This window comes from Lissotriton helveticus, chromosome 3_1 (assembly GCF_964261635.1).
Source record: "Lissotriton helveticus chromosome 3_1, aLisHel1.1, whole genome shotgun sequence".
Classification (NCBI taxonomy): domain Eukaryota; kingdom Metazoa; phylum Chordata; class Amphibia; order Caudata; family Salamandridae; genus Lissotriton; species Lissotriton helveticus.
In genome coordinates, this window is record NC_136061.1 from 1,567,260,118 (window position 1) to 1,567,836,833 (window position 576,716).

Sequence of the window (576,716 nt, forward strand, 5' to 3'; positions counted from 1 at the left end):
GAGCGTTTGAACAAATCAAACACTCACCCCCAGTCAACTGATCTGGGTTTAATCCATCACCATTCTTTAGTTCACTCAGCCACCCCAGTTCAGACATGGCTATATGCAAATCAGTCTGACCCTGTGCCTCATGGGAACAGTCCAGCCCGAACTGCCAAGCCATGTCTTCCCTGGACCGGAAACAAGCATCCTGGGACCGGTTTCGGATTCATAATCCTCATCAGCCAGGCTATCTTGAATCCAGTGGCCAAGTGAACAAGGGACTCACGTCTGAGCATACCCTGCCACACTTAGGGCGAACAAAGCGATACAAAAGGGGATGATGGACGGAGCGTTTGAACAAATCAAACACTCACCCCCAGTCAACTGATCTGGGTTTAATCCATCACCATTCTTTAGTTCACTCAGCCACCCCAGTTCAGACATGGCTATATGCAAATCAGTCTGACCCTGTGCCTCATGGGAACAGTCCAGCCCGAACTGCCAAGCCATGTCTTCCCTGGACCGGAAACAAGCATCCTGGGACCGGTTTCGGATTAATAATCCTCATCAGCCAGGCTATCTTGAATCCAGTGGCCAAGTGAACAAGGGACTCACGTCTGAGCATACCCTGCCACACTTAGGGCGAACAAAGCGATACAAAAGGGGATGATGGACGGAGCGTTTGAACAAATCAAACACTCACCCCCAGTCAACTGATCTGGGTTTAATCCATGACCATTCTTTAGTTCACTCAGCCACCCCAGTTCAGACATGGCTATATGCAAATCAGTCTGACCCTGTGCCTCATGGGAACAGTCCAGCCCGAACCGCCAAGCCATGTCTTCCCTGGACCGGAAACAAGCATCCTGGGACCGGTTTCGGATTCATAATCCTCATCAGCCAGGCTATCTTGAATCCAGTGGCCAAGTGAACAAGGGACTCACATCTGAGCATACCCTGCCACACTTAGGGCGAACAAAGCGATACAAAAGGGGATGATGGACGGAGCGTTTGAACAAATCAAACACTCACCCCCAGTCAACTGATCTGGGTTTAATCCATCATCATTCTTTAGTTCACTCAGCCACCCCAGTTCAGACATGGCTATATGCAAATCAGTCTGACCCTGTGCCTCATGGGAACAGTCCCCTTTTGTATCGCTTTGTTCGCCCTAAGTGTGGCAGGGTATGCTCAGACGTGAGTCCCTTGTTCACTTGGCCACTGGATTCAAGATAGCCTGGCTGATGAGGATTATGAATCCGAAACCGGTCCCAGGATGCTTGTTTCCGGTCCAGGGAAGACATGGCTTGGCAGTTGGGCTGGACTGTACCCACAAGGCACAGGGTCAGACTGATTTGCATATAGCCATGTCTGAACTGGGGTGGCTGAGTGAACTAAAGAATGGTGATGGATTAAACCCAGATCAGTTGACTGGGGGTGAGTGTTTGATTTGTTCAAACGCTCCGTCCATCATCCCCTTTTGTATCGCTTTGTTCGCCCTAAGTGTGGCAGGGTATGCTCAGACGTGAGTCCCTTGTTCACTTGGCCACTGGATTCAAGATAGCCTGGCTGATGAGGATTATGAATCCGAAACCGGTCCCAGGATGCTTGTTTCCGGTCCAGGGAAGACATGGCTTGGCAGTTCGGGCTGGACTGTAACCATAAGGCACAGGGTCAGACTGATTTGCATATAGCCATGTCTGAACTGGGGTGGCTGAGTGAACTAAAGAATGGTGATGGATTAAACCCAGATCAGTTGGCTGGGGGTGAGTGTTTGATTTGTTCAAACGCTCCGTCCATCATCCCCTTTTGTATCGCTTTGTTCGCCCTAAGTGTGGCAGGGTATGCTCAGACGTGAGTCCCTTGTTCACTTGGCCACTGGATTCAAGATAGCCTGGCTGATGAGGATTATGAATCCGAATCCGGTCCCAGGATGCTTGTTTCCGGTCCAGGGAAGACATGGCTTGGCAGTTCGGGCTGGACTGTACCCACAAGGCACAGGGTCAGACTGATTTGCATATAGCCATGTCTGAACTGGGGTGGCTGAGTGAACTAAAGAATGGTGATGGATTAAACCCAGATCAGTTGACTGGGGGTGAGTGTTTGATTTGTTCAAACGCTCCGTCCATCATCCCCTTTTGTATCGCTTTGTTCGCCCTAAGTGTGGCAGGGTATGCTCAGATGTGAGTCCCTTGTTCACTTGGCCTCTGGATTCAAGATAGCCTGGCTGATGAGGATTATGAATCCGAAACCGGTCCCAGGATGCTTGTTTCCGGTCCAGGGAAGACATGGCTTGGCAATTCGGGCTGGACTGTACCCACAAGGCACAGGGTCAGACTGATTTGCATATAGCCATGTCTGAACTGGGGTGGCTGAGTGAACTAAAGAATGGTGATGGATTAAACCCAGATCAGTTGACTGGGGGTGAGTGTTTGATTTGTTCAAACGCTCCGTCCATCATCCCCTTTTGTATCGCTTTGTTCGCCCTAAGTGTGGCAGGGTATGCTCAGACGTGAGTCCCTTGTTCACTTAGCCACTGGATTCAAGACAGCCTGGCTGATGAGGATTATGAATCCGAAACCGGTCCCAGGATGCTTGTTTCCGGTCCAGGGAAGACATGGCTTGGCAGTTCGGGCTGGACTGTACCCACAAGGCACAGGGTCAGACTGATTTGCATATAGCCATGTCTGAACTGGGGTGGCTGAGTGAACTAAAGAATGGTGATGGATTAAACCCAGATCAGTTGACTGGGGGTGAGTGTTTGATTTGTTCAAACGCTCCGTCCATCATCCCCTTTTGTATCGCTTTGTTCGCCCTAAGTGTGGCAGGGTATGCTCAGACGTGAGTCCCTTGTTCACTTGGCCACTGGATTCAAGATAGCCTGGCTGATGAGGATTATGAATCCGAAACCGGTCCCAGGATGCTTGTTTCCGGTCCAGGGAAGACATGGCTTGGCAGTTCGGGCTGGACTGTACCCACAAGGCACAGGGTCAGACTGATTTGCATATAGCCATGTCTGAACTGGGGTGGCTGAGTGAACTAAAGAATGGTGATGGATTAAACCCAGATCAGTTGACTGGGGGTGAGTGTTTGATTTGTTCAAACGCTCCGTCCATCATCCCCTTTTGTATCGCTTTGTTCGCCCTAAGTGTGGCAGGGTATGCTCAGACGTGAGTCCCTTGTTCACTTGGCCACTGGATTCAAGATAGCCTGGCTGATGAGGATTATGAATCCGAAACCGGTCCCAGGATGCTTGTTTCCGGTCCAGGGAAGACATGGCTTGGCAGTTCGGGCTGGACTGTACCCACAAGGCACAGGGTCAGACTGATTTGCATATAGCCATGTCTGAACTGGGGTGGCTGAGTGAACTAAAGAATGGTGATGGATTAAACCCAGATCAGTTGACTGGGGGTGAGTGTTTGATTTGTTCAAACGCTCCGTCCATCATCCCCTTTTGTATCGCTTTGTTCGCCCTAAGTGTGGCAGGGTATGCTCAGACGTGAGTCCCTTGTTCACTTGGCCACTGGATTCAAGATAGCCTGGCTGATGAGGATTATGAATCCGAAACCGGTCCCAGGATGCTTGTTTCCGGTCCAGGGAAGACATGGCTTGGCAGTTCGGGCTGGACTGTACCCACAAGGCACAGGGTCAGACTGATTTGCATATAGCCATGTCTGAACTGGGGTGGCTGAGTGAACTAAAGAATGGTGATGGATTAAACCCAGATCAGTTGACTGGGGGTGAGTGTTTGATTTGTTCAAACGCTCCGTCCATCATCCCCTTTTGTATCGCTTTGTTCGCCCTAAGTGTGGCAGGGTATGCTCAGACGTGAGTCCCTTGTTCACTTGGCCACTGGATTCAAGATAGCCTGGCTGATGAGGATTATGAATCCGAAACCGGTCCCAGGATGCTTGTTTCCGGTCCAGGGAAGACATGGCTTGGCAGTTCGGGCTGGACTGTACCCACAAGGCACAGGGTCAGACTGATTTGCATATAGCCATGTCTGAACTGGGGTGGCTGAGTGAACTAAAGAATGGTGATGGATTAAACCCAGATCAGTTGACTGGGGGTGTGTGTTTGATTTGTTCAAACGCTCCGTCCATCATCCCCTTTTGTATCGCTTTGTTCGCCCTAAGTGTGGCAGGGTATGCTCAGACGTGAGTCCCTTGTTCACTTGGCCACTGGATTCAAGATAGCCTGGCTGATGAGGATTATGAATCCGAAACCGGTCCCAGGATGCTTGTTTCCGGTCCAGGGAAGACATGGCTTGGCAGTTCTGGCTGGACTGTACCCACAAGGCACAGGGTCAGACTGATTTGCATATAGCCATGTCTGAACTGGGGTGGCTGAGTGAACTAAAGAATGGTGATGGATTAAACCCAGATCAGTTGACTGGGGGTGAGTGTTTGATTTGTTCAAACGCTCCGTCCATCATCCCCTTTTGTATCGCTTTGTTCGCCCCAAGTGTGGCAGTGTATGCTCAGACGTGAGTCCCTTGTTCACTTGGCCACTGGATTCAAGATAGCCTGGCTGATGAGGATTATGAATCCGAAACCGGTCCCAGGATGCTTGTTTCCGGTCCAGGGAAGACATGGCTTGGCAGTTCGGGCTGGACTGTACCCACAAGGCACAGGGTCAGACTGATTTGCATATAGCAATGTCTGAACTGGGGTGGCTGAGTGAACTAAAGAATGGATATGAATTAAACCCAGATCAGTTGACTGGAGGTGAGTGTTTGATTTGTTCAAACGCTCCGTCCATCATCCCCTTTTGTATCGCGGCACAACTACAGCCTGCAGCCCGGTGGTTTGCAGACACAGACAGCTGGGAGACGGGACTCTTGGCGGGCAGAGCGAGCGTGCAGACATTACAGTTCGCACTGATGCAGGGAAGGGGAGCGGACGACACTCTGCCATATGTTGTACGCCACTCTGCAGGCATCTGGCAGCAGTTTGCGGAGAAGGTTTTACGGCGGGCGCCCTTCCATAGGGAGCTGCCGATCTGGATACTGGCCCCTTTAGTTGCCATGGAGGAGCACATGTCATTTCGCAACTGGAGGGCGGGAGGATGTGAGACTCTAGCTGACCTCTACCCCAACGAGTCCTTCCTGACTTATGAGCAGGCGGAGGAGACTTTTGGTCTTGGAGGGGGGCAGTACCTGCACTACCGGGGACTCCAAGATGTGGTAAAGGTTGCCTGGCCTCAGTTCCCAGACGCGCCCCCGATGTCCCACACTCTAAACATCCTTCTTTCCTGCGGTAAGGGGCGTAGATTGATCTCTCTTCTATATTCGGCTATGAAACAGGATTGCACTCCACCGGTGTCGCCTCTCTGGGTGGCATGGGAGGCAGATCTTGGCGCTACTCTATAACAGGGGCAGCAGAAGCGTGTAGGGTACCTCACGCGCAAGGTATCGTGCAATGCAGAGTTCAAATTAATACCCTTTATTTCATGCACCGTACCTATCTGACTCCGATATCATTGAAACGTATCTCTGGAGACGAGGGGACAGCTGCCCCAGATGTGGCATGGGGGGAGCGGGCTTCCTACATTTAGCCTGGTACTGCCCATTGGTCAAGAGCTTCTGGATGGGGGTGGTAGAGCGCATAGTCACCACCACAGGCCTTCAGATAGCCATGAATCCCTTACATTGTTTACTGGCATTGGTTCCCAAGCCCAAGAGAAGGAACCTTTCCTATAAACTATTGCAATTAATGTTGGTACTTGCTAGGTGAAGAGTGGCGATTACCTGGATGGGACAGAGGGCCCCAGAGGTGCCTACCTGGCTTAAGGATGTGAGAGAATGGTCCCTGGCTGAGGAAACGCATATGCAGCTTACGTGGAGGGACGATTTACTCGCTTGGCGAACTATGTGTGCCTCAGGGCTGGCAGAAAGGGGGCGGTCATCCCAAAGTGAGTCTGATGGGGCAAGCGACGAATTGTTCTCGCCAGTGGGGACGGGGTCTGACGGGGAGGGAGGGGGGACTGTTAGGGCTTATTTATTACAGGGAATTGGGTGGTGCTCAGCTGCTTCCTCATGCTGTTATTTATTCTTTGCTATTATGTTACTCCTCATGTGTCCTCATGTGCCGTAATGAGGTTATCGAACTGTCTACATGTGTTGTGACAATGCCAATTTGGGGGGGGGGGGGGGTTATACATGTTGTATAACCACACAAAAAAAGTTTAAAAAAAATAAAATAATAGTGATTTTTATTTTTATTAATCAGACAGTAAAGACTTCCCTCACTCACACCTGAACACAAGGCAGAGGGACAGTTAGCATTTGTCCTGATCCTTCTAATCTTCATTCACTTTTATGAGGGAGAAGAAGGACCGTCACCTTGCGGAAAGAGAGGGAAGGCGGAATGCAGTTGCAAACAGGTCACTGGAACAGCTGTCAGTTTGCCCTGTCCTCTTTACCCCAAAGCAATTTGCTGGGTAAGGAGGACTAGGCCGGCTGATAGTAGTGATATTGTCCTGTAGCCAGATAAAAACATGACACCAGAATGGAAGCCACTATATTACGCATCCGTTAGTCTCAAAAAACGTGGGTGCCAGGGGACTGGGACGGCTGACAGCCTTCCCTGTGCCCTGTTCACAGTTGATATTAGGGCATGTGGCTGTTACTCCTGCAGTGTTTAGTGGGCAAGGAGACTCCTGAAAGCAGACAGCTCTACCCATTTATTTATTTATTTATTCAAAGTTTTATATAGCGCGAACAAGATCCTTACAGATATCAGAGCGCTTCACATATCAATATACAATCAGGTAAACAAGTAATATAAGACGGCACAAGTCATTGAACCCACTACAGAGGTTCTACTTTACCTGAATTTTCTTGCATGTGAAGAAGGGCCTTCACCCTGAATAGAAGAGAGTTAAGGAGAACCAAAATTGTGAAAAGTGCACTAGGCCAGGTGTCAGTCTGCCCTGGAGAAATATGAAGGATAACAGTGACATCTTGCTGTTGACCTGTTTGCAATTGAGAACAGAGCTCATGGAGGCAGCTATTTCAGATCTTCGTGCTCAGCAGCATTTAGGCCACAGAGGACAGCTAAAAACCTTCTTGTTGGCTGGTTTATTAATTGCAAATAGGGCAAAAAGCAGTGGCTGAAAATGTGCCGCCTTCCTTACGCAAGGCTCGAGGAGAGCAAGAGAGCAAAAATATCTCCCAGTCCTTGGGTAAAGCCCGGAAAGGGTATGGGTAGTTTTACCATTAATTCATGCAGCGCTGCAAGCCACCTTGCAGCGCTGCATGAAAGGGAACGGGAAGGAATTCACCATATTTAACATTATACGGCGCATTCCTGTCCTTTCCTTGTGCTAGTGCACAATGCACTGCTTAGTGCCTGTGCAGGCACCCTTGGGCAAAAATAATCATTTGAGACATTTTTCTCTTTCTATGTGTGAAGTATTCTGCAGCACACATCGAATGAGGAAACATTGATAAGCAACGGGCAGAATGCATTCCTACGTCAGCTTTCTGAATGCCCACAAGATGACGTTAGCAAACCGGACAGCTGTGACCTAAAATGAGGAGAAAGAAAGATATTTCTGATAGTTGTTCCTCCATTTGGGTGGCATAGCATTTTGATGCATTCTCAGGTCTACCCGTTATGGTAGTTCTGGGAATATGCAAAAATCCATGGGTGAATGCGTGGGAACACCACTGCTTAACTCATGGAAAACCTCCCTAGGGCACAATAATGAAACGCTGCGATTTGCTCTGCATTGCGTGACTCTAGATTTATCAAGCCACCCATGGCCAAGCAAGGCAGCTTTGCGTGGCTTTATAAATCTGAGTTAGTAGTTGCAATGCAACTCAATGGTAAATCTGCCCTGTGTATTTACCAACCCTAGCCTTCATCACAAAGAGAACTCTGAAGGCATGTACATAAAGGCATAGCTGACAGGACCCTTCAGTCATTTTAAGAAACTACATGGAAAATCTCTCCCATGCTCTTGTGCATAAGAGGGCCACATTACTAGTAAAGGTTGTTATGGCTAGAGACACTGGCGCAGCTTCTAGCTTCCATGGTGAGCAATGGATAACCCTAAGGCTGAGAATTCTTCCCATATTCTTGGGCAAGACAGCGGGGAAGAAGTGAGGGAGTGTGGGGTCCATATACCCTTTCCGACCCACCATGAAGGTGAAGGGACATATATTAAATAGGACATCCCAGGGTAAGAAAAGCAACAGTCAATGACAATGATGGTTCCCAAATCATTGTCGAATGAAAATGCTTGTTTCTCATTTTGAAATCTGATTGAATTATATACAGAAATGACAAACGACCAGTTGTCCACTTCTTTTTCTTTTATATTTCAAGAATGGCTTGCTGAAAATTCACCAAATTATCAAAGGGTACCAAACAGAGCCAATCACTCCATGTCTGCAAATTTTGTGTACTTTCATTCAGCTGTTTTTCTTTTTTTTCATGGCTAAAGTTGCCTATCGGGATTTCCATTTTTAATCCAAAGAACACTAGCCTCGGGAAGCCGCTTATAGCTTTTCTCTCTTTGAACAATCTTCACCAAATTCAAAAGTCCTGTAGATTGTAGAGTATTTGTAAAAAGTCTAGTGCAAATTGCAAAAACGGAGCATATTTATGAACCATGCAAAAATGTATTTCTAATGGACGATTGATTCTAACTTAACAACAGGTGCATACATCCTTTCTACCCAATACACACTCAAACTTAAACAAACAAATGTTCTAGCACATACATCCACACAAAGTATTTTATTATTTCCAAAAGAACATACAGCATAATACAATAATCCTACAGCACAACATTACTGAATTTAACAATTCCTTACTGCTGTTTTATTTTTAATTGGGGAGGTGTATTCAAATGTATTTTAATGACAAATAAAATCTCTCAATAACTGTTCTTATCTTTGACAATTGTCAAGATCCCCAAGGTTCCTCAAAGACTGTAATCAGATTTCACGTTGCCATCCACTCAAAAACTGTTGTTGTGGTGTCCAGGGATCTCTTGCAATATCTGCCAAACTATTTAATGCCCTGGTATTTGTACTTGAGAGCCATCATTATTATTACATTTTTTGTTGTTCAGTCTACTGTTATATAAACGAAGTACACACGCACCTTTTGTAGCGGATTTATTCAACCTTAATATAGCATTATAGTATGCTCACTGAAAGGCACAGATGTCATAATATGTGAAATATTATCCATGTAGGAGCCAGGCTGAGAGGGACAATTTAGCAGGCATTTTGCTGGATATAAGTGCTACTTATTAGGATGATGTATTTATACCAATAATGACCACAATAATCAGAACAAACAAAATTGACCTTAGTTGCTTGATTAACAGTTTTTGCTATTGACCAATTCTGCTATGTAGTCCTTCCTTAGTATCTACATGTCAAATACACATAATACTGCCTTCATTGTAAAGGCATATCATTGTTCAGCTTTCATTGCAAAGGCTGTTTCCCAATAAAGGCAGTTAATTGCACAAGCAGGGTCAGCTGGTCAGGAGTGCACAGATTGGGCACGAGCTAGGCCATTGCTGCAAGCGTTGTGATGTCAGTCCCCCCTGCATCATGTGGGGCAGTTGCGCTTTGGCACCAGGAGGCTAGCATCAGGTCATAAAATTTGGGAGGCTGCCGTCAGAAGTGTTTCTCGTTAGACCCAAATCCACCCCACCCCCCCCCCTCCCGAGGCAGGTCCAACTGAATTGCCCGGGATGGTTTGTGTTCCCTGTTCGGCCATGAACACAGCGCTTTCTTGCGTTACTTTGCCTTGGGCAGGCATAACATGGGAGAAGCATGGGCGTTCCTGTGCATCTACCCATGTATTGTGATTCAAACCCACATTAACAAAGGCTTGTAAACCTGGATTTGAGTTAATATGGTATGCCTACATGACAGAGGAGTAACAAAGAGAAATATATTTTCTCTTCATTGCTTCCTCTTTCTATGTGTGCTGCATTCTGCAGCACAAATGGAAAAAGAAATATGCCTCTAAGAACTGTTTTTGTGCAGGAATGTATGCCTCCCTGTACAAAAACAATTCTGCCCATAATGCAGGCACCCTTGTACCGTGGCGCAAGAGTACCTGCGTTAGCACTAGGCAACCACAAGTGTGCAATCTCATAGAGGGACCTGAACAGCGCAAAAAATGTGGCGCTGTGGCGCTTTCTCCCATCAACCCATCACAGCACAACAACCTGCCTTGCTGTGTTGCATTGCGTGAACTACTAGTAAATATGCCCTGTAGTTTATAAGCCTAATGTGCAAGGCTATAACACAGATCCCTCCAGCCCCTGTGATGCAAGGAGGCCCCAAACATCCATAAGGGCCACATCCAGCCTTTGCCAATGAATGTCTGTGAATTAAGGGAACCTCGAGGGTGCCTTGTTATGTTTTGCTTGGGGGCCCCATCATTTTGCATTATACCACTGTGATTGTACGAGTTCGGTGGAAGGAAAGAATGTCATTGTGCTATCAGGTTTAGGGTTTCCATAAACTTCTATTTGAGGGGATGTTTGAGGAAGTTTTCTGGGAGCAAAAAGTGTAATGGGGTACATTCTGTAAAGTCAATGAATGCAAAGGGAGAGATACAGTGTGTAAGATATAGGTGTCAAACAGGAATCAGAACCTTCTTGGCCAGAGGCAGGCCATTTAAACCATGATCCCACAGCAAAAACAGGTAACATTGGTTTTGAGATATTTGGAAGGACAGAATATCTGTAGAAAGATTCCCAAGTGTTTAGTAGTTTTGGAGGGGTTTGAACATTGGACTGTAGAAAAGAAGAGTGTGGTTCCAGAAAGTATGGGGCACATCTGAAGATTGAATCTTCAAGAGTCGAGCTAGAGACGATGGTCAGGACAGGAGTAATGGAAAGAAACGAGTCATCAGTGTAATTGGGTCCAGTGACTTTAGTGGACAAGGTGTGGAATAGTGGCAACTGCATCTGTGTGGACCTCTGTGATCTTAATAAAAAATTTGGGTGGATAAGAATTCTCTATCAAGCATTTCTGAAGCATTTTCTCAGGTAAGGCTTCATGAGGAGTCTAAATATGTCACCTCATTTGTGACACCATCAGAGGTCTATATATCATCATGGTTATGCCGTATGAGTTAGCCTCTGTTGTTGCTTGCTTTCAGAAAGATGAGGAACATTTAGCAGGGGTGAATACGTTAAGTTCTTCCAGAACAACATTTCAGTTTAAAGTGAGAGTGTAAAGGAGCACAGTAGGATTCTGTTTTAAATTTTCAAGAAATTGAACAAGAGCTCGTCTGCTTTTAAAAAATGTAAATACCATTTAGTGTAAGCCACAGGACATATTTAGGTTCAAGCGTTTCTCTGTAAGGGATGTTTCCCAAGTGGATCTGGTGGAGGTAGTATTGAAAATGTCTACACGACCACCTAGGGATCAAGTAATTTCTAAACTTGGACTTTGTAAGTATTATTTGAAGGTTGTCAAGGACATTGTAAGGAAGATTACCCCATTAAAAAAATGATGAAGGTATAGAATTTCAAAATACATTTAAGGTTATCAAGCTTAGTCTCAGAGGAGGTATGTGGGACATTTTGAAGTTAAGAGAGTGAGCACTGCGACCATGAATGTTCATTTTAAAGGCTAGACACAAATATTTTATAGTTTGAGAAAAATTATGTTAGCATTTGCATTGATAATGTGAGGAGAGAAACTAGATAGGTGGAAAGGTGGTCGACTGCGTACCACTGCCTGGCCATAAAGTATCTGTGTCACCTAGCGGTATGCATTATAGCATGCTGACTGCCAGAAACACATGAGAGAAGTTTCTGGAGGGCTTGGGAGTTGATCTTCCTACTGGGAAAAGAGTCGGCCTACCCTGTTGGGGAGACCCTGTCTGGCCACATAGCGCAACAGCCTAGCACCGTCAAAATTACTGTTTGAAAGTAGCACTCCTTACAGAGAGAGTGTTTGGCCTACAAAAGGGAGGTCGGGCTCCCAAGGAAAGACTCAACATTAAAGGGGCAAGACTGGGGAGGAGTGTTACCTATATCCCTCCAATTGGAAAATGGGGGAGGATCATCCAAACTGAACTGGGTATGTAAATATCAAAGCTCTGTCAGTCCACAAAATAATGCAGAACTGATGAGTAGTGTCCAAACCATAACGCTTTCTCTTTCTTACATGGAGATGGGGATCCTGTGATTAACGAACTTTAAAAAATAATTTAAACTGAAGTCAATACTAGTGCACAACCTTTCTGATGCTGAGATGGATTTCTAATAAGGAAGTAGAGATTATAATATTTTCCTGATTGCTGTTTTTTTACCCCTACTAACAAAGACAGACTGTAATATTTTTTTGGGCTGAGATGAGTAAATCCCTAAAAGAAAAGAGAGACTATAACACACTCCTGACAGCGGGGAGTGACTGCTACCAAAGAAGCACAGACTATAATACTTTCCTTACTGAGGAGATGTATTCATCACAAGGAAGGCATGGCAAAAAGTGTATTTGAATTGCCTGATTTATTACAATTGAGGCCATTTTAAATATCTTTTTGGGAGAAAATGCTGTTTTTTACCAGAGCATATCCACAGAGAGTATCACAAATACTACTTGGGGGCCGATTCCGATCTCGCTCGGAGAGCACCGAACGCGATCTGAATGAAAAAAGTATGAGCTGTACGTGTGTTCTCCGCCCGACTCGTATAGCTGTACAAGCGAGCAAGTACGATGCAACAAACGTAAGATCGCCGACCGAATGGATTCCGGATCCGAACCGCTCCGTACGCCTTGTCCGTAAGCAAACTGTGCCGTGCAATGGAGGCAATTTCCGACTGAGCCAGTACGATGCATGCGTCGGACAGCCGGATCGAGCTGAAGTGTCCGGCTTGCAAAACGTCTGGGAATCTGCATTTGGGGGTCTGCGTCAGACTCCCCATCACCCGCAGCATTTCGGACAAAGGGGGAGACCCAACACAGGCATGTACGATGTGGATGGCACCGACGTGTACCCACTGTAGGGGGCGCCCTTGTGCGAGACGTACCCAGTCAGTAGAAGGGAGCCCAGGTACGCGGTGTACGACCGGCTCCCATTGACTTCTATGGGAGTCCGACCAAACGGAGTCCGGCAACATGCGGCCGCATCATACTCGCTCGGGCGGACTGCAGGAGTCCGGCTCAGTCAGAAAACACTCCAGATCCGGCTCGGTCGGAGAGCTTTCCGACCCAGATTGGAATCGGCCCCTTGGTGTTATATAGAGAATCTGCGGGTCTTGGTGGGCTATTCAACACTTCAAGTACTACTTGTGGTGATTACTCTTCATAGTTAAGCTGGACCGTAAGCTACTGGGTTAAGTATTTTCCTGTAAAGGGTCAGACGTAGAAATATGAGTTGGAAAGAAAGAGTTAAAACAAGTTTAGTTCCAGGTGGAATATTTCTGAAAGTCAAGAAACAAAGTTGCTCATTGTTTGTACCAACTACCATTTCAAGAAGTTGAAAAGCTTGAGGAAGCTCAAGTTGTATGGTCGGAGAAGAGAGAGCTAAATAAGAAAGAATGGGAAGTAGCTGATGCAGGTGATGAGATACTGAGAGTAGTAATGAGGAAGGTGGTTAAGGAGTGGCCGAACAGAGGAAGGTAAATGAGAGAAAGTTGTGCATGGAGATGGTAAATTGAACAAGTTTAGAATGTGATGACGATAGATTAATAACCCTTGAAAGATTGATGGAAAATCCTGCAATTCATTGGCCTGAACTCCATTTAGTGACGAAATCTCATCAAGTTCACAGATATGATATGACAGACATTTGAATGTGAATGTTGGCAAATGTGTATTTGTCAAATGTTGTATCTTTTTTGTGTCTCTTTCTAAATTATAGGCACAAATGGCCTCTTTGTTAAAAAGTGGAACAAAAGAACCACTGAAAGTAGCTGCACAAATTGTTTAAGTACTTACCTTTCGATTTGGTCCTGAAGAAAGCCCCATAGACCCGGCAGGGCGCAGTGGGGCTGAAACATGTCGGCCTGATTTTAAACCAACAGTATAGAGGATCTAGTAACTTGATACATATATACACACCAGTATTTTTATTGATCCTGAATCATCTCTTTTGTAATAAAATGATTAACCTGAGATGACCCAGAGATTTTAACTCACACCTTTTTTTGAGCACTATATCTGGACACTACTACGTATCCAGTGGTTACCTTCGGGTGGAGGTGAGCATACAACAAAGAAAGACCCTATGATGATGCACCAACGCATTGTAATTGGTGGAGAATCAAGATATACCGCCTACCAACTACGTGCGTGTATGAGGGTTTTTTATTAATTAAACTAACCCCTGGAGACGTAGTTACAAGTGGTCCATTCTCCCCCCATCTTGATTTTTTTGACTGCATTTACATCCCCATGGCTGGCATATTGGTGCTCACATGTACAGCTAGAAGTGGGCACACATCCTAATTTGCAGGTACACAAGAATATGTGTTTACAATGTATCCTCATGCGCACACAGATCAGGCATAGACACTTTAACTCATAATATCACATAACATAAGTGTGCCTCCAATTGATTTTTTTAATATAGTTTTTATTGAGTTTTTAGTACCATAAATTAAGATGTTAAACAATACAGTATTGTACACAAATATATACAGAAAGGTATATTATAAATACACTCTTCAAAACTTAGATAACATAACATTCCGGTAATTTTGTTTTTTGTTTCTGTATTTATTGTCTCATCATGAACTTTGGTGGTTCTTACTCAAAGAAAGATAAACAATTATCCCAGATACTATCACAAACTTGCCACTTGTTTCTGGCTGCTGTAAATTTTATACTTTCCATGTTGACTAGGTTTGTTAATTCCTTTGTCAAACTGCAGATTCATAGCTGTCTGATTTCCATTTACACAGGATTAGTGTCTATCTCTCTGCACCCAGGACTTAGAAATATAATTGAAAAGAATTTGGTTTTCCATCTGTTATTATTGGTTCACCAAATATCAATAATAGTTAGCAAGTTACTTTTTTTTAAAAAAAGAGTTAAGTTTTCAGACATTTTAGAAACATTTTTAAAGATTCCCTTTTCTTTACCACACAGCCATAATATGATTACTACAAGTAGATGTATTGTTTTGTCATTTTAGAAAATGTACAGCCAAGTCCGTAGCTTTTTTTTGGTGCATCACTCTAATATGCATGTCTAACAAATACATTCAGAGAGGTGATTGATATGTGACCCATTTTAAAGTTGTAATTTCAAAATCAAGTTCTTCACATTAGCCATTTCTTCACTGTGAAAACATCTCCATGCTGGTTTATGCCCAATGTCATATAAAGTTGGAGTAAACCATAAATAGGTCTTTTGAATACTATTTTGAAAATTACGCTATACTTATTTGTTTGTGCATGAATAATTTGCATTTCCATGACATTTGCAATGCATTACTATAATTTCTGGTTCTTTAGACTGTCAAATTGAACTAAGCTAAATTTCCTGCACATTTCAGGGATATGTTGGTATGCCATTTCTTTGAAAAACTACCCAATGTGGTACATTTTAATTTATTCTCCAATTTTTCCAGCCAACTAATTTCTGATCTGATTTTATTCACATATTGTTCAACATTCGTTCAGATTCTACTTTCCTCAGTGCCACGCACTCCTATGATTTATCTCGGACAATACTTGCCTTGTTACGATTAAACTTGGTACCTCACTTCACTAAGTTCTGTATTTTCCAGAACCCAGCAAATGTTACTGTGCTGACATAATTGCAAATAAAGATCCACATTTGGCTATCACAGTGTCTAAATCTGCTCTTTCTTCATAAGAAAAGAGGAGTCCCTGATACATAGGGGCCCTTGTGATCTAACTTGCGAGCTAGTAGGTCTAAGCAATGTATCTTACCACTGCTACACTGAAAGCCAGGTCTCAAATAAGGCACATAGTCAGTCATTTAGGGAAAACAAATAGTAAGCCACATTTATTCTGCCCTTTGATCACCTCTGTGACTCGCAATGAGGTATATGCTATAATACATCTCCTCCTCATCTGGAGACTTGGGCATTGCTATTAGAAGTATGTCAAGTTGGCAGCCTTTTTTTGCAAACTTGCATACATTCTACAGAAAACTTTACAATGTTGAAATGTTGCAACGTTTTCTGTCCTTAGCCACTTGTATGTGAAAAGTCTCTTTTTGAGTTATTTTATGTAAAACATATTTTTATTTTCAAATAGTAATTCTCATACATAAGTTAGACTTCACCTTTTTGTATTGGATTGAAAAACTAATAAATACCCTTATGTGTGTGCTAGTGAATGATCCGATGTCGGAACTGCTCCCAATATCCTAATGAACCCGACATGGAAGCTGACTCAACCACTTGATTTTGTTTCTATTGTTTCTCAATTCCTACCTAATTGCAACAGAACACAGCAATAAGATCTTGGCACCTACATTTTAAGATGAAGCAATAGGAGAAAAAGAATACATAAGAAAAATGTGTGTGATACAAATTACATTCTTAGAAGATCAAAGTCACCATACAATACGTAGCATCAAAGCAATAGTAAAATCTAAATAATTAGAGATTGATTTATTGAATTATGAACCAATGTTATGGAGACTTGTTATGCTTCTGAAGAAAGGGAATATTTTTAGGTCTGAGAAACAATTGGAATTATATAATATACCTTTTCAAAATCTCAAATGGCATGGGAGGTGGCTGATATGGAATAAAGCCCACTTACATTCCTTCTGCCAGAGTAAAAGTTATGAATTATTGAGTAACTCTGCACTGCAATTCATTTATCAAATCGTTGATGAACAAGATGTAAACATGTTTACACATTTGCATCAGTAACTTTGGATCCCTAACCAACAATTGTTTGAATGGGAAACATCCGTTACAACGCAGATGTTTCCCCACGGTGCTGTTACGACGCGTCCGTAACAACGCAAGTCGTTACCACGACTTGCGCTGGAGGGCGCTAGAAGATTAAAAATAGTAAATTTACTATTCCAACACCTTCCCTAGTGTCCACGGGGACTGGTGTTAGAATAGTAAATTATACTATTCGACATCCGCGCCCCCAACGCAAGTCGTGGTAACGACTTGCGTTGTAAGGGACGCGTTGTAACAGCACGCGTTGTGACGGTACGCGTTGTACCATCATACATCCGTTTGAATACCTACAACTAAGAGAAAATTGAATTTTAACAAAACAGTATCATTGGTCTTACATACTGAAAGGCAGTATCGGTGATATATTGTCCAAAAAAGCAAGGATCAATGAGTTGAATAGTTCTTTCTTTCTTAACGATATAACATGGTTGCAAAGGTAAACAGAGAAGTTGTCAAGCTTGCTAGGATCCTCATTAATCGAGTCTTGCTTTATAATCCATTATGATGATGCAAATGAGATGTTTATTGTTAAATATCAAAAACATCACTAGAAAACAATGTTTGAGTTTTACATCTCACCCCTCAAAATTGTCCTAGAGGCAGACAAAAAGACACTGATCAAATTCATAGGATGGCATCTAGAGTACATTTGACAGAACACTGGGCCCAAATATTTGAGAACTGTACAAATGTAATTACAAACCATAACCATAACAAGTGTAATGATAGGGCTAATTGAATGTGAACATTAATTACAAGAGCCATAGGCCATCATGCACTTGTAATAAGGCAGGCAGGTTGTCTGTCACAATTGCAACAGAGTAGCCCATTCACCAAACTTTAAGTCACACTCTTACTTTATTGGATATCTAAGACTGTGGGGAGTGGGGGTCTTGTTAGACCTGAAAGACCTGAAAGAGGACATCAGAAATGGTTACTGAAAATATGTTAAATAATTTTCAATTTTATTGGATAGCTATTGCTACTGAGCATGTGTATTGCTACATAAACAAAATAATTAAATGAAGAGATTAATTAATAAATAAATGGGAAACAGTTATTGTTCTTTTCCTATACAATGCCACTGCTTCCCGGGCAGAACCAAGGAACTTGCAGGACTTTCTCAAACACATTTCCAAACATTTGCACTGGTCTCCATTCACACTCTTTCATATTGTTTGGGAAGAGGTACCTGCAAAGCATTTTCTTTCGATTTTGTCTTGATACCCCCAACCTCTCTAAACTGATACTTTAGGCTCCTGTCTCTGTGTTCTTGCCTTCTACAGAGACTAGCCTCATCCAGCCCTCTGCTTTGAGCTAACAGTGACATGGCAACATTTATTAAAGTTGTTCCTTGGGTGTTATTTAACCCGTTTTACTAATGGTTGGTTAAGTATAAACATAGGCTGGAGCTGTAAAAAAGAATGAACAAGAAATACATTTATTGTTAGATATGTTGAACCTGTGTCTATTTGAATACAGTCCAATGTGATTTCACAGTTAAAAAATATTTTCATCAGAAAGGAAGTCTTAAGAATTGTTATATTACTGTGGTAACAATATACAATAATAATATTATCAATAATAATAAGAAGAACAAGAATGAGATAACAGAAAAAAAGAACAGGAAGAAGAAAAACCACAACAATAATAATAAGAGGTTGATCACTTATAGACAAGACATGCAAACATTTATTGACATTAGTACGAGACCACTAGCTGTAGGAAAAATAATTCATAAAATTCTTATTGGTAAATACCATGTATCTTTTTTATATGATTCAAAGGGTTTTACAATTACTGAATGAACTGGGTTGCTCATAGACATGGTGGTTATGAAGGTGCTTGATGATAAACATTATGAGTACCATTTGAAATATAACTGTCCCTTGATGAAAAATATACATGTATAAATTCCTGAGACAACCTGTGAAAATAAATGTAAACATATAAATGTAAAATGATGATTAATCCTATATAGAAAGAGGACTTTCCCATGTTGGAAAATATGCACCTATAACTTCCTAAGGTAACTTGTGAAAATAAATATAAATATATACATTTAAAAAGATGATTACGTCTATAACACTTGAGAAATATATAACTGTTTTATAGTGATTCCGTTCATCTACACACAACATTTTCCTTTGCTGAGTATCTCGGTGACAAAACCATCAGTACACCTGCATTAGTAGTTTGAAGGGAAGAAGAAATAGCCCTACCATGACTTTGCAGCAAAAAACATAAACTCAAACATCAGTGTAAAAACAAAGCTGTTAAGCTTTTTGTCTATATGAGTTCAGGATTACAGCAGTATTGACATACTGAAACTAGAGATACATGAAATTGATCACTATTACTACAAACAAAATGCAACAAACCTTGACAAATTTCATGTAGCACAAACATATTTCAAAACAAGCAACTTGCAGGACTCCTCAATCCCTACAATAATATACAAAATAAAATACTATTGAGCAATCCAATTTGTTTTCAATGCTCCAAAGGTGTTCGTCGTAAGTCAAGGAGGGCCTTATCCAAGCCAGATTTGCACATTGCCAGCTGGGATAAATTAATAGATAATTAATCAAGATGGAATTCATTTACATAGTCAGTGGTTATCTTGAAAAGGTGCACATCTATGTTTGACATTCATGTTCTACATGCTCTGCTTCCGTTCAAACAAAATACATTTCCTTTTGATACATAATAAAGTATTGTAAAAAAACTAGAGAAAGTTATTGCCCACTTAGACGTATACGTTCTTTTTTTAATTTGCTGTTTCATACCGATTTGCATTTTTCAAACTTTCTGGTACAAAGTTCAAGGGCGTTGTCCAAAGTAAATACTTAGGAAGCACAAGACCAAAAAATTAATTGAAGACACTGAGGACCTTAAGCACATTTACAATTTACTAAAATCTCAGACCTTCCCCTTCTTGATACAGAAAAGGATCACATCATTTAATTCTACTCATTTAATATTAGCTTAACACTAGTGTGTTGCTTTGCTGTACATTTTTATGACACATACTCACATCTTGAGTTCCCAATACAACTACGATCTTTACAATGAACATATTTCACTACAATATATCCGTTACTTCAATTCAGCTATACTTCCTTGATCTGTAAATTCTCATGCCTGTGAACATCCCAATTTACATAGGAATTGGAGACAATGCTGTAAACTTTGCTTCTCCTACAGTTTTCACCTTAATTTTGGCAAGTCGAACCTGCTGAAATTTACTAAGGAAAAAAGGTAAGTTGAGATGTAAGTCTAACTGTATGACTTTCAGTACTCACAAAGGGGATTTACGAACAGTAAAGTTACACTTCTGTCTCTCTTAACTTAAGTTTTGGTCTTAAGTTTAACTGAGACCAAAGTTTTGGTCTCAGTTAAACTGAAAACCAAAACTTAATCTTAACTGAGACAAAAGTCTGTTTACTGCTCGTAAATCCCCTTTGTGAATATCGAAAGTTGCAAAGTTAGACTTTCTCCTCAGTTTGCCTTTGTGAATCGGCCCTAGGTGCATATGTTTGCCCCATGATTATGGCCCTGTTATTTTTTTTTTTTTATCTTTGGAGATGTCCCCTGTACCACTGCATCCTCTTCCCAACCTGTTGATATCCATGTTGCCTCCTGCTACACTGTTTATTTACGCAGCACAGTGCAGGCAGTGAAATGCCCATCAGCACGCAAGACACAGCACAAAGGTTGCATGCTGAAACAATTCAGCAATGCATAGACGCTAGTATAAGTTGGCCAAACTCTAAATCAAGTTTGCGTGAGCAAACTGTGTGTCCCCAACCATATTAGAGGGAGAATACTCATACCTAGAAATAATCAGAAACCTACAGCATAGATTTATTCTGCTGAGGTTTTGAATTAAATTAATCTCTCTGATGTTGGAATTTCGCGCAAGGAGGTTTAGGTTTTCTGACTATCAACCAGCCCATGTGATAACCGTTTTGAGCAGTCAGGTCTCCACTTATTCTTTTTTCTGTGGTATCTATAAGGAAGAAAGAGAAAGATTTATTTTACCAAATTTAAGACGCCATCATTTTACCCAATTCTGCCTTGCTTTCTACTTTTTTCAAAAACTCAATGATCCATTTATATGTTTCTCGATAGCCTCTTTCCTCTGGGCCTGTATAAGAAGGAGGAAAACTGTGCTGAACTAAGAATCATTAGATGTCCTATGAAGTAATTTTTTCTTCAGCACATTATGACTTTATCAGGAATACATTTTTATGGGGGTATGCTTTTTAGCAAAATAAATGTTTTTATGAAATACTTAGGGGTCTATTATAATAGCAGGCGGATCGCCACCACCAGTAAGGCGGAGGCGATCCGCCCGCCATTATACACCACCCGCCTCCCATTTCCCCCGCCATATTACGATGGCGGGGGGGACCCCGGAGGACGGAAATACCGTCTGAGGGTTTTCCGCCAGTCAAACAGGTGACTGGGCAGAAAAGGGCTCCATATCATGATGGGCGGCAGTGCAGGGCTTTCCATGGTGGAGACTCCGCCATGGAAACTAATTTCCGTTTTAATCCATCTTTAAATCCATGTTAATACATGTTTTAAAAAAATACAGACAAGAAAATAAATGGGTTTTTGACTGTATTTATCTGTAAAAATCAGTAAAAACAGAAAACTGGGAGCCTTAATTATAATTAGGGCTCCGGGTTTTAGGGTATTGATTATTTTGCCATTTCCGTCTGTATTTATCCATATTTATTTTTTGCTAATTTTATCTGTATTTATCCATATATGTATTTTGGGTTTTGTGGAAAAATTAAGCCAAAATTAGTATATTTCCACATTTATTTAACCGATAAATATGCATTCATAGTTTAATGTCTGCCAGGTTTCTGTGTTGTGAACACCCACAGAAGATAAATCAGTGCACTTATATTAAAATATGCACATTTCAGTATCAACCTTATGCATATCTACTGCTGTTAAAGCCTCTTGACTGAAATTCCTTTCTTTTTTAACCACCTTATTTATCAATCCAGACATCTATTGGCCTGGTAGTCATGGCAGGCAGTACTTAGAATTATTCAAAAAGCAACCCAATTTCTGTATCCATCCACATTTAAAAATAAATACAGACAAGGAAATAAATGTGTTCTGTCTGTATTTATCTATAAAAAACAGTAAAAACAGAAAACAGGGAGCCTTAATTATAATTTGTATTTTTGTATCTGGCATTAAGATTCCTTTATGATTTTATTTTGTATAAAGGTAAATTGATTGACTGATTGAGTCAAGCCTGCCTTCCGAGTACACATTGTCACCTATGCGGATGACAAGCAGCTGGTGATTGGGCTCAACAAAAAGGACAAGAACCTCCCCGGCCTATACACCTGTCTCCAGGAGATTGCAACCTGGATGAGGGACTCTTTTTTAAAACTAAATGGGGACAAAAGCGAAATCATGGTCTTGGGACACCAATCCCCACTTGATATTAAATAAATCTGGCCCATTGCCTTAGGCCAGACTCCCATCCCTAAAACCGAGCTAAAGAGTTTGGGCGTATGGCTGAACAAGGACCTGTCTCGTAAGTCCCAGGCATGGAAGACTGCCGCCACATGTTACGGCCTCCTGTATATCTCCCGCAAAATCCTCCCCATCCTGCCGTTCAGGGCCAGGAAAATCATGGTACAGGCACTTGTCCTGTCCCGGCTGGACTATGCAAATGCGCTCTATCTGGGGACCCCGATGGCCACAATCTCCAGGTTGCAAACCGCCCAGAACCGGGCCGCCCGTCTACTGATGGATGTTCCCAAACTGCAGTCCGCCAGACCAGCCCTGAAATCCCTTCATAGGCGCCCCGTCTTGGAAAGAGTCAAATTTAAATCTCTATGCATTGCCCATAAATCATTCTACAATGCAGGCCCTTCCATTCTTAAAAATATTATTCAGACCTAAGCGCTTAAAATGAGCCTCCGATCCAAATATCTAAATTTTGCCTCCGTTCCGAGAATCAAAAAAGCCAGAAGTGGAGGCCGACTATTCTCTCTGAACACTGCCAAGCTATGGAACTCCCTCCCGCATAGCCTCCAATCTGAACCCAATCATCTCTCCTTCCGCAGATCGTTAAAGACCTAGTATTTTTCCCTTAAATTTGACTTTTTACATCTGCCTCCGTCTCTGCAAGCGCTGGGATGCCTCTGGGTAGCCATGCGCTATATAAATACCAATTCAATTCAATTCAATTCAAATGCTATTGAGTTATATTTTTACTGTTAATTTCCAATTGCTGGTGTTTTTCACTCTGCACCTTATGCTAGTTTATACCTCATACAAAAGGCTCCATACAGTAAATCCAATTCTCAGCATCTAAGCTTCTTCGATTATGTTAAAAGCAGTGCGACAAAATAGGAGTAACAATTCTTAAGACCATCCTGGGTTATATCTACAACTAATGTGTCCAGAAACGTTCACCACGCTAATGTTTAGTGGCTTCTTCTAGATCCTGCAGTTGTTCCTAGAATTAATTCATTTTTACCAACACATGTTTCAGTCTTGTTAAAAGAAAGGTTTTTAAGGGCTACCTGGATGAGAATTAGACTGAATCATTTGAATCGCGATTTTTAAAACTGGAATGAGGCAACAACCTTTGGCTTTACTAAAACTATACACATATAGCATACTTACTTAAAGAGGTTTTCAGTTAACCCTCTTCGCGAATTGATCTGTTGTTGTGCCATTCACTTTTTCTTCCACTCACTACTGCAAACATCATAGGGCAATGAGTCAGCCTACTTTGGTTATTTGTTAACTTCACATTCAGTGATGGCATTCTGTTCTTTCATGTGAATCGCATTCACACACAGAGTAGTTCCCTTCAGTGCCAGGAACAACAATGCAATGTGAGTTTTTTGAGACCCCAAAAATATTTTTGCTTTTAGATAAAAAAAGTTATATATTGTTCAGGATTCTATAGCTTCAAAAATAATCAAGTTTTACAAAAACCATGAAAAAGCAAAACAAGTTCCAATAAAGCCAAAAGGCTGGCAATAAGCGGCAGACCAATTGGCTTTGTCAGTACTTCTTGTATTTTCAGATGACTGTCCTGTAATCTTTCCTGGACGAGACCCTCATACAATACAGCGTTTGAGATAGGGCTAGAAATAATGCCCATCACTGATATTCACATATGATTATTATTTGTAACCCAATCCGGAAATAGAGCATATGATGATATTAACACTGAACAATTTCTGTACTACACACTAGGGACATCATTTTTGGCAAATGGTGTAATACTTGGCGTTTGGCACATATTACGTGATCAGTAAATCTTTGCAATCCATTTAGGGTGTAACAGTAAATATAATAATTTGTTGCTCTTGTGTAGCTCTATTTTTAAACAACAAGGGGACCCCAATTAGTATCAGCGAGGGACCTCGGGGAGCTTAGTTATATGGAAACAACAATGGTCCCTGGCAGCTCTCATACACCTTCCTTTGCGCCGAGGGAATGTGCCTCCTCACTTAGCCACAAGCCTGGTGACACTATAATCAATGTCACTCCTTGTCCCCACTTGGATACAGGCAGTTCGGCCCGATAATCACTGCAGAATGTCACTATCATTATGAGTGTGAGAATTTAATGTATTTTTCTGTCCCTCTTTCTTCTCCTTAGGCAAAAGAGGCTTTTAAACTAAAAAGGCAACCATTGTTTTGTCCTGATGATGGACCCCATCATTTAGCAAGGTGTCCGAAACGTCGTCGACCCACTGTGTACCATATACTTGTGAAATAACTTGCTACAAAAATTGTGTAATGGTACCTATAGGAAATTCTCTGTCTAAACTTTAATTTTTCAGAGTCTGTTGATTTTGCCTTACAAGCCCTTTATGTATGTTGTTGTTTGTGTATTGTTGTGGTTGGGTACAGGCTTGTGCCCCACGCACGTGAATTGTTGAAGGTGTTATTGTGTTTTGTAAAACCTTGATTTAAATATAAATTTTGAGGACCTCTGCCCGGCTGGGCATGTCTTCTATAATATAGAACTGACTGAGTCTATATTTATTTCCTTGTGTAGCTCTAGCCACCAAATGCCAGAACTTCACACAATAAATGGTATGAATCACATGTAACATGCTTCACAAATGTTGCTGAACAAGTCTATTTTTTCATCATTAGGTCAATGTTTACAAGTTTATCGTGTGTCACTCTATTTATATTGATATTCTTTACCAAATATTAATTTTCCTGGTTGTATTCAAGTCAAGTCAAACAAAACTTTATTCAGCCATTTGCCACACAAAAGTCAAATAAATATGTATACATACAATTCTTAAATGTTCAACATTGAAAATAATTAACAATTGGATAAAAACGAATTAGGTCTTATATTCCACCAGGTAAGACATTTTGGGGAATTATTTGGTTGTATTCATTACACATCATAGTCCAGATGCTTTATTGTTAGTACATTGCTGTGCCACATAAAGAAACTGATAATGTAGTACGATTTTATTTTTTTGTTGTTATTGTTATTATAACACTACAGATTTTCATGAGATAATGCCTTAGGTATCTTCCCAATGTTACAAAACACCCCTGCTATGGAATGTTTTGAGTCAACAGTGTTCTGACAACCATCTTGGTGTAGTTTATTTTTTCTATGCAGCCTATTTGCTACTTCCTTTCATCCACTTTTTATTTATAGCACAGGAAATAGTGAAGAGGCATGTGTAGACAAAACTGCAATGTGAGAAGCATGACTAGCCCATCTTATGCAAACCTGTGCCCACTTTAGGCAGTGGAAGGATACAAAGGAAATTAGAATGACACAGGGGTGGTGCAGAGCAATATTCTCTAGCAATGGATCATAAACAGAAAGATTATCAGAATTTATAGACAATTTCATAGCTCCACTTGTTAAAGATTTGCCTTCATCTAAAAGGAAATCATAGATCTTCTTAAAGTAGTAGATAACATTCTTTGGGAAGATAAGTTGGTTCTAGTTACAATGGTTGGTTTACCATTATAGACGTGTATGAAGCCCTTCTTGAATAGCAGGCCAGCTAACGTACTGTCATATAGCATGATGCTATTAGAAATGTCTGCTTTTACACTGAATAATTAATTTCACTATGAGAAGGACCTATTCCAACTGCAATGAGTTCTCACTTTGTGCCCTCGAATGCCTCATTGTTTTTGGGCTGTTCTGAAAGAGAACGATTATTTTTTTCACATTTACAGATATATACGAATACCAAATTTTGCTGTGACTGATTTTATTTATTATAATTTTATTCTATGGATGGTAAGATAAAGATTTAATTCAGTTCTATCAATGTTTAAATCACAATGCTTCTAACATTAAACTGAGAGCGCAATAGAGAGAAAAATTGTTTCCTGGACTGAGAAATTTATGTGACAGTACGATTATTAGTAGCGTGTACACAAATCTTTGGTAAAAAAGTACATTGCACTACAATTCTGCTCATCCACTTTATCACAAATTTTCATCACCATACATTATGGTGAATTGCTAAGATAATGTAAAAGTTGTTGTTTTGGTGTGGAATATAAACAAACATTGTGCAACATAAAGAAGAGATATCTAATGTGCCCTTTTTCTTCTCAGTTTGCAGTAGCACGTTATCCTATGCACGGAGTCACTTTGACTGGCCCTCGAGGACTATCGGCCCATCTGAACTACATATCCCAGGGCTCTAAGAGCCAAGAGACGCCAAAGCAGTTTCCCAGCGTCTGGAGGCGCATAAAAATGGCCTTAGGCTCCCGCAGCACGGGTGCCCTTTTTCTTCTCAGTTTGCAGTAGCACTTTATCCTTTGCACTGAGTCACTTTGACGGGCCCTCGAGGACTATCGACCCATCTGAACTACATCTCCCAGGGCTCCAAGCACCAGGAGGCGCCAAGGTGGTTTCCCTGCGCCTGGAGGTGCATAACAACGGCCTTGGGCTCCTGTCAGAGGCTGGGACATACAATTAATATTTTGAACATAAAATAGTCAAGTTCATTGTAAGGTACTGCGTAGTAATCACAGAGTTGTATGAAATAAGCAAACGCAAGTTTGTCACAGGGCAGGGAGTAGGGGGGACACTAGATGCTTTCCTTCTGAGGGCGAAATCAGGTCTGATTCATGAGATTGAGTTAACTGAGCGCAGGCTATCCTTAGATCCGCAGCAACCCTAAAATAAAACAACGCATGAAGGGCTCCCTCTGCAACATAATATTGAAAATACTCCCCCTCAAGGAAATCAGAACTCATCCACAGAGACTGCATCTGTCACACCCCCTGGGTCAACTAATAGAATAAGAAAGCCCACTGTAATTACTAGGGGTCAGAGGGCAGCCACAGGTCAACATAACAGCTATGAACAGCCTTCTAATAAAAGGAAGGACCAAAGGTCAAGAGATGTAAAACTAGAGTCACTGATAGAGTTTGTGACCAGGGACTTAGTTCAACTTCGACGCCTGCAGTTACAAATGTCCCATCCACATGCTTGCAGGAGGATGTTTTTTGGCAGAGGCTGGAGACAATGGTGTCCGTCCTGTTGGACCCACTTCTCGCTATATCAAGCTATCTCAAATTGAGGTTAAATTTACCAAATTGAAGGGCTTGCAACTAATAATACTCCAGTTTGTCAAAACACAAGTAGAGGTGGAGACATGTTGCCTATTAGGGAAAACAGTGCAGTAGTTAGCAAACATACAGATGATCCATCTAGTGGTCGAGGACAAACACAGCGTCCTAGTTTGCATGTTAGTATGGGCAGAGATCCAGCTCAGGTTAACCCCCTTACTCAAAGATTGTTACCATCCACATTGGAACAGGTAAGGCCTTTGCTAAGTTTGGATGGCACAAATTCTAAGAGCATGCAGGGCCCACATTTTCTAAATGTACAATCAACCGTAATGGGGGGTACTATGCTAGTAGAAGGGGTAAGAGATATGAACCCTCAGTACTCACATAGAACCAACCATGGAGATCCCTGTAACAACAATCTGAACTTACATCTTCCACCCAAAGCTACTGCCTACATGATAGTATTGGCAAATGTCCAGCCTCTCCCGCCTAATGTTCCTGAATACTGGTCAACTTTGAGGAACAAGTTGTTACATCTATTGAGTGTTAGAACCGGTATGACCAATGTCCTTTTTTCTGAGTTTAAAATGGGGTGTAGAATACCCTGGGTCGGCAAGTCCAGTACGTCATTAACAGGTGATTGTATGGTTTTAACTTTTAGATCCCCAAGATTAGTGAGGTCTATTCTTGAAACTGCCGGGAACCATGTAATTCTACCACGGAGCATAAATATTTTGCCACTGGGGTATTTTTACCACCCTCCCCGAGCCTCGAGACACAACCTTATAGGGGAGATAACCTCGGGGAATGACTGGCCCAGATACACTGTCCCAGTGAGTAATCGCTAAGAACTTTTTAGCTCACTAGAAGACCTAGATTGACTCATTTCTTCTCCAGTACCCCTCCCCCTAATCAATGTACCTATTCAAAATGGATACAGAGGGGACAATGCCCATAAAGATAAAATTATAACTGATCAGGAGCAAACAGCTCTAGGGAACCACCGGCAATCTCCTACTCCCCAAGATCAGGAGGTACTGGATATAGGCATTATAAACTCAACTTCGGCTGACACCGCCGAATCTTCTGTTAATATTATTTTAGAAGAATAACCATTTATTAGAGATGATGTCAAATATAGTGTTTTGAATTGCATTGAATTGAAATTGAAATAATGTGAAGTTACAGATCAATCACCATAAATAAAGTTGCAAACAGAGCCAATCTGTTTATGACAGAAGATTTATTATACAAAACATACCCTTCTCTATATGTAAAATCAGATCACGATACAGAGAGTCTGATTCCATATTATAATCAGGAGATGTCTAAGATATACCAGATGTTTTGGAAACACTGGTATCTTTTATCTCTTGACAATAATTGACTAAACATATTAAAACCAGACCTGAAATCCCTCTTAAGCGAGGCAAATCTCTAAAAGACACCCTATGTCCAAGTGACACACTCATCTGTTCACTAATAAATTGTACAAACAGATGAGACTTTAATTGATATATCAGGGTTATTTAAATGTGGGAATTGTATATGGTGGGTTTATATATGTGGTAAACAGACTACCGCTGGGACTGTAAAGATGGAAAAAGCTATCCTGTATAAGAAATTTGTGATTTCAATAGGAAAGTTTGTTTCTGTGTGTGTGTGTGTGGTATATATATATATATATATATAAAAAAAAAAGCAAGAGCGCAAGCGCTTCGGTGAAGGCTCACCACAGCGGCCCGAGCCTCCGGCCTCTTGGTGGCACCCGCTGCAGAGCCGTGATTCCCTCCTGGTTCACAGAAAGATAAGTCCGACGCGTTTCGGGGCCTGAACACGCCCCTTAATCATGGACTGTAGTAAGAAGATGCCAAACTTTCCTTGCACTGTTCAAACACGTTTTATTTGACAATGGACGTCGTCCGCCCTGAGTGGGAGGAGCTTAGCGGCGCCAGGAGCTATGGTAGTTGCAGTCCCCCAAGGTAAGTAAAGTGTCATGCCCTTGAGTAGGGTGGCATTTCTTAGTGTTTAAAATGTCCGTTCATTCCTTTAGTAGGAGGGAGGGATATCAGCAGCTTTGCTTTTTGTTCAAGGGTCGTTGTGCTGTCAGGTGATTGCAGTTCCCTTCGCCTCAGCCTCCAGTGGCAGAATCACTGTAGTCCGTCCCCGGAGTGGAGCTCCTCACCACGGCCATGGCGAGCCGTTAGTAAATGAAAAAAGCAAGAGCGCAAGCGCTTCGGTGAAGGCTCACCACAGCGGCCCGAGCCTCCGGCCTCTTGGTGGCACCCGCTGCAGAGCCGTGATTCCCTCCTGGTTCACAGAAAGATAAGTCCGACGCGTTTCGGGGCCTGAACACGCCCCTTAATCATGGACTGTAGTAAGAAGATGCCAAACTTTCCTTGCACTGTTCAAACACGTTTTATTTGACAATGGACGTCGTCCGCCCTGAGTGGGAGGAGCTTAGCGGCGCCAGGAGCTATGGTAGTTGCAGTCCCCCAAGGTAAGTAAAGTGTCATGCCCTTGAGTAGGGTGGCATTTCTTAGTGTTTAAAATGTCCGTTCATTCCTTTAGTAGGAGGGAGGGATATCAGCAGCTTTGCTTTTTGTTCAAGGGTCGTTGTGCTGTCAGGTGATTGCAGTTCCCTTCGCCTCAGCCTCCAGTGGCAGAATCACTGTAGTCCGTCCCCGGAGTGGAGCTCCTCACCACGGCCATGGCGAGCCGTTAGTAAATGAAAAAAGCAAGAGCGCAAGCGCTTCGGTGAAGGCTCACCACAGCGGCCCGAGCCTCCGGCCTCTTGGTGGCACCCGCTGCAGAGCCGTGATTCCCTCCTGGTTCACAGAAAGATAAGTCCGACGCGTTTCGGGGCCTGAACACGCCCCTTAATCATGGACTGTAGTAAGAAGATGCCAAACTTTCCTTGCACTGTTCAAACACGTTTTATTTGACAATGGACGTCGTCCGCCCTGAGTGGGAGGAGCTTAGCGGCGCCAGGAGCTATGGTAGTTGCAGTCCCCCAAGGTAAGTAAAGTGTCATGCCCTTGAGTAGGGTGGCATTTCTTAGTGTTTAAAATGTCCGTTCATTCCTTTAGTAGGAGGGAGGGATATCAGCAGCTTTGCTTTTTGTTCAAGGGTCGTTGTGCTGTCAGGTGATTGCAGTTCCCTTCGCCTCAGCCTCCAGTGGCAGAATCACTGTAGTCCGTCCCCGGAGTGGAGCTCCTCACCACGGCCATGGCGAGCCGTTAGTAAATGAAAAAAGCAAGAGCGCAAGCGCTTCGGTGAAGGCTCACCACAGCGGCCCGAGCCTCCGGCCTCTTGGTGGCACCCGCTGCAGAGCCGTGATTCCCTCCTGGTTCACAGAAAGATAAGTCCGACGCGTTTCGGGGCCTGAACACGCCCCTTAATCATGGACTGTAGTAAGAAGATGCCAAACTTTCCTTGCACTGTTCAAACACGTTTTATTTGACAATGGACGTCGTCCGCCCTGAGTGGGAGGAGCTTAGCGGCGCCAGGAGCTATGGTAGTTGCAGTCCCCCAAGGTAAGTAAAGTGTCATGCCCTTGAGTAGGGTGGCATTTCTTAGTGTTTAAAATGTCCGTTCATTCCTTTAGTAGGAGGGAGGGATATCAGCAGCTTTGCTTTTTGTTCAAGGGTCGTTGTGCTGTCAGGTGATTGCAGTTCCCTTCGCCTCAGCCTCCAGTGGCAGAATCACTGTAGTCCGTCCCCGGAGTGGAGCTCCTCACCACGGCCATGGCGAGCCGTTAGTAAATGAAAAAAGCAAGAGCGCAAGCGCTTCGGTGAAGGCTCACCACAGCGGCCCGAGCCTCCGGCCTCTTGGTGGCACCCGCTGCAGAGCCGTGATTCCCTCCTGGTTCACAGAAAGATAAGTCCGACGCGTTTCGGGGCCTGAACACGCACCTTAATCATGGACTGTAGTAAGAAGATGCCAAACTTTCCTTGCACTGTTCAAACACGTTTTATTTGACAATGGACGTCGTCCGCCCTGAGTGGGAGGAGCTTAGCGGCGCCAGGAGCTATGGTAGTTGCAGTCCCCCAAGGTAAGTAAAGTGTCATGCCCTTGAGTAGGGTGGCATTTCTTAGTGTTTAAAATGTCCGTTCATTCCTTTAGTAGGAGGGAGGGATATCAGCAGCTTTGCTTTTTGTTCAAGGGTCGTTGTGCTGTCAGGTGATTGCAGTTCCCTTCGCCTCAGCCTCCAGTGGCAGAATCACTGTAGTCCGTCCCCGGAGTGGAGCTCCTCACCACGGCCATGGCGAGCCGTTAGTAAATGAAAAAAGCAAGAGCGCAAGCGCTTCGGTGAAGGCTCACCACAGCGGCCCGAGCCTCCGGCCTCTTGGTGGCACCCGCTGCAGAGCCGTGATTCCCTCCTGGTTCACAGAAAGATAAGTCCGACGCGTTTCGGGGCCTGAACACGCCCCTTAATCATGGACTGTAGTAAGAAGATGCCAAACTTTCCTTGCACTGTTCAAACACGTTTTATTTGACAATGGACGTCGTCCGCCCTGAGTGGGAGGAGCTTAGCGGCGCCAGGAGCTATGGTAGTTGCAGTCCCCCAAGGTAAGTAAAGTGTCATGCCCTTGAGTAGGGTGGCATTTCTTAGTGTTTAAAATGTCCGTTCATTCCTTTAGTAGGAGGGAGGGATATCAGCAGCTTTGCTTTTTGTTCAAGGGTCGTTGTGCTGTCAGGTGATTGCAGTTCCCTTCGCCTCAGCCTCCAGTGGCAGAATCACTGTAGTCCGTCCCCGGAGTGGAGCTCCTCACCACGGCCATGGCGAGCCGTTAGTAAATGAAAAAAGCAAGAGCGCAAGCGCTTCGGTGAAGGCTCACCACAGCGGCCCGAGCCTCCGGCCTCTTGGTGGCACCCGCTGCAGAGCCGTGATTCCCTCCTGGTTCACAGAAAGATAAGTCCGACGCGTTTCGGGGCCTGAACACGCCCCTTAATCATGGACTGTAGTAAGAAGATGCCAAACTTTCCTTGCACTGTTCAAACACGTTTTATTTGACAATGGACGTCGTCCGCCCTGAGTGGGAGGAGCTTAGCGGCGCCAGGAGCTATGGTAGTTGCAGTCCCCCAAGGTAAGTAAAGTGTCATGCCCTTGAGTAGGGTGGCATTTCTTAGTGTTTAAAATGTCCGTTCATTCCTTTAGTAGGAGGGAGGGATATCAGCAGCTTTGCTTTTTGTTCAAGGGTCGTTGTGCTGTCAGGTGATTGCAGTTCCCTTCGCCTCAGCCTCCAGTGGCAGAATCACTGTAGTCCGTCCCCGGAGTGGAGCTCCTCACCACGGCCATGGCGAGCCGTTAGTAAATGAAAAAAGCAAGAGCGCAAGCGCTTCGGTGAAGGCTCACAACAGCGGCCCGAGCCTCCGGCCTCTTGGTGGCACCCGCTGCAGAGCCGTGATTCCCTCCTAAGAAATGCCACCCTACTCAAGGGCATGACACTTTACTTACCTTGGGGGACTGCAACTACCATAGCTCCTGGCGCCGCTAAGCTCCTCCCACTCAGGGCGGACGACGTCCATTGTCAAATAAAACGTGTTTGAACAGTGCAAGGAAAGTTTGGCATCTTCTTACTACAGTCCATGATTAAGGGGCGTGTTCAGGCCCCGAAACGCGTCGGACTTATCTTTCTGTGAACCAGGAGGGAATCACGGCTCTGCAGCGGGTGCCACCAAGAGGCCGGAGGCTCGGGCCGCTGTGGTGAGCCTTCACCGAAGCGCTTGCGCTCTTGCTTTTTTCATTTACTAACGGCTCGCCATGGCCGTGGTGAGGAGCTCCACTCCGGGGACGGACTACAGTGATTCTGCCACTGGAGGCTGAGGCGAAGGGAACTGCAATCACCTGACAGCACAACGACCCTTGAACAAAAAGCAAAGCTGCTGATATCCCTCCCTCCTACTAAAGGAATGAACGGACATTTTAAACACTAAGAAATGCCACCCTACTCAAGGGCATGACACTTTACTTACCTTGGGGGACTGCAACTACCATAGCTCCTGGCGCCGCTAAGCTCCTCCCACTCAGGGCGGACGACGTCCATTGTCAAATAAAACGTGTTTGAACAGTGCAAGGAAAGTTTGGCATCTTCTTACTACAGTCCATGATTAAGGGGCGTGTTCAGGCCCCGAAACGCGTCGGACTTATCTTTCTGTGAACCAGGAGGGAATCACGGCTCTGCAGCGGGTGCCACCAAGAGGCCGGAGGCTCGGGCCGCTGTGGTGAGCCTTCACCGAAGCGCTTGCGCTCTTGCTTTTTTCAATTACTAACGGCTCGCCATGGCCGTGGTGAGGAGCTCCACTCCGGGGACGGACTACAGTGATTCTGCCACTGGAGGCTGAGGCGAAGGGAACTGCAATCACCTGACAGCACAACGACCCTTGAACAAAAAGCAAAGCTGCTGATATCCCTCCCTCCTACTAAAGGAATGAACGGACATTTTAAACACTAAGAAATGCCACCCTACTCAAGGGCATGACACTTTACTTACCTTGGGGGACTGCAACTACCATAGCTCCTGGCGCCGCTAAGCTCCTCCCACTCAGGGCGGACGACGTCCATTGTCAAATAAAACGTGTTTGAACAGTGCAAGGAAAGTTTGGCATCTTCTTACTACAGTCCATGATTAAGGGGCGTGTTCAGGCCCCGAAACGCGTCGGACTTATCTTTCTGTGAACCAGGAGGGAATCACGGCTCTGCAGCGGGTGCCACCAAGAGGCCGTAGGCTCGGGCCGCTGTGGTGAGCCTTCACCGAAGCGCTTGCGCTCTTGCTTTTTTCATTTACTAACGGCTCGCCATGGCCGTGGTGAGGAGCTCCACTCCGGGGACGGACTACAGTGATTCTGCCACTGGAGGCTGAGGCGAAGGGAACTGCAATCACCTGACAGCACAACGACCCTTGAACAAAAAGCAAAGCTGCTGATATCCCTCCCTCCTACTAAAGGAATGAACGGACATTTTAAACACTAAGAAATGCCACCCTACTCAAGGGCATGACACTTTACTTACCTTGGGGGACTGCAACTACCATAGCTCCTGGCGCCGCTAAGCTCCTCCCACTCAGGGCGGACGACGTCCATTGTCAAATAAAACGTGTTTGAACAGTGCAAGGAAAGTTTGGCATCTTCTTACTACAGTCCATGATTAAGGGGCGTGTTCAGGCCCCGAAACGCGTCGGACTTATCTTTCTGTGAACCAGGAGGGAATCACGGCTCTGCAGCGGGTGCCACCAAGAGGCCGGAGGCTCGGGCCGCTGTGGTGAGCCTTCACCGAAGCGCTTGCGCTCTTGCTTTTTTCATTTACTAACGGCTCGCCATGGCCGTGGTGAGGAGCTCCACTCCGGGGACGGACTACAGTGATTCTGCCACTGGAGGCTGAGGCGAAGGGAACTGCAATCACCTGACAGCACAACGACCCTTGAACAAAAAGCAAAGCTGCTGATATCCCTCCCTCCTACTAAAGGAATGAACGGACATTTTAAACACTAAGAAATGCCACCCTACTCAAGGGCATGACACTTTACTTACCTTGGGGGACTGCAACTACCATAGCTCCTGGCGCCGCTAAGCTCCTCCCACTCAGGGCGGACGACGTCCATTGTCAAATAAAACGTGTTTGAACAGTGCAAGGAAAGTTTGGCATCTTCTTACTACAGTCCATGATTAAGGGGCGTGTTCAGGCCCCGAAACGCGTCGGACTTATCTTTCTGTGAACCAGGAGGGAATCACGGCTCTGCAGCGGGTGCCACCAAGAGGCCGGAGGCTCGGGCCGCTGTGGTGAGCCTTCACCGAAGCGCTTGCGCTCTTGCTTTTTTCATTTACTAACGGCTCGCCATGGCCGTGGTGAGGAGCTCCACTCCGGGGACGGACTACAGTGATTCTGCCACTGGAGGCTGAGGCGAAGGGAACTGCAATCACCTGACAGCACAACGACCCTTGAACAAAAAGCAAAGCTGCTGATATCCCTCCCTCCTACTAAAGGAATGAACGGACATTTTAAACACTAAGAAATGCCACCCTACTCAAGGGCATGACACTTTACTTACCTTGGGGGACTGCAACTACCATAGCTCCTGGCGCCGCTAAGCTCCTCCCACTCAGGGCGGACGACGTCCATTGTCAAATAAAACGTGTTTGAACAGTGCAAGGAAAGTTTGGCATCTTCTTACTACAGTCCATGATTAAGGGGCGTGTTCAGGCCCCGAAACGCGTCGGACTTATCTTTCTGTGAACCAGGAGGGAATCACGGCTCTGCAGCGGGTGCCACCAAGAGGCCGGAGGCTCGGGCCGCTGTGGTGAGCCTTCACCGAAGCGCTTGCGCTCTTGCTTTTTTCATATATATATATATATATATATATATATATATATATATGATTATATGTACCTGTCAAAAGATACATGTGGGTTTAACAATCCTGCCAGTGAAAGAGCTTTCGAAGGAACACATCAAATCCTTATGAGGTGTCTTTACATCTCAGGAGCCCTGTAAATAACATAACATGTATTTGTAAAGCACACATTCACCCATGGGTGTCTTGGCACTGAATAACAGATGTTTATTGTGACCCAACTCAATGCTACTCATTTTATGAACCTCAGAAGGATGAAAGGACTATCTGGGATTTAAACCTATGACCATGAGGTCGAACACCAGCCCCTACAGTGAGCACATTATTCCACTATGCCACCCGACCTGGCGATAAATCTAAACTGAATGTAGTTTCATTTGATGCAATTAAAAGCATTAGAAAACATTGGAAAGGGGGAAATTGTGAAAAGAAATTCAGGGCGAGCTTTTGTATTTTTGTATTAGTTTGTTCAAACATGGCTTCAATAAACATGAAGAACTACATATGGTACTGAAATCATGTAATATTACTCCGTGTGCCAAGAAATATCAACTCACAGCAAATAGTGATTTCATTCTTGTGGAAGTCATTCCTGATTGGGAGATAGTGGAAGATCTGATTACATGTGTTTGATTTTTGTTCTGGCGAGGCAAACCATAACCAGCATCAAAATCCTTATGTTTTGATTTCTAGCATGTGTATGATAAAAGGTTGCTACTAATCATGAACTTGAAGCTATATCTTCTGCCTTGAAAATCAGATTTTAGATTGCAATACGTTTTTATGATAGTTTTAGAAATTACACCTTTTTGAGACGTGGGTTAAATATGTTGCCCTTGTCAAGTAGTAAGTGTAAAGATCACAGCATATTCATATGACACAAATAATGATGAACCCATTTAATTTAAATAATTGTAAATAATTGCGGATTCCTCTTTTTCTGAGATTAGAATATTACAGAAATCTGTTCCCTTCATTACCATTGAATGCAGCATCTTCAATTTGCATAATAGATTTTTTCATAACAGCCATAACGCTCTAGTGAGTTGTATGACAGTCGCAGAACTTAATTTCCTTTGAGACGTGTTCACTCATTCATGTTATAGTGACATATTATGAACACGAAAGATGGCACCTAGGCTGCCCTTTTGCTTCCAATACACATTGTACATTAGTGGTTATCATGTGAGAACTATGTGAAAACTATGTGAGAGTTTTAATTGACTTTAAATCAGATTTGTATTATGTCCATAGGATCTTGTTGGGTGCCTTATTAAATAATAATCAGCCCTCAGATGTGCAAGACGTTTAACTGACTTGAAATTAACTTCATAACAAGCCATTAAGATTTTTCTGGGTCTTTTAGAGAAATAATAAATTGGAAGGCTTTGGAAACTTGTTTGACCTGTATTGACTCTAATAAGCTGGGGTTATGGCAACGAATGCATTTGAGAGTGGTTGTGGCCATTATCAGGAAGTTGAATCTCATGATTAGGCATAAGAATGAGGTTGATATTGCTTTAGCGTTTTTTGATTATGTGCACAATGCTATTTAATATACACAAACTTAATATGGCTGAGAATGGTAAATAGCAATGGTTAGAATATTTCACTGTTATTCAGAAAGGATTAATCTCATTCTTGCAATGGATCAATAACCTAGTCACTTTTAGTCTGAGTCTGTGCCGCGGAGAGGGGTCTGAAAAGATAATGATTTTTTTCTCTCAGCACTAATTGACATTGTGAGTCATTTTAGAAACAAAATATTACCTTTAAGAAGAATATGTTACACTTTCTCATCCTAGTTGTGATTATCCATATCTTTGCAACTTTTTTTTTTTAAATGGAGGCGTTCACTATATATGTCTTCTCGATATTAGTTTCTAATACTCTACTCAATGGCCTTCTATACTATAAAGGGACAAAAATTAGAAACTGTTAACAATTGTTTAATCTTATTTAGGGACTTTCAAATACTTTCTGATGTATGATTTATTTTTTTAGAAATGTTGAACAATTGTAATAAGAAGAATGTACTTGTGAATTGGAATAATTTTATCAATAATCTAAATGATTGTTTTGAGGTATGCATATAAATGCATTTTTCATAAACTGATTTTCTGCAACAGTTGTGAATCACAAGATGTTAATATGCTTGAGGGTCAGCTTTTTTTATCAGCACAATAGTTTCAGTTCTCTTTTTTCTTTCTTTCACAACACTTTAGATAGCACAGCTTAGGTCATTTTCCTACTAAAACCCTCTTCCTTCCCTATGGAAGATTCAATTGAATATATTTGAAGGTTCCTTTCCAAAATTCGAGAAACATTCCCTCTATTTCGGGTCATGTTGTTTTGTATTTATTCATAATCATCAACTTCTAACTTGTTTTTTACTAAACCGTGTATAATGCTATGTTTGCAGACAACCACGACTATGTATTTCTATCTTTCGGTTTACATTAGGATCTCTTTGTTCTCCTTGTCTATTCTCTACATACTAATGGCTAATTGGTGATAACTTTAGGTTATGTGGCTGGGAAACCTCTATTTTGCCACTGCTAACACATCAATACGTATTTATTGTCAAATTGTTTTAAGTTTGGGCATGATGAATCAGCAGCGGATTCATTAAGTCCCAAAACATGTGTTTGCCAGTTGCTTTGGAACTTACGAATTTAGATTAGAATAAACATTTCATGACTCTTAAGACAGCAGTTCTCAAAGCCTAAATGAATTACTACGACAGTAAGCATCATGCAATTGAAGGCCTCAAACCATGTCCTCTAGTTTCCTTAGCTAGTGCCAGAGGGTAAGCACTAGACTTTGTTTGAGGTTAAATATTCTACCAGAGAACTACTTTCTCTCCTGTTTTATTGTTGAAATAGCTCATAGTACCATTTATCTTCAGATAAAGGCACAGAATAGTAAGCCTTGGTGCTCAGCTGCAAAAATATTACTCCAGCACGTGTAGCTTGGAGTTTTGCAAAATGGTCATACAGATGTAGCCTCTATCTTAAAACGTTGAATACAAACATTGATTTGCTAATTCATTATAGCACTTTGTGAAACTGAACTCAAAAGGGTGCTTTTCATTTGATTTACTTCATCTTAAGATAAGATTTATTGAATGTAGCTTGAAAATATTTCAGAGACACTGTTTAAGCATCTGTTTTTTCGTGTATGTAGTCATGAGCTTTCTTTTGGCACAATAAGTTACTACAGATTCTACGTCAAGTGGATCGAAAGCTATAAACCTCAACCTAGCTATAGCAGTTTACAACTTGGTTCTTGCATAATACTGGGTACAGCAATATCAATAATAATCAAATATCGCAATATTAGTAGCACAGCTGCGCAGTTACCAAGGTTTGAGCATAATGCCAATGGGGTGTATGTATAAGGAAGAGTGAGGGGAACAGCAGCCAATAGAAATGGGCTTGAAAAGGGAAAACAGTGCTTCTTCTGTTGCTTGTAATTTTTTAAGTATTGATAGTAATTATTTTGTTTTTACAAAATCAAGATAACTGCTAAGTAGTTGACTTTATTTTAACATATTTAATACTGCATGTAGCCCATATTTTGCAACACTGTTAGAGATCAGGTCTTTAAGTGTGTTAACGTCTACACAATTTCAGTGTTTTTAAATTGTTGAGTAGCTTCCTAGGAATACTGGCTTTATGGGATGACAAGCCCAATCCATTTTGGATGTGAAAGACCTCTGTTTCTGTCTGATAATTCAAAAACTTACTTTTCAGTATTTAAATCAAAGCACTTCGTTATTCTTTCTGGTTTTTAAAGGGGTGACTGTTATGTTTTAATTCTGAAATACTTTGCAACACTGTTACCATGTTGTGTTGTGATGTGATAACTAAGAAAAAGGGAGTGAGAGAAGATGGTAGGTCCTTAAGAACCTCCGCTGTGCAGGTAATCCGTTCTATGGTACATGTGGTACCGGTCCTAGGATGCTTGTTTCCAGTCCAGGGAGGACCTGGCCTGGCAGTTCAGGCTGGACTGTTCCCATTGGGCGCAGGGTCAAGACTTATTTGCATATGGCTGGGTCCAAACTGGAATAGCATGGTGAGCAAAGAAACGATGGACTTAGGCCCAGATCTCTGTACTGGGGTGAATGTGTGACATTGTTCTGCATTCTGTCCATCAATTGTTCTTTTTGCATGTAGTTTCACAGCAAGTATCTGGTACTAATGTTTGAGTGTATTCTCTATGTTCTAGCGAAGACTTGAGGTAGCTGGTACCAGTTACAACTGTACCCAGCTGCAGAATTGTGGTCATTTTTTTTATCATGTACACAAGTCTGCATATTGGAAATAGATCAATCATTGGCCCAGGCATTTTCATCTATGGGATCTAGTAGCGTGAGTTCATCTACTCGGTTTATGTTGGTTCATATAATCCTGGTGGTCACTGCACAAAGAATTATAGAGTTTTAAGGTAATAGCTCTAAAATATTAAAAAATCGAATTAATAGTCACTGAAACATTTAAACATATCCTGTAGAATGTGGTGACCACTACAGGTGATGCTGTTTGAAATGTGGTAGGGATGAATTGTAGAGTAGTCCATCAAAAAAATAAAATATCAAGTAGCACTTGCGGTTTTATGTGGCTGTTGATCCCCTAACCAGGGAGGCTGTAACCATTTTTTCGAAGAAAAGAAGTTGAGGGGAGAGAATTTCAATTCTGAAATAGCATCGCCCAGAGCTAATTTACTTGTGTTTAGTTTTTCATGCAACATTGGTAAAGGCTGTGTGAGTGAGTGATTCATGTTCTTTGTAGTTCAATCTGAGGGAATGCCGAGTTATAAGAGTTCTTCTTATGCTGTGTTTGCTCAGCAGGGTCATTCTGTTTGCTTGATATGTTGTTTACACATTGTGCCAAAAATATATTTGAAGCACATGCGAGAGGAGATGAGCAGCCAGATGAGCTAGCAAGTCACAGATGAGGATTGCTTTAACCCTCTGTGGGCAACCACATGTCTGGTGGTGGCATGTTGGAGAAATGAGGAGTGTCAAAATGCACATGATTTTCCTTTTCCTTGTGTACAAACTGTAAACCTAGCAACAACTACAGAATGCAAGGGGAGCCTCTCCATCATTGAGAATTTCACAAGCAACCTGTAATGACTCCTATGTAACAGGGTTGGTAAGAACCGAGGTAACCATGGTACGCACTAGCATACGAAACTCTTACAAAATAATCAAACTAAGGGTAGAGCAATCTTAATGAACCGTACAAAACTGTGCGCATGTAATGCAAACTGTTCACACCTTTGCTTACTGTCCAGTTAAACACTTAGCCAGCTCGAATTCACTTGTTCGACCAAAAGCACCCACAGAACACAACATACGTTTTTAAAAGTTAATTTTAAAAAAGTAATCATCATGTGGGGAAAAACACTACTCACTAAATTTAATGTCACTCTTCAAAAATGAAAAAGAACATTTCATTCTTTTATCTGAAAATCGCAAACCTGACTGTACTGGAAAGTAAGCCTTGAGGGTAAGCATGCACCTCAGGCGTTTTGCAGAACACGGATCAACAGTCTGTACCTGAAATCCTACCTCTGGGAATTAAATCATACCTCAAAAACCTCCTGTTGCACGAATGCTGCAAAAAATGTTACAAGGCATTTGCCTATCTGCAAATGGTCTGAAGTATGATGATGTAGAATGAGCAAACTCAATCTCTAATTCTATGTTTTTTTCATTTTATTTGCATAACTTAAAAAAATCTAATATTGGTAATTAATGGTTTGGATTCGGTCCTGTAGGTTGGACTTCACCCCGTTTCACAATTCTACTATCACATCTGGAGCAGATTGAGTCTGTTATTTGTATTAAATGCTAACAAGAGGCTTTGGCGTTCATTGTAACGGCTCCGCCTGTATTAAAGACAGATATTAGTTGGTTAACGGCAGACATCTTTACAGTTTCAGTGCCGTGGAGTGGACAAAAGCTACTTGTCATTTGTCAATTATTGTGTTTACAAACAACCATTGGTTTTGAGGTCTTGTAGTGTGTTATCGAAATTGCTGTGAAGCTTGTGTGTGCTACATTGTTCAAGATTCTTTCGTCTCAATGATGGTGTTGACTTGTGGAAAATTGTTGACTTTGGAGGTATCCAGGAAGATTACCTGATTACAATGCTATTAGTTGTTTTTAACACATCAGATTTTGGAAAGGTACTAGTAGTAATTATAAATACATGTTTATTGGTAAACAATTAGCACAGCAATATTTTGCAAATTATTAGTTTTGGTTTTAGAATGTTTGGTGGTTCTTAAAATGTTTTTAAAAAAACCAACATATATATATATATTTTTTTTATTTCAGTAAATTATTATTGAAAATTATATTTACATGGTGCGTGACATATACGACATATACATGGGAAGTAATTGAGTAACAGACAAATAGAAAAAGAAGACGCCCTTGGGGGGGGGGGACGGTCAAATCGAAGGTAACATAAGTCCATCATCTCGGCATTTAATACTTCTGACTGTGGCTGCTCAGTTCTGGCAGTGTGTTCATGCTCTCTTGTGGGTAGCCTTTTGGTTTATTCCCCCGTCCCCCCGATCTCTGTTCGATTGTCTCTCGCGCGGTTGTTGATTCCCAACTCCCACAGTGGCTAAGAAAGAGAGAGAGTGGAGAAGTACAAGGTGGGAGGAATAGGTAGAGTGCTGTTCAGGTGCCGTGTCTTGTTATCATTCAATGACTCAGTTGGGGCTCCTGTAACTGCGTTGCTTGTTGCTGTGGCTATGGCGGCTTGTGTGAGGACATGTAGTTGTCTAGCGAAAGCCACATTTCGCACTTCTTGTGTCCTCGGTGTGTGTTTGGCCGTTATGGTGTCTGCTCCCCTTAGGAATGTAACCCAATTGAACCATGCCTTGAATGTGGCTTTCGCTGTGTCCTTCCAATTGTTCAGTACTGTCTTGACTGCTGCCGTGAGTAGCAGATCTATCAGGTCCCTGTCCTCTTTGGTTTTGATTGAAGGAGCCATAAACCCTGTGGCCAGGCTGTGGAACTCAATTTGAAGTGAGGCGCCTGTTATGTCATTTATCAGTGTGCCTATTGTGTTCCAGAACTTCTTGACCTTGGTGCAGTGGAACAGAAGGTGTGCTAGATCTCCTGTTTGTTTGTTACAGTTCCAGCAGGAATCATCGCTTTCCCGGATTCCTATGGAAGCTAGGCGGGCGGGGGTCCAGTATGCTTTGTGTATCAGCCAGAATTTGGTTTGGTCTAGGGTAGTCGTTACTTTCTTTCTCGACGTGGATGTCCAGAGGTCGATTTTCTCTTCCTCGCTAAGCTCCCTGCCTATAAGTGTTTCCCAGTATGCTGTGACCTTGTTGTTAAGTTTGGTGGACTTGGGGCTTAGGGCTTTGTAGAGGTGTGCTACCTGGTGTCCCAGTTTGTTTAGGTTGATCGCGTATTGCAGGATTGAGGGTGTGTGTTTGTTGAGGTCTGCCTTGCTGATCGCCACTTTGATCTTCAAGAAGTTGTATAGTTCAATGTTGTCAAGTTTGTGTTCTTCTTTGAGTGTGTCGAATGTGGTATGTGAGCCTTGCTGTTGTAGCTGGCTTACTGTGGAGATGCCATGTTTGTACCAAGAGTGCATGTCAAAGAGCAGTAGCCAGCTTCAAAGATAACAAAGCCCCAGGCCCGGACGGATTCACAGCTAGGTTCTACAAACAGTTCCTACCGATACTCAAACCCACATTGACAAACGTACTCACAAATTGCGTCAACAACGGGAGCATGACACCAACAATGGCAGAAGCCAACATTATAGTTATACCCAAGGAAGGCAAAGATACACAGCATCCCAAAAACTACAGGCCAACCTCACTCATAAACGTAGATTGCAAGATTTATGCGAAAATTCTGGCGACCAGACTAAACACATAACTGCCTAAGCTTATACACTGCTCGCAGGTAGGCTACCTTAAAAACAGAATGTCCCATGACAACACAAGACTGCTCTGCCATATAATAAACCACGCCGGCAAAAGTAACAACGCTGCTGTAATGATAGCCTTGGATGCAGAAAAAGCATTTGACAGAGTGTCCTGGCCATTCCTAGACCAGTGCATGCAGAAATTCGGACTGGGACCTAACTACAGGAAGATGGTCCTGGCCCTGTAATACGAACCTAGACCACGCGTAGTAGTCAACGGGAGGACATCCGAACCACTCTGCTTAGAACGCGGCACCAGACAGGGATGCCCACTCTCACCGGCCCTCTTTCTCCTAGCGATAGAGCCACTGCTCAATATGATAAGAACAAACACCGACATAGCGGGGATACCAATAAAAGGAGAAACTTTCAAACTAGCTGCCAACGCGGATGACGTCCTAATAATAACTGAAAACCCAGAGAAATCAATAAAAGCCCTCATGGACACCATATAACAGTATGCACATGTGTCAGGATACAAGCTAAATAGGGAAAAATCAGAGTGCAAACCCCTAAATATCCACACCACGAAGACGGTACTAGGCGCATCAGGACTTACATGGCAAAATAAGTCCATTAAATACCTAGGCCTCCTTTTCTCGAGAGAGCTCAGGTCCACACTAGACCAGAACGAACAAGCAATACTACGGAAAATCAAGGAAAGGATAGAGGGGTGGTCACCCAAATTCACCACATGGTGGGGGAGGGTGGAGACGATCAAGATGATGCTTACACCGATAGTAAACTACATGCTTAACATGCTCCCACTGATCAACACAGCGGACTTCCATAAAAAACTGGACAAGCTGATCAACACCTTCCTATGGAAGGGGAAGAAACCCAGACTCAGTCTACAAAAGCTTAGACTAGCCAAGGGCCTGGGAGGCCTCAACATAACAAACTTTAAAACATTCCCAACCGCATGCATAGCGAAACAAGGACTACACTGGCTCACCCCTAAACAAGACTACACCCTGGCTTGGCTCTCGCTAGAGAGAAGACTACTAGGAGGCATGTAGCCCATAGCCCTACTTACCGCAACCAAACACCCCACAATTAGACACAACCCCATACTAAGGAACACTAGGAAGGCCCTCCTCAAGATAGACAGGCTACTAGACACGGGTGTGAAGAAGTCCCAGCTGGAGTCCATATGGCACAACCCCAGAATTAAATACAGAGACAGAACACTAAAACAACATATTTTTTAAGTCTATAATTTTCAATTAAGTATTCAGTTAATGTGGGAGTTCTAAGCACAATTAAGAATGTAGTTAGCTAAAAATGTTCAAGTTGTTTTTAGATATTTAAAAATAGTTAAAATGAGCTCCGACTAGAATAAAGTCTCACAAACAGTTTTTTACCTTTAGACCCATACTTTAAATGTGCTTGAAGTTTTTTTTATGTAAAACCTTTTTTAAGTAACTACTTCAACACTTTAAAAGGTTCTTTAAAATACTATTTAACTATTTAATTGCCAGATCAAACTTTAAACTGGGTTGATGTTATGTGAAAATCTGAAGACTGGTTGACTTCCAGCAGATCTTTGATTTCCCCCGAGAGGTTGTTATGCATGTTGCTTCAAGGGCAGTGAAATTTAAATGTGAGGGTATTTTATCAGGCATATTAGGTTGAATGGGTCAATGATTTTTAGTGTTATTCTTATGTTTGGTTTTACAGCAGCAGAGTTTTGGTGAGGGGCATCAAGATTAAGCACATTGTTTGGACATATGTGGTTAAACGTTAGAGTTGCCCTGTCACTGTGTAGAGTAGGTCGTCAATTAAGCCACACACCTTGTAAAGCAGTACGCTTTACTTTAAGACAGATAAAAAACCATGAACTCTGCGGCATTAGGCCAGTGTCTAATTCCTGTTTCAAATATTGACAAACATGTATACACATGGGTATGATAAAGGAAATTTGATTTTGTTGTTTTATTTTCAACACTGCTCTAATTTGAGAAAGGGAGGCTAAGAATGTTATTGTTGCAAATAAAATGAAGCTATTAGAATTTAAAGTACTTAAAATCACCAAACTGAGTTACAAAGCTCTGCCACTACATTGCTTAGTGCATTTGATATTACTAATAGCATCACAATGGCCACTTGGATATATTACAAGGCACAATAGTGTTAATAATGATAGTGAAAATTATAATGAAGTGCTCCTCGGGGTAGATTATGCTTCACAACAGGCTCTAAACTACAAGCAACGGGGTCTGCTATTTTACTTGATCCTCCTGGCAAGAGGAGAGATGTGTAAACACTGGCTGGAACCCCTACTCCCGAATCCAGTCTCCTGGCTGAATGTGGTCAAATGGACATGTAGGTTACATACTAAGGGGACCCCATGAAGGTCGCCAGAAGTGTGGGAGGATTTTCTGAAATTGTCAGGTTGATAAATTCTTGATGGGTCATGGATACGGAAAACTAGTCCAATAATTACATCAAGCCATGAATTGGGGTGGTTGGAGGTATTACCCCCACCACCCACCCATGTGGGTGGATTGGTGCCGTGGAAGGTATTGTCTGAATCTGTATGGGCGACAGATGGAACAAATGCGTTAACAATCGGTCCAGAATGCAGTAGCCATGGTGTAATTAGGACGGAAAAAAAGAAACTTTATGAACAAAATGTCTGAAATTATATTATTGCAACTTACATCATATGTGCTGCCGTTTCTGGATGCTTTGCTACTATTAGCCAATATAACAGTACCTACTTTATGGAACCTGGAAAGATAAAAAATAAATTGACCTTAAAACGATTCAAGTGTGGGTCTGCAGTTAACTGAGACAGTCATATGTTGAAATTTTGCTTTGATTGTATTATACAGTCTAATGTGTTACCATAAGGAACTATACAGCCAAACCTGAACAGTACCAGGCGCAGTAAACAGTACACTTCCATTTCTATGTATTTTTTATGTGGCTGTACATTTGTGAAACATACTGACGAGCTACTTACGTTACGGTTTCACAACCCACATTGAATTAATTTTTAAACTTTCCCACTGTGCCAAACATGGCACCTTACAGCCGCTTCAAATTCCTTGTTTGCATATCTATATGCTGAAAAAAGAGAAATAGAAATGGCAATGGGTAGATGGAGCCCTGAGTTGAAGTTGTAGCCTATCTGTTGCTGTTAGGATACTGGGTGTCTCCATTGTTTCCATTGTTGAAATAGTAGTTTTAGGGTACAAATATAGCTCCTCCAAAGTGGGGGTAAAGAGAGCATACTGCAGCCATTGACATAAGGGAGGGTTAGCTCTACATGGCAAACTGGGAAAGTTAGTGTTTGGCTAGGGTTGGAGGTGAGTCATTACCTAGTGCTACTTGGTCTCTGCACCCATGTGTATCCATCCTTGATTAAAGTAAACTGTGCTGTTTTAAGAACTCTTTCGAGGTGTAGACGGGTAATTCTGTCTTCTAAAGTTGGATTTACAACATTTCAAAGTATTGCACCCTTTATTCCTAGGGGGCCTGACCCTACCCTTTTGTAGCCTGAATGATCTTTATTTACCAATAGGTCAATCCACTGTTCCAAGATGGTGTGCACTTGTGGCCTGCTTCTAATGGTACTCTGCTCCCTAGCTCTAGTGGACCTTGTGCATAGCGCAAAATACAATGAATGTAAATCAGAGTTCCACCTGGGGCTGTATTATGTAATGGGCACACTGTTCCTGTGTGCACCACGGTGCACAACAGTTCCCCCTTTTACATGAAATGCACTGCCACCGGAGTAGCCGGGAACTCGCACTGCCCAAAAGGCAACATATTAGTGAAACACTTAGCAGCTGTTTCAATCAGCCTCTCCATCTTTCCCTGGGCAGGTGGCACAGAGAACCCCTTGCTGACAGGTGCAGTGAGTAGATGCAACCCCCTACAGAGGGATGTCTTGGAGGTTCATGGACCCCATTTCCCCCCTTCCAGGGGTCACACTCAGGAGGCACACTGACCATATGCCACATTTTTATGGCACACATTCTGTGCATATCCAGACGGCCTGTTAGCCTATGTGCCTGCATCCCTAATGTGTTGCAAATACAGACGCAAAGTGTTTTCCTTATTAGCATGAGCCCACGCCCCATGCTATTGAGGTATTGCCCCCAGAAAATAGCACTGGCTCTCTAAGTGCGCTGCCCCTCTTTGTATTCCAGACGAAGATGCACAGGCATCATCGCCTTCTTCTAAAATACTACAATGTCCTGGGGTACAGAAAACAGGACCACAGGCCAGTAAGCCCCTTTGGCACTGTTTGTAACACAGTACTTGGAGACAAATGAGTGTCAAAGGGTCATATTTCATACGCTCCTACTTTATCCAGGTCAGCCTTAATCTGGTTGATTTTTTTGTCAATACAACCTAGGACACAGAAACAAGTACATGATGCACCTAAATGTATGGATTTATTTTTTGTAAATTCAAATCTTAATATTGCATGGTGAAATGCATTTAGTTATTAGATCAGAGAAAGGAGAAACGGTGTAGGCACCTTCCTTCTACAGCATGGTACACAGTTTTTATAAAAACATATACATAAAGGACCGAAAAGCACCTGCACCCTTATGTTTCCTTCACATATCCATTGGCTATGGAGTCTAAGGGGTCCATTACGATGTCGGGCGGATTGCCTCCGCCAGGCTGGTGGTGGCCACCGCCGGCCTGGCGGAGGCAATCCGCCCGACATCGCAAGCCCAAATCCCCCCGCCATATTAGGATGGCGGCGGTGAAAAACACCGCCCGCCTGTTTTCCGCCCCGGTCGCCTTGCGGCCGGGGCGGAAAACGAGTAATATGGTGGCGGTGTCTGTTAGACACCGCCCGCCATTTTACTATGTGCATTTTTCAATGCCTTTCCGTGGCGGCTATGCCGCCACGGAAAGGCATGCGGTGTTCACTCTGGGGGGCCCCTGTTGGCCCCCAGAGTGAAGGCCAAAGGGGGGTGGCACACGGGGGGTACCTGTGGTACCCCCCTGCATTTACATGATCGAAGCGGCAGGCACCGTGCGATGCCTGCTGCTTCGATCATTTAAATGTGTGCATTTTTTTTTAACATTGTGGCGGGCGGTGTAGTGAGCACCGCCCACCACAAGGTAAATTGAGGAATGCGCCCCACACTGTGGTGGGCGCATCCTAATACCAATGTCGGGACCCCCACCCTTTAGGCGGGCGGTCCCGATAGCCGATAGGTGCCCGCCATCCTAATAACCCCCATAGTGTACATGCCGGGCTGAAAGCTTGACTTGGACCCATGCATTCTGGATCCAGTGGAGACGTCTTCCCTCTTAAGTTGCGCTGCTGCGCCTTGTGGTTTTGCTGCTCTGTTATTTCTGAATCCCTAATGTAGTGCATTGCAGTGAGAACACATTTAGGAGCGTTTTGAGTTAGTTTCCGGAGGTAGGGCATACTATGCATTGTAAATGTACATCCCATTCAAAACATGATATTGATAGGAGCATGAAGGTACCATATTAGGTAGTACATTTTTTACCTCTTCTCTTTTATTCCTTGCACCATCCCTTTTCACACCATTTACATATCAATTCTTCTCACCTTTCATGGATTATAATTTCTAATTACCCATTTGAAGCACTCACCAGATCAATCCAATTATCTGAAAGAAGTTATAATAGGAGTTGAGTTGCCTTAGACTGTGGTTTGTGCCTATCCCCCTTCTGCATGATGTAATCTCCCCAACAGCAATGGCTACTCCAGTAATGTGTCTAACACTGACAGCAGAATGTGAGCCTTCTGTAATCAAAATGTAACAATGTCTTGTAATTTGATTTAAACCCTGGTCAGAAAATGAAACAAAAAACAGAAACTAAAGAGGACTTGCAGACAAAGGGAGAGAGAGAGAGACTGACGTACTGGAAACCTGTACATTGATAATAGCAAACACATATTTAAGCATTACAAAAGTGCTAGTTTTTCAAACACCTCGCATGGACATTTGGTATCTGAAAGGGAACATCTGGAATGGAAAGTTAAGTTATATTTGTTATCATTAATAGTACAATAAATAAAACCACTTATTGCCAGTTAAGGACAGAATAAACAACTGTACTTGTGAACAGTTGATAAGTGTGAAGTTACTTTGCTCTAAAATAGCTTCCCCTAAACGAAAGTTTCCGAAAACAGATGACGTTCATGAATACCGACATATTCTACAGCTGAATTTGACCTGCTATGCGGCTGGTCAATGACAAGCTCAACTTCTGCACTGAGGTTCATCGGTGATGTTTTAACGTTTGGGGGAAGAGTTACAAAGAACTGGCGTCAGTTTCCTTGCGCCAGTGCTAAATGTCCTTGCTCCACCATGGATGAGCTGTATTTACAATACAGTGCTCTATGGTGCAAGGATTAACAGATGCGTCAGAAATACTGACGCATCTGTTGGCACAAAAGTGAAGCATTGCTGGAATTGCTTATAAAAGTGACGCAACTCCAGCAATGTGCCACAACAGGTAGGTGAGTCCCATACAAAAAGCCCTGCGTCATTCCTTATGCCTGGTCAGAGCAGGCATAGGGATTTTGACGCAGTGAAGGCATAGAGTGACGCAGTGAAGTGTTGCAAATTTCACTGCGTTAGTTCTACATGGCTTTTTGTGTGGGAACGCCTAGCCTGCATACATTATACCTGGCGCAGGTATAATGTGACGCAAGGCTTTAATACGTGACACATCTCCCTAGATGCGTCACGTTGTAAATTGGCTACATTGCTAGCGCCGCCTTTGCATAAAAAAAGTGACACAATGGCAGCGCAACGGACTTGTAAATCTGCCCCTTGGTTTCTCTTCCTACCTCTTAGCTGATGGCACTCAAATCTTCTTTACCCCTGCCATCAAGTTACCCTTAAACTCATACGACTGACTGTTTCTCTGAACCTTAATAATGGGCAGTGATTAGCTATTTAATGCTGAATTATACAAGACTGGATTGTGTACTTCCTCTCATTCACTGAAACAAGAGACAGTATATCTTCCATGGACTCGCCACCAGTTCTTCCGTCCACCTTGGATTCTTTTTGATAGTGAAAAGAGCTACTCTACCTTACCTATGCCCTTGACCACTATAATGTGTTTCTCGAAAGCCACACCTTCCCCACAAACAATTTTCTTGTGAATACTGTGGTCCTTGGCAACAGAAAAGCTGTAGAAGTCACCCTATGACACTCTGCCCCTTCCCACCCATATAAAGAGCTGAAGCATCACCGCCCACACCTTACTCAATTTTCTAAGATCAACCCCCTCCTCCTGATAACAGACAGTTCATGCTGAATTGAATTTAGGGGCACTGATATTAGTTGCTCATTATTTAATGGTATCCTGAATAAATCAGTGTGGTCTTTTAGTAGACTGATACATTTGAATCTTAAAGTGTTCAGGTGTGTAACTTATTACTCTACTAATTTGTTAAGAATACGTTCCTGAAGATTCAGTCTGACATGTAGGAAATATATACATTTCTCCACTGAGTCCTACTGAGATGCAATCTGCTCATAACACTCTCTTTTTCCACTGTGAGTCTTGCACAAATATGCAGGACAGGGGGCAAGACACAGACTTCAAATTCCTCGAAGAATCCATATTCTCCATCCACTTTCAAAGATCATGCCTTCTCTTGGGGCTGAGATCACAAATATCATGTATGCGTTTTTTTCCAACAAAGCAGCAAACTAAATTAATTGTTACCCTTTATTCAAAAAGCATGCAGCTGGTCCATTAAAATCGGTGAATTAAAAACCAATATCAAATCTCCTCTTTCTAAGCATGAATTTTGGGGGTGAAATCACTCACCATTTAAACGAATTTATTAAATCCAATATCATCTTGCAAGACAGACTTTCAGAATTCACACAGGGTAGAAGCGTGGAAGTTGCAAGCAATCACTGACACCCCCAAAGAACTACTTTTCTCCCTTCCTATTGGTAAACCTTAAATAATGACACTATTGACCTACATTTGGCAGCCAAATCAGTAGACCATAAGATCCTCTTCGATGACTGAAATATTGGGGAAGTGTAAAGTGAGCAGGACTGTAATGGTGCCACTTGTTTCTTTCAAACTAAAGTCAACAAATCAGGATCAGGTAATCATCCTACTCTCTGAAACCACTATCTACAGGTCTCTCCAGAGATTTGATTATTTCTGTGATGTTTCAATAGACGCATTAGACCACAAGATCAGATCATCTCACAATACTGGCTGAAATTCCAAATGTATGCATTTGACATTCAAATTCACCTTCGTGTGGATGGACCAGGAGACCAGAAAATGGATATAACAACTTGCCTGAGACACATCCACCATGAGATGAAGGAGAGCACCCTTCATTTGAATGGAAGAAAAGGTTAATTCCCGACGATAGTTAACTCTCCCAGAAGTTTTACATTAAAGTGACCATATGAGTTAACAGATGTCCCGTCTCAAGCACAAACATGAAACCACTTTGGGGGATAGTTCATCCAAAATTTCTCATTGGCACAGAATATCTAAACATTCATCCTTCAGTTAGAACAAAAATGTAAACTAACAAATGCCCTGGTCCTTTATGAGCAAACCAGAGAGACTTCCTAAAGCTGCAGAGAATGCAACCTATGCGGCTAGACTATATCTTAACCTGAAGAGTTCAGATCTTATCCAGCATCTTTCACTGGACCAAAGTATAAAATTCAAAATAATCTGCATGATTTTCAAAACTCGTGGGAATCCGATCCAAACTTCCCTCAAAGATTAACACTGATCTAAACCCCAGGCTTAACCTCAGATTCAGCATTGAGCAACATGAACTTGTTTCAACTCATATTTTATAGAAAGACGTGCCGAAGCCGAACAGTCAGAATCCTACGCCCCCAAATGTGGAGCTCGATACGTCCTGTTCTGAGAAGGCAACCACATCTTTCATCATTCAATATAAATTTTAAAACAAGCCTTTACGCCAACAACTGAGCTACCTGGCGAGGGCCTGTAAATGAAAATCAAAACTAATGAAAAATCCAGCGCTATGAAGTGACTATGCTCACTAACCAATGATATATAAACAATAAAATACAATAAGAATAATTGTAACAATTCTGAAATGTTTCTAATATTATTTAAATGTTTCATGATAATACTTCCAGCTGTTTTAATTCTCAGGTTTGAGAGTTTGCTGAAAGCCCTATGTGAATAACAAATATGTGTATAATATTTAAAATGGTGGATTTACTGTTACCTGAATTGTTCAGAAGTATGTCTTATAATTGTTGTATGTATCCGAGAACTTAAAAGTAATCTGAAGTCAGGAATTTACCTTTTTGTTTTGAACGAGAATGTGGGATTCTAACTGAAATGCTGAATTAATGGATACAATTGTCTGCAATCAAGCAATGTGTTATCAATAAAGGTTATTGCTACTGCTAGCACAATAAACACATTCATGTGTTATCTGACTAAATTTCTTTTAGTTAGACAAAAAACATAGGACAAGCTGAGATGAAGTTAAGTTTTTTAAGTTTTTCAGGAATCAGCCAACAATGGACTGAGTATAGTCGAGGAAAAGTAAATTATAACACACGCCTATGCCTTGTGCAATGCCCTCCTAATAAGCATGGTTTGCCTGGATTAGGAAACAATGTACTGTCTCCAGGGCTCGCTCCATTCGGATGTCCTTTTGTGCTATTACTGGGGGAAAGCAGTGCAGAAAGAATGGGGTACAGTTCACATGCTGCACTCTTTATTCCCCTGTATTCTTTCTCTATCATTCTACCCCTGCCCCCCTTTTTTGTGGGAAGTTAGTTCTTTTGATGGAAGCCTAGCCAAGAGTATGGGAAAGTGTATGCCTCGGTTTAACCACAGAATAGGTACCCCATGGGGGCTGGGACAGCTGTTCTGGGGTCCCCAAACTACTCTGCGAAACACATCCTAGCTCTGCGGGTGCCACCTTAAGAGACCATGGTGTACACCCAATGTTAGATTCACTTTCTGGTACCTCTGAGGAGACTCTAGCGGCAGGAGCCAATTAATACCAACTGCGCTGATTTAATTTGTGGTGGAAACAGCAGCCCACACGGTAACCTTCATGAGACCACAGGCACATTTATAGGCCACAGAAGAGCTCCACATGCTAATAATTTTCTTTCGCTGTTGATTTGTTATGTCTTGTGGTCTCTTTTAGTCTGGGAGTGCAATTCCCTGACGAACCTCAGTTTGAGAGACTTCTAGCACTGCCAGTTTCTTTATTTTGTGTCAACCTTCTCTCCCATACAGGTAAATATCTAATAGAAGGGATGTGACCTCTCAGCTACAATGTTTAAGGTGTAAACATATTTTCTGATATTTAATCCTGGCTTCTGCCATTTTTGCCACATTGTATGATCATGGACAAATCAGACTGCCTCAATCATTTTTTGCAGCAAAATATTGGGGCTGCTTAAATATGTGCATACAATGGCCCTTCATGAATATCTTGCTTTTAAATATGAAAGCTCAGGTATTTCCAGGTATCAGTTTAAAATAAAAATCTACAATTTACCCAGTTTTAATGATTTGCTCAGCATGCAAGATTAAAGCCCATCAACGCAGTAAACGTTGTGCCATGATGGCATTAAACACACACACACACTTAGCCTACAAGTTACACACATTGTAATTTTAAAGAACTTCTCTTTATTTAGGGATGCAAAAAAGGCTCCTACTTGGAGGTACCGGGTTTCTAACAGTTGAGGAAAAATATTCACAAATTTGGCAAAATTGCAACCGTTACGCTCCTGTATATTTACAAGGCAAACACTGTGCTTAATGTACAACATATACATTCTGAAAAAAACAATATTGTATTTCACGTACTGACTGACCTTTATTCCTACATAATATGTATACAGTTTCAACTTTCCAAGAAACTTTTGAAGTTTTATTTCGTATATAATTTGGTTCAAACTTCAACATAACTACCATACTTTTAAAGAAGTTATATATGTACATATATATATAATTGATTTATTTTCAATAAAAGCTTTAATGTCCCGTTAAATACCCTTTTACGCTTCAAATTCTTTGCTTCGGCAGAAGGCAGAAAATAAACCTCCTGCTAATTTTATTTTTGTTGGTGCCTTTGCCGAATAGCCGAGTTATTAGTTCAAAGAATTTTGTAGGTAGCTAAAGGGTGAAAAAAATACGAAATCTCTCAAATTTCACAGAAGTCAATTTACTTTTTCCGAATACAGTTTCAGCTGTGATAAGAAAACAAACCGGCACATCTAACAAGGTAACAGAATCTAGCTTGACGTGATCCGTATTTGGGCCCATCGGCTTTTAAAAATGTATGGCGTATTTCAAAAGAAGTTTATCGTGGAACTGGTTGGTCAAAAAAAGATCGATACTTGATCAGTAGGCTTTTAAAACAATTTAACACATCATAGGCATGAACTGTCAGTGAGTTTAATAAAATGTATAAAGCGCTAGCGGGTTATATTCGAAGCAAATACAATAGGCTTGTCAGTGTGTCCCCCTTGCCGCCCTTCGGCAGCGCGAGCCTGCGTGGCTGACAGAAAGATCTCCCGACGCACCGTACGGATGAGCGTAATTGGACGACAATGGGAAATGTGCACGCAACATTAAAGCCGTCATAAGTGAAGGCTTTTGTTTCGGGCAAAAGCGCTTGAGCAATTAATAGATTATTTCCATTACATTATTCCTCACTGGGGGACCTAAATGCCACATGTTGGCATACGGAAGATTGTTTTCTAAAACGGAGTACGCCTGGATAGCTCAGGCGGTTAACCCAATCAACCCATGCCGCTCTTTCGAGCAGGCCTACTAGCAGCTCGCAGGACTTAACACTGGAAGAAAAGCAGTTTATACATACGCGGAACAATAACCGAGAATGCAGCGTGGACTGTCTTCCATGTCTATACATTTGACGTTTTAGGACCATGAATATGAGCTCACCGTTTCGCCCTCCTTCCTAATATCTTACCCCTGCCTCATCCCTGTTCAACTCTGTTACTATCTTCCACTAATACAACGCAAGTGTACACCTACTGCTAATGTCCTACCATTTTGTCTCCTTAGATTCCACTGTGCTACATATGTTATATGCAGAGCACTCCGCTGCCTCTAAGGCCAGGTCAGCACTCTATAAAATAAATGGATGGATGGATGGATGGATGGATGGATGGATGGATGGATGGATGGATGGATGGATGGATGGATGGGTGGGTGGGTGGGTGGGTGGGTGTGGGTGGGTTGGTGGATGGGTGGGTGGATGGATGGATGGATGGATGGATGGATGGATGGATGGATGGATGGACGGACGGACGGACGGACCTCAATTTGCACACAAGAGTAAGCACTTCAGTAAACTACAATGCATAACACAATGGCTAATCGAATGTTAACTGAAACTACAACTACACTGAGAGTAGTTTTTATTACATTTTTCACGCTTGGCATTTCAGTCACGTGAACATCCCATAATTCATAGCTGAAGATTGCTTTTGGTCTGTACCACTGCATTAAAACAGAGAAAGAAAAGTGACAGGCTAACTGGTATGACAGGTGAGTTTCTGGAACATAGAGTTCACAGGTTTGAAGGCCGTCACATATGCAACATGCAGATCACAGATTTTTATTTTATGTAGATAGGTAGGTGGATTACTGCTATGAACACAGAGATCCCTTTGTTACTTGCAGTTAATAAATAGTAATTCTTCTAGTAGACCACAGTGAGCTATGAGGTGTATTTTACTCCAACACCTTGACTGTCTCATGGAACACATCTTGTTCATTAATTTACACACGTGCATGATTTATTTGGAATGGATAATGTGTATGTTATGTAAATTGCTCTAACACTCTGCATTGGGATGAGTAGCACTATAAAAGAAATTTTAAAAGTGCTATTTAAATTCTCATTTGTGTAAATACTGAGACAGACCAACCCATCTGACATTCTTACAGTGCATGCACTTATATACAACAAAGTAAAAGGCATGCATCTCTTAAGTACCTGTGAAGAGAAACAAACTGTGTGCTTTTGTTTTCTCCCCAGTGTATTTAATTTGTGAGGTTCTAGGAATCCTCCAGTCCCACTCTCGATCTTAACTTCCATCTTTATGGTTGCCCAGCTGGAGGTGGGAAAAAAGCCCCCTAAGTGCAGGAACTGATGAATGTGTCCAGGTGTTTCAAAATGACACTGGGACAAGTTCAACATATTTCTGTGGGGCCCAACTTCTTAGCAGGGGGGACGGCGTCCACCCTGTGAAAAGGGTGGACGCCGTGTACCCCCGGCTCGTGCCCTGACCATAATGAAGGCCGTTCACCAGGGTCTGCACCAAGGCTTGTTTTTTGTGGCAGCATGAATGTTGCTCCTCGGTGTCAGAACTAAGGTTTCCGTTTGTGGCAACATGAAAGCTGCTCCCAGTGTCAGTACAAAATCTTATCTTTGTAGCAGCATGAAGGTTGTTCACCAGTGTCAGCACCACAGCTTCTATTTTTGGCAGCATGAAGGCTGCTCCCCAGTGTCAGCACTAAAGCTTATCTTTGTAGCAGTATAAAGGTTAAGACCTCTCTTTGTGACAGCATGAAAGCAGCCTGTCAATGACATTATGGCTTCTCTTTGTGGCCACAGGAAGGCTGCTTCCCATTGTCAGCACCAGGATGAAGGCTGTTTCTCAGTGTCAGCGTCAAGTCCTCTCTCTGTGGCAGGATGAAGTCTGTGCCCCAGCGTCAGCACCAAGGCTTTTATTTGTGGCAGCATGAAAGCTGCTCCTCAGTGTCAGCACCAAGGCTTATATTAATGTAGCATGAAGGCTGCTCCCCATTGTCAGCACCAAGGCATCTATTTATTGCAGCATGAAAGTTGCTCCTCAGTGTCGGCACCAAAGCTTCTATGTATGGCAGCATGAAGGCTGCTCCTCAGTCTCAGCACCACGGCTTCTATTTATGGGCAGCATGAAGGCTGCCCCTCGTTACAGCACCAAGGCTTCTATTTATGGCAGCATGAAGGCTGCCCCTCATTTCAGCACCAAGGATTCTATTTATGGCAGCATCAAGATTGCCCCTCGTTTCAGCAACAAGGCTTCTATTTATGGCAGCATGAAGGCTGCTCCTCAGTCTCAGCACCACGGCTTCTATTTATGGGCAGCATGAAGGCTGCCCCTCGTTTCAGCACCAAGGCTTCTATGTATGGCAGCATGAAGGCTGCCCCTTGTTTTAGCACCAAGGCTTCTATTTATGGCAGCATGAAGGCTGCTCCTCGTTTCAGCACCAAGGCTTCTATTTATGGCAGCATGAAGGCTGCCCCTCGTTTCAGCACCAAGGCTTCTATTTATGGCAGCATGAAGGCTGCCCCTCGTTTCAGCACCAAGGATTCTATGTATGGCAGCATGAAGGCTGCCCCTCGTTTCAGCACCAAGGCTTCTATTTATGGCAGCATGAAGGCTGCTCCCCAATGGCAGCATCAAGGCTTCTATTTATGGCAACATGAAGGCTGCCCCTCGTTTCAGCATCAAGGCTTCTATGTATGGCAGCATGAAGGCTGCCCCTCGTTTCAGCACCAAGGCTTCTATTTATTGCAGCATGAAGGCTGCCCCTCGTTTCAGCACCAAGGCTTCTATTTATGGCAGCATGAAGGCTGCTCCCCAGTGGCAGCATCAAGGCTTCTATTTATGGCAGCATGAAGGCTGCCCCTCGTTTCAGCATCAAGGCTTCTATTTATGGCAGCATGAAGGCTGCCCCTCGTTTCAGCACCAAGGCTTCTATTTATGGCAGCATGAAGGCTGCTCCTCGTTTCAGCACCAAGGCTTCTATTTATGGCAGCATGAAGGCTGCTCCCCAGTGGCAGCATCAAGGCTTCTATTTATGGCAGCATGAAGGCTGCCCCTTGTTTCAGCACCAAGGCTTCTATTTATGGCAGCATGAAGGCTGCCCCTCGTTTCAGCACCAAGGCTTCTATTTATGGCAGCATGAAGGCTGCCCCTCGTTTCAGCACCAAGGCTTCTATTTATGGCAGCATGAAGGCTGCCCCTCGTTTCAGCACCAAGGCTTCTATTTATGGCAGCATGAAGGCTGCTCCCCAGTGGCAGCATCAAGGCTTCTATTTATGGCAGCATGAAGGCTGCCCCTTGTTTAAGCACCAAGGCTTCTATTTATGGCAGCATGAAGGCTGCCCCTCGTTTCAGCACCAAGGCTTCTATTTATGGCAGCATGGAGGCTGCTCCTCAGTCTCAGCACCAAAGCTTCTATTTATGGCAGCATGAAGCCTGCCCCTCGTTTAAGCACCAAGGCTTCTATTTATGGCAGCATGGAGGCTGCTCCTCAGTCTCAGCACCAAAGCTTCTATTTATGGCAGCATGAAGGCTGCCCCTCGTTTCAGCACCAAGGCTTCTATTTATGGCAGCATGAAGGCTGCTCCTCGTTTCAGCACCAAGGCTTCTATTTATGGCAGGATGAAGGCTGCTCCCCAGTGGCAGCATCAAGGCTTCTATTTATGGCAGCATGAAGGCTGCCCCTCGTTTCAGCACCAAGGCTTCTATTTATGGCAGCATCAAGGCTTCTATTTATGGCAGCATGAAGGCTGCCACTCGTTTCAGCACCAAGGCTTCTATTTATGGCAGCATGAAGGCTGCTCCCCAGTGGCAGCATCAAGGCTTCTTTTTGTGGCAGCATGAAGGCTGCTCCTCAGTGGCAGCACCAGGCGGGCAACTAGAGCCAAATTTCGGGCGGGGGGCTAATTCTTCCAACCATTGACAGAGTGGCTGTAAGAAGGGGTAAACACACGACACAAGCCTCATTTACAAGTGGTCTTTTAAAGACCTGTTAAGTACTCAGGTGCAGCTGCAATTAGACGCTCGCCAGCCCGCAAAGCTGTCTCCGCCCGGGTTGAAACACACGACGGGGGGGCTGAAGCCCCGTGAGCCCAATGGGTGTTGCGCGCCTGGTCAGCACCAAGGCTTCTCTTTGTCGCAGCTTGAAGTCTACTAACTCATCAGTGACAGCACTAAGGCATCTATTTGAAGCAGCGTAAAGACAGCTCTCCATTGCCAACAATTGGGCAGCTTCAGTACCAGCACAGGGCTCTCTTTGAGTGAGCCATAAGAGTGCCTCTACAGCAGCTGCATAGGGGTTCATGTTGTGACATTATGAAGGCTGCACTTAATTGACAGCACTAAGGCTTTTCTTTATAGCAGCATGAAGGCTGCTCCTCAGTGGCAGCACCAGGCGGGCAACTAGAGCCAAATTTCGGGCGGGGGGCTAATTCTTCCAACCATTGACAGAGTGGCTGTAAGAAGGGGTAAACACACGACACAAGCCTCATTTACAAGTGGTCTTTTAAAGACCTGTTAAGTACTCAGGTGCAGCTGCAATTAGACGCTCGCCAGCCCGCAAAGCTGTCTCCGCCCGGGTTGAAACACACGACGGGGGGGCTGAAGCCCCGTGAGCCCAATGGGTGTTGCGCGCCTGGTCAGCACCAAGGCTTCTCTTTGTCGCAGCTTGAAGTCTACTAACTCATCAGTGACAGCACTAAGGCATCTATTTGAAGCAGCGTAAAGACAGCTCTCCATTGCCAACAATTGGGCAGCTTCAGTACCAGCACAGGGCTCTCTTTGAGTGAGCCATAAGAGTGCCTCTACAGCAGCTGCATAGGGGTTCATGTTGTGACATTATGAAGGCTGCACTTAATTGACAGCACTAAGGCTTTTCTTTATAGCAGCAAGAAGGTTGCTCTTCAGAGCGCTATAAGTAATGTTTGTAGCAGCATGAAAGCAGCTCTCCAGTAATAGCACAGGAGCTCATCTTGGGGGCAGTATGAGCGTGCTCCCCAGTGGCACCACTGGGACTTCTCTTTGTGGCACCATGAAGGCTGCTCTTTGGTGACATCACTAAGGGTTCTCCTTTTAGCATCATGAAGGCTGCTCTTTGGTGACATCACTAAGGCTTCCCTTTGTAGCATCATGAAGGCTGCTCTCTAGTGACATCACTAAGGATTCTTCATGTGGCAGCATGAAGGGTGATTTACTGTGACATCACAGGGGCCATATACCTGGCAGCATTAAGACAGCCTTCCGACAGCGCGAAGGTTTCTCTACGTAGCAGCATAAAGCTGCTCTTCAGTGTCAGCACAAGGAGATGCTCCTAGTGGCGGCATAGAGGCTGATCTCCATGATTAGCTCTAAAGTGCCATTAAGTGATGGTAAAGGGTCGGCCCTACAACGACCGCAAGCGGCTACCTTGGAGCGGGGTCACAGGGGAGCCACTTCAAAGTCAGCTCTGGGCCTACAGCCATGGACGGACATTCAGGAGCATCACATCGGCGTCAATTCAACAGTGGCACAGGGTTGTTCTCCATTGGCACCAAAGGGGAGCCCATCATGGGCAGCACCATGATGCCTGCCACTGGCAGCACAACCATGAGCTCTCGTCAGAGCACTATGTTTGCCTGGAGAGAATAATATACATATTTCTTCAAACAAATCAGAGGCGCTACAATTAATGTCAGAATACTTTACCAAAATGAGTGGGGCAGTCAAAAGAGCCACGCCAGAAGAAACAATGAGATAAGAGCAGATATTTAAAAATCATTTCGTTTGGTTATGTGTTAAGGCTATTTGGAAAAAAATCAGTCTAGCAGTCTTCTTTTAAAAATAAAATGGACAAAGCCAAGAACCACATCAAACCGACAGTCACAACATACACACACTGTAACTCTCACACACGCATGAGCCTCCTCCTCTTAGACACAGCAACACACTACACTCAACTATGCATACTCGTTCTATATGCCTCTCTCTCTCTGCCTCTCTCGCACTCACACACACATTTTCCACGAGTTATTCGCCCCAGAGACCAGACCCCTAAGAAGCAGTAGTTATGCAATGTTCACTGGAAATTTGTTCCCTAGCTCCAAGAAATAGATTAAAAAAAACAGAGACAGGGTCAACATTACATTGCGCAAAGCGTTTGTTTCGGTTAGATACTGCACCACTCGGAGATGCGCAACAAATGTAACGTTCGCACACTGTAAACGTTTGTATTTACTAGTTCTGGTCCTCAAAAGCCTGAAAGGCGGCATGACACATGACAACGTACATCGTGGGACGGCTTGAGAATGGGAACGCGGCTAACGTGAGAAAGATACGTATATGGTGGGGCGGGTTCAACGCCTGGGTTTGAGGTGGGGAATTTGGGCTCTAATCCAAGTGGGGTGGTCCTGGGCAAACCTGCGTAATTCTCAGCACCATAGTTCTAGAACCTGACCTCAAAAAATTCCCGGCACTTATATACACTCTAGCCCCCCAGCTTGAGGCGCAGCGCTTCTTCCAGCACGAGGCGCTTCAGTATTCCAGCCTTAAAGTCCAGGGCCCCCCTGTATTTGGTACGCACCCGAGACCCACGGAGCGCGCATGTACTTTTCCATCCTTGCTTCAGCCAGGGGAAGTTGGATCTCCCTTCTGCGCGGAGGGAGGAGGGGGGCACCAGCTCTCTGCTGCTGCTGCACTGCCATTTTTTTTCCAAGACAGCCTGTAATTGATGAGCCGGCCTCAGTCTAGACTGGTGGTGCCTGAGCGCGCAGCCAATTATCTTCTTCGTTTCACTGAGGTGCTGTGAGGGGGAGGGGGAAGAGGCCAGGAGGAAGGACCTGTCTCTGCAGCACAGGGACTGGCGCTGACCGTGCACGGCTGACCAGGATCATTCAGTTTACCAAGCCTCAGCTCGAGTTGTTGTTTGTATGTCTCTAATTTGTAAGCTTTTAGACCAACAATGTTGCATTCGGGTTACACAAAGTACAAGACAAGAGAGCTGCCCGGAGAAAATCCAGCTGACCCAAATACAAAGGATTTCTAGTTAAATATTTAGGGTTTTCGGACATCAGCTTTGGAGAAAAAAAGTCACTTTATAATACTTGTGTCATTGATATCGATTGGTTTCAGGATTTTTTTTTTACTTAACCCATAAAATTCCCTATAGTGTTTTTCTCTGTATATACATGGTTTAATGTCCAAATGACCATGTGCCACAATCGGAATAAGTACACATCGTTTGTAAATGGTCAGCCGCCATTTTTAGAATGCAGGTGGTAGAAAGTCTTGGATAAGAACCGTTTGGTGATGGGATTGTGGCCAACTCGAAGAACCGACTGGCACCAGACAAAATATTATAGTGCTTGAGAGCCAAAGGATGAAGATGGACCAGTCCAACTGTGCTAGCGGCCTCATTGCGCTCAGGAAGACTTCCAAAGACCCAGAACAATTTCCCTTTCCTAAGGATGCCTGAGGGAACCGTGAACGTCTATTGAAGTGACCCAACCCACTGAACCCGCCACCTCACTTTTTTGCTAGCAATATTTTAATGGTGCCAAGTAAATCACACTTCTGTGTAGGTCTTGGCTGTAACATTGTCATGCAACGTTTCGCCCAATTATTTCACCCTGTCACTGACTGCGAAATCCATTCGACCACAAATGACATACATAATGTGCTCAATTTAGGCTCATGATCACCAGAGGTGGGGGTGGTTTGTGGTGCACACGTTTTTATACGCTGGGCAGGAGAGGCTGGGATGTTCAGCAGCATGCCACAGGCCCACTGTCACATAGTCTTTAGAAAGTGGACATTGCAAACCAAAAAGTGGACAATCTAAAGATTTGAAGGTTTGCAGGCAAAGCAATTTATTGTGATTTAAGACAATGAAAGATTGTGAATCTGCAACAAATCTAACAATCATCTCTGCATGCACCTATCTGTCGTATACTAACTAAACAGCCCACAAGGTCAGATCAGGGTAGTGTGCACTGCACTTGCAGCTGTACCTCGGTTTAAGTTATGGATATATGGTTCCAACGGTAGATGCACAAACAAGTAGGCATGCATCGCGTAAGATGAAGTGCGTAAACTGAATTAAAAAATATAGATGTACAGAGAGGTTCAGGGATGGAAAGCGTCAATGCAGTTTTAAATAAAAATACATACTATGGAAAGAAAGAAAATAGTGATTAGCAACAGAAACAGAGATCAGGCGATATACGATATATGTTAAAAATGAATTGGACACACATTTTGAAAGCTTTGTGCAGATTCATCAGAGTCAAAGTTATGACTGTAACAAAAAATCCCTTTTCCACCGACTGCCTAATTTAAGCATTACTAAAGACTATTGCTGAATATTTAAAATAGGTAAGCTTTTGTGTTTGCGTGCATTTGTAAAATTGATATTGACAATGTCATAACCATGGGTTCATTTCTCTAATTTGCAGGAATGACATAATTCCTGGAAAAAAAAGATTTCAGCCAATTATAAATCTGCATTTCATAGTCATACAGTATTACAAAGAAACATGTAATAATGCATAAGTGGGTTTGGCTAAAAGCTGATATTGCAAGGTTCTGGCAAGATTTACCTTTACCGCGGAATCGGAACCCAGCTATGGCATTATAGGACCATTTTATATGGTTTCCAGTTATACACTCTATATGCAGACAGATAAGTAGATTGACTGAGGTACACAGCTGCACAAATCACACAAACCGCTTTATGCTAAATTTCGAAAATAAGTTAGAGTTTTAAAGCCTAACACGACCAGGATACTTTACAACTTACTCATAAACATTAAAACCACAAACCAGCCTTATTTGTCACCCAATTTATGAAAATGATGAATGGCTGTAAGATATTCAATAACCACAGACAGTTGGACACATTTTTTAACTTGTGTGTTAAGGTTGCACATGCTAATTTAAGGTTTATAAGAAGATTTTTTGAAATATGTTTCGTAGACTAGGCTTCTGTTGGTAAAGTAACAAATGTTGATGTAAAACGGTTATTTTGAGTTTACAAGAAAACTCATTGTTAGAGCTGGTTGTTCAGAAGCCATGGTCTGCACCTCTTCTCTGCTGGGAGCAAGTTTCTTATATGTCAAACTTGAGATGCCAATAATGGAACACTTCTGTCTACCAGGATTTTTTTGCAGACAAGTTGGCTGGTCGTGTATCACTGTGACTTGGGAGTTCTGCAGAGTTAATCATTTGGGGCCTACACACAAAGATGTCTTTGAGTAGGGAGTACTTCCACTTTTACATGCTCTTGAAAATCACTCCTAAAACATCTAAAACAGGAATATTTAAGGAATATTAATGTACAGTAAACAAATCTAAAAAGGACTGTGCCCTCATTGCACTTTTCTTGGGCCTGCTTCACAAAGGCATGTAAGCGTATGTAAAAGAGCACTGCTGTATTACTACTTCCCATACAATAAGTGCTATTATGAATCGGCACCTTGTTTAAAACCCTATGTTTTCAGCCACTAATAACTCAAAACGTTGGACGAGCAACACAAAATGTATAACTTGAGGTATGTATGTGTGTGTAGGTGCTCAAGCAAATCTATACGAGTGTCTGTACACTTGTATATATTATATTTGTATTTTTTATTAAATAGCACTGAATAGTAAATTAGTAAATCTATTTATCTATAAACAGTCCGATTTTGCGCGCTCTCTCTCTCTCGCGCGCGCGCACTCTCTCCCTCTCTATAAATATATATATATTTGGTACACAGCTTTTGATAGCAACTCTGTAGTTATGGTTGAGTTGGTTAATCCATATAAAATTGGAATATATATATATATATATATATATATATATATATATATATATATATATATATATATATATATGTGTGTGTGTGTATGTATCGATATAGCTATACCTATAATGTGTCTCAAGGGAAATTTTGCATTTAGAGTTAGTAGAGTTAGGCTAAAAAATCTAAATAGGAAGCAAACATTCTGTAAGATTTAAAAAAATTAGGCACAAAGCATGTTGTCCAGTAGACCTTGTTGTAATGTCTTGCAAACATACTGAAATTAGCAACGTGGTTTCAGGGTCTTATGTATTACACACAGCATACACAGATGTGGAATGTGGTTGCAGGGAAAACATATCCCATACCTTGAGCAAACCGGTTTTATCAAAGGTTGCCTTTCAGCACAGCACCCACCTAAGTGATCATGCGCGGTTTTAAATTCAGCCTCGCATTTTATCGGTGGTCTACTTTTGGTGCAGGCAGTGTCTACCTCGAAAAATAGAGTGGGATGGACACAGGTGCACCACACCAGCCTTGTGCTTGTCAGGGCAATGTGTGCTACTCACAGAGATGATAATGCAAACACATAACGAGATAACTGAGCTGAGTGACTGCTTTAAAAATCTGTGCATAACCTGAAGCCTGGGACAACTTAGCCTTTCACCTTTCCAAGGCTAAGAAATTGAGTAACCCTGAGTTGGGTACCACTAGCAGTATCATGTGAGTAAAACTCCATATGTTACTAACCAGTCAAGTTCCATAGGTTGTTCGTAAAGCACATGATGCAGCCCGATGCAATCAGATTACATTCAATCATATTAATCATAATCAAGGAACAGTTCCATGTATTGTCTATGTTGTTGAAACGATCACTAGCAACCCCTATAAATGAACATTTGGCGAGATATAGTTCCATGTGAAAACAGACTGAAAACAATCTAGAGCGCCACAACTTTGCCGGAAAAAAGTCTACGGCCAAATTCTTGACAGTCTATGGATATTTCCCTCCAAAAAATGTGTCTTATTTTAAATTCTCAAATCCAGGCCAACTCGTTTCCCATCCCTTGTCGGACTAAGCAAATTTAATATTCTAATTCCAATTCAAGCATTTTGGAGGCAACCGCTTGACATTAGATCTGGATCTATGTCGACATTTTTACAGCAAGATATACATTCACGGTAGACATTTTGGTAGTAGATGTTTTTAGTCCATAGTTCTGCACTCCATCTTTTTGCAGTCTGTATTTTCACCTTCTGCTGACACGGTTACTATGCTGGAAATCACACTGCCCTCCCTCCATGTATACTTCATACGTTTCATTTAGCATGTCATACAGAAAGCCGCTTTACATTCTTCTCAAGTTGAAGCAAGAGCAGCCCTCCCAGATCCCAAGAGCCCAACCCGTGGATTTAAACGCTGTACATCACAAGTTAGGGTCTCAGGGATTGAGAGGGGTGCGGCAATGTAGTCTGCTGCGACGGGCCGTATGTCTTGAAGCACATTACAACATATGCAGAGTCCCTGGATCATGGGGCGATTTGATAGGACACAGACACAAATTACCACTGTGAAGGAAATGGCAGTGCAAATTCTGGCATCTTAGCATATAATGATCTACATTAGAAACGTTTGCTAGTATAATCAACTGTTTGAGGCTGTACACGTGGGTAGAGTACGATCCAGAAAGCTAACAAACTACACCAGTGTACATGCATTTTCTTGGTCCTCAAAGAAGCAACACAACTTAAAGCGAACAGAATCATTTCTAGGACTGAGAAGTTGACAGAGAGGATATCCAACGACACATCTCGAACACTAGGGTTGAATAGTGTGAGCATATCATGAGACCGTAGTCATTTAGCCAACTATTGGCCATCACATTGAGAGTATTAGTTCAGTCAACACGCTCAGGGCGTACAAGATAATTCTAAATAGCATGTACATTTGTAAGACTGGCACTATAAATACATATGTGGCAGGAACCAGTGCTGAAAGCGAAGGAAGGGTTAATAAATCAAGGCCAAACTCACCAAAGAGGTCTTCGCCAATTAGCAAGAGTCGAAACAATGGAGGGAAGACCCATGCGCTACTTCTCACAAGCAAGGCAATGTGGGTAAAGGGCTGAGGGCGCTCCGCCCCTCCCATGTGAGGCCAGGAAGTGCAGTTGGGGCGGTACACCTCATTGCCCGCATGTGACGTCATCAGTGGCGCCAAGCGCGCCGGCTGACGGTTGCATTGCAGCTAACATTTGAATTTTAAGAATTCTCTGGCTTGTACCGTGATGGTATTCTCATTCAATAAAGTCACGCCTCACAAAGTGGGTGCTGTTTTAGCTCCTAATGTAGCGCTGTGAGCAATAAGGCTATCTGGGTATGGTACCAGCTAGTTTTTCTTCTAGAAAAAGATACAAGGCTTGACAAATACAGCACTGCACAACTTCACACATCTATTTCTAGATAGATCTAGACATATGTGTACATATACATGATTGCTTATACATATATATATATATATAGATTATATATAAAAAAAATTATATATGTATCTATACACACACACATTTATATACATCTAGATTTAGGTTTATATACATGTATACATGCACACACAGTGTTAATAGATGGGTGTATGGAAGGACAAACGAATACAGAGGTAGACTGGCAGGCAGAAACAGACAGACAAGATACATATGTGAAGCTGTGTGTGTTGTATTCGCCAACAATACAAATACAATTGGAGATCCAAGCTGGGCAATTTTCAATAGAAATATCGTATCATCCTTAACTACAGGAGTACAAATGCTGACTTTGTAATTCACAGACAAACGCATATTACATGTGCAATACTCAAAATAACTGATTACTTTACAAATATATGCCCCTTTACAAAAACAGCAGAACGCACCTTTCTCCTGCCCTTTCTATGCAGTCCCGCCAAAAGGACACTGCGACTGTATCATGTGCCCCAGAACAGGAAGGGCCAGGAGAACCACTGCAACCTTCGGGCAAGCAAACTACCCACCTCCCGCACGCCTTTTCTCCAAACTATTTTGAATTCACCACTTTTACCAGTACCTACTGGGATTTTCTTCTTTTTTTTAAAAAAAACATAATCATTAAATTCATCCTCTTCGTCCTTCTAGGGGCTTGTGACGGTGCGAATATTTCCTTTTCCTTTGACAAAGTCGATTAAATTTCCAAACGACAAAAAAACGTCGTCGAATTTGCGCCAGATAACCCACGGCGGGCCAACATAAACAGGTGTCCTCGTATCCCGGAGTGAAAATTAGCACTGAAAAAGTAGCATCGAGATTGCCCCTGGCAGGCACGCCCAGGGTCAAAATGTGAAATATTGTCCGTTTTTCCCTCCTGGAGGAGCTAGACGACATTCTAACCCCGAGGGGTCTGCTGGCTCTCAGGAGACCGGCCACTCGCGGCATTTTCTCTGTGCGTCGAAACGTGCATCTTGTAACCGGCTTTTTTTTCTCACCTCTGCTCAAGTCGAATCCTTCAGTTTCTTTCCGTCTCTTTTCACCTTCCGTGACCAGCAGCCTGTCAGACCACCAGAATCTCTTTCTCCACTCCGCCTCTTCTCTTTTGCATTTTTCTTCCTCACTTCCCATCCTTTTTTAACTATTTTCTCCAGCTTTCTTGTATCTATCTTCTTCCCCTCTTTTTCTGTCTTTCGTTCTTCCTTCTGATCCTTCTGTCTCCCCATTCCCCCTCTAATCCCTCCTTCTACTTCTCTCTCCATGTCTTCTCTTCTCTTTTTATCTGCAATCTCTCCCGACCACCCTATCCCCCTCTTATTTAGGTCTGCGAACCCTCTATATTCTAAGACATCTAATTATTTTAAATATTTTTGTGTATTCCATCTCTATTTCTGAACACTTTTCCCTTTCCTTTCCATTTTGTCTTTTGCACAATCTTTTTTTCCTTCCCCCTCGTTGTTTCCTTTCTTCTTCTCTCACCTTTCTTCCCCTCCCTCATTCTTTTTTCTCCTCTTCACATGCCGTTTTCCTCATTTTTCCTCTCACCCCCTCCTTCGCTCTTTCCTTCATCCACTCCATCTGGCGCCCTCCTTACCCTTCTCCTCCCTCTCTCCCAGAAAGAGGGCCCCCGTAGACCTAGCTGCGTGAAGTGGCTGCCTTTTACAAAGCACATTTAATCTTGACTGGCTGTCCCAGGTTTCTAAGAGCGAGCGAGGGAGAGAGAGAGGAAGAAAATCTTGGCGGGTACTTCCGACATGCGGCAAAGAAGGGGTCGATATCAGCGCCAGGGGCCTGCGAGGCCACAGTGCCCCCTTCCTTACTCTTCCCCTCTCTCACCACTCCTGGAAAGCTCCCAGTGTCTGGTTACAGCGCTCCAGACTGCACCACTTTCCAGCCATCACAGGGATTCCTTGCATGCCTCCTAAATCCAGAGCAGAAACGAAGAATCGATATCTAAGAGCATTTTCATCAGAATTTTTTCGTTTTGTGTCGAATCGGCGTCCTGGTTTCACCACTTTCGCTTTTTTTCCCCTTGTCCCTGCAGCCCGTGGATGGCAGTGTCTGCCCAGACTCCACGTCTGTGTCTGCAAGGCTGACCAGAATATCATATTCATTGCTGTGTTGCACTGCTCCCCGCCTCCCTCCTCGCCCCCGAGACCCCGTGAGCACCGGATGCTGCAGCAGGGGCATCTCCTTGACTACTAAATACACCCACAAACACAACCGCAGAGGTCAGCGAGCTGGCTAGACATCGCCCCGCGTAAAAAAAAGTCCCAGACAGCCAGACAGGCGTGTCAGGTGTCATCTCTGTGCAAAAAAAGGTCACAGTGGAAACCAATGCTGAATATATCCCACCAGATAGAAAGAAGGGGAATAGATCTATATGCTTCCTGAGCGTATGTGAAGCCTAAAAGTGCCTCGAAGCTTACTATCACAGCAGCAGCGCTATATAAAAATATCAATATCTATGTTAAATATATAATCCCAGATATATGGATGACGATATACCAGACACACGAACGAAGATATACATGAGTATAGTATAGTGCTTTTAAGCAACACATGCAACACAAAACAAAAATAACACTTAATAAGCGTATAGACCTTTACAGCACAGTGTTAATGGATAAACACATAATTGTATACCTGTAAATAAAAATAGCGCTGAATCAGTATTACATTTTGACATGAGCAATGAACACTTAAAGGCAGTAATGGACAGATTACCAAGGGTGCTTGAAGCAGCGTTTCACATCTCGCGGCGCTATACAGAACAAATGAAAACGATGTTAATAAATAATACATGCATGAATGAATATACAGCCACCTGTGTAATATTGATGAGGCTGCCTTCGCTCCACCAACATGTAAATAATATATATTTGTATATGAATGTGTAAATTATGATTTTTGTATACAATGCTATAAATATATGAAAGAGCACAAGGAAGCAGCATTTTGCAGCAACAATAGGTTATTAATAATATAGCAATACATGAAGAATAAACAAATGTGAGACTAGATATACATAGGCGCCATAATGTCTTCTTTCCTAGTCTGTGGAGCTAAATGAAGAACTTCATATATCAAGTAATACCAAATTTGCATAGGGAAACATGTAAATGCATGCATAATACAATAACGTGTACAGGTTAAAATTAGTTAAAGCTACAAATCCAGGTGTAATGTAAAAAAATAAAAATTGCTATGATTTCAGAAATAAAACCAGTGTTCACACAAATGTTCCAGGGCTCCTGCAAACTGGGTTTAGAAAAGATAGTGATCAATGGTCGTCCGGAAGCTGGTGCATAGTTCCAGCCTGACATATTGTCTTCAGGAAGCCCAATAAAAGGCACTGTTTAGATGTTTTGCTTACACTAAGATGGCGTCAAACATTAGACAAAGGAGACGTAAAATTAGTCAGCAAGCTCCAAGGGCTGAAACTTAGAGAGCCAACTTTTCATTTTCTATAGCCTTCTGGCCTCCCCTGAATACGCCCAAAATTCTCAACTGAGGTACCCCCCTCCCACTGCCAACCCTTAGGCCACATATTGTCACTTAGAGCATTCTGAACACTCTAGCTGGCAGGAGAGATCCCTTAAGATTAGAATGGTGGTTTTGGGAGGGTGGACCCCTCCCTCCCTGGAATTGTGGAGCGCGTTATAGGGTCTGAGGGCGAAGGGCACAGTGATTAGTCCGCAGGGGCGGGGTTACTTTGTTTTTTGTTCATCAGTTTCCAGGGTTAGGTGGTATTTTTAGTGGGTAAATCCCGGTTGGCTGGGTCAAAAATAGCGTTTCCCACCCACCCGTCCCTAAACGTAGTCTTTGATGAGGTTGGTGCATGAGAAGTAGGAAGCAGTTTGTTTTTTGCCGATTGATGTGCAGGTGCGTGGCGGTTCCTTCACAAGTTTCAAAGGTTTATAAAAGAAAGCTCTGGTCAATGGTCAGAGTTTTGGGGGTGAGGGGAAGCGGAGTTTGTTGAATGAGAGGACAACAGTGGTGGATGCAAGACAGATGGATGCAGGGATATATGGGTGATTGGATTTTGGTTGGTTTGCAAGGGTTGCTTAGGGGACTAGGGAGGGGCGTTTGTGTATAGTTAATAAAATGTATAGTGAGCCCAATGTTATGATTACTATGTATGGCGTAGAGCCAGGTTGTTGGGGGGTTGTTGCCATCTGTGCACCTGTTTCAATAAAGCGGTCTTTTTCACACTGTGATGTAGTCAGTCGTTACTAGAGACACCATCCCACCCGATCATTAATGTCCTAAAGTCCACAGCGTTGGGCTGACACCCATAACACATGCTTGGTTCCCGCAGACACCTGCTTCAGTGTGGCCCAACCTTGCTGACACTGCCCCTTTCATGTAGTAAGGACCCCTCAGAGCTGGAAAACACAAGTAACACACACTTCCTTTTTTCACAGCCTTGAGAGAAAATAGCAGCAAGGTATCCCCAAGCAACAGACAGACTCTATCAATGGCCGGAAAGTTCTACGAAAGTCTAAAATATGTTACCAAAATATGTTCATTTCGACAAAGCACAGAAGAGGTTTTTTCTCTGCTGCAGTTCGTGTAAAACAGATAATAATTGCATTCTAGGCTAAGTTATGGTACTTGGTATTGTTCTGCCACTGTTTTAGCGCTTCAGGCTCACTTGGAGGCGGGATGAGGTGGTGTAGGGGTGATGTTTCTGCTTGGATGGTGAATTAATTGTTCTACAGCCCAAAGTTTATTTTGGGGTCTTTGCTGCTAGTATCTCATTGCTTACATGTCTCTCGGTGTTAGTTTTTTCACATCATGACTCATTGTGACCCCCTATTCTCCCCCTCTAGAGTAGCCCCATATTTCTCTGGGTATTAAATCTCTATTTTTTTGTCTCCATGGATCAACCAATGTCTGCCGGTGTGATTGACCACAGTCCGCTTGTATTTCTCGGTTCCCTTAGGTTTCCCGGTGTCTCTTGCTTTACTTACTTGTCTCCGTGTTTTCCAGCAGTTACTGTGTCTCAGGTGAATCCTAGTTATTAAGCCGGGCCCTAATGGCTACCATTGTTTACCTATGTATCCTAGTGGCCTCAGGTTTATCCTGTGTGTCCCAGCCGCTCCCTGTTTATCCCAGTTTATAAGTGTCTCTTTATGTTTCCCACCCTTTCACTAGTTCTCCTTTCTACGTTTCGTACTATGTTTCCTCAGACACACACTACCAGCCTATTTTCTTGGAATACCAGTCCAATTATGCTGCAGGTTTATTTAGACCAGGTAATAGGTTAACTTACCGGTGACCCAAAGGGCAGCTAGTGAGGAACAGATGGCCTAAGCTGGCTGCCCGCCTGATAAACCAACACGCATCATAGGTACGTTGTGATAGCTCGACTGATGCAGCTAATACATCAGGCTTATGAAGGTTTATTCTGAAGACTAGAGCCCTGAGGAACTTACCCTCACCCAGGTGGAGAGCTCAAAAGCCAGTCCCCCAAGTTGCTTAGGCCTGTAACGTCCAAGAGAACACAGAGGCACAGTCCCATTCAACCACAGACCTAGCCAAAAAGCTTTAGGGGTGTTATGATGATAACCATTTGCATAGGGACTGTCTCTTGTTCACCATTTTAGCACCAAAACCAATGGCTCGCCCCCCAACTCCATCAAGCCACAAGGTGCAGCTGCCAGTGATATTGCTCCCTCTATTACTTCTACAGTTCGCTTGTTTTTCTCTTTTTCCTTAAATCTCTTTATGTCTCATGTTGACCCCGGCTCTGTGTCTTCTAGCATTTGCTGTGTCTGCACACGTTAATCCCAATGTCTGCCAGTGTTTGCGTACGTACCTCCATGTCTCCCAGGATTAACCTGGTTCCCCCAGTGTATCCCTCTGGCTGTCTATTTACCCTAGTTTCTAGGTGTCTCTTTTAATATCATACGCTTTCACTGTTTCTCCTATCTTTCCACTTTTCTCACTCTTTCCTCTTGCTTTGTGTCTCCCCTAATTTTCGGTGTTACAGAGTGTTACGCATTGCCTCTGCATTTCTCTAGCCCTTCCCGGATTTCCCCAATAGCCCTTATTTTCTAGTCTCACTTCTAGTGCTTACACGTTTCTTCCAGTGCTTCTAAATTCCTGTCAGTATTTCCCGCATCACACTTGCTTCTCAGTGTTTCTTATGTTGTCTTCCTATGTACCAGGGTTTCTCAGTCTCTCAGTGTTAATTTGTTTCTCCTAGTGCAGTATGTTCTTGTTTCCTATTTTACTCTTTCAAATATGTTCACTAATCGAAATGGACCATATCTAATTGGCATATGGCTGGTTCCTATCTGGAGTGATATAGTGTGTGAAAATAGATGTACTAGAAAGCATCCAAAGCAATTGTCAGTGGGTGAGACTTTTGTGAGTATTCCCTGTGTAGCATCTTCCCCAGCCTGGGAGCGTGTAAATGAACAGGCCACACACAGAGCTCTATAACAGATGTCTTTATTCTTCAACATATGATCACGCTGTGCGCACATTGCATCATAACTTTCATGACCACACCTTAACACCTCACAGTAGATTACATAATTCCTGTTTAGAGTCCGCTCAGAACTGTGAGGGTTATAGCGCGCATAATATCAAAAACACTATATCTCCTCCATTGTTACATAAAAAGTAGCAACAACATTAGCATCATATTTTGTCAAAGAGTCATTGAAGTGCTTGCACTGGTCTTCTAGATTGGGTGGTAGTAGGTAGTTGAGATGCACCATGTTTATGCACAGATGACATAGGCTCAAATGTGTGATCTGGACATTCAGGTGGGGTCGCCTCACTCTTGAGGTGATGAACATTGAGGTAGGTGTTTTAAGTGTGATGAGTCATGTACAATGGACTTTCTGGGACAATGCACTGTCACCATGTGTCCTTTGCACGTTACACCCCTTAAAGGGTCAACAGTAAATTAAGTGTCTGATTTACACTTCAGTTTCTGTTTGAGCAGTACCCATACCCCTTTATCGAAGACTGTTTCCTGGGCGCATCGGCGCTGATCGGCATATGTTTTCATTTTGTACTTTTGAGAAGTGTGTGTGGCACAAACCATATCGGCATTTGTCGGTAAGTCCGATGTCCAATTTGGTAGTTTTGTTCCGATGACGATGCCAAATAGCAAGGTGGCAGGACTGCCATCGACTGTGTAGTGGCACGAGGGGCTTGACACATGGCTTGGTTTAGATCAGTTCCCGCCATAGTTGCTTGATGAATTACCCTCTTGAAGGTGCCCATAAATCATTTAACAACACCACTGGCTTGGGGGCCAAAAGTTGTGTACTCTTTTCATGCCTTGACATTGAGTTGAACAAGAAACTCCTTGAACTGTTTGCTATGGAAAGGTGGGCCGTTATCAGATTTGAGAATAGCAGGGATGTCATCAAGCCGCTCAATGACTTTGTCATGGTTTGTCGATGATAAGTCTTCTACCAAAGGAAAATGCGAGTATTCATCAATGACTACCATGAAATGATGACCCTTTCCTAGAGGCCCAAAGAAATGAAATCAACTGCCTCTCTCTCCTAGGCATGCACAGGAAGGTAAGACACTTTGAGTGAATGCTGCAACGCCTTGGGGGTAAACAGTTACAAAGGTGGCACGCTTTCAGCTTCTTCTCAACTCGTTCATTGAGGTGAAGGGACTACGTTTGATCTTCTAGGGCTCTTTTGGTGGCTACATTGTCACAATGTCCTTCATGGGCTAGCTCAATGACTTGCTGTCTCAGGCTCTCAAGTATGACGATTGTCGAACCTCTTAATATGATACCCTCCCGGGTAATGGATAGCTTATCCTGTACATTTCTGAATTTTTGGAATTCAACGTCATCAGCAAAGGGTTGAATACCTTTCTTCAAAGATTGAGTTGTAATGTGGTCTTTGAGGATGAGCATGTCTTTTTCTGTGTTGGTAGTAGCAATGATCTGTTCAATGGTTAGAGCTGCTGGCATACTGGACCTCACAATGAAGTTAAGATACTCTTCAGCCACTTTGTATGTCGAACAGTGGTGATGTAGCGGCACTCATGAAAAGTAATCTGTGGGATTTTGATTTTTCCTCGGCTTGTGTACACTCACATAGTGGTACTTTTGCAGTGGCAACCCCCTCCTCTCAATGTGAAGGGGCATCTTAGCTTTCAGGTTTCCAAAGATAGTGAGCAATGCCTGGTGGTCTGTGATAACAGTGAAACGTTTCCCTTACAAAAAAACAGAAAATGTTTGCAGGTCCTCACTACAGCCAGACTCTCCTTCTCCAGATGAGAATAGGCATGTTCTGTGTTGCAGACAGGCTTCTACTGGAAAAGGCCACAATGTGTCTCTGGGCATTAAGATTGCCACTGTATTAAGCAAGGATTTCCCCCAACCCCACCGGGCTTGCATCTACTGTGATCTCAGTATGTAACTTGTGGTCAAAATAGGCCATTTCAGTTGCATTCTCAATTGCATATTTTATATCTTTCGAGGTTTGGTCGCATTCAGGAGACCGCTGGAATGGGACATTTCGCTTTGTTAAGTCTCTCAATACTGGGCAGTTTGACTTCTTAACTTCACTAGTGTTGGGTGGAAAGCAAGATGGCGGCGTGTGAGGATGGCTGTTTCTGTCCTCCCGTCTGTCTAGCCTGGTTTCATGCACGGGCCCTTAGTGAGCGAAGTGGGGAATGAGCTGCCAGAAGATCTTCCCTGGAGCCTTGTCGGAGCTTTGGGACTCTCTTGTGAGGCATGTAACAGAAGTATATCGCGCCTGGAGACGTCTTGTCAGGCGAGCGGTCAGCTACACTGCTGTTGCAGCTGTTGCGGTCAGAGCTCAGCAGACAGGTTACTGGTTGGTGATGTCTCTGGCAAAGGTGATGAGAGGGTAAAAGAGCCGCAGTGGCAGCACAGCACGAGTGGAACAGGATTCGGGTTGTTTGGATGTCTCCCTGCCTAAAAAGCCAATGGAGACGAGAAGTTTGAATCAGGGAGCTGTGAGAGTCGCAACAACAACCATGATTGCCGCTGGAGCGGAAGGTCCCTGGGCGTCTCTGTTCAAGAAGTCCAAACGGGCAATGGCAGCTAAAGGAAGTGTTTCACAGGTGGGGGGAGGGGAAAGGTGGGGTCCAGTGGTGGCAATAGCAGCAGCAGCAGATCTGGGCTCCAAGTGTAGAAAGGGACATGAAGGATCTAGCAACCACGACCAGAGCACTGCAGAGCCGCTCTTCTCCATGGTACAAGCAACGACAGTGATTATCAAGGAGGAGCCTAAGGATCATCTAGACGTAGAAGGTGTGTCACCTTGCTCTGAGTCCGCCTAAGCTATCACAAAGTCAAGGATGCCCTGCTGCGGTGGTCGAGATTGGTATCAAACAGGGCTTTGACATGAATTCTAGGGATGCATTATTCTCAATATCGACAACTCTGATTGGTCGGAAGATGGGAGTCATAGCCCATTGAGTGAATTAAGTAGTCAAGAGGAGAGGCAAGGGGCTATGTATCGCAAAGCTTCCAATGGTGTTGGTTCTGTCAGCAAGAAAAAAGCAACATCACGGGAGAGGTAAAATAAAATGGAAGCAAAGGCGAAGGGGCTTGTCTGGGGCTATTCTGTCCTTCCAACCCTGGAAGGGGTGAGGCTCAGGGAGCAGAAACCCCTCACAGGGGGCCCGTGAGACTTTCACATTGGAATCAATCTATCAGAGCATTATGGCTCATAGAGAAGAGACATGCTCAGAGAGTCGTAGAATGCAGTCAGCTTGTCGCTAAATGCAAGGGGCCATTCGCAGAATTGCTAAAACATGTACTGAATTCACAAAGAGAAGGGGGGAAGCTGAGAATAGGATTGTGACCTTGGAGTATTAGGTATTAACGCACAAAAAAGCAACAGAGTCCTTGGAAGCCTAAATGACTGACACCCAATGGAAACTGGAAGATTTTGAGAATAGGTTGAGACGCAATAATCTCAGAATTTGGGGTATTTCAGAGGGTCTGGAGAGAGATAACACACACAACTATGGGGTGGGGCTTTTTAAGGGGGCCTTTCCTGAATTCCTGTATTGACCAACTGGGATTGGGATCAGGAGGTTCAACTGGTCCACAGGTTCCCTTTCAGGCAGAAAGCATCTACCTCTCAGGAAGGGAGAAAGCCTAGAGCAATATTGATTTGTGTGGAAAATATTTTGCTATGTCAGGCAATCTCTGACTTGGCTCGCCCAGATAGGAACCGTTCCTTTGAAGTCTGTACATTCTTTGTCAGGCTGATTTTTGCCATTCAACTGTAGAACACTGCTGGTGTTTGTGGCAGCTAATACAACCATTCCAAGCCAAAGGGGCCCAGGCCTTCTTAATGAATCAGGCCAAGTTGTAAGCGGTTTGGCATGATACATTTCTTTTTTTCATGTCAGAAATTAAGGCCAATTAATTTTTACAAACTCTTGGTTGAGGTTATTTAACTCTGGCCAGGGGACAGGCAAAGGTTATTCTATAACTTTGGTATTAACACAGTAACAACTGGGGTTTTTATTGGTTGTAGTGAGTGGCAATGTGATTCAAAAAGTTAAATGGGTTTAAAGGCTGGGCACTCAGGGGGGAGCACTCCATCACAGGACCTGGGTCGTCCAATTGCTTTCATGAGGGGGCAAGGGTGGGGTGGTGAGGGGGGGTGATGAGTTGTGGGGGGACGGGTGGTAGCAGAGTTGTGGGGGGAAGGGATGTGGGAGGATGGGTTGAGAGGCTGAAAAACAATATTTTTGTTTTTGTTAAATGTCACAGCAGTCAAGTCAGGGGAGGGAGGTTTTGGTTCCTAATGAATGATTTTGTAGTGAGTATTAATTCTGTCAGCAGTAGCAGGGAACTGTTTTTTGGACTTCAAAACTAATTGCAGGAGGTAAAATGTGTTTCTGTACTATTCATATCTGTGGTTTCAACAATATAAATAAGAGGGGTAGGGTAGCTAGGGGTCTACAGTTTATGAATGTTGATCTAGTGTGTCTTCAAGAGACTCATATATTTTGGGACAAGCAAGGGTCGCTGAAAGATCTGGGTTTTTATGTATTGGCATTTACCCGTCAAGGGTTAATGTCAAGAGGGGTGGCAGTCTTAGACAACAAGATGATCTTCCCCTGCAAGCGAGTTAAAGAGGATAAACTTGGTTGTTGGGTGATTATGGAGTGTGGGGTTGGGGCAGGAGGTGCCCTGTATATGATCTGTTCTATATACAGATTCAATTTAGCTGAGACTGAGGTGTTGGAGTTTTTGAATACTGAGTTGGCTTTGTGGCCGCATCCCCTTATTCTTTGTGGAGAGCTAAATGTCCATGTAGACATACAGGAAGATCTCAAGGGGAACTAAACTTATTTAGGAAAGAAGCCATGCGTTTACAAAGCTCTCCAATGCCTGGTGAAGTACCATGGCTTGGTGAATGTATTGGTTAAATATAAAGCACCAGATACATGTTTTATGTTCTGTTCCCCCCGCATATTAAATTGGTATGGCTTGATTCATTTTTTATCTCAACTACTTTGGTTGGACAGGTGTTGATTGAGAGCTTCTCAGGGGTAATGTCGGATCACAATCCCCTAGTGTTAGAATATTTAGCCATGGGCGTTATCAGAAATCAATCGTCCTGGATTTTCGAGAGGAAACTGTTGCTCGATTAGCCATATATGAATCTTACGTTTAAATGGATCTTGGATTTTTTTTAGATCAATAGGGGGCACGGCTGTGGGTGAATCATTCTGGGACGCTTTTAAAGCTTAGGTTAAAGGGTAAACCCTGAGCTTCTCTCTTCATCAGCAAAAGGCAAAGCAGGATGAGCTTCACAAATGGCACAAGCAACTGACTGTGGCAGAAATAGAACTTATGGGTAGGAAGTCTAGGGGCCTAGATTTTAAAATCTAAAATCAATCAACACTTCAGTGCCGATGTCGCGGTAAAATTCCTCCAATATAAGTCAGAATACTATGAGCTGGGTGAAAATACAGGATGGCTGCTAGCTAAACGCATTAGGCAGAAAGAAGTGAAAAATCGTATTTCGCTATTAAAGATCAGTCAGTTCAAGTTTTTAAGTCCATGCCGGACATCCTCAGGGTCTTCAGGGAGTTTTACAAAGTGTTTTACACTTAAGAAACAGTGCCCTCGGCACATAGGTATGGGAAGTTTTTCTGGGATTTAGACATGGATAAGGTCACAAAGGAAAAAGAAGCGATGTTAGCAGCCCCAATAACCTAGGAGGAGATAGAGGAAGCAATGCATTCTTTAGCCGCGGGTAAGGCCTCAGGCCCTTAAAACATCGCACTGGAATTTCCAAAGTTATTTTTCCATGAGTTTCGACAAGATATGTTGCAGACCTTTTTACAGGCTCAGACGGGGGTAAATCCAGCCTCTTGGCAAATAAATAACATTATTGTTTTTAAGAAGAAAGGAAAGCCAAAAATGTTGCCAGGATGATATAGGCCAGTCTCCCTTATTAACTGTGATGGCAAAATCTATTCTAAAATAATAGACTCGGAAAAGGCATTGCTCCGTTAGTGTTACTTTGCCAGCATGGCTTTATCCCAAGAGAAGTACGACAGACCACGTTCATCGGGCTATTTTGCTATTCGACTGGGCGCAAGCTTCAGTATCATCATTAGGGTTGGTTCAATTGGAGCTGAAAAGGCGTTTGGCCATGTCTCGTGGCCGTATTTGTAGTCAGTATTACAATGGAAAGGCTGGGCAACTATTAGCGTAACCCAGGGCTGGGCAACTATTAGCGTAACCTAAGGGCAACCAAATGAATGATATTGCCAAGACAGGGTGGTGGGTGGGCAATCCCCAGCTTCTCTTTGTATTACTGAGCATGTATGCTACAACATATGGGTTTACAGATCTCAGATAGCCTAGGGACGATCGATGTGGCAGAGAAGTCAACTATATATGAGTTGGTTTTGGGGAGTAAGGCTAGAGGGTGCTTGGTTAAGAACTTAGAGCCCAACTACAACAAGAAGACAAGAAGACAAGATTTAAAATCTTAAAAGCCGCATAAAGGGTTTGGATACAGGTGAGACGGAAAGTCAGTACACCCAAGCTGACCATTTATACATCCACAAAGGCCTCATCATTTCTTCCACTAATATTCTTTGATTAAATAACCTTCAGGTGGGCACAGAGGGGGTTAATATCCCTGGGGGGATATGTATATAGATGGACAACTTTGCTTCTTTATAGAACTGCAGGAGCTATATGGATTAGTAAAGGGAGATTTTTCTAAATACTTACAACTGTGGGATTTTCGCACTAATAATATGAAAGACTCAAAAACGGTTATTAAGCTACCATTAGTTGAGGCAATGAAATGTAGGCCACGGATAAGTAAGATATACGAGATACTGATCCAGGGGCTTTCAGATGAAGTTGAGGTGCAAAACTTGAAATGGCAATCCAGATTGGGGAAAGAGGGGACTTTTATTGAGGAGTCATTGGAACTGGCAAATAGGGTCCTATTAACAGGCAGTTTGAAAAGTCAGCATTTTATGTCAATCTTTAATCTGTACCATACACCTGCAAAGATTGCTAAGTGGGGTAGTAGGTTTCGGAGCAAATGTAGCAGATGATGTCTTCAGTTGGCTGATAGCTTGCATATGTTCTTTAAAAGTCCTAGATTGGATATATTTTAGCAGGAGATTTTGCTGTTTCTGGGGACCATTGTAGGTACACTGGTTCTAATTACTCCTACATGAATGAGTTTGAGGGAGATTGATAACACCGCATTGAATGAAGCTGTTTCTTATTAATGACTATGGAAATAGCCCGTCTCTGCATTACCTTGCAAAGGTTAAGCCCGACCCCCCAACGTTTGCAATGTGGAGAGCAAGGCTGTTAGCTATCTACAATATGGAAACTTCTATGTATAACCAGAAAGGGCAAAGAAAAAGAGCTTGGGATGTAGAATATGGGCCCCTATTACCAGCTGGCAGAAGGATCAGTAGGGATGGGGAGTGTCTAAGCCAGGGCCCTCTCAGGTGGTGGGCAATGTTCGCCTTCAGTGAACTCTACCTTATACCTGCACTTTATGTGATTTGGATCTATTTTGCCTTTAGAAAATATTTGTAAACCTTCTGCTGGACACTTATCTGTATTTTAAGGCTTTACGATGAGTTTTGGTCTAGATGTTGGTAACTTAGGAGCTATGTATAACTTATTTATTGACTGCTGAGTATATTTATTTTGTGGTGTCATGGCAAAAAGGAAGAGAAATATATGTTAAGAAAAAGAAAATAGCAATACTGGTCGGATGTGAGGGAAGCTTGGATACTGGGGCAATCTTTTTGACACATGCCAAGCAAGTGTTTTGCACTTCCTGGACCGTAACCGAAAAGACGAAACATAAGATAAGCATTGCTTATTGTAGTTCGAGGGCTTTAGTGTTCTCCTACATTCAACTTCTTCATGTGATCTGGTATCAGCCATCAAGATATAATTTGAGCAGATAACTACGAAATGATCTGTCCTTGTCAATTTTTACATCAGAAAGGACGACGTCAACCCCCAGAGCATGCTCTCAGAGGCTAAATTGTGTACTCCCTAGAACACAAGGCGTCGACTTCATAGAACTATGAATGTGCGAAAGAGGAAAAGTGGCGCAAATTCTTTGAGTGACTCATGATTTGACTCTTCCCCAAAAAAATAACAAATACAAAAATAAAAATGAATGCAGGCAGACCTTTTGAGGTCGGAGTATTCGTGGATAAACACGGAGGAAACAGAAACAGAACATAGTAATGTTGGAATTGACAGTCTACTGTAATTTTTTCCGCATTTATTCCATTTTGAAGACTTAGAAAAAGTTTCAAACACTTCGAAGTTGTTTCCGCCCCTACATATGGCGCATTCGTAAACAATGTAACCGCCCGACCATTCGCATTTTGAATTGTACATGTGAATTCATTAGGAAAAACGCGAACATGGAAACTGTGATCTGTTTTTCTCATTACATTAGTTTTACTTACTTTTTTCCTCCCTTCCCCCTTCCTCCGAGTGTCAGCTGGAAGAGACCACATATCTGAGTAGAATGTAGGCTGGCTGCCAGCATGCAAGCCCCCTGGAGACAAGAAATTACTCATGTACAATAGTACAGAACAGCTATGAAAGGCTTTACCACAGACTGCAGTGCTTTCTTTCTTTTTTTCTACATTTAAATACCAATTGTAACATGTTTGAGGAACTGTTCAAAGTTTCCACGCTGCTCCAGAGCCCAAAGTTTTCGTATATTGAAAAACCGACGAACCGTGTAGGAAATGTGTTAAACTGTATTTATGTGCATGCTTTTTATTTAAAGAAAACCGTGACTAGTACAACACCAAAAGTTTAACACTTATTCGAAGTGAGGAGCTTTCCACGTTTAACAATTCATTATTCTTAAAGTAATCATTTTCAGCAATTGTGTCTCCAAAAATGAAAATAAATACTGCTGTCTAATCTTTTGTTGGAGCCGACTGTTTGACGAAATCATTTTCTGCTATAGGAAAGGCCGTTAATTGATAAATACTTAGGAGTTTTTTTTGTTCCAAATCTTTAATGTCTTTCTATTTCCCTGAAGGCACATTTCCCTTCGAAAGAAGACAATGACAAACAAACCCTTTCTATGCTTTTCTGGATATGACGATTATTTCGTTAATTTATTGTGGATGAAATATAGTGATTTATAAAATAAATATCTTTAAGCCATCATTTTATCAAGTTATCTTTACACTTGGCTTACAGTCATTGTCTTGCCTACTTGTCACATCTTAATTTGCTTTCATAGCACTTTTTTAAAACTAATGAACAGATCCAAAAAAAATACCTTCTCATGGCTCTAGAATTTAATTTATGCTTGCCACCGCATGGATTTGCAAAGGCTGCAGGCTGAGCCGCATCATGAGTGGATATCATGGGTGGATATGGGCTCAGTGCAACACAAGGCTGCAGTGTTCTATAAAACACTCTCAGTGTATTTAGCATTAAAATATGAACCAGTGCTAGTCTTACACATGTTTTAGTCCCCTTCATGTTTAACTCTTGCCCAATGCATTTGACCCATCAGGCTAATATGTGTCACGCCTGTTGCTACGGTTTAAGCTTAGTTCAGGATAATTAGCATTTTTATGACCTCCCTTAAAATTACTCTTTGGTGTCAACACTTTGCATACTAGTGAACCACAAACCCCAGTAACCAGAACCACTACCTTCTCCAAACACACCACCTCTTTTTCTTACTTACCCAGAAGCCTCAGAGTAAACTTCAAGACTGACCATTCAAGAATTTCCAGCCAAGTCAGCACCACCACAGAGAAAGCCTTATACCAGATGAAACAATGAGGAAACTCGTTCTATTCGTCACATGGCGTGATACAATGCCTTTGCCCTCATTTGAGGCCCCTTAGCTCTCTACTGTCCTTCAGATTAATTTCTGCCCCTGGATGGATTAACCCTAGGCTCCTGACCGTGACTGTTTCTCTAGAATGACCCCGACAGGCACTATAATCTATGCGCTGAATTAGAACTGTGCTTGGGTGGACTCCTGTCCATTCCGTATTTTGTTTTAGCTGGTATGCATGGCATGGAGATGTTCTTCGCCCTTTAAGTTCCTCTTCCACTCATTGCTCCACTGACTACCTTGCACCATGCCTAAAGGACCACTGCTCTCATTACAAGGCACAACGACCTGTTCTACCACTTATGTGTGTCTTACTTGTGTCTCAAGGGGCAAGCTAGATTTTGTGCATACTACAAAAACTGCATGTAAATGACATCTACCTCATATTGTTGCATAATACACAGGCACAATTTTTTGTAAACACCATGAGCTGGTTACGTTGAAGAAAGCTTACCAACAATGGAATTAAATCTGACTTATGAAAAGTGCAATCTTGGAGAGACTTTATGGTTTCTTACATTTTCCTCTATTCTTCTGACCTGTTTATGGCTCATTCAGGAAGTGTTGACATCTCAGTCCACACAGACAAAACTTTTAGACCAGGTGAAGAGGTTATTCCATAGCTGCTAGGGATTCGAATAACACATTACTCAGGTGGTAATTGAATATGTCAAAAAGGCAACGAATATACGGTAACAGTAGCAGGAGCAAAATTACCTCAGATCCAGATATTAACTGAAACCCTTTCCAGAGAAAATGAGGATTAATGTCAGTCTCAGATAGGACTGTCCATACTGAGCCACACAATCTATTTCAATAATTTCACTGTCCTGGTATACTTCAAAGAGTAAATTAAATATTGGCACAAAAGCAGAAATATGAGCTAACAGATGGGAGCTCATGTGCAACTCATAGTAATAGGAAACATTACAAAGGGACATCTATCTAGCCTCACCAAGAGAGAAAAAAATAATAATTGGGCCAGCAGTTGCCTCAGAAAGACCAGTAGTGTAGGGTCAGCACGAAGCTTATGAGCAACACTCACTTTCACATACCATGGTTCAGATGTTGACAAGTGAAGAAACCAGTTATCCAGTTTGACATTGGTCAGTCTTCTCCCTCCATATGTCACAACAGTTGTATGACAAAATATTGTTTACCACATTACCTTAGCACAAGAATATTGAGTCAAAAATATCAAGTTTACATATTTTGAATGTAAGAAAAACATATCCAACGTAATACCACATTTAAATAAATATAAACAATATTTACATAATGGAAACATTAAATGAAAAAATACATCATACTAAAAAAATAACAATTCCCAGAAATCAAAACAACTAAAAGTGATGGACTTTGTTGGACATTTACTGTTCTAACCGCAATTTAAGTAAAAGTAGGGAAGGTTTTGGACCTTAGAGAGGTTAGACTTACTATTCCCACTCCAATGTAGGAAAAAGCAAGGACATTGTTGGACTTTGAAGGGGTTAGATTTGCTATTCTCACAACAAACTCAGGGACTAGCTTAGTCATTGACATACGGGGGGTGTGAATCTGAAGTTTCCTAAGTATGAAAACAGTGGGCTGCAGGATGGAGGGGTGAGATGACCAAGGTTCAGGATGGGTTGTTTCCATGAGGAAAAGGGTCAGTATTGATTTGCATTAGGTGTATCTCTGTCTGGGGTGGCACACTGTGTTAAAAATAATGGGTTGGAATGCCACCAAGTGGTTACACTATTTGGGCGCATTCCTTCAACACCGTTTGGGTGTTTGATTGCCAATAGTAAGCTTGGAACCTTGAGTCTGGTGCAGGTTTTGAAGCCTACTACTGCAAATGTTTGTGATTTCCAAAAAGTAGTACATTTATACCCCTTCAATAAGTACTTCTAAGGGTGCAGATGTACTACTTTCTTCATAAATTGGTCACTATATATATTTAAGATCACAATTAAAAATGAAGAAGTTGAAAAATCTTATTGACATGAGAATGACGAGAAACACCGACACGTAGTGGACCATACTCAGGATTCCAAGATCTTAAAATCAAACCAAGAATGCATTTGAGTGGGTGCCATGCCCTAAACACACCACTGAAGCTACATCCCTGCCTGTCCCACATTGGCCTGGGAGATATACCTGGGAGGTCATGACTATGATCACATACAAATCAATGATCTGGTGTCCTTGCCCTGAGATCACTTATTCTAAATGTATTTTCACTGCACACACTCTTTTTCGTCCCTGCTACAAGAAGCCTTGATGGTAGAGTTTTCAAAATTGGGACATGTGTGCAGGGCTCCATGTTTCTGGTCCACACTTTTTACAAATTATGAATTGACTGATGGCCCCTTGTACTAAGCCACAATCGCAAATAAAGGAGGGTGCACAGGCAGATCCAAACCATTGATTGACTCTGCGAATCCAGGTGCGAGCTGAGCTATGACAACATTTGGCATGTGTATTGTACGACAAACACAATGTAAAAACATAATAAATCCCTTCAAAATAAAGAAAAGTGTATTTCTTTAACATGGGAAAGCGTTTCACGTTAGTTCGTCAGATTATATCACTGCATAGACAGACATTTATTAAAAGTGATATTTGTCAGAAACCTTATAGCTCCTCCCTAATGACAATGCAATCATTAGTGAACTAAGAAGTATGTCAGTAGTCATTAATACCCCAAAGGTGGCCTTAATTCTTATTATAGAAGGAGCAACTTTATATTCTATTAAATCAAGCATAAGAGATGCTTGTGTAGTGCACATCCTGATCAAGTATTTAAAAGTGCTCTCATATGTGAAAACAAAGAAAAAGGGGACTGTGTGAAATAAACTATTTGTCTAGGGTCACACAATTTGGACAAACAGGTTAGTCAGAATCATGCTAAACAAGGGAAAGAGGTAGACATGGAGGGGTTAGATTTACTACTGACACTCCGATCTAAAGAACAGGATGGGAAGTGTTTAACTTTGGATAGGCTATATTTACTATTCAAACTCCAACATATGTAAATTCAGGACAGGTGTTGGACTTTGGAGGAGTTAGATTTACTTTCCCACTCCAATGTAAGTTAAGGCAGGGAAAGTGTTGACATTTGCATGGGTTAGAATTATCATTCCCACTCCAACATAAGCAAAAGCAGGGAAAGTGTTAAACTTTGGAGGGGTTAGATGTGCTATTTAAATTCCTTATGGTTTGTTTAAAAACACCTAAATACCTAACAACCTAAAAATATTTCAGCATATTTAAAATATGCATTATCAATAAATAAAACAAATGTGTTTTAAATGAATACACATCACTCCATAGCATCCAAAAACCCATCAACAAACAAAATTTCAATTTGTTATGCATTATAAATAGAACATGAATAACATTAAATTAGTAATCAAATAAAACAATTAAAGTCAGGACAAATAATACAGAAAGAATTAATTTTAAAACATGTACAAGAACACTTATAAATAAATAATATTTTTTAAATACAACAAATAATTGATAAAACAATGAGCTGATTAAATATTTTACATAATTATCATTGGATCTTTTTAATTAACCTGAAAATTAATTTAAACAATTATTTATATTTTCAATAAATTCCTACCCTATGTCCTACAAACCTAACAACACACTACTAAATTATCAATTAGTCATTTAGCTATAGAAAATTGAATTACACAGTAAAACTAACAAAATACAATTAACTAACTAAAATAACAGATAATCAATTAAATATTCAAGATAGTTATTTAAGTTATTTACAAATTGAGTAAATAAATTATAAATGTATTTAAAAATAAAAACCAATAATTCATATTTAAAACAATTAGTGTTACTAATTTCCAACAAACCCTCAACCCGCTACTAATTTAAAAATGACGAATTAACTATATTAGAATTACAAAAAAACATTCAAAATGATAACCGGTGCTAACATAATTAAAATAACGATCAATTAAATGATTACATAATTACCATAATTACATTCCAATTCACATTTTAAATAACATAGCAAATAATTTCGGATCAAAATTCAATAATTTATCATTTAATTTTCCACCATCATCCCCTACAAACCCACTTCTAGATTAACATTGCCAATTGAATATAAACAGAAATTACACATTCAAGCTTGCAAACCTATATAAAAAGGTAAAACAATTATTATAATGTCACTATTACCAAAACATAGCATAGTGACTAATATATAATAAATGAATTAAAATCAATATTTAATACAAATAAAGTAAACAATAAATCCAACATTATTTAAAAAACAAAATAATATACTTAAGAAAACAAAACAATATTCTTAACATGTATTTTTAGTCCCATGATAGTTTTTACTTGATGGTATTTTTGACACAATTTTGTTGCACCACAATATTTTTTAAACAATATTTTAATCATTCACCTTCACAATACTATACACGTTCATTGCCAGTCTCACTCTCTAACTCAGTATTCAAAAAATATAATTTAAGTTTCTTTTGGTGTTATGACATCAAGTCGATAGAGACTATAAGGACCTAATTGCAAATTACCCAGTATTTCTGCTAGAACTGGTAATGGGACATAGCATCCCCGTCTGAAATAAAAGATCTGCAGTAACTCTCTGGATCTGGTTTCTTTCACCCAGAGACACATTTGGTGTTCCCAGGTAGAATACTGTGGGAAATGAGAAATAGCAAGCTGAATTGAGACTGGAATTACTTATTCCATGGGTAATTCCTCATTTTCAGAAGACCATCTGGGTCCAATACATGTCCCATACATTAGACCCAGAAACTCCAACCGAGAGTTTCTGATTCCCTTGGTGATGGTAATCTAGGGTGATAGAGTTCACTGCCTGCTGCCCGATTTGATTTGGGCAGATCATCACCTGACAATGGCAGAGAGTACTCAGTTTCTGCCATGATCAACCTTCTTCGACGGCCTGATGGAGTTAGGGCCTTCAGAGAACTTGCTATATGTCTGTCCACCTAATTTAGATAAGCAGACATATAGCCGTATTGCAATGTCCATCACCGCCAGGAAAAACCTGGTTGGATGGGGCACTAAGAAGTACTCAATGCCCTCTCTCCCAAGGCGAGGGGGGGGGGGACATTGTTTTTTTTTTCTCAAAAAGTATATCTGGTTAATGGAGCTGTGAATGCTTGAAATGTCCACCGGGCCGACAGACATTTCAAAATTTGGCTGTCAGCACCTCTCTATCACCCTGGTGGAGTATGGGTGACCACCAAATTTTAAATCAGGCCTCTAGTTGTGGACATTTGGTACAGGGCCGAGCTACAGGTCACTTGTTATGAGACCCTTTGGTACTGGTTCTGAGAGCACATTTATGGTTTGTGAGAACTTTATGAACTGAAACAGAGAGTCAGTTCTTTAGGACTAGGATGAAACCAGCCCGAAGAGCCAAAAGAGCTTGAAATGCATTGAGTTGTTCACTATAATTTGGAAATAATTAATGGATCATCAAGTGCAGCGCAATTAATAAGGAAAGAAAAAAGCAAAGCTAATAAAAAAAATACAAATAATCAAAAGGTTTAACTTAATTGCATTTGGGAAATTTTCTTTGAACAATGCACAGGGATCCAACATACTCTTTCGAGGTCTGAACGAAACATTCTGCTAGATCTCATGAATGATCCAAAACATCAACTTCCAGCTAGTACCTTCAGATGGGTCCCTTGTTGTTGTGGATGAGCTAGAGAGCAGCAATTACCAGTGCAGATTTTGTGACTAACCAGAAAATATGATGCAAATATATGAGCTTGAAATACGGAATCAAAATTCGTAACCTGTTGCTGCGACAGCGTCATTCGAGGTTCCTGGGAGGTCCTGAAATGTTCCCAACGCCCTGCTGTGTCCTTTGATGGTTGACTAAAGCCAGAGGCTCTGTGGGCAAATGTGGTGGAGAAGTCCTGGGGTATGGGGGTCAGCATCTCCTTCACCCCAGTGGTGGAGGGTTGTATGACATTACAATGCATGGTAATACATCGCATGCCTTACTTCGTGGTTTTTACAACGCAAATCGTTACAGCGACTTGCGTTGGAGGGCGCTGGACTTAGGAGTAGTATAATTTACTATTCCAATTCCAGTCTACATACAGTAGGGTAGGTGTTGGATAGTAAATTATACTATTCCTTGTCCTAGAGCGCCATCCAGCACAAGTCGTTGTAACGACTTGCGTTCTAAAAACCACGATGTAATGGCATTGCGATGTAACGACCGCGTTGTAAACGACGTTTCCCGTGGTGGAGTAACTGAAAGAGTCAGGGTCCAATCCATGCCATCCTCTGCCTCCGATGGGGAGCACTGAAGAGAGCCAGGGTCCACCATCATCCCACCACTCTAACTCGGACATGGCAGTCGCACCTTGGATGATTTTCCCGCCCTTACTTGCTCTTCCCATCGAGAAAGACTATGGAGCCATGCTGAGGATCAAGTGGGAGCCGTAAATTATTCCAGGCTTTCCTCCACGAAGTGCCATTTTAAAGTGCATTAAGCCAGAATAGACCACACAGAAAGAATTGAAACTCAGCCCATGAACATTCGCCCGAACTACCGCCAGCCCAATGGCGGCAGTCCTGAGTGAGGGCCAGGTTGCCTTGCTGAACTAATATGTATTAAATACGTTGGCTCTATTCACCCTAATGTTTCACTGTTATACAACACTGCTCTAATGTTTGTACGAAAGTTATGGACACCGCTTGTATATAAACCGCCTTAATGCAGTTTGAAACTGCTTTTTTTATACAGTGTTCTGAAGTCCCTTGCGCTTTGTTCACGCTAAAAAAAGCTGCATATTAAATAAATGATCAGCCAGGCTGTGAGGGAAACCAAAGAAGTTGGATGATCTCACACCAGGCCCAGAGCATCTCCACTGTCTGCCAAGTGGATTTAGGGATGAGCTTGAACACGCTGACAGTGGCGACATGTAAAATGATGGCTGAATGTGGTCAGGGCCTGCTGACACTCCCATTTATCACTGATATTTATATGCCTTGGGGTGGAAGGACCTCTGGAGGGTGGGGCCGCCTGAGCCTCAGGCACCTGCGTTATGCCCCTGCTTTGGCCCTCATTAAGAGCAGCACCTCAAAAATGTATGCGGAAGCAAAGAGTTTCTGCTCGAATCAGTATTACAAGGCATGTGATAATAAATAATACCACATATAGTATTACAGGTTCAGTTTCATGGACAAATCCTCCATGTCACAACTGGCAGAAATTCTGCCTAGCAAAAGGCCCAGTTTCATCACATTCAGAAATCACTGAAAGTACCTAGATTTCTGCATGGCATTCCCATGCGGCAGGACCTGTTGGGGATTCCATATAATTGTGCGCTAATAACGCCACTAGGAAGCACCCATACGGTATTGCCGCACAGCAATTGCGACAGCAAACATAATGAAGGCTCGGGCACCTCTTATAGAGCCTGGGGAGGAAACTTTGGGATATCTCTAGAAACAGGCCACCCCTCACTCCCTTTTTTGTGATTTGGAATCTGCTTTTAAGCAGCACCTTGTTGACTTCAAAGTTCATAAAGATGAAAAATGGGAGAAAATCTATTAATACATAAACTGGGCTCCTGTGGTCAATCCCAGATCAAAAGTTAAGACCACTGTCAAAGAAATCATCTTTCAAAAAAGCGGGAAAAGGGTGCCTGTTCACTGAACCGTTCACTAAATACTAGCCAGCACCGACAACTACCCGTAAATGGTAGTTCTTTCTGTTCTTGCATCGCCGCACACTTCTAAGGATGTGGAATCAATCAATGTGAATATTTAGTAATTTAGACGCTGATTTGCTATTGCTGACATTGAAGGGCACAATAGCCCTTCCTGGTATGAGTAGGGACAGCATGATATTTTCAGTAGGTTTTGTAAATAATGGGGCATATTTACAAGCTCTCACCACTACTAGAGCATCACTTTTTTTAATGCTCCGGTGGCACAGCACCATTTTCCACATTTACAAGGTGACGTTAATCCACTTTGCGTGTCTTAACGCCACTTTGTAAATATATCTCTTTCCACCGCAGTCCTCTGTGGCAAAGGGTCGTGCAATAGTTGTTGCTGTGGGCGTTCTACCGCAACACCGATTGCTTTTTGATGCTGCCTCAGATTTATAAGGCTGAGGCAGTGCCAAAACCGGACACCATGGTATATCACACATTAGAATGGCGATATGTGGAGAAATGATTAATTTCTCCTCGTTATTTGCTCTTTCCATGTGGGCTGCATTCTGCTGCAAACATAGAAGGGGCAAATCACCATTATTGATTGTTTATGTGCAGCGTAGGCACCCTGGCAACATGGCGACAGGGTGCCTGCGCTGGAGCTAGGCAGCTTTATTTGTGCCAGTGCAAGGGGAAACCCAGGGGTGCACCTTATTCTTGTGAATATGACGTATCCCTGTGTTATGAGAATGTCCGAGTTTGGCGCTGCCAAATTTGGTGCACTCCGACATTTTAATGTAAATATGCCCTATTGTGTCAGAATCCCTTTAATGGTGTAAGTGTAAAGAAGGAATATGATTCTCAGAAAAGCACAACCGTGTCATCATTTTGGACCACTAAAGGTGCATAACATAAATTGACCAAGTACACCATCAGTTTTTTATTACATATAAATAACTATATTAACCACTTGGCTGCTATGCGTTTTCCCCCCCGGTGCTGGGATCCTCCATTTTCCATTATTCATGACGAGCTGGGCTCGTCATGAGCGTGCGAGGAGGCTACACCATGACGAGCCCAGCTCGTCATGAGCGTGGAAGGGGTTAAATAATTCTCAGGAGTATTTTCCTTTACCTACTATACCCAACGCTTCAAACTCCACTATTGTTAGGCATGAGTGTCCAACATTGGACCCTGAAGGGGAGATCATTGCCAGACTTCCAGGATATCCAAATGGTATACATTTACATACAATTACATTAAGGGTCATATGTATGTAAAAAGTATGTAGCACAGCAAATCACCTTGTTGTGCTGCCCTGCATTAGAGGAAACGGGCAGGAAAGCCCTGTATTCATTACAATATGGCACTTTCCTACCTTTTCCAAGCGCTGGCACACAATGGGCTGCCTAGCACCAACGCAGACAAACCATGGTGCAAGGGTGTCTGCATTGCAAGCAGGAGTGTTTTTGTGCTGGAAGAGACCCTTTCCTGCACAAAAACAATGTGCGATGCTTGCAGCCCACATAGGATAGAAGTAACAAGGAGCAATAAAGATATTTCTCCTCGTTATGCCTCCTCTGAGAAGGTGTATCTTTTTGGCGCATTCCCTAGTCTAGCAGTTATGGTAAATCTGGGAATGCATCTAAATCCATTGGGTGTTCCGGTGGAACACCCACACAATGCCCATGGAACGCCTGCTCCGGACAACGCAGTGATTTGCACTATGTTACATTACTCTAGATTTATCAATGTCACTCAGGGCAACGCAAAGTGGCCTTGCTTGGCTTGATGAATCCCATTTTTGGGTTGTGTTGTGCATGCAGCACATTGAGCGGTGCACACGTTACGCAACCACTACATAAATATGGCCCTCAATGAAAATAAATTACAAATACAGTGGTTATCTGGTATATCTAGAATGCATTCAGTATCTTGTGGATTTAGATGCTAGCATAGCAACCTTAAGCCTCACATCTGCACGCTCTCATCTTGGTACAAACTTACTTGTTCCTCAAAAAAAAGTTTTGAACTCCTCTCAGAGAATACCGCATCAATATGTACCTATTTCACTAAGTTCCTAATTCATAAACCCATATTTTCAATATTTTATAATTCTTGCATTGAAACCATAATAGTATATTGCCACTTGAGCAGCATAAAGCTCTTTGTCAAGGGCACATCATTATAGCATGGCTAATTAACTCTGTAAAATATGTCATCATGCATGTGTGTACTTATAGAATGACACAGGTGCAATTTTCCTTTTTTTCTAATTGACTGATATAAGCTGGTAGAAGTTACTTAGTTGGGTCAACAAAAAACCTGCCAAAATCAAGCATTGACAAAGCCAGTAGTTTCCGCCTACATGAGAGCTGTTGGCTTTGCCAGAGAGTGAATTGGGATAAAGTGAAGTGGAGGAGAGCAGAGTGGCATAGAGTAGACTGGTGTAAAGTAGAGTGGCATATAGGAGAGTGGCGTAGAGTAAAGTGGCATTGTGTGGGATGGCGTGCAGTAGATTGGCACTGTGTGGAGTGGAATGGCGTGGCATAAATTAGAGTGGTGTGGCGTGGAGTGGTGTAGAGTGGGTGGCATAAAGTGGGGTGGAGTAGCATAGAGTAGGCTGCAGGGGCATGGAGTAGAGTAGTGCAGAGTAGAGTACAGTGGCGTAGAGATTAATGGAGTAGAGTGCAGTGGTGCAGATCTGACTAGAGTGGTGTAAAGTGTAGTGGCATAGTGTGCAGTGGTGCTGAGTAGTGTGTATTGGTGTAGAGTGCCCTATAGTAGAGTGCAGTAGTTGTGCAGTGTAGTTGATTAGAGTGTAGTGGCATAGGATGCAGTGGCATAGGGTAGAGTGGTACAGAGTAGAGTGGGGTAGAGTGGAGTGGTGTGGCGTAAAGTGTAGTGGTGTAAAGTGCATTGGAATAATGTAGAGTGACTCAGAGTGTCGTAAAGTGCAGTGGCTAAAGTGCAGTGGCAGAAAATGCAGTTGCATGGAGTGGTGCAGAATAGATTGGCATAGAGTACAGTGATCAAGAGTAGAGTGGTGAAGAGTAGAGTGTCATAAAGTGCAGTGGCATAAAGTGTATTGGCATGCATGGAGTGCAGTTGCATAAAGTGGTGCAGAGTAGAGTGCAGCGGCGGAGACTGCAGGGCCATAGAGCAGAGTGGTGCAGAGTAGAGGTGAGTGGTCTAAAGCGCAGTAGAGTGGCATAGAGCAGAGTGCAGGAGCATAGAGTGGTGCAGAGAAGAGTAGGGTGGCATAGAGGGCAGTGGAGTAGAGTGCAATGGTACTGAGTACACTAGAGGGGTGTAGGGTGCAGTAGCACAGAGTGCAGTGGTGCAGGGCAGTGTGCAGTGATATAGAGTGCAGTGTCAAACAGTAGAGTGCAGTGGTTGTAGAGTGCGGTAACCTACAGTGTAGTGACATAGGATGCAGTAGCATAGAGTAGAGTGATGCAGAGTTGAGCGATATAGAGTGTCGTAGAGTGAAGTGGCCTATAGTAGAGTGGTGTGGTGTAAAGTGCAGTGGCGTAGAGTGCAGCTGCATAGAGTAGAGTGATGCAGTGCAGAGTGTCACAGAGTGCAGTGGCTAAAGTGCAGTGGCATAAAGTGCAGTTTCATGAGGTGGTGCAGAGTAGACTGGCATAGAGTGTAGTGGCCTAGAGTAGAGTGGTGCAGAGTAAAGCACAGTGATGTAGAGTGCTGTGACTTAGAGTAGAGTGGTGCTGAGTAGAGTATCATAAAGTGCAGAGGCATAAAGTGCAGTTCCATAGAGTGCAGTTGAATAGCGTGATGCAGAGTAGAGTGTAGTGGTGCAGAGTGCAGGGCCATAGATTAGAGTGGTGCAGAGTAGAGTAGAGTAGAGTGGTAAAAGGGCAGTGGTGCAGAGTAGAGTGGCGTAGAGCGCAGTGGCATAAAGTACAGTGGTGCAGAGAAGAGCGGTGTAGAGTACAGTGGCCTATAGTGTCATACTGTAGAGTGACAAAGAGTGCAAGGCAAAGAGTAGAGAACACTGGTTTACAGTCCAGTGGCATACAGTAGTGTAGTGACATATAATGGATTGGAGGAGAATGCAGTTGCTTTGGATGCAGTAGTGTGGAGTAGAGTGGTGCAGAGTAGAATGGCATAGAGTGCAGAGGCATAGAGTAGAATGGTGCGGAGAACAGTAGAGCAGTGTAGAGTGCAGTGGAGCAGAGTAGAGTAGAATAGAGTATAATGCAGTGGCGTGGAGTGCTGCAGCGCATAGTGCAGTAGCACTTAGTAGACTGCAGTAGTGCAGAGTGCAGTGGAATAGAGTACAGTGCAATGGTGTAGAGTACAGTGCAGTGGCTTAGGATGCAGGGACATAGAGTAGAATGGTGCAGAGTAAAGTAGAAAGGAACACCATTGAGTGCAATCACCTAGTGTAGAGTGGTGTGGCAAAAACCACAGCTGTGTAGAGTGCAGTGGCGTAGGCTAGAGTGGCACAGAGTAGAGTGTCATAGAATGCAGTGGCATAAACTGCAGTGACATAAAGTGCAGTGGGGTGGTGCAGAGCAGAGTGGCGTAGAGAGTAGTGGCATAAAGGGCAGTAGCCTAGAGTAGAGTGGTGCAGGTTAGAGTGCAGTAATGTAGAGTGCAGTGACATAAAGTGCAGTGGCATACAGTGAAGTAGCGTAGAGTGGTGCAGAGGCGTAGAGTAGAGTGGTGCAGAGCAAAGTGGCATGCAGTGCAATAGCATAGAGTGCAGTTGTGCAGAGTTGTACGGATTATAGTGCAGTGGCATGGAGTGCAGTGGCATATAGTGCAGGGCCATAGAGTGGCATAGAATAGAGTGGTTTAGAGAAGAGCAGAGTGGCATAGCGTGCAGTGTGCAGTCATATAGAGTAGAGGGGTGTAGAGTGGAGTGGCATAGAGTGCAGTGGTGTAGAGTAGAGTAGAGCGGTACAGAGTAGAGTGCTGTGGCATAAAATAGCATGGATCATAACACAAGAAACTAGAAAGGAGGGTCCAATGGATTCAGTTTAGAGACCTGCAAGAGGTAATTCCCCTATAATTACAGTCAAAACACAAAAAACTTCTCGGGTACAAGGTAGTCTGAACCAGTGTGGGAAGAAGGAGGAAGAAAGAGGTGATAATACTTCTCTCTAACAGACCCCAAAGGGGGAGCAATCCCTTTTAGGACGAATGCCCTCACCCACCATAGGTGGCATGCTTCATCATATGGGCTTCTCCTCCAATTGGGAAAACCCAGTCCCACTGAGGGCTACAACTCCCTCACTGTGAGGTAGGAGCTCTGGGTTGTTTTTATTAGTTGTCAAAAGTTGTTACGGATGCTAAAATCCCATATGTGAGTAGTAGGGTGTTGTGAGGGTGCAGTGCGATAAGTGAGTGAAAGTGAATTAAAACTGCCTAGTGCGGATGAAAAGATTCTTTATTGGCTCACCCTAACTGGCAGGATTAAAAAGCAGTGCAAAGTAGTAAAAAATAAACCGCTAAGGTGTATAAAGGGGTCGACATGTTTCAGCCTTTCCAATCTATAAAAGTATGTAGGCTTTCATCAGAACCAAAGGAAAAACAAAGCTGCTGCTGAAAATATTTGAAGAAAAGATAAACAATGATACTGAACCAGTAATCCTGGGTGTAATTTGGTATTACTGGAACTTGTCTGTAAGAGTAGGACACAAAAAAACATGAAACATGTTGAGTGCAGTAGAGTAAAGTGCAGTAGCATAGAGTACAGGCTAGAGGAGTGGGAGGGAAAAGAAGCAAAATGGGTGGGAGGGAAGATATGGGAGACAGGCTGTAAACACAGGCACTCAAATGGAGTAATGGTACATAAAGAAAAAAGTAGCCCCAAAAATGGGATCAGTGGATGGACACAAGTAATTGGTCCATGCTCCAGGGAGGGCCAAACACAAGAAGAGGACATGACACCTGTATACTGTGACAAACGGGGATGATGGAAAGGAGAGCAATGTTGAAGCTAATCAATAGTGAGCTATGGGTGGGCTGTAAGCCAACTGAATGTAAACAACATGTCTCGCAGAGACAACACATGCACTGTTTAGGCAAAACCTAGGAAAAGGACCAAAAAATAAATGTGAAGTGCCTGCGAGGTGCAGGCAGAGCAACAAAGAAGCTGGTGAGGTAAGCAACGGGGCTTATAAAGCTGGGCAGACTGAGGAGGGGGAAGGTAGCAGATGAGAGAGAGAGAAGTGGGAGGAAAAGCAGGGAGGGATGTACGACGGTACAACGCGCGGTATTACCACGTGTACCGTTACAACGCGTTTTTTACAACGCAAGTCATTACCACGACTTGCGCTGTAGGGGTGCTGGACTTAGAATAGTTAAATTTACTATTCCAACACCAGTCTACGTACAGTAGGGAAGGTGTTGGAATAGTAAATCTACTATTCCTTGTCCTTGAGCGCCCTCCAGCGCAAGTCGTGGTTACGACTTGCGTTGTAAAAGACGCGTCGTAACTGTAGTGCGGGGTAACATCCGCGTTGTAAAGTATGTTCCCCCGCGGGGAGGGGCGAAAGAAGCAGAGGAGAGAGAGAGAGCAGCACATGACAAAAGAGCAACACGGAGCACGGGGTGGGGGAAAAGCACACAAGAAAGAGCACTATATACGAGGGAGAGAGCAATATGAGGGGCGAATGTAGGTGGTGGATGTTGGAGTGAAGGAAGAAGGGCACAAAGAAGGGAGCTAAAAACACATGCTCTCTCAGGTAGTGCTGATAGATAAAATAAAAAGTAAGCAAAAATAGCTGATTTGTGCTCAGTGGAAAGATGTAAGCCACCCAATCAAAAGGATGGTAAAGAGGCTATGCTCCAAGTGAGGGACACACAGAAGAAAGAGGATGCATGCCATCAAATAAGAAAGCAGGCAAATGAAAGTTACAATAATGCCAACCAATGCTAAGGAATGGGTGCCAACCAATGGTAAATAATGGGTTTGCTGTTCGGATCAAAAGCTAGGTGAGGAAGTAAAAAAACACTAATGACCCCTACTGCATATGAGGCAACACCTATGACGTGAGAGTCATTCGTTTTGGCATTTTTATAAACAAAAGTCTGCTTTGGAACTATGTTTATGAAAAAGCAATAATGTGTTAAAAGTTTGATGGACAGCCGTCATGTTAGATGGAGGTATCCGTCAAACTTTTAATACTTTTGCAGGAACCTCAGGGCCAGTGGAAATCATTACATGCAGAGAATGTGTACCCCGTTAAGGCCCTAAGGGAGAACTAACCCTACTTTGCATTTAAAAATCAGGCAGGGAGGGAGTACTGAGAGGACAAAATGCCAGTCTTTCTGGGGATCTATACAATTCTGGCTCCATAGCTCTCAATAGGGCATTACGTTAGTTCAGAATTATTAGCGAATCCATGAAAGTCCTCACATTGGTATAAATCATATCTGACTACACACTCTAAGACTGATGAAACGTGAAACATGTTCCTACCTTCTATAATGATCCTTCTGTTTTGAAGTGCCATATTTATGCACTTTGTGTGAGGGTTTAGAAACAGTGAACTACTGGTTACACACAGAATCCCACAAGGGACAGATTAATCCCATATAATGTCTCACTCACGTTTTAACTTGTAAAAAACACATTATGTGTATTTCTCTGTTGGTTTAATAATAATTATTTATCTTTCATTTCTTTCTTTATTTGCTCATCTTTTTTTAAGCACTGGTAAATGTTTTTCTTTGAAGTCTCTTATTCCATCTCTCTTCTACTAGTTGTTTAATTCTTTATCATTTTCTCAATTTTTTTCATTCTTGGTATTTAGCACTAATATTGTTGTTCCACTTTTGAATGGATTTGTCATTCCTTTTGCTTTATATCTTCTTTTTCCTGTAAGCCTTTAAATGAGTTTTGCTGTTTTGTTACTCGTTATGTTGTTTTTTCCCTTTTTGCCAATTTTCACCTTCTCATTTATTTCCTTGAAATTTCTTTTAATGCATTTTCTAGTTTATCTTCATTACTTGCTCTTTTACTTGCTTCTTCTGTCTTATTTCCCCTCTCTGTTTCATATCCTTTTCTCTCCGTTCCTGTTTTCTCTCTAAGTTTTGTCTCTCTCCTCACATGCATGGGTTCATCTTAAGTGAGGCATGCAAGTGTATAAAAATTAAAAAGAGAAAGATTAGCCCTTAATGCATGAATGAACAGGAATGTGTCTAACTTTTTAGTTCTTACCTAACAGTTATGAGTGGGCAGAAATGGTGTGCTTCAGCAGAAAAAAATTGCTTCCGCTCCCACAGCTGTGATCATTTTATATATCCAGCTGCCTGAGCCAGCAGGAGCATGACTGCCTAAGCTTAAATTTTCAGGGGCACAGACATCATATTGTAATGGAGTTCAAGTGTCTTAGATAACTAGATAATGTACGATATTTGCTTTTCTGTCCCAGCAGGACAGTTGAAAGGGGGGCAGTCATGATGAACTTATTGCAGTCCCAGCACCCTCCCCTACCTTAATTAACTTCATTAATTTTGTATACCTTTCTAATTTTATGACTGTGTGTATGATGGCTTCCTTGTGGAAAAACACATGTTCAGAACTGTAGGCTTGAGTTGGTTATAGTGACTAACTATAGACTTCAGAGTTCAGCTTGGGATTTAAGAGCAGTATGGGAAGTCCAGGACTACATTTCATGAAGTTGTAGGTCTGGCTTGACAGTGCAAATGTTGTTTGAGCAAGCGTGATCAACAAAAACAAGCTTTCAGGGTCGAAGTGAGAAAGGGGCTAAGGCTCTGACCACATGCTGGTTCTGCAGTATACATGATTTGATTGGGCCAAATTTGTGTGCCTCTACTAAAAAACTGCTTGTATTGCACTTTTGCCTTTTGGCAAAACATATATTCCATACAGCAGGACTGATTTGATTATGGAGGAAAGCCAGTAATCATGGCTATAGGCCTGATCTGTTTATTATGAAATGTTATGATGAAGGCACTAGGTCTGACATATTTGTTGTGAAATGCAACTGTTAAAAACAACAGGTATTTAAATGTGGATTATGATTACTGTACATTAAAGCATACAGATAGGTATTTCATCACCAGATTAGGCAATGTTTTTTGTTTTTGTTACCCCATGTGACGATTCGGGTATGTAGAAGTTTTGCTCTGTGAGAATCCTTATTAGGAGGGATAGTATTTTGCTTAGCCGATTGTAATTGTGTATACCTTTCTAATTTTATGGCTGCCTTGTGGAAAAACACTCATTCAGAAAATGTAGGCCTGAGTTGGTTATAGTGACAAGCTACAGCACTGATTGGTGCACTGAGAAACAACATTCCCTTTCAAAGGTCTGGTCTGTTTATTATGAAACATTATGCCAAAGGTAGATGCTCTTGCTTATTAAGAAGCATTTGTTAAAGCCTGTAAATCAATAACAGTTGATTGTTATCACATTGTGTAACAAACTATAGAGATGTATTTTGCTACTTTTAATCTCACCAATTACTATAGTAGGTAAGGTGTAAATCCAACCATAAGGGGTAACGTCATTATCATTCATTGGGAAAAGTAATGCCATATTTTATAGGTTTGACCTGTTTATTTTGAAACAATATAACAAAGCAATTAGGGCTGACCTACTTATTGTGAAAAGCATGTGTTAAAGACAGTAGGCTATTAAGGATAAATTGTTATGACACTGTGCTAAAGTCGATAGGTAGATATTTTGTTACAAGGAACTTCACAGATTACTATAATAGGCAATGGGTTTGGTGTTTTTTGAAACACCTGAACAAATAATGTGGATAAAAAAATATGCTGCAATAATCCTTGCTACTCTCTCTCTTAGCAGAGATGGTGTTTTGCATTGCCAATTGAAATTTTGTATACATTTACACTTTTATGACTGCATGTCCGATGGCTGCCTTGTTGAAAGCGTATGCTCAATGAATACCAGTTTGTTCACATGGGCACCTCCAGGTCACAAAAGATCACTGTCAAATGTGGAGTCCCCCAGGGTTCAAAACTGTCTCCTGTCATCTTCAACCTTTACATGGAGTCGCCTAGTGTTCTACTCACTGATAAGAACATAAGAGAATCAAGAATCATAACTCTGCTTAAAAGTTTCCTCAGCTTCAAACATCCAGTGCCTCAAACACTTCTTGCACATCATCCAGACCTGGATGTGCAGTGCACACATGACTCTCAACCCAATCAAGATAGCATTCCAATTAATTGCCAAGAACTCCAAACAAGATAATGTACAAACCTCGCTTAGTTACATAAACTTTGATGGTTTCCAACCTCAACTCTCCACGAATGCCATATCACTTGGATTCACTCTGCACACTGACTTCACTCTCAAGAAACACATTGCCAAAAAACAAAGACGGGCTGGTGCAGCTCTGTCTTCTAAAAAATATCAAACAGTTTCTTCCAGAAAGAGACTTCAGAACTGCAGTTCAAACCCTTTACTCTCAAACCTTGATGGTGGTAATAGCCTACTCAATGGCATCCAAAACCCAGCACTGGTAGAGCTTATGGGCATCCTACAAACCACAGCACATCTCATCCAGGGTTTGAAGGAATAAAGATATGTAATCACATCAACCCCAAGCTGATAGAACTGAAATGGCTTTACGTGCCAGCCCTCATCATCTTCAAACCAGTTGCATCATGTACAAAACCATCCTAACCAGCACTCCATGTTTCTTGCATAGAAGTTTGCCATCTGCGGTGGTTCTTAGCACACTCACAGCCAAGACTCCATCAGATTGCAGACAAAGAAGTATAGTAAACAAAAAACAAGACAACATCTATACACCCAGGGGCAGATTCACAGAACTAATCTGAGACAAAATCCTAAACGTACTACTTTTGGTATTCACAGAAGGCATTTAGTAGTAATAAAGTTAGGATTTTGTCTTAAGTTAGGATTTATCTTAAGTTAGGATTTTGTCTTAAGGTAGGATTTTGTCTTAAGTTAACCTTAAGTTTGTCTTCAGTTTTGGTCTTAAGACAAAATCCTAACTTAAGACAAAATCCTATCTTTACTACTACTAAATGCCTTCTGTGAATACCAAAGGTAGTAAGTTTAGGATTTTGTCTCAGATTAGTTTGTTGAATCGGCTCCCCTGAATCTAGAACAACATCCCTGAATCCATCAAAACCTCTCTCAACGCTGCTTCAATTTAGGTAAGAGTGAAGACTCATCTCCATAAAGAACACTAGATGCAATGCATTAACCATCCACAACGTAGCTTCCCCTTCTATTATTCACCAAGTTTAACTTGAAACTTGCCTCTAAACATTTTGAATGCTCTGATGCCTTTCGGCTAGGTTCGCATTTTAGGACAACTATATATATATATATATATATATATATATATATAGATATATATATATATATGCTCCAATTCCTTACGGCTCGTTTGCAAAGGGAACCGCCCGTGGTCTGGTGGCGCGTTAACACTGGCAGAGCCCTACCAGTAAATTTCATTCCATAAGATTCAATCAATGAAGCGCTCTCAGAAGGCAGGAATGTCACACAGTGTTGGTTTAATTGCTGCTACGCGTTTCGGGAGTCCTTGCTCCCTTGCTCACACAACCTATATATATATATATTACCTACTAGCGATAGCCAGTAGGTATATATAGTTAAGACCTAGCTACCATAGGAATTCCACAACATTCTATTGGGAATAACTTTGGCGCCGGTGGAGGAATTTGCGTGTAGTTTTCCGAAATTTTGGCCAGCTCCTTCCCTGCAAGTTTCGGGGGGATTCGTGAAGTGGGGGCCGATAAAAAAGGGGGGTCCCAAAATGTGTTTTCCCCATGTTAATTTCCATAGGACGATCTGACAAGGCAACAGCCCGAACCGCTGAATGGAATTACACCAAACTTTGCAAAATTGTAGGGACTGGTAAGCAGAAGTGCCTTTGCTATATTTGGTGAAAATTGCTCCAGTGGTTTTTACGAAAATTAACTTCAAAAACACATATATATCTATATGAGCTCACCGTACACTTACCCGTACGCGTACCGTACGCGTACCGTACGCGTACGTACGCATATCTCTTGCGCACGAGCTGCATGCTGATTGGCTGCCACTGTCTGTCAACACTCCAAAACAGAAATTGTGGGCAGCCATCTTGTTCCTCTGTAGAGTGAGGTACAGGAAAGCAGAAAAACAAATGTGTAGAACTCAAAAAGGGGCAGGGTAGAAGCACCCTGACCCCCTAGGACTGCTCAGGGGGTCCCACAAGGACCCCCAAGGCAAAAAATAAATAATTTTTTTTTTAAAGTCACGATTTAAAAAAAATATATATATATATTTTTTGGGCCTGGAGGGTTGTGAGTTTTCCACCTTTGTTTCACTGCTTTCTTGTGCCTTGGTTCTACCGAGACACAAGATGGCTGCCAACACTTCCTGGTTTGGAGTGTCATTTGAGATGTCATCAGTGATGTCACTGACCATGTCATGAATGATGTAATATGTGACATCATCAGCAGTGGATTGCGGGTGCGCGAAATATAGTTAGTACAACTAAATATATAGGAGCAATTTCAATGGTTTTGTATGAGTAAAATGTCCAGATAACTATAACACCCCTAAAATTTATAGTTTTTTAAGGAAATTTCAAAGGTTTTTTAAATGCTAATTCCTAACTATATAAGGCCTGAAACCTATGGTTTTTTCAGTGAATTTGAAAGGTTTTTTAATGCTAATTCCTAACTATATAAGGCCTGAAACCTATGGTTTTTTCAGTGAATATATATATATATATATATACATATATATATATATATATAAATATATATATATATATATATATATATATATATATATATATATATATATATATATATATATATATATGTATTAAGTATCCGTAGGAAACAGACAAAGCAAACCCAATTGATGGTGCAATATTTTTATTTAATGCCCAGCACCACCGTCGCCATAATGCGTTTCAGCCTGCGTGGGCCCATGATCACATGATACAGTTGAGGGGGCGGATTCAACATTTAAAATGCAAGTATGTGACGTTTATCAGCTGTGTTACTGAGTTACAGACATGGAAAAAATATACTACATCACTACCACGTAATAGTCGGTTGATAGAGGGTCACCAGAAATGTAAATACATTCATTAAGTGCAAAATTGAGCATACATGATAAAATATCATGAGAATAACGGCAAATTGAATAAATATATCAATAAATACTCAATACATTACTGTTCAACTCTAAAAATAACATGGGTTGGTAAAACCATACTTATATTGATGAATAAAAATGCAGCTCAAAAAAAGTTAAAACAATGTAAAACGTTTTATCTAAAGAAATAGCAGCATTATTTAAATTTCATATAAGTCTAAAATAGCACCTAGGATGAACCCATGCGGTTTAAGATGTTTTGAAAAATAGAGCCCAAGTGGGCAATTACCGAAGCATCCATGTCGATAATTTACATCAGTGCAAAAATGCACAGAATCATGTCACAATCAAAAGTGCAAACCATATGCAAAAGTGTAAACAATGAACAATAACAAATAACATTCTCAAATTGAAATATTAAAAACATACTTCTCAGTTAGGTAGGCAGCAGCATGCCTTACAGTCCATTACTATGATGTACCTTGTCTCTAGTTTATGTAAAAGAGATTCACGATCCCCACCTCTTCTCAGTGGTGGGACCATGTCAATCACATAGTACTTCAGATCGACAGATTTCTTGGCATGAAATTCATCAAAGTGTTTTGCAACAGGATAAGCAGCATCACCGTTGTTAATGGCATGTATGTGCTGGAGTATTCTCTTGTGGACCTGCAGCTTGGTGCTACCCACATAGCGCAGGCCACAGGGACACTCCAGCACATATACTGCAAACGCTGTCTTGCAAGTAAGCTTTTTCTGACTGCAGACAGGTCTGTTGTTAAAGGGAGTCATATATTCAGTCTTACTGACCCCATTTCTGCAGGCTTTACAGACAGAGCATTTGATAAAGCTCTTGCTGCTGTTCAGCCAAGAGCTGTTAGTTCTAACATCAGGGTTACTGGACACCAGGCAGTTGCTCCTAGATCTCGCTTTTCTGTATATTATACTGGGAGATCGGGGTAGTTGGATCCCCAATACCGGGTCACTTCTAATCAATGCCCAATTTTTGTTCACAATCTTGCGAATTGTTTGGTGTTGATTATTGTAGGTTAGAATCAGTCTTGTCTCAGTTTGCTCAGTCTGGGCCAACTTACTTTTAACTGCTAACGCCTGATACCTACTAGGTTCATTAGCTTTATGTATGGCCTTGTCAATCGATTCAGGGAGATAGCCTCTTCTTAAAAACCTATCCCTGCAATCTCTCTGTGCTGCCATACACTCAAGGTCAGGTCTGCAAATACTTCTTATTCTGAGCATTTCCCCATAGGGAATGCTCCTAATTAAGTGTACCGGATGATGACTGAAGGCATGTAATATAGCATTGCCGGCAGTCGATTTCCTATACATTCTAGTCTGTAGTTTGTTATGTTCGATAAAAATTTCTACATCTAGAAAGTATATCGACCTGTTGCTTATCTGACCAGTAAAATCAAGTATCAAGTTATTTCTGTTAAGTTTCTCAATGAACTGCAAAGCTTCACATTCCGATGCATTCCAAATTATCAAAAGATCATCAATATACCTAAACCATTTCACAACATTTTCTGACATGATTTCTGAGTAGGTGGGCATGAGGACCTGTTCCTCCCAATACCCCATATGCAGACAGGCATAGCTAGGGGAGAAACAAGCCCCCATAGCCACACCTCTCACCTGCTGGAATACCTGGTTGGAAAATAAAAAGAAATTGTTTTCAAAGCACAGGTTAATCATAGACAACAACATTCTGTTGTGTTCGTAAAAACAGATGGGTCTCGTGTTCAAATAATGTTCAATAGCTTTTAATCCATCCCTGTGATGGATACTGGTGTACAGGGAGGATACATCCAGAGATATCAGCAAGTACTCAGATTGCCATGTCATTCCCTCTAGTTTCTGTAGCAAGTCACCAGTATCAAGGATAAAAGAAGGAAGGTTTTTGACATGGTCCTGTAAAAAAAGTCAGCATACTTGCTAACATTCTCCATGATGCTATTGCAAACTGAAATTATGGGGCGACCAGGTGGCTTCACGTTGTCTTTATGAATTTTGGTTATAAAATAAACTATGGGCATCACCGGGTGATCATTCTTTAAGAATTTAAAGTTGTCCATATTTAGTAAACCTGTGCTCCTCCATGCCAGTAGATTGGTGTAATACAGATTCCAGGCCAGTTTGACCTCTGTCATTGTTGATCTTTTATAACAGTTCCAGTCGTTAAGTTGACCAAGGGCTTCATCCATATACATTTCCCTCGGCCACAGCACGACGTTCCCGCCTTTATCTGACTGGCGGACAACGACATTCACATTGTTTTGCAATTTCTTGATAAGTTGATGGCAAGCAAAATCACGGTAATGATGTCTCTTATTTATATTGACTTGTTTTTGGTACAGCAGACTGAAGTCCTGTGAAACTTTTTCATGAAACATATCTATGTTGTCTTTCAACATCAGCGGACAAAATGTCGATTTAGGTTTAAACTTGGTGGGGGCTGTGATGACTCTTTGCCCTGTACCCAAATTGGAAGACATAGTGTCAGTATTGTTCTCACCCTGCATTTGTAGTAAATCCTGCAATAATTCTGCATCACCCGCTATTAGTAAAGGTGGACTCAAATTGGGTGCTACAGGCAGTATTGATCGTGCTGACTTGTGTAATGAATAAAACTTGCTGTGCTTCAACGTGCGCATGTATTTAAACATACCAATTCTGGTACCAGCATAGTCAAAGTTACTTTTAGCACTAAATGATAGCCCCAATGCTAAAATGTTAGTCTCTTTTTCACTCAATGATAGATTAGTGAGATTAATGACAGTTTGAGAATCACTAATGTTGGTGCTAGAATCTATTTGCGCTTCCATTGTTTGCGGGGTTTTCTGTTGGGTGGCTTTGTACTCATGTTTGCGTTGTTTGTTGCATCTCCGCTTCCTGTTGGTGCTTTGTTGGCATTTGCATTTCGAGCACCAGAGCTTAGCGTCTGCCTCCGATCCTGGCGCATACAATCTAATTCTTGTGCCAGTGTGAATTTTCGAAACCCCAAGTGCTATGCCCTTTGTTGATCATTAGCCGACTCACTGTCAAATCCGAAAGTAATGAAGCCGCCGGTAGGTCATTATTAGCTGTGTGCGATGTAACTGAGGTACTTGGTGTTAACTTCTTGGTAGCTTTCACACTGTCGTACAAAAAGTGAATATTTGCCTATGTTCATAATCCAACCGGTCTCGTTGCAATGTATATGCTTTCCTTTTCTTTATGACTTCTTCCTCTCGGTGCAGGCGCGCTGTCATTTCTTCAGAATATTTAACAATATTCGGAGAGCTAGGTAACTTGTCTATTTCTGTATTCAGGGCGTCGATTTAAGCATATATATATATATATATATATATATATATATATATATATATATTCTCCCCAACACCTTCCCACAACAGGAAAGTAAGTAGCCGCACACCTCGGTGGAGCCTGCATCAATTTATTCAAGGGCAGCCCCGTCCTCCTAACATGTTTCGCTCGATCTTCCTGAGCTTTATCAAAGGGTTAACGCTACTGCCATTCGAATCAGGTATGGCCAGAGACTACATCACTTCTTTTTATTCGTGGATTGTTCAGTGGGCGTTTTGCTCCCTCGCTTGGCGTTGTGGTCAATGTAGTCTCTTCTTTTCTTAATGTTTTTGGACCCTCCAATGGGTTTGTAGCTCATACCTTACTTCATGCCGAGTCCATCGTGTCCTTGACAATTCACTTTCAAAATTGTCTGGGAACCAATACCAGAGGAAGTCTCCGGCGGCACCCGCCTAACCTGTTGCTCGCGCAGTCAAAAAACAATGGTTCCATTTCGGTCAGGCCACGGCGCTCTTGTGGCGGTGCGTCGCATACGGCTGAACCACGCCGTTAAACATTCTCCCCAACACCTATATATATATATATATATGTGTATATATATATATATATAAATATATATATATATATATATATGTATATATATATATATGCTGTATTATCAGATAAGTGATTTTAATTACGCGCAAACAAGGATTGACATTTTCTGTTTTATCAGAAAATTAAAACATAAAACGTTTTTCGCCATTAAAGAAGGTCTTAAAGAGGCTCAGATAAGTGATGACATCATGAGGGAGCCCAATATGGAATTGCAGGTATCAGATGTGCCAACACTGCTTGCCCTACATGATCTCAACAATGAGGGCTATACCGAGATACAAAATCAAACTGAGGTGGGTTCCACACCGGTGGGACTACAACAGGCAAGTATAAGACAAAGAGGAGCGGGCAATAGTCCTTTTAAATCTAGGTCTAAGTTTGTTCTGACAATGCCGAAAGATGCGATTGATATCTTTCATGAGGTAGTGACTGAAGACATTAAAAAGTTGCACCATTCAACCAAACATAGAAAACGATACAAGAGCAAATGTGAAGTGGAGTATACCAAACTGATAAAAAAAATTGAGCAGCAACCATGAGATAATTGTGGCCAAATCAGACAAAGGGGAATATTTTGTAATTTGGCCACAAAAGGACTATATTACGGAGGCACGCAGACATCTCAACGACTTGGAATGCTACGAGAAAACCAATCACAGCAAAATACAATTTGGCCAGAGAAAATCTGAAGAAAGATCTACTTGGGTGGAAACGGGAAGGGGTGATTGCCTCAGAAGAGTTTACGTTTTTAAATGTAGAACACCCAGTATTACCAAGACTGTATTTCATCACAAAAGTCACAAAAAGATAACACTTGTCACAGGTAGGATTTAAAAAGATGTACAGAAGATACAGTGAAGGCATCTTGAGAGAGGTAGTTAACAAAACAAATGAGAGAACCAGGTAATCCTTGCTTAGCACAAGCACGAATAAGGAGAAGTCCAATGATGCAAGCATTGGCCCTAGGTTAATTACTACCTTCAGTAAGCAAGAGAGAAAGATTCGGTCCATTGTTAGGCGCAATTTGCCCATTGTTCTCACAGAGGGGGTATTGTCTCCCAGATTACCTATCCATCCGGTCGTCACTTACAGAAAAGGTGTATCCATGTGCACGCAAATTGCCAAACCAAGCCCCGAACTATCTGTTGCTAACATATGGTTGCAACCTAAACAAGGGTTAACCAAATGCACTACTTGTAGAGCATGTAAGTTTGGGACAAACACTACACATTACTCTACACCTTTTAGCCCAGACTAAATAGCAATTCGGGGCACCCTAAATTGCAGGAGAGAATTTGCTGTTTATATTCTGACATGCACCTGCGGCCTAAGATATGTGGGCAGCACCAAGTTGCAGGTGCATGTCAGAATTTTACAGCATTTGCGGGCCATCGTGAATAACGACTTGACCTATCCGGTGGCTCGCCATTTCAAGCAGATACACAACAATGACCTCAACTGCTTGAGTTACTTTGTGGTGGCGACGGTTCCAATACTCCATAAAGAGGGAGAAAGATAAAGAGCTCTAAGGCAGATGGAATCTAGAATGATTATAGAGCTTGATAGTAAATTTCCACATGGTCTGAATAATGCGGAGGACTTGCATCATTTTTAATAGGAATAAGTTGCAAGTAACCAAGACCAAACCCAATAAGTCCATCTGTATGTTTGGTAGGTTGGTTTCCCTGGATTCCTGTATTTATCATCTAAATAGGTATTGTAAATAAGTATCAGTTTTTGTTGCTGCCTTTCTTTAATTGACTTTAATTTTAATTGAATCGAATGGATTTTTAATTCAGTTTTAATTGGATTTAATTAAGGAAGGCTCACACTGTTTGTATATGCTTTATTTGTGATATAGATTTTAATGTGGGTATATGCTCTGCACTGGCACTTTATTAATGATATTATATGCACACAAGGAAGCACTTTAGCACTTAGCACTTTCTGAATAATTTCTGAAGATTGGCGATGGTGCTATTTATTGGGATTTATCCCAACTATTTAGTTAAGAAGCAACTTAATATGGATTTATTCCAATACCGCAGCATTAGAGCAGGAATAAACGTGATAAGTAAAGAGAAACATTTTATGTGGTTTATTGGTTACACAATATGATGGTTTACAGTACGAGTTGCAATGATTTACACAATTATGTTGGGTCATGTGCAATATTACGATTTCTGATATATGGATTATTGTTATGTTATGTTATTTTATGTTAAAGGTTTGTTGAGCGCGTCAGCTGCCCCAGCAACGGGGCGTCCCGGCGCTAAGAACCATAGCACAACCTACTGGGGTACGGGTAGATGGAAAAAGAGACCTACAGACGTGCAAAGAGGTGAGTTTTAATTGATTTACGGAAAGTGAAAAGGTTGTCGATGCAGCGGATGTGGAGGGGCAGAGAGTTCCATAGTTTTGCCGCCAGAAGTCTGAAGGAGCGTCCCCCAAAGCGGCAGATCTTTGTGTGGGGGACCACAGCTAAATGTTGACCCATGGAGCGAAGGTTGCGTTGTGGGGTGTATGGCGTAAGCAGCGATTGGAGAAGTTCAGGGCCGTCCATTTTCAGGATTTTGAAAGCCGTAGTGAGGGCCTTAAATTGAATACGGGCTTCCACTGGCAACCAGTGGAGCCTCTGTATGGTGCCTCTAACAGAGCACCTTCTGGGGAGGCCTACAATAGCCCTGGCCGCAGAATTCTGGATTCGCTGCAGCCTAGTAGTCTCGGCTTTGTTGGCGCCTAATAGTAGGACGCTCGCGTAGTCCAGCCGGGCCAGGATGGTGGATTGGACAATTAGCTGCCGTGTTTTGGGGTCAAAGAAGCCTAGAATGGGATTGAGGCTTCTCAGCAGCCCAATGCACGTAGCTGCTACCTTTTTGATGTGAGTTTGGTAGCTCAGCGTAGAGTCCAGCCATACTCCTAAGTTTTTGACCAGAGGTTTGGGAGGGGGGGCAGGGCCCAGCAGGGGGGGCCACCAGTGGTCATTCCAGTGACTGGGATTCTTGCCCAGGAGTAACACCTCGATTTTCCCTGTATTCAGCTGTAGACAATTATTGGTCATCCAGTTGGCGACTGCGGTCAGCCCATCCCTAAATTTTGTAGCAGAGGTAGAAGGCACCTCAGTGAGGGTGACTACCAGCTGTGTGTCGTCGGCGTATGACACCAGCGTGAGATCCCATTCTTTAGCCACTGCTGCAAGGGGCTGCATATATAGGTTAAAAAGGGATGGACTGAGGGCAGAGCCCTGTGGCACTCCTTGGCCAATAGCATGGGACTGGGAAATGAATGGAGGGGCTGACACTCGAAAGGACCTATTCGTGAGAAATGATCGGAACCACTCAAGTGCCCGCTCACTGATTCCAATGTTTTCCAGACGGTTCAGTAGGATATCATGGGAGACCGTGTCAAAGGCTGCGCTGAGATCAAGCAGTATCAGCGCAGCACTCTGACCGGTGTCCATGATTCTCCTGAGGTGTTCGGTGGTGGAAAGGAGGGCGGACTCCGTACTATGTCCTGGCCTAAACCCGTGTTGGGAGGGTTCCAAGATGTTATATTCGGCCATATGGGCAGTGAGTACGGTGTTCGCGTAGGCTTCTGCAAGTTTGGACACCCAAGGGAGCAGTGAGACGGGTCTGTAATTCTCCGGCTTTGTGGGGTCCAGAGTAGGTTTTTTAATAATCGGAGTGACCCAGGCCTGTTTCCAACATCTGGGTACTGTAGCCGATGAAAAGGAGAGATTAAGGAGCGAGGCCAAGGAGGGAAGAAAGAAATCCAGAGAATCCAGAAACTGAGCTGGTCTCATGGGGTCTGAGGGGGCGCCGGATTTCACCTTTCTGCAAAATTTCGCTAGGTCCTCATGGGAGATAGCCGGCAGACAAGTGAGTCCGGGGCCTTTGCCAGCAAGATCGGGAGAGCTAGCGCAGGCATAGGGGTTTAGTGAAAAGGTGTTGTAGATCTTCCTCACCTTTTCTATAAAAAAAATGGCGAGGTCCTCACATTGCTGAGTGGAGGAAATACATGAGGCAGGGTTGCCGCCATTTTGTAATTTTTGGACCAGCTTGAAGATTGTTTTCGTGGGGTTAGGACTGGAATCAATTTCTTTGGCATAGAAAGATGCGCGGGCCGTGCGTATAGCTTTATGGTATCGCTTGAGTGTGGCCAAGTAAGACGCTTTGTCCTTGTCCCTGTATTCTTTCCTCCAGTGACGTTCCCCTCTTTTGCATTCCTTTCTAAGATTTTTTAGGTTCTCATCATACCATGGGTTAGAGGGGGTTTTCCGTCCTCTAGTCCATTTAGCTGGAATGATGGTATCAAGACCTTTGGTGATCCATTCCTGGAAGGCGGCATATAGTGCGTTAATGTCGTTCGTGGTTTCAAAATTAGGTTCTCCTAAACTGGCAGAAAAATTCATATTTTTGAGTTTGTGCCAGGGCCGTTTAAGACAGGAGGCAGGCGGTGCCTTGTTGGATTGAATAGCAGCCGGTATCACAAATGAAACAAGGAAGTGATCAGTCCACCCCATAGGTATTGGAAGCTCAGCTTTGGCTTCCGGAATGTTAGTGAAAACTGGGTCGAGTAAATGGCCGGCTGAGTGAGTAGAGGATTGTATAAGGGGGGTCAGCTGCAAGGCTGTCAGGTCCGCCAAAAGACTGCTGATGGTCAGATCTGTGATGGAATCAAAGTGGAGATTTAAGTCCCCCAAGATCGTGAAATTAGCGGAGCTTGCAACCAGAGCATGGGCTGTCTCTAAGAGTTCCTCTATAAATTTCGAGGAGGGGCCCGGTGGTCTATAGATAAAAAGGCCAGAGAGGGAAAAATGATGGCTAGTAATGATTTTAAACCGTGCACACTCACAGCCCGTAATGTCTTCTTTTACAAAAGTGCAGGTGTATGATGTTCTATAGATGGCGGCAATGCCACCTCCCCTCGCACCTCTATTGATGGAGGTCATAGAGAATCCATCCGGTAGCGTCAGATTGGGGATGCTAGTAAGATCGTCCTTTAGCCAGGTTTCACATACGAACAGTATGTCAGGGTTCTCGTCTGTCAGTAGGGTATAGACCTCTGAATGGTGGTTTACCAGGGACCTGACGTTGAGCTGAGAAATTGAGAGCGAGGAAAAGTTTTTTCTGGCGCTTCTGTGACGAGGTAGTCTAGGTGCAGATATGCTTAAGTTGCAGGAGTTACATTGAAGAGCAGTCTGTCCCATGCAGCCCTCCAGCTTGTCGCATCGTAGTCTTGGGTTTAGTGCAAGGAGTTGATTTTTGTCATAATGGCAAACCGTCCGAATTGTTTGGACAGGGGGGGTGGCGAGAGGCGATGACTTGGCGAGGACGGGCGAAGACGGGCTTGCCTTAGGCGCGCCTTTGGCGCGCAAACGGCGCGCCCGCTGCGCCCGTACGCTGCGCGTACGGTATTGACACATACTTTTCTAAGAAGGAAGGAGGGGGGCGTGGCCTACAAGGGGGCGTGGCCTATCGGCACGCCGGTAATGGCGCCGTGGTCGTTTTTGTGAGACCGCTGACAGCGTGAGGGCAGCTGTGCGGTATGCTTTGGACCGAGTCCAGTGAAGCCTAGGTGCAAAGTGCTTTTAAAATCAGCAGAAAACACAAGTAAGACACACAATTTTTAAAATAAAGAGCAGCTATCTCCCGGCTATTTTGCCTCAGGAGGTGAGTAGGTTCTGGCAGGCGACGCTCTCAGTCAGCGTTTAAATACCTGTCCCGGAGGGGGGCGTGGCCTCCAAGGGGGCGTGGCCTATCGGCACGCCGGTAATGGCGCGGTGGTCGTTTTTATGAGACCGCTGACAGCATGAGGGCAGCTGTGCGGTATGCTTTGGACTGAGTCCAGTGAAGCCTAGGTGCAAAGTGCTTTTAAAATCAGCAGACAACACAAGTAAGACACAATTTTTAAAATAAAGAGCAGCTATCTCCCGGCTATTTTGCCTCCGGAGGTGAGTAGGTTCTGGCAGGTGACGCTCTCAGTCAGCGTTTAAATACCTGTCCCGGAGGGGGGCGTGGCCTCCAAGGGGGCGTGGCCTATCGGCACGCCGGTAATGGCGCCGTGGTCATTTTTGTGAGACCGCTGACAGCGCGAGGGCAGCTGTGCGGTATGCTTTGGACCGAGTCCAGTGAAGCCTAGGTGCAAAGTGCTTTTAAAATCAGCAGAAAACACAAGTAAGACACACAGTTTTTAAAATAAATTCCTGTTTTATGTGCCATGAAATTCCTGTTTTATTGTGTTTGTATTTATACATATATAAATTTTGGTATAGAGTCAAAATATTGAGTTTTTATTATCGACTAGACATAATATCGAGTAAAAAATATAGAATAGACATAATATCGACTAGACAGAATATAGACTACCATAATATCGACTAGAACATTTTAATATCGAATAAAATGGACATAATATCAAATCAAAAATATAGAATGGACATAATATCGACTAGACAGAATATAGACAACAAAAATATCGAATTTAAGGTAAATTAATAATAATTTTTAATATTTGTGTAATATAATTCTGTAGCGGGTTGTGGGTTTATAGGGGAATAGGGTGGGAAGAAATTTAATTATAATTAATTAAATATGTTATTTTATTTATTTAAAATTAATTGTCAATTAATTATTAATTGGTAATAATTAAAATATAATTGGTAATTAATTTTAATTGATTAATTGATAAATATGTTAATTTTAGTAATTTGTTTTCTGTAGCGGGTTGTAGGTTCATAGGGGAATAGGGTGGGAAGTAATTTAATTATAATTAATGAAATATATTTTTTTATTTATTGGTATTTATTTAAAATGAATTGTCAATTAATTATTAATTGGTAATTAATTAAAATATAATTGGTAATTCATTTTAATTGATTAATTGATAAATATGTTAATTTTAGTAATTTATTTTTTTAGAGGGTTGTGGGTTTATAGGGGAATAGGGTGGGAAGTAATTTAATTATAATTAATTAAATATGTTATTTTATTTATTGGTATTTATTTAGAATAAATTGTTAATTAATTATTAATTGGTAATTAATTAAAATATAATTTGTAATTTATTGTAATTGATTAATTGATAAATATGTTACTTTTATTACATTATTTTCTGTAGTGGGTTGTGTGTTTATAGGGGAATAGCTTGGAAAGTATTTAATTGTAAGTAATTAAATTTTTTAAATATTTTTATTTGTGTCTAATTTTTAATTATTTTTATATTGTAAATTAATATATTGGTAATTGGTAAATATTTAGTATTAGTAGGTAATTTTTATTATTATTTAATTTTTATTTGTAATTTTAATTGATTAAATCATATATTTTATAAAATTTAAAAATATTTTAATTAATTTGTAATTGGTATTAATATTTATGTTATATATATTTATACATGAAGTATTTACTTTCCCTACTATTGCACTCACTGGAGTGGGAATAGTAATTTTTAACCCTACGCTATCCAACGCTTTCCCTACTATTGCACTCTCTGGAGTGGGAATAGTAATTTTTACCCCTACGCTATCCAACGCTTTCCCTACTGTTGTACTCTCTGGAGTAGGAATAGTAAATTTAACCCTCTCTCTATCCTACGGAAAAAATACTGTATATGTTTTGTTAATAATATGTATATATATATACAGATTAGCACAGTAGCTTGAAAGTTTAAGCTAAACGAAGGTTACAGATCGAGAAAAATACATTTGTATTGATAATGTAACCGTTTCAAGATTGCGCGTATTGCAAAACTTCGCGTCTTGTCCCCTCTCTGTTTCATGTAACCCACACTGATTGGTTTAAATGGCACCGCGAAACGCTAAATCAAACTGACACCGAGGAAGGAGTTATTTCTGAAACGCGTCCTACTTTTGGTTAAATAAACGCCGTTTGAATTTCTCCGTGAGTGCTGTCTTCCTTCATTTGGATTTGGGAAGGATTGAGGAGATGAAATATTTACGCGTGGTACCAACGTGGTACAGCACCCGCCGAAGGAGTGACTCGTGCTTTGGTATATATATAGCCAGTAGGTAGTTATTATTAGGACCTTGTTTCCATAGGAAACTCGTTTTTTGTTTTCCCAATAACTTTGGCGCCGGTTGACGAATATTCGCGAAATATTTAAAACTTATGGCCCACTCCGGTCAACTCCTATGCTGAAAGTTCCGGGGTGATTCGCCAAGCGGGGGCCGAGAAAAAAGGGGGTCCCAAAACGTATTTCCTCCAAAGGTGACAAAGAAGAAAAGGGGGCAGGGTAGAAACACCCTGACCCCTTAGGCCTGCTCAGGGGTTCCCACAAGGACCCCCAGGGCCAAAAAAGCATAATTTTTTGGGGTGCGCGGATCCGGATGAAAAAAATGTAAAAAGAAAGAAGCGAGGGCTTCCTCCTTCCTCGCTTTGTTACTTTTGATCCCCCGGGTGGGCCAGGTCCCAGGGGGATTTGAACGATGTAAGACGGGGGCCCGCGGAGGCCCCCGCAGCCCCAGGGACAGCCACCTTCCCGGGGCTCTATTTTTTAAATAAAAAAAATGTGTGAGGGCGACAACCACCTCCCTGAGGCATTAACTGTTAAAATGTGGGGGTCCTTTTTGGACCCCGTACACCCGGGATCACTACCTCCCCGGGGCTTTGGAATTGTTGGGAGGGGGGCTGCGCGGCCCCCCTCCTGGAACCTGTGATTGCCCTGGGGAACGCCACACCCCAGGCCGGCTCCTACAGTGTCCCGGGGTGCCCCCTCCTGGGACACTGTTGCTTGCTACGGTAAGGTGGGAGCATGGTCTCCCACCTTATCGTAGCAAACTCTGGATTGCATTCTGGAACAGAGAGCAGGGAAATCTGCTTTCTCTTCTAAAATCCAAAGCAGAATTGCTTTTCCACACTCGGAGCAGCATGTCAGCAGCTCCCCATGTGGAAAAGCAATGCCGGCACCCGCAGGACACGGGGAACCAGCGGGGCCATGGGGGCATTGGGGCTCCCCCCACAGTCTCCAATGAAGTGCGTAGACCCCGGGGGATGGGGTCCCCGGGGTGAATATAAATTACTGGTAGGAGCTTTTTTTTTCCCCAAAAATTTGGAGTCGCGACCCTAGCGCGGCCCCCTGGTGTGAACGCGAGGGGTGCGTGACTTCCAGCGCAGCCCCCTGGTGTGAACACGAGGGGTGCGTGCCTCCCAGCGTGGCCCCCTGGTGTGAATGCGAGGGATGGGCGACTCCCAGCGCGGCCCCCTGGTGTGAACGGGAGAGTTACGCGACTCCTAGCTGCGCACATGTAAGATTTTTTTATGATACATCTAGGTTGTATGTTTGAATCTTGGGTGGCTCTAAAAAGAGCCCTTGTGTTTATTGTGAGAAGATGGTAGCTACATCAGAGGGTGCTTCTGTGAGCTGTTTAAACTGTATTTACTGGGGCCTGTGCACTTCGTTTTTTGGCCAGGAGGGGGAGTAAAGCTTTATTCAAACAGTATTGTTAGATTTCGAGTTAGTGAAGCCTTTACCTGCTGAAGTCCAAAGTTGTGGATTGAGCCTGTCTGTCTCCTAGGAGATTCTGAACAGGAGCAAGCAGCTTCAAACTCACTGGCCAGCAAACCTTGTCTGAAGTTGCTGGGACCTTATATGGTGTGGTAGTGGTTGGCACATGTGTACACTGATTGGTGGTTGTATGTGGTGTTTCTATTGGGTTAGGGTAAATGTCCTCATTGGTTGGGTATTTGAGGGTTCTGATTGGTTTCTCGGTCTGTGATTCAATCATTGCAGGGTTGGGACTAGGGCTAGGGTTAGGATTTCTATTGGAAGTAGGGACTAGGGCTTCCTATGTTATTGGTTGTTGGGAGTAGGGTGGGACTAGGGCTAGGGTTAGACCTTTAATTGGAAGTAGCTATTTAGGGCTTCTGGTGTGATTTGTTGTTGGACCAGTTGTGGGACTAAGAGTAGGGTTAGGCTTTCTATTGGAAGTAGGGACTAGGGCTACCTGTATCATTGGCTGCTTGGACTTGGGTTGGAACTAGTGGTAGGGCTAAGGCCTTTATTGGACGTAGAGATCAGGGTTTTTGAACTGATTGGGTGCTTGGACTAGGGTTAAGATTGGCTGCAAGGTCCTGGTCTCCTATTGGTTCTAGATGTTAGGGCTAGTGTTGTGATTGGATAGTGTTAGGGCTAGGGTTTCCATTGGCTGAAGGGGTCACCTGATTACTAGGGCTACAAAAAAGGCCAGGCTTAGGGCGTCTCAGCCCGGGCGTCGAGGCTAAGGGTGGAGAGGACAAGGGTAGTTGCCTGTTTGAGCCTGTTGAGGGTAGAGAGGACAAGGGTAGTTGCCTGTTTGGGCCTGTTAAGGGTGGAGAGGACAAGGGTAGTTGCCTGTTTGGGGCCTGTTCGAGACCGGTCGGGACTAGGGCCAGAAATGCTGCCCTTTTTCTCATTTAACAATACCCAGCCCACACCATCCACAACCGCAAACAGAGCAACACACTCACACCAAATATACACCACGCACAACACTATGCACAGATTAATGTACCAGCATGCACCACCAACCCAACCAAACCACATCTACACACCCTACTATCCCAACTACCACACATATCCACCATCACCCACAAACAGTACACAACTCTATCCTATACCACTAACCAATACACTCATTACTAACGCGCCAATCAACACCATAAATAACTACATCCCACTCAGACACACTCTCCCTGCTGTAATTACACCTAACAGTCCACCCTTTATCACTAACAAATATATAATGATCCTTCCATCAGTTGACTTAAAAAAAGAAAAAAAATCCTTCACTCTTTTATCCCTCCACTATCCTTTTTCTATCAAAATTAACAGACTAACATGTTCACTTCTCAAATTCCATATTCCATATTCAAATATACTAATATACTGCCCAAATAACTGAATAACATATCTACTACTCAAATTACTTCATATTTATACTATACTAATTTTCAACACTAATCCTTTATGGGTTCTGGAGTGGCGTGCTACTCGCCAAAAAAGCGCTTCAACACCCATCAGGGGTAACAAGTGCTATATGAATGCAAATTTTTCTTCCCCTTTTATCCATCCGCTATCCTTCTCACTCCAAGTAACAGACTATTATCCACCACTGAAATTACCTCATATTTCACCATATTAATTCACCACTAATCCTTTGTAGGCTCCCTGAAAAGCATGCGTCAACAAGCGAGCGATAAATAAATACAAACTTTTGTCCTACTCTATCCTTCTGCTATCATTCCAAATCCAAATAACTGACTAACCTATCCACCACTTAAAATGTACTTGCATGTTTCACTATACTAATACAACACTAATCCTCTGTGGGTCCCGGAGTAGCGTGCTACCCGCCGCAAAAGCGCTTCGACGCCTCGTCAGGGGTAGTAAGCGCTATATAAATGCAATTACAATACAATACAATACAATACATGTAAGTGCCGATGCAAAGTCTGAAGTTGTCGAGAAAGACTCTGTTTCCCTCATCTGTGAAATGTACACCATCTCTCCTGTATATGCCATCCATATTAAAACACAGATTGTTGTTCTATATGGACCCCATACTATGGTCTCTGAAATAATCAGAAACAGCTTTATTGACATTTTTTCTAGCTTTCTCAATCTGTGGACAAAATTGATTGGACCACTTCCATTTCTGTCTTTGACATACGTACACAAATACAGTTTGGGGGAAAACAACATCAATTTTGCAAAGGTGTCCTTCATTAGCATTTCCAGACCTACCCCAGTCAATGTGCCTAGGTCATTACCACCGCAGTGCACAATCATGAGGGCAGGAGGTTGGAGGTGCATAAAGGTTTTAACCAATGGCATCAATTGGTGCCACGTCAATCCTCTCTGTCCAATCCATTTAATATCTACATTTTGCAAAGTTAGGTCTTTGTCAATAGCTCTGCTTTCAGCATACCTTTTGCACCAGAAAACATAGCTGTGCCTAACAATTCACACTGAAAGTAATCAGAAGATGTCTGTAGATGAGGTAGGCAGGTGGTAGAATGAAATCTAGCTAAAATGTTGGACAACATGCTGTTTTTAAGAAAGTAGAGATTTGATTGACTGTTTAAGAACACTCTACTTTCAAATATACAGTGCATTTTACTTTGTTTAGAAAGCATGTTTCTTATTGGTTATTAAGAAAAGTTTGAAAGGTACAGCAGAAAGGTTAAGGGCATGCTTTGCAAAGCCAACCACACCTGCTGTTGTCATTTGCAACATTGTGTGGTGAACTTGTGACCTGGCAGCTAAGTTGAACGTTGCATGACCTGTTGCTATGGGAACTGATATTAAGGACAAGGGGTGAAGATGTCAGTTGAAAAGTATTATTCTCTATGATCCAATGGAAAGTTGTTTTTCAATTTAAAAAACACTGGGAAGCAATGTCATTTGTGTGTTATATGTATATGAATGGAAAATTAGAGGGAAAGTTTGCCATTACTGGTTTTACATTGGAGAGTGTGCTCATCTACATTCTCTGAGTGAAAAAGAAAATCTTGACTGAGTGTGTGAGATTTGTATTCAACAGATTTATTTAAAAGATTAGTTATATTTTTAAGAGATATATGTTACATAGATTTGACATTTTTATGAAACTCTGCTGGTTAAATTAATTTATTAAATGTACAGATATATATTGGGATAATAGCTATTGTATTTGATCTTTGTTTAAAAAATAGTATGTGCACTAATATATATATATTATTAAGTGTCTTGAAAGGTATAGTTGAATGATGCTTTTTATTTATTATTAATTGGTTAAATATGCATGAAGAATGTGTATTTTCAAAAATGTTTATTTAAAGGGCAGTTTATTAGGTATGCATATTTATTGGCATTATTATAGATAGTTTGGTCAAATGAGGTACAACTGTGCTGTTTGCAAGATGATCTTATAAGGTGTTAATGATTACAGTTCTGTTATTAGTTTGTACAGTTTGTGTGGTTTTAGAAATCCTCATAAAGAAAGGTGTTGTTAATTACTCTTCTTAATTAAGTCAATTGAGAGGTACAGCTTGATGATGTTGCATATTTCTAGATTTAATTGGCAGTATGTAGTTCAAAAGAAAACCACTACATTTTACTCTTTCTGGTATGTAGTAGTTGTCTCATTAAGTAGATAGTATGTCATGAGTCAAGTATTTGTTTAGAATGTATTCATATAGTTGTAGCTATAGATACTGAATTAATGAGAGGTACTTGATAGATTACAGGAGTGCAAAGGTAGTGAATATGTGATTTTCTAAGTGCATGAGAAGTGTTTTTGTTGTTCTATAATGTCTAATTTCGTAGTTAGTATGTAGGTAAATGTGCACAATCTATACGGTCCCATAACCCCCTGCAGTCTACTGATTCACTCCTGCAAAAATTCAAGTAGTAGCAATGCACTTCAGTAATCACAGTGTCAGTCTCTGCCCACTCCTGCTATCATCCTGACAGAAACATATCCTTATGTAATCTCTGTGCTGAAGCAGAAGTACTTAGAAACTCACGCTGCTGTCAACTACTATCACTCTATCTACCCAGTCACTGTCGATGCACTTGTACAATGACTCAGACATTACCACATGCAGTGCTACGGTCAAATTTACACAATCTATGCAGGCCCCTAACCCTCTGCAGACTACTGATTCACTCCTGTAATAATCTAGGCAGTACTCATGCAGTGCCCCAATCACACTGTCACTCTCTGTCCACTCTTGCAATCATCCTGACAGAACCATGTCCTTATCTAATCTCTGTGCTGAAACACAAGCACTATTAAACTCACCCTACTGCCAACTACTAGCACTCTACCTACCCAATCACTGTCCATGAATGTGTAGAATGACTCAGGCTTTAGGATACGCAATGTACAGTGAAATGTGCATAATCTATGTGGTCCCCTAAACCGCTGCAGACTACTGATTCACTCCTGAAATAACCTAGGTAGTACTCATGCAGTGCCTCAATCACACTGTCACTCTCTGTCCACTCCGGCAATCATCCTGAAAGGCATAGTTAGAAATTTGCATTTAAAAAACCTTTGAAATTCACTGAAAAAAACATAGGTTTCAGGCACGTTATGGTTAGAAATTAGCATTAAAAACCCATTGAAATTCACTGAAAGAACCATAGGTTTCAGGCAAATTGTAGTTAGAATTAGCATTTAAAAAAACCTTAGAAATTCACAGAAAAACCATAGGTTTCAGGGACGTTAAAGTTGGTTGGACATTTCACTCGTACAAAACCATAGAAATTCCCCCGTTATAGTTAGTTCAGGTAACTATAACTCATGCCCCCGCAATGCACTGCTGATGACGTCACATATTATATCATTCATGACATGGTCAGTGACATCACTGATGACATCTCAATTGACATCACAGATGACATCACGGATGACATCATCCACGTGAAAATAGGGGTAAATTCTCCTCAGGGAAAGCCAGATTTAGTTTAAGGCACTGGCTGAAACATGTCGACCAACTGATGGATGTAGGAGGTAGTAACTCCCCTTCCTAAAACATCCCCAAGCCTTATTTTAACCGCTGACGGGGGCCCAGTTATTAAAATGTAATTTACCCTCGGGTACTGGGACCCTCTCCAAGCCGTTTTAACTCACACTTCATTTTACACCTCACACTGCACTCTCAGTAAAATACCAGCTCCGCTGTAATCAGGCGTCGCAGCACACCCGGGACACATTAGGTGTCACTGGGTGGGCCCGATGATGAAGCATGCCACCAACCAGGTTGGTGGGTGAGGGCTTCATGAACTCACCAACGAGGTGCCCATGATAAATCTAATCAGAGCAATGATTTAAGTTTGACATTCACTGCATCCATTGATGCTTCTTCAGTTGAATTCTTGGATGTTTTAGTATATGTCGAAGCAGGCTCCCTTCAGACCAGGCTACATTGGAAATCCACGGCAGGGAATTCTTTTCTCCACGCCCATAGTTCACATTCGAGGCACTTAATAAATAGCATTCCGTAGGGAGAATTTATCCGTATTCAGCGTATTTGTAGTTGTGACACAGTTTCCAATAAATGTCAGATGGAAGCATACAATAGATTTCTTAGCAGAACCTATAGTAAGATTATCCTTAACAAAGCCCTGATTAAAGCCAATGACAGACAAAGCGATGAGTTAATTAAGCCTAATTCTAGAAAAATCAATAGTGAAGCTTTAGCTAGCAATAAGGAATGCACAATTCGACTCAACAACTTTTTGCACTCAGGAGCAGTCTATTCGCAGAATTATTTATTCTGAATGGCCCATCATTAAAACTGATAACATTTTGGGCCCTATCATGCCGAACTAGCCAGCTACTCTATGAGGGATGCCCTGGATAAATCGATGCCGGAGGTGATAACCAAAAAATCATGGTTAATGAAAATGGGCTTTTTTAAGTGCTCCTCGTGCCATGCTTGCACATTCACCAAAAACAGCACTCACTATAAAACAGTGTTTAGTGAGAAAGAAATTGCTATTCAGGAACATTTAACATGCCGTTCTGAATATGTAATATATAAGGTTAAGTGCACATGCAATTTAAAGTATATTGGCAGCACCAAGCTCCCTGTGTATAAGCGCATCCTGCAACATGTAAGGGCCATTGTTAACTCTGATCACAACTATCCGGTGGCCAGGCATTTCAAGTCCATGCATGAAAACAAACTGAAGGACTTGGAATACACAGTTTTAGGCTCTGTTCCAAAACCCGGACGGGGTGGAAATCGAGAAAAACTTTTAAGACAAAAAGAAAGCCATTTCATTTTATCTCTCGATACTAGAGTCCCAATGGCCTGAATATGAATGAGGACCTTCATAATTTTCTGTAGTACCTTTTCTTACAATCATGTGATAATTTACTGAGGGATATGTCTATCGATTTTTCCCAAATGTCTTTTTGATAAGCTTTTTATATCTTTATATATTTGTATACATTTTTTGCATGAGCTCGATTTAGTGAAAGCTACTATATTTGCATTTTAGGATTACTTAGGCTTAAGCAATCTAGAAGGCTTCCTTCTGCTAATGTGATGTCTGGTTTTTGAACTATTATTTTTTTTTGCACAGCACTTCTTGCACTTTACAGACTGTAGCAGTTTCAGCCTTGTTCTATGCTTCCATAATTTTAATGTGTTAATAGGGCAGGTTTTAATTCTGTATTTGTGTAAATTATTTATGCTTTAATTCCATTAATATGAATATACTGTGCTATCTATATAAGTGCTTTATAATATGTTAGATTTTATCTATGCATTTGCACTTTAAATAGAAGCTATCTTTGGGGATCGTTTCTAAAGATAGACATATGCTGCTATGTAGCGGTAGGAATTTCTGCACTAACTGAATTTATATAATACTCTGCCCTCCTCATTAACAATTGTTGGATGTTTACAAGGTAGTTCATAATAATATGAGTTGATATCTGTAGGCACTAGCCGGGACTAAATCTTTTGAATGATCCGCATATTTTCATTATGAGTCACTAAATGACAACCATTACTGTGAATTACTTATTTTGCACTATGCCTTAAGTATGAGCTAATTTGCACATGCCATAAGGAATTTTATTCCCCCTTTTTTTAGCCTCTAACAGTATTACAGTTTTAAGAGCTAGGTGATATTAAGCCTGCTGTTGGTTGCCTTGTGACTCTATATGCACTATGTAGTTAATTTTGGAATTTTTGCGGTTCATGTACTCCAATTTTATGAAATGTACTGCATTACGATATTTGTGCAGTGTGTGCCTCAGTCTGTTATTTATGTTTTTTCTTGCACTTATGGTCAACCGGTCTATTTTCTAAGGCTGGTTGAGCTTTCAGCACACTTTAAAAACGTCATTCTTTTCGGGACGCATCATGTGATCAAGCTCCTTTGTGGAGTGAAACGCGTCATGGAGGACACTTGTCTTTTTATCTACATTCGGAAATAAAGACTGCACTGCTTGCACACCTCAATTCGTGTGGGAGTCCGTAATTCTATGGGAGAATCTTTGAAGAGGTCCGTGCCTGAGTGGTTCCGCCATGCATTGGGCGGTAAGTGTTTGCCTTTAATATATGTAGTTACTTGGACATGTAACAAATAAGACATCCATTCTCTCACCAACACACCATACGCACACTCACACTCATACAGCTGTTTCCACATGCACTCTTGAACCCATACACACAGTGAATCAACCACTCAAACTACTATGCACAGACTCACACACCTCCCACACCCCCCCCACACACACACACAGGCACCCATACAGATACTCAGACAACCAATCAATAACACATATAGATTCTCATTTAGCTACTCACCAATCCATGCAAGCGCTTACACACCAACAGACAAACTAAACTGTGTGAATGTCTGTATCAGTCTCTAACCCGTGGATTCAGTAAGACACATGTAATCACTCACTTAAACAGTCAGTCACACACCTACTAAATCCTCCATCCAGACGCTTATACACCCACTCATTCTTCAATACACCTTGCATATATATAATGCATATTTAAACTTTATAGAAACACACATTCACTGGATGATGTCATTGAGATGTCATCAGTGATGTCACTGACCATGTTATAAATGATGTAATATGTAACGTCATCAGCAGAGTATTGTGGGGGCGTGAGTTCTAGTTAGCTGAACTAACTATAACGGGGGAATTTCTATGGTTTTGTACGAGTGAAATGTCCAACTAACTAAACCGTCCCTGAAACCTATGGTTTTTTCAGTGAAGCAGTTCAATGAAAGCGAACCGGCTGTAACGAAATTGCAAGTCTGTGATCGTAACTGCTTACAAATAACGCGCTCAATACATATGGGTTGAAGAGACTAATATTAACGTTTTCCCCGGCCACAAGAACAGTTTTAGTGGAAATAGTAACGTTTGTGCAGAAAACAGAGTATTTTGGCATAAAATGGAAGAAAGAGCAAATAAACGAGCGATGCGTGCTCAAGCGATGTTTCAAAAAGGGAAGAAGGCAGAAAGCGCTACTAACAACACTGGAAAAGAACTAGAAGCGACTGATCCTGGAGTAATGACACTAAAACAGCTATTCGTGAAATTGGAAAGATTACTTAAAATAGAAATATCTAAAAGTTGGGAAATAATCACAATGGAAAAATACCTTGAATGTAAAATGATCCCTAGAGGTCTTAGAATCTACACCCTCCCAAATCACCCATATACCCGTCCTGAAATGCTCATTGATTGGGGTAACAACAATATGCAGTGCTCAACGAACATGATCAGAATCATAGTTAAACATGCTAAAATTGATGTTGATGAACTGCACGAGAAAATAGCTGAGGTAGAATCTCTCATACTATCTCATGGCAAAGAGGATGAGGCAAAAAAACATAGGAAAGACATGGAGGCCGCATTGGATAAACATGAGACAGAAGTAGAAGAACGTAAAGAACGTAAATATAGAAGAGATGAGCAAGATTATTCACGCGGGAAAATACTAACCTTCGCTAAAAGATTTGACAATCTTAAACAGCAAATGAAGATGCAACCTCAATCAGAAACTCCCAATACAACATTGAGCGAATCTGACACGGACTGGAGTGGTGGTGAAGATCAAGAAACACCTGGAATTAGAACACCTTTTTTAGAAGAGTAAAGTTGGTATATTTGGACCAACAACGATCAAGAGGAAGAGGACGAGGGAGAGGAAGAGGCCAGGGACAACTGAGAACAAAGGCGAAGGGAAAAGGTCAACCAAATCCGAAAAAAAGCAAAGGAAAACCAGAAGAGGCTCCGGAAAAACCAAGGGGGTATCATTTAAAAAATCGAGTAACCAACTAAATATGGAAGAAAAAGAACCTGATCCTTACCTGATTATTAACCTATCAAAACACGTACTTACGAGGGCAGAGGAAAATCTCCTCAATAAAGGCTTAACTTTCTGCCCGGAAACTCACTTTGATCCAGTGGAAACGAAAATTGACTCGTATAAATACACGCGTAAACTGAAATTGGCTAAATTTTTCAAAAAAAGAGAAACACAAATTGATACTGAAGATCAAAATATTGATATCATTGATGGAACTGACATGCGGATCACGATTGGGGAAATTCCAGCGATGCGCACTGCATTTGAGCTTGCCAATGAGGTGGAGGATTCAACGATGACCGATAGCCAAATGCTACAAAATATGGGACAAAGTATTGATAAACATCAAAAAACAAATTTTAAAAAACAATCGAGATTCTGCCCAGCATTACATCCAGGCAATATAATAGATACATTTTTTGATCTAGTGAATGGAGATCTTGAAAAAATGAAAAAAAAATGTACAAAAAGGAAAAAGAGAAAATATGTCAATTTCGGAACGCAAAGCCCCCAAGGGTCTGATGGAAAATGACTTATTAGAAATCAAGCCCGCCGACAAAGGCGGGAACATAGTCATTATGGAGAAAACTGACTATATGCAGGAAGCTATGTGCAAACTAGGTGACACAAAAAATTATGAAAAACTTTAAAAAAATCCGATCAATGAATTGATTGTTAAATTAAATATCAAGTTGACCAAATGGCATAATCAAGGACTACTCACAGACCAAGAAGTACAATTTTTAACTAATGAAGATCCTATTATGCCAACAATGTACTTCCTGCCGAAAGTACATAAGACACTAAAGAAACCTCCTGGGAGACCCATCATTGCCAGTTGTGGCTCAATATATGAGAATCTTTCAATCTATGTGGACTCCTTTTTGGCACCGATAGTCCCTACTTTGACGTCATATATAAAGGACACGGGAGACTTTTTACGAAATTTGATGAACATTGCTTGGGTGGAAGGATATCAACTAGCTACTATTGATGTAGTGTCTTTGTACACTTCCATAACTCATAATATGGGTCTTACAGCTATGGAATCGTTCTTCAAACAGAAACCCCTTGAAGAATTACAGCATTGGCGTATGATCAAGGAAATGACAGAACTTTGTCTGAACAATAATATCTTTCTCTTCAATAAAACATACTATGCTCAACGATGCGGAACTGCCATGGGAGTTGCATTTTCCCCAAGCTACGCCAACCTAGCAATGGGTTGGTGGGAGAGAACAACAGCTTGGGGGGAAGAGTATGACCATTATACATCTAAGGTCGTACTCTGGCTCCGATTTATCGATGACCTTTTCCTGATCTGGAACGGTACAACCATGGAATTCAACAATTATCTAGATGAACTTAACAACAATGAAATAGGATTAAGATTCACATCCACAATCAGCGATAAGGAAATAGTTTTTCTAGATACTAAGGTCTATGTGGCATATGGACAAATTGAAACAACGGTCCACCGCAAAACCACGGCTACGAACAGTATATTGCATGGAGAAAGTTTTTATCCTATAAACCTGAAAAAAAGTATCCCTTATGGGGAATTCATCAGGATGAAAAGAAACTGCTCTAATATGAAAGAGATGAATTGTAAGTACAAAGAAACTGCCAAGAGATTCCTCAAAAGAGGATATAATTACAATGATGTAAAAAAAGGAGAACTAAAAGCCAGAGCTTTAAACAGAACAGAAACATTGATCAACAAAGCAGAAGTAGAAGATACAAAAAAACTAACTGAACCTATCAGGATGATCACAACCTACAGCAAAGAGAGCCAAAACGTGAGAAGAATATTGAATAAATATTGGAATGTCCTCAAGAAGGACCCTGATATTGGTGGACAACTTGGAGAACATCCCCTAATGACCTATAGGAGACCACCCTCACTACAAGATAAATTGGTGAGAAGCCATTTTCAATTGAAAAAGAGAAAGGACTGGTTAACATCAAAACAGAGTGGCTTTAATAAATGCTATCAATGTAAGGCATGCACTATAGGCCAATCTTTGAAATCCTTGAAAGACCCACAGGGTAAAATCTTCAATGTGGAGGATACTATCACATGCAAAACAACATATGTGGTATACATGCTAACATGTGCATGTGGTAAAAACTATATTGGAATGACAACTTGTCCGTTACACAAAAGGATTCTTGAACATATCAGGGCTATTCAGAATGGCGACATGTCCTACGCAATAGCCAAACATATGTCTAAACATACAGGAAAAACATGGAAAGATGTTCGCTATAGTGGACTGGCGACCATCCCTCCACATGAAAGAGGAGAGAATAGTAAACAACAACTTAGATGATTGGAGTCGCGCCTGGTCATCAGATTTCAAACGAAAATGCCAAGGGGACTAAATATGGACGAAGAAATGCACGTCCACCTGTGAACTATATATATGAAAGGGACATGATTAAATACTGTAATAGACTGCTCGTAAAACCATTGAAGCTAGAACTGTTGCAAACATGTCAAAACCATGAACTGTAAAGGCACTAAGCCATTACTAAGAAGTTTGAACCAATTGGTACTAAATATGAATCCCTAGGCACTTAGCCCATACTAAAGATCATATTACAATGAATAAGTAAATGCATTATAACTGATAAATGTATTACTTTTTTAATATAAGTTGTTTTTTAACTCATACAATGGTTAAATATGAAATTCCTATTGTGGTAAGCGACAAAATCAATAATGGGGATAATATTGTTACAATTGGGAATCATGAACTATTTACATGGTGACTGCAATGATTACAAACTGAGCATTGTTTATTCTGTGAAACAAACGTTTTATTTTCCAATTGTTATTATAAACTACCTCACCCATAATGCACCATTATATGTAAATGGACAGGAAGGTATACAAATTAGAAAGTAATGATGGACTAGTGGTAACACTGTGAACAAGATCTGCGGTCAAAACGCGTAGGTGAAGGGGATTGTTTTGCAGTATCTTGCTAAATAAACCCAATTTATTGTATTGAGCGAGTGCGGACATTAATCTTTTTCTTGGTGAAAAAAAAATATATATATATATATATAACTATCCACACCTGTTACCTGTTTACAGCATTCACATTCCACATTATACATTAGAGTTCAAGAAGTAGTAATTTTATACTCAGTGTTACAGACTTATGCAACGGGACTGGTTGAAGGGCCATGTTAAATTAACTAGGAAGGTGGACAGTCTGTACGTCAAAGGTTAGGGAGGGCTTCCAATGGAAAGATGCTAGGTGGTATTTGGGCAGAATGGAGAGTCTGTGCTGGAAGGGATGCTTATTTGTTCTTGATTAGCTCCTTCTGAGTCTGCCGTTAGGACAGTTCTTCAGATCAAAGACCCTGAGACATGAGCCATCAAATTTACATGCAAAGTGGTGCAGTGCCTACAATACTGGATATCATATTATATTATGATGATGTTGGGTTTGTGGTGGTAGGAGATGCTTTCCTCGCGGTGAGGAGGGGTGGTTCCAGAAATTGATTGGAAAGTTTGAGTTTGAAATCTACAAATATACCATGATACAGCCTCTTTGGTGTTTGTACATATCAGGAGAGGATGAGGAGATGGAAGGCTGAGAAGGGTGTCAGTGGCAATTTTCAGCAGTGATCATTGAGTAGAGGAATAACATGGAGGCTATGCTGAAGGCTACAACTTTAACAGTCCCATTCCATCTAATAATACCTTTTTAGTGCACATGGACCAATTTGTTTACATTTTCCACAAAGTGAATATGTGTTTACAATTGACTGGAAATCATGCTCTTCGCAATGTCTTATACTGGAGAAGGTACATTAATGGTTTGTAATAGGGAATTCAGCTTGACATCAGCGTTCATCTGAACACTAACATGTTAGTATAATTAAAGCATTGAGTAGGCATCACCTATTGCACACAGGTTATTTTTTTAGCCCGCTCAGCACCTGTCCATTACTCATTTTTGAGTTTAGTGCTCTTCTTTACTTCTATCTCAGTGTTGTTAGCAAAACATGGCCCCCAATCTACACCAAAATTCTTTAAATGTATGAAAGTGCAGCAGGTTTTGAGGTCATTTCTGTTTTTTTTTAAAAAGAGAGAAGTGGATGGGGGTGAGAGGGCACCACCAACTAAAGGTAAAGAAAAATGATGAAAAGCAAAACATGGACTTAGAAAAAAGAGGATGGCCACCAATGTCAATCACATATTTCTTTCTGAGCTGAGGGCCACCTCCCTTACTGTATGACAAAAGAAGCAAGAGGGAGAGAAGGTTGCAGCAGTGGAAGTTGGATCTATGGGGCATTTGGGTTCTAAATGTGCAATTTAAAACTATAGTGGAGGTTTCACAAAGTCTCCATAGTACTCTCACTGTCGGTAAACACTGTACACCTATTGCGTAATGATATACAGGGGTGTGTGCAGAACGTTGGCATGCATTATAATGAAAAATATATAGCAATATTGCCATTAATGTTTTGTTTTCTGAATGCTGATTTGCCAATAAAATTCTGCTACATGAGTGTTAAACAAAAATCATGTAATTAATTCAATCTTTTTTTGGATCTTGAGTGAAAACCAACATTTTGTCTCTACCCTAACAACAGCACATCGTAACCCAACACAAGACTTAGCATTTGCATACTGCTGAGCTTAAACAGTAATATAAGGTGCCAAATACAAATACATATGTTGGAAGCTTACAAACACACCTAAAAACAAGTCATCATAGTGTCAGTCTTCAGAACGTTTCCCTAGCACACGACTACTTTGTAATGACATCTGCTGTGTTAGAGCATGGCAAAAATTGCATTTAGATTGATTGTTTGTTTATAAAACAGTTACATTGAAAGGTGCTTTTACACATGTCGATAAATACAAATGCTATTTTTGCACTGGTCAATCTCTGAAAATGTCAGTTGAAATCGCCCTGCTCTCAGGCAAATGTGTAAAATCTTACCTTAGGTTTTATCACTTCTGCTACTGTCTCCACATCATATTTTGTGTTACATTTTGAAAATATATTCTTTCTTTAGAAGGCCTATGGGAGTTTAGAAGAATCTGATAGTTCCTACATCCTTAATTTATTCTTTGCAAAAGTTCTAATTTTTTAGATTGTGCAAGATATATATATGTAACATTTCAGTTAATTTTACATATTACATACCTTCAATATGCATTACTGTGTAAACCATGAAGATTTAGTATTGGGGGGAAGACCTGCGGGCACATTACCATTTCATAGATTTAGGCCAGTCATAGAACAATCCTTGCATCCACTTACTTATGACAGTATCCTCTTGTCATACTCATTGTGAATAAAACAGGAAAATCAATGAAAAAATAATGAGTGGTGGCTGCAAGTGGGGTATGTCTCATTCAAATGTTGTTATAGACTTCCTGTTGTAATAATGAAATGCAATTACTGCATTAGTAGTTGTACTGTTAGTTATATCAGTAGTTATAGCACAAAGTATAACTGGTAGGAATACACACACTAACATAACTGGTAATAGATTGGATACTTGTTCTAGTACTTCTAGTAGTAGTAGTGGTAGTAGTGGGAGTACTAGCAGTAGTATTTAGTGTATTACTTTTAAGTCACAAGGCCTTGATTGTTAGAACCAATAGCAGTAATACTTGAAGAAGTAAAGCTAGTTATGGTTCTTATATTATTATTAGTATTTATAATAGCAATACTAAGGGTGGGTTGGTTTAGGCAGAAAAGGGGATTGTTTCATTAAAACCAGACTGGTTTCCTGGAAATGTATAAAAGCTGAAATATACAGATATAGAGGTTGCTACCAGTTTTATTATATTCTAATCTTTAGTATAACAAACAAATGCCTCTCAACAAGACTATAAATTCTCGAAACAATGTACCCTATCTATTAAACAAGAACCATTCCCCCTGAAATTAAACATTGGTGTTTATACCTTAGAGAATAAAAGTAGGTATTTCATAAACTTGTTTGCAGAATTAAAAAATAAATGGCAAAAAACAAACAAATTCATAGTTAATCCCATTATTTAGAACATAGCGTGTTAATATAGTTTAAATACAATCAGGGGCCCATATTTTAGAAATATGCAGTTTTACACAAAATTGGTTCTATTTGTTTTGGGGAGTGGGGTCTGGGGCCTTTTATCTTTTTATTTACTAGTGGTGACAGTCGGGTGAGGGCGGAGCGTGTGTCTAGTTGCCCCGCTCAACTACTTTTTTGAATAGCAGCCATTTGGCTGCCTGCTTGTACTGAGTAGTTAGCAATCTAGTTTCTCTGGTGCACGGCTCTATTCAGAATTGCCATAGAGCAGACTTCGGTGGCACAGGTAGGGTATGCTGGCACTGCTACAACATACTTTTTAAAAACACGCTATTGGTTTTTATTGATTTTATTTCCTGCACAAATTTGGTTCTAATTGTGTTGGAGGGACCTGAGGCCTTTTCATTTGTTACTTATTTGTGACAAGATTCGGGTGAGAACAGAGCATGTAACTAGTTTCCCGAATTATCAACTTTTTGGAATAGTGGTGATCTTACTGACTTGTCCGTACCATGTAGTTAGCAGTCTGGTTTCTCTGGAGCAATGCTCTATTTAGAGTGACTGCGGTACAGAGTTCGGTGGCACAGGTAGGGTGTCTGCTTGCACCGCTACAACATACTTTTTAAAAATGTACTATTGATTCTATTGATTTCACTTCTGGCACAACTTTGGTGTTGATCGATGTTGGAGAAGAACCTGGGGCCTTTTAACTTTTTATTTAGTTCTGTCGAGAATCAGGTGAGCTCAGAGCACGCATCTAGTTGCCGAGCATATCTAGTTTTTTTAATAGCTGCCATCTTGACTGGCCCAGTCATACCCCATTGTTAATGGTCTAGTTACTCTGGTGCACAGCTCTCTTTAGAGTGGCCATGGCGAGAACGTGAAGCAGATGGGGCTGAAGGCGCACATAAGGCAAGCCCTTCTGCACCCGAAGGGGCCAGGAACCCTCCATCTCTCATGTCAGGTAGAAAGTACAGACCTGCTCAGGGCTGTTCACCCAGTCTACCCAAAGGCCTCTTGGGCTTCAATTGATCCTCAAACTAGCCCACAATGCTGCAATTACTGCAATTTTTCCGGCCACCTTATGAATAACACCATTAGCTTTTCCAGCCAAGAGGTCACTCGCTCCTCAGGCTATGGCAGTAAGGATGATTCTTCCTCTTGGAATATGTGATGTAACAACCCTATCAAAATGATTGCCGTATGTTACATCACCGTTTTTACAACGCAAGTCGTTACAACGACTTGCAGTGGAGGGCACTGGACTTAGGAGTAGTAAGATTTGCTATTCTAACACCAGTCTACGTACAGTACGTACAGGGAAGGTGTTGGAATAGTAAATCTTACTATTCCTTAGGTTATAGTGCCATCCAGCGTAAGTCGATGTAACGACTTACGTTGTAACGGCTGCGTTGGAACTGCGTCGCGGTGTACTCACCGCGATGTAAAGAGTGTTTCCCCCCTCTTGTAGCTTGCTAAGAAGTGGATTTAGCTTCTTTTGCATCAATTGTCACTCTCTTGTTAGTCACAGGCAGCATATTTGCAATTTCCTGCTGCATCCGGCCCCTGATGCATGATGTCATTGCTGCATTGTTCAAAAAAATAAAGAAAGGATCTTAAGGACAAGTCAGGAGGCGGGATAGCCATTATCTTTAGGGACATCTATCAGAGTTAACCATCTCTGCATACAAAGTTTTATTTTTCTCTCTGTATCTTACTCCTAACTTCACAGAGTCCAGGCCTCTAATCTACCAGCCTCCTGGTTATGCAGAGAATTGGTACTCGACAATCCACAACTTGGTCTCCCTATATACTTAAGAGTGCCAACATTTGTACCCACACATCTATTTGACCCCATCTATTTGAACATTAAAGATCTTACTACAGACTCTGCCCTGCCATTACTTTGGTCAGACCACTTTGCAGTGCCTTTCTATATACCTAATCACTCTTCACCTTCTCGGGAAGCGGCTGGTACACAAGTCATGTCCCCTCTTTCAATACTCGATTATTGAACACACACCACCAAATCTGGTGCAGAAGATTGACCAAGACCAACCAATGATTGATGACTGGATTTGAGACACTTTAGATGCAATCCTGCCAGACTATCAACTCAAATCCTGATCCAGGCTTCACCCCTCTACCCCATGGTTCAACTGGACCTTCAGTGAAGAGGTGAAACTATGTAAGGGACTGGAAAGGTCCTGGAGGAAGTCGTATGACAAAAATAAAAACTCAAATTCAAAACGGCTCTAAAACATCATCACATGCACTGCAGAAATGCCTGAGCCACATTCTACTCTGATAAAAAATGTATGCGGCTCAAAACCGCTCCAAAATACTTTTTAAAGCAGTCCAAGAACTTCCTGACCCCAGCAACATATTTCCGAATCCTTTGTTGTCACAATCACAATGCAAGGAGCTTGCCTGTTTTTTTGTCAAAAAAGTGACGGACATTATGCACTCCCTAACAACAGCGCAGACAAGCAAATCTCAACTGGGGGATAACATATTGACTTCCAGCTTACAGACATAACCCTCAACCAGTGAAGCTAATTCTTCGGAGTCGGGCTCTACCCCCAAAAAATTAAGTTACTGGTTCCTTTGGACATCCCTTTCTTTTTGACCCAACGGCGGTCAATTGAGTTTGCTCTCCACATGATCCACTTCCTCTGACAAAGATGAGTATCTTGTGTCCACACCTTTTACAACTTCTAGTTGAACTCTTGAGTTCTTCTTTAAAAGAGGAACTCATTCCTCAAGCATGGAATCATGCTATGGGACTGCCTTTACTAAAAAAGCCTAACTGGATCCCTCTAATTTCAGATGCTGCCTATTCTCTCCAAAGTCTTAGATAAACACATTAACACATAGCTGACCACATTTGTGGAGCCCAAGATGCCCTACATCCCTCACAGTCAGGCTTTAGAGCAGGACACAGTATTGAACCCGCCCTTCTAGGAGTCACGGAACATCTGAGATGGCTCCTGGATAAGGGCAGTATGTCTGCGCTGATCTTACTTGATCTCAGCGTGACATTCGACACAGTGTCACATTCCTTCCTTCTAGAGAGACTGTTCCATCTGGGTCTCCAAGGGACGGCACTATTGTGGCTGACTTCTTTTCTGGCAGATAGCACCTTCCAGGTTTTCTCGGCTAGTGTGGCGTCCAGTCCACATGCTCTGGCTTCGGGAGTTGCTCAGTTATCTGCCCTCAGCCCGATGTTATTTAACATCTATCTACGCCCACTAGCGGACTTATTGGAAAGCTTTGTTCTCACTTTGTTTTCCTATGCAGATGACATTCAAATCATATTATGCCTGTCGTCTGCTCAGGGTCACAACTCTGGGGCTCTGAACTCCTGCCTGGGTCGTGTCGCTACCTGGATGAACACAAACTCTCTAAAACTAAATGGCGATAAGACCAAGCTAATAGTGCAGGGCAATAACCACCTGCTCTGGGGACGTCAGCACTGGCCTGAGTCCTTAAGCGCTCTTTCGGAACCAGCCCAAAAGGTAAAGAACCTAGCAGTAGCAGTCGGTGGTCGGAGTGCTGCCGGGCGGTGATGTGGAGTGGTGAGGGGCAGGGTGGGGGGTAGTAAACTATGGAATATGGCCAAATACAGGTAAGCAAACATATAAATAAATAAAATGAATGTGGTTGCATGCGCTGCGATGCAGTGTGCGCAACGAAAGTCGTTTTTTTATTTATATCTTTACCCACATGTATTTGGCTGTATTCCGTACTTTACTACCCTCCACCCTGCCCCTCCCCCGCCCCACGTCACCACCCGGCAGCACACCCACCACCGACCGCTACTGGAACCTAGGCTTTTGGCTGGACTGCAACCTGTCTATTAAACCGCAGGTGGCCAAAGTGGCTTAAACTTGCTTCACTGTTTTGAAATGGCTAAAAAGACCATGCTCCCTTTCTTGGCCCACAGGACAGTTATTCAGGCCCTGATCTTATCAAGGTTGGACTACGGGAACATTCTGTATCTTGGGGTTAATTAGTGCTCTATAAGACACCATCAAGTGGTCCAAAACTCTGCCGCCAGGCTTCTGTTCCACCTACCAAAACACGCTTCTGTGTCAGATCTACTCTGCAACCTTCTTTGGCTCACAGTAGACAAACGGATCCAGCTCAAGGCATTATGCTTTATGCATAAAGCCAGATCCTGCACTGGGCCATGGTTCCTGCAAGAACTGGCGGTTTCTTACCAGCCCTCGATCTCTCTATACAGTCCCCAGAGTCATACAGGCTCGGATGGGTTCCTATTTGGGCCCCAATCTGTGGAACATCCTCTGTTAGCCCCTGAGAAGCTGCTTCTACCTAACCGTTTTTCTTAAGAACCTGAAAACCTGGCTGTTTTAATCTGCTATTAGATTGTGCTGCTCTACCTGTTATTAGAAAACAATGGTCTAAGACCTCTATGATTTATACACTGAATTCATCAGTAGATGATCAATAACTCAATTTAGTAAGGAGCATGTATTAATCAGCTCTATCCAAAAATGCATGTATATATGAAACAAAAGTCTGGGCATGGAATAGACAACAACAGTATCAAAGGAAAGCAATATTTTAATTCATTGCTCCACAGTTACACTAGTTAACAATAGTTCATAGCTGCAAAACATTACAGTCCATAACGGTTGCCCCAACGGAGCGTGCAACAAAGCAAAGAAGTGCAAAGAGGGGGTGTGATTTAAGAGAAGGAAAATACATCAAATAAGTGGTGACACAAAAATATTCAAGTTAGTTACTAGCACAGTAACGGATAATCAATCACCATCCTACAAAACCTGACCACTAAATTATTTGAAAAGAAACATCTCATACATTGTACATGAATAAATCATAAATTTTGCACTTCAATGTAGAGAATATTGGTCGGGTCCGGGTTATGTATATAAAGCGTCAACGTTTCAACTCGTCTTAAGGCCATATGGAGTATTATGCCTGGGCCGTGCGAGTCTTCATCAGGACAATGGGGGCAACCAAGGGATTAACGATGTCCCCTGACTGGTGTAAGAGTTTCAAGAATCCACCGCAACAAGCTGGTGACCCTATAGCCTTTAAACTCCAAGTTGGCTCCGAAAATCAAAAGAGGGTAGTCATTCAATACTCCTGTGAGTTCGATTCGGTAACTTATTTATCCTCCTTGGCCGATTGTAATTTTCAGACCAAACTGGTTTAAAGAGAGAACTACTCCCACGTCGTACCAATTGACGTGAACGTTTTCAAAGGGGCGTCCAAGGAAGCAGCACAGTGTTACCGGCCATCCACGGGTCCACTAAATTATTTGAAAAGAAACATCTCATACATTGTACATGAATAAATCATACATTTTGCACATCAATGTAGAGAATATTGGTCGGGTCCGGGTTATGTATATAAAGCGTCAACGTTTCAACTCGTCTTAAGGCCATACGGAGTATTATGCCTGGGCCGTGCGAGTCTTCATCAGGACAATGGGGGCAACCAAGGGATTAACGATGTCCCCTGACTGGTGTAAGAGTTTCAAGAATCCACCGCAACAAGCTGGTGACCCTATAGCCTTTAAACTCCAAGTTGGCTCCGAAAATCAGTGTTACCGGCCATCCACGGACCCGTGGATGGCCGGTAACACTGTGCTGCTTCCTTGGACGCCCCTTTGAAAACGTTCACGTCAATTGGTACGACGTGGGAGTAGTTCTCTCTTTAAACCAGTTTGGTCTGAAAATTACAATCGGCCAAGGAGGATAAATAAGTTACCGAATCGAACTCGCAGGAGTATTGAATGACTACCCTCTTTTGATTTTCGGAGCCAACTTGGAGTTTAAAGGCTATCGGGTCACCAGTTTGTTGCGGTGGATTCTTGAAACTCTTACACCAGTCAGGGGACATCGTTAATCCCTTGGTTGCCCCATTGTCCTGATGAAGACTCGCACGGCCCAGGCATAATACTGCGTATGGCCTTAAGACGAGTCGAAACGTTGACGCTTTATATACATAACCCGGACCCGACCAATATTCTCTACATTGATGTGCAAAATTTATGATTTATTCATGTACAATGTATGAGATGTTTCTTTTCAAATAATTTAGTGGTCAGGTTTTGCAGGATGGGTGATTGATTATCCGTTACTGTGCTAGTAACTAACTTGAATATTTTTGTGTCACCACTTATTTGATTTATTTTCCTTCTCTTAAATCACACCCCCTCTTTGCACTTCTTTGCTTTGTTGCATGCTCCGTTGGGGCAACCGTTATGGACTGTAATGTTTTGCAGCTATGAACTATTGTTAACTAGTGTAACTGTGGAGCAATGAATTAAAATATTGCTTTCCTTTGATACTGTTGTTGTCTATTCCATGCCCAGACTTTTGTTTCATATATACATGCATTTTTGGATAGAGCTGATTAATACATGCTCCTTACTAATTTGAGTTATTGATCATCTACTGATGAATTCAGTGTATAAATCATAGAGGTCTTGGACCATTGTTTTCTAATAACGTGCTATACCCAGGTCCTGTACCTTTTTGGGTTACCCCATTATTATAATGGTTGCTCTACCTGTTATTAGTAGCGCTAGGGAGCCATATTTTGGTAGCTACACGATTTACGAGATTTTATTTTAATAATATTAATAATAATAAGTCTATTACACCCCAGTCTACAATCATACATGTTCAACAACTATATTCAGCCAATGCCTCAGATGGCTTAGCCCAGGACATTAGATCACTCAGAATATTTGTAGGGAGACTTTGTCACTCATAAATGATAGTCTGGAAGTCAATGTAATTCCTGACTCATTGTAGGTCCTATTGGCCTGCTCAAAACATCTAAGCATTGTACCAAATGTGGCATGTTGTTGGTGTTTTTTTGCAGTTTTAATTTCTACATCAGTAATAATTTCTCGTTGGAGGGATAACGCATCCTCAGTAGAATAAGGAGATTAACACAGTTTGTGGATTGGAGAAAAGATATGTCAAAGATATCGGTGTCATCAATAAATTTAGTCAAATTTAAGGATGGTATGAGATTTTTATGGGAATAGATCAATTAAATAAATTAAAATGTAACACCAAATACAGGCGAGACAAGATTATTGCAATCTTCAATAACAGTTGAGATATTTGGATTCCTCAATTTGATGTTCAGACATTTATTGTAATCATTAATTGAGATTTTTGTATAGGCATATCTCTGTTTTATCATTTCTTTTGTAGATGTCTGGATCTGTTTTTAAAGAGTAGCATTTAAGGTAATATTAATAAGAGTAGCAGTTACTGTTTGTGTAGCAATTGTATCAGAGCTGCAGGGACAAGTATTGCTATGAGTATAAATATATATATATATATATATATTGATACATGAATGGCAATATGATCAGTATTAGCTGTGGTGGAGACGTGGAGACTGAGTACTACATTAAGGTGAAAATACTTTACTGATTTAGCTTTCTATTGAGCACAATTTAATATTTTCCATGTTTTATTTTAAAAAGTGGATTGACCACACATTGACTCTATTATCATTAATGTACTTTTTTCGATTTAGAATTAGTGGCTCAAATTGACTCAATCCACTTGGTGGTCTATGAATTTGTATTCCACGACACAATATAGATCTGCTACAGCAGCCCAGTCAAGGAGTCCACAAATGCATCTCTACTTACAAGCTCCTAAGTGTTTTTCTATATCGGCCATGTTATCTGACATTACTTTTGAGAATATACAGATACATACACACAATACAAAATTTAATAGACAATCTTGTATTCTATATCGTATGGACCATTGTCTTTTTAGCTTACCTGTCTGGTCCCATCTTGTTTCCTTGCTTTTTTCACTTGGAATGTTTCTTTAGATGGTTAATGCAAGTCCCAAGGAAAGCTAGGAGGCTGTACAGTTCACTCCAGTTATATACATTTAAACTATACAACCTGCTACCTCAGCTTGGATACCCACAGTCAAAGATGCTGGATGTATGGACTTTTTAACATCAATAAATTACATCAACAAAAATAGTAAGTCTTTTTTTAACAAAAATATAACTAAATAAAAATAGGCACTAACTAAGGGAAACTAACAAATCAAATGTAACTCTTCACAAACTTCAAAGATATCTTGTTTCAAACTATGCCAACAGACAACACTCTATCAACAGCAAGACTGAGAAAAATGTGCTTTTGGTCAACAGCATGTTTAATTAATTATAAAACATATGTTTTCCATTCTGTTTTCAAATTCGTTATTTTATTGTTGTTCACGAACATCTTCAATAGGAGTTTGGGCCCAGATGTACGGCTATTTCATTTTGCAATCAGAGAGTCGCAAAATTAAATTTACTAATATGTCTCAGGCACATTTAGTGATTCCCAATGGGATCAGAAATGACCTACCTCATTAACATTCACGAGGTAGGTCGCAAGTTGCAACCCATTGGGAATGGCCTGTAATCACAGGGATGGTGGCCTGCTGTGGTCAGCAGACTACCAGGTCTGTGATTGCTTTTTAAATAAAGCAATTTCTTTTCTGAATTGCATCCCATTTGGCTTAAAGGAAAACAGGATGCATTTAAACATATAAATGAAAACTTTCCATTTCATTTTTAAGAGAAGGCAATGTTCAATGGGACCACTGCCTTCTCTTAAAAAATGTTGGCACCCACATTCATAAAGGGGAAGGGGTCCCTTGGAGACACCTTCTCTTTTGTGAATGGGTTACCACCTCCTTCACAGAATCGGTAAAATATGAATGTTTTGCGACTGCATTCCGGTCACAAAACAATCAAACATGCCACTGCAACTCGCTTATAGGAAGGGACGCCCCTGACACACCCCTTCCTAAATGCAACTCGCAAACCCTATATTGGAAGTCGGTAATAGGTTACTGACTTGCAAAATAAGGTTAGTACATTGCAAAATCAGTTTTAGTGGTCGCAAACGGCCCAATTCTCCATTTGCACCAGCTAAAAACGGTCGTACATCTGGCCCTAAATTGTGTCTTTACAACACATATATAAAGTATTTAGACTAAAAAATATAGCGACATTGGATAGAATAAAATTTGTAATGGGGTATATCAAGGGAGAAATATCGGATTACGATTACAGAACTATTGTGGCATGATGACAGTACCCAGGCACAGAGGAATTATGTAATGCAGGATTTTCTTTGTGTAATACCTGGTGGCTTGGTGGTCAGCGAAGATGGTCGACTCGGCAGATTTAAAGCCCGCATGCAAGTGGCGGCTCGCTGAGGGAGTGCTGCGGGCGGGCGGGGAAGGGGCAGGGTAAAGGGGTAGTAGAGTCCGACATATGCCGGACAGGAGTAAGGTAAGTAATTAAATAAATAAAACAATTTACCTTGCAGGCGCTGCATCACCAACTCGGGGCTGCAGCGCGCGCAAAGTACATTTTTTAAATTAATTTAATTACTAACCTTACTCCTGTCCGTCGTATGTCGGACTCCACTACCCCTTCACCGTACCCCTCCCCCACCTTGCCCCACCACCCCGCAGCACTCCCTCGGCGAGCAGCCACTGCCGCCTGCCACTAGACCGCTGAAAGGAAATGATAACTGGAAAGAAGTGAGCAGTGTACTGTTCTCTCTGGGAATGAGGGCATCTGTCACTCCTTCCGCAGTCAAGAAGGATGCTGTATCCTTCAGCTTCCCTTTGGCTATCAGGGAGACCAGAGGATGCCCTTTCAAGCACAGCATTTATGAAGACCATTAACAACTAGTGTACCTCATGGAGTAACACTGAGTGGTGTAGCAATGAAGAGCTATTATATGAAGCACCATGATAACCTGAATTGTGAGCATGCTCTTTACAAATACACGTTTTGTTGTGTTGCATTTGAGCTAGGCCTGTGCGGTAAATTCCGCTCCACTCGCGGAATTTGCGGAATTTTGGTAATTTTGCGTTTTTCGGAGAACGTGGAATTGCTGACAGTTCCGTGATCCGCAGCGTAGCAGAATTTTTTCCTTATTCGCGCTTTCAAAATGTGTGTTCACATGCGTGATAGCGACTTACAGGGATCCCTGCGTTCGCCGAGGAGTTTTCCTATCCGTTCGCGTGAGCCCCACAAGATTTGGTAGTGGCTGCCAATCATGCAAGAGAGTGCGATCGCGAACACATCATTCGGACGTGCCATTGGACATCCGCGGTCGTAAACAGGAAACACCCATCGCGAGAGCGGGAGGGACAAGGGAAACCCGATGGCCACGCCAATTGGCGACCGCATAAGCTACTTTGCGAGATATTTCCCCCCGAGCACGCAAACAGTATCCCCGCAACAGGAAAAACGCATCGCTAATGGGTGGAACAAGCAATTCAGCATGCTTGCGGAATTCTGCATAGCTCACATAAATGTTTTACTGTTACGCGGAAATTTGTGTAACGTGACTACGCAAATTCCGCCCACCCCTAAGTTGAGCTGAGCTTGACCTTCCATGACAGGCCACGCTACAGCAGTTTCGTATTTGAGGAACACAAAGCATTTGGGAGGAATGTGCTTGCATGGGGCTGTCATAATAAATTCCTACCACATGTGTTATTGCTGATGTGGAGATGCTCCGACTTGCAAGGATTTTGTTCCATTATTTGCTTGTACCCATCATCACTGCTTTTGTGTAATGGGCAGCAAGCACCCTCCCTGCAGTAACTTTTCCTAACACTGGGAAGAAAGTGTTGCTATTAACAAAAGCTTAAGTGTCAAAATATGATTGAAATTCAAAAGGTTGCATTACAGCTGCACGCCAGTTTTATATTTTGAATCGGACTCAATTATGGACCCATTCCTGTTGAATGAGTGATATACTGTGAGAGGAACTATGTGAAAACGAGAATTGATTTGTATTGTATTGATATTTGCATAGGCGTGTAGCTATCAGTGTTGCACCCTTTGCAGTGGCAATGGGGCTCAGGAATATTAGAGGCTGTATAGTGCTTTGCATCAACTGAAGATTTTTCTCTCTATATATATTTTTTTTAACAAATGTTTGCCTGGATGTCTGTTTAAACTTATTTTGGAAGCAAAAGAGTAAAGGGAACACATGGGTCTATGTGGGGTAGGCAGTATAGTGGAGCAAAGGGGAAGTACAGAAGAGAGAAAATGAGAAAGAAAATGGAAAGGCTACAGAATGAAGAGCAAAAAGGGTTGTTGGGGAGGAAAAAGGAAAAGCAGAAAGAACACACAAAATGAGAGAAAGCAATAGAAGGAAAGTGTGAGAAAAGACCTATGGAAGAGAAAGAGAAAATAAGATGGGAGATTGAGTGTATATAGAGATAGAGACAGCAAATGTGGGGAGAGAGGAAAGAGAAACAGAAGTAGAAAAGAAGATTGCAAAAACATAAAAATAAATACATGATGATTGGGCCACTATTGCTATTTGCTTCATTCTGTAGGTGTGTGCATGTGTTATGACCTTTGCATGAAGATGCGAAACCAAGCATGTGTGCAATGACATCATAATGCAATGGGGAGAGGATGTGGCCTAATGGTTAGGGCGGTGGACTTCAAATCTGGGGACCTGGGTTCAAGTCTAAGCAACAACGCTCAACGTCCTGTGATTCTGGGCAAATCATTTAATCTCCCGGTGCCTAAAAAACATGAATCTGTCCTCATGTAAAGTGCTCTGATGCCTGATGTCGGGTCAATTTTGCGCTATATAAAACGTTGAGAAAAAAACCCGAAAAAGAAATAACATTTAGCTTTTTTAATTAACATATCTAAGATGGTGGATGCCACTTAGATTAGCAAAATAAAAAATATATTTTTAACCTTGTGAAAGTGTTTAAATTGTATTGGAGTCCCCAGCAGCCAATAGCACTCCAAAAATGCACTTAAAATAATTAAAATGCCAGTGAGGAGTTGGGGAGCAACGGGGAAGCAGGAGGGAGGATACAATAAAAACAAAACTGAGTGGTGTGAGACGGGGGGAAAGCAACATTAGAGAAAGAGTGCAACACAGAGTACAGGGGGTAGGGATATTAAGCAGAGGGAGACGTTCACCAGAGAGAGAGCGCAGCACATGAGGGAAAAAGTAACTCGGAGCACAGGTGGGTATTTGTCGGAGAGAAATGCACACAAACGTGAGCGCTTGGAAGCGTATGCACTATCATGAAGTGCTTAATGAAAAAGAAATAAGAAGTTCTATAAAAGTGTGCAGAGGAAGATGTCCTAATCAAAAGTATGTAAAGAGGCTATTCTCCAGAGGTGAGAAAAAGCAAAACATAAGAAGAGGAAGGAAGTGGACAGAGAGCCATCAAATAAGAAGTTAAGTGGCAAAGCGTGTCTCTTAGCTAAGAAGGCAGACAACATACTCTGTCACTTCAGAAACGTAGAACTGCACCATATTTACAAGAATATGGTGCAGTCCTGCATTTCCCCCTGCCCTGGCTCTAAATTTAGCTGCCTAGCACCAACGTAGGCGCCCTTCCACCATAGTGCAAGATTGCCTGCGTTGCAGGGGAAGAATTTTTATGTGCAGGAAGGTGCTCGTTCCTGCACATAAACAATCTTTAAATGCTGTTTTGTAACTTCTATGTGTGCTGCTCAATGCAACACGAATAGAAGTTACAAAACATAATTTTTGCTTAAATTATTGTTTATGTGCAGGGTCCGTTCCTGCACATAAACAATCATTTGCGTTTTGCTGTTTCCATGTGTGCTGCACAACGCAGCACAGATGGAAACAGCAGAAACGAAGAGAAAATAAACATTTCTCCTCATTTCGGCTGGGTAAGACCAGGTTTTACCTGGTCATAATTTTGGTGCTGACCCATATTTACGCGACCCTTGTAAATAGGGGGCAACATCAAAATCAATGGGTGTTGCAGTGGAACGTCCACAGCAACACCCATTGCCCTCCCCTTTTATGCTAAGTGTAGTGTGAAAGGGTGCCTTATTTACAAGGCAGTGTTAAGCCACGTTAGGTGGCTTAATGCAGCCTTGTAAATAAGGCGAAGCCCCTATCGCCATCACAATGTCTTGAAAGGTGACATTGTGGTTGGTGAAAGGAGCTTGTGAATATGCCCCTGAGAGCGATAACAAAGTCAGCTACTGGAAGCTGAGGGTGTGCTCTTAGCCCCCTATAAGTTCTTGGCACAACCCAGACAGGCACGGCCCGTGCAGGGCGTTATACCGGGGCTGTGACGTCAGGCGGGGGAGGGTCAGGGTGGGGGGTTGTAAAATGCGGGATATGGACCATTACAGGTAAGTACCCAAAAAAAAAACCGAATGCAGGGCAGGTAACGAAATTCGTTTTTTGTTTTTTTTCTGTACTTACCTGTAATGGTCCATATCCCGCATTTTACAACCCCCCACCCTGACCCTCCCCTGCCTGACGTCACCGCCCCGGTATAACGCCCTGCACGGGCCGTGCCTGAACCCAGAACAGGCCTTTCGTACCCAGATAGCTAAAATTAGCCTAGTGGGCAAGACTTAAATAGTGAGGAGAACATAGCAGAGCAATGAAGAGCAGAGGGAAAAGGAAGTAAAAGAGGAGAGGGTAAAAGGTGGCAGGGAGAGTAAAACATGAGAGAAGAAGAAAGAGCGAGAGAATGGAAAACTGACCTGGAATGTGATTATGTATGCAGCACTTCATACTATTTACGACAAATACAATTCCTTTTCTTTATATGTATTGTAGTAGCAATAAACTAAATAAATGCACTTGATATAACAACCCAGAGTCTTCTTACAATAACCACTAATGATTGACTGTCTTGAGCTGGACCAGGTAGATCATTTTCAGTTGGAAGACCTGGACCTAAAACACCTGCTTTGGAGTGTTGTGAGCCTAAGATGTTTTTATTAGCTGAGAAGTTTGGTTATGGAAACAAGTGCCCCCAATCAATCACAGTCTCCACAAGTTGTGTTTCATGCACCAGTCCTAATGGGTACTTCCCCATTACAGGTACTTAACAAGCATTGGCAAAAGCCAAAGCACAACACCCCCTACCGTGAATGCCAGAGTTACATTGCTATTTGGACCCCAGTAAATGTTTTTGGTCTTGGGCGCACATGGATCCTGCGTGGGCGCCATGACCTTGACCTGTCCCATGGTAACACAGTCTTATTAGAATGGGAGGGGCACCCCAAGTGCTTCCCTCATAGTGGTAGAGTGCTATGGCCTTTGCCAAGAGTTAAGTGACATAAGCATAGTGGTGGCATCCTAACTGGTTTATGTTTTGTAGGAATCAGCAATGTGAGCAAGCCTTTTTACCAGTGTGAATGGAGTAGTGCCTACCGGCCCACTCCTGTGAAGTGAGGCTTCTGTCTACTTAACTCTCCCCTTGCCTATGGTGACTATTAGTAGCACAATGCAGCAGTGGATGATTGCTTGTGTGTGCTTTGTTGTATGTACATCTATTCTTGATGCATAACATAGAGGCCTGTGGGTTCCATTTTGAAATCCCAAGGCCTGGAAAGGATAGCTGGAGGTGAGGACTGGATCGGCAGAAAGATGTGTATTACTGTTATCCATGAGGGATGGGGTTAGAGCATACACTCTGGAGGAAAGGAGCAGCGAATACTCTATTCACATCAAAGTTCTCTTTGAGCTAGAAGGAATTACTGGTCAGTAGGCTCTTGAATCATTATCAGGAGATATGGTGGGTCTGTTACAGTCAGCAAAGTAGGACCAGGGAATCGTATTGGGGGGGCTCAGGTCTTTCAAACTTTGTGAGGCATACTTCAGTAGAGGCAGTTACTTTCTTGGCCTGTGTTGCAGGTTAATTGGAACTGCAGATGCTCCTGCTGTGGCAGGCTGTCCCTTTGACAAAGTACAGGACAGAGGAGAGGCCACTTCAAAGGTGTTGTCATCCACAACATGAATTTCAAGGACCAGGCACTAAATCATATATGTATCTGGATGTAAACTATGAAAGCAGGAGCACGAGACCCACAAGCTGCTGAACAACGTAGAAAAAAGATCACCAAGACTTTGAGCTGCTACAACCATGATGGAGGACAAAGATGTAATAGTCTCTCCACTAGGCAAGGGGGCATTATCCAGGAAGTCCAGACCACTTGCCCTAAGCTTGGAATACCAGCTTTCTGTCAGCCTGCCAGGACCAGCATACCATGTGAAGAGAGTGCCTGGAGTGAGCGAATCCCAGTAGAGAACCCGCTGAGTGGATCCCAGTGAGCGAAGTGTGAGATACCCAGTCTGGTCAGGGCTGTTGTGAGAGTCTGCTCCTCTTGTCATTAAGTTGGCTCCACCGAAAGCTATGTAGGGGCCACTGTGAAGATTAGGGCGGTTGCCTTGGAACATCGTGCCAAGACGATCCGTGCAGGATGATCCACATGGAAGGACCTGCCCTGGAGAACACTGTCCATGTTAATATTTACGGAAAGACAAGGAGGCTATGGTGGAGATTGTGGCAGCCCCAGCACGTCATCTAGAAGAGCAGCACGACCCTCCAGTGTTGAAAGGTGGGAGTGCAAGAAGAGGAGGCCTGGTCATCCTTGAACTTGCCTGCGGCCCTTAGTTGGGTAAGACTGTTTATAGGCTTCTAGGCCTCCTTGGGACTAGCTCACAGCGCTGCTTAAATGATTCTTAAGGCCATAAGAAGACTTCATTGTATGTTGATTAGAGTGGGCCATACCTGAAATTCACCTCTATTATTGAATGGGGAATCACTCACTCCATTAGAAGGGAAGAGGGACTCAGGAACCCTGCCCTGGATGATGCGAGCACACTGACCTTAAGAGACTGTGGATAATATTTAATGTGCTGCGTATATGCTTTGTGTGCTTGAAGTAAATACTGTTTTTATCACAACAGTGAGTGGACAATTAGTTTATTTGGGTGCTTTGAGTTCGGTGCCTGTGCATGACTTGCACCTACCTCCCCCCATGAAGTCTTGGACTGTTGGATCCGTGCTACCACTTAGAGTTAAGTCCTGAGGGGGCAATATTTAGCCTGCTGTTCAGGACCCATAGTAGGTTGGGTCCCAGGACAGTAGGTGTAAAAGGCCTCAACACCAATGGATGGGCCATGCCTGCTACCCTGGCCCTCTGAAAGTGGGTCTAACAGTGAGGGTGTGCTCCGTGTGAAAAAGCGGAATGCCGTCACTCACAGTGAAGTTAGCCAGTGGCTGAAGTAGGCTGATCTATTGCCAATGCTGTAGGCTGCAGTGGCAGGAAGTAAAAAGGTGAATGGCACAACAACAGACCAATGGATCAAGATGGCTGCCCAAAGCTCTTATAATTAAGTATATTATTTATATAATTTGAGTACAATCAAAGGTCTTAACTAATGCCAGACCTAAAAGAATGCCAGAAGTGTCAAACTCACTATTAAAGGCAAAATGGGCAGGCTTACAGCACAGATCTGCTTTACATTAAAAGGCTGCCATTCTCACACATGCAGTCTGAGAGTATTCTTACATATCATAGCAAGGAAGAACACTTTTTAAACCTCAATAGATTTCAATTTGGAATGCACATTTTTAAGAATTAATTCATGTGAAATTGAGCAAAGTGCAAAACGTTTGCTCTTCATAATGTCTGTCTATTTTGCACTGCTTCATCCACCGTGCAAATGTTTTTTGCAAGAAAATTGTCCTGAAGAATTTTTGCAGGACAATATTCTTTAGTAGACTTTTTGATCTGTGTTTTTTGCACAATGATTCTACCTTCATGAAGTTACTATTTTTTTTTAAGTCACACAGTAGGAATGGAACAAGTTTCACAAATTTCAGTGTGTGGAGGAGTACATAAAGAAGAGCAAGCTCCTAGGATGAGAGCCTTGCTTTAAGCCTTCAACTCAACACCTCAACTGATTCTCAGGCCGGGACATCAGGAGAAACATATAGACGCCAACAAGCCATCTGCCTTCTGCTGGCAGTGCTATCTGGGCAGTCCTCTTAAGTGCCTTACTTTTATCGAACAGTCAGGAGTATTCTAGTAACGTAGCCAGTGCATCATGGGATCTGGTGCAAGGAAGTAATAGGTCCCCTCTCTGTTATAATCAGGGTTTAGTGGAGCCTCAGGCTCTGGTCCCGATGCCACTGCACCTGCTGCACTAATGGAAGCTACGCAACTGGAGTATGCATGCAGATCACTGTGGAGAGGAATATAGTTAGTGCCCTCTTTGGGAAATCCTTGCCACTCAATGATTGCATGTACGCCCTGTAAAAAGTTGACTATTTTTGGAGCAGCTCCCACGATTCCTGTCAGATCCAACATATTTTTGCGATAGTCTTATCAATCTTTATTTTGAAGGACAAATCTATGTCAATTTCGGAAACCCACTGACTGGCTCAGTCTCACGTGTTGACCATTTCTTCAGACCTCCTCTCAGAGCCCTACATTCCGAAGGCAGGTCCCAGCAGTCAGACCTGGCATATAGGGAAATCTGGCATTGACCAAAGTGCTGGTCTGACAGGTCAGTGTGTGGGCGGTTACTTGGCTGTTTGTGGGCCTGTTTTATGGCCAGGTGGGCAATTGTTACTGTTGATTTCCCTGATTTTACCACAAACATTCTCTTTACAAGTCAAAACTGATGATTAGCAAATGTGGCCCATTTTCTTTGCTATCTGATTCGCTAATGACGGCCCCTTATATTTTATTGCCTAGGATAATTTTGTCCCAGTCGGACCCTGTCTAGAGAGTGACTTTATAGATGTTAAGAATAGGCAGGGTAATACTATACTCTAGAAATGGTCACTATTGCCTTCAGAATCCAGAACTACAGAAAAACAATTCCAGTGAGAGGTGTTTGCAGAAACTCTAGAAAAAAAATCCCTATTTAAAGATTGGTTTCTAATCATCAGCCTTTGTGCTTGTATCGGATTTCATTGTATTTAATTGAAAAACAATTATAATATGTTGTCCTTTGCTTTTGTGGCACCAGTAGTGTAATGATCTATGATTGATAAAAAAAATCTGCATGTATATTCACATACCAACTTTCCATAATAGAAGCCATTAACGTTATCCCATATTGCTAACCATTCTTCTAAATTCTTTAACCAAGACTCACAAATGTGCTAAGCAGATCTGATCATACGATTCCAGGCCTCTGAATCTCAATTCCAAAGCATCCACTTTCAATTAAGTGTCCAGTGCATGTTCACCTCAATAGTAATTGTTGAGAAATCTAACACATGGCTCTTTGTTTCACCTTCTAAAATCCAAGAAGTGCAGATCGGGCGACCTGAGGTCTCATTATGGAGAGGGAAACAAAACGACCACCCTATGCTGGATAGGAACAGAACACCCAATGATAAACTCTGCTCTGCCTGCAGTAACCGGATCACCACAAATGCTACATGCTGTGCCAACAAAGCAGAAAACTGAGCTGAACATTTTGGCAGTATTCTCTTTGTTTGTGAACTTTGTGGAGGTGTTTAAAATTCAAATGGAGAATTCTTCAAGAAAACATAATGAAATCAATCTGCCTACGAAGGTAAGGACACTCACTTGTGGAAATTTGGACAATGGTCAAATGGTGCGAAACTCATGAAGTGCAATGTTTGTCAACCCTATCCAATTTCGACAACACATAACCAGAGATGCAAGGTAAAGTTGGTTTATGCCTGGGCAGGAAGTACTGAAGTAATGACAAGGAAGCTGCTGGACTTATCAATGCTTGGAAATCTAAAAATGCTGTGGAAGCGAGCTCTTGCTTTTGAAATATTGTTTCAATATGTCCCTTATCACAGTGTTTGTTTCCCTGCTGGTAATTCAGGGATGAGTGTACAACCAGCTAAAATGTTCTATTAGCAGGGACTGCATTTGCTACAAGTGGCAACTAGAAGGGACAATATCTACTAGATGGGGAGATTGCATACTACCAGGCGTAAGGGCTTAATTGAAATATCTCTAAATATACAGTTTGATTGGGTACTAACCCCAAACGAGTAGTGATTTGCCACCCACAGTTTTTTGCAGTAGCTCATACAGTCTCATACAGTCTGTTGGGGTTGCCAGATTAACAATTGTAGAAAACAAGATCTCTCTAACTTCTTACATGGATGAGTGCTCACACGGAGAGGACAATGGAAACATTATACGCCACTGTGGGAGCCATTCACCTGGCCAGGCACTCTTCAGGGCCACATGCTCCTGCTGTATATAGATTTAAGTTCGAAAGCCGTGGTCTTCAAACTTCTTAAAGCTGCGCCCCTCCCCAAAAAAAAATAACAATAATCCTCAGGCAACCCCTCATTTTTATCACTTATGCTGCTAAATTGGCAATGTTTAAATGTGTCTAAACATATTTAAACATTGCAGTTCAGTTCTGTTACCCCTTTTTACGCATACTCCCAATCAGGATATAAATGACAAAATGTGTTAGTGATGGCCCATTACAAAGTGGCTTACTGCTGCACATATTTTTAACACTCAAAATAAAGCATGATGCCTCCCGTGGCCAGAGACTGGCACCACCCCCTGAGATTACTTACGCCCCACACCCCACAGAGGGGCCCACCCCTCCCAGTTTGAAGATCTCTGTTCTAAAGCAAGACTGGAAGGTTTATAACAATTTGGCAGCTAACACAGCATACGACTAGATGGCAACATATCTTGGGGTTTTTGTTTCAATATTTAGAATGAAACATTCAGAAGGGCCCATCAAGGCGTATTTCACCCAGGAAGTCCAAAAACCTTTGAAAGGCCTGCTGCATGGGCAAGTTCCTCTCATTTATTCATGTTGCATATTTCTGTTCTTGTCATAATAAATAATCAATTACACATAGACATAATATGTTGCAAACATTTGAAGAAAATACTATGCAGAAAGCCTAATCCTTGGAGACCGGGCTATCCTCTTTACAAATTATTCATTAGCAGATGGACAGTTTAAACTTTTTCTTTTTTTACGTCATTCCAGAAAAAGGTTGGAGCAGAGGTGTATTTGGTACAAACGGTTCATAGGAGCATGTCCGCCCACTCTTTTCCACCTTCCTACTAAGAGCAGCATCCTGGTGCGGTCCAGAATTGGCTGCCTTTTTCTATAAAGTACTTTTTCAGGCAGAAAAAACCTTAACAATACAGTCCTGCTTAGAGGCAGGACCCCAGGGTCGGATGTACTGCTCATCTAATTTTATGTAATGTTTTTAGGTATACTGGCCTCTGAACGTCCAAAATGCCGCCCAGCTACCCTTAATGAATGACATTTCCCTTTCGGCTATTCAAAACATTGATGTAGAGGAGTGATGTCTGCCTGAAAGCAGTTCCACTCTATTTCGTCTGAAGAACATAGAGACACGAGGGCAGAGGCAGAAGGGGGCTGCAGCTCCTTCAACACCCAAAATTGCACCCTTGCATTAATGTAATTATTGTCTGGCGAATGTAGATACAATGGGTTAAAGAGTCAAGCTGAATTTTTTACCACATTTTGTCAGGTAAACATTATTACCCCAGCAGTTGTGAAGGTAATGTCACAAGGTAACTAACAAAATGTTTTGTTGTTATTTGGCAAGATTTTGTCACATCATAAAAATACAATATTTATGGAATATCGTTTTCTTTTATCAATAGGGTACTAGCATCTCTCTAGAGCTAGCTTGCAAGATATATATATATATATATATATATATATATATCCAAGGCTAGCAGTCGCTCTGAACCCCTGCCTCTTCCGGCGGCGGGCCCCGACGGGATAGCGAGTCCCAAAAGATACCAAACTTATCCAAGGATCAAATCTGAAGAAAGGATTGTCCGGGCCCGGACAATCCTTTCTTCAGATTTGATCCTTGGATAAGTTTGATATATATATATATATATATATGGTAAACAACGTTTACCACAAATTTTTTACTACGCGGTACCTTTACCAAGCGGCCGTTACAACGCAAGTCGTTACCACGACTTGCGCTGGAGGGCGCTGTGGGATAAGGAATTTTATAAATTTATATTCCAACACCTTCCCTAGTATCCACGGGGACTGGTGTTGGAATACAAAATTATAAAAATCCTAAATCCGCGCCCTCCAACGCAAGTCGTGGTAACGACTTGCGTTGTAGCGGCCGCGTGGTAAAGGTATGCGTTGTTACAACCTGCGTTGTAACAACGTACGTCCATATATATATATATATATATATATATATATATATATATATATATATATATATATATATATATATATATATATATATATATATATATATATATATATATATATATATATATATATATATTTTGCTTTGAATCTTCCAGCCCTCCAGTTCCCTTCTGGCAGAAGTCACGGCACTGCAGCAGCAAGTAAGTTTTCACAAAACTTTTTATTTTTCACACACCATATGCAAGATTGCGTGCAAGATAGGACGGCCTACGCGTTTCGGCTTCTGCAGCCTTGAACTGGACCAACTTATATACATATATATATATATTCACGCTCTTTTGGGGAATGTCCAAACAAGTAAGAAGCACTCGAGCACCACAAATGCTTTCCCCAACAAGCTTTATTCAGGTTCAAACACTTGCTTTTGCCAGTAAACGTGGGCTGTTTCATCCGGACGCGTTTCGGGCATCTCCCTTCCTCGGCGACATACAGTCCATGAGACACCATGTTGTCCCGCCTCCAATTTAAGCCATTATCGCATGCCAGGGATTGGCTGATCTGCATGATCATATGCGTTGCTTTGTGGGAGGCGTAGTCCATCATAATATGGTGTTCATATTTAAAAGTTAAAAAGCTCCAATGAGCCCCAGCAAAAGCAGCGTGTTAACATCCTTTTTGAGATATTCCATAATTGAAGCCACTGTATGTGGCTCAATGGCCTCCTTCTCTTGAGTGGTGCTTCTCAGCGGCAGGACGGCTGCTCAAATATTCACGCTCTTTTGGGGAGTGTCCAAACAAGTAAGAAGCACTCGAGCACCACAAATGCTTTCCCCAACAAGCTTTATTCAGGTTCAAACACTTGCTTTTGCCAGTAAACGTGGGCTGTTTCATCCGGACGCGTTTCGGGCATCTCCCTTCCTCGGCGGCATACAGTCCATGAGACACCATGTTGTCCCGCCTCCAATTTAAGCCATTATCGCATGCCAGAGATTGGCTGATCTGCATGATCATATGCGTTGCTTTGTGGGAGGCGTAGTCCGTCATAATATGGTGTTCATATTTAAAAGTTAAAAAGCTCCAATGAGCCCCAGCAAAAGCAGCGTGTTAACATCCTTTTTGCGATATTCCACAATTGAAGCCACTGTATGCGGCTCCATGGCCTCCTTCTCTTGAGTGGTGCTTCTCAGCGGCAGGACGGCCGCTCAAATATTCACGCTCTTTTGGGGAGTGTCCAAACAAGTAAGAAGCACTCGAGCACCACAAATGCTTTCCCCAACAAGCTTTATTCAGGTTCAAACACTTGCTTTTGACAGTAAACGTGGGCTGTTTCATCTGGACGCGTTGTGGGCATCTTCCTTCCTCGGTGGCATACAGTCCATGAGACACCATGTTGTCCCGCCTCCAATTTAAGCCATTATCGCATGCCAGGGATTGGCTGATCTGCATGATCATATGCGTTGCTTTGTGGGAGGCGTAGTCCATCATAATATGGTGCTCATATTTAACAGTTAAAAAGCTCCAATGAGCCCCAGCAAAAGCAGCGTGTTAACATCCTTTTTGAGATATTCCACAATTGAAGCCACTGTATGTGGCTCAATGGCCTCCTTCTCTTGAGTGGTGCTTCTCAGCGGCAGGACGGCCACTCAAATATTCACGCTCTTTTGGGGAGTGTCCAAACAAGTAAGAAGCACTCGAGTACCGCAAATGCTTTCCCCAACAAGCTTTATTCAGGTTCAAACACTTGCTTTTGCCAGTAAACGTGGGCTGTTTCATCCGGACGCGTTTCGGGCATCTCCCTTCCTCGGCGGCATACAGTCCATGAGACACCATGTTGTCCCGCCTCCAATTTAAGCCATTATCGCATGCCAGGGATTGGCTGATCTCCATGATCATATGCGTTGCTTTGTGGGAGACGTAGTCCATCATAATATGGTGCTCGTAATTAACAGTTAAAAAGCTCCAATGAGCCCCAGCAAAAGCAGCGTGTTAACATCCTTTTTGCGATATTCCACAATTGAAGCCACATTATGTGGCTCCATGGCCTCCTTCTCTTGAGTGGTGCTTCTCAGAGGCAGGACGGCCGCTCAAATATTCACGCTCTTTTGGGGAGTGTCCAAACAAGTAAGAAGCACTCGAGCGCCACAAATGCTTTCTCCAACAAGCTTTATTCAGGTTCAAACACTTGCTTTTGCCAGTAAACTAGGGCTGTTTCATTCGGACGCGTTTCGGGCATCTCCCTTCCTCTGCGGCATACAGTCCATGAGACACCATGTTGTCCCGCCTCCAATTTAAGCCATTATCGCATGCCAGGGATTGGCTGATCTGCATGATCATATGCGTTGCTTTGTGGGAGGCATAGTCCATCATAATATGGTGCTCATATTTAACAGTTAAAAAACTCCAATGAGCCCCAGCAAAAGCAGCGTGTTAACATCCTTTTTGCAATATTCCACAATTGAAGCCATAGTATGTGGCTCCATGGCCTCCTTCTCTTGAGTGGTGCTTCTCAGCGGCAGGACGGCCGCTCAAATATTCACGCTCTTTTGGGGAGTGTCCAAACAAGTAAGAAGCACTCGAGCACCACAAATGCTTTCCCCAACAAGCTTTATTCAGGTTCAAACACTTGCTTTTGCCAGTAAACGTGGGCTGTTTAATCCGGAAGCGTTTCGGGCATCTCCCTTCCTCGGCGGCATACAGTCCATGAGACACCATGTTGTCCCGCTTCCAATTTAAGCCATTATCGCATGCCAGGGATTGGCTGATCTGCGTGATCATATGCGTTGCTTTGTGGGAGGCGTAGTCCATCATAATATGGTGCTCATATTTAATAGTTAATAGGCTCCAATGATATACATATATATATATTAAAATCCCAGGTTTCAGGGATGTTATCACTTGAGATATCATCAGTGATGTCATCAGTGATGTCACTGACCATGTCTTGAATGATGTAATATGTGACGTCATCAGCAGTGCATTGCGGGGGCATGAGTTATAGTTAGCTGAACTAACTATAACGTCCAAATTTCTCTGGTTTTGTACCAGTGAAATGTCCAACTATAACGTCCCTGAAAGCTGTGGTTTTTTCAGTGAATTTCTAAGGTTTTTTTAAATGATCATTTCTAACTATAACATCCCTGAAACTTGTGTTTTTTTCAGTGAATTTCCAAGTTTTTTAAATGATAATTTCTAACTATAACGTCCCAGAAACCTATCGATTTTTCAGTGAATTTTAAAGGTTTTTAAATGCTAAATTCTAACTATAACTTCCCTGAAACCTATGTTTTTTTCAGTGAATTTCAAAGGTTTTTTAAATGCTAATTTCTAACTATGAATACAGAGGTATATAGAGGAAGAAAGGCGCAGAAAGAAGTAAGAGAAATGCCGAAAGAAGCAACAGAAGTCCAGAAAGACGTAGGAAAGTGCAGAAAGAAGCAAGAGATATACAGAGAGAACCAACAGAGGTGCAGAAAGAGGCCTTGTTGCAAATTCATCCTGTGCTCCCAACTTTTTGCTGAATGGTACTGATGGAAACTGACTCTAACTAACCAGGCCCGGAGCCAGTGCTATGCTGAAAGACACTTAGAATACAGTGAAAATACCTACATACACTAGGGTACACTATGGTTTGGGGTACCAGTGTCATTTGCATGACTTCCCCTGTTGGGCCCTAGTACATATTAGAGCAGGGGGATTTAAATTACCTCTAACTCAGAGGTGCAGAAAGAGGCAAGATATGGGCAGAAAGAAGCATTAGAGGTGCTGAAAGAGGCAAGAGAGGTGCAGAAAGAAGCAAGTGAAGTGTAAAAAGAGGCAAGAGAGGTACAGAAAGAGGCAAGAGAGGCGCAGATAGAGGCAAGAGAGGTACAGAAAGAGGCAAGAGAATTGCTGAAAGAAGCAACAGAGCTGTAGAAAGAAGCAAGAGAAGTGCAGAAGGAGGCAAGTGAGGTACAGAAAGAAGCGAGAGCAGCACAGAAAGAACCAACAGAGGTGCAAAAAGAAGCAAGAGGGGTGCACAAAAAAGTAGGAGATGTGCATAAAGAGGCAAGAGAGGTAAAGAAAGAAACAGGAGGGGTGTAGAAAGAAGGAAGAGAAGTGCAGAAAGAGAATTGCTGAAAGAAGCAACAGGGATGTAGAAAGAAGCAAGAGAAGGGCAGAGAGAGGCTAGTGAGCTACAGAAAGAAGCAAGAGCAGCGCAGAAAGAACCAACAGAGGTGTAGAAAAGAGCAAGAGGGGTGCAGAAAAAGGTAGGAGAGGTGCACAAAGAGGCAAGATAGGTACAGAAAGAGGCAAGAGAGGTGCAGAAAGAGGCACAAGGGGTGCAAAAAGAAGCAAGAGAGGTGCAGAAAGAAGCAACATAGATGCACAAAGGGGAAGTGGGGTGGAGAAAGAGGCAAGAGGGATAAAGAAACAAACAAGAGAGGCACCGAAAGAAGGAATAGAGTTGTAGAAAGAGGCAGCAGGGATGCAAAAAAGGGAACAGGGGTGCAGAAAGAGGCACAAGAGGTGCAGAAAGAAGCAAGAGAGGTGCAGAAAAAAGCAAGAGAGGTGCAGAATGAGGGAACAGGGGTCAAGAAAGAAACAAGAGAGGTGAGAAAGAAGAAATATAGATGCACAAAGAGGGAAGTGGGTGGAGAAAGAGGCAAGAGGGATACAGAAACAAACAAGAGAGGTGCAGAAAGAAGGAACAGAGGTGCAGAAAGAGGCAGCAGGAGTGCAAAAAGAAGCAAGCCAGGTGCAGAAAGAAGCAACAGAGATACACAAAGGGGTAAGTAGGGTGGAAAAAAGAGGCAAGATGGATACAGAAACAAACAAGAGAGGTGCAGAAAGAAGGAACAGAGGTGCAGAAAGAGGCAAGAGACATGCAGTAAGAGGCAAGAGGGGTGTAGAAAGAGGCACAATGGGTGCAAAAAGAAGCAAGAGAGGTGCAGAAAGAAGCAACAGCGATACAGAAAGGGGGAAGTGGGATGGAGAAAGAGGCAAGAGAGATACAGAAACAAACAAGAGAGGTGCAGAAAGATGGAACAGAGGAGCATTAAGAGGAGGCAGGGTACAAAAAGAGGGAACAGGGGTGAAGAAAGAGGTAGGAGGAATACAGAAAAAAGCAAGAGAGGTGCAGAAAAAAGCAAGAGAGGTGCAGAATGAGAGAAGAGGGGTAGAGAAAGAAACAAGAGGTGAGAAAGAAGCAATAGCTGTGCAGAAAGAGGGAAGAGAGATGGAGAAAGAGGCAAGAGGGGTGCAGAAAGAAGCAAGAGAGGGGTGTGCAAAAGAGGAAAAAGGGGTGCAGAAAGAAGAAGCAAGAGAGGTACAGAAAAAAGCAACAGTGGTGCAGCATGAGGGAAGAGGGGTCGAGAAAGAAACAAGAGAGGTGAGAAAGAAGTAATAGATGTGCAGAAAGGGGGAAGAGCTATAGAGAAAAAGGTAAGAGGGATGCAGAAAGAATCAAGAGAGGTGCAAAAAGTAACACAAGAAGTGCAGAAAGAAACAAAAGAGGTGCAGAAAGAGGCAAAGAAGTGCAGCAAGAGAAGAGGGATACGGAAAGAGGCACACAGGGTACAAAAAGAAGCAAGAGAGGTGCATTAAAAAGCAACAGAGGTGCAGAATGAGGGAAGAGGGGTGGAGAAAGAAAGAAGAGAGGTCAGAAAGAACAATAGATGTGCAGAAAGAGGGACGAGAGATGGGGAAAGAGGCAAGAGGGGTGCAGAAAGAAGCAAGAGAGGTGCAGAAAAAAACAATAGAGGTGTAGAATGAGGGACAAGGGGAAGAGAAAGAAACAAGAGAGGTATAGAAATAAGCAAGAGAAGTGCAGAAAGGCTAGTGAGCTGTATTAAGAAGTAAGAGCAGTAGAGAAAGAACCAACAGAGGTGCAAGAAGGGTGCAGAAAAAGGTAGGAGAGGTGCACAGAGAGGCAAGAGGGGTACAGAAAGAGGCAGGAGGGGTGCAGAAAGAAGGAAGAGAAGTGCAGAAAGAAGCAACAGAGGGGCAGAAACAGGCAGGAAAGGTGCAAAAAAGGGAACGGGGTGCAGAAAGATGCAAGAGAGGTACAGAAAGAGACAACAGATGTCCAGAAAGACGCAAGAGAAGTGCAGAAAAAAGCAAGAGAAGAGCAGAAAGAGGCAAGAGAATTGCTGAAAGAAGCAACAGAGGTGAGGAAAGAAGCAAGAGAAGTGAAGAAAGAGGCAAGTGAGGTGCAGAAAGACGCAAGAGAGGTACTGAGAGAGGCAAGAGGGGTGCAGAAATGTGCAAGAGAGTAGCAGATAGAAGCAAGAGCTTTGTGCATAAAGAACTAACAGAGGTGCTGAAAGAGGCACAAACAGTGCAGAAAGATGCAAGAGAGGTACAGAAAGAGGCAAGGGAGTGCAAAAAAAGGAAGGGACGTGCAGAAAGAAGCAACAGAGGTGCTGAAAGAGGCTCAAAGGGTGCAGAAATAGGCAGGAAAAGTGGAGAAAGAGGCCAGAGAGATACAGAAAAAAGCAAGAGCAGGGCAGAAAAAACTAACAGAGGTGCAAAAAGAGGCAATTGGATGCAGAAAGAGGTAGGAGGGGTGCACAAAGAGGTAAGATAGGTACAGAAAGAGGCAGGAGGGGTGCAAAAAAAGAAAGAGAAGTGCAGAAAAAAGCAACAGAGGTGCTGAAAGAAGCTTGAAGCGGGCAGAAAGAGGTAAGAAAAGGGCAGAAAGAAGCAACAGAGGTACAAAAAGAGGCAAGAGAGGTGCAGAAAGAGGGAAGAGAGGTGCAGAAAGAGGCAAGAGGAGTGAAGAAAGAAGCAAATGAGGTGCAGAAAGAAGCAACAGAGGCGCTGAACGACACGAGAGGTGCGGAAACAAGCAAGAGAAGTGCAGAAAGAGGCAAGAGAATTGCTGAAAGAAGCAACAGAGGTGTAGAAAGAAGCAAGAGAAGGGCAGAGAGAGGCTAGTGAGCAGCAGAAAGAAGCAAGAGCAGTGCAGAAAGAATTAACAGAGGTGTAGAAAAGAGCAAGAGGGGTACAGAAGAGGTAGGAGAGGTGCACAAAGTGGCAGGAGAGATACAGAAAGAGGCAGGAGGGGTGCAGAAAGATGGAATAGAAGTTCAGAAAGAAGCACCAGAGGTACAGAATGAGGCAAGAGAGGTAGGTGCTGAAACAGGCAGGGAAGATGCAAAAAGAGAGGACAGGGGTACAGAAAGAGGCAAGAGTGGTACAGAAATGGAAAAGAGGGGTGCAGAAAGGCAAGAGGGGTGCAGAAAGAAGCAAGTGAAGAATTGAAAGAGGCAACAGAAGTGCAGAAAGATGCAAGAGAGGTGCAGAAACAAGCAAGAGAAGTACAGAAAGAAGCAAGAGAATTGCTGAAAGAAGCAACAAAGGTATGGAAAGAAGCAAGTGAAGTGCAGAAAAAGGCAAGAGGGGTGCAGAAAGAGGCACAAGGGGTGTAAAAAGAAGCAAGAGAGGTGAAGAAAGAAGCAACAGAGAGGCACAAAGGGGGAAGTGGAATGGAGAAAGAGGCAAGAGGAATACAGAAACAAACAGGAGAGGTACAGAAAGAAGGAACAGAGGTGCAGAAAGAGGCAGCAGGAGTGCAAAAAGAAGGGAACAGGGATGCAGAAAGAGGCACAAGGGGTTCAGAAAGAAGCAAGAGAGGTGCAGAAAAAAGCAACAGAGGTACGGAATGAGGGAAGAGGGGTGGAAAAAGAAACAAGAGAGGTGTGAAAGAAGCAATAGATGTGCATAAAGAGGGAAGAGCGATTGAAAAAGAGGCAAGAGGGGTGTAGAAAGAAGCAAGAGAAGTGGTGCAGAAAGAGGCACAATGGGTGCAGAAAGAAGCAAGAGAGGTGCAGAAAAAAGCAAGAGCGGTGCAGAATGAAGGAACAGGTGTCAAGAAAGAAACAAGAGAGGTGAGAAAGAAGCAATAGAGATGCACAAAAGGGGAAGTGGGTTGGAGAAAGAGGCAAGAGGGATACAGAAATAAACAATAGAGGTGCAAAAAGAAGGAACAGAGGTGCAGAAAGAGGCAGCAGGGGTGCAAAAAATCAAGAGAGGTGCAGAAAAAAGCAACAGAGATGCACAAAGGGGGAAGTGGGGTGGATAAAGAGGCAAGAGGGATACAGAAACACACAAGAGTGGTGCAGAAAAAGGAACATATGAGCAGAAAGAGGCAGAAGGGTGCAAAAAGAGTAAACAGGGGTGCAGAAAAATGCAGCAGAGTTGCAGAATGAGGGAAGAGGGGGAGAAAGAAACAAGAAAGATGAGAAAGAAGCAATAGATGTGCAGAAAGAGGGAAGAGAGATGGAGAAAGAGGCAAGAGGGGTGCAGAAAGAAGCAATAGAGGGGGTACGGAAAGAGGGAACAGGGATACAGAAAGAGGCACAAGGGGTGCAGAAAGAAGCAAGAGAGGTACAGAAAAAGCATCAGAGGTGCAGAATGAGGGAAGAGGGGAAGGGAAAGAAACAAGAGAGGTGAGAAAGAAGCAATAGATGTAAAAAAAGAGGGAAGAGAGATGAAGAAAGAGGCAAGAGGGGTGCAAAAAGAAGCAAGAGAGGTGTAGAAAGAAGCAATAGATGTACAGAAAGAGGGAAGAGAGATGGAGAAAGAGGCAAGGGGGTGCAGAAAGAAGCAAGAGAGGTGTAGAAAGTAACAAAAGAAGTGCAGAAAGAATAAAACGAGGTGCAGAAAGAGGCAAAGGAGTGCAGAAAGAGAAGAGGGGTGCAGAAAGAGGCACAATGGGTATAGAAAGAAGCAATAGAGGGATGCAAAAAGAGGGAACAGGGGTGCAGAAAGAGGCACACGGGGTGCAGAAAGAAGCAATAGATGTGCAGAAAGAGAAAAGAGAGATGAGAAAGAGGCAAGAGGGGTGCAGAAAAAAGCAACAGAGGTACAAAATGAGGGAAGGGAAAGAAAGAAGAGAGGTTAGAAAGAAGCAATAGATGTGCAAAAAAAGGGAAGAGAGATGAAGAAAGAGGCATGAGGGGTGCAAAAAGAAGCAAGAGGTGTAGAAAGTAACAAAAGAAGTGCAGAAAGAAGAAATGGGTGCAGAAAGAGGCAAGAGGAGTGCAGAAAGAGGAGAGGGGTGCAGAAAGAGGTACAAGGGGTGTAGAAAAAAGCAAGAGAGGTATAGAAAGGCACAAGATAAGTGCAGAAAACAGCAACATAGATGCATAAAGCGAAGAGGGGTGGAGAAAGACGCAAGAGAAGTACAGAAAGAAGCAACAGACATGCAGAAAGCGGGAAGAATGGTGGAGAAAGAGGCAAGAGAGGTGCAGAAAGTAGAAGAGATGTGCAGAAAGAGGCAAGAGAAGTGCAGAAAAAGAAAGAAAGGTGCAGAAAGAAGCAATGGAAATGCAGAAAGAGGCAAGAGAGGCGCAGAAAGAAGCAATAGTGGCTTGCAGACCATTAGTACCAATTTAACACCCTCATTTAGCAAGTAACAGGTGACCATTCTAGGTTTATAAAGGACCTTCCACCACACTGTAACACTTGTCGCTGCATTTTTGGTAGCGTTTGATCCATTTGAGCTAGAAACAAGGTTTTTTTTGTTCGAATCTGCAGATTAGACAGCAGATGATGAATTATATGGCTAATGCAGAAAATGTACAATTGTGAAAAAGTTGGTGCAGCCAAACAGTTGCATAATTCCAGTGGCCTGGTCATACCTCTGACTAGGTCCAGAAGTGCTCCTCAGATATTTCTTTTTTTTTTTGTCTCATTGAGTTCATAGTTTAGCAACTATGGAAACGAGGAAGGCTAAACGTGAGGTTACCACTCCACAACACAGACTACCATACCACACAATTACTCTCCATAACACATAATCCCACTCTGCATAATTCCTATAAAATAAATACCACATACTTTCAATCCACATAATTTCACTACAGAATTTACCACATAATTTGACTACACACAACGTACATCCACTGCACTCCAAAAAACATTTAAAAAGTTTACATTTATATCGCTAATATCTCTAACTCTCGCAAATGCGATACCTGTAACATTGCAAACACTTCTTTAACTAGTAATCACGTTTGTAGAGTGGTGGAGAAAGAGTGCTGGGCCTCCGACCAGCCCTCAGGAATTCTGCGGCAAAGGACTTTCAGGAGGCACCAGGAGGGCTGCTTGGCCCCCAAAGTCCCTCAGGAGTAAATCAGGCTTCTTCCCTCATCCCGTACTCTGCCACAAGGTGCTTTTGCAGAGTGGTGGAGAAAGGGGGGCATGGCCTCCAAAGTCGTCTTAGCAATCACACTGTGTGAGACTTACTGGAGGTAACTAGAGGGGAAGTTGGCCCCCAAGGACATCTTTGGGGGTCAACTACTCCTCCTATTACCTCCAGTAAGTTCCACACAGCAGGATTGCTAAGTTGTCATAGCAAGCCACGCCCCCTTTCCCCAAAACTCTGCAAACGCATCTCCTAGCACACTCTTGGATGGAGATTAAATTCCCCTTCGCTGATGAGGGTCCTTGAGGGCCAACTAGCCTACCTGATACCTCCAGTATGTCCCAGATAGTGGGATTGCTGAAAGCTGGACACAGGCCACACCCCCTTTCGCCACTGCTCTGCAAACGCCCTTCCTGGCGCGTTCTAAGTTTGGGCATTAGGTCCCCTTGAATACTGAGGGTCCCTGGGGGCCAACTAGCCCACCAGGTACCTCCAGTAAGTCCCACACAGCTGTATTGCTGAAAGCGGTCTGAGGCCATGCCACCTTTTTACACCACTCTGCAAACACGCCTCCTGGCTCACTGCTGCTTGGAGGATGAAGTCCACTTGTGTCCTGAGGTCCTCAGGACACAAGATTACCTCATCTCCCCACCAGCAGTGTGCCAAAAGGCACATTTGTAGAGTGGTGTAAAAAGGGGCATGGCATCGGACCATCTCTTTGCCATCCAGTTGTGTGGCACTTACTGGAGGTACCTGGTGGGCTAGTTGGCCCCTAGGGACCCTTAGTATTCAAGGGGACTTAATTCCCCAACTTAAAATGCACCAGGGGTGCTTTTGCAGAGTGCTGCAGGGAGGGGACGTGGCCTGTTTCCAGCTTTCAGCAATCCCATGGTATGAGGAGGTGCATCAGATTATCACGCGGATAATGTCATCAGTGGTGTCATCAAGTGATGTCATTTGAGATGTCATTAGTGATGTCACTGACCATGTCATGAGTGATGTAATATGTGACGTCCTCAGCAGTACATTGCGGGGAACGAGTTATGGTTAGCTGAACTAACTTTAACAGTCGTATTTCTCTGTTTTTGTACGACTAACTATAATGTCCCTGAAATCTGTATTTTTTCAGTGAATTTTTAAGGTTTTTTAAATGCTAATTTTTAAATATAATGTCCCTGAAATCTGTGTTTTTTTCAGTGAATTTCAAAGGTTAAATGCTAATTTCCAACTATGCCTACAAAGGTAGGACATGTACAGAAAGTGGAAGAAAGGTGCAGAAAGAAGCAAGAGAAATGCAGAAAGAGGCAATAGAAGTCCAGAAAGACAAAGAAAGGTGCAGAAAGAAGCAAGGGATGTGCATAAAGAACAAACAAAGGAGCAGAATGAGGCCTTGTTGCAAAGTCATCCTGTGCCCCCAACGTTTTGCTGATGGGTACTGGTGGTAACTGACTCTGACTAACCAGGCCTGGAGCCAGTGCTATGCTGAAAGACACTTAGAATACAGTGAAAACACCTACATACACTTGGGTACACTTGGGTACACTACAGGTTGGGGTACCCCTGTGATTGGCATGACCTCCTCTGTATGGCTCTAGTACATAATAGGGCAGGTGGATTAAAACTACCTTTAACTAAGAGGTGCAGAAGGAGGCAAGAGAAGTACAGAAAGAAGCAACACAGGTGTCGAATGAGGCAAGAGAGGCGCATAAAAAAGCAATTGAAGTGCAGAAAGAGGCAAGTGAGGTACAGAAAGAAGCTAAAGCAGTGCAGAAAGAACCAACAGAGGTGTAACAAGAGGCAAAAGGGGTACAGAAAGGTGTAGGAGAGGTGCAGAAAGAGGCAAGAGAATTGCTGAAAGAAGCAACAGAGGTGTACATAGAAGCAAGAGAAGTGCAGAAAGAGGCAAGAGAATTGCTGAAAGAAGCAACAGATGTGTAGATAGAGGCAAGAGAAGTGCAGAAAGAGGCATGTAAGGTGCAGATAGAAGCAAAAGCAGTGCAGAAGGAACCAACAGAGGCGCAGAACGAGGGAAGAGGGATGAGAGAGAGGCAAGAGAGGTGCAGAAAAAGGTAAGAAGGGTACACAGAAAGGCAAGAGATGTACAGAAAGAAGCAGGAGGGGTTTGCAGAAAGAAGGAAGCGTAGTGCAGAAAGAAGTAACAGAGGTGCTGAAAGAGGCGCAAAGGGTGCAGAAAGAGCAAGTGAAGTGCAGAAAGAGGCAACAGAGGTACCGAAAGAGGCAATTGAGGTGCAGCAAAAAGCAAGAAAAGTGCCGAAAGAGGCAATGGACGTGCAGAAAGAAGCAACAGAGGAGCATAAAGAGGCAAAAGGGGTGCAGAAAGAGGCAAGAAAAGTGCAGAAAGAGGCAAGTGAGGTACAGAAACAGGCATGAAAGGTACAGAAACAGGGAACAGGGGTGCAGAAAGAAGCAGGAGAGGTGCAGAAAGAGAAAAGAGGGGTGCAGAAAGAGGCAAGAGATCTGCAGAAAAAAGCAACAGAGGTGCTGAAAGAGGCAAGAGAGTTGTAGAAAAAAGCAACAGAGCTGCTGAAAGAGGCAAGTGAGGTGCAGAAAGTAGCAAGAAAGACGCAGAAAGAAGAGAAGCAAAGAAAGAAGTAACAGTGGGGCAACGAGTCAAGAGAGGACAACAGAACAAAGCAACAAAGGTGCTGATAGAGGCAAGTCTGCTGCAGAAAGAAGCATCAAAGGTGCACAAAGAGGCAAGAGGGATGCAGAAAGAGGCAAGAGCAGTGCAGAAAGAACCAAGAGTAGTGCAGAAAGAAGCAGCAGAGGTACAAATGGAAGCACAAGGATTGCAGAAAGAAGGAAGAGAAGTGCAGAAAGAAGCAACAGAGGTGCTGAAAGAAGCACGAAGGGTACAGAAAGAATCACTAGAAATGCAGAAAGAAGCAACAGAGGAACAAAAAAAGGCAAGAGTGGTGCAGAAAGAGGGGAAGAGAGGTGTGGAAAGAGGCTAGCAAGTTCCACAATGAAGGAAGACTGGTGCAGAAACAAGCAACAGAGGTGTAGAAAGAAGCAAGAAAAGTGCAGTAAGAGGCAAGTGAGAAGCAAGAAAGGTACAGAAAGAGGGAAACGAGTGCAGAAAGAGACAACAGGGTTGCAGAAAGAAGCAAGACAGATGCAGAAAGAAGCATACAAAGTGCAGAATGAAAAAATAGGGGTGTAGGAAGAGGCAAGAGAAGTTCAGAAAGAAGTAACAGATGTGCAGACAGAGGCAAGAGAACTGCACAAAAAGCAAAGAAAAGTGCAGAAAGAAGTGAAAGGGGTACATAATGAGACAACAGGAGTGCAGAAAGAAGCAAGACAAGTGCAGAAAGAAGCATGGAAAGTGCAGAATGAAGCAACAGGGGTGCAGAAAGAGGCAAGAGAAGTACAGAAAAAGGCAAGAGAAATGTCCAAAGAGGCAAGAGAATTGCTGAAAGAACCAACAGAGGTGTAGAAAGAAGCAAGAAAAGTGCAGAAAGAGGCAAGTGAGATGCAAAAACAGGCAGGAAAGGTATAGAAAGAGGGAAGACGAGTGCAGAAAGAGACAACAGGGGCTGCAGAAAGAAGCAAATGAGGTGCAGAAAGAGGCAACAGACGTGCAGAAAGAGGGAAGAGAGGTGCAGAAAAAGGCAAGAAAAGTGCAGAAAGAGGTAAAAGAGGTACATAAAGCGACAACAGAGGTGCAAAAAGAAGTAAGACAGATGCAGAAAGAAGCATGGAAAGTGCAGAATGAAGCAACAGGTGTGCAGAAAGAGGCAAGAAAAGTGCAGAAACAGGCAAGAGAGTGCACAAAGAGGCAAGAGAATTGTTGAAAGAAGCAAGAGGTGTAGAAAGAAGCATGCAAAGTGTAGAAAGAGTCTAGTGAGATGCAAAAAACAGGCAGGAAAGTTACAGAAAGAGGGAAGACGAGTGCAGAAAGAGACAACAGGGGTGCAGAAAAAAGCAAATGAGGTGCAGAAAGAGGCAACAGACGTGCAGAAAGAGGCAACAGACGTGCAGAAAGAGGGAAGAGAACTGCGGAAAAAGGCAAGAAAAGTGCAGGAAGAGGTAAAAGAGGTACATAAAAGAGACAACAGGGGTGCAGAAAGAAGCTTGGAAACTGCAGAATGAAGCAACAGGGGTGCAGAAAGAGGCAAGAGAAGTATAGAAAGGAGCAAGTGCGGTGCAGAAGGAGCCAACAGAGGTGCAAAAAGAGGCAAGAGAGGTGCATAAACAGGCAAGAGAAGTGCACAAAGAGCCAAGAGAGCTACTGAAAGAAGCAACAGAGGTGTAGAAAGAAGCAAGAAAAGTGCAGAAGGAGGCAGGTGAGACTCAAAAACAGGCAGGAAAGGTACAGAAAGAGGGAAGATCAGTGCAGAAAGAGACAACAGGGGTGCAGAAAGAAGCAACCGAGGTGCAGAAAGAGTGAAGAGAGGTGCAGAGAAAGCCAAGAAAAATGCAGAAAGAGGCAAAAGAGGTGCATAGAGAGACAACAGGGGTGCAGAAAGAAGCAAGACAGGTACAGAAAGAAGCATGGAAAGTGCAGAATGAAGCAACAGGGGTGCAGAAAGAGGCAAGAGAAGTATAGAAAGGGGCAGGTGGGGTGCAAAAAGAGCCATCATTATTTTTTCCTCAGAGGGTACGTGAGGAACAGTTACGTAATCAGTGCCATCACACGTGATCGGGACCACAACTCCCCTAAGGCCCAGCAAGGTCATCTGACCGGCCCATCTGGGGGCGTGGAATTCAGCCGAATAAAGTGGGAGCTAGGTCCTGAGCTACACGTAACTGTTCCTCATGCAGCCTCTGAGGAAGAAATAATGAATTTCCGAAACGTGTAAGGCAATGCGCAGGAACGGCTGTCAAGTATGTTCAGCAGCCAGCAGTACGTTTTTACCCAGAGGAAAGACCTTGTGCCTCATGTTCATATGGAAAGTAGCTCACCGTTTGGGCAGGTTTGGAGCATAACATATGAGGCGCGGCCCGCCGCTGAGCATACACCACCCCGCTATGTGAGGGGGCCATGAGGCATGGGATACACCCAGCCGCTTGGATGGAACACGACGTGGGATCAAGAACAGACACTGACTGCAGTAAAAACGTACTTGTGACTGCTGAACATACTTGACAGCCGTTCCTGCGCATAGCCTTACGCGTTTCAAAAATATATAAATATATATCCATCCTGAAAGGCTTTGCTTGTAGTACTCCTGAAATTTAGGAGTAAGCCTAGAGTAGGCAACGAAAACTCCCAGGCTTACTGTTTATATTCATGAATAAGCCAGGAACGCAACAAGAGTAAGGCACACTTACTTGTACACCAATCATTATGCAATATGGCTATCCCACATATCTTCGTTGAGCCATTTGTTTTGGATCAATACCTGCTGTAAAGTTTTCTCTTGTGTACAATACCAATGTATTCACCATGTATAACGTAGTGTCCTAAAACTAATTTAGTCTTCACCTCTCACTCATTATTATTATTTTTTTTGTATGCCTTTTTTTGTCCTTATCTTGACTGCTACCCTGTAATTTGGGGAAGAAATGTTAGTATATATTACTCCTCCTTCAGTAAATTACATAAACACACTATATCTTAAACGGCTGTTATTCTGAAGATCGAACAAGCATTGTAAGTAAGTAACATCAGGGCGGAAGCAAGATGGGTTGGAAGTAACATGGGGCACAGTTGCGGGAAGCAACATTGGCGCATGGGTGGGGGAAACAATATGGAGGACGCAGGCAGGGTGGAGAAAAGCACACGTACGAGAGTGCATGCAACATGGAGTGCTAAGGGAGAAAAGCAAATAGTGAAAGAGAAAGCAACTTAGAGTTGTGGGAGAAGCACTAGAGTGAGAACGTAACTTGAGGAAGAAACGCACGAGGAAAAGCGCTTCATGGAAGGGAGTGTCAGAGAAGCTACAGCGAGAAACACAAAGCCCGGAGGGGTAAAAGATTACATTAGAGAGACAGCTGGAAAACAAATGCATTCTTGTGGAGCACTTAAGACAAAAGAAAAAAGTAGTTCCCTAAAATTGAGCAGTGGAAGGACACAATTAAAATCAGAACACTCCAGAAGAAGGAAAAACACAAGATGGACAAGGCAAACTAGTGCAAAAAAAGCAGACACATTAGAGTGACAGTAAAGCGAGCCAATGATAAGCAATGGGCAGGTTGCAAACCCTTACATGTTTTAAGAAAGCACACAATTTGCTTTTCGTAACTAGGTGGCTGCACTGTCTGTTAGGCTCGACCTAAAAGTGGCACCTAAAGACTTTGACAAATGTCCTTGACCTGACCATTTTGGCATGAATATTTTGTCACCTTTTAGGCACGATGGTTCTTCATAGCAGTGCAAATCAACTGATTGCTACAGTGAAGCATAGTGCCATATGAGTAACTTCAAATGTCTGTTTCTTTCTTTACAAAGATCACGTTGGATGTATGTTGAGGACACACCCCTCAACAAGCGACAGCTTTTGGAATCATTAACTGAATAGACATTACCATACCTGCCAAATTGAAGAACAATCTCACAGTGAGAGGATTGGGTGGGGCCTTGAAGGGGCGAGGCCTCGTGCCGAGAACTACCTTCAATGCAGTTTTGAACCCCACCCTAGAGCCCCCTCTACCAAAAAATAAAAAGCTTGCTGAGGCTGGTGCCGATGTCCTGGGGTATTTTCACACCCCTTATTGAAGTTCGCCAGTCTAAAGCCTCTGAAAACAAACTGGAAATCCACTATTTGCAGTGGTTTTCAGCTTGTTTTTCCTGCCACCGTGTGATACTGGCTCCTCACCGGGTGACCGTGTGATGGGAGCTGATATCGTGTGTCACACAGTGGCTCCGTGTGAGTTGGCAGGTATGCTTTACCATGAATTTCCCCTGAAGCTTTGTAGATGCTACTTGGTCATTTGCCTTTATCATTTTAGCTTGGAAAGACACAGAGCAGAAAAGTAACTTGTGGAAAGTGATTGTCCTCTTCCCTCAGTCGCACGCGTCAATCTCTCGTAATTGCACAACATAGTCATTGTAATCAAAGAGTGAGGCGACGTGACTCACAACCACAAGGATAAGATTCACTTCCTACACCTGGAACATATCCAAGCCAACCATGGTAAGTTAGAGGTTTGACAAATGAGTAGCTAAACCACAAACTAATGTTTTTGTTCAATTCCTTGCATGACGATTGAAGTGTGCTTGCAGCTGTCTGTGAGTGCTGAGTCAAGACACTGAGTAGTCATCCCCACGGGGTTGTCGTAGTCACACTGTTATTTAAAAATGTTCCTACTGTTTTTCTTTGCTAAATGCAGTCTATGCAATATGTTACTTGTTTCTTTTTTAGATTCTGTAAATTATAGTTTTTATTATTGTGAGAATGGTTTATTGTCTCTATTTGCTTGCATTTGTATTAATTGATCATTTAACGGTTTCCAATAGTGCGCCATCATCAAATTAGTATCAGTGCCCTTCATATAAAAAACAGAACATATAACAATCAAGTGACAAAATACCTAAGGGGAACGCAAATGAAAGTCAGATTTAAGGCAGGTTGGTGGGTGGTTCAGTGTGGATGAAAGGGAATAGAAAGTGTTCCTGGCTCATGAAACCTCATGGCCCATCAAAGACTGGAGTTAAGCATGCCACATAATAGTCTTTCCTTAATCTGAGGCTTTGTACTAGGTCTGCGCAAAAAACTCATATTCTGCTGTTGAAATTCATAGATTCTTTGGTATACATGAAAATTACAAAAGCCCACACATTTTGAAACAGCAACCTTTTGAAAAAATGTGTTTAGCAGGAAGCTAGTTTAGCAGTCTTGGGTGAGCAGACAATGCCCTGCAGGAAACAGTTTCTCTCGAACCTCATTACAGATTGGCTTGGATGGTATTTTACCAATCCAAACCTGTAATATTGAGCCTGGAGTGGTAAAAGGATTTTGTCATTTTACAACTCGAAGTGGATGGCAATTGCTAATTCTATGCTCAAAGACTTACTTTAGAAAGTGCAAAAGACTTTGGGCCAGATGTAGGAGCCCAAATACCGGTCGGTAACGGCCGATTTCGGCCGTTACCGACCGGTATTTAGGAATTGGCATGTAGGGGCCATTATTTTACAGAATCGGTAAATTTACCGATTCGGTAAATTTACCGATTCTGTAAAATACCGAATCGGTAATTTTACCGATTCGGTAAATCCAAATGTAGGTGACACTCCTGAGAGTGTCACAGGCCCTTAAGAGTCGGTATTTTACCACACAATCCTATTGTGTGGTAAAATACCGAATCCAGGTGTGCATGCACGTCTGTGCATGCACACTGTGCAATGTGACACACAGACATGCCCTAAGGGCATGTCTGTGTGCCACATGTCACACATGCCTTTACTTCGGGTGCTAGAGGGTGTCGAAGTGACACCCCCTGCACCCTTGCAACATTCGGTATTCACCGAATCGGTAAATACCAAATCGGTATTTCCCATTGATTCCTATGGGCTTCACAGCCCATAGGAATCAATAGGAAATACCGATTCGGTATTTACCGAATCGGTAAATACCGAATGTTACGATTCGGTATTTCTATTTTAAAAAATACCTACATCTCCCACCTTCATATTTACCGATTCATAAATACCGAATCGGTAAAATTCGGTATTTATGAGTCGGTAAATGTCCCTCATCTACATCTGGCCCTTTGTCCTTTTCTAGCTAGGTGTGGATGGCACTGTGCTAATCCTAAATCTACAAATGATGTCATTTGAGATTTCCTTAGTGATGTCATCAGAGATGTCACTGACCATGTAATGACTGATGTAATATGTGAGGTCATAAGCAGTGCATTGCAGAAGCATAAGTTTTAGTACGCTCAGGTAAATATAACTGCTGAATTTCATGAGTTTTGTATGAGTAAAATCAGAGCCGAACTATAACGTCCAGATAACCTTTGTTTTTTTCAGTGAATTTCTAAAGTTTTTAAGTACAAATTACGAACTGTAATGTCCCGGTAACATTTGTTTTTTTCAGTAAATTTCTAAATTTTTTTAAATTCTATTTCCTTAAGATTACGTCCCTGTAACCTTTGTTTTTTTCCCAGTGAATTCCTATGTTTGAAAAAATAATTCCCAACTGTAACCTGTAAATTTTAAGAGTGGGTGTGTGAGTGGCTGTATGGGTCTGTGAGCAGATATGTGAGTGGCTGTATGGGTCTGTGAGTAACAAATGTGGCATATGACGCGTCTGCTTTATCACCAATGCATTTCTGCCTATGGCACTTGTAATACTGTTGACTGGATATCATTCATGGTTTGATGGAGTATTTCATCGACCAACCTTTAAAGAAAGCCCTTTATTATCTTTTCAAGTGATGAGTGAGCTAATATGTGAGAGGCCACAGTAATTCTGGTTCTCCTGCATCAGGACTTAGTTTGAACATTAACAAGTTTGAAATCACAGGCTCACAATGCTGTTGGCCTTTCTTGGATTGAGTCTTAACATCTACATAGGGTGAAATTAGAGCAAGTCAGCGCAGAGTGGAGCAGCAGAGGTTTTTAACTTGAGGAGGCACTCAGATATACATCACATTACTCAGTGTGGATAATATTAAGCTGACAAATTGCGCTAAGTGGGAGATAGACTCAAATGTCCCCTTTAAAGGTGAGTTGTAGTGAAAATCATATGTATAGGCTATCCTGTTTTAGGTTAAAACCTATAATAACTGATAAAACCCCACTGAAAGGGAAATAGCCCTCACCAGTGTAAACATATAGACACTGAAAAAACACCTGCAGAACCACAATCTAAAGACCATTCAAAGAAAGGAAAAGGAGAGTGAAAGAGTCATTTTACGTTCTTCTTGAAGGGACCAACACAATGTAACTTTGTTATGCACGGTAGCAGCAAGAAAGAATGGTCTAACATTATCCTGCTTGAGTTTCGCTTTTTAGGGAGGTCACATTTGCTTTTTTCAGTTTTGTGTTCTTTGGTCTAAATTTACAGGATTTAGAAGCAAGTTATAGGTCATATTTTAATATTTTATAAACTGTAGAGAATTAGGAATTATCAAAATCATATTTGATATTTGGCTATGTTTGATTCTTTCCCTGATAGTTAAAATGGCTGGTTTCATAAGAATATTCCCAATATGTACCATCACATTTACCTCACAGGGCAAGAATGGGTAAAACCCTTTGATACATCAGTCCCCTTTTCTAGCAAGTCAGTATTGATAGTAGGTGAATTGCCAAACACCCAAGGCTTTAAACATTCAATGCAAGGTGCAGTGACAGGTATATGTGAAAAGAGTGCTGTCACCATGCATCGGGGATAGTGTTGAAAACATGGTACCAGACTTTTCAAAAACATGGAACACAGTGTCACTTAGAACGCTGCTGCAAAAAGTTCTTACCAAATTCAACAAAGATTTGAGTGACATTATTTGTATTTGCAGTGATTCAGCTATGTATATGAAAAAGTTGTGTGGTGACCTCTCAAAATCGATACTCAAGCTGAAGTGCTTTCCTATAAGAGGTCCTTGCCACTTGTTATATGGTATGCTGAAAGCATATTTACATTCTTCAGTGTTAATTAAGAATTCATTCTGGTGCAATGTTTCATTATGCGCGGGAACTAAAACGCAAAATGTTGTGTTTTGTGTGGCATCAAAGAAAGATTCATCCCAAATGTGCATTTAGCCAGTGGTTCTCCGTGAATGCTATTTTATCCATGTGGCTACTGTTTACAGAATTTTTGCTTAGTGATGATGTCAAAGGCAAGAAATGTGAAGACCTGCGATCGCATATTGATAGGGATGTGATAAACTACAATCTACTGCATTCTTGAATTTTTACAGGAAAACGTGACTCCTGTAGGGGACATAAGAAAAAAACTAGAGTCTGAAACCACCCTAGTCTACCAAGTCTTCAGCGTAATTGGTGTAGATGTGAAACATCTTGAGAGCAGGCCGGGTGACACTTTTAGTTACTTTGGCACTGCAACATGTTTGCTTGCCACTTGGTAGCAAAGAAATGTTGAGTAGCAATTCAGGACATTTTATTTTACAAGGCATGCAAAATGACTTGCAATGATACATAGAAATGTCCGTTCACCAACCATGGCATTTGAAGTCAATGCCAAAGTTGCAGACCCTGTCCCAGAAAATCACATTCTTCAGGTGTCCCGGTATTGGCATGGAAAGCTATGTTGGTGGCATGAGTTAGCAATTTGGGTACTTGTTGTTTTGGCTATGCTCGTTTCAAGTACCAATGTTGAGAGGGCCTTTTCACAGATAAAAGTTTACGTGGGAACTAAAGAGCGATTGCGCATGACCAAAGACTCAATGAAGAAGTATTGGATGGTGTAGTACAATAAGTTTGATTTGTAAAAATGTATTTGGACCTCATATACACTGTAAGTAGACGGTCTATATACCATGCACTATCAGTGCAGAAAGCAAGCAATAAAAGAAAAACTTTACATAAACACCGGAAAAACATTGTTTCTGTTGTTTTTAATGGCACGTAAATGTGTAATCACTGATAGCTACTGTTTTTTTTAGGTTATTGAAATCACTGGGGAAAAAACCAGAATTTACCAAAAATAGAAACTGAAAACAGTAAAGCTTACATACATATTTGCATGAATTCGTGTAGACAGCAAATTACAAAAATACAATGTATTTGTTCTTTCTTGCCTCTATTGTTCCCCTAATAAGCTGCCAATGATGGAAAACCAGGTCAAGTTCTTTGCAAGGTGTTTCACATTACTAGCCAACTCAGCAAGATTCCTGCAACATGTGATGTTTTGAAAAAGGTTTGGAGAAAACTGCTTGACCCTGCTGGGGAGTGTGGTTTGGATGAAGTTAAAGCTGATCTATGACTTCGGTTGACACTTAACCTAGATTTAATTGAAGATTTTTAGTGTATAAGATTAGATAGTCCTTCATGGTTTGGGGCCATTCTCTGTAAACAGCTTTTCGGAAATTGGTTGTATTTTTTTATTTATGTATTGGTTGCACATGGTATCCATGCACAATCAGAAGATTTGAATATCCTAGATGAGGAAATAGGTTTCCGGCTCTGGCTTAGGCAATTAGCACATGGCTTAGTCAGTATAAGTGCTAGCTCCTTGTTGGCCCTAGCCCTTTCTGCAGGGTCATCCCCAAACATTTTGCCTACTTATCTCCACTTTTTGCTGAATTTGTTTTTGTTCACCTTAAGACTCTGTACTTTATGACTGCTAACCGGTGCTAAAGTGCTTGAGCTCACTCCCCAAAACATGGTTTGATTGGCTTACACCAGACTGGCATATTTAATATGCTGATAAGTCCCCGGTAGCATAGTATACCATATACCCAGGGCTGGTAAATTAAATACTACTAGTGGGCTTGCAGCACTTATTGTGCCATCGACTTAAGTAGCGCCTTAAAACATATCCCAGGCCTGCCATTGCAGCCAGATGAAGATTTAAGGTGCCAAATCCACTTAGCAATGTAACACCCTTGCCAAGCCTTAAACTCCCCTTTTATTAAAAATAAGTCTCCCTTAAGGTAGGCCCTCTGTAGCACATAGGGCAGCGTGCATTTTAATTAAAAGGTTGGGCATGTTCTTTTACATTTTACATGTCCTGGTAGTGAAAAACTCCTACATTCGTTTTTCACTACTATGAGGCCTACCTGTCCCACAGAACAACATTGGGTTGTCTTATACATTTAATAAGGGCTAACTATTGATTGGCACCAGGCAGCCAATTCATGTTTGGTATCTATAAAATTATAATGAAAATTCCTCTTTAATGGTAAGGTCGAATTTTTATTCTAATTTTGGTAACTGTGTCGGGTCATATGACTGGGTGTTACTGACAGTTATACTTTGTGAATTTCTGCCAGTCACACAATAAAGAGATTAGGTGTGCCTGAATGGGCCATCTGCTGGCAGATTGGGCAATGGAACAGAGCTGAGGACAACCCCACTTGCATCCAAATAGGCGATGGTAAGTCTTCACAAAAAGTACTTATCACCTCCACATTGTCACTGCAGCCAACGTGGCTCTAGGGCAAAGGAGTCAGGAAATTTCAGGTACTTTAAACAGACTTTCTAAAAACTTCTCCCACCTTCCAGAGCAAGGGCACTAGGAACAAAAATAGGGCCCTATGACCTACTCTTCAGTTCACTCTTGGACCTGCGGAAGGACTCTCAGAGGATAGCCGCCTGCTAACCTGCTGTGCACTCTGCAAGACTACGTTGCTGCACCTGCTTTGCTGTCTGGAGTATGCCTTGATCCCTCAGGGGCCAGTCATGCTATTTGAACCCTGCATCTTAACCTACAACCAAGACTACAAGGGTGACTCCAAAAACTAGTTTGCTGGCTTCCTGTTCAAAGCCAAAGGCACACAAAAGGCTCCCATCATCTGATCCGGCACCTGGACCCAGACAATTGAGCCCTGAACCCCCAAGTGGTGTCCCCCTGGTCCTGGATCCTTGGTTGGGGTGCTGAAGATGCATAGATAACCAAAAAAAAAGTGATGACTTATCATCTCCAGATTGTCACTGCAGCCAGCTTGGAGCCAGGGCAGGCGAATCAGGAAATTCCATGCACTTCAAAGAGGCCATCTGGAAGCTTCTCCCACCTTCCAGAGGAAGGGCACCAAGTATAAATATAGGGCCCTCAGACCCACTCTTCAGTTCACTCTTGGACCTGCGGAAGTACTCTTAGAAGACTGCAGCCTGCTGACCTGCAGTGCACTCTTCAAGCCTGCTTTGCAGTACCTTGAAGGATTGCTTTGCTGTCTGGAGCATGCCGTGATCCCTTGGGGCCAGTCCTACTGTTTGAGCTCTGCATCCTCACCTGCACCAGAACCACCAGAGCAACTCCAAGGACCAGTTTAATGGACTCCTGTTCATAAAAGGCTCCCATCACCTGATCCCGCACCCGGACCCAGATCAAGTTAGTCCCCAACCCCCAAGTGGTGTCCCGCCAGTCCTGGACCCTTGGTTGTGGTGCTAAAGATGCCTAGGTAGCCAAAATACAAAACTGATGACTACAAACGGCCTGGGAACCAAGGGGAGACCAGGACCAACCTGCCTGTCTATCCACATGAGGTGCATCACTGTCAGCATGACTTCGCAGCTGCTTGTGCTATGTACATCTCTGCAGCAGCAAATCCTGTTCAGCAGTCCTTCGCCAAAGGGGTATTCAAGCTCCTGATACTGTTTTCGGCTACAGCCTTCTGCCATGACCCGCTAGACATTTTCGACTTCCATTAAACCAATCAAGCATAGAAATATTAATCGATGCTTCGACCCAAGGCTCCCTGCCGATGATGCTCCCTCCTCAGACACCACCTGCAGCCTTGCTCATTGAACTTTACCTTCTCAGAAAGATTTTCTCAAACTTTCTTTCAAGTCCTAAGTCCTAACTAAGTGCTGACCGGGCCCAATCTACTGTTTGTATCCAACCATGCTCAGACATATTTTTTTTACTTTGATCCGGTATCAAGCGACTAGCTAGATGTCTAAGTTTGCGTTTTGATCTTTTAGACACAAGTATTTACTAAAACATAAAGAAATTCACAACTCCAGTTCTACTGAATGGATTGTTGTCATTTTGGTGTCAAATAATGTATTAAAATGTACTCTATTGTTCTAAATTGGGGTGGGATTCTTCTTGTGTTGTGTTTTCAGTCTATAGATGTTTGTGTGCTGCAAAAAATACTTTACACATTGCCTCTAAGTTAAGCCTGATTGCTTTTTGTGCCAAGCTACGAGGTATAAATATAAGGCCCTCAGACCCACTCTTCAGTTCACTCTTGGACCTGCGGAAGGACTCTCAGAAAACTGCAGCCTGCTGACCTTCAGTGCACTCGTCAAGCCTGCTTTGCAGTACCTGGAAGGATTGCTTTGCCGTTTGGAGTATTCCGTGATCCCTTGGGGCCAGTCCTACTGTTTGAGCTCTGAATCGTCACATGCACCAGAACCACCAGAGCAACTCCAAGGACCAGTTTAATGGCCTCCTGTTCATAAATGTCTCCCACCACCTGATCCCGCACCTGGACCCAGCTCAAGTTAGTCGCCAACCCCCAAGTGGTGACCCGCCAGTCCTGGACCCTTGGCTGTTGTGCTAAAGATGCCCAGGTAGCCAAAATACAAAACTGATGACTAAAAACGGGCCTGGGAACCAATGGGAGAACAGGACCAACCTGCCCGTCTATCCACATGAGGTGCATCACTGTCAGCATGACTTCGCAGCTGCTTGTGCGATGTACTTCCCTGCAGCAGCAAATCCTGTTCAGCAGTCCTTCGCCAAAGGGATATCCAAGCTTCTGGAACTGTTTTCGGCTGCAGCCTTCTGCCATGACCCACTAGACATTTCGGACTTCCATTAAACCAACCAAGCATCGAAATCTTCATCGATGCTTCGACCTAAGGTCCCTGCCGATGATACTCCCTCCTCAGACACCACCTGCAGCCTTGCCCCATTGAACTTTACCTTCTCAGAAAATGTTTCTCAAAATTTCTTCTAAGTCCTAAGTCCTAACTAAGTGCTCACCGGGCCCAATCTACTGTTTGTTTCCCACCACGCTGAGCCATATTTTTTTACTTTGATCCTGTATCAAGAGACTAGCTAGATGTCTAAGTTGGCGTTTTGATCTTTTAGACACAAGTATTTACTAAAACATAAAAAAATTCAAAACTCCGGTTCTACTGAATGGATTGTTGTCATTTTGGTGTCAAATAATGTATTAAAATGTACTCTATTGTTCTAAATTGGGGTGGGATTCTTCTTGTGTTGTGTTTTCACTCTATAGATGATTGTGTGCTGCAAAACATACTTTATTTACAACAAGGGGTGGTGATGGACAGAGTCTCTGAATTAAGCAGAGTACTCTCACCCAGTCAAGAGATCAGGGCTAGATCCAACACCGTTTTTTAGCTCATTGCACCATCCCAGTTTCAGAACCTGGCTGTATGCAAATTAGTCTGTCCCTGGCCCAGTGCATCATGGGAACAGGGCAGACCAGACTACAAAAGCCAATTCTTACACTGGGTTTGTGGTGCAATGAGCAAGGGACTCACATCTGAGTATACCCTTCCACGCTTAGGGTGGACAAAATTATTTACAACAAGGGGTGGTGATGGACAGAGTCTCTGAATTAAGCAGAGTACTCTCACCCAGTCAAGAGATCAGGGCTAGATCCAACACCGTTTTTTAGCTCATTGCACCATCCCAGTTTCAGAACCTGGCTGTATGCAAATTAGTCTGTCCCTGGCCCAGTGCATCATGGGAACAGGGCAGACCAGACTACAAAAGCCAATTCTTACACTGGGAAGCTTGTTTCCTTCCCAGTGTAAGAATTGGCTTTTGTAGTCTGGTCTGCCCTGTTCCCATGATGCACTGGGCCAGGGACAGACTAATTTGCATACAGCCAGGTTCTGAAACTGGGATGGTGCAATGAGCTAAAAAACGGTGTTGGATCCAGCCCTGATCTCTTGACTGGGTGAGAGTATTCTGCTTAATTCAGAGACTCTGTCCCTCACCACCCCTTGTTGTAAATATTTTTGTCCACCCTAAGCGTGGAAGGGTATACTCAGACATGAGTCCCTTGCTCATTGCACCATCAGGATTCAAGCAAGCCGGGCCGAAGACGGCTGTAATGCCAGAAACCGGTCCCCGGAAGCTTGTTTCCTTCCCAGTGTAAGAATTGGCTTTTGTAGTCTGGTTTGCCCTGTTCCCATGATGCACTGGGCCAGGGACAGACTAATTTGCATGCAGCCAGGTTCTGAAACTGGGATGGTGCAATGAGCTAAAAAACGGTGTTGGATCTAGCCCTGATCTCTTGACTGGGTGAGAGTATTCTGCTTAATTCAGAGACTCTGTCCCTCACCACCCCTTGTTGTAAATATTTTTGTCCACCCTAAGCGTGGAAGGGTATACTCAGACATGAGTCCCTTGCTCATTGCACCATCAGGATTCAAGCAAGCCGGGCCGAAGACGGCTGTAATGCCAGAAACCGGTCCCCGGAAGCTTGTTTCCTTCCCAGTGTAAGAATTGGCTTTTGTAGTCTGGTCTGCCCTGTTCCCATGATGCACTGGGCAAGGGACAGACTAATTTGCATACAGCCAGGTTCTGAAACTGGGATGGTGCAATGAGCTAAAAAACGGTGTTGGATCTAGCCCTGATCTCTTGACTGGGTGAGAGTATTCTGCTTAATTCAGAGACTCTGTCCCTCACCACCCCTTGTTGTAAATATTTTTGTCCACCCTAAGCGTGGAAGGGTATACTCAGACATGAGTCCCTTGCTCATTGCACCATCAGGATTCAAGCAAGCCGGGCCGAAGACGGCTGTAATGCCAGAAACCGGTCCCCGGAAGCTTGTTTCCTTCCCAGTGTAAGAATTGGCTTTTGTAGTCTGGTCTGCCCTGTTCCCATGATGCACTGGGCCAGGGACAGACTAATTTGCATACAGCCAGGTTCTGAAACTGGGATGGTGCAATGAGCTAAAAAACGGTGTCGGATCTAGCCCTGATCTCTTGACTGGGTGAGAGTATTCTGCTTAATTCAGAGACTCTGTCCCTCACCACCCCTTGTTGTAAATATTTTTGTCCACCCTAAGCGTGGAAGGGTATACTCAGACATGAGTCCCTTGCTCATTGCACCATCAGGATTCAAGCAAGCCGGGCCGAAGACGGCTGTAATGCCAGAAACCGGTCCCCGGAAGCTTGTTTCCTTCCCAGTGTAAGAATTGGCTTTTGTAGTCTGGTCTGCCCTGTTCCCATGATGCACTGGGCCAGGGACAGACTAATTTGCATACAGCCAGGTTCTGAAACTGGGATGGTGCAATGAGCTAAAAAACGGTGTTGGATCTAGCCCTGATCTCTTGACTGGGTGAGAGTATTCTGCTTAATTCAGAGACTCTGTCCCTCACCACCCCTTGTTGTAAATATTTTTGTCCACCCTAAGCGTGGAAGGGTATACTCAGACATGAGTCCCTTGCTCATTGCACCATCAGGATTCAAGCAAGCCGGGCCGAAGACGGCTGTAATGCCAGAAACCGGTCCCCGGAAGCTTGTTTCCTTCCCAGTGTAAGAATTGGCTTTTGTAGTCTGGTCTGCCCTGTTCCCATGATGCACTGGGCCAGGGACAGACTAATTTGCATACAGCCAGGTTCTGAAACTGGGATGGTGCAATGAGCTAAAAAACGGTGTTGGATCTAGCCCTGATCTCTTGACTGGGTGAGAGTATTCTGCTTAATTCAGAGACTCTGTCCCTCACCACCCCTTGTTGTAAATATTTTTGTCCACCCTAAGCGTGGAAGGGTATACTCAGACATGAGTCCCTTGCTCATTGCACCATCAGGATTCAAGCAAGCCGGGCCGAAGACGGCTGTAATGCCAGAAACCGGTCCCCGGAAGCTTGTTTCCTTCCCAGTGTAAGAATTGGCTTTTGTAGTCTGGTTTGCCCTGTTCCCATGATGCACTGGGCCAGGGACAGACTAATTTGCATGCAGCCAGGTTCTGAAACTGGGATGGTGCAATGAGCTAAAAAACGGTGTTGGATCTAGCCCTGATCTCTTGACTGGGTGAGAGTATTCTGCTTAATTCAGAGACTCTGTCCCTCACCACCCCTTGTTGTAAATATTTTTGTCCACCCTAAGCGTGGAAGGGTATACTCAGACATGAGTCCCTTGCTCATTGCACCATCAGGATTCAAGCAAGCCGGGCCGAAGACGGCTGTAATGCCAGAAACCGGTCCCCGGAAGCTTGTTTCCTTCCCAGTGTAAGAATTGGCTTTTGTAGTCTGGTCTGCCCTGTTCCCATGATGCACTGGGCAAGGGACAGACTAATTTGCATACAGCCAGGTTCTGAAACTGGGATGGTGCAATGAGCTAAAAAACGGTGTTGGATCTAGCCCTGATCTCTTGACTGGGTGAGAGTATTCTGCTTAATTCAGAGACTCTGTCCCTCACCACCCCTTGTTGTAAATATTTTTGTCCACCCTAAGCGTGGAAGGGTATACTCAGACATGAGTCCCTTGCTCATTGCACCATCAGGATTCAAGCAAGCCGGGCCGAAGACGGCTGTAATGCCAGAAACCGGTCCCCGGAAGCTTGTTTCCTTCCCAGTGTAAGAATTGGCTTTTGTAGTCTGGTCTGCCCTGTTCCCATGATGCACTGGGCCAGGGACAGACTAATTTGCATACAGCCAGGTTCTGAAACTGGGATGGTGCAATGAGCTAAAAAACGGTGTCGGATCTAGCCCTGATCTCTTGACTGGGTGAGAGTATTCTGCTTAATTCAGAGACTCTGTCCCTCACCACCCCTTGTTGTAAATATTTTTGTCCACCCTAAGCGTGGAAGGGTATACTCAGACATGAGTCCCTTGCTCATTGCACCATCAGGATTCAAGCAAGCCGGGCCGAAGACGGCTGTAATGCCAGAAACCGGTCCCCGGAAGCTTGTTTCCTTCCCAGTGTAAGAATTGGCTTTTGTAGTCTGGTCTGCCCTGTTCCCATGATGCACTGGGCCAGGGACAGACTAATTTGCATACAGCCAGGTTCTGAAACTGGGATGGTGCAATGAGCTAAAAAACGGTGTTGGATCTAGCCCTGATCTCTTGACTGGGTGAGAGTATTCTGCTTAATTCAGAGACTCTGTCCCTCACCACCCCTTGTTGTAAATATTTTTGTCCACCCTAAGCGTGGAAGGGTATACTCAGACATGAGTCCCTTGCTCATTGCACCATCAGGATTCAAGCAAGCCGGGCCGAAGACGGCTGTAATGCCAGAAACCGGTCCCCGGAAGCTTGTTTCCTTCCCAGTGTAAGAATTGGCTTTTGTAGTCTGGTCTGCCCTGTTCCCATGATGCACTGGGCCAGGGACAGACTAATTTGCATACAGCCAGGTTCTGAAACTGGGATGGTGCAATGAGCTAAAAAACGGTGTCGGATCTAGCCCTGATCTCTTGACTGGGTGAGAGTATTCTGCTTAATTCAGAGACTCTGTCCCTCACCACCCCTTGTTGTAAATATTTTTGTCCACCCTAAGCGTGGAAGGGTATACTCAGACATGAGTCCCTTGCTCATTGCACCATCAGGATTCAAGCAAGCCGGGCCGAAGACGGCTGTAATGCCAGAAACCGGTCCCCGGAAGCTTGTTTCCTTCCCAGTGTAAGAATTGGCTTTTGTAGTCTGGTCTGCCCTGTTCCCATGATGCACTGGGCCAGGGACAGACTAATTTGCATACAGCCAGGTTCTGAAACTGGGATGGTGCAATGAGCTAAAAAACGGTGTTGGATCTAGCCCTGATCTCTTGACTGGGTGAGAGTATTCTGCTTAATTCAGAGACTCTGTCCCTCACCACCCCTTGTTGTAAATATTTTTGTCCACCCTAAGCGTGGAAGGGTATACTCAGACATGAGTCCCTTGCTCATTGCACCATCAGGATTCAAGCAAGCCGGGCCGAAGACAGCTGTAATGCCAGAAACCGGTCCCCGGAAGCTTGTTTCCTTCCCAGTGTAAGAATTGGCTTTTGTAGTCTGGTCTGCCCTGTTCCCATGATGCACTGGGCCAGGGACAGACTAATTTGCATACAGCCAGGTTCTGAAACTGGGATGGTGCAATGAGCTAAAAAACGGTGTTGGATCTAGCCCTGATCTCTTGACTGGGTGAGAGTATTCTGCTTAATTCAGAGACTCTGTCCCTCACCACCCCTTGTTGTAAATATTTTTGTCCACCCTAAGCGTGGAAGGGTATACTCAGACATGAGTCCCTTGCTCATTGCACCATCAGGATTCAAGCAAGCCGGGCCGAAGACGGCTGTAATGCCAGAAACCGGTCCCCGGAAGCTTGTTTCCTTCCCAGTGTAAGAATTGGCTTTTGTAGTCTGGTCTGCCCTGTTCCCATGATGCACTGGGCCAGGGACAGACTAATTTGCATACAGCCAGGTTCTGAAACTGGGATGGTGCAATGAGCTAAAAAACGGTGTTGGATCTAGCCCTGATCTCTTGACTGGGTGAGAGTATTCTGCTTAATTCAGAGAGACTGTCCCTCACCACCCCTTGTTGTAAATATTTTTGTCCACCCTAAGCGTGGAAGGGTATACTCAGACATGAGTCCCTTGCTCATTGCACCATCAGGATTCAAGCAAGCCGGGCCGAAGACGGCTGTAATGCCAGAAACCGGTCCCCGGAAGCTTGTTTCCTTCCCAGTGTAAGAATTGGCTTTTGTAGTCTGGTCTGCCCTGTTCCCATGATGCACTGGGCCAGGGACAGACTAATTTGCATACAGCCAGGTTCTGAAACTGGGATGGTGCAATGAGCTAAAAAACGGTGTTGGATCTAGCCCTGATCTCTTGACTGGGTGAGAGTATTCTGCTTAATTCAGAGACTCTGTCCCTCACCACCCCTTGTTGTAAATATTTTTGTCCACCCTAAGCGTGGAAGGGTATACTCAGACATGAGTCCCTTGCTCATTGCACCATCAGGATTCAAGCAAGCCGGGCCGAAGACGGCTGTAATGCCAGAAACCGGTCCCCGGAAGCTTGTTTCCTTCCCAGTGTAAGAATTGGCTTTTATAGTCTGGTCTGCCCTGTTCCCATGATGCACTGGGCCAGGGACAGACTAATTTGCATACAGCCAGGTTCTGAAACTGGGATGGTGCAATGAGCTAAAAAACGGTGTTGGATCTAGCCCTGATCTCTTGACTGGGTGAGAGTATTCTGCTTAATTCAGAGACTCTGTCCCTCACCACCCCTTGTTGTAAATATTTTTGTCCACCCTAAGCGTGGAAGGGTATACTCAGACATGAGTCCCTTGCTCATTGCACCATCAGGATTCAAGCAAGCCGGGCCGAAGACGGCTGTAATGCCAGAAACCTTTCCCCGGAAGCTTGTTTCCTTCCCAGTGTAAGAATCGGCTTTTGTAGTCTGGTCTGCCCTGTTCCCATGATGCACTGGGCCAGGGACAGACTAATTTGCATACAGCCAGGTTCTGAAACTGGGATGGTGCAATGAGCTAAAAAACGGTGTTGGATCTAGCCCTGATCTCTTGACTGGGTGAGAGTATTCTGCTTAATTCAGAGACTCTGTCCCTCACCACCCCTTGTTGTAAATATTTTTGTCCACCCTAAGCGTGGAAGGGTATACTCAGACATGAGTCCCTTGCTCATTGCACCATCAGGATTCAAGCAAGCCGGGCCGAAGACGGTTGTAATGCCAGAAACCGGTCCCCGGAAGCTTGTTTCCTTCCCAGTGTAAAAATTGGCTTTTGTAGTCTGGTCTGCCCTGTTCCCATGATGCACTGGGCCAGGGACAGACTAATTTGCATACAGCCAGGTTCTGAAACTGGGATGGTGCAATGAGCTAAAAAACGGTGTTGGATCTAGCCCTGATCTCTTGACTGGGTGAGAGTATTCTGCTTAATTCAGAGACTCTGTCCCTCACCACCCCTTGTTGTAAATATTTTTGTCCACCCTAAGCGTGGAAGGGTATACTCAGACATGAGTCCCTTGCTCATTGCACCATCAGGATTCAAGCAAGCCGGGCCGAAGACGGCTGTAATGCCAGAAACCGGTCCCCGGAAGCTTGTTTCCTTCCCAGTGTAAGAATTGGCTTTTGTAGTCTGGTCTGCCCTGTTCCCATGATGCACTGGGCCAGGGACAGACTAATTTGCATACAGCCAGGTTCTGAAACTGGGATGGTGCAATGAGCTAAAAAACGGTGTTGGATCTAGCCCTGATCTCTTGACTGGGTGAGAGTATTCTGCTTAATTCAGAGACTCTGTCCCTCACCACCCCTTGTTGTAAATATTTTTGTCCACCCTAAGCGTGGAAGGGTATACTCAGACATGAGTCCCTTGCTCATTGCACCATCAGGATTCAAGCAAGCCGGGCCGAAGACGGCGGTAATGCCAGAAACCGGTCCCCGGAAGCTTGTTTCCTTCCCAGTGTAAGAATTGGCTTTTGTAGTCTGGTCTGCCCTGTTCCCATGATGCACTGGGCCAGGGACAGACTAATTTGCATACAGCCAGGTTCTGAAACTGGGATGGTGCAATGAGCTAAAAAACGGTGTTGGATCTAGCCCTGATCTCTTGACTGGGTGAGAGTATTCTGCTTAATTCAGAGACTCTGTCCCTCACCACCCCTTGTTGTAAATATTTTTGTCCACCCTAAGCGTGGAAGGGTATACTCAGACATGAGTCCCTTGCTCATTGCACCATCAGGATTCAAGCAAGCCGGGCCGAAGACGGCTGTAATGCCAGAAACCGGTCCCCGGAAGCTTGTTTCCTTCCCAGTGTAAGAATTGGCTTTTGTAGTCTGGTCTGCCCTGTTCCCATGATGCACTGGGCCAGGGACAGACTAATTTGCATACAGCCAGGTTCTGAAACTGGGATGGTGCAATGAGCTAAAAAACGGTGTTGGATCTAGCCCTGATCTCTTGACTGGGTGAGAGTATTCTGCTTAATTCAGAGACTCTGTCCCTCACCACCCCTTGTTGTAAATATTTTTGTCCACCCTAAGCGTGGAAGGGTATACTCAGACATGAGTCCCTTGCTCATTGCACCATCAGGATTCAAGCAAGCCGGGCCGAAGACGGCTGTAATGCCAGAAACCGGTCCCCGGAAGCTTGTTTCCTTCCCAGTGTAAGAATTGGCTTTTGTAGTCTGGTCTGCCCTGTTCCCATGATGCACTGGGCCAGGGACAGACTAATTTGCATACAGCCAGGTTCTGAAACTGGGATGGTGCAATGAGCTAAAAAACGGTGTTGGATCTAGTCCTGATCTCTTGACTGGGTGAGAGTATTCTGCTTAATTCAGAGACTCTGTCCCTCACCACCCCTTGTTGTAAATATTTTTGTCCACCCTAAGCGTGGAAGGGTATACTCAGACATGAGTCCCTTGCTCATTGCACCATCAGGATTCAAGCAAGCCGGGCCGAAGACGGCTGTAATGCCAGAAACCGGTCCCCGGAAGCTTGTTTCCTTCCCAGTGTAAGAATTGGCTTTTGTAGTCTGGTCTGCCCTGTTCCCATGATGCACTGGGCCAGGGACAGACTAATTTGCATACAGCCAGGTTCTGAAACTGGGATGGTGCAATGAGCTAAAAAAAGGTGTTGGATCTAGCCCTGATCTCTTGACTGGGTGAGAGTATTCTGCTTAATTCAGAGACTCTGTCCCTCACCACCCCTTGTTGTAAATATTTTTGTCCACCCTAAGCGTGGAAGGGTATACTCAGACATGAGTCCCTTGCTCATTGCACCATCAGGATTCAAGCAAGCCGGGCCGAAGACGGCTGTAATGCCAGAAACCTTTCCCCGGAAGCTTGTTTCCTTCCCAGTGTAAGAATCGGCTTTTGTAGTCTGGTCTGCCCTGTTCCCATGATGCACTGGGCCAGGGACAGACTAATTTGCATACAGCCAGGTTCTGAAACTGGGATGGTGCAATGAGCTAAAAAACGGTGTTGGATCTAGCCCTGATCTCTTGACTGGGTGAGAGTATTCTGCTTAATTCAGAGACTCTGTCCCTCACCACCCCTTGTTGTAAATATTTTTGTCCACCCTAAGCGTGGAAGGGTATACTCAGACATGAGTCCCTTGCTCATTGCACCATCAGGATTCAAGCAAGCCGGGCCGAAGACGGCTGTAATGCCAGAAACCGGTCCCCGGAAGCTTGTTTCCTTCCCAGTGTAAAAATTGGCTTTTGTAGTCTGGTCTGCCCTGTTCCCATGATGCACTGGGCCAGGGACAGACTAATTTGCATACAGCCAGGTTCTGAAACTGGGATGGTGCAATGAGCTAAAAAACGGTGTTGGATCTAGCCCTGATCTCTTGACTGGGTGAGAGTATTCTGCTTAATTCAGAGACTCTGTCCCTCACCACCCCTTGTTGTAAATATTTTTGTCCACCCTAAGCGTGGAAGGGTATACTCAGACATGAGTCCCTTGCTCATTGCACCATCAGGATTCAAGCAAGCCGGGCCGAAGACAGCTGTAATGCCAGAAACCGGTCCCCGGAAGCTTGTTTCCTTCCCAGTGTAAGAATTGGCTTTTGTAGTCTGGTCTGCCCTGTTCCCATGATGCACTGGGCCAGGGACAGACTAATTTGCATACAGCCAGGTTCTGAAACTGGGATGGTGCAATGAGCTAAAAAAAGGTGTTGGATCTAGCCCTGATCTCTTGACTGGGTGAGAGTATTCTGCTTAATTCAGAGACTCTGTCCCTCACCACCCCTTGTTGTAAATATTTTTGTCCACCCTAAGCGTGGAAGGGTATACTCAGACATGAGTCCCTTGCTCATTGCACCATCAGGATTCAAGCAAGCCGGGCCGAAGACGGCTGTAATGCCAGAAACCGGTCCCCGGAAGCTTGTTTCCTTCCCAGTGTAAGAATTGGCTTTTGTAGTCTGGTCTGCCCTGTTCCCATGATGCACTGGGCCAGGGACAGACTAATTTGCATACAGCCAGGTTCTGAAACTGGGATGGTGCAATGAGCTAAAAAACGGTGTTGGATCTAGCCCTGATCTCTTGACTGGGTGAGAGTATTCTGCTTAATTCAGAGACTCTGTCCCTCACCACCCCTTGTTGTAAATATTTTTGTCCACCCTAAGCGTGGAAGGGTATACTCAGACATGAGTCCCTTGCTCATTGCACCATCAGGATTCAAGCAAGCCGGGCCGAAGACGGCTGTAATGCCAGAAACCGGTCCCCGGAAGCTTGTTTCCTTCCCAGTGTAAGAATTGGCTTTTATAGTCTGGTCTGCCCTGTTCCCATGATGCACTGGGCCAGGGACAGACTAATTTGCATACAGCCAGGTTCTGAAACTGGGATGGTGCAATGAGCTAAAAAACGGTGTTGGATCTAGCCCTGATCTCTTGACTGGGTGAGAGTATTCTGCTTAATTCAGAGACTCTGTCCCTCACCACCCCTTGTTGTAAATATTTTTGTCCACCCTAAGCGTGGAAGGGTATACTCAGACATGAGTCCCTTGCTCATTGCACCATCAGGATTCAAGCAAGCCGGGCCGAAGACGGCTGTAATGCCAGAAACCTTTCCCCGGAAGCTTGTTTCCTTCCCAGTGTAAGAATCGGCTTTTGTAGTCTGGTCTGCCCTGTTCCCATGATGCACTGGGCCAGGGACAGACTAATTTGCATACAGCCAGGTTCTGAAACTGGGATGGTGCAATGAGCTAAAAAACGGTGTTGGATCTAGCCCTGATCTCTTGACTGGGTGAGAGTATTCTGCTTAATTCAGAGACTCTGTCCCTCACCACCCCTTGTTGTAAATATTTTTGTCCACCCTAAGCGTGGAAGGGTATACTCAGACATGAGTCCCTTGCTCATTGCACCATCAGGATTCAAGCAAGCCGGGCCGAAGACGGTTGTAATGCCAGAAACCGGTCCCCGGAAGCTTGTTTCCTTCCCAGTGTAAAAATTGGCTTTTGTAGTCTGGTCTGCCCTGTTCCCATGATGCACTGGGCCAGGGACAGACTAATTTGCATACAGCCAGGTTCTGAAACTGGGATGGTGCAATGAGCTAAAAAACGGTGTTGGATCTAGCCCTGATCTCTTGACTGGGTGAGAGTATTCTGCTTAATTCAGAGACTCTGTCCCTCACCACCCCTTGTTGTAAATATTTTTGTCCACCCTAAGCGTGGAAGGGTATACTCAGACATGAGTCCCTTGCTCATTGCACCATCAGGATTCAAGCAAGCCGGGCCGAAGACGGCTGTAATGCCAGAAACCGGTCCCCGGAAGCTTGTTTCCTTCCCAGTGTAAGAATTGGCTTTTGTAGTCTGGTCTGCCCTGTTCCCATGATGCACTGGGCCAGGGACAGACTAATTTGCATACAGCCAGGTTCTGAAACTGGGATGGTGCAATGAGCTAAAAAACGGTGTTGGATCTAGCCCTGATCTCTTGACTGGGTGAGAGTATTCTGCTTAATTCAGAGACTCTGTCCCTCACCACCCCTTGTTGTAAATATTTTTGTCCACCCTAAGCGTGGAAGGGTATACTCAGACATGAGTCCCTTGCTCATTGCACCATCAGGATTCAAGCAAGCCGGGCCGAAGACGGCTGTAATGCCAGAAACCGGTCCCCGGAAGCTTGTTTCCTTCCCAGTGTAAGAATTGGCTTTTGTAGTCTGGTCTGCCCTGTTCCCATGATGCACTGGGCCAGGGACAGACTAATTTGCATACAGCCAGGTTCTGAAACTGGGATGGTGCAATGAGCTAAAAAACGGTGTTGGATCTAGCCCTGATCTCTTGACTGGGTGAGAGTATTCTGCTTAATTCAGAGACTCTGTCCCTCACCACCCCTTGTTGTAAATATTTTTGTCCACCCTAAGCGTGGAAGGGTATACTCAGACATGAGTCCCTTGCTCATTGCACCATCAGGATTCAAGCAAGCCGGGCCGAAGACGGCTGTAATGCCAGAAACCGGTCCCCGGAAGCTTGTTTCCTTCCCAGTGTAAGAATTGGCTTTTGTAGTCTGGTCTGCCCTGTTCCCATGATGCACTGGGCCAGGGACAGACTAATTTGCATACAGCCAGGTTCTGAAACTGGGATGGTGCAATGAGCTAAAAAACGGTGTTGGATCTAGCCCTGATCTCTTGACTGGGTGAGAGTATTCTGCTTAATTCAGAGACTCTGTCCCTCACCACCCCTTGTTGTAAATATTTTTGTCCACCCTAAGCGTGGAAGGGTATACTCAGACATGAGTCCCTTGCTCATTGCACCATCAGGATTCAAGCAAGCCGGGCCGAAGACGGCTGTAATGCCAGAAACCGGTCCCCGGAAGCTTGTTTCCTTCCCAGTGTAAGAATTGGCTTTTGTAGTCTGGTCTGCCCTGTTCCCATGATGCACTGGGCCAGGGACAGACTAATTTGCATACAGCCAGGTTCTGAAACTGGGATGGTGCAATGAGCTAAAAAACGGTGTTGGATCTAGTCCTGATCTCTTGACTGGGTGAGAGTATTCTGCTTAATTCAGAGACTCTGTCCCTCACCACCCCTTGTTGTAAATATTTTTGTCCACCCTAAGCGTGGAAGGGTATACTCAGACATGAGTCCCTTGCTCATTGCACCATCAGGATTCAAGCAAGCCGGGCCGAAGACGGCTGTAATGCCAGAAACCGGTCCCCGGAAGCTTGTTTCCTTCCCAGTGTAAGAATTGGCTTTTGTAGTCTGGTCTGCCCTGTTCCCATGATGCACTGGGCCAGGGACAGACTAATTTGCATACAGCCAGGTTCTGAAACTGGGATGGTGCAATGAGCTAAAAAAAGGTGTTGGATCTAGCCCTGATCTCTTGACTGGGTGAGAGTATTCTGCTTAATTCAGAGACTCTGTCCCTCACCACCCCTTGTTGTAAATATTTTTGTCCACCCTAAGCGTGGAAGGGTATACTCAGACATGAGTCCCTTGCTCATTGCACCATCAGGATTCAAGCAAGCCGGGCCGAAGACGGCTGTAATGCCAGAAACCTTTCCCCGGAAGCTTGTTTCCTTCCCAGTGTAAGAATCGGCTTTTGTAGTCTGGTCTGCCCTGTTCCCATGATGCACTGGGCCAGGGACAGACTAATTTGCATACAGCCAGGTTCTGAAACTGGGATGGTGCAATGAGCTAAAAAACGGTGTTGGATCTAGCCCTGATCTCTTGACTGGGTGAGAGTATTCTGCTTAATTCAGAGACTCTGTCCCTCACCACCCCTTGTTGTAAATATTTTTGTCCACCCTAAGCGTGGAAGGGTATACTCAGACATGAGTCCCTTGCTCATTGCACCATCAGGATTCAAGCAAGCCGGGCCGAAGACGGCTGTAATGCCAGAAACCGGTCCCCGGAAGCTTGTTTCCTTCCCAGTGTAAAAATTGGCTTTTGTAGTCTGGTCTGCCCTGTTCCCATGATGCACTGGGCCAGGGACAGACTAATTTGCATACAGCCAGGTTCTGAAACTGGGATGGTGCAATGAGCTAAAAAACGGTGTTGGATCTAGCCCTGATCTCTTGACTGGGTGAGAGTATTCTGCTTAATTCAGAGACTCTGTCCCTCACCACCCCTTGTTGTAAATATTTTTGTCCACCCTAAGCGTGGAAGGGTATACTCAGACATGAGTCCCTTGCTCATTGCACCATCAGGATTCAAGCAAGCCGGGCCGAAGACAGCTGTAATGCCAGAAACCGGTCCCCGGAAGCTTGTTTCCTTCCCAGTGTAAGAATTGGCTTTTGTAGTCTGGTCTGCCCTGTTCCCATGATGCACTGGGCCAGGGACAGACTAATTTGCATACAGCCAGGTTCTGAAACTGGGATGGTGCAATGAGCTAAAAAAAGGTGTTGGATCTAGCCCTGATCTCTTGACTGGGTGAGAGTATTCTGCTTAATTCAGAGACTCTGTCCCTCACCACCCCTTGTTGTAAATATTTTTGTCCACCCTAAGCGTGGAAGGGTATACTCAGACATGAGTCCCTTGCTCATTGCACCATCAGGATTCAAGCAAGCCGGGCCGAAGACGGCTGTAATGCCAGAAACCGGTCCCCGGAAGCTTGTTTCCTTCCCAGTGTAAGAATTGGCTTTTGTAGTCTGGTCTGCCCTGTTCCCATGATGCACTGGGCCAGGGACAGACTAATTTGCATACAGCCAGGTTCTGAAACTGGGATGGTGCAATGAGCTAAAAAACGGTGTTGGATCTAGCCCTGATCTCTTGACTGGGTGAGAGTATTCTGCTTAATTCAGAGACTCTGTCCCTCACCACCCCTTGTTGTAAATATTTTTGTCCACCCTAAGCGTGGAAGGGTATACTCAGACATGAGTCCCTTGCTCATTGCACCATCAGGATTCAAGCAAGCCGGGCCGAAGACGGCTGTAATGCCAGAAACCGGTCCCCGGAAGCTTGTTTCCTTCCCAGTGTAAGAATTGGCTTTTGTAGTCTGGTCTGCCCTGTTCCCATGATGCACTGGGCCAGGGACAGACTAATTTGCATACAGCCAGGTTCTGAAACTGGGATGGTGCAATGAGCTAAAAAACGGTGTTGGATCTAGCCCTGATCTCTTGACTGGGTGAGAGTATTCTGCTTAATTCAGAGACTCTGTCCCTCACCACCCCTTGTTGTAAATATTTTTGTCCACCCTAAGCGTGGAAGGGTATACTCAGACATGAGTCCCTTGCTCATTGCACCATCAGGATTCAAGCAAGCCGGGCCGAAGACGGCTGTAATGCCAGAAACCTTTCCCCGAAAGCTTGTTTCCTTCCCAGTGTAAGAATCGGCTTTTGTAGTCTGGTCTGCCCTGTTCCCATGATGCACTGGGCCAGGGACAGACTAATTTGCATACAGCCAGGTTCTGAAACTGGGATGGTGCAATGAGCTAAAAAACGGTGTTGGATCTAGCCCTGATCTCTTGACTGGGTGAGAGTATTCTGCTTAATTCAGAGACTCTGTCCCTCACCACCCCTTGTTGTAAATATTTTTGTCCACCCTAAGCGTGGAAGGGTATACTCAGACATGAGTCCCTTGCTCATTGCACCATCAGGATTCAAGCAAGCCGGGCCGAAGTCGGCTGTAATGCCAGAAACCTTTCCCCGGAAGCTTGTTTCCTTCCCAGTGTAAGAATCGGCTTTTGTAGTCTGGTCTGCCCTGTTCCCATGATGCACTGGGCCAGGGACAGACTAATTTGCATATCAGCCAGGTTCTGAAACTGGGATGGTGCAATGAGCTAAAAAACGGTGTTGGATCTAGCCCTGATCTCTTGACTGGGTGAGAGTATTCTGCTTAATTCAGAGACTCTGTCCCTCACCACCCCTTGTTGTAAATATTTTTGTCCACCCTAAGCGTGGAAGGGTATACTCAGACATGAGTCCCTTGCTCATTGCACCATCAGGATTCAAGCAAGCCGGGCCGAAGACGGCTGTAATGCCAGAAACCGGTCCCCGGAAGCTTGTTTCCTTCCCAGTGTAAGAATTGGCTTTTGTAGTCTGGTCTGCCCTGTTCCCATGATGCACTGGGCCAGGGACAGACTAATTTGCATACAGCCAGGTTCTGAAACTGGGATGGTGCAATGAGCTAAAAAACGGTGTTGGATCTAGCCCTGATCTCTTGACTGGGTGAGAGTATTCTGCTTAATTCAGAGACTCTGTCCCTCACCACCCCTTGTTGTAAATATTTTTGTCCACCCTAAGCGTGGAAGGGTATACTCAGACATGAGTCCCTTGCTCATTGCACCATCAGGATTCAAGCAAGCCGGGCCGAAGACGGCTGTAATGCCAGAAACCTTTTCCCGGAAGCTTGTTTCCTTCCCAGTGTAAGAATCGGCTTTTGTAGTCTGGTCTGCCCTGTTCCCATGATGCACTGGGCCAGGGACAGACTAATTTGCATACAGCCAGGTTCTGAAACTGGGATGGTGCAATGAGCTAAAAAACGGTGTTGGATCTAGCCCTGATCTCTTGACTGGGTGAGAGTATTCTGCTTAATTCAGAGACTCTGTCCCTCACCACCCCTTGTTGTAAATATTTTTGTCCACCCTAAGCGTGGAAGGGTATACTCAGACATGAGTCCCTTGCTCATTGCACCATCAGGATTCAAGCAAGCCGGGCCGAAGACGGCTGTAATGCCAGAAACCGGTCCCCGGAAGCTTGTTTCCTTCCCAGTGTAAAAATTGGCTTTTGTAGTCTGGTCTGCCCTGTTCCCATGATGCACTGGGCCAGGGACAGACTAATTTGCATACAGCCAGGTTCTGAAACTGGGATGGTGCAATGAGCTAAAAAACGGTGTTGGATCTAGCCCTGATCTCTTGACTGGGTGAGAGTATTCTGCTTAATTCAGAGACTCTGTCCCTCACCACCCCTTGTTGTAAATATTTTTGTCCACCCTAAGCGTGGAAGGGTATACTCAGACATGAGTCTCTTGCTCATTGCACCATCAGGATTCAAGCAAGCCGGGCCGAAGACAGCTGTAATGCCAGAAACCGGTCCCCGGAAGCTTGTTTCCTTCCCAGTGTAAGAATTGGCTTTTGTAGTCTGGTCTGCCCTGTTCCCATGATGCACTGGGCCAGGGACAGACTAATTTGCATACAGCCAGGTTCTGAAACTGGGATGGTGCAATGAGCTAAAAAAAGGTGTTGGATCTAGCCCTGATCTCTTGACTGGGTGAGAGTATTCTGCTTAATTCAGAGACTCTGTCCCTCACCACCCCTTGTTGTAAATATTTTTGTCCACCCTAAGCGTGGAAGGGTATACTCAGACATGAGTCCCTTGCTCATTGCACCATCAGGATTCAAGCAAGCCGGGCCGAAGACGGCTGTAATGCCAGAAACCGGTCCCCGGAAGCTTGTTTCCTTCCCAGTGTAAGAATTGGCTTTTGTAGTCTGGTCTGCCCTGTTCCCATGATGCACTGGGCCAGGGACAGACTAATTTGCATACAGCCAGGTTCTGAAACTGGGATGGTGCAATGAGCTAAAAAACGGTGTTGGATCTAGCCCTGATCTCTTGACTGGGTGAGAGTATTCTGCTTAATTCAGAGACTCTGTCCCTCACCACCCCTTGTTGTAAATATTTTTGTCCACCCTAAGCGTGGAAGGGTATACTCAGACATGAGTCCCTTGCTCATTGCACCATCAGGATTCAAGCAAGCCGGGCCGAAGACGGCTGTAATGCCAGAAACCGGTCCCCGGAAGCTTGTTTCCTTCCCAGTGTAAGAATTGGCTTTTGTAGTCTGGTCTGCCCTGTTCCCATGATGCACTGGGCCAGGGACAGACTAATTTGCATACAGCCAGGTTCTGAAACTGGGATGGTGCAATGAGCTAAAAAACGGTGTTGGATCTAGCCCTGATCTCTTGACTGGGTGAGAGTATTCTGCTTAATTCAGAGACTCTGTCCCTCACCACCCCTTGTTGTAAATATTTTTGTCCACCCTAAGCGTGGAAGGGTATACTCAGACATGAGTCCCTTGCTCATTGCACCATCAGGATTCAAGCAAGCCGGGCCGAAGACGGCTGTAATGCCAGAAACCGGTCCCCGGAAGCTTGTTTCCTTCCCAGTGTAAGAATTGGCTTTTGTAGTCTGGTCTGCCCTGTTCCCATGATGCACTGGGCCAGGGACAGACTAATTTGCATACAGCCAGGTTCTGAAACTGGGATGGTGCAATGAGCTAAAAAACGGTGTTGGATCTAGCCCTGATCTCTTGACTGGGTGAGAGTATTCTGCTTAATTCAGAGACTCTGTCCCTCACCACCCCTTGTTGTAAATATTTTTGTCCACCCTAAGCGTGGAAGGGTATACTCAGACATGAGTCCCTTGCTCATTGCACCATCAGGATTCAAGCAAGCCGGGCCGAAGACGGCTGTAATGCCAGAAACCTTTCCCCGAAAGCTTGTTTCCTTCCCAGTGTAAGAATCGGCTTTTGTAGTCTGGTCTGCCCTGTTCCCATGATGCACTGGGCCAGGGACAGACTAATTTGCATACAGCCAGGTTCTGAAACTGGGATGGTGCAATGAGCTAAAAAACGGTGTTGGATCTAGCCCTGATCTCTTGACTGGGTGAGAGTATTCTGCTTAATTCAGAGACTCTGTCCCTCACCACCCCTTGTTGTAAATATTTTTGTCCACCCTAAGCGTGGAAGGGTATACTCAGACATGAGTCCCTTGCTCATTGCACCATCAGGATTCAAGCAAGCCGGGCCGAAGACGGCTGTAATGCCAGAAACCGGTCCCCGGAAGCTTGTTTCCTTCCCAGTGTAAGAATTGGCTTTTGTAGTCTGGTCTGCCCTGTTCCCATGATGCACTGGGCCAGGGACAGACTAATTTGCATACAGCCAGGTTCTGAAACTGGGATGGTGCAATGAGCTAAAAAACGGTGTTGGATCTAGCCCTGATCTCTTGACTGGGTGAGAGTATTCTGCTTAATTCAGAGACTCTGTCCCTCACCACCCCTTGTTGCAAAACATACTTTACACATTGCCTCTAAGTTAAGCCTGATTGCTTTTTGTGCCAAGATACCCAGGGTGAAGCTCACATTTAGTGACTTTTTGTGGTATACCCTGCCAGGGATTGTGGCTGTTGCTTGACAAGAGTGCACACCCCAGTCAACCAACAAAACAATTTCCCACACTCCTGTTTTGCCACAAAATTAAAAAAGCTTACAAAAGCAATTGGAGGACCAAAAGCACTACCCTTGGGTGGAGGGTACATTATCCTATTCAAAATCAAGGACAGTTAATCTCTGTCATGGTGCTTAGCAGTAAGGGCATGGCCATTTAGCCTACCTTTACCACAGTACCCTGGTCCTGTGTGTTGAGGGGCCCAGAGGATTAAATAGAGTGGGTGGAGTCACATGCAAGAGGAAGTGATATTACAGATATTTGACACTCTGATATTTTAGTAAGAATTATTAGCCTAGGATCTTGGTTTTTTTATATCACAAGAAGTGATATGATAAAGTCTTTGCACCTGATTAAAGCACAGGACGTGGATACAATAAATCCTACTATTAGTGCAAAACTATTCATTTAAAAAATACACAAACTCAAGTACAAGACAAGCAATGTAGTCACAAAAGGAACAAGAAGATTACCTTTGCCAACCATGAGTACCAGTACAAAGTAACCCTAATTGTGGTAGAGAAATGTTTGTGATCAATTGTTGCCTGATCCTGTGAGGATAGGTAGTGCAAAAAATGTCTGAGGGCCCGATTCACAGAACTAACTTAAGACAAAATTCTAAACTTACTACCATCTTGGTATTCACAGAAGGCACTTACTCATTTTGGTATTCACAGAAGTTAGGAGTCCTAACTTTAGGACTCCTAAATGTCTTCTGTGAATACCGAAAGTCTTAAAGGTAGGACTTTTCTCAGTTTAGTAGTTGTAAAGTTAGGACTCCTAGCTTTAGGACTCCTATATGCCTTTTGTGAATAACGAAAGTCTTAAAGTTAGGATTTTTCTCAGTTTAGGCGTCCTAAAGTTAGGAGTATAAAGTGAAGAAGTAATTAGGGGGTTTTGAAATCTAAACAGCACATAAAATATGTCTATCTATGGGATTTAGCTCTGATGACAGATCCATTCAGATTGGAGCTTGTGTGGAATCTAATAACAATATTCAATACATTGGTTTATATCAACAAACCTGCACAAGACATTCTTCGGTCAATAATTTTTTTTATTGCTATGTAGCTAGTAAAATATTTTGAAAAGATTTCTGCTGTTGTGGCGATGCAAGCAACATTATGCTTAATAAGCACTTAGTCCACCATATTATCATTTAACTGAACATTCATTAAATTGTTTCTGAAAATGGCTTTATATTCTGAAGATGTACAAACCAGCAACAAATTACAAAATGCAGGAACAATGCTTGAATTGATAGTACAAAGTTAATAAAGGGGACATCTAATAATAAATGAGAGCTCAAGTTCAAGTTCAAGAAAGCTTTATTCGATTGTAGAAGCAATCATAAAAGCATACAAACAATTTATACAAGACTAATTCCGTAAAAACCATGGTTATAACATTATACATAATGAAGTTAAAAAAGAAGTTACAGTGTGAATCCTGAAAATGTAAGCATCGTACTGTGCAAAATAAGCATTCAGATGACCATAAATTTCCTTTGGTGGAGCACTTTTTTCAGAAAGGATAAAATTCTCAGAACACAATTTGCATCGGCTAATAACTGCAAGAGTAATAGTGCAGGGCGACATTGTCGTAATCCAGATCTCCTCAAGAAAGGGACTAGAAACATCTGCCTATCACTGGAATAAAACTTGCAAAATAAAATAACATGAATCATGGATTGGGGGGAAATAGAGTCACAAGGGCAAGGTTGAAGATCAAGTGACCAGTCATTCATAACAGGGAAAGTAACTAAACTATGGAAGGTTCCCAGCCTAAAGCTAGTTAATAAAAATCTATCGTAGGCTCCTGGGACGAAAGACAGATAGGGTTGAATATTAAAAGTTGTTAAAATTAATTGATGATGAAGGACAGAGGACTTTAGAATCTCTACCGTCATTCTCTGGGTATCAAGCAGCGTTAAACACTCTCTTCTCAAGTCCTTTCTGGACACTGCTTCAATAGAAGAGGGATTCATGTAAAAATGTAACTGGCCCATATCTTTAAAAAAGTTATGCACATATCTCAGCCAGGGAATCTTCATGGCTCCATCCAATTTCAGTATGTCTGAAAGGATGTCTCTGTTTAAGTTAGTCTGGGGTTTTGTCCACAGTCTGTGCCATAATAGCACAGGCGCTATCCTAATAGAGTCAGAAATGAACTGAATACCCAGTTCGGCATGGCAGACACATCCTGAAGTACTTTTCGGTACAGCTAAAATATATTCTAGAAAGGAGTTTTCGACTATCTGTATAGGGTTAAGATCTGCAAACCCTCATATTCCACTCCCATAAAGTACAGCAGAAACACATTTGGCCTTCTATACTTTCTGCTGGTGGTCGCTTGCCAAGCTTCCTGGCGAAGATGATAAGTGCAGATGTAGAACATAAAAGGGCTAGTTTTTTGGCAGCCACTGCTTGTACCCAGGAGTCACTCTGGGGAAAAAAAGATACCCAGATAGGAGAATTTTTTTGTATCCTCGATCCTTTATTAATCCTAAAGCCAGTGCCACAACGCATAATAAAAGTTTTTGTGGAATTGACCCTTAGGCCCAGGTCTTTCATAAAAAGGGTAAAGCTGTTCACTACTCGTTGCAATCCCACCTGAGTACATGACATTAAAACAGTGTCGTAGGCATATAATAGGGCTGGTATTGGGCGGACGTTAATCTGAGGAAAGTCCTGGTTACCTTTACATAGGGCTTCTTCCAGCCCGTTTATATACAAATTAAAAAGGAAAGGGGCCAGGACACAGCCCTGCCTGACACCACTCTTAATCGGGAATGCAACTGTACACTCGCCCTTTACTCCGTAACGTACGCGTGCTTTGGGGTCGGAATAAAAACGTTTAAGAAAATAAACAATATTTACATCAACCCCCAGATCCCCCAACAAGTTCCATAATTTCGAGTGGACCACACAGTCAAATGCGGCTGAAAGGTCCACAAAGGCTAAAAGCAAGTTCCCTTTCTTAGCCCTTGTATATGTGCCCACCAATAAGGAGAGATTCAGACCCTGTTCTACTGTCCCTAGTCCAGCTCTGAATCCATATTGAAGGTCAGATAGGATCGAATTATCATCAGCCCAGTCAATTAAACGCTCTAGTACAACCCGACCTGCAACCTTCGTGATGGAATCCAGAAGCCAAAATGGTCTGTAACAGCCCGGGTCTTTCTTATCTCCTTTTTTAAATATAGGAACGATTACAGACTCAACCCAGGTCGCTAGGAGTCCAGCGTTACAACCCGCATTGAGGACCTGGACAAGGAGAGGCCCCCACACAGATGTAATTGATTTGAACAAATCAATGGGGACTCCGTCTGGTCCAGGAGCCTTTCCGCCCCGACTGGCATGTAAAAAGCCCTTTCGACCTCCTCCAGGGTAAAAGCTAAGGACATAGAATGAAGAGGATCACTTAAAACTTGAATCCCCACTGAAGTTTCAGCACCTCCATATACCTAGGTAAAATGCTCTATCCACCGGGTTTCCGGGATAGCTGACTCTATAGCTGGCTTAATATCGCTGGATAAAAAGGGTGTTCTGATTACCTTCCAAAAGCCTGCACTGTCATTGTTTACTGAGGCTAAATGACAGGCCTCCCAGGCCTCATCCCTAAGTATATTCTTCCTACCTTTCAGGACTTGATTATAGGCTTGTCTAGCTCTCTTAACTTCTGAGGCGATCCTTGGTTTCCTGTGAAGTTCTTTTTTAACAACAAGTGTAGTTTGGTACACTTTGAATCAAACCACCCCCCCTGTGCCCTCTTGGCCTTATGTTGTCTGCTAAGACATTCCCTAATTACCTTAGTTATCTTCTGAAAAGACACTAATAATACCGTGGGAGTAGTGTCTTCATTAAGGCATGTCTCTATATCTGTAAAAGATTTATCGATAATTTGATTGAGCATCTCTGTCTGATTCACCATTGCCCAGCGCAGAGAGTAACCGTTAGTGCTGGCAATAGATAAATTCTCTAACAGTCGGTCTCTGTTATTGATAGCTACAACATTCTTAGACGGCAATGTGACTGCTAGACAGAGTGGGAAATGGTCGCTGAGTGAATTATCAGAGACATGAAAGGAGTGAAGTCTATTAGCATGACTACTAGAGGCCAACAGAAAATCAATGGTAGAACAACAACACCGACCGCTAAAAGTTGTTGTCATGGGGACAGGTGGTGAGCATAATTCATTAACAAAAACAAGAACAAAACTGTAAATAAATGCATTCAGTGGGTCCCCTAGAACAGAATGATTAAAATGTAGGGAGCAAACACCATCTTCACATAGAGCCCCACAAAGATTAGTCCCAGCATTAACACACACAGTACAATTAAAATCCCCCACCAGAAGTAGCATGATATCTTTCCTATTACTTTTGCTTAACAGACTCAATGATTTATGCATATTCTCGAATACGGTGCGCTGTAAGCCTGAGGGAATATTATTATAAAAGTTCACCATAGCTAAAGAAAATGTTGAATCAAAGTCCAGGACTAGCAATTGAATATAAGAATCACTAGCAAGCTCAGTAATCAATTTCAGGCTTAGAGTGTTCGACACATACACACACAAACCACCCTTTGCTCTACCACTCCGGGACTCAACAGCAGGAATATGGTACGTCCTGTACCCGTTTAAATGAATGGCTCCCTCAACCCAGGTCTCCTGAAAACAGAGGACTTCATAGTGTCGAACAAAGTCCCACCATAATTGGACATTTAGTTTAGAACCAATACCAGCGATGTTCCAAGATATGATTCGACATAACTGGTGCTCATCAACAAGTGCAAGGGGTACAAGGGAGATTACGTCCTCAGTTGGAGTCATGGTAACGTGTACAGATTGAGCTGGATTATTAGAACTATTGTGTTTACTATGTACAAACTCGTTACCAGGGTCATGGGTCAGTATGACCTTCTTGTCGTTCAGACTCTGTGAATCACCATTTCCACACCATTCCTTAGATTTAAAGCAGGGCGCATGGTTAAGTCAATCATTATCCTCCAGACCACTAAACACCTCAAAACGATTATAAGTCGATAGGTAGTGACTAGGCTGTCTTATTTCCCAGTGTCTCTCTGGAGCAGGATTGAGGCCAGGTTCTAAAGGGTGATAGAAATATCCTAAATGTAGAATATTTATATCGCGTGAGGTGACCGAACCGTTCCGCCACCCTCTCTATAATGGTGCGTACCAGGTGTGGGGCCCTAAAGGTTATAACTACGCAATCTCCTCTTTAAAATTTAGGGAAGGGGCCAACCCAGCCAACCCTGTGGATCATTTTGAATTAAGAGAAGAGACCTGTCCTGGAAGTAAAAAAATGGAGAGCCTTGTTCCTTAAGGTTGACCAGTGTTCGAACGCATTAGTAGCCAGTTGGGGGACATTGGTCAAAACCACCGTATACGGGGTTGCTTCTGGGGGTAGATTTAAGTTTTGTGAGGAATCATAAGGAATCTCGTAATATCCCTGCTGATTTTTGTCAGTAATGGCAACATCAGTGCTTCCCCCATCCTTCCCCCCTGCAATTACCCTACTCTCAAGGCGGTCAGGGTAATTGGGACCACGCACACAATTCAGCGAAGACATCGCCGACTTCATCAGCCCGCACGCCCTCCCCTCCGCTGACTACATCCTCCTCGGGGACCTCAACTTCCACCTGGAGAGCAACAACGACCGCAACACCACCACCATGCTGGACAACCTCGCCAACCTCGGTCTCAAGCAACTGGTGACCACCCCCACCCACTAGGCCGGACACACACTCGACGCCGTCTTCGCATCCAGCAAGGACATCGTCTTCAGCCACGCCACCGGACTCCACTGGACGGACCACAGCTGCGTCCACTTCAGCTTCAGAAGAACCACGATCCACCACCACCAGCAACAGGTGGCACGCAGAAGCTGGAACAAGATCACAGCCGACCAGCTCGCTGCATCCCTGAGCCAGCACCCACCCACCAGCTCACCGAACCCCAGCCAGGCCGCCAACAACCTCACGAAGTGGATCAGTAACTGCGCAGACGACCTCGCCCCACTGAGGACCCCGCCTAGCAGACCCGGCAGCAAGAAAGCATCCTGGTTCACCGACGAACTCAAGAACTCCAAGAAGATGTGCCGAGCCCTCTAGAAAGCATGGCGCAGAGACCCGACACCAGACAACATGACCACCCTCAAGCTCGCCACCCGAAAACACCACCAACTGATCCGCGCCACTAAGAAAACTGCATTCAAGGCACGACTGGACAACAACGCACACAACAGCAAGGAACTCTTCAACATCGTCAAAGAGCTCTCCAACCCCAACGCCGGAAACAACGACATCACCCCATCTCAAGACCTCTGCAACTCCCTCGCCTCCTACTTCCACAACAAGATCGCAGACATACACAACAGCTTCAGCACACAACCGACGCACCCCACGACCGCAGCAACGCCCCCCACCACCACCGTCCGCGCCTGGACCCCGATCACCACCGAAGACACCATCCGTACGATAAACTCCATCCACTCCGGATCGCCAACCGACCCCTGCCCTCACCACGTCTTCAACAAGGCCGACGCTGTCATCGCACCCCATCTGCGGGACATCATCAATACCTCCTTTTACACCGCCACCTTCCCGGAGAGCTGGAAGCACGCTGAACTCAGCGCTCTACTGAAGAAACCATCAGCGGACCCCACCGAACTCAAAAACTACCGCCCCATCTCGCTCCTCCCGTTTCCGGCCAAAGTCATCGAGAAGACCGTCAACAAGCAGCTGGCCGCCTTTCTCGAGACGAACGGATCCCTCGACCTCTCGCAGTCTGGCTTCCGGGCCAACCACAGCACCGAGACCGCCCTCATCGCAGCCACTGATGACATCCGAGCCCTGCTCGACAACGGAGAAACAGCGGCCCTCATCCTCCTGGACCTCTCCGCGGCGTTCAACACTGTCTGCCACCGCACCCTTGTGCAGCGCCTCAGCAACGTCGGAATCCAGGAGAAGGCACTAGAATGGATCATCTCCTTCCTCGCCGGTAGGACACAGAGAGTCCGCCTACCCCCGTTCAGATCAGAAGCCTCCGAAATCATCTGCGGCGTCCCTCAAGGCTCCTCGCTCAGCCCCACCCTCTTCAATGTCTACATGAGCCCCCTTGCGGCCATCGCACGCCAACACAACCTCAACATCATCTCCTACGCCGACGACACCCAGCTGATCCTCTCCCTCACCAACGACCCCGCCACCGCCAGAGCCAACCTACACGAAGGGATGAAAGACGTAGCCATGTGGATGATGACCAGCCGCCTGAAACTGAACTCAGACAAGACGGAAGTTCTCATCCTGGGCTCCTCTCCCTCCGCCTGGGTCGACTCCTGGTGGCCCCCCGCCCTGGGCAGCGCACCCAAACCAACAGACCACGCACGCAACTTGGGCTTCATCTTGGACGCCTCCCTCTCCATGACCAGACAAGTCAACGCTGTCTCCTCGTCGTGCTTCAACATCCTGCGCATGCTACGTAAGATCTTCCGGTGTATCCCCACCGAGACCAGGAAGACGGTCACCCAGGCCCTCGTCCCCAGCCGACTGGACTACGGCAACGCCCTCTACGCCGGAACCACCGCCATGCTCCAGAAAAGACTCCAGCGGATCCAGAACGCCTCGGCATGACTCATCCTCGACATCCCCCGACACAGCCACATCTCCGGACACCTGAGAGACCTGCACTGGCTCCCGGTCAACAAGAGAATCACCTTCCGTCTCCTCACCCACGCACACAAAGCCCTACACAACCAAGGCCCAAGATACCTCAACAGCCGCCTCAACTTCTACACTCCCACCCGCCAGCTTCGATCGACCAGCCACGCCCTCGCCGCCGTCCCCCGCATCCGAAGAGCCACCACAGGAGGAAGGTCCTTCTCCTACCTGGCCGCCAAGACCTGGAACTCCCTCCCGACCCACCTTCGCCTGACCCAAGACCACCTCGCCTTCAGAAAGCAGCTCAAGACCTGGCTGTTCGAGCAGTAGCGGACCCCCCCCTCCCCAAGCGCCTTGAGACCCTCTGGGTGAGTAGTGCGCTATATAAATGTTGTGATTGATTGATTGATTGATTGGTGGTTATAATAGAATTCGCGGTCTTATTCCTCGTTAGCTCTGAACTTACCACATTAGAGGATGAGCCCGCAATAGGCTCTGTCCCTCTTCCGGGTGGTGTGTAAACTACTGGTTTAGAGGAGACAGACTGTACCAGTTAGTGGGTGCCTTGTGCCAGCTCCTCTATCTTTGATAACCGAGATTCTATGTTGGAGATTTTTAGATGGATGGGTTCCAAAGCAGATACCAAGATAGACTTCAATTTACCCCAAAAAGCATCGTCCTGTAATAAATTTGCAGTGTTAGCTGTTTCTTTCTTCTTAATTGGACTGCCCAACTCACATACATCCCCTGCCAGTTTCCTTTTCTTCCCCTTCGAGCAGATAGCATTCTTGATCTGCTTAGGGGTATTTTTCCTTTTGACCTTAGCAAAAGTAGAAGGAAATTCCAAATTGTGTATGTGTTGATGTTTACATATAGCCTTTTGGCCTCTCGTTGTGACAGTGTGTCTAATCGGGCTATATTCCGGAGATATTAAGGAAACGGGGTTCTCAGGTGAATCTGTTACGGTTAATAATGGGGGACAAGTAATAGATTTGGGGGATAAGGGAGACACATTATTGGAGTCTGTGCTCGGTGCTATAAGATTAGGAGTCAGGTAGAGTCTGCTCTGAGGACGTGAAGGTTCTAAAGACAACCTACGTTCGGTAAGTTGAATTTCTCGAACAAGGACAGACTCAGCCCTCACCAGAAGGCATCAAGTGTGCCCACCACGGTCCTACCTTTATCTTTGTTCATGCTGGAAATACTTCTTACTGAAAACCCCAGCCCTATGCTGCAGATTAGCAACTTCTGAGTATCACAGACCACCCTACATTAAATGCTGAGGAAGACAAGGTAACAGGCCACAGGTAAGATTAAACATCCAAAGAAAAAAACATAAAATGAGTAAAGTCCTTGGGAACCGTGTTTAAAGTGAATTGGAAAGTTCACTGAAGTGTCCCACTGGCTGCTGGTCAGCTTACTTCGTGTCCAAGATGAGGATGTTAGGGGGTAGCCCAACCCTGCCTCTGCCTGCCGCTGATGGGCGCGGACAGGCCCGCCCTTCTCCCGGGCTTTGCCCGGGCGAGCCCGCGTGCGTCTCGCGCCGCTGGAGCCCCAGCGATGTTTTATCCTCCTCGAGGTAATTGGCGGTGACCTGTGACCTCGCTGATGATCCCGCGAGAGCGCGCTGCCTTCTGGGGACTGAAGTCCCGGCAGTCCCGCGCTCCGCGGAAGAGGGTATCCAAATGTGCAGTACCACCAAAGCTTTCAGCAGACAGGTCCCCGGGCAGCACAGAAACGAAGAGCAGGTATGGCAGAGTTTCAAATGGGCGTTATATAAACACTTCTATAAATTGTCTTCAATTCCTCAATTCTACAAAACCAGCTCTACCAGCTTCTAACAATATGTGTCGTATTATGATGACATCACCACTGATTTCAAGTCACTCAGCAGTCTTCATCCAAACAACTCTAAGTAATAATTTGGTAAACTAAGCACAAGGAATGCAGCCCAATATTCCTTTAAAATCTGTCTTCTTTCTACTTCCCCTACGTAATCTGAGATCTAAACACATCTTGCACAGTTAGGAACTAACAGATGTAGAGCTCTCAGGTCCTTCGGATGCAGCCTATGGAACAGCTTTCAGCCAAAGTTGAGAGCTAAACCTGATGACACAAGTTCATGACAAAGTGGAAACTGACATGCTCAAAGGGAATTTCTCACGTTGGAACCACTCACTTCTGAATTTTAGGTATTGAGCCCCCCGTATTTCAGGCTAGGACCCTCCAATTCACTTGAAGCACTACCCCCTGTTGGCTAGGAGAAATTGAATCTACTGAGAGTTCTGAACACCTGAAGGAACCAAACATAAAAATGAAGACAAATGCAACAGTGGCAGTGCAAGCAAAGTATGCCACATTCCTAACCTCAACGCCCTCTGAAGAACCGACATGGGCACATATAATGACACTACAAACAACATAATATCAATCAATCAATAAATAAATACATATATGAAAACCAAAGGAAGCAAAATTGGAGATCAACTTTATGACCAGCAGGTTTTTTGTTTCAATGTCATAGATAACGTTCTCACTACCAATAGTCAAATTCCAGTACCTACATTCTGTGCCGGGCAATTCGTATTTGAAGACTCATTAATATGGTAGTTTGTCCAATCATGCAAAATTAGGGTTACCACTTAACTTCAGATCAATGAAGTCATTGACTCCAGTCCTGAACATTTCACAAACAAATGGTTGATTTTAGATGAGTTAGTCTATCTATTTCAGTGGAAGCAACAAAACAAATACTACCAAGAATGCATCAACTATTATGCAAGCGTACAAGGTGGCTGGGACCTATTCTGGAAACCTAAACATGATAGACCTGCAAATGTGTATCTCAGCACCTCAGTGGAAATTACACTGACAGTGTGGAAAACAGTGAACACATGACTAAATCTGATGACCTATCCCTCTCTATACATCCAAATTAATTGTAACCCTCTCTTTCGCTCCTTCCCTTGCCCTAAGACCTTTTGATGCTTGGTGTAAGGGAGGTTGCCTCATGGCGGGCAATATTAGCAATGGGGTGGGGGGCAATTAAAAAAACCTTTGACAGTAAAAGAGAATTCCAAATCGAAGAAAAAGAGAGGCTCCACTATGCACAATTGTGACATTAGGTCTCCCACCCATCAATTAAAGAGGCAGTGCCATCGAAGGTTTCCCCAATGGATTAGTATTTTCAACACAACACCGGGAGGAGGAAAGTCTTTTAAGTGATATATAGGCTCCTCGTGGAAGCGTCCATAGCTAGACACCATCCACAAAGTGGAAGTGTGGAAACCTCAGATCACATATCTGGAAACATCTTAACAAGATTACACATAGCATACTGAGGAGAGAAGCTCATCATAAACTTCTGCTTGACTGGTACCGGAACCTTGCCAAACTGCACAAATTATACCCTACAGTTAGTCTGATTTGTTGTAGAGATTGTGGAATTCTGTGGGATATGATCCATATCTGGTGCAAATGTTTCAAAATTAAACACTTCTGGGAGGAGGTCCTAGCTGGACTCAGACCTGTGCTGGGATACCCCATTCCAGAGCAACTTTCAAATGTGCTTTTGAAGACTAGGGACCTGATTACGAGGTCTGCAGTCCATGGGACCCCTGAACCCCTGGTGGAGGTGCGGTGTTGGTCGAGGACCACAGCACCAGTGGTCCAACCGCCATATTACAAGTACAGTTGTGGGAATGTTTTGGAACTGCTGGCAACTGCCAGGGAACGCATGGTGGTCTGCGGCAGCAATATAGAGCAGCACCGCCAAGCATATTCTGAGTTTTCCCACCACCAGCCTTTTCATGGCAGTGGGGAAACGAAGGGAGCCCTACAGGGCCCCCTCCTGCCCCTGTACACTGGGATGCATGCATGGGGGCACATGGTGTGCCCCCTTGCATGCATGCATGCCCAGTTCCTGCAAGGCATGAACTAAACAGGAATTTGCTGTGGCATTCCCATTGCAGTGCTTTTTTTAAAGGCACCACAGTGGGAATCCCAAAGGACTGACCACCAGACCAGGAGAAAAATCCTAATATGGTGAACAGCCGGCGGTCAACTTTGGTGGAGCGGGGCAGTTGCGTGCCGCCTCGCTCCTGCACTGCCAAAGTCATATTCATATCCCAGGACCCATAACATACAACATCAGGCTAAAGGGGATAGACTGTTGCTATGGAACTCCTTGGAAGCTGTGAAGGGAACAGTTCCTGCAGACTGGATTAAAAAAAGGAACCACAGCTATTACACACTGGCACTCTTGCCTCTGAAACATGTGGCTATGGAAAACCTAGCATGCAATATTCTTGAGAGGGTTGGGACTTTAAAGCATCTTTGCAGTCCATCAGTAAAATATTTATCATTAGAAACTCCGTCAATTACCTACCCACCGAAGCCAAAGGCATTGGAAACTTTTCATGTACTGAAGGGAACAGGATTCAGGGGGCTCCCTGTGATCTACCTAAGACACATTGGCTTAACAAAATAAAATGGGAAACTCTGCGGATGATGATTGCTGCTAGACTAACAAAACTGTGACTATGCTGGAATGTGTGGTGCATATCAAGGGCCAAAAAGTTGGGCAGTAGAGACGTTTATGGAGTTGTTTGAATACAATAAATGTTCTTTGAGTCAAGGAAACAACTAATGGGAAAATTAAAGCACATCTTAGATATTAAGTTTTGTTTTGTATTTGAATGCCTGATTTCTAATGACATTTTTTTACAATACTTTTAGTAAGTACAAGACTGGAAACAGAGTCTATCATTATCTGGAGGAAGGTGGCCACATTCTGCAAAATTATTGATTTTGATAATTTAAGGGATTCCTGAGATCCAATCTGAATTAATTTTCTCTTTAGCTTGAAACCATTACTTCTTATATTTCTGTTGCCTTTCTATTTGATGATGGCAACTTCCAGTTACAGTTGAAGATTACAAATTCTTAAACAACAGTTTTAATCCTTTTTGCTATCTGCAAATTACTTTCTCTCTCCACATATTGAAGGCATTGAGTACGTACCCAAAGGATCATCACTCATGTACTGGTAAGTTCTTTGGAACAATAAATGCTGGAGCCAAATTTATCTCCAGTTCCAGGTACTCTGTTCTAATCACTCTTCAATGGATTTTAATTAATGCAAAACACATCTTTAAATTGGCCTGTAAAATGCATAAATCATTCTCTAGGGGTTTTCTGACATTACCTCTGACAAAAACCAAACATTTCAGATGTTCTTCATTTTATTAGAAGATGTAATATTCTCTTACTGGAGTCACCTGTATTCAAGAAACGTCAGACCATGGCACAGTCCGTTGGCTGTGCTACGAGGTCCAGAAATCTGCATCACTATCTGTAGCAACAGTTTTTTTCCACATTACAAAGACCTAAAACACCTCCTATATGAGGGACACATCCAAATATCCTCTCCTGATTTTTTATTTAGGACTTCAGCTTTCATCCTTACTATTCCTTGGCAAACTTGATTTACTTAGAACACTGTATTATATTCTCCCCAGTGTAATATCCCATCTTTTTTTCCGCTTAGCTTAACAGACGAAACTGAAAATATCAAATACACCTTACATAGTATTTCTGCTATTTCATTTGAAACGTGTCTATATTATCATGACCTGCAACTCACTACTGTAAATAATATCACACTATGTAACCAGTTTTAGTTATCTGACTTTTCATTGCAAGATCCTTATACCATTATTCTGTATTATAACTCATTGCTTGGCCATGTTTATTCTATATGCAAGCACAAATACAATAATATTCCTTAACAAGCATTTGCAATGCATAAGGTCTCGCATTAGGAAGGTTTGAGCTATTGGTATTGTAAATGACACATTTTTTATATATGTGTTGGTTTTGAAAATAGCAAAAATAATAGCTTTGTCATTTACAATGCCAATAGTTATAACTTGTGACACCTATAGCATTTGTGATGCAATATGTGTTGTATTCACGTGACTTAGATGTATTGATATTACAAATAACAATGGCTTTGAATTTTTTTAATAATTAATACTTAAATAAAAGTTATTGTAATTTATAATGGCAATAGCTTAAACTTTTGTAAATAACTTTTGTGAAGAATATGTTCAGTGTATTTTATTGTGACGAAAATCCAAGAACAGAAGTGAAATACTAACCTCTTTTTGTGACATTTGTAATAAAGCTTGAAACATTGAGAGATCATATTTGACCCAGTTGTTGTTGAATGGTTGCACAGATTGATGCTGTGGTGGCGCTGAGTGATGTTGTGGTGGCGACTAGTGATGCTGTGGCATTCAATGATCCTGTGGTAGCGCATAGTGATGTTGTTGTGCCCCTTAGTGATGCTGTGGTGGTGCTGAGTGATGCTGTGGTGATGCGATAGATAGAGTGAGTGGATAGATAGATAGAGTGAGGGCGATAGATAGATAGAGGGAGGGCGATAGATAGGAGTGAGGGCGATAGATAGCTAGACAGATAGATAGAGTGATGGCGATCAGTATCTAAATAAATAGATAGAATGAGGGCGATAGATAGGTAGATAGAGTGAGGGCGATAGGTAGATAGAGTGAGAGCGGTAGATAGAGTGAGGGCGATAGATAGATAGAGTGAGGGCGATAGATAGATAGAGTGAGGGCGATAGATAGAGTGAGGGTGTTAGATAGATCGATAGATAGATAGATAGAGGGCGATAGATAGAGTGAGAGCGATAGATAGAGTGAGAGCGATAGATAGAGTGAGGCCGATAGATAGAGTGAGGCCGATAGATAGAGTGAGGCCGATAGATAGAGTGAGGCCGATAGATAGAGTGAGGCCGATAGATAGAGTGAGGGCGATAGATAGAGTGAGGGCGATAGATAGATAGAGTTAGGGCGATAGATAGATAGAGTTAGGGCGATAGATAGATAGAGTGAGGGCGATAGATAGAGTGAGGGCGATAGATAGAGTGAGGGCGATAGATAGAGTGAGGGCGATAGATAGAGTGAGGGCGATAGATAGATAGAGTTAGGGCGATAGATAGATAGAGTGAGGGCGATAGATAGAGTGAGGGCGATAGATAGAGTGAGGGCGATAGATAGAGTGAGGGCGATAGATAGATAGAGTTAGGGCGATAGATAGAGTTAGGGCGATAGATAGAGTGAGGGCGATAGATAGATAGAATGAGGGCGATAGATAGAGTTAGGGCGATAAATAGAGTGAGGGCGATAGATAGAGTGAGGGCGATAGAGTGAGGGCGCTGGATAGATAGAGTTAGGGCGATAGAGTTAGGGCGATAGATAGAGTGAGGGCGATAGATAGATAGAGTGAGGGCGATAGATAGATAGAGTGAGGGCGATAGATAGATAGAGTGAGGGCGATAGATAGATCGAGTGAGGGCGATAGATAGATAGAGTGAGGGCGATAGATAGATAGAGTGAGGGCGATAGATAGATAGAGTGAGGGCGATAGATAGATAGAGTGAGGGCGATAGATAGATAGAGTGAGGGCGATAGATAGATAGAGTGAGGGCGATAGATAGATAGAGTCAGGGCGATAGATAGATAGGGTGAGGGCGACAGATAGATAGAGTGAGGGCGATAGATAGATAGAGTTAGGGCGATAGATAGATAGAGTCAGGGCGATAGATAGATAGAGTGAGGGCGATAGATAGATAGAGTGAGGGCGATAGATAGATAGAGTGAGGGCGATAGATAGAGTGAGGGCGATAGATAGAGTGAGGGCGATAGATAGAGTGAGGGCGATAGATAGAGTGAGGGCGATAGATTGAGTGAGGGCGATAGATAGAGTGAGGGCGATAGATAGAGTGAGGCCGATAGCTTGATAGATTGATAGATAGAGTGAGGGCGATTAGATAGATAGAGTGAGGGCGATAGACAGATAGAGTTAGGGCGATAGATAGATAGAGTTAGGGCGATAGATAGAGTTAGGACGATAGATAGATAGAGTTAGGGCGATAGATAGATAGAGTGAGGGCGATAGATAGATAGAGTGAGGGCGATAGATAGATAGAGTGAGGGCGATAGATAGATAGAGTGAGGGCGATAGATAGAGTGAGGGCGATAGATAGATAGATAGAGTGAGGGCGATAGATAGATAGAGTGAGGGTGATAGATAGAGTGAGGGCGATAGATAGAGTGAGGGCGATAGATAGAGTGAGGGCGATAGATAGAGTGAGGGCGATAGATAGAGTGAGGGCGATAGATAGAGTGAGGGCGATAGATAGAGTGAGGGCGATAGATAGAGTGAGGGCGATAGATAGAGTGAAGGCGATAGAGTGAAGGCGATTAGATAGATAGAGTGAGGCCGATAGATAGAGTGAGGGCGATAGATAGACAGATAGAGTGAGGGCGATAGGTAGACAGACAGATAGATAGAGTGAGGGCGATAGATAGATAGATAGTTGTGTGTGGTTGTGTGTGCGTGGTTGTGTGTGTGTGGTGTGTGTTATGCTTTGTTTTGCTATGTTTTGTTATGCTATGCTATGTTTTGTTGTGTTTGGTATGCTATGCTATGTTTTGCTAGGCTATGATATGTTTTGTTTTGTTATGCTATGTTTTGTTTTGTTTTGTTATGCTATGTTTTGTTGTGTTTTGTTAAGCTATGCTATGTTTTGTTGTGTTTTGTTAAGCTATGCTATGCTTGGTTAGGCTATGCTATGCTTGGTTAGGCTATGCTATGCTTGGTTAGGCTATGCTATGCTTGGTTAGGCTATGCTATGCTTGGTTAGGCTATGCTCTATGCTTGGTTAGGCTATGCTCTATGCTTGGTTAGGCTATGCTCTATGCTTGGTTAGGCTATGCTCTATGCTTGGTTAGGCTATGCTCTATGCTTGGTTAGGCTATGCTCTATGCTTGGTTAGGCTATGCTCTATGCTTGGTTAGGTTATGCGCTATGCTTGGTTAGGTTATGCGCTATGCTTGGTTAGGTTATGCGCTATGCTTGGTTAGGTTAGGTTATGCGCTATGCTTGGTTAGGTTAGGTTATGCGCTATGCGCTATGTTATGCGCTATGTTATGCGCTATGCGCTATGTTATGCGCTATGTTATGCGCTATGTTATGCGCTATGTTATGCGCTATGTTATACGCTATGTTATGCGCTATGTTATGCGCTATGCTGCGCTATGTTATGCGCTATGTTATGCGCTATGTTATGCGCTATGCGCTATGTTGCGCTATGTTATGCGCTATGTTATGCGCTATGCGCTATGTTATGCGCTATGCGCTATGTTATGCGCTATGCGCTATGTTATGCGCTATGTTATGCGCTATGTTATGCGCTATGCGCTATGTTATGCGCTATGTTATGCGCTATGCTATGCGCTATGTTATGCGCTATGCGTTATGTTATGCGCTATGTTATGCGCTATGTTATGCGCTATGCGTTATGTTATGCGTTATGTTATGTGCTATGTTATGCGCTATGCTATGCGCTATGTTATGTGCTATGCGCTATGTTATGCGCTATGTTATGCGCTATGCTCTATGCACTATGTTATGCGCTATGTTATGCGCTATGCTATGCGCTATGCGCTATGTTATGCGCTATGCTATGCGCTATGCGCTATGCTATGCGCTATGTTATGTGTTATGCGCTATGTTATGCGCTATGTTATGCGCTATGTTATGCTCTATGTTATGCGTTATGCGCTATGTTATGCGCTATGCGCTATGTTATGCGCTATATGCTATGTTATGCGCTATGCGCTATGCTATGCGCTATGTTGCGCTATGCTATGCGCTATGCTATGCGCTATGTTATGCGCTATGTTATGCGCTATGCGCTATGTTATGCGCTATGCGCTATGTTATGCGCTATGCTATGCGCTATGCTATGCGCTATGCTATGCGCTATGCTATGCGCTATGTTATGCGCTAAGTTATGCGCTATGCTATGCGCTATGTTATGCGCTATGTTATGCGCTATACGCTATGTTATGCGATATGCGCTATGTTATGCGCTATGTTATGCGCTATGTTATGCGCTATGCTATGCGCTATGCTATGCGCTATGTTATGCGCTATGCTATGCGCTATGCGCTATGTTATGCGCTATGCGCTATGTTATGCGCTATGCGCTATGCTATGCACTATGTTATGCGCTATGCTATGCGCTATGCTATGCGCTATGTTATGCGCTATGCTATGCGCTATGTTATGCGCTATGTTATGCGCTATGTTATGCGCTATGCGCTATGTTATGCGCTATACGCTATGTTATGCGATATGCGCTATGTTATGCGCTATGCTATGTGCTATGTTATGCGCTATGCTATGCGCTATGTTATGCGCTATGCTATGCGCTATGCGCTATGTTATGCGCTATGCGCTATGTTATGCGCTATGCGCTATGTTATGGGCTATGCTATGCGCTATGCGCTATGTTATGCGCTATGCTATGTGCTATGCACTATGCTATGTGCTATGCGCTATGTTATGCGCTATGCGCTATGTTATGTGCTATGCGCTATGTTATGCGCTATGTTATGCGCTATGCGCTATGTGTTGCGCTATGTTATGCGCTATGCGCTATGTTATGCGCTATGTTATGCGCTATGTTATGCGCTATGTTATGCGCTATGCGCTATGTTATGCGCTATGTTATGCGCTATGCTATGCGCTATGCTATGCGCTATGTTATGCGCTATGCTATGTGCTATGTTATGCGCTATGCGCTATGTTATGCGCTATGTTATGCGCTATGCTATGCACTATGTTATGCGCTATGTTATGCGCTATGCGCTATGTGTTGCGCTATGTTATGCGCTATGCGCTATGTTATGCGCTATGCGCTATGTTATGCGCTATGTTGCGCTATGTTATGCGCTATGTTATGCGCTATGCTATGCGCTATGGTGCGCTATGTTATGCGCTATGTTGCGCGCTATGTTATGCTATGTTGCGCTATGTTATGCGCTAATTATACGCGCTATGTTATGCGCTATGTTGCGCTATGTTATGCGCTATGTTATGCGCTATGTTGCGCTATGTTATGCTGTGTTTTGCTATCCTACGCTTTGCTGTGTTTTGCTATCCTACGCTTTGCTGTGTTTTGCTATCCTACGCTTTGCTGTGTTTTGCTATCCTACGCTTTGCTGTGTTTTGCTATCCTATGCTTTGCTGTGTTTTGCTATCCTATGCTTTGCTGTGTTTTGCTATCCTATGCTTTGCTGTGTTATGCTTTGCTGTGTTTTGTTATGCTATGTTTTGTTGTTTTACTATGATATGCTATGTTTTGCTATGCTATGTTTTGTTTTGCTATCCTATGCTTTGTTTTGCTATGTTTTGTTATGTTCTGCTGTTTTGTTCTGCTGTTTTGTTGTGTTATGTTATGCTATTCTATGTTTTGCTATGCTATGCTATTCTATGTTTTGCTATGCTATGTTTTGTTTTAAGTTATGTTATGCTATGTTTTGCTATGCTATCCTATGCTTTGTTTTGCTATGTTTTGTTATGTTCTGCTGTTTTGTTCTGCTGTTTTGTTGTGTTATGTTATGCTATGGTTTGTTTTGTTTTACTATGCTATGTTTTGTTTTGCTATTCTTTGTTATGCTATGTTTTGTTTTGTTATGCTATTCTATGTTATGCTATGGTTTGTTTTGTTATGCTATTCTATGTTTTGCTGTGTTATGCTATGTTTTGTTATGTTCTGCTGTTTTGTTATGCTATGATTTGTTATGCTATGTTTTGTTATGCTATGTTTTGTTATGCTATGTTTTGTTATGCTATGTTTTGTTATGCTATGATTTGTTATGCTATGTTTTGTTATGCTATGTTTTGTTATGCTATGTTTTGTTATGCTATGTTTTGTTATGCTATGATTTGTTATGCTATGTTTTGTTATGCTATGTTTTGTTCTGCGATGTTTTGTTGTGTTATGCTATGTTTTGTTGTTTTACTATGATATGCTATGTTTTGCTATGCTATGTTTTGTTTTGCTATCCTATGCTTTGTTTTGCTATGTTTTGTTATGTTCTGCTGTTTTGTTCTGCTGTTTTGTTGTGTTATGTTATGCTATGCTATGTTTTGTTTTGTTTCACTATGCTATGTTTTGTTTTGCTATTCTTTGTTATGTTATGCTATGGTTTGTTTTGTTATGCTATTCTATGTTTTGCTGTGTTATGCTATGTTTTGTTATGCTATGTTTTGTTATGCTATGTTTTGTTATGCTATGTTTTGTTATGCTATGTTTTGTTATGCTATGATTTGTTATGCTATGTTTTGTTCTGCTATGTTTTGTTCTGCTATGTTTTGTTGTGTTATGCTATGTTTTGTTGTTTTACTATGATATGCTTTGTTTTGCTATGCTTTGTTTTGTTATGCTATGGTGTTTTGTTGTGTTTTGTTATGCTATGCTTTGTTGTGTTTTGCTATGCTATGTTTTGTTGTGTTTTGCTATCCTACGCTTTGTTTTGTTATGCTGTGCTTTTGCTATCCTATGCTTTTGTTTGTTATGCTATGCCATGCTGTGTTTCGTTATGCTATGCTATGTTTTGTTATGCTATGCTGGTAAGGGTATGTGAGGGTGTGTGAGTGCGTGTGAGGGTGAGTGAGGGGGGTGAGGGTGTGTGAGGGTGAGGGGGTGTGAGGGTGAGGGGGTGTGAGGGTGAGGGGGTGTGAGGGTGAGGGTGTGAGGGTGAGGGTGTGAGGGTGAGGGTGTGAGAGTGTGTGAGGGTGTGTGAGGGTGAGTGAGGGTGTGTGAGGGTGAGTGAGGGTGTGTGAGGGTGAGTGAGGGTATGTGAGGGGTGTGAGGGTGAGAGTGTGTGAGAGTGAGTGTGTGAGGGTGAGAGTGTGTGAGGGTGAGGGGGTGTGAGGGTGAGGGGTGTGAGGGTGAGGGGTGTGAGGGTGAGGGGTGTGAGGGGGTGTGAGGGTGAGGCAGTGTGAGGGTGAGGGGGGGTGAGGGGGTGAGTGAGGGTGAGGGGGTGTGAAGGTGAGGGGGTGTGAGGGTGTGAGGGGGTGTGAGGGTGAGAGGGTGTGTGAGGGTGAGTGAGGGTGTGTGAAGGTGTGTGAGGGTATGTGAGGGTGTGTGAGAGTGAGGGGGTGTGAGGGTGAGGAGGTGTGTGAGGGGTCAGGGGGTGTGAGGACGAGTGAGGGGGTGAGGGCGTGAGGGTTGACGAGGGTGAGTGTCTCCAATGCCTTCTTTGAAAATGTTCAGTGCTGCAAATAGAGCATGCCGCCCTAATTATCACAGCATGAGGCCCCAAAGTGATAATTATCACAGCATGCAGAGAGCCGCCCCATGCTGCTGGAGCACTCAACTGCACATTAATTATAGTTGAGTGCTCCAGCAGCCTGGGGCGCCTGTTGACATGCTGTGATAAGTGGGTCTCATGCTGTGATAATTGTTGCGGCGCCTGAGGAAGTGGAGACTCCTGCTGGGATAATTGGTCTTGTGGCTCAGGAAGTAGAGTTTCATGCTGGGATAATTGGTCTGGCAGCGCTTGCGGCGCCTGACGTCCAACAAACGTGCACAAGCTGCTCAACCTTGAAGCGTGTTCACAGACCTGGGTCGGCTCGTGCCCAGGTCTGTATCGGGCTCGTTCACAGCTGTTACTCCCTTGACAGGGAGGAAGGTGACTATAGTCTCGCTGGCGGGAGCGCTTCACGCTCCAACGCCAGCTCGACCTAAAAATCACTACTGTAACCAAAACGCTTTTACTCAACTGTTTACAGGAGATGTCCCAGGACTGTTTACAGGATTTTCAAAAATTTAGAAAATCAGTATAAAAAAAATAAATAATAATAATTAATACATTTAAAAATTGTCATTTACAAAACCTTAGAAATTCACTGAAAGAACCATAGATTTCAGACATGTTATAGTTAGGAATTAGCATTTAAAAAACCTTTGAAATTCACTGAAAAAAACATAGGTTTCAGACAAGTTATAGTTAGGAATTATCATTTAAAAAACCTTTGAAATTCACTTCACTGAAAAAAACATAGGTTTCAGACAAGTTATAGTTACGATTTAGCATTTAAAAAACCTTTGAAATTCACTGAAAAAACCATAGGTTTTAGGGGTGTTATAGTTAGCTAGTAATTTCACTCATATAAAACCATTGAAATTCCCCCGACTATAACTAGTGCGCCGCGCAATCCACTGCTGATGATGTCACATATTACATCATTCATGACATGGTCAGTGACATCACTGATGACATCTCAAATGACATCACTGATGACATCACTGATGACATCATCCATGTAACAAACTGATACACCTCATCATACAGTAGCATACCCTTTCAACACTCATTATAAAATATGAAGTACCATATTTGAAACCATAGACACACCAATACAAGTTTCTAAAAACCCACTCAGTGATTTCTACATCTACACACACATCTAAACACTTACCTATAGATTCACTCATACATATTAACAAAGAGCAATAGAACAATATTAAATATACGTATACACCTACATCAACATTACACACCAGCACATATCCTCTTCACTTATGCAGACATCCTACTCACTTATGCAAGCAATTGATCATAGTTATATTTACTAAGCTACACACTTACACAAACACCACTTTATTTATTCATATAGATAGTAACTCATACTTAGGGGTCCATTAGGATGGCGGGCGGATCGCCCCCGCCAGGCTGGCGGTAGCCACCGCTGGCCTGGCGGGGGCCATCCGCCCACCATCCTACCCTTATTCACCCCCCGCCATATTAGCATGTTGGGGCTGACCACGGCGGACGGAAAGACCGTCCGCCGCTTTTCCGCCCCGGTCGCCTTGCGGCCGGGGCGGAAAAGGTTTAATATGGTGGCGGTGTCTATTAGACACCGCCAGCCATATTAGCATTGCCCATAACAGATGCCATTCCGTGGCGGCGATGCCGCCACGGAAAGGCATGCGGTCTTCACTTCGGGGGCCCCCTGTGGGCCCCCGGAGTGTAGGACGGGTGGGGGGTGCACACGGGAGGTACCTGTGGTACCCCCCTGCATTTACACGAACAAAACGGCAGGCACCACGCGGTGCCTGCCGCTTTGTTAATGTAAATGCAAATGTGCATTTTTATCATTGTGGCGGGCGGTGCTGAGAGCACCGCCCTCCACAATGATAAAAATGCAGGATGTGCCCGCCACTGTGGCGGGCACATCCTAATACCCCCCACGGGACACCCGCCCTTATGGCGGGCGGTTCCGATTTCCGATAGGATGGTGGGCGGGCAAAGTACGCCCGCCATCCTAATGACCCCCTTAGTGTGTTATAAAATCCCTATTACAAGTATACAGTTATCCATACATCAATCATACAATCACTGAGTCTTATGTATACTTATTTATATACAACTGTCACATACACTGCCTTTTATATTTTTAGTTTGTTGGACATATATCATTGAGAAATATATTTACTCATCACTACACCCATAAAGAGATTCACTCACCCAAACAACTGTTTCCACATGCAGTCTTAACCTCATATACCTACTAAATCAACTATGTACACATCTTTTGACAGTCACACACGTCCCACCCAACAGCACACACATTCATTCACTATCCCATACAAATACTCACTTAACTAATCAATAACTAATGTAGACTTTCACATAGCTAGTAACCAACTTATGTAGTAGTTTACACAACAAGAGATAGAGTGAAACAGGTATTCACACAGTTTAATCACTAACCCATATATTTAGTGAGACACTTTAAATTCGTCACTTAGACAGTCAGTCACATTGCTATTAAATCCTCCATTCACACACTTATGCATCCACTCAGTCTTCATGGCAGATTGATATATATATATATATATATATATATATATATATATATATATATATGTTCTTTACACACATCCAAGGATCATACAATCCACAAAGGAAAGCAGCACTCGCAGGGGGTTGTTCCAGACCAATTTATTCGTGGCGGAACAAACAGCAACGACGCGTTTCGCCGTAGGGCTTTGTCAAGTTATGAGAGAAGCAGAGACGCGCAAGAACTTAATAGTTGCCAGAATGCCATAAAGAGCAAAAAAGGACTGCATGATTTTTAGGACAAAAACGGCAGCCATCTTGGAACGTATATACATTCAATTAGATGCGCATATGTTGCTATACAATAGCAATTTACAACTATGCCATTACTCGCCCATGGATCCCAATATAAAATCCAGACATGATATAGCCCTGTATGGGCAAAAACAATCCTACTGACATCCTCAATACAGATAAAGGCTGATGTTAGTTTGCACCACAAAAAGGGAGAGTAGATCTTATTATTATAAAGCGTATGCTGTACCCCTGATCTAATTACACAGTTATTATAAGCACAAATGCTTAGGGGTGCTTCATGAGCATAAACACTCTCCAAATTAACAAAAGTGATACACTTTGATTACGCCCTCAGATGGGCATGGGTGCTTAGCCAGCAAAACAAGTCCAATGACATCTCTGCAAACAACATCTATTAGCTAAATTAAATATTCAAAAATAAAGAAAACAGTCACAGTTTAGAATTCAAAGAATACATACAATGAATCATCATATAGAGTCAGAAAGGCACAAATATGAAAACATGATGCACGACACATTATAGTAGAGAACAGACCAACTAGATGCATTAATACATTTGTACACGAGTCCTATCCCAGATGTACTGATAGCTCTTCATGCATATTCAAACCCGTCGGACTCTTACTCTGTAGGTCAATTATGTACCTGGATTCCAGGCGTCTGAGCTTTAAGAGGCGATCCCCTCCTCTAATGCTGGCTGGTACATTATCGAGACAGATGTAAGACAACAGATCCCTGTTGCTATTGTGCATCTTCTCGAAATGCCTTGCCACAGGGTAAGATTCATCCTTTTTGGCAATGGCACGCATGTGCTCTAGTATTCTTAATTTTACTGCGTTGGTGGTACTGCCGATGTATTTTAAACCACACGGGCAGGTGAGGCAGTAAATCGCAAAGGGGGTAGAACATGTCAAGAATTTCGAGATCTTTTTCGGTGTGGCCAGACCAGGTATCTTGAAAGTAAGCGTCCGCTTACTATACTTACAGGCCTTACACCGACCACAGGGGTAAAAACCACTGAGAACAGGCATTTGAGGGGCATTAGCGGGGGGAGAGAAATGACTGGAGACCAGATGATCCTTAAGGGATTTAGCCTTCCTGTAAGTGACCAACGGATTGGTCGGCAGGTCAGCTTTGATGATTTTATCAGACAAAAGAATACTCCAATTCTTTTTAAAGATTTTCTTAATCTGACCAGCATTGCGCGAAAATGTTGTAATGAGACGAAATGCCCCATTTTTAGATGCCTTAATATGTTTAGGTTGCAACAGATCTTTCCGCTTAATCTTTTTAACTCTCTCAAAAGCGCGTATCAAAACCCCATTTTTGTACCCTCTTCTTTTAAATCTTTGAAGGCTAGCAGCCGCTGCCATTTCAAAATCAGCATCATTAGAATTGTTACGCCTCAACCTTAAAAGTTCTCCATAAGGGATACTTTCAATTAATTGGCGTGGATGACTGCTGGTTGCATGAAGCGTGGAATTCCCAGCCGTCTCTTTCCTGAACAATTTAGTCTGTAGAGAACCATCCTCATCAGCATATACAGTAAGATCTAGGTAGTTGACAGCACTCTTACTAATCTGACCTGAGAACTTCAGATTCATGTCGTTGTTGTTAAGTACCTCAACAAACACATTAGCCGTTTCTATCGAGCAATTTAAAATGATAAACAGATCGTCTATATAACGATGCCATCCTATAATTTTGTTGGTCCATTCCTCATTATGACACCAAGGTGCCTGTTCTTCCCAATGTCCTACAAAAAGATTGGCAAAGCTCGGAGCAGAGCAAGCTCCCATAGCTACTCCGGACATCTGCTTATACAACTGATTGCTGAAAAGAAAGATGTTATTATTTAAGCTGAAATTCATGAATTCCATCAGCATTTTATTATGCTCGTAAAAACAAACAGGACGTTTCTCCAAGAAACTGGCCATAGCTCTAAGACCATCGCCATGAGCTATACAGGTGTATAGACTGGCGATGTCGAGAACCATCATACAGTATGTGTCTTTCCAGGTGACCAGATCAATAATGGACAAAAAGTGTTTGGTATCTCTCAGATAGGAAGGCAGAGACATAACCAAAGGTGAAAGGAACGAGTCAACATAAATCGAAAGGTTCTCAGTGAGACTTCCATTCGAGGCAACAATAGGTCTCCCCGGAGGATTGTGTAAGTCTTTGTGAACCTTGGGAAGATAGTAAAATGTAGGAATTACTGGGCTGAGACAACGTAAATAAAGATATTCATCGGTATTGAGCATATTCAAATTATACCACTTAGATATCATATCGTGGTACTCTACCACGCTTTGGTTGTATACTTTGTTGTTCACAAGCCTATAGGTGTTAACATCACCCAATAAACGAAGAGCCTCAGTTTCGTATTGAGCAGTGGTAAGGAGGACAATATTGCCCCCCTTATCGGAGGGTTTGCACACCAGATCAGAGTCTTTGCATAGGGTCTGTAATGCATTCTGTTGATGTTTGGTGAAGTTGTCACAGGAGAACGCATATGACTTCGATTTTCTTAATCTTGAAAGATCCATCAGAACTGCATCCGAGAAGGTGTCTATGGCATCTGAACCCATGATAGGCATAAATGTAGAGGCCGGTTTAAACACACTGCCCCCACTTTTTTGTTGTATGTCCAGATGCGCCAGTGTTTGAGTGTTGGTGATATCGCCATCTTCACCTATATTAATTTCCTGATGTAAGCCTTCTATGGCACGTAGACCACCCAAATCCCGGCATCTCAAACCATCTCCATCTCTATCAGCTAAAAGAGTAGAATTAGCACTGTGAGATTTAAGTTTGAAAAATGTGTGCAGTTTTAATTTCCTCGTGAATTTAAAAACGTCGATTCTTGTTTGCGCAAAGTCAAAGTTCTTACGTGGGCAGAAGGATAAGCTCAGTTTTAAGATGGAATTCTCTTCTTCAGTAAGTACTTTGTTGGTCAAGTTGATGATGGTCAGATTATCTTTGTCTACAGGGTCCTGTCTTAGGTCTTCTTCCTGTAGAAGTTCTTCCTGCTGCGTGTGACAGGTGGGGAACCTAATGGATTTCTTCCCACCGCCGCCGCGCCTCGTCTTCCTCTTGCCCCTGCATTGTCCGGGGGCTTGCCCCTGCCTCCCTCTAGTTGTTGGTTGCGCATGACTTTGAACTCCACGTGAAAAGAAGGAGCTTCCACGCTTCCATCCTCACTTATCGCGTCGTCTGCGTTAACATCTGATTCGGAGGTCACGGGGTCTACAGAGGCGGGTGCACTTATCTTTGCTTCAGTTGTTTCCTAGTGTGATCATATTTCTTTGCAAAAGTTAACACCCTTCTCATCTGATAATCATTCTCATCTCTCTCAAATTTTTTTCTTCCTTGCGCTGTTTTATTTTTTGTTCGTATATTTTAAGACGTTTTTTAATTTGTTCACGTTTTTCTCCAAGAGTGACCTGGTCGTCCTCTTTTAGTAATTCCTCTTCCAGTTCTTTGATTTGTGTCAAGGCCTTATCCCTATCGCTCCAGGCAAAGCGTACTAATATCCTTAAACTCCCTTTGCAGGATGCTGCCGTATGCTCCGCCCATGCATCCAACAATTCAGGGTCAGGATTTTCGTATGCGGGGATAGTGTATATCCTTAATCCCCTGGGGACGCGGTCAACATCTATATAATTTTGCAGTGATGTGGCCTCCCACCACTTTCTAATTTCACGCTCATATAGACGTTCTAATGAATTCAGTTTGGTGTTCATGGAGGTACCGCCCTCACTGGCTTGACTGGTGCCTGTTTTTTGAGTCCCATCAGATTTTTTCTTATTCTTGAACATCCCTTGTTCTGCCTCTCTTCTCTCCGCCTCACAAAACATGCTTAATGGTAGCGCGGCCGCAACTACCAGAAATCAAACTTGCTGTATCCCCCCTTCACTCTGAGTCAATGTCTATGCGCAAAAAGAGTCTCAAATGCGCTCACCGCGCCTTACCAGCAAAGAAGAATAAATGCCCAAATCATTGAATTGGATTCACCCGGCAACTCTTCCTGGTCAGGGCAATGCGGAACTCCTTCGACAGACTCGGTGCAGCCGGAAAATAATCTCCCAAGCTTCCAAACACCAGCCGGTTGCACTCGTGGGCGGGTGCACGCCAAACGGGGGTGTACCCGTTACACAATGTTCTTTACACACATCCAAGGATCATACAATCCACAAAGGAAAGCAGCACTCGCAGGGGGTTGTTCCAGACCAATTTATTCGTGGCGGAACAAACAGCAACGACGCGTTTCGCCGTAGGGCTTTGTCAAGTTATGAGAGAAGCAGAGACGCGCAAGAACTTAATAGTTGCCAGAATGCCATAAAGAGCAAAAAAGGACTGCATGATTTTTAGGACAAAAACGGCAGCCATCTTGGAACGTATATACATTCAATTAGATGCGCATATGTTGCTATACAATAGCAATTTACAACTATGCCATTACTCGCCCATGGATCCCAATATAAAATCCAGACATGATATAGCCCTGTATGGGCAAAAACAATCCTACTGACATCCTCAATACAGATAAAGGCTGATGTTAGTTTGCACCACAAAAAGGGAGAGTAGATCTTATTATTATAAAGCGTATGCTGTACCCCTGATCTAATTACACAGTTATTATAAGCACAAATGCTTAGGGGTGCTTCATGAGCATAAACACTCTCCAAATTAACAAAAGTGATACACTTTGATAACTGTGTAATTTGTTTTTGCCCATACAGGGCTATATCATGTCTGGATTTTATATTGGGATCCATGGGCGAGTAATGTCATAGTTGTAAATTGCTATTGTATAGCAACATATGCGCATCTAATTGAATGTATATACGTTCCAAGATGGCTGCCGTTTTTGTCCTAAAAATCATGCAGTCCTTTTTTGCTCTTTATGGCATTCTGGCAACTATTAAGTTCTTGCGCGTCTCTGCTTCTCTCATAACTTGACAAAGCCCTACGGCGAAACGCGTCGTTGCCGTTTGTTCCGCCACGAATAAATTGGTCTGGAACAACCCCCTGCGAGTGCTGCTTTCCTTTGTGGATTGTATGATCCTTGGATGTGTGTAAAGAACATTGTGTAACGGGTACACCCCCGTTTGGCGTGCACCCGCCCACGAGTGCAACCGGCTGGTGTTTGGAAGCTTGGGAGATTATTTTCCGGCTGCACCGAGTCTGTCGAAGGAGTTCCGCATTGCCCTGACCAGGAAGAGTTGCCGGGTGAATCCAATTCAATGATTTGGGCATTTATTCTTCTTTGCTGGTAAGGCACGGTGAGCGCATTTGAGACTCTTTTTGCGCATAGACATTGACTCAGAGCGAAGGGGGGATACAGCAAGTTTGATTTCTGGTAGTTGCGGCCGCGCTACCATTAAGCATGTTTTGTGAGGCGGAGAGAAGAGAGGCAGAACAAGGGATGTTCAAGAATAAGAAATAATCTGATGGGACTCAAAAAGCAGGCACCAGTCAAGCCAGTGGGGGCGGTACCTCCATGAACACCAAACTGAATTCATTAGAACGTCTATATGAGCGTGAAATTAGAAAGTGGTGGGAGGCCACATCACTGCAAAATTATATAGATGTTGACCGCGTCCCCAGGGGATTAAGGATATACACTATCCCCGCATACGAAAATCCTGACCCTGAATTGTTGGATGCATGGGCGGAGCATACGGCAGCATCCTGCAAAGGGAGTTTAAGGATATTAGTACGCTTTGCCTGGAGCGATAGGGATAAGGCCTTGACACAAATCAAAGAACTGGAAGAGGAATTACTAAAAGAGGACGACCAGGTCACTCTTGGAGAAAAACGTGAACAAATTAAAAAACGTCTTAAAAAATACGAACAAAAAATAAAACAGCGCAAGGAAGAAAAATTTGAGAGAGATGAGAATGATTATCAGATGGGAAGGGTGTTAACTTTTGCAAAGAAATATGATCACACTAGGAAACAACTGAAGCAAAAGATAAGTGCACCCGCCTCTGTAGACCCCGTGACCTCCGAATCAGATGTTAACGCAGACGACGCGATAAGTGAGGATGGAAGCGTGGAAGCTCCTTCTTTTCACGTGGAGTTCAAAGTCATGCGCAACCAACAACTAGAGGGAGGCAGGGGCAAGCCCCCGGACAATGCAGGGGCAAGAGGAAGACGAGGCGCGGCGGCGGTGGGAAGAAATCCATTAGGTTCCCCACCTGTCACACGCAGCAGGAAGAACTTCTACAGGAAGAAGACCTAAGACAGGACCCTGTAGACAAAGATAATCTGACCATCATCAACTTGACCAACAAAGTACTTACTGAAGAAGAGAATTCCATCTTAAAACTGGGCTTATCCTTCTGCCCACGTAAGAACTTTGACTTTGCGCAAACAAGAATCGACGTTTTTAAATTCACGAGGAAATTAAAACTGCACAAATTTTTCAAACTTAAATCTCACAGTGCTAATTCTACTCTTTTAGCTGATAGAGATGGAGATGGTTTGAGATGCCGGGATTTGGGTGGTCTACGTGCCATAGAAGGCTTACATCAGGAAATTAATATAGGTGAAGATGGCGATATCACCAACACTCAAACACTGGCGCATCTGGACATACAACAAAAAAGTGGGGGCAGTGTGTTTAAACCGGCCTCTACATTTATGCCTATCATGGGTTCAGATGCCATAGACACCTTCTCGGATGCAGTTCGGATGGATCTTTCAAGATTAAGAAAATCGAAGTCATATGCGTTCTCCGGTGACAACTTCACCAAACATCAACAGAATGCATTACAGACCCTATGCAAAGACTCTGATCTGGTGTGCAAACCCTCCGATAAGGGGGGCAATATTGTCCTCCTTACCACTGCTCAATACGAAACTGAGGCTCTTCGTTTATTGGGTGATGTTAACACCTATAGGCTTGTGAACAACAAAGTATACAACCAAAGCGTGGTAGAGTACCACGATATGATATCTAAGTGGTATAATTTGAATATGCTCAATACCGATGAATATCTTTATTTACGTTGTCTCAGCCCAGTAATTCCTACATTTTACTATCTTCCCAAGGTTCACAAAGACTTACACAATCCTCCGGGGAGACCTATTGTTGCCTCGAATGGAAGTCTCACTGAGAACCTTTCGATTTATGTTGACTCGTTCCTTTCACCTTTGGTTATGTCTCTGCCTTCCTATCTGAGAGATACCAAACACTTTTTGTCCATTATTGATCTGGTCACCTGGAAAGACACATACTGTATGATGGTTCTCGACATCGCCAGTCTATACACCTGTGTAGCTCATGGCGATGGTCTTAGAGCTATGGCCAGTTTCTTGGAGAAACGTCCTGTTTGTTTTTACGAGCATAATAAAATGCTGATGGAATTCATGAATTTCAGCTTAAATAATAACATCTTTCTTTTCAGCAATCAGTTGTATAAGCAGATGTCCGGAGTAGCTATGGGAGCTTGCTCTGCTCCGAGCTTTGCCAATCTTTTTGTAGGACATTGGGAAGAACAGGCACCTTGGTGTCATAATGAGGAATGGACCAACAAAATTATAGGATGGCATCGTTATATAGACGATCTGTTTATCATTTTAAATTGCTCGATAGAAACGGCTAATGTGTTTGTTGAGGTACTTAACAACAACGACATGAATCTGAAGTTCTCAGGTCAGATTAGTAAGAGTGCTGTCAACTACCTAGATCTTACTGTATATGCTGATGAGGATGGTTCTCTACAGACTAAATTGTTCAGGAAAGAGACGGCTGGGAATTCCACGCTTTATGCAACCAGCAGTCATCCACGCCAATTAATTGAAAGTATCCCTTATGGAGAACTTTTAAGGTTGAGGCGTAACAATTCTAATGATGCTGATTTTGAAATGGCAGCGGCTGCTAGCCTTCAAAGATTTAAAAGAAGAGGGTACAAAAATGGGGTTTTGATACGCGCTTTTGAGAGAGTTAAAAAGATTAAGCGTAAAGATCTGTTGCAACCTAAACATATTAAGGCATCTAAAAATGGGGCATTTCGTCTCATTACAACATTTTCGCGCAATGCTGGTCAGATTAAGAAAATCTTTAAAAAGAATTGGAGTATTCTTTTGTCTGATAACATCATCAAAGCTGACCTGCCGACCAATCCGTTGGTCACTTACAGGAAGGCTAAATCCCTTAAGGATCATCTGGTCTCCAGTCATTTCTCTCCCCCCGCTAATGCCCCTCAAATGCCTGTTCTCAGTGGTTTTTACCCCTGTGGTCGGTGTAAGGCCTGTAAGTATAGTAAGCGGACGCTTACTTTCAAGATACCTGGTCTGGCCACACCAAAAAAGATCTCGAAATTCTTGATATGTTCTACCCCCTTTGCGATTTACTGCCTCACCTGCCCGTGTGGTTTAAAATACATCGGCAGTACCACCAACGCAGTAAAATTAAGAATACTAGAGCACATGCGTGCCATTGCCAAAAAGGATGAATCTTACCCTGTGGCAAGGCATTTCGAGAAGATGCACAATAGCAACAGGGATCTGTTGTCTTACATCTGTCTCGATAATGTACCAGCCAGCATTAGAGGAGGGGATCGCCTCTTAAAGCTCAGACGCCTGGAATCCAGGTACATAATTGATCTACAGAGTAAGAGTCCGAGGGGTTTGAATATGCATGAAGAGCTATCAGTACATCTGGGATAGGACTCGTGTATAAATGTATTAATGCATCTAGTTGGTCTGTTCTCTACTATAATGTGTCGTGCATCATGTTTTCATATTTGTGCCTTTCTGACTCTATATGATGATTCATTGTATGTATTCTTTGAATTCTAAACTGTGACTGTTTTCTTTATTTTTGAATATTTAATTTAGCTAATAGATGTTGTTTGCAGAGATGTCATTGGACTTGTTTTGCAGGCTAAGCACCCATGCCCATCTGAGGGCGTAATCAAAGTGTATCACTTTTGTTAATTTGGAGAGTGTTTATGCTCATGAAGCACCCCTAAGCATTTGTGCTTATAATAACTGTGTAATTAGATCAGGGGTACAGCATACGCTTTATAATAATAAGATCTACTCTCCCTTTTTGTGGTGCAAACTAACATCAGCCTTTATCTGTATTGAGGATGTCAGTAGGATTGTTTTTGCCCATACAGGGCTATATCATGTCTGGCTTTTATATTGGGATCCATGGGCGAGTAATGGCATATTTGTAAATTGCTATTGTATAGCAACATATGCGCATCTAATTGAATGTATATACGTTCCAAGATGGCTGCCGTTTTTGTCCTAAAAATCATGCAGTCCTTTTTTGCTCTTTATGGCATTCTGGCAACTATTAAGTTCTTGCGCGTCTCTGCTTCTCTCATAACTTGACAAAGCCCTACGGCGAAACGCGTCGTTGCTGTTTGTTCCGCCACGAATAAATTGGTCTGGAACAACCCCCTGCGAGTGCTGCTTTCCTTTGTGGATTGTATGATCCTTGGATGTGTGTAAAGAACATTGTGTAACGGGTACACCCCCGTTTGGCGTGCACCCGCCCACGAGTGCAACCGGCTGGTGTTTGGAAGCTTGGGATATATATATATATATATATATATATATATATATATATATATTTGTTCCTTTTTTTGATGATGGCAACTCCCAGTTACAGTTGACAATTCCAGCTTCTTCTAAAAAGTTACTTTACCCTTTTTGCTATCTGAAAATGACATTCTCTGCTGGCTACATCTCTCTCTACATATTGAAGGCATTGAGTAGGAGTATCACTGATGTACTGGTACGTTCTTTAATACAATAAATGCTGCAGCCAAATTTGTCTCCAGTTCCATATATAAATATATATATATATATATATATATATATATATATATATATATATATATATATATATATATATTAACTCAAAAAACTATACGTTTTAGTGGTGTTATAGTTAGCTGGACATTTTACTCATACAAAACCAATGAAATTGCTCCTATATAGTTAGTTGTACTAACTATATTTCGCGCACCCGCAATCCACTGCTGATGATGTCACATATTAGATCATTCATGACATGGTCAGTGACATCACTGATGACATCTCAAATGACATCACTGATGACATCACTGATGACATCATCCAGTGAATGTGGTTTGCTTCGTTATTTAAATATGCATTATATATATATAGCAATTTACATTGAAGAATGAGTGGATATATATAAAAAAATATTTGGATGGAGGATTTAGTAGCAGTGTAATTGACTGTTTACTTGACCAATTTATAATGTCTCACTAAATATAGTGGATAGTGACTAAACTGTGTGAATATCTGTATCACTTTGTCAGTTGTTGTGTAAACTGATTCTACAGTTGGTTACTAGCTATGTGAAAGTCTATATTAGTTATTGATTAGTTAACTGAGTATTTGTATGGGAGTGTGAAAGTGTGTGTGGTTCGGTGGGGGGGGGTGTGACTGTCCAAAGATGTGTGAATAGTTGATTCAGTAGATATATGAAGTTAAAACTACATGTTCTAACAGTTTGGGTGAGGGAATCTCTTTATGGGTGTGGTGATGAGCAAATATATTTCTCAAAGGTACAGGTCCAACAAACTAGAAAAATAAAAGGCAGTGTATGTGTCAGTTGTTGTATATAAATAAGTATACATAAGACAAAATGATTGTGTGAGTGATTGTATGGATAACTGTATACTTGTAATAATGATTTTATAATTCACTAAATATGACTTACTATCTAAATGAATAGAAGAAATGGTGTTTGTATAAGTGTTTTGCTAAGTAAATTTGTAAGTATGATCCATTGTTTGCATAAGTGAGTAGGATGACTTCATATGTGAATAGGATGCGTGCTGTTGTTTAATGTCGATATAGATGTATAAGTATTTTTGATAGTGTTCTATTGTTCATTGACAGCATGTATGAGTGAATCCATAGGTAAGTGATTAGATGTGTGTATACATCTATGAATCACTGAGTGGATTTTTAGATACTTGTATTGCTGTGACAATGGATTTAAATATGATACTCTGTATTTTACAAACAGTGATGAAAAATTGTAATAGTGTATGAAAAGGTGTATGTGATTGTCACGTGGATAATGTCATCAGTGATGTCATCAGTGATGTCATTTGAGATGTCATCAGTGATGTCACTGACCATGTCATGAATGATCTAATATGTGACATCATCAGCAGTGGATTGCGGGTGCGCGAAATATAGTTAGTACAACTAACTATATAGGAGCATTTTCATTGGTTTTGTATGAGTAAAATGTCCAGCTAACTATAACACCACTAAAACTTATAGTTTTTTGAGTGAATTTCAAAGGTTTTTTAAAAACTAATTCCTAACTATATAACTCCTGAAACCTATGGTTTTTTCAGTGAATTTCAAAGGTTTTTTTAAATGCTAATTCCTAACTATACAAGGCCTGAAACCTATGGTTTTTTCAGTGAATTTCAAAGGTTTTTTTAAATGCTGATTCCTAACTATATAAGACCTGAAACCTATGGTTTTTTCAGTGAATTTCAAAGGTTTTTTAAATGCTAATTCCTAACTATATAAGGCCTGAAACCTATGGTTTTTTCAGTGAATTTCAAAGGTTTTTTAAATGCTATTTCCTAACTATATAAGGTCTGAAACCTATGGTTTTTTCAGTGTTTTAAAAAAAAAAAATTGATTGGTTAACTGGCTTATTAAGTGTATCTTAGTGAATACATATATTAGCGAGTAATGTTTAAATATTTAAATATATGCATGAGTGATGTAATATGTGACGTCATCAGCAGTGCATTGCAGACGTGCAAGTTATAGTGAGTCCAACTAACTATAACGTGGGAATTTCAATGGTTTTATGCGAGTAAAATTTCCAGCTAACTATAACTGGTGTGAAACCTATGGTTTTTTCAGTGAATTTCAAAGGTTTTTTAAATGCTAATTCCTAACTATAACTGGTGTGTAACCTATGGTTTTTTCAGTGAATATATATATATATATAAAATTTCTATGGCAAAATGAAACCCCTCATTTTGTTCCTTTTCAAATTAAATGTATTAAGTGTTACCACTTTATTCCAATCAAGATGACTTCAGGTGTGCCATACTTTTGTCATAAGTAAGACTGTTAGCGTTCTAGTTGTTCTTTAGAACACTCTGGGACATTCTGTCATTGGGCTATAGTTGGGCTACATCTGGCTGATATGTGGGCTACATTTGGGCTACATTTGGGCTCTTTTGTCTCTGGTGGTCATCTTGGGAGACTGCATATCAGAATTTTTTTAATGAAATATAAGAGGATTTGAGAAGTCACTCAAAATGTGCCCTAATTTTTCTTTCTTCAGCACTAATCATAATTTCTATGGCAAAATGAACCCCCTCGTTTTGTTCCTTTGCAAATTAAATGTTTTAAGTGTTAACACTTTATTCCAATCAAGATGACTTCAGGTGTGCCATACTTTTGTCATAAGTAAGACTGTTAGCACTCTAGTTGTTCTTTAGAACACTCTGGGACATTCTGTCATTGGGGTATAGTTGGGCTACATCTGGCTGATATTTGGGCTACATTTTTTTTGTCTCTGGTGGCCATCTTTGGGCTACATTGGGCTACATTGGGCTACATTGGGCTACATTGGGCTACATTTGGGCTCTAACATATATATAGCCCAATGTAGCCCAATATATATTTTTTCCAAGTTAATTTTCGTAAAAACCACTGGAGCACATATCTTGAGACATAGCAAAGGCACATCGGGCTACCAGTCCCTACAATTTTGCCAAGTTTGGTGGAAAACCATTCAGCCGTTCGGGCTAAAAGTGAGTCCAACCTCCCTATGGAAATTAACATGGGGAAAACAAGTTTTGGGACCCCCCTTTTATCTCGGCCCCGCTTGATGAATCCCCCCCAAACTTTCAGGGAAGGAGCGGAGCGCCGCGAGGCAAAGTTAAGGAAAATGTCAGGAAGATTTCTCAACCGGCGCCAAAGTTATTCCCAATAGAATGTTGCGATTTCCCTATGGAAAACAATCCTAACTATATATACCTACTGGCTATCGCCAGTAGGTAATATATATATATATATATATATATATATATATATATATATATATATATATATATATATATATATATATATGTATATATTACACAAAACAGAAAGAAATGTAACAATGCATTCCCAAAACATTAAATACATTTCCCAAAAGATAAAATAAAAGCACAAAAAAAACACTTTTACAAAATATATTATAAAACAAATTAAAAAATATATATAAACAAATAAAATAAGAATAAAGTTAGAAACAAAATATTAAAATATACTTAACCTATATTAGAAACTGTGTGGGATTCTGGGAATAACAGATATATTATTTCCACTCCAGTTTATGCAACAGTAGAGGAAGTGTAGGACTTCGGAGCAAGCAAATATATTATTACTACTCCAAACAGCACAACAGTATGTTAAATGTTGGACTTCAGAGGGGTTCAATTTACCATTCCCACGCCAGTCTGTGCAACAGTAGGGAAAGCATTAGCATATGGAGGGGTAATATTTACTATTCCCACTTCAATCTGTGCAACAGTGGGGAAAGCGTTAGACTTCGGAGTGGTAAGATTTCTATTTGCTGGGTCTGGTGGCTCTGTGGACTAATGCGCCCACTGCAGGAGCCTGTGTTCGACCTAATGGTCACAGGTTCAAATCCTGGTGGGTACACTCAGACTTTCATCCATCTGAGGTCAATAAACTTAGCACCATTGAGTTGGGTAACAATAAACATCTGTTATTCTGAACCAAGATACCTACGGAAAGCACTGGACTACAGAGGGGTTACATTTATTATTCCCACTCTAGTCTGTGCAACAGTAGGGATATGTTGAACTTCAAAGGGGCTAAATCTGCTATTCCCACTCCAGTCTGTGCAACAGTAGGGAGAACATTGGACTTTGGACGAGTGAAATATACTATTTCCATTCCAATCTGTGGATATATTTACAACAGCGATATTCTTAACAACATTACTTACCTGAAAACACAATATTCTTGACAGCGATATTTCTGGACCACTGTATTTTTGCATCGCAATATTTTTTCTGTGTTTCCGTCTCCTGATATTTAAAACGCGATATTTTGTCCAAATACCAGAAATTAAACATATGTTTAAATAGCCTTGCAGTGCTTTCCAATTAGTGTGTAGGATGAATAGAAACATGAACATTTTAGTTTAGAGAATTCGGAACAATCTATTTGTACTTCCTAAGACTATTACAAGAGTGAGAATGAAGTGAACAATGGTTTGTCGCTAGGGCAAACATGCATGGTCTTGAGGCTAGAATGTTTGAAATGAAAGAGAAGTCAAAAGAAATGTTGGGCATTCATAAATGATGCGTGTCACACAACACAAATTAAGCTGAAAACATACTTTTAAAAAGTATTTGTGATTCCTGATTATGTGTCCTTTAAGATTGCCGCCAACATATTTTTGGTGTGTGTAGAACACGTTGCTGTTGGTTTGCTTGGCCATCAGATGCAGGCAATTTGGAACGCTGGCCTTTGGATAGGAACCAAATGTTTCTCAGATTGGAAAGTGCCTCTTGGAAGACTAAAGCATAACGCAAGTGTAGAAATGCTGAATCAAAATTATAGAGAACAGACCGAAAAACTATTTCCTAAAAAATTATTTTGAATAAAATATATGTAATAATGTGATACTTCTCACTCCCACTGAGAATCTCAGCTAATATCAAAGTCTCTTCCCACTGGCCCATGTCCAGCATGACCCTTTCTTGACAAAGTTGCTTTGCCAAGGTCAGAAAAATTAGAGTGATTTAGATTTCTGGAGGGCATTTTTAACATGAATCATCTGTCTTTGGTGGGCATTGCTTTTTCACCAGTTTAATATAATGTTTGTTAAACAGTGCTACTAGATTAAACAAATTGACTTTTGAAGGCATACATGCTATATTTGATGCAGGGTACAGGTGATATATGTTGTGTTCTAACAGTTCCCATCAACCTTCCAAAGAACACAGCAATATTCTGAGACACAACCACCCTTTCCAATCCACAATATATAAACAAATGTTGCAGCGTTTTTTTCACATAACTTTTAGGTATTTCTCATAAAAAGTTGGAAAAACGTGTGAATTGCAAAACAATCCCTACCTTCACACACCCCAATTAACACTGAAAATAGCTGTATAGGGGAGTATTAAACAGAATGATAGTCAATCTGACACTCTCAGTGCCAAGAGACTGTTTTGGTGGTGGTACTTGCGCTGTAGAAGAAAGTCTTAAATTGACAGCAAAGCATATATGATCACAGATTTGTTTCTAGGAATTAAGTCATTTCATTAAGTTAGATCTCATTTAAATGTAATTTAAATTAAGCAGCATTTTGAATCGTTGATTGATCAACTGATTAACAAAAAAAAAAAAACTAGAACGTATGGTGCTCCTATATGAATTTACCTGCAGTTTGTTCATTTGGGTTGAAGACATGTTTAAAGAAAACGAATGTATTATATATCTATTGACAGAATCCTCTGGATTGAAGTCTTTTGATTGAAAATGTGTCAGTATTTGGAATTTTAGTACATTTGTTTTACTTTAAATTCCTAATTTAGCTAGTTTGTTCCACACAATATTCTGGAACAATATACATTACTATTCTAACTTCAGTCATGTGCTCTACAGGAAGGTGCTTGTTGAGGATGGGACTGCAGTGGTTGTCAGGCAGATCACTGTCCCATCCTCCTTCGTGTAACGTAGTCAGGGTTATTTCCCATTTACTGGTGGCTGCATCAGGGAATCCAAATTATTAGGACATATGCAAGAGTTCCCTTTTCACTGTTCAGGGTTTAAGTCAAAAGTGTCTATGGTGCTGCAACACCTTTGGTGGTGAATTCCTGGGGCCCCAAATGCCTAGTGTCAGTCTTACCCGTTCTGACGTTGTGACACTGTTCAGCGGTGCAGCCAATGCCCTCTTTTTAAGACTCCCAATGCAGGATTCTGTACAGCTAAGTCAGGCTGCTTGCGATGGACGCTGCTGCACCCAGTAGCGCAGGCTCTTACTGTTGAGCAACATTGCCAGTCAGGTTCCAGTGATTACAGCTGCTCCATCTCGGTGGCCATAAAATTAGGTTGCGCATTTCCTAGTAATAGGGCGGGGGAGTTCTCCAGCTCCTGACATGCCAGGGTGTGACGCCCTATAATCCTCAGGAAAACAGTCAGGTGCAGTTGAAGGGCTAGACCCTGTGGTCATGGCAGTAATGCTTTTATCTGGGCCACGACTCGAACAATTGGCCAGAGCGATACCGGTAGTCCCTTCTGGCATATGGTGTTGCAGCTGTGCTCACTATTGGGTGGAGATTCCTCGGTTCCATCGCCCTAGACGCGGCAGACAGAAGTCTCATGCTGCGGCCTAATTACGTCGCCAGTGGCCTCGCTATCAAACAGGGACACTGCAAAGAGGCTGTGTGGACTTGGTGCCCTCCACACAGTGTTCGTTACTTGCCACATTTTGCGGCAGCCCTCTCCTGGCATACAGGGGTAGCTGAGAACAGTCTTGCACATGGGTTACAGCCCGATTGGTGAACAGCCAAATTCTCACACCTCGCACAGGGAGTCCTCATGGTACAGATCCAACTGGACCTCGCTCCCTCCAATGCTTTCCTCTTCTTCACAAGCAGGCAGGCTCTGGTGCCCCAGGGTCCAGGGCAGGTGTTCATTGTTTCCCTAGGTGTTGTCCACTCACTCTGCAGGGAGACTACCAGTCCCAGTCACAGGCAGAAGTCTTACATCGCTGCTGAACTTCCCCTTCTCACACAGCCCATGTGGTTGCTTGGCAGATGACAAAGTTTGGGTAACTCAACCTACCCTTCTTATAGCCCTTTTCTGCACACAAAATTAGGGTCTGGTCTGGGTTTTTTAAGTTTGTGTTGGAGTTCGGTTTCTTTTGAAGTGGGCACTTCTCCTTTTCATTATCCTTTATGAAAGAGGTCTGCCACAGCAGGCACAACTTCAGAGCTGATTGTCCACAGCATAATTCATAGGCGTGACCAGAGTTTACACCTGGATATTAGCCACAGTGATATGTGCATGAAAGTACTAATCCGAGCCCGCCTTCCCTACCCCTTAAGATCCTCTTATCAACCCCATCTCCCTTCCTGAGATGTATCCAGACCCATTCTTTATGATCTATCACTGAATCAAAGAGCAGTCTTTTGAGATGTAAAGGGAGTCTCTTCCTTCCCTCCAATGTGTCCCTACCCAGCTGACAGGAATGCAACAATATACATTTCTGTGTTGGGGGGATTCCTCTCCTCTTCATGTCCTCACCAGGCAGGCAGGACTTCCCAAAATGGAACCCAGGGTCGGCAATGTACCATTGCAGTCACACTCCCTCAGTGTACGTTAAGAGCACACTTTGTGTCTAGAACTGTTACCTCTATCCATTGTACTCTTACATGCAGACATTCACTCAGTATACACTCTAAACTGGGCACAGCGTTCAGCACTGAAGAGTTTCTATATTTACACAGAGTGTGCTCTTTAAAAACAGTCTGTCAGCACACACACACTATGTACATTCTTAACAACACTTCACCCTTCATGCGATGTACTTCACGCAAGCAGACATACACCCAGCACATGCTGTCCTTGCGCATGCAGGGCACAGCTCTATATTTCTCATGTACTGCTTTACTCTTGGGCATACATACACCCAGCACATGTACTAACCACACATGTACTGTAGAGTACTGCTCCATAAATTCAAACCGATTTGAGCACGCACCATGTTATCAACTTATTTACTTATTTATTTAGATGATTTTATTGTATTACTGTATGTACACTTTGATAGTTCATGGTAACCGAAATAAAGTATTCTACTACTACTACTGCTGCTCCATTCTTGTACTGTACCCTCCAGCACACATATAACAAATGCAGAGTCACCACTCCACATCTACTTGTTGTAGGCCAAAGGTGAGTAAAGCACACAGCAGTATTATTTTTAAAATGGTGAGTGAACCTGTAATCCTTGGTTGTGTCTAGTGACACACTACTACTGATCACTACACGAATGCTGCTACCAATGCTCTAGTGTTCCTTAACTCCTGGTGATGACAGTAGCCTTCCACTGCTATGAGGGTAGCTCTTTGGGGACCCCTCCCAGTCTAACAAGATAGTAATCCATGACACATGCCTATGCCATGGCACACACGCATATTCTGTGTTTGGCTATGACAAAACATCAGCATTCAAGATCCAGACAACAGTATGTTGGCACTCAAGGCAGGGGTACAGGTCTCTTACCATGCAGAGGACTTTTCCATTCTAACAAGCTTGTCACCCGAAATTTAGAGGGAAAATATAGGGCAGTTGGCAACTGTAGTTTCAATGTTAACATCATTAAACTGCTCTTAAAAAGAGAAACTAAATTTAACATCAACAGCTGGGGAAATTATGTCTACTTCTCTATCATTAAAACTCTCTACATTAGCTACTTTCAAGCATTAATCATATAAAAGATTAAGACCACCATCCCAAAAAGGGTTAACTGTACATAAAAACTTTTGGCGGAGGAGTTGGCCTAAGGGCTAGGGCGATGGACCTCGAACCTGGGGAACTAGGTTGGAGTCTCTGTAATGACGCTGAACATCCTGTGATTTTGGGAAAATCACTTAATCTCCCCGTGCCTAACAAAAATGAATGTGTCCTCATGTAATGCAACTGGTGCTATGTAAAGCGCTCTGATACCCGATTCAGGTCAAGTTTGCGCTATATTAAACTCTGTAACAAACAAAAAACTTTGCGGTGAACAAATTACAAACCATCTCTGTAGCAGATGAGATTGCAGGCAATCAACCATTAAACTGCTGGATCGCCCTAATTTGCAGGCTATTAAAATGTGCTTAATAAAGAGTACTTGTGCTAGATTTAATATTGTACATATAAACTGCAGTCTATTAAGGGCCTGAAAACAATCGTAATTTTATGCACAATCCACTGTGGTAGGAAAACTTTTTGTGTGTGTTATTTGTACCCTGTGCTTCAAAGCGAATACAAAATCAAAAAATGGCACCTCCATGCACATATATTAGTATGAGTATTAAAGACAATTTCAGTGGATCAAGTAATGAAGACCAAAGGCATACTTGAAAGCCTTGCTGAGGCTATTATTTTCTGGAAGTAACACATCTCTGTTTGCAGTGGATGGGATTATTTTCTTAGCCAACTGCATGTGTTGAGATGCTGGTAATACACCTTGTAGTGCAGCTCAGTTATTTATAAAGTAAGACAGGTTTAAATAATTTTCCCCACACATTTTTTTCATTAAACTTATTTTGCCAATTTATTTTTGTGGTCACTGCCTTCTTGCTTTTATATCAACTGTCGGTACATCTACAAGTGGATAAGATGGTGATATCCAAGCCTATACCTTCTTGTACAGCTCTACATTTGAAAAACATTAAGAGGACCTCGTTGACTTGGCTTCTCACTCAGAAGTTTGAATATTCCTGCAGCAGTGGCTGAACATTCGCTTTTGGAGCTGGCTCTTCTGTGCTGGCGTTTTCTTCTGGCCTCTGATGTCAACATGACATGGTTCCGTTTACCAGTCATCATCACAGATAGTGTGCAATTATGAACCAGTCCGCATAAAATGTGGAAAAAGTGTGTGTATCTAGTTTTAAGGGGCAGAATTCCCCATGAGATTCCTCTTTCTGTGGAGAGTAATGCTATATTTATCACAGGTGGGAAATGTGAGTGGGGCTAGGGGATGTCTGTGCCTTGGATTGGGATCGGTGGAGGCCCACGTGGGAATTCCACTCCATTCAACTTGTATTAATGTCCAATTCGTTCTTTATTGTAGATGTTTCTACTTATAAAGTATTCTGAATTTATTATTGATAAATGAGTTGGCAGGGTGGCACATCCTTACACAAACTAGTCCGACTTGTCCTGTAATGAGCACTTTGTCCCAAAGGTATAAGGCATGTCTTCCAAGACATGTTTTATCTTATTGGAAGTCAAAGCTTCAGTCCATAAGCTAATGTAATCAAGGGGCCACATAGCAAGAAATACCACAAATACAATGAAAAGGCATGGACCTTTGCCAATTGTGCTGAGGGGTCCATTGGATGGGATGCAGATAGTCTTTCGAAGTATCCTTATCTATGGAGTACCCATGCTTATAAGATATCCTATAGCACATGCCCTTCCCAGACCTCCCATCTCCAGCATTTAGAAGAGTTTTTCTATCCTTTCACCTTTGATCTATAGAAAAGATATGTGTCCTGTTTAGGATTATGGCAGTATAAGAGTAATGATCCTGTCAACAAAACACATGAATATTTAGTAGTGTACTCAAAATTCTGCAACACTTTTAAATTAAATATGCCGATTTTTTATTAAAAATTGGATTGATATCCAATAAAAACGCAGAATTACTTCTAAATGTTTTGTTGATGCCCAGAACTCAACTAGCTATGATACCATGCGTGGTTGTTTTTTAGCACTTGCTCTTGCAGTGCAGTGAATGCATTGTGTATACATTCTTTTTAAGAGCTACAGAGACAAATATACTAAAACTAACTTCTAACTCCATTCTCAAGTAATGGCCTAGCTCGTTAGTTGCTTGTGAGATCAACACTGCATCTGTTAATAAAGCTTTAGCATCAATTGTTTTTGTTGCTTTTGCCCACTAAGGATTTAGCACCTAAATTACACTTTTCATTAGTTTTAACCCTAGTTTTATTGGAATTGTGATTGTGTCGGTAATTATAAATGTTTCTGATTTCTTTGCATAAGCTGCGCTCAGCTGATCGGGACAGTTCACACCACAGGAAATATAATTTTGATGTGAATATCAAAATCTTTTAAAGGGATTTTATGTGAAAATCTTTATCTCCGAGCAACACATATATACAAATACTGTTTATCCTGCTGCTATTGAGGCACTGTGCCAACAACCACAAGAATATCCTTCATCTTAGCGTTGTGATTATGTCGCGTACAAAAAGGCACAATGGTGTGACAATACTGCAATATCAGGCGTAGCACATTTTTTAAAAACAATTTCAAAGAATTAATATTTATTTTTCATTTTGTTGGACTTTTAAAACAGCTGTCTCAAAACGACTTGTTTTTCAAGAGCATAGGCATGGAAACATTATATGGTAAATTAAAATAAAATAAGCATATTCAGGAGTTTAATATTATCATTTCTTCAGTGATCAGGGCATTTTCAGCATAAGAAATTGTGGCACTTAACTGACCGCCACAACATTTTCCAAACAAATGGCAACATCTTATATCCCCACATTGACTATGTGCACAGATGAGATGGCCACAATATCGATTGTTGCACGATTAGTTTATACACAGAATGATCAGTTATAAATGTCTGCATCCAAAAAAGTTGTTAGGAGTATGCAGTTTGTTGAATGGGCAAACAAAACCGATGCACACAGAATTTGGGATATTGTATTGGAGGGAGATCAGAAACAGCTGGAACAGAAGGAGTTAAAAGAGTCAATGAAGGGCCAGATTGTCTGTAAAATGTACCAACGTAATGTACGAAGTACTGACCCTAAATACAAAAGTATTGGGTCACCAGCATGTTGGGTAATATTTCTGTATATATTGTATAAAACAGAACGACTCTAGGACGTTTGCTTCCTTGCTTTCCTGCAAATACTAGAAAGCCTTCTTTCTGAAAGGCCAGGGATGTCAAAAAAAGTGTGCAATGAAAAATAAAAAATCATACTAAAATGTAACGTCCTGGAACATGGTTAAATTACGAGAGGATTGTTGACCAGTAGAAATAAATTTTGCAAATGTTTAAGTAATTTCAAATGCACTCAGTAATGCAGGCAAACTCCCAGAAATTAGAGTCATAAGCAATGCCGACGCAGGCCCTACAGAGTGTTACTCTGAAAAGGCACCACCGGGTAGACTTGGCAGCCTGTTTACTGAGCGCCCCGGAGTTCATAAAAATATACCTTAGTAAAGAATAGTGGCTACATGAAGCACTGCTAAAGTGTTACTATTATATTTTTCAGTGCGTAAATGAGATTGCTAAAAAGCTTACTGTTTGCTTTGGCAGGGCTTCAGTGTTTAGCTTTCATTGTATTGCCAAATGATGTAATTGCCCCCAAGTTTTATTTTGCAATATCTTTAGTGTAAGCGAAAACAACCAATTTTGCATGTCGGAAAAATGTGGTTACAGCTAACAGGACTGAATATATGTTCTCAATGTGCCAAGCCATCACAATTATTAATCTTTGTATATTTTATTACAACGTATTGGCCATATATCCACATCCAGGAATATTTGTAACTCATGCAGGCGATTCAGCTGTGATACAGTGCACACATCTAAGGCTAATAGCAAGACAAAGAGAAATATATAAAGGAAAATACCAAATATATGGAAAGTGTTACATTTAAAAAGAATATTTTACAAATGGTATTTTTGCGATTGGTATTTGAAAAGGAGCATATTTAAAGTCTTGATTTTGGGAGACCCAAAATATTATACAGCTGTTCTTGGAATCTTGTTGAAAATCACTCAGAACTCTTAGTTCCCGCCAACGCAGTTTTATTAACACAACTGAATGCAACAAAACTTAATTTTGCTCCTACTGCCCTAAAACATATTTTTTTTATTAAATCCTTTACTATGCCAAGTGACATGAGAAAATGCCATATTAATTTGGCATCTTGCTCTTGCCACAGACTCAAAGTCCATCTTTGTTTCAGCAGGGCAATATCCTCACAGCCAACCTCTGTCAGGCAAACTGCACTCAAGATGGCCGATACCTTGGGATTTTACACCTCATCATCATAAATCAAGACGCAAGTTACCCTTCTTATATGTATAATGATAAGCATACAATTTTTGATTTAGCAAACTACATTTATGAGCCTAAAAATTGACATTGCAAGCAAAAGTCAAAGAGAGATTACGTATGACAAAGAAGCGAAGGACATTCTAGAAAGGATATTTTTAAACATCATTGTTGTGTAGAAGCAATATACAAAATTATGAATTTGAATACTTTGTGACAATGTTGAAGGTACTGGTATGTAACAGAAAACACAATAGTTAATCAAAGTACAATGCTTTATTCCTCCATTGACAGAATAATGGTAAGGCACAGCACTAATGTAAGAAACATTTCTTAGCCAGTGTGGACAGACCTGTTGTTATGAAAAAACAACTGAATTACAGGTGATGTGCATATTTCCAACCATTGATTATGAGCTTTATTTTGGATTAGCAATTTTGTTAATGATCTAAGTGTTCCAGTTGATCTCTTGGGATATGTTGTAAATGTGGAGTTTGTCAAATGTTAACTTTTTGATTGGGTGAGCTATCTGATCAATATGATGTGCAATTGCCTCTGAGACAATGCCTTTTCTACAGAAATTGACACATTTACACTGTCCTTTCTTCTTCTGTTCCCTAATCCACTTGCATTATGCTGAATATGTGTGGTGGGGTGTATTTGGTGGGATGTTTTTTAAAGAGCTTAATTAGCAATGCCTTTCAAATACTGAAATGTATCATCCTAAAAATGGAGCCGCTATATGCTGTCTGACGAAAATAAACCCAAAAAATAAACAAAAGACAATTAACTCTACAACTATATAATTATAATTTTAGATTTACTCCCAGATTTATTCTATGTAAGAAATGAACAGAATTTGAAAGTGAAAAAGCTGAATTGTGAACTATGTTGTCACTGATATTTCAGGTTGCGTAGTCTCTTTCCACTATCATACGTCTAGATTTTGTTTCAAAGAAATAAAATTGCTTAATTCGATTAAAACACATGCCACAGGCATAGACATGCAGAAAATCTATCAGTAATTAAAAACAGTACAAGAATAGTTGAAAGGTGTTTTACTGTATGTTACAGTACCTAAGCCTATTGAAGTGATAAAAAAGGCCTGAAGCCTGTGCCAAGACTCAATCATGCATGATAGCTGACACCAAAGCCAAAAACATGTTAAAAAAGACAACATTACCTTGTCGGACAGAGTTCAAACATTCACTTACCCGGTTCGATGTAACATTTTCAAATGGGCTTTTTACATGGTTCATAAAGAGGTCTCGCTGTTTAGAGCTTTGGCGCCAGCAGTTATGATTCTCTCAAATTGCGAATACGAATGTGTCCGTTCCAATTAGAAGCTGTCCTAATGTTTCTAAAAAGTCGTGCAAATCTGCAGTCATGCAGTCAGTCGTCTAACTATAGTCATCTTCAAAACGCTGCTGGGTGCATTCTGCTGCACGTTTAACGACAGTGTAGCATTCAACATCTGTGTCGAAGGCAGCGAAAAACCAGCTTTCGGAACAGTTTTTTGGCTCATGTTCATTTTTTTTTTTATTTGAAGGCTTCAAAAAGTGCAGAGGACGATTTCAGGAGTGCAGAAGTGACTGCTCCAGATCACTTGGTTAATTAGGAAATGTATCTCCTTATAAAACACGCCACCATAGTAGACACCCACCCTCTTCTCCACCCAACACCCCCTACAGTCAATGACGGTCTCCAATAGACCAACCCAACTTTAGAATCTTGAAGTCCAACATACCTTGCTTGTTAACAGGTAACTCCCCGAAAGCACGTTCTTTTGCAGCCAACTTACCATTGATTGGTCAGACCTCGTTTAATTTTGTTGCCTTGCTCATGAGCAGCCAAACCAAAGCATATTTCATTCAACTCTAAATTAATGGCAGCTAGCCTGTGCAGTAATTGAAAGAACATGCAACGATCTGTGTGCCAAAATGTCAACAAACAAGCAACAAAGAACTATGGGAGCCAAACTGCAAAACTCGCTAAGGAGCTCAGAGCAAAATGGCATGCAAACGTAAGCCAGGCATTAACTAAAGCAAAAGCATCGAGTTAATAATATGTAATATGTTATGCACTAGTGTTTTGCACATGCAAAGCAAATGACGAAGCAGAAGGTGAGGTGAGTTGTGCAAGCTGGGAGCACGCGCTCATTTCTTGGCCTATTCTCTGTTTTGTTCCCATCGTGCAGTCTGATCACGATTCACTGCGGCACCACTGCACCAATCCTCTGCGATAATCTCGGCCTTTAAACGTGCTGACCGGCAAAGGGAGCCGCACGCGCATGAATCTGTCGAAATGAACGAGTTAAAACGGAAAGCGACCGTAATCGTCGAAGTAAAAAACCCTACGCGCCAAACTCTTGCAAGGAACCGGCGCAGCGGAAGTGTTAAATGGGGATCGTCTATGAAAGTCCAAGCCGTGACAATTTCGCTGTCGGCATCCCCGCCTTTTCCGTCTCTCTCTCTCTCTCTCTCTCTCTCGCGCGCACACACACGTCTTAGAAAATCCCACTTCTCCCAGCAGATGTCTGAGTCTTCTGAATTGCTGCCAGGTCTAACAATGTACTGTAAGAGCCACCGAATGCAGCTCGAAAGTTGCACCAGAGCAAAACGTCTTGCTGAGTTTGGAGTTCCTTTTATATAGGAACCGCGTTGTGTTCTTTCTGTTGCTTTTAACATACGTGGTTCATCTTAACCAGCAAAAAGAGCTGTTCCTAAATTTTCAGAGGTTTATGAAATTCCACAATTGTTCTGAAGTTGTTTCTGATTGCCATAATAATGACCTGTGAATTGTGGGATCATTGTAAATTCCCCATTTCTTATTGCACCTTTATAATGTTGGTTTGTTTTCCACAATTTGTTGATGCACTTTCTCTGGGTATGCCTTGCAGCCAAGGTACAAAAGGGGGTGGTGATGGAAGGAACATCTGAACCAATCAAACAGCCAAGGTAAACAAACTTTATTCTTATTGAAACCATCTTGTCTCTAGATTAGATGGTGAGCTATTGCCCAAGACAATGCCATGGGAATGATATGGCATGAAGAGCAAATGATGATTTGGGGTTGGCTAAAATAAGCGGTAAGAAAAGGCGCATTATGCAGCCTAATGTGGCACATCCTGTGGCACTCTTATTTAGCTATTTTGTCCTTTAACTGACATTAGCAGTCTCTGGATGAAAGTTTCACCCCATTATTACCAGTTTCACGCATGAATAATGTAATTATTTATCTGAAAGGTAGCCAATTTATCGCTGCAATGGGAGTGCCACTGCACGCAATGCGTTTTGCATTTTCTGATAGCAACGTTTGTTCCATTTAAGTAAGCTATATTTTTGTTCAAATGAAAAGGGGGGGCCCTCGCCCCCCCCGCACGCATGGCGGCGCGGCGACCGTCGCCCCCTCTTTCTCCTGGTGGTCATTCGGCGGTGGGGGCGTGCCCTGGGGGGGTGCGGCCCACCGCCGATTGGCCGGCGGCCCTCCTGACCCGGATACAATTTAGTGGGTCCGGGTCAGGGGGGGCGGGCAATAGGAGGGGCCGACCGGCCCCTCGGGAATAAGAGGTAGGGAGCGCCCAGGAGACCCCCTTGTCCCTGGACGCTCCCTCGCTGAACGTTGTGCCCCGCGTTCGGGGCTTCTTTGTTTTGGTAATCTTTTTTCTTTGTGTTTCAGGTTTCCTTGTGTTCCAGGACGCGAGGCGGAAGAAACAGAGGCGGCGGAAGCAGAGGCGACGGCGTGCTGCTTCGTAATCTAGGAGCAAGTTCCAGCCGCGCCGCGTGGGCTCCAGCCGGCGAGGAGAGCAGCGCGTGAGGGTCGCGAGTCAGGAAGGAGAGGCGGCGGTAGCCGGACCGTTTACGAGAGGACTCCTAGGAGGATTGGGGCAGCAACCAGGGGATTCATTTGAAAGCGGAGCGCTCGGTGCCCGCAGAAGGTATTGTGGCACGGGGAACGGGGACAGGCAGCGGGCTGGCGGCAAGACGCCGAAGGAGCCGAAAAGAGCGCGAAAAGAGCGCGAAAACGTGTGTTTGAAAGAAGGGTGAGAATTAAAGGCGCGGGTCAACAAAACGCTGTTTGATGCGCCGCGATCGAATTAAAAATTGTTTTTTGAACGGCCTGCTCAGGGGTAACGCGGCGGGGAAAGAGCCCGCCTAAGCCGTTCGACCGGCATTCAAACCCACACGTGCATCGAAACAAGAAGAGGCTGTGCAGCACGCGAGGGGCGTTCTGGGTGCCAAGTCACGTTCTATTAGAGCGGAGATAAGAACGGGGGGGGGGGGACTAGGCCGAAATAAAACGAGGGTCACAAGGACGCGGGGAACAAAGGGGTAGGTTTGCATTTCTTTAAATTGTTTCAGGAAGGAGAAGCAGGGGTGACCAGGGCAGCACCTGGAGGGGAGACTGCTGATGAATTTAATCGCATTGGTGTCTCATCACATGGCATGAGGTAAATTGGTAGTGCATGAAGTGGAGGAAAAACGAGGTTGCATTTCTTTAATGGTTTCACTGCTGCATGTGATTAATACTAAAAGTGAATGTTTTTATGTTAAAAAACGAGGTGGCGTTTCTTGAAGTAATTTACTGCTGTGTTCCATGAATTGTTAAGCGACTTATCAAACAGGGTCACAAAAGCGTAGGTGGCTGCGCAACACAAGAGAATAAGTGCCACCCTCCGTGCATAAGTAAACCACCTACTGCACAAGTGTCGTTATAAAACCTTTTTCTGCTTTATACATGGTATTAATACCTGTTTTCAATTCCAGGCAACCTTAACTACATTATTGGCACGTTTTCACTCGCAGACAGGGCATACGACGTGGTGAGGGCTGTGACCGCGGATCATCACCGCCGGCGGGTGCACGGGACTGGTCGGTAAGAGGGGTACGGGGGGCTAGCACTCATAGCTCCAGGTGGCCGCCGGGTGGGTCTACATTAGGTTTACTCACCCCCTTACATAAGCGGACAAGCCGCTAGTGTTGCGGTTGCCTGTTGCATGGTGCTGAAAGCCCCCTGGTGACCCTCCAACTGAAAGGTACAAATAGTTGACCTGTTGTAATTTAAGAGAGTAGGCTGCGGTTGCTTGGGGTAGCATCATGCCAGGTCCAAGGGGTGGAAAAAGGGGGTCCAACATGGAGGCTATGATGCGGGCTATGATGCGGGAGATGAGTGACATTAAGCAACAGCTAGGGAAAGTTAAGGAGCTGGAAGCACGGTTTAATGAGAGAGATGGTGATGCCCCGGGCCCATCCGGGAGGCCGATCCGCAAGAGGGTGGCACCAGTGCCAAGGGGGGAATTTGTCACCCCGCAAGGGAAATCTAGGTCCAAAAGACCCAGGGATGCGGCCCCCACCCCTGGCCCAGTAGATCCGTTACCTGCCGCGCCGCCGGCGGTGGTCCCACTCCCGCATGTGCCTACACCCATTGCCCCCGTGGTGCCGGTGCCGGCAGGTCAACCAGTAGACGCTGGGTCTGCTCCCGCACCGGTGCCCACAATCCCGGGTACAGGCTGGCCACACCCGGCGCCCGCCCTGCCAGCTGTGCCAGGACCACTGGGCATAACCCCAGTGGTACCTGTTGTCCCGGGGGGTAATGTAGATTCAATGCCTCCCGAATTGTTATCTCAGTTAACGGCCATGATGCCATGGCTCCAAAAAGGGGGAGCCTTCCCGAATTCTGCAGACCATGCGGCAGAGGCGGCAAGGTTTGTAGAAAAAATCAGATCGGCACCGGTCGCCGACAGTGTTGCATTGCCAATTTCTTCTCCCCTTGCAGGTCCAAGTGTTCCCCAGCTGGACGGAGTTAAAGGGCAGCCGCCCCCGGTGCCCGCACTTGGTAAGGAAGTGGCATTGCCGCTCTTGGGGGACGGTGTTATACCTTCCAGGAGCGAAAATCTGGCTCAGCATGTGTCATTAGCTGTGAAAGAGATGATTTGGGCGGATAAATATGTGTACATTTATTCTTTGTTGTTAGATAATAGGGAAATGGAGCAGGCAAAAGCGCTAAAGGAGTGGATGCTCCCAAGTGAATGGAGGGCGCAGTGTACTAGATTTAGGGTTGAGGAAAATCTCAACAATTGGATGCAAGCATGGGCTGTATTCACTGCAATTAAAGCTGAGCGTCCTCCAGATCTACAGGCAGCATTGGCATGCTACTCGAGCAGGATTGTGGGGTGGAGTCAACAGTATTCTGGTGAAGCATGGAAGGGTTATGATGTCAATTTCAGGAAGGCATTGGAATTCAATAGATCATTGCCATGGGACTCGGTAGATTCCATGGCTTGGCACAAACAGTTCTCTGATACTGCACCTCCCCCTCAGTTCGGTGCGGTCAAGGTGTTCACTAGACCGCATCAGCCCTTTCGGCCCCCCCAAACGAGTGAGGTACCTGGGAAGTTTAGGGCAGGTGGGCCAGAGAAAAAAGGGGTGTGCTGGGATTTTAATAGGCGCACCTGCACAAGGGCCGCGTGTAAGTTTAGACATGCATGTTCCTCCTGTGGGCACCCCTCTCATCCAGAAACTACCTGTAGGTCCAAGCAAGGTAACACAGGCCAGAGGGGTAGGGGAAAGCCACTATAAGTCAGACAGGTTAGGCCCCCCCACTCCAGTGGATGTGGTGGCAATGATTCCATGGTTGAACAGATACCCAGACCACAAATCGGCCACCCTGCTCCAAGAAGGTTTTTCTAAGGGTTTTAGGATCCCAGCCGGGGGATACACAGGCAGTGCGCACTGTAGAAATCAATTGTCAGTCAAGCACAATCCGGCTGTTGTGGCCGCTAAAATTGACAAGGAGCTTTCACTAGGCAGGATAGCTGGCCCTTTTTCTGAAGTGCCAGTACCCAATTTTGTGTGTTCCCCACTGGGAGTTGTCCCCAAAAAAGAGAAGGGGCAATTCAGATTGATTCATAACCTGTCAGCACCTAGGGGGACGTCACTGAATGATGCCATTGACGAGGGTATCTGTAGCGTTAAGTACGCCTCTTTTGATCAGGCTGTTAACTTATTACAGGCCACGGGACCCGGGGCGCTGATGGCGAAATCAGACATAGAATCAGCCTTTCGCCTCCTCCCAGTCCACCCGGCGGACCAACATCTTTTAGGTTTCACCTTTGGGGATAGGTTCTACATGGACAAATGCATGCCTATGGGTTGTTCTATATCTTGCGCTTACTTTGAGATGTTTAGCTCCTTTCTGGAATGGGCCATGAGACAAGTGACGGGCCATCAGCGGGTCATGCATTATTTAGATGATTTCCTCTTCCTGGGTACAGCGGGATCTCAGGAGTGTGCACTGGCATTGCAGGAATTTTGCGTGCTCATGCGGGCTTTTGGGGTCCCTCTTGCGCCCGGGAAGACTGTTGGCCCGACCACCTGCTTAGAATTCCTTGGCATCGAGATTGACTCAATGGAGGGATGTTTTAGATTACCTAAGGACAAGGTGTGCAAATTCAAGACATCGCTACAGGTATGCCTCCGGAAAGAGAAGGTCACTTTACAGCAATTACAGGAGGTGGTAGGGCAATTGAATTTCGCACTGAGAATCATCCCCATGGCTCGCCCTTTCTCTCGCTCCATCGCCCACGCGATGAGGGGGCTGAGGGAAAAGCACCACCGCACGCGCCTATCGTCTGAAATTCGCCAGGATATGCTTATTTGGATGGCGTTCCTGGAGGATTTTAACGGTAGGGTGGTCTGGCCCGGCCCGCTCACAACATCAGCGGAGTTGGGCCTATGGACTGATGCGGCCGGTAGTGTGGGCTTTGGCGCCATCCTAGGGAACAGGTGGGTCGCTCAACAGTGGCCAGAAGAATGGAAGACGTGGGGTCTGACCAGCAACATTGGCTTCCTTGAACTCTTCCCAATATGGGTGGCACTGATGGTCTGGCCCGAACACTTATGTAACCAATCAGTGGTGTTTTGGTCAGATAACATGACGGTGGTAGAATGTATCAACCAGCAGGGGGCGCGGTGTCCTTTCATACTTCGTCTGATCAAAGAAATTGTTCTGCGGTGCCTTAAACTGAATGCTAATTTTAGAGCCAAACATGTCCCTGGTGTTCTAAACAATGCGGCTGACTCCCTTTCTCGCTTCAAAATGCAGGTTTTCAGGGAGCATCTTCCCACGGCAGACCCCGCGCCAGCACACTTCCCAGCAGTACTTTGGCAGATTGGTGCCCCAGATTACAGGACCTCGTGGTCGCTAGCCTAGCCCCCAGGACCAAGACGGCTTACGAGGGGGCGTTTCTGTCTTATTGTTCTTTCTTGGGGCCACAGTGGGAAGCGCTTTGGGCGGAGGAGGATGGCTTTGCAGCCTATTTAGAATGGATGCATAAGGAGGGGCGCTCGGTGGCAGCTGCGACCAGACATAGGGCAGCGGTGTCATTCTTCGCTCAAGCTAGGGGCTTCCGGGATCCCACTAATACCTTCATGATACGTAAGGCTTTAAGGGGATGGCGCCGTATTCAGGGACACCAGAAGGATAAGAGGAAGCCCATTGGATTGGCCCGGCTAACAGCCTTACTGGGCACGCTGGAGACTGTTTGTAGCTCGGAGTGGGAGGTGCTTCTTTTTAAGGCGGCATTCTCCTTGGCATTCTATGGGGCGCTGAGAATTAGCGAACTTGTAGCAGGTTCCAAGTCAGACCTACTGGGCGGCTTGCAAAAGGCTGGTGTGACGATAATGGGGGACACCATGTGGGTGATTATCCAAAAATCAAAAACCGACCAAGAAGCTAGGGGTCACACCATAGTTCTGCAACGGGCCCCCGCCAACCCGTGCTGCCCGGTGAGGCACGTAGAATTATTCCACAGACTGTTGGTAGGTTCAGCGGGCAGGGCATTGCTCTGTCACGCCGACGGGAGCCCCTTGACCAGGTATCAATTCAGGAAAGTACTGGAGATGGGGGTTAGGAAAGCAGGTCTTGACCCCAAAGATTTTGGCTCTCATTCCTTCAGGATTGGGGCAGCAACTGAGGCGATGGCGGGGGGCCTCCCGGTGGAAAGGGTGAAGACAATTGGGAGATGGTCTTCAGAATGCTATAAACGTTATGTTCGGATTGACATGCTATGATTACTTGTCACTCACGCCTGGTCTCTTTCCGCTCTCTTACAGTTTCTCAGACCTGTTACGCAGGGGAGGAATTTGTCGTCGGGCACCGGCAACATTCATCAGCACGGAGCGGCGACCAGGAAATAATGAGGAACAATGTCTGGATTGTTGGTCATTCATATGTGAAGCGAGCAGAATGTGTCTTCCTGTCAGGTGACAAGAGGAAAAGGGCGGCACAACTAGGGTTGGACATCACGTTCTTTGGCAGAGGGGGGTTATGTCTTCACGAGTTTAGGGGATTCTTCCAAGGGCTTTTAGCACGCCAGCAGTCTCCACCGTCAGTGGTGATACTTCACCTTGGGGAGAATGATTTGGCAACACTGGGCAGGCGGATTCTGATTGAGGAGATTATCTCAACGGCGGGTTGGATGGCTAGGACCTGCCCCGGGTGCACACTAGTATGGTCACAACTCATACCTCGACTGCAGTGGCGGGGGGGACATTCGGTCAGGGCGTTGAATCACTCGGTAAAGAGGATCAACACACGGTTGGATAGGTTGTTTCGAACCCCCTTGTTACAGTCAATACCTCATGGGTGCATCTGGGGTCACAAGTATTACTTAAAGGACGGTGTTCATTTGACAGAGGAGGGTAATGTCCTTTGGTCTGACAATATCTGGGCCTGGCTAGAGGGTTTTGAAAGGAGGAGGGTGTCCTTAGGCAGGGGCTAGAGGGGGAGGCCAGATCGTCGGTTAACAATGCTGGCCTGTGGCGGTAAGGTCATTATCGGTGAGCACATATTTGAGGTCTGAGGGGGCGGGCATCATCCTATGGAGGTTCCCGCCCAGGGGGAGGGGCCTGCGGGCCACTCCCAGAACTCCAGGGGCAAGGTAATAGGCAAAGGAGCGCGGGTAGGAGTAGTTCACGCTTTCCTTAGGCTGGTAGCCACCCCGCGCGCGTGGACTCATGATGCCACCGGCGCAGAGTAAGGGCCCTCCTTTAGTGGGTAAATGGAGTTTAGGGCGTAGACCGGGCAACTCCCGGGGTAACACTGCGCATGCGCACTTCTAGGGGGGAGGCGCAGCTTGTAGGACCTGACACCGGTAGTGACCCTGCCATATGGCCAGACATGTACAAAATTCAAGTTTAGGATGTTTAGTCTAAGCTAGGAAACAACTTGTATTAGAGTTTTTGTTAAGGTCAGGCTCTCAAACTTGTTGATAAGAATTGTATAACTAAATGTCCTGCTGAATTTTGTATTCATTGTTGATTATGCAATTAAAACCTTTTTTAATTTATACTTTAATAAATACGGCCGGGCGACTAGCGCCCGCCTTCCAAAAAGTAAAACACGTCTCGTGTCCACGTTCCTGGGTGTTGGGTGCCGGATTGGGGGGGAGGCGGCAGCTAGTCGCTGACCATGTCTGAAAATGATGGAGCAGATGGTGGGTTAAGTGACAAGTGCAGTAAACTCATAAATACAATTATCCAAACTGGGGTGGCATAGTGAGCAAAAGAACAGTGGATTAAACCCAGATCTGTGACTGGGGGTGAGTGGTTGAAAAGTTTCAGCACTCTGTCTATCATCTTGCTGTGTAAATCCATTAATATGCAGAAATTGCTGAATCACACATTTGCAGTGTTGTGTCCTAAGGGCAGTTTCCCTCACTGACCAAGGCAATTTGTTGTACTGTACAAATCCATCTGCACAATAAATAATTAATTATGTAACTAAATAGGATACCTCTGGAGGAGCTGAATCTGCTTCCAATTGAACTTTCATAAAAAGGATGCAAAACAGTGGTACACGTGCTCCTGTTTGATTTTAGGAACTGTACAATGAGCATTGTCAAGGTAAGTATAAAGTATATATAGGGAACTAAAGATTTACTATTCCTATTCCTAACTGTTCTTTACTATTCTTAACTCCACAACTAAGCCCAGATTTACTATTCCTAACTGTTCTTTACTATTCTTAACTCCACAACTAAGCCCATTGAAGATATATATGTACATGTGGAGGTAAGAATGGTAAATCTATACATACCTATATATACTTGCCTTGATGATATATTGGTAGTTGACATTCTAAATTTGATATTTGGGTAAATTGATGTAAAAAAACCTCAAGGCATCATTTACAAAAAAATGGTATAGGGCAGCTCCGCAAGTCTTTTTGCAGTGCTGCCCCACGCCAATTAGAAAGGGCTGAAATGCACCGTATTTACGAGATACAGGGCATTCCTGTCCTTTCAGCCAGTACCGGTTCACAAATTGATACCTAGCGCAAATGCAGGACAACCTTCCTCCAAGCTTCAAGGGTGTCTTCACTGTTAGCAGGATTGTTTTTGTGCAGGGAGGGCACCTTCCTACACAAAAACAATCCTGAGAGGCGTTTTCCTCGTTTTATGTGTGCTTAAGAATGCAATGCACATGGAAAGAGGAAAAAGTGAGTTTTGTAAATCTGGGGCACCGTCAAAATCCATGGGTGTTGCGTGGGAATATCCATCGCCATCTGCCTTGCCTTACTGCACATCCATGAGGCCATGCAGAGCCACGCAGGGTGGCTTGGTGTCCCCTCAATGATCTGACTGAGAGGCCTGCGCCACAGAGTATCTAAAACAGTGAAGCTCCTGAGGCACAGGTCTCTTGTGAATAAGCCCCTCAGTACTTTGACATTGGTGAAGATTGTTCAAAAGGCTCGAAACATATTGCTCCTAGAGCTGTTATCTCTGCTCTAACCATGCAAAAAGATTGTGCAAATTTGCACATCCCCACAAATCAAGTCCAGATGAACGCATCATGTGTGTAAAATATGTACACTGAATCATTACCCTTTTCAACATCTCCATGCCACATCCTGGAACCAGCCACGACCCCTGCAGGTAAGAGCGGTAGGGCCGGGTTTGGGGGGATTTCTACAGACGATGATTAGGGAAAATTAATTATTTCTTTAATTTCCCCTCATCATCGTCCGTCGAAATCCCCCTCACCCAGCCCCATCGCTCCACCGCTCTTACCTGCATGGGCCACGGCTGCCTGGAACACTCTGGAGTTAGACAATGGCATCTTTTCTCTATTGTAGCTTTCGAAAGCTGCTTTTTCACAACCTAAATCAGGTATGTGAGCACAAACCAAGGGACCCAACATAGCTGAGAAAACATTTTCAGCCACTTGCAGTCAATCAGGTGCTGGGATTCAGATTTGAAATCTATTGTATCAGTTAACAGTACTTAAGATTCCCCAAGAGTATGGGGCTATATGCTTTCCCAACTGCTCTTCTTGCAACACACATTTTTATATGTAGCTTGTAACACCCACAATGCAAATTTGAATACCAAAGTAGGTGCAGTCATGAAACAAAAATGGGTGAATTAAAGCAAGACATCTACAGTCTCGACCCATGAATCATGCTTAGGGTATGACAAGATGCATGGGCTATGTTGGCTGTTTGCGGAAAGTAATTCCTTTGAGCAAAATGTTTTTTCACATTGTTATGGTACAGTGATCCATTGATTTATTGATTAATCTATTTAGCAGTCCATCCATTTTTTTTAATAATTCTTTTTTGAATCCATGTATAGGTATAAATTACATTCAGGATATAGACCGGGCCGTTTTGATTTTTTTTCAGTGTCACATGTGCAATATTAGGGATTTCCAAGACAAGTCACAGTTTAAAAACAGGCAATGTGAAAAACATTTCTTTAGTTAAAGGAGGAAATCATTATCCTCTACCATAACTCCTCCCTCACAAACTGTAATGTCCTCTATGTGTCATTAGACAACACCTTGCCTTCAGCAAGTCACAATTGTGAATGTTTTTCGCATTCTGTTAATGTAAGGGGCTGATGAGGCTGGTGCAATTGTTTGCTGAATGACATGATCCCACAGAGGAAATTTGGCATCCGCAAGTCATGATGACCCGGCATGAGCTGTCATCTTAAAGTTGTCTGATCCTAGTCCAACAGTTTTATCATATTTTTGGAATTTAAAATAAGGATGCAGCTCGGCAGCCACTGCTAAAGCTTCCCCAATCCTAAGTGCATTATTAAACTCTGAGGAGTCACAGTGACCCACTGCTTTGTATGAAGGCAAGGAATAATGCCTCAAACTTTATGCTGAAGATTTATTGCACTATAAATGTGACACATCTTGGAACTTAATCAGAGTGTGTTTTGAGCAGGTATCGTAAAAGGGAAGGCTTTGCATGCCCAGTGCTAAGCATTGCTTCCAAATAGAAGCCATGGTAATTTCTCAGTACTACAGAATATATAGTTTTAAAAAGAGACATATGTGAAATGCAATGGTAGGAGTCCCACAGATTCTCTGATTGAACTAGATAAAGTAATCTTCCTCTCTTAATTACAATTTGTGGATTTGTGCGCATTGAGTTTTCAAAGAAACAGTCATACACTCTTTGTGGAAAAATCCTGCATAGCAATGAATGAGGCTGATTGCTAGCTGGGATGGCGACATAGACCATTAGATCTCGTAAGCCCTATAAGCATTTAGGTTATTAGATGCCTTGTATGGCTGTGTTTAGGGATTTGATCATTTTATATGCAGTGTCTCGAGCCTTATTTCTCATAGAGCTTGCTTGTGTCTTCCCTCTTTCTTTGTGCTTCATCAATAGTGTAGACCAGGGATGGGGCATGTCCTGATGCTTAGCACCCTTTTTTAGGAACACTTCAGCAGAAAATACCAGTGAGCGACTTATTGAGCAAGTGATAAATCTCAAGGAAGAATGAGGGATTATAGTCAACTATAAGAAAGTTGTGAACAGTGGCAGCCGGTACGGATCTGGGACGAGTCGGGGGGAGGCAGGCAGAGGGGGGGGGGGCCTAAGGGGATTTAAAAAAAAGAAAAAAACGTACCTAACTGCCCCGTCCCTCCATGTCTCTGATCCGTTGTCTCTTCAGGCTAGAACAGGGAATTAGGAAACACCCGGCTCCCAGGCTCCCCATATCCAATCATAAAGCCACGTTGTGATTGGCCTGAGTGCCGTGGTTTGGCGCTCAGCCAGGGACTGGTGGCCTCGGCATATTCTGCACCCAGGCTGTAATGCACCCTGCGTGGAGAACATGCAAAATGCACATGAATGTTTGGCCGGCCCGAGACGGCCAGCCAAGCATTCATGCACACGTTGAGTGGCCAAATCACTCCTGCCCTGCCCTGCTCTGAGAGCAGTGCAGCCCCCCCCCGCAGAGATGCCACAGCATGGAAACAAAATGATAATAACAAGTTTTTATCATAATATGTTTCTTTTATTTACACTGCTAAAAAGCAGTGGGGTGATGCTCCTCCGCCTTAGCGGAGGAACCGCCAGTGGCTGTGAAGTTTGATGTCAGAGGATTGGGGTATCTCTTCGCATACTTAAGGAAATCATCAAATGTTGTCTAGTCCAGGAAGAGACATGAGGTCAGTCATGCCTTCTGGGGAAAACAGTTGCACAGATCTTAGGCAGATGATACTAGTATAGTCTGTAGGGCACATCAAAGTGCACTGGCAGCTTAAGCCGAAGTCCTGGTGACCTGAGAGGGACACAAATAAAGGAATCCATACAGAAGTACAATGAGCTTCAGTGCTGTCACTGAGTACAAGGTAATACCTGTTTCAAAGGCTGTCTTTCCACAAGTGGAGACTTTAATATTTAAACATTTATTTTCATATTTTATTAATCCTGAAATCTAACCACAGATGGAAAAGGAGAGCTCTACAATAGCAATATGGAAAGTAAAAAAGGTTAAAAAGGAAGCTTATACTGCTTTGCATCATATGTGTTCTATGTTATTTGTAGTGGGGTTTTATGGATTTTGCACAATGTGCTTATATGGGCCATGGGCCTAATGAATTAACTTTTAGATTTGACTTACTTTGGAAAAAATAAAAAATAGGACAGTGGTCGAATAAAATATCTTTTGGTTTTACTTAACTTGAAAAAAGAAAAAAACAACGTGGTAGAATTGAATAAGCCTCTCCAAGGTAAAATTGAATAAAATAAACCGTACACACGAAAAAAAACAGAAGTCATTCTACAAGAAGAATCAGAAAAATATCAGAAAATAAGTAGCAAATGGGCAATTAGGTTAATGTAATGTTATTTTAAGCGTTGCAAAACAAAATGAGAGACAGAAACAGCTGAGTGTTATGAAGATTAAGGCGTTTCAAATGTGGCGAGCTGAAGTTTGGAAAGAACGAGAGGTTTGGAGTTCCAGAGAATTTCCTGGCACCTTCACCTCTGGTCAATACAGACATCTTCTGATGGTTGTCCAGCTTTTTGTCGCCATGCCTATCTGCGCATATTTGACTGCTATTCCTGCCAGAGTCAACTGGATTCTTTCCAACAACCCTCTTCCAGTTCATAGAGGGAGCCAGGATGAGCTATACCTCAGTCTGTGCTCACTAAATCCCAGTGCCTCGATAGGTACAACAATGTTCAACTGTTTGTGCCAATGACTTTCTTTTATATTAAAGCTTTAGTCTGTAAATTGACACATATTTTTGATATAGCAATCTTTTTTCAGCTCTACTAAAAATCAATGCTAGACCCTACTACATACCTATAAAACTGATATGGAATAATAGGCCATTTTGGATCTGGTGCAATCCTGATTAAGACCAGGACAATGGCACTGAAAAAGTAGTGTTGAATATCTGGGATGACAGCACACAGTTTGCATCTAGAAGGGATACACTATGGGGCCCATTATGATGGCGGGCGGATTAGTATGGCGGGGGACCTCGGCGCACGGAAAGACCGTCCGCCGCTTTTCTGCCCCGGTCGCCTTGCGGCCGGGGCGGAAAAGGAATAATATGGTGGCGGTGTCTATCAGTCACCGCCAGCCATATTATCATGGGCATTTTGCAATGCCTTTCCGTGGCGGCAATGCCACCACGGAAAGGCAGGCGGACTTCACTCTGGGGGCCCCCAGCGGGCCCCCAGAGTGAAGCAGAGTAGGGGGGTGCACACGGGGGGGTACCTGTGGTACCCCCCTGGCATTTGCATAATCAAAGAGGCAGGCACCGCGCGGTGCCTGCCGCTTTGATTATGCAAATGTAAAAGTGCTTTTTAAGCATTGTGGCGAGCGGTGCTGGGAACACCGCCCGCCACAATGCTTCACATGCAGGATGTGCCTGCCACTGTGGCGGGCACATCCTAATACCACTCCCGGGACCCCGCTCTTATGGCGGGCGGTCCCGCATACCGACAGGATGGCGGTCGGACAAAGTCCGCCCGTCATCCTAATGACCCCCTATAATTTGTACAACATAAGAAAGTGCAGGGCCCCATGTTTTTTATGAACTTCACACTGTGTGCAGAATGCCCATTTTGCCATATACTAATCCTGCTTTGTTTTGATTCCACCTCATGCCGCTTTCTTCCATCACCCTACACCTCCTGTCTTTTTGGCTCACTGTAGGTCCTTTAGGCCCATGCTTTTTCGCTTTATCAGTTTTCCTTTCTTCTGCTTCCTCCTTTTTTCTTCATATTTTCCTTTCTCTCACTTGCTCTTTTCTGGGTCTAAGTCTGATGCTGATAACTAAGTTCTGGTTCCAAAAAAGGAGGGCTGGTACATACCATCCGTAACCAGCTGCACAAAGGAAGCATTAAGACCTCGGCACTCTTCGATGGTTCTGGGAACAGCGATTGACACAATAAAACACAACAGGGTATCAGACCAACTGAGATTAGTTCAAGAAGCATTAGAAAATACTTTATTCTGAAAGAATTCCTTACTTATCATAATATGTAAGAGCGGGAAGCAGGGTTTTGTGTTAACTGACTCCTTCACCCTTTGGGGATATACATCACTTCCTCTATAGTACCCATCACATCATTTTTCAGCCTCACATGCAATGCCAGTATAGGGTATTTTGCCATTCTTACTTGCACGATGCCAAACTGCTCTTAAAAATAGCAGACACATTTCTGTTTTTCTAAAGTCATAGTGAACAGCCTAAATGATGTCTGCAACTTGCTTGAAAAAATATGTTCACAAAAGTCCTTATCAACCATCCCAAAGTAAAATATACACTCATTGGACTCATTGCCTACATATTAGGCCCAGGTAAAATTGGATTTACGCTGGAGGAATTTTATGCAATTTCTGACTGCTTTGCATGATGCCTGAAATTATGCTATTGGTACTTCGTTTGGGTAAAAATCCTATTGCTCGAGCATGGGAAGAAAGCAAACTGCTCGAGCTCGAGGCTGTTGTTCACATCATGTGCAATTCTGCGTTGTTTTCTTAAAGAAGAAATGTGCCTTCATGCAGAAAATGCAAAAAGAACAATTGCTGGACAGAATTTTGAACAATGTTAAACTTCCACCCCAGTACAGTGATCTGGGCCTAAATCCATCGTTTTTTCCCCCTTCCCCATGCCATTCCGAAAATGGTCACAAAGACGCATTCCAGACAAAAAAAAGTAAAAAAAATGCAGAGGCTGGCACGTTGGGTAAATTCCACAAAGGAAATTACGCAGATTTCGCACAGGCTTGTTATTATGCCTATTTTGAGAAGCACTAACCTCTGTGAATCGGTGAAAATCCTACAAGCAACATTTGATGAATCTATTTCTTTAGGAAGTCAAATTAAATGAAAAATAGTCATGTACACCCTAAAAATTGTAGTGCAGCCCATCATAATTCCATCTTTTTTTAAAAATACATCTTGACGAAGACTTCAAGTCCACAGTATGAAAAAAACAATAATTATTGAAGACCAGTAACTTAAACCAGAATGATATGGGTGTATTCCCTCACCAAATAAATCAATGTTTAACTTGTCTGTCATGGGTTTGAGTCGTGACAAGGCCAAATCACACTGCCATGCTTCCAAATTTATTTTTATTAAGTATGGTTTTATTCCATAGGGATCCTTTTTTATCACTGTTTCGCATTATTCTCCTTGCTGTTATGGTTTCCTGCTATTATGGATTATTTACTGATGTTTTACGTTGTCTTACTCTCTTAATAAAGCATTTTAAACAGTAAACTGTCATGCTTCCAAGATTAACACATTGAAAGTCACTAAGTTCGTCTAATATTTTTGAATTTGTCTTTACAGTGCTTGGGTAACACCGGGTTTTAGCACAATATAAAACATTTTTTGGGGTGTTATTCTTTTTTCAGTTTTTATTAACATTTTCTTTCATAACCTTTCTGCAGCTCACTAGAAGAACTGTGAGTATATTCAGTTCTCTATTATTTGACTATTGCAATTGCACAACTACACGTTTTTAAACCAAGCATCTTATGTCATTCCTTTGTATCAAAGATTTCATTAAAGATCAAGCCACACATATATTACATGCAATCTAAAAAATATATAGCGGGCAGTTATGTTACTAGTCAGTCATTGCCTCCTTGGAGTGCTCTTAATTAGAAGATTGGAATTCTGAGAACTCCACTGAAGGGAACAGAGTGGCTCTGGGCTAAAACTAAATGGTATAAGCCTTCTGCTCCAATATTCCAATGCTTGTTTTTCTGTCTCTCCCTGTTTAATAAAGAACATTCTATCCTCAAGGGGTTGAATGTTCTAAAAGCATTCTAGCCCTTCTGCCTCAGGCTATACCAGTTGTTAAATACCCTCTCCCTTGTTATAGGTCCTCACCTACTATTCAGGCCTATAACTAGGGTTCAGGGCCTTCAATAACTCGTATAATCATCAGCAGTAGGCTATAAGCTATAGTATCATGCCCCTAGAATTCCAAGCTGCATGTAAGGATTAGACAACTGCATTATAGGCCAGAATTGAGAGCTGTACCTGCTGGTAAAGGCCCTGAAACTGAGTTATAGTGATATAACAAGGAAGAGAGCTTTTAACAATGGTGGATCTAGTTGATCATTAGAACACTGTGGGAAGCTGCAATAGAACACCAGGGAAGCATCCGACAGACTGCTGGTGCTGCTATTGGAAGTAAATGTTTTATTCAGAATATCAGACTTTATTTTAACATGGCAGAGGAATATTGTGTGAACGTTTAGATAATGTGCTCTCATTTTAGCTTCTGTAATACCTTCCATAAATTGAATGAAAAAAGAATCAGGGTAAATCATTTTTGTATGATAGAGGCAGGCACGACTAAACCATGCGTGCCCCTACCACGCAGCCCGAACCACAAATACGTCTTAACCACGCATTCCTTTACCATGAATGCCTTTACCTCGCAATTTCGTAGTATAGGGATGAAAGGTAAAGGGGTACGTGTGGCTAAAGTCGCCACTACTCCGAACCCCATCCCCGCCCTTAGCTACAAACCCCCTACCTGCCCCCTCCTGCCCTGAGGTTTAAAACTATCCTACCGACCACTCCCACCCCCTGAGCTGTCCCTAAAACTACTGACCCTTTCCACTCCTCTTAGGCCCAAAACCCTAATTAAAAAAACGACCCTGCCCCGAGCCCTAAAAATGACCCCGCCCTCTTCTAAGCCTTAACAACTACCCGGACTACCAATTGCCCTCTCCCTGCAGCCTAAAACCCTGCCCCTTTACATATACTACCCCGACTCCCTTCCACCCCCACACTGTCCCCAAAACTACCCCTACCACTTCCAGTGCCCTTAGGCCTAATATCCTAACCCCTAATTTAAAAAACGATCCTAACCCCCCACGGCCCTGAACACTTCCCTGACACCCTGCCCTGAAAACTACCCCGACGCCTGCCCCAAAAACTACCCCAACCTCTGCCCCGAAAAGTACCCGACCCTCCCCGCCCTGAAAAGTACCCCAACCCTTCTCAACCCTGAAAACTAACCCCCCAACCCATACACACCTGGCCCCGGCCCCAGCCGCACTCACCTCACAGCGTCCTCTGGCTCTTTTCCTGGAGTCTTCCTGCTTCCGCAGAGCAGCAGCCAGCAGCTAGACCGCGCACTGCTTTAACCAAGCATATGCTTTGTTAAGGCATATGCGTGGTTAAGGCAAGCGTGGTGGCGCTTGCATAGTCGGAACATGCATGGCTGAGGCTGTGATGTTCCGAATGGTTCCCACAATTTTCTTTCAATTATGGTTAATCAAAATCTTGCACAGGGCCACCATTTGTCCCAGCGTAAAATCACCTAGAATTCACTAGAATTCCTAAAATGAGTATAATACGACCAACAAAAATGCATATTATGACTAAAATCTGTTATCACCATTCATATGTGCTCCGTTTTGTGACCATTAAAACCTGCCATTAGCTACAATGCATTTCAATGGGGACCATGTCGTTGAATCCTGTAATGGATGCCATAAATGTTGTCCATGTTGTGGACCTCTAATCCCTTTAGACTCCACTGCCATGACCTTGGGTGTCAGGATGTTCTCACCTTTCAACCATATTTTTTTTTTAACTTCATTTTCAGAAAGCAGAGCCTATGTGTCTGAGTCAAGTAATGGCTGCTGCACCATAGTGTTCATATTGTGTGTCAGCCAATCGGGATTGACTATTCCCCTTTAAATTGCCTCATCAGAGTATATCTGGAGACAAGAGGTCCAGATATTCCAAACTTTTTAACACCTTCATGCCCAATCACATCCCCTCTTTAAATGTTAATTTCTTGAAAATGGCTGAAAGGATGTACACTAATTCACAAAAAGTAAAGTTTCCTATGGGAATGAACATGGGAAATCACACTTTTGGGACCACCTTTTTTCTTGGCTCTCTTTTGACGGATCAACACAAAACTTTATGTATAGGAGCCAAAGATGATGAACAGAGGATTTCGAAACTTTATTGCAGATTCGTCAAATGGCAAAAATGTTATTAGTGAAACAAATAACACATATCACTCTTACTTTGGAAACTCTGAACTTACTATAAACTATGCAGTGGCAATCACCACTGTGTTCTTAATATATATGTGTGTGTGTATGTATATATATCTGAATATATATGCACACACACACACACATGCCATGTTCCTTACATAGTAACAGAGGCACATGTAGCCTTGGTCACAATGGTGAATTGAATTTTGAATTGTCTTAAAGTACCTATACACAAGACGTGTCAAAACAAACATAAAAGACATACCATAACATTGTAACAGAATGATGTTGAGTATTGTATGTTCAAGTCAAGTAACGTCACTTCTCATCCGGCAGTCATCATCATAAAACGTTAGTTTGGTCAAAAGGCTATAAAAGTGCAGGTGCAATGCAGCTCATACTGATAGTTTTTTTAAAACCTGATAATATACTATGGTAGCCTAGTGAAAAACACAATGCAAGCCATGATCTATATTTTATTAAATAATTAGATTAAGCACTATTGCACAGTAGAGGGCCACAGCTTCAGAAAACGTTGCATATTCCAGGATATACAACGTGGCCCACTGTGTTGTCTTCATTCTAAAAGAGCACAACGCTCAAGACTGATTTAAATATTATCATTAAAAATGAACAAACAATCCAATGAAAGTATAAAAAGCTACTAAAAAGAGATAAAAGGATATGCAACTATCTCACTCTTTTAGCAATTTCCTTCTTATTGTCCACATAATACCCAAAAACTTTGCAACGGAGCAAGCAATCGCCGGACTAGGGTCCGCTCTGAGAATACGGAGAGCTTCGGCATAAATGTGTGTACCTAACTGCTTGCAAATTGATTTGAGCCATTTTTCTCTCGAGCGGGAGTACATCAGACAAACAAAAAATACATGGGCAATTGACTGTTGTAGAGACGCAGCTGGGGCTAAATTGTGAAACAGTGGAAGGCTGTTGCCATAAGCATTTAAAAGAGTTCAAGGGAGGGGAACCAAACCTGAACTGCATATAAAGTTTCCTATCTTGTGGAGACTTAATGATATCTAAGTATTGTTCGTATGAACTGATCAATTTAAAATCCATAAACTCCATAGTAAAACGCCCCCAAGTTGGATTAGTCAGTGAAGCCAATGCTACCCAGTCCCAATACTGCTTTTTGACAAAATCTTGAGTAAAGCTGGGCCCTTAACATCCCAATAGGCCTTCATTCCTATTGTGGCTAATAAGGATTTTATATTGCGTAACCAACCTATCTTTTTAAAACGATCGAGTGTGACGATGTTCACAAGATTGGTGGCATACCGGAGCAACTCCAGGGTGGACCTCATGCGCAAACAAAACAGTAACAGGCGTAACTTGGCCTTCTCTGTAATAGAAACTCAACCCAGGTCCAGCCTTAGCGTGTGAAATGGCGTGCTCTGAGTTAACGAGACCAGGCACCTCAGAAACTTGTTCTCTGATTTCAAAAGGCCAGCCATCCCTTCAAAGCTCCACAGGTCAGCTCCCTAAAGAGCTGAACCTTCTACTTTAAAATCATAGATCTAAAGTGGGGGTGCCGGTTGTATGTTTGAACAACGACTTCCCCAACCACGACTTTCCTATCAACGAGGTCGCAACCACGACCTCGTCTAAACCACGATTTTTTTTACCACGCATTCTTTTACCACGATTTTTTGTGGTAAATTAATGCGTGTTAAAAAAATGCTTTAAACTAGAACCCCGATCCTCCATCCCTTAAAAACAAATCCCCCTACCTAAAATACAATCTCAACCCTCTTAAATCTTATTCCCCGTTCCCTTTTAATAATCACGAAACCCCCATCTCCTGAATTCAATCTCAACCCCCATATATATAAATACCCCTCTCCATTTTAATATTCCTGAAACCCCCAGCTCCTAAATACAAACTCATCCCCATAAATCTAATTCCCCTCTCCCCTAAAATAATCTTGAACGCCCCTCCCCTCCTAAATGCGTTCTCTACCCCTATAAAACAAACTCCCCTCTCCCTGTAAATAATCACAAAAACCCCCACTACCATAAATAAATACTAAATACTAATCCCAAACCCCTTTAAACTAACCCCTAACCTCTTCCTCATAAAAAATAACCCCTCTTACCTGTTTCTCCGTGACTGCAATGCTCCTCCTAACTCCGCCCTGTCCGAACACTAGACCGACTCAGCCTTAACCCAGCACATGCGTGGTTAATGCCGAGTCGTTGTTCGGGCAAGTCGTTCTTCCGCTTTCGTGACTCCGGAACTCGTTGTTCCAGAGTCTTTGTTCAAGATGTTTCCCGTTTAATTACACAAGCCTTCCATGACATATCTTCCAAGAGTGTGATGCCTAGATAGTCAAAAGTTCACACCCTTTTCAAAGGGGCCCCTCCTAGAGATAATTTACCTCTGAAAGTTTCATGAGGATTCAGTAATAGAAGCTTAGATTTTGAAGTGTTCTTGAATCGCAAACATCTTTGAAGTGATTTAAGAGCAACTGAAGCCCTCTTGGTGTTTTTGATACTAGTAACGTATCATCAGCGAACAGTAGAGTCACCACCTTTACCCCACCCAAAGTAAGATCGTCTGCTGGGGAGTCAAAAAGAAACTGAAGAACGCCATTCACAAAAAGGGAAAAAAGGGTGGATGCCAGAACGCAGCCCTGACGTACTCTCCTATTGATATTTATTGGGTTAGTAAGCTGGCCTTGATGCCCCCAGTGAACTCTAGTGAAGATTGAATTGTTATCCTCTAATCTTCTTGAATTGCAAAAATCTTTGAAGTGATTTAAGAGCAATTGAAGCCCTATTGGTGTTTTTTTTTTTATACTAGTAACGTATCATCAGCGAACAGTAGAGTCACCACCTTTACCCCACCCAAATTAAGGGCGTCTGATGGGGAGTCAGAAAGAAACTGAGCAACACCATTCACAAAAAGGGAAAAAAGGGTGGATGCCAGTACGCAGCCCTGACGTACTCTCCTATTGATATTTATTGGGTCAGTAAGCTGGCCTTGATGGCCCCAGTGAACCCTAGCGAAGATTACCTCATGGAGGGGAATAGCGACTGATAAAATCTCCAGTGGAAGATCCATATTTCTCAAGACTTGCCATAGCTTGCTCCATGGGACAGGGTCAAAAGCGGTCTTTGGGTCTCTGAAGGCTACATAAAGGCTCCCCCGACTAATGACCACGGTCTTCCAAGTCAGAAGAAGGAAGAAAAACACCTGGTTGATGGTACTCATTTTTTTGTCTAAGTCCAGCTTGGAAGGGAGTCAATATAGTGTGTTCGCTAATCCAGTCCTATATCTTTATAAGGAGTGCACAAGCGAACATCTTTTGGACACAATCTTTGAGACTAATCAGTCTATAGTGGCAAGGTAAAGAATCACCTCAGCTCCCTTCCATGAATTGGGTATGTGGGCCTCCACTGCTATCGGATTGGCTAAGGCCAGAATGTAACTAGTCCAGTTCTCTCTATCATGTAAGAATACGTCCCCCAGAAACCATCGGGTCCAGGGGCTTTTGCCTTAGTAATTGAATCAATGCAGGACCTAATTTCGCTTTTAGAGAAGAAATCATTGGCAGTAACATAGACAGAATTTGTGGGAGTTACTTGTGTGGCTGACATACAAGGCCCTGAATATAAAAAAGAAAGTGATCATACCATGCTGCGATAGAAATATTATAAGCCAGTGGTAATGGCCTATTAGCATCCCTCCTAGTAACTAAACGCCATACCTCCTGAGAGTCTTTGCTAGCCCAAGCCTCCCCAATTAATCTCCATCTATTGTCTTCCCACTGCCGTTTAGCTCTCACCTGGGCTGACTTGTAGGACCTCCTTAATTCTCTCACTAGGGCCAAGTTCTTTGATCTAATTGCCAAAGAAAGTTGGCACCTAAGGCCTCCACACTCCTGGTTGAACCAGGCAAACTGAGGTCTTTGCTTATGTCCAGGATTTAGGGGGCATGTGGGTTCAATAAAATATGCTGCCATCTGCTCCAAAAGACAAGTATGGCAAGGCGGAATCTCTTCCAGCTCTCTCTGGTGATTAATTAAACTTTGGATCTCTACTGTGGAAGTCAGTAGGTTTTGCTGAATTAATTCAAGCTTTCCTTTGTCCAAAGCCACATGGGGCCACTTTAGTCGAAAGTTATTATTTGATAGAAGTAGCTCCGTTGTTTTTAGAACAGATTTGGGATAACTAGGTGAAACCCTCCAAAGCGACTCCAAAGTTAGGCTAAGGGGTTTATGATCACTATCAATAGCAGAGCCCACAGCCATATCAATCATTCTGGGCCATAGCCTAAGGTCCACCAAAATATAATCGATACGGCTTATGTTATTGATCCTTATAAAAGTGTTTGCACCCAATTTATCCGAGGTAGCACGGACATTAGCAGCCCTTAATCCAAACTCCAAACAGAGAGCATTAAGTTGAAGTGCCAATTGGGACAATTTTTTAATAGGGGGTATGTCAAGATACGGGACATGTCACAGCTCATCCTCCTCCCTTGTTCCACAGACATCCTCCCTCTCTATTGGTTCAAAAGTGACTTTAAAATCACCAGCTACAATCAAGGGTGGCGGAGAGAGACTATCATCCAGGAGCACTTCAAGGTCATGAATGGTAGCCAACCTCCTTCCCCCCATGGTTTCTTTGGCATGGCCATTACAAATGTCGAGCAAGATGCCATTCTGGCCTTCGAGTCGAATAGCTAAAGGGTCTGGGCTACTAGACGGAAGGTCATGGATTGTACAATGAAGTGCGGTTATTATTAGTAATCCTCACGCAGGGCGACCGGGCTTACTCTGGCATGCTGGGCGATATAATATTATGCAACCTGGGACATAAATGGGAGAGGTACAGCTCACCTGCGGTATACATATGTCAATGGTTTCAATATATTGAATCCAATGCTTGAGAATCATTTTCGACCTTACCCTGCCACATTCCATGACAGCAATTGGAGCATGATGGGCTAGGCACTTCCTGCATATCTGTGGTAGAAGATCGTGGCTCATCTAGGGAATTTCCTGCCTGCTCATGAAACTGTGCTTGATTTACAATTGATGCCTCTCTAAGGACCTTTCTTTTAATAGGAGATAATTCCCTTTTATTCCTATCACCAAGAGGTGTGGGGATTGTGGAATAGCCCTTAGTATATTGATCTCCAGTTGTAAGAATGGTCTGGCTATTGGAAAGTTGAACCAATGGGGGCTTGAGACGTCAACATGTGCCTAGATTCTGAAGTTAATCATGAACTTTTAGGTTGAAATCTAAGCCTGGGTGGGGGACAAGGGGATGGACAATTAGTGATGAAGGGCATTGTTGTAATCTATACTTGAATTAGATGCTTGTAGGTGTTGGAGGACTGCATCTAGTTTCCAGGGCTATCAGATTATGGGCCAACTTCCCACCAGAGAGACACAATTCATTACAGTCCGTGGGATTGTTGGGAGGAATAAGCTTTCTAGCTCCTAATATGTAGTCCCTTATGACAGAGCGACAACCCCTAATGTGGCGAATCCAATGTATGGTTTTATTTATGAGGGAATCCTGCCCTTCGTGTCTTAAATGGGAGGGAACTTTGGGCACATTAATCATAAAAATAAATTTTTATTGTGGGAGTTTTATATAGCGCAAACTAGACTTGAAGGTATCAGAGCGCTTTACAAGAGCAGCAGCTGCGTTACACAAGGACACATTCCTTTTGTTAGGCGCAGGGAGATTAAGTGACTTTCCCAGAATCACAGGATGTTGAGCGTCATTGCCAAGACTCGAACCCAGTTCCCCAGATTTGAGACCGACCGGCCTAACCCATTAAATCACATCGTCTCCTTGACTGTTGGGGACTGTTGGCACTTGGTCTTCCCAAACTGGTAAATTGAGAGCTTGATTGAGCCTAGATAAATGAACTGAGGAAAGGGAAAGGCCCCACTGTACCAAAGGGCCTCCAGACGCTTTTGACTGCACTACTCTATCCCCCTGGGAATCTCTAAGTGAAACTACTTCATTATGCTAAGATATTACAGGGGCAGCTCGTGCAGGATTCATTAATGTGGTGAGTAGTGGCCTGAATGGGGTAATGTGCATCACTCTCACCTCTAGCTAATATGAATTTATCTTGTCCTCTGAGTAATTGAATGACTGATTTCAACATACTAACTTCTGTCCTTAGATCATATATAATCCTAGAAACAGCGAGGTCAGACAAGGATAACCCTTTGGCTGATATAGCTCTTCCTGCTTCACCCCTTTCATCCCCCATCTGACCCCCACCTACCACCTCTTGCTCTGTCTCCATACCTCCCTCCATTTCCTCCCGTCCCATTTGATCGTAACTCAGCCTTTGAAGCAGTGTAAACCTAGTACTGATGGTAAAACCAGTTCAAATGGGCCTTGGGCCATATGAGTTACCTGTTGGACGTGTGGAACTGCATTTCCTACCTCAGCGTCAATGGATGCTGATTGAATAGGCTCACTACTGCACGTGTTAGGTTTCCTAAACCTTGAGGGAATGCGTTTCTGTACTTTCAAATTTGAGCCAGTTGGAGGTCTACCCGGGCTACGAGTAGAGACAGACCCCGGCGGGTCAAAGATTTCCTCACACTCAACCAGTAGGTCATCAATACAATCCAGTACACAATTACGCGTACTTACGAGCCTACTTGGCTTTTTAGGATTTCACCTGTACCTCCCCACCCCCCAGTCTACAGATTTTCTTTTCCCAATTTCAAATCATATCAAATACAATTCCAAGACCGAAACATTGGCAATTAACTTTGTTATTAAGGTAATATCAAAACTAGCATGAGAAGTTAAACCCGATAACACAGGTGTAACTTATAATACCTTGGCTCCAGAAAAGGCCCACCTGGTATCCACACCCTCAAACCCTCAAACAAAATCTTATACACTCCTTGGGCCTGTCAACAGTAAATAGCAGTCTTAAATAAATAATAAATGTTAAATAGGCTTGAATGCGTGTCAGCTGGTAAACTGAGGGATAGCTTAGTCTCCTTCCTTCAAATTCCCACAGGTATGAATGATAGCCATGTAACATGGTGCAGTTCAAATGCACAAGCGAGGAAATAGCTGCAGAGACACAGTACCTCAATGTCACCCGGGAAGTCCTGAAACACTAGTACCAAGGGGGTGGCCCTGTCCTGCCTCTTCCTGTCAATGGAAGGCAAGGACAGCCTGCCCTTGGCCCGGGCATTGCCCAAGTGCAGCCTGAGTGCTTCCAGCACAGTGGGAGATGCAGATCGCTTAAAAGCGTGCGACGGTCAGTGGCCCCTCCTCCTTTGGGCAGTTGAATCCTGGGACTCAGAGTCCCTCCTTGAACACCAACAGATCGTGCGTCCCTCATCCGTCAGTCTATCATGAATTTCACTCAACTGAAACTTAATTGAGGTCTGCTCTGTATTCCAATATCTATTCCAATGTTCATTAAGTATATACCATTTCACTCCCTGCTGTTCGCTGAAAGTTGTGATCAACCATCCTGTACCTTAGAAGGACAAGTACTTTTGGAAAAGGATAATAGCTCACCTCTGTGTAGGTACTCATTGTTTTGCTTGATCTAAAATACTTTTGAAGTATCCTGTGGATCTGAAAAGTGCAATCATACCATGCCGTGCTCAGAGCTACAGACCTTCCTGGCCTCAGCAGCTCATGAAAAACAAAAAATGTAGTGGAGGGTCCTAGGGATATTTATAGACCTCGCATGGATTACTTCCCCAGTAAATACTATATGAAACAACCACTAAATCCGGTGGTCTGCTGAATGGGAAGAGGACCAAAAATAACACATAACAGAAAGAGTACTACAAAAAGCTGGTGACCAGTGCAAGAGGACCCTTACGAGAGATAGGATTCCCATCACTCACAAAAGTGATCAGTATTGTCATTTGGGTATCCTTCGCACCATCCACTGTACCTCTTATCATAGAGGAAGTTGTAGTGGATTGTGTCTCAACCAGGTCATAGAGGAAGGACAAAAAGAAGAAACAGGCTCTTAATTTATAATGATCACAAATAGTAGGTGATAGATTTAGGTGCAGTGCGTGAAAGTGAAGCTAAATAAGGATTTAGAAGAGAGAAAAGGCTTTTATTAGGATATCCCTTCTAATCCTTATTAAAAACAGTGCAAACGCAGCTTACAAAAATAATGACTGCTTCCAAGTACGGTCGACATGTTTCAGCCTCCTGGACTTTTAGTCCTAGGCTTTCTTCAGGACCTAATTAGAACAAGTGTTGCTACTGCATTAAAAATCAAATGAGTGATGTAAAGTTGGAATCAATACAACCTTATGCACTGAATTTCATTCCTCTGTACTGACAGGATACATTAGGTACCTAAAAAGTAAAATAGTCATTGTAGTACTTAAAATGAAATAGTAAATTAAGTCGATAACAACCCAGACTGGTGGTGTCTCCTGTGGAACAAGTGAATTAGCCACAGTCACCCGTATGTATATGTAGTATATACCAAACAACAATAAAAAAAATCCAAAAGTAGTTTCTCACCCGTCTCGTACGAGGATAGGACCTCACCTCGCACGGTCACAACTCAGGTCAAAGAGGCCCCGCTCTATGGAGGGAAAAGGGGAATAAGAAGAGAGAGGAACAAATGGAAGGTGAAACCATTCCCAACTTACAATGTCAGACTTACCCTCATCTTATCTCCTAAGTATATCCCTCAATAGTCCCCCTTAGACTTTTTATCAGCAAATGGAGTGTGAGTGAACTGTTAGGCTCATGGCCCTATCTGGAATCAGTGGCTAAAAAACTGCGCTCATTATCATACTGAGAATCGAATAACCTCCTCTCAATATCTTGCATAACCATTCAGATGTGAATATCTACACATTCCTCATTTTTAATATGTCATGGGGACCTTCAATTGCATATTAATGTGAGTTCCTGCATAACATTACTTGCCATAGCGCTACTAATCGCCAACATACCATCTGTGTACCTGCATCATATAGCTCACTGTAGTGCTCTTGGTCACAAACAACACATGAGTCTTAATAGACTCTACACCTCCATGGCTCGTGTGTTCACGAAAGTATAAAATATTGTTCTAATTACAATACCCCAAACTACTTCTTATCGCGCAACTGCTTAACCTAATACCAATATCAAAGTGAGACCGGTAAAGTAAGCAAGTGCACACAAGGCAGGACACCGAGATATAGGGGACTACTCAGACCCGAATCCCATAGGTATTTCCCGACACTAGCACACCTTAATTCACTTCAGCTGTGTCTGCATAGGATAAAAGACGGACCCAACGCCTACCCGTTACCTCCATACTCATCTCAGTCCGAGCTTGAGGTACCAAAGGAGAGTTAAGGGCTGGGTGTAGCGAACTTCTAACATTCTTTAATCTCGTTAGAGCGCTAGAAGACACGATATGTAGGCTGTGTTAGTGTCAGAAAATACCTATGGGATTTGGGTCAGAGCCTGGTTTGTGGCTAGACCGAGCCAACAACCCGCTGTGCGTGCCCAATCATCCACCCTGATGTGTACAGTCTGTGGCCACTGACCAGTCCCTTCGCCTATCACCAGGCAGGCGCCCAACCCGCCATGTACTCCAATCCTCCACTGTTCACAGCCTTCAGCCATATGCTGAATTTGGTTGGCCTCTCGCCTAACTCTCATGCAGGCAGTCAACCTCCACTGTCCACGAACTATGGCCAGCACAATGGGGGTAGGCGGCAGGGTCGGGTCCATGAGTGAGGGTTGTATATAAAATGAAAAGATTTTTCCTCTCCTGAATCTCAAGACACCCAACAATGTTATTTCGGTTCTGTGGGTTTCTTCTGCATTGGCAGAAGGGTACTTTATAGGTTTGAAGGGCCTGGCCTATGAACAGACCCTTATCATTTTTTTAATGTTTTTTTTAATACTTTGGTACCAGCACCTTGTGAACACAGATAAAGGTTGGCTGGGTACTCTGATACTGGGTGCTGGCACCACAGCACCAGAGATCAAAATTAATTGGAAAAAAAGAAAAACATATATATATATACCTATGGGTCTGATGATCATATTCTGCCTACGCTGTCCACTTATAGGCTTTTATTTAAAAAAATCAAGACTTGGGGACAAAGTCCCTAAGTCCTGTATTGGCAGTTGCCACATTTGTTAAGAGATGAGGCTAGGCAATAAGATCATTTGAGTACCGTGGAACTGGAACCATGGAACAAAACTGGCTAACAGAAATAAAATCTTTGTTGACCAATCAGGTTTAATTATTTTATTAAATGTTACTCCTGTAATACTCCACCAGTACCGAACTGTGGGAGTACCACAGGACCAACCATCTAAATATACCAAACTTTTTCTGAGGGTTAACCGTTTCATGCTTATCCCAAGCCCATCTTGCAGGCTAATTTCTCAAAAAAGCTTATGGGATTTGCACCAAATCACAAAAAGCACACTGTCTGAATAAAGTTCTTACTCTTTGCCAAATTTGGAGGAATTCCGTTCAGCCATTTTGTCTGTATCGGAGAGCAAAGGCCCTAAAGGAATTAACATGGTAAATCACACTTTTAAAATACACCTTTTATCTTGGCCCCTGGCTGGCAGATTGGCACAGAACTTGCAGCAAAGGGGTCATGGTGGATGAACTTCTTTATGGAAAGTTGGGTGCAGATGCGACAAACGGTGCCAACGTTATTAAGAAGATAAAAAAACACTTTTCCTATGGACACTGTGACCTAACTCAAGAGTGGCAATTATGTTATCTATTATGTAGTTTTATATTACATGTTTATTTTGGGATGGTTAACTTGAAAAATCAGTTTTCATCAAATTGCTGCTCAAAATGGGCACTGATTGGAATTAAAGTGTTCAGATTTTGGTAACGAACTATGAAAAAAACGTTAAAGGAAAAAATGGACAATGGTGAGGGCCACTGGGTTTAGGAGATTCTTTGGCTTCCATCTTTACTCTATTTTTTTCTCTCTTTCTGTTTAAATTTTTCTGCTTCTTTCTCTTTTGATGCATCCATCCATCCATCCATCCATCTAATCCATGTGCTCTCTGTTTCTCTCTGTCTCCAATTGTTTCTTGCTCTCTCTCACTGACCAGCATAATTTGTTAATTATTCATTGTCCCGTCAATGGGCTAGGACACTTACCCCCAGATGCATCAAGCATCCATTTTGCGATTCCTTATTAGCGAAAAATAAGGAATCGTTAATAAGGAATAGCAAAATGGTATGCAAGAAGAAATCACTATAAAAATAGCAATTTCTTAAAATTCCTTAATTGCAATTCGCTAATTGCGAGTCGCAATTAACCACATGGCTGCTGCACATATTCCTCTGCTGTGCTGGACAGCAATAAAAACGGGTGTGGTCATGACAAGCTCAGCTCGTCATGAGCACAGGAGCACTGTACTGTATGACAAGCTGAGCTCGTCATGAGCATGGAAGGGGCTAAGGAAAACCTCCCCATTCATTCCTATGGGCCTAGAGGCCCATAGGAATGAATGGGAAGAATTTTCAATTTGCGAATCGCAATTAGCGAATCGCAAAATGAGAATGCGATTTCAAGGGTGCAGGGGTGTCCAAAGGACACCCTGATGCACCCCCTGAAATTGATCTGTGCACATATGTTGCGCACACACATGCCCTTAGGGCATGTGTGTGCGCAACACGAAACTTTGAAAAATGCACTTTAGTGCATTTTTCAAAGTTTTTGCAAATTAACATGAAGTTGTACTTCATGGTAATTTGCGTGCCCTATTAGCGAAATCGCTATTTTTTAAACTTTATTGCATTGCATTTAAGGAATCTCAATTTGAGATTCCTTAAATGCAAGTAATCGCAATTTAGCGAATTCTAAATTTGCTATTTTTGCTTTTGGGATGATGCATCCCAAATGCAAAAACACCGCTCCCAAAGGGGCAGATTCTGAGAATCTGCCCCTTTGCGACCAGATTTTCCTTTGATGCATCTGGGCCTTAATGCTTTATAAGGAGCACTGGACCGCTCGTTAAGTAGTCAGAGGGGCCGGTGGTGCGATCTCTTTGGAACATGACAGTGGCAGCACTGGAACAGGTTGACTGCCAAGCTTGTCACCTGTCCCACTCACTACACCTCAAAGAGAGTAAGACAGCCAGACAGAAACTGTCACTGTAGTGCGGCTTCTGCCGAGGGAAGAGACAAGCCCTCTATAAAAGTAGCTTAGCATCCCTCCGCGTCACGACCAGCTCTTGGGGCCACAAACTGCAGGATGGGACAAATGTCCCTGCATATGCCCAGGGGCTTCAGGAGCATGCCCCACCCATGTGTATGGGAAGGTTAGGGTCCGCTTGAAAAGACGAGCGCCCCTGGTATACATGCTAAGACCTACTGTACCTAAACAGACTGACAATAATTCTCAAGACACATTTTTCTAAATTTTCACTAGTTGCAGCTTTTTTTTCAGATATTCTGTTCATGGGTCCTTTAATTCACAAAATGAGTTTAAAGAGGCATTTCTTCACTTGTTCATCTTGGCCTTCGACAGTGGAGAACATGCCCATGCTAATCCTTTTTAGGCAAAGCGTGAATTAACTTTTTCAGGGATTTCTAATTCCATATTCAGGTTGGCACATGCTTAACCATTATGTTGAAGAGCTCCCGCTTCCTTTTTCTGCTATTACAGGCAAACCAGAACTGAGTGCTAGGCGAGTCATTGGCAAGAAATGCTCAGTATTTCCGGATTTAGAAGTTGGCATCTGTAAAAATGCCTCATTACATTTCACTTTGGCATGTGCCGGTTTCATCCAAACCACCAATATCAAACCTCCCACAGTAGCGAATCCAAATCCGGCAGTGTTATTATCCCGTAACGTGGCTCTCCACCATGCCACAAAAACTCCCAACTTTTACTGAAGCAACAGCTACCTGGCTCAAAATGGTGGGAACGAATTTTGAGTTGTGCACACAATTTTTCAGTTTCATAAAAAATACTATAGCAGAATGTATGTCTCTATCAGTCGTGCCAAGCCTTGCGTGCGATCACTGATGATGTTGGAGACTTTTTATGAAAATTAATATTTCATTATATATCAAGGAGTTAAAATGTTGACCTTTTAGGGCCAGAGCCATGTCCAATTTCCAAAATATCCACGAGATAAATGTAATCTATATGGATTTCATTTATATAGTCAGTAGCTATCTTGAACCAACTTTGAACACCCCTGTTCTATGAAATACAGGTCACCAATCCCTCGGGTCAGCTTCTAACTCAAAAGTGTCCAACATAGGTCTAGAATGGCTGGAAATATGGCACATTTTCAGGATGTCCAAATGGGATACAATACCGTAAGAAGTAATTAATTTCAACTCATTCATCTAGTTAGCGGTAATCCTAAAAATATTATAAGGATTTGCACTCATGGATTTAGATTGACCCCACCAAGTGGGGTCGCGTAGGGTCGTCCACAGGGGCAGTTGCCCTAGGTGCAAAATCCTTAGGGGCGCAACATTTTAAAAGAAAGTATTGCGCCTCCTAACCCATGGACCATTAGCACTTCCATGATGTTGAAACGACATTAGGCGCAGGAGAAAAGCAATGTATGGAAGTTTACAACATTCACCTGGATCCGAAGGTGAACCAAGGCCACCTAGGTGTTCTGAGAAGTTCAATTCTTGAGCGCCCAAAGTTGATGCACAAGGCAGGAGACATGATAGTGTATCATAATATCAACATGATTTAATATATTTACAGCCAATCCAGTGTTTATCCTGACACCCACCCTTGATCTATAACATTGAGGCCAACAATGTATTACTGTTTCTAACTTGGTATTGTCCAGCGCGGATGTACGTCATGACAAGGCGGGCTTTTACACTGCGCTGCCATTACGACGCATCCATTACAACGCAAGTCGTTACAATGACTTGCGCTGTAGGTGCTGGATTTTGGAATAGTATGATTTACTATTCCAACTCCAGCCTACGCAACAGTAGGGAAGGTATTGGAATAGTAAATCTACTATTCCTTAGTCTCTAGCGCCATCCAGCGCAAGTCGTTGTAACGACTTGCGTTGTAATGATAGCATCGTAATGGCAGCGTGGTGTAAAGCCCGCGTTGTCATGGCATTCTCCCGTCCAGCATGGATACAGAAAGGCAGACTTTTCAGGATCCCCATATAAGATACATTTATAGACAATGAAACTAAATGGAACTCGTTTATATAGTGAGTGGTAATCTGAAAATGTGGCTCCGACGCACCCTTTTTTTTACTTCAATATCCGAATCAGATGTAGAGACTGCCATAACGTTACTGTGAGTTGGAGTGTTTTTTTCACAATGTTCCAAGGTAAGATGATAGTCATATATTTGGGGTAGAGAAATGTAATGTATTAGGATAAAATGAGCAACGTGGTTTTGGATGCCTTCACAAACATGTGGGCATCAGAAAAATAATTAGAAAAAGGCCTGTTCCAGACAGAAGAGACTAACTGTTGTGTAAGATAACTTTCAGTTCATTTTTTTCAATTTCAATGTACTTTAAAAAAATATTTGAATAGCGCTTCAAAAGCATGAACAGCTACTTCAAAGCACACGTGCTATGTGAAAGCACAGTATAGGACAAAGACATTCACATAATCATTCACTACAAATGTTGAAGAGAGAATGTCTTCACTGAATGCCAGGGCTGTGGAGATTTGCTCTAAATTTGCAAGCCGTTCAGAATAAGCAATTTTTAGTCTGTTGAACTTCAGGTTGTTTATCTCCAGTAAGACTTTGCACAACAAAGAATACTGTGCCATCCTACCCCTAATTCCCATCTTTCTGACTTGCTGCTCGCTTGTTTGACCAATGTGGATTAAATAGTCTTCGTGTACACTATATACAGATGGTCAGTATAAATATGGCTTCACTTGTACACAGGGGGTTAACGCAAAATGATGCTGCCCCCTGCCGAATGCACAGATTAGCCTTGAAGTACGGGGCTTTGTTATTTGTGTAATTTTCCATTTCGTGAAATCTCTGAAAAAATGCCAGAAATTACGATAACAGCAAAACCAGCATTTAGCAGTATTTTTTCTACTTAAGTCTATAATATGAAATGCCTCGTTAAGTCAGTTTTGAAGAGTGTCCCCACACCTTAGGTATTACAGGAGCCTGTGTTACACTCATGCCTACACAGCACAAGGCTCAGCACCCCCAAAGTGTATGACCACTGTTGAACTTGGCCATTTTTGCAGGGTCATCCCTGAACTTTTTGCCTTCCTCCTGTATTTTGTCGGACCGGTTTTTGTTGGTTTTATGACTCTGGGCACTTTACAACTGCTGATCATTGCTAAAGTGCATATGCTCTCCCTATTGTAAATTAATCAGTGGTTCCATGTTTGGCTATTTGGTTTACTTTTCAGACCCTAGTACAGTGCACTGAGTGTGCCCAGGGCTTGTAAATCCAAATGCTGCTGGTGGGCTTGCAGCATTGGTTGTGCCACCCACAGAAGCAGCCTTGTAAAATGTGTCTAAATTCTGCCATTTCAGAGCCTGTGTGCAGTCTGGTACTGTCACTTTGACTGGGCAAATGCACCCACTTGCCAGTCGCTAAACCTTCCATTTTCTTCATATCTGTCACCCTTATAGAAGGCCCAAGAGCAGGGTGAATTGTAAGTATAAGGGAAGACATGCCCTAGTGTGTGTGGCATGTCCTAATAGTGAATTACAGCCATTTTCGTTTTTCACTATTGCAAGGCTACCTGTTCTCCATAGGCCAGAATCGGATGTTAGAATTATTAAATTTTATAATCCTAACTGACTCAGAGAACATAGTAGAAATTCGAGTTTAGTATGCCTGGACTCAGAATGATAAAATTTGTAGAAAACAAGGGTTCCCTGTAATAATGATAATAGTAACCCCTAGGTCAGGGAAAAGGTACTGTGTGGGTATCAACCCAGGCGGTCATAAACAAAACTTGCCAATGTGTGGGTTGATACCCACACAGCTCAGAATGATAAAATACATCTTTTAGTGAAGTTGATTTTGACATTCTGTGTTTGAAAATACCACTTTTAGAAAGTAGGTATTTCTTGTCTAACCTTTCAAGCCTGCCTCTGCTAGGTTGTGTATTCCTTGTCTGAAGATGGGAGTGACAGGGCTGGGGATTCCAAGAGACAGGACGAGTCAGCCCAGTGGTGAATAGAAAGATCTGCATCTAGATGGGAGGGAGGAGTTGCACCTGAACCTTGAATAGGGCTGTGCCTGCCTTCCACAATGCTGACTCCACCTCCTGGGGTGCGGCTGATGTCTCTGCTCTGCACCCTGAAAGAAGAGAAGGAGGCCTGTCAACAAAGTGCTCCAGGGCTGTACTTGCCTTCCACAATGCTGGCTCCACCTCCTGTGGGGCGTCTGATGTTTCTGCCCTGCACTGTGAAAGGAAAGGAGAAGTCTGGTAAACAGAGTGCTTCAGAACTGGTTTGAACTGGGCAAAGACCCCTCTCCCCTCAGAGAACAAAGGATTTTGGGGTATAAGTATTGGGACTCTGAGCCCAAGAAATTAGATCACTTTTGGACTATAAGAAGAAACCTCTGCTGAGGAGAGGAACCTGAAGAAACTGAGGAGAGACTATTCCTAAGCTAAAGTGCTGCTTAGGGGATTGGTCTGCAGTGGTTGCCTTACTGCCAAAGAGATGAGAAAGGAACTTTGTGCACTTTGCTTTCAACTTGTGAAGGATCTCCAAGGGCTTGGAAAAGAGCTTGCCTCCTGCTGAAGTCTCAGGGACAGCAGACTTCAACCCCCAGCTCCCCAGAGTTCTTTTGGAAGTGCCTGCTGCTGTTTTGGGCCTTCTAAGGTACTGCGTGTCGCAAGGAGCTGGCAGTGTGATGCAACGAAGAGGAAGCGTGTGGCTGCTACTGCTGTCGCACTTCTGAACAAGGGTGTCGCCGCTGGTGTTGTCGCACTGCACCGCATCGAGAGAAACGTCTCACAATGAAGAGGAAGCATGTCGCCGTCGCTGCTACCTGCCGTCGCACTTCGGAACAAGGGTGTCGCAGCTGAAGTTGTCACACTGCACCGCATCGTGTGAAGAATCTCGCAACGAGATAGAAGTGTGTCGCCGTAGCTGTTGCTGCCGTCACACTTTTCAACAAGAGTGTCGCCGCTGGAGCTGTCGCATTGCACCTCATTGAGGAAAGCGCCTCGCATCCCCCGAGAAGCGCATCGGTGTCTGAGCTGCTGCTGTCGCATTTCTGAACAAAGATGTCACCGCTGTAGTTGCCGCATTGTGTGGAAGCTTCACGCAAACGTGGGAGAAGAGTGTCGCAGCTGAAGCTGTTACCGTTGCACTTCTGAACAAGGGTGTCGCCGCTGCAGTCCACGCATCGAACAGAGAACTTCTCGCAACCCTGGAGAAGCGTGCCGCATCTGGAAGATCTTCACGTCTTTATTTCTTTGCAACAGAACTTTGCCGCATTTCCCTCGCTGCTATATTGCTTGTCGTGGAAGCGCAACACATTGTAAGGTACATTGACGCAGAGTGTCGCATCTTAAGAACTGAACTTAACTAAGCTAAAACTACCATCTTAAAGTAACAGTATTGTGTATTTTTGTTGTTTATGGTCTTGTGGTAAATCTATATAAAGTATACTTATTTTTGATATAAAACCTTGTGTGGTGTCCATCTGTAGTGTTGTCACTGGGTTACTGTATGTGGTCACAAATGCTTTATACACTGCCTCTGAGATAAGCCTGTCTGCTCGTGCCAAGCTACCAGGAGGGTGAGCAGGGTTTATTTTAGGAGTGTAATCCCCTTGTCCTGACTAGAGGCAAGGGTCCCTATTTGTCACAAGTACCTACCTGTGCCAACTAGAAACCCCCAAATCTAACAACCACCCATAATGGGTGATGGCTGCTAATCATCCCATCAGGTCATATAGAGATGAACATTTGGTAGTAAAGATTACATTGTGCAGGGGCCCACACCTTAGACCTGAACTCAAGGGGAGGGTGCACTGACCCCCATCAGTCATATGCTTGTAAGTGTTTGTGCTGGGACAATAGTCCATTGTGAGTACAAGAGGGTCTTTGCCTCCTCTCTTGTCTTTGTGGATGTGGCACCCTTCACGTGGGTGTCTTGCTGTATTTTAAAGGTTACGGGGACATTACACTTAGGCTCACATTTCACTTGTACAAAACCACTGAAATTCAGCAGTTATACCTACCTGAGCTAACTATAACTTATGGCAATGCCCTGCTTATGACCTCACATATTACATCAATCATAACATGGCCAGTAACATCATTGATGACATCTCAAATGACATTACTGATGACATCATCCCCAGAACCACTCACACACCCATTCATACCCCTATACAACCTCACATACTCCAATGGTATGTAACTGCCTGCTATAATACCTCTATGGCTGTCTAAATGTGTATGTAATTGAATGCTGAAATACTTTAGTGCCTGCGTTAGGCCATATAGAGCTACGTAGGTGTGACTGAAACTACCTTTGAGTCTGCAGCATGTATTAATAGTTTCTGGTAAGTGACTGAATCAATACATGCTTCTGTAGCTTCCTCAATAGCTGAAACAGAGGCTTAATGTTTTTCTGAACAAGTATGTCAGTGCGTTAGGGATGACATACCCAATATATTACTTGGCATAGTGACATGCAAATGCACAAGTAACATGCTGACCTGAAAAGAACATCTGTCATCTTTTGTGCCCAAACCAGAATGCTTCATAGCACACCTACAGCATCTCTCACATGTGACTTGTGCATACTGAAACCTGAATTTAAGGCTTGACAAACATCTTTTACATGGCAAATCAAGCTACAAGTGAGAGTGCACACACAGGACCTGAACTTCCAAGCATGATCCATGTTTGAAAGAGTATTTCTGTACATGAATGAGAAGGTTGTGTCAGGAATTGCCAACATAGCTGAGAAATTGTAGGTGTACACCTGTAGCAGTTCCATGAAACGTCCAAGTAATGTGATTTATGTTTATTTTAGCATCTCTATTACTCTCTAAATATCTATGTAAGTGGCTCTAAACAAACGGCTGTGCTACGAAAAAGAGAGGAATAAAGATATGACTACAACAGTGTTTGAATCTGCTGTATGCACAAGTAGTGTCTGAATAAGTGACTGAATGTGTATGTGCTTCTGTAGCTGTCTGACAAAGCAGTGTAACAGAACTACAACACCCAGAATTCAAAGAAAACACTGAGAACAGCAAATCATATATACACATGTGAATATTTCCCCATTTTTTAATGCCTTGCTAACTAAAACTTTAACTCTTAATCTACAGTTTTTGCTACCAATTACACCATGTAGTAGGCAGCAAATGTACAACATACTAACTCAAAGCAACAGATTGTGAACCAACTTCTCACACACCCGGCCTGCAAATCAGCCAAACTGTTACATTCTCATACACTCATAAAGACGCTTACTCACCTGTCATTAAACATACAAAGCCACTCACAAAACCACTGTTATATTACTTCATATAGTTCCAATATTTTCTTTAAAATATTTGATGCTCTCTCATAACATTCGCACATACAACTATACCTTTTCAATAATTTATTCTCCAAATTTAATAGAATTCCCATTTCTGAAAATTGAATTGGTTGATCAAATATTATTTGTTGGTCTTATCAGATAGATACAATACTGTCAGGAAATGTAAAATCAAATCATAAGAATGGCACATCACTTTCACACAAAGCAACCATTAATGGCAGTACGGAGCGGAAATCTAATTTCATTTGTAGGGGTGCATCATAATCACGTGTAGAGCGCATCTGCATATAATTTTACAACTATATTTACGTGAAGTCTTAGAATTGTAAAATGTATTAACATAACAACGTGACATGTCTTAGGTTAATGAAGAATTAACATAGGAAACAAATGTAACTAGCAGAAAAAGTTAACATGAAGAACTCATGTTGTGAAATTAATGTTACTCCTATACTGAATGTTTTTAACTATGATATTTCTGTAATTTGGTTATGTGTTAGTTAAAATGCAATAGAGTTAGGCAATCTGTAATGCTTAAAGTGGTATTTTCTTATGTTAGCTAAAATCGTAGGCCTGAAATGCAAGTCTCTGAAAACTCTTGCTTTAGAATTATTAGTTAAATATCATGTGCACTGCAGAATTTGTCCTTTCTCACATTTGCATTGCAGATGGAGAAGCATTCATTAGGAAAAAGTAATGCCTTTGTTTTAGTAGATAGGCAATGAGAAAAGAAGTTACAGTGGCATGGCTTAGAGGTGATAAAGACGGAGACAAATTCACATGGAAGAAGGCATGGGAACCAAGGACGAATTGTTGCACATGGAGAACACCGTGGAAAAGTACGCTTAGAATTGTACCCAGAGTGGATGGCGTGTTCAAAGTGCCTAAAGCGAAAGCTACCTGTGATTAGCTGTTTGTTAGAATTAGGGAAAGTGCCCAATCCTTTCTTGCCTTTGAGGAGAGACCACCTCAGAATGAGCTCTTTCCTTGTGATACTAGCTTTATGCTACTTGACCTATAGATGGTGGAGCGGCTTCTTAGGAAGCCTCCACGTACTGACACCTTTTTTCCTTTCCACTGAAAATGCTTAAGTAAAGATGTCATATAAGCGCTAGTGTAGGGATAGATTTAATGCTTTTCATTCATCAACCCTCGATTAAGGGCAATTTGGACTCATGCTTTGGACTGATTTTCCGTATCCTACTTCTTGAATTAATAGCCTTGTTCATGTTGCACCGATTAAATTAGATGCGTAGAGTTGGCTTCATGCTAATTCCTTTGTATTTCTAAAGCCTTGTGTGGAGGTGTCTCTGTGTTAATTTATTTATGACTTTGTAATAAACTAACTAACCTTATATAGTTGTCTGCCAGTTATTATGTATCAATGGCAGTTATTGACTTATTAACTGTGTATTAACGATTTTTCCCCTTCACACCTTCTTGCTGTGAAAAAGAACCATTGGATTGTGTCTGTAAAGAAAGTCTAGAACTAATGGGCCTAGCCCTTTCAGCAGTATATTCAACTTTGCACTCTCTGATGGTGCGGAAGGCAGCAAATAAAACATATCTTACATTTTTTTATTTTGTCACTCCATTCCTGAATGGCTAGTGTGTTTTAACCCTTTCATGCGCTTTTATAAAGAAGCCCAACATGTGTGGGTGTTTCGCAAACTTCTGATATTGGGCTATACTTGGGCTACATTTGGGGGATATTTGGGATACATTTGTGAACTTTTCTCTCTGGTGGCCATCTTGGAAGACTTTTTAATTATGAAGCTCCTTAATCTCCTCATTTACTGCAGTTTCCTCAGTAGCAAAATGCTTTCAGTTTTCCACTTCGATTCCATCAAGATGGCGGTCAGATGTGCCACACCTTTGGCATACATTTAGAATGTTAGCACTTTAGTTGCTCATCAGAACACTGCAGTAAACTACTGATCACCAGGGTTAACTGGACTGGCAGTCTGCTGATGGTGTTGAAAGTGCATGTTTCAGTCTACATGTCAAAATGTTTTAGTGAAATAGAAAAGGAAGATATTTGAGAGCGCACTTAAAACGTGTCCTAATTTTTCTTTCTACAGCACTAACCAATACTTTCTCTGACAAAATGAAACCCACCATTGTGCTCCTTTCTAAATTAAAAGTTTTTCCAGTTTTACTCGATCAAGATGTCTTCAGGTATGTCATACTTTTGTCATAAATAAGACTGTTAGTGCTGTAGTTCTTTAGAACACTCTGGAGTTAGCAGTAGAACACATGGGAATCAACTGACATGCTGCTCCTGTTGGAAGTACATGTTTTACAGAGAATGTTAGAATTCATTCTCATATGGTTGAGAAACATAGTTTGAAGTTACAGAAAACATGCTCTCATGTTAGCTTCTGGAGAACCTTCTATAACCTGTATGGGAGAATCATGAGAAGACTGTTTTCTCTCAAACATTATTGCTGTACTCCCAGCAGAGGATTTTTAACAGGGTAAAAGCACCCTAGAACCACAATCCCTAAAATTAGTATGGTACCAAATGTTTTCTCCTTTTTGTGACCCTCAAAACCTGCCATTTACTATAATGCATTTCAATTGGGTGCTATCATGTATATTGGTCCAAAAACAGATGCCAGCACTTTCTGGTTGAAGTGCTGACATCCAATGAGATCTCACCATGAGATCTGTGCATAGGTCTGTCCAGATATCCTTATTTGCTTTCCCTTAAATTTCTCAACAACTACTGAACGGATTTACACCAAATAACTGAAAAACCTGGTCTGCAAACCAAAATCCACCCTCCTGCCAAATTTGGTGTATTTCCCTCCAGCGGGCTGTAGTCATATTTAAGCTCATATTGGAATTGACATCGCAAATCGTATTTTATTTACCCCCCTTTTTCTTGGCCCCCATTTGACAGATCACCCTGACACTTTACAGGCACAACAAGACTCACAATGACACTTTTTTCGAAAATTTTGTGAAGATTCGTCAAAGGACGCCAACTGTATAATCAAGTCAAAAATACTTTTTCTAGAAAAACATGGTCCTAACTATAACTACCTACTGGCAACTGCCAGACTGCCAGAATATGTATATATGCATATTTATTCACTTAAAAAAACGAAGGTTAAAGTAACGCTATAGTTAAGTGAAATGTTTAACATCAATGTAATGTTTTAAACTCTAGTTATATTTATCTCAAGTAACTGTGACTCGTACTCTAAGGTAACTATTATTCGCGTCCTACTATTTTTGTATAAAAAACATGGTCCTAACTATAACTACCTACTGGCGACTGCCAAAAGGTGTATGTATGTATATATATATATATTACCTACTGGTGATAGCCAGTAGGTATATATAGTTAGGGTTGTTTTCCATAGGGAAATTGCAACATTCTATTGGGAATAACTTTGGCGCCGGTTGAGGGATCTGCCTGTAATTTTCCTTAACTTTGCCTCGCTGCGCTCCGCTCCTTCCCTGAAAGTTTCGGGGGGATTCGTCAAGCGGGGGCCGAGATAAAAGGGGGGTCCCAAAACGTGTTTTGCCCATGTTAATTTCCATAGGGCGGTTGGACTCACTTTTAGCCCGAACGGCTGAATGGTTTTCCACCATACTTGGCAAAATTGTAGGGACTGGTAGCCCGATGTGCCTTTGCTATGTCTCAAGATATGTGCTCCAGTGTATTTTGAGTAATTTAGGTTAAAAAAAAATATATATAGCAGCTTACCCGTGAGCTTACCCGTACGCTTACTGTACGCTTACGGCACGCGTACCGTACGCGCACCTACGCGTACCGTACGCATACCTCTAGTGCGCGAGCTGCATTCTTATTGGCTGCCAATGTCTGTCAACACTCCAAAACAGAAACTGTTGGCAGCCATCTTGTGCCTCGGTAGACTGAGGCACAGGAAAGCAGAAAAACAAACGTGTAGTACTCAAAATGGGGGCAGGGTAGAAGCATCCTGACCCCCTAGGCCTGCTCAGGGGGTCCCAAAAGCACCCCCAAGGCCCAAAAAACAAAAAACAAATTTTTCGGAAAGTTGCGAGGTACGCTTACGGTGCGCGTACCGTACGCGCACGGTACGCGTACCCGTACGCGTACGGTGCGCGTACCTCATTTTATTAAAATGGCGGCCTTGTAGAAACACCCTGACCCCCCTAGGGCTGTTCAGGTGATCCCACAAGGATATTAACATATATAAACGTTATCCGCTGATAGAATTAGCATTTAAAAAACCTTGCGAGTTCACTGAAAAAACCAAAGGTTTCAGTCCTTATATAGTTAGGAATTAGCATTTAAAAAACCTTTGAAATTCACTGAAAAAACCATAGGTTTCACACCAGTTATAGTTAGGAATTAGCATTTAAAAAACCTATGAAATTCACTGAAAAAACCATAGGTTTCACACCGGTTATAGTTAGGAATTAGCATTTAAAAAACCTTTTAAATTCACTGAAAAAAACATAGGTTTGACACCAGTTATAGTTAGCTGAACATTTTACTCATACACACAAAGACCCCACAAACATACCCCCCCACACACACACACCCCCCACCAACACCCCCCACACAAACCCCCCACACATACCTCACACACCCACACCTCCACCCACACCCAAACACCCCACACACCCACACCCCCACCTACACCCACACACCCCACACACCCCCACCCACACACACCTCACTCCCCCCCACACACACTCACCTCACAGACACACCCCACACATCCCACACACACACCACACACACACCTCCCACACACACACACACACACACCCACACACACACTCCTCACACATACACACCCACACACCCCCCCACACACACACACCCACACACACACCCCACACACACACCCACACATCCTACACACACACACCCCACACACATACCCCACACACACACACACCCCACACCCACCCCCCACACACACACACCACACACACACACACACTCATTATTATTTTTTTCTTTTTTTGAGGGGGTGCGCGCCCTGGTACACATATCGGTACACGTACCGGTACGCGTACCCTGGAGAAAAAAAGAAAGACAGAGTTTTTTAAAAATGTAGCATTTTTATATAAATTGGAGGTACCCCGCGACTTTTTTTTTTTAAGTATTTATTTTTGCCTTGGGGGTCCTTGTGGGACCCCCTGAGCAGGCCTAGGGGGTCAGGGTGCTTCTACTCTGGCCCCTTTGCGAGTTTCACACCTTTGTTTCACTGCTTTCTTGTGCCTTGGTTCTAACAAGGCACAAGATGGCTGCCAACACTTCCTGGTTTTGAGTGTTGACAGACAGTGGCAGCCAATCAGCATGCCTTCCCGAGAAATCTGCATGCTCATTGGCTGTCAACACTTCTAACCAGGAAGTGTTGGCATCCATCTTGGGTCTTAGTAGACTGAGGCACAAGAAAGCAGAAAAACAAACGTGTAGAACACAAAAAAGGGGCAGGGTAGAAACACCCTCACCCCTTAGGGCTGCTCAGGTGGTCCCACTAGGATATTAATATATTTAAACGTTATCCGCTAATAGAATTAGCATTAAAAAAACCTTTGAAATTCACTGAAAAAACCATAGGTTTCAGGCCTTATGTAGTTAGGAATTAGCATTTAAAAAACCTTTGAAATTCACTGAAAAAAACCATAGGTTTCAGGCCTTATATAGTTAGGAATTAGCATTTACAAAAACCTTGCAAATTCACTGAAAAAAACCATAGGTTTCAGGCCTTATATAGTTAGGAATTGGCATTTAAAAAACCTTGCAAATTCACTGAAAAAACCATAGGTTTCAGGCCTTATATAGTTAGGAATTAGCATTTCAAAAAACCTTTGAAATTCACTGAAAAAAACATAGGTTTCAGGAGTTATATAGTTAGGAATTAGCTTTTACAAAACCTTTGAAATTCACTCAAAAAACTATAAGTTTTAGTGGTGTTATAGTTAGCTGGACATTTTACTCATACAAAACCATTGAAATTGCTCCTATATAGTTAGTTGTACTAACTATATTTCGCGCACCGCAATCCACTGCTGATGATGTCACATATTAGATCATTCATGACATGGTCAGTGACATCACTGATGACATCTCAAATGACATCACTGATGACATCATCCACGTGACAATCACATACACCTTTTCATACACTATTACAATTTTTCATCACTCTTTGTAAAATACAGAGTATCATATTTAAATACATTGTCACAGCAATACAAGTATCTAAAAATCCACTCAGTGATTCATAGATGTATACACACATCTAATCACTTACCTATGGATTCACTCATACATGCTGTCAATGAACAATAGAACACTATCAAAAATACTTATACATCTATATCGACATTAAACAACAGCACGCATCCTATTCACATATGAAGTCATCCTACTCACTTATGCAAACAATGGATCATACTTACATATTTACTTAGCAAAACACTTATACAAACACCACTTCTTCTATTCATTTAGATAGTAAGTCATACTTAGTGAATTATAAAATCATTATTACAAGTATACAGTTATCCATACAGTCACTCACACAATCATTGTGTCTTATGTATACTTATTTATATACAACAACTGACACATACACTGCCTTTTATTTTTCTAGTTTGTTGGACCTGTACCTTTGAGAAATATATTTGCTCATCACCACACCCATACTGTTAGAACATGTAGTTTTAACTTCATATATCTACTGAATCAACTATTCACACATCTTTGGACAGTCACACACCCCCCACCGAACCACACACACTTTCACACTCCCATACAAATACTCAGTTAACTAATCAATAACTAATATAGACTTTCACATAGCTAGTAACCAACTGTAGAATCAGTTTACACAACAACTGACAAAGTGATACAGATATTCACACAGTTTAGTAACAATCCACTATATTTAGTGAGACATTATAAATTGGTCAAGTAAACAGTCAATTACACTGCTACTAAATCCTCCATCCAAATATTTGTTTATATATATCCACTCATTCTTCAATGCAAATTGCTATATATATAATGCATATTTAAATAACGAAGCAAACCACATTCACTGGATGATGTCATCAGTGATGTCATCAGTGATGTCATTTGAGATGTCATCAGTGATGTCACTGACCATGTCATGAATGATCTAATATGTGACATCATCAGCAGTGGATTGCGGGTGCGCGAAATATAGTCAGTACAACTAACTTTATAGGAGCAATTTCAATGGTTGTGTATGAGTAAAATGTCCAGCTAACTATAACACCACTAAAACTTATAGTTTTTTGAGTGAATTTCAAAGGTTTTGTAAAAGCTAATTCCTAACTATATAACTCCTGAAACCTATGTTTTTTTCAGTGAATATATATATATATATATGTATATATATATATATATATATATATATATATATATATATATATATATATATATATATATATATATATATATATATATATTACCTACTGGCGGTCGCCAGTAGGTATATATAGTTAGGATTTTTTCTCTATGGGATTTTTGAAAATTCTATGTCTAATAACTTTGGCGTTTGTGGACGGAATTGGCTGAAATTGTCAGGAAAATGGCACATTTTGTTTCTGAGCAGCCCCTGAAAATTTGGGGGGGTTCGTCAAGGGGGGGCCGAGAAAAAAGGGGGGTCCCAAAACGTGTTTTTAACATTGAGTTTCCCATAGGGCGGTTGGCCTCACTTTTAGCTCGAACGGCTGAATGGATTTGCACGAAACTTGGCAAAATTGTAGGGACTGGTAGCCCGATGTGCCTTTTGTAGGTCTCAATATATGTGCTTCAGTGGATTTTGAGAAATTAACGTTCAAAAAAAGATATATATCTGTAACAGCGGACCGGGCAGCGCTCCGCTACACGTACTTTTCGCGCAACGGAGCTTTGTGAAGCGAAGCTGATTGGTTCTCCGGCGTCTGTGAACATTCCAAACAGTCCGTAGCGGCCGCCATCTTGTCTCTCGGTAGGATCGAGAGACAAGAGGAGGCCAAAGCGAAGGGGCAAATGACCATAAGGGGGCATAGTAGATCCTCGCTGACCCCCTAGGTTTGATGTGGAGGTTTTAAAAGGGCCCCGCGGGGCAAAAAAAATAATAATAATAATAATCGAACGGCTGAATGGATTTGCACGAAACTTGGCAAAATATTAGGGACTGGTAGCCCGATGTGCCTTTGCTAGGTCTCAATATATGTGCTCCAGTGGATTTTGAGAAATTAATGTTCAGAAAAAGATATATATCTGTAACAGCGCTCCGCTTCGCGTACTTTTCGCGTTACGGAGCTTTGCGAAGCTGATTGGTTCTCCGGCGTCTGTAAACATTCCAAACAGTCCGTAGCGGCCGCCATCTTGTCTCTCGGTAGGATCGAGAGACAAGAGGAGGCCAAAGCGAAGGGGCAAATGACCATAAGGGGGCATAGTAGATCCTTCCTGACCTCTTAGGTTTGATGTACCATTTTGCCAAGTTTGGTGTAATTCCGTTCAGCCATTCAGGCTGTAGACGTATGTAAATGTCCTATGGAAAATTGCATGGGGAAAACACATTTGAAAGTGTTGAAATTTAGAACCAATTAAAATGTTACTTTGGTTTTGTATTTGTGTGTGATGAAAGTTAATTGGTTATGTATATATGTCAAATGAGAGGAAACCACAGCCATTTTGTGATACTACTGTCTGAGGTACATTTGTGAGGAATTTTTGGTGGTGAATTTCTGGTGTTTGATTTACACAGTACTAACACTTCTCCTACTTTTAAAAAGGTGAGTTGGTAATTTGTAAGGGGAACTATGTTGTACACTTGAAGATAATTTGAAAAATGTTTTCTGTTATTCATTTGCAGTCCTTCTGTTATACTAAATACTTGATAAAGTTAGTTTTATATTATGTATTACTAAAAACGATAAATGAAAGTGATTATTTTTTTCTGCAATTTACAGCAAGCAATTTCAAAATAAATGGCTCACAATGAAGAGACCGTGGCAATTTCTTTGTAAGGGGAACTATGTTGTACACTTGAAGATAATTTGAAAAATGTTTTCTGTTATTTATTTGCAGTCCTTCTGTTATACTAAATACTTGATAAAGTTAGTTTTATATTATGTATTACTAAAAACGATAAATGGAAGTGATTATTTTTTTCTGCAATTTACAGCAAGCAATTTCAAAATAAATGGCTCACAATGAAGAGACCGTGGCAATTTCTTTGTAAGGGGAACTATGTTGTACACTTGAAGATAATTTGAAAAATGTTTTCTGTTATTTATTTGCAGTCCTTCTGTTATACTAAATACTTGATAAAGTTAGTTTTATATTATGTATTACTAAAAACGATAAATGAAAGTGATTATTTTTTTCTGCAATTTACAGCAAGCAATTTCAAAATAAAATGGCTCACAATGAAGAGACCGTGGCAATTTCTTTTGAATTGTCCACTACATTGATTGAAATTGAGAGCACCAATAATGAAATATTGTCACAAGGAGGAGATGACTTGTATGATTCCATTAGATTGATTGAAATGGACAGCACCAATAATGAAATATTGTCACAAGGAGATGACTTGAATGATTCCACTACATTGATTGAAATTGAGAGCACCAATAATGAAATATTGTCACAAGGAGGAGATGACTTGTATGATTCCATTAGATTGATTGAAATGGACAGCACCAATAATGAAATATTGTCACAAGGAGGAGATGACTTGAATGATTCCACTACATTGATTGAAATTGAGAGCACCAATAATGAAATATTGTCACGAGGAGATGACTTGAATGATTCCACTACATTGATTGAAATTGACAGCACCAATAATGAAATATTGTCACAAGGAGGAGATGACTTGAATGATTTTTTTGATCAATCTGTTGATGGCGAATTTATCGAATGTTTGGAGACCATAGAGTTACAAGAATCATCATTGCAGACTTTTCATGAGGAAATTGCTGATGAGGACATGTTACTAGTTCTTTCAAATTTAGAAAATTCTGAAGAATAAATTTATATTTAGAAATCAAAAATTGTTTGAGACATTATTCATTTTTATTTTTAATTTATGAGGTTGTAGCGAAGTGATTGTAGTATAAAATGAGACTTATAGTATAGAGTGCAACATTTTTATGTTACATGGTAAGTTTACTCATATTTACTTCCCTTCTGCCACTATATTATCTCCAATGTGTATTTGACATCTCTTCTTCATCTCCGGCCTCCTTTCTCTCACTGTGTGTCTCCGATGCATCTTATCGCTGCTATTTTGTGTAATTACAGAAGAGAGTAAAATAAAATAGTTCGGAACGTGAAAAGGTGGCAAAGTAGAGTACCCCTCACCCCCTAGGCCTTTTTAGGCGGTCCCAAAAGGATCAGTTTCTGCTTTCCTGAGAGATTATGGTATGAGTTCCATATACCACAATAATTTGCATTACAACATGCAAGATATCTATCTCCTATTACCAACTTTTGGAGATATTCGCGCTAAGCGCGAATATCTCCAAAAAGTAACACCTGCCCTGAGCAGTTCTTAGCCATGTTATCCAATGGGAGGTGGATAACATGGCTAAGAGCATTAGCTCGGTAATGCATGAATATCGCTGACTTTTTAGCGATATTCATGCATTGCGGCCGTTTATTATCGCATTTGCGATAAACCTTGATAATAGCAAGGTTTATCTTCGATAATTTCGGACGATGCTTAGCGGTAAAAAATTCGTTGGTAAGCATCGTTAGCGATAAATATCGCTTAACTTTGGTAATATGCACCAACGTCTGTTAACGTTCGATTCGAAGGAAATGAGGAAGTGTTGAAAAACATTGTCTGCGCCATCTTGCCTTTTTTGAAATGCCACACTTTTGTCGTGCACGGCAGCCATTTTAGATGCCTTGACCAGACCCACTCTCTGCACGCTGTCGATTCGTAGCATGGCTCCCCACCCTCGCAAGCATCTTCCCCAGGCACTGGTCACCCCCGCTCTCTGTCTTATGCATCGGCAATAAACCTCCCCCCATCTGCGCTGCTCTTCCCTGAAAATCACACTCTGTGCCCGCCCGACACCTCCCTTTCGCCCTATTCACTACCGCACCCTCTGACACTCCTCTTCCTCTATGTCCGATTGTCCAGGCTATCACCTAGCCCTGCAGATGTAGTTTATGGCCCCAGCTGTAAAGAATCACCCCTCTTCAAAGGAGTTATAGTAGATCAAGGCCCACACCCGATGAGATCCGTCACACCACACGTGTTCCTACTATCTGAAAACCATCCTGTATTGTGATTGGGGAGGGGACCGAGCCTGAAGCGGAAGATTCCAGGAATGACTCTTTGTACATCAAAGTTTTTACAATTATGTGTCACATTAAAAATATATAGCACTCCAACAAAGTAGTAGGAATATAAAACTTTAATAACATATAAATATATACAACAAAACAAAAACAGTAAAAACATTTAAACAACGAAGAGACCGTGGCAATTTCTTTTGAATTCCTGATGAGGACATGTTACTAGTTCTTTCAAATTATGAAAATTCAGAAGATGTTGCCTGGGGGTGGGTCGTCAGTAGCAGTCTGTTGTGCGAATAGTTCCAAGGCAGCAGAACGCGCTGAAATCTAGATGTCACGAAAGTGATGTCTAGTAAGTTGCCGCCCAGCAAATAACGGCGTGGGGCGCCGCGGGGGTGAGTGAGTCCAGTAGGCACCACAGCTATTCTTACCGGCATTGCAGAATTACTGCTGGGGACAATGCCTGTGCTGTAGCAGGGTCACAGCAGAAACAAAAAGGATTCTGTTGAAGATGTTGTTGGTTTTCAATTTGAAAACAGTTCTGGTGTCAACTGCTATGCTAATGTAGTGGTTAATGTTTTGTTTTCTCTAGAAAATGTAAAAGAGGGGGAGGCAGTCCAAAGTTCCGTTAAAAGGGCAAAGGAAAGGATCGGTGGTTTGAACTATCAGTCAAAAAGGGGAGGGGGTGCAACAATTTTTCCTACCGGGTCACACTGTGCTTTCACCGGAACTGAGGTCTGCAGGATTCTAGTAATTCAAAGTGAGGCTGGCGCCAGCATGGGAGCGCCGACGTCCCGCGGATACAGTTTCGTCACTCCACGGGTGATCATGGCAGTCATTCCCCATCGGGGGTCGGAGACTCCCGCGGCTCCTCTAGAATCTTCAAGGTCGTGGAGGACTACGGTCGTGGAGTCAACCAGTGACCGGGCCATTTCTTTATGCTGGGCCCGCTCTTGCCAGGTCGACCGCCATTTTGGGAGTTCGGTAGCTACTGGCGATCGCGGGGTCAAATGAGCGGACAGGCTCCACCCTGCCGGGCGAGACGTTGCAGCATGGCCACAGTGGAAGAACCCTTTTCCGGGCGCCTGGAGCGCTGAGGGTGCAGCTGGGAAGCCTCCACCTGGGGAGGCGGGAGAGGCCTGATCGCACCGTCTCTCCCTCCCAGTGCACCCCACGGCGTCTCGCTTGAGATTTGTTATGGCCGGACCAGGCGATGAGGACGAGGGGGGGGGGTCGGAGGCATGTGCAAGACATCCCCCCCCAGTGTTGTCGCAGCCATTATTCAAGAAAGAAGAAGTGTCCCGTCCGTCTTCGGGCCGGGCTTCCGGTAGATGTCGGCCGGACGCCCCTGGCTCTGGCCCCATGAACGGGTTTCTTGGTTTATCGGCTGCAGCCGGATCCCGTCGGCCTCGGCCCCCCGACCGTTGGTGGCCGGACCGGAAGAGCATGTGGCGGGACTACCTGCAACTCTCAAGGGCCACCGCGGCCGGACTGGGAGAGAGAGGGGAGGGTCGAGGAGACATTCCCCCCCCCTGCAACTGTTCAGCGTTGTAAAGGCAATCCCCTGGCCGGGTCCCGCTGGCCTCGGCCTCTCCTCCGGCTACACCCTACGTTAGGATCTCCTGGCCGAGGCGTGGCAGCAGGACCCGCCTTATATGGGCTGCTCCCTGCTGGGCGTAGCCGCAACCCTGCCCCACCTTGGAAGTTTCCAGAGTGGGGGCGGATGTTCTACTGACTTGCATTTTCCCTAGTCTATCGATTTCTTTGGCGTGGCAGGCGGTGGGACAGCGAGGGGTGATTTGGTTTCTCTTACTGTTTTTCTGGTCTCTCACCACTGGCATATTTTAACGTTTTCTTGTTTCTAGGACATTAATAGGTTTTATCATTACGTTATGTTATCGTTTCTTTGTTCGTTGTTTAATAAAAGTTCATGTTCATCAGTGGCCTACTGATTTTCGTTTTCCTATTCTTTTCTTTCCAGGTTGTTTCATGCTAAAGTTTCTGTTAACAGGATACAGTGATCACTTCGTTATTATTGCATATGTCCTTTTCACTAGGGGTGCTCTCTGGTCGGGCCAGATGACGTATCTCTAGTAAATGGTCCGGGTGAAACAGGTGCATCAATCAGTGGGGAGTAGATAGGCATGACAGATTACAAAGGGGGAGAAAGGTCCACATTACGTACCCTTTCACTACTTGCAAAGATTTTCCTACGTTTATTTGCAAACAGGGAATATCTCCAAAAAGAACTAATTCCCAAACAGTCAATGTTCGGACAATCAATCAATCAATGAGGAATGAAATAGGTACGACGTGTTAAAGGTTTGCGTTACCTACCCTTCACTATCTGCAAAGGGAGAGAGAATATTCCTATTCTTCCTCGTTTGCAGGCAGAGAAGATCCTTAAGAGAACCAACTTCGAACAATTCAATGCTCGATTGAAACAATCAACAAGGGGTACTGTGAACACAAATGAACGCCGCTTATGTACATACGCATTGCTATTTTCAACAGGTTGTTCCTAATGTTTCTATTTTAGCGAGGTAAAAAAGAGATCCCATTAGTGGCCTACTGATTTTGTTCGATTCCTTTTGTTTTTTTACACGATTTTTCGCTATCTGCAAAGACTAAACAGAGTATTGCGACTCTGTGCTTGTTTGTAAATAGAGAATGAACCAAAGAGAACAATCAATCAAATGGAGAGAGAAGCAGGCACGACGGATTACAAAGGGGGCAAAGGGCTGCGTTAACTACCCTTCACTATCTGCAAAGAGAGAGTACTCCTAATAGAAATGAGGGGTGGGGGGCAGCATTCAAAGCAGATCAGTGTGCATAAACACGAAAATGTTTTTACTTACCACGTACTTGACATTCGACAGCTTATGATATTTGCTATTAAAAAACCATTGAAATTCACTGAAAAAACCATAGGTTATAGACCATATATAGTTAGGAATTAGCATTTACAAAACCTTGAAAATTCACTGAAAAAACCATAGGTTATAGACCATATATAGTTAGGAATTAGCATTTACAAAACCTTGAAAATTCACTGCAAAAACCATAGGTTAGAGACCATATATAGTTAGCTGGACATTTTATTGACATAAAACCAATGAAATTCCATATATAGTTAGTTGCACTAACTATATATCGCGCACCCGCAATCCACTGCTGATGATGTCACATATTACATCATTCATGACATGGTCAGTGACATCACTGATGACATCACTGATGACATCTCAAATGACATCACTGATGACATCACTGATGACATCTCATTTGACATCAATGACCACATCACTGATGATATCATTCATGTGACAATACAATGCATCTCCTCACATTTTAATATAACCTCTGTTTCACCCAGTGTTAAAAAGAGTATAATTTTTGAAACCATTGACACACCAATACTAGTTACTACATACGCACTCACTGATTGCTACGTCTACACACACCTTCACTCATTCACCCATACAATCATTCATACATACAATCACTCATCTTTACAACACTATCATATGCACTCATACACCTATACAGACACTCACAGTCTGCCACTCATCCATGGAGTTACTCACACACCTAGTCAGTCCTGTAAAGAATCAATGAGACTTCCATTTTCTTGTCTATACAGTTAAACATAGAGCACCTTACATTTTCAAACATATACTAACACATACTTACCTTCTTATACAATCATTGATACAAGTACAGATTGATCTGCACAGAGTCACACACCTCCCAGCTAGCCACACACACACTCAGTCTCCCATACAAATACTTGGGCAATCAATCAATAACCCATATAGTTACTCATATAGCTACTGATCAACACATGCAGCAGTTTACAGAACAACAGACATAATGATGCACAAATTAAGACAGTTTAGTCACTAACCCATGCACTCAGTGAGACACATTTAATCACTCACTCATACAGTCAGTCATGCACCTACTAAATCCTTTGTCCAGACACTTACACATTCACTCATTCTTCAATATGTAAGACATATTTAAACTTTATAGAAACAAAAAATCACTGGATGTTGTTATCAGTGATGTCATCAGTGATGTCATTTGAGATGTCATCAGTGATGTCATCAGTGATGTCACTGACCATGTCATGAATGATGTAATATGTGACATCATCAGCAGTGGATTGCGGGTGCGCGATATATAGTTAGTGCAACTAACTATATATGGAATTTCATTGGTTTTATGTCAATAAAATGTCCAGCTAACTATATATGGTCTCTAACCTATGGTTTTTGCAGTGAATTTTCAAGGTTTTGTAAATGCTAATTCCTAACTATATATGGTCTATAACCTATGGTTTTTTCAGTGAATTTTCAAGGTTTTGTAAATGCTAATTCCTAACTATATATGGTCTATAACCTATGGTTTTTTCAGTGAATATATATATATATATATATTCACTGAAAAAACCATAGGTTATAGACCATATATAGTTAGGAATTAGCATTTAAAAAACCTTATTTTACTCACACAAAACCATTGAAATTCCATATATAGTTAGTTGCACTAACTATATATCGCGCACCCGCAATCCACTGCTGATCATGTCACATATTACATCATTCATGACATGGTCAGTGACATCACTGATGACATCACTGATGACATCTCAAATGACATCACTGATGACATCACTGATGACAACATCCAGTGACTGTATGTTTCTGTAAAGTTAAAATATGTCTTACATATTGAAGAATGAGTGGATGTATAAGTGTCTGGATGAAGGATTTAGTAGGTGCGTGACTGACTGTATGAGTGAGTGATTAAATGTGTCTCACTGAATGCATGGGTTAGTGACTAAACTGTCTTAATTTGTGCATCATTATGTCTGTTGTTCTGTAAACTGCTGCATGTGTTGATCATTAGCTATACGAGAGGCTATATGTGTTATTAATTGGTTGCCCAAGTATTTCTATGGGAGATTGAGTTTGTGTGGGGGTGGCTGGAAGGTGTGTGACTCTATGCATAGATGTGTGAGCAGTTTATTCACTAGGTGTATGAGTTCAAGAGTGCATGTGGAAACAGCTACATGGGCAGTTGACTGTGTGCATGAGTGTATTGATGAGTGAATGGATATCTCAATGCTACATGTCATAGTAAGTACATATGTAAAACACAGTACATGTGAGAGTTGGCATATATAAATAACTGTGCATGAGAGCCACTGAATGAGTGAGTGGTTGTATCGATCATTGTGAACTTGTATCAGGGATTGTATAAGAGAGTAAATATGTGTTAGTATATGTTTCAATAAGTAAGGTGTGTTTAACTGTATAGTTGAAGAAATGGAGGTGAGATTGTTTCTTTGCATGACTGACTGGGTGTGTGAGTAACTCCATGGATGAGTGGCAGTGTGTGAGTGTCTGTATACACTGAGTGTATCTAAGGTTATATTAGAGTCTGAAGAGGTTTATCGTATTAGCACAAGAATGATGTCAAATGAGATGTCATCAGTGATGTCATCAGTGATGTCATTTGAGATGTCATCAGTGATGTCACTGACCATGTCATGAATGATGTAATATGTGACATGATCAGCAGTGGATTGCGGGTGCGCGATATATAGTTAGTGCAACTAACTATATATGGAATTTCAATGGTTTTGTGTGAGTAAAATAAGGTTTTTTAAATGCTAATTCCTAACTATATATGGTCTATAACCTATGGTTTTTTCAGTGAATTTTCAAGGTTTTGTAAATGCTAATTCCTAACTATATATGGTCTATAACCTATGGTTTTTTCAGTGAATTTCAATGGTTTTTTAATAGCAAATATCATAAGCTGTTGAATGTCAAGTACGTGGTAAGTGAAAACATTTTCGTGTTTATGCACACTGATCTGCTTTGAATGGTGCCCCCCCCCCTCATTTCTATTAGGAGTACTCTCTCTTTGCAGATAGTGAAAGGTAGTTAACGCAGGCCTTTGCCCCCGTTGTAATCCGTCGTGCCTGCTTCTCTCTCCATTTGATTGATTGTTATCCAAGTATTTACTGTTTTAGAATTAGTTCTCTTTGGTTCATTCTCTATTTACAAACAAACACAGAGTCGCAGTACTCTGTTTAGTCTTTGCAGATAACGAAAAATCGTGTAAAAAAAAAGAAAAGGAATCGAGCAAAATCAGTAGGCCACTAATGGGATCTCTTTTTGACCTCGCTAAAATAGAAACATTAGGAACAACCCCTCATGACAAATACAAAACTAGTGAGATGAACTGAACTCCACACAATGATGGCTGCAAAACAGCTCGGCTCCGCCACCCACCCCGCCCAAAATAACGATAAAGAACGGCTGCCATGATTGGTTGCGGAATGACCACGACGGAGCTACGAAATGGTGCTGCTCTCATGCTAACCCCAGCTTCAGTCTGAAACATCCAGAAACACTGTAGACTACCAATTCGATCAGTTCCGGTAGCGCCCCAATGTAACCCGGTAGAGAAGAACTAGCCCTCCCCTCTTTGACTGATGGTTCTTGATGCCTGTCCCTTCTGTTGTCATTTAACAGAACTATTTAGCCTGCTGAAAGGGGTTGTGTTCCGACCGCTGGTTGGTGGAGACATTTTGACTATATTCTGTACCTGCGTTGTCGCGTAATGCGTCATATGACGCGCCGCGTCAGCGCATCCGGAAGTCATCCGGGGCGCGCAGCGCGTAACGTAAGCATAACAAGTCATGTGACTTGTTAATAAAACTTTTCATTGGTTCATTTTACTTTTCTTATTGTAATGATGAAAGGCTTGGTCATATGACCTAAAAATTACGCTTTTCATTACTTCCGAACATTATTTTTTCTTAAATATATGTTATAATATTCCAGGCTAATGTACTTTCCCGGAAATTTTACAACTGTCCTGCAAGTAAAATATATTCTTTTTTCGAGAAAAAGAGCGTTTCTTCGTCCCATGACGGAGCCGTTGAGCAAAAGAGGGTCGACCTGCTGTCTTAGTCGCCGATACGCCTGAATATGAGATTCTTATCGATCACTTTATGTTGCAGGAATAGAAAACACAACAGCCCTTGACCATTTATCTTTACTGCGTTCCTTCGTATTATACCTTTTACCCTTCATGTAATTGGTCTGCTTTATTTCACTTGCCTTTTAATGATTCTAAAACAGTCACTATTATTAAAAACTTTACCAATGTATATACTACTACCATGTTTTCTTTTAAAAACCTTTATTGTGAAAATTTCATTATACAAATACGAGCCTATAACCACGTGGGCCTGCCACAGAGCAAACTGTAATCGTATATGATGAATAGACATTTACACTGTAGAGGAACGTAACGGGCGGGCCATTAGGTTGCAAGAACTAAGGTGTCTAACAGTTACGGAATCAGTGGACGTACATTTTATAATTAAAATACGACAGGGCCAGTTACAATAAAATTATCTAGATATACATTTGCGGGCAAGTACCATGGGTGACGTTAATTCGAACTTTCAACAGTACAGTAATCAATAACACATCAGAACTTAATATCAATAGGGATGTCGAAATAGTCAATCAATTCTCGTCCCCGCCCGCCATGTGCTTCAAAACTGCATACGTATCTCGTGATTTCAAGGTTCTGCAACCAGTACACAACAAGGAGTTACGAGTCCCATTTATTCCGGCGCCATTTTGGGCGAGGACGGGCAGGTCCAGGATATAGTCAAAATGTCTCTACCAACCATCGACTATGATGATGTTCATATGCTGTATTTATTAGAGTAACACTCATCTGTCCACATGAAATTAATTTGCCACAATCTAAACATGTCATTTTAATCTTTCCAAAGTTCTTCTAAATATTTGGGACCGTTTCCCTTGCCTCTGAAGCTCTCAGTGCCACTTCTTTGATGAATGTACTAGCAGGTCAGGGGTTCTCCTCCAAATCTCTCTTTTATGCAGCACTATAATTAATTGGTGCCACCTCTCCATATGACGATGCATGGTATAGTTACCACAACTATATTTTTTTTCGGTTCCTCTGGAGAGTTCATCGTGGCAGATGAAGCGTGTAACGTACCGGGCATTTACCTTTTTTTGCATGTACAGGAAAGGAAAAAAAAATCGAGCGTCCGAGTTCTAAGGTGTCCCAGGGCCATTTTAGTGGACCAGGCCCAAATCCAAAGAACAGGCCGCCATTTTGAGAGTCCTCTTGCAGCCGCCTGTCGCTGTAGCATCAAGAGCAGCCGAAACTCAGCTGAATGGCAACTGAAACGGTAAAGGGGCGCCCCACTACAGCAGACGAGCCTCCACCTAGGAAGGCCCATTCACGCCGGCTCCCCCCCCCTTCGGGCACCCCACGCCGTTATTCGGAGCAGTATTGTAGGATGGCCACACCAGTGCGGCAACTTGCTAGACATCACCTCGGTGGTAACCGAATCTCAACGCCTTGTGGTGTCTTCTATTCAAAAAACATTGTTATGCTGCCTTCGACCTATTCGCCGCAAGTGCGCACACAACTCAACTGCATAGCTTGCTAGACACCACCTCGGTGCCATCCGGATCTTGGAATGTCAGCACCTTTTGGTGTCTTCTCTTCAGAAAATATTGTTGCGCTGCCTTTGGCCCCATTCGCACATCAGTCCGCTACTGACGCCATCTCACAGGCTAATGGGGCGCCCCACGCCGACTTTCAGCATTGTAGAATGACCACACCAGTACAGCAACTTGCTAGACATCACCTCGGTGCCATCCGGATCTCGGCGCCCCACTGCAGATGAAGTGCCTCTCAACTATGAAACCACCACGGTGACATCCGGATCTTGGCGCGTTGTGCTGCCTTCGGCCTATTCGCACATCGGTCCGCTACTGACGCCATCTCACAGGCTAATGGGGCGACCCACGCCGAGTTTCAGCATTGTAGGATGACCACATAACTACAGCAACTTGCTAGACATCACCTCGGTGCCATCCGAATCTTGGCATCTCAACGCCTAGTGGTATCTTCCATACAAAAAATATTGTTACGCTGCCTTTGGCCCCATTCGCACATCAGTCCGCAACTTAGACATCACCTCGGTGCCATCCGGATCTTGGCATCTCAGCGCCTTGTGGTGTCAGTCAGAAAATATTGTTGCGCTGCCTTTGGCCCCATTCGCACATCGGTCCGCTACTGACGCCATCTCACAGGCCAACGGGGCGCCCCACGCCGACTTTCAACATTGTAGGATGGCCACAGAAGTGCGACAACTTACTAGACACCACCTCGGTGCCATCCGGATCTTGGCGCGTTGTGCTGCCTTCGGCCTATTCGCACATCGGTCCGCTACTGACGCCATCTCACAGGCCAACGGGGCGCCCCACGCCGACTTTCAGCATTGTTGGATGGCCACACCAGTGCGGCAACTTACTAGACACCACCTCGGTGCCATCCGGATCTTGGCGCGTTGTGCTGCCTTCGGCCTATTCGCACATCGGTCCGCTACTGACGCAAACTCACAGGCCAACGGGGCGCCCCACGCCGACTTTCAGCATTGTAGGATGGCCACACCAGTGCTGCAACTTGCTGGACACCACCTCGGTGCCATCCGGATCTTGGCGCGTTGTATTGCCTTCGGCCTATTCGCACATCGGTCCGCTACTGACGCCACCTCACGTGCCAACGTATTTTCTCCGCATTTTATACCCTATGCCGCATAACAGGTCATGTGACTTGTTTATAAAACTTTTCATTGGTTCATTTTACTTTTGGTTTCCTAATGATGGAAGGCTTGATCATATGACCTAAAAACAACACTTTTCATTGGATGAAAACTTTTTTTTTTTTCCCAAATGATGAAAGCCCCACCTTGTTTCTGGATGTTTCAGACTAAACTGGCGTCAGCATGAGAGCACCACCATCTCGTAGCTCCGTCGTGGTCATTCCGCGAGCAATCATGGCAGCCGCTCCCCACCAGAAGCCTGCAGGAGTCGGGGCCATACGCATTGCTATTTTCAACAGGTTGTTCCTAATGTTTCTATTTTAGCGAGGTCAAACAGAGATCCCATTAGTGGCCTACTGATTTTGTTCGATTCCTTTTGTTTTTTTACACGATTTTTCGCTATCTGCAAAGACTAAACAGAGTATTGCGACTCTGTGCAACTAACTATATATGGAATTTCATTGGTTTTATGTCAATAAAATGTCCAGCTAACTATATATGGTCTCTAACCTATCGTTTTTGCAGTGAATTTTCAAGGTTTTGTAAATGCTAATTCCTAACTATATATGGTCTATAACCTATGGTTTTTTCAGTGAATTTTCAAGGTTTTGTAAATGCTAATTCCTAACTATATATGGTCTATAACCTATGGTTTTTTCAGTGAATATATATATATATATATATATTCACTAAAAAAACCATAGGTTATAGACCATATATAGTTAGGAATTAGCATTTAAAAAACCTTATTTTACTCACACAAAACCATTGAAATTCCATATATAGTTAGTTGCACTAACTATATATCGCGCACCCGCAATCCACTGCTGATCATGTCACATATTACATCATTCATGACATGGTCAGTGACATCACTGATGACATCACTGATGACATCTCAAATGACATCACTGATGACATCACTGATGACAACATCCAGTGACTGTATGTTTCTGTAAAGTTAAAATATGTCTTACATATTGAAGAATGAGTGGATGTATAAGTGTCTGGATGAAGGATTTAGTAGGTGCGTGACTGACTGTATGAGTGAGTGATTAAATGTGTCTCACTGAATGCATGGGTTAGTGACTAAACTGTCTTAATTTGTGCATCATTATGTCTGTTGTTCTGTAAACTGCTGCATGTGTTGATCATTAGCTATACGAGAGGCTATATGTGTTATTAATTGGTTGCCCAAGTATTTCTATGGGAGATTGAGTTTGTGTGGGGGTGGCTGGAAGGTGTGTGACTCTATGCATAGATGTGTGAGCAGTTTATTCACTAGGTGTATGAGTTCAAGAGTGCATGTGGAAACAGCTACATGGGCAGTTGACTGTGTGCATGAGTGTATTGATGAGTGAATGGATATCTCAATGCTACATGTCATAGTAAGTACATATGTAAAACACAGTACATGTGAGAGTTGGCATATATAAATAACTGTGCATGAGAGCCACTGAATGAGTGAGTGGTTGTATCGATCATTGTGAACTTGTATCAGGGATTGTATAAGAGAGTAAATATGTGTTAGTATATGTTTCAATAAGTAAGGTGTGTTTAACTGTATAGTTGAAGAAATGGAGGTGAGATTGTTTCTTTGCATGACTGACTGGGTGTGTGAGTAACTCCATGGATGAGTGGCAGTGTGTGAGTGTCTGTATACACTGAGTGTATCTAAGGTTATATTAGAGTCTGAAGAGGTTTATCGTATTAGCACAAGAATGATGTCAAATGAGATGTCATCAGTGATGTCATCAGTGATGTCATTTGAGATGTCATCAGTGATGTCATCAGTGATGTCACTGACCATGTCATGAATGATGTAATATGTGACATGATCAGCAGTGGATTGCGGGTGCGCGATATATAGTTAGTGCAACTAACTATATATGGAATTTCAATGGTTTTGTGTGAGTAAAATAAGGTTTTTTAAATGCTAATTCCTAACTATATATGGTCTATAACCTATGGTTTTTTCAGTGAATTTTCAAGGTTTTGTAAATGCTAATTCCTAACTATATATGGTCTATAACCTATGGTTTTTTCAGTGAATTTCAATGGTTTTTTAATAGCAAATATCATAAGCTGTTGAATGTCAAGTACGTGGTAAGTGAAAACATTTTCGTGTTTATGCACACTGATCTGCTTTGAATGGTGCCCCCCCCCCTCATTTCTATTAGGAGTACTCTCTCTTTGCAGATAGTGAAAGGTAGTTAACGCAGGCCTTTGCCCCCGTTGTAATCCGTCGTGCCTGCTTCTCTCTCCATTTGATTGATTGTTATCCAAGTATTTACTGTTTTAGAATTAGTTCTCTTTGGTTCATTCTCTATTTACAAACAAACACAGAGTCGCAGTACTCTGTTTAGTCTTTGCAGATAACGAAAAATCGTGTAAAAAAAAAGAAAAGGAATCGAGCAAAATCAGTAGGCCACTAATGGGATCTCTTTTTGACCTCGCTAAAATAGAAACATTAGGAACAACCCCTCATGACAAATACAAAACTAGTGAGATGAACTGAACTCCACACAATGATGGCTGCAAAACAGCTCGGCTCCGCCACCCACCCCGCCCAAAATAACGATAAAGAACGGCTGCCATGATTGGTTGCGGAATGACCACGACGGAGCTACGAAATGGTGCTGCTCTCATGCTAACCCCAGCTTCAGTCTGAAACATCCAGAAACACTGTAGACTACCAATTCGATCAGTTCCGGTAGCGCCCCAATGTAACCCGGTAGAGAAGAACTAGCCCTCCCCTCTTTGACTGATGGTTCTTGTTGCCTGTCCCTTCTGTTGTCATTTAACAGAACTATTTAGCCTGCTGAAAGGGGTTGTGTTCCGACCGCTGGTTGGTGGAGACATTTTGACTATATTCTGTACCTGCGTTGTCGCGTAATGCGTCATATGACGCGCCGCGTCAGCGCATCCGGAAGTCATCCGGGGCGCGCAGCGCGTAACGTAAGCATAACAAGTCATGTGACTTGTTAATAAAACTTTTCATTGGTTCATTTTACTTTTCTTATTGTAATGATGAAAGGCTTGGTCATATGACCTAAAAATTACGCTTTTCATTACTTCCGAACATTATTTTTTCTTAAATATATGTTATAATATTCCAGGCTAATGTACTTTCCCGGAAATTTTACAACTGTCCTGCAAGTAAAATATATTCTTTTTTCGAGAAAAAGAGCGTTTCTTCGTACCATGACGGAGCCGTTGAGCAAAAGAGGGTCGACCTGCTGTCTTAGTCGCCGATACGCCTGAATATGAGATTCTTATCGATCACTTTATGTTGCAGGAATAGAAAACACAACAGCCCTTGACCATTTATCTTTACTGCGTTCCTTCGTATTATACCTTTTACCCTTCATGTAATTGGTCTGCTTTATTTCACTTGCCTTTTAATGATTCTAAAACAGTCACTATTATTAAAAACTTTACCAATGTATATACTACTACCATGTTTTCTTTTAAAAACCTTTATTGTGAAAATTTCATTATACAAATACGAGCCTATAACCACGTGGGCCTGCCACAGAGCAAACTGTAATCGTATATGATGAATAGACATTTACACTGTAGAGGAACGTAACGGGCGGGCCATTAGGTTGCAAGAACTAAGGTGTCTAACAGTTACGGAATCAGTGGACGTACATTTTATAATTAAAATACGACAGGGCCAGTTACAATAAAATTATCTAGATATACATTTGCGGGCAAGTACCATGGGTGACGTTAATTCGAACTTTCAACAGTACAGTAATCAATAACACATCAGAACTTAATATCAATAGGGATGTCGAAATAGTCAATCAATTCTCGTCCCCGCCCGCCATGTGCTTCAAAACTGCATACGTATCTCGTGATTTCAAGGTTCTGCAACCAGTACACAACAAGGAGTTACGAGTCCCATTTATTCCGGCGCCATTTTGGGCGAGGACGGGCAGGTCCAGGATATAGTCAAAATGTCTCTACCAACCATCGACGATGATGATGTTCATATGCTGTATTTATTAGAGTAACACTCATCTGTCCACATGAAATTAATTTGCCACAATCTAAACATGTCATTTTAATCTTTCCAAAGTTCTTCTAAATATTTGGGACCGTTTCCCTTGCCTCTGAAGCTCTCAGTGCCACTTCTTTGATGAATGTACTAGCAGGTCAGGGGTTCTCCTCCAAATCTCTCTTTTATGCAGCACTATAATTAATTGGTGCCACCTCTCCATATGATGATGCATGGTATAGTTACCACAACTATATTTTTTTTCGGTTCCTCTGGAGAGTTCATCGTGGCAGATGAAGCGTGTAACGTACCGGGCATTTACCTTTTTTTGCATGTACAGGAAAGGAAAAAAAAATCGAGCGTCCGAGTTCTAAGGTGTCCCAGGGCCATTTTAGTGGACCAGGCCCAAATCCAAAGAACAGGCCGCCATTTTGAGAGTCCTCTTGCAGCCGCCTGTCGCTGTAGCATCAAGAGCAGCCGAAACTCAGCTGAATGGCAACTGAAACGGTAAAGGGGCGCCCCACTACAGCAGACGAGCCTCCACCTAGGAAGGCCCATTCACGCCGGCTCCCCCCCCCTTCGGGCACCCCACGCCGTTATTCGGAGCAGTATTGTAGGATGGCCACACCAGTGCGGCAACTTGCTAGACATCACCTCGGTGGTAACCGAATCTCAACGCCTTGTGGTGTCTTCTATTCAAAAAACATTGTTATGCTGCCTTCGACCTATTCGCCGCAAGTGCGCACACAACTCAACTGCATAGCTTGCTAGACACCACCTCGGTGCCATCCGGATCTTGGAATGTCAGCACCTTTTGGTGTCTTCTCTTCAGAAAATATTGTTGCGCTGCCTTTGGCCCCATTCGCACATCAGTCCGCTACTGACGCCATCTCACAGGCTAATGGGGCGCCCCACGCCGACTTTCAGCATTGTAGAATGACCACACCAGTACAGCAACTTGCTAGACATCACCTCGGTGCCATCCGGATCTCGGCGCCCCACTGCAGATGAAGTGCCTCTCAACTATGAAACCACCACGGTGACATCCGGATCTTGGCGCGTTGTGCTGCCTTCGGCCTATTCGCACATCGGTCCGCTACTGACGCCATCTCACAGGCTAATGGGGCGACCCACGCCGAGTTTCAGCATTGTAGGATGACCACATAACTACAGCAACTTGCTAGACATCACCTCGGTGCCATCCGAATCTTGGCATCTCAACGCCTAGTGGTATCTTCCATACAAAAAATATTGTTACGCTGCCTTTGGCCCCATTCGCACATCAGTCCGCAACTTAGACATCACCTCGGTGCCATCCGGATCTTGGCATCTCAGCGCCTTGTGGTGTCAGTCAGAAAATATTGTTGCGCTGCCTTTGGCCCCATTCGCACATCGGTCCGCTACTGACGCCATCTCACAGGCCAACGGGGCGCCCCACGCCGACTTTCAACATTGTAGGATGGCCACAGAAGTGCGACAACTTACTAGACACCACCTCGGTGCCATCCGGATCTTGGCGCGTTGTGCTGCCTTCGGCCTATTCGCACATCGGTCCGCTACTGACGCCATCTCACAGGCCAACGGGGCGCCCCACGCCGACTTTCAGCATTGTTGGATGGCCACACCAGTGCGGCAACTTACTAGACACCACCTCGGTGCCATCCGGATCTTGGCCCGTTGTGCTGCCTTCGGCCTATTCGCACATCGGTCCGCTACTGATGCAAACTCACAGGCCAACGGGGCGCCCCACGCCGACTTTCAGCATTGTAGGATGGCCACACCAGTGCTGCAACTTGCTGGACACCACCTCGGTGCCATCCGGATCTTGGCGCGTTGTATTGCCTTCGGCCTATTCGCACATCGGTCCGCTACTGACGCCACCTCACGTGCCAACGTATTTTCTCCGCATTTTATACCCTATGCCGCATAACAGGTCATGTGACTTGTTTATAAAACTTTTCATTGGTTCATTTTACTTTTGGTTTCCTAATGATGGAAGGCTTGATCATATGACCTAAAAACAACACTTTTCATTGGATGAAAACTTTTTTTTTTTTCCCAAACGATGAAAGCCCCACCTTGTTTCTGGATGTTTCAGACTAAACTGGCGTCAGCATGAGAGCACCACCATCTCGTAGCTCCGTCGTGGTCATTCCGCGAGCAATCATGGCAGCCGCTCCCCACCAGAAGCCTGCAGGAGTCGGGGCCCCCAAAACTTTTGATGAATTCTCAAGGCGGAGGGGACGCTTTCGAGAATGGGGTCCAAGACCTAGCAGACAAGCGTCCGATTTCCAAGGTGTCCCAGGGCCATTTCAGTGGACCAGGCCCAAAAAGGAAAGAGCCTGCCGCCATTTTGAGAGTCCTGTGACAGCCGCCTATCGCTGCACCGCAAGAGTGGGCGCAACCCAGCTGAATTGCGGCTTTTGACACAGTGGACCAAAAACGGACGGAATGGCAACTGAAACGGTAAAGGGGCGCCCCACTACAACAGATGACACTCCACCTGGAGAGGCCCGTTCACGCCGCCTCCCCCGGGGCGCCCCACGCCGTTATTCGGAGCAGCATTGTAGGATACCAAAACCAGTGCGGCAACTTACTGGACATCACCTTGGTGCCATCGTTCTGCTGCCTTGGAACTATTCGCACAACAGTTTGCTACTGATGACCCACCCCCCGCGACGCCCCACGCCGTTATTTGCTGGGTGGCAACTTACTAGACATCACTTTCGTGTCATCTAGATTTCGGCGCGTTCTGCTGCCTTGGAACTATTCGCACAACAGTTTGCTACTGATGACCCACCCCCCGCGACGCCCCACGCCGGAAATCTGGACGTTGTGCTGCGTTGGGACTATTCGCACAGCCGACCGCTACTTTGTTGTTTTTCCCTAAAAATGTTTATATGTTATTACTATTTTTGTTTTCTTGTATATATTTATAAATTATTAAAGTTTTATAATCTTACTACTTTGTCGGAGTGCTATATATTTTTAATGTGACACATAATTGTAAAAACTTTGATGTACAAAGAGTCATCCCTGGAATCTTCCGCTTCACGCTCGGTCCCCTCCCCAATCACAATACAGGATGGTTTTCAGATAATAGCAACGCTTCTGCTGTGACGGATCTCATCGAGTGTGGGCCTTGATCTACTATAACTCCTTTGAAGAGGGGTGATTCTTTACAGCTGTGGCCATAAACTACATCTGCAGGGCTAGCTGATAGCCTAGGACCGGCCTGGACAATCGGACACAGAGGAAAAGGAGTGTCAGAGGGTGCGGTAGTGAATAGGGCGAAAGGGAGGTGTCGGGCGGGCACAGGGTGTGATTCTCAGGGAAGAGCAGCGCAGATGGGGGGAGGTTTATTACCCATGCATAAGACAGAGAGCGGGGGTGACCACTGCCTGGGTGAGATGCTTGCGAGGGTGGGGAGCAATGCTAAGGATCGACAACGTGCACAGAGTGGGTCTGGTCAAGGCATCTAAAATGGCTGCCGTGCACGACAAAAGTGTGGCATTTGAAAAAAGACAAGATGGCGCAGACAATGTTTTTCAACACTTTCTGATTTCCTTCGAATCGAACGTTAACAGACGTTGGGGCATATTACCAAAGTTAAGCGATATTTATCCCTAACGATGCATTGCAAAGATTTTTTTACCGTCAGAAATTATCGCAGATAAACCTTGCTATTATCAAGGTTTATCGCAAATACGATAAAAAACGACCGCAATGCATTAATATCGCTGAAAACTCAGCGATATTCATGCATTACCGAGCTAATGCTCTTAGCCATGTTATCCACCTCCCATTGGATAACATGGCTAAGAACTGCTCAGGGCAGCTGTTACTTTTTGGAGATATTCGCGCTTATCTCGAATATTTCCAAAAGTTGATAATAGGAGATAGCGATGTTAGCGACTGTTTCCAGTCGCTAACATCTTGGCATGCCCACTTTGCATGTCATTAGTGATAAATATCACTCACATGCAAAGTGGGGCCCAAGATGGTCGCTATCTCCTACTAGCCGTCGCTAACTGGTGTTAGCAACAGCTAGGTAATACAGATATAATTTTATCTCCGCGAAGCGGAGCGCTGTTACAGATATATATCTTGTTTTTGAACGTTAATTTCTCAAAATGCACTGAAGCACATATATTGAGACCTAGCAAAGGCACATCGGGCTACCAGTCCCTAATATTTTACCAAGTTTCGTGCAAATCCATTCAGCCGTTCGATTATTATTATTATTTATTTTTTTTGCCCCGCGGGGCCCTCTTAAAACCTCCACATCAAACCTAGGGGGTCAGCGAGGATCTACTATGCCCCCTTATGGTCATTTGCCCCTTCGCTTTGGCCTCCTCTTGTCTCTCGATCCTACCGAGAGACAAGATGGCGGCCGCTACGTACTGTTTGGAATGTTTACAGACACCGGAGAGCCAATCAGCTTCGCTTCGCAAAGCTCCGTAACGCGAAAAGTACGCGAAGAGGTGCGCTATTACAGATATATATCTTTTTTTGAACGTTAATTTCCCAAAATCCACTGAAGCACATATATTGAGACCTAGCAAAGGCACATCGGGCTACCAGTCCCTACAATTTTGCCAAGTTTCGTGCAAATCCATTCAGCCGTTCGATTATTATTATTATTTTTTTTTTTTGCCCCGCGGGGCCCTTTTAAAACCTCCACATCAAACCTAGGGGGTCAGCGAGGATCTACTATTCCCCCTTATGGTCATTTGCCCCTTCGCTTTGGCCTCCTCTTGTCTCTCGATCCTACCGAGAGACAAGATGGCGGCCGCTACGGACTGTTTGGAATGTTGACAGACGCCGGAGAACCAATCAGCTTCGCTTCACAAAGCTCCGTTGCGCGAAAAGTACGCGTCCTGGAGCGCTGCCCGGTCCGCTGTTACAGATATATATCTTTTTTTAAACGTTAATTTCTCAAAATCCACTGTAGCACATATATTGAGACCTACAAAAGGCACATCGGGCTACCAGTCCCTACAATTTTGCCAAGTTTCGTGCAAATCCATTCAGCCGTTCGGGCTAAAAGTGAGGCCAACCGCCCTATGGAAAACTCAATGTTAAAAACACGTTTTGGGACCCCCCTTTTTTCTCGACCCCCCCTGGACGAACCCCCCCCAATTTTCAGGGGCTGCTCAGAAACAAAATGTGCCATTTTCCTGAAAATTTCAGCCAATTCCGTCCACAAACGCCAAAGTTATTAGACATAGAATTTTCAAAAAACCCATAGAGAAAAAATCCTAACTATATATACCTACTGGCGACCGCCAGTAGGTAATATATATATATATATATATATATATATATTTATTCCAACTCTAATTCCTTCGAAGATAAATCAAGAATTGCTCGAGCCCAGAAATGTTCTTGTTGCAGCGTGAAGTTTAATAAAACATGCAAGCAAGTAACACGCCCGACGCGTTTCGGTGTCCAGCACCTTGGTCACGGGTCAAAGAGCTGTTTAAATCAATGCTTAACATATAATGCACACAATAGTAAGCGAAATAGGACTACTTGTCTCTACACTCTATTCGTGGTGGCCATTTTGTAATGGTGTTGTACACGTAAAAACGGCAAAAGGAACAGTATAAATAAAGTTGATCAAAGAAGAGAGACTTGTTATTCTTTGTTCTCTCTTTGCGTTGTACAACCAATCCTGAATTATACAAAGCTACACATCGCGGAATAATACCGCTAGGCAATTATGTAGTTCAGCTGACATACTCAATTACAGAATTAATAAATCTTAATCCCAAAACACTGTAGTCAGTCCAATAAATTCGACATGATTCGTGCTGCCCAAGTGGGCTTTCTAATAGTGGAACTAATGCTTGCCAACTATACATCACATTGGTATGAATACCTCATTCAACATGAAAAACATAGCAATACTGCCCCAGTGGGCTGATTCTAATCAGTCTTGTAATTAAATACAAAATCATCCCAGAAAACATTCTACATCCATCCTCTTAAATTTACACTTTCTTAGCCAATGTTGATACACTTTTAAGTGCCAGTTCTTCCACCTGAGCTGCTGACAATTTTGTCTCCTACAAAATAATAACAAAATGCAATCAATGTATTTAAAATGTTAAAAACAAACATAGCTTCAATTTTTAAGTTGTATATAGAATGCAGAATACAGAGACAACAATTCGAACTTAGTAAATACTTTCAAGCTACCCCAAATGTACCCACATTTCCTCATTTTTGTTCAGACCTCTAGGGTATGCTGTGTCATATTTAATGATTATCTTTGACTCAAGTCTCAACTCTTTAACACGATTTCCCCCCGTTCAGATTTGGAAACACTGGCTAATGCACAGTATTGCAAAAGGCTTACATTTTTTCCATGTGCTTCTTTAAAATGACGTGCTACGGGGTATAATTTGTCCTCATTAGTAATTGCTCTAGCATGCTCCAATATTCTTTTTTTAACTGGATGTATAGTGCTATCTATATATACCAGCGGGCATGGGCAACTTAGAGCAAAAACGCAATGGTCTGATTTACATGTAAGATGTTGAGTTATGATGAATGGATTTTGATGTTCAGATAGAATCATCTCTTTATGTTTAGGACTGGTTTTACAAGCTTTACACGATTTACAAGGATAGAAACCCTGGACATGGTTAGGAGTTTTTTCATCAGCTAACACATTGCTGCCCGCCGCCATTAAGAGGCAGAGAGACCCGCGAAAATTGTGGCTGTATTTTTATATATATATATATATATATATATATATATATATATATATATATATATATATATATATATATTCATTGAAAAAACCATAGGTTTCATGCCTTATATAGTTAGGAATTAGCATTTAAAAAACCTTGCAAATTCACTGAAAAAAACATAGGTTTCAGGCCTTATATAGTTAGGAATTGGCATTTAAAAAACCTTTGAAATTCACTGAAAAAACCATAGGTTTCAGGAGTTATATAGTTAGGAATTAGCTTTTACAAAACCTTTGAAATTCACTCAAAAAACTATAAGTTTTAGTGGTGTTATAGTTAGCTGGACATTTTACTCATACAAAACCATTGAAATTGCTCCTATATAGTTAGTTGTACTAACTATATTTCGCGCACCCGCAATCCACTGCTGATGATGTCACATATTAGATCATTCATGACATGGTCAGTGACATCACTGATGACATCTCAAATGACATCACTGATGACATCATCCATGTGACAATCACATACACCTTTTCATACACTATTACAATTTTTCATCACTCTTTGTAAAATACAGAGTATCATATTTAAATCCATTGTCACAGCAATACAAGTATCTTGTGTATGTGTCAGTTGTTGTATATAAATAAGTATACATAAGACACAATGATTGTGTGAGTGACTGTATGGATAACTGTATACTTGTAATAATGATTTTATAATTCACTAAGTATGACTTACTAGCTAAATGAATAGAAGAAGTGGTGTTTGTATAAGTGTTTTGCTAAGTAAATATGTAAGTATGATCCATTGTTTGCATAAGTGAGTAGGATGACTTCATATGTGAATAGGATGCGTGCTGTTGTTTAATGTCGATATAGATATATAAGTATTTTTGATAGTGTTCTATTGTTCATTGAAAGCATGTATGAGTGAATCCATATGTAAGTGATTAGATGTGTGTATACATCTATGAATCACTGAGTGGATTTTTAGATACTTGTATTGCTGTGACAATGGATTTAAATATGATACTCTGTATTTTACAAAGAGTGATGAAAAATTGTAATAGTGTATGAAAAGGTGTATGTGATTGTCACATGGATGATGTCATCAGTGATGTCATTTGAGATGTCATCAGTGATGTTACTGACCATGTCATGAATGATCTAATATGTGACATCATCAGCAGTGGATTGCGGGTGCGCGAAATATAGTTAGTACAACTAACTATATAGGAGCAACTTCAATGGTTTTGTATGAGTAAAATGTCCAGCTAACTATAACACCACTAAAACTTATAGTTTTTTGAGTGAATTTCAAAGGTTTTTTAAAAGCTAATTCCTAACTATATAACTCCTGAAACCTATGGTTTTTTCAGTGAATTTCAAAGGTTTTTTAAATGCTAATACCTAACTATATAAGGCCTGAAACCTATGGTTTTTTCAGTGAATTTGCAAGGTTTTTTTAAATGCTAATTCCTAACTATATAAGGCCTGAAACCTATGGTTTTTTCAGTGAATTTCAAAGGTTTTTTAAATGCTAATTCCTAACTATATAAGGCCTGAAACCTATGGTTTTTTCAGTGAATTCGCAAGGTTTTTTAAATGCTAATTCCTAACTATATAAGGCCCGAAAACTATGGTTTTTTCATTGAATTCGCAAGGTTTTTTAAATGCTAATTCTATTAGCGGATAACGTTTTTATATATTAAAACGTTTTTTAAATCTCAAATGCCTGCTTTGCTAAGAGAGTTTTTAAGCACAGGCTCTTTTGTCTCTGGTGGCCATCTTGGGAGACTGCATATCAGAATTTTTTTAATGAAATATAAGAGGATTTGAGAAGTCACTCAAAATGTGCCCTAATTTTTCGTTCTTCAGCACTAATCATAATTTCTATGGCAAAATGAAACCCCTCATTTTGTTCCTTTGCAAATTAAATGTTTTAAGTGTTAACACTTTATTCTAATCAAGATGACTTCAGGTGTGCCATACTTTTGTCATAAGTAAGACTGTTAGCGCTCTAGTTGTTCTTTAGAACACTCTGGGACATTCTGTCATTGGGCTATAGTTGGGCTACATCTGGCTGATATTTGGGCTACATTTGTTTTTTTTTTGTCTCTGGTGGCCATCTTTGGGCTACATTGGGCTACATTGGGCTACATTGGGCTACATTTGGGCTCTAACATATATATAGCCCAATGTAGCCCAATATATATTTTTTCAAAGTTAATTTTCGTAAAAACCACTGGAGCACATATCTTGAGACATAGCAAAGGCACATCGGGCTACCAGTCCCTACAATTTTGCCAAGTTTGGTGGAAAACCATTCAGCCGTTCGGGCTAAAAGTGAGTCCAACCGCCCTATGGAAATTAACATTGGGGAAAACACGTTTTGGGACCCCCCTTTTATCTCGGCCCCCGCTTGACGAATCCCCCCCAAACTTTCAGGGAAGGACCGGAGCACCGCGAGGCAAAGTTAAGGAACATTTCAGGAAGATTCCTCAACCGGCGCCAAAGTTATTCCCAATAGAATGTTGCGATTTCCCTATGGAAAACAATCCTAACTATTTTTTAAATCTCAAATGCCTGGTTTGCTAACAGAGTTTTTAAGCACAGGCTCTTTTGTCTCTGGTGGCCATCTTGGGAGACTGCATATCAGAATTTTTTTAATGAAATATAAGAGGATTTGAGAAGTCACTCAAAATGTGCCCCAATTTTTCTTTCTTCAGCACTAATCATACTGTCTACGGCAAAATGAACCCCCTCATTTTGTTCCTTTGCAAATTAAATGTTTTAAGTGTTAACACTTTATTCTAATCAAGATGACTTCAGGTGTGCCATACTTTTGTCATAAGTAAGTTTGTTAGCGCTCTAGTTGTTCTTTAGAACACTCTGGGACATTCTGTCATTGGGCTATAGTTGGGCTACATCTGGCTGATATTTGGGCTACATTTGTTTTTTTGTCTCTGGTGGCCATCTTTGGGCTATATTGGGCTACATTGGGCTACATTGGGCTACATTTGGGCTCTAACATATATATAGCCCAATGTAGCCCAATATATATTTTTTCAAAGTTCATTTTCGTAAAAACCACTGGAGCACATATCTTGAGACATAGCAAAGGCACATCGGGCTACCAGTCCCTACAATTTTGCCAAGTTTGGTGGAAAACCATTCAGCCGTTCGGGCTAAAAGTGAGTCCAACCGCCCTATGGAAATTAACATGGGGAAAACACGTTTTGGGACCCCCCTTTTCTCTCGGCCCCCGCTTGACGAATCCCCCCCAAACTTTCAGGGAAGGACCGGAGCACCGCGAGGCAAAGTTAAGGAACATTTCAGGAAGATTCCTTAACCGGCGCCAAAGTTATTCCCAATAGAATGTTGCGATTTCCCTATGGAAAACAATCCTAACTATTTTTTTAAATCTCAAATGCCTGCTTTGCTAAGAGAGTTTTTAAGCACAGGCTCTTTTGTCTCTGGTGGCCATCTTGGGAGACTGCATATCAGAATTTTTTTAATGAAATATAAGAGGATTTGAGAAGTCACTCAAAATGTGCCCTAATTTTTCTTTCTTCAGCACTAATCATAATTTCTATGGCAAAATGAACCCCCTCATTTTGTTCCTTTGCAAATTAAATGTTTTAAGTGTTAACACTTTATTCCAATCAAGATGACTTCAGGTGTGCCATACTTTTGTCATAAGTAAGACTGTTAGCGCTCTAGTTGTTCTTTAGAACACTCTGGGACATTCTGTCATTGGAATATAGTTGGGCTACATCTGGCTGATATTTGTGCTACATTTGTTTTTTTAGTCTCTGGTGGCCATCTTTGGGCTACATTGGGCTACATTGGGCCACATTGGGCTACATTGGGCTACATTTGGGCTCTAACATATATATAGCCCAATGTAGCCCAATATATATTTTTTCAAAGGTAATTTTCGTAAAAACCACTGGAGCACATATCTGGAGACATAGCAAAGGCACATCGGGCTACCAGTCCCTACAATTTTGCCAAGTTTGGTGGAAAACCATTCAGCCGTTCGGGCTAAAAGTGAGTCCAACCGCCCTATGGAAATTAACATGGGGAAAACACGTTTTGGGACCCCCCTTTTATCTCGGCCCCCGCTTGACGAATCCCCCCCCCCCCAACTTTCAGGGAAGGACCGGAGCGTCGCGAGGCAAAGTTAAGAAAAATTTCAGGAAGATTCCTCAACCGGCGCCAAAGTTAATCCCAATAGAATGTTGCGATCTCCCTATGGAAAACAATCCTAACTATATTCACTGAAAAAACCATAGGTTATAGACCATATATAGTTAGGAATTAGCATTTACAAAACCTTGAAAATTCACTGAAAAAACCATAGGTTATAGACCATATATAGTTAGGAATTAGCATTTAAAAAACCTTATTTTACTCACACAAAACCATTGAAATTCCATATATAGTTAGTTGCACTAACTATATATCGCGCACCCGCAATCCACTGCTGATCATGTCACATATTACATCATTCATGACATGGTCAGTGACATCACTGATGACATCACTGATGACATCTCAAATGACATCACTGATGACATCTCACATGACATCACTGATGACATCATCTAGTGTCTGTGTGTTTTTGTAAAGTTTAAATATGTTTTACATATTGAAGAATGAGTGGATGTATAAGTGTCTGGATGAAGGATTTAGTAGGTGCGTGACTGACTGTATGAGTGAGTGATTAAATGTGTCTCACTGAATGCATGGGTTAGTGACTAAACTGTCTTAATTTGTGCATCATTATGTCTGTTGTTCTGTAAACTGCTGCATGTGTTGATCATTAGCTATACGAGAGGCTATATGTGTTATTAATTGGTTGCCCAAGTATTTCTATGGGAGATTGAGTTTGTGTAGGGGTGGCTGGAAGGTGTGTGACTCTATGCATAGATGTGTGAGCAGTTTATTCACTAGGTGTATGAGTTCAAGAGTGCATGTGGAAACAGCTACATGGGCAGTTGACTGTGTGCATGAGTGTATTGATGAGTGAATGGATATCTCAATGCTACATGTCATAGTAAGTACATATGTAAAACACAGTACATGTGAGAGTTGGCATATATAAATAACTGTGCATGAGAGCCACTGAATGAGTGAGTAGTTGTATCGATCATTGTGAACTTGTATCAGGGATTGTATAAGAGAGTAAATATGTGTTAGTATATGTTTCAATAAGTAAGGTGTGTTTAACTGTATAGTTGAAGAAATGGAGGTGAGATTGTTTCTTTGCATGACTGACTGGGTGTGTGAGTAACTCCATGGATGAGTGGCAGTGTGTGAGTGTCTGTATACACTGAGTGTATCTAAGGTTATATTAGAGTCTGAAGAGGTTTATCGTATTAGCACAAGAATGATGTCAAATGAGATGTCATCAGTGATGTCATCAGTGATGTCATTTGAGATGTCATCAGTGATGTCACCAGTGATGTCACTGACCATGTCATGAATGATGTAATATGTGACATGATCAGCAGTGGATTGCGGGTGCGCGATATATAGTTAGTGCAACTAACTATATATGGAATTTCAATGGTTTTGTGTGAGTAAAATAAGGTTTTTTAAATGCTAATTCCTAACTATATATGGTCTATAACCTATGGTTTTTTCAGTGAATTTTCAAGGTTTTGTAAATGCTAATTCCTAACTATATATGGTCTATAACCTATGGTTTTTTCAGTGAATTTCAATGGTTTTTTAATAGCAAATATCATAAGCTGTCGAATGTCAAGTACGTGGTAAGTGAAAACATTTTCGTGTTTATGCACACTGATCTGCTTTGAATGGTGCCCCCCCCCCCCTCATTTCTATTAGGAGTACTCTCTCTTTGCAGATAGTGAAAGGTAGTTAACGCAGGCCTTTGCCCCCATTGTAATCCGTCGTGCCTGCTTCTCTCTCCATTTGATTGATTGTTATCCAAGTATTTACTGTTTTAGAATTAGTTCTCTTTGGTTCATTCTCTATTTACAAACAAACACAGAGTCGCAATACTCTGTTTAGTCTTTGCAGATAACGAAAAATCGTGTAAAAAAAAAGAAAAGGAATCGAGCAAAATCAGTAGGCCACTAATGGGATCTCTTTTTGACCTCGCTAAAATAGAAACATTAGGAACAACCCCTCATGACAAATACAAAACTAGTGAGATGAACTGAACTCCACACAATGATGGCTGCAAAACAGCTCGGCTCCGCCACCCACCCCGCCCAAAATAACGATAAAGAACGGCTGCCATGATTGGTTGCGGAATGACCACGACGGAGCTATGAAATTGTGCTGCTCTCATGCTAACCCCAGCTTCAGTCTGAAACATCCAGAAACACTGTAGACTACCAATTCGATCAGTTCCGGTAGCGCCCCAATGTAACCCGGTAGAGAAGAACTAGCCCTCCCCTCTTTGACTGATGGTTCTTGTTGCCTGTCCCTTCTGTTGTCATTTAACAGAACTATTTAGCCTGCTGAAAGGGGTTGTGTTCCGACCGCTGGTTGGTGGAGACATTTTGACTATATTCTGTACCTGCGTTGTCGCGTAATGCGTCATATGACGCGCCGCGTTAGCGCATCCGGAAGTCATCCGGGGCGCGCAGCGCGTAACGTAAGCATAACAAGTCATGTGACTTGTTAATAAAACTTTTCATTGGTTCATTTTACTTTTCTTATTGTAATGATGAAAGGCTTGGTCATATGACCTAAAAATTACGCTTTTCATTACTTCCGAACATTATTTTTTCTTAAATATATGTTATAATGTTCCAGGCTAATGTACTTTCCCGGAAATTTTACAACTGTCCTGCAAGTAAAATATATTCTTTTTTCGAGAAAAAGAGCGTTTCTTCGTTCCATGACGGAGCTGTTGAGCAAAAGAGGGTCGACCTGCTGTCTTAGTCGCCGATACGCCTGAATATGAGATTCTTATCGATCACTTTATGTTGCAGGAATAGAAAACACAACAGCCCTTGACCATTTATCTTTACTGCGTTCCTTCGTATTATACCTTTTACCCTTCATGTAATTGGTCTGCTTTATTTCACTTGCCTTTTAATGATTCTAAAACAGTCACTATTATTAAAAACTTTACCAATGTATATACTACTACCATGTTTTCTTTTAAAAACCTTTATTGTGAAAATTTCATTATACAAATACGAGCCTATAACCACGTGGGCCTGCCACAGAGCAAACTGTAATCGTATATGATGAATAGACATTTACACTGTAGAGGAACGTAACGGGCGGGCCATTAGGTTGCAAGAACTAAGGTGTCTAACAGTTACGGAATCGGTGGACGTACATTTTATAATTAAAATACGACAGGGCCAGTTACAATAAAATTATCTAGATATACATTTGCGGGCAAGTACCATGGGTGACGTTAATTCGAACTTTCAACAGTACAGTAATCAATAACACATCAGAACTTAATATCAATAGGGATGTCGAAATATTCAATCAATTCTCGTCCCCGCCCGCCATGTGCTTCAAAACTGCATACGTATCTCGTGATTTCAAGGTTCTGCAACCAGTACACAACAAGGAGTTACGAGTCCCATTTATTCCGGCGCCATTTTGGGCGAGGACGGGCAGGTCCAGGATATAGTCAAAATGTCTCTACCAACCATCGACTATGATGATGTTCATATGCTGTATTTATTAGAGTAACACTCATCTGTCCACATGAAATTAATTTGCCACAATCTAAACATGTCATTTTAATCTTTCCAAAGTTCTTCTAAATATTTGGGACCGTTTCCCTTGCCTCTGAAGCTCTCAGTGCCACTTCTTTGATGAATGTACTAGCAGGTCAGGGGTTCTCCTCCAAATCTCTCTTTTATGCAGCACTATAATTAATTGGTGCCACCTCTCCATATGACGATGCATGGTATAGTTACCACAACTATATTTTTTTTCGGTTCCTCTGGAGAGTTCATCGTGGCAGATGAAGCGTGTAACGTACCGGGCATTTACCTTTTTTTGCATGTACAGGAAAGGAAAAAAAAATCGAGCGTCCGAGTTCTAAGGTGTCCCAGGGCCATTTTAGTGGACCAGGCCCAAATCCAAAGAACAGGCCGCCCTTTTGAGAGTCCTCTTGCAGCCGCCTGTCGCTGTAGCATCAAGAGCAGCCGAAACTCAGCTGAATGGCAACTGAAACGGTAAAGGGGCGCCACACTACAGCAGACGAGCCTCCACCTAGGAAGGCCCATTCACGCCGGCTCCCCCCCCCTTCGGGCACCCCACGCCGTTATTCGGAGCAGTATTGTAGGATGGCCACACCAGTGCGGCAACTTGCTAGACATCACCTCGGTGGTAACCGAATCTCAACGCCTTGTGGTGTCTCCTATTCAGAAAACATTGTTATGCTGCCTTCGACCTATTCGCCGCAAGTGCGCACACAACTCAACTGCATAGCTTGCTAGACACCACCTCGGTGCCATCCGGATCTTGGAATGTCAGCACCTTTTGGTGTCTTCTCTTCAGAAAATATTGTTGCGCTGCCTTTGGCCCCATTCGCACATCGGTCCGCTACTGACGCCATCTCACAGGCTAATGGGGCGCCCCACGCCGAGTTTCAGCATTGTAGAATAACCACACCAGTACAGCAACTTGCTAGACATCACCTCGGTGCCATCCGGATCTCGGCGCCCCACTGCAGATGAAGTGCCTCTCAACTATGAAACCACCACGGTGACATCCGGATCTTGGCGCGTTGTGCTGCCTTCGGCCTATTCGCACATCGGTCCGCTACTGACGCCATCTCACAGGCTAATGGGGCGACCCACGCCGAGTTTCAGCATTGTAGGATGACCACACCAGTACAGCAACTTGCTAGACATCACCTCGGTGCCATCCGGATCTCGGCGCCCCACTGCAGATGAAGTGCCTCTCAACTATGAAACCACCACGGTGACATCCGGATCTTGGCGCGTTGTGCTGCCTTCGGCCTATTCGCACATCGGTCCGCTACTGACGCCATCTCACAGGCTAATGGGGCGACCCACGCCGAGTTTCAGCATTGTAGGATGACCACACCAACTTGCTAGACATCACCTCAGTGCCATCCGAATCTTGGCATCTCAACGCCTAGTGGTATCTTCCATACAAAAAATATTGTTACGCTGCCTTTGGCCCCATTCGCACATCAGTCCGCAACTTAGACATCACCTCGGTGCCATCCGGATCTTGGCATCTCAGCGCCTTGTGGTGTCAGTCAGAAAATATTGTTGCGCTGCCTTTGGCCCCATTCGCACATCGGTCCGCTACTGACGCCATCTCACAGGCCAACGGGGCGCCCCACGCCGACTTTCAACATTGTAGGATGGCCACAGAAGTGCGACAACTTACTAGACACCACCTCGGTGCCATCCGGATCTTGGCGCGTTGTGCTGCCTTCGGCCTATTCGCACATCGGTCCGCTACTGACGCAAACTCACAGGCCAACGGGGCGCCCCACGCCGACTTTCAGCATTGTAGGATGGCCACACCAGTGCTGCAACTTGCTGGACACCACCTCGGTGCCATCCGGATCTTGGCGCGTTGTATTGCCTTCGGCCTATTCGCACATCGGTCCGCTACTGACGCCGCCTCACGTGCCAACTTATTTTCTCCGCATTTTATACCCTATGCCGCATAACAGGTCATGTGACTTGTTTATAAAACTTTTCATTGGTTCATTTTACTTTTGGTTTCCTAATGATGGAAGGCTTGATCATATGACCTAAAAACAACACTTTTCATTGGATGAAAACTTTTTTTTCCCCCCAAACGATGAAAGCCCCACCTTGTTTCTGGATGTTTCAGACTAAACTGGCGTCAGCATGAGAGCACCACCATCTCGTAGCTCCGTCGTGGTCATTCCGCGAGCAATCATGGCAGCCGCTCCCCACCAGAAGCCTGCAGGAGTCGGGGCCCCCAAAACTTTTGATGAATTCTCAAGGCGGAGGGGACGCTTTCGAGAATGGGGTCCAAGACCTAGCAGACAAGCGTCCGATTTCCAAGGTGTCCCAGGGCCATTTCAGTGGACCACGCCCAAAAAGGAAAGAGCCTGCCGCCATTTTGAGAGTCCTGTGGCAGCCGCCTATCGCTGCACCGCAAGAGTGGGCGCAACTCAGCTGAATAGCGGATTTTGACACAGTGGACCAAAAGCGGACGGAATGGCAACTGAAACGGTAAAGGGGCGCCCCACTAAAACAGATGAGACTCCACCTGGAGAGGCCCGTTCACGCCGCCTCCCCCGGGGCGCCCCACGCCGTTATTCGGAGCAGCATTGTAGGATACCAAAACCAGTGCGGCAACTTACTGGACATCACCTTGGTGCCATCGTTCTGCTGCCTTGGAACTATTCGCACAACAGTTTGCTACTGATGACCCACCCCCCGCGACGCCCCACGCCGTTATTTGCTGGGTGGCAACTTACTAGACATCACTTTCGTGTCATCTAGATTTCGGCGCGTTCTGCTGCCTTGGAACTATTCGCACAACAGTTTGCTACTGATGACCCACCCCCCGCGACGCCCCACGCCGGAAATCTGGACGTTGTGCTGCGTTGGGACTATTCGCACAGCCGACCGCTACTTCGTTGTTTTTCCCTAAAAATGTTTATATGTTATTACTATTTTTGTTTTCTTGTATATATTTATAAATTATTAAAGTTTTATAATCTTACTACTTTGTCGGAGTGCTATATATTTTTAATGTGACACATAATTGTAAAAACTTTGATGTGCAAAGAGTCATCCCTGGAATCTTCCGCTTCACGCTCGGTCCCCTCCCCAATCACAATACAGGATGGTTTTCAGATAATAGCAACGCTTCTGCTGTGACGGATCTCATCGAGTGTGGGCCTTGATCTACTATAACTCCTTTGAAGAGGGGTGATTCTTTACAGCTGTGGCCATAAACTACATCTGCAGGGCTAGCTGATAGCCTAGGACCGGCCTGGACAATCGGACACAGAGGAAAAGGAGTGTCAGAGGGTGCGGTAGTGAATAGGGCGAAAGGGAGGTGTCGGGCGGGCACAGGGTGTGATTCTCAGGGAAGAGCAGCGCAGATGGGGGGAGGTTTATTACCCATGCATAAGACAGAGAGCGGGGGTGACCACTGCCTGGGTGAGATGCTTGCGAGGGTGGGGAGCCATGCTAAGGATCGACAGCGTGCACAGAGTGGGTCTGGTCAAGGCATCTAAAATGGCTGCCGTGCACGACAAAAGTGTGGCATTTGAAAAAAGACAAGATGACGCACACAATGTTTTTCAACAATTCCTGATTTCCTTCGAATCGAACGTTAACAGACGTTGGGGCATATTACCAAAGTTAAGCGATATTTATCCCTAACGATGCATTGCAAAGATTTTTTTACCGTCAGAAATTATCGCAGATAAACCTTGCTATTATCAAGGTTTATCGCAAATACGATAAAAAACGACCGCAATGCATTAATATCGCTGAAAACTCAGCGATATTCATGCATTGCCGAGCTAATGCTCTTAGCCATGTTATCCACCTCCCATTGGATAACATGGCTAAGAACTGCTCAGGGCAGCTGTTACTTTTTGGAGATATTCGCGCTTATCTCGAATATTTCCAAAAGTTGATAATAGGAGATAGCGATGTTAGCGACTGTTTCCAGTCGCTAACATCTTGGCATGCCCACTTTGCATGTCATTAGTGATAAATATCACTCACATGCAAAGTGGGACCCAAGATGGTCGCTATCTCCTACTAGCCGTCGCTAACTGGTGTTAGCAACAGCTAGGTAATACAGATATAATTTTATCTCCGCGAAGCGGAGCGCTGTTACAGATATATATCTTGTTTTTGAACGTTAATTTCTCAAAATGCACTGAAGCACATATATTGAGACATAGCAAAGGCACATCGGGCTACCAGTCCCTAGGAGATAGCGATGTTAGCGACTGTTTCCAGTCGCTAACATCTTGGCATGCCCACTTTGCATGTCATTAGTGATAAATATCACTCACATGCAAAGTGGGACCCAAGATGGTCGCTATCTCCTACTAGCCGTCGCTAACTGGTGTTAGCAACAGCTAGGTAATACAGATATAATTTTATCTCCGCGGAGCGCCGTTACAGATATATATCTTGTTTTTGAACGTTAATTTCTCAAAATGCACTGAAGCACATATATTGAGACATAGCAAAGGCACATCGGGCTACCAGTCCCTAATATTTTACCAAGTTTCGTGCAAATCCATTCAGCCGTTCGATTATTATTATTATTTTATTTTTTTGCCCCGCGGGGCCCTTTTAAAACCTCCACATCAAACCTAGGGGGTCAGCGAGGATCTACTATGCCCCCTTATGGTCATTTGCCCCTTCGCTTTGGCCTCCTCTTGTCTCTCGATCCTACCGAGAGACAAGATGGCGGCCGCTACGTACTGTTTGGAATGTTTACAGACACCGGAGAGCCAATCAGCTTCGCTTCGCAAAGCTCCGTAACGCGAAAAGTACGCGAAGCGGTGCGCTGTTACAGATATATATATTTTTTGAACGTTAATTTCTCAAAATCCACTGAAGCACATATTTCGAGACCTAGCAAAGGCACATCGGGCTACCAGTCCCTACAATTTTGCCAAGTTTCGTGCAAATCCATTCAGCCGTTCGATTATTATTATTATTTTTTTTTTTTGCCCCGCGGGGCCCTTTTAAAACCTCCACATCAAACCTAGGGGGTCAGCGAGGATCTACTATGCCCCCTTATAGTTATTTCCCCCTTTGTTTTGACCTCCTCTTGTCTCTCGATCCTACCGAGAGACAAGATGGCGGCCGCTACGGACTGTTTGGAATGTTGACAGACGCCGGAGAACCAATCAGCTTCGCTTCACAAAGCTCCGTTGCGCGAAAAGTACGCGTCCTGGGCCGCTGCCCAGTCCGCTGTTACAGATATATATCTTTTTTTAAACGTTAATTTCTCAAAATCCACTGGAGCACATATATTGAGACCTACAAAAGGCACATCGGGCTACCAGTCCCTACAATTTTGCCAAGTTTCGTGCAAATCCATTCAGCCGTTCGGGCTAAAAGTGAGGCCAACCGCCCTATGGAAATTAACATGGGAAAAACGCGTTTTGGGACCCCCCTTTTTTCTCGGCCCCCACTGGACGAACCCCCCCCCAAATTTTTAAGGGCTGCTCAGAAACAAAATGTGCCATTTTCCTGAAAATTTCAGCCAATTCCGTCCACAAACGCCAAAGTTATTAGACATAGAATTTTCAAAAAACCCATAGAGAAAAAATCCTAACTATATATACCTACTGGCGACCGCCAGTAGGTAATATACCTACTGGCTATCGCCAGTAGGTAATATATATATATATATATATGAATGAAAACCAAGTCCTTAGAAACACGAAGTAGGGCAAAACTCCACCCACCGTTTCTTCAACAGGAACGGACCACACAAAAGGTAAAGTTCTCAAAGTGCAAATTTATTTTCTTCCAACATGACGCGTTTCAACCAGGTTACCCCGGCCTTGATCACATGACATGCTTAAAGAACCCACACCCTTAAATACCATATGGCTCTATCCAGTTCACTCCCATACAGTTCATAGAAGTAAAAAACAGACTTCATGAATAAAGTGCAAAGTGTACTTTCCTAACAAAATAAATGTTAGAAAAACCAAACACATTAATATTATTGAAATAATCAATACAATATATATATATAACAAGACACTGTTGGTTCTTTGAAGGAGCGATCTTATATATATATATATATATATATATATATATATATCAAAAACAAAGGTTGCCCCCAATGGAGATATCACTCAGAGAGGAGTTACCGACTGGGCTGGGCTGGGGCTGGGGAGTACACAACTGTGAGTGACATGGATACTTGCATTGGCACCATGCATCAACCCCTCAAGCAAACCCACTGGGGTTAACATTGTTTTTAATGGGAGGAGTACAGCAGCACCCACTTGGATTGAATTGAGCGGAACTACAAAGACCAGGGTGCAACTTTGCATACGCCTACTCAGCGAGACCTCTACGCCCACCGGGCGGGACTTATTACAATAAAGAGGCGTGTTCGAATCATTGCTGGTGTATGTCCTCCTGTTGCCAGTGATCAAGGAAGTGATTCCGAAACATGTTTGGCGAATGCTGGGAGGTGAATGCTGGCTCTAATGCTGTCCTCACGATGGAGGTTTCAGCTCACCAGGTGTGACCTTTCTACTGAGGGCAACCTTCGTTTCTTCCTGTTTAGCGGCTGGCTCGGTCGCAGAGAGGTCCCGCCGCTGACACAAGCGGATCCAGGGTCTTTTCACTCAGAGACCCGTTTGGACTGGGGAGTACACAACTGTGAGTGACATGGATACTTGCATTGGCACCATGCATCAACCCCTCAAGCAAACCCACTGGGGTTAACATTGTTTTTAATGGGAGGAGTACAGCAGCACCCACTTGGATTGAATTGAGCGGAACTACAAAGACCAGGGTGCAACTTTGCATACGCCTACTCAGCGAGACCTCTACGCCCACCGGGCGGGACTTATTACAATAAAGAGGCGTGTTCGAATCATTGCTGGTGTATGTCCTCCTGTTGCCAGTGATCAAGGAAGTGATTCCGAAACATGTTTGGCGAATGCTGGGAGGTGAATGCTGGCTCTAATGCTGTCCTCACGATGGAGGTTTCAGCTCCCCGGGTGTGACCTTTCTACTGAGGGCAACCTTCGTTTCTTCCTGTTTAGCGGCTGGCTCGGTCGCAGAGAGGTCCCGCCGCTGACACAAGCGGATCCAGGGTCTTTTCACTCAGAGACCCGTTTGGACTGGGGAGTACACATCTGTGAGTGACATGGATACTTGCATTGGCACCATGCATCAACCCCTCAAGCAAACCCACTGGGGTTAACATTGTTTTTAATGGGAGGAGTACAGCAGCACCCACTTGGATTGAATTGAGCGGAACTACAAAGACCAGGGTGCAACTTTGCATACGCCTACTCAGCGAGACCTCTACGCCCACCGGGCGGGACTTATTACAATAAAGAGGCGTGTTCCAATCATTGCTGGTGTATGTCCTCCTGTTGCCAGTGATCAAGGAAGTGATTCCGAAACATGTTTGGCGAATGCTGGGAGGTGAATGCTGGCTCTAATGCTGTCCTCACGATGGAGGTTTCAGCTCCCCGGGTGTGACCTTTCTACTGAGGGCAACCTTCGTTTTTTCCTGTTTAGCGGCTGGCTCGGTCGCAGAGAGGTCCCGCCGCTGACACAAGCGGATCCAGGGTCTTTTCACTCAGAGACCCGTTTGGACTGGGGAGTACACAACTGTGAGTGACATGGATACTTGCATTGGCACCATGCATCAACCCCTCAAGCAAACCCACTGGGGTTAACATTGTTTTTAATGGGAGGAGTACAGCAGCACCCACTTGGATTGAATTGAGCGGAACTACAAAGACCAGGGTGCAACTTTGCATACGCCTACTCAGCGAGACCTCTACGCCCACCGGGCGGGACTTATTACAATAAAGAGGCGTGTTCCAATCATTGCTGGTGTATGTCCTCCTGTTGCCAGTGATCAAGGAAGTGATTCCGAAACATGTTTGGCGAATGCTGGGAGGTGAATGCTGGCTCTAATGCTGTCCTCACGATGGAGGTTTCAGCTCCCCGGGTGTGACCTTTCTACTGAGGGCAACCTTCGTTTTTTCATATATATATATATATATATATATATATATATATATATATATATATATATATATATATATATATATATATTGTGCGAAAAAAACTCCCAGCACCTCCTTACAGCGAACTGAAGAAACGGACCACCAGGACATTCAGATGGCAGATTTTATTTTTCACTCCTCATTCCATGACACATTTCGGGCATCCAGTGCCCTTGATCACATACAGAGTTAGCAGTACGCCATGTTTTTTTTATACATTTTTTTCTAAATGCAACACCACGTGAGTCATGAGCAGTGAAGAAACACTATGTCAATCACATAGAGACGCTTTAAACATGCACTGAGCTGATGTTTAAAAACAGCGTTACATACTTAATGTGCAAAATTATTTTGCCAGACACAATAAAACATGTATTTTATACTGTAAAAGACATGTATACTCGCATTTCAAATATTGTGTGGTTTCAAATAAATAAATGAAAAATTAATATATTCAATATTTAAAATTCAAATGAATATGTATAAATATTTTTAAATATGCACATTATTGCACAATAATAAATAACGATTTGAATATCAAAAACACTGTGCAAATTACGCAATGATCATATTCTTGCTTGAATGCTTGTTAGCCATGTAAAACTTGGCTGAATTAATAACTGCTTAATACAGTATTGGTTTCCCTTGAGTTTATGAATAACCGCATAGAATGCTCATGTATCTTTTATAGGAAAATCCAAAATGTATATATTTACCATTAATTTCCACTGCATTGTTCAATTGTGTATGCCATCTATATGTACACATATGTTTCCAAAACAAACTGTGAATACATTTATATGTTGTTTATAATCTAAAGTACATAGTGCAAAATATAAAATTGCATACCCAAAAATAATATAGTGTTGATTCAAAAAAATGATATAAAAAGTGTTTAAAAAGGAGAGGCAAGCTGTCTATACCCTTATGATTTACAGTAGACAGCAGGCGAGAATGGTAACCTGAAAGTCTTAGTTTACCCAACAAGCCTGTTGGGCGTATTAGCTGCGAACATCGTAATCAGATTTAGACATATCAAATATATACTCAATTTATGAAAAATAATATGTGTTAAAGATATACCAAGACTACCTTAACCTCACTTGGTTACAATATCCTAAAATATCACATAAAATCAATCCATAGAAAAGACACAGATTTATAAAAAAAAGTATGCATATCCTCTGTATTGTTAAGTCCATTCGGGAATTTGACATCAAGCTCTAGAATAAACCTTGTTTCTCCTTGTCTTAGCAATTTTTCCTGATTGCCACCTCTGCGAGGGGCTGGAACTGAGTCAATCACAAAATACGATAAACAATTCACGTCATTAATGTGTGCTTCTTTAAAGTGTGAAGCGACTGGATTGGCCGGATCACTATTAATAATTGCACGTAGGAGCTGGATTCGAGCTGTGCCACAAAGGATATAGTTGACTGCGGTATCAGTATCCGGATTGGACCCAACAAGCCTTGGCAAACGCAACCCACGCAGGATGTCAAGATTGGCTTCGGTGCTGACCAGCAAGGCTTGTGGAACTTCTCCTTTGCAGGGAAGTTGGAACAAGCCTGGAGCAACCAGGAAAGCAAGTGAAATCAAAGGTTGGTCTTCTTGGGGCTCACTAGCCAACGGACTAGGAACAGCGAAGACGCGTCAAGCGGAAATGCACAAAGCGAGCCCACGGGACACTCGTGGAGTGGGGGCCTCTGAGCTTCAGTGCAAAAGGTGCTCGGGCTGGGGCCGCAAGCACTCCAATGCACAACTTTGGGATACCTTGGGAAGTTGGTGCAGGTAGCAAAATGCAGGATGTCCAGGAGTTCCGGTCCCACGTCTCTTGTGTCCACTACGGGTCTAAGCTTTGCTGGGAGCGAAGGTCGGGGTCAGAGATGTCTGGAAGTCCATGTCTTCTGTCGCAGATTCTTCAGGGTCCGGCGGGAGCCTAAAAAATGCAGACCGACAAAGATGCTGTTGGTGCCTGTTTGAACAGGGTGGTCACTCCTTGACACCACAAGGGAGATTTCTTCCATCTTCCAGTCGAAATGGAATGTCAAAGGTCCAGGATATATGTTGCAGAGTTTTGTCCAGGGTAATCTAAAGTCCTAGGGACTGGTGTTCTATACTTATAGTAAGTTTAGGGGTTGGACTAACTCTAAGGTCCCTCCTATGGGTGGACCTGGGGTGGGAGTGGGTACACCCCTTCCCCTTTGTCCAGTTTCACGCCAGAGCTGGGGCTGAGTGCCCCAGCAACCGTTTTGAACTGGGAAATGCATGGAGCACCTTGTGTGCCCCAGGCAGTGTCTGGAAAGCATTCACAGAATGCAGCCCTCTCTGCCCCAATACACTAAGAGCCTGTCTGTCTGCCAGCACCTCCCTGGACAGGAATCCTATTGTTCAGGCCTCCCCTGATGGAGTTTCGTCCAGCAGCAGGAGGGCAGACTCGTGTCTGTGGCAGCAGCATCCATTTTGTGATGCTGAGGCTCTGTTTAACTTTAACCAGGTAAACCAGTAAAAACATGTCTTCTCCCTCTAGAAGGGTGGAATGCTACCCCCGCCGCCAGAACTGGCAGGGGGTAGTATTCCAAAGTGTTTGACACCTTACACGACATGTTTTGATAAGGCCAACCCAAAGTTAGCATTAACCGCAAGGATTATAATGCACTTAAGAGTATATGGTATGGCTATATCATAGAACAGCTATAAGGAGATGGTTCCGAAAGCTGCAGAGGAGCTCAGCTCATGCTAGGGCACCCTCTCACATAAAACCAAGCACTCTGCCTCTAGGATTGTTAAGGCCTGCCATAGGAGTGACTTATGGGTTACTAAGTGTGTGTATATCAGGTAGATATAGATATACTATATCTAAGTAAGGGGTGATTACACCCTCTTACTCAGGCCGTAAGAACAGACCTGTGGTGTCAGTTTGGAAGGCTAACCAGGGGTGGGACAATACATGGTGCAGCCCCTGGTAGGCCTAGGGAGCACCTATGCCCTGGGTACCTATGGTACACTATGCAGGGGCTCACAAGGGTGACCCAGTAACCAATATGGTATGTACCTAAAGTACATGGTATCAATTTAGAGAGAGAACAGGTGAGCTGTGGGCCTGATTAGCAGGTCCACAGCCACACTAAAGTTGAAAAACCAGAGAATCACAGCAAAAAGTGGGGGTAACCATAGGAAGCAGACCCTACTTTCCTACACAACCCCCCACCCCCCACGCAGGGATATTAAACTAACCTTGACCAGTTGGAGTCTTCATGTTCTAAGTGGAAATATATGGAGAGTCCATCTGCATTGGCATGGTTACTCCCAGGTCTATGTTCCACTGTATGGTCCATCCCCTGTAGGGAAATGGACCACCTGAGCCATTTGGAATTTTCACCCTTCATCTGTTTTAGCCACAAATAAAACCAGAATATCACAGCAAAAAGTCGTGGTAACCATATGAAGCAGACCCAACCCTCCTACACCGGGGAGCCCGCCCGTGGGATACTGTAGTTTGCCTGCCCTCTGAAGTGCAGCAGGGAAGGCATGGGGGCTCCTACCAGGCAGGAACTTTAAAAATACTCTTGCCGCATGGGAGCAACCACGTGTTTCCCTGCCTGCAATCTTGCAGGCAAAGAAACTCAGATTGCTCTTGCCAGGCAGGAGCAAGCAAAGGCAGCTGCTCCAGCCAGGTGGGATTATGCAGGGCGTCAGCTGGGCCAAGTGGGCCCTGGTGCTCCCCATGCGTTCCCCAGCATATTATGTTGTGGGTGCCCCAGGAGGGCATTGGGGCACCAGAAAAGGCGCTAGGGTGTGGGGTCCACAGGGCCAGTATTGGCTCGGGGCGTGGGGGGGGGGGCACAAGCCTCTATCCCCTTAAAAAAGAAAGATCTCAGGGGATGGAGTCACTGTAAAGGCTCATGGAGAGGGGTAGAGCACTGCCTCCTCTCTAATAAATAAACAGCACTGGAGGATGAGTTCCTTAACTTCCTGGTCTCCTGCTGCCACAGTAGAGCTCCCCCATGGACCCTACCAAATAAAAGCATCTTGATGTCCTGGGTGGGCACTAGGAAACCCCCCAAAAAGTTTCAAAATGAAATAATAAATGAGCAGCTGGAGCAGCTCATTTCTTATTTCCTGCACCTAGGAAGCAGCGCCTCATAAAGCCCTAGGGATTTTAAAACAGCATATTTTCATCTGGTGGGGTCCCTAGAAGTTGCAGGGTGACCACCAAACATTTTTCTGATGTTATTGGGTGCTGCAGGGAGTGCAACAGGCCTCCAGCAGCATTAAAAAGAAACAGAATATGTCATGGGTTATTAAGTCCATGACCCCAGGAGAACTGATCATATTGTTTTAAAGAACTCCCAGCTGGGGCTCTATGATCTTCAGCTGGAGTCTAAAGCTCTCTTGATGTTCTTTTTATGATTCCATGATGTGTGCTAAAAATATTTAAAGAAAGACTCAGAGACATTTTGGTTTAATACAAAAACTGCCTGAATCTTTCTTTTAACATTCCTCAGCCCACAAAATATGGTCATAAAAACAATGTCACTCACAGACATATTGAATTCTTTGTTTCTTAAACATATTTATAATAATCACTATTACTAAACAGTGCACTGTGTCAATTATTGAAATATACATTTGATTCAAAATATTGGTGATCATTGGAGAAAGATGATAGATCTGATTTACATCGATTGATATGCTCACCCCTTGATAAAGCCAATTAGCCCACATTCTAGGTCAACGTCTTCGGTTTGGTAAAGATATCTTGGGGACATTCAGAAAGTTTCCCTGAGACTACATTCCGCCTGTTGCCTACCATTGGCTTTGTGATTTGTAACTCACATTTTCTTGATTTCTATTTTCTGGCTTTATTTGTTTTAGGCTGTTCAACTTGAGTTTGTCCCTCCCAAGGAGCAAAGACTTTTCTCTTTGTGTTCTTCCAGGACTGCTCCTTTCTGTAAACAGACCTGTAAATATTGTTCTTGTCTTCTCACATTTACTGTGCATTCAGTGATGGAGGGCATATGTCAGGCTCTGTATTCCGAGGGAGCGTGGTGTTTACTCTTCTTTCTCTGACTTCAAAGTGACAGGATTTATGTGACAATCTTGCTGGATACTGGTGGTAGGATAGGGTTTTTCATAGCACATAGCAATATTTAAATGAACTGCTCAAGTTCATCGGAATATCTCAGTATTAGGAAAGCACAAATGTAGCACATTTTTTGTTTATTCTGAAGTACGTTGGAAACAAAAACTTTAATATGATCAAAGCAAATCAATGCACTAGGTAATGCCATTGCCACACTTGATCATTTGCGCACAGCATAGTGTGTATGTCTGTGAAAATGTAATGGTCATTTCATATGAAATTGTGTTGTCTGTAATGGCGTTCTGCTACCAGACCATGCATACGCCGCTCCCCGCCACTCCGCTCTACTCTGCACCACCACACTCTACTTTGCACCACTCCACTTTACACCACTCCAGGACACTGCACTCTGCCCACTGCACTCTACGCCTTTCTACTGTGCACCACTCTACTTTATGCCTATGCACTCTATGCCTTCTACTCTAAACCACTGCGCTCTTCGACACTACACTCTACTCTACTTCAGTCTTGGCCACTCCACTGTACTCTGCACAACTCCACACTGTACCACTCCACTCTACACCACTCTGCAACACTGCACCCTACGCCACTTCACTTCATGCCAATACACTGTACGCCAATGCACTCTACTCTGTACCACTACACTCTACACCTCTCCACTCTACGCCAATCCACTATACATCACTTTAATCTACTCTGCTCCACCTCACTCCATGCCATTGCACTTTACGCCATTACATTCTACGCCACTGTACTGTATGCCACTGCACTCTACCCTGCACCACTCCATTCTACACCACTTCACTCTACTCTGAAAAATCTACACTATGCCCTTGCACTCTGCACCACTTCAATCAATGCCACTGCACTCTACGTCACTCCACTTTAAACCAAAGTACTCTGTGTCACTGCAGTCTACCCTAATGCATTCTATAGAACTGCACTCTATGCAACTGCACTCTTTATCACTGCACTCTACACCACAGCTCTCTACTCTGAACCCTGTACTGTAGGCCACTGCTCTCTACACTACTCTACTCTATGTCATTACATTCTACACCAATGGCCTCCATGTTAATTCACTCTACACCACTCTACACCACTGCACTCTATGACAATCTGCTCTGCAAAATGCACTCTCCGCCACTGAACTCTATGCTACTCTATTCTGCACTACTACACTCTATGCCACTGCACTCTATGCATCGCTCTATCTATGCCACTGTACTCTACACCACTCCACTCTAGGGCCACAATACTCTACATTACTCTTTGCCACTGCACTAAACACCACTCTACTCTGTACCACTCTATGCCACTGCATTACATGCCACTTTACTCTATGCTACTCTGCACCACTACACTCTATGCCACAGTGCTCTATGCCACTGCACTCTATTCCACTCTACTTTGAAACACTCCACTCTACAACACTGTACTCTATGCCGCTGCACTCTACTATGCACCACTCTAATCTACGCCACTACATTCTACAATGCCGCAATGTACGCTGCTGAATTCTATGATGCTCCACTCCACTGGATATTACACCACTATAGTCTGCAACACTCTATGCCAATGCACTCCACACCAGTCCTTTCTACTCTACGCCACTCCATTGTGCACCACTCATAGGACTCCATTCTATGCCACTCCAATACACAATAACCTGGGTCCCGCCACTCTATGACACTCTACTCCACTCTCCGCTATTCCATTCTACACCACTCTCCTCTATGCCACTAACATTTAGCCATGCTGAACAGCAGCCATGCTGGTGTACAACCTGTAGTTCTGAAAATTCTGGACTCGTGAATAAAACTTCGTCGTAGCATGACGATTTTTGTATCAAAAGACCGAAAATGGCTAGTACACTATGTACAAGCATTTTCGTCATATTCGAGTGACGAATTCACCTCGAAATCGCCATTTTCGTCTTGAACCCTTGGCTTCCATTTTGTGTACGGCAGCCATTTTGTGAGTTGCCCTTCACATAGGCTTATGATACAGCTAAATTCGATTCCAAAGGACACATACACCTTAATTGACTTTCCTGTGACCTGGGCAAGTTGGAACCATTGCCCCAGGCCGAACCTGTTTGGTCAGTTCCTCTCCCAGTGGCCGAACAAGATAGCATCAAGGCACAACAGGCCATAAACCTTTTCATCGCACACACACCCTGCGAATCTTGCTCACACCTGTCCCTGCTCTTTTCTCTCTCACTTGCTTTATGATGGGGAGGTGCCCGTTTTTATTGGGGGTCCACCGGTATCTGATGGAAATGCTGGGCCTTGCCGGGTAATTTGTTGTGGGCTGGACGAACTGAAATATGGACATGTCATCATGACTCTGCTTTTCCTTTGTAACGAAAAAATGTGAATAGTGTACTGTAAATCCAAGAATGTTTGCCTGAAGATTAATATTTTGTATAAAAAGAGAAGCCTGGCTTTGTAAGATTGAGCAGTCTCCTGAGAATATACATCCCATGCTGTTGTACTTCTAGGACGCCTGTTGCCTTGGTTGCAGCCAATAAAATCGATCCTTGACTTCACCTAGAAGACTCTGAGTTTCTGTGGTCTGAATCAGGAAAGTACTCGAGGTCTTTGGGTGTACCCTGACACCGCTGGGTTACCGGTTCGGTACCGGTTGTGAAAAACCCAGTACCTCAAACCTGGCTAAAATACATTGGCAAAGCCAAAAGCTCTTGCATAGGTGAGACCTTTTGGCTTTGCAGATTGTTATGTTATGGTGTTGTGACTATATATTTTTAAGTTAAGCATGTGTGGAATTAGGAATAGTACATCAATACTAACTTTCGCAATGTTTGTAGACTTCAATATTTAGGCTGTTATATTTGGGACATTGATATTTCCAATGCAATATTCTGACTTACATCTGACTGACCGTGGTGGCAGCAAACCGATTGCAGTACCTTTCACCTGCCAGGGAGTTTTTCACTGGCCTCTCCTGTGTTTTGAAACAGGTTGGCCATTCTCTTGCAACCAGGTCTTATTTGTATCCACGTGGGGCATAAACTAAGCATGTGTATAGCTTATGTATGACTGGTACAAAGTGTGTGTGGTAAATATGGATGTAATCCTCCATAAATGCATATGTATTTTGTTCTCCAAAGAGGGGCATAAAACAGAGGTTGCAGAAAGCCCAGTTCCGTTGAGGCCTTGAGACCCTGGTGACTCTTTGGTGAGCATTCTTGGTGGTTGGGCACTCACAAAAACTGCAACAGTATTCAATGTTTTTTATTCAAGAACAATGGCTTGACATTGCAACTGTTGTTGCCGGTCACATACAAAGTAACCATTGATATGCTTGGCACTAGACACAGATTGCCCACCACATTTGGGGTGACTTCATCCTTCATTTGGTACACCTCTGTAGCATGGAGAGTGGATTGAGCTATTGACAGGTGGTGGGTTTTTGGGCTTGAGGATGATCCCATAGTGAGGAATCACCTTATTGCAATAAGATTCAGTGAAGTGTGGTTTCTGCTTTCACCAAAGCCTGCACAGACTCACCTCCTTCCATTCAAGGCACACACATGCACACCAGATGCTGCAAGAATGTCAGCTGTGTTGAAGCAGATTCAGCGGGATCATGCTGAGTTGGCAGTGTGTACATCACCCTTATACACAAGGTTATGGGTCCCGGAAGGGAACCCTAGGAGGGTAGAGAGGTCCTCAGTAAAGAGTATTGAAGGGATATGTCCTCCCTAACATATACTCAAAAGTATTTCCTCTAGAACCAGAATGGCTCCTTTGGAAGAGGTGAAGAAATGCGGGGTGGTCAATATGCCAGGTGACAGCACACCCACTATTGTGGGTGGGAAGGAAAAAAGACCCCTTTCTTTAAATAACCCTCACTTACTCTAGTAGTGACATGCTTCATCATTGGGTTCACGCCAACTCCTTAGGGTCAGGGTGGGCTTGACCATATTCAAGGGAACACTTACTAGGCTATGGGGGAGTAACTTTAAAGATAAAGTTCCCCAACCACTCCAAAAGTATCCTTTATTCATGGGGTGGGAAGGAAGATTAAAAATAATATGTAGGGCTAAAGGATGTAATGGTCCTATGACCCTAAACACCAACATGTTTCAGCCCGTTCCTAATGGCCTATGTGAGCTCCTGGGTTTTCGTCAGGGTGGGTAGCGAAGAAGTCACTTCACCCGAAGAAGTGAATAACATGTGCATGCAAATTGCATGTGAAAAAATTAAAGAAAGGTTTATACTTCCCGCAGCATTATGAGGAAATTACCTGTAAGAAAAAACATGGCACACAAGTACAAGCTGTATTTTCTGCTGTGAAGCCAAAGGATTGGCGTACTGTTGCAGTGATACTTCACAGTACAGTCCCCAATCAACCAAATGCCAATTGTGACAATTAAGGTATCAACACTAAGATAGCACTTTGTTCAGGGATCCCAGTGATATCAAGAACAACACAACTCCTGAATGAGGTATGGACTACTACCCCCACCAGAAGCACCAGGTCTAGCCTGCAGAGACTGAAGGGCACAAGTCATGCTACTGTGCTTTGAGAATAATCCCTGAAAAACTCAGCATGCAAAGATCTGTTAGCAGGCAGGAGAGCCAGGAGTCAATCATTCAGTAAACAGCACACAGTCAGGCACCCACTTCGAGGATCCCATACCCTCCACCATAATTAAAGAAAAAGAAGTAATGTCTCACCATAGACCTAGCTGGCCAACTCCTCCCCGGCCAACGGCAAAGTTCTAAACTGGAGCTGATCCCGTAGACCTGAAACATTTTTGACCAATGACTAATGTTCTGATCCTCATTAAAAAGTCTGGAATCCTGTGTCTCAACTCAATCAATATCACAAGTTCGCAACCCATGATGACATTTTTAGTCAGGTTTCAGATCTGATTAGAGCCTATTCTATTATATAGATCATGGATAATACATATTTCCTCCTGTACAAGGGAGATACTTGTTGACTAATACTCCTCGACCTATCAGAGGCTTTATATACCATCAACACTGTCAATAACAACATCAGGTTAAGCACTCTTAAGGCGAGAATGGGAATAAATGATATATTTCTGAATTGAGTTTTCATACTTTACCAACTGAACTCAACCAATCAAACTGATCAAGATACAATCAGACCAGGTTCCTGTCATCCAAGGGGTGCCTCACGGTTCCATACTATCCCCAACTCTTTTTGCTCTGCATGTGGAAACTCTGACTACAGTCCTACATTTCTCAAACATGCCCTTCTACCTTTATGCCAATGATACACAGATGTATCCGAAACTTTAATCTCAAGAAGACATCATCCTACTGGAAGAGATTGTAAAGGACATACACCCATTGCTGTCATTCAACCTGGAGTATCTTCTGAAGATGAATTCCCCCCTCACTGTTCAACCCCGGTCCAATATGGCTGGACTTCTAAAATACAAATGGAAACACACTGAATGCACAAAATCTCTGTGGATCACCTTCAAAAGAGTCCGTACCTTCGAGTGCACATGAATACCATAGCAAAGCGTGCACAAGAACAGCTCTTTCTTCTCAGAAAAAACTTTGAATTTAAGAAGGAGATTATAAAAATGTGGTTAAATCTCATCCTATCCAGACTCAACTATGGTAACGCGTAGGGTTATCAGATGGCTCATTGTCACTGGGTTACCATTTCACTTCCCTGGACATGCTTTTTCATATGCTTTTTCTCGGGTGTGTTGGTCCTAATAGTTCAATCAGAATGAACAAAGACAACAACTCCCAGAATGCACTGGTATGTTAAATTAAAACCCAGAACTAGAAAAGTTGTGTCCCAGTGACAGGAAGTCATCTGGTCACTCTCGTAATGTGCCGCTCATCAGAATCCCTAGACTGCACCTACCTACCTAGAACCTGAAGGCTGCAGGTAGACACATTTCTAGAGTGGGATGCTTTGAACCAGTGCCTATCACTGTTATCTGGTTCCCAATTGAAGTTAGATGCATATTCAAAGTAGCCAGAAACACACATAAAGCTATTCATTGCATCACCTGGAAATGCATGGCTTGGAAACTGCCCATGCCTGGGGGCAGCTATTCTCTTCATAGTGTTGCATCCTTAAATCTAGAATTCACCAAGTTCAACATCAGGAAAAAAGCTCCAGATCCATTTGTGGAAAAATACCAGGAATATGGATCTTGATCCCTACAGTGATATGGATCAGAAAGGCCTGGGCACCAAAATAAAAGTGTCCCCCTTAATTTAATTAGATACCAAAAAAATGACCCATGCTTGCAAATTGGGGCAGTTTTGAGCTTGTAAGGACATGCTGTATAGCTGTTTTGCAAGGGATGGAAGATTGCAAGGATTTGAGCTTCCTGCTGGCAGTGTTTGTTTTAATATCAGGGAAATCGAAAGTGAAAAATGGCCCAGCAGACCATAAGCGGGGGACCACAAAAAGCTAAAAAGAGCACTGGCCCACACACTGAGCTGTCAGACCAGCCATTCGGAGCTGTCTGGTTGCCGTATCGGCCACTCCGACCCTGTCGGAGAAACCCCTCATAGGATGCCTTGGAGAAGATAGTCAAACAGCTACTCATTCAAAAACACGTATGTAACTGACCACTCCTAAACACTGGTACTTTATATCTTTGTATCTGTTTTGCAGGACAAGTTGTTCTAAATTTATGGTATTCTAGCTGGAAATAGTCTTACATTATACACCTATTGTTGCAACATTCCTAGTGTTATTATTGTAAAGATATCTGAAACCCCCAAGTCTAGTATCTTTTATATAAAACTGCAAATAAATAGTTATAACTACGAATAAATCCTGGAAGTAGGGTTCTCTGTTGGGGACCTTATGTACAGCAGTGGCAAAATAAAAACTGCATGTTCCAGAAAGCAGTGTGCTGTTGTTTGACTGCCGCACGTGAAGCTGCCCTTTTGGCAGCTATACCGTGCCACTTGGGGGGTATGACTAAGCCCCTTTGCAGCTGTGTGGCTCATTCCAGTCAATTGAAAGATTTGACAATAAATAATGAGGAGGAATTTGAGGAAGTGAGGTCGACATTAACATGGACGGAAAGTGTGATGCGCCGGTGGCTTTTTCGTGCCATGGAATTAAGACGAGAGCTCCAAAGCGATGAATAATAAACATAATATGGGTGTGGGCAACCAGTCACTTCTAGAAGGGAAAGTTCTGAGATTTCATTTAGCTGAGTTAAAAGCCACAGGATGTTACTCATAAAACAGAGAAAAAAGCGACATTTAGCAGAAACAGAGGTTATGAATTGCACCTCGAAGTTTTAGCAGTCTGGCAATACGTAACCCTTTCACTGCCAACACAATATACCCACGTGTGGGACGTGGACCCTGAGCTCCTACCTAGATTCGTTTCCTTAGCGTTTTATAGTTTGGACAAGCAGAGGATGGAGCCTGTGTGCTTCGCTGGCGCTAAGCATAGCTGCCAGAGCCACCTGACCTCATCCTTTCAGACCAGTGGTTGAAGTACATTGACAAACAGTATGGGAGCTGTGATGCTGTGCGCAATGGAGGTGGGGTGAGCGAGCATGGGGGTGGGGTCAAAAGCGTGGCTAAAGAAACACAATATTCGCTGCCATATTTTAGTCTTTTGCCTTTTGGTAACTACATGTAAAATAAGGCACAGCTCAAATCAAAAATAAATGCAAGCTAAGTTAATCAGTGGGAAATGCACTGTTGTACATTATGAAGCCTCTATTAGTTAATGTATTGCAGAGGTCTGTGTCTGTAACCAGAGAGCCACACAATGTAATCTTGGTTGATGCAGTGGAGAATAGCGACTTGTGTAGGTTTAGTGCTACGAGGTCCCAACAGGGCTCGAGTCGGGGTACCACGCGGGTGGACGGCGTCCCCCCACTTATTTTACTGGGGGGATGCCATCCCCCTGCCAAACAGCTGGACTTCACTCTTTGGCCTCTCTGGGACGAGGAGCTCGGCACCTTTCGTGATGTCACTTCCTGTCGTGACGTAACTTCCGGTGACAGCGTCCCCCCATTTCTTTTTTTACGACTTGTGTCCTGGGTCCCAGTCTATGACAGAAAGCACTGTGACTATACTACTCATTCACAATTGAAGGTAGTCAATATATAATGACTTATTGAGGCATGCACGTTGGAAGGAGGAGGATAAGGAAAGAGCAGGGGGGTGTAGCGGTGGAGTTCACCAGCGCGGCCAATGTGCAGTTGAGGTTTCATCATCGCTGAAAGACTTTATTTGTGGAGAGGTCAAGGAACGAGCTGGCCGCCCTGTTGCCTCTACTGCTACTGTCTTCACCCGCCTACCTCCACTTGCCTTCACCTGCCTGCCCATGTGCTTGCCACTAGCCGACGTCTGATACTGTAGCGGACAACAAACCTTGATGGACAGCCCAGGATCTGGCACTGCTGCTGCAGTGGTTGCGGCCAGCCCGTTCCCAACACCAAACATGTCCATACTCCTGATTCAGGTGGGAGACTATTGATTTCAAGGCTAGTCTCCCGCCTCCTGATTCCTGCATTCAAAATCCAGATTCCTCTGCGGGCTTTGTCCTACAGGGACTGGTCTTGAGTGAGTCGGAAAACCAATAAGCAAAAAAGGGGCCCCCTGGAGAGAACAATATAGGGCAGACTAGCAGGGAAAACAACGGCTAATTCATAGAACAAAACAGTCTGCCCCTTCAACTATATCTAAGGCTCTACTAGAGTCCTATAATACGCTTGGCAATAGTAGACTCACTGCGACCAGACACAAAGCAGACTACTTCAAGAGAAAAATCATTGTAGAAAAATATACATTATTTATTTTGTTTCTGTAGTGTAGATATATATATATCTTCTTTACTTTTTTCAAAAGAACAAGACAAGGTTTACAAAACATGACCGTGATAATACAAAAGAAGTTCAAATAACATCCCACACAAACCTGCAGTCATTCAACCAGTTTCCAAACAAGCTCACACATTCTCACAAGAGTCAAATAACTTAATTGAACCAAACAAACTCATACATTCTTCAATCATCCCATATACATCATATTCAAATAGCCAGATGTTAGACGAATGTTGCGTCCTGAAAGGTCAACAAATGGAGATGGAAGACCAGATGTCCAAGTAGCAGGACAGACTTGAAGCGCCAACGCACGTTTCGGTGCTAGGCCGGATCTCAGACCACACCTTCGTCAGGGCACACAAGACAAGGGAGAGGGACGAAAAACAGCATACAATCGGTAATACGTAAAAACAAATATTTTTAAAGAAATATATATAAAAGCCTGCATTTCAATAAAGCAGTTCTTCTCTCAAGGTTGCTAAGCAATTAATCATTCATAGTTTTTATTATCTGGATAACGCTGCAAGCATAAGACATTGTTCTGGTCAGTACAGTGAGCCTACCAACTGCATGATAAACAATTTAATCAATTCAAAAAGAAAAACATATCAGGAACCCGAAGACGCAACAGGTAATACAAACAGTTTCTAAGACTGTACTGCTGCTAGATAGCGAGACAATACACAGTAACATAACATTTCACAAGCTAAACAAAACAAAAACCTGTATAAAATCGACGAGGAGATATTATGGGAATACACTAACTCAGTCAGTTGATAATCTATCATCCAGACAATCGCGAAATTTCGCGAACAGACGGATGAAATTGATACCTACTAGAGTAAGCAAATTATTTTCTTTTTAAGGACATCAGGGGAAAGCAATCTATAGAATTGACCTTGTGGCTTTTAGTCTTGTATTAGACGAGAGTCACCTGGTGATAGCTAATGATCTGAATGAAGCCCTTGGGAACTTTACTAACTGGATACATAAGGCGGTAGAGTGCCTCACTCCTGAGACAAGCCTTAGTTCTCTAGCTCCCTGAAAGTACAGAAACAGCACTGTAAAAGGCTGCAACGTAAATGGAGACAGGAGTACTGCCTCACAGCTAGAACAGCTCTTAAAAAGGCACAAAAGACTTATTATGCCACCATTGCTCAAGCCAAAAGCCTCTACTACCCGGAGCGAATAGCCCAATCGGGTAACAATGCCATAGACATTTTTTAGCATTGTTCAAAGTTTCCTCTCCCCTAAAGCAGAGACCAGCACCCGCACCCTTTCACTTGCTTGGTATAAGGAACTCTCCAGTTTCTTTATTAACCCCTTCAGTGCGCATGACAAAGCCAGCTCGTCATGGGCGTTACCTGCGCTACGCGCATGACGAGCTGGCTTTGTCACGTAACGCGGGTTTTTAAAAAATCCAGCGCGCAGCGGGAAAACCCGCTAGCGCGCATGCGGTTAATAAGGTTCGGTTAGGCAGCGGGACCCGCCAGGGATGTCCGCTCACCCCACTCCTCTTCTCTTTGGCAGTTGAACCATTAGCGTCATTTATTCGCGCCCAAGTGGACATGGGCATCCCTTTGGGTGACAGCATGCATAGAATTGCCTTATATGATGACGACCTCTTGCTATTCGCAAGAGATCTTCACGCTTTCCTCCATACACTAGACTCAGCACTGTAGCAATTCACCACAATATCAGGGCTTAAGGTTAACACAACAAAGTCCTCTGTCTTCCCATTTTTGTTGTCCACTCCAGATCCGGGGTATTCATAGGTGGGGTACCAGTATCCTAGTGCACAGGTACATTCCTTTTCCCTGGGTATTCACATATACCGCACTGAAACTGACCTCTTTGATTGAAACATCACTTGAGCCTCTTCCTTTCTTTACACGCAGATGACATTCTGGAAGACGCTCCCAATGTCTATTTCGGGTAGGGTGGCCGTTGCAAAAATGGTGGTTCTCCCGCGTCTACTTTACTATTTCACTACTCTACCTCTTTACATTCCTCCATCCTATTTTAAAAAACTGGAGGCAAATGTTGTGGATTTTCTTTGGGGCACATCCAGGCAGAGAGTCTCCATTAGGAAGTTATACCTTCCGGCTGGACAAGGTGGATTGGCAATGCGTAATTTTGAACACTATTTCTTAGCAGCTCAACTGCAATGGATAGCCAGATGGCTAGCATCACAACACCTAACAAACACCCCCACTCTGCAACCTCCCATGGCCCTTCATGACTTGCTTCAAATGTTTCACCAGGAAAGCGGACTCCTTCTTACTCTCCATGGTGTTCCAAAGCTATTGCAGAAGCTTATTCATTGCACCACCACACCGTATGCCCCTACTATCCTTCTTCTAGGGTCACCAAAGGATAGGTCATACATCACAGCGGCAGAGTTACGTAGTTGGGAAGCTGCGGACATTCATGACACAGAGGACCTTTTTAGAAATGGCACCCTAATCCCCTATGCAGATCTTATCTCAGACTACTGTCTACCTCCGGGGCAATTCCTAATGCACCACACCCTCATAGCCGCACTTTCAGCTAGGAGGGGAAATTTAGCAACAGAGCTTCCCACACACAGCCTGTTGCAATTTCTACATGTAATGGTCACAGGGGGACACTTGATATGCTGGTTTGCCTCCTCACTCCGCCAATACATCGCAATATCACTGATTCCCCTGAGACAATACTGAGAGGAAGACCTAGGTTGCCCCCTATAGGAGAAGGAATGGATGGCTACACTAGAAAGTCCTACAAGTGTCCACCGCAACCAGCGCTTCCGGCACATCCAATATTTTATTCTCCATCGCACGTACTTCTCCCCAGCCCATATAAATAAGTTCTTTCATAGGGGATGACTCTGTATGTCCCAGGTGTCACCTGACCAACACGGACCTCCTGCACATGTTCTGGCATTGCCCTCCCTAGGGGATTACTGGATAGATGTGGCGGCCACCTTGTTCCGCTGCACCAGGCGTGTAGGTCCCTTCCACTGGAAGGAGTATATATTACTGTGCTTTAAGAGGAGCAAGAAATACAATGCTACTGCACGATTCTTAGATTTGAGTTTAATCACTACCAAGCGCCTGATCACCAAAATATGGAGAAACCTGGTGGCGCCTCAGGTGCTGGCCTGGCACCATTCTATGCTCAATTGGGCCTGGGCAGAAAGCATGGCACTGCAGAGGGATGGCTTACTGGGACTTCGCAAGTTCCCGCTTGCTGCAGATTGGGGGGCTATGGACTTTGAATTGCAGAAGTCAGCCACACCCACAGCAGACACACAGGAGGAGGCGGAGGTCACCTCAGCACCACGACGGTACTCCACTTCCACTAACGTGGCGCCATAAAGGGGGCTGCCTCACGCAATCTTTACACATCTCGCTTAAGCATGTGGTCTTCATACTTTCCACATGCAGTTACTTAACCGTTGCTATATTTCAGGGCCTTGGGTCACCGGCGGTTACCCCCTTTCCTTTAGTCAAGTTATTTTGTCCTCATTATGTTGTACCCTCCTTTCACCGTCCATTCTATGCAATATCACTCATAGTATAGCATCACAATATGCAGCGTTTGGGTTGTGCACTTGCTCACACTTCCTCTCAGGTGATCCGAAGCTGTGGATAACCTCACTATACCATATCCGACACGGGAAACATCCTTTACAACACAACTTTTACCACGCAGTGCCTTTACGACGCAACTATTACAACGCATGTCATTACAACGTATAGCGCTGGGGGGCGCTCTTGGATAGGGAATAGATTTAATTTACTATCCAACACCTTCCCCACTATCCACGGGGACTGGAGTTGGAATAGTAAATTAAACTCTTCACTATCCAGCACCCCTAAGCGCTATGCGTTGTAAAGGCATGCGTTGTAAAAACTGCATTGTAAAGGCATGCGTGGTAAAAGCATGCGTTGTAATGTCATCCATCCATCCGACACAGTGCACTCATGCCATCACGGCTAAGGACATGTCATATGTTTGCTGCAATAGCCTCACCTGGCAGTTGTGGTCATTTGAATATTGTTGTACTGTAATGTTAAAATAAAATTTAAATATTTAAACAAAGAAAATAGGGTTCGAGTTCTTCAGTCTAACTTTGGTGTTTGGGATAGCCAGTTAGTGGCTCCTGTCCCCCTCCTGGTGGTCACCTCTCTCTACTTCTGCCAATTTGACAGCTTTTTATCCTATACTGATGAGGTACTTTTTAGCAGTTCTTAACACCCTTAAATCGGGCTTATCTTCTGATCCTTGCCCTGCTAAATTGCTGGCCGGGGCTTCAGAGGTGATTAACCCGGTGATGAATACACTGACCAACCTATCTTTAACATCAGCTACTGTTACTTCTGCCTGGAAACAGGCGTTGATCATCACTTTACTTAAAAAAAAACCTACTTCGGACCCCGATCTTCCCTCTAGCTATCCCCCTATTTCCCTTCTCCCAGCTGTGGTTAAGGTCTGTGAAAAGCTGGTCAATTAACAGCTGTCTGAGTATGTTGAACAACATGATCTTCTCCAGCCAGCCCAATCAGGCTTCAGAGCCTCTTATAGCACTGAATCTGCACTGGTGGAAATCTCCAAGGTCATCCGGGGAACTTTAGATGCAAGGGGTGGGCTGCCCTGGTTCTTTTGGACCTGTCAGCAGAGTTTGACACGGTGCCTCATGCCCTGCTCTTGTCCCCTCTTCAGGAAATTGGAGTAATGGGGTCTTCATGGATGTGGCTGAAATCTTACCTTGAGGAAAGAACTCAGCAAATCTGGATTCCTCCATGTACAGCAACCCCCCAGAATCTGATGACAGGGGTTCCCCAAGGATCTGTATTGAGCCCTCCGCTATTCAACATTGATGGGTCTCCCAATTGTTCGGATGGAAGAGGTCTTAGGCGCCAAAGTCATTGCATATGCAGATGACACTCAGCTCCTTTTCACATGGAATAAAAATGAGTCTTCCATCTCCCATGTAAAAACATGCTTGACTCCAGTTTTCCACTGGCTTACTTCTACTCAGTTAAAATGCAATGAGGATAAAACTGAGATTATTTTCCCTTGGAACTTTCCTCCACAGACCTGGCACTCTTTCTGGCCGGATGAGTCCCCCAGCCAACTCCACAGTGCAAACCCACAAGGAATTTAGGGATTTGGTTTAATGAAAAGCTGAGCTTTGGCCCTTAGATTAACAAGCTGCCTGGTATGTTCTTTGGCATTCTGAAATTGTTAAAAGAAATTCTTTCACTTCTCCCAATCTCTGCAAGGGAAACTGTTACTCATGCCCTGATCACCTTGCGCCTTGACTACGCCAATGCCTTGTACGTTGGACGGCCCGGCTATTACTGAACAAGCTTCAGGTAGTTCACAAGGCTGCAGCCAGTGCTCTTCTTAACCTACCAACGAGGGTCAGCGTCAGGCAACACTTATGTAACCTGCACTGGATGCCAGGGAAAGAGAGGGTACTGTTTAAGTCCTTGTTAATAGCACATGCAGCCCTCCATGGGCTTGGCCTGGTGTATTTGAGAAAGCCTAAACTCTGAGGTTCCGCCGAAAAAGGGTAGGTGGCAGCTCCCTTTTCAATATGGTAGCGGTGGCCTGGAACCACCTCCCACTGGACAGACGTTGTCTTCAGGATCCTAAGATCTTTAGGAAGAGGCTGAAGACCTCCCTTTTTATCTAGCCTGTTTCTTCTTTCTCGTTTTCTTTCTACTGGGCTCGCACTGGGACACTCTCTTGAGTAGCTGTGAATGTTATAAATTCCATATAACATAACAAATTAACTGGTCTCAATATATTTCAAAGTGGAAAGGGATCTGCACCCAGGTGAATCAGTGCAACCCTTGCATCACATAAATATATTAGTAGGATCCTCACCTGCTATTACCACCAGTGGCATGCTTCATCATTGGATCCTCTCCCACTGCAACTCAACATGATCTGTTAGTGGAACTCTTACTAAAATCTAAGTGCAAGTCAAAAAAGCCTTCAGGAACCTAATTCTTGTTTATTAAAAAGGTACTTTATCTGGGATAAAAACAGTGTAATGTTCTTTGAGTGCAATGAGCCCTAACATCTATAGCTCAATAAGGTCGACATTTTCAGCCTGTTACAAGTGCCACTCAGGGTCAGCAGGTTTTCTTCAGGACAGACTAAATCCATAGATGTTCTACAGATTGTGTTAAAAACTAACTCCTGATGCTGGTTTACACAGTACGCTAAACACAAAGCATGCAGTCATACAGACCATATAGGGTCTTTTACCTGTAGTGGTCTCTGAAATAGAAAGCACAAAAGCATTTTTGTTAAGGGGTGAATCACACCATGATCATGTAATTATCTCATGCTTGTCCACACAAATATCAGGCTCCATGAGGTAGTGAGGCAATCTCTGCCATCACACTCTAAGAGAATGTAAAACACATGTTCACCATTTGTTTCATGAAGAGGGGGGCTTCCTAAAGAAAGAACTCAATTATCCTGTTTCCCCCAGCACTTACTACACCAAGGGGCATCGTCCTCCCTTGCACCTATTTAGCTCCCTGCACTACCCCGACAATAGCTGGTCCTGATTTGGGCTTTGCTTTCTGTTTTTTTTTTTTTGCAGAGTTTTATATAGCGCGAACTAGACCCGAACCGAATCAGGTATCAGAGCGCTTTACATAGCACCAGTTACGTTACATGAGGACACATTTTAGGCACGAGGGGATTAAGTGATTTGCCCAGATCACAGGAGGTTTTTTGGCGTCGTTACCGAGACTCGAACCCAGATCCCCAGGTCCGAGGTCGAGCACCTTAGCCGTTAGGCCAACCCCCTCCCTGTTGAGGGAGGAAGTAATGTGATACGAGTCACATGGTCCCTAATATAGGAGTGGTTGGTGCTGGCGTAGGGGACTGCTGGGAAATGTAATCCAGCTTCGAAATTTCCCTTGGTTCCTATAGGTAAGAGTCTGGTGAAGGACTCCCAAACTCACCTATATGGAGACTGAATTTTTAGGCATCTTGTACGTGTCATAGACATTACATTTATTTTTAAATACTCTAGTGTGTCCATGCTTAATTCTACTGGCTATTATAATGTAATTTAATTTACTTTTATGTGTATATATATATATATATATATATATATATATATATACATTTAATGAAAAAAACATAGGTTTTCAGGGACATTATAGTTAGTTAGACATTTCACTTGTACAAAACCATAGAAATTCCGCTGTTATAGTTAGTTCAGCTAACTATAGCTCGCGCCACCGCAATGCACTGCTGATGACGTCACATATTACATCATTCGTGACATGGTCAGTGACATCACTGATGACATCTCAAATGGCATCGCTGATGACATAACTGATGACATCATCCAGTGACTGTGTGTTTCTTTACATTTTAAATATGTATTATACATGGTAAACAACCGTTACAATGCAACTTTTACAACTGACTACTTTTACAACGCAACTTTTACAACGCAGGATCCATTACAACGAAGTACCATTAAACGCATTTTTTTACATCGCAGATACCTTTACAACGCATGCCATTACAACGTAAGTATTGGTAAGTATATAATTATAGTAAAAATGTTATAGGTTTGGGTTTTTGGGTAAAGGGATATTTTTAGGGTTCAGGGTTAGGTTTGGGTTTTTGGGTAAAGGGGTATTTTTAGGGTTCAGGGCTAGGTTTGGGTTTTTGGGTAAAGGGGTATTTTTAGGGTTCAGGGCTAGGTTTGGGTTTTTGGGTAAAGGGGTATTTTTAGGGTTCAGGGCTAGGTTTGGGTTTTTGGGTAAAGGGGTATTTTTAGGGTTCAGGGCTAGGTTTGGGTTTTTGGGTAAAAGGGTATTTTTAGGGTTCAGGGCTAGGTTTGGGTTTTTGGGGAAAGGGGTATTTTTAGGGTTCAGGGCTAGGTTTGGGTTTTTGGGTAAAGGAGTATTTTTAGGGTTCAGGACTACGTTTGGGTTTTTGGGTAAAGGGGTATTTTTAGGGTTAAGTGATAGGTTTGGGTTTTAAAAAAAAATTAAATTAAATTATATTAAATGTATTAACTTACATATTTAAAAATATTATATACTTACCAATACTTACGTTGTAATGGTATGCGTTGTAAAGGTATTTGAGTTGTAAAAAAATGCGTTGTAATGGTAGTTCGTTGTAATGGATCCTGCGTTGTAAAAATTGCGTTGTAAAGGTATGCGTGCTAAAAGTATGCGTGGTAACGTCATACATCCATTATACATATGCCAAGGTGTCTTGATGAATGAGTGGGTGTATAAGTGTCTGGATGTTGGATTTAGGGGCATGGCCTCGGACCACCTCTCTGCAATGCAGCTCTGTGGCACATACTAGAGGTACCTGGTGGGCTAGTTGTCCCCCAGGGACCCTCAGGATACAATGGGAATTAATCTCCCAGTTTACAATGCAGGGGGTGTGCTTGCACACTTGTAATATCAGGCCCTGCCCCCTCTCTGCACCACTGTGTAAATGCGCCCCAGGCACGTTGTAAATTGGGGGATTAAGTCCCCTTGAATCCTGAGTATCCCTGGGGGCCAACTAGCAAGGCGCTTCATTTTTTTAGTAATTCTGGCGAGATTTGCGACCCCAATGCGGATTCTACCAAAATTATTTTAAAAATGCTTTTTTTGGCCCTGGGGGTCCTTGTGGGACCCCCTAAGCTGGCCTAGGGGGTCAGGCTGTTTATACCCTGCCATCTTTTCTTGTTTCTTATATTTGTTTGACTATTTTCTTGTGACTCGGTTCTACCGAGTCACAAGATGGCTGCCAACACTTCCTATTAGGAGTGTTGGCAGCCAATCAGAGTGAAGCTCATGCCTGGGAGGGTTCACGAACTCTCCTCTGCGCTCAGATATCGAAACTTTCTTTTTCTAATTTCTCAGGAACTATTGAACGGATTAACACCATTAAAAAAAAAAGGGCTCTTTCTGAACAAAGGGCTACCTTTTTGACAAATTTGGTGTAATTCCGTTCAGCAGTTCAAGCTGTAGCTTTGTCTAAAGTTTCCTATTGAGGACAGATATCGAACCTTTTCTTTTTCTAATTTCTCAGGAACTACTGTACGAATTTTTAAAAAAAGGGCTCTTTCTGATGCAAGACCTACCTTTTGGCCAAATTTGTTGTAGTTCCGTTCAGCAATTCGGGCTGCAGCTTTGTCTAAAGTTTCCTATAGAAATTAACATGGGAAAACGTGTTTTGGAACCCGTCTTTTTTCTCAGCCCCCGCTTGACGAATCAGCACGAAACTTTCAAGACTGAAGATGACTGGAGCGGGACACTAGTTTAGAAAATTTTGTGAAGATTCATCAACCGAACCGTTGCCAAAGTTATTGGGAAAAGAAAAACGCTTTTCCTATGGAAACTAGGTCCTAACTATAACTACCTACTGGCTACCACCAGTAAGTTATATATATATATATATATATATATATATATATATATATATATATATATATATATATATATATATTCACTGAAAAAACCATAGGTTATAGACCATATATAGTTAGGAATTAGCATTTACAAAACCTTATTTTACTCACACAAAACCATTGAAATTCCCTATATATTAAGTTGCACTAACTATATATCGCGCACCCGCAATCCACTGCTGATGATGTCACATATTACATCATTCATGACATGGTCAGTGACATCACTGATGACATCACTGATGACATCTCAAATGACATCACTGATGACATCACTGATGACATCATCCAGTGACTGTGTGTTTCTGTAAAGTTTTAATATGTTTGATATATTGAAGAATGAGTGGATGTATAAGTGTCTGGATGAAGGATTTAGTAGGTGCGTGACTGACTGTATGAGTGAGTGAATAAATGTGTCGTACTAAATGCATGGGTTAGTGACTAAACTGTCTGAATGTGTGCATCAGTATGTCTGTTGTGATGTAAACTGCTGCATGTGTTGATCATTAGCTATACGAGAGGCTATATGTGTTATTGATTGGTTGCCCAAGTATTTGTATGGGAGATTTAGTTTGTGTGGGGGTGGCTGGGAGGTGTGTGACTCTGTGCATAGAAGTGTGAGCAGTTGATTCACTAGGTGTATGAGTTCAAGAGTGCATGTGGAAAAAGCTACATGGGCGGTTGACTGTGTGCATGAGTGTATTGATGAGTGAATGGATATCGCAATGCTACATGTCATAGTAAGTACATATGTAAAACACAGTACATGTGAGAGTTGGCATATATAAATAACTGTGCATGAGAGCCACTGAATGTGTGAGTGGCTGTATGGATCATTGTGAACTTGTATCAGGGATTGTATAAGAGAGTAAATATGTGTTAGTATATGTTTGAATAAGTAAGGTGTGTATAACTGTATAGTTGAGGAAATGGAGGTGAGATTGTTTCTTTGCATGACTGACTAGGTGTGTGAGTAACTCCATGGATGAGTGACAGTGTGTGAGTGTCTGTATACACTGAGTGTATCTAAGGTTATATTAGAGTCTGAAGAGGTTTATCGTATTAGCACAAGAATGATGTCAAATGAGATGTCATCAGTGATGTCATTTGAGATGTCATCAGTGATGTCATCAGTGATGTCACTGACCATGTCATGAATGATGTAATATGTGACATCATCAGCAGTGGATTGCGGGTGCGCGATATATAGTTAGTGCAACTAACTATATATGGAATTTCAATGGTTTTGTGTGAGTAAAATAAGGTTTTGTAAATGCTAATTCCTAACTATATATGGTCTATAACCTATGGTTTTTTCAGTGAATTTTCAAGGTTTTGTAAATGCTACTTCCTAACTATATATGGTGTATAACCTATGGTTTTTTCAGTGAATTTCAATGGTTTTTTAATAGCAAATATCAAAAGCTTTAAAATGTATTCTTCTTTAAATCGAAAAATATATTTTATATGTTTTTAATACAATTTTTTAATGTATTTTTTTTTATATATTTTTTTGTTTCGCTTCCGGTCCGCGAACCGGGTAGCTTCCCGTTAGCTCAATTTCTTGCCGCGACCTGGTCCGCGAACCGGTAAACGTTCCGTTTGCGCAACTGCCACGTTAGAAAACAACATCGTGACGCATCGCGTAATCGCGAAGTATCGCGTTGTCGCGTAATGCGTCATATGACGCGCCGCGTCAGCGCACCCGGAAGCGCTCCGGTCCGCGAAGCGCGAAGCGCAGCTTTCCGGAAGCGATCCGGGGCGCGGAGTGCGTAACGTAAGCATAACAGGTCATGTGATTTGTCATGTGACTTGTTAATAACACTTTTCATTGGTTCATTTCACTTTTGGTTTCCTAATGTTGTTAGGCTAGGTCATGTGACCTAAAAATAACACTTTTCATTGGTTTAGAACTATTTTTTTCCCCAAATGATGAAAACCCCTCCTTGTTTTTACCTCATTCTTACTTTCTACTTCCAGAGTGCAAGACCTATTTTTCACAATGGCTTCTGTAATAGCTGCAGCTGGTGCTTCTCAGCAACCACCACCACCACCACCACCACCAAAAGGACCACCTCCAACACTGGACTTTGGTAGAGAGGAAGATAATGAGGACGAAGAGGAGGAGGAGGAGGAAGAGCAAGTAAGGCAGTTCCTGCCAGAAACACCAAGGCAGAGCCATATTAAAGAGCACTACATATGGCAATTTTTTAAAATTCCACCTGGACAAAATAAGGTCAATGCACCCCAGGTGTCTTGTTTGATATGTAAAAATATACTTTCTCGTGGCAACCCCAACAAGAAATACAGCTTTGGCAATCATACAATGATTTGCCACATGGAGCGATGGCACCCTAATAATCTTTCCCAAGCACAAGTAAGGGATCTTGCTGCCAATCCCCCAAATGTCATCCCCAGCACCTCCAGTGGACAAAGCTCATTCGCCGGACCAGACAATATTCAAGCTCCTTTTGAACACTACAAAATAGTTTGTATATATTGTGGAGGAACTATTTGTTATAGAGAGAAGAGTATTACTTTGATTAACCGAGCTGGAGAAAATCATAAATGCAACAAGATGAGAAAACAATGAATCCTTTTTTTTTTTTTTTGCTCCTGTTGAGACATGTTCAAACCCTGCTTTTTTGTTATTTCCTCTAAAAAAAACACTAAAAAAACACAAAATAGTTTTCAAAAATCAAAAAAAAATCAAAAAATTGTTCAGAAAATTAATAAAAAAAATAAAAAAAATAAAAAGAATAAAAAAACAGTTCTTTTCAGAACTACCTTCCATTTATAACAAAATTGCCCAAATTTTTATACCCTGTCTTTCTTTTTTCCTCATAGTACGCTCCTCGGACCGCTTCCCGGTGCGCGTACCGGGCGCTCCCCACGCAAAAACAAAGAAAAAAAAAATATATTTTTTTGCCCCGTGGGGCCCTTTTAAAGCCTCCACATCAAACCTAGGGGGTCAGGGAGGATCTACTATGCCCCCTTATGGTCATTTCCCCCTTTGTTTTGGCCTCCTCTTGTCTCTCGATCCTACCGAGAGACAAGATGGCGGCCGCTCCGGACTGTTTAGAATGTTGACAGACACCGGAGAGCCAATCAGCTTCGCTTCGCGAAGTTCCGTTACGCGTCAAGTACGCAAACCGGAGCGCTACCCGGAGCGCGCTTACAGATATATATCTTTTTTTGAACGTTAATTTCTCAAAATCCACTGGAGCACATATCTTGAGACCTAGCAAAGGCACATCAGGCTAACAGTCCCTACAATTTTGCCAAGTTTCGTGCAAATCCATTCAGCCGTTCGGGCTAAAAGTGAGGCCAACCGCCCTATGGAAATTAACATGGGAAAAATGCGTTTTGGGACCCCCCTTTTTTCTCGGCCCCCCCTTGACGAAACCCCCCCAAATTTTCAGTGACTGCTCAGAAACAAAATGTTCCATTTTCCTGAAAATTTCAGCCAATTCCGTCCACAAACGCCAAAGTTATTCGACATAGAATTTTCAAAAATCCCATAGAGAAAAAATCCTAACTATATATACCTACTGGCGACCGCCAGTAGGTAAAATATATATATATATATATATATATATATATATATATATATATATATATATATATACATATATATATATATATACGTATATATATATTTATTTATTTATTTCCGTTTATCCTCTCCTCCAAGAAATAGAAGATTGCAACACACCGTAGTCCTGATGTAAGCATTTTATTGAAAAGAACAAGTTTCAGCTACCTCCGTAGGCTTTTTCGAGTTCAAAGTGACATGGCTCTCATCTGCAAGATAAAGGAAGCAATAAAATTAACATAAAAGACATACTGCAAGCATAAGCCTGGCTACGTGCATAAAATTAACCTTCACAGAATATATGTAATATATATATAATATAATATAATATAGTATACTCATTGTGGTTACCAAAATTACATTACTAATTCATATGCTTTCAAACACAAAAGTAATTAGGAAAATATTCAATGACTTAGGCATGCAATATGGAATATACATCGATAACGGACATATGATTTCGTCTAAATCATAGACATTAATAACAGTAATAACAGATTGCAAAAGAATGCTGAAAGGCCACCAGGGAGGCCTATAGTCTTATCCAATGGTGGCCTACTGGAGAACACACCTATATTCCTGAATAAATACTGAATAGATCATATTGTCACAGACTTCCCTAGACAACTTTACGATATCACCTGGGAAGACACTTATAGCATGATCACTATAGATGTGTTTGCATTGTATACAAGAATAAGACAGAATCAATGAGTAGATCCATGCATGTATCAGTTTAAAAGTAGATCCATGACTTTACACTAACCCTGGGCGAACAACTACGCTACGCTCGCGTAGTTTGCATAGTTTGTGCTGCTTCGCAGTACGCGAATTGCACGTAGCACAGTACAAAATCGAGTAGTTGGCATTTTTTGCTCGCTCGCGGTCCTCAAGGTCAAGTTGGCGTTAGCGAGCGAGCAAAATGACATCCCAGCGAGACTTTTTCCTCATTCACAATCAGCAACATCAAGTTGCCGACAGCTCGCACTGTGCAAGATGTTGTTTTCAATGATTGCACAGTGCGGACAAGCATCCAGCACTGTGCAATCATTGCGAACAGCGCACTACGCAGTTCGCGTAGCGCTACGCATAGCTCACGTAGTGCGAAGTGCACTTTGCGTAGCTACGTGTAGAGCTACTTTGGATATTGTGGTACATGTAGAAAATAAAAATGTAAAGACCACCCTACACAGAAAAGCTACAGCTAGCACTACAGTGCTGCATGCACAAAGCCATCATCCTATCTCCCTTAAGTGGAGTATTCCCTAAGGGAAGTTACTAAGGGCCGGTTTGAATTGTAGTCAAGAACAGGATTACATAAAGTAACAGGATATAATCCTAGAAAGATTTAAAAAATTAGGATATTCTAATAGAATTCTGCAACAAGTAGAAGAGTCAAGGGACTAAGGCATAAGGAGGTCCTGTTTCAGAATGAATAGAAGCAAACAAACAAGAAGGCATGGATGTCTGCATTCCTAGGTTCATCATGACCTTTAACAGAAAATCAGGAAAGATCAAGGAGATAATGATGAAACATTGGGATTTACTTAGAGCAGATCCCATATTAGGCCAGGAAATAGCAGAATGTCTGACCATTACATACAGAAAACCACAAGCTATTAGAAATAGTATTGTACTCAGTTACACACAGTCTAACAAATCCACCTGGTTAGCTCCTAAAGGCTTCAATAAATGTGAGGCTTGTAGGGCCTGCAAAACAAGTCAAAACAAAGATGAGTATGAACTCCCAGAAGGTAGAAAAACAAAATCAGAACTTAATTACATGTGCCATGGAGTATGTGGTCTATGTACTTTAGTGCCCCTGTGGCCTCAGATACATGGGCAGTACCAAACTGCCATGAAAAAGAGAGTCCTCCAACATCTGAGGGCCATTGTAAACAATTATCAGGTGTATTTAGTTGTCCGTCACTTCTATGTGAAACATGAAAGTAATCCTAACTTGCTTAAATACTGTGGAATAGATAGGATTGAAAAAAATATCAGAGAAGGGGATCAGGAAAAACAACTCAGGATCTTAGAATCCAGGTACAGCATATAGCTGAACAGCCACATCCCCATGGATTGAATAGGGATGAAGAGCTATTGGTATACTTAGGATAGATAGGACAGATGGGTTTGAATAAATAAACCTTCACCCAGGGTCCATGGTATGATACCGAGAACTATTCACTTACCTCCTATATCATTCGTACTTATCGGCAGGCTTCAAATATGATTAATTTTAACACACACTCCACTATCACATGATTATCTGCTTAAACACTCCCAATAGGTATTGGTATAGATTTACACTTCTACCATACAGGCCCCTAATGAATGTATGGAAGATGGACGATGTAGTGAACATGACACCCTAAGGCACTTGCCGGGATATCTATATTGATTGATTTGGATTTTAATTCTCATTAGACATAAATTTCGATACATTTCACTTCATCAATATGGACTTACTAAGTCCATGTGGAAATGGAACCATTGATTTTAGGTCTATTTGGGTTGCAATTATATGCGGTAAAACTTTAACCAACACTACTGGGATGTTTTCTTCTATATTTAGGGTTTTAATAATCACATTATGGTGAGCACAGTACCTGTCACTGCCTGTGGGGTATACGTTTAGGAAGCTTTGTCTATGTAAACAAGCATAAATTGATAGGCTGTGATGATATTTGGATGGTTGATGAAATTCACAAAATACGTGTGCGGCACCGAAATATGATAAGGAAGTTTTTCAGGTTGATGGTTATTGGGCATGCCTGTGATTTTATTATACACATGCTCGTATGTGGTGACATCATCATCATGATTTTTTAAGTATATTAGCAAATGAATTTATATTTACTATTTGAATTGATGTAAGAATGGCGTATAACTTTTGAGTACTATCATGGTGAATGACGTGGAAAATTTGTAATCTGTTATTACTGTTATTAATGTCTATGATTTAGACAAAATTGCATGTCCGTTATTTAATATTTGTTTTAATTATTTTTTTGTATGCACGCATATGAATTAATAATGTAATTTTGGTGACCGCAATGAGTTTAAATATTATGTCATATATATAGTTCTGTGAAGGTACATTTTATGCAAGCAGGTAAGCATGTGCTCACAGTATGTCATTTATGTTTATTGTAGTGCTTCCATCATGTTGCCAGTGAGAAGCACGTCACATGTGCCACACTTTTCTGTGGCTCTAAGAAATATTTTGTCGGGCAGCAGGCCTTCGGGGGGAACCACATCACGAGACGGTAAGCGGCCAGCTTGCTTGTGCGTGCTGGTATATATACCTTGATTTATTTACTGATTTTTATGATATAACATAACTATGGAATTGAGAAGAATGTCGAGCTCAATCTTGAATTGTACTGTACAATTAATTGAATTAGACACAAATTCAGAATATTTACGTGATATAATAACATATGCCTCACAGCGGACACCGTAATTGGGTTGGAAAGTGATAGGTGATTGCCAAATGTATCTTAAAATGTGTATAGGGAAGGAACATAAGAACAGAAAAAAATGGCCGTATGTAGTTTTAAATTCTACAATCTGAAAAAGAAAAAATAACTTTATGCCCCACTAGCACTTTTTTATTGACATAAGAATGTACTTTACAATCATTGTCAAAATGGCGATAGAATTGGATTGTGTTTGTTAACTGAGGCTAGCAGTCTAGTCACTAAGAAGCAGTAAACACAAACAAAGGGTTAAGTACATAGCACTTTCTTTAAATACAGTCTAGATGCGTGGGACTCTATGGTCCAGTAGAAGGCTAGTGGTAGCCGAAATGCATAGGCCGTCCTATTTTTGCTCACTTCTGCACAATGGTGTGTTAATAAATTAAATTTAAAAAATAGTTACCTTGCTGTGGTGCCGTGACTTTCGCCGTGATCAAATACTTCCACACAGAGGCGAGGGAATCCCAGGAATGTATGGTGTGGTGGCTGCATCGCACATCACGGGCACTCGAGAGTGAGGTGAAGCCGCTTGGAGTAATTGCAGCCGACATCAAAAAGCCGAGAAGACAAGCCGACGCCTCTGTTTGCGGCATAACAGTCAATGCGTCTAAGGAATCCTGTGAGAACGACGCGTCGGACGGCGTAGTTCAAGTGGCGAGTAAGGGAGCGGAGGGAGGCGTTGTAATCTGCAGCTCAGAACGTGGCAGAGACGGTGTGAGAGAAGCAGGCACACACCGTAAATCCACACCCGTGAAAACCACTGTTGAAACTTGCCGAGGGGAGGGACGAATAGAGGGCACGTTCACGTGTATTGAGACGCCCGTAATTCACTCCTCGTTCCGCTTTGACAATTGCAATCCGAGAAAGACCAAAACAAAATCAAGTAATGGATACATTGTAACTAATGAAGACGGAGACCCCGGCAAGCATATTCACAAATCAGCTATTTTTGAAATTAAACAGCAAGAGCAGTAAAGGAAGGAATCCTGCTCAATCTGAAGTTAGACGGCAGATTTCCTAAGCAATAACAGCAATCACACCATAACAAACACAAGCAAAAGTAAGAAATTATCAACCTCTGATAACAAACATGGCGGATAAATGCAGGAATCGCTTGCAAACAGCGAGTGAGTTGTTGAATGATGATGCAAGTGTCAGGGAGCCAATCGGAGAGAAAAACAAGAGAACAAATACTGGTGTCCTGAGGGAACTTCAACAGAATCGCATTCTTGAAGTGAACGAGTGGTGGGAATAAACAACACTAGATTTGTGATGTCACTGACCATGTCATGAATGATGTAATATGTGAAGTCATCAGCAATGCATTACGGGGCGCGAGTTATTGTTAGCTGAACTAACTATAACGGCAGAATTGCTATGGTTTTGTACGAGTGAAATGTCCAACTAACTATAACGTCCCTAAAACCTATTTTTCTTTCAGTTAACTTCTAGTGTTTTTAAATGCTAATTTCTAACTATAACGTCCCTGAAGCCTATGGTTTTTTCAGTGAACTTCTAGGTGTTTTAAATGCTAATTACTAACTATAACGTCCCTAAAACCTTTGGTTTTTTCAGTGAATTTCAACATTTTTTTAAATGCTAATTTGTAAGTTTAATATTTATAAAAACCTTTCTATTTTTATGTGAATTACAAGTTTAAAAAAAAAGATATTTTGTAACTCTAATACCCTATAATTATTTTCTCTTATTTTTTTTCATTTTGTTTTAAATATGTAATGTCCTATGTCTTTTAAAATATATGTATATTTTTTTTCTCCCAAAAATACTGGAGTCGCATACTATTGTGTACCTATCACGGTGGGAGCGCGAATTCAAGCTACCATATTGGTAAAGTCGAGAAGGAGCCACGTTTGGTAAGCGACGGGTGCGCAGTGCGTGGCCCCGCATAACGTCATAAAGTATGGGATTGCGTCATGGGCACGATTAGTAAGCAACGGGTGCACTGTGCGGGGCCCAGCATAACATCATAAACGTATGGGATCGCGTCATGTGAACGATTAGTAAGTGACGGGTGCGCGGTGCCGGAACCTGGGTAACATCATTTACGTGCTAGGTTGTGTTGGGTGCGCGACTCCCGTAAAAAAATTTATGTTTTAAAACTATATGTATATAACTTTAATGTACATATCAGGCCAAAAGATTATCTAAACTATTTATAAAATTAACATATTGGTACTTGTAATAAACTTATATTATTATTAAATGTAATTTCGAGAAGTTGCGTCGGATAAGCGCCAGTTGCGCACCGGGTGTGTGACTCCCATGTGACTTTAAAATAAAGCATTTAATTGGTTCATAAGGTTTCCCATTCTAACATTTGAAGGACCCCACCCATTTTAGTCACTCTTTCTGCAGCATCACAAGAGAGACACCTGCTGTATTTTTTTAAATAGTTAGTGAATTTTTTGGGTGTTTGCTGAAAAATTCAAGAATGGCTTCTTCAACTCCTGTTGCAGATCTTCCTTCTGATGATGAAAAGTTTAACCAACCACTAAACAAAAAGAAGAAATCTATTGTCTGGAAGTTTTTTACTATTCCGACTGGTGAAAAGAACGCTAGAAAGGTGAGCTCTACACTTTGCCCGAGAATTTTATCAAGAGGAAGCGATAAAAAAATATTCGTGTGGAACATCAAGTATGTTCAAACATCTTCAAACAATTCAACTGAGAAATCTGGCGCATGAACATCTCCGACGTGCACAAGAGGCCATGCAGGAAGTTAACCAGGAAGCTGCTCCCAGCACTTCTGGAGCCTCAAGCCGGATATTCGTCCTGAGTTTGGAACCTTTAACCCCTTCGACGCTCATAACGAGCTCAGCTCGTCATGAGGTACACCTCTTGTACGCTCGTCTCGTCATGAACCCATAGGTTTCCGATTGCGCTTAGCGCACAGCAAAAATATGCGCCGCACCGATGCGGTTAAATAACTTTGCATGAAATGCAACACTTTATTGTGTTGTTGGGAGCAATCGGTTGATGCTGTTTGTTTTTTTTTTTTTTATTTTTTTTTTTATTTGAGCAGATTCAAAACGGTACAATTTGAGAAGGATATGCAAAGCACAATATAAAGAGTATACACAACCAACGCTACTGAAAAAAAAAGAAAAGAAAATTCATTGCTTCATCCATTACAAGCGATTATGTTAAATAAACAGCACAATAGGACATAATTCATTTTAAGGTTTCTTCATGGAGATACTCAAGTATACTCCAGAAAGGGGAGAGAGGAGAGAAAGAGGGTACACAGGTTGTGAGAGGTATCCACTTATATTACGTTACTAAACAATTTCTTTTGCTGAACAATTTTACTAAACAATTTCTTTTGCTGAAACTATATATTTCTTTGGTTATTGAATCAGGTGGCAACAGGAGCCCATATCTGCTCCCCAAGTGTTCTTGATTTTTTCCCTCTAGTTCTATAAATTGCAATCTCCTGCTTGTAAATACCTAATAATCTACTCAGCCACTCCTGAAAAGTAGGCGCATCAGAGTCTTTCCACCGTGCTGCCAGGATGATTCTATATACAGCCGTACCGACAAAGATAGACATTGCTTCTTTATTACTGTACCCTAAGGAGTCATCATAACCTATAACAAAGAGTGTCGCTGATGTTCTTAATTCGTGCCCAAAGATTTCCGCCCAATATTTGGTCATTCCTTTTTTAATCGCGTCTAGTTTTGGACACTCAGCTAGCATGTGAATAAGGTTAGCTGGGCTAAAAGAACATCTTGGGCAGTGATCATTTATTCTTTTGCCCCAGGTGAATTGTTTTGCGGGGGTAAAGTAGAGGTCATAGATTGTTTTATAAGTTTGAGCTTTTAAGTTTGAGGCTAAAAGTAGTTTAGATGATAACGTCAAAGACATATCTATATCGATGTTTGAGTTATTCAGTTTAGTGGCCCAGTTTCTTTCAGTTTGTTCAAGGTCATCAGGATGATTCTTTATGAATAGTTCGTAGATGTTGCCTATCCGGGTTGTCTGTTTACCTATTAGATCTAATATCGGAACTGTTTTTAGGTCTATGCTCGGTACCGGTGTCTAAGGGAGGTGTAGATTTGAATACATTTCAAATAGTCAGTGCGGGGGATTTGATATTTTGCACATAACTCTTCGAAAGATGGCATATGTTCTCTACCCAGGAAATCTCCTACTGTCACCACCCCTAGGCTCTCCCACCTCCTAGAGGTGTTATCATTGAGTTGGGTCGGAATTATTGAACTCTGCCACAGGGGTGTATATTTAGTATATCTTGGTATTGTCAGATATTTAGTGGTACGTTTCCAAATTCTCGATGCATCCGTAATAATTTTAAATTTAATAGATGGTTCGACTTGTTTCAATAACAATCCTCTAGCCTTAACTCCTAACGACAGTTCGTATATTGAGGGTATATGTTCTGGATTAATGCTTACTAAAGCTCTAGTGTCAAAGAGGGTAGTCATTTGTTGCAGGAGGGTCGCCCATAAGTAGAATGTTAAATTTGGTATTGCTAATCCTCCTCTTAGATATGGTAGAGTTAGCTTTGGTAGAGCTCTCCTAACTTTACCGTAATTCCAAATAAATCTTGACATAGCAGAATCAAGGTTTTTGATTATATCGTTGTCGACCAAAAAAGGGATTGCCCGAAATAGGTATAGTATTTTTGGAAACACACTCATTTTAAGGTAGTTCCCCCTGCCAATTATAGATAGATGGAGGTTATTAACTCTGAGAAGGTCTTTCTTGACTTTCTTAATAAGCGGATCATAATTTAGTTGATTAATTTCGAGCGAAATATTTACACCCAAATATACCGCGTTGTTAACTCTATAAGGGCTGACAAAGGATGTATTCTCTGTACAAATAACCATCGTCTTTTCCCTAATCAGGGAATATCCTGAATATAAACCAAAAGACCGTGTAATTACTTCGATCTCCTCAATTGCCTCTGTGAGGTTTGGTGTTAATACCGCCACGTCATCGGCATAGGTGAGTACTTTGGTATTATACATGCCCACTTTAACTGGTTCGATTACTGGTGAGGTAAGAAGTTTGAGAATGAGTGGGTTAATATAGAGAGCGAATAGAATCGGGGAGCACGGGCAACCTTGCCGCATGCCCCTCTGGATGTTAATAAGTTCTGATTCGCTATCCCCCACCATAATTTTAGCCTTAGGGTCGACATAGAGGGCCTTAATGGATTTTATAAGGACCGGGCCAAGGTTGTTGATCTCTAACACCTCCCATAGGAACTGCCACGAGACCCGGTCAAAGGCCTTCTCAGCATCCAACAGGATCATCGACATCTGTCCTCCCTCTACTCCCATGATGTCAAATAGGGAGATGGCTCTGCGAGTATGGTCTATCGTACTTTTACCGGGGATTAAGCCGTGCTGCCAGGGGGAGGCCAGATGTTCGACAATCCTACTGAGACGGTTGGCAAAGACCTTGGCATAAATCTTTAAATCTGAGTTAATAAGTGAGATTGGGCGGTATGAAGAGGTTGTTCCGGTGGTTTACCTTTTTTTGGGAAGATGGCAATATTTGTGTGTTTCCACGACTCAGGGGGGTTTCCTTTTTTTTTTTTTTTTTTATATTTTTATTGATAAATTTTTTCCCCACATTTTATTTCCCACCCTCTCCCCCATTACATGGACAAGGCACAAAGAGTTTCATAAGGCAGCCACATACTCAGCTACGTATAAAAGAAAAAAGGGAAAATGAAATATTACAATATATATACTACATACAGATCCAATCATAATATATACGGATACAAATAATATATGTTAACATTCCATAATACATATATTTCTCTAAATACCTTATTCAGTTCCAACCTTCCATTGGATCAGAGGACCCCAGATTTGCATACCCAGCTTTTTACCCTTTCTCCCTTTCCTAGAGTAAATAGCTGTTTCCAATTTTTGTATTGACAAAGTTTTCCCAAGCCATTGATGATACGTTGGAGGATTTGGATCTAACCAAGTTGAGGCCACAAGCAGTCTAAAAATCGACATTGCTACAAACAGAAAATATTTACAATTAATTTGTCCGTTGGGGGATATTCCCAACAAAATGGTTGCTGAGTCCAACTCTATTGTTGTGTCTAAGGCATTCCGAAAAAAATTCCCGATATCTTGTTTTATCTTATCTAAATGTGGACAGGTAGAGAAAATATGTAACAAATTGGCCTCCATACTGCCACATCTAAAACACGAGATGCCCGACACAGCCCCCCATTGAGCAATTTTCCATGGCGTATAATACAAATGATACAAACTCTTGTAATGCTGGGCCTGAAGAGACGCTGAGCATAGTAATTTACATCCCATCTCAAGTGATTCAGAGAAAATATCTCTTTCTCTAGCTATATCTAAATCTGAGGACCATTTAATTATCCATTTGTCAAGATCATCCTTTTTTAACTTTATCATTTCTAAATAAAATCTTTTTATAGTACAGTCATTACCTTTTTGTATGAGATCCATCATTATACTCCTCCCAAAGCCTAGAGCTCCCCCTTTTTTATTTAATATACAGCTCCTTATTTGAAGGTATTTAAAGAAATGATTTGTATTTAACATATACTTATTTTTCAAATCTATAAATTGTAAGATGCCATTATCGTCCCACATATCGCCAATCATTCTTATGCCTCGAATCTCCCATTCTTCATATACCATTCCTGAAAACACAGCCCTAGGTAATGAGGGATTATTTTTGAATCTAGTATATACACTATATTTCCCTATTCCAACTTTTTTGGAAAATCCTTTCCAAATACTGTAGCCGCCATAATTATCTTGAAACGTGTTCTTTTAAAATAACTTCCATCAGTAAATCTTAAAAAAATATTTTCAGCATTTGTACCCAGAGCTAGACCATATATAGCCAACGAGCCTGTCTTATCCCATCCATCCATCTCAGCCCCCCCAATTAATCCAACCATTCCTTGTATTGCTGCAGCCCAATAATATACCTTTAGATCCGGCAGTGACCACCCCCCTCTCTCCCTAGGAAGGGACATAAACCTCAATGCCCTCCGGGTTTTACCTCTGGCCCAAATAAACCGATTTACCATACTTTCGCAAGTTTTAAAAAGAGGGATTGCCCTAAAAAGATACAACAGTTTGGGTAGGATCAACATTTTAATAATATTAACTCGCCCAACTAATGATAAATGTAAGTTCTCATAACGATCCAGATCTTTTCTTGCCTTTTCAATTACTGGGGCAATATTATTATCCACCAAACTATCTAAATTAGACATAATATTAATTCCGAGGTATTTCCCTGCCGACACTACTCTTCTATCTTCACAAGGTGTAAAAGAGTTTTTGATAATCTGAGTTTTAGACGCGTTCAATGAGTACCCTGAGACTTGTCCAAATCTTAAGGCCTCGGCCTCTACAAATGTGGCTGCTTCCGTAGGGCAAGGTGTTATCACCGCAACATCGTCAGCATAGGCTAATATCTTGCATGGCCCAAGAACTGTATTGACTGGGGTGATCTCTGGTGCTGATTCTATCTTCCGTATTAAGGGATCCATATAAATGGCAAATAGCAGGGGAGAGAAAGGACAACCCTGACGGGTCCCTCTCTTGATTTTAAATTGTCCAGTTATACCACCGTTTATCCTTAATGCTGCACCTGGGTCCACATATAGAGTCTGGATTGCTTTCAAATAACCTCCTCTAATCCCAACTCTAACTAGGGTCTGCCACAAATACTGCCAGGAGACCCGATCAAATGCTTTTTCCGCATCCAAAAGCATAACTGCCATCGGGTCTCCTGCTACCTCCGCCACATCAAATAAAGTTATAACTTTTCTAATATGGTGAGTTGTCCCTCTACCAGGAATAAACCCATGTTGGTTATCACTAACCAAGTTACTTATAATTCTTGCAAATCTTGCAGCCAGTGCCTTCGAATAAATTTTGGTATCATTATTCATCAATGTTATTGGGCGGTACGAACCTGGTTCATTCGGAGGCTTTTCTTTTTTTAAAATTAAGACTATATCTGCCCCGCTCCAGGATTTAGGAATGGATACCCCACTTTGTGCAGCTTGAAACATTTGAGTTAGATTATTGCCTAAACATCCCCAGAAAGTTTTATAAAACTCAATCGGTAGCTGGTCAGGTCCAGCAGCCTTCCCCGAGGGTAGAGCAGTCATTGCTTCTTTAATCTCAGTTTCGTCCAACACGGTCTCTAATTCCTCTGCATCTTCAGGGGATATCATTTTTGCCTCGATGTTCTGGAGATATTCATTTATTCTATTGATACTACTGGGGTCTTTCTCATCATATAAAGATTGGTAAAACTTCCTAAAGACCTCCCGAATTTCTTCTGGATCTGAATGTAATTGTCCCTTTTCATCTTTTATTTCCTTAATCATCCCTGCCGCCGCTATCTGTCTGGTTCGTATAGCAAGGACTCGCCCTATTTTCTCACTGAACTCGTAACATCTCTCCCTTCTGATTGTGTATTGCTTTGCGGATTTATTAGCAAGTTCTTCCTCTGCCTCACTTTTCACCTTCAGTAATTCTATTACGAATTGTTCAATCGGCTCGCCCCTTATTACACAGTTATTAAGTTGTTCTTCTGCCTCCAGTACTTTTCCCTCTTTCTCCTTATATTGCAGTCTTTCTGTTTTCCTCTTAAAGGCGCTATAACTACACGTTTCACCGCGTGCTCCTGCCTTAAAGGCATCCCATACTATGCCAACTGCAGCGGTTCCTCTATTATATTCAAAGAATTCGGTAATCCATTTAGACATATGTTTTATATAATCATCATCTAAAAGCAATCCCCTTTCGAATGTCCACTCCCTTCTTATTGTTGTTCCCCCACTCTGCTTTATCGTTAGGATTAGGGGATTGTGGTCACTAAGTATCCGAGGAAGTCTATCAATTTCCACTATACTAATTAAATCATTGGAGACCAGAAAGTAATCCAGCCTGACGCATATCTGATGCGGTGCTAAATAATATGTATAACCAAGTTGTTTCGATCTAATTGACCCCCAGGCATCTCGCAGTGTATTATTTTCTAGAAGATCAATAAGGGCCTTGTAGACCTTTTTTTTCCTACCCTTATACTGTCTTATTGAACCTGAACCTAGACCCTCCGCTCCATCAATATTTAAGTCTCCACCTATGATAACTCGAGGGGCCCAGTCTGCCAACTCAGAATCCAAAAATTGCAAAATTTCTGGATCGTCCTGTGTAGAACCATATACTGCAACTAATGTTGTCCACACACCCCCTAATAGTACCTCTACCATCGCCCATCTCCCCCAATTATCTCTTAACTTTCTCCTGGTTACTACACTTTTATCCCTCAATAGAATCGCTACCCCTCTCTGTTTTACTCCTTGTTTAGAAGCAACTATTAATTGAAACCCCAGCTGATTTAGATAGATCTCCTGGGTACTCATTACATGTGTCTCCTGAAGAAACACAAAATCTACATTCATTTGCCGTCGCCGTATTCCTATCTTCTGCCTTTTCGTTACATCATTTAGGCCGCATACATTCCATGTCACTAATCTAATAGACATTTTTAATTTTATTTTTTTTCCCCCAGCCAGTTCTCTTCATACCCAATCTGCTTGCTTTTATTTAATGTTCTAAAAATGATATACAATACGAGGCCTAGCTCACTACATAAATAGACTTCCTTGTTAATTTCAACGTTTTCTTCCACATCTTCAGTATCACTACCCATATCATACAGTTGATACAAATTACTTTTGTCAAATCCTCTTAAGAATCTTGTGCCTTTGTGCCCTGTCCATTTCCCTACCCGTCCCCAGCCCCACCCCAGACTGCCCACCCTCAGAGTCCCACCCCCCCTACAGGCAAATAGGTCCAACGGACCTATGTCTGGCCGACTTTTGCCTCCTGGATGTCAAACCCGTCAACCCCCTAACTTTCCCTTCATCTTACTGTGCTCAGTGTGTGTACAACGAATACCACCCCTATTCGTGCTCAACCTCTACCCCAATTCTTCTTATATTAATACCAATCTTTACTTATTGAAGCAGAAAAAGCTACAACTAAAGAAATTCTTCCAATAAAGAGGGAAAAAACAACAAATACATTTTTCATAGACCTTGAGCAAACCGCTTCCTCTATTATTTTAAATAAGTCCTCATATGTAGCTTTTCGTCTCCAAAAATTACCAGACACAGTCTCTATTTTCCATACTATATTTATCTTTGTTTCTTTTGGGGAATATCCCTAAGAGCAACTGCATAATCATTATTCTCAACATTCTCCTTGTGCCTTGTTTTCCGTAGATCTTGCAGAAAGTTAAGATATTCTTGTGCAAGTATCTCAGAATAGAACATTTTAAAGTTCCCATTTACACCAATCTTCAGACGAGCGGGATACAGAAGGTAAGCCTCACAACCTATATTTTGAAATGGAGTAATGAGCTGCCTCATCCTCCACCTTCTTTCCACCGTGGTGTGGCAAAAGTCAGGACGTGCGAAAAACTCTACACCGTTGTGTTTACATTTAGCTTGGGGCTTTGCTTTGTTGATTATCTCTTCTCGTAGAAGAAAATTCCCCACGTATATAAGTATTGCACGAGGCTTACTCTGCGCTGCTTTCTGAATCAGAGGAAAACGATGCGCCCTTTGTATTTCGTGTTCAAGATCCCATGTAGATAACTCTGGGAGGGCACCCTTTAGTAAGTCAACAACATACCCCCGAACATCACTTCCTTCTTTCCCTTCCTGTACTCCAATCAGGCGTACATTGTTGCGTCTTTGTCTATTCTCAAATTCCTCGAATTTCCATAACATATCAGCCGTAGTCTTATCTTGTTCTTTTCTGTCATCCTTCACTTTGACCATATCATCTTCTAATTTTCCGGTTCTAGTCTCTACTTCAGAGACTCTCTCAGCCATCTCCTCATACAACCTGCTAACCTTGTGCAAAGAGGATTGTATTTTCTTATTCGCATGTTTAGCCCTGCGCTTTGCTTTTTGGCTCTCAATGCGAGCCTCACTCTGCATTTGTTTTAATGTTGTAAATAAAACTTCAAAATTAGACATACCACCATCCGCTCCACGGTCCGCAGAATCCAGAGTTTCACCATTTACAAGCTCATCTGCCGGTATTCCAGAGTTCTCTGCGACCTTATCCAAATTCAATTTCTTTACTACTGTTTTCATATTGCCTCTGCATTCCTTTGACAATCTCTGTTGCCTAGATTTCCCTTTTCGTTTGCTTGACTTCTTTTTTTTTTTGCTCTTAGTTTTGGTTTTTCCCACAATTCTGATACTGCCCTCAAGATTTGTTTTTGATCTGGAAGAGGCGTCTTTTTGCAATGTTTTTTTAACTGAATCCTTGTATTCTTTATCATTAGATTCGATCTCACTGCTGATAGGAGTTGAGGAGTTTTCAGAGTCAGTCCCTGATATAGTCTCGTTACTTCCTGTATCAGTATTCACTGTTTCATCATCTGAACTATCCGTCTCTGACTCCGTGTCTGTCGTTGATCCCAAACTACCATTCATACTTTCCTCGTCGTCCGCCTCATCATTACCAGTGAAAAAGACCTCATCACTGGGAGAAGCAGGAAGTGCATCAGGTAATTTGCTTGCATCCCTCTTATTAATTAAATCAAAGTTAATATCTTTATCAACCCTTAGCTCTATTTCAATAGAGTTAGTCGCAGCCTCGGAATTACCTTTTTCCCCAACAGTGTTCTCCACCAGGCCTTGCTCTGCGCCTGGCCCTTTAACCCCAGATTCCACTGGTGCCAAATGAATTGTGACCTTCTCCTTTAAGAGCTTGGGTCCGCCCTTTTTCACAGCTGTAGAAAAGTCTCCACCTTCTGCTGCCTCTGTAACTTCAGTTAGAGGCTGTATCTCAAGTGTGCAGGTACCTTCCCCATCTGCTCCTGCCTGCTCAAACGGCTCCCTCTCCATAGCAGACTGAAACATCCTGCACAGGCTCACCAGTGTGGGGACTTTCACTGCCAGTGGAAAATTCGACTGTAAAGTCGTTTGGTCAGTCGTTACTGGCGTTACTGCGGGAGAAAAAGTCTCAACTATGGTCATCTGGCGAAGTGCAGTTTCCTTTCCAAATATCTCCCCAGCGGTGAGTTTTGCTTCCTCTCTTCTCCTTACAGTAGCTGACGCTGGGGCATTCACATTCTTTTTTTTCCCTCCTTCCTCTTTTTCACGCATTTTCTTTAATTTATTTTCCTTTGCCATTTCTCGTCTTTGCTGCGCTTTAGATCGTGCTTTCCCTCTTAAATTAAGCGCTGGGGCCCCGAGATTATCCATATCTTCCTCCACTTCGAGGTCACGGCTCCAATCGTCTCGGTCACGACTCTTCCTCAAATAATGTGCAGGTTTTGTAGCCATATATTTTGAAGCAGCTTTCCAATATCGACTTCCAGGTAAAGGCGAGCGGGGAATCAAAGCTGAACAATGTTTGTGCAAATATTTCTGCAGAGCCCACTTTTTCTCTTGTGGAAAGTCACATATCAGAAAAAGCAAACCAGTGAGCTCTCTCAGCATCGCTTTTTGTCAATATCGAGTGCACTTTCTTCCCAGTAAAAAGGATAAATTTTCCGGAGCAGAATTAACTCAGCTTAGCTTAGTATTAAATCGGTAAATCTGCAAATATGTAACTCTGCAATCTAAGCATATGAGCACGTAGTACACCTCATCTTCTCAGTCAGGAGGTTTACAGGGGGCGACCATCCACTACGGCGTCTCGGCGGCCATCTTGCCGGGGGGGTTTCCATGCCATTGCACGCCAAGAAATAGGTCGTAGAGGAATGGCACTATAAGGTTACCCAGTAACTTATAAAGATCTAAGGGTATTCTGTCTGGTCCGGCTGCTTTTCCGGTAGCAAGTTCTAACAAAGCTAACTCCACCTCGGTGCTTGAGACCTCTTTTTCAAGGTCTTCCCTTGTTGTTTCGTCGATAGTTTTACCTAGATTTGTTTCAATGAGCCAGTTATTTAAAAACTCCTTAGTGTTAGGTGTTAACTGTTGGTCTTCGTTTTGGTATAGCTTCCGGTAGTAATCTTGAAATTACGCTACTATGCCTTCCGAGGAGGTATGTTTCTGTCCACCATATTCAATGGATTGAATGGAATTATGCGATTGCTTCTGGCGGGCTTTGAGGGCCGGATGTTTCCCCACATTTTCTCCGGTTTCGTATATTTTATTCCGGTTTACCTGAAGAGTTTCTGCTGCTTTTTGAGATAGATCACTATTAATCTCAGCTTTTAAGACTAAAATCCTACAAAGAGTATCTTCAGTTTGCTCCCCAAGGTGGATCTGGGTAGCGTGTAAATGCTCTAGGTTTATTAGTTCTGTATTTAGCTGAGCAACCGGTTGATGCTGTTTGTTCTGCAGCAAAAAACCATCATTGCTAAAAAAAACAATTGTGTTGGAATGACTATTTAATTCCAAAAGTTTAAAGTTTTCTCTTTTGTTGATTTCTTTTTTCAAAAAACACCCAAAAAAATCACAAAATTGTTAAAAAAAACAAAACCATGTACAAAACAAAAAAGAAGAAAAAAATATTTCTTTTCAGAACTACCTTATTTGGTTGAAAAAGAGAAATAACTACATGCTATTGTGTGGGTGATTGCTTGAGTATATGTGTAGAGCATGATTGATTCAAAGAGTGCATGGGAAGTGACAGGGAGATGGCTGAACTGCATGAGTAATGCAGAGGTTATTGTAGCTCTGCATGTGTTAGTGCCTGGGTCATTGCATGAGTACATGGTTAATGAATGGATGATTAGACTGCTGCAAGGAGAGTGCATGGTGATTTTATACCTGCTTGCGTATTGGTGGAGTGATTGGATCAGTACATGTTGTTGAATGGGTGATTGGAGAAGAGCATGGGAAATAACAGGGGGATTGCTGGACTGCATGGGTAGTACTTGGGTAAGTGGAGGAGTGAATCAGTAGTGTGTAGGTGGTTAGAGGACTGCATGGATAGCGCACATGTGATTGTAGCACTGCATGTGTTAGGGCCTGTGTCATTGCTTGAGTACATGGATAGTGACTGGATCCTTAGAGTAATGCAAGGAGAGTGTATGGTGAATTTATAAGTGCTAGGCTGGGTGATTGGAGGAGTGTACGGGGAGTAACAGTGTGATTGCTGGACTGCATGGGAACTAACAGGGTAATTGGAGAAGTGAATCAGTAGTGTGTAGGTGATTAGAAGTCTGCATGGATAGCGCACATGTGATTGTAGCACTGCATGTGTTAGTGCCTGGGTCATTGCATGAGTACATGGATAGTGACTGGTTACTTAAAGTGCTGCAAGGAGAGTGCATGGTGAATTTATAAGTATCTGTATCGCTGAAGGGTTTAGATTATTTACAGGAAGTGATGGCGCTTTAGCATGTGCATATAAGAGTCTAGACTGTAGCAGGTCAGGGGGAACAAACCCAAACAAAACAACCCCTGCATGAGTGTGGGTGAAAACCCACACGACCAATAAGAACAAAAGTCCTGTGCACACGTATGAGTGTAGTAGGTTTTAGTGTAAAAAACAAGTTTCTAAGACAATGTTCTTGTAGAAATAATGAAGGTTGACATCTCGAGTTTTCAAGCAGATAGATTTATAAGTCAATCCATATCAGTATAGAAAGAAATAAACAAGCCGACACGTGTTTCGTGATAACGTGTTACAGTTATGACTCTTCAGGGCTGTCGGTTTGAGTAGAGGGCAAGTATATCGACGAACCAGTGATAATTCCATCACCCGGAACAACAGAACAGTTCACGCTATTCGCTGAAGCTGGAGCTTAGATCTCCTACCGCCAAGGGCACACCCGTCCAGTGCCATCATGTCTCTTTACTCGGAGACGTGAGGAGATGTTGACTTTTACTCTCCCGATCTCTATCCTTGATCGTTCACCCGTTTGACCTCTAACGGGTCAGAATTGTCACCGGTTCGTCGATATAAGTGCAATGAAACTAATTCCAATATACATCTCTACATTTAATAATACATTTCAAACAACACAGTTTTAGAATAATGTCAAATCTTTTTTAAATAAACCTAAAAAATGTATAACTCACCTTGCAAATAAATCTGTTGAATGAAAAATCTCACACACTCAGACAGGATTTTCTTTTACACACAGTCAACAGAAATCACCAGACTCTGCAAGGTGAAACCAGTAATGGCAAGGTTTCCCTCTCATTTTCCATACAAATACACATATGCAACAAATGACATTGTTTCCCAGAGATTTTCAAATTCTAAAACACATTTCCATTGGGCACAGATAATAACTGTTATGAACTGACTTCTTCACCCCTTCTTCTTAATTCCAGTTTCCTTAGCAACAGCTCATGCAACATTCAACTTAATTGACAGGTCACAAGTTCACCATATTTTCAAGTTCACGACACAATGTTGCAAATGCAAACAGTAGGTGTGGTTGGATTTACAAAACCTGACCTTATTCTTTCTGCTGTACCTTTCAAACATTTTTTACTAACCAATAAGAAACTTGCTTTTTAAACAAAGTAAAATGCACACTATGTTTGAATGTACAATGTTCTTAAACAGCCAATCAAATCTCTACTTTCTTTAAAACAGAATCTTGTCCACCATTTTAGATATCTCTCATTCTACCAACGGACTACCTCAGCTACAGACATCTTTTCATTACCTACAGTCATCACTTCAAGATGCTGTCAGTGTGGTTTGTTTGGCACAGCTATGTTTTCTGGTGCCCCGAACCAGTGCAGCAGTAACAGGAATCCACGCCTGGTACAGTGAATCCGCACCTGGTTTTTTCACGAGCCGCGAGTGAGCCGTGAGCCGCCGAGCGCCGAGACCAACGGCCAACGGCCAACACAGCACAGCACAGGGCTGTGGATGCCCCAGTGCCTAGTGGCCCTAGGGGGAGTGCCCACCCGAGCGTCCGCCCGAGCCCTCAAAACTGCCCCCGATTTGCAGCTGCAGTTTGGTGCGTGGCTGCAAAGGACGGTGAGCTGCGAGGGAGCTGCTTTGGGAGAGCAGCGCCTAGTAAGAAAATCTCTGAGGCGGCAGGAGCACCTCCTTTGAATTCAAGCCGGAACGTGACTCGTTCCGGCCGTCTGGCACTGAAAGCTCAACGTGGCAGGAGGCTGTGACTCTGGACAACAGTGAGTGATTGTGTGTGGACACTCTTTGGATACGGTTGAGTGGCAGCAGAGGAAGTATCTGAAGGTAGGGAGGTAGGGAGGGGGGTGAGTGGGGCACCAGAATCTATTGGCAGACAGGGAAAAGACTGTCGTAAAAGCCAGGAAAGCAGGAAAAGCTGTGTCCCAGATCACTGAACCCCCGCATATGGCTAGATAATTTATAGCAGCAATGCCGGGACAGCGGGAATACTGAGGGCGCCGGGGCACTGCGGATTTCAGAGTCTGCGGAGCCGGCAGAGCCAGTGGAACGTGCGATGATAGTGTAAAACTGGCATTGGAAAGTGCATTGAGAAGCGGTGAACTAGGCCCACTTCTAGCAGCCTCTGTAGTGCTTTGACCTTGCTCGAGCCCGTAACCTGCAACCCGCCAGCCCGCTGCTGCCTTCGCCCAAGAGCGACACTGATACCGAGTGAAATCGCCAAGATGGCCGCTAAAAAGGGTAAAAAAGTGGCGGACCATAATTCAAAGACAAAAGCAAAGGTAGTAAGCCCGGGCTCCCCAGAAGGGAACAGTGGGAGGATAGACTTGTCCCCTGTTAAAGGGAAGAGAAAGGGGCTAAAGAAGACCAAAGCCACGGTCGATACTACACTCAGAGCCACAACAATGAAGGATTTTGTGGGGAGACACTTCAAAAAAGTCGTTACAACAGCGCAAATACACGATCAAACCCTAACCCACGGAAAATCTATAAGTGAATCAGTTATAAGGAATGGGAACACCGATATGGGCGATAAAGGAAGTACCTCCCTACCGGTGGAGGTACATGAGGTGTATGAGGTGCATGAGACCGATTCCCTTAATATGGTCAACCACTCCCTACAGTTATTACTGGATCAAGGGGGCCTACCCTCGCCACGGTTGTCATCATCACCACAGGCTCTCTTCTCTTATGATCTGGAGAGAGACGCTCCGGATAGCCTGATCCAACAGGACAGTCCAGCACCCTCGGAAGGGAAGGAGAAAGGGTCAGAAATCACCCTGAGCTGTAGGACGACCGAGAAAAGAATGGACCTTAAAAGTCTGCTGGGAACCCTAGATAACAGCTTGAAGCAAATCGATGAACTAAATACAACTCCGGAGATAAATCCAGATTTAAATCGGGACTTATCATCAATGTCTGCAGTCTCTATGTTGGACCTAATGTTGATTCTCCAAAAGACCTTACAAGGTCTATTAGAAGTAACCCTGTCTAATAATACGGTGTTAAAAAATCAAACTGTTTACTTAGGCAAAATAGAGGGGGAGCTGCAGGGGATAAGGGCCCTCATGCCAGCAATGGGAAGACAAACCCCCGATCATGAGTCGTCGATACAGATACAGGAGGAAAGCAATAAACTACCCTTAGGGAAGGAGCTCTTGTTAAAGATTGCTGATAAAATGGCAATGCCAGAGAGAGATATTAAGGGGAAAAGTCAGCTACAAACCGATAACCCCCACAAGGAGAGCCATCAAGTATATATATCGAAATGGCCTATGAGGGTAATAAGGAGACCAGAGTGTAATAGATGTGGACATAGAAGCAGTGAAACCAAATTTGTAAAGGGGGTTGGTAAAAAAAACGTAAGTAAAAGGAAACAAATAATGGTCGAGGAAACGGGGATGGTAAAGGCAGGAGGTGTACAGGGAAGAGTCATAAAAGGATCTATACACCGTAGTGGGACACAAAAAAATGGAAACTGCAAAAGGGCAGTTAAACGCGACGCCCCGTCCCAAGAGTTCGAACTCACAAAAGAACCTAGTTAGAAATAACCCCCTAGCAGTGCCCAAAGTGACCACGAGGCAAGTGGGAGGAAATCTGCAGTCCTGGGTCACAAGGGAGATTAGACAAGGTAGTTCAAATGAAAATGTAGCTAAAGCTAATATAAAAGAATTATCCCCACCAACTAGAGTAAGAAAGGAGAAAAACGGGAACATGGTGTTATACTTTGAACAAATCCCAAAAAGAAACGGGGGGAAACATCTTGGAAAGAGGCCGCCCCTAAATAGGTCACAACTGCTGCAAGGTTTTGCAAAATGTCAGAATCTTAAAGCAATTGGTACAAACGACCTAAGGGTAGTGGGATTCAGTCAGGCTAGAGAAGGGAAAGAGATTACAAAAGTTACACTGTATTCCAACCTGGTAATAGAGACGATCAAGAAAGCAACAACTGAGCTACATAAGGAGGGAATAAGACTGCTAGAGGAGAACGAATTATTGGTAGACGTAGGTGAGAAGGAAGGGCAGGGACAACACTTCCTTAAATGCCACGCAGGTCTAAGAAAGAGACAGGTCAGGTTGTGTGAGTACGAGGTTGAGGACGGCGAGACGCCAGGAAACATAAAAATAACAGCAAATAACTCAAATATTGACCAGTGGTGGGGGAACTGGAGCAAGGAGTTAGAGCCGGCAGGTCCATCACAGAAATTCGTGGAAGAACAGGGGGATGAAGGTTGGTTAGAGCACATTGAATAGGAAAAGGGTATGCCACATAGCATAAGACTGGCCTCCTGGAACATAAATGGGCTAGGAGCTGATGAAAAACAAAAAAACGTAAATGAACTTGGAGAAAACGTAGAAATTATGTGTATCCAGGAGACCTGGCTATGTGGCAAGACTCTAATCTTCGATGGTTTCTGCCAGTTAGTTCGACCTGCAAAGAAGAATAGATTTGGGCGTCCAGCGGGTGGAATAATGACCCTGGTGTCTACAAGAATTTTGGAAAAAGTCGTGGAATTAACTGTAAGATGCAAATGGCTGCTGGTATGTAGAATAATGTTATCAGAGTGTATAAATCTTGATACAATACTGATTATAAATGTGTACATCCAATGGGCCTCTATGGAGCAATATGTGGAGGAAATGGCTCTTTTTAAAGAGGATCTGGTTTCTCTATGTGAAAAGTATTGTAAGGACATCATTTTGCTTCTTGGAGATTTTAACCACAAATTACACACAAAGAATGTAGACTGTTGCTTCCGAGAATTACTAGAGGCATTTGAAATACCGCAGGCAATATTCCCAGAATGTGTACTAAGTGCAAAGGACACACAGTTGGCTAACTTCCTAGGAGCAAAAAATCTCTTCTGCTTAAACGGAAGGGGCCCCCAAGACTGTCCTGCTAAGAGAACATTTAAATTGGGTACACAGAGCTGCCCCATTGATTATGTTTTTTTGGCACCCTGGAACTTCCATTTAGTCTCAGGCTTTAGCATCATAAATAGAGAAGGGAGTGACCATAATGTGCTATCACTAGAATTTCCTGTAGTAAAGGTAGAATCCCGCCCTCAAGTGTTAGAGCAACAGATGGATTACCCTAGACGCCGTACAACTAAATTAACGGATGAATACATCTCAAAACTAATAAGGTTACAACAAAATCTAGACCTACAGATAGCTAGTGGACAAACCTTTGACTGGTATGTAAGAAAAATCGAGGAGGTCGTTCTAATACTCTGTAAAGGATTAAGAGATGGTAATGGGGGAAATAACAAAACCAAAGTGAGTAATAAAAAGATAGGTAAAATAACAGGCTGGTTTACAAAGGAATGCCTAGAGAAGAAAAGAGAAGTTAGGAGAATGGCTCGCCGGTTTGCCCGTTATGGGAATCAGGCCAGTGGGAAGGCCTTGGTGGCCCTAAAAAGAGAGTACAACATGTTAACAAGGAGGGTAAAAAGAGAATTCAAAGAAGGATGTTGGTTAAAACTTCTAGAGACGATTGAAACAAGGAACCTACGCCAGTTCTGGCAGTTGGTGAACTCAGCAGCAGAAGGCCAAAAAGGGGCTATGAACTGCGTTGTCGAAGAGGCGGCCTGGGAGGAATATTTACAGGACCTGTATGGCGTAAAAACAGATCAGGAAGAGCACCTGTACACAGACTGGAGCGGTCTGGTAGTAGGTATGAAACCTGAATTTTCTGTCGATGAGGTTAGAAAAACGATAAAGAGTTTAAACCTCACAAGAGCGGCAGGTCCGGATAACCTCCCGGCACTGATAATTAAAACACAGCCAGACTGGTGGGCAAAATTCTTCGTGGATATGTTTCAAATAATCCTCGAAACCGGGAGAATCCCTGACTCCTGGAAAGGGGCCATAATACGGCCCATACATAAGAAAGGGGATATGCATAGTCCAAAAAACTATAGACTAATCAATTTACTTGACATTGGGGAGAAGATCTTTGCCAAAATAGTCCTAGGCAAATTAAAAAACTGGGTAGAAGTAAACCTAATCATCCCTGTGGAACAGGGTGGATTTAAGGAAGGCCATTCCACAATGGACCACTGCTATGCACTTTGGGCGTTGGCCCGGAAGTCGATAGAGCAAAGGGGAAACTTGTTCTGCTGCTTTGTCGACTTCCGGGCAGCCTTCGACTCAGTGGACCGCGGGAAACTTTGGGAGTGCCTGATTGTGGGTTTTATTTTTATTTTATTTTTTTTTTAAAACAATATCCCAACTGACCTATTAGCAATACTAAAAGAACTACATAGAGGAAACTGGGCCCAAGTAATAAAAGATACAAAGGGAGCTCTCACAAGGAAAATAGCTATAAACAATGGACTCCGACAGGGCTGCGTGTTAGCTCCTCTACTCTTTTCTATCTTCCTAGCAGACTTGCCGGTAGTATTGGAGGTGGAAAAGAGTGCTAGCCCCAGAATGAGTGGCAAGAAAGTATCATGCTTATTGTATGCAGACGATCTTGTCATAACTGACCAAACAGAGTTGGGGCTACAGAGGAAATTAAATGCTTTTAATGATTACTGCAAGAGTAAACTGCTAATAGTAAATATGGACAAGACAAAGGTTATGTGCTTTGGAAAAAAGCCAAAAAGCTTTTGCTGGTACCTAGATAAAATTAAATTGGAAATAGTAAAAGAATATAAATATCTGGGCCTATGGTTTGAATCATCCTTAAAATGGAACAATCATGTAAAAAACCAAAATGCAAAAGCTTCTTCCTCCATCTGCGGCCTGAAAAAAATCAATAAAATGTATGGAGATATGTCACATAAACCGATGATAAAAGCTTTTTCAGCTATGGTCCCCCCACAAGTACTATATGGGGCAGAGGTCCTATTCCTTAGTGGTAAAGGGGATTGGAATCGGGAGGAGGGTAAAGCTATAAAAACACTACTGTCCTTGCCAAAGTCAGCCATGCTACAGGCAATTAGACTTGAAACAGGATTGGTAGGGTGGAATACCCAGGCCAGAATGGCGGTGGCTAGATTTTGGAAACGCCAAACTCTAGAGGAAGCTCAAAAAGTGTCACATTGGTGGAGTGAGGAAATACAACACAGCAACCTAAGATGGGCAGTGGAGGCAAAAAAGAAGATAAAAGAGACAATTTATGGCCTAGATGTGGGTACAACCCAAAACCCCCTAGAAGTAGCCTTCACAAAAGTGACACTTAGAGCAAAAGGAAGGGAGCACTCGAGAATGCAGGACCTAGGTTATTTAAGAAACAAAAAATCGGTAAAAAACATGATAGAAATATGGGAAACCGATAGGGGATATCCATACCTAGAAGCACTCCCGAACTATGGATTTAGATGGGATATTTTAAAAATGAGAATTGGCATCAACCCCTGGCGAGTGGAGGAGAAAGTCACGGCAGAAATGATGTACCCAGATGGTTTATGCAAATGCGGTATGGGGACTAAATGTGAGATCATGCACATTCTTCTTGATTGTCTCATGTGTGCTGAAGTGAGAAAACGGATCCTACGACCTATATTCATAAAATATGACACAAGAGTGAGAGCCCAAGCAATCGATTTAATGCTAAGAATGGAATATTTAGAAATAGCTATAGCTTTGGGATACTACCTGAAAGAAATAAATCTAATGGTCAGGGGAAAACCCAAGGATGTGCTGTGAGAAACCCCAGTTACCCTGCGTACAATAAAAGAAGAAGAGTAACTCAGATGGGACAAGTCCTATGGGCATTAATATCTTTTTAATCTCCATACTATAGTGGTGCACGGCTGAAGATAACGAATTGCCTTGATTTTAAATGTCTAAGACGATTTAGCTTTTAAGTAGAATGTTTTGTACATTTTTATATCTTTTTAAAGATTTTAACAAAAGCTGTATATTGTTTTACTAATAATTAACTATGTACAATACCCTGAATTTTACTCAATTGGTTTTAAAGACTAAGGTCTAAATAAACAGAGTTTTTCTCTCTGGTGCAAAAGGTATGCTGAACACAGAAGTATTGACACACACCTAGCTTTGCAAAATGTAGACATTAAATGGATTGGACAGAGAGGATTAAAGTGGCACCAATTGATGCCTGTGGTTAATTCCATTTTGCATCTCCAACCCCCTGACCTCATAATTGTGCACTGTGGTGGCAATGACCTAGGCACCTTGACTGGGGTAGGTCTGGAATTGCTAATGAAGGACACTTTTGCAGAATTAATGTTGCTTTTCTCCCAAACTGCCTTTGTATACTCTAACATATGCCAAAGACAGAAATGGAAGTGGTCCAATCAATGTTGTCCTCAGATTGAGAAAGCTAGAAAAAATGTCAATAATGCTGTTTCTGCTTACCTCAGAGACCACAGAATGGGCTCAATATATAACAACAATCTACATTTCCATATAGAGGGCATCTACAGGAGTGACGGAGTACACTTCACTGATGAAGGGAACAGAGTGTTTTTCAACAACCTAAAGCTCTGCATCTGTACTTACATGTAGCTGCAAGAAACTCATAATAAGCACAAGGGCTCTTTCCAGAGCCACCCAATAACCCAACATATAACATAAAAAAATAATTATTTTTGCTTTGGGTCTCGCACCCAGTGCGACTTACAGCTGCGTATCCATCGTGTTCACACTAGGTGGCCGCGCTGAACGCCGCGCACCCATCGCGTTCACACCAGAGGCTGCACTGGGAGACAAGCACTGCTCGCATTCACACCAGGGGGCCGCGCTGGGAGCCGCGCTGCCCGTGTTCTCACCAGGGGGCCGCGCTGAGTGCCGCGCTAGGGTCGCGACTCCACTTAAAAAAAAATCCACTTTCATTAATTTACAGTCACCCCGGGGACCCCATCCCCATGGGCATGCCCAAATATACTTATTATTTTCTTTTTTGTTAACGGAGGAGGAGGGACTGCCACTTTGGGCCCTGGGGACCCTATCCCCCGGGACCTGGTATCATGGTGATGTCACTGACCATGTCATGAATGATGTAATATGTGACATCATCAGCAGTGCATTGCGGACGCGCAAGTTATATTTAGTACAACTAACTATAACGGAGGAATTTCTATGGTTTTGTACGAGTGAAATGTCCAGCTAACTGTAACACTCATAACTGTAACACTCATGAAACCTATGGTTTTTCCAGTGAATTTCAAAGGTTTTTTTAAATGCTAATTCCTAATTATAATGTCTCTGAAACTTATGTTTTTTTCAGTGAATTTAAAAGGTTTTTTTTAAAAGCTAATTTCTAACTATAACGTCTCTGAAACCTATGGGTTTTGCAGTGAATTTCATAGGTTTTTTAAATGCAAATTTTTAAGTTCAATAGTAGTTATACCTATTTTGTTTAATGAATTTCTTCAGTTTTTTAACTGTTTATTTATAAATATTTTATTTATTAAACATTAAATATTTTTCTGAAAATTGCAAAAAAATAAAATAAATGTAAAACTGGAATATTTTGTAAAATGTTTTTTTTGTATTTTAATATATTTATATAATTTTCTTTAATAAAAACTTTTTCAAAATTTTCTTGGGAATTGTGCACCCAAAGCGTACCTACCGCAGCTGGTCCACGTATTCTAGCTGCCATTTTGGAAAAGTCATGAAGGATCCGCGTATGGTGAGCGACAAGTACGTGTTTTTTTTCAGTTACTTCATATACATACAATTTTACGTGGTGTGCGCGACCGGAATGCGACTGGTCCGCGACTCCTGCTCCCGCGCATTCGCGACACATGCGTATTACGGTACACAATGCTTGCGTGGTGGTGGGCCCAAAGTGACATCATATACGTGCTGGGGCGCACTGGGTGCGCGACTCCCGTGAAATTTTTTAGATTCTAAAATGATATGTACGTGTCTTCAACGCACATATTAGGGCAAAAGATTATCTAAGGTATTCATAAAAATATTATATTTCTACTTGTAATAAACTTATATTATTTTAAAATATATCTTCGCATAGTCGCATCGGGTGCACGCTTCGTGAGCGCACGGTGCGCGGATCCCACATGACCTAAAAAAAAAGATTTGAATGATTCATAACATTTCCCACTGTATCTATTGAAGGACCCCACCCATTTTAATTATTCTGTTTGGAGCAGTTGATGAGAGGCATCTCTTCTTCTTCCAGAGCTGGTTTTGGATTTTTTTTGGTATTTTAAAAATACTTGCATTGGAGAAATGGCATCTGGTTTGCAAGCTCCTCATCATTCTTCAGATGAAGATATCTTGGAGCAAGATCCACCCAAGCAGAGGCCTGAATCAGTGGTATGGAAATTTTTCACCTTTCCTGCCGGAAGAAAAACAAGGTCAACGCAAGAAAAGTCACATACTTGCTGTGTGACAGGGTCCTGTCGCGAGGCATTGACAAGAAATACTCTTGTGGATCAGTGAGTATGTATAAACATCTGCGGACCATTCACCCGAAGAATCTGGCACGAGAAGAAATGAGGCGTGCAGCAAAAAATCCAACACCAGGCATTGCTAGCACCTCTGGAGCATCCACTTCAGCACCACCAGGAGACATTTGCCCAGAATTTGCTTTTCTGCAGCAGCAGAAAAGTGCAGCAGTGCAAAACCATCATCTGTTATGGTGAACAGTCAGTGGACGCTATTTGTGCAGCTCAATGGAACCACAAATGCACATTTGTTTTATTTGTTTGTTTTTGGGATGATGTTCCATTCCAAAAGCTAACTGTTTACTTTGTTCCTTTTTTGTTCAATATTTAAAAAGCACCAAAAAAAGTACAAAATTGTTAAAAAAACTACAACAAAAATAGAAAACAAAAAACAGAAGAAAAAATAAAACTTCAGAACTACCTTATCTGGTTTAAAAAAAGAACTATAATTGCATGCTAATGTCTGAAAGTTTGGTTGAATGTATGTGTAGAGCATGATTGACTGAAAGAATGCATTAGTACAGTATGGTGAATTTATAGGGGCAGATCTATGAGGAAGTGCTGCAGCATGACACTGCAAGCCCTTAAGCTGCCCCGCGTGCGGCACTTCTGAAGCACAGGGATGTGACATATTGACATGAATATGTCGCAATTCTCTGCTCCCTCTGCACTAGCACACAAACTGCAGCCATGCAGTGATGCAGGCACCCTTGCACCATGGTGCAAGGATATCTGTGTCGTGGGGAGATTGTTTTAGTGCAGGAAGGGACTACTTCCTGCACAAAAACAATCACTAAAGGCATTTTCCTCCTTCAATGTGTGCTGTGGAATGCAGCATGCATTGAAAGAGGAAAAACGCCTAGGGTGGCGCACCATTCACACGTATCTACAGATTTACACTTTCTTGTAAGTCTTGAGATGTGTTATTCATGGGTGTTGTGTGGGAACAGACACAGCAACACCCATGGAACGCCCCTTCAATGCAAAGTGCTGCGTTTGAATGGGTCGTATTTTCAAGGAGAGGAAAAGCCATGCAGGGTGGCTTTTCCTCTCCTTGTAAATATGGGGAGTCCCCAGCGCCATCACTATGTTGCAAAAAGGGACGTACTGGTGGCGCAGGGGGCTTGTAAATATGCCCCACGAGTGCTTAGGTTTTGGCAGAGTGATACAATAAGAACATAGTGCTGGATGGCTGATTGACGAACTGCATTAGACTGACAGGAGGTATCCTAGGCTGCATGAGTACTACTTCAGTATTTAGTGAGTGTACCAATAGTATGTATCTGCTTAGAGGTTTATAGGGATTGTGCACAGAATATTGTACGTGTATTTATGTTGGTGCCTAGGTCATCCCATAAGAACATCACACGCAACTAGAATGATGACAGTGCTGCACACAGTTCTCAGTTAATTTATAAGTGCTTAGGTACTGTCTCAATGCCTGAGTCATTCTGCAAGTGCATAGACAGTGACTGGGTTCCTAGAGTGCTAGTAGTTGACAACAGGATACGTTTATAAGCACTTCTGTTTCAGCAGAGTGATTAGATAAGGACATGCTTCTGTCAGGATGATTGCAGGAGTGGACACAGACTCACAGTGTGATTCCAGACAAGCATGACTATTACCTGGACTTTTGCAGGACTGACTCAGTAGTCTGCAAGGGGTTAAGGGACCGCATACATTGTGCACATTTGACTTACCACTGCTTGTCTCAATGCCTCAGTCATTCTGCAAGTGCATAGACAGTGACTGGGTTCCTAGAGTGCTAGTAGTTGACAGCAGGATAAGTTTATAAGCGCTTATGTTTCAGCAGAGTGATTAGATATGGACATGCTTCTGTCAGGATGATTGTAGGAGTGGACACAGACTCACAGTGTGATTCCAGACAAGCATGACTATTACCTGGACTTTTGCAGGACTGACTCAATAGCCTGCAAGGGGTTAAGGGACAGCATACATTGTGCACATTTGACTGTACCACTGCTTGTCTCAATGCTTGAGTCATTATGATTGTAGGAGTGGACACAGACTCACAGTGTGATTTCAGACAAGCATGAATATTACCTGGATGTTTGCAGGAGTTACTCAGTAGTCTGCAAGGGGTTAAGGCACTGCATACATTGTGCACATTTGACTGTACCACTGCTTGTCTCAATGTCTGAGTCATTCTGCAAGTGCATAGATATTGATTGAGTTCCTAGAGTGCTAGTAGTTGACAGCAGGATAAGTTTATAAGTGCTTATATTTCAGCAGAGTGATTAGATAAGGACATGCTTCTGTCAGGATGATTGTAGGAGTGGACACAGACTCACAGTGTGATTTCAGACAAGCATGACTATTACCTGGACTTTTGCAGGACTGACTCAGTACTCTGCAAGGGGTTAAGGGGCTGCATATATTATGCATATTTGACTGTACCACTGCTTGTCTCAATGTCTGAGTCATTCTGCAAGTGCATAGATATTGACTAAGTTCCTAGAGTGCTAGTAGTTGACAGCAGGATAAGTTTATAAGCGATTATGTTTCAGCAGAGTGATTAGATAAGGACATGTTTCTGTCAGGATGATTGTAGGAGTGGACACAGACTCACAGTTTGATTCCAGACAAGCATGACTATTACCTGGACTTTTGCAGGACTGACTCAGTAGTATGCAAGGGGTTAAGGGACCGCATAGATTGTGCACATTTGACTATACCACTGCTTGTCTCAAAGCCTGAGTCATTCTGCAAGTGCATAGATATTGATTGAGTTCCTAGAGTGCTAGTAGTTGACAGCAGGATAAGTTTATAAGCGCTTATGTTTCAGCAGAGTGATTAGATAAGGACATGCTTCTGTCAGGATGATTGTAGGAGTGGACACAGACTCACAGTGTGATTCCAGACAAGCATGACTATTACCTGGACTTTTGCAGGACTGACTCAGTACTCTGCAAGGGGTTAAGGGACTGCATATGTTATGCATATTTGACTGTACCACTGCTTGTCTCAATGTCTGAGTCATTCTGCAAGTGCATAGATATTGACTAAGTTCCTAGAGTGCTAGTAGTTGACAGCAGGATAAGTTTATAAGCGCTTATGTTTCAGCAGAGTGATTAGATAAGGAAATGTTTCTGTCAGGATGATTGTAGGAGTGGACACAGACTCACAGTGTGATTCCAGACAAGCATGACTATTACCTGGACTTTTGCAGGACTGACTCAGTAGTATGCAAAGGGTTAAGGGACCGCATAGATTGTGCACATTTGACTATACCACTGCTTGTCTCAAAGCCTGAGTCATTCTGCAAGTGCATAGATATTGATTGAGTTCCTAGAGTGCTAGTAGTTGACAGCAGGATAAGTTTATAAGTGCTTATGTTTCAGCAGAGTGATTAGATAAGGACATGCTTCTGTCAGGATGATTGTAGGAGTGGACACAGACTCACAGTGTGATTCCAGACAAGCATGACTATTACCTGGACTTTTGCAGGACTGACTCAGTACTCTGCAAGGGGTTAAGGGACTGCATACATTGTGCATATTTGACTGTACCACTGCTTGTCTCAATGTCTGAGTCATTCTGCAAGTGCATAGATATTGACTGAGTACCTAGAGTGCTAGTAGTTGACAGCAGGATAAGTTTATAAGCGCTTATGTTTCAGCAGAGTGATTAGATAAGGACATGTTTCTGTCAGGATGATTGTAGGAGTGGACACAGACTCACAGTGTGATTCCAGACAAGCATTAATATTACCTGGACTTTTGCAGTAGTTACTCAGTAGTCTGCAAGGGGTTAAGGCACTGCATACATTGTGCACATTTCACTGTACCACTGCTTGTCTCAATGCCTGAGTCATTCTGCAAGTGCATAGAGTGTGACTGGGTACCTAGAGTGCCAGTAGTTGACAGCAGGATAAGTTTATAAGTGCTTATGTTTCAGCAGAGTGATTAGATTAGGACAGGCTTCTGTCAGGATGATTGTAGGAGTGGACACAGACTCACAATGTGATTCCAGACAAGCATGACTATTACCTGGACTTTTGAAGGACTGAGTCAGTTGTCTGCAAGGGGTTAAGGGACTGTATATATTGTGTATATTTGACTGTACCACTGCTTGTCTCAATGTCTGAGTCATTCTGCAAGTGCATAGATATTGACTAAGTTCCTAGAGTGCTAGTAGTTGACAGCAGGATAAGTTTATAAGTGCTTATGTTTCAGCAGAGTGATTAGATAAGGACATGCTTCTGTCAGGATGATTGTAGGAGTGGACACAAACTCACAGTGTGATTCCAGACAAGCAGGACTATTACCTGGACTTTTGCAGGACTGACTCAGTAGTCTGCAAGGGGTTAAGGGACCGCATAGATTGTGCACATTTGCTATACCACTGCTTGTCTCAAAGCCTGAGTCATTCTGCAAGTACATAGACAGTGAATAGGTTCCTAGAGTGCTAGTAGTTGACAGCAGGATAAGTTTATAAGGACTTATGTTTCAGCAGAAGGATTAGATAAGGACATACTTCTGTTAGGATGATTGTAGGAGTGGACACAGACTCACAGTGTGATTCCAGACAAGCATGACTATTACCTGGACTTTGCAGGACTGACTCAGTAGTCTGCAAGGGGTTAAGGGACTGCATACATTGTGCACATTTGACTGTACCACTGCTTGTCTCAAAGCCTGAGTCATTCTGCAAGTGCATAGACCGTGATTGGGTTCCTAGAGTGCTAGTAGTTGACAGCAGGATACGTTTATAACCACTTATGTTGCAGCAGAGTGATTAGATAAGGACATACTTCTGTCAGGATGATTGTAAGAGTGGACAGAGCTCTTTATAGCCATAGAACAGGTCAGCAGAGCTGCTTTAGAGCCAGAGAACCAGGTCAGCAGAGCTGCTTTAGAGCCAGAGACCCAGGTCAGCAGACCTGCTCTAGAAGCCGAGAACCAGGTCAGCAGAGCTGCTGTAGAGCCAGAGAAACCAGGTCAGCAGAGCTGCTTTAGAGGGAGAGAACCAGGTCAGCAGAACTGCTTTTGAACCAGAAGCCAGGTCAGCAGAGCTCTTTAGAGGAAGAGAACCAGGTCAGCAGAGCTGCTTTGGAGCCAGAGAACCAGGTCAGCAGAGCTGCTCTAGAGCCAGAGAACCAGGTCAGTAGAGCTTCTTTAGAGCCATAGAACCAGGTCAGCAGAGCTGCTTTAGAGCCAGAGAACCAGGTCAGCAGAGCTGGTCTAGAGGCAGAGAACCAGGTCAGCAGAGCTGCTTTAGAGGGAGAGAACCAGGTCAGCAGAGCTGCTCTAGAGCCAGAGAAACCAGGTCAGCAGAGCTGCTTTAGAGGGAGAGAACCAGGTCAGCAGAGCTGCTTTAGAGCCAGAGAACCAGGTCAGCAGAGCTGTTCTAGATCACGAGAACCAGGTCAGCAGAGCTGCATTAGAGCCACAGAACCAGGTCAGCAGAGCTGTTCTAGAGGCAGAGAACCAGGTCAGCAGAGCTGATTTACAGGGAGAGAACCAGGTCAGCTGAGCTGCTTTAGAGCCAGACAACCAGGTCAGCAGAGCTGCTTTAGAGCCAGGGAACCAGGTCAGCAGAGCTGCTTTAGAGCCAGGGAACCAGGTCAGCAGAGCTGCTCTGAAGTCTAAGAACCAGGTCAGCAGAGCTAATGTAGAGCCAGAGAACCAGTCAGCAGGGCTGATGTAGAGCCAGAGAAACCAGGTCAGTAGAGCTGCTTTAAAGCGAGAGAACCAGGTCAGCAGAGCTGCTTTAGAGGGAGACAACCAGGTCAGCAGAGCTGCTTTAGAGCAAGAGAATCAGGTCAGCAGAGCTGCTTTAGAGCCAGAGAACCAGGTCAGCAGAGCTGCTCTAGCTGACACTGACTGACTGACACTGACTGAGTGACACTGACTGATTGACACTGACTGACACTGATTGACTGACACTGACTGACTGACATTGACTGACACTGGTTGACTGACACTGACTGACTGACACTGACTGACACTGGTTGACTGACACTGACAGACTGACACTGACTGACACTGATTGACTGACACTGACTGACACTGGTTGACTGACACTGACTAACTGACACTGATTGACTGACACTGACTGACTGACACTGACTGACACTGATTGACTGACACTGACTGACTGACACTGACTGACACTGGTTGACTGACACTGACTGACGGACTGACACTGACTGACTGACACTAACACTGACTGACACTGACTGACTACTCTCTACTACTCTACTACTAACTCTCTATTACTCTCTGTCTACTACTCACCCTCTACTACTCATTCTCCACTACTCTTCTACTCTCTACTACTCACTCTCTACTACTCTCTACTACTATTTCTCTACTACTCACTCTCTACTACTCACTCTCTACTACTCACTCACTACTACTTACTCGCTACTACTCCCTACTACTCACTCTGTACTACTCTCTACTACTCTCTCTCTCTACTAGTCACTCTCTACTACTCACTCTCTACTACTCATTCTCTACTATTCACTCTCTACTATTCACTCTCTAGTACTCACTCTCTACCTACTACTCTCTACAACTCACTCTCGACTACTCACTCCCTACTATTCACTCTCTACTACTCACTCTCTACTACTCCCTCTCTACTACTGTCTACTACTCAAGCTCCACTACTCACTCTCTACTACTCACTCTCTACTACCCTACTACTCTCTACTACTCTCTCTACTACTCCCTCTCTACTACTCACTCTGTACTACTCACTCTCTACTTCTCTACTACTCTCTACTACTCACTCTCTACTACTCTCTACTACTCTCTACCACTCAGTCTCTACTACTCTATTACTCACTCTCTACTACTCTCTCTCTACTATTCACTCTCTACTATTCACTCTACTACTCTCTACTATTCACTCTCTACTACTCACTCTCTACTACTTGCTTGCTACTACTCTATACCACTCACTCTTCACTACTCACTCTCTACTACTCACTCTCTACTACTAACTCTCTACTACTCTCTACTACTCTCTCTACTACTCACTCTCTACCACTCTCTTTACTACTACTCTCTACTACTCACTCTACTACACACTCTCTACTACTTGCGCTCTACAACTCACTCTCTACTACACACTCTATTACTCACTCTACTACTCACTCTACTACTCACTCTCTGCTATTCACTCTCTACTACTCTCTACTACTCACTCTCTACTACTCCACTACTCTCTACTACTCACTGTCTACTACTCACTTTCTATTACTCTCTACTACTCACTCTGTACTACTCTCTACTACTTACTCTCTTAACTACTCACTCTCTACTACTTTCTCTGTACTACTCAGTCTCTACTACTCTCTACTACTCACCCTCTACTACTCTCTCTCTACTATTCTCTACTACTCTCTCTACTACACTCTACTACTCACTCTACTACTCACTCTCTACTATTCACTCTCTACTACTCTCTACTACTCACTCTCTACTACTCTCTCCCTACCACTCTCTACTACTCACTCTACTACTCTCTACTACTCTCTCTCTGCTACTCACTCTCTACTACTCACTCTCTACTACTTACTCTCTACTACTCACTCTCTACTACTCTCTACTACTCATTCTCTACTACTCTCTACTACTCACTCTACTACTCACTCTCTACTACTCACTCTCTACTACTCACTCTCTACTCTCTATTACTCACTCTGTACCCCTCTCTACCTCTACACCTCTACCTCTACACCTCTACCTTTACAGTTCTAGCCTCTCTACTTCTCTCTACCTCTCTCTACACACACACACATATATATGCATTATATATATATATATGTATATATTTATACATACATATATATAAACATATATATAATCTGCATATCTATATAGATACAAATATAAATGCATGCATACATATACATATACATATACATATATGCATACATATGCATGTTATGTACATGAAAGTTTGAAAAACACGAATAAAAGCAAAGCTAAAAAGCAACTTAATTACAAACAGAATTGCTTTAACTTAAACGAGGGCGAGACCTATTGCATTTCAATGCTTGCTTACTATGGTTCCTTCAAGAGGGCATTCAGATGTGTCACACATTTGCCATAAATTCTGAATGTTAGAACTCTAATTGCTCATTAGATCACTGTAGTGAAGCTACTGCTCACCAGGGAAGTCTGCTGCTGGTATTCAAAGTGCATGTTTCAGTCTGCATGTTAGAATTTTTTAATGAAATAGAAGAGGATTCGAGAAGTCAAAATATGCCCTAATTTTTCTTTCTGCAGCACTAATCATAATTTCTATGACAAAATGAACCCCTCATTTTGTTCCTGTGCAAATTAAATGTTTTAAGTGTTACCACTTTATTCCAATCAAGATGGCTTCAGGTGTTCCATACTTTTGTCATAAATAAGACTGTTAGCGCTCTAGTTGTTCTTTAGAACACTCTGAAACATTCTGTCATTGGGCTATACTTGGGATACATCTGGGTGATATTTGTGCTACATTTGGGCTCCTTTGTCTCTGGCGGCCATCTTGGGAGACTTATTTGTTATGAAGTTTCCTAATTTCTTCATTTACTACAGTCTCCTCAGTAGGAAATACCTTCAGTATGTTACACTCTAGTTGCTCATTAGATCACTGTAGTAAAGTTACTGCTCACCAGGGAAGTCTGCTGTTGGTATTGAAAGTACATGTTTCAGTCTGCATGTCAGAATTATTTTTAATGAAATTGAAGAGGATTTGAGAAGTCACTCAAAATGTTCCCTAATTTTTCTTTCTGCAGCACTAATCATACTTTCTATGGCAAAATGAACCCCCTCATTCTGTTCCTTTTTAAATTAAATGTTTTAAGAGTTACCACTTTATTCCAATCAAGATTGCTTCAGGTGTGCTATACTTTTGTCATAAGTAAGGCTGTTAGCACTCTAGTTGATCTTTAGAACACTCTGGGAAGCTGCAGTAGAACACAAAGGAATCAACTGACAGTCTCTGCCCTTGTTGGGTGTACATGTTTTACTGAGAATGTTCTCACATGACTGAGAAAGATAATGTCAATTTACAGAAAATATGCTCTTAGTTTAGCTTATAGATCACCTTCCAAACCTCTGTGGGAAAAGCATGAGAAAATAGTTTTCTCTCAAACATGACTCATGATATCCAAGCAGAAGGCTTTTTCACATGGTAAAATCACCTTAGAACACACCACAATTTCTAAAATGAGTATGGTACCATCAACTAATGATTTATAATGTAACTAAAGTCTTAAAATCTTCTATTAACTACAATGCTTTTTAATGAGGTGCTATCATGTATATTGGTCCCAAGATGGCTGCCAACACTTCTTGGATGAAGTGCTGACAGCCAATCAGATCTCACGATAAGATGTGTCGTTAGGCTCCGCCCATATATATATGTATTTTTTCCTTTAATATCTAAGAAACTACTGAACAGATTTACACCATTTAACCAAAAGACACAAGTGTGAACCAAGGACTACCTCTTTGCCAAATTTGGGGTAATTACGTTCAGCAGTTCGGGCTGTAGCTGCAACTAAAGGTTCCTAGGGAAAATTGCATGGGGAAAACATGTTTTGGGACCCCCTTTTTTCTCGGCCCCTGCTTGATGAATCAACCCGAGACTTTCTGGATAAGAGCGGACCGGAGCGCCCCACCAGTTTTGAGAATTTTGCGAAGATTCGTAAACCGGTGCCAAAGTTATTCCAAATAGAATGTTGCGGATTTCCTATGGAAAATAGGTCCTAACTATAACTACCTACTGGCAACCGCAAGTAGGTAATATACAGATATATATATTATATACATATATTACCCACTGGCGGTCGCCGAAAGGTAGTTATAGTTAGGACCTATTTTCCATAGGAAATCCGCAACATTCTATTTGGAATAACTTTGGCGCCTGTTGATGAATCTTCGCAAAATTTTCTAAACTAATTATCAGCTCTGGTCCACTCCTACCCTGAAAGTTTCGGGATGATTAGTGTAGTTGGGACGAAAAAAAAGTGGTGTCCCAAAGCGTGTTTTCCCCATGCAATTTTCCATAGGACCTTTTGACGTAGCTACAGCCAGAACTGCTGAACGGATTTACACCAAATTTGGCAAAGAGGTAGTCCTCAGTTCAGACTCGTGCCTTTTGCTTAAATGGTGTCAATCTGTTCAGTAGTTCCTGAGAAAATGACAGTTAAAATCATTTATATATCTATGGCCGCGGTGGATCCGCGTACCCTGAGCGCAGCATGAGCGCACCATAAGCACACCCTTCCGATCACGCCCTGAATGCTAATTGGCTGTCAAGTGGTTGTCAACATTCGAAACCAGGAACTGTTGGCAGCCATTTTGTGCCTCGGTAGAAGCGAGGCTGAAGAAATTAGTGGAACAAGTGTGCAAAAAGTATAAAGGGAGGGGGGTAGAAATATCCTGATCCTCTAGACCTGTTTAGGGGACCCCTAGGGCTCAAAATACTTTTTTCTTTTTTTTAAAACCGGTCAGGTGCGCGCAGGGTGCGCGGATTTTGCCGTAATAAAAATATATATATATATAACAGGGCTTCTTTTATAATTAGCCCCCGGGGGCAAAATCCCAGGGGGAAATTTAAAAAATGTATGGGGGGCCCAGGGGGCCCCCCTCACCCTGGGGACCGCCACGCCCCAGTGCTACAAAATAAATGGTTGGGGGGGCTTCAAGGCCCCCCCCCGGCAAAATTTGTGGTGGGGGCCACAATGACTCTCCCAAGCCCCGGGGACCACCACCCCTGGGGCTTTCTGTATTGTGGGAGGGGGGCTGTGTGGCCCCCCTCCTGGAGCCCTCGAGGGCCCTGGGGACCAGCACCTCCCAGAGCCGACTCCTGCAGTGTCCCACGGTGCCTACCCCCGGGACACTGCTGTTTGCTATGAGAGGGCGGGAGTCTCGCTGCTCCCGCCCTCCCATAGAAAACTTGGTTTAAATTTTGAAAGAGAGAGAAGGGAAATCTGTTCTCTCTTTCAAAATCCAAACCAGATTGCTTTTCCACATGGGGAGCTGCATGTTAGCAGCTCCCCATGTGGAAAAGCAATGCCCGCTCCCAAACGCGTAGAAGTTGTGTACCAAACGCGCTGGAGGCGCGCACCCTACAGATTATGAGTCATGCATCCAATGCGTGCACACCAGGGGGCCGCACTGAGCGCCGCACTGGGTGCGAAACTTCTAATTTTACCTTAAAAAAATAGCCCCTGTCAGTAATTTCTAATATCTTCGGGTACCCCATTCCAGGGGGCTTATAAAAAACGTTGGGGACCTTGGGGGGAGCCCCAATGCCCCCACGGTCCCGTCAGCTCCCCGTGTCCTTCGGGAGCCGGCATTGCTTTTCCACATGGGGAGCTGCTAACATGCATGTGGAAAAGCAGTCTGGTTTCGATTTTGAAAGAGAGAACAGATTTCATCTCACTCTTGCATAGCAAACAGCAATGTTGAAAAAATCTTCCGGTAAGATAACAAAGGATTTTGAAGTCCATTTTCGCCGTTTTTGTTGGGTTTTTTTGCCGTTAAAGCAGCGACAATTTTAACGCCATCTTTGTAAATATGCCCCTAAGTTTTGTAATGTCGACAATCCCGTCTCACATTTAAATAGGCACGAAGTATTTATTGAAGTGCATTGTGAATCATGAAGCAACACTGTTTAATTGTGATCGATAAAGAATTGAAAGAGTTGTGTACTTCTTTTTCTCGTAATGTGCATAGGGGGAGATTTACAAGTTATTTTGCGTTACAATGGCATTACTTTTATGATGGGAAAAGTGACGCGAAAGTGGGGCAAGGGGCTTGTAAATCTGCTACACAGTGTTCTGTCTAACTTTGCTTTCCTTTCTGTCATGTAGAGGATCCTTAGTAAATATAAAGATTTCTGTACAGTCAGTACCTTTCAACCCTACCCCCAAACTACTTACTGCCTGTTACCATAGTAACAGTTCATGGAACACCTAAGTGAGCACAGAGGTTAGAAGTTCACCACACAGTGTTGCTAATTGAAATAGTTACTGTGCTGGAGTTTTAAAAGTTTTCCATAGGAACCGTTAGTCATAGCTATAGACTCTGGTAAAGAGCTGGTAAAGAGTTAGCCTCAGTATCATACTTCAAGTTATAAATATAATTTCTATTTTTAAATGGTTTCTAACTATATGATTATCACACTAAATAATAGTGAAATGTTGTCAGAAAAAGTAGATGTATATACTTTTTTTATTAACTTTTATTAAAACAACAATAAATAACCAGAAACGTAACTTTAACAAAACAATATAATAAACAAAATGTGATATGGACTCCAATAGAAGTAGGGTAGGTAATCTGCAAAACAAAAATGAAAATAAGTGTTTAAAATTAGATCGATGTGATTGAAGGAGGTCAAAGATTAAAACTTAAGATTATACTTGGCAATGTTTGTTAATTTACACGTTTGCAGTGTGCCTGACACATTCCACCCCTCTTATAGGCCCTGGATCAAGAGGTGTCTGTACAGGAGTGCCTACTGCATCTGATTTACAGTATGGACCAACAGGTCTTTAAAATGATTCAGAGATGAGATAGAATTAGGTGAGAGATAAAGTCATTATGCAGGACAATGTTCTTTGGGGCTTATTTAAAAGCCCCCTGCGCCACTTTTGCGTTACTTTTCCCATGGTAAAAGTGACGCAAAAGTGGCACAAGGGGCTTGTAAATAAGCCCCTTTATTAATAACACATTTAATCGGAGGTATTGTGTATCTAGGCCGCTCTGCTTACCTTCTGTAAACACTGTGGCGAATAGAGTTCACAACTTGAACTCAGCTTTGGTTGTACACTGCAGACTGTATTATATTCAGCCTTGATTTTTTTATCGGCAGAGTGGACAGCAGCGTCCATAACTTTAAAAGAGAAAGAGAAACAATGTGAGAGAGAGTGAGATAAAGAAATAGAGACAGAAAATACAACATTAAAACTGTGAGAGAGAGAAAGTTATAGATGGAGCAGTTAATACTGGAGAAAATCTTCGTAGCTCAACTTTTTGCCTCCGTTGTGTGTCCAAGCACGTGCCAGTTCATAGTGCACCCTCTAGTTTAGTAATCTAAAAGATAGTATAGAGTTAGTAATAGCAGAGTATATACAACTGCACAAGTATATTTTTACCTAATGTCTTTGTAAAGACAGGATACTGTGTTTCATCAACTTCCACTGTAAGGAGGTGTCTGTGCGCTTTTTTTCTTCCAAAGTACTATATCCCATGCACTCCCCTGCATAGCGGTGAGTTCTCAATACTGCGTACCCAGACTTTTGCACCCCCATTGACTCTCAGAGTCCGGAGGTGAGTGTTTTTTCTTGCGCACTCAGGGGCAGATTTACAAGCTCCTTGCGCCACTTTTCCCATGTTAAAAGTGACACAAAAGTGGTGCAAGGGGCTTGTAAATCTGCCACTCAGACTGTTGTAACCTATGTATTCCCACTATTCGGAGGTAATTGTACATTCCTACGCAGTGAAGCTGCTGCACACTACCCACTCTCTCCGTCCACAGAACACTTGTCGTTGTTTCGGAAACAAGCTTCTTTGCTCACCTTGTGTCATTGGCGTGATTCAAAGAGGGTGCACCACGTGTCGAAGCAGCCTTTTCAGACATTGTTACGATGGCCATGCATCATCGCAGAATGCACAAACGTTGAGCTTTGGAGGTGTTTGGGGGGACACCAATTTGTGAAACACAACCTGTAAGATATAAAGGAAGTTAACATTGTATGTCATTTCTTTATCAAAGGAGAAAGGAAGTGAGAGAGTGACTGAAAAGAATATTCGCAGCTCACCTTTCTGTAACCGGTGTGTTTTTCACCACGTGCGGGGACATAATGCACCCTGAAACTCTACATCTAAAAGATAGTAAAAGAAAGATGTTATGATTGGTAATTGTTACTATCTTAATGTGGAGTAGAATTACATCGCCCTTTCACACACCTTCCCTCCCGCATTTAAAAACAACTATTTGTACAGTTCCAACTTGTTTAATAGGCTTCAATGTTTGAAAAATTACTGTAGTAGTAATGTTTTTATCCGGTTGTGAAAGCAAGTGGTGCGAAGTGATACACATGGTTTCGATCATCACGAGCGTCGGACATTTGACCGATTATAAAAACGTTCCTGCTATTGGAAAAAAATATATAAATGTAATAAGATACGGCATATAGGACTGCGTACGCCTAAATCGCTGCATCGCCTTTTTGTATCCAGTCTGCTGCACCCCATCTACTCCCTCCGCTGCGCACCCAGGCCTCATTGCTCACCTTTTTGTGGACAGGACACCTTCTACATCATGCAGTCCTGCTCTGCCACCAAGAAGTCTGACATATGGTACCGAGTCTTGATATTGTTATGGGAAAGGACATACTCCTGCACCAATCTTCATCGCAGGTTCCTCACCCGCTCAGTCCTTGCAGTACCACTAACTCAGTGACTAAAGAGGCCATGCACGTAGTGGTGGGCCCCCCTACTCGGTGGTTTGGGCCTACATGAGGTGTCCAAACCAGTAGGACGGGCCATCACAGTGCTTGTGATGGGAGCAACTCTAAACTGGCGTTGAGCAAGTGTGCCCCGTCTACTTTATTGGTAGGGTGACGTGTGAAGGGACGCATGTGCTGGATGGGTGTGGTGTGGGTGTATACCAGTCACGAGGGAGTGTGTGTTTGCCGTTCTGACAACTAGACCTGGAACTAAGAAATCAGTACAATGGAAATCTGGGCAATGTTCCGTTTTTGCTTTTTACTGGAAGCGTAAGCGGAGTGGGCTGGCCTGACGTATGCCAGTGCTGCGCGAGGCTCTGAACCATGATTCCAGAGCTATGAGCATGGTTCCGTCGTGAGCTATATGAGAAATCAAGTGATTCGAGTGTCCGTCTTGTAGTGCTGACGTCACCGGGTCTTACTCTTAAACGCAAATGTGTCATTATATCTATAAAGTTCCACAACATGGCCAACATGGAAGGTCGGGGTATCACTGACTCTATATTCATTCATAGTTGCATACATAAAAGATGGTGGACATGACGCATTTCTGCGATTATGAATGTTTGTTGTACATTTAGCGGAGTGTTGTAGCTGTAGTAATACAGGGCTGTGAAAGGTTTAAGTTGCAGTTTTTGGCACATGAAAGGCAGATAATATATATACGTATGTGGTCATTCAGATATACTGTTGAACTTGGTGCTGGAAATCAGTGTTCGAGGCTCGGAGTTGCGTCCACATCCTGTTATTGTAGAGTAATGACATAATCTACGTGTGCCTGAAAATGTACTGTAAATACGGTGGTCATGTAAAGTGTTAATATAGTTTTGGGTTGAACACATTTATAAATTGACTATACAGTTTCTTTGCAGTATTGTAATGATCCATTTAGTTTGTTCGTATTTGTAGCATGATCGAGAGAAAGTTTTATAATCGAAGTTTTTGTTATTGGCAGAGGTAAGATGGTTGCATACGCTGTTCACAGCACAACATAATAAGTACACTGACACAGATAGATAGTTGAAGTGGGTATGGGCACGTGTGCTCGACTCCATTTTAATACGTTTCTGTTGGTATGAAGTAGAATAGTAATCATGATATGAGACACGGATATTCAATCATAAACTGTTTATAAATTCTGCTGTACAAAGGTAGGAGCATTATATGTGAAATAATACACAGAAGATTCTATCGTAAAGGGTTTATGAGTTGTGGTACTCTGGGGCGGTTTGTATAGAGCCTGCGATAATGTGTGGTTCAAGCAGAATGTACTCGTAAAAATGTCTTTTGGCAACTGAATTTTGTCTTAAGAAGGCCACGTGGCGATTATTTATGGTGCACTGAGTTAGTGGTACGTGTGGTGCTCAGCGTGTGCTCACCCTGCGATGATGTGTGGTTCTAGCGGTCTGTACTCAAAATATTGAGTGTTGCATACTGGTCTGCATGAACTTTGAGGTTAAAAAAAACTACCATCAATGGTTATCAATTGCTCTGCAAACTAGATCTACTGATTGCTCCCCATAACAAATTAAATGATTGCATTTCACACAGTGCATTCTAACTTTCCCAAAATGGGGACGTATGTCTGGTGGCGTTGTTGAAGGTGATACCCCAGAGGTACTTGCTATTGCCGGTGGTGGAGGTACATTTTGGCGCTGTGTTCTTCATTTTTTGTAAACATAGTTCACAGGATGTAGGGATTAAAGGGGCTTGCGCATACTAGCAGTGCCACAGGAGTATTTTTTGTCTGTGCCTTAAATAAATCAAGGCTAAATTATCTACTGTCTGTAGTGTAGATCCAAAGCTGAATTAAAGTTGTAAACCCTGCTGTCCGCAGAGTAGATCTTAGGATGGACTGCATTATCTGCAATCATGATTGAAATGAAAGATAGAATATGTATGTAGTGTACATTTTATTATTCAACTAAATCTATAAGTGATATAAAAGAAGTTTTTGAAGGAAGCATAATAAAGGGATTTTGTGTAGGTTTGATAGGTGTTATACTTAGTTTGGTTTGCACTCAGTTTGTGGTATCTGAAACAACAAGGTTCTGTGGAGCCTGTGATGATGCGTGGTAGTGATAGTAATGTTTTTTGTGTTGTGAATGCTGCCTTAGTAAGGCCAAGTGATAATGATTTTGGGTGCCCTGAGTTACTAGTACCTTTGGTGCTTAGCGTGTACGTATCCTGCGATAATGCGTGGTCTGGGGGGGAGGGGGGCACAGTAATTGGAGTAATGTCTTTTGTAGAATGGATTTTGCATGAATTCCACTTAAAAGTGATAGTATGCCTCATTGCTGACATAAAACGGTTTACTCTTCTTTCCGATTATTTATGGTGTACCGAGTTAGTAGTATCTTTGGAGCTGAGCTTGTACGCACCCTGCGATAATGCGTAATGCTGGGGGGCTGTACTGGGAGCAATGTTTTTTGCCTAGTGAATTCTGCTTTAATAAGGCTACGGGGAAATGACTTGTGGTGCAGTAAGTTAGTGGTACTGAAAGAACTCCGCATGTGCGTACCCTGTGATGATTTCGTGGTTCGGGGGGGGGGTCGCAGTGGTATAATGTTTCTTGTCTACTGGAATTCGCCATGTACAATCGTCATTCTATCTGAATGGTGAGCCCTCACAATGTAGATCGAAGGCAGTAGTCAACACTGACATCAAGAAATTCTTTTTATCGTATCTTTTAACAAAATCTGAGGACATAAAGTACAATTAACTCTACCTTAAAAAAAACAAGGCTGCGTTTCATGCTGTTCGTAGTATAGATTCAAAGCTGAATTCAAGATGTGAACCCTGCTGTCCGCACCGTAAATCGAAGACAGTAGTCAGCAGAGATATCGACAAATGATTTTTGTCACTTATTTTAACAAAATCTGAACACATACAGTACAATTGTCTCTGCATTAAATTAATCAAGGTTGAATACATGCAAGTTGACTTCAAGTTGTGAAACCTGCTGTCCACAGAGTACATCGAAGGCAGTAGTTGACACAGACATAGAGGACTGCTTTTTTTGTCACTTTTTTTTGCAAACAAAATCCGAGGACACAGTACTATTTTTCTGCCTTAAATAAATCGAGACTGAATTTTATGTCGTCTGTAGTGCTTATGCACCACTGGTATCAAGTGGTAAACTCTTTTGATTGCAGAGTACATTTGAAAACAGAACTCAGTACAGTCATTGAGGAATGTTTTTTGTGGCATCCTTTAACAAAATAGTCTTTGCCTTACATAAATCAAGGATAACGTGAATGCTGTCCGTAGTGTAGATGGAAAGCTGAATTGAAGTTGTGAACCCTGCTGTCCGCAGTGTAGATCGAAGGCAGTAGTCAACACAATCATCGATGAATGCTATTTTGTCACAGTTAACAAAATCTGAGGACACAGTACAATTGTCTCTGCCGTAAATAAATCGAGAATTTAATGTTGTCTGTAGTGCTGATGCGCTTCTGGTATCAAGTAGTGAACTCTGTTGAAAGCAGTGTACATTTGAAGGCAGTACTTTTTTTGCATCTTTACCAAAATTGTCTCTGCCTTATATAAATCAAGGCTAACTTCAATGCTGTCCGTAGTGTACATGCAAAGCTGAATTCAAGTTGTGAACCTTGCTGTCAGCAGTGTAGATCGAAGGCAGTAGTTGACACAGACATCAAGGAATGACTTTTTGTCACATACTTTAAAGAAATCTGAGGACACAGTACTATTTGTCTGCCTTAAATAAATCGAGACTGAATTTTATGTTGTCTGTAGTGCTTATGTGCCACTGGTATCAAGTGGTAAACTCTTTTGATTGCAGTGTACATTTAAAAACAGAACTCAGTACAGTCATTGAGGAATGTTTTTTGTGGCATCCTTTAACAAAATAGTCTTTGCCTTACATAAATCAATGATAACTTGAATGCTGTCCGTATTGTAGATGGAAAGCTGAATTGAAGTTGAGAACCCAGCTGACCGCAGTGTAGATCGAAGACAGTAGTCAACACAATCATCGATGAATGCTTTTTTGTCACAGTTAACAAAATCTGAGGGCACAGTACAATTGTCTCAGTCTTAAATAAATCGAGAATGAATGTAATGTTGTCTGTAGTGCTGATGCGCTTCTGGTATCAAGTAGTGAACTCTGTTGAACGCAGTATACATTTGAAGGCAGTACTCAGTACAGACATTGAAGAATATTTTTTTTGCATCATTTAACAAAGTTGTCTTTGCCTCTATGTAAATCAAGGCTAACTTCAATGCTGTCTGTAGTGTACATGGAAAGCTGAATTCAAGTTGTGAACCTTGCTGTCCGCAGTGTAGATCGAAGACAGTAGTTGACACAGACATCGAGGAATGCTTTTTTGTCACATACTTTAACAAAATCTGAAGACATATAGTAGAATTGTTTCTGCATCAAATAAATTAAGGCTGAATTTCCTACTCTTCATACTTTAACAAAAATCTGAGGACATAGTACAATGGTATTTGCTTTACAGTACTATTTTTCTGCCTTAAATAAATCGGGACTGAATTTTATGTTGTCTGTAGTGCTTATGCGCCACTGGTATCAAGTGGTAAACTCTTTTGATCGCAGTGTACATTTGAAAACAGAACTCAGTACAGTAATAAAGGGAATGTTTTTTGTGGCATCCTTTAAAAAAATAGTCTTTGCCTTACATAAATCAAGGACAACTTGAATGCTGTCAGTAGTGTAGATGGAAAGCTGAATTGGAGTTGTGAACCCTGCTGTCTGCAGTGTAGATCGAAGGCAGTAGTCGACACAATCATCGATGAATGCTATTTTGTCACAGTTAACAAAATCTGAGGACACAGTACAATTGTCTGTCTCTGTCTTAAATAAATCGAGAATGAATTTAATGTTGTCTGTAGTGCTGATGCGCTTCTGGTATCAAGTAGTGAACTCTGTTGAACACAGTATACATTTGAAGGCAGTACTCAGTACAGACATTGAAGATTATTTTTTTTTGCATCATTTAACAAAATTGTCTCTGCCTTATGTAAATCAAGGCTAACTTCAATGCTGTATGTAGCGTAGTGTACATGGAAATCTGAATTCAAGTTGTGAACCTTTCTGTCCGCATAGTAGATCGAAGGCAGTAGTTGACACAGACATAGAGGAATGCTTTTTGTACAACTAACTATAAAGGAGGAATTTCAATGGTTTTGTATGAGTGAAATGTCCAGCTAACTATAACACCCCTGAAACCTATGGCTTTTTCAGTGAATTTTTAAGGTTTTTTAAATGATAATTCCTAACTATAACATACCTGAAACCTTTAGTTTTTCCAGTGAGAATATATATATATATATATGTCTTTTCTGTCATCTGGGAATATATATATATATGTCTTTTCTGTCATCTGGGAGGAAATTCACATGTTTGCATGTCACGTTTGGAACAAAATCATCTAAGTGTGCACAAGTATGAGACAATTAGGTGATCCTCTTACAAACCACATACGCCCTCCCACTCACACTAGGTGCAGTGGGTGAGGAAGCATGAAGCATGCCACTGGTGGTATTAGAGGGTGAGGATCCTTCTAATATATCCATGTAATACAAGGGTTGCACCGAATCACCTGGGTGTAGATCCTATTCCACTTTGATATATATTGAGACCAGTTAATTTAACCTCTTAAAATGTTAGGAGTTCATCAGTTGTGAGGCTTTCCCTCTTTTATGTAGGCTCTACAGTTTACATCATTACCAGAAGTAAAAACACCAATCAAAATAGGAGAAACAGCATCATCAGACCAGGTATTCCTAGAATCACTTACAGTAACTTGACCTCACCCTAAATTAGGTCCTGATGGGACTAGACCTAAGTTTTAGGTGCCTCCAGGCTCCACCATAAAATTGTAGAGCCTTCCACTACATTGCCCTTTGGTCAAGTCAACCTAGCAGGTTCTACGTCTGATTTTAAGGTTATGGGTAGTGGCTTGGATAGCGCATCAAAATTCACACAAAAAACCACAGCTGAAAATGAATGTTATCTACCTGACGTACAGTGCCTGGAATCACCTATCCTACTCAATGTGAAGATCTGTGGATAAGGTAATTCAGGTAGAAACAAGGTTGACTCACATCTGGGAAGCATATCCTTGGATGACTATAACCTGCTCAGCAAAATTCAACAAATATCACATGCAAGCTACGAGAATGGTACTCAACTTATTGACCTAAAACAGAAGGAGAATGTATTGGTCAACCAATGCTGAGCATCATGAAGGTCATGTGCAAGACCTGATGCAATCACGATGCAGTTCTCCAAACTTGATAACCATTTGGAGCTCACCAAGCAATATACATCTTCTATAGACTGCAGGATGGCAGCCTTTGAAATTGTCATAAAGGTGAATCTGCATACACATACTAACCATTGTCCATCAGAAAACCAAAGCTGTGTTCCTTATATGGAAAAACTGCTGGAAGTTACCAAGGTAATAACATTGTAGAGGATTGCAGGCAAATTGTGCAAATACTCGACATGCCAGCCAAGATGTAGCTCCTGCTAGTTCAACAACAACCTCCAAGTTAGTATATTTCATGCAAAAGTCTGCGTTTCAGCTTAATACCTATATTTGTTTAGTGGTTTCAATAGAAGTACCGAAAAAGCCTCACACGCCAATTTTGGAGACACCTCTTGCTCCCAATACAATGATACAAAGAAAGAGGAATAATCAAAAGCCTTGGGCCAGATATGGGCCCGCAGCAGTATCAACGTCCCTTTCAAGGCTCTATCACAAACACTTTGATCTATCATTTAACCGTATCCAGGAACCTGGCGGAGGGACAAATCAGACAGCAAGCAAAGTGATGATAGGCAGTCAAAGCAAGGAAATTATGAACCAAAACCTAGGCCTGCTGTGTACTAAAGATTGCACTATTCATTCCCACCTAAATCGAGTACCAACAGGATTCAGGTCAATCCCTACATTCATTCTAGCACCTGGTATTGACCAACGACCACCGAGAGCAGAGAACTCAACTACACCACTTTATACAGAAAGTAACCAACAACATGCAACTTATATAGCACAGGTGACTCAAGAATGTGTGCATGATCAACTAGATCAATTAAGCCAAATAAACCAACAAACTAAAATACAGCCTCCTTGTGGAGCTCCAAATAGTAAAGGTCTCTGTTGCTCCAAGTCACAGTCCTGTAACTCCCATGTAAAACAATTTTTCCCAAATAATGGACTCAACACTCCAAATGAAGCAAGGATGAGACAATTTTATTTAAACATCAGAAAAGCAAGCCATGAAATCTCCCAATTCCAGATTGCACGTGACTCCACAATTCCACCGACCTGCTCAGTCACCACTGATCCCGCCCAACCCTGATTAACAAATGCGATGCCTGATAGAGCTCAACCGTCAATACTGGATACCAGGAGATAATCAACAAGTGAACCCAGACTGAGCGATCCCCGGCCATGCACAACATGTAATACCGTAAAACATAAGCACAGGTGCACCACACATTAATATAAAACTGAGAAAAGAGACTGTGTGATTTCTATCTAACACAAATCTTATTCAAAGTTTTCTTTTTATTCCAATTTCATCAGTTTTCACAATGATACAGCCGACGCATTTTGTCCTGTAAAGGACTTCTTCAGGGCACTAAAGCATTGGAAAGGACAATTCCAGCGAAAAGAGAAGTTAACGAATAACCGGAGCAGCAGCCTTTATGTCAGTCCAAATCTAAGGCATGGTTATCTTGAATATGTAATATCAACTATAGAGGCGGTGTTCCTCTTAAACAGGTAAGTCGGTCACGACGATAAAAAGTCAAGGATGACGATCAATTCAATGATAGGGCACCAACAATAATGAAGACTGATAGAGAGAATTGTGCCTGATGCAGTTGATACTGCGTTTATATATCAATCCGTTTGTGGATTCCTTGTGATACAGGAAGGGTATCAATGATATAGATAGTGCCCCAAGTCCAGGTGCGCACATCAGAATTTAATTATGCAAGCCCACTGGTAATCACCCCGATAAGTCACTTAAAAAACGCCATATCATTAGCCCCAACAGCGTATGCAGCCAACCCAAATCAATGTCAACTCAAATAAGTTCTGTAGTTCAAAATCAGAAGCCAGAAGCCAGCAGCGGATATTAAGCTGCCAGCACGTCTCATAGCCAAAGGGGATGTAATACCACTCAGGACATTAGATGTGCAGCCATAGACCAGTTGCTGACCACATTCACTCCAGAATATACATCGTGAGGGAGCCAAGATATCCTCAACAGAGGGAACATCCTGCGACTCATAAACTCTCTGCCGGTACTGCAAGATGTATGATCAAATGATCTGTTGGCAATTAGCTTTATCCAACCAAATAAGCCAGGTGGTAGAAAATCTGCATGCACAACATGGTCCAGCACAAAAAACCAATCAAAATTCTCAATCATGTGATTTTGATTAAAGCTTGGAGTATTCTAATAGAGTCCCCAAAATAGAATTGTACCCATCTTTTTCCTAGAGCAACCAAGCCCAAATGCATGTGAAAATCAGTTCATGTCCAGTTGGCCCTCCAATCCAATCCTCCAAGCTGCAGCCAGCTCGCACAAACCCTCCAGCGATGAGCCATTTTGTCCAATGTGAAGTTCTGCATATTGAACTCTGTATCAAAGAACCAACAAGCACCAATACTTACATTTACACTCAAATCATATTTTCGACTACGTGTCGGTAACCAGACTAACATTAGCTCATCTAGTGGGTAATCGCCTGTAGGCTTAACCCAGAATCTTCAAATTGGAAATTTGGCTGAAAGTATTTCCAAGAATTCTGGGCTGGAACATAGCAGGCTTAAAGTTAAAAAATGGAGGATACAGATTGGCTGTGCTTTTTAAAGCAACAGGCCATCTGCTTGCAAACAACATGGTCAACTAACATCATAGATCTCAATGGGTTCATGGACTTGCTTGTTACTGACTTAGACTGTGTGTTTAAAGCCCAGGGCTGGGCCAGGCCATGCCAGTAGCTCCATGCTGCCATCCTGCTGCAGCAGGCGAGATGCAGGCCCAATGAAACAAAAGCCTGACTTTGCCCTTTTCTGACTCTTAAGAAATACAACATGTCTATCTTCTGATTGCACCTAATTAATGGAGTTTCACCAGCTCCAAGCTACCCATTAAAAAAAAAATAATAATAATAATCATAGATCTCAATGGTTACATACAAACAAGAAAAGGGCAGACCTACAGGGGGATTAACTACTTGGACAAGATCGTCACTGGCAGCTAACGTTGAGATAACCCATCAATCAATCTTTGATTGATTGGATTGATTGATTGATAACCCATAATATAGTAAATAACTTACAAACTGTCGACTTAAAGATTAAGGAGTGGTCACTTGAGATCCTGAAGGTCTATTTTGCCCCAGAAAGATGGACCATGGTCAAGTCCGATATCCTACCCTTCAAGGACCAGCTTCTGGCGAAAAGATTGGAAGGGTGATGAAGACCCAAAGTGTTAACACATTTGCAGGGCATACTTGCACTAAAAACAACTGCTTATTGGTATGTGGAAACTTTAATACAGAAATACACCCCTTAATGTTGGACAAGACGATAATTGATGAAGATAGCGCTTGGTACATCCCCTTGCAATCCACAGAGCATCGTATGAATAAAAATCAGGTTGAATTCATCTAGTCAAGGGAGTCATGCACCCACTGAACGGCTGAAATCCACTTTAAGAGTTGGCCATATGCAAAGTATCATCGACTATATGGTGATAAATATCGAAGCATGGCACTGTGTTGTTCACATGAAAGTTCTTGGTTGAATTGAAAGTGAGCATGATCCTCTACTTTTGGTCATGAAGCATCCTCACTTGAGACTTCCTCACCCTATCTTAGATCATTATGCAAGGAGTGCAAACAGTGCCTTGAAACTAATAAGGAAGAACATTATCGATAATAACCAAAATTATGATTCAAAGACCTACACTTCCAGTCACAAATGAATGACACTGCAATCTTCATTCATATCCCCAGTTTTTGAAGGTGGGGAACAGCAGCTGGTAAAATTCAAAGAGTTGTTGGCACAGATGGCAGTGATCAGAAAAAACAATACCCATGCTGTATCTGAACACCCTTGTCTAGACGGCCTGGACGATGTGCAAAGCTTAAAACTAAAAATGTCACGTTCCTTAGCCCTGAAAAACTGACATCTGTCAAACCACAACGAGCAGCTCTTCTGTGACAGCAGAAGGTAGTATAAGCAGCTGACAAAGTACAAGACGAAGCACCATTCGGAAAAGCTGTGGCAAGCTCTACTGGACGCTTTAACCTCAAAAAAATCAAAGACATTTTGAGAGACCGCAAAATGGGGTTGTGAAGGTCCTCCGAAGAACTTGGAGCTGAACATATGCCCAAAACGCTAGATAAACCACTTCACAACTATCTACCAGAAGGAAGGAGTTAACACACTGGGCAAACTGAATGTTTCAGCCCTGCAGTTCCAGGCTACGTTAGGAGGTAGTACCACCCCAATAGAATTATCACAACTAAAAACAAAAGGGAAAGTTGGTCTTAAGGTTAACATTAATGGAAATCTCAGCTTAGAACAATAACTTTTGGATCATTCACCACCCACAATATCCACGCCAAAGCCATGCAACTCACTAATTGCCTTGGTTCGTGCATGCCCCTCATCATCTAACTCTGGGACCAACAAATTAGTTCAGCTAAAAAGAAGTGGCTCAAGCAATCCAAGCTCATAAGTAAGGCAAAGCTGCTCGATCAGACACAACTCAGTTACTGCAATCACTTAACCTTATGGTTACTTGTATTAACTTGCTCTTTTAATAACAGCTGGTCTCTTGAGGAGATTCCATCCTCATGGCGAAAATTGATAATCGTGCCATTACATTACAAGCATTTGCAATGCAATCGGTCTTACATTTCCGCGACTTTGAGCTATTAACATTGCAAATAACAATGCCTTTTATTTTTGTTTTCGTTTTAAAAACATAAATAAAAGGCATTGTCATTAAAATGCCAATAGCTTAAACTTGCGTAACTGCTCGACCTATTGCATTGCAAATGTTTGTTGAGAACTCTTCTCATCATTCACCGGCTGATGCTTGTCTGTTGATCAGAACTGCACTGCTCCCTTAGGGGCAGAACCAGGTTTGATTTGCATATGGCTGGTCTCGTCTGAAGTGGGATAGTCGTCAAAAAAGATGAACTTGTGTGTGGCCCAAGTTATTGCCAGTAGCTAAAATGAATGCACGGTTACATCATCAACTTTTTGTTTTCCTAAGTGAAGCACCCTGAGAGCAACAGCTGTGCTGAGATGTGGATCTCAGGACCACTGAGTCCTAGGCCGGAAACTGGACCACACAGAAGAGGCCCAGCCTGACTGACACCACTCGGGGTTCCTCTGTTCAACCCAGTGTGGCCCAGGGTAATTACCAGTCACCGAGATTAATCAAGCGTTTAACCCCCCGAAAGGTCTGTTCTGCTCGGGGTTTAAGGACTAACATGACATCATCTAGATGGCCCCTTTAACCAAGAGTGCTTCACCAGCCAATTAGTTTGTGTCTTTTAACTCGTATTTAGGGAATCGGACACGGAGGGAGGTGGGGCCTGTTGAAGTGGGTGGAGCCATTGTAGAGTGAGACCGCGCTCCAAGGTGTGAGACTCGAGGACAGTGCACGAGGCTTGGTCCTCCCTCTCACCTGATGCCTCGTCGGAAGTGTTACTCTTGTGAAAGTCACCTCCATAGCTTTTAGAAGACATCAGTTCGAGGTGCTGATTTCTGCTAATTCCTCGCACGGACCAGGATAAAACTAATTAGCGCGTCCACAAGTCTTGGAATGAGCCCTGGAGTCGCTCCCAGAGCTGAGGTATGTATTCTCACCCAGGGGTGCCTTCATGACACCGGATCACAACATATCAAGGCTTGGTGCAAAGATTCCCCCAGTGCACGTGGCTCCTCTTGCCCTGGGTGTGGTGACCACAGATGATGCATCTGTAGACTTCTTTCCAAATGTCTACGGTGCCGGTGCATGTGATCTGCTGACTCCAGGGATGTTGGGTGAAACGGTGTCATTTACTATGAGAAAACTGACCTCTCCGAGAGCAGCCATCTCAGGGCTGGGGGGGGGTAGCAATGAAGGCGAGCACTTACAAAAGAGAACTGAAAGAAGGCAAGAGCGAGTGACAGGGACAGAAAAAAAAGCTGTCTCCGCGTGCACATCTCCTGTCCGTGCAGGCACAGCGAGCAGGAGACAGGGAGGGACAGGATATGTGCACGCATACACATGACCCATACGGGACAGGAGATGTACACATCTCCTGTCCGTACGCGTGCACATCTCCTGTCCCCTTCGTCCAAGAAACCAACGACAGTAGATCTCGCCATGGCGAGCAGCGCATCGCTGCATCGCTAGGTGAGACCTAAAAAAGGACCCAGAGATCTTGTGGGGAATTATGGACCGATTTCTGCAACATTGGCCCCCAGTAACAAAAGCAGCAGTTCTTCACGCTTGGCTGGTCAGACAAAATTGCCAGGGCTGCTTTAGGTTCCAAGTGCGGCCCTGCTATAATGTCATATTGGGAATACATAAAATGAGTGAAAATAAGCTGAGCAAGTTCTCTGAAAAAATGCAATCTGTCATTTAAACAAGAACGCAGCTTTTTAATTTTCATAGACAATATTTACCAGGCGGAAAAGGGCGCTCTCTATCTAAAATTCGGACAGGGCACATTGCCAATGGCATCAGTTACTGAAAGATGGTCACCAAATCCTGGCGAGGGAGCAGATATGTGCACATGCTGCTTGGGAGGTTCGGTAGCACTAAACAAGTATCCTCCTGCTGAGTCTTCACACGTTATGGATACGAAAATGCTATCTATGTCCACATTTTATTCAGCATTACATTAGGAAGTGCATTGAAGCAGAAGCTCTCTGTATGAGAACAGATGAACAAGACATGGTCTCAGCTGTCTCGTCCTGTATCTACGCAGCCTGGAAGTCAAGAGCCTGAGTCCAGGAACAACTGTGGGCCTCATTTATGAGGTTTTGCTGTAGGGCAGCGGAGCTGGCCTTTCTGCTGTGCTTCCCTACGGTAAAAGAAAAGGGCAGGAATGCGCCGCATCTATAAGATACTGCACATTCCTGTCCTTCTACCTTGCGCCAGAGCACAATGGACAAAGGTGCCTGCATTGCGGAGATGATTATTTTTGTACAGGAAGGGAAACCTTTCTGTACAAAAATAATCACTAGAGGCTTTTTCCTCTTTCTATGTGTGCTGCAGAACATAGAAAGAGGAAAAACGAGAATAAATAAAGATATTTCTCCTCGTTGTGCCTCCCTTACACCTCCCCATGGGAGGCGTAAGCTTTAGGCGCTGCCTCAGATTTATGATTTCTCGTAAATCTGAGGCAGTGTCAAAAAGCCATGGATGTTGCTGGGAACGTCCCCAGTAACACCCATTGCACTCCCCTTTAATGCAGAACACTGTGTTAAAGGGACTTATATTTATCAGGCAGAATTAAGCCCCAAAAAAGTGGCTTAGTGCTGCCTGATAAATATCACGCAGGCTTCTGCGCCACGGAACTTCACAAAAATTGACATTCCGGAGGCGCAATGAGTATCATAAATGAGGCGCTGTGTTCTTTGTAAGCCACCTTACGAACATAAAGGACCAGAAGGGCTTGCCATTCGACCAACTTTCAAGAAAACCACTGACTTGGAAATAGAATCTCCTATTGCTTTCTTAAACTTCAAATTAAGAACTCATTGTAAACCTCATTGTCTTTGGCCTAAGATAGTATTAATTAATTGGTAACTGTGATCGCTAAGTTAAGGCTCTGGGAAATGTATTGTTCTTTATGTTTTAACCCCTTGGCCGCGGCGGTAATTTCGCCGCGGCGCTGGGGGAGAGGGGGAGCCGCGTGGCGCCGCCATGCTCATGACGGAACCACTCTGTCACGAGCCACGGGCGCGCTGTGCTTGTGATGGGGTGGTTCCATCACGGCCCGCCCGCTCAATAAAATGACCGCGCAGGCACGGAATTGACGCCGCGTAGGCGGGGCGGCCACGCCGTGACGGAACCACTCCGTCACCAGCACAGCGCGTCCATGGCTCGTGACGGAGTGGTTCCGTCACAAGCACAGAAGGGGTTAACCAGTGCTACAATGTTGTGTGCACAGAAGAGTTATTATGAATGCACGAGCATTGCACTTGAACCCCAAGTTATGTAAAACCATCACAAATACCATAGCCAAGTTGCTACCTTTAGAGGTGCTCAACACTCCTTTAGACCTATAACTGCACTTTACTGTTAATCCTTCTAGCTGCTGCTAAAACGAACTTTGAGGTTAGCTCTGTGCCTCGTACCATGGTGAGTGGCCCTCTGTAGCTTCCATAAGTCAGCTGTGATTGCCACGTAAAGAGAAAGCAATTAAGGAAATACCAAGTGCTAGCACTCCATGGAGAAAGCCAATGCCTAAGTTGATACATTTTGTCCAGCCACCTACTTGTGTATCGTTAACAGATACTGAGACAACCAAAAGGTGTAGGCACCACTAAAGGGGATAAGCTCATGCCACTTAGAATAGGGATGGCAATCATGGGGACTAACAACAAGGGTAGCACCATGGCACCTGAGCTGCACAGCAGATTGCCAACCCCTCCATAAGATAACCAGAGAGAAGATGTGGCCTAGTGACTAGATTGGCTGACTTCGAATCTGGGGAACCGGGTTCGAGTCTCGGCAACATGCTCAACATCCTGTGATTCTGGGCAAATCACTTAATCTCCTTGTGTCTAAAAAATGAATGTGTCCATCTGTATCGCATCTAGTGCTCATGGAAAGCGCCCTGATACCTGATACCTTCGGGCAGAGTTTGCGCTATATAAAACTCCCCCAAAAAACATATAATTCATAGCTATAATTCATCGATCCCTGTGGTGCCCGCACAGTGGGAATTTTTTATTTTATTTGTTTACTTACTCACTATTTTTTTTTTAACCTTATTTTTTCATTCGTTGGTTGAAAAGCGAAACATACAGTTGGGAAAAGGAGTCGTTAGTGCATGGAGTATGCTCGCTTGCGGGCAGCAAGTTACAGCGATGGGCAGAAGGTATTGCAGCAGACTCTTCAATGAGAAACACAGATTTACATCAACATCACATATATGCAAATACATAGGTAAATTCCTGTACAATCGTAACCGTCAGGTGTGGGCTAGGCATCACAGCTATTAACAATTTGGTTCTGTTCTGCCGTGTGAAAGGTCTAGTCTCCCCCATCTGCGTCTAAGTCAAGATTGTAGTATTCTATCCATGGCGTCCAAATTTTTGGGGATTTACGCGGGCAACCCCTCGCCTTGTAAATCACTTTCTCCGCAACCATATATAGGTCCATATTAGACCTCCATTACGTGAGTGTGGGAAGTTGTTGGGCCACCCTGTACTTAGCTATGTCTCTTTTGGCTACTACTAATCCTAGATTAGCCAGCAGGACCGTGTGTCATGGCAGTTCGATGTCTGTGAGGATACACAGTAACAGTATTTTCGCGTCTAACCCTAGTTGAGCTCCAAGGATATTGTTCAATTCTAACTTACTCACACTTGCACGTTACGACTCTAGCATGTTGCTTCAAAAGGACATGTATGGCCCGTACAAATTACACTCTTAAAATACGTCCCTCCTTTTGTTGGCATTTAGAGGTCTTTCGCTGATTTGTTGTAGGGCTTTTACAGAGGGGGGCATAGTTGCACTTGAACTTTATCTCGGCTTCTTTAAATTGACCTCTGTTAGAAATGGGGTTTCTGGTTGGCCAGGGCGGATGCCTAGGACAGGCAGAAACCACCACTTTAGTCAGGGCAAGCGAGTTACATGCTGAAGATAACCCCTGCTCACCCCTTTGGTAGCTGGGCAGAGCAGTCAGGCTTATCCCAGAGGCAATGTGTAAAGCATTTGCGCAACACACTCACACAGCAGCGACACACTAGACACATCACAAAATAAACTCCACACAAGGTTATATAAAAAATAGCCTTTGTATTATCCATAAAACACATTAAAACACCATCGCATATATACACTGTGCCACCAGGCACGTGACCTGAATTTCCAGGGATTACATAAATCACGGTGCCAATCGGGCCACTGTCAAAAACCTTACCGTTGGGCTACCCAATACTTACCGGTATGGTTGAACTTAGCATAACCCTTTATGACTAAACATCTGCAACAGTGCACCATAGCAAACACTCGCAGCAGTGCACATTCCATAAACATCTCATGCCCTTCTTAGGTATAACTGCACTGTGTGACACATATTATAGCCACATCAGCAAGACAGTAAACATGTATGTGTGTCCCACATAGTGGCCAATGGAAAGTGGCAGGCCTTACAATAATGATTGTAGTGAGTAGAGCGTCATGACCTCACTCTGCTGACCGTGCTTTGGGAGTCCTGCATGCCTATTTCCAGCTCTACCGTATGAGTTTGGTGGAGCGATATCTCCGTGGAGGATTCCTCTTTCGCTCTGACTCAGCCCCGATATCCTGAAGACACGTAATCAGGCAGCTGCCCGTGCACCCGGGCGGCAGCTGCAGACGGACGGATTTCCTTGAGTCCTCAAAAGAACTCCTCAATGCCACAGATTTGCCAAATTGTCGGGGATGCCTCGTTCGGTCCTCCCCACGTATTTGGACCTTGTCAATCCTCTCGCAAGGTAAGAAGCTTCCACTGGGCTAGGGCCTCCCGTCTGGACAGAGGAGACTTGCTGCCGACCACACACATGGAGCGAAGTCTCCATCGACTCCAGCTCCTTCCAGCTCACGGCCGTGGGCCCCGCCCACAGTCAGGCTTAGATGCTGCCTGTCTTCTGGCAGCTCCTTGCGTTCAAAACCCTCTGCGTGCCCACCGTAGGGGGGAGGGTTGACACAGCCCCAGTACGTATACTAATAAGTGTCTTTGTCCTCCCCTTGCCCAGGGCTCTGAGCCCAGTCCAAACCAGTTCTGGGGGGCACTTTGTAAGTGCACAACACTCCCCATTGTAAGTGTAAGCCCTGGCCCCAGACACATCACAGGGGGGTGGAGCCATCATTGTGGAAGGCAGGCACAGCCCTATTGAGGTGCAGGTGCTACTCCTCCCACCACTCCAAATGCAGACCAGGCCTATTCAGCCTGGCGCTGACTCATCCAGACTTTCTGGAGCCACTGTACATCCCCTCTCCCTCTGTGAATCAGAACCAGAAGGTCAATACATAACAGGCATGCACAAAAACACAGAGCACACAGAAAGGCATACGTCTAAAAGTGGCATTTCTAAAATAGTATTATTAAATCCGCTGTCACCAGTAACAGGATTTATCACTACTATTCCAAACATACAGAACTTGATCATGCTAATCCTCTCAGATCAGGAATTACCACAGAAGCACATATCAGGGAATCCCCAATGCATTCCTATGAGAGGGCTGCCTCACAGCAGTGAGAAACCAAATAGGATGCTTGTCACTACCAGGACATGTCACACAGTTAAGGCACATGTCCTACCTTGTAACTACACCGCACTCTGCCCATCAGGCTAGCTAGGGCCTATGTTAGGGGTGACTGACATGTAGTAAAAGGAGAGTCCCGTATGTGGCAACCACTTTATGTGCCGCGTCCCAGTGGCAGTAAACTGTGCAAGCAGGCCCTGCAGTGGCAGAGGCCTGAGACAGGTTTGAAAGGCTGCTTTGGTGGGTGGCGCAAGCAGCGCTGCAGGTCCACCAGTAGAATTTCATTTACTGGCTCTGGGTTAATGAGATATCACAGTACAAGGGACTGATAGGTACATTAAATATGCCAAACAGATGTAGACCAATCATAACAAGTTTACAATAAAGAGCACATGCACTTTAGCACTGAACAGCAGTGATACAGTGCCCAGAGTCGTCAAACCACCAACAATAGGTCAGAAAACAATAAAGGAGGAAGACAAAAAGTTCTGGGAGGACCCTGCGAAAAAGGCCAGGTCCAACAACCTCCTTGCGATAGCACTTTATCTCAATGCCTTTAAGTGCCAAGCTAGGTGGTTCTGTTTGTGCAGCAGGCATTAAAAAAAATATTGAATTTAGTAGACGATCCACACTCTAATGTGTTTTCATGAGTTGATTGTGAATTCTATTATAACTATTGTGTTTTAACTTGCATTGCTAATTGTTATAGCCTGACATGGCTGAAACAATAAAGATTCGAGTCATTATTTTAAACTTGCATTACACACAGTATAAGATAGAAGAGTTCATCCAAAATATAGATTCTAGTAATACCCAGATTTTACAAAATGCAATATTTTTTATAACTGCATTTCAATGCTCAGCTGGCGACTCTCTTGAAATACCACTCCAAATAATAGATTTGTGTCATCAGGAAGCTTCAAATGAATCCACTAATTAAAGTCAAAACAGGCTTCCAAGCACCCTTTACATTTGCAGATTAACCAGTTGAGCACATTTACGTTTCTTTCAGGCAAGCAGGCACCCTGGCAAGAAGGCTTGTTTAGCTGTCTGCCCTTCCCTCGGTTGCACAGCACAGGAGACTCCCTTCCTTACACTTCTGCTAACGATCGACTCTCGAAATTAACCGTCCTGGGTCTATTGTCATTTTAAAATCAAGTAGGGGAACGGTTTTTTGTAATTAAAAAAGTGTAGGCACATCGTGCCCCTCCCTCAGATCCCGCCGACTTCGACCACTGCTTCAGACAAGTTAGGATTATTTAAATATCTGCCCTTTGAATGAAATTGCAAGTTTCACAGTGCATTGCACGGTTAGGTAAAAAGCAGTACAGGGTTAAACATGTTAAATATGACACAGTCTACTTACTATCTGTGGGTCTAAAGTGAAGACTACTATGTCATAGCTAATTTACAGTGTTGCTCCTAGAAATTAGAAGTCAAGGAAACTGGTATTTAACTAGACACTTGTATGCTGGCTTTCCATACTCCTCTAAGTCACGGGGGCCACCCCATCACAGAGTCCTGAGCTGTCATTTTTCAAGTTGATTCATTCTGGTATTTCAAGTTTTTGTTAGCCACAACTGCCCTAAAAAGACTAGATATACATCAGATAACAGTGATTTGTAGCTGAGAAATCCAAAAACTGACACATTAGGTTGTCCTTGAAAGGAGTAGTCGAACCACCATAGCTGAATATGTTTTATTTGGAATAAACAAGACTACAAAACCCGGAATTTAAAGAAAAAACCTGGACTGGCACATGCTCTAGGGAAATTTGGCATGAGTGAGTGGGGCCTTCCTCGTGCTTAAAGTTAGTTTACTATCTGGTTTCATGTTATAACGGACATCATTTTCTATATCACTGTTTTCGTTCCAAAATGAATGTTTCTAGAACTTGACCTGATGTGATTCAGATGTGGAACAAGGACTGAACATCACAGGAAGAACTGGGGCTCTCATTTATGAAAAGTGACGCATCGCTGCGAGAAAACAGAGATGCGTCACTTTTCATTGTACCCTCATTATGATACAAATGATGCGTCAAATTTACAGTATGAGTCATCATGTCGCAAGGAGTTACAGATATGTCAATATTTCTGAAGTATCTGTAGGCGCAAAAATGACGCATTGCTGGAGTGTGTCACAAAAGTGACGCAACTCGAGCAATGGGTCATTACACATGGGCAAGTCCAATGTTGAATGTGCTTGCATCAGTCTTACGACTACCATGAGGCAGGCGCAAGATTTTGATGCATTAGCATCCTAGAAGTGGCGCAGTGAAATCTCAAAGATTTCTCTGCATCACTTCTACAACCCTTTCTTGCGTGGGAACGCCCCCCTGTGCATACATTATACCTGGTGCAGGTATTATGTGGCACAGGGGTTTACGAAGCAACGCATCTACCTAGATGTGTCACTTTGTAAATATGGTGCAACATGGCACATTTTTTACACTGCTGGTGCATCACAAAAAGTGACGCAGCGGCGGCGCAAAGTGGCGCAGGGGTCCATAAATAAGCCCCTGGGTTTTTAAATGAAAGGCAGGGACTGGAATCGGAAATAATATGGGAACCATTCTAATATGGCTCTGTTTCCACACTTAAAGAGAGGGGGGACAAATTAGTAAGCATGAACTGCAGGATGTGAAAGCGCAACAGAATAGGTTATGTCACCCCTGATGAACTTTACAAATTATGTTGCAAGCAACGTTTTGCATTTCTCTCATCATGGCCTGGGATAAAAAAAAATTGCAAATCTTTTCTAATTAAACCTATGTCTCATTACCTTTCAGACCGCTTACACTTCCCATTTCCATATTTGAACATTTCATTTTTTCCTACTCATTCTGAAACGAAAACTCTTAATTTAAGATGGAATAAACAGAATTTCAAGAACTAAAATGCAAATACATTATAAAAACTGGAATGGATGAGCAACTAATGCACCAGACTTGTGAAATTTGAAAGCTCTCCTAATTATCTTGCACATAAACATACTTTTTCAATTTTATCACAGATTTTGGATTAACATTTTGTTAAGTGTTCAAGATTTGTGAAATTGAAAAAAAAAACTCACAATGTTGGAATAAGGGAGGTCTCAGCACCTCCCCAGACCTGCCAAGTGCCCCCATGTCAAGTTTCACTTCCAACCAATACAGACTTTATAAGCACCAACACATTGCATTCTGTGACCTGTAGTTTCCTTTTAACACTGAAAGTGTGTACTCAATAATCTAATCAGGCAATGCGCCATTGGTTAATATTAAATTAACATATGGATGCTGTAACAAGTTAAAGGGCCAGTGGCTTACCTAGGCTGCAATTGGCCCTAGTGTAAGCAAAGTGACAGGGCCCCCTCATTAGGAAGACATCCTTGTCTTAGTCTGACACCTTCCCCAAATGCTCCTCATGCTTCTTCGACAGAGTCTGCATCTGCCATATCAAAATCACTACTTTTGTCATGCACACTTATTGTATTTCCCCTCGCTGTACTTAGTTGCGTAACAAAATCTGAGGTGGCCACCCTGCAATGCACTGCAAGGGAGCCCCCTTTTTCGATCACCCTACCTCCCGCCATTTTAAGCACTGCACTCTCAAAATCTACCTGAAAGCTAGCAGCAGGGTTTTCACTGGTGCAAATAGCTTCAAGATCAACACGTTCTGCTGTCAAGGATACATTAGGTCATTTAAAAACTGTTTTTAATGTTATACATTTGCAAAATGGAGCTATATATTCTCCAAAAGGGGAAATGTTTGGTGACATGAAGGGATCCCAGGGAAAAGTCATAGAGCCACATGCATATCAAAGATAGTCACAAGCAACAATGTCGCCTTTGTGCTACTGAAAATTCAATTTGCAATGCACCAATGGGCTATGTTACTGGTCATTTTAATCTCTCTTATTTCTCAATCATTCTTTCAAGTCAACCTCTCATTTTAGCTTCAATTTTCTGATAACCTTTTCTCCTTGAGAAGTTCACCCAATCTCTCACTCTACCAGCACTGCTTCTCTTCGCCAACATATTTAGGCCTCCTTCTCACTAGAACTGCAGTCATTTACTTTTGTTATTCTTATTTCTATAATTCCCAGTATCCTTTCTCTCCCATTCAGTTCTCCTCTCTCTCCCAGACCTCCTAATTCAACTTCTGTCCTACAGTTTCATGACTTTCCTCTTCAAACACAAGCTTATGCCCCTCGTTCTTATGCCGCTGTCATGTACCCTCACACCTCCCCTATTTGTTCTGACAATTTGCCCCTCTCCTCTATTTCTGTGTTTCTTTGCATCTCAATATCTCATTAGTTCATTCTATCTCTTCCAATTAGCTGCTTACCTTCTACTTTGAAACTCTCATTCTCTAAACTATATCTCTAATTTTGTGTGCTCACCGCTATCTCTCCCAGTTTATCCGCCACCTTACTGTTCATTCTCCCCTCCCGCCTCAAATATATCTTCATCTTGCACATACCACATTCTCTAATATCTATATCACTCACTCTCTCTCTACATTTAATCTTAACTTTGACCACAAACTATCTCTCTTTAGTTCATCTCTTACTGTCCAATTTATTTTTCTCATTCTCTGAAATCTCTCAATGCTACTTTCAGCACTGTCTCTGATCTTCTTGCTTCTGCATCCCAAACTACCTCCACCATTACACCTCTTTCTCACATCTCCAAACTCCTATCACACTTGTTTCCTTCACAGCTACCTCTTTCATTCCCATGCATGTTTAGTCTTAAGTTTTGTCATTCTGAGTAGCTCACTCATCTTCCTACACCTTCCATTACTCCTTACACTTTTTAATTCCATATTTTGCACTTGTGTCATCTCTCCTTCACATTCCATAACTTCACTAATCCTGTGACATCCATGCCTATCCAGTCTAAACTCCTTACCACTTTGCAATTTATGTATTTCTCCTTATCATGTTTACCTTCCACTCCTACGCAGTCTCTCACTCATGGGCTTGGGCTCTTCCTCCTGCTAATGCTCTTTGCCGTTGTTCTGCCATTGGTCATACTCTCTCTATTATTTCTGCACCTTCCTTGCTTTGTTCCGACTCTTTTGTTCTTTTCCAGTAAGGTCTTTTCTGTATGTGTTTTTTCCTGTCCTTGTCATTTTCTTTTATTTTTTCCTCATTTTGTATTTCTTAGTTACTGTCCCCTTTCTTACATCTCTTTTGCTTTTCCTGCTTTCTTTCTCATATGTATTATCCCCATTCCTTTCATTCTCTCCCCCAGAGTTGGTTTTCAAACGTTTTCTTTCCTCTACCTCGCACATTTAGTTTACCTGTTTGTTATCTCTCCCTCTGATTCCACTTCATTTTTCCTTTTCCTTCATTGTTACTTTGCTTTTCCTTCTTTTTAACTCTTATTTTCTTGGCTTTTCTCCTCACCATGCTTATGTCCTAGCTCCTACAGCCTCAGTTCTGGCTTATTTATGACACTGCCTAAGGGCACATGATTTGTTTCAAAACTCGCAATAGAATGCAATAGCCAAAGCAGTAACAGAGCAACATTCTCACTCAAACCACAGGTACAGCACCAACAGGAGCAATTCAAGTTTCTCCCATTCACAAGAAGCTGTTCATAGGTAGCAGCATACTCAAATTCCCACACAGAACTCATATTAGACATCCCGCGTAACGAACACATCTCTGGCCACCTGAAAGACCTCCACTGGCTACCCGTCAATAAGAGGATCACTTTCCGACTACTAACCCATGCACACAAATCACTCTACGACATCGGACCAGAATGCCTCAACTCACGACTGTCTTTCTACACCCCCTCCCGCCAACTACGTTCTTCCAACCAAGCCCTCGCCACTGTACCTCGCATCAACAAGACAACCATGGGAGGCAGTTCCTTCTCATACCTGGCTGCTAAAACATGGAACTCACTCCCCACTTACCTTCGCCTTACCCAGAACCACCTAGCATTTAGAAAGCAACTTAAAACTTGGATATTTGACAAGTAATCCTCTTCCCCTCCCTAAGCGCCTTGAGACCCTCTGGGTATGTAGTGCGCTATACAAATTCTTTGACTTGACTTGACTTGACTTGACATCACACCGCCACTTATAGAACTACACTGGCTCCAGAGACACAGTTGCTCCATATTCAAACTCCTCACACACACATTCAAGGCATTGTACAAATCAGGCCCCAACTACCTGAACAGTCGCATCTCCTTCCAACAACCACTGCTCCACAGGACACACACACCACACGTGTACACAGAACCAGATCAGGAGGACAGGCAAGCTCTTACATCGCTCTTAATGTGGGGAAAAACCTTACACCCGACATCAGAGCCTTCTCCGCTCTACTTTAATTCCGCAAAAAGCTCAAGACCTGGCTGTTAACATTAACCAACCTACCTTTGGCAGGGCTAAGCACACAGGCCTGCTCAGTGCCAGGATACCCTCATGGGTGAAGGTGCACTTTACAAATACAAATAACATAACATTGCCAGCTGTGAACACGGTCTCTGGCATTAATGTGCCCACACACCTTTGGTCTGGGGAGATTCTTAAACTGTGCAGTGACTTTTTTTTATTCCTATGTGATTGAAACTTTTGTGGCAAGTTGGTGACTAAAAAGCTGTGAAAATCAATAGAGAGCTGCACATGTGGCATTATTGTTCAGTGCGTTTATTTAATGCCTAGTTACGGACAACTTTTTTCTGTTAGATTTCCTGTCATCAGCTGTCAAAAATCACAGAGGGTGGGCTTCGGGCCAGGCCCTGTAGCCAATGGCGTGGTTGGGGCAGCCCCTTCTGCATTTTCTTTTGTGTTCTTTTTTCATTTTCTGTCACCCCACAGGAGCACGATGCAAGTAATTGTTTTATTTGCAATTGTTTTTTTGCTTCAATGATTGGTAAAAAAGGAGGGTATCTTACTTGTGACTTACCCTCAGCTAAGCCACTACGTCAATGTGACGAGACAGTCACCATCTTAGATGAGTGGATTAAACCATGAGTCCTCTCAAAGCGTCAGCTGTGTTGTTCTCCCCATAGATTAATCAAAATGACGCATAATCCAAACAAAAGGAAATCAAATAAAAGTGGTAGTCTCCCTCCTGGGAAAAGCAGCACCTCTTTGTGTTAGGGTAACTAGTAGTGTCTTCCTGACATGTTCAAATACTGCAATTAAGTTATGATTCATTCAAGCCTCCATTGTGCAACATTCCATGATGTTGTGCACCGTCTCAATGGTATAATGTGCATGCCTTAATTTAGTCAAGCAAACTGTGAGTGCTGTGAACTGTTTTAAATATGAAGGCATTGTTAACACTTTTGAAGTGCTGCTTTAACTACATGCACTTAAAACAGAAAAGCAGCCCCAATTAACATACTGAATACAATGAGAAGCAATACCAGCACTGCTAAGCAAAATAGTACCTCTTAGTAGTAGGATGAATCTTATTGCTATCAAGATTTTTTGAAATGTAAATTTCAATATTTGCACTACATCCGGAAATTATGGCATTAAATGGAACAGCATTAAATGTTTTTGGCAAGACGCCATTGTAGAGCATCACATGATGCATTCCACAAATTAGCTGTGATAATTTGAATATAATGTAACAAGTAAAATCATTGATTACAGTGTGAGAGGGATCCCATTTCACACGTTGACATTTTGTCAAAATATTGCTTTTTAAAAAGTTCTGCCTCTATTGGTTTTATTTAGTCAAACATATTTATTACTGCATCTTTTATGCTCAATTGAGATGGCATTTATTATTGAGCTGTGATGCTGCAACATTATGCACCGGGAATATAATAGTAAGGAACAGATAAAGAGATCAGTGTTGGGAACAGATAGGGTAACGGGGTAGTGCCGTCATACTATATAATTTGTCCTTCACATATGACAATGCACTTAATTACATTTCTAATGTTGTTTATATGTTTAAAAATGGAATTGGGTAGCACTACTAAGTTAAAATGTGCATGTTGGTATATAATGAGGAATAACGGGAGAAAGTGAAAACTTAGTAGTGTAGCAAGGGTGGGGTGGTGGAGGGGCGGTCCGCTCCGGGAGGAATGAGTTTTCGGGGCAGTGGCTCCCACCAAGAGCGGGGCAGTGGCAAACGCAGGAATAACCAGCACACCCCCTTACCTCTCTTACATGAGGCCGCTGACACGGGCAGCCTATGGTCTAGCTATGTCACTGTGAAAACCCAACATGAACCAATGAATACTTAGTAATTGTGCAAATCTGAGTATGCCCCATAGTTTAATGAGTGCACGTTTGGACACGCATTAAAATTACTGAGTGATGAGGAAAATTGGACAAACTGCATAATGATGTTAATTGTAAATCTTGGCATATGGAGGGTATTTATGGCACAATGGTGTCCACTCCTACTTAATTATTAATAATCTCTGCTGTTCATCATAATTACATTGGATATCACTAAGGATTTCCGTAACAGTATAAAGGAATGAGGCAGAAGGCTGGGAGTTCTTTTATGAGGTCATGAAACTCAGCGACTCTGGTAGCAGGCATCATAATACCACAACTCAACTGTAATAAATTATTAGAGTGGAACAGCTACCATCCCGGTATTATATCAGGCAACCAGAGATGTCACAGGTCTGCTGTAATACGGAAAGTAGAGACAGGTTTTCACACGAGGATTGCAGACTCCAGAGAATTATATTGATTTAATGATGGCAATTCTGGACAGGTTGTAGACGCGGTCGGCATAATGGTGCCAACCTTTGGTGCAATGCTTGCACTGGAACAGTATTGGCACTCCCTCTTGAATATCGCAGCAGGTATTTGGATAATAGTGCCCAGCCCTGGAGCATAATAGTGCCTGGCCCTGGTGTAATGCTTGCATTGGCATACATTGGTAATTCCTGAGTATTGTATACCATTGTTAATACTGCTGTCTCCCCCCAGAATAGCAAGGCAAACATTGACTAAAGGCTGGTACGATGGAGGCATTGCTCTCCCGGACGGATGTATGACACTACAACGCATGCTTTTACCACGCATGCTGTTACAACGCAGTTTTTACAACGCATGCTGTTACAACGCATAGCGCTTTGGGGTGCTGGATAGTGAATAGTTTAATTTACTATTCCAACTCCAGTCCCCGTGGATAGTAGGGAAGGTGTTGGATAGTAAATTAAATCTATTCCCTATCCTAGAGCGCCCCCCAGTGCAATGCGTTGTAATGGTTTTCGTTGTAAAACCTGCGTTGTAATAGCACTGCGTTGTAAAAGTTTCGTTGTAAAGGATGTTTCCCCTCCCGGACCTGCAGAGATATTACTGTGCGGCGCAACTGGTGACTGTCAATCACTGGATATATCCTCCCCCGGATGATCCAGCATATGCCCTCGACAGGTACCAAACTGACCGCTCAGGATATTTGGGGGCTGTTAGAAGCGTCTGTCTCTAGTTGGCAGAGGTATACACTTCTGACAAATAGGGACACACCTTTTCTAGTCAGGGCAAGGGGATCACACACTTAGATAACCCCTGCTCACCCCCTTGGTAGCTTGGCAAAGCAGACAGGCTTATCTCAGAGGCAGTGCGTTAAGCATTTATGACCACATACAGTAATAAAGTGAATACACTACAAATGGACACGACACAGTAGTATTATAAAAATAAGGATTTTTATATAAGGCTTAGCACAAGACCAAATAACGACAAAAATATACCACAATCTTAATAAATACTCTTGGAAGGAAAAATAGTAGTTCAAGTACGGTTTCTTCTTAGCACAAAGTCTTTAGTAACAAAAGCAATTCTTCTTCTTTAAATCAAAGTTCTTGGCAACAATGTAACCCACACGGGAGTCACACGACGTCGAGGCAAAGTTAATCCAAAGGTTCGGCGTCGACCGCGAGGAGCGCTACGTCGAGCCCGGAGTCGCACAGACCCCCACAACACAGTACCTTGGAGAAGTGAAGCACTCGATGATCAGCGGCGTCGACATGTCCGGCGTCGCGTCTTCGGCGTCGATCGGGCCTCGGAGTCGGGGCGATCTGCAGCGGCGTCGACCGAAGTCAGGCAGGAGCAGCGCTCACGAGATGAAGCAGGATACGGCGTTGTCGATGTTGCAAGAGTGAGCAGCGCTCACGGCGTCGAGAGGGCTCGATGTTGATGCGATCAGCAGCGGCGTCGACACAGGGTCACTTGGAGCTGGAGCCGAACTCGCTACTCACTGGCGTCGCTACTGGCGTCGATCGGGCCCGGCGGCCGGCGTCGAAGGTGCGGGACACTGGAGCCGTTACTCACGATGTCGGGCTGGATTCGGCGGCGTCCGTCGGCGTCGAGATTGCTGGATTCTTTCAGAGGTGCTGGATTTCAGGTTCCAGCACCAAGCACTTTTAGCAAATAAATGAAGTCCTTTGACCCTGTGACTTCAACAGGAGGCTGGCACTCTTCCAGCCCTTGGAGATTTTCTTAGCAAAGATTGAGAGTACACACACAGTTCCTCTCTCCTGGTTCCTTGGCAAAAATAAAGAAGCAATGCAGGATTCCTCCAACAAACAGCACTCTGGCAGAAGGGGTAGGCAGTCCTTAGATCAGCAGGCTTCTTGTCATTGGTTCAGGTTTCCTTGTCAGAAGTGATCTAAATTCTTGGTTCAGGGGTCCTTCTCTTATACCCCTTTTTGGCTTTGATCCCTTTGTCCATGCAGGGGAATTTCCCCCCATCTTGGGTTTGTTGTGGGTGTTGCCAGGCCGAAGCACCTGGCCTATTCACTGTGCAAGGCAGAGTCTTCAGCCGCCCAGCAGGAGCGGAGCCAGCATTGTCACTGGCAGGGGCAGGGCCATCAGTTGCCCGGCAGGAGGTGGGCCAGGAAAGTCCCAGGCAGGCACAGAGTCATCAGTCGCCTGGCAGGGGGGCGGAGCCAGCATTGTATCAGGCAGGGCAGGCTGTCAGGAGCTACTCTTCCCCTATTCTCAAGGCAAATGCCCCACTCATCCCACACTGACTCATTCAGACCTCTGGAGCCACCCAGCTCCTGTCACACGCACACCAGAACCAGCAGAGACCGGTAGACAGTTAGACAAGAAAATAGCTACTTTCTAAAAGTGCTATTTTCAAACACAGAGTCCAAAAACCATCCACACAAAAGGATGCGTTATTAAACCCTGAGTTCAGGGATACCAAACTCGACATTGCACCATGCTCCCCGAGCCCGCTAGGATTATAGCATTAATAATCCTGCCAGCCCATTCTAACTGATGGAGAGCAGGTTACCTTACAATAGTGAAAAACGAATATGGCTGTAATTCACTATTAGGACATGCCAACCTTGTCAGGCTTGTCCTACCTTATGCTTACAATGCACCCTGCCCTTGGGCCTACCATAGGGGTGACTAACATGAAGTTAAGGGAAGGTTTAGGGACTGGCAAGTAGGTGTACTTGCGCAGTCCTCGTGACAGTCAGACTGCACGTGGTCTAGCAATGGTAGACCTTCAGACATACTTTTACTAGGCCGCTTTTGTGGGTGGCACAACCTGTGCTGCAAGCCCACTAGCAGCATTTGTATTTACAAGCCCTGGCACTCCTGGTGCACGCTACTAGGGACTGACAGTAAACCAAATAAGCCAAACATGGAATTCAATCAATACAGCAATTTCACATAGGGAGCACTTGCACTGTGGCACTGATCAGCAGTGGCACAGTGCCCAAAGCAATATACCAGCAAAAACATCGTAAACAGAGGAGGCAAACAGAAAAAATGGAGGAGAGACTCATGCCAATGATGCCAGGTCAAACAGGTGTCCCCTCCAGCTGAAATGTGGGGAGAACTACCCTTACCCTAGGGAGTCCTCATCACTAAGGCGGAAAAATCTGTACAGACCATCAGCATTGGCGTGATCTGTGCCAGGGCGGTGTTCCACCGTGAAGTCCATCCCCTGTAGGGAAATGGACCACCTCAACAGCTTTGGATTCTCACCCCTCATCTGCATCAACCATCTGAGGGGCCTGTGGTCTGTCTGAACCCGGAAGTGAGTCCCAAACAGGTAGGGTCTTAGCTTCTTCAGCGCCCAGACCACAGCAAATGCTTCTCTCTCTATCGCACTCCACCTCTGTTCCCTGGGAAGTAACCTCCTCCTACAGGTCCTTCAGAACCAGGCAGCTAAATTGGTATGTAACAAAGGCAGGCGAGACTCGGCATCCGCATGCCTCAAAAAACTTCATTGGCTACCGATGCGCCAGAGGGCCACTTTCAAACTACTCTGTCACGCACACAGAGCCCTTCATAAAACGGGCCCCACCATTCTCCAAGGAAAAATTGAGTTCTATATCCCCAACAGGAACCTAAGATCGAATCACCTGGCTCTGGCTAAATCTAAGCGTGTTTACAAGGCAAGGACAGGCGGACGCGCCTTCTCATACCTGGCTGCCAAAAGATGGAATGAGTTACCTGTAGATCTCAGACACACCATAAACTACCTTCAATTCCGCCAAAAATTAAAAACTCACCTCTTTCCTAAAAACTAATTCCCCAGCACGGTCCTCAGTAGTCTCCTTTTGATTCACAGCGCCGTGATATCCCATGGGATGAGTGTCGCGCTTTACAAAAACCAGAAATAAATACTGATGAAGGCTACAGGTAAGTCTCGGCCCTCTTCATTCACCTTAACTAGAACAGCCCCCACGCCATGCTCTGAAGCGTCCGTCTGGACAACAAATTCTTTAGAAAAGTCGGGTGCCTGGAGTATGGGTGCTGTGCACATTGCAGCTTTCAGGGTGTCAAAGGCCGTCTGACAGGCGTCAGTCCAGATCACAAGTCGTGGCTGCTTCCTGGAAGTCAGCGAAGTCAAGGGGTGCACAATGTTACCATAATCCTTGACGAACCTCCTGTAATAACCCGTGAGACCCAAGAAGGCTCTCACCTGAGTCTGGGTTTTGGGCGGTGCCCATGCCAGGATGGTATCAATCTTGGGTTGCAGGGGGGCCACCTTGCCGCTCCCTACTTGGTGCCCCAAGTACACCACTGAACCCTGCCCAATCTGGCACTTACTGGCTTTGATTGTGAGGCCTGCTCTGCGCAGGGCCAACAACACTTCCTGGAGGTGGTGCAAGTGTTCCTCCCAGCTGGCGCTGAACACTGCGATGTCGTCCAGGTAGGCGGCACTGAAATCCTCCAGTCCAGCCAAGACCTGGTTGACCAACCTCTGGAAGGTGGCAGGGGCATTCTTCATCCCAAAGGGCATAACCCGGAATTGGTAGTGCCCATCTGGTGTGGAGAATGCTGACCTCTCTTTTGCCCCATCAGTCAAGGCGATCTGCCAGTACACAGACGTTAGATCAAACGTACTAAGGTACCGGGCAGCCCCTAACCGATCTATGAGCTCATCAGCTCTGGGGATGGGGTGCGCGTCAGTTTTTGTGACTGAATTGAGTCCTCGGTAATCCACACAGAACCGAAGTTCCGGTGAAGCACCAGGCGCTGCAGCCTTTGGGACCAAGACCACTGGGCTGGCCCAAGGACTGCTAGAGGACTCAACCACCCCTAAGGCAAACATTTTGGAGACCTCCTCCTTGATGTATGCTCTGACCTTGTCAGTCACTCTGTAAGCCTTGTGCTTCACAGGAGTGCTGTCCCCGGTGTCCACATCATGGACACACCACTGCGTGACACCAGGAATCAAGGAGAACAGATCAGGGAATTGTCCCAACAGTTGGCGACAATCCTGCTGCTGCTCAGGGGTCAGTGTGTCAGAGAGGACAACACCATCCACTGACCCATCTTGCTCTTTTGCATACAGGAGGTCAGGAAGAGGCTCACTCTCCTCCTCCATTCCAGCATCTGTAGCTAGGAGCATGCCCACTTCGGACCTTTCTAAGTGGGGCTTTAAACGGTTGACATGCAGGACCCGCAAGGGGTTCCTGGGAGACTTCAAGTCCACCATGTAGGTGACATCGCTCTTTTTCTCCACAACCTCAAATGGTCCAGTCCACCTGTCCTTGAGCGCACAAGGTTCCACAGGGGACATGACCCAAACTTTCTGTCCAGGCTGAAGCTCTACCAGAGTGGCCTTCTGGTCGTACCACCGCTTCATCTCCTCCTGGCTGGCTTCCAGATTTGCCTGAGCAAGATCTCTGAAGCGCCTGGTCTGGTTCCTAAAGGCCAGCATGTAACTGTATACATCCTGGGGAGGTTTCCTGGGAGATTGCTCCCAGCCTTCTTTGACCAGACTCAAAGGTCCTCTTACCGGGTGTCCATACAAAAGCTCAAAGGGGCTGAACCCTAGAGACTTCTGCGGCACCTCACGGTAAGCAAACAACAGGCATGGCAAGAGGACGTCCCATTTACGCCTCATTGGTTCTTCAAGACCCATAATCATGCCTTTAAGGGTACGGTTGAATCTCTCAACCAACCCATTACCTTGAGGGTGGTAAGGAGTGGTGAACTTGTAGGTTACCCCACACTCTTTCCACAGAGACTTCATATAGTTGGAAATGAAGTTGGTGCCCCGGTCTGACACCACCTCTCTGGGGAACCCCATTCGGGTGAAAACACCCATCAGTGCCCGTCCCACCACGGGGGCCGTCACTGTTCTGAGAGGGATGGCTTCCGGGTACCGTGTGGCATGGTCCACCAAGACCAGGATGAACCTGTTGTCCAGGGCTGTCTTGGGGTCCAGGGGCCCAACAATGTCAATCCCCACCCGGTCAAAGGGGGTACTGACCACGGGAAAAGGTTGGAGGGGAGCCTTCTGCTTCCGCCCGCTTTTCCCACTTGCCTGGCAAGTTTGACAGGTCTTGCAATGGATATCTGTATCCCTTCTCATCTGAGGCCAATAAAAATGGGTGACAAGCCTGTCATAGGTCTTGTCCTGCCCCAGATGTCCAGCTAACGGAACGTCATGAGCCAAACCCAGTAGGAAGGCTCTGAAGCGCTGGGGTACCACCAGCACACGGGCTGACCCAGGCTCAGCAGCCTTAGGCTCGCTTTACAGGAGGTTGTTCTCCCAGTAAACAAAATGTGACCCTGACTGATCACCTGAGGTTTGGGCTGAGGCCTGCTGCCTCATACCCACAAGAGAAGGGCACACTTTCTGTTCTGCACAGAATTCCTCCCTGGAGGGACCACCATCCTGCTGCCAGTGGGTCAGCTCGGGTAGGTCTCCCAGCTCAGCAACTTGTTCACCTGTGGGTTCCAGGGCATACCCCTCAAGGTCTGCCTCCTCCTGGACCACGGGAACTACGGGGGACGGTTTCCCGCGCCCCCTGCCTCTTCTCTTCACAGCTGGGTCCTGGGCCATACTTTCAGGCTCCAGAACACCATCAACACCCTTACTTGCTGTCATCGATCGAGTGGTTGCACACACCCACTCTGGCACACCCAACATTTTCAAATGTGTCTCCCTCTCCACCTTAGCCCAAGGGGAGTCTTCTAAATCATTGCCCAGGAGACAATCAACAGGCATGGCGGGCCTTACAGCAACTTGAAGAGTACCTGAAACTCCCCCCCATTCAAAGGAAACTTGAGCTACCTCACACTCTCTCTGGGAGTTGTCAGCAGCTATCACAGGGTAGAATACGTGGGGAACAACCTGCTCTCTGGACACCAAGTGACACTTGACAGCTGTCACACTCGCTCCGGTGTCTCTGAGAGCTTCCACTCTATGGCCATTAATGGTCACCCACTGCCTATATTTCTTAGTGTTACTAGGCAGCGGGGGTGGAGGGACCAATTCCATGTCTCCTAGAGAGACCAGGGACATCTCTGCGGGACCCTCCCCACCATGGGCAACCATCTCCTCCCCTCCCAGGGCTACACTCGCCAACTGACGGGGGGCGGCACGTGGTGGTGCACTAGAGTTCTTCAAGGGACACTGGGGATCATAAAACCGGTGTCCCACCTGCTTACAAGCGAAGCAGGTCATTGGGCCCCTACGAACAGGTTTACCTGTCGGGGCCTCTGATTTCTTCTCTGGGGGAGGCTGGGAACCCTTCCCTTGGATCCCTTGGGGATTACTTTGGGGCCCTTTCTGGAAATCCCTCTGTTTATCCTTGTCCCCCCCACTCTTCTGCTGGGGACCCTGCCCACCTTTGGCTGAGTCTCCCACTGGACCCTTGTGGACCCTGGTACTGACCCAGCGGTCCGCCTCCTCAGCAAGTTTTCTAGGGTTAGATATCTTGCTATCAATAAGGTGCTGGCGCAGCTCTGAAAAACAGTTATTAGACAAGTGCTCCCAAGCAAACAAATCATAAAGGGCATCATAACTTTCCACTTTGCTGCCCTTTACCCAACCATCCATGGCTCTGCAAAAATATGACACATATTCCACCCACGTGGTACCAGGCAACTTCTTACATTCTCTAAAGGCCTGTCTGTACTTTTCTGGGGTTAGGCCATACCTTAACATTAAAGCATCTTTCATATGAGTATAAGACATCCTATCCTCAACAGGCATGTCTAACAGGGTATCTCTTCCCTCATTCACAAAGCGACCCCACAACCCCGCTCCCTAATCCTTCTCAGGGACCCGGTGGGCCAACAATGCTAACTCATATGCTTTAAACCATTGACCAATATCCTCATTCTTCTGAAAATCTTTGATCACATCTTTGGGAAAATAAAACCTACTTTCTGCAGGCACAGATGGGATGCTGCCACCAGAGGGATTCAATTCTAACTCTTTAGCTTTGAGCTCCAACTCCCTCATCCTGGTATCACGCTCAAAAGCTAACTTCTCTCTTTCAAGCTCTAACCTTTTGATCTCCATATCAGCTTCTCTCCTGCCTCTTGCATTCTCTATTTCCAACTGCCCATTTATCTTAAGTTTTTCCATTTCCATGTTGTAAGCTCGCTCTTTCTCCCTTTCTTCTCTTTCTTCAGGAGAAAGACCTTTGGAGGAAACACTGCTGCCAGGAAGGGATGTGGGCCCATTCACTGGCACCTCCTCCTCCCCTTCCCCTGTCGGTACCACCACCGGATCAGAGTAATCTCTGGCCTCTAACCAGGCCTGCAATGCTTTGATATATTCTGGCCTCCTTGAAATGCCTGTGGTAGGAACTTGCAACTGCTTGCAAAAGGATTTCAGCTCCCTTAATTTGTAATCCTTTATCTTACTCCTATCAAATTCCTCCACAACAACAACAGGGGTAGTGACTCCGGAATCACTCATGGTCAAACTGGCAGTTTCAAAAATCAAGCTTCAGGAAAGCGGAGAACAAAAAAAAAAATAGAATATCCAACCAAGTAGATTGTGAATGCGCTATGGTCTGCTTTCACTATGTAGCGTACACTAATCACTGCACATGGGTCATAAATGCAAAGTTCAAATCCTCACCGCTGACCCACCAATGTTAGAAGCGGCTGTCTCTAGTTGGCAGAGGTATACACTTCTGACAAATAGGGACACACCTTTTCTAGTCAGGGCAAGGGGATCACACACTTAGATAACCCCTGCTCACCCCCTTGGTAGCTTGGCAAAGCAGACAGGCTTATCTCAGAGGCAGTGCGTTAAGCATTTATGACCACATACAGTAATAAAGTGAATACACTACAAATGGACACGACACAGTAGTATTATAAAAATAAGGATTTTTATATAAGGCTTAGCACAAGACCAAATAACGACAAAAATATACCACAATCTTAATAAATACTCTTGGAAGGAAAAATAGTAGTTCAAGTACGGTTTCTTCTTAGCACAAAGTCTTTAGTAACAAAAGCAATTCTTCTTCTTTAAATCAAAGTTCTTGGCAACAATGTAACCCACACGGGAGTCACACGACGTCGAGGCAAAGTTAATCCAAAGGTTCAGCGTTGACCGCGAGGAGCGCTACGTCGAGCCCGGAGTCGCACAGACCCCCACAACACAGTACCTTGGAGAAGTGAAGCACTCGATGATCAGCGGCGTTGAGATTTCCGGCGTCGCGTCTTCGGCGTCGATCGGGCCTCGGAGTCGGGGCGATCTGCAGCGGCGTCGACCGAAGTCAGGCAGGAGCAGCGCTCACGAGATGAAGCAGGATACGGCGTTGTCGATGTTGCAAGAGTGAGCAGCGCTCATGGCGTCGAGAGGGCTCAATGTTGATGCGATCAGCAGCGGCATCGACACAGGGTCACTTGGAGCTGGAGCCGAACTCGCTACTCACTGGCGTCGCTACTGGCGTCGATCGGGCCCGGCGGCCGGCGTCGAAGGTGCGGGACACTGGAGCCGTTACTCACGATGTCGAGCTAGATTCGGCGGCGTCCGTCGGCGTCGAGATTGCTGGATTCTTTCAGAGGTGCTGGATTTCAGGTTCCAGCACCAAGCACTTTTAGCAAATAAATGAAGTCCTTTGACCCTGTGACTTCAACAGGAGGCTGGCACTCTTCCAGCCCTTGGAGATTTTCTTAGCAAAGATTGAGAGTACACACACAGTTCCTCTCTCCTGGTTCCTTGGCAAAAATAAAGAAGCAATGCAGGATTCCCCCAACAAACAGCACTCTGGCAGAAGGGGTAGGCAGTCCTTAGATCAGCAGGCTTCTTGTCATTGGTTCAGGTTTCCTTGTCAGAAGTGATCTAAATTCTTGGTTCAGGGGTCCTTCTCTTATACCCCTTTTTGGCTTTGATCCCTTTGTCCATGCAGGGGAATTTCCCCCCATCTTGGGTTTGTTGTGGGTGTTGCCAGGCCGAAGCACCTGGCCTATTCACTGTGCAAGGCAGAGTCTTCAGCCGCCCAGCAGGAGCGGAGCCAGCATTGTCACTGGCAGGGGCAGGGCCATCAGTTGCCCGGCAGGAGGTGGGCCAGGAAAGTCCCAGGCAGGCACAGAGTCATCAGTCGCCTGGCAGGGGGGCGGAGCCAGCATTGTATCAGGCAGGGCAGGCTGTCAGGAGCTACTCTTCCCCTATTCTCAAGGCAAATGCCCCACTCATCCCACACTGACTCATTCAGACCTCTGGAGCCACCCAGCTCCTGTCACACGCACACCAGAACCAGCAGAGACCGGTAGACAGTTAGACAAGAAAATAGCTACTTTCTAAAAGTGCTATTTTCAAACACAGAGTCCAAAAACCATCCACACAAAAGGATGCGTTATTAAACCCTGAGTTCAGGGATACCAAACTCGACATTGCACCATGCTCCCCGAGCCCGCTAGGATTATAGCATTAATAATCCTGCCAGCCCATTCTAACTGATGGAGAGCAGGTTACCTTACAATAGTGAAAAACGAATATGGCTGTAATTCACTATTAGGACATGCCAACCTTGTCAGGCTTGTCCTACCTTATGCTTACAATGCACCCTGCCCTTGGGCCTACCATAGGGGTGACTAACATGAAGTTAAGGGAAGGTTTAGGGACTGGCAAGTAGGTGTACTTGCGCAGTCCTCGTGACAGTCAGACTGCACGTGGTCTAGCAATGGTAGACCTTCAGACATACTTTTACTAGGCCGCTTTTGTGGGTGGCACAACCTGTGCTGCAAGCCCACTAGCAGCATTTGTATTTACAAGCCCTGGCACTCCTGGTGCACGCTACTAGGGACTGACAGTAAACCAAATAAGCCAAACATGGAATTCAATCAATACAGCAATTTCACATAGGGAGCACTTGCACTGTGGCACTGATCAGCAGTGGCACAGTGCCCAAAGCAATATACCAGCAAAAACATCGTAAACAGAGGAGGCAAACAGAAAAAATGGAGGAGAGACTCATGCCAATGATGCCAGGTCAAACAGGTGTCCCCTCCAGCTGAAATGTGGGGAGAACTACCCTTACCCTAGGGAGTCCTCATCACTAAGGCGGAAAAATCTGTACAGACCATCAGCATTGGCGTGATCTGTGCCAGGGCGGTGTTCCACCGTGAAGTCCATCCCCTGTAGGGAAATGGACCACCTCAACAGCTTTGGATTCTCACCCCTCATCTGCATCAACCATCTGAGGGGCCTGTGGTCTGTCTGAACCCGGAAGTGAGTCCCAAACAGGTAGGGTCTTAGCTTCTTCAGCGCCCAGACCACAGCAAATGCTTCTCTCTCTATCGCACTCCACCTCTGTTCCCTGGGAAGTAACCTCCTCCTACAGGTCCTTCAGAACCAGGCAGCTAAATTGGTATGTAACAAAGGCAGGCGAGACTCGGCATCCGCATGCCTCAAAAAACTTCATTGGCTACCGATGCGCCAGAGGGCCACTTTCAAACTACTCTGTCACGCACACAGAGCCCTTCATAAAACGGGCCCCACCATTCTCCAAGGAAAAATTGAGTTCTATATCCCCAACAGGAACCTAAGATCGAATCACCTGGCTCTGGCTAAATCTAAGCGTGTTTACAAGGCAAGGACAGGCGGACGCGCCTTCTCATACCTGGCTGCCAAAAGATGGAATGAGTTACCTGTAGATCTCAGACACACCATAAACTACCTTCAATTCCGCCAAAAATTAAAAACTCACCTCTTTCCTAAAAACTAATTCCCCAGCACGGTCCTCAGTAGTCTCCTTTTGATTCACAGCGCCGTGATATCCCATGGGATGAGTGTCGCGCTTTACAAAAACCAGAAATAAATACTGATGAAGGCTACAGGTAAGTCTCGGCCCTCTTCATTCACCTTAACTAGAACAGCCCCCACGCCATGCTCTGAAGCGTCCGTCTGGACAACAAATTCTTTAGAAAAGTCGGGTGCCTGGAGTATGGGTGCTGTGCACATTGCAGCTTTCAGGGTGTCAAAGGCCGTCTGACAGGCGTCAGTCCAGATCACAAGTCGTGGCTGCTTCCTGGAAGTCAGCGAAGTCAAGGGGTGCACAATGTTACCATAATCCTTGACGAACCTCCTGTAATAACCCGTGAGACCCAAGAAGGCTCTCACCTGAGTCTGGGTTTTGGGCGGTGCCCATGCCAGGATGGTATCAATCTTGGGTTGCAGGGGGGCCACCTTGCCGCTCCCTACTTGGTGCCCCAAGTACACCACTGAACCCTGCCCAATCTGGCACTTACTGGCTTTGATTGTGAGGCCTGCTCTGCGCAGGGCCAACAACACTTCCTGGAGGTGGTGCAAGTGTTCCTCCCAGCTGGCGCTGAACACTGCGATGTCGTCCAGGTAGGCGGCACTGAAATCCTCCAGTCCAGCCAAGACCTGGTTGACCAACCTCTGGAAGGTGGCAGGGGCATTCTTCATCCCAAAGGGCATAACCCGGAATTGGTAGTGCCCATCTGGTGTGGAGAATGCTGACCTCTCTTTTGCCCCATCAGTCAAGGCGATCTGCCAGTACACAGACGTTAGATCAAACGTACTAAGGTACCGGGCAGCCCCTAACCGATCTATGAGCTCATCAGCTCTGGGGATGGGGTGCGCGTCAGTTTTTGTGACTGAATTGAGTCCTCGGTAATCCACACAGAACCGAAGTTCCGGTGAAGCACCAGGCGCTGCAGCCTTTGGGACCAAGACCACTGGGCTGGCCCAAGGACTGCTAGAGGACTCAACCACCCCTAAGGCAAACATTTTGGAGACCTCCTCCTTGATGTATGCTCTGACCTTGTCAGTCACTCTGTAAGCCTTGTGCTTCACAGGAGTGCTGTCCCCGGTGTCCACATCATGGACACACCACTGCGTGACACCAGGAATCAAGGAGAACAGATCAGGGAATTGTCCCAACAGTTGGCGACAATCCTGCTGCTGCTCAGGGGTCAGTGTGTCAGAGAGGACAACACCATCCACTGACCCATCTTGCTCTTTTGCATACAGGAGGTCAGGAAGAGGCTCACTCTCCTCCTCCATTCCAGCATCTGTAGCTAGGAGCATGCCCACTTCGGACCTTTCTAAGTGGGGCTTTAAACGGTTGACATGCAGGACCCGCAAGGGGTTCCTGGGAGACTTCAAGTCCACCATGTAGGTGACATCGCTCTTTTTCTCCACAACCTCAAATGGTCCAGTCCACCTGTCCTTGAGCGCACAAGGTTCCACAGGGGACATGACCCAAACTTTCTGTCCAGGCTGAAGCTCTACCAGAGTGGCCTTCTGGTCGTACCACCGCTTCATCTCCTCCTGGCTGGCTTCCAGATTTGCCTGAGCAAGATCTCTGAAGCGCCTGGTCTGGTTCCTAAAGGCCAGCATGTAACTGTATACATCCTGGGGAGGTTTCCTGGGAGATTGCTCCCAGCCTTCTTTGACCAGACTCAAAGGTCCTCTTACCGGGTGTCCATACAAAAGCTCAAAGGGGCTGAACCCTAGAGACTTCTGCGGCACCTCACGGTAAGCAAACAACAGGCATGGCAAGAGGACGTCCCATTTACGCCTCATTGGTTCTTCAAGACCCATAATCATGCCTTTAAGGGTACGGTTGAATCTCTCAACCAACCCATTACCTTGAGGGTGGTAAGGAGTGGTGAACTTGTAGGTTACCCCACACTCTTTCCACAGAGACTTCATATAGTTGGAAATGAAGTTGGTGCCCCGGTCTGACACCACCTCTCTGGGGAACCCCATTCGGGTGAAAACACCCATCAGTGCCCGTCCCACCACGGGGGCCGTCACTGTTCTGAGAGGGATGGCTTCCGGGTACCGTGTGGCATGGTCCACCAAGACCAGGATGAACCTGTTGTCCAGGGCTGTCTTGGGGTCCAGGGGCCCAACAATGTCAATCCCCACCCGGTCAAAGGGGGTACTGACCACGGGAAAAGGTTGGAGGGGAGCCTTCTGCTTCCGCCCGCTTTTCCCACTTGCCTGGCAAGTTTGACAGGTCTTGCAATGGATATCTGTATCCCTTCTCATCTGAGGCCAATAAAAATGGGTGACAAGCCTGTCATAGGTCTTGTCCTGCCCCAGATGTCCAGCTAACGGAACGTCATGAGCCAAACCCAGTAGGAAGGCTCTGAAGCGCTGGGGTACCACCAGCACACGGGCTGACCCAGGCTCAGCAGCCTTAGGCTCGCTTTACAGGAGGTTGTTCTCCCAGTAAACAAAATGTGACCCTGACTGATCACCTGAGGTTTGGGCTGAGGCCTGCTGCCTCATACCCACAAGAGAAGGGCACACTTTCTGTTCTGCACAGAATTCCTCCCTGGAGGGACCACCATCCTGCTGCCAGTGGGTCAGCTCGGGTAGGTCTCCCAGCTCAGCAACTTGTTCACCTGTGGGTTCCAGGGCATACCCCTCAAGGTCTGCCTCCTCCTGGACCACGGGAACTACGGGGGACGGTTTCCCGCGCCCCCTGCCTCTTCTCTTCACAGCTGGGTCCTGGGCCATACTTTCAGGCTCCAGAACACCATCAACACCCTTACTTGCTGTCATCGATCGAGTGGTTGCACACACCCACTCTGGCACACCCAACATTTTCAAATGTGTCTCCCTCTCCACCTTAGCCCAAGGGGAGTCTTCTAAATCATTGCCCAGGAGACAATCAACAGGCATGGCGGGCCTTACAGCAACTTGAAGAGTACCTGAAACTCCCCCCCATTCAAAGGAAACTTGAGCTACCTCACACTCTCTCTGGGAGTTGTCAGCAGCTATCACAGGGTAGAATACGTGGGGAACAACCTGCTCTCTGGACACCAAGTGACACTTGACAGCTGTCACACTCGCTCCGGTGTCTCTGAGAGCTTCCACTCTATGGCCATTAATGGTCACCCACTGCCTATATTTCTTAGTGTTACTAGGCAGCGGGGGTGGAGGGACCAATTCCATGTCTCCTAGAGAGACCAGGGACATCTCTGCGGGACCCTCCCCACCATGGGCAACCATCTCCTCCCCTCCCAGGGCTACACTCGCCAACTGACGGGGGGCGGCACGTGGTGGTGCACTAGAGTTCTTCAAGGGACACTGGGGATCATAAAACCGGTGTCCCACCTGCTTACAAGCGAAGCAGGTCATTGGGCCCCTACGAACAGGTTTACCTGTCGGGGCCTCTGATTTCTTCTCTGGGGGAGGCTGGGAACCCTTCCCTTGGATCCCTTGGGGATTACTTTGGGGCCCTTTCTGGAAATCCCTCTGTTTATCCTTGTCCCCCCCACTCTTCTGCTGGGGACCCTGCCCACCTTTGGCTGAGTCTCCCACTGGACCCTTGTGGACCCTGGTACTGACCCAGCGGTCCGCCTCCTCAGCAAGTTTTCTAGGGTTAGATATCTTGCTATCAATAAGGTGCTGGCGCAGCTCTGAAAAACAGTTATTAGACAAGTGCTCCCAAGCAAACAAATCATAAAGGGCATCATAACTTTCCACTTTGCTGCCCTTTACCCAACCATCCATGGCTCTGCAAAAATATGACACATATTCCACCCACGTGGTACCAGGCAACTTCTTACATTCTCTAAAGGCCTGTCTGTACTTTTCTGGGGTTAGGCCATACCTTAACATTAAAGCATCTTTCATATGAGTATAAGACATCCTATCCTCAACAGGCATGTCTAACAGGGTATCTCTTCCCTCATTCACAAAGCGACCCCACAACCCCGCTCCCTAATCCTTCTCAGGGACCCGGTGGGCCAACAATGCTAACTCATATGCTTTAAACCATTGACCAATATCCTCATTCTTCTGAAAATCTTTGATCACATCTTTGGGAAAATAAAACCTACTTTCTGCAGGCACAGATGGGATGCTGCCACCAGAGGGATTCAATTCTAACTCTTTAGCTTTGAGCTCCAACTCCCTCATCCTGGTATCACGCTCAAAAGCTAACTTCTCTCTTTCAAGCTCTAACCTTTTGATCTCCATATCAGCTTCTCTCCTGCCTCTTGCATTCTCTATTTCCAACTGCCCATTTATCTTAAGTTTTTCCATTTCCATGTTGTAAGCTCGCTCTTTCTCCCTTTCTTCTCTTTCTTCAGGAGAAAGACCTTTGGAGGAAACACTGCTGCCAGGAAGGGATGTGGGCCCATTCACTGGCACCTCCTCCTCCCCTTCCCCTGTCGGTACCACCACCGGATCAGAGTAATCTCTGGCCTCTAACCAGGCCTGCAATGCTTTGATATATTCTGGCCTCCTTGAAATGCCTGTGGTAGGAACTTGCAACTGCTTGCAAAAGGATTTCAGCTCCCTTAATTTGTAATCCTTTATCTTACTCCTATCAAATTCCTCCACAACAACAACAGGGGTAGTGACTCCGGAATCACTCATGGTCAAACTGGCAGTTTCAAAAATCAAGCTTCAGGAAAGCGGAGAACAAAAAAAAAAATAGAATATCCAACCAAGTAGATTGTGAATGCGCTATGGTCTGCTTTCACTATGTAGCGTACACTAATCACTGCACATGGGTCATAAATGCAAAGTTCAAATCCTCACCGCTGACCCACCAATGTTAGAAGCGGCTGTCTCTAGTTGGCAGAGGTATACACTTCTGACAAATAGGGACACACCTTTTCTAGTCAGGGCAAGGGGATCACACACTTAGATAACCCCTGCTCACCCCCTTGGTAGCTTGGCAAAGCAGACAGGCTTATCTCAGAGGCAGTGCGTTAAGCATTTATGACCACATACAGTAATAAAGTGAATACACTACAAATGGACACGACACAGTAGTATTATAAAAATAAGGATTTTTATATAAGGCTTAGCACAAGACCAAATAACGACAAAAATATACCACAATCTTAATAAATACTCTTGGAAGGAAAAATAGTAGTTCAAGTACGGTTTCTTCTTAGCACAAAGTCTTTAGTAACAAAAGCAATTCTTCTTCTTTAAATCAAAGTTCTTGGCAACAATGTAACCCACACGGGAGTCACACGACGTCGAGGCAAAGTTAATCCAAAGGTTCAGCGTTGACCGCGAGGAGCGCTACGTCGAGCCCGGAGTCGCACAGACCCCCACAACACAGTACCTTGGAGAAGTGAAGCACTCGATGATCAGCGGCGTTGAGATTTCCGGCGTCGCGTCTTCGGCGTCGATCGGGCCTCGGAGTCGGGGCGATCTGCAGCGGCGTCGACCGAAGTCAGGCAGGAGCAGCGCTCACGAGATGAAGCAGGATACGGCGTTGTCGATGTTGCAAGAGTGAGCAGCGCTCATGGCGTCGAGAGGGCTCAATGTTGATGCGATCAGCAGCGGCATCGACACAGGGTCACTTGGAGCTGGAGCCGAACTCGCTACTCACTGGCGTCGCTACTGGCGTCGATCGGGCCCGGCGGCCGGCGTCGAAGGTGCGGGACACTGGAGCCGTTACTCACGATGTCGAGCTAGATTCGGCGGCGTCCGTCGGCGTCGAGATTGCTGGATTCTTTCAGAGGTGCTGGATTTCAGGTTCCAGCACCAAGCACTTTTAGCAAATAAATGAAGTCCTTTGACCCTGTGACTTCAACAGGAGGCTGGCACTCTTCCAGCCCTTGGAGATTTTCTTAGCAAAGATTGAGAGTACACACACAGTTCCTCTCTCCTGGTTCCTTGGCAAAAATAAAGAAGCAATGCAGGATTCCCCCAACAAACAGCACTCTGGCAGAAGGGGTAGGCAGTCCTTAGATCAGCAGGCTTCTTGTCCTTGGTTCAGGTTTCCTTGTCAGAAGTGATCTAAATTCTTGGTTCAGGGGTCCTTCTCTTATACCCCTTTTTGGCTTTGATCCCTTTGTCCATGCAGGGGAATTTCCCCCCATCTTGGGTTTGTTGTGGGTGTTGCCAGGCCGAAGCACCTGGCCTATTCACTGTGCAGGGCAGAGTCTTCAGCCGCCCAGCAGGAGCGGAGCCAGCATTGTCACTGGCAGGGGCAGGGCCATCAGTTGCCCGGCAGGAGGTGGGCCTGGAAAGTCCCAGGCAGGCACAGAGTCATCAGTCGCCTGGCAGGGGGGCGGAGCCAGCATTGTATCAGGCAGGGCAGGCTGTCAGGAGCTACTCTTCCCCTATTCTCAAGGCAAATGCCCCACTCATCCCACACTGACTCATTCAGACCTCTGGAGCCACCCAGCTCCTGTCACACGCACACCAGAACCAGCAGAGACCGGTAGACAGTTAGACAAGAAAATAGCTACTTTCTAAAAGTGCTATTTTCAAACACAGAGTCCAAAAACCATCCACACAAAAGGATGCGTTATTAAACCCTGAGTTCAGGGATACCAAACTCGACATTGCACCATGCTCCCCGAGCCCGCTAGGATTATAGCATTAATAATCCTGGCAGCCCATTCTAACTGATGGAGAACAGGTTACCTTACAATAGTGAAAAACAAATATGGCTGTAATTCACTATTAGGACATGCCAACCTTGTCAGGCTTGTCCTACCTTATGCTTACAATGCACCCTGCCCTTGGGCCTACCAAAGGGGTGACTAACATGAAGTTAAGGGAAGGTTTAGGGACTGGCAAGTAGGTGTACTTGGGCAGTCCTCGTGACAGTCAGACTGCACGTGGTCTAGCAATGGTAGACCTTCAGACATACTTTTACTAGGCCGCTTTTGTGGGTGGCACAACATGTGCTGCAAGCCCACTAGCAGCATTTGTATTTACAAGCCCTGGCACTCCTGGTGCACGCTACTAGGGACTGACAGTAAACCAAATAAGCCAAATATGGAATTCAATCAATACAGCAATTTCACATAGGGAGCACTTGCACTGTGGCACTGATCAGGAGTGGCACAGTGCCCAAAGCAATATACCAGCAAAAACATCGTAAACAAAGGAGGCAGACAGAAAAAATGGAGGAGAGACTCATGCCAAAGATGCCAGGTCTAACAGGGGCCTTGTATACCACCGACAGGAAAAACAAGGGGAAGTTCTTCGGACCGACCAAACATACACTAGAAATCTGGCATCTAGTTACCTCTCGACCGGGATGGGCGGGCACTGTCTCGTTGGCCACGCCATTATGGTTTGCTCAAGGGCTGGGTAGACTAGGCTACCAGCCTGGATTCGACAAATGGAACCTTACAGGACTTTCAAAGTTAGGAGAGTTTGTCAAAAAGGGGGCAATACTGACTTTTGCGGAACTCCAGACCAAATATCGGATGGCACAGGGAGAAATATACAGATACCTACAGATCAGACACGTGCTGCGGGCAGCTTTTTTGTCTCTAACAGACATACCGGAATCGTCGCCCCTGGTGGATCGCTTGCTTGATGGACCTCTCAAGTCAAAGGCGATATCCCTAACTTTTAGGAAGCTGAGTAACAACCTCCCAGATGACTTCCCGAAGCTCAGGGAGCGGTGGCAGGACGACGTAGGCCCTAGAGAGGATGACGACTGGCAATTGGCCCTGAGTTCCCCGCGTGAAGCCGCTATCACCCAAAAGTTCGGCCTTATTCAAATGAGAATACTCCATCGCTCATATATGACAGGGACAATCTTGGCCAGGATAGGATCCAGACCTGATGCCAAATGTGTGAGGGGATGTGGGCAACAGGCCACATTTTATTATACACTATGGTCCTGCACCAAGGTACGCCCACTTTGGGAGGAAGCCACAAATCACATGCACACAGCCCTGGGGAAAGCTATTACACTTACACCACAGCTCTGGATATTGAACATATGAGAAGCTACTGACCTAACAGACGTAGAGAGGCAGTTTGCAATGATGGGCAACACACTGGTTAAGAGAGAGGTGGCTAAGGGCTGGGGGGTCATGCACCCACCTCGTGCCGCAATGTGGGCCAAAGAAATGGATAGACGTATGCTGGCGGAGACCGAGGTCTATAAAACTCGAGGATGCCCAAAGAAGTGGAATAAGAAATGGTCACACTGGAATACATACAGGGGAGATGTGTGTGTGTGTCACCCACAACTGAAATGGAAATGCGAAGGCAGGGGTGACTGGTAGGAGATATGTGATGAACATTTCTTGCCAATTGCTTTAATCATACTATCTTATTGAAATTGTGCAATGTGTTGTCCAATCAACTGCTGTATTATTGTGATTTTACTCAACAAAGTTTTTAAAAAAAAATCTGCTGTCTGAGGCCTCAGCCTCTATGATTGGTGTAGCCTGTCTAAAATTGAGCTGTGTGACTCATCATTAATCTATCCAGACACTTGCAAATTCATCCAGCCATCTATCAATGGAATCACTTTCTTAAGCATAAGTCCTTTTAAGAACTATCTGATCAACTAATTATGCATGTCCTCAGTCACTTATTCATTTCATCCAGGCACTCACTCATTCACCCAGCTACTGATTTGTGACGACATTCACACACATTCACACACACAACCACACACTCTCACCCTGACCAATCAAATATTAATGATTTTCATTTATGAAATAGAAGGACCTGTTAGCTTTACCCATGCTTGTTGCTTTCTTAACTCTGTTCTAACCAGTTGGTCTAACACTGTACAAATCCGATGTAATATTTCTTTCTCCAAGACTATAAGGGAAGAACACAACCATCTTTTGATAAAATTCAGAAACCTAAAAACCATTGACAAAAAAGCTTTGGGCAAGAACAAAGCATTAAAATTACGAACTCACACATAAATCGGTTAGCATTACTTACAACAACATCGGGGGAGTGGCCAAGTGAGCCATGATGGCGGACGCATCTGCTTAGAGCTCCACGCGGCTGCCTGACTAATTGCCGATTATCGATGTCGGCGGAGCCACGCTGATCCACTGAAAGCAGGGCCAGAGGTGGGATTCCCTACGAAGACCTCTTGAAATGCTGAACTGGAAGCAGTGAAGCGACTCCCCAGCAGTACGCAGGCCGCGAGGGACAAAGCCCGCAAGCAACATGGCCGCATCTGCGTCCCAACAGTGTGTCTCAGGAAGCCTGGCACAGGGCCGGCACCATTGCGGCAGCATGCCAGCGGGTGGTGGGGTGAGAGGGGGGCCCCCATCGACACTCTGACTGGCCCCATGACACCCTGGAGAGTAGGAGAAGATTGGCTAGTGGCAGACCCTGCCCGCGAAAATATAGCCTTGGGTGGGGCTCGGCGGGAGAGGTGCCCAGCAAGCAGGCCAGGAACGTCTCCATGCACCGCAGGTGGGGTGGGCCCTGAACCTCGACGCAGTGCAAGCACGTCAGGAATCCTCACCGGCTGTTCCCATAGACAACGTCCCGTGATATCCTTGAGAGTGGGAGAAGAGGGGCTAGTGGCAGGCCCTGGCCACGAAAATCTAGATGAGAGTGGCTCAGCAGGAGAGTGGCCCAGCAGGCAGGCCGTGAATGTCTCCATGCACCGCAGAAGGGGGAGCCCTGAAACTCAGCACAGTGCAAGCACGTCAGGAAGCCTCACAGGCTGGCTCCACCAACAGAGCCGCCCGGGGCAGATGTCTCCTCTTCCCCCCTTCCACTGGGAGCAACCACCCCCACCACAGCATACAAAGCAACGAGAGGAGAGAGGGGCACAGTGCCATAAACAGACACAAGGCGGACACCATGGAACTCGCACCACTGAAGACATGCCTGCTATGCCAGCGGTGCACTAGGTGGAGTGAGCAATCCCTGGAACCTGACAGTGGTGAAGCGGGCTGGCCCTAGACCGAAGGGGAGATAGTGCAGCACTAGCCCCAAGAGCAGTGGGGTCATGGGTGAAGTGGCTTCGTCCATCCAGGGACTGGGGCCTCCTAGTTGCCCGATGCCAAGTCTGGAGGTGCCCGATATGGCAGTGTCGCGGCTTGTCACAGTGCTAGCACACAATCAAGGGACTCCATAGACCAACTTAAGTGAGAGACACAAACGTATAACTAAGGAAAAGGCAAAAGCAAGAACATTTACAACCGACACCGGTAGTACTCATGAACGCGACGTAGAACCAAATTGGGGAGAGGAGAGGGAGACATATAGGAAATAATCACATGCAGTCTTAACCCAACACCGGCAAATATTCCGGAACCGACTGCACAGAAAATATGGGGTGTCAGCGCAACACAGGGGCCTTGCAAACACTGGCCCACACGAAACGGTCCTCCCCAGAAGTCAAGACTACTGACTCAGAAGGGGAGACTACACACACAGCGACTATGTCGGACAAACTGGATAAGGTTTCTAGCGTCCATTGAACACTCTAGAATAACTATGGAGGTCAGATTCAGAGCTCTAGCCACGGACCTCAATCTACCTAGAGATGACCACCGCAAATTAGGGGACAAAGTGAAACAAGGGGAAAAACACTCTAAACAGTTGAGCCCCAAGTGCAGTCACACCAAGAAACCTTGAAAGATCTACAATCAAGAGTGAAGATCCTGGAAGACAAGACAGACGACTTGGAGGGGCGCTCCCGTCACAGCAATATAAGAATCCTGAATTTACCAGAAGGAGCAGAGAGATCCGACCCCATAGGGTATATCGACACGTGGATCAAAACGTTCACCCAGGCGAAGGACCTGACCCCTTTCTTCTCTGTAGAAAGGGCGCACCGGGTTCCTGCACGCAGACCACCTCCAGGATCCCGGCCCAGGCTGTTCCTGTTGAAATTGCTACACTACCAAGATATGTTGTTTCCGGATTACTCCCGGGCGGTCCAAAGAATACAGGCAATATTCCTGGAAGTCAAGCATAACCTGTGAAAAAGGAACATTCAAAATGCTCTCTTATTCCCTGCCCATCTTAAAATTATACACGAAGGCACTAACAGCTTCTTCACGGACCCTAAGGAGGCATTTAACTGGGTAGAACAGCGATTGTCAGGACTAGACAACAGCAGTACGCCGCAGAGACATCGGTCCTCCAGAAATCAATGTCGGCAATGCAAAAGAGTCACCCTAAAGCAATTGAACCTGTGACCTGGAATCACTACGAGGAACTCCCCAGATCTAGAGAATATAATAGCAGAGCGTAGGAAAGCACTACAAGCGGCAACAGAGTTGAGCATGATAATGGAGAGTTCGGACAGAGAAAAGGGCACACACATCTTCACATCAGAAGAGAACATTAGCGACACAAACACCTCCCGTGATGGTTTAATCACCTCTCCACTGGTAACTCCACAAACTGCGCTCACGCTGGTCTGATCGCAGTTATAGAACAGAACAGAGGCACAATGGTGTATCCGCCATGGCCCAAGTACCCAGCAAGTGGAAATTGTCCCAGTAGTGAGGAAATGCACGGCGTATCAAGTTGAGAACTGCTAGACTGTAAATATGAATCGGGTAACAGATGCGGGAGAGGGGGGGCTCCTGCCTGCATCCCATTTATATCTTTACACTGCGGGCGGCTGTGAGGACCGTGGCTAGCAGAGGAGAAAGACAAACACCCCTCAACCAACGCATTAGTGGGAGTGCATAATGTATCGTTTGGATGTATTGCCTCGAACGGTCCTTAAGATTGAGAGTACTTCCCATTACTCAGTTACACCCCTTTCCCCAAACTATACACCCCAATAATCCCTAGCACAGTATACTAGCGGGAAGGTGCATCACACACAGATGATTGGGGTAGGAAAAGGGGGACACTGGGAATAGATCTGACACTACAGCAAGGAGGACTATACTCTAAAGACAAGATAGTATGACTCACATGATTCCCAATACGGACATTACGGTCCTTACACTAAATGTCAGGGGCATGCATACAGTGAGTAAACGATACACCATATATTCATATATCAAGAGGCAGCAGGTACAGATAGCTCTCTTACAGGAGAAACACTTAATGGCAGTAGAGGCAGATCAACTGTGTAAGAAGTGGCGGGGAATTATATGCGCCACAACATACTCAGCATTTGCCCGAGGTACCCTGATCTGGATCAGGCCGGCGACTCCCTTTCGAGAACTTAATCGTACGGTGGACAGGGAGGGTCGATACACCTTACTGGAGGGACTTTTAGAGGGTCAGTCAATATTACTAGGGAGTATATATGCTCCCAATTTAGATCAAGACAAATTCTGGGGACGCCTCACTGGGGTCTTAGCCCAATATACATCAGTGCCATGACTTTTAGGGGGGGATTACAAATGTGTTCTGGACCTCCGTCTAGACACATCCCACCACCCCACCAGTACAATCCCACACACACAGGCAGACAGAACACTATCAAACATGGGGAACACATTGGACGCTAGTGGACACATGGCGAGCCCGGAACTCAGATACTAGACTATATTCTTTTCACTATATTACCCACAACCTGCGAATGAGGCTTCAATAGATTTCTCTGCTCCAAGGCAATGCTCCCCAAAGTCCAACACACAGACTATTTGGGCAGAGTCCTATCGGACCATGATGCACACAACTACCCCTTAGATGGAAGCACCCCCCGGTACTCACTTGGAAACTGCTGCGTAACTGCTTCACGGATCAGGTGTTCTGCCACGACCACGGGAACAGCATCCAAGATTACTTTGCAATAAATGTCGGCACTGCAGCGTCCAGACTGATAGAATGGAATGCATTCAAAGTGGCTGCTAGGGGACACTGCATACAGCAAATAGTGGGAGTCCAGAAAACTCTCAAACAGGCACTACAGCACGCATAAACTGTACTGGGGGCACTAACCAAAAAGGCTGATGCGAATGTAGCTACCCCAGCCCAAGTGGCGACAGCTAAGACAACACACGCAGAGGCAATAAGAGACCTACGTAATTAGAATTTCAGGGTATATGCAGCCAAAACACACAGAGAATGCAATAAGGCTGGGGCGATCTTAGCTTGGTTAACTAAACAAGACACAGAAATTAAGCCTGTTACAGAGATAGTTGATAAGACCGGGACCCCCAGATATTCGCAGGTCATGACTATTACTTGGGTATTTACAAAAATCTGACACTGAGTGATCAAAAAGCCATAGCCCACTTTCCCTGCCTGTTACCCATACAGCGCATCCCGACATCAGACCAAAAAGCCTTTGAAGCAAAGATTGTGACCTCAGACATCACCTAGGCAATCAGAGCATTGGTGTGCAATAAAGCTCAAGGAATGGATGGCTTCCAGTTAGAATATTATAGCACCTTTTCGGCCCAGGTGACTCCCCGCATAGTGGCAATGTACGAGGATGCATTGGAAAGAGGCGAGCTCCCGGGATCCCTCCGGGAATCTATCTTGGTGACATTCCCAAAACCGCACAGGAACCCAAAGCTCCCGGCCTCATACAGGCCCATAACACTGCTTCACGCAGACTGTAAAATCATGGGCAAGATACTGGCGGATCGATATACCCAAATCCTCCCACCACTGATTCACCCAGACCAATGTGGTTTTGTGCCAGGAAGAAACACATCCCAGAACTTGCGCAGGCTGTTCCATGTACAAGATAGTGCGAGCTCCCAGTTCCCCAGAGCTGCGTGTATGATTCTAGACTTAGAAAAGGCCTTTGACACCCTTACGTGGCCATATTTATTTGCAGTCCTCCGCAGAGCTAACTTGAGCCCTACCTTCCTATCGTGCATACGGATATTGTACACAAGCCTAACTTCAAGGTTGAGAATGGGTAAATACATCTCTGCCCCATTTACGATAGAGAGGGGCACGAGACAAGAGTGCCCCCTCTCCCCACTACTGTTTGCCCTAGCACTGGAACCGCTGGTGATATGTTTGCTTCGCGAGAGCGAGGCATGGGGTATCCCGATAGCAGGAACGGTTCACTGTGTGTCATTGTATGCAGATAACCTCCTTACTATATGTACGCGATATTACTAGTGACCTTACCCCAATCTGGACAACACTAAGGCAATTCACAGAGGTCTCAGGCCGTAAAGTTAATTGGGATAAATCCACGATCTACCCGAAGAGCCCACTTTTGGCCCCCCTTGACATAGCAATAGGAGATCAGAAAGTAACTTGGAGTGATGCAGCTCCTAGATACCTAGGGGTAAGGCTGTACTACTCTCTCAGGGATCTGCACGAAGGAAATCACCGCTAAGCACTAGCGGGAATAAGAATGGCGTTGGGCTTCTGGAAGACATTACTCCTAGCCCCAATTGGACAAGTGGCCATAGCCAAAATGATAATAGTCCCCAGACTATTATATCACTTTGCTAACCTTCCGGTTATACCCTGCGCCCCTTTTTCCGGGAGCTAGACACATTGCTTGCCTCCCTGATCTGGGGAGTAGGTCGACATAGAGTAGCCCTGTCTACTCTGTACCTGCTAACAAATCAAGGGGGACTGGGAGCACCATCCTTTGAGGCATACTTTCTAGCAGCGCAGCTGCAATGGCTGTCGCACTGGATAGCAGAGCGCCACATAGGAGAAACATCTTCTGACGAATGACATATGCCTCTCCCGACAATCCGATGCATATTAATGCCCGGAACCAAACCAATACTCACATATCCCTTACAGTTATCAATAGCCCGCATGTGCATGCTTAAGATACACCGCATGTCAAGGGGGAGATCCCTATATTCCCTGACACTTCCGCTGGTAGGGTTCCCTCGAAAGGAAAAATAGTACACTGCCCGAGCCCTGCAAGTATGGACTGAACACTCATTAACCTAGGTGGAATCCTTATTCGGAGATGGACAGCTGTGGTCATATAACCAACTAGTGGAAGAAAATTACCTCCTCCTGGGTCAATTCCTACTACGTAGACAAATCTTGGACAGCAGTCGCCAATTTTGGGACTTGACCGAAGGGGAACCACCAACGCATCCGGTAATACACATGATCCTGCATATGGGAGAGGGTAGCCACCTTATTGATGACTCTGTAAAGCCATCTGGGAACTAATTCTTAAGCCAATGCACTTGCTAAGGCAGACATGGTGGGGATGAAGTGGGGAGGTCGTTCAATGACAAGGAATGGGAAAAAGCCTTAGAATATCCTAAAAGAGTGTCCAGAAACGCACAATTTAAAAACATACAATTTGCATTCTGCACAGGGCATATCTCACGCCACAACGCCTTCAACGTTTCTATCCAGACACGCAGTTCGCATGACCCCGGTGTCAGGACCCCGAGGCGGGATTTAAGCACATGTTCTGGGATTGCCCAACAATACAGTAGTACTGGGATTACATGCACAATGCAATCCGAGTAACGACACATTTTACCAGTATATACACATGGGAAGCATGTCCACTGGGGGTATTCAGAAGGAGAAAGCCTGATACAGTGCAGAGTCGCTTTGCATCCCTGGCAAAGAGAGGTCTGGCTATGTACTGGCGGCAGTGGTAGAAGTGGGCGGGGACGGAAGGGCACGGCGTGCCCCTACTTCTAAAAATGATTCTAGTCCGTTCCCCTACTTCTTACTCTCAAAAAAGCATCCCGGGACGGCAAGAGTAGTCCTCCTTAAAAACGATCACTTTTTTTTTCCATTAGATTCCAGGGGCTGCTCGCACTTCTCTGTTGAACTCCAGAGGCTGCAGGAGCCCCTGCCCCTCCCTGAGCTCCCACAGGCTGCTGGCAGGCCCATTGTCATTCCGATTGAGTCAGATTAGCCCCTTTCGAATGACAATGCGCCAGCCGTGCTCACTTAAAACTTGGCTATTCAGTAAAGTGTTTGGCTCTGACACATAATGTCTGCTCTCCCCGGAGTTTTAGCACCATGATACCTTCAGGTGAAAGTGCACTCTATAAATTTCATGACTGTAACCATATTTAATGGGTACTTATGGGAGAATACGTGACTACTTTCACTCTTGTTTAGCAAGGTATGGTTTTCCCACAATTACTTGGCACCTTTGTGAGTTTAAAGTCCTCTTTCAAACTCCCCCAAGAAGATCCAGTAGCGAAGCGAGCATCTGCTTCTGTTAGTCACTACAAGACTTGTGAACCTGAAAATTGTGATGGTAGGACTACAGGACCCCCTTTTGTCCTCCGTGGCTGTCCAGGAAAGCATAATTTCTACAACAGCAGGAATGAGTGGCAGGAGGTTGTAATTCCTGTTCACTCTTTGACTCCGGGCAGAGACCTCTTGCCAATGGTTGGCATCTCTTGGCACCTGTTACACAATCACAAAAGCGTGAAGTTCTGGGGCACTTTGATAAGAAGAAAGCCTTCTTGTACTACACAAAAACATAGAATTATTGCAGAAACAGCCTGGAGTGGCGGGATGATAGAAAAGCAAAGGGTAAGCATCCCTGACATACCTTTCAGTAGATACTGTGCGGAGAAGTAATAGGGCAGGAGAGGTGACCGCAGCAGGAGAGGTGACGGGAAAGGAGAGGTGACGGGAAAGGAGAGGTGACGGGGAAGGAGAGGTGACGGGGAAGGAGAGGGGACGGAGAAGGAGAGGTGACGGGGCAGGAGAGGTGACGGGGAAGGAGAGGTGACGGGGAAGGAGAGGTGACGGGGCAGGAGAAGTGAACGGGACAGGAGCAGTGAACGGGGCAGGAGAAGTGACGGGCAGGAGAAGTGACGGGCAGGAGAAGTGACGGGCAGGTGAAGTGAAGCGCCAGGAGAAGTGACGGGGCAGGAGAAGGGAGGGGGCCGGGTAATTGACGAAGCAGGAGTGTTGATCGAGCATGAGCAGGAGTACTGACTGGATAGGAGCAGTGAAAGGGCAGGAGCAGGCAGTTCCCAGGGCGACTGGAAGGGTAGAGGGCTAGTTTAGTTTGGGGGGGGACCGGTTTTGTACAAGTGCAGGAGTTTTAAAAACACTGCAAAGTTCTTCGTATATTCAGCAGGTTTCGGTCAACAATACAAGTGCCAAGATAACTTTGGTGATCAATGTACCTCCTGGAGAGAGATGGGAGCATGTTTTGTCTAGTGGCTCTTTTACTCATCTAAGGTAGCGCAGAGGGGTAATATGCCTGCTGCAAAGAACATGTACCATGTATATTAAAGAGCAATATTTTATGTGCATAGTTCAGTGGGTACTGCTTTGTGTTCACTTCCCGAATGAAAGGACACTTGAATACATATGGCCTGGCAGTTCGGGCTGGACTGTTCACATTGGGTGCAGGATCAAGACTGATTTGCATATGGCTGGGTCCAAACTGGAATTGCACGGTGTGCAAAAAACGATGGATTTAGGCCCAGATCTTTGTACTGGGATGAATGTATGACATTTTTCTGAATTCTGTCCATCAGTTGTTCTATTTGCTTTTGTCACCTAGAGTGGGACGGGTATGCCCAGACGTGGGACCCGTGCTCTCCATGTCACTGGAATCAAGCTATCCTGGCTGATGAGGGCTGAAAGCCCGAAACCGGTCCCAGGATGCTAGTTTCCAGTCCAGGGAGGACCTGGCCTGGCAGTTTGGGCTGGACTGGTTCCATTGGGTGCAGGATCAAGACTGATTTGCATATGGCTGGGTCCAAACTGGAATGGCATGGGAGGCAAAGAAACAATGGATTTAGGCCCAGATCTCTGTACTGGGGTGAATGTATGACATTGTTCTGCATTCTGTCCACCAGTTGTTCTTTTTGCTATATTATGATTGAGCAGCTAGCTGGCTGACATGAATATGAAGGAGCCTTTGTGGGTTTCCGTGAGTCTAGGTTCTCCTGAAGAGTCCCTTTCTCTTCTGAGCCCTGCTTAACACATGTGTACAGGAGGAGCTCTGTATTCATGACCTCAATGTTTGAGACAAAAAATACTCATGGATTTCTGAACAATGAGAGTAAAAGCATTAAGGTAACATGTTCTTCCTGCTTATATTTCGCACGCTTTACATAAACCTGTATTCCCTATGAGTGTTTGCTTTTTCCTGAATTAAACCTCAAATAAACATGTTTATCCATTGTTTGAATTAAACAACGTTATAAGCTGTAACTGGTCAGTGAAATGCTAAACGTACTAAAAATTGGCATGTTTTGCTATTGCTAGCCACACCCCTGACTCCGCCCACTGATTCAATCTTCGGTTATTCCCGCCCCCTGATTCTCCACCCACAGTTCCCCTACTTTTTTTTCCCACTTCGACCACTGACTGGCGGGCCCGAAAGGACCCCCAGAAGAGGCCTGGGTGCGCAAGGTGAAGAAATGGGGAGCAGCTGAAGAAGAGGTACTAACAGACAAAGAAGTGAGGGGAATACGCAAGCACCCCATATCTATGGAATAGGCACAACTACTCCACCAATTCAAACAACAGACCGCATGTGCAGAACCACCTGAGACGTCCCAGCCCCAGACGCCACATCTATCCCCGACTGGATCGTTAGAAAAACACAATGAGTCAGACCAGGCACATCGAGATGGGCATAACGCAGTAGTCTCAACCGTCAGTACCCCACTATAATCTAGGAACAACTGTTATGGCCACTCCCATACATACGGAACCATAATCTGTTGCCACAATACGAACAACCACACGGAAGACCACCGCTGGCATATATCCCCGCCGACCCCTATTAACTATCCCAGTTTACTTCCAAAGCTAGCAGCATGGTCAGCGACGGCTACCGCCCCCCTCCCTGTGGACCCATATCAACCCAGGACACACTGACACGAGACATGATTGTCTTTGAAAGGCGGGGGATTGCAAGACCCCCGGCCGTATTTATTAAGATACAAAATAATAAAATTATTAAACAAAAGATACATTTTTATGCAACAATATTCAGGGACATTAGATACAATCATATCAACAAGTATGATATGCTAACCTTAACAAGATTCTAATACAGCTTGTTTCCTAACCGAATCTAACATCCTCCTCTGAAATTTTTGCATACTAGCATTACTGGCCATATGGCGAGGTCCTAACCGGTGTCAGGTCCTACTAGCTGCGCCCTTACCGCAGGTGCGCATGCGCAGCCGAGCCCGTTAATTACTCGGTCCACTCCGTGAACTCCATTTACCCACTGAAGGAGGGCCCTTACTCGCGCCATTCGCTGACGTCATGAGTACGCGCGGGGTGGCTACCAGCCATAAGGACAGCGTAACTCCCCTACCCGCGCCCCTTTGCAGCACCAGTTATACCTGCCCCTGAAGTTCTGGGAGGGGCCAGTGACCCCTCCCCCTGGGCGGACACCTCCAAAGGATGATGCCGCCCCCTCAGACCTTAAAATAGCTACTCACCGGTCATGACCTTACCGCATGTCCATACCCTAATAAATACGACGACCTGTGGAAAAAGATCTAAAGGACAACTACACTAACTAAATCAACACGACATGACATACCATCGTCAGGCTACTAGGGAAAAAAGGCCTAAACAAAATTGCAACTAACATTTTATGTTTCAACACTACTTCCTAAATCGGAAATAAATAATTAATACACGTCAATACACACAATAAAACAGGTATACAATATACACGAGACACCATTCCAACCGACATTTATGTTTCAACACCAGTTCCTAAACGGGGAATAAGTAATTAATACACGTCAAGAAACACAATAAGACAGGTAAACAATATGCACAAAACACCGCAATGTTACAGGGATGGTGGGTCTGGAAAATTAGGAGGCCCCGAGCGCGGGGCACGACCAGTGTGGGGGAGCGTCCAGGCGACAAGGGGCCACCTGAGCGCTCCCCCCTCCTTTATCCTAGGGTCGCGGGGAGGGGGCGGCACGCCCCCTCCCCACGACCCCAGCCGCCCGCCCCCCCCGACCCGGAAGTCTGCACAAGGCTTCCGGGTCAGGGGTCGGGCGTCAGCCAGCCGGTGGTGCGGCGCGCAACCCCCGCGTCATCACTGGACGCCGGGAGGTCACGCCCCCACCACCGGGAGTCAAGGGAAGAGGGGGTCGCCGCGCCGCCATGCGGGCGGGGGGCCAAGGGCCCCCCCTTTTCATTAGCGTTATAAGCTGGTAGTTCCGAAGCCGGTGTTAGCTAAAAGGGAATGCACCCGCTACACGAAGCATTGCACTGTACTCACAAACATATGTGTGGATAGACATAACTCCATAACCAAGGGAATGCTAGCACATTCATATTACTGAAAGCACACTGACAAAGCAAATGGTTAACAAGTTTGTAGCAACCGAAATGTAAAAACTACAATTGCTGCTCATGTACTGTATGAAAAGCTATCACAAATCTGAAAACCTACAGTTGTTAACAAATACACCCTCGTAGTCTGTATCAGAAATTTGCTCAAATGTATGTGAAATGTTAAAACCCGTTAAACAAATTTAAACAAAAAGAAATATATTACTTACTACGACACCATAACTTCATCTTATTATGAGATAGCACCGATAGGCTTCAAAAGAGAAACAACCATTGGCAAAGCAAATATATTTGGGTTTAATGTGCTAATGCATTGAAACACAGTTATGGCATATTAAAGCCAGACAAACTGACTAACGAGCCGGACATTCAAGTGTACAAAAACTCTAATCAATAAACAGGGCATGGGAGCCTAAAACATACTCCAGTGATGGCGATGAGCATTTCGTCACAAGGCAAAACACTAACTAGGCAGCTGAGAATCCTCTTTATGAAATGAGGAGGTGGGAATGCACAAAGTGCCAATACGAGTAAAAACAGGGTGGAGGGGTGGCGGCGAAAAGACACCTAGTAAGTAGGTGACAACAGGCAAAGATAACATGAAAGGACGAGACTGCCATAGGTATAGCAGTTATTGCTGTGGTGAAAGTGGGTACCTCCTCTCTCACACTCTTGGTGGGCAGGGAGCACAGTTGCCAGAAGATACCCCGGATTCTGCTGCTTATTGGAGTCATCGAAGCCTAGGGCCCTTAACGACCTTTTCTAGGTCTGACAGATCAGTTGGGACCCTATTCATGGCAACTCCCAATGAATGGGGTGCAAGCAATGCTACGTTAACCATTCTGTGAAGACATTGGCGGACTCCCCCAGACAGGCCTCACAGCCAGAGGAGATGGAGACAAGTATGTTTCTATATGCATAGAAAGCAGGATTTGCTGCAAAAGATCCGATAACGTGGTCATAATTGTAGTGGCCATCTTGGAGTGGACAGTGTTTCTCTGCAGGGTCGTTATGTAGGAACTAGTTGCCGCAGATTGCACATCATTTTTTCAAAAGTCCTTGAGTGTTTCAGAGTAAACATAAATGTGTTTGTTAGTTTCAATTGTAGTTGTAGCTGCAATACCCTCTATATTAACGGAAATATCTTATGTTTCAAAATAGCTGCCATCTTCTTTCACACACTGTTGAATGCCAATGTAGAGCTTCATCATCTGAAAGTGTTTAGCAGAAGGGTAAAACAAAAGCAAAGGAAAGGGAGGGATAGGAGGGAGGAACGGGAGAAAGAGGTAGGAGAGGAAGGAATGAAAAGAGTTGCTGTCTGTGGGGAGGTGGCGAAGAGAATAAAGTTTTGCATGAGAGTGCAGTTCAATGCAACTTGGGCATTGAAGGTAAAAAGATACACCCAGTCAATAGCATTAAGTGAGAGATGAATACTCCACTGGGCTGAGGTGAGACGTGATTGACAATGTATCAAGCCAATGGCTGAAAGGAGCTGGTCAATGAAAGCCATCGGCTGAAAGAGGCAGGCCCAAAGGCCATTCTCTGTTTATTGTTAGAAATAAGTCTGTTTGACAGTTATACAGTCAAAACTTGGACCTAAAAACAAAGAAAATAACAGCATGGATCTCCAAAGACCCCAATAAAGAATAAAAATAAGTGAGGATATTGGAAAGAATGTGGAAAGGCTATGGTGAAAAACCTGAATCTTATATTAACTTAAATACCCCAAAATCAACCAGATAAAACTACAAATAGGTGAAAGCTTAATTTTTTCAAGAATTACTCAGCACAACAAAAAATAGCAGACCAAGAATCTATTTGATATGGTCAATACAATCTCCAACCCCCCTCCCCACTAATCAACTGTATAGGAGCACAAATCATTGGCAGCTTTTTCCTTAACCGCTAGGTTAACCTCTCACTCCAGGCCATTATGGACACTGTTTTCAGTCCAAAACCCTTCACCCCCATATCATTGATTTGAGATGTTTTAATCACTTGCAATTAATGGAACCAAAACATGACACAATACCCATAATGCATAATGCTATTACACAAAACTTAACAACTGGAAGTGTGAATATTGTCAATATGGCCCCCATCCCTCTAGGTCTTTGAAGACCTGGTGGGAGTGGGGGTCCATATTGACAACATGCTTATCTCCACACATTCGGTGAAAATCACGAACCGCTCACTAAAGGAGGGAATCCTCGTAGATTGCTTAAAGTATGTCCAAGTTAAGCAACTGATAAGAAAACCCTCTGCAAACACCTAGGAGCTCCACAACGCCAGGTTCCGCGTTTTTGGCCTAGACCATATAGAACATAGTCAATTTCCTCGTGAAAGAACATGCTAATAAAAATAGCCTACTTGATATAGTTCACTCTCGTTTTGACCCAGCCCTGACACAGACACTCCATTTGTAATGGATGATGTCCTAATGATACTAGATGGAGGAAAATCTTACATAGTCTCCCTACTCAACATTACAGCTGCATTTTGACACAATCAACCATGAGACTTCGCAACACACTCTGAAAAAGGATGCTATTGACTGACCGTATTAAAATGATGGCAACCCTACCTAAAAGACAGATCCTGTGCTGCAAAATTGGAAGAAAATCATCAAAACTCACAAAGTAACCACAATAAATACTGCAAGATAGTCAAAACTAAATCCAAAGTTGTTTGTCAAAGGATGCTAGGCACCGCTTGACTTTGCATACAGTGACGACGTGGGGAGGCTTTCGGTGCACCTGCCAATGCTGCACACCTTGCAATCTGCTAGAGGCTATCCCCAATGGTAATTGGCCACTTAAGCATTGAGCAAGGGCCAAGAGGGGGCCAGGCACTGATTCCTATGCATTCCATTGGTGTGCCTGATTCCTGCCACCCGCCACTGACATCCTTAGTTCTCTAATAGCCAAACGATAAAAGAGGGGAACCTCTCGCTTTGAGGAATCAAGTCAATTAAGTCAGGGGGAATTTTGTAGCGACACTAAATGTATCCGTACTATTACCGAAATGTTATTGGGTAATTGTTGTAAAAAGATTTGGACTATTCTTCAAGCGGAACTATCCCTAATTTTGGATAGGCGTAAGGCTATTGATCGCCAGCTTGAGCTTCTCCCACTTTCTCATAGTGTGGCTGTCTCCAGGAAACCTTTGCCCAGCCCTAATACGGGACAGTCTCTGGGCGTAGGAGGCATTTCTGATGTTGACACTGTTGCCTCATCATCCAATGCAGTTCTGCCAATCCTTCACCCCCTCTACAGGCCCAGTTTGTGAAGGCGGCAAACGTTACCCAGATAAAACACCTAGTAATATGGGTCAATGGCCTACAGATCAACTATCTGTTGCCTGTAAAGGCCAGGGAGATGAAGCCCCGCAGCTTGGATTGGGAAGAACACCGTGTTTGGGCATTAGTCTCCTGCAGATTATCTTCATTAACCTCCCCTAAACTGCATGTCCCTATATGGCAGTACTCATAGGAGTCTCCAAACTTTTGTATGGTCAATCTGAGACCCTTGAACAACTTACCAACTAGGTATTGAACTGGTTAGCTAGTTCAAAGGTTTCCTGTTTTCTGCTGCTTCAGGGATCATTATGGTACATAGGGTGAATTGGTACATCCCGGAAATACTGTTAAGTACATTGTGTCGTGATCAATTTTAGGTGCCCTGAGATAGCCCGCAGTTTGCTAACCTGTTCTTTTGACCGGGCACATAATGAAAGCAAGATTCCTGATGGTTCTGTTGGGTTATTTCTATAAACCTCAGTACATGTTTATTTTGGCCCTGTCAACCCTCTGTACATCCTAGTACCTTCAGGGCCTATCGGATTGCAATGCAGCCGTTGTAACCTTAACGTGAAATCTGATTAGATTGTTACCACTGATGAGTATGTCAACACTATGCACTTATCTGGGGGTGTCCCTTTAGTTAATCATTATGCAATTCTCTCAAGCTGTTCACAAATTGACTGACTGCTTACTTCTGTGCTAGAGGACATAGCAAAGCCTCTTCCTCTAACTTCATCCTTTGTGGGAAATCAGCTCGGGCCTGAGAGGCACCCCAGCACTTGGGCACCCTGTTTCTTGGTGCCCTCCTGTTTTTCACAGAATGGTTGGAACATTGCAGGAATTAGTTCCAAGATTAATAATCCAGATTGGTTGCCGGCTACTAGTTGTTTTGATCTATTCTTTTTCAAAAGACCTGGGTCACTTGCCCTGTATCCTGTGATGGGTTGGCACGCTTCTTATTTGCCACCACTCCCTCTTTGCATGGTTGATGTAAGGCAGTCTTTCAATTTGAATTCATCTTTTGCTTAATATTTCAGTTGCAGAATTGGATACGAGTTGTTCTGCCTTTCAGACTGTGCTGATTAAGGACTCTATGAGTTCTTTTGACTTTTATTTGATTCATCTTTATAACAATGATTTTACGACTGAAGTCTATGATAATTCTGCTAATAAGGTCCCTACGTACGGGAAGGAAGCACAACCAAACTGTATTGTAAGTGGTGAATTTAGGGCTAAACTAAGGTTCTTTACAGAGAGTTTGGGGGGTGGGGGGAGGTTACTGCAATTGGTCATGCTGTAGACCTGGACCATAGAGGTGTTGAGCTAGCATCTTGTATAGCACTTGCAATCTTATTAACATCATTCAGCTTTTTGACAAAAATGATTCCCCGGTGTCATTTTAGAGAGGGCGTCACCCTTACTATTGACTATATTTTTTCCACACATAATTTGACCTTGGTTAACCGACTGGGGTAACCATAAACCCTAGTGGTAACAGGGCACCTCCAAATATTAAACGTGGTTTCTCCCGCTGGGCATCATGCACTGCCATCTCCTTCTAATGATGGCCGAAGGCTATTTTGGTCCCAGTTGCCACCTGAGCCTTTTCTTTTTGCCATTATTGCTAGCAAACTTGGGACCTCACTTGCTTGTTTATCAGAAGTTGTTAGGGGGCACGATATGTTGGTTCATTTTGGGAAAATATGTGTATTTGTTATAGAAAGTCCAATGAAGCCAGCGAAGGTTGTTTCTGCTCAGCCTAGATAGTTCAATACTGAATTCTCTGCAGCTGGTCGTAATCTTTGGAAGTGTAAAGATCAGTCCTCTTCAATTTCGTATTAATCTTCTTTATTGGCAACTCCGCTCCCAGATAATCATTACAACTTCACATTACTTCAACTCCCTTCAAACTGTCCACCCAAGAATCCCCTCTACATTCTTTATTCTATTGAAGATCCTTGTAGCATTCCAAACATAGAATGCTCCAACATAACAGGAAGGTTTTGTCGGCCAAGCCTAGGATTCAGGCTGAGGGTACAAACGCAGAATTACTCTGAGTCAATTGGTTTCCTATAATCAGGCTATTTATCTCACAAATGAGGATGAGAGATTAACCCAGTTGCTACTGAGCAGGCAGGAGGGTGCTGATTGTCTGTCATTAACTCTAGCAGAAGTCACCTTAGCTATTAAGCTAAGACCAGGGGGAAAGGCCTCTGGGTCTGATGACAGGCCCATTGATTTGATTAAATGTAAACCTGAGATCTAGGGTCCTGTGAATACTAGCGTGTTTTGCATGTTTTTGAGTAACACGTTGCCAAACACATGGTCTGGCTCAGGAGATCGTCCCGATTTTTAAAGATGACCTGAGCCCCACTAGATGCTATAGACCCATCTCACTGATTGACAGTCCTGTGGAGATTTTAGGCAAGGTTGTGTTTTCTTACATTTAAATGCTAGTGCAAAGAACAGAAAATCATTTACCCAAGTCAGCAGGGTTTCAGATTGGAGCTGGGTACAGTGGAGCAGCCCGAAAACGGCCCAGGATGCTTGTTTCCGGTCAAGGGAAGACGTGGCTTGGCAGTTCGGGCTGGACTGTTCCCATGAGGCACCGGGTCAAGGCTGATTTGCATATAGTTGTGTCTGAAGTAGTGTGTCAAGTGAGCTAAAGAACGATGATGGATTCAACCCAGATCTTTGACTTGGGGTGACTGTCTGAAAGGTTTCAGTGCTCCGTCCATCATCTCCTTGTGTTTGATTTACAGTGGAGCAGTGCCTGAATTTACATCTTATTCTGGGCAAGTGTAACATCGCCTCGTTTTACCCACTGTACCTCTCCTTTATGGAACTGTGGACTGCATTCAATTGTATTAATCAAATAAAGTTGCGGCTACTCTTGTTGGAAATGTGGGTTGAGGTCTCTTTGGTACATTTTTACATACTCTTTATGTTAACTTGTCAACCAGAGTTTGTTATGGCACTAGTGGCGAACTACTGACATTTTAGGTTTATCTCGGGGGGAGGGCATGCCAGGGTTATATTGTGACCCCATTATTATTTACTATTTACACCAATAACCTTATCCCCTGTCTACTCAACACCTCTGTTGATGTTTTAGGGTTGGGGAAGACCTGCATTCCAGCAGTATTATATGTGGATAATGCAGTTCTTATGGCCCGCACAGTGCATGAATACTCTTCACAAACTTGTAAGGTCTTTTGAATCTTTTATGGGGGGGAATTGGAGCTAGTAACCAACTTCAGCAAGTCCCGTAATATCTCTTACCACCAAGGCAAATTTAACATTTTGAATTTACTCATTGATGTTAACATGACAGGGGTTAATAGTTTCCCATACCTATGTATATATTTCGACTTTTCAGGCACTTGGTGCATTCTAGTCCAGTACTCTTGTCTGAAAATGTCTAAATCCGCAGGAGCATTACTTAACCTTCTGCAGTCCTGCCTGCACTACTATGCTGCCTTTACTTTCTGTAAATAAAGCTAAGTGTACTCCAGCTGCTTCATATGGGGCTGGAGAGTGGGGCTGCTCTAATTTATTATTGCTCCAGTTCGAGGAATATTGAGTCTGTAGGCTAGTCCTCACTGCCCCACATGCCAGCTCATACTATATTATGCAGGGAGTTATTGTTGCAGTATGTTTTGGATTTAGTGCATTTAGCACCTTTGATGCTTTGGGTGTCTATTTGGTCCTCACGGCGGCCTATCTTCTTATTTCTCGACCAAACTGGATTGGACTCTAGAAAAATTCGGGACAAATTGGGTCCTTGTATCCAAATTGGAACAGCACAAAAGTAATGGGACAGCAACAACATTAATTCTACTTAATGTTTATATCCACCCGAGTGAGGAGACAAAAGATGAGCATATGAATACATTGTTAGGAATAATAAAATCATTACAGAGGCTGTATTGCCAGGTACAGTTCATCATTTCCGGTGATTTTAATATTAACTTATGTATTTCCGCAAGGAATATGAATAAAAAGGGAAATAACTTCAGACTACGATTTGAATCTTTGGGACTGATTCACCTCAACGGAAATACAAAAGATGATTCACCGGCGGCAATAACCTATTTAAGTGGGTCAAAAAGCTCAATAATCGATCATACCATAGTGAGTGAATCCTGGATGGATGAAGCGTCCAATCCTGACTTAGTGATTGCTGTACCTAGCGGGTTCGTTATATACAGACTGGACAGACAACTCAAGAAAAAAGGTGGTGGCATTGCCATTATCGCACGTGATACTTTTTCCGTCAGGACTAAAACGATCACCCGATCCTCTTGTGAAGCCCTAGAATTCGCCATCAATCTGTCCCCAACCTACACATTTAAAGGTATCCTTTTATACCGCCCTCCGGGGCCCAGGAATGTATTTATTTCAGATCTTAGATCTACATTGGAAGTATCCGCCCTTGACAACTCTCTCACGATCCTGGGTGATTTTAAGTTTCATTTTGATTTACCAGGAAATCCCGATACGGCTACTCTCCTAGCAGATATGACCACGTTTGGCCTTCATCCACTGGTTACATCTCCCACGCATGATGGTGGCCACACCTTGGATGGCATATTCACTAATACGGTGGGCCTACAAGTCACCCAAATACTTCCTCTGACCTGGACTGACCACCATCTTATTCTGGCATCATTGTCAGTACAGGATTCTCCTGCAGGCAAATCATGCCCTAACCCCCGCCAACCCTATTTGGCATGGGACGACATAGATACCTCTAGGTTAGAATCAAACCTCACCGATACCACCCCGTTGTTATCCACTGATCCCAACATTGCGATATCCCAATACAATGACTGGGTAAGCTCTGTAGCCTCCGAACTAGTTCAGACCAAACAACGATCCCGTAATAGATCTGCCCCGTCGGCCCCTTGGTACTCAGTTGAGCTACGTATCCAGAAGCAACAGTGCAGGAACAGCGAGAGGCACTGGCGGAAAGATTATACTGATGAAGCCAAATTCAAGTATAAAGATGCAATGGCCAAATACAAAATCTTAATCTGTGAGGCAAAGAAAAAATATTATTGTGAAAAAATAGAATTAGCCAAAAATTCTAGTAAACTATTGTATGAAACCACCAAACAGTTAGCTGGGTTTTCTTCTGACTTGACCCCTCCCCGTCCCAATCTCTTTGCAACGACCTAGCGAATTTTTTCTTTAGTAAAGTCGAGGACATTTACCGAGTCTTCGCAAATAATGTAATTACCCTTCCCACTTCTCTCCCTTCACATAATGGTCCCAACTTCCTGCAGTTCACAGAAGTAGGTCCCTCGCAGGTACGGAATATCATATCATCCATTAAATCAGGCTCTGCCTCGGACCCATGTCCCTTGAAAATCCTACGCCCGATTATTGAAACAGTTCTTCCGTCCATGACCGCGATCTGCAATTCTATGTTCTGCACGGGCATTTACCCAGAGTTATTAAAAAAGACCCTTGTAAAACCCCTCCTTAAAAAACCCAACCTCGACAAGGATGAACCTAAAAGTTATCGTCCTATCGCTAGTCTCCCACTTCTAGCGAAAGTAGTTGAAAAAATCATGAACCATCAACTATCCTCCTTTGTCGAGGAAAATAGGTTACTGGATGAATCACAGTTCGGCTTCCGCCAATTCCACGGAACAGAGACTGCCCTGGTTAAGGCAGCGGATGATATTAGATCTATCCGGGATGAAGGAGGAACAGCAGTTCTTATTCTGCTGGACCTATCGGCAGCCTTCGACACGGTCGACCATGTCACTTTGGTCGATCGTGTCGGAGGCTTGGGCATCCGAGGGAACGCCAGAGGACTTATCGCTTCATTTCTGGCGGGAAGGTCCCAGGTGGTTACCATCGGACCTTTCAAATCATCTCCTTTGTCACTGCCATGCGGAGTTCCTCAAGGCTCATCCCTTAGTCCGACTTTATTTAACATTTATGTGTCGGACCTTGCCAGAGTCATCAAGGCACATGGGATGAGCCTTACCTCCTATGCAGATGACACCCAGCTGGTCCTAGCAGTCAAGAATGATGGGCCTAAGATTGCCAGTAATTTCAATCAAGGCATGCAGGCAATTGGGAGCTGGATGGCTGCCAATTGCTTGAAATTAAATTCTGACAAATCTGAGGTTGTCATTTTTGGCAAATTATCCCCGGAATGGCCCTCACTCTGGTGGCCTTCATCTATGGGCCAGCCCCCGGATCCGATCGACAAGGTGAGGAACTTAGGGGTGGTGTTCGATAACCGCCTGAATTTCCTACCTCATGCAAATCAGATCTCCTCTTCAGCCTTTCATAAACTACGGCTCATAAAAAAAATCTTGCCATTCCTCCCTGAAAATGCTGGTAAAACCCTGGTCACTTCCCTGGTTTTGTCCACTTTGGACTATTGCAACGCTCTGTTCTTGGGCGCCCAAGAGAAGGTGCTTCAAAAAATGCAAATCATTCAGAATGCTGCCGCCAGGCTACTTGGGCGCATTCCAAAATATCAGTCAGTGTCAGCCACCATAAGACAGCTGCATTGGCTACCGGTGAGAAAGAGGATTGAATTCAAGTCCCTTTGCCTGGTATATAAAGCTTTACATAATATCGGGCCTGCTTTCTTTACCCAAAATCTCATCCCTTACCGCCCTGCTAGAACGTTGCGTTCATCTTCTTTACAGGAATTACTGGTACCACGCACCAAATCAGTAGCGTGGGGTGATAGAAGATTCCTTGTAGCTGCCCCGAAACTGTGGAATACTGTCCCACTTGCCATTAAAACGAGTACCTCCCTCTGGATGTTTCGTAAACAGCTTAAGACCTGGCTTTTTAAACAATAAAACTTCAGTCCCCTTGATGGTTATACATTGCAGGAACCTCAGCGCCGAGATGCCCTAGGGCCTTTGTTCGCGCTATATAAATGTTTTAATAAATAAATAAATAAATCCGTAGCATGCCAAACACGAACATTCCTAATTGTCACACGCATGGAAAGCGACCACATGCCACAATTATTGCAAATAGAGCACTTTACAGCCAGGCTGACAGCCGCAAAAAATCTTTTTTCCACGCCACATGCCTACAATTTAAAAAGACTGAAATGGCGTGGAATAGGGATCGAAAAGGTGATGGCAGAAGTATACCACCAAGCGGGTACAAATGAAGACATTTCAATGGAATCCGCAAGCCCAGACCCATCACAGAGTAGGGAAGTTGAAAGAGTAAGAGCCTGGGACACCCTAACAGGATCCTTATTGGAACTCTTTTCAGACAACAAATGTGATCATTCTGCCAGGCACCAGAAGAAGCTCGTGTGGACAAGCAACCACCATCCCTGGTTCAATTATGAACTTCGCAAGCAAAAAAGCCTAATAGTACGCAGAATCAGATCAATCTCAAATCAATTAAAATCAGGGGGTAGATCTGACAGAAGCGTGCTCAAAAACTTAAGAAAACAGTACAAGAAAACCTGCAGAGCAGCCAAATTAAGTTATCAGGCCACAATATGGAATAAACTCCTTTTGGCTAGCAAACAATGGAATGGATAACACTTCTGGTCTCAGATAAATTTACTGACACTCGGAAAAAACAGACATCAAAATGCTGGGCTAAACGAGGAAGAATGGGTAGACCACATAAAGAGTATGTATAAAGAATCAAAACCTAATCCAACCTCAGGTACTCCAACGGCAAGAAAGGGCAGTTGGAGGCAAATAGAACAAAAAGCCCAAAGTCTCCCTGTGGGCCTAAATGCGAATAACAAACTAATCTCCCCAAAAAATAAAAGCTCCGACAACTTAATAGAAGTAAGCGAACTAATAAAAATCATCAGGAAGCTAAACTTGGAGGGCGCGCCAGGACCAAATGGCATTCCAAATGCCCTCTTCAAGGGAGAAGCTTCATATTGGGCTCATTATTTTTCCCCACTCTTTAATGAATTGTTTGAAACAAATGGAATCCCTGAATCCTGGAGGGGAAGTATCATACAGCCAATTTTCAAAGGGGGAAAGTCATCAATGCCGATCAATTATAGATTAATTGCCTTAATTGATGTCGAAGCAAAGCTATATGCAAGTTGCCTACTAACCAAACTAAAAAAATGGCCCGATGAAAATAACCACATCCCGAGATCTCAAACAGGGTTTCGGGTGGGTGCAGGAACTCTAACAAATCTAACGGCATTAACATTGTTAGCCGAAAAAGCCAAATAAAAAAAAAACCTGCCTGTTCGCCTGTTTTGTGGACCTCAAGCGAGCCTTCGACAGCGTGCCCCGTGAAATTCTTTTGGAAAAACTCACCAGCTGGGGCATCCCTATAAATCTGTTAAAGGCCATCAGAGAATTATATTCGTGTACATGGAGCCGGGTAAAGGTAGGAGATGGCCGGTGGGTAACTAAGAAAATAAACACCCAAAATGGCCTGAAACAGGGGTGCGTGCTAGCTCCTACCCTTTTTAACCTGTACATATCTGATCTCGAAGATGCCCTTTTGGAAATCAATAGTCACCCTCCATCGATTGGTAATGAGGAAATTAGGTGCCTTCAATACGCTGATGATTTAGTACTTCTAAGTCAAACACAAATCGGTCTCCAAAGAGGAATGAATGCCTTAGTCAAATATTTAACAGTACAAGGGCTAGAACTGAATTTAACAAAAACAAAGGTCGTACGGCTAGTTGATGCCAAAAACAAGAAATTCACATGGTATATAGAGCGGAAGAAAGTAGAAATAGCTGCTTCATACAAATATCTCGGATTTATGGTAGAACGAAAATTAACCTACAAATCACAGCTCATTTCAATGAAGTCAAAATCTCAAAATCTGATCCATGGCTTCAATGTATTAAAAAAGAAATTAAGCTGTCCATCACATGGCAATTTATTAACAGTAATGCATGCACAGTTAATACCAACAGTAACCTATGGCACTGAAATAATGAAAGGATGTGAAATCACGGTTTTAAACGAAATTCAAACAAAAGTATATAAAAAAGTCTTCCATATCCAGCAAAGCGCATCGCCTGCTCAGGTGCGGTTAGAGTTTGGCTTATTAAACCAGGAATTTCGCAGCAAAGGAGCTTTTATAAAACTGTGCTGGAGGTTGCGTGCCTCTGCTAATGGAACTATAGATCATCTATGCTGGAAAGAAATAGAAAGTCAAAAAGGAAAGAAAACGCAAGGTTCCTGGGGTAGTTACCTAAACCAGGTGATAACGGACCTCTCCGCTTTAGATATTTGGAATCTTAGCATTGGAAAAAAGGAATTCAACAAACTAATTAACATCACAATAAAATGTTTGTCTCATTCAAAGGACGAGAACACCCTACTACAGAGACGGCATGCCTGGACAGTCATTAACTCATATGGGAAAAAGAAGCCCCAGGAATATTTATCAGCATATTTCTCACTTACTCTAAAACATCAATTTATGAGGTTGCGGCTGGGCATGTGGGAAACAAAAGACTTAATCCCAGCATGGAAGGATAAAAGGGAAAATCGAGACTGCAGACTATGCGGTTATAAAGATGAATCCATTCAAAACATTTTTTGTGTATGCCCTGTCTTACTAAAAGAACGGAAAGCACTTTTAAAATCTCCACTGAACACTTTGAATATACGCTCATGCAGAGAAGCGGTATTCACCTGGCTAAGCGGAACCTCAATCCCACTAGCATGTAGAGGGGTGAAATTTTTAAACGTGTATATAAAGGAAATCGATTGAAATTACAAGGAGAGTAAAAAAGATTCTCTAAAAATGAAATTTTAAACATTAAATGCATAAAAATAACATTGATTATTTTTGTATGATTAAGCAAGCTAATCTATGTGTATATATGTAGTAGTATTATTTAAAAACTGTTATTTGGTGTAATGGTTTTTGTTTTTAAAAAAGACCGATCACCAAAATAAAAATCTTGAAAAATCTTGAAATCTTGGTCCTCACGGATTTAGGCCTGAACAGGGAGATTAAGGCTGTTTAGTTTGTAAGAGCAGGTTTAGGTTACTGGGGCTTGCTTATCTTAAGGATTTTTAATGTAATTTTTTTTTTACATGCCAGAGTCCCTTTCTAAGAGCAATGAACTGGTTTTAATACTTTGTTCAGGTTGTATTTTGATTTGTTTTCAAAACCTTTATTAAGGCATTTAGCGTTCTGGCAGAGTAGAATTTCGTTGCACCTTCTAGATAATGTTGCGGTGTGCTTTAGAGTTAGCTCCTTTTTGAAGGCGGTGATTAGAGCACATAAATCTATGGAAGGAGAACTGACTTTCAGTTTTGCGTTTAATGTTCTATGTCTGTTTAGTCAGATGGAATCTTAGAGGCTTTTGATATTAGAATTGCTGGGTGTTGGTGGGTTCTCTTGTCTTTTGTGTAACTGTTATCTATCGCATGTATTCCACACTTTAAAACTGTACATTGTGTATGTATTTTCTCATGCAGAACGTTATTTTATTGTTCTATGTATGATGTAATTTTTTTAATGCACGCTCATGGTTTTTTATAAATCGAATAAAGGTTTTCAAACAGGGAACAGGAATACCAAAAAATCCATTTTGGTTGAACACTTTACAACTTCACATAGAGTCATCAAATGAGTATCTGAAATAACTAGGCAGAACATGCACCAACAAGTTGACAGTTGCCTCTAATTACAAATTAGGAATAAACAAGATCCATTAAAGCCACAGAAAGACTGGGAACTAGCACAATCATGATGATACAAACACTGAATTCCTTCTTATCATCCTGAATTACAGTTGTGCGCATGCTCACAAATAGATAATGTACTCAAATACATTAGAACAACTGTAAGTAAAGAAAAGTGCCTTGGTGTTGTACTGGACAATAGACTGTCTATTACACAATAAACGTGAATTGGCAACTCTGTACCATTCTCACTCTCAATTACTTGGGGCCATATGTACGACCTAAATTGCGGAGGCAAACGGGCAATCAATCCTTCTGCGACCACAATTTAGGGCATGGCCATGTACAAACCTCATTTTGCAAATCTGTAAATTTTACCTATTCGCAAAATGAGATTTGTGAGTCGCTATTAAGCAGGGGCGTGGCAAGGGTGTACCTTCCTAATATTGACTTGCATTTGTATGTATGAATGTTTTGTGACCACAATTGTGGTCGCAAAACACTCGCAATTTACCACCTACTTCAAGTAGGTTGGTAAACCATGAGCAAACAAGAAGGGGTCCCCAGGGGACCCCTTCCCCTTTGTGAATGGTTCAAAAAATATTTTTTAAGGGCCACTGCCTGCCCTTAAAAAATTAAACAAAAAAGTGATATTTTTCTTTTTTTTAAATGCATCTCAAAGCAGTCACAGACATGATAGTCTGCTGACCCCAGCAGGCCACCATTCCTGTGAGTGCTGGCCATTCCTGATGGAGTCGCAAATTGTGCAAGCCTCATTAATATTAATAAGGCATGCAATTTGCGACCCAATTAGGAATCGTAAATAGTGTCTGAGACACTGTTGTACATCCCAATTTGCGAGTCGCAAATTGCGAGTCGCCAATGCAACGCAATTTGCGATTCGCAAATTGGTGTGTCATACATTGGTCTCTGAATAAAGCCTAGAAATAGTAGTCCAAAGCTTACTGATCTCAAGATTAGATTGTGGGACACTACTACTCACTGGACTTTCTTTAACTCCTTCTATGCTGATGACGGAACCGCTCCGTCATCAGCTGCGGTGGCGCTGTGCTGATGACAGAGCGGTTCCGTCATGGCCCGCTCGCCGTGCCTGCACAGCGCGGATTGCGCTTGCGCTGGGCGTTCCATTGAGCGGGGGGGGGGGCCATGACGGAACCGCTCCGTCATGAGCACAGCTCAACCGAGGCTGGTGACGGAGCGGTTCCGTCACCAGCATGGGCGCCGCGCAGCCGTCCAGCCCCCTTAGCGCTGCGGCGGAATAGCCGCCGCAGCGGAGGTGTTAATCTAGCTTGGGTTCTCTGAAAGTAGTCCTAAATTCAGTAGCAAGGCTGGTATCATGAAAAAAACTGAACAAAACTCACCAGCTCTCTTATGGAAAGTCATTTCATTCTCAGGACCTTGCTTACTTAATCTAGAAACTCAGTCCAAGATTTACAAACATTTTGGATGAAGTTTGTTGTAAGTTTTTGATATAGCTATTAGAGATTTACAAAGTCACGCAAGGGCCGATTTTATTCAAGCAATGTGGCTTTGTAAAAAAAGGTAACGCAGCACAGTGCCTTGTTGCATTCCACTGTTTCATGTAGGCAATGCATGCGTGGAGCATGGGCATTTCCGTGCAACCACCCATGTATTTTGACAAGCAAAATATATCCATTCTTGGACAAAAATAATCCTGCCCTTAATGTAGGTAACCTTTTTTTCCGGAGATTTATATAGTGCAATCTTGACCTGAAGGCATCAGAGCGCTATTCAAGAGCACCCGTTATGTTACAGACAGACACATTCATTTTGTTTTGTTAGGCAGTGGGAGATTAGGTGATTTGCCCAGAATCACAGGATGTTGAGCGTCCCTGCCGAGACTTGAACCTGGTTTCAGGGTGCCTACATTAACCCTAAGCTGCTGGTAATGCACCAGTAAAATGAGAGCCCAGACGTCCGCCGTATCTTAGCAGATATGGCACATTTCTGCTCCTTCACTAACACAGTGCAGCAATATGCCTTTCAGTGCATGAAGGCTAGTAAATCTGACCAATGAATTCCTAGGAGAAAACAGAAATTTCTCACCAACTCTGCGATGCAGTGCATATAAGGTAAATTGTTGTATTCATTTAAGTACTTTCCGTACTCCTTTCCATGGTATGTCGTACTCCACTACACCCCTCACCCTGCCACACTGCCCCCGCAGCACTCCCACGGCAAGCCGCCACTGCTGCACAGGTGCGGCGTATATGATCTGGTCCCAGGTGTTTTCTTTTTGGAAATCGGTGAATGCTGGAACTTTTTAGTCTTTGTTTGATTCAGGCTTGAAACATTTGATAGCAATGAATTGTCAACAGAATGCCCAGGACTCGATACATTGGGGCAGATTTAGAAGCCCCTTGCGCCACTTTTGCGTCACATTTAGCATGGGAAAAGTGACGCAGAAGTGGCGCAAGGGGCGTGTAAATCTGCCCCATTGTTTCTAGCTGTGCACAATTCGTTGAATTTCTGCCAGCAACATTTCAGGAAAACTACCCAAAACAATTATGTGAAATGGAAAATCAATTTCGGTGCTATATTTTAGCATGAGATGTGTCCTCGTATCATTTTGGTCACCGGAATGGATTTAGTATTTAAGAAACACAGCAAAAAACACATGCATTGAAAAACAGCAGCAAATAGTGCATGGTTACGCGATGTGGCGTAGTAGTGTAATTTCAGGAATTTTCGTCCAACAACATGAAATTACATAAATTACATGCGATTACATTCACATGAGGGACATTTTGCCCGTGCCTAATTGTTCCCTCCTGACTTAGAGTGAAATATAAAAACAACATCTATCATTTGTGATACATCAGAGCAATTTGAGACTGGCTAGAGAAGGTGAAGAAATGAGTGAATGGCTTGATCATTAAGATACCGGGTAAATCACTGGTAAACTGGAGGAAATCGTGTATTTGTGTGTAAAGTTTTTATTACATGACTGAAGTTTCTTGTAGATCACCGATATTAGTAAGCAGGCGGACTTTCCCCCAGACCTTCATTTATACCCTTGCATAGTTTTCCCCCACATTTAGCAATATTTTTTTTTTGCCCATATTAACTGATACTTAAATGAATGCACCATTGTCTTGCAATTGTACTTTAAAATCTGGTGCTCTATGTCAGCATGAGCTAAAGTTGTGTAAAATTACCTGTGTGTACGAATAGTATAAAGCTGTGTGTATGGTTACGCCAAAAAGGTTATCCTGCTACATTTTTCGGAAGCAGAAAAGCTTTTCTCGTAATCCCATGTAGAGTAATCACGTAGAGTTGCCCAAAAATTCCACAAGATTAGGCGGATGAACATGAGATGCATTTCGTACGCATCGCGTCAGAATAAACAGTGCGAACAGCATCTTGCACTGCACAAGCATGCAGCACCTTTATTTTTAAGGCATCCCTTTCTGTTTCCTGCTCCCAACGTACTCCACCCCATTCTGCTCTACTCTTTTTACCACTTTGCATGTTTAATGTCGTGATCTTGCCCTAGTGAGCATATACGTCACATGTGCAAGCAACAGAAATAGTGATGTATCCAAATCGCTCAATCAATTAATCAAATCCTGGCCAAATGTGAAAATGCACTATGTGTTTCATGCACAATGTTTCCAGGTTCATAATTTTTAGGCAAGCATGTCCACTTGGGCAGTATTTGAAGAGTTGATTGAGCTATTTCAGTGATGTCATTTAAGATGTCATCAGTGATGTCATCAGTGATGTCACTGACCATGTCATGTATGATGTAATATGTGACATCATCAGCAGTGGATTGCGGGCGCGTGAGTTATAGAGAGTACAACTAACTATAACGGAGGAATCTCAGGGCTAGATGTAGGTAAATGATATTTACCGATTCATAAATACCGAATTTTACCGATTCGGTATTTATGAATCGGTAAATATGAAGGGGGGAGATGTAGGTATTTCCAGATGTGGAAATACTGATTCGTTAAAATTCGGTATTTACCGATTCGGTAAATACCGAATCGGTATTTCCTATTGATTCCTATGGCCTGTGAAGCCCATAGGAATCAATGGGAAATACCGATTCGGTAATTACCGAATCGGTAAATACCGATTCCAGCAGGGGTGCAGGGGGTGTCACTTTGACACCCTCTGGCACCCCAAAAATAGGCATGTGCGCCATGTGGCAAACAGACATGCCCTAAGGGCATGTCTGTTTGTCACATGGCTAGGTGTGCATGCACATGTGTGCATGCACACCTGGATTCGGTATTTTAACACCCAATTGGATTAGGTGGTAAAATACCGAATTTGTAGGGCCTTTGGGACTCAGAAGAGTCCCACCTACATCTGAGATTTACCGAATCGGTAAAAATACCGATACGGTATTTTACAGAATCGGTAAATTTACCGATTCGGTAAATTTACCGATTCTGTAAAATTATGCCCCTACATGCCGATTCTTAAATACCGGTCGGTAACGGCCGAAATCGGCCGTTACCGACCGGTATTTAGGCTCCTACATCTGGCCCTCAATGGTTTTGTACGAGTGAAATGTTCACCTAACTATAACACCCCTAAAACCTATGTTTTTTTCAGTGAATTTCTAAGGTTTTTTAAATGCTCATTCCTAACTATAACATGTCTGAAACCTATCTTTTTTTAAGTGAATTTCGAAGGTTTTTTAAATGATAATTCCTAACTATAACAGGCCTCAAACCTATGGTGTTTTCAGTGAATTTCAAAGATTTTTTCAATGATAATTTTTATATATAAATGTCTTCAATGATATATATGTATTTAATATACATATTAGGGCAAGACATTATCTAACCTAACCATAAAAATAATATATTTTTACTTTTAATAAACTTATATTACAATGCAATTTCGCGAAGTCACGTTGGGTGCGTGCTACCTATGTGCAGGGTGCGCGGACCCCATGTGACCTGAAAAAAAGCATTTGATTGGTTCATAACTTTTCCAATTGTAACTATTGAAGGACCCCACCCATTTCAATCATTCTTCTGAGAACTTCTTAGCTGAGAAGAACTTCTTTTGGATTATTTATTTTCCGATATTTTCCAATTAGAGGACACAATGGCTTCAGGACAACAGCCACCACAAGAATCGGACCATTCATCGGACGAAGAATTTGTTGTGGGACCTCCCCCTCCAAAAAGACCTTCCTCAGTGGTGTGGAAGTTTTTTTACCTACCCTGAAGGACAACAAAGGGGCGAACTGTGCTGGGACTGTAAGGCAGTGTGCTCCCAACCCCCATTCAGGACAAAAGAAGGTGAATGCCACAAAAGTCACTTGTAAAATCTGTGGTTGCGTCCTTTCAAGAGGCATTGCCGACAAGAAGTACTTGTGCGGCACTGCAAGTATGTACAAGCATCTTAAGAGTCTGCACCCTGTTAATCTGTCTCGGAGGAGTGCAGGAGACTTTGAGACAACCCTCCACCTGTAGTGCCAAGTACTTCTGCCAGTTCCTCTTTGCCAGCCTGTCCGGAGATAAGTGCAGAATTTGCACACCTAAAAATACACTGCATCAAGTGCAACCAACTTCTGTGCTACGGAGAGCAGTCTGTGGACTTAGTCTGTACAGCACAACGAAACCACCGCTGTTAGACTTTTTTTTTCTGGGCTGTTAGTTCCTGAAGTTCACAGTATTTTTCATCCTTTTTTCCTTTGTAAAAACAACAACAAAAAACAAAATTGTTCAAAACGACCAAAAAAATATAAAAACAAAAACACAAACAAAAAGTTATTTTCAGAACTAACTTCTCTGGTTAAAGAAGGAGCTAGATTTGTATGATAGTGTATGAAAGTTTGTTTGAATGTATGCATAGTGCATATTTGACTGAAAGAATGCAGTTAGTACTGTATGGTGTATGTATAAGTGCAGAACTATAAGGAAGTGCTGTAGCATGACACTTTTAGCTCTTTAGCGCAGTGTGCTGTGGTACTTCCGAAGCACAGGGATGCAACATATGTACATAAATATGTTGCAAGTCTATGCTTCCCTCCGCACTGCTGCTTAAACTGCAGCCATGGGATGACACAGGCACCCTTGCACCATGGTGCAAGGATATCTGTGTCATGCAGAATTTGTTTTTGTGCAGGAAGATACACCTTCCTGCACATAAAAAATCTGTGAAGGCATTTTTCTCCTTCAATGTATGCTGTGCATTTTAGCATATATTCAAAGAGGAAAAATTAGGAGAAATGAAAATAATTCTCCTTGTTGTGCCTTGTTACACCAATTATCGGATGGTGCTGCATTCACACATATGTCCAGATTTATGATTTCTAATAAATCTGGAGATGTGTCTTGTTCTATGAGTTATCTATGCAAACACACACACCTATGGAACATCCCTTCAACATAGGAGTTTGAAGCACTCCGTGCCCTAAAGCATGGCTCACTGCATGTGTACATGCATACTGACAATGATTATAATGAGTGACACTGGGTGAATTCATAATTTGGTTGAATTTTACTTTAGTGAATGGTTTAGTACATGATACTGAAAGAGTCACTATGGGATTGCAAGAGCAGTCACAGGGGGTTTGCTGGAGTGTATTGATACTGACAGGGGAATTGTAGGCCTGAAACACAATTGTGTACTTAGTTAGTTAGTGGGAGTCCTGCACCCAACGCGTAGAAGCCATGCACTAAATGCATTGGAGTCGCGCACCCTACACATTAGGAGTCGTGCATTCAACTCGTGCACACCAGGGGGCCACACTGAGTGCCGCGCTGGGTGAGAGACTCCTAATTTTACCGTAAAAAAAAATAGCACCTATCACTAATTTCTATTATCCTCGGGCACCCCATCCCCCAGGGCTTATATAAAACATTGGGGACCGTGGCGGGGACCCCAATGCCCCCGCGGTCCCAGCTGGCTCCCCGCGTCCTTCAGGAGCCGGCATTGCTTTTCCACATGGGGAGCTGCTAACATGCAGCTCGCCGTGTGGAAAAGCAATTTGGTTTGGATTTTCAAAATCCAAACCAAGTTTGCTATGGGAGGGCAGGAGCCGCGAGACTCCCTCCCTCTCATAGCAAACAGCAGTGTCGGGTGGGCACCACGGGACACTGCAGGAGCCCGCCCTGGGGGGTGGTGGTCCCCAGGGCCCTCAAAGGCTCCAGGAGGGGGGCCATGCAGCCCCCTCCCACAATACATAAAGCCTCGGGGTGGTGGTCCCTAGGGCTTGGGGGGGGGCGTTGAGCACCCCACCCATGTATTTTGCTGGGGTGCCTTGGAGCCCCCAACCATTTATTTTCAAAGCCCCGGGGGTGGTGGTCCCCGGGGCTTGGGGGGCCATTGAGCCCCACCACTTACGTATTTTGCTGGGGGGGCCTTGGAGTCCCCCCAACCATTTATTTTTTAGCCCTGGGGCTGGCGGTCCCCTCTGGGCCCGCTATAAAATTTCATAGTTTGACTTGATTATTCATATCTTCTCTGGGGGTCAACCACCTAGATCCTGGCCCAGGGCTAAAATTGTGATCTTTGCCAAAAAAGGGAAGCCCCCTGAACTCCTGGGGTCATATCGCCCCATAACTCTTATAAACGCCGACTCCAAAATATACTCAAAAATCTTGGCAAACCGGGTAGCACCAATTATACAAAAAGTAGTTGCCAGTAGCCAACATGGTTTTGTTCCCGGGAGGTCGACAATAAATCATATCCAGAGGGTTATCACACTTTTTGATGGAACATGAACTGCAGGAGACCCTATGGCCCTAATCCTTCTGGAGGCAGAGAAGGCCTTTGATAGGGTCTCCTGGCAGTTTCTCTGGAAAGCAATGGCAAAGATGGGATTTCGAACTGGGTTTATCCAGGCTACACAAAAAATGTACGTTAATCCTAAGGCTGTAGTATCCGTTAATGGAAACTTAACTAAGGAATTCCTTATATCCAGAGGCACTCGCCAGGGCTGCCCTTGCTCGCCATTGCTCTTTGCAATATACATAGACTCTTTTATTCGCTACCTGGAAAAAAATGACAGCATCGCACCTATCATATCACAGGGACACGCTACAAAAACGTTAGCATATGCTGACGATATTGCTATAGTCACCCCAGATCCTATAGGTGCAATGCTGAATATCGAGGCAGAGGCGGTGAAATTTGGACTTGTCTCTGGTTATGCACTCAATCAGGGGAAGACACAAATTGTTTTAAATCAAAAAACTGTGATGGACGACCCTAGAGTAGTAAAGGGAGCAACTTACCTGGGGGTTATCATCTCCTCAAACCTGGAGGAAGTTGTGGATATTAATGTCAAGCCAATGCTGAACTCAATGCATAAGGATTTACGACGCCAAGATAACCTTCATCTTTCTATAATTGGGAGAGCAAACACAATCAAAATGGTGTTTTTTCCAAAAATATTATATTTATTTAGGGCAATTTGCTTAGAATTCTCTAACCAGTGGCTTACCTCAATTGAACGTACATTCTCAAGATTTATATGGGCGTATGCACAACCCCGACGAGCATATAAATATCTCACTCTTCCTAAAGACAGAGGCGGGCTAGCCCTTCCTAATCTGAGAAGATACTAATGGTCATGTGTATTACTTTTTAGTAAAGAACTACTACAAGAGGGGGATAACACAGAAGACCATACAGTATCGATCTTCCAACTGCTAGTTGGAAATTGTAGTAATGGCTATCTATGGAGGCATATTCATGACAGCTATCACAAAAAGGTCAAATTTAAGACTCTCTATAGCTGTTTTAAAGTATGGAAGGCCGTAAGAGAAGCATTTGGAATAGGACAAATCTCACACTACACACCGATATGGAATAACCCAATTCTTCCACCAATGGTTTTCAAGGACAATTGTGTAAGCAAATGGCATAGAATAGGAATTACACAATTAGGGGACATGTTTACAACACAGGGGAGTAAATCTTTTGAAGCTTTGAAAAAAGAATACAGCTTAGACTGGCGGGATTTCTTTAAATACCTCCAAATCAGGGATTTTTTAACTCGCAAACCTGGAGCCAGGACATTGGGGGAAGAATCTACTCTAGTAGAGATGATCATACACTCTAAAAATCATACTATAGGTGGAGTTTATGCGCTGCTGTCGACCATACTCCCGGACGACTTAGAGAAAACATCATTGAAGTGGCAAGGCAAACTTGAGATTTCAAACAAAGGCTTTCTACACACCTATCAGCTAGCTCAAACTATTCTGATCTCCACCAAACTTCAGGCACAATTCTACAAAACCTGCTTTTTTCTTTATTATACACCTGACAAGATTGCAAAATGAGGAACCGGCAAAGGGACCTGTTGCCCGAGATGCAACTTACCTATAGCCGATTCCATACATATTTTTGCTTCTTGCCCCGGATTAATCCCTTTAAAGCAAGACATAGAGAGGTTCTTATCTGCCGTTCTTCATAGAGAGGTGACTTTGTCAAAAGAGGCAATGGTACTTGGGGCAGATGAACCAGATAGCATTGAAAGTGACCAAGAGTACATATTTGTAGCAATGGCTGTCCTACGGTTATGCCTAGCCTCCGCTTGGCTCAACCCGTTAGCACCCTCTTTCCAGCAGTGGCTAGCTAGGCTACTGGCGGTACATAATATTGAGACAGCCATTTATCAACGGAAAGGTAATCAGCGGCGCAAAAGGGGTATGAAAATCTGGACCCCTCTTACACAATGGCGGGATTCACAAACATAATTTAATCTAATGTACCTACAAGGCTGTAATGTATATAGGATTTTTTTTTTTAAGCTTGGTTTATGTATCGATGGGTTAAACAAAAAGGAAAAAACAATATAATGCTCATGATGTTAATGTGCGTATACTTACTGTCCGTCATACGGTGGATCGGGGGGGGGGGAATAAATGTAAAACCATGAATAAAAACTTGTAGGCCTGAAACACAATTGTGTACTTAGTTAGTTAGTGGGAGTCCTGCACCCAACGCGTAGAAGCCATGCACTAAATGCATTGGAGTCGCGCACCCTACACATTAGGAGTCGTGCATTCAACTCGTGCACACCAAGGGGCCACACTGAGTGCCGCGCTGGGTGAGAGACTCCTAAATTTACCGTAAAAAAAGAAAAGCACCTATCACTAATTTCTATTATCCTTGGGCACCCCATCCCCCGGGGCTTATATAAAACATTGGGGACCGTGGCGGGGACCCCAATGCCCCCACGGTCCCAGCTGGCTCCCCGCGTCCTTCAGGAGCCGGCATTGCTTCTCACATGGGGAGCTGCTAACATGCAGCTCGCCGTGTGGAAAAGCAATTTGGTTTGGATTTTCAAAATCCAAACCAAGTTTGCTATGGGAGGGCAGGAGCCGCGAGACTCCCTCCCTCTCATAGCAAACAGCAGTGTCGGGTGGGCACCACGGGACACTGCAGGAGCCGGCCCTGGGGGGTGGCGGTCCCCAGGGCCCTCAAAGGCTCCAGGAGGGGGGCCATGCAGCCCCCTCCCACAATACATAAAGCCTCGGGGTGGTGGTCCAGAGGGCTTGGGGGGGGGGGCGTTGAGCACCCCACCCATGTATTTTGCTGGGGTGCCTTGGAGCCCCCAACCATTTATTTTCAAAGCCCCGGGGGTGGTGGTCCCCTGGGGTTGGGGGGCCGTTGTGCCCCCCACCCACGTATTTTGCTGGGGGGGCCTTGGAGTCCCCCCAACCATTTATTTTTTAGCCCTGGGGCTGGCGGTCCCCGGGGCTGAGGGGCCCCTCTGGGCCAGCCATAAAATATCATAGTTTGGTCCCCGGGATTTGGCCCCCCGGGGGCAATTTATTAAAGAAGCTCTTTTTTTTTTTTACAGCAGGATCCGCGCACCCTGCGGGCACTTTGCCATGTTTAAAAAAAAATAAAAATCTGGGCCCTGGTAGTCCTTGTGGGACCCCCTAAGCTCGTCTAGAGCGTCAGGGTATTTCTACCCTACCCCCTTTATACGTTTTGCACACTTGTTCCACTGACTTCTTCAGCCTCGCATCTACCGAGGCACAAAATAGCTGCCAATACTTCCTGGTTTCGAATGTTGACAACCACTTGACAGGCAATTACCATTCAGCGCGTGATCGAGACGGTGCGCTTAGGGTGCGCTCAGGATGCGCGGATCCACCGGGGCCATAGATATATATGTACTTTTAATTGTGATTTTCTCAGGAACTACTGAACGGATTTACACGAATTTAAGCAAAAGGCATGAGTCTGAACTAAGGACTACCTCTTTGCCAAAATTAGTGTAATTCCGTTCAGCAGTTCGGGCTGTAGCCATGATGAATGGTTCCTATGGAAAATTGCATGGGGAAAACACATTTTGGGACCCCCCTTTTATCTCAGCCCCGCTTCATGAATCACCCCGAGACTTTCAGAATAAGAGCGGACCGAAGCTGTCCATTAGTTTTGAAACGTTCGCGAAGATTCGTCAACCAGCGCCAAAGTTATTCCAAATAGAATGTTGCAGATTTCCTATGGAAAATAGGTCCTAACTATAACTACTTACTGGCGACCGCCAGTAGGTAATATATATATATATATATATATTACCTACTGGCGGTCGCCAGTAGGTATATATAGTTAGGATTTTTTCTCTATGGGATTTTTGAAAATTCTATGTCTAATAACTTTGGCGTTTGTGGACGGAATTGGCTGAAATTTTCAGGAAAATGGCACATTTTGTTTCTGAGCAGCCCCTGAAAATTGGGGGGGGTTTCGTCCAGGGGGGGTCGAGAAAAAAGGGGGGTCCCAAAACGTGTTTTTAACATTGAGTTTTCCATAGGGCGGTTGGCCTCACTTTTAGCCCGAACGGCTGAATGGATTTGCACGAAACTTGGCAAAATTGTAGGGACTGGTAGCCCGATGTGCCTTTTGTAGGTCTCAATATATGTGCTCCAGTGGATTTTGAGAAATTAACGTTTAAAAAAAGATATATATCTGTAACAGCGGACCGGGCAGCGTCCCAGGACGCGTACTTTTCGCGCAACGGAGCTTTGTGAAGCGAAGCTGATTGGTTCTCCGGCGTCTGTCAACATTCCAAACAGTCCGTAGCGGCCGCCATCTTGTCTCTCGGTAGGATCGAGAGACAAGAGGAGGTCAAAACAAAGGGGGAAATAACTATAAGGGGGCATAGTAGATCCTCGCTGACCCCCTAGGTTTGATGTGGAGGTTTTAAAAGGGCCCCGCGGGGCAAAAAAAAATAATAAAAATAATAATTGAACGGCTGAATGGATTTGCACGAAACTTGGCAAAATATTAGGGACTGGTAGCCCGATGTGCCTTTGCTAGGTCTCAATATATGTGCTCCAGTGGATTTTGAGAAATTAACGTTCAAAAAAAGATATATATCTGTAACAGCGCTCCGCTTCGCGTAACGGAGGTTTGCGAAGCTGATTGGTCATTCTGTCACTGGGCTATAGTTGGGCTACATCTGGCTGATATTTGGGCTACATTTGTTTTTTTGTGTGTCTGGCGGCCATCTTTGGGCTACATTGGGCTACATTGGGCTTCATTGGGCTACATTCGGCTAATTAGCAAATAGCTCATCGCAAACTAGGAATGGTAAAGAATCGCTATTTATTCCTTAAAGTTCGCTATTTAGGAAATGCAAATAACTTTGATGATACATATGGCGGTTCATCTCTAACAAGATAAGAAGCATAGGGATAGATTTATGATGACTGGCGCATCACCAGGGATGTGTTAGTCATTCTGTGCCGCTGTTCCGTCACCTATGGTGTGCTGCATTTACAATGCGGCGCATCACGGGGCAAAAACAGCACAGATGCGTGATGTATCTGTGCCGTAAAGGTGGCGCATTGCTGGAGTTGTATCGCAAGTGTGATGAAGGTCCAGCAAGGGTCGGGGGTGCCCCTGTCGCAGGGTTTCTGTTCTCACACAGAACTGTGGACAGAGGATTGGAACCTCGGCGAATTAGGGTGTCCCAAAACTCACGTTAGTAATCAAAAACTATTTAGCAAGCTAGGTACAGTGTCACATTGGATATAACAAACTCTCAATGTTTAGACAATCCAGAATATGAACTTATAGTACCTCAGGATACGTGGAACTCATGAACAGTCGGTCGTTATATATTTCTTAGAAACCAGAACATGGAGTTAAGAAGAACACATGTGTATTTGAAATGTTTATTTACTAATGCCGTCTTCTCAGGCGTAGTACCTTAGATAATAAAAGTACACATATTATCAGTAGCAAAATTACCAGCATAGTTACTAGTACATAAAAAGTGAATGGTGATAGTATGTTAACATGCTGTAAATGAATAAGAGTTAGCAACACTTATAAGCAGCCGCGGGCCGTGGAGGGAGTTACGGTGAGGCAGGGAGGCGGGGAGGGGGAGAAGCAGGGTGGAGAATACAAGTACACATATTATCAGTAGCAAAATTACCAGCATAGTTACTAGTACATAAAAAGCGAATGGTGACAGTATGTTAACATGCTGTAAATGAATAAGAGTTAGCAACACTTATAAGCAGCCGCGGGCCGTGGAGGGAGTTACGGTGGGGCAGGGAGGCGGGGAGGGGGAGGGGCAAGGTAGAGAGGGCTCCACCCTGCTTCTCCCCCTCCCCGCCTCCCTGCCTCACCGTAACTCCCTCCACGGCCCGCGGCTGCTTATATCTCACCCTCCCTAATACACATATTATATTATTTGCTAAGAAGGTCTCTTTGTGTTGGTTTAGGGCGTGCCCATACTTTAGTGTCTTAGATTTGAAGGAATCACATCAGCATACACCAGCTCTCTCTTCATGTGAACCGCATCAACTGTTGTGTATGTGTGTTCGGCAAAGCAATATAAAACCCGCCTCATGCCCAGAATTGGCAGAAGTTGCACTTATGTTATGAGTATGAAGTCGTGGAGATCAGACCTCATAACAATTCTGTACCGTGTTGTTCTTGAAACTTTAGCACTCGCTGTACAGATATAGTTTAACAAGTAAAGCAGATAGTAGACCAATAACATATTATTCTCATGTAAACCACGATGAACTACTAGGTGGAAAGCTAAAGCAACAACTAAATGTCGTGTGCAGAAGTTGCAAAAAAGGAAAAATGGCGTTTAAACCGGTAATGAGCCCATGCTAACTTAACACGGTGTAAAGATATCCAGGACCTAGATGACACCTCCTCATGATCCGGAAACGAACTGAATAAGATAATAGAAGTGCCATCTCATGAGAGCAGATTGCAAGTTTATATGTGGACGGTCCGCAAGGTAAAGCATTAAAAACTAGGAAAATTCAATGCTAAAGAAAAATAAAACAGCCAAGTACTTTATCGAGTCTTAAGCCAATAGGCAAGGTAAATAATAAAAACTTGACAATTAAGTCAATGAATTGTCAATGAAATGCTAGTACTCAGCATATGAAACATGAAAAAGGTCTATGACATAACTGTGTATGCAAAATAAGCTGCAACAGCCTCCAACAGGAAGTCACCGTCTTCATCCGAAAACAGTTCAGCCATCCAATTTAAAAGCGGAAAAGAACATACGTGCTCTCCCAGCACCGGATCCTCTATCACCATCAGAGGACAGCTCGGTGGGTTTTCAAGAAAGCTGTGTTCCAAGAAAGACTGTGCTGCCGCCAGTAAATTCCAGGGACCAAGTAGTCCATGCATCAATGCCACAGCCATAATCCTTTCGCCAGGACAAATCAACTCGTGAGTAATGATAGGAGTCATCAGCTGATTAAAGTCGACGTCAGGAGAAACCGGTCTGCAGAGACACAAATCAATGGCCCAATCGAAATCACAGGTCAGGCAGTGAAATACAGGCTGGACACAGGTGAAGTAGGAGAACCGAAAAGATAATCCATATGCCGTGCTTAATATCGCCAACGGCATTGTGCCATAATATTCTAGCATGCGATTGCGGAACAGTGTCAGCAGCTGCAGGGTCGGAGGTTGCATAGGAGGGACATCCATATTTAAAAATGTAAAAAAGCACAAGAGCGTCCGCTGGTAATGCAAGTAAAAATGCAATCCACGAACCAGAGTGGAGAAAATGGAATGAAAGGGAGCAGGGATGACTCCAAAGATTTTCTCAAATGAAGTCACGAGACCACTGGTAACAACTTTAAAAAAGTGTGCCAGGGATTTTGTGGAGGATGCGTTAAAGATAGTCGGAAACATGTTGCTGAAATTGAAAGGCAAACCTGTGTACGGGTGTTCGCTATGTGAAGTACGAAAGTTTCACGGGCCGAACTCAAGGCCACCTCTCTCTGAGACAAAAGAGCTCTTATTCTTGTCATGCCGTTGAAACGTGTCCCAAGGTTGGTATTTGTGGCCAGATTGAAAACTCCCTATGTTCATGTGTGGGAGGAAATAGAACATTTCTGCAGCAAATAACCCGTTCACTTACTGTTACGATAAAAGGAATACTTTTAATTAACTCAGAACAATCTTCATTATTGAGCATCAAATAACTACCATTTTCCAACAACTTGAACGTGGGGATGATAGCAGGAACTGGCGTGCCTTGCATCACGCAAGCCATATTTGGTCGGTGTTTGTTGCATGAATCGTGTAACTGTATGTGCCTACACATTAGTGAATGATCTGGCGTCTCAGTGCATTCCTCTCCATTCAGATAAACTTCTTGATCATCTTTGAAACATCTGTATGTGTATGGAAGCGACCAGACCTCATGAACAAAAGCACTACCTAAAGGTTCATAAAGACCTATTGGTATATATTTCATACAATTTGAAAACTTATATAAAGCAAAAGGCAGCGTTATTAAACCGTCGATAAGGCATGTTGCCAAAAAACCCGCAATCCTCTGCTGATGATGTCACTGAGCATGTCATGAATGATGTAATATGTGACATCATCAGTAGTGGATTATGGGTAATAGTATCTCTAGTTTACTCCCCTATAGCTGTCTTTCTTTTAACATAAGTGTGTGTTTCCTTCCCTTATACTTACTGTTTTTGGTTCGCTTCCAGTTCGCGTACCAGCGAGCGAACTAGGAAGCGAACTAAGAGAAATAGAGGTTGGCACAGTTCCAAATATTGTACCAATTTTTTAATAACGGGGAGGTAGTTCTGAAAAGAACTTTTTTTTTTATTTTTCTGAACATTTTTTTACTGTAAGGTTCCCGATTCGCGAAGCGGGAACGAAGAAAAAAAAATATTTAAAAAAATAATTATTCATAAACATATAAAATATATTTTTGGATTTAAAGAAGAATAAATTTTACAGCTACAGATATTAGCTGTTAAAAAACCAATGAAATTCACTGAAAAAACCATAGGTTATAGACCATATATAGTTAGGAATTAGCATTTACAAAACCTTGAAAATTCACTGAAAAAACCATAGGTTATAGACCATATATAGTTAGGAATTAGCATTTACTAAACCTTATTTTACTCACACAAAACCATTGAAATTCCATATATAGTTAGTTGCACTAACTATATATCGCGCACCCGCAATCCACTGCTGATGATGTCACATATTACATCATTCATGACATGGTCAGTGACATCACTGATGACATCACTGATGACATCTCAAATGACATCACTGATGACATCACTGATGACATCTCATTTGACATCAATGACCACATCACTGATGATATCATTCTTGTGACAATACAATGCATCTCCTCACATTTTAATATAACCTCTGTTTAACCAGTGTTAAAAAGAGAGTATAATTTTTGAAACCATTGACACACCAATACTAGTTACTACATACGCACTCACTGATTGCTACGTCTACACACACCTTCACTCATTCACCCATACAATCATTCATACATACAATCACTCATCTTTACAACACTATCATATGCACTCATACACCTATACAGACACTCACAGTCTGCCACGCATCCATGGAGTTACTCACACACCTAGTCAGTCCTGTAAAGAATCAATGACACTTCCATTTTCTTGTCTATACAGTTAAACATAGAGCACCTTACATTTTCAAACATATACTAACACATACTTACCTTCTTATACAATCATTGATACAAGTACAGATTGATCTGCACAGAGTCACACACCTCCCAGCTAGCCACACACACACTCAGTCTCCCATACAAATACTTGGGCAATCAATCAATAACCCATATAGTTACTCATATAGCTACTGATCAACACATGCAGCAGTTTACAGAACAACAGACATAATGATGCACAAATTAAGACAGTTTAGTCACTAACCCATGCAGTCAGTGAGACACATTTAATCACTCACTCATACAGTCAGTCATGCACCTACTAAATCCTTCGTCCAGACACTTACACATCCACTCATTCTTCAATATGTAAGACATATTTAAACTTTATAGAAACAAAAAATCACTGGATGTTGTTATCAGTGATGTCATCAGTGATGTCATTTGAGATGTCATCAGTGATGTCATCAGTGATGTCACTGACCATGTCATGAATGATGTAATATGTGACATCATCAGCAGTGGATTGCGGGTGCGCGATATATAGTTAGTGCAACTAACTATATATGGAATTTCAATGGTTTTGTGTGAGTAAAATAAGGTTTAGTAAATGCTAATTCCTAACTATATATGGTCTATAACCTATGGTTTTTTCAGTGAATTTTCAAGGTTTTGTAAATGCTAATTCCTAACTATATATGGTCTATAACCTATGGTTTTTTCAGTGAATATATATATATATATATATATATATATATATATATATCACCAAACTCGTGACACTGTCTCCGCTTGCTTGCAGAATGACGAGGGCAGACCTTCTTAGTGCAAAAATAATTTATTTCACCAGTGTACCTTCTTGACGCGTTTCGGCCATCCAAGCGGCCTTGATCCCTTGTATATATTACCTAGTGGCGGTTGCCAATATGTAGTTATAGTTAGGACCTTGTTTCTATTCAAAAAGCGTTTTTTCTTTTGCCAATATCTTTGGCGCCGTTTGACAAATCTTCCTGAAAGTTTCCAAACTAATGGCTCACTCAGGTCAGCTCCTGTTTTGAAAGTTTTGGGGTGATCCGTCAAGCGGGGGCCAGGTCCCGGGGCAATGTCCAATTAGGTAGCGGAGGCCCGCGGTGGCCCCGTTGCCCCAAGCACCGCCACCTCCCCGGGGCTTTTTTAAAAAAATGTGTAGGGGGAGGTAGGAGCCACACATACCCCCTGCTGAAAAAAGAACCGTTCGCCATGCCCAGGGGTATGGGGGCTTGGGGCCAAAAAAGGCAGGATTGCTAAGTTGTCATAGCAGGCCATCCCCCCCCCCCCCCACTTCGCCACCACTCTGCAAACACTCCTCCTGGCACAGTACTCTGCAAAAACACTCCCATGTGCACTCTTGGATGGGGATTAAAGTCCCCTTCACTGCTGGGGGTCCTTAGGGGCCAACTAGCCTACCTGGTACCTCCAGTGTGCCCCAGATAGTGAAATTGCTGATAGGTGGACACAGGTCATGCTCCCTTTGTCCACCACTCTGTAAACAAGCCTCCTGGCATTCTCTTGTTTGGGGGAGGAAGCCCCCTGGCCTCCTGAGGATCCTGAGGGCCAACTAGCCCACCAGGTACCTCCAGTAATCCCCACACAGTGGGATTGCTGAGAGGTGGTCCGAGGCCATGCCCCTTTTTACACCACTCTGCAAGCGTGCCTCTTGGCGCACTGCTGGTGGGGCGATGAGGTCCTCTTGTGTCCTGAAGACCTCAGGACACAAGTGGACTTCATCCTCTGAGCAGCAGTGCACCAGGAGGTGCGTTTGCAGAGTGGTGTAAAAGGGGGCCGTGGCCTCAGATCACTCTCAGCAATCCAGCTGTGTAGGGCTTACTGGAGGTACCTAGTGGGCTAGTTGCCCCCCAGGGTCCTCAGGAGGCAAGGGGATTTTGTAAATTGTAAATTGATACTTGTATAGCACACTACTCACCCGCAAGGGTCTCAAGGCGCTTGTACGAATACCGCTGTGGAACCCATCCTGGCTTTCCCTGTGAGGTGTCCACTCCTGGGCACCCCCAAGGTGGAGGCCAGGCATCCTTAGCGTTGTGGGGGCCGTTGTGGAGATTAAGCAAGCTATTGCCCAGAGTTGCACAGTGGGACTCCATGATTGGAATAGGCACGAGGCGAGAATTATCAGGTCTGTGGAATTTTGAGCCCAAGACCCGCCGAGGCGGGGAATTGAACCCTGGTCCCGGGCTAGACCTCTGCATCAGGGTCTGCCGCTCTAACCATTGAGCCACACTTTCTCCCCCAACCAGGAGGGTGCCATTAGGCGCGTTTGCAGAGTGGTGGACAAAGGGGGCATGGCCTGTGTACACCTATAATTCACATAATTAAACAATTCCTGCATTTGCCAAATATTCCCTCATCTGCAGATTTGAACCAAAAAAAGCCTTCCTTCTTGCTCAAATGGCTCAAATGTTCCCAAAAATGCAGCATCACATGTTACAGCATGGTGGAAGGCCTTTTGCAAAGCTGGAATTGTCACGTGTTACTTAATGCTAAATGTGAGTGTTACATTGGTACTAATGGTGCACAAACCTCTCTTCTTTCTGTGCCTCTCTTGCCTCTTTCTGCATTTGTCTTGCTTCTTTCTGTAACATTTTTCCTCTTTCTGCACCTCACAGTCTTCTTTCTGCATTTCATTTGCTTCTTTCTGCATTTCTCTTGCCCCTTTCTGCTCCTCACTTTCCTCTTTCAGCTCCTCTGTTGCTTATTTTTCTGCAGATCTCTTGCCTCTTTCTGCACCTCTCTTGCCTCTTGATGTACCTCTCTTTCCTCTTTCTGCACATCACTTGCCTCTTTCTGCACTTCTCTTGCTTCTTTCTACACCTCTCTTGCCTCTTTCTGCTCCTCTCTTGCCTCTTTGTGCATTTCTCTTGCCTGTTTTTGTACTCCCCTTGCCTCTTTCTGTACCTCTCTTGCCTCTCTGCACCCGACTTGCCTCTTTCTGCACCTCACTCTCTTCCTTCTGCACCTCTCTTGCCTCTTTCTGCACATCTCTTGCCTCTTTCTGAAATTCTCAAGCCTCTTTCTGTACCTCTCTGGCCTATCTCTGCACCTCACTTGCCACTTTCTGCTCTTCTCTTGCCTTTTTCTGAACCTCACTCTCTTCTTTCTGCACCTCTCTTGCCTCTTTCTTCTCCTCTATTGCCTCGTTCTGCAACTCGGTTGCTTCTTTCTGCAATTCTTTTGCCTCTTTCTGCACCCTTCTTGTCTCTTTCAGCACCTCTGTTGATTCTTTCCACACTTCCCTTCCTTCTTTCCGCACCCCTCTTGCCTCTTTCTGTACCGCTGTTGGTTCTTTCTGCACTGCTCTTGCTTCTTTCTGCACCTCTTTTGTTAATTTCTGCACCTCTCTTGCCTCTTTCTGCACCTCTACTGTGTCTTTCTGCAACTCTGTGGCTTCTTTCTGCAATTGTCTTGCCTCTTTCTGCACCCTTCTTGGCTCTGTCAAGCACCTCTGTTGCTTCATTCTGCACCTCTCCTACCTCCTTCTGCACCCCTCTTGTCTCTTTTTGCACCTCTGTTGGATCTTTCTATACCTCTGTTGGTTCTTTCTGCACTGCTCTTGCTTCTTTCTGCACTCCTTTTGCAAATTTCTGTATCCCTCTTGCCTGTTTCCGTACCCCTGTTCTGCCTTTCTGTACCTTTCCTGCCATTTTCTGCACCTCGCTTGCCTCTTTCTACACCTCTGTTGCTTCTTTCTGCACTTCTCTTGCTTCCTTCTGCACCCCTCTTGCCTCTTTCTGTAGCCCTCTTGCCTCTTTGTGCACCTCTCCTTCCCCTCTTGCCTTTTTCTGCAGTTCCCTTGCCTCTTTCTGCACTCTTTTGCTTCTTTCTGCTCTTCTGCCTCTTTCTGCATCCCTCTTGCCTCTTTAAGCACCTCTGTTGCTTCTCTCTGCACTTCTCTTTAACTTTCTGTACCCTCTTCCCTCATTCTGTACCCCTTTTGCCTCTTTGTGCACACCTGTTGGTTCTTTCTGAACTGCTCTTGCTTCTTTTGCACCTCTGTTGCAAATGTCTGCATCCCTCTTGCCTCTTTCTGTATCCTCTTCCCTCTTTCTGCATCTCTCTTGCCTTTGTCTGCACACCCTTTTCCACTTTCTGCATACCTTGTGCCTGTTTCCGCAACTCTCTTGCCTCTGTTAGCAGTTCTCCTGCCTTCTTCTGTACCTCACTTGCCTCTTTCTGCACTTCTCTTGCTTCTTTCTGTACCCTTCTTCCCTTTTTTTGCACATATCTTGCCTCTTTCTGCACCTCTCTTGCCTCATTCTGCACAACTCATGGTTCTTTCTGCACTGCTCTTGCCTCTTTCTGCACCCCTCTTGCCTCTTTCTGCACCTCTTCTAACTCTTTCTGCAGTTCCTTCTCCTCTTTCTGCACCCATCTTCCCTCTTTCTGCATCCCTCTTACCTCTTCCTGCACCTCTGTTGCTTCTGTCTGCACTTCTTCTGTCCCTTTCTGCAGCTCACTTGCCTCTTTCAGCACCTCTGTTGGTTTTTTCTGCAGATCTCTTGCCTCTTTCTGCACCTCTCTTGCCTCTTTCTGCACCTTTCTTGCCTCTTTCTGCACATCATTTGCCTCTTTCTGCACTTGTCTTGCTTCTTTCTACACCTCTCTTGCCTTTTTCTGCTGCTCTCTTGCCTCTTTCTTCTCCTCTATTGCCTCGTTCTGCAACTCGGTTGCTTCTTTCTGCAATTCTTTTGCCTCTTTCTGCACCCTTCTTGTCTCTTTCAGCACCTCTGTTGATTCTTTCCACACTTCCCTTCCTTCTTTCCGCACCCCTCTTGCCTCTTTCTGTACCGCTGTTGGTTCTTTCTGCACTGCTCTTGCTTCTTTCTGCACCTCTTTTGTTAATTTCTGCACCTCTCTTGCCTCTTTCTGCACCTCTACTGTGTCTTTCTGCAACTCTGTGGCTTCTTTCTGCAATTGTCTTGCCTCTTTCTGCACCCTTCTTGGCTCTGTCAAGCACCTCTGTTGCTTCATTCTGCACCTCTCCTACCTCCTTCTGCACCCCTCTTGTCTCTTTTTGCACCTCTGTTGGATCTTTCTATACCTCTGTTGGTTCTTTCTGCACTGCTCTTGCTTCTTTCTGCACTCCTTTTGCAAATTTCTGTATCCCTCTTGCCTGTTTCCGTACCCCTGTTCTGCCTTTCTGTACCTTTCCTGCCATTTTCTGCACCTCGCTTGCCTCTTTCTACACCTCTGTTGCTTCTTTCTGCACTTCTCTTGCTTCCTTCTGCACCCCTCTTGCCTCTTTCTGTAGCCCTCTTGCCTCTTTGTGCACCTCTCCTTCCCCTCTTGCCTTTTTCTGCAGTTCCCTTGCCTCTTTCTGCACTCTTTTGCTTCTTTCTGCTCTTCTGCCTCTTTCTGCATCCCTCTTGCCTCTTTAAGCACCTCTGTTGCTTCTCTCTGCACTTCTCTTTAACTTTCTGTACCCTCTTCCCTCATTCTGTACCCCTTTTGCCTCTTTGTGCACACCTGTTGGTTCTTTCTGAACTGCTCTTGCTTCTTTTGCACCTCTGTTGCAAATGTCTGCATCCCTCTTGCCTCTTTCTGTATCCTCTTCCCTCTTTCTGCATCTCTCTTGCCTTTGTCTGCACACCCTTTTCCACTTTCTGCATACCTTGTGCCTGTTTCCGCAACTCTCTTGCCTCTGTTAGCAGTTCTCCTGCCTTCTTCTGTACCTCACTTGCCTCTTTCTGCACTTCTCTTGCTTCTTTCTGTACCCTTCTTCCCTTTTTTTGCACATATCTTGCCTCTTTCTGCACCTCTCTTGCCTCATTCTGCACAACTCATGGTTCTTTCTGCACTGCTCTTGCCTCTTTCTGCACCCCTCTTGCCTCTTTCTGCACCTCTTCTAACTCTTTCTGCAGTTCCTTCTCCTCTTTCTGCACCCATCTTCCCTCTTTCTGCATCCCTCTTACCTCTTCCTGCACCTCTGTTGCTTCTGTCTGCACTTCTTCTGTCCCTTTCTGCAGCTCACTTGCCTCTTTCAGCACCTCTGTTGGTTTTTTCTGCAGATCTCTTGCCTCTTTCTGCACCTCTCTTGCCTCTTTCTGCACCTTTCTTGCCTCTTTCTGCACATCATTTGCCTCTTTCTGCACTTGTCTTGCTTCTTTCTACACCTCTCTTGCCTTTTTCTGCTGCTCTCTTGCCTCTTTGTGCATTTCTCTTGCCTGTTTTTGCACTTCCCTTGCCTCTTTCTGCACCTCACTTGCCTCTTTCTGCACCTTACTCTCTTCCTTCTGCACCTCTCTTGCCTCTTTCTGCACATCTCTTGCCTCTTTCTGCAATTCTCGAGCCTCTTTCTGTACCTCTCTGGCCTATTTCTGTATCTCACTTGCCACTTTCTGCTCTTATCTTGCCTTTTTCTGAACCTCACTCTCTTCTTTCTGCACCTCTCTTACCTCTTTCTTCTCCACTATTGCCTCATTCTGTAACTCGGTTGCTTCTTTCTGCAATTCTTTTGCCTCTTTCTGCACCCTTCTTGTCTCTTTCAGCACCTCTGTTGATTCTTTCCGCACTTCCCTTCCTCTTTCCACACCCCTCTTGCCTCTTTCTGTTCATCTGTTGGTTCTTTCTGCACTACTCTTGCTTCTTTCTGCACCTCTTTTGCAAATTTCTGCACATCTCTTGCCTCTTTCTGTACGTCTATTGTGTCTTTCTGCAACTCTGTTGCTTCTTTCTGCAATTGTCTTGCCTTTTTCTGTACCCTTCTTGGCTCTTTCAGCACCTCTGTTGCTTCATTCTGCACCTCTCCTACCTCCTTCTGCACCACTATTGCCTCTTTCTGCAACTCTGTTGGTTCTTTCTGCACCTCTTGTTGGTTCTTTCTGCCCTGCTCTTGCTTTTTTTTGCACTCCTTATGCAAATTTCTGTATCCCTCTGGTCTGTTTATGTACCCCTGTTCCGTCTTTCCTGCCTTTATCTGCACCTCTCTTGCCTTTTTCTACACCTCTGTTGCTTATTTTTGCACTTCTCTTGCCTCTTTCAGTCACTCTGTTGCATCTTTCTGCACTTCTCTTGCTTCCTTCTGCACCCCTCTTGCCTTTTTCTGTATCCCTCTTGCTTATTTGTGTACCTCTCCTTCCTCTCTCTGCACCTATCTTGCCTTTATCTGCAGTTCCCTTGCCTCTTTCTGCACTCTTGTGCTTCTTTCTGCACTTCTCTTGCTACTTTCTGTACCCTCTTCCTTCTTTCTGTACCCCCTTTGCCTCTTTGTGCACACCTGTTGGTTCTTTCTGCACACCCTTTACCACTTTCTGCACACCTTTTGCCTGTTTCCGCAACTCTCTTGCCTCTGTCTGCAATTCTCCTGCCTCCTTCTGCACCTCACTTGCCTCTTTCTGCACTTCTCTTGCTTCTTTCTGCACCCTTCTTCCCTTTTTTGCACATCTCTTGCCTCTTTCTGCACCTCTCTTGCCTCATTTTGCACATCTATTGGTTCTTTCTGCACTGCTATTGCCTCTTTCTGCACCCCTATTGCCTCTTTCTGCACCTCTTTAACCTCTTTCTGCAGTTCTTTCTTCTCTTTCTGCACCCCTCTTCCCGTTTTCTGCACCTCTGTTGCTTCTATCTGCACTTCTATTTCTTCCTTTTGGACCTCTCTTGCTTCTTTCTGCACCCCTAATGCCTCTTTCTGCACCCATGTTGTCTCTTTCTGTACTTGTCTTCCCTCTTTCGGCACCTCTCTTGCTTCTTTCTGCACATCTCTTCCTTCTTTCTACACCTCTCTTGCTTCTTTCCGCACCCTTCTTCCCTTTTATGCATCCCTCTTGCCTCTTTCTGCAGTTTTATTGAAATTTTCTGTACCTCTCTTGCAAATTTCGGTATCCTCTTACCTCTTTCCGCACCCCTGTTCCCTCTTTCTGTACCTTTCTTGCCTGTTTCTGCACTGCTGTTGCCTTTTCTGCAGTTCTCTTGCATTTTTCGGCACCTCTTTTGCTTATTTCTGCTCTTTTCGTGCATCTTTCTGTACCCCTCTTGCCTCTTTCTGTACCTGTGTTGGTTCTTTCTGCACTGCTCTTGCTTCTTTCTCCACCTCTTTTTGCACATTCCTGCACCTTTCTTGCCTCTTTCTGCACCTCTATTGTGTCTTTCTGAAACTCTGTTGCTTCTTTCTGCAATTGTCTTGCCTCTTTCTACACCCTTCTTGGCTCTTTAAGCACCTCTGTTGCTTCATTCTGCACCCCTCTTACCTCCTTCTGCACCCCTCTTGATTTTTCTGCACCTCTTTGGCTTCTTTCTGCACTTTTTGTGCATTTTCTGTAGCCCTCTTGCCTCTTTCTGCGCCTATTTTTTATTTTTTATTTTTTAAGGATATCAAGAATATTTTTTATTTTCAAGACGACATTCTAATCCTTGGTGATACTGTTGACCAACATAATCATATACTTCGTGAAGTGCTATTCAAAATTAGAGAGTCAGGATTGATTCTTAGACGTGACAAGTGCACATTTTTTGTGGATAAAGTAGATTATCTAGGCTATGAAATTTCAAGCTGTGGTGTGAAACCCAAACAGAATCTTTTAGAAGCTATTCGTTTGGCTCCCATTCCTTCAGATTTTTTTTTTAAAAGTAGTTTTTATTGCAGACTAATAATACGTAGAATATTACCACACATACATTGCATCTCTGGCTCCTCAGTACACTATTCCCTGTTCACCTCCTTACACAGCCTTTAAGCCCACAGCCCGGAGGTCGGGCGGCGTCGAGCAGGGAAGTGTCAGAAGCATAAGTATAATAGCAGTTACAACTCTTACGCCAGTAGTGTACACGTCCGCTTTTAGTTTCCTCCCGTTCCCCCCCTGGATTCCTTTAACTATCCCCAACTCCCTACCCTCCCCCCCAAATCCCACCACCTACGTGTAAGAACTCGTTTAGCCTACATCTATGGGTATTATCAGGAGCTAATGGTCGTCTAGGTATGTGATGTGCCTGGCGTGTCTTGGGAGGTGTCTCTTTCAGGGTCAGGAGCATCCCCATCTTCTTGCAGTGTGCTATCTCTCAAGGTTTGTACTAGCGCTTCCCACGCTGCCGCTGTGTCCAGTGCCCTACCGTCTGACTTCCGGCGAGCCATTTGGTACCGAAGTGTGCTTTCACAAGCAGCCATTTCAGGAACTCGTTGACCCACCGCCTGTGCGTGGGACCCGCTCTCGCCTTCCAAAGTCTTGTGATTTCCCTTTTGGCCAGAAGCAGGCCCATGTCAATAAATTTACTTGTGGTCTTGTTTTTGGGTGTATGTGGGAACCAGTGCAAAATAATGACCGCCATGCCATACTGCAGACTCCTTTCTGTTACCTCGTTCAGCGTGTCACCAATCGCCCGCCAGTACTCCCTTAGGCCAGGGCAGGACCACAGCATATGGTCTAGTTCCGCCTCTTCTGTAGTGCATCTGGGGCACGCCGCCTCGGTCGCCCCAAAATATTTCCTAATTTTACCAGGTGTTAAATAGGCTCTGTGGAGGACGTAAAAGTGGATTTGTTGGAAGCGCCCATTTCTCGTGCTCTTCCGCGCTCGCCTCACTATCTGGGCCCAAGTCGTCTTGGGGATCTCCTTATTCAGGTCTGATTCCCACTTGTCTTTTAGAGCCGTTAGGGGTGGCAGGTTCTCCCAGAGCATTCTAGAATATAGGCATGTTACAGCCTTATAAGTCCCGGCCGCCATCATGGTGTACTGGCAGGCCAATATTCGTCGTTGGTTCTAGGAGCCCCCCCTTCCAGTGCGCCTGTATGGCCCTAGTCACCGTGGCATGTAGTAGGTATCATCCCCGCGGGAGGTCAAACCGCTCCTGTAGATCTTGATACGGGATGAGCACCCCATCCTCGTAGAGGTCGCCAATCACCTGCAGCCCCGCGTCCTCCCAGACCTGTAACTGCGACCAGTTCCCCACATGGGGGAGCGCCGTTATCATTCCAAGAGGTATCTCTGGAGCATATGGATGTCGTACGCCTGCACGACGTTGGGATCGGTTCCAGCAGAGCCTAAACGTTTGCTCTTCAAGTGTTAAATCTCGAATGGTAAGCCTCTGCTGCAAGGCTATATAAGCGAGGACATGTCGCGGAGTGCCCCCAACCCTCTTGCGCTCCGGTCCTCGGAATACCCTTGCCACTTCCTGCGTGAAGAGCTGCAATTGGGCCGCAAGGTAGTAGAGCTCGAAATCTGGGACCGCTAGGCCTCCCTCGTCTTTCGGGCGAGTGAGCGTAGTTAATGCTACTCTACATCTGCCCGAGCCCCATAGGAACGAGGTCAGTTGCGACTTCAATCGACGAAAGGTGGAACTGGGTACCCAGACAGGCAGCGTACAAAAATAATAAAGGAGGCGCGGCAGAGCAATCATTTTCAGTAAAGAGATGCGACCCGATACCGAGAGCGGGAGGGTGGCCCAAAAGGCCATGCTTCCCTTCAGCGCCCGCATACATCGGCCCATGTTGCCTTCCAGCATATCTGCCGCCGTGTGGTACACATATACCCTTAAGTATTTTAGGCAGGTGGGCTCCCAATTAAGTAAGGGTCGGTGGGTGGGCCGTGCCATACCCCATCGCAGAGGGAATAAGCTCGTCTTAGACCAGTTAACTTTCAAACCCGGAAGCTCTCCAAACTGCGAGAGCAGTCTCTCCGCTCCCACCAACGCTTCTGTCGCGTCCTCTAGGAATAACAATAGGTCGTCTGCGTACAAGGAGATAAACTGCTGTCCCCCTCTACTATCTATACCCCTATAATGTTTCCCCGTCCGGGCCTCAGCCGCGAGGGGTTCAATCACCAGGGCGAATAACAGGGGGGATAGGGAGCATCCCTGTCGGGTACCGCGCTCCACCGGGTATTGGTATGAGATGAGGGATCCCACCCGCACTCTTGCCACCGCCGATGCGTATAGCACTCTCGTCCATCGGATATAACCTTCCCCAAGGCCAAAGCGTTCCATGACTTTGTACAAGTACTCCCATTCAAAACTATCGAACGCTTTCTCAATGTCTATCGATAGGACCAGGGGCGTCTGGGCTCCTGGGTGTGAGTCCTCTAGCAGTCGTATGAGCCTCCTAATATTTATAGTCGTGTTGCGAGGAATAAATCTAGACTGGTCTTTATGGACTAAGTCAGGCATGTGCTGCAGAAGTCTGGCTGCCAGTATAGCACTTAAAATTTTGTAGTCTGTGGTCAACATTGAGAGTGGCCTATAGGATGTCGGACTACTGCTCTCCCTCCCGGGCTTCAGCAAGGGGATCACAAGCGCCTCGCGCATAGATTGGGGCAAGCAGCCAGCAGTTCTGGCCTCATTATACACCGTTTGGAGGCGCGGTGCCAGCAGATCTAGGTATTTGCTATAAAATTCTATGGGCAACCCACCCAGGCCCGGCGTTTTGTTGCGGGCCATTCGTTTTACAGCCCCCCTGATCTCTTCTAGTTCTATATCTCTGCTCAGTTCGTCCGCCTGTTCTTGGTCCAATTGTGGTAATTGTAACCCCTCAAGGAAAGCGTCAATGTCACATCCTCGACCTTCTAATGCGCTCTTATAAAGGATCTCATAATAGCACTAAAAGCTGTCTAGTATCTCCACCTGAGTATAGTTTATGCGGCCCCCTTCCCCCTCCAGAGCCAGTATTGGGGAGCTTCGTTTAGTGGGGTTAGCCAACCATGCCAGCAGCGTCCCAGCTTTATCCCCCTCAGCATGTGACCTCAGCATGTAGGCCTTGTAATCAAAGCTACGGAGGCGCTCCACTTCAATCGCTACTGCTTCCCTGGCTGAGCTAACCTCCTCCTGGAGCTCAGGGTGGCCCGGCCGCGCTATTTCTGCTTCTCGCAGTTTGTCCTCTGCCTTGTTCAGATCATCTAGTAAAACCTTGCGCACCCCTACATGTTTCCCTATATACTGCCCCCTCATTACCACCTTGAAGGCGTTCCATTCCATCGCTCTAGAGGTGGTGGAGCCATCATTTTCGGCGAAGTATTGAGCTATCCCCTCCTCCAGTGCCGCGCGGAACAGCGGGTCGTCCAATGTCTCGGACCGCAGCTTCCAAGTCAGAACTCGCGAGACATCAGTCGCCCAATCTAACGTGACCAGCATAGGGTTATGATCCGAGATTGTCCTGGCGAGGTATTCAGTTCGTGCAACAGCTGGCATCACGAGCGGGGAGCACAATATCGCATCAATCCGAACATGTAGGTCGTGCAGGCTAGAGAAATATGAGTAGTCCCGTTCAGTCGGGTGCTGCGTACGCCAGGCATCCACCAGTTCCCACCCCACTTGCCAGTCTAGTCTACCCTTTGTGAGGCGGTGTACTTTGGAGTCCCTCAGCAGCGGGTGGGATCTATCTAAGGTTACATCTACTACCGAGTGGAAGTTTCCTCTAATCATAATGGGGCCCGCTAAATAATGCGCAAGTGCCCCAGAAAGTCTTGTCAAGAAGGTCAGCTGTTCAGTGTTCGGTGCATATATACTGCATAAAACTATGTCTCTGCCCTTAAGCTTGCCCTCTACTGCAACATATCTGCCCTCTGGGTCTATTGTGTGCCTGGTCACCTGGAAAGGGGTGCCCGCTCTGATCCAAATCAGCGCACCCCTATCAAATGCGGAGTACGTAGTGTTAAATATTTGTCCCCTCCACCTCCGCTGCAGAGCGATACCTTCCTGTTTTGTCAGATGCATTTCTTGCAACAGTGAGATATGAATCCCCCTGCGGACCAGATAGGCGTGGACCTTATGTCTCCTTGCCATTGTGTGTAGTCCCCGCACATTCCAGGTTATACATCGTAGTGTACCCAAATTAGCCATTGTCCCACAGTAACTGATGCGGTGTCGCCCAGGTCCATGTCCCTGCGCAGGTGGTGGTGCCCCCCAACATGTCTCCAAATCCTCTTGTGTCTCGTCCCCCTCCTGCACAAAATCAAACAGTTGCCAATGGAAAACATCCCCAACAGTTCCCTCCCCCCCCCCAGAACAGGCCCCAATATTAAACTATCAGTGCCCATCCAAACTCAGTCGATCTTCCCAACCTCCCACCTATACCACAGTTGTAACTGTGGGTGCCTTAAGGGCTAGTGGAGTGTGACTCTGACCGGAAGGCAGCCACGCAAGCCCCCAACCCCCGCACCCCCGGACCCCCCATGATTAGCAGCGGTGGTAAATCCCTGTGTGTGACCCTCATCTGCATTACCTCACATATGTGGAGGAGTGTGGCTCACTGATTACAGCGGCAGACCCTGATGCAGAGGTCTGGCCCGGGACCAGGGTTCAATTCCCGACGCGGCAGGGTCCTGAACCCAAAAATGTCCATGGACTCGATAATTCTCACCTCGGTGCCTATTCTAATCATGGGGTCCCACACGGCAACTCTGGGCAATAGTTGCTTAATCTCCACTACGGCGGCCCACCTGCTGCGGGATGCCTGACTTTCACCCTGGGGATACCCAGTAGGGGTTATCTCACAGGGAAAAGCCAGGACGGGTTCCAAAGGCAAGCGCCTTGATGCCTTCGGGTGATACGTGCGCTATATAAGTCGCAATACATATACATACATACATACATATCTTAAATACCCCCAGTTACCAGTAGTGTCCGCTACCTGCTGCATCCTTGTCAGAGGCTCAAGATGTCTCCTGACGTCTGCGGCGTTACCAGCGGGCCCTTGGTGCTGTGTACTTGCGACTGGTCTGTCTCCGAGCCCGAGACTTGGCCCTCCGATTCCGTGCCCTGCCTCGCTGGGGAGGCATCAGATCTCGACAGTGACTCTACCGCCTGCAGCGCCGTCCTCCTCTCCTCATCCGTTTGGGCCGCGTTTGGTTTTCGAGATCCTTGTCGCCTTCTGCGGAGCCTCTGTGATTTCCGCACCTGCGTTGTCATGCGCTCTCTCTCCTCTCGGCATTTGGCACCGTCTGTGCCCACCTTGCACGTTTCCCACCATGCCCAAGCATCTGCTGACGTGAGGAAGAAGAGCGTCTTGTCGTCCAGCACCACCCGTAGCTTAGCCGGGAAGAGCAAAGAGTATGGTATGCCTTCAGTTCTGAGTTCTCGTTTAATGGACAAGAAGGAGGCTCGCATTCCGCTGCGTCTCAAAGGTGTAATCAGGGAATAGTGCCACCTTGCTACTCGCTATCTGGAACGGCCCCGCATCTCGGGCTCTCTGGAGCAGCAAGTCCCTATCCTTATAGTACAGTAGTTTGGCTATAACCGGTCTGGGCGGTTGACCCGGCCTGGGCGGTCTAGCAGGGACGCGGTGGGCGCGCTCCAGCGTGAAAAATGGAGAGAGACCTTCTGGCGCCACCGTTGTCTTAGACCAGTTGTCCAGGTACTCAACCATATCGTCCCCTTCTGTTTTTTTGGGAAGGCCCAATATTCGGACATTACTGCGTCGACTCCTGTTTTCGGCGTCCTCAGCCCTCCTCTCTAGTGATTGTATTCGGTCTAGTGCGTCCGCTAGTTTCACCTCCATAGTTTTGTGGGCTGGGGCCAGCTCCCGAAGGGTATCCTCCGTATTCTTGACTCTGTCTTTAAGTTTGTCGTGGTCTGCACGGAGGAGGCCCAAACCCGACGCCACTTGCGCAATATCTTGCTGTAAAGTGTCTCTCGCCACCGCAATAGCCTCCAATATGCGGTCTTGAAGTTGTTGAAGGTCTGAAGGCCCCGTGGTGGACCCTTTTCGCGTTTCGGAGGCCGTAGCCTCCTCCGTCTTCCCCTTGTTGCTCACCATGATTTTAAATTGCTTTCTGAGTCGATACTCTCGGTGCACTCTGCAGCACGAGGGGTGCCTCCGTGGACTCCTTCTGTGTGGGGGCTTGCAGCAGAGGCCCCTGCTGGTCCCGTGGCTCCCCAAACATGTGCACTAGGGCAGTTTCGGTGCCAGTTGACTCCAGGCACGTGGGCCGTCCTGTTTGAGTATTATCTTCCACCCCTAGTATGTAGGCTTCCCCCGCACACCCCGGGGTGCATCTGCCGGGTACGTCTGGGTTCCCCATGATGCTTCGCAGCGGTTAGGTCTCAAGCGCAGTCAGGTTTCGTGTTCCCTGTGACCCTTTGGGGTCGTTTCCGTACGGTGTTAATGGTCAGGCCAGCCCTGGGTGCTCCTCATCATGGTTGGACTCTACTGCTGCTCTTGTGTAACAGCGCTTTTTGGTTCGTGGTCCAGGGCTGCCCGCAGGGTTCAAGCTTGTTAGTTCAAGCCCCCACTTCCCCGCTGGTTTCTAGCGTCGTCAACCACCGGCTTGCCGCCTGCCCCCACTCCGTCGCACCGCTGCAGCTACGGGGCGTCTCCTTGGGCCTCCTCAGCTCCTGTGAATCTTTTCTCGGTGCAGGGCCCCTGTTCACAGGCTCGGGGCGTTCCCGTAGCGCGTGTCCGCAGTATTTAATGACTGTGGGATCCAACTCCCTTCTCAGGTTCTACGCAGAGTTGGGGCCCCTCCCTTTGCCGGGCGATGTCTGCTGTTCATCTTCGTTGGTGCACCAGCCCACCAGCCTCATCAACCGCTGCCCCCGTGTGCACCCGCGGCTCTCGGGTTGATCCAAGGCCGCCTCTGGGGCCTGGGCATTTTCCGGGGATCCGGCCACTGCCGGGATGCTCTATCCCTCCGCTATATGCTAATCAGCACTCCCCCAGCCCGCTCCAGGTCTCAGCGCACGTCGCCGTTATGCGGTCTGGTGTCGGGATCTCCCAGTCGCAGGGGGAGGTCGATGTTGCGCCGTGTGCCCCGTTAGTTCCGCAGCGCCTTCGATTTAATTGAGGGTCCTGTCGGGCTGCTCTCCTTCAGAGCTCAGCAGCCTCGGCCTCGGCCGTCCAGTCTGAGCGTAGTCGCCCTGACTCAGCTGCTCTGCCCTCTAGATCCGCCAGGATGCCGCCTGCCAGGGTCGCCTCTGGTGCCTAGGCTCATGAACAAGTGTTTCCGATGCTCTTTCGGGCCTCTTATTCCTCCAATCACCTCGCCGTTGTCGTCTACGAATCTCCCACTGTGTTGCCCTCGCCGCGCTGTGCCCTCCTTCTTCCGTCACCAGGGAACTGAACCCAGTGCTGATCTGTCGGCCATCTCGTTCAAGCAAGCATTTAGCAATCGTCAATGAGGATGCCCAAGCCAACAGTCAGGCATTTCTTACACCAGGCCCTCACGCATCAATCGCAGCTCTCTCCGTAGGGGTAAGAAGCTCGTCCCACCCTCGGGGCAGCGTCGTTCCACCTTCACAGTGCTCCGCCGGCCTCTTGGATGTCTACGTTGAAACAGCCCAGCCTAGTCAGGTCTCACCTCGTAGTGCCAGGTGGTGTCCCAAGTGCCGCTCCGCCTCCCAGACGGTCAGTGTTTCTGCAGGGTACTAGCCCCAGCCAAGCTAGCGCAAACCAGGGGCACCGGTTCCGTCGCCAGTTTGCGGAGCCTCTTCCAGTGCAGTTCGTCCCAGGAGCAGGCCCATGCAGCGGCACGGGGCTTCGGGGCTTGCTGCGCCACCGTCCGTAAGCACTAGGTGCCTCGCCCTGCACTTCGGAGTGCCCCTCACCAGGGGACGCACCTCTCTGCTAAGGTCTCCCGTTATTCACCTCCGGCATCAGAGAATGCCACCATTTCAGGTCTCCTCCATGTACGGGTCCCGCTTCCTCTCCGCTCGATTGGTACGCCTTCGGCTGACTCCGTATGCTCTCACAGGGGTGCCACTATGATTCCCCTCGCCTCCAGTACGCAGATGAGAGTTGTCGCGGGAGGTGCCTCTCCGTTTTGTCAGGATTATTAGGGGATTGGGCGCGGAGCTCTGAGCTCACGCCGCCATTCCCTCCGGCGTCCAAGCCACGCCTCCCTCTTTCTGCGCCTATGTTGGTTATTTCTGCAGTTCTCTTCCTTCTTTCCTCACCTCTCTTGCCTCTTTCTGTACCTCTGCTGCTTCTTTCTGCACTGCTCTTGCTTCTTTCTGCACCTCATTTGCAAATTTCTTCACCTCTCTTGCCTCTTTCTGCACCTCTCTTGCCACTTTCTGCACCTCTATTGTGTCTTTATGCAACTCTGTTGCTTCTTGTTGCAATTGTCTTCCCTCTTTTGGCACCCCTGGCTCTTTCAGCACATCTGTTGCTTCATTCTGCACCTCTCCTACCTCATTCTGTACCCCTCTTGCCTCTTTCTGCACCTCTGTTTATTCTTTCTGCACTCCTTATGCAAATTGCTGTATCCCTCTTGCCTGTTTCCGTACCCCTGTTCATTCTTTCGGCACCTTTTCTGCCTTTTTCTGCACCTCCATTTCCTCTTTTCACACATCTGTTGCTTAATTTTGCACTTCTTTTGCCTCTTTCGGCACCCTCTTGCCTCTTTCAGCCACTCTGTTGCATCTTTCTGTACTTCTTTTGCATCCTTCTACACCCGTCTTGACTCTTTCTGTACCCCTCTTGCCTCTTTGTGCACCTCTCCTTCCTCTCTCTGCACCTCTCTTGCCTTTTTCTGTAGTTTCCTTGCCTCTTTCTGTACTATTTTGCTTCTTTCTGTACTATTCCTGCCTCTTTCTGCAACCCTCTTGCCTCTTTAAGCACCTCTGTTGCTTCTTTCTGCACTTCTCTTGCTATGTTCTGTACCCCTCTTCCCTCTTTCTGCACCCCTTTTGCCTTTTTGTGCACAGCTGTTGGTTATTTCTGAGCTGCTCTTGCTTCTTTTGCACCTCTGTTGCAAATGTCTGCATCCCTCTTGCCTCTTTCTGTACCCCTCTTACTGCACCTCTATTGCTTCTGTCTGCACAGCTGTTTCCGCAATCTGCACACCTTTTGCCTGTTTCTGCAACTTTCTTGCCTCTTTCTGCAGTTCCCCTGCCTTCTTCTGTACCTCACTTGCCTCTTTCTGCACATCTCTTGGTTCTTTCTGCACTGCTTTTGCCTCTTTCTGTACCCCTCTTGCCTCTTTCTGCACCTCTTTTACCTCTTTCTGCAGTTCTCTCTACTCTCTCTGCACCCCTCTTCCCTCTTTCTGCACCTATGTTGCTTCTTTCTACACTTCTATTGCCTCTTTATGGACCTCTCTTGCTTCTTTCTGCACACCTAATACCTCTTCCTGCACCTCTGTTGTTTCTTTCTGTACTTGCCTTCCCTCTTTCTGCACCTCTCTTGCTTCTTTCTGCACATCTCTTCCTTCTTTCTGCACCTCTCTTGCTTCTTTCTGCACCCTTCTTCCCTTTTATGCATCCCTCTTGCCTCTTTCTGATGTTCTCTTGAATTTTTCTGCACCTCTCTTGCTTCTTTCTGCACCTCTCTTGTGAATTTCTGTATCCTCTTACCTCTTTCTGCACCCCTGTTCCCTCTTTCTGTACCTTTCCTGCCTGTTTCTGCACTTCGCTTGCCTTTTCTTCAGTTATCTTGCCTTTATCTGTACCCCTCTTCATTCTTTCTGCACCTCACTTACCTCTCTCTGCACACCTGTTCCCTCTTGCTGCACCACTTTTGCCTGTTTTTGCAACTCTCTTGCCTCTATCTGCAGTTCTCCTGCCTCTTTCTGCACCTCACTTGCCTCTTTCTGCACTTTCTTGCTTCTTTCTGCACTCTTCTCCCCTTTTTATGCACATCTCTTGCCTCTGTCTCTACCTTTCTTGCCTCATGCTGCATATCTCTTAGTTCTTTCTGCACTGCTCTTGCCTCTTTCTGCACCCCTCTTGCCTCTTTCTGCACCTCTTTTGCCTCTTTGTGCATTCTCCCTCCTCTTTCTGCACCCCTCTTCCCTGTTTCTGCACCTCTATTGCTTCTTTCTGTACTTCTTTTGTTCTTTCTGCACGCTTGTTGTCTCTTTCTGCATTTGTCTTCCCTCTTTCTGCACCTCTCTTGCATCTTTCTGCACCCTTCTTCACTTTGTTGCATCCCTCTTGCCTCTTTCTGCTATTCTCTTACCATTTTATGTACCTTTCTTGCCTGTTTCTGCACCTCTCTTGCCTCTTTCGGTACCTCGGTTGCTTCTCTGTGCACTTCTCTTGCCTCTTTCTGCACCCCTCTTGTCTCCTTAAGCACCTCTGTTGCTTCTTTCTGCACTCCTCTTGCTTCTTTCTTCACCCCTCTTCCTGTACCACGTTTGACTCTTTGTGCACCTCTCCTGCCTCTTTGTGCACCTCCCTTGTCTTTTTCTGCATTCTCTTGCCTCTTTCTGCACCTCTTTTCCTTCTTTCTGCACTTTTCTTGCCACTTTCTATACCCCTCTTTCCTCTTTCTGCACCTCTGTTGGTTCTTTCTGCACTGCTCTTGCTTCTTTTCGCACCTCAGTTGCAAATTTCTATATCCCACTTGCCTCTTTCTATAGTCCACTTCCCTCTTTCTACACCTCTCTTGCCTCTGTCTACACACCTGTTCCCACTTTCTGCACCCCTTTTGTCATGAAGGCCAGAAGTTCTCTCACAGGAGCAGTCCAGAAGCTGTACCCAATCCCCCCTCCACCAGTGACCCCGCCTAACAGGCAAAGTAACCAGCAGAAGGGAAAAGGGGAAGTGGATAAGAAAAGAGACAACTTGAAATCTTCTGTCACCCCCTTCAGACTGCGTTATGTAGGAAGTCTTGCAGTCTGTGTTACACGGGTGCCTAATACACAAAATGGGAGAGAACATAAACAACAACCCACCTGATGACTGTACACTCTTATTATAATAACCAAACTTGTCCTACCAGAATTTCCCAAGTTATTGCCCCTCTTCTTGTGGAGATTAGATAGACTGCAGGATTCTCTTATCTGAAAGAATAGGACTCAACATTACTATTGCTCTACCTATGACAACCTCATCCCCTCTAATGGAGTTTCTGTTACCTTGAGAATATCCTGCAAGCCTTTAATAGGGATTCTGTTGGTAATTGCTGGTAAGGAACCTTGTCTTTGCTGCAGACTGTATTTCCAATCCGAAGCGCGCAAAAAGGTACCAGGTAGGGAAAAGGGGGGGGAAAGGAGAGAATAGGGGAAGCGCAATGAGGGATTGCTTAGTCTTACTTGCAGCAAGAAGTTCGTACATTCAGTTTTAAGATTTGCTTACTACTTTCTTCGTGATGCCACTCTTGGTAAAGTTCGAGCTCTCTATCCTGCTGGTGCTCTCCGTCGGGGTTGATTCACTGAAGTACTTGACTCTCCGTCGTGCTTGACACCTCTGACGAACTCTGGCTTCCACCTCAGAATCTATGACTATGAACTGACTGGAAATGCTGAATCTCCGTTGACGTCAGGATAATCCGCCCTTAACTGCAGGACGAACGTAATACTCGCTAAAGTCTAGACTTCCTATATGCTAGAACTTGACTACACTATAACTTACTTTAATAAGGAAAACCGCTATTCTAATTCCTAACTCCTGTCACGAATACAGACATGGAGCAAGGAACTTAGCGGCCACCTCAGGAAACAAACAGTTGAAGTGCGCAGATTCAAAGCTGCGCGCGGGGCTCACTGACTAGACCTGACGCTGCTTTGAGTTTAACTCTAATGTCCACAGTGGCAGCCATCTTAGGGAGGGACTTTGCTGAAAATATGAAAACTATGTACAACTGAACTGTGCATCTCTCCTAACGATAAGGGTGCCAGACATTCACCCAATGAGGTCTGGAAACAGTCTTTGCCCTCCTTGCTGATTTGACACCTGATATGGCAGCAATTCGCAAAACCCTGACACCTTTTGCCTGTTTCTGCAACTCTCTTACAGTGCTCCAGCCTCCTTCTGCACCTCACTTGCCACTTTCTGCTCTTCTCTTGCTTCTTTCTGCACCTCTCTTGCTTCTTTCTGCACCCTTATTCCCTTTTTTGCATCCCTCTGGCCTCTTTCTGCTATTGTCTTGCTATTTTCTGCACCTCTCTTGCCTCTTTCTGCACCTCACTTTTCTTCTCCTTCTGCTCTTCTCTTGCTTCTTTCCACAGCTCTGTTGCTTCTTTCACCAATTCTCTTGCCACTTTCTGTACCTCTCTTTTCTTTTTCTGCACCTCTCTTGCATCTTTCTGCACCCCTGTACCCTCTTTCTGCACATTTCCTGCCTGTTTGTGCACCTCTCATGCATCTTTCTGCACTCCTGTTGTCCCTTTCAGCACCCCTGTTGTCTTCTTTTGCACTTCTATTCCCTCTTTCTTTCTGCACCACCCTTGCTTCTTACTGCACCTTTCTTGCTTATTTCTACCCCTCTCTTGCTTCCTTCTGCCCCATCTTCCCGTTTTTGCATCCATCTTGCCTCTTGCTGCTGTTCTCTTCTAATTTACTGTACTTCGCTTGCTTGTTTCTGCCCTCTCTTGTGTCTTCCTGTACCTCTGTTTCCTTTTTCTGTACCTCACTTGCTTCTTTCTACACCCCTCTTGCCTCTTTCCACACATCTCTTTTCTCTTTCTGCACTTCTCTTGCCTCTTTCTGCACCCTGTTCCCTCTTTCTGTACCTTTCCTGCCTGTTTCTGTTCCTCTCTTGCCTCTTTTTGTACCTCCATTATGTCTTTATGCACCTCTCTTGCTCTTTCTGCACCTCTTGTGCCTCTCTCAGCACCCATGTTGCTTCTTTATGCGCTTCTCTTGCCTCTTTCTGCACCCCTCTTGCCTCTTTCTGTATCCCTCTTGCCTCTTTGTGCACCTATCCTTCCTCTCTCTGCACCTCTGTTGCCTTTTTCTGCAGTTCCCTTGCCTCTTTCTGCACTCTTTTGCTTTTTTTCTGTACTTCTCCTGTCTCTTTCTGCAGCCCTCTTGCCTCTTTAAGCACCTCTGTTGCTTCTTTCTGCACTTCTCTTGCTACTTTCTGTACCCTCTTCCCTCTTTCTGTACCCCTTTTGCCTCTTTATGCACACCTGTTGGTTCTGTCTGCACTGCTCTTGCTTCTTTTGCACTTTTGTTGCAAATTTCTGCATCCCTCTTGCCTCTTTCTGTATCCCTCTTCCCTCTTTCTGTACCTCTCTTGCCTCTGTCTGCACACCTGTTTCTTCTTTCTGCACACCTTTTGCCTGTTTCCGCAACTCTCTTGCTTCTGCACTTCTCTTGCTTCTTTCTGCACCCTTCTTCCCTTTTTTGCACATGTCTTGCCTCTTTCTGCACCTTGCCTCATTCTGCACATCTCTTGGTTCTTTCTGCACTGCTCTAGCCTCTTTCTGCACCCCTATTGCCTCTTTCTGCACCTCTTTTACCCCTTTCTGCAGTTCTTTCTCTTATTTCTGCACCCCTCTTCCCATTTTCTGTACCTCTGTTGCTTCTGCCTGCACTTCTATTTCCTCTTTCTGAACCTCTCTTGCTTCTTTTTGCACCCCTAATGCCCCTTTCTGGTCTCCTGTACTTTTCTTCCCTCTTTTGGCACCTCTCTTGCTTCTTTCTGCACATCTCTTCTTTCTTTCTGCACCTCTCTTGCTTATTTCCGCACCCTTCTTCCCTTTTATGCATCCTTCTTGCCTCTTTCTGCTGTTCTCCTGAAATTTTCTGCACCTCTCTTGCAAATTTCTGTATCCTCTTATCTCTATCTGCACCTCTTCCCTCTTTCTGTACCTTTCTTGCCTGTTTCTGCACTGCTCTTGCCTTTTCTGCAGTTCTCTTGCATTTTTCTGCACCTCTTTTGCTTCTTTTTGCACTTTTCGTGCATCTTTCTGTACCCCTCTTTCCTCTTTCTGCACCTCGGTTGGTTCTTTCTGCACTTCCCTTCCTTATTTCCGCACCCCTCTTGCCTCTTTCTGTACATGTGTTGGTTCTTTCTGCACTGCTCTTGCTTCTTTCTATACCTTTCTTGCAAATTTCTACACCTCTCTTGCCTCTTTCTGCACCTCTATTGTGTCTTTCTGCTACTCTGTTGCTTCTTTCTGCAATTGTCTTGCCTCTTTCTGCACCCTTCTTGGCTCTTTAAGCTCCTCTGTTGCTTCATTCTGCACCTCTCTTACCTCATTCTGCACCCCTCTTGCCTCTTGCTGCACCTCTGTTGGTTCTTTCTGCACTCCTTTTGCAAATTTCTGTATCCCTCTTGCCTGTTTCCGTACCCCTGTTCCCTCTTTCTGCACCTTTCCTGCCTTTTTCTGCACCTCTCTTGCCTCTTTCCACACCTATGTTGCTTATTTTTGCACTACTCTTGCCTCTTTCAGCCACTCTGTTGCATCTTTCTGCACTTCTTTTGCTTCCTTCTACACCCCTCTTGCCTCTTTCTCTACCCCTCTTGCCTCTTTGCACACCTCTCCTTCCTCTCTCTGCAACTCTCTTGCCTTTTTCTGCAGTTCCCTTGCCTCTTTCTGCACTCTTTTGCTTTTTTCTGTACTTCTCCTGCCTCTTTCTGAAACCCTCTTGCCTCTTTAAGCACCTCTGCTGCTTCTTTCTGCACTTCTCTTGCTACTTTCTGTACCCCTCTTCCCTCTTACTGTACCCATTTTGAATCTTTGTGCACACCTGTTGGTATTTGTGCACTGCTTTTGCTTCTTTTTGCACCTCTGTTGCAAATTTCTGCATCCCTCTGGCCTCTTTCTGTACCCCTCTTCCCTCTTTCTGCACCTCTCTTGCCTCTGTCTTCACACCTGTTTCTGCTTTCTGCACCCCTTTTACCTGTTTCTGCAACTCTCTTGCCTTTTTCTGCAGTTCTCCAGCCTCATTCTGTACCTCTCTTATATATTTCTGTATCCTCTTACCTCTTTCTGCACCCCTGTTCCCTCTTTCTGTTCCTTTCTTGCCTGTTTCTGTACGGCTTTTGCCTTTTCTGCAGTTCTCTTGCCTTTTTCTGTACCTCTTTTGCTTTATTCTGCACTTTTCATGCATCTTTCTGTACACCTCTTGCCTCTTTCTGTACCTCTGTGGGTTCTTTCTGCACTGCTCTTGCTTCTTTTTACATCTCTGTTGCAAATTTCTGCATCTCTCTTGCCTCTTTCTGTACCTCTGTTGGTTCTTTCTGCACAGCTCTTGCTTCTTTCTGTACCTCTTTTGCCAATTTCTGCACCTCTCTTGCCTCTTTCCGCACCTCTATTGTGTCTTTCTGCAACTCTGTTGCTTCTTGCTGCAATTGTCTTGCCTCTTTCTGCACCCTTCCTTGCTCTTTCAGCACATCTGTTGCTTCATTCTGCACCTCCCCTACCTCATTCTGCACCCCTCTTGCCTCTTGCTGCACCTCTGTTGGTTCTTTCTGCACTCCTTTTGCAAATTTCTGTATCCCTCTTGCCTGTTTCCTTACCCCTGTTCCCTCTTTCTGCACCTTTCCTGCCTTTTTTTGCACCTCTCTTGCCTCTTTCCACACCTCTGTTGCTTATTTTTGCACTACTCTTGCCTCTTTCAGCCACTCTGTTGCATCTTTCTGCACTTCTTTTGCTTCCTTCTACACCCCTCTTTCCTCTTTCTCTACCCCTCTTGCCTCTTTGCGCACCTCTCCTTCCTCTCTCTGCAACTCTCTTGCCTTTTTCTGCAGTTCCCTTGCCTCTTTCTGCACTCTTTTGCTTTTGTCTGTACTTCTCCTGTCTCTTTCTGCAACCCTCTTGCCTCTTTAAGCACCTCTGCTGCTTCTTTCTGCACTTCTCTTGCTACTTTCTGCACCCCTCTTCCCTCTTTCTGTACCCATTTTGAATCTTTGTGCACACCTGTTGGTATTTCTGCACTGATTTTGCTTCTTTTGCACCCCTGTTGCAAATTTCTGCATCCCTCTTGCCTCTTTCTGTACCCCTCTTCCCTCTTTCTGCACCTCTCTTGCCTCTATCTGCACACCTGTTTCTGCTTTCTGCACCCCTCCTGCCTCTTTCTGCACCCCTCTTGCTTCTTTCTGCACTTCTGTTGGTTCTTTCTGCACTGCTCTTGCTTCCTTTTGCACCTCTGTTGCAAATTGCTTCATCCAACTTGCCTCTTTCTGTACTCCTCTTCCCTCTTTCTGCACCTCTCCTGCCTCTGTCTGCATACCTGTTCCCACTTTCTGCACCCCTTTTACTTGTTTCTGCAACTCTCTTGCCTTTTTCTGCAGTTCTCCAGCCTCATTCTGTACCTCTCTTATACATTTATGTATCCTCTTACCTCTTTCTGCACCCTGTTCCCTCTTTCTGTACCTTTCTTGCCTGTTTCTGTACTGCTTTTGCCTTTTCTGCAGTTCTCTTGCCTTTTTCTGTACCTCTTTTGCTTTATTCTGCACTTTTCGTGCATCTTTCTGTACCCCTCTTGCCTCTTTCTGCACCTCTGTTGGTTCTTTCTGCACTGCTCTTGCTTCTTTTTACATCTCTGTTGCAAATTTCTGCATCTCTCTTGCCTCTTTCTGTACCCCTCTTCCTTCTTTCTGCACCTCACTTGCCTCTGTCTGCACACCTGTTCCCTCTTGCTGTACCCCCTTTGCCTGTTTTTACAACTTTCTTGCCCCTATCTGCAGTTCTCCTGCCTTGTTCTGCACCTCACTTGCCTCTTTCTGCACTTTCTTGCTTCTTTCTACCCTTCTCTTGCTTCTTTCTGCCCATCTTCCCGTTTTTGCATCCATCTTGCCTCTTACTGCTGTTCTCTTCCATTTTCTGTTCTTCTCTTGCTTGTTTCTGCCCTCTCTTGTGTCTTCCTGCACCTCTGTTTCCTTTTTCTGCACCTCATTTACTTCTTTCTACTCCCCTCTTGCCTCTTTTCACACATCCCTTTTCTCTTTCTGCACTTCTCTGGCCTCTTTCTGCACCCCTGTTCCCTCTTTCTGTACCTTTCCTGCCTATCTCTGTTCCTCTCTTGCCTCTTTCTGTACCTCTGTTGTATCTTTAAGCACCTCTCTTGCTCTTTCTGCACCTCTTGCGCCTCTCTCAGCACCTCTGTTGCTTCTTTCTGCACTTCTCTTCCTTCTTTCTGCACCCCTCTTGCCTCTTTCTGCACCCCTCTTGCCTCTTTCTGCACTTCAGTTTGTTCTTTATGCACTGTTCTTGCTTTTTTTTACACCTCTGTTGCAAAATGCTGCATCTAACTTGCCTCTTTCTGTACTCCTCTTCCCTCTTTCTGCACCTCTCCTGCCTCTGTCTGCATACCTGTTCCCACTTTCCGCACCCCTTTTACCTGTTTCTGCAACTCTCTTGCCTTTTTCTACAGTTCTCCAGCCTCCTTCTGCACCTCTCTTTCCTCATTCTGCACATCTCTTGCTTATTTCTGCACTGCTTTTGCCTCTTTCCTCACCCCTTTTGCCTCTTTGTGCACCTCTTTTGCCTCTTCTTTACTTCTCTCTCCTCTTTCTGCACCTCTCTTCCCTCTTTCTGCACCTATGTCGCTTCTTTATGCACATCTATTGCCTCTTTTTGCACCTCTCTTGCTTCTTTCAGCACCCCTGTTGTCTCTTTCTGCATCCCTGTTATCTCTTTCTGTACTTGTGTTCCCTCATTCTGTATCTCTCTTCCTTATTTCTGCACTTCTCTTGCTTCTTTCTGCCCCCTCTCTTGCTTCTTACTGCACCCCCTTTTCTCTTTCTGTACCTCTCTTGCCTCTTTCTGCTCCCCTGTTCCTTCTTTGTGCACCTTTCCTGCCTGTTTCTGCACCTATTTTGTATCTTTTTGAACCTTTGTTGGTGCTTTCTGCGCTTCTTTTGCTCTTTGTGCACACTTCATGCCCCTTTCAGCATCTCTGTTGCTTCTTTCTGTACTTCTCTTCCTTCTTTCTGCACCCCTCCTGCCTCTTTCTATACCTGTGTTGCTTCTATGTGCACCTCTTCTACTTTTTTCTGTACCGCTCTGGCTTCATTGTGCACCTCTGATGGTTATTTCTGCACTGCTCTTGCTTCTTTCTGCACATGACTTGCCTTTTTCTGCACTTCTCTTGCTTCTTTCTACACCTCTGTAGCTTCTTTCAGCAATTCTCTTGCATTTTTCTTCACTTTTCTTGCTTGTTTCTGCACTTGTCTTCTGTCTTTCTGCACCTCACTCGCTTCTTTATTCACCCCTTGTGCCTCTTTCTGCTCCCCTATCCCCTCCTTCTGCACCTCTCTTGACTCTTTCTGTACCCCTGTTCTCTCTTTCTTCACCCCTACTGCCTCTTTCTGTACATCTCTTACCTATTTGTGCACATCTCCTACCTTTTTCTGCACTCCTGTTGCAAATATGTTGGTTCTTTCTGTACCTCACTTGCCTCTTTCTGCTGTTCTCTTGACATTTTATGCACCTCTCTTGCCTCTTTCTGCACTTCTCTTGCTTCTTTCCACACCTCTGTTGCTTCTTTCAGCAATTCTCTTGCCTCTTTCTGTACTTCTTTTGCTTGTTTCTGCACCTCTCTTGCATCTTCATGCACATCTGTAGCCTTTTTCTATACCTCATTTGCTTCTTTCTGCACTCCTCATTTCTCTTTTTCTACCTCTCTGCCTCTTTCTGCACCCTGTTCCCTCCTTCTGCACCTTTCCTGCCTGTTTCTGCACCTGTGTTGCCTCTTTCTATATCTCTGTTGGTTCTTTCTTCATGTATCTTGCTCTTTCTGCACTCTTTGCGCCTCTTTCAGCACCTCTGTTGCTTCTTTCTGCTCTTCTCTTTCTTCTTTCTGCACCCCTTTTGCCTCTTCCCTCTTTGTGCATCTCTTCTACCTTTTTCTGTACCACTCTTGCTTCTTTTTGCACCCCGTTGGTTCTTTCTGCACTGCTCTTGCTTCTTTCTGCATCTCACTTGCCTCTTTCTGCACTTCTCTTGCTTATTTCTACACATATGTTGCTTCCCTCAGTAATTATTTAGCCTTTTTCTGCACTTCTCTTCTTTCTTTCTACACCCCTCCTGCTTCTTTCTGTACCTCTCTTGCCTCTTTGTACACCTCTCCTACCTCTTTCTGCACTCCTCTTGCCTTTTTCAGCACCTCTGTTGCTTCTTTCTGTATTTCTCTTCCTTCTTTCTGTATCCCCTTCTGTCTTTATGCAACTCACTTGCTTCTTTCTGTACCCCTCTTGACTCTTTCTGCACTCTCACCCCTATTTCTTCACCTCACTTGCCTCTTTCTGTACCTCTGTTGCTTTTTTCTGCACTTCTCTTCCTTCTTTCTGCACCCCTCCTGCCTCTTACTGTATCTCTCTTGCCTCTTAGTGCACATCTCCTACCTCTTTCTGCACCCCTCTTGCCTCTTTTTACACCTCACTTGCCTCTTTCAGCACCTCTGTTGCTTCTTTCTGCACATCACTTCCTTCCTTATGCACCACTCATGCCTCTTTCTGTACCTCTGTTGCCTCTTTGTGCACCTCTCCTACCTCTTTCTGCACCACTCTGTTTCTACCTATGTTGGTTCTTTCTACACTGCTCTTGCTTCTTTCAGCTAATCTCTGCCCCCTTTTTGCACCTCACTTGCTTCTTTCTATACCCCTCCTGCCTCTTTCTGCACTTCTCTTGCTTCTTTCTATACCTCTCCTGCTTCTTTCTGAACCCTTCTTCCCTTTTTGCATCCCTCTTGCCTCTTTCTGCTGTTCTCTTGCCATTTTCTGTACCTCTCTTGTCTCTTTTTGTACCTCACTTGCCTCTTTCTGCACTTCTCTTGTTTCTTTCCACGCCTCTGTTACTTCTTTCAGCAATTCCCTTGCCTTTCTTCGCTTCTTTTGCTTGTTTCTGCACCGCTCCTGGGTCTTTATGCACCTCTGTTGCCTCTTTCTATACCTCACATGCTCCTTTGTGCACCCATCTTGAGACTCTCCTCACTCCTCTTTTCTCTTCCTGTACCCCTTTTTCTTCTTTCTGCACCCCTACTGCCTCTTTCTGTACCTCTCTTGCCTCTTTGTGCACCTCTTCTACCTTCTTCCGTACCGCTCTTGGCTCTTTTTGCACCTGTGTTTGTTCTTTCTGTACTGCTTCTGCTTCTTTCTGTCCCTCACTTGCCTCTTTCTGCACTTCTCTTGCTTCTTTCTACACCTCTGTTGCTTCTTTCAGCAATTCTTTTGCCTCTTTCTGCACTTTTCTTCCTTCTTTCTGCACCCATCCTGCCTCTCTCTCTACCTCTTTTGCCTCTTTGTACATGTCTCCTACCTCTTTCTACACTCTTGCCTCTTTCAGCACCTCTGCTGCTTCTTTCTTTCTGCACTTCTCTTCCTTCTTTCTGTACCCCCTTCTGTCTTTCTGCACCTCACTTGCTTTTTTCTGAACCCCTCTTGCCTCTTTTTGCACCCCTCTTTTTACTTTCTGTACCTCTGTTGCCTCTTTCTGCACCTCTGGGTCTTCTTTCAGCACCTTTCCTACCTGTTTCTGCACCGCGTTTGCCTCTTTATATACCTCTGTTTGTTCTTTCTGCACTTCTCTTGCTCTTTCTGCACCCTTAGCGACTCTTTTGGCACCACTGTTGCTGCTTTTTGCACTTTTCTTTCTTCTTTTGGCACCCCTGCCTCTTTCTGCACCTCTTTTGCCTCTTTCTGTACTTCACTTGCTTCTTTTTGCACCTCTCTTGCCTGTTTTGGCACCTTTGCTGCTTCTTTCTGCCATTCTATTGCCTCTTTCTGCACCTCTGACTTAGAGGTAGTTTTAATCCCCCTGCCCTATTATATACTAGGGCCTTACAGAGGAGGTCATGCCAATCACAGGGGTACCCAACCCATAGCGTACCCTAGTGTATTTAGGTGTTTTCACTGTATTCTAAGTGTCTTTCAGCATACCACTGGCTCCGGGTCTGGTTAGTCAGAGTCAGTTACCACCAGTACCTGTCAGAAAAATGTGGGGGCACAGGCTGACTTTGCAACAAGGCCTCTTTCTGCCCCTCTGTTGGTACTTTCTGCATATCTCTTGCTTCTTTCTGCATCTTTCTTCGTCTTTCTGGACTTATGTTGCCTCTTTCTACCTCTTTCTGCACATTTCCTACCTCTGTAGGCATAGTTAGAAATTAGCATTTAGAAAACCTTTGAAATTCACTGAAAAAACCATAGGTTTCAGGGACGTTATAGTTAGGAATTAGCATTTTTTTTAAAACTTCGAAATTCACTGAAAAAAACATAGGTTTCGGGGACATTATAGTTAGAAATTAGAGTTTAAAAAACCTTTCATATTCACTGAAAAAACAATAGGTTTCAAGGACGTTATAATTAGAAATTAGCATTTAAAAAAACCTTAGAAATTCACTGATAAAAATCCAAAGGTTTAGTTAAAATTAGTAAATTACTCATTTTGGTATTCACAGAAGGCACTTACTCATCAATGAGTAACTGCATTCTGTGAAAACCAAAATGAGTAAGTGCCTCCTCTCAATACCAAAATGAGTAAGTGTCTTCTGTGAATACCAAAACGAGTAAGTGCCTACTGTGAATACAAAAATGGTAGTAAGTTTAGGATTTTGTCTTAAGTTAGTTCTGTGAATTGGGCCCGTGTCCGCAAATCCATGCTTCACAATCAGGGGTGTTGTACCCCAAGTCATACCCAATTAAAGGATACACGGTAGAGCACAGTGACCGTAAATCCATGCATCACAATTACGGGTCGTGTACCCCAAATAATACATAATTAAAGGATACATGGTGAGTTTGAACATGGTAAATTTGTTAAATGTCAAAATCTTAGGTAATGTACCCTTGATATCAAATGACAATTAGATAACAAACACACACAGTGTCCATAAGTCAATGCTTCATGTTCGTAGATAATGTACCCCAATTCATACGTGATTCATGATAAACTTCAACCTAGTGAATTGGGAAATAAAACCTAACTCTGCATGATTATCTAATGCACATATCCTATATGATACACAAATCTGTATATAATGTTAAAAAACAATTAGAATGCACGAGCCCAATTGTAAATAGGGGGTCAAGTTCACAACATGATGTGGTGCAGTGAACAAGAAAGTGGAAAGAATACTTTAGGTGAAGGGCCGGGGGGGGTGGATGAGTTCTAATACATGGGATAATGTAATCACATTACAATTCATGTGATAGTTAGACATTGTAGAAAGAATAACAGTATAATTCATATAATAACATGGCACTGGTCAATGATTATTAGCCAACAAATAATCAAACAGGTAAAGCCACGATACACACCCCACTAATAAAAAGTGAAAGTGATTAAAACAGAAATGCTGGTGACATCACATCTTTGGACTGTAAGAAGGTATATGATGCATGACGGCATCACCCATATCCTATATGGGTTGCTAACTCTTCCCCACTGTTGAGCCCATGTAGAATGTTGGTATTAAGCTTGATTATGTATTTGGATTCAGTGCATGCATTATACTTGATAAAACCTTTGGTAGTTCCTAACCATGTGTTGGTAATGGGTTTACTTTGATGGCTGTGTACTAGATGGTCCCTAAGGGATTTAGATTCCCTTTAGGTTATTAGGGGTGTTTTGCCAATGCAAGTACCAATGACAGGATCTGTTTCCAATAATCCCCAGTGGTGTTTCATTATACACCTTATGGTGTTAGATCTAGTATTGTAGGTGATAATCATTCTAGGAACTTTATTGTCACTTATTTTATCATTGTTAGGGGAGAAAAGCTCCTCATGCCTTGTTACTTCTTTGATTTTTCTAATGGCTGCAGATATTGTTTTACTATTGCAACCACATTGGGTAAATCTCTTTTCCATAATCTGTTGCTCTTTCCTAAACCCCTCCTCGGTACTGCAGTTTCTGTGGGTGCTAAGAAACTTGCAGTACGGAATGCTGTTACGTAGGGGCATTTGATGGTTGCTGTTTACATGAAGCAAGGTATTTCCAGCCGTGTCTTTCCTAAATAGGCTTGTTACCATTTGTTTATTCTCGACCTTGATAGCTACATCAAGAAATTCACAGTATGTTTAGCTAATATTATGTGTGAAGCAGAGATTGAGTTGATTCTTACCCAATTCATTAATGTATTCATGTGCCAGACTCTTGGGGCCATCACATATCAAAAAGAGGCTGTCAATATACCTGATCCAGATAGGGATGTGTTCAGTGTACCTTTCATTGGCCTCAACCCACACAATGTGTTCATCCCACCAGCCTAGAAAAAGATTTGCCAGGCTGGGGGCGAAACATGTGCCCAATGCCATTCCTGACTTTTGTTGAGAGAGCGCTTTATCAAGGATGCAGATATTCTGATAGAGGCAATATAGCATCATACTTCCCAGCATAACAGTATGTTCCCAGAGTGATATGTCTCCCTCTGAAGAAGTACATGCACGCTTCCACCGCTTGTTTCTGATCGATACAAGTGTATAGGGAGCATACGTCTAACGCTATCATGAGGTAGCTGTCTTCCCATCTGATGTAATGGATACGACAAAGGAAATCTGGGCTGTCCCTACAGTATGACCTTAAATTGGTAACAAACAGTGACAAAAATAAGTCTAGGAAGAGGTGTTCTCAAGAAGCCCCGCGTTTGAGCATACTATAGGTCTTCCTGGTGGTCTAGTGGGGTGCTTGTGGATCTTGGGCAATAAATAAAAACATGGAACTCATGGATAATCTGTCTTCAGAAACTGATATTCCTCTCTATCCAACAAACCCACATCCCAGCACCCTTTCAGTAAACATGATCAGTACTGATAGAGGACCTATAAGTGTCCCAACTGATTTCTTCGTAGCATTCAGTGTCACCCAATTGCCTAAGGGTTACATTATTGTACTGTTGTACGTCCATCACAATAACATTTCTGCCCTTATCTGATGGCTTTACAATTATACTGGAATCATTCATCAGGTCCTTGAGAGCATTTCTCTGCGATCTTGTCAAATTGTCTTTTTGAACTTTCTGACATTTTTCCCTAAATTTACTGGGTTTTTGGATTATAATCATGTTGAAAGCTTCAATGTTGTCGTGCGGAACATTGTCATTAAATTTGGATTTAGGTTTAAATACACCATGGCATGTTGCATCCGGCATAAAACCCAGTTCTATGAGCATCTTGCCTTTTTCGGTATTTCGGTGATAATTTCTTCCAGTTGATACGGGTCCAAAATAAAATTCACATTTTCGACATGAACATCAGAGGAATCTTCAGATAAGTGGCAGTCAATTTTAGTTTTTTTCTGTCCCACTTTCATTTTAAATATTTTCATAAGTTTGAGTTTCTGAATATGCAGGAAAAGATCAGTGTGAGTGTTCACAAAGTTCATATCATTTGTGGGACAAAAGGATAGCCCCAATTGTAGAAGATACTCTTTTTCCTTAGTAGGACTTCTAGATGACAAATGTATGACTGAGTTGTTGCTGGTATTGGATCAGATTTCCGATTGATGAGTAGGTACTGCTCTCCCTCCTCTTCTCTTCTTTAGTCTGAATCTTTTTTGTTCCTCTGCTTCTTTCTCTTTTTGGACCTTTTCCTCTTCCCCTTCCCTTCGCTAGAGTTTCCTCGTCTTGTTCTTTCTTTTGTTTCAATATTTGAAACTCGTTTAGTAAGGTGAGGGGGAGCCCTCCTAAAAGGACACTTGAATTCAGTGTTTCGGTATCGGAACTTAGGTCCGAACTGGAGGCCGTTGATACAATCTCCTGTTGTCTGTGTTTTTGAATCACTTGAAGGTTTCTTTGTGCCCAGTCAAAGCATTTTGCATATGTAAGAATTCGGCCTTCAGCATAATCTTCTTTATCACACAAAAATGTGCATTGTTTCTTGGCCTTAATCGCTTCTTCATATGTTTTTAATTTGCCATCATGTTGTTTCCAAACTTCAGTTATTGCTTTTTCGTTCTTGGATTTTTCGAAGTCTTGTTTCAATTCGGAAAATTCGTTGTGGGTGGTGTCCAGATCTATTTTGGCATATTTTATGAGCCTTCAAGCATGCCCTTACAGGTCTTTGCCATAAACACAGACCATTCCTTTAGTAATTCCGGGTTAGGATTTTCATAAATTCTGATAATGGATATCCTTAAACCTCGGGGAACTCTTTTGACTTCAAATAAGTTGGTGAGGGAGATAACTTCCCACCATTTATTTAACTCACTTTTGGATAGTTTCTTCAGTAATGCAAGCTTTTGTTTAAGTGATGGTTCCACAGTATTTCCACTGCTTCTGGGAGCAGGCTGTATGTTGTCAGATTCCAATTCTTCATCAAATAGGGAGAGTGCAGCAGCCTTTCGTTCAGTCTCCCATTCGTTCATTCTCTCATGAAAAAATAAATAAATAAGAACTTGTCCTCAGACGTCCTCGACCTCTCAAAACTGGGACGTTGTATCTGCTCCAATGTGCACAGTTATAGAGTAGCTTATGCGGTTATGTGGACAGGTGGAGCAGTTATAGCAGACTCCCGCCCTCCAACAAGGAATCGATATAACTATCCAACCACCCCCGCTTCGCCCGCTTACCCAACAGTTTTCTGAGTCGATTGATTTTGGAGCAGCGGGAACTGATTGTGTCGGTGTCTTGAAGAATTGCAGCACTTATCCAATTGACTTCCTGTGATACAGGTGCCAGCAGTGGCGGCAGCAACCGCTATATTTACGTGAAGTAGATCTTTCCAGGCAATCCTAAATAAAAACAGTGGCACACCAGAGGACAGCACAAAAAGTTTATTGTACCCACAAACAGTGTTTTTCAGCGAAGCCTTTTTCAAGTGTGTGACCTGTGCACAATCCCCCTTAGAAATACAAGGGCACTGTTCATGGCAAGTGAAGAAATACTACAATCAAGATCGTTATAAGCTAGGTGCAATAAAGGTAAAAAATACAATGTAAATGTCCATCTTTGCAAAATAAAAGTATATACACATAATATAGAAAAACTGAAACATGTCAAAATCTTTTGACATTTAAGAAATTCACCTTGTTCAAGCTCACCATGAATCCTTTAATTATGTATGACTTGGGGTACAATACCTGTGATTGTGAAGCATGGATTTATGGACACTGTGTTCTACCGCGGATACCATCCTTATCCGTCACCATGACAACTAATGTTTATTTACGACATCAGCGAGTAGAAATTACCATGTTTCAGCTTTTCCATATTATGATGTGTCTATACTTTTATTGTGCAAAGATGGACATTTACATTGTATTTTTTAACTTTATTGCACCTATCGTAACACGATCTTGATTATAGTATTGGTGTGGGTATCAAGTGTATCATACAATACAACCCGGATTGTGTTCCTCTGTGAGCCAGGTGCATGATTGGGCTGGCAGGAATGTTAGATTCCACGATAGCCTGAAATCAGGGGTGTTGGTTGACATCCTCTGTGACTTTATGCTGCTAATACAGTACATGAAGGGAGACTAATGTAGCAAATAATGTGTAGGAAAGAGAACTGATTTAGGCAGGAGTTTGAAGGGAAGGATAGGATTGGTTAATCAGACAGTAAAATGTTTGAATGTCTCTTTGTGGAGACTACTATGTGGTCCTCTTGATCTTTTCTCCTTTCAAAAGAACCGAAGAGAGCCTAAATGGGCAAGAGGAGGAAGGCTGCCAGCAGCATGGCCAGGGCCCAAGAAGCGGATGATGGAGCTGGAGGTGCCACAGAAGGTGTTCCTGCTGCAGCTGGTAAGTAATGGTTTTCATATATTTCTTACTTTAATTATTCCCTTCCCACCTATTATGTATTTTCATAATTATGTATGTTTCCATTTCCCAACTTCTCTTGGTCTCCTTTAATATTCATTATACCCACATATTTCTTTGCGTTTTCTATATTCGATTTCTACAGCTGACTTCCTTCTGTTTGTAGCTTTCATGTTATTCCCCAGCCCACTATTACTATTTACTATTTACCTCCACCTCTTGTACATAGTGATGCCCATCTCTTTGTGGTGCAGTACACAAATGGAGACATCGAAACTGTATGAAACAAGGTGGAGGGGCAATTTACAATTTTGTGTTTAGGGTTGAACAGAAGTGAAGTAAAGGATTACTTAATCATGCACTAGTTATGTTTGACTCTAAAAAGATATATTTTTTTAAGTGTACAGCGTGATTTTTTTCCAGATTTCAGAAAAATATACAACTGCCATCTCCAAATTTCCCCACAAGGCTGAAACAGCCTCCACCCCTGCCATTCCTGCTGGTGCTTATGGTAAGTCATGGTGAATATTTTTTGCATCTAAACTAGTATGTTAAGGTTGTATGTGTTTTTCTACCCTCCTCTATCTATTTTAGTATCCGCTTTAAATGTGCAAACCTGCCTCCTTGTAATTTGTTTTTATATTCCCTAAGTTTCAGTTGCTGACTTCCTCCTGTCCCAGACGTGGGTCCCGGGCTCACTGTGCCACTGGATTCAAGCTATCCTGGCTGATGAGTGGTGAAACCCCGAAACTGGTCCTAGGATGCTTGTTTCCGGTCCAGGGAGGGCCTAGCTTGGCAGTTCAGGCTGGAATGTTCCTATGATGCACAGGGTCAAGACTGATTTGCATATAGCCAGGTCTAAACAGGGGTGGCATGGTAAGCAAAAGAATGATGGATTTAACCCAGATCTTTTCACTTGGGGGTGAATGTTTCGATTTGTTCTGCATTCCGTCCATCAACTATGTGTCTTTTGCTTTCTTGCCCTAAGTGCGCTGGGTATGCTCAGACGTGGGTCCAGGTCTCACTGTGCCACTGGATTAAAGCTATCCTGGCTGATGAGGGGTGAAATCCCGAAACCGGTCCTTGGATGCTTGTTTCCGGTCCGGACAGTACCTGGCTTGGCAATTCGGGCTGGACTGTTCCCATGAGGCACAGGGTCAAGACTGATTTGCATATGGCCAGGTCTAAACTGGTCTCTTGACTGGGGGTGAATGTTTTGATTTGTTCTGCATTCTACCCATCAACTGTGTGTTTTTTTACTTCCTCCTGTCTGCCGCTTTCTTTTCCTGCCTTTTTAGTAACCTCACCCTTCTTTTATGTGCCTGTGTTAACAGAAGACTTTTGGTAATGTATAGAGTAAAACAGGCCTAAGTATACTATTCACACACCATGAAGGTGAAAGGAGGCTTTATTGAGAAAATAGTCCATAGTACTGGTACATACTAGAGATGTGTAATGAAACTGTCTTTTTTGCAGGTTTTCCCCCACTTTTTGCCCCATGTGTACTACTAGCAGCTGGTTTTTCGACTCCGAGAGTGTACCTAGGCCTGGTAACCACACCTCTGTACAATTAAACAGGAAATTGGCTACACCCAATTTGGAAGTACTGACTTACTTATGCATCCCTGGTATATGGTGCCCAGGGTATTCAGAGCATGTAAGGCAGAGTGTCCCCTCAGGGCTGCAGCACTGATTGTGCCACCCTGTATGCGACAAAGTGCAAAATGACTCCTAGCCTGCCAATGCAGATGGGAAGAGCAGGTGTCATTATGCCAGTTTGACTTTGTGATTGATCCAGCCTATAGAAAATATGTCATAACAATGCTACCTTACTCCACAATACTTACCATTAATCTTAAAACTCTCACAAGGCCCATAAACTAATGAGACATATTTTTGAGCAACTGAATCATGTGACCTAATTAATAAACCTATTCACAAAATATATATATACATTTATATACATCTGCAGAATAATAAATTCACCATAGTTTATGTAAAACTTTGCATTTAATTAAGTCACTTAGGCAAATGGATCTGCTGATGGTAACAAGACATTAAATAACAAGACCAGCTTGTCTTTTCAAAAATCTTATTTATTAACTATTTATTTAAAGAAAGTCATTTTATTAGTATCTTTTATTTAAGCAGCATTGTTTGAGGAATAGCAAAATAGACTGTCAGTTTCAAGCAAATCAATCAGCATGATTAAACAGTTTTCCATTACCTAAGTCCCTAATTTCCCTGTCTAAAACTCGCTCCACCTAAAGAAATGAAAGTAAAAGTCATTTAACCCTATTAATCCTTACGTGCTCCAAAAGTCTTTCAGCACGACATGCCCATCAGGATTCGGAAAGCGAGAAGCGCCCTCCCTCCAAAGGGGTCAGTTTTTATACCTTTTTCTTAGCTAATCTTCACTAAAAAGAATACTTTTCCCTGCCATCCAAAGTCCTGATTGGCTGACAAACGCCAACCAGTGTTTACAGAAGACACTTCAATCATTGTCACTATTGTCATCAATCTCTTCCTGACTACTGCTGTTCACCTCCACCACAGGTGGGATGATAATGTAAGTCAATTCAGGCGGCTTATATTTCTGGTTTGGTTTCAAGATTGTCTTTGCCCATTACTAATGACCTCTATTTTCTTTCCTGATTCACTTTTCTTTTCAGATTCACCTTTTTGACTTGATATCTCATTTACTTGTTCTTTTGATCTGTTCACCAATTTGAATTTTAGACCTTCATTTTCCTCCGGCCAGGTATCACCTTTTCTCAGCAATTTCTTCTTTGGCTCTGATACATTACACTCTGCTCTCCAAGCTCTTTTTCTTAATTTTCTTATACCAGAATCTTCATCACTTTCTTCAGACTCTGTATCTGAAACTTGAAATGTATATTTAGGACTTTCTTTACTCGGCAGTTTCACTCTGTTAGGAACATCATCCTTATAGCTGGTACTTGGTAATTCATCCTCTTCTTCTTCTTCTTCAATTACCTTCAACTTCCCAGATTCAGAATTTTCGTTCCTGCTTTCAGAGCTTCTCTTCTGCTTTTCAATACTTCCTTGATCATCGATTGCTTCTTGTTCAGACTCTTTTTCCACTTCTTCATCTAGTAGATCTTCATCATTATCAGATTCTACTAACACAATATCCAAATCTTTTTCATTCAATGCCTTATTCGCAGTTGAATTTTCCAGATGTCGACTTTCCTGTCGATCTTCAGGATCTAGATCTTTCTCAGGTTCTTCTTCAGAATCTGAATCAGTGGTAGTGTAACCTTCGTCAGGATTTTCAGGTGGAGGTACACGAATGGTGTGACTTGCATGAATCCACCTCTTCAAACCCTTGCACTTTACTGCATTTGTTGTAACAAGAATGACTTGCCGTGCTTTCTGCCACCTGGGTACCAAACAGTTTCTTCTTTGGTGAACTTTTGTTCTGACCCAGTCTCCTGGTAACAGATCATGAGCTTGCTCTTTTTCTCTTGTTAGCACTTCAGTTCCCACCTGATGGAACACAGAAGTCACGACGTCAGAAAGGTTCCTGCAGTATTCCAAATTGACACTATCGTTTATGCTCATCAATTTCCCTACAGGAATAAATGCTTGTCTCATGACTCTGCCCATAACAATGTCATGTGGGCTTAGACCTGTCTTTTTATCAGGAGTACTTCTTAGAGACATCAAAACAAGTGGAAGTGCGTCAGTCCACTTCATTCCTGTAGCTAGACACATTTTGCCTATTCTATTTTTAATTGTTCTTATTGATCACAAACCAGAGATCCACCAAGATAGATCAGTTGGTGATTTTTCTAGTAATACTTTTTATGGCTTCTGGCTGAGTATGTAAAAGTCATGGAAGTTAAGGATTGTTATATTTGTGTAAAATTGCCTGCTTCTGTTTCAGAGGGAGTAACTTATAATATGCTTCCTCTTACTTATGGCATAACCTGCAGTGTGATAGCTAGCTTATTTTATCAGACTGGTCCTTTAGAATATTATTATTCTAACCATGACGAGATCTTTGCAAACCTGAAAATTGAGAAACGCTTAAATAAGCATAAACAAGCCAAACAGATGAGGGAATTTTTCATTGTAACTAATGAACTTACCTACGAGTATGCTTTTAAAAACAATTTGACTTGTAAATTGAGAACAGAAGAAAAATCTTTTTTGAATTTAGTTGAAGAGAGAAGAGCAATCTATAAAAGGAATGAGATGCTCAAACTGACCAAATCTAAATTTTGGCAGTTAGAGGATGAAAAACTTAATGGAAAATCTTTTGAAAATGTTGCTATTCATATAGACAAACCAGTTAGTGGAAAAGTTTGTATCAGGAGAGAAAATACATTGTTCGACAACTATTGTGTGGGTGCAAGTCATTGTGAAGACACTTATCAAATTATGGGGGGTTGGGGATTTAAAGGTGGCAAGGATCCAATTTTTCCTGGAATTTATTTTGTATGTGGGGACAAAGCTTACTACAACCTCCCAGACCACTGGTATGGGACTTGTTTTGTTGGATTAGTTTTTCCAAAAATATTCCATGTTGACAGAAATGCAGAGGGCTCATTTGAAATCAGTAATCATTTGAATAGATTTAAGAGAGAAAGTTTCTCAGAAAATTTGGGAGACATCTTTGAAGCAGTAATACCTTTAGTGGGTATAACCCTGAATGCAGGTAGAATTAGAAAATTGTCACAATTGTTGACAGGTTGTCAACTGATACAGCTAGTGGTTTCCAATTAGTGGATACTGAGCTCATTGCTATACGATCTATGGTAATGCAGAATCGTCTTGCTTTAGACATTCTGCTTGCAAAAGAGGGAGGAGTTTGTAGTATTTTACATGTTCAACATTGCTGTACCTATATTCCAGATAAGAGCCAAAATATAGAAATGTATATTAAAAACATTACTGAATTGCAATCTGAAACTGTACCCTTAGAAGAAGAAAATTTCTCAGAACGTTTGAGCAAAAGAATTACAGCAATTAAAACCTGGTTTCAAGAGATTGGTAGTTCAATTCTTGGCAAAATACTGACACCTTTATTAGTTATAGTCTTTGTGATACTGTTGTTGAAGATCAGTTGCATGCTACACAAAAGAAAGAAATACTTGAGGGAAAAGAAGAGAATCTATCAGCTTAGAAAGGAGCAGGAGAGAGAAATAGAACTGGAAGAGTTTTGTAGAACTCAATATGAGAATTGTAGACAAACAGCTGAGACAAGACTTTAGAAATACTAACACAGTGTAATTCAAAATATGTTCTTTAATGAGATAAAAATTTTGCAAAATTTTTTGGGTGTAATTTGGTGATTTTAAAATCACCAGATGAGGGAGTTGATGGAGCGAGGTTCAGAGAAAAGTTTTATTCTGACTCGCAAAGTTAAACTTCCATAATAAAAGTAATTGCATTAATATGCATGGAGTGAATTATACTAATCAACCTAGATTAAATTACGAAACATTACACGAGGGACTAATACATGTGCTGGCTCTATGTTGTTAAATGCATGTTCGTGAAGATTAATAAATTAATCATGTCTATTGTTTTGTCAAAATTAAATGCGGCTGTTTTATTAATGGCATGTGCTTATTTATGTCTACTCATGTTATGTCTTTTTGTCTTTTTGTTGCACAAATCTGTCTGTTGTTAAAAGAGCTTTGGCTAGGTAACATTTATTAATGGGTTAATAATTAGTTAAGGTGGGTGGGTGACAGAACGAATTTTAATTCTTTCGTTAATTATTCTTTTGTGTTTCTTTGAATACTAGTTTTCCATGAGAGAGGCCTAAAGCCTGAGGCCTAAAGTTATTGAAATGGTGTTGACGAGTCCTGTCCAGAAAGAGCAAGAGCCTTGCGTGGAAAGTTTTATCACGTCAAAAAATGTTGAAGCTCGATTGAAAATTGTATTAAACGTGCTCTTGGAAGGATTTAGTCAAGGACGGAAACCGGCAGAGATTGCCAAGCTAAGGAAGTCACGGACTGTCATTTAGAAATTGTTTCATTTTGAAGGAAGCTGCGTGACTTGTGAATATGAGACAATAGACTCTTAGAAAGGTCGGAACTGGACTTCGAAAAGATGATGACACCATGTGGGTTGACGTCTGTCAGCCAATCAGGACTTTGGATGGCAGGGAAAAGTATTCTTTTTAGTGAAGATTAGCTAAGAAAAAGGTATAAAAACTGACCCCTTTGGAGGGAGGGCGCTTCTCGCTTTCCGAATCCTGATGGGCATGTCGTGCTGAAGGACTTTTGGAGCACGTAAGGATTAATAGGGTTAAATGACTTTTACTTTAATTTCTTTAGGTGGAGCGAGTTTTAGACAGGGAATTAGGGACTTAGGTAATGGAAAACTGTTTAATCATGCTGATTGATTTGCTTGAAACTGACAGTCTATTTTGCTATTCCTCAAACAATGCTGCTTAAATAAAAGATTCTAATAAAATGCACTTTCTTTAAATAAATAGTTAATAAATAAGATTTTTGAAAAGACAAGCTGGTCTTGTTATTTAATGTCTTGTTACCATCAGCAGATCCATTTGCCTAAGTGACTTAATTAAATGCAAAGTTTTACATAAACCATGGTGAATTTATTATACTGCAGATGTATATAAATGTGTATATAATTTGTGAATAGGTTTATTAATTAGGTCACATGATTCGGTTGCCCAGAAATATGTCTTGTTAGTTTATGGGCCTATGTGAGTATTATATGATTAATGGTGAGTATTGTGGAGTAAAGGTAGCATTGCTATGACATATTATCTATAGGTTGCAGAGCTGTTTTGCATATAGCCAGTGTCTAACCCAGGGTGGTGTGGAGTGCATAAAAACGATGGATTTAGGCCCAGATCCTTGTACTGGGGTGAATGTATGACATTGTTCTACATTCTGTCCATCAACTGTGTTTTTTGCAATTTTCACCCCGAGTGGGCTGGGTATGCTCAGACGTGAGTCCCAGGCTCTCCACACCACTGGAGTCAAGCTATCCAGGCTGAATGAAGACTGATAGCCAGAAACCGGTCCTTGGATGCTTGATTCCGGTCTGGGAAAGACATGGCTTGGTAGTTCGGACTGGACTGTTCCCATGAGGCACAGGGTCAGAGCTGATTTGCATATAGCCAGTGTCTAACCCAGGGTGGTGTGGAGTGCATACAAACGATGGATTTAGGCCCAGATCCTTGTACTGGGGTGAATGTATGACATTGTTCTACATTCTGTCCATCAACTGTGTTTTTTGCCATTTTCACCGCGAGTGGGCTGGGTATGCTCAGACGTGAGTCCCAGGCTCTCCACACCACTGGAGTCAAGCTATCCAGGCTGAATGAAGGCTGATAGCCAGAAACCGGTCCTTGGATGCTTGATTCCGGTCTAGGAAAGACATGGCTTGGTAGTTCGGACTGGATTGTTCCCATGAGGCACAGGGTCAGAGCTGATTTGCATATAGCCAGTGTCTAACCCAGGGTGGTGTGGAGTGCATAAAAACGATGGATTTAGGCCCAGATCCTTGTACTGGGGTGAATGTATGACATTGTTCTACATTCTGTCCATCAACTGTGTTTTTTGCAATTTTCACCCCGAGTGGGCTGGGTATGCTCAGACGTGAGTCCCAGGCTCTCCACACCACTGGAGTCAAGCTATCCAGGCTGAATGAAGGCTGACAGCCAGAAACCGGTCCTTGGATGCTTGATTCCGGTCTGGGAAAGACATGGCTTGGTAGTTCGGACTGGACTGTTCCCATGAGGCACAGGGTCAGAGCTGATTTGCATATAGCCAGTGTCTAACCCAGGGTGGTGTGGAGTGCATAAAAACGATTGATTTAGGCCCAGATCCTTGTACTGGGGTGAATGTATGACATTGTTCTACATTCTGTCCATCAACTGTGTTTTTTGCAATTTTCACCCCGAGTGGGCTGGGTATGCTCAGACGTGAGTCCCAGGCTCTCCACACCACTGGAGTCAAGCTATCCAGGCTGAATGAAGGCTGATAGCCAGAAACCGGTCCTTGGATGCTTGATTCCAGTCTGGGAAAGACATGGCTTGGTAGTTCGGACTGGACTGTTCCCATGAGGCACAGGGTCAGAGCTGATTTGCATATAGCCAGTGTCTAACCCAGGGTGGTGTGGAGTGCATAAAAACGATGGATTTAGGCCCAGATCCTTGTACTGGGGTGAATGTATGACATTGTTCTACATTCTGTCCATCAACTCACCCCGAGTGGGCTGGGTATGCTCAGACGTGAGTTCCAGGCTCTCCACACCACTGGAGTCAGGCTATCCAGGCTGAATGAAGGCTGATAGCCAGAAACCAGTCCTTGGATGCTTGATTCCGGTCTGGGAAAGACATGGCTTGGTAGTTCGGACTGGACTGTTCCCATGAGGCACAGGGTCAGAGCTGATTTGCATATAGCCAGTGTCTAACCCAGGGTGGTGTGGAGTGCATAGAAACGATGGATTTAGGCCCAGATCCTTGTTCTGGGGTGAATGTATGACATTGTTCTACATTCTGTCCATCAACTGTGTTTTTTGCAATTTTCACCCCGAGTGGGCTGGGTATGCTCAGACGTGAGTCCCAGGCTCTCCACACCACTGGAGTCAAGTTATCCAGGCTGAATGAAGGCTGATAGCCAGAAACCGGTCCTTGGATGCTTGATTCCGGTCTGGGAAAGACATGGCTTGGTAGTTCGGACTGGACTGTTCCCATGAGGCACAGGGTCAGAGCTGATTTGCATATAGCCAGTGTCTAACCCAGGGTGGTGTGGAGTGCATAAAAACGATGGATTTAGGCCCAGATCCTTGTACTGGGGTGAATGTATGACATTGTTCTACATTCTGTCCATCAACTGTGTTTTTTGCATATTTTCTATAGGGGCGCTGGATCACCACTAATGACAAAGCCACCCTTCCCTTAACAATATATGCAAGTCTCCCCTAAGGAAGGCCTAAAGAGACCTAAGGCAGGGAGTTGTATATTATTAAGTAAAACATTTATGTTTATATGTGCCCTAGCAGCAAAATCCCTAAAGTTGTTGCTTTGTTGTGGAAAAGTTAGTAGTTCCATTGGCTATTACATGGTTCCCAGCTGGAAACTCAGACTGGCTAACTACTGAATGGGACTACCTTACTGGGTGCTGTAAGGTATCAAATTAATCATGACATTAACCCTGACCTGGTGCCCACGTCGAATTTAATGACATTATTAAAGTAAAGCTCCTTTATGAAAGTTACCACTCTGTGACCCAGATGGTCCAGTAACCTCACACAGGCACTGGGTCATGGCCAACGTTTTGCCTGCCTGGGGAGTAGTCTGAACAACTCCTAGTCTTTGAAACAATAGCAGCCTGCAGCAGAGAGTAGTGTCACCTCCCCCTTGCATGAAGTCAGTAAAGATGTTAGCCCAAAAGGCGAGCTTCAAAGGAGAAGCTGCCTTTGGTGGGCAAATTGCGATAATACTTCTTAGGGACTGCCATTTGTTCAGGAAGACAGGCTGGAGACAGGAACAGACAGGAAAACCCAGTGTCTAAACCGATTTACCGGTGGGCTTGTGGCCCACAGGTAGACATCCACACCTCTAGGGTGTGCTATCAAGCTCCTCACAGTCGAGGAAAGGTTCAGGCATATGGAGAGGGGCCAGAAGAGTGCACTCGTGCATAGCCAGAAGACAAACATAGCTGGAAAGTCATCACCAAGAGGCAGGGGATCTGACAGTCCATTTGCTACTGCACACGTTGTACCCTCAGGGCATTTTACCAGGACTAAATATGGCTTGCCTGGCACCCTGAACCTCAGATCGTGTGGGAATTGGAACAAGGACCGAGGAATGACTGCCCTGCTGCCCCTGGACTGCACAAAGAGAGGCTGCACAAGTCTGTTGGACTGCACCTGCTGCACATTCGGACAACCAAAGTTAGAACTGTGCCTTTGGCTCCTGGTCCGGGGAAAAGTCACTCTACAGCCTCAGACCAAAACAGCAAGGGTCAATTGACGGCCTCCTGAAACAGCACAAGGGACATTAAAGCTGGAAGAAGCCCAAACCGGCAACTTGGTAGGCACTTCGGTGGAATTGTCACTGATGGTGTATGGGCCACCCAAGAGACTGATCCTTGATGGCCAAAATTTGCACAGAGTCAGTTGGACCCAGGAGTGTAATCAAATTTCAGAATGGTTGCCCAAGAGGGACACTAGCCCCCACCCAAGGATTTTGTTGCGACCCCTGTGTTCAGAGACTGGTAGCCCAACTCCAGCTAGTTTTCCACAGTCTTCAAGAGGACTTCATGGGATCCCAAACCTCTGTGGTCAGTTTCCACACACAACCCGTGGGCCAAGAAATCTCCACAAAGGCATCAGGACCACTTCATTAAAGTCTATGGCGGTCGTGCTGCACAGTTTGGAACTGGACTAGAAAACACTTTGTCAGATTTGGTGACCTAAGCCGGGTCGGAGTAACCGAACTAGCTTTCACAAACTTTTCAAAAGTGTGTAAACTTTTGATTGACCAGTGCTTGTTTGGGGCTGAATCAAAAAGTGATGAAACCTTTAAAAATCTGATTCTCCTTAAACCTCTGTGAATTTTGCTCATAAAGGACTATAAAAATGAATAAACATATAGGAGCTTATTTACAAGCCCCTTGCGCCACCTGTACGTCACTTTTTCCCATTTTAAAAGTGACACATCAGTGGTGCAAGGGGCTTTTAAATAAGCCCTATAATCTGCTTCTATAAATTTGTGTCATGTTTTTTCATGCTGTGTGGCTTTCTTATTTCATTAGTTGGTACTGTTAAATGCTTTACTCTAAGTTCCTTTTTCAAACCTCGCTGCTCGAAGCCATAGACCAAGAGGCAGCCTGAAGGAAATAAATGCAAAAGGTAGCTAAAGTTGGCTACCAAGAGCAAAACAACTCCAAATTGTGTAAATCGGTCCAACATGACCAGAGAAATGACCCTGTGAAACTTGGTCCGGGAGCAGACAACAAAACCCAAAACACCTCTGAGGCGGGCAGGGGCGTGTAAGTTGGCACGGCCTCTATACTTATTTATTACAGGGCTAGGGGATATATAGGGCCCCAGAAGATCCAGACCACGGGTATCTCATCCGCCGGACACAACACAGTTAAATCAGTTCCAGTGTATCCCATCTCCCTGGGTCAGCAGCAGACACAATAAAGGCGGGACACAGGGCTCTATGGTGAGGTGGTGTGTCTTTCCTTCTGCTGTGCTCGTGTCTGGGGGACAGGATACACCACTGACATCTCCCCCACCAACGCTAATTATGGGTGGGAAGAATAAAAGAGCACAGAGCCAGCTGCAACGTGGTATCCTTGAAGAGTGCTTCACACATCCCGGGAATTGGCAGGGGTCACAGGGCCTGGTGTCTCACCCTGCAGCCCCCAACAAAATACAGGACCGAGTTGGGCAAGGGCACCCTGTCGTTTTTTTTAAATGACTGAAACAAAGGCCCAAATCCACATTTATAAAATGAAACGTTATATATGTTATACAATTATTGAAATATTGTACTGTTCATAGTGATTTCAATGGTGCTGCATGTTTTGTGCGGTCTAATTTGACCTTTTACTAGTGTGTAGACAGGCTGACAAAGCTAGTAGGCCTGCCTTTTTGGAAAAAACACACCCTCATATTTTGTCCAGTATATAAGTTGGAGATTGTGATCATAGGTGTCAGGCCTTGATGGAGGTATAAACGGTTATGAGAGTGTCACTATAGGCATTTACATCTACCTTACTGTACATATTTGGAAATTAATTTATAGTAGCATTTACTAGTATATACTTCATAAAGTAATTGTTTATTTTCTTAGAAAGGGCACTGACTGGACAATGATTTATTGAGTGTTGTTTGTTGTGTATCAGTGAGTTTTGGGTACTAACTTACATTACCTCCCCTTAGCAGGCCTTTGACTGCTTGGTTTTGCTACACTCGGCGAGTTAAGTGTTACAAAGAGGTACTTGGTTCCCAGTAAAGGGAAGATTGTTGACTTATTACTTGTGAAGGACTCACATCCTTCGCAACTATTAACACACTTTCTTACAACATGCATATTTGTCAATAAACCTTAGATGTTAAAAGCTGGTATCTTGCTGTACCAGTGCAGATTTCTTCCCTGCTCATGGGAAGGAGAGGATTTTGACGGAGAGAGTATCCGCGAGTGCCTTGGGGCTGTTTTTAAATGGCTCCAACTGAACAGCCTCAAGTGCAACTCAGATAAATCGGAGGTACTCTTCTTCGGTTGTCAATCCGATCCGGACTGGCAGGTGTGGTGGCCTGCGGATATGTCCCCTCCGAGGCAGTCATCTCAGTCAGCTAAGAATTTGGGGGTGAAAATTGACAATGGTCTGACTTTAAGATCTCAGATCCTTGCCCTCACTGGCACCTGCTTTGGTCTTCTCCGTATGCTTCGGAAGTTTTTTCCTTTGCTCTCCGAGGATCACAGGAGGATTACGGTGCAGGCCTTGATCGGTTCAAGACTGGACTACTCTAACATCTTATATCTTGGCCTGCCCGAATATCTCCTGCAACGGATGCAGGTGGTCCAGAATGCGGCGGCACGTGCCATTTTTGGTCTGCACAGGCGAGTCAATGTTTCGGGCCTGTTGCAGTCGCTTCATTGGCTGCCTATCCGACAGCGGATAGCTTTCAAAGCTTTGACCCTTGCGCATAAGGCCTTCTATTCCACAGGGGCCAAATACCTGCAGAAGAGGCTTATGCCATACCGTCCTTCTCGATCTCTGAGATCAGAGGCGAAGTTTCTTGCTATTGTCCCTCGTGTGAGGAGGGCCCGCATGGGAGGTCACTCTTTTATGCTCCGGGCCCCTCAGCTCTGGAATTCTTTGCCCCTCACGTTACGTAGCAACTCAAACCTGCTGTCTTTTAGGAAGGGCCTGAAAACTTGGCTCTTTGCCTCTTAGATTTTATGTTCCCCGAACCCTGCTTCTTTTTATTGTGTTGTGTTTGTTCTTTAGGATGTCAATAAAGCGCCGGGACACTCTTGTGAGTAGCCGCGCGCTATAAAAGTCACATAATAACATAACATAACATAACAGTGGAAAGGAAAATATGCCCAGTAGGGGCCCTTTAAAGACAAAATTAAAAAACAAAAATAAAACACGTCTATGCTACTATTTTATCCTCCACCCAATCCCCTTTCTGTCTCTATGTTCCCCTTTACACTATTAGACATGCCCCTATTCTATCTCTCTTTCTCAAGTCTCTTTTTCTATTTATTCTCTCCCTTCCTCCATTGTTTCTTGTCCCTTACTCTTTCATGTTAACCACTTTGGCTTACATTTCTCTTTCTTCTCTGTTACTTCTCTATTTACTCATATTTCATCTTCATATGTCTTTTCACTTTTTTCTCATACCCCCAACGTCCTCACACTCTTCCTTCAAATCTGCCTTGGGCTTACTCTCTTCTAGCCCCACAATGTATTATACATCCTCTCTGTCACTTTCTTCTAATTGTTCTAACTCTTTCTCCCCATTCTCCCAATTCTATCTATAATCTACCTCTTTCTTACTTTCTCCTCTCTACTACTTATATCTCTACTACTTATATCATTCTATGCACCACCAAGGGCCAACAAAGGGAGCTTGCTTTTGTAGCTGTAAGAATTTGGATTATTTTTTGGGGTGGATGACTACCCAGCTCAAGGAATAATCACAACCCTTTCAGGGTGACTCCGCCAAGTCATTATTGTAACCGAAACTTAATCCCATTGGTAGGTATGACAGGCTTACCTTAAAAGATGTGTAAATTATTTATGCAGTACCAAAACAAAATTAAGGTCAATTCAATTCAATATCTTCATTTGGTTACTTTTCGTCTCATAAAAGAATACAAAAAGACTAAGACATACCAAAGAGAACACAAAACATCGCATGAACTTGATAAAATAGACAATAAAATTGGGCAGCAAAATGTGACCGTGAGATTAAGCCCGTTTACTCTTTCTGCAGATTCCTTAAATTATTGATGGATCTTGAAAAATAAGTAACACTAAAAATTATAAATTCATCAGGTAACGTCAGGAGGTATATAAGTGCTGAGCGAACCTGGGAGAGACCCTTGTCCTTTAACAATGTTAAGATGAAAGCACTTCTAGGTTCATCGTAAAATTAGCAAAACATCACAGAGTGTATTGTGTCCTGTGGAGACTTCTTGTCACAGGAACCAATAAACCCATAATCGAAACATACTGGAATGCTAGCAGCAAGTGTAGGGGATAAAACTAGAACCTAGTGAGCAAGTAATGATCCGTTATTTTTAGTTGTGACAAGGTAGTGCTCCATGATCTGTGAGGTTTTTAGAAGAATAAAGCTCCACAATGTGGGTTTTAAAAATGTGGTCTCCTCTCTATGCAAAGATCTCCTTTCTAGAAAGTTTTCTTTCACCCACTTTCTATCAGAGTTGCAGACTCTTTCCGGGTTATTAAACAGCTCCTCCCACCCAGTGACACAGTCAAAATGTAAAAAAAATGAAAATCCCAAACTAAACTAGAAAAATAGAGTACAAATTAATAAACAAAATGAAACTAAAAATGACAAAATTCCAACAAGAACTGTTAATATAAATTATTAAAGTTTTAAGCGAAAGTAATGCTAAATCAATCAATCAATCAATCAATCATGCCATTTGTATAGCGCACTACTCACCCGGGAGGGTCTCGAGGCGCTTGGGGGGAGGGGTATGCTACTGCTCGAACAGCCAGGTCTTGAGTTGTTTCCTGAAGGCGAGATGGTCCTGGGTCAGCCGAAGGTGGATGGGGAGGGAGTTCCAAGTCTTGGCAGCCAGGTAAGAGAAGGATCTTCCTCCGGCGGTGGCTCTTCGGATGCGTGGTACGGCTGCGAGGGCGAGGCTGGTGGACCCTAGCTGGCGGGTGGGCGTGTAGAAGGTCAGGCGGTCGTTGAGGTACTTGGGGCCCAGGTCGTGGAGAGACTTGTGTGCGTGGGTGAGGAGCCGGAACGTGATCCTCTTGTCGACGGGGAGCCAGTGCAGGTTCCTCAGGTGGCTGGAGATGTGGCTGCGTCGGGGGACATCCAGGATGAGTCGGGCGGAGGCGTTCTGGATGCGCTGGAGTCTTTTCTGTAGCTTGGCTGTGGTTCCGGCATAGAGGGTGCTTCCGTAGTCCAGTCGGCTGGTGACGAGTGCCTGGGTGACAGTCTTCCTGGTCTCGGTCAGGATCCAGCGGAAGATCTTGCGAAGCATACGCAGGGTGTTGAAGCACGATGAGGAGACGGCGTTGACTTGTCTGGTCATCGAGAGGGAGGGGTCCAGGATGAAGCCCAGGTTGCGTGCGTGGTCGGTTGGCTTGGGTGCGGTGCCCAGGGCTGGGGGCCACCAGGAGTCGTCCCAGGCAGAGGGCGAAGATCCCAGGATGAGGACTTCTCGAAATGACTATCCATGATGGCGGCGCGGTTACCAGAGGGAGCCCCGGAGACGCAGCCGACAAGGTAAGTGGTGTTTTATTGTTTTTAAAATAATTATTTCAGTATTTAGGGAGGGCGGGAGTGAGGCGGGTGGCGGGCAACTTCGCTACGCCCACGGAGTGGGCGTAGTGTTGCCTGCTACGCCTACTTCGCAAATGGCGAAGTAGGCAACACTACGCTCACTCCGTGGGTGTAGCGAAGTGCTACGCCCAGGCTTACTTACTTGCCCTTCTCAAACACTTTATTTCCCTTAAGCTCTGGCTTTTCTTGATCATATCTCTCTTTTTTGCCTTCTATTTCTGACAAGTACTTCCACTTTTTTGCTTTCTCCTTTAATCAGATAGACCTGCTCAGTTATGGTTGGGTTTTTATACTCCATATCACCAGTGCAAATGTTCAATGATTATTTATGTGTGTTGCCTAAGACAGCGCATGTGCTGTTGCTTGTAAGACATTTTGTTTGCGTACAGTGGGCTTAGAGGCCACCCATTGCTTAACATTGGTTGGCTTCATTGTTACTCTAATTGTCTTGCTTCTCTTTGGGCTGTGTGTGCTGACTTCACATCGTCTTTGTGTGTTTGTCCCTCTCCTGGAGCATGGGCCAAATACTCCTGTCCTTCAGTTACTCACACTTTTGGAGCTACTTTTTTCTTTTCGTTGAAGCACTCCATAAGAGTGCATGTGTTTTCAGGCCATCTCCCTCATGTTCTTCTATCCTTGTACCATTCTGGGTTGTTGCTTGCCCCTCCTACCCTCCAGTTTCTCTCTGCTTTGTTGCTTCACCCGCCCACATTCTGATCCCTCTCAGTGCTGTTTCTTTCCTTCTCAGTGTTGTTTCTATGCCCCTCCCACCATCTAATCCCTCTCTGTGTTGTTGCTTTTGCTTGCCCCTTTAAACTCTCCTGTCCCTCTCTGTGTTGTTGCTTGCCCCCTCCCATCCCTACTGCCCACGCCATATTGTTGCTAGCTCTGTTCCATCCGTCTCTGTGTTGTTACTTTCCCCCTCCTAGCCTCCCAACCCTGTCAATGTTGTTGCTTGCCCCCTCCCATCCTCTCACTGTTGTTGCTTGACTGCTTCTACCCTTCTGCACCTTCTGCGAAGGTGCTTGACCCCTCCCTTACTGCTCAGTCCAGTTGCTTACCCCCTCCCACATTGCTACTTACCCTTCCCTCACCATTCTACATTGTTGCCACCTCCTACCCCATAAACTATTGTTGTTTGTCTCCACACACTCCATCCCACATTGTTCCTTACCCCTACCAACCTCTTGCATTGTTGCTTACCCCTCCCAGACTCCCAGACTCCCGTCTCCCAGAAAAATCAACCATTGGCAAAGTCAATAGGTCTCAACTACACAACCTTTTGACTTTGTCTATGTTTTTAGCCAAGTTGAAAGTCAACATGGCTACTGTACATAATGGCTGAAAGCTTTAAAAGGTGCTATGATGCAGCTAGTGCTTATGGCATCATAGCACTGGCTTTAGTGCTAGCTGCTGTACAACATGTATAAAAATATTGACAAAGCCAATAGCTTGCATAGGCGAGACCTATTGGCTTTTCCAATGTTTGCTAAAAATTATGCTGGTTAAAACAAAGCTGGTTCCACTATCAGCGAAACGAAAAATGGAGGAAGGTACCCCTATACAGTTGACAGGGAGGGGGTAATAAACACCAGCAAAAGTACGATCCCATCCCAATTATAAGATGACCACTTAGGCAACAGTATATACTTTCTCACAAGACCAGTATGCTTAACCTCCTATGCACAAATTCAATACCGCTCAGTCACAAATATCATCAAATATCACATATATTCGTCAATGTCCCAGTATGCTACAAATCACATCTAAGATTCTAGTTTAAAAACGATTTTATTTTAAGAAAATATACCTCCCACTGGGTTACAAACTAGAAAACAATTTATTGTCTATAGTAGTTAAAAACAAAAGTCATTAAAACCAGTCGACGCGGCGTTTCGGTGTACAGTTGGTCTTTCCCACCTTCATCAGGACAAAAACACTTTCTTTTATTAAAATCTAAAATTAAAAACAACAACATTTTAGATGCCTAGTGTGTACTGTGGACCCTAAACACAATCTTACAACATTATCATTTTGTGATAGCTATGCATGGACTAGTGCACTGTACAGAATTCTACGAGGCGCATCTTGGTCAAGAATGTCCCTGGCACTCATTTAATGCCATGACTCGATGGATTTTAGACTCTGGTGCGCAGGCTCAAAGGTTTCAATATGGAGTTCAGTGACAGGCATCAGGCCCAAATTGATTTACATGTAAGAATAGAAAAAAACTGTTTGAGAATACAGAATAAATTAATGCACTGTATACCACTTATCTCTACTCTATTCCCATTAATTTATATTTAACTATCGCGTTAAGGTTAAGCAGAACGAACAGCTTGGCAAAAGCAGCAGTGCAAGCTTCATGCATGCTGTAACACAGAGCAGCGATTTTAGTTGTAGTGCGCAGAAGCAAAAGATTCCCTCCAAAGCAAAGAGTACGTCATGTCACGTGAGCGTGACAGAAGCATGTGCAGTAGAAAAACCCGCGTAGCAGCGGCCATATTAAAGCAAGCGGATTATAGTTAGTAAAAGCACATTGAAAAGCTTCCCTTGGATACTAGTTGTGTCATGTAATGCAATTTTTAGTACACAAAACACGTTAATTAGTACATTAATGTTATGTCGAGAGGACTGAATTCAAGCAAGTTGCGTTACGTGCGAATCCTTGCTCCATCACCGGTAGTGAACATGCTAAGTGCGCATGACTGTTTGGCTGGGTCAACATGGCAGGCCAAACCGCCATGCGCACATAAGTGCATATATTTCCTCCTCCCCCTGCTGGCTGTGACAATAGCCCAGCCCACCCCGCCCCAAAACTAGATTCAACATGAAAGAATAAAATGATGATAACAATGTGTTATTATCATTAAAATTTTTCCTTTTTTCACTGCTGAAAAGCAGTGCGACTATGGTCCGCTGCTGATTTAGTCTTGGGATAAAAAGGGGAATCCCTGAAGAGAGAGGGTGAGTGGGGGCTCTGGTTGGGGCCTACACTGCTCTATCGGGGCTGCAGGGGCCTGTGTTACGCCTTTAGACAAAGTTATACGTCGAACGACATGAAAGAGCGCCTGAAGTCCATCCATTAATTTCTAATGTTAATGTTCCTTGTTAGCTATGCCTCACACGTTGCTCATATTATCTATCTATCTATCTATCTATCTATCTATCTATCTATCTATCTATCTATCTATCTATCTATCTATCTATCTATCTATCTATCTATCTATCTATCGATCTATCGATCTACCTATCTATCTATCTATCTATCTATCTATCTATCTATCTATCTATCTATCGAGATCGATCGATCTATCTATCTATCTATCTATCTATCTATCTATCTATCTATCTATCTATCTATCTATCTATCTATCTATCTATCTATCTATCTATCTATCTATCTATCTATCTATCTATCGATCAATCGATCTACCTATCTATCTATCTATCTATCTATCTATCTATCTATCTATCTATCTATCTATCTATCTATCTATCGATCGAGATCGATCGATCTATCTATCTATATATCTATCTATCTATCTATCTATCTATCTATCTATCTATCTATCTATCTATCTATCTATCTATCTATCTATCTATCTATCTATCTATCTATCTATCTATCTCGCCCCTTACCCCTCATCTTTTTCCCCTTGTCCCCGATCCCTAGTCTTCATTTCTCCTCCTTTCTCACTTTCCTTCACTGCCTATTATTCTATTTCAGTTCTCTCTCCTCTCTTTTCTTCCACCACCCGCCGTCTCTTATATTCTCTCTTTCTCTTTTAATCAATGCATTGCACATTTCTCTCGTCTCTCTCTTCATTCCATTCTCTTCTCCTCTGCAGGCCCCTGCAATGAAAACAAGCCGTCTCTTCAAACACAAACTCACACATGCATGCGAATTATTAATTCAGGGGGCCTTTGCAGCAAGAAGCAAGGTTGGTGTAAACTTAAACAGCCGAAAGCAGCTCTGCCCTCAGCTGTTATCGGTTTCGCCGTCTGTATATTATTTCTGGGGCCTCGCCTGATCCCTGCGTTCCCTCACTTGCACATCCCGCACAGACTCCGGCGCTGCTGCTATCAGCGCGGGCCTCTGGATGGGGCCCTGGGCTTTTTTTTTTCATTTTTCTTGGCACAGGTACAAGACTCGGAATTCTTTCAGGCCAGGCCAATTAAAACACGCTGCGAACTGCTGAGGGCAGCAGTTCCAGGCAGGATCCACTTACCTCCCACCCCCACCTCTGAAGGGGGTGGAGGGCGGGCTATGGAGAAGAGGCAGGACTCAGGCCCTCTTTACAAGGAGGCCCGGCCAAACTTACTTATTAAGGTGGACTGCAATCGCTGCCTCGCGCAGAGCTGTACGCGCAGGCTGCTGGGAAAATGTCCCGGCGTTGTGCAGGCAAGTGTCCAATAGTGATAAAGCGAACTTTTGCACACAATCATTGAAATAATGATGCACTTTCATATCAGGGCGCAGAGCTGTCAATCTCCCACTATGAAGTGTAAGAACTTTAACCAGTCCTGGCTTTTAACCAACAAAATATTTATTTTAATCTGGGGTTTGCAGATTCAGTTTTACTCCAGATCTCCCCCATGAGCATGCAGTTTACTAAAAAGTCAGGATTAATTAAAAGTATCAAAACATGGGTCGACCTGGCAACTATGATATTAAATCAAATTTGCAAATGCAACATGAAGCAAATCAACCATGCGTCGTTTTTTGCTACTTGACTATGACCGAGTGCTGCAAACATTAGCTGCTCACGGGCATATTACTGAGACAGCTGTGAAACAGCAACAAACAGGATTGAAGGTGGTTTGCACCAGTTTGCTGCTTGTGAAAAAGGCAGTCAGAAAAGATTTGGGGCTTATTTGCAAGCCCCTTGTGCCGCCGGTGAGTCACTTTTCCCCATATTAAAAGCAGGGGCGGCTCCTCCACTAAGGCGCAGGAGCGTCGCCCCCACTGCTTTCTCACAGTGCAAGAAGCAGAAACATAAAACTGTATTTTAAATACCATTAGATGTTTCTGATTCTCGCTCTCCGAGAAAGCAAAATGGTATGCCTGGTTGGTTCGGGGAGGAGTAGCTTCCCCAATGCTGTGGGCCCTGACTGTTTGGTCGGTCCTCTGGGGCTGACCAAACCAGTCATGCGCACTCTGAATTTTCTCTATGTAGGCTGCATGCTGCCTCCCTACAGGCGCCGGCTGGATGCCATCCACACCAATGATTGGCTTAGGCGAGGGGAGGGAGGATGCCTGCTTCCTGTTCCTGCTGAGGCAGGAGAGCATGACAGCAGCAGGAAAATGCGGGCACGGGACACAGTCAGGAGCGGCGGCAGCGCGGGACCTTGTAAGGTACGTTTTTTATATTACTTTTTAAATGACCCCCACGTGTGAGCACTCGGGCGGCCCCAACACCCGCCCCTCCACCCACAAGTCATGCGGGCCGCGAATGATTAAAAGTGAGGCACCGGTGGCGCAAGGTACTTTTAAATAAGCTCCATTATGTACACTTTGCGCCGGTACACAAAGCAGAACAGTGCTACAAGTGGTACATTTCAACAAGGGAACACATCATTAAAGCATGTGGGGTCAAAAGTTTGCCACAAATACAAGAATGAATCAGAAGCATTCTGCAATGTGGAAACTGTAAGGGGCGTATTTACAAGCCTCTAGCGCCACCGGTGCTCCATTTTTTATATGATAAAAAGTGACACACCGGCAGTGCAAGGGTCTTGTAAATAAGCCCCTAAATATGTTTACAAAAAGGAAAAAGAGAAAAATATTAGCAACCTGTCATCTAGACAATGATTCTCAGTACTCCAGGGATCACATAGTGACGTCAAGAGTGCAGTAAAAGATATGTGTACACAGAAAGCAAGGGTAAAGAAATTTCGTTTTAGGTTTTCAAACCGGTTAATAAAATAAACTGAGACTATCCACAGGTGACACTATAATATTTTGATTGCCAATAACGTCCAAAGTTGACGTTTCAATCTCTTAAAGAATGTTTGGGTCAATATCAGGACTAGGCACATTTGCAGAGTTCGAAGATCCAAGGCTGTATGTTGGACTATTCCAGGAATGAAAAACTCATCTGAATGCATCAGGAGAAAGAACACTGTCAAGAAACACCAAAAGTGGTCGGTGAACTAGCCAGAATCTAAGCTCCCCTAAAAAAACTGAACCCTATGAAGAATGGCAAGTAGCCAAACATACAGTCCTATTCTTAAAACGTGGGCTAATATAATACATGATAAGATTTGAACAAGCAATCACAAGGTGCAAGTAGAATTGAGCGATCATTGTTTAAAATAACATTGCCTTTCTGACACGTAAAACCCCCCTAAAAAACGGCTCAACAAATAACAGATATCATGGCCATTTAGTTGCTGTAAAAAGAGCAAAGCAGGTTTACACTTAGTAAATTTGTGCCTGTGCAGCAGAGGAAATAGAAATTTCCTGGTGCACAGGAGATAAAAATTACAAAGGAAAACAAAGTACAATAAGGTCTGGTTTAATTGCTCATCACACATGCAAATAGAGATATTGTTTGGAGAGTATTGCCTTAGGGGGAAACACAACAGCCAGCATATCATTCCTAACCTAAAACAAGTCAGTAAGTTGTGTTCATACACGTTCTACACAAATATTAAGTATGAGGCGATTTCGGCTGTCATCTGTACCAAACAATAATCTCTTACAGACAGCTTCACCACTTCCACAGCCTCTCTAGAGGCCTACCTGTGTGTAGAAAAGCATTCCTGGTTCCAGCTTTTGTCTTTTTTGCTGATACTTGCTGAACATAGTCAAGGCTTAATTCTTGCTGTAAGGGTAATGAGGTGTCAAGGGAGAAACCCACACCAGGCAGCGACAAAATCTATTTTCCACTATTTGGATGGCAGTACATCCCGGTAACGCTAAAAGTCCTGTGCCATACGTCAAGGTTGGAAGGCATTTCCTTTTATAGATTTCTATTAATGGGGCCAATGGCTTTCTACCAATGTAAGCAGTAAAAGAGAAAATGGTGATGGTCGGCACAAGAGAATTGAGTTTAATCTACTTCTAAAACATGCAGACCAAGTGCAAACATCATCAAATTGTAAGCAAAAATAAGGAAAAGAAGATACTCTTTCTAATTTTTTTCTCAATCGATTGGGTACTAGTTTTTGTGCTCCAAGGGCTGCACACCATAACAAACATTTTGGAGTAATTTATTACCAAATCAAGATCCTTCATGAATTCCATAAATATCTTCGTACCATTCGTTGTTCTTGCGAGAAGTCCTGCATCATCCGCATATAATAAGAAAGGTACAGCTTTAGTTTCTACGAGTGGTACATCTGCCCCACCAACATCTAATGTCCTCTCCAAATCATTAATGTATAACAAGAAGAGAATGGGGTGAGTACGCAACCTTGGCGTACTCCTCGGTTGACCTTAAATGGAGAAGTACAATCTCCGGCCTCACCAAATCTCACTGAGGCTGTGATATCCTGGTGTAGAAGTCTAAGAAAGAACATCAGGTGTGCCTCAAGACCCATAAATTCAAAGATTACCCTTAGTTTTGACCTATTTAAACAATCAAAGGCGCTCAATAGGTCCATAAATGCAAGATGGATTGGGATGCCCCTTGCATATTTATATTCAGCCACGGAAAGATATAAGTTCAAACACTTCTCAATAGTTCCCAGGCCCTTCCAGAAACCATATTGAACTAGCAATATGATGTTATTCTCCCTTGTCCACAATAAAAGTCGATCTAAGACCACTCTACCAATTATTTTAGTGGTGGAGTCAAGCAGGGATATTGGTCGGTAGCACCTAGGGTCGTTGGCATTGCCCTTTTTAAAGATAGGTACAACAATTGAAAGGCTCCAAGGTGGTAATATCCCTTCACTGCAAACCATATTAAAGATAGAATTGAGTACTGGTGACCAAAATGCTGTATCCTTCTTAAATAAGTCCATAGGCACCCCATCCGGGCCCAGCGCTTTTTTGCTACGGCTGTCCTAAGCAGCTTTAAGAACTTCCTCCTCTGTAAAAGACAAATTGCCACAGGGGGACTCTTTGAGTAGACCCTCGTCTGTGGGTACTATTTCGGAGGAATACACAGTTTATTGACTGTATAGTATTGTGAGGGCCACACAGGACATGCATAAGGAGATCTTATTTGTGTGGTGGGTGGGGGTATTGGATGCATGCTGGGACGTGATTATTATTAATGTATGTAATCCCTTGGTTGCAGGAGAAAACCTGGCACATACCAGAGCGGGGATGGCAAACCAAGCCAGATTAAGATCTTGCCACTGGGATTTTTTCATACGCACTTGGCCCCAGTCACCCCCTGTTTAAGCAGATACATGGCTTCGCATCAGTTGCCTAATAGGTCAGATCTGCCACCTTTTCATCAAAATAGATTTGTAGTCTTGGCGGCTTTGGAAGATAAGAATGCCAAACAGGTCGGGAGGGAGTTTGCACCTCAGTTATTGTAGCTCATAGGGAGCCGACCTGTGCGTCTCACTGCCTCCCGGTTGTGTGGCGATGCAGTGCGCGGAACGAAATTCGTTTTATTTATTTATATGTTTACTTACCTGTATTTGGCCGTTTTCCATAGTTTACTACTCCCCACCCTGCCCCTCCCCCACCCCACGTCACCGCCCGGCAGCACTCCCACCACCAACTGCTACTGTAGACATTAGCGCAGGTAAAAAATGTTGTTTTTATTTCTATGCCAGGGCTATTTCACCTGATGGAGAAACACATTCTCCAGCAACCCCATGAAGTACTGGGGATTCACACCATTTTCCTTCCTTAAAACACATTTACCCCACCTTTTTGAATTAGATGTAAGTATACTTAGAGTTTAGCTATGGACACCAAAAATCTTTGTGAGTACCCACACATTTTTCACTTCTTGGTTGTTCCAAGCTTATTACCTGGGCTTTGTTGCCACAATATATGGACCCCAGTGTTCTTACTGTTAATCCTACACCAACCTTTCACTAATTTCTGCAGGAAAAATACATACTCCGAAATTTTCTCCAGCAGTAAGTGGACTTTGTGCTTGATGAAATTCCCAAATCTTGATTTTGAAAATCGGGATTACAAATTCCAAATTAAAGACCTGAAGTTTGTTCTACCATGTTCAATTTTGGACATAGCTGCCAAGGGAGGGGCACCTGTTATATTCAGCATCTTTACACCATCTTAGGTTCTCACCCAACTTTACTTTGCTTGTTGGGATATCAGAGCCTCACTTGTACTGTTAAGAACAAAACTACAAGTCCCATAAAGCAATATGTTGTTGCCTAAAGAAGTATCACTGCCTATAGTGTTCCATATGCCATAGGGATACTTGGCAGCTGCATCTGGGGGCAAAATATTTGTGACTCGTACCTGAAAGGAATGTATTCAGAACTGGAAATTAAAAGAGTACTCTGTCTAGCTGAAATTAGATGCTGATGTGTTCCACCATTCTCTATTTACTAAGTGACTGAGCACTGAAAGGCACAGAAGGGCGCACTTTTGATCATTCCATTCTTATCAATGTGCCAGTAGGGTCTTATTAAAACAAGCATTGGCATAGCCATTAGGTCTTGCCTTAGAGATCTAATATGTTTTTAGCCATGCAGCACATTATCCCGGGTGCTACAACATGTACAGGGATTGTTTTGTTAAAACACTGAATGAGGTGGGAGCTCGCTGTCCTGGAATTGGACTGGATCCCCTGCCCCTAGATGCCAGATAATCTTGGCATTGGTACATATGGCCTCAATATGCCCTCCAAATCAAACAGTCACAGACACTCTGGTGAGGACCTAAATGCAGCTACAGACAGCAAGATAGACACCCATTCTACCAGAATGGACCTCAGGAAAGAGCATCTTGACAAACAATGCAGCAATATAGAGATTGCAGAAAGACTAATCTCAGGTCCTCAAGGTGGAAAATAAAGACATGAAGGCATGGTCAGGCAGTATGCTATTCATATCCTTACCTTTTGAGAGTTGACAGGTGTTAGCAAAATTAAAGATTTTGTAGGGGCATTGCTCCCCGAGGTCCAGATGTACTACCGTTTTTTGTGGTCGCAAATGGGAAATCAGGCTGTTTGTGACCGCAAAATGGAATGGTTTTACATCTGGCACTGAATCCCTTGGCAGTGCCTCATTTTCCCATATGTTTGTAATCCAGCGTGGTCACCACTCATTGGTCCATGCCCCCTCTATCAAAGCGTGCCCCCTAAATTACAGAGACCACAAGACAGTGCTGCGGCTAGCTTGGGAGAAACTGTGGCTGGTATATGGGGTGTGACTCCATTTCTGTTTACCTACATTTTACCTTAGTGGTCCAAGAGGCAAGACGTAACTTCATACCAGTGGCGGAAAAACTACAGAAGGCTTGAATACTATACACTATGCTATACCCTGCCTAACTGAAGGTGACAATTGACAGCATAGTGCTAGTCTTTGTTGATCTGCCGCAAGCCTCGTCACTCGTGAGGAAGAATATGCCACATGAGCCTTTGCCTGGCGGGAATGAGACAAGGCCTCCAACAGGTGAGAAAAATAACCTACCATAACTACAGTAATAACTCTTATTTTATCCCTAATAATGTATGGTCTAACTTCCCCACCTGGAATAAAATGTGGCTGGCACTGGGGGCGTCCTGAGTCATCATGCTGTGTGCAGCAAAGCCCCTTTGCACATTTGATTGTACAACGTGATCCTAAAAATCCTCGCTAAAAATGTTTGACACCCCCTCCTCCAGACCCAGCGTTTGGTGTATCATTGCATGATGGACTATTGTACATCTCAAAAGTATACTTTATTATTTTTTTTCTTATATACGCTCTGCATTCCGTAAGTATTTTTTGGGAGGGGGGTTGGTTTCACTGCAGCTGGATTTTGACTCAAAGTAAAAGCAAACCTTCTGACTTAGCCAGTGTTTAATTCTGATGTTGATAATATCTGCATAGTAACATCACCTTCACCTTCCATGTGTTGTCTCGAAACAATGATTTCTAGCTTCTGCATCTGGGTAGAGCAGCTCGGTTCGCAAATGTTTTTTTGAGGCTTTTTCATCAGCTGCACACAATTCAACGGAAAGCTCTTCCTTTTACAAACATTTCCTTGGCGTAGGACAAACCTCCCTGCCGGTTGTTTTTGAAATTGTAAAGAAGTGTCCTAAATTGCCAGCACAGTTTTTCTAAAAGTACAATTGTTTTTATGATGAAAACCTGCTTTCTGCTCGATGCTCAGGTTACAAAAATAACCCTTTTATTATATCCCACATGAATGTTTGCCCCTCACGTCACAACTTGTGGATTTAAACAGCACTTTAAAAAAGATGTGCTCAAATAAGCATAGTACAAGTGAATAAATGATTTATGAAGTTACGTGTTCTATCTGTACATTCGTCTTCGTTAAACTCCGTCCCCTTGTTCACCCTCAACCACTCCGCCCTCTCCCTGACCCCTTCCTACTCCGTCCTATTTCCGTCTGCATTTTGCTGTGCGTTGCGATGCCCCATGCGTACCTAGATTAAGACCCAGAACTCTACCTTGCGTGTTGCAGAGTGAGCTACTCACCATGCTTCGAACGAGTTCAAGGTGCTTCCATTCTGGGCTTGTCAGGCACGTATCTTAAAAGAATGCCGGGCGCTTCTGGCAGCTTCTAGCTCAGAGCTGACAGGAATGTAAGACCTGTTAGATTCTGTTTACGCAGTGTTTACTTTAATAGTGCGCCACTGGAATGCACTTTATGTAGCGCGGGAAACAGCAGTCGCCAAAGTGTTCATCTACGAAAAGTTGTCAAACAAAGCCATTAAGTTTCCCAAGCCAAATGATTGCTTTCATTCATTCTTTGGAGTCACTCACTGAACATGTATCATTGCTGAATTTTCAATTCATCATTTAACAATCGTACCTCGCGCGGCGGGAGGGGAAGAGGGCCTGCGCAATTTCCTTTTGGAGCGTGGACCATAGGACGCCACCATATGGTCCGCGCGCTCCCAAAAGGAAATCACCAGACGTGCACGCGTTGCCATTGAAGGCAATGGAACGTGTGCACGTCTTTGGCTGAAAAGCCGAAGCCATAGGAATAGGTCATTTTGTCTTTGTAGCGCATGCGCGCTGCGTAGGCAAGACCTAAAAAACTGTGGAATCATTCCCTTTCCCATTCACTTGCCTTGTAAGGTTCATTCTGTTAGAGGAGAACAGCCATGTTGCTGCATATAGGAAGGCTGAAGCATTGTTAAGAAATAGGGGCTTATTTACAAGCCCCTTCCACCACTTTTGCGTCACTTTTAACATTGGAAAAGTGACGCAAAAGTGGTGCAAGGGGCATGTAAATAAGCCCAATAGTTTTCATGGGAAAAAAACATTGTCAAAGCCAATTGTTCTGGTCAAGTCTCACCCTAATGCTGTGGAGAATGGCAAAAAGTAAAACAAACAAAAAACATTTATGCATCTGCCAACGTCATTTCATAGCCATGTGCACCTCACAATCATGATCTATTACTTTGATAAAGGCTCTCCCTGAATCTCTGCCCAAACGCCTGCCACACCTCTAGTTGGTGTACCTTGGATACCCTCAGATAGAGGATTGAGAGGATTGCCTGCCACAGAATAGACATGAGAGCTTGTAAAACTAATCCATCTACTAATTGAAATAGAAGAAGCCTTATGGCACTGGCTTGGCATTTCAAAAGTGACAAAAAGATGGCTCGATCTAGGAAACGATCTAGATTTGTCTGAATAAATACAAATTCCTCCTGATATCTAAAGAGTGTAAAATAATATTTTCTTGGAAACCAAGATTCGGAAAGAACACAGACAGCATAATCACTTGGTCTGTAAGAGCCAATAAAGCAACATAGGGGAATGGTTCATGAACAAGTTTAAAAATCACCCCATTATCCAGAATTCTGGGATGAGAATGTATAGCCACGAAAAGAAACACTTAGTGGTTAAAGACTTCAAATCTGCAGATTCAGGGGCCACTCAACTGATGTCTATAAGAGATCTAAAAACTTAAAGCAATTTCTGGGGAGGTAAATTGGCACACTATAGATCAAGACAGAGAGAACCACCTCAAGAATTTAGAGGTCAAGAATCTCATTTTCACTAAGACCCCCCCAAAGGCTCCTGAAAGGCTTTAATAGTAACCAAATTGATCAGTCAAAGTTGAACCTGCTAGTTTTCATTTAAAACCTTCTCAAAGAAACCGAAGGACTGAAGATAATTAAACTGTAGTAGGGATAAAGAGTTTAAAGTACACAAATTCTGAAATATTCCCCCTTTGAAGTGAAATATACATTCAAAGTGGGAGGAACCCCAAATCTGTGAATTGACTCAGCAAGAGCTCTAGAGATCCTCCAGTTCTGAAGCTCAACCCTTTCAATCTGCAAACTGGTAAAAATGGGCATTTGATAGGAAGACACCCTGGTGAACAAAGAGGGAAGGGAATCAGAGGAATTCTCCAAGCAGGTTGAAGAGCCCTTGAATTAAGGAGAGGAAGGAAGCTTCTTTCTGAGAACCAAGAAGGGAAAGCCGCAATTACGTCTACTGCTTCTTCTTGGATCCAAAGCACTTGAGGAATACGTGAAACAGATCAAAAACATGCAGAAGATGATTTGGCCATGTTCTAAATAGAATATCAGTTTCCCAAGATCCGGTAGGTGGAATTCAACAGCAAAGTTTTGGGAGCTGAAGCATTCTCTGTGGAAGCAAACAGGTCCCGAAAAGCTTCCCTAATATCTGGCAAATGACCATGTAGATAACTAGAGAGAGAAGAGGTCTTGGAACAAGGAAGACACACTGCTTCACCAGTCTGCATGAAGATTGCCATGATTTGAGGAGCTTTTTGGGATAGCAAATGAAGCCCTGCCCAGTAACTCAACTGCACTGCTACCAGACTGAGAGCCTATCAAACTGGTCTCGAGTCCGGGCCCCTAATGATGGTTTGTATATGACATTCTGACAAAAGTATCTGTTTAGTGGAGTGACTCCATAGCAGAGTGAACATGAGAAGAAAAATCACTCTTTGAATTAATTGGAGAAAATATCTGCAGTTCTTCAAGCTATATGACATTTCACTTATGTCTGGAGTATCACCATACATGTTGTTGACTTACAGCAAATAACTTCGAAGGAAGAAGTTTTTACCTGAAAGGCTAATGAAAAGGAGATCAAGATGACCTGGCCTGATGATGAAGTAAGAGGAGAAGGTTATTGACAAACGGATACAAATGTGCTTCTTCTCTTTGCAAAGCAGATGCAGGTTATCCTTCGATTTTGATTAACTAAAATGAATCTTTCAAACTACTGCATCTGTATGCCAGTCCTTCAGAATCAAGTTTTTGCTTGCTGTATTAGCCACACCCTCCACGAAATGTAAGGCACTGACAACATCAAAGGATATATCTGATAGAAATCTCTGCTGCCTTTCCATGGACGTTGTAGATAATTAAACTACAACGTTAGTCTTTCTTCCTCCCCCGTTTTGAAGAATACCCACGACAGTTTGCTCCCTTGCAACCCTAGTAACGGTAGTTAGTCTTTCTTCCACGAGGTTTGTAAACCTCTCTGGTTACCCGGGCAGCACTTCTTGGTTCCAGGAGACGCGGTGAGACGCCGGCTCGCACGCTCCTTTTGACAGCTACAATCCCTTCGGGTAAGTCCAGAGCAAGCGGCGCGCCTTTTTCCCTTTTGAATCAGTCACCGGGGAATTGACCCTAGAACTGATCCGTCTTTTACCCCTTGGTGTTTTGCAGATGTGGTACGAGTGATCTTTTTCACTTTAAGGATTTTTGAAAAGAAACCCCGTTCCGACGGAGGAACAATAATCAGTTGATTTATTCATATCGTACTGTCCTGACAATAAGGTAGGCTGCTTAATAGCATTTCCAATGCATATGGTTTAGCAAATACCTTTGGCAAATCACTAAAATGATCGGTGCCAATATTTCTATTACGGTCCTTTAGATTCGGACAGTACACAGCGCAGAACAAGGCATTGCCTGGTTACGGACCACGTTTTTTCTGGCCGTTGTCTGCCTGCTCCGCCAGGTAATTACTACAATGTCTAATATTTGGTATGTGGCTTTATCCTCAGTATAACTTCCCTCCTTTTTTAATTTTAATTTTTAACTTTAACTTAATTCAACCTAATCTAATCCTTAACCTTGAATAAAACGGGTCCTTCCGTTTCTCAAATGTGTCGGGACTCCTTTGAGACCGGTTAAAGTAATGAGATTTCACCTCTATTTTGTGCTTAGGAATCAGCCCCACCCTACCCTCCACCTCCCTTCACGTCCTGACGAAGACCCGCGCAGTAAGGATCTACTGTCCTACATTTTCTGGGTCGAAACGTAGACATTCATCTACAACCAAGAACCCCTAACCCTAGCTTGATATATTCAGCACCCTAGGAGTCTCTTTCACGAAAAATGTATTTTTTGATATATGCTTTTTCTTGACCTCTCATATGTGGATCAATGATATTTATGATTTGACTTGTGGATTTATGCATAATGAACTTTGATTAGTGATGTGTAACTATTTGAAATGTGTTCCTTTCCTTGCACTCTTTCCCTTCCTCCTGTGGGCGCATTGAATTTTGTGTACTCTACTATTGATTTTTCAATCATTGAATGGCTCATGGTGCAGTGAAAATAAAAACACCTTGCACCCTCATTTGTTTTGGATCAATTCAACAAAAATGTGTGAGTATAAATAAATAATTGTTTGTTTGGTCTGGGACCCCTTTATATATACTTCAATCAATTACCCAGGTCCCACTGACTACATGGGTTCAACCCAATTATCTACAACATACTTCGAGCAGACGCTGGTCTGCGAGGTTCTCTCTTCTGTAAATCTAATTTTATTCTATTCTTTTCATTCTTTCTTGCTTTTGAACTCTTGTATTATAATTAGTTTTTCACTCAACCAATATGGTTGACAAGGAGGTCCTCTCTTATACTGAGGATTACATTAAGCAATTCTTGTCAGACTCAGCCAACAGTTTTCTGTCTCCGACCATACCTGCCATTGATTTTTCTCTTAACGATAAAGTCAATAAGTTGGAACGTTTAGAGAAAAAACTTATCAGAACTAAAGTTCATGGACATTTTCTAGCACAATGTCTGCAATCCAACATTATCCCTGTAGGCTTACAGGTGAAAGTTGAACCTGCAATCTTCATTGACGTACCCAAGTTCCGTGAAGGTTTCAGTTTTGTCGCGAACAATTGTTCGCGACACTGGATGGTCCTCGGCATTGAAACAGCTAGTGAACAAATTGCAATTCTAACCAAGCAGATAGCGGATTTGAAAGCCGAAATAAGTGGGGACTCCACCCTTACCAACTCCAAAGAGGCCCTGACCAAACTGGTGGCGACCCTCCAGGATTTTGAAACAACTACAATAAAAAGGAAACTTGAAAAACTAGCACGCGACGTGAAATCTTATGACAAAAAAAGAACATATCCCTATCTGCAGGACGAATATTACAGACAGGACAACCAAGGGAGATTCACAAACCGTGGCCGTGGGTCCTTCAGGGGGAGACGGAACTTCACGACTTTTTCGGATTCCTCGTACAGTTCAGGTGAGGATTCAGAACGAGCGGGCCCAAGTGGTGCATACGGATACCAGGACTCCTACGGTCCATCTTACCAACCTACTCCTTTTTTAGGACAGGGAGGATGGAGACCCCCACGGGCAGAGGAAACAACTGGGACAGGGGCACTGGCAGGGGCCAACCCAATGTGGGGCAAGAGTGGGACTCCGGGAGAGGGAGAGGCACGAGGCAGGTGAGCTTCCCCCAGGAGGAACACGGAGAAAGATCTACCCGCAGGAAGAACTACAGATGGTAGAGAAGACCTCCCCGGTGATTAACGTCTCGAAATACACCCTTAAGGACGATGAAATCAAAGTACTAAGCCGTGGTTTATCTTTTGTTCCAACTTCCACACCTGATGCCTTCAACACTGTGGTGGAACTCCACAAGTTCTTTAGGAAAATAAGACTCAGATATTTTTTCAAGGACAAACCCTGTCAACAATCCTCGTCAGCAACCAATCTGAGGGTACCATCTACCTTTGTACCATCAACTTATGCCATGACCCAGCGCATCCTGGCATACGAAAGCCTTGTGCTACGTGATGTGAAGAAAATCTTGGATGAGAAGAAATTTGTTAAATATAACACCAGCAAAGCCGAAAAACTCGCGCTTAAATCCATAAGAAACAACACGGAAATAGTTGTTAAACCCGTGGACAAGGGCGGTGCTATTGTCGTCCAGGACTTGGATAATTACACGAGGGAGATCGTGCGACAGTTAAACGACGGGATCAGTTATAAACAACTGAGTGGGGACCCATCAAAAGACCTAATGGCTGAGATTTTGAGGATCACACAGGATGGTTTACAACAAGGTTTTCTATCGGAACATGAATTCCAGTATCTGAACCAGAAGCACCCACGCCTCCCTACCATTTATACTCTACCCAAAGTCCACAAGGATCTCCACCAGCCCCCAGGACGTCCCATAGTGTCTGGATGCGGCTCACTGCTGGAACCTTTGTGCAGGTACATAGATTTTTTTCTAAAACCCCTGGCGGAGGCTACTACAACATATCTAAGGGATACCACACACACCATCAACTTGATTGATGGATATCCGTATGACTCTGCCCAAGATCTTTTGGTAACTTGTGACATTGTGTCACTTTATACCAGCATACCCCAAGAGGAGGCCCTTGTGGCAATGACAATTGCACTTGACAAACGGGAGGCACCCATCCGGGTACCTACATCCTTTATCATCTTATTACTCAAGATTGCAATGATGAGACATTTTTTCATCTTCCGGAATTGTTTTTACCTCCAAACTAAGGGGGTTGCGATGGGGGCGGCCTTTGCCCCAGACTTGGCCATAATCTTTATGTCAATGTATGAAGACATGTTTGTACTCACTGATGTCAACCCTTTCAGATCCCAAATACACATGTGGATGAGATACATTGATGATATCATCTGTATTTGGGCAGGAACTGAGGATGAAATCACCAACTTTTTCAACTGGCTCAATGCTAGATCTCCGGATATAAAATTCACCATTAATTTTGATAAGAAATCCATTGATTTCTTGGACTTAACAATCTTCGTGGAAAATGAGACCCTCCAAACTACCCTCTTCAGGAAACCCACGGAGAGAAACTCCCTACTTTTATACTCTAGTCATCACCCAAAGGGGCTCCGTGATAACCTCCCTTTTGGCCAGTTTTTGCGGATTCGCCGAAATTGCAGTAGGAAGGATGACTACATGGAGCAATCGACAATACTCATGGATAGACTACTTGAACGTGGATACCCGAGGCGATTGGTTAAGAAAGCCAAAAAGAGAGCATGGTTCAACCCCAGAGAAACTTTATTACAATCTGGAGAAAAACAGAGCAATAATGATGAACGCCTTATCTGTGTGACGACTTTTTCCACAAAAAGTAACATGGTAAAGAAAACCATCAATAAATATTGGAATTTGATATCCGAAGACCTCAATAGCAACTGCCCGCCTCTTCACGCTTTCAAAAAAGCGAAGAACATCCGAGATCACGTGGTGTGCTCATTCCTCACGACCCCTGATGAACCATCCATAACAACCATGTGGAATCTACCTCCTATTGTGGGACATTACCGATGTGGTTCATGTAAGGCCTGCCCAGCAACAATTCAAACCAAAGTCTTCACTCATAAACAACAACATGTTCCACTAAAGTCACATACAAACTGCAATTCCACCAATGTGGTGTACTGCATAACATGCCCCTGCGACTTGATATATGTGGGACAGACACAACAACGAGCTAAAGTATGTTTTCTGCAGCACTGTAGCCGTGTAAGGTGCAAGGTCGCAGGAGCCCCCTTGGTTGACCATTGTAATGAAAAAAACCACCCCCCGGAAAGTCTGAGGTGGACAGTTTTGGAACAGGTCAGATTAGGCCCAAGGGGTGGCAGCATAGAACCTATTCTCAATGTGAGGGAGATAAAATGGATTCGATTCTTTGACTCAGTACGTATGGGTTTAAATGAGTCTGAGAGCAGTTTCGCTCAAATGGCTATCCTCTGAACTGTGTATACATCCTACAACCTGTGGGAGGCTCATGCAAATCTGGGGTCATAATCATTCACTGCCTTTTATGCATATTTTAATAAGGCTCTGTGCTGTTTTTTCAAAGGTCATTTTTTCAAATGTCATTCTTTAAACATCATCTGACTGTCTCTGATGTATAATGAGCGCCTGACTACCATGTTCGGCAGGTTCGCGCCTTTATAGAATTATTGTGGCATGTATGTTATCTGATGATAAATTGAGACACCTTTCGCCCCACGGTAATAATCTAAGTACTGTGCGCCCGACCACCATGTTTGGCAGGTTCGCGCCTTCACCATTTATTGTGTTGTTGGACATTGGAACTTTTGCCTAAATCTTTACATTTCTGGATTTTTCAAAATGCTAATTTTTTGACTTTGTGAGGAGTCGTGGCGCGTTTTGACCGCATTGTTGTAGCAGGTCCGTGCAACCCATGATGTAGCCGACTGTGGTTTAAAATGATGTCTGTTTTTCCAAATCCATTAATATGTTTCCTACACAGCCAGTGCCTGTGGGTTGACCTGGTCCGTAATAACTATTAAACTACAACGTTAGTCTTTCTTCCTCCCCCGTTTTGAAGAATACCCACGACAGTTTGCTCCCTTGTAACCCTAGTAACGGTAGTTAGTCTTTCTTCCACGAGGTTTGTAAACCTCTCTGGTTACCCGGGCAGCACTTCCTGGTTCCAGGAGACGCGGTGAGACGCCGGCTCGCACGCTCCTTTTGACAATTACAATCCCTTCGGGTAAGTCCAGAGCAAGCGGCGCGCCTTTTTCCCTTTTGAATCAGTCACCGGGGAATTGACCCTAGAACTGATTCGTCTTTTACCCCTTGGTGTTTTGCAGATGTGGTACGAGTGATCTTTTTCACTTTAAGGATTTTTGAAAAGAAACCCCGTTCCGACGGAGGAACAATAATCAGTTGATTTATTCATATCGTACTGTCCTGACAATAAGGTAGGCTGCTTAATAGCATTTCCAATGCATATGGTTTAGCAAATACCTTTGGCAAATCACTAAAATGATCGGTGCCAATATTTCTATTACGGTCCTTTAGATTCGGACAGTACACAGCGCAGAACAAGGCATTGCCTGGTTACGGACCACGTTTTTTCTGGCCGTTGTCTGCCTGCTCCGCCAGGTAATTACTACAATGTCTAATATTTGGTATGTGGCTTTATCCTCAGTATAACTTCCCTCCTTTTTTAATTTTAATTTTTAACTTTAACTTAATTCAACCTAATCTAATCCTTAACCTTGAATAAAACGGGTCCTTCCATTTCTCAAATGTGTCGGGACTCCCTTGAGACCGGTTAAAGTAATGAGATTTCACCTCTATATTGTGCTTAGGAATCAGCCCCACCCTACCCTCCACCTCCCTTCACGTCCTGACGAAGACCCGCGCAGTAAGGATCTACTGTCCTACATTTTCTGGGTCGAAACGTAGACATTCATCTACAACCAAGAACTCCTAACCCTAGCTTGATATATTCAGCACCCTAGGAGTCTCTTTCACGAAAAATGTATTTTTTGATATATGCTTTTTCTTGACCTCTCATATGTGGATCAATGATATTTATGATTTGACTTGTGGATTTATGCATAATGAATTTTGATTAGTGATGTGTAACTATTTGAAATGTGTTCCTTTCCTTGCACTCTTTCCCTTCCTCCTGTGGGCGCATTGAATTTTGTGTACTCTACTATTGATTTTTCAATCATTGAATGGCTCATGGTGCAGTGAAAATAAAAACACCTTGCACCCTCATTTATTTTGGATCAATTCAACAAAAATGTGTGAGTATAAATAAATAATTGTTTGTTTGGTCTGGGCCCCCTTTATATATACTTCAAGCCTTTCCATGGACTCCAGTAATTCGAACACTCTGGGCCATCCTGAATAGACTTTAAAAACTACTTGAAGCCTGATATGTGGGACTGTGACACATGGGCTTCATAAATGTCTGCTCTCATATATAAATGAGAGTCAGTGTGAGAAAGTGGAATATTAATTTAGTGGTCGTGAGATCTCACCAAGTTAAAATGTGTAATATCCTCAGGTTTGCTCATATGTTTCTTTACATCTCTGTAACAAGCTGCTCAGCCAGTGTGAGTGTTCCGGATAGAATGTTGGTGTGATTGACATAGTTGGAATGCTTGGGTGTCTGGTGTGAGTGTGGTCAGTTGGGAGATGGGCTGAGCAGCTAGTAGGCTGCTCCTGGTGTGGCTGCTTGTTCCAGACCTCTGCTTCCTTTTATCCTACTTATGGACTTAATAAACCTACTACTTATCTCAGCTATATCTGCCTCGGCTACTTTATTACTTGAACACGTGGACTAGCATACTACAAAATACCACTATTCTGTGTCAGGTCCAGTTAGGTTTTTTAATGTAATCCTTAGCCCAGTCCTGATACAGAATAGTGACATTATTACCTGATGAGATTTCACTTGAACCCCAGCTAATAATCAACTTTCTCACATGAGTGTTTCAGTGGTGGGATCCTGAACTTGTGTTTAGAAGTACCACTTAGCTAGTTATCTAAAAAACCTTAAAATCCCTAAATTGTCATCAAGAAAGAATTGTTTTTGATATTTAATTGGGTCTAAGCCTTTAATTGTGTCATTTGTGATTTTTCCAAATTATGTTTTATTCCAATTTTTGCCCCTTTTATAATTTCAAAGACGCATGGAGCTAGACCTGGCTAATCCGCACAACCTGTCCCTCTGGAAGCTGAAAGCTGTGTGCAAGGAGCAGAAGCTCAATATAGGCAACAGAGATACCAAAGCCACTTTACAGAAATCCCTTATTGGCTGGGATGCAGCTCTGTTAGCCAAGGCCACCTCTGAAATAGAAGAAGCCACAGAGGGGGAAGAAGACAACATTGTACCATTGGAAGATGTGGATAAAGAGGACAATTATTCTCAGTGCAATCCTTCATGAGCACCCTCCGTAGCCAGCAGTGAAGATAGCTCAGCGAGCACCAGCCAGTCTGCCCAAGCTCACAGAGAGCTAGACAAACAAACAGAAATACTGGCTTTGGAGGTGAAGAGATTTGCACTTGAAGAAACTAAGCTGACTCTAGAAGAGAGGAGGGCGAAACTGGACCTGAAGTCCGAAAGAGATGGTGGCAGTGATCAAAAGGTATTTATGGGTTGGGGTTCACATGACCTAAGACTTCTCACAGTGATAGTGTCTAATTTTGTGGTTAGGGATGACATAGAAAAGTGGTTTGCCTCTGAAAGAGCTCTAAGGATGAGAAAGGTGGGCACCCAGTCAACAAGTCAAGTCAAGTCAAGTCAAGTCAAGTCAACAAACTTTATTCGGTTGTTCGAATTGACAACCATAAAAGTATTTACATTACATTACAATTAATAGAACACATATTCATTAAAAGGAGAAAGTTCAATTCAATTCAATTGTAGTTAAGATCACATGAGCAATTAAAAAATAGAATTTCTTTAACGAGCAATATAAATAACAATTCAAGTATCCGTATTATTACCCTTCCATACTGTTTCTGAATTTGACTGCCAATTTTAAAAAGCTACATATAAACAAAGTGTATTCACAGTTTAACAGCTGAAGAAAATATTGTGCAGGACGAAATTGTGCAAAATGCAATTTTTTCAGACAGGGTTTCAAATAAAGCTTCCTGGGTATGATATAAAAAGGACAAAAGAACAAAAAGTGTGCCAGGTCTTGCGGAGACTTTTCGTCGCAGCCGCAAGCCGGCAACACTTGGCCTCGATGAGATCCCCTAGGAACAGCCAACAAAAGATGAAACAGGTTAAACCTGAACCTTGTCAATAGGAAACGGTCATAACTAGACATTTGCCATGTCAGGTAGGGTTCCATGAGCAAAGTGCTTTTGATTAGTATATGATTACGTACACTTTCTTTTTTTAGTTCACATGATTCCCTTTCCTGTTGTCTGGAGTCAATAAAGGCCTTCTTGACCGTGATAAGATCCATTTTGGTAATGGATTCCGGAGATAAGAAAAGTTCAGGACGACCCAGATCGGTAAAGCACTTATATAAGTACTTTAGCAAGGGAACCTCCTTCCTGTTGTCCCATGTAAGTGCTTCTCTTAAGATTTGCTTGGTGAGTGGAATATTGTCGTTTAACCAACAATTCATCCAACATATCAGGGGATTCACTGCAATTTTGTCACATACATACGGAACCCCCAGTTCTTCATGCACAATAAAATTTGCTGTACCTCTAGGAACCCTTAAAATCTTTTTTAAAAAGTTATTTTCAACTATCTGTAGTGCATCCAGGGGAACGTATCCCCATAATTCACTGCCATAACATACTGTGGTAACACTTTTGGCCTTATCTAGTTGGAGTAGAGCGGCAACTGGGCTATTTCCCATTTTTCTGGAGAAATCTAATATAGCCGCATTAACCCTAGTAACATCTCCCCTTTTTTTTTGGATCACGGGTCCCCAGTTTAGTTGACTATCGAAGAGGACCCCAAGGTAGGAGAATATGTGGGTTACAGGGATTTCTACTCCAGCTACGTTTAAACTATTTGATTTTTTAAAGCCTTGGCCAACCTTCATTATATAAGATTTGTTATTGTTAATACTTAAATCTCTTGACTTCATGAAAGAGTAAAAGGAATCTAATAGGATTTGAAGTCCGTTGGCCGTTCTGGATAAAAGGACTGCGTCGTCCGCATATAGTAGGACCGGCAGACCTTTTCGGCCAATATACAGATAATCTGTATTAGTACTTAAAAGGTGCTCTTCCAAATCATTAATGTAGAGGTTAAAAAGGAACGGGGCCAAGATGCACCCTTGTCGGACACCCCGGTACACTCCAAAATCTTTGGTCACTTTTAGGTCCTGGGTGTATCTGACGTTGGCTTTAGTGTCAGAGTGCATGTCTTCTAAAAAATTAACTAGGTTTTTATCCACGCCCATTTTTCCCATAGCGCCCCAGAGCCTCTCCCGACTCACGCAATCGAAAGCCGAGGAGAGGTCCATGAACGCCATGTGAATCGTACCTCTTCGAGCCTTAGTATACTTCCCGATGATAAGGTACAAATTTAGACATTGGGAAATAGTGGAGTGTCCAGGCCTAAATCCGTACTGGATTGGAGATATTATATTATTTTCCTCTGACCATCTGACCAATCTGTTTAAAATAACTCCTCCAACAACTTTTGCCACGGAGTTTATTAGTGATATTGGTCTATAGCAGGCAGGGCTGCTACGGTCTCCTTTCTTGAAAATAGGTGGGCACCCAACACTGGAGATCCTTATTGTGGAATTGGTTCTAGTCACTGGAAGGGATAGGATTATAACTCTAGAGGAGTACCTTCCCTCCCTCACCTACGACTATCGCCTTTGATACATTGTCGCTCATGGTTAATGTCTTGCCAGCGCACACCATAACTATTGCATATCCTTACCACATTCTATAAATTTATATTGGTTCTCTAAATGCTAAATTTTCAGTTCTTTCCACTACAAGCACTCCTATTTTCTGACTCCTTGCTCTGTCTTTCTTCCTTGGCATCTCTATTCTGCCCTTTACCTCACACGGTGTACTTCCCAATTCTCCACTTCTTTTTCTTACCCCCAAACTTCCCCTGTGTTTTGCCCCCCTGACTGTTCTCCCCAGACTCCTTTCTTTCTCTTCCTCTTCTGCTTATGATCCTTCTGGGGCCCACTCACTCATCTCCTGTCGCTGCACTTTCTCCAGTGAATGTACTTTCACCTTGAATACTATCACCGCCTATGCGTCACCATGTCTAGCCCTGAGGAAGCTCCAGGCCAGATGGCCATTGTAAAGGGGCGAAACACACAATGGCTGTAAATGTTCTTTCTTTGTCACAAAGCACCAAAAATAAATTGGAATTGATTCCAGCAAACAAGTGATTTTTCCATACTCATTCCAACACACCAATAAGGTCATATATGGCTAGTGTATGGATTGGGATGGAAATTTGTCAAGGGGGAAACCAAGGTGTATACTGAAGTCACCTTAGCATCCGTATGTCAGGTGAATGTTGAGATCCTGGTTGCCTTCCCGCCCAGCATGGTGAAGTAAAGGCAATGGGCAAGCATCAATGGTATTAAAGTAGAGGCTCTGAGGGATATAGGAGCCAGCATGACTACTCTAGTGAATAGGTTAGTGTCCCCGGATCAAATAATCCCAAATATGCTGCATAGAGTAGTCAATGCTGACAATGAAGAAAAGTTTCACCTCTTGACAATGGTGAACTTTGAGTGGGGAGGGTGTCACTGATCAGAATAAGATAATAGCTATGTCCCCAGACATCCCAGTGAAATGACTGCAAGGGAACGATCGTAAAACCTCTGCTTGGTCAGATGTAGAAAAAAGACTCACGCAGAGATGCTGGGTTTCCCTGAGTGGGTGTTTCAGCATGTCAAGGGATTCATGATTGCCTGGAATAAAAGCCTGAGCCCCTACAAACCATAGGAAGGGCAGACAGTCTTGGTAAGACAGATTTCCAAGTTTCCAGTGCCCAGAAGGAGTCTGGCCCTCAGTGAGGACCTGGGACCTAAACGGGAAGGCCCCCCCTTAGGATACCTGACCTACTCTTGAGGGCCTTCGGCAGGAGGCTGAAGTCCACTAAATGTGGGATGCCAGTGGTACCCACAGGGTCTATTGGGAAGATGTTGTCTTGTACAGTGAGATAAGTGACCCCAAACAGGGACTAACTAGGAGATTGATGGTCCCTCAACAGTAGATAACTTTCCTCCTAAATCTGGCCCATGATATTCATTTGGCTGGGCATCAGTGGCACACCAAGACTTGGGACATGCTGGTCAGCTACCTTTACGGGCCCCAGATGTCATAGATGGTAAAGGTTTTCTGTCACTCCTGCTCCACCTTTCAAGCCAGTGGCAAGATTGGGGGAAAACCTAAGGATCTTTTAAGTCAAGTACCTGTGGTTGGGACACCCTTTGAGAGGGTGGGGATTGATATTGTTGGTCCCCTACACCATCCAATTGCTTCTAGCAATAAGTTCATCCTAGTAATGGTGGACCATGTCACAAGATATCCAGAGGCAATACCCATCAGGATAGTGACTGCCAACAGTGGCTGAAGCCTTGCTTTGTGACTTCACCAGAGTGTAATTTCGCCTGGAGGTGGTATCTGATAGGGCACAAACTTCATTTCTGCATACTTGAAGGCTATGTGGGATGAGTATGGGGTAACTTATACGTTTTACAACCCCATATCACCCGCGGACCAATGGTTTAGTTGAAACATCAAACAAAACAATGAAGGGAATGGCATGATTATGGATTTCCCTGACCAACTGAGAAAAAGGTGGGATGTTCTACTGCCATTCTGCTATTTGCCTGCAGGGAGGTACCACCAAAAAGATTAGGAGCGAGATCCCTCAAGCCTGGTCAGAAAAGGTTGGGAGAAATCTCGCAGATGGCCAAAGCAGGACATTCTGGACTATGTACTGGGGACACATGGCAGAGTATGTGTGAAAGACAATTAAGAATTTAGAGCCCAGCCAGGAGCTTAGGAAGCACTGGCATGACCGGAAGACTGACTTGGCTGAGTATCAGCCAGGTCAGAAGATGTGGGTGTTGTAACCTGTGGCTTCCACGGCCATCAAGGGCAAGTGGACTGTGTGATGTGTTTGTTGTGCTTACCTTGTCTTGACTGGTGTTCCTAAAGGGATCGCGTTGATTCACATGTTTGTTTTATAGGGTGGGAGTTAGTTGATTTATTAAGGGGTGATGCTTATCTTCTAATAAAAGACTCCTGGTGTGGCCAGGAGAATGAACAGCCGTACCTGCGTGCTGCAGTGATTATGTTATACACCACATTTCTGGTGACGAAGGTGGGATTGCTTGGCTGTTCTTCTGTCCCTGGTTCCGGCGTAGCAGTGAAGTTGCCGCGCTCCTTTGGGGGTGTTCGTGTGCCGGCTTAAACATCTTGCCAGGCTGCTGCGTTGGTCTCTTGCCCACTCCGGCTGTGTTTGGGGGCGTGGCCTGTGCTACGCGGCGAGTGTGTTGCAGCGGGCCGGTGGCTCGCGGCCGGGACTACACGCCTGCTGTGTTCTCCTCGGCGCTGTCAGTCTGGAGCTGGAGGATCGCTCCAAAGACGGAGGAGAGCGTGTTCTGTGTTGTTGAGCGTCTCGTGGCAGGACAGCTCTGTGGGACTTGATTCAATACTCCAGGTGCCAAACATGCCTATGGCTGACATGTTGACTCGTGGCAGATCCAAAGAGCTTTCAACGGTGAGGGTGGCCCATATGGATGTTGCTCTTCAACATGTTGTGAAGGTGGAGCCAGTGAATGGTGTTTCAGTCCGGGTTTCTGATAAACAGAGGATGCTGCACCAAGGTAAAGTGGAGCGACCCTGGACATGTTACGGTTGTGGGGGTTTGTTTCCTAATAAAAGGACTTGTCCTGCGGTTGGGAAGTGGTGTTCTAACTGCAATAAGGTGAACCATTTTGCAAAAGTGTGCCGTTCCGCTCCTGTCCGAGGTTCTGTTCCTTTGTCATCTGCCCAGGTGTACTCAGCTGTTCCGATGTTGACAGAGGGGGACATGGAAGACGATGAAGAGACTGTACACGTTCTATATGCCTTGCAGCCTGGTGGTGCTGTACGGAGAGGCTTGCCTAAATGTTATGTACAAGTGAATGGTCATTCAGTGCCCGCTTTAATCAATACTGGGGCGTCCATTAATGTGATGGCCGAATCTATGATGAAGGAACTTCCAACTATACCTGTTTTGAGTAGAACTGCTACTAAAGTGTTTGCTTTTGGAGCTAGTAAACCCCTTCCATTGGCCGGAGTCTTTTCTGCTGAAATATCTCATGGTTCCTATGTTACGAACACACTGGTGTATGTTACAAAGACTGGTCAAGGCATGTTATTGAGTTGCCAGACTGCTGAAAGATTGCACTTGGTTGTCTTTGCGATGGCTATCCATCAATGGACTGTTGAAGACTTGCTAGTTCAGTTCTCGCCATTGTTCAACAGCATAGGCTGTTTGAAGGACAGGATGATCAAGTTCCATATTGATGAGTCCATCCAACCAGTGGCGTTACGTCACAGGAGAGTGGCTTTTCATCTCCGGCCGAAGGTGGAGGCAGAGTTGGCAAAGTTGGAGGAGGCAGATATTATTGAGAAGGTGGAGGGCCCGACTTCCTGGGTATCACCTATAGTGATTGCTCGTAAACCTAAACAACCTGGAGAGGTCCGAATTTGTGTGGACATGCGGTTGCCTAACTTGGCGATCAAACGCGAACGGCACCTCACACCTACCGTTGATGATATTGTGGTGGAAGTAAGCAGGTCTAGGTGGTTTTCCAAAAAGGACCTCCGGGCCGGGTACCACCAGTTGTTGCTTGACCCTGCCTCACTAGTGATAACCACGTTTTCAACACATGTGGGCCTACGACGTTATAAACGTTTAAGTTTTAGCATCTCCAAAGGTTTTCCAAAACACCATTCATGGGGTTTTGTCTGGACTGGATGGTGTTATAAATGTCAGTGACGATATCTTGGTGCATGCCCCTACCTTGGATGAGCATCTTGGCCGCCTTAAAAATGTGTTCCAGAGGTTGTTGGAACATGGTTTGACCTTACATAAGGAGAAGTGTGAGTTTCTGAAAACAGACATTTCATTTTTTGGCTATCGCTTTTCTCAAAATGGTGTGTCTCCTGATCCTTTGAAGGTGAGTGACATTCAGACTGCCTCTGCCCCTTTTAATGTCTCTGGCGTACGGAGCTTTATGGGGATGGTTAATTATTGTGGCCGCTTCATTCGTAACTTATCTGCTTTGACAGCTCCTTTGAGGGAACTGACTAAGTTTAATGTTACCTGGGACTGGGGTCTGGAGCAAGAGTCTGCTTTTCAGGCTACCAAGAAGGCCCTGTCCGCTGACACTACCTTGGTGTACTTTGATCCATTGCTGGACTCTGAGCTTTCCGTTGATGCCAGTCCAGGCGGACTGGGGGCTGTCCTTTCCCAGCGGCAGGTGAATGGTAAATTGGCTCCGGTGGCGTACGCTAGCCGGGCTTTGACTGCCACCGAACAGCGATATTCCCATATCGAGAAAGAGGCCATTGCAGTGCACTGGGGGTGCCGTCATTTTCATTTGTATTTATATAGTCAGCCTTTCGTTGTACATATGGACCATAAACCTCTTGTTCCTTTGTTTATGGGTTCTTCTTCAAAACCTCCTCCTCGCATTGAAAAGTGGATTTTGCAGCTGCAGGATTACTGTTTTACTGTGGTCTTTCGTCCTGGTGTTTTAAACCCTGCCGATTATCTCTCTCTGCATTTTCGTCCTGCTACTGCTGCTGAGGAGAATGATGCTGAGGATGTTGAGGAATATGTGCGGATGGTGGTGGAGCGTTCAAGGCCTCTCCCTATTTCTATGGAGGAAATTGTGGATTCAACTGCGTGGGATGAGTGTCTTCAGCTGTGCCTGTCCGCTGTTGGTACTGGGAAGTGGTCCGAGATCTTGTCTTCCTCTAAGAGTCGTACGGAGGATGCTAGGTCTGCTTTGACATCCCTATATCATATTTACAATCTAGGGGTGTTGTGCATCATAGGGTCACTCCTTTGTGGCCCAAGGCAAATGGTGAGGCCGAACGTTTTATGCGTACCATCAACAAAGCAATCAGGATTGCCGTCACAGATAGTCAGGTTTTGGATTGTGCCATATTTCTGTTCTTGAAAGAATATCGATTGACTCCTCATTCCATCACGAAAATCAGTCCGATGTCACTTTGCATGAATCGCCCCATTAACGATTTTGTGCCCCGAATTGAGGCGGTTCCTGCAAGTTATGCTGCTGTGATGAACGATAAGGTGGCACTTAGCCGTGGATCAAAGCCCAAGAATTTTTCAGTTGGTGACATTGTAATGGTGAAAAACCAACATCGTAAAGGGAAGTTTAGTTTACCGTTTGAACCTGAGCCTTGGGTTGTGCAAGCCGTTCATGGGACAAAAGTAACTGCCGTGAGGGGTGGGTTGTCTGTTTCACGGAATGTGTCATTCTTTAAATCTTATCGAGCTCCTGTCAATGTTCAAGATTATGACCTTGTTGTGCCAGTTGATGATGATTCTGTAAGCTCGGATGATGACTTTACTGATTTATGTTCAGGTCTTCCTTCTGTTCCGGTGGCGGACATCGTGCCATCTGGCCAATATAGTGTATCTCCATCCATCTCTCCATCTGGTGTGGAGGTCAAACCTGTTTCTGTGTCTCCCCCTATTGAACATCTGATACCTGATTCTAATTCCCAATGTAGGGGTTTGGGGAGGTATCAGTTACGGTTATGTCCTGCTAGGTCTACACGTCTGAGGGATTATGTAACTTGTTTGAACTGAATTTGTGTTTGTTTTATGTTTTTGTTAAATTTGGTGAGGAATGTGATGTGTTTGTTGTGCTTACCTTGTCTTGACTGGCGTTCCTAAAGGGATCGCGTTGATTCACATGTTTGTTTTATAGGGTGGGAGTTAATTGGTTTATTAGGGGTGGGGCTTATCTTCTAATCAAAGACTCCTGGTGTGGCCAGGAGAATGAACAGTCGTACCTGCGTGCTGCAGTGACCCCACACCACAGACTGGACCCTATCAAATACTGGAGAAGAAGGAGGGCACCTACTTGGACACTCCAAGACACCCTTATAGAGTGATTAATGTAAAAAAATTAAAACCCTACAATGACAGGGCTGACGTGACAATGCTCCTTGTGAGAAATGGAGGACAGGAAGAGGAAAATGAGCCTATCCCAGACCTCCTGTCTCCTAATGTCAAGGATGGTTTTGTGGAAGGAATAGTGCTCTCCTCCACACTGACACCAGAAGGACTGAATTGCTGATTTGCTCTCTTCAACACCAGCCCAGACCCAGTGGTTTGTGCATGATATGGACAAAGATGGCATTTTATCTGTCAAAAATAAAATCTACCAGTTATATGACCAGGTGAAGGCCAGCATCAAGGCTGATGTTGCTAAGATGTTGGAGTTAGGTGCGATTGAACCCTCAAGTTGTCCATGATTCAGCCTAGTGGTGCTGGTGCACTAACCCAATCCAAAAGGTGGGAAGCCAGAACAGGGGACTCAGTGCAGTAGCCAAGATTGATGCTCACCTCATCCCAAGAGCTGATGTGCTCATAGACAAATTTGGGGATGACACATATCTGAGCACTTTTGACGTTGCCTCAGGGTACAGGCAAACTGCCCTGACAGAGAGATCCAATAAGAGGTCTGCCTTTTCCACACCAGAGGGCCACTTCCACTTTAAAGTGAGGCCCTCTGGCTTAAAGAGTGATCCTGCCACTTTCCAAAGATTACTGATTAGGGTTCTGTCTGGGCTAGAAGCATTTAGTGCAGCATATGTGGATGATGGTGCTCTATTAGCTCCACCTAGAAGGAACACCTGATTCACTTGAAAGAAGTGCTTCAAGCCTTGAAGCAGGCAGGCCTGACTATTAATGCAAGCAAGTGCCAAACAGGGCAAGGGATTGTTGTGCACCCGGGCAATGTAAAGCCTCTCCGAGCCAGGATCTGGACAATTCTGGCATAGAAATCTCTCAAAACCCAAACACAGGTCAGATCCTTTCTTGGACTGACTGCGTACTACAATTTTGTAAAAGGGTATGCCTCTGCTGTAGCCCCTCTGACATAATTCACATCCAAGAAGCAGTCCAAGAACCTTATTTTGATGGAATAGTGTCAGAAGACCCTTAACACTCTGATTGAAACAATGTGCTTAGCACCTGTCTTGAAAGCATCTGACTAAATCAGAGAGTTTATTGTCCAGACTGATTCTTCTGAACATGGGATTGGAGCAATGTTGGCACTGGTACATAATGAGGGCCAGGATCAAGCAGTTGCCTTTATTAGCAGGTGACTCCTCCCCAGGGAGCAGCATTGCAGTGCCATTGAGAGGAAAGCATTTGTTGTTGTTTCGTCCTTGAAGAAACTGAGGCCCTACCTGTTTGTTACTCACTACGGAGTTCAAACCCACCACAGGATTCGCAGATTGTTCATGCAGATGAGAGGGGAAAATCCCAAGCTGCTGAGGTGGTCAGTCTTCCTTCAGGGAATTGAATTTACAAATGAACACACACCTAGGAGTAGCCATATAGGTTTTTCCGCTTAGATGATAATAACTGCCGGGGGTAGGTTAGTTGATTATCACCTTTAATTTGGAGGGGCTGGGCATGTAAGGAAATGCCTATTTTTGGTTTGATCACCCTCCAAATTGTTGGACTTATGCTGTCTGTTTTTCAGCTCTGAAGTACACTGGACCCTAACCAGTCTATGTGCTCTTACCCCTCATAGTGTACGTACAATTGGATTATCCCTTAATGCCGTTTTTAACTGATCTATAAGTCCCTAATATATGGTACATGGAGCACCCATGGCTTTTAAATTAAATGCCACTAAAGCCCATATTGTGCCACCACTTTAGTGACAAAGTGAAAACATGGCTCTACGTCTGCCAGTTCGACCTAGTCAGGCAGCTTTTAAACTGCCAACTAAACATGGCAAAATAAGATCTTTTCACAAGTCCAAAACTTCCTTTTTAATATTTATAAGTCACCCCTAATGTGGACCTTAAAAGCCCATAAGGCAGGGTGACGAATATTAAAAAGAAGGATTTTTCCTTTGTGTTTATGTGTCCTGACAGTGAAAACTCACCATTGTTGTCTTCACTGTTGCAAAGCTAGTAGTTGGGAAACAACCTTTACAACGAAACTTTTACATCGCACTACCATTACAATGCAGTCATTACATCGCAACATCCTTTACATCGCATGTCATTACAACGCAGGCATTACATCGCATATCAGTACAACGCATACCATAACAACGCATGTCAATACAACGTAGGCATTACATCGCAAGACATTACAACGCATACCATTACAATGCATAGTACCCTTACACTTTCCAACACTTACCCTACTGTTGCACTCACTGGAGTTAGAATAGTAATTATTACCCCTAGACTATCCAACACTTACCCTACTGTTCCGCTCACTGGAGTTAGAATATTAATTATTACCCCTACACTATCCAACACTTACCTTAAATGTGATGTAATGGTATGCATTGTAATGGTATGCGTTGTAAATGTATAATGAGATGCAATGGAATGCGTTGTAAAGGTATTTTCTAAAAATGCGTTGGAGTGACATGCAATGTAAAATCATGTGATGTAAAGGATGTTGCGATATAAAAACAGCGTTTTAAAGGCATGCATTGTAAAAGTATGCGTTGTAACATCATACAACCCTATTAGTCCCATTAACTAACATTGGGTTACAGTAGCCCGGCCGCTAAGTGCTAATTTCAATAAGGGACTACCATATATAATACTTCAAGGTATCAAATTAATTGTTACATTAAACACAACATACAACAAAAGTTCAATAAGGTAACTTTTAATATAAAGGTGACTTTAGAAAGTCAACAGTGTCTTGCCCCAAACTTGTAGTAGCCATTTCTGATTAACTACAGTAATTATTAACTGAGACAGCCTGCTGCCTTCCTGCCAAGAGGGGTAAATGGCTCACCGGGCAAGGGATAAATATCATGTTGGTGGGAGGAGGTGTGTCCACCTCCTGAAAAGATGGCCCTGGGTTGGAGCAACAGATGACCCAGCTTCAAAGTGGCAGCTGCCTGTCATAGGCAAATGCGAGTCACACTAAAGCTTGCCATTTCCTTTGTTGAGGAAGACCGGCTGGC